Source organism: Strigops habroptila, chromosome 9 (genome assembly GCF_004027225.2).
Source record: "Strigops habroptila isolate Jane chromosome 9, bStrHab1.2.pri, whole genome shotgun sequence".
In the NCBI taxonomy this organism is placed as follows: domain Eukaryota; kingdom Metazoa; phylum Chordata; class Aves; order Psittaciformes; family Psittacidae; genus Strigops; species Strigops habroptila.
The window spans coordinates 15,183-472,450 of NC_044285.2; the positions used below are offsets into that span (position 1 = coordinate 15,183).

At 54.0% G+C, this 457,268-nt stretch overlaps 34 protein-coding genes and 3 long non-coding RNA genes across 85 annotated transcripts; 20 read left to right on the forward strand and 17 right to left on the reverse strand.

Moving 5' to 3' along the window:
* Positions 1-2,155: 2,155 nt before the first annotated feature.
* LOC115612930 lies at positions 2,156-6,119 on the reverse strand. Its single transcript, XR_003993204.1, has 2 exons — positions 4,369-6,119; positions 2,156-4,008 (listed from the first exon to the last, which is right to left on the reverse strand). It is a non-coding gene; the product is annotated as an uncharacterized LOC115612930 (long non-coding RNA).
* A 642-nt stretch (positions 6,120-6,761) lies between these two features.
* Positions 6,762-75,973, reverse strand: IQGAP1 (IQ motif containing GTPase activating protein 1). 5 transcript variants are annotated; one of them, XM_030497813.1, is made up of 39 exons: positions 75,945-75,973; positions 73,943-74,135; positions 68,506-68,605; positions 51,470-51,626; positions 51,013-51,090; positions 49,359-49,435; positions 47,125-47,192; positions 45,979-46,092; positions 45,406-45,584; positions 44,645-44,735; positions 44,015-44,178; positions 43,562-43,646; positions 42,266-42,429; positions 41,741-41,901; positions 41,090-41,214; positions 37,427-37,590; positions 32,684-32,774; positions 30,180-30,347; positions 29,685-29,827; positions 29,095-29,265; positions 28,080-28,163; positions 27,908-27,979; positions 27,744-27,813; positions 25,958-26,166; positions 24,780-24,935; positions 24,457-24,620; positions 23,055-23,279; positions 21,625-21,765; positions 21,440-21,524; positions 18,907-19,139; positions 17,990-18,122; positions 17,519-17,621; positions 15,919-16,054; positions 14,062-14,149; positions 13,424-13,636; positions 12,187-12,353; positions 11,248-11,370; positions 10,195-10,303; positions 6,762-8,207 (listed from the first exon to the last, which is right to left on the reverse strand). In XM_030497813.1, the coding sequence occupies exons 3-39, from the start codon at positions 68,568-68,570 to the stop codon at positions 8,094-8,096; spliced, it is 4,890 nt and encodes a 1,629-aa protein (XP_030353673.1). In that variant the 5' UTR covers positions 68,571-68,605; positions 73,943-74,135; positions 75,945-75,973; the 3' UTR covers positions 6,762-8,093. The 5 variants fall into 5 exon arrangements, 4 of the variants coding, with proteins under 4 accessions (XP_030353673.1, XP_030353670.1, XP_030353674.1 ...); XM_030497810.1 differs by lacking the exons at positions 73,943-74,135; positions 75,945-75,973 and adding an exon at positions 70,314-70,453; XM_030497814.1 differs by lacking the exons at positions 73,943-74,135; positions 75,945-75,973 and adding an exon at positions 69,769-70,020.
* TUBGCP4 (tubulin gamma complex associated protein 4) lies at positions 75,233-90,558 on the forward strand. The gene is made up of 18 exons (XM_030497825.1): positions 75,233-76,246; positions 76,329-76,457; positions 77,032-77,154; positions 77,670-77,723; positions 78,178-78,234; positions 78,802-78,881; positions 79,575-79,776; positions 81,705-81,870; positions 82,958-83,082; positions 83,741-83,791; positions 84,004-84,109; positions 84,395-84,502; positions 84,743-84,881; positions 85,349-85,526; positions 86,475-86,609; positions 87,792-87,908; positions 88,359-88,498; positions 88,827-90,558. Exons 1-18 carry the CDS (start codon positions 76,169-76,171, stop codon positions 88,837-88,839), a joined length of 2,001 nt encoding a protein of 666 aa, XP_030353685.1. The 5' UTR covers positions 75,233-76,168; the 3' UTR covers positions 88,840-90,558.
* Positions 90,559-91,089: 531 nt separating this feature from the next.
* On the reverse strand, positions 91,090-120,286 carry TP53BP1 (tumor protein p53 binding protein 1). 7 transcript variants are annotated; one of them, XM_030497806.1, is made up of 27 exons: positions 119,988-120,286; positions 119,833-119,902; positions 119,676-119,763; positions 119,362-119,429; positions 118,591-118,737; positions 118,050-118,131; positions 116,981-117,126; positions 115,666-115,786; positions 115,255-115,346; positions 114,002-114,204; positions 111,639-112,881; positions 104,960-105,079; positions 104,116-104,343; positions 103,528-103,585; positions 102,282-102,374; positions 100,671-101,172; positions 99,525-99,677; positions 97,959-98,251; positions 97,450-97,626; positions 96,786-97,207; positions 96,463-96,654; positions 95,780-95,983; positions 95,004-95,216; positions 94,266-94,360; positions 93,068-93,267; positions 92,089-92,234; positions 91,090-91,433 (listed from the first exon to the last, which is right to left on the reverse strand). In XM_030497806.1, exons 1-27 carry the CDS (start codon positions 120,159-120,161, stop codon positions 91,246-91,248), a joined length of 5,718 nt encoding a protein of 1,905 aa, XP_030353666.1. In that variant the 5' UTR covers positions 120,162-120,286; the 3' UTR covers positions 91,090-91,245. The 7 variants fall into 7 exon arrangements, with proteins under 7 accessions (XP_030353666.1, XP_030353665.1, XP_030353664.1 ...); XM_030497805.1 differs by having other exon boundaries at positions 91,090-91,457; positions 100,668-101,172; XM_030497804.1 differs by having other exon boundaries at positions 91,090-91,457; positions 116,981-117,153; positions 119,988-120,245.
* Positions 120,287-132,426: 12,140 nt separating this feature from the next.
* MAP1A (microtubule associated protein 1A) lies at positions 132,427-185,757 on the forward strand. Of its 3 annotated transcripts, none has more exons than XM_030497799.1 (7): positions 132,427-132,630; positions 137,428-137,529; positions 168,037-168,119; positions 168,793-168,933; positions 170,690-179,537; positions 181,189-181,421; positions 182,354-185,757. In XM_030497799.1, exons 1-7 carry the CDS (start codon positions 132,474-132,476, stop codon positions 182,507-182,509), a joined length of 9,720 nt encoding a protein of 3,239 aa, XP_030353659.1. In that variant the 5' UTR covers positions 132,427-132,473; the 3' UTR covers positions 182,510-185,757. The 3 variants fall into 3 exon arrangements, with proteins under 3 accessions (XP_030353659.1, XP_030353662.1, XP_030353660.1); XM_030497802.1 differs by lacking the exon at positions 132,427-132,630 and adding an exon at positions 132,639-132,650 and having other exon boundaries at positions 182,354-185,749; XM_030497800.1 differs by lacking the exons at positions 132,427-132,630; positions 137,428-137,529 and adding an exon at positions 151,620-151,753 and having other exon boundaries at positions 182,354-185,749.
* Positions 146,034-162,567, forward strand: LOC115612932. The gene is made up of 3 exons (XR_003993206.1): positions 146,034-146,044; positions 154,435-154,447; positions 161,220-162,567. It is a non-coding gene; the product is annotated as an uncharacterized LOC115612932 (long non-coding RNA).
* A 3,193-nt stretch (positions 185,758-188,950) lies between the features above and the next one.
* Positions 188,951-234,296, reverse strand: PPIP5K1 (diphosphoinositol pentakisphosphate kinase 1). 7 transcript variants are annotated; one of them, XM_030497817.1, is made up of 31 exons: positions 233,312-233,369; positions 229,030-229,198; positions 228,557-228,731; positions 227,500-227,695; positions 227,321-227,411; positions 226,984-227,069; positions 226,593-226,747; positions 225,535-225,636; positions 225,094-225,255; positions 224,247-224,368; positions 223,682-223,783; positions 222,868-222,954; positions 221,705-221,780; positions 221,062-221,171; positions 220,387-220,472; positions 219,915-220,043; positions 217,562-217,683; positions 216,629-216,811; positions 215,597-215,738; positions 214,709-214,932; positions 213,585-213,712; positions 212,990-213,104; positions 211,445-211,552; positions 210,078-210,194; positions 209,657-209,821; positions 208,464-208,554; positions 203,550-203,672; positions 200,372-200,434; positions 192,312-192,449; positions 191,766-191,879; positions 188,951-190,706 (listed from the first exon to the last, which is right to left on the reverse strand). In XM_030497817.1, the coding sequence occupies exons 3-31, from the start codon at positions 228,701-228,703 to the stop codon at positions 190,042-190,044; spliced, it is 4,149 nt and encodes a 1,382-aa protein (XP_030353677.1). In that variant the 5' UTR covers positions 228,704-228,731; positions 229,030-229,198; positions 233,312-233,369; the 3' UTR covers positions 188,951-190,041. The 7 variants fall into 7 exon arrangements, with proteins under 7 accessions (XP_030353677.1, XP_030353678.1, XP_030353676.1 ...); XM_030497818.1 differs by having other exon boundaries at positions 229,025-229,198; XM_030497816.1 differs by lacking the exon at positions 233,312-233,369 and adding an exon at positions 234,206-234,296 and having other exon boundaries at positions 228,557-229,198.
* On the forward strand, positions 234,043-242,460 carry CKMT1A (creatine kinase, mitochondrial 1A). Its single transcript, XM_030497830.1, has 9 exons — positions 234,043-234,343; positions 238,659-238,857; positions 239,223-239,318; positions 239,436-239,657; positions 240,163-240,248; positions 241,229-241,352; positions 241,500-241,634; positions 241,874-241,999; positions 242,206-242,460. The coding sequence occupies exons 1-9, from the start codon at positions 234,195-234,197 to the stop codon at positions 242,320-242,322; spliced, it is 1,254 nt and encodes a 417-aa protein (XP_030353690.1). The 5' UTR covers positions 234,043-234,194; the 3' UTR covers positions 242,323-242,460.
* Positions 242,461-245,327: 2,867 nt separating this feature from the next.
* On the forward strand, positions 245,328-253,705 carry PDIA3 (protein disulfide isomerase family A member 3). Its single transcript, XM_030497826.1, has 13 exons — positions 245,328-245,584; positions 245,690-245,768; positions 246,726-246,843; positions 247,272-247,379; positions 248,300-248,429; positions 248,625-248,741; positions 249,213-249,338; positions 249,837-250,019; positions 250,547-250,655; positions 251,520-251,648; positions 252,384-252,463; positions 252,974-253,031; positions 253,298-253,705. The coding sequence occupies exons 1-13, from the start codon at positions 245,415-245,417 to the stop codon at positions 253,415-253,417; spliced, it is 1,527 nt and encodes a 508-aa protein (XP_030353686.1). The 5' UTR covers positions 245,328-245,414; the 3' UTR covers positions 253,418-253,705.
* A 3,235-nt stretch (positions 253,706-256,940) lies between these two features.
* On the forward strand, positions 256,941-257,993 carry SERF2 (small EDRK-rich factor 2). The gene is made up of 3 exons (XM_030497832.1): positions 256,941-257,415; positions 257,602-257,710; positions 257,817-257,993. Exons 1-3 carry the CDS (start codon positions 257,409-257,411, stop codon positions 257,878-257,880), a joined length of 180 nt encoding a protein of 59 aa, XP_030353692.1. The 5' UTR covers positions 256,941-257,408; the 3' UTR covers positions 257,881-257,993.
* Positions 257,994-260,563: 2,570 nt separating this feature from the next.
* Positions 260,564-264,344, reverse strand: SERINC4 (serine incorporator 4). The gene is given in 12 exon segments (XM_030497833.1): positions 260,564-261,148; positions 261,592-261,822; positions 261,824-261,882; positions 262,105-262,177; positions 262,312-262,438; positions 262,509-262,604; positions 262,828-263,039; positions 263,101-263,194; positions 263,279-263,358; positions 263,427-263,605; positions 263,971-264,117; positions 264,208-264,344. Coding segments are annotated over 12 exon segments (1,605 nt in total). The 5' UTR covers positions 264,298-264,344; the 3' UTR covers positions 260,564-260,931.
* On the forward strand, positions 262,920-263,321 carry LOC115612931. The gene is made up of 2 exons (XR_003993205.1): positions 262,920-263,005; positions 263,116-263,321. It is a non-coding gene; the product is annotated as an uncharacterized LOC115612931 (long non-coding RNA).
* Positions 264,345-265,302: 958 nt separating the features above from the next.
* On the forward strand, positions 265,303-267,008 carry HYPK (huntingtin interacting protein K). Its single transcript, XM_030497831.1, has 4 exons — positions 265,303-266,372; positions 266,524-266,579; positions 266,671-266,722; positions 266,841-267,008. Exons 1-4 carry the CDS (start codon positions 266,190-266,192, stop codon positions 266,934-266,936), a joined length of 387 nt encoding a protein of 128 aa, XP_030353691.1. The 5' UTR covers positions 265,303-266,189; the 3' UTR covers positions 266,937-267,008.
* Positions 267,009-267,327: 319 nt separating this feature from the next.
* On the reverse strand, positions 267,328-276,066 carry MFAP1 (microfibril associated protein 1). Of its 2 annotated transcripts, XM_030497827.1 has the most exons (10): positions 276,060-276,066; positions 271,074-271,164; positions 270,769-270,988; positions 270,004-270,133; positions 269,556-269,743; positions 268,968-269,076; positions 268,736-268,896; positions 268,320-268,479; positions 268,051-268,140; positions 267,328-267,947 (listed from the first exon to the last, which is right to left on the reverse strand). In XM_030497827.1, the coding sequence occupies exons 2-10, from the start codon at positions 271,150-271,152 to the stop codon at positions 267,765-267,767; spliced, it is 1,320 nt and encodes a 439-aa protein (XP_030353687.1). In that variant the 5' UTR covers positions 271,153-271,164; positions 276,060-276,066; the 3' UTR covers positions 267,328-267,764. The 2 variants fall into 2 exon arrangements, with proteins under 2 accessions (XP_030353687.1, XP_030353688.1); XM_030497828.1 differs by lacking the exon at positions 276,060-276,066 and having other exon boundaries at positions 271,074-271,206.
* Positions 271,243-278,194, reverse strand: LOC115613018 (basic proline-rich protein-like). Its single transcript, XM_030498009.1, has 3 exons — positions 277,995-278,194; positions 275,473-277,266; positions 271,243-271,999 (listed from the first exon to the last, which is right to left on the reverse strand). Exons 1-3 carry the CDS (start codon positions 278,192-278,194, stop codon positions 271,243-271,245), a joined length of 2,751 nt encoding a protein of 916 aa, XP_030353869.1.
* FURIN (furin, paired basic amino acid cleaving enzyme) lies at positions 274,937-290,837 on the forward strand. 2 transcript variants are annotated; one of them, XM_030497824.1, is made up of 16 exons: positions 274,937-275,208; positions 278,135-278,507; positions 282,391-282,489; positions 283,005-283,100; positions 283,582-283,710; positions 283,966-284,042; positions 284,386-284,474; positions 284,679-284,851; positions 285,618-285,830; positions 286,564-286,664; positions 286,795-286,898; positions 287,047-287,164; positions 288,063-288,242; positions 288,337-288,461; positions 288,866-288,982; positions 289,066-290,837. In XM_030497824.1, the coding sequence occupies exons 2-16, from the start codon at positions 278,328-278,330 to the stop codon at positions 289,632-289,634; spliced, it is 2,370 nt and encodes a 789-aa protein (XP_030353684.1). In that variant the 5' UTR covers positions 274,937-275,208; positions 278,135-278,327; the 3' UTR covers positions 289,635-290,837. The 2 variants fall into 2 exon arrangements, with proteins under 2 accessions (XP_030353684.1, XP_030353683.1); XM_030497823.1 differs by lacking the exon at positions 274,937-275,208 and adding an exon at positions 275,802-276,105.
* Positions 290,838-293,152: 2,315 nt separating this feature from the next.
* FES (FES proto-oncogene, tyrosine kinase) lies at positions 293,153-298,955 on the forward strand. Of its 3 annotated transcripts, none has more exons than XM_030497837.1 (19): positions 293,153-293,263; positions 293,981-294,231; positions 294,301-294,474; positions 294,544-294,640; positions 294,901-295,084; positions 295,243-295,380; positions 295,474-295,593; positions 295,675-295,797; positions 295,863-296,049; positions 296,138-296,215; positions 296,443-296,652; positions 296,923-297,045; positions 297,129-297,182; positions 297,317-297,435; positions 297,594-297,688; positions 297,784-297,907; positions 298,013-298,170; positions 298,354-298,476; positions 298,617-298,955. In XM_030497837.1, exons 2-19 carry the CDS (start codon positions 294,007-294,009, stop codon positions 298,757-298,759), a joined length of 2,475 nt encoding a protein of 824 aa, XP_030353697.1. In that variant the 5' UTR covers positions 293,153-293,263; positions 293,981-294,006; the 3' UTR covers positions 298,760-298,955. The 3 variants fall into 3 exon arrangements, with proteins under 3 accessions (XP_030353697.1, XP_030353696.1, XP_030353695.1); XM_030497836.1 differs by having other exon boundaries at positions 293,181-293,263; positions 298,358-298,476; XM_030497835.1 differs by having other exon boundaries at positions 293,181-293,263; positions 296,497-296,652.
* Positions 298,956-299,311: 356 nt separating this feature from the next.
* Positions 299,312-308,182, forward strand: MAN2A2 (mannosidase alpha class 2A member 2). Of its 9 annotated transcripts, none has more exons than XR_003993208.1 (24): positions 299,312-299,454; positions 299,914-300,067; positions 300,233-300,487; positions 300,611-300,755; positions 300,865-301,036; positions 301,477-301,604; positions 301,683-301,856; positions 302,181-302,367; positions 302,439-302,616; positions 302,710-302,912; positions 303,209-303,391; positions 303,873-303,987; positions 304,160-304,227; positions 304,371-304,536; positions 304,822-305,058; positions 305,148-305,270; positions 305,352-305,466; positions 305,561-305,694; positions 305,782-305,923; positions 306,095-306,228; positions 306,826-307,020; positions 307,090-307,203; positions 307,601-307,834; positions 307,907-308,181. XR_003993208.1 is itself a non-coding variant. In XM_030497846.1 (24 exons), the coding sequence occupies exons 2-24, from the start codon at positions 299,936-299,938 to the stop codon at positions 307,751-307,753; spliced, it is 3,528 nt and encodes a 1,175-aa protein (XP_030353706.1). In that variant the 5' UTR covers positions 299,312-299,454; positions 299,914-299,935; the 3' UTR covers positions 307,754-308,181. The 9 variants fall into 9 exon arrangements, 7 of the variants coding, with proteins under 7 accessions (XP_030353706.1, XP_030353699.1, XP_030353700.1 ...); XM_030497846.1 differs by adding an exon at positions 306,490-306,567 and having other exon boundaries at positions 307,093-307,203; positions 307,601-308,181; XR_003993207.1 differs by having other exon boundaries at positions 306,826-307,203.
* A 2,396-nt stretch (positions 308,183-310,578) lies between these two features.
* On the forward strand, positions 310,579-317,605 carry UNC45A (unc-45 myosin chaperone A). 4 transcript variants are annotated; one of them, XR_003993210.1, is made up of 20 exons: positions 310,579-310,656; positions 311,177-311,335; positions 311,990-312,026; positions 312,138-312,313; positions 312,406-312,498; positions 312,670-312,837; positions 313,102-313,270; positions 313,437-313,607; positions 313,711-313,882; positions 314,110-314,410; positions 314,514-314,608; positions 314,673-314,814; positions 314,989-315,129; positions 315,296-315,423; positions 315,610-315,676; positions 315,797-315,910; positions 316,310-316,412; positions 316,541-316,658; positions 316,731-316,886; positions 317,068-317,605. XR_003993210.1 is itself a non-coding variant. In XM_030497847.1 (20 exons), exons 1-20 carry the CDS (start codon positions 310,642-310,644, stop codon positions 317,326-317,328), a joined length of 2,799 nt encoding a protein of 932 aa, XP_030353707.1. In that variant the 5' UTR covers positions 310,582-310,641; the 3' UTR covers positions 317,329-317,605. The 4 variants fall into 4 exon arrangements, 2 of the variants coding, with proteins under 2 accessions (XP_030353708.1, XP_030353707.1); XR_003993209.1 differs by having other exon boundaries at positions 310,580-310,656; positions 316,310-316,425; positions 316,541-316,654; XM_030497847.1 differs by having other exon boundaries at positions 310,582-310,656; positions 316,310-316,425.
* Positions 317,606-317,660: 55 nt separating this feature from the next.
* Positions 317,661-324,169, forward strand: RCCD1 (RCC1 domain containing 1). Its single transcript, XM_030497859.1, has 7 exons — positions 317,661-317,842; positions 318,351-318,687; positions 321,485-321,606; positions 321,710-321,814; positions 321,890-322,042; positions 322,118-322,147; positions 322,865-324,169. The coding sequence occupies exons 1-7, from the start codon at positions 317,686-317,688 to the stop codon at positions 323,137-323,139; spliced, it is 1,179 nt and encodes a 392-aa protein (XP_030353719.1). The 5' UTR covers positions 317,661-317,685; the 3' UTR covers positions 323,140-324,169.
* On the reverse strand, positions 323,338-329,896 carry PRC1 (protein regulator of cytokinesis 1). 2 transcript variants are annotated; one of them, XM_030497857.1, is made up of 14 exons: positions 329,819-329,896; positions 329,590-329,722; positions 329,247-329,369; positions 328,653-328,886; positions 328,409-328,579; positions 328,089-328,238; positions 327,684-327,831; positions 327,425-327,561; positions 327,074-327,169; positions 326,783-326,929; positions 326,284-326,394; positions 325,896-326,006; positions 325,328-325,513; positions 323,338-324,368 (listed from the first exon to the last, which is right to left on the reverse strand). In XM_030497857.1, the coding sequence occupies exons 1-14, from the start codon at positions 329,827-329,829 to the stop codon at positions 324,291-324,293; spliced, it is 1,836 nt and encodes a 611-aa protein (XP_030353717.1). In that variant the 5' UTR covers positions 329,830-329,896; the 3' UTR covers positions 323,338-324,290. The 2 variants fall into 2 exon arrangements, with proteins under 2 accessions (XP_030353717.1, XP_030353718.1); XM_030497858.1 differs by having other exon boundaries at positions 325,405-325,513; positions 329,819-329,879.
* A 145-nt stretch (positions 329,897-330,041) lies between these two features.
* On the reverse strand, positions 330,042-336,772 carry VPS33B (VPS33B late endosome and lysosome associated). 5 transcript variants are annotated; one of them, XM_030497851.1, is made up of 23 exons: positions 336,621-336,771; positions 336,413-336,493; positions 336,271-336,332; positions 336,030-336,079; positions 335,808-335,875; positions 335,549-335,594; positions 335,122-335,216; positions 334,676-334,780; positions 334,261-334,357; positions 334,030-334,107; positions 333,695-333,768; positions 333,279-333,365; positions 333,111-333,201; positions 332,873-332,947; positions 332,161-332,225; positions 332,000-332,054; positions 331,876-331,922; positions 331,547-331,679; positions 331,306-331,379; positions 330,701-330,802; positions 330,556-330,631; positions 330,371-330,487; positions 330,042-330,265 (listed from the first exon to the last, which is right to left on the reverse strand). In XM_030497851.1, the coding sequence occupies exons 1-23, from the start codon at positions 336,714-336,716 to the stop codon at positions 330,186-330,188; spliced, it is 1,854 nt and encodes a 617-aa protein (XP_030353711.1). In that variant the 5' UTR covers positions 336,717-336,771; the 3' UTR covers positions 330,042-330,185. The 5 variants fall into 5 exon arrangements, with proteins under 5 accessions (XP_030353711.1, XP_030353716.1, XP_030353712.1 ...); XM_030497856.1 differs by having other exon boundaries at positions 334,676-334,808; positions 336,621-336,744; XM_030497852.1 differs by lacking the exon at positions 335,549-335,594 and having other exon boundaries at positions 334,676-334,808; positions 336,621-336,772.
* Positions 336,773-336,809: 37 nt separating this feature from the next.
* Positions 336,810-339,525, reverse strand: HDDC3 (HD domain containing 3). 2 transcript variants are annotated; one of them, XM_030497862.1, is made up of 6 exons: positions 339,056-339,525; positions 338,554-338,634; positions 338,057-338,480; positions 337,522-337,577; positions 337,207-337,447; positions 336,810-337,019 (listed from the first exon to the last, which is right to left on the reverse strand). In XM_030497862.1, exons 3-6 carry the CDS (start codon positions 338,451-338,453, stop codon positions 336,826-336,828), a joined length of 888 nt encoding a protein of 295 aa, XP_030353722.1. In that variant the 5' UTR covers positions 338,454-338,480; positions 338,554-338,634; positions 339,056-339,525; the 3' UTR covers positions 336,810-336,825. The 2 variants fall into 2 exon arrangements, with proteins under 2 accessions (XP_030353722.1, XP_030353721.1); XM_030497861.1 differs by lacking the exon at positions 339,056-339,525 and having other exon boundaries at positions 338,554-338,844.
* A 1,919-nt stretch (positions 339,526-341,444) lies between these two features.
* Positions 341,445-348,270, reverse strand: TTLL6 (tubulin tyrosine ligase like 6). 2 transcript variants are annotated; one of them, XM_030497849.1, is made up of 10 exons: positions 348,192-348,270; positions 347,560-347,690; positions 346,125-346,281; positions 345,729-346,022; positions 344,679-344,764; positions 344,318-344,543; positions 343,727-343,911; positions 342,667-342,936; positions 342,065-342,248; positions 341,445-341,768 (listed from the first exon to the last, which is right to left on the reverse strand). In XM_030497849.1, exons 1-10 carry the CDS (start codon positions 348,210-348,212, stop codon positions 341,457-341,459), a joined length of 1,866 nt encoding a protein of 621 aa, XP_030353709.1. In that variant the 5' UTR covers positions 348,213-348,270; the 3' UTR covers positions 341,445-341,456. The 2 variants fall into 2 exon arrangements, with proteins under 2 accessions (XP_030353709.1, XP_030353710.1); XM_030497850.1 differs by lacking the exon at positions 341,445-341,768 and having other exon boundaries at positions 342,105-342,248; positions 342,667-342,704; positions 342,785-342,936.
* Positions 347,946-351,333, reverse strand: GDPGP1 (GDP-D-glucose phosphorylase 1). The gene has a single exon (XM_030497860.1). The coding sequence runs from the start codon at positions 351,298-351,300 to the stop codon at positions 350,221-350,223; it is 1,080 nt and encodes a 359-aa protein (XP_030353720.1). The 5' UTR covers positions 351,301-351,333; the 3' UTR covers positions 347,946-350,220.
* Positions 350,426-354,346, forward strand: CIB1 (calcium and integrin binding 1). The gene is made up of 7 exons (XM_030497863.1): positions 350,426-351,449; positions 351,545-351,579; positions 352,079-352,181; positions 352,492-352,645; positions 352,869-352,987; positions 353,067-353,155; positions 353,391-354,346. The coding sequence occupies exons 1-7, from the start codon at positions 351,399-351,401 to the stop codon at positions 353,410-353,412; spliced, it is 573 nt and encodes a 190-aa protein (XP_030353723.1). The 5' UTR covers positions 350,426-351,398; the 3' UTR covers positions 353,413-354,346.
* Positions 354,347-356,311: 1,965 nt separating this feature from the next.
* Positions 356,312-367,719, reverse strand: SEMA4B (semaphorin 4B). Of its 4 annotated transcripts, none has more exons than XM_030497864.1 (15): positions 365,048-365,400; positions 363,450-363,648; positions 360,812-360,972; positions 360,450-360,512; positions 360,258-360,356; positions 360,038-360,149; positions 359,793-359,909; positions 359,558-359,715; positions 358,912-359,093; positions 358,685-358,835; positions 358,376-358,586; positions 358,184-358,299; positions 357,895-358,058; positions 357,695-357,789; positions 356,312-357,588 (listed from the first exon to the last, which is right to left on the reverse strand). In XM_030497864.1, exons 1-15 carry the CDS (start codon positions 365,330-365,332, stop codon positions 356,813-356,815), a joined length of 2,889 nt encoding a protein of 962 aa, XP_030353724.1. In that variant the 5' UTR covers positions 365,333-365,400; the 3' UTR covers positions 356,312-356,812. The 4 variants fall into 4 exon arrangements, with proteins under 4 accessions (XP_030353724.1, XP_030353725.1, XP_030353728.1 ...); XM_030497865.1 differs by lacking the exon at positions 365,048-365,400 and adding an exon at positions 363,793-363,920; XM_030497868.1 differs by lacking the exons at positions 363,450-363,648; positions 365,048-365,400 and adding an exon at positions 367,662-367,719.
* A 2,184-nt stretch (positions 367,720-369,903) lies between these two features.
* IDH2 (isocitrate dehydrogenase (NADP(+)) 2) lies at positions 369,904-374,850 on the forward strand. The gene is made up of 11 exons (XM_030497872.1): positions 369,904-370,052; positions 371,168-371,259; positions 371,682-371,847; positions 372,135-372,295; positions 372,370-372,513; positions 372,603-372,739; positions 372,832-372,983; positions 373,064-373,176; positions 373,252-373,349; positions 373,444-373,536; positions 373,716-374,850. The coding sequence occupies exons 1-11, from the start codon at positions 369,962-369,964 to the stop codon at positions 373,801-373,803; spliced, it is 1,335 nt and encodes a 444-aa protein (XP_030353732.1). The 5' UTR covers positions 369,904-369,961; the 3' UTR covers positions 373,804-374,850.
* On the reverse strand, positions 373,883-396,635 carry ZNF710 (zinc finger protein 710). Of its 2 annotated transcripts, none has more exons than XM_030497871.1 (5): positions 396,543-396,635; positions 378,156-379,563; positions 377,231-377,422; positions 376,647-376,821; positions 373,883-375,731 (listed from the first exon to the last, which is right to left on the reverse strand). In XM_030497871.1, exons 2-5 carry the CDS (start codon positions 379,533-379,535, stop codon positions 375,559-375,561), a joined length of 1,920 nt encoding a protein of 639 aa, XP_030353731.1. In that variant the 5' UTR covers positions 379,536-379,563; positions 396,543-396,635; the 3' UTR covers positions 373,883-375,558. The 2 variants fall into 2 exon arrangements, with proteins under 2 accessions (XP_030353731.1, XP_030353730.1); XM_030497870.1 differs by lacking the exon at positions 396,543-396,635 and adding an exon at positions 383,434-383,683.
* LOC115612948 (AP-3 complex subunit sigma-2) lies at positions 396,230-404,777 on the forward strand. 2 transcript variants are annotated; one of them, XM_030497874.1, is made up of 7 exons: positions 396,230-396,239; positions 398,541-398,617; positions 398,797-398,888; positions 398,962-399,073; positions 400,793-400,864; positions 403,744-403,851; positions 404,121-404,777. In XM_030497874.1, the coding sequence occupies exons 2-7, from the start codon at positions 398,549-398,551 to the stop codon at positions 404,247-404,249; spliced, it is 582 nt and encodes a 193-aa protein (XP_030353734.1). In that variant the 5' UTR covers positions 396,230-396,239; positions 398,541-398,548; the 3' UTR covers positions 404,250-404,777. The 2 variants fall into 2 exon arrangements, with proteins under 2 accessions (XP_030353734.1, XP_030353733.1); XM_030497873.1 differs by lacking the exon at positions 396,230-396,239 and having other exon boundaries at positions 398,233-398,617.
* A 2,936-nt stretch (positions 404,778-407,713) lies between these two features.
* On the forward strand, positions 407,714-413,316 carry ANPEP (alanyl aminopeptidase, membrane). The gene is made up of 20 exons (XM_030497869.1): positions 407,714-408,595; positions 408,764-408,909; positions 408,992-409,128; positions 409,218-409,344; positions 409,468-409,622; positions 409,704-409,817; positions 409,986-410,129; positions 410,215-410,280; positions 410,392-410,457; positions 410,617-410,789; positions 410,872-410,948; positions 411,060-411,193; positions 411,279-411,334; positions 411,416-411,563; positions 411,642-411,733; positions 411,878-411,988; positions 412,063-412,230; positions 412,304-412,444; positions 412,580-412,661; positions 412,876-413,316. Exons 1-20 carry the CDS (start codon positions 407,934-407,936, stop codon positions 413,032-413,034), a joined length of 2,958 nt encoding a protein of 985 aa, XP_030353729.1. The 5' UTR covers positions 407,714-407,933; the 3' UTR covers positions 413,035-413,316.
* Positions 413,317-413,898: 582 nt separating this feature from the next.
* Positions 413,899-415,307, reverse strand: LOC115613022 (mesoderm posterior protein 1-like). Its single transcript, XM_030498016.1, has 2 exons — positions 414,444-415,307; positions 413,899-414,107 (listed from the first exon to the last, which is right to left on the reverse strand). The coding sequence occupies exons 1-2, from the start codon at positions 415,305-415,307 to the stop codon at positions 414,003-414,005; spliced, it is 969 nt and encodes a 322-aa protein (XP_030353876.1). The 3' UTR covers positions 413,899-414,002.
* Positions 415,308-418,413: 3,106 nt separating this feature from the next.
* LOC115613023 (mesoderm posterior protein 1-like) lies at positions 418,414-419,847 on the forward strand. The gene is made up of 2 exons (XM_030498017.1): positions 418,414-419,298; positions 419,592-419,847. Exons 1-2 carry the CDS (start codon positions 418,414-418,416, stop codon positions 419,652-419,654), a joined length of 948 nt encoding a protein of 315 aa, XP_030353877.1. The 3' UTR covers positions 419,655-419,847.
* Positions 419,848-421,499: 1,652 nt separating this feature from the next.
* Positions 421,500-423,432, forward strand: LOC115612950 (putative gonadotropin-releasing hormone II receptor). The gene is made up of 3 exons (XM_030497875.1): positions 421,500-422,056; positions 422,418-422,628; positions 422,813-423,432. Exons 1-3 carry the CDS (start codon positions 421,532-421,534, stop codon positions 423,223-423,225), a joined length of 1,149 nt encoding a protein of 382 aa, XP_030353735.1. The 5' UTR covers positions 421,500-421,531; the 3' UTR covers positions 423,226-423,432.
* A 1,262-nt stretch (positions 423,433-424,694) lies between these two features.
* TMED3 (transmembrane p24 trafficking protein 3) lies at positions 424,695-426,942 on the reverse strand. The gene is made up of 3 exons (XM_030497879.1): positions 426,607-426,942; positions 425,841-426,089; positions 424,695-425,363 (listed from the first exon to the last, which is right to left on the reverse strand). The coding sequence occupies exons 1-3, from the start codon at positions 426,766-426,768 to the stop codon at positions 425,127-425,129; spliced, it is 648 nt and encodes a 215-aa protein (XP_030353739.1). The 5' UTR covers positions 426,769-426,942; the 3' UTR covers positions 424,695-425,126.
* Positions 426,943-427,522: 580 nt separating this feature from the next.
* ANKRD34C (ankyrin repeat domain 34C) lies at positions 427,523-432,485 on the reverse strand. Of its 2 annotated transcripts, none has more exons than XM_030497877.1 (3): positions 432,374-432,485; positions 431,289-431,743; positions 427,523-430,726 (listed from the first exon to the last, which is right to left on the reverse strand). In XM_030497877.1, the coding sequence occupies exon 3, from the start codon at positions 430,676-430,678 to the stop codon at positions 429,155-429,157; it is 1,524 nt and encodes a 507-aa protein (XP_030353737.1). In that variant the 5' UTR covers positions 430,679-430,726; positions 431,289-431,743; positions 432,374-432,485; the 3' UTR covers positions 427,523-429,154. The 2 variants fall into 2 exon arrangements, with proteins under 2 accessions (XP_030353737.1, XP_030353736.1); XM_030497876.1 differs by having other exon boundaries at positions 432,157-432,485.
* Positions 431,595-442,683, forward strand: LOC115612953 (CASP-like protein 4A1). Of its 3 annotated transcripts, none has more exons than XM_030497881.1 (3): positions 431,595-431,762; positions 440,241-440,308; positions 441,113-442,683. In XM_030497881.1, exons 1-3 carry the CDS (start codon positions 431,646-431,648, stop codon positions 441,360-441,362), a joined length of 435 nt encoding a protein of 144 aa, XP_030353741.1. In that variant the 5' UTR covers positions 431,595-431,645; the 3' UTR covers positions 441,363-442,683. The 3 variants fall into 3 exon arrangements, with proteins under 3 accessions (XP_030353741.1, XP_030353740.1, XP_030353742.1); XM_030497880.1 differs by lacking the exon at positions 431,595-431,762 and adding an exon at positions 431,772-432,096; XM_030497882.1 differs by lacking the exon at positions 431,595-431,762 and adding an exon at positions 431,772-432,096 and having other exon boundaries at positions 441,256-442,683.
* The last annotated feature ends 14,585 nt before the right edge of the window (positions 442,684-457,268 follow it).

Genomic DNA, 457,268 nt, shown 5'->3' on the forward strand with positions numbered 1-457,268 from the left:
AGTCCCCCAGACCCCCTAAAGCCCCCATCACACAGCTCTAAAACCCCCCAGACCCCCTAAAGCCCCCAGCAGACCACTCTAAACCCCCCCGACCCCCAGAATCATCCCCCAGATCTCGGAAAGCCCACATCCGACCACTCGAAAGCCCAACAGACCCCCAAAATCTTCCCCCAGACCCACTAAAGCCCCCCTCAGACAGCTCTATACCCTCCAGACGCCCAAAAAGCCCACCCCAGACCCCCTAAAGCGCCCATAAGATCACTCCAAACCCCCCAGATCCCTAAAAGCCCCCATCAGTCCACTCTAGATCCCCCCCAGACCCCCGGAAGCCCCCAGCAGACCGCACCAAACACCAAGCTCTAAACCTGGCCGCCGCTTTTCCGTGCTCTCCTACGTCCAAATCGCGGCACGGCACGTGGGAGTGCGGCGATGAGGCGCCGGCAGCAGATCAGTGCTGCCACCATGTGGCCAAAAATCGGTACTGCACGTGGTACAGAGAGGGGCTGCGCATGTGGCGGTTAGGCAATCAGAGAGGTGGGGGGCCGGACCACGGGTGATTGACAGGCGACTCCGCCAATGGCAGCAGGAGGGGCTCCTGCCAATCAGAGCGGCGAGGGGGCCGGGCCAAGAGTGATTGACAGGCGTCTCCGCCAATGGCAGCTGCGGGGGGCTCCCGCCAATCAGAGCGGCGAGGGGGCCGGGCCACGAGTGATCGACAGGCGTCGCTACCAATGGCGACAGCGGTAGGCGGTGGCCAATCAGAGCGGCGGGGGAGCCATAGGTGATTGACAGGTGTCTCGGCCAATGGCGAGCATGATGCGTTATACACCCTCACCGCCCCCTCTCCCTCTTCCGCTTTAGCACTGTTCTACTCATGTAACACTTGCTGGAATCCGCGTTCGAGTCCCGCGGGCGTCCGAGTTTTTCCCACATGATGGCAGCACCTGCTCACTTTTTCGGTACCGCGGAGGCAACGGGCTGAGCAACGGCCGCTCACCCGACCGGTTTACATCCTCCGGGGACACCAACTGCTGACTGAGAACAAGGCTGACTCTTCTCCGTCCCCGGCGTCTCCGTACCAAAAACCATTCCTCGCCTTTGCTGCTGGCGACAGGACAAGGCTTGGGCTGTTCCTCCCACGCTCCACAAGGGAAAGCCGAGGGGTGCGTTCACGGACAAGACGCTTGCTCAGCGGATGACCGGGGAGCGCCGAGGGTTCCGCCTGTGTTGCGCACGGCAGCGGAGCTCCGCACCCCCACCGGTGGGATGGGGAAGAGAACCAGAAGAGCAACAAAACTGGTGGCTTGAGATAAAACAGTTTAACCACCACCACCACCACCACACAGATCACAAACGGGATGGTTTTCTCTCCAAAACTTGGTGTGGGTATCCCCCACTGCCCGTGCAGACCCAGAATCGGAGGAGTGGGAGTACTCTTGGACTCCACAAGCACAGCCTGTGACAGAAGGTCCCTGTTTGGAGGAATCGGACCCAAATCAAGCTGTTACCCCCTTTTTTCAGGGGACCCAACCCATCCTCACCTGCTCCTCTGCCAAATCATCGCCCCCCCGCCCTGTGACACTGGAGTGCCCCAAATGACACCATCCACCCCCAGATTCCCCCACATCCCCCTTTTTATTTCACCCCCTCCATAAAACACCTGCAAGAAAATGAGGGAAGCTGCCCCAAGCAGCAGCTCTTCACTTTAGTAACTGCCATTTACACAGGTACACGCACCCCTAAGAAACGCTAGAAAGACGAGGGGGACAGCACCCGCAGCCCTTGTCCCACAGGCTGCAGAGGATGGTGCCACGGCTCTTGCTCAGGCTCTGCTCCACGACGTTCACTCTCCATTCCTGTGCTGGGACGGGTGCCTCATGGCACCATGGTCCTGGCCCCTGTTGGCCGGGGGGGACCTACTGAGCATCACGAGACATCTGCAGTAACAGCCCTTGAAGGTACTTCTCTTTTTCCTCCCCTCCAGGGAGTTATGGACAGTGCTACCAAAGGCCCTCGAATTCAAGCCCATTTGCCTGCCGAGGCCTGTTTACAGGTAATGTAAAAATAAGTCTGAAAGTATCTATTCCATCTTTTTGTGTTCTGGTCCCGCTCCGTGGCATACAGATGACAGTAAGAAAACACACCAAAACCAAACTCCTTACTTAAAATCTGTTTTGAGAGAGCAGTGCGCAGAGTATGTAAACGCAGAGTCCCGATGGGCTGGAAGCAAGCCGAAGGCTCTGAAATAAGGTGCGGAGAAGAGGGGAACAGTTCTGATGGGGTCAAACTATGCCAGGCTTCCAGGCACGCACCCCAGAACTGTTCTTCCTGGTGCTGCGCTGGCTGACCCCAACAGGGAGATGTGCACCCTGCCCAGCCAATGTCTGAAATACGTATCACTTCCGATCTGGTTCGTTGTGCCAAGAAACCTGAACACAAAATACTTCTTTCTGCCATGGTCCTCACTGGGCTAGACAATAAATATGGTATTTATGGACGGAGGTAATGAGTGAGAGACTTGCCAACAAAGGCCTGAAGAGAGGTGAACTGCGGTTAATAGCTTAAATCAATCGAAAATCCTCTTCAGAAAAAAACACAGTGCGCCGACTACCGATGTTATTCTGTTGCACTGCTATGTTTACAAAGATAGATACATTAAACGGCAATGTATATCATAAATATATATATTTGTTGTTACAAATTACATACTGCACTGTTCTATATTACCCGTTTAATAGATAAATGCATAACAAATTATGTATATGCACATGCACCTAAATGAAACGTAAGAACTCCTGGCCAAAGTTGGGTGGAAGGAAGACAGACACGTTCGTTCACACTGGAATACGTGGTTGCAGCCGCTCAGTGAAGTTGTACTAAAAAGAACCCAAAACCCCAAGGAGGAAGGATATTCAACTTTCTATTGATTTCCTGTTACTTCATTTCTAAACATTTTAAGGCCAGTTAATTGAAGCCTGACAGGAATAATTCCTAGTCTTCAGTCGCTGCTAGTTTGCAAAAGTCATGTGTAGCTCATTTCCTATTGATTAAATGTCACCCAAATCAAACTTCGGAATCTAGTATTGGGAAAGGTACGCATCTCTGTAACTTAAAAATGTAGCTATGCCTTAACTGTCACTCACTCATTTCTTTATTGACCCATAATTGGTCAATCTGTAGAGTCTTCATGATTTATTCTGAAGTTAAAAGAGAAGTAAACGCACCTTCCTGAGAACACCAACGCTTCGGTGAAACGTCTCAAAACAGCCTTAGGCTGATACACTGTAAAATTCCTGCCATTTTTCAAAGAAACTCGATGCCTTTTTGCTAATCGAAAAGGGCCAAGCTGCTATTTATATATATCATTACTTATGGCAGACACGTAAGAGAGTTTTACATAAAGCTCAGCATTCACAGCTGTAAGTCTCTCCAGAACTTTCACTTCCATCATCGACTCGAGTACTGTGTGCTGAGTTTGGCTCATCTCATTCAGAGGTGAATCAAGCAGCTACTCACATTATTAAAATGGGGGGTTTTTTCATAGAACCACAGACTGGTTTGGGTTGGAAAGGACGTTAAAGATGATCTAGTTCCAACCCCCTCCCACGGGCAGGGAAAATTTCATCCAAGTTCTTCTTACTACCCCAAACTACTATCTCACTACACAGTTAAAACACAAGCATTAGGAACGAATTACAGACCTGCAGTTTTAACTCTGAGAGAGATACTAACTCGGGAGAAATGTCAGCAGAAAAATCTTGTTAGATGCCTACTAACTGAAATAATGTCCTATATAACGTTTACTAAGTTAACATCAGAGTGGAATCCATTACCATAGTTCTTTTCCTCTGTATAGCCTTTAGAGAGTGCATGAGTGTAAGCAATTTTCTCCTTATTTCCAGCATTGCTTCTCACATGTTGCACTGCAAATTGGTAGTTTTCCACACTGGGATATAAGGCAGCTATATGACACAGTTCCAGGAAATGCGTAGCAAATAATGTAAATGTCTAAATCAGGAAACGAGGAAGAAAATTTGTTTCGGAAATGATCCTGGAATAAATTACAGTAAATCAGAAAAATTAGATGATTGCATAACTAGTAACAGAGGTGAAACTTTCAACCCATCTAAAACCATCTCTTCCTATTTCCTAAACAAGCCTCCAGCCTGCGTGACTGCTGTGCGGAACTACCACTGTACTTCGGAAAGGTAACAGCCGAGCAGAGGTTCAACATTTGAGCATACAAAGCTGTACGAAGCAAAACTAAAGAGACTAGGTTGTTCTCTTCCTAGACAGAAATGCAAACTTGCATTTATGATAAAATAATTACAAGGGGGTTTTTTTGGTTTTTTTCCAAAACAGAATTACTTTTAAATTCAGCAGATACTCGCGAGCAGCGTAACAAACGCCAATTCCTTCTTCAGCGCTGGTACCTCTGCCAAGTTCGTCAATTATGACGAGTGATTTGTCATTAGCGTTTTGTACGATGTATGTTATTTAGGAAAGTATTTCCTGTGTTTCCATCCCTACAAATGCATTTTTTAAGAACCCCATTAGGAACAGGGCTGCTCAGAGGGATGCTCGAGGAATACTCTGCCTTATGTGGATGAAACTTAATACAGAAATTCTTAAAAATTGTGTCACAGCCATAAATTTTACCTTTTCACAGCTTTCCAACAGCTGCCAATTCTAGTCAAAGACTCCTCTTACAGCATTCCTCCACTTTCCCTTAAAACTGTATCAGTTTGGGAAAGGGAACTGGGGAAGCTTAGGCTCATTTGAAGTCCAAGAAATAACAAAATGTTGAACCCACTCTCCAACAGAGCACTGATTTGTACTTGTATTGGTATATCTTGTTATTTAAGATATGTCCTAGGTTTCCATGGTTTATCATAAAGGTAACAGATGAAAGCTGAATTTCTGACTACTTTTCAAAGTACATTCTTTCAGGGGAAATATACTAGTACAATTCTTATTAGCCTAACAGTAAAAACGGGCCTTGGACCCTGGCTTAGCCATGTTTAATACCTCTTTCATTTCCTTCGCGAATATTGATGCATTTGTTTCTCTACCATCATCCATACCTATTCTGGCAAATATCTGCTCTGCTATTCAAAAAGAACAACACTCTGCTGGGACACAAGAACCTACAAAACAAGTAAAATATGAGTTTTCTTGTGTCAGTCTGACACGCCAATCTGCCTGAGTATGTCAGTGGGGAAAAATGTTAGTTTTACATTTGGTCATTGTGCACTGTAGAGAATCTTATTTGACAAAAGTTTCACAAGATTATGTTCTACCACTACTTTGTAAGAAAATATTATCATACAGATACCATAATTAAAGAAGTTTATCTGTAAAACCTTAAGAAATCATATGCCTGAAGCTGAGTATCAGTCCTTTAGACTGATACAAAAAGTTGAGAATAATACTAGGATGAATTTACATTTCTGTAACCATTGAGTTATTAATCCCAAGGAATCTTAGTTTCTCCACAAGAAGATTATATTGCCTTTATGAAACTTCGAGGCTCATTAGTCTTGTTGAATAGAAATGAACAGGAAACCTGACAAAAAGACTTTACACTCTCCTTTATTCACATTAAACTCATGGCTTTTGAGAGCAATTCCTGAAGAACTTGCAGTTGTTGGGGACTGGACCCACGAACACATGGTGGACAAATTTTATTCACCACTGCTAAGTAATTTAATTCTAGTAGAGACAGGGTCAGCCTATCAAGGTGTTTCTTCTGTGCTACCAGCCTGCTATAGAACGGGTGGTTACCCTTATGGTAAAAAACATGAGGAGTCTAACTGAGACTCATCCCTATACTCAGGAACTCCTCATGTTCCATTTGGATTACCAACACGTACGTAGCTTCATGAGCACACTTCAAGGACACTCGCTATCAGTCTAATATAGGGTGCTAGACTGGGTTAAGGGGCTCCAAAGAACGAAAGCACACAACTGTACCTCTCCTAAAGACAGACTGCGGAGGCTTCCAGATACACAAACAGGGCCAACGGCAGACCGAAACTTCGCAGTGGCTTCTGTCAGCAGCACAAGAGCTGGTAGGAGCAAACAGACTAAAAACCACGTGGTGCTACTTAGACAGAATCTTATTCCACCCACTGGTACCACCCACCTCCTACATTAGCCCCTCCCACAGCACTGACCACGCCCCCAAGCCTTTATTAACCCCACCCCTCCCAGAGCCCTCCCACAGCACAGACAACACTCCCAGGCCTTTATTAACCCCACCCCTCCCAGAGCCCTCCCACAGCACAGACCACACCCCCAGGCCTTTATTAACCCCACCTTGGCCTTGCACCCAGCCCAGACCCACCATAATCACGTTCAGGGTTCAGGTTGGCCTGGGGTAAGGGGTGGTTGTGACAGGGGGCAGTTGTGACAGGGGGCGTGGCTTGGGTAGGGGCGTGGTCAGGGCTGTGGCCAGGGTTCATACAGGGCCAGGGGCGTGGCCCCAAGAGGGCGGGGCCATGCTCAGGGGCGTCTCCTTGGCAAGGGCTGTGGGTGTGACCAGGACGGGGCCGGGAGGGCAGGTCCGAGGTGGGACCATGCTGGGGGGTGTGACTGGGGCTGGGGGGCGGGACCAGAGATGGGCCCATAACGATCGTTGTGGTTAAATGAGTTTTGTCACTGCGTTCACTTGCACCTGCACTAACATTGAAATGTTTAAACACAGTTTAGACGCCTGCAGGTCTGAGAGAACTACAGAAAAGTTACCCCGAGGCATGCCATTTCAATACTAAAACTGCCTTTAATGAGGAAAAAAAAAAATCTTAGCTGAAATAACGCAGGGTACAGCAGAGATAAAGCAGTTCAATTAAACTCCGTAATCTCAACAACCAACATTAGTGACCTGTGAATAACTTGAAATTTGCAGTTAAGAGATATATCCCTTCTTTTAAAAATAAAACTCTTAAGAAAAAATTGGGGGAGAGCTGAAGCAACTACTGAATTTAAAGGTCAAGTTTTGTTCTGGTGTTTCCTCCCAAGAAAAGAGTCCATGCATTTTTACTCGATACAGCTGAACAGGCATCACCACCCCCATGGTGGGGAAAGAAACCCAACAAAACCCCCTAACAAAACCACAGGAGTAAAAGGAATGCGAACTTGAGCATAGCTAGAAAAATTTAACTTTATAAAAGCTAACCTATTTAAGATAGTCGTCTTCCTTAGACGAGCCTGCAGGTAGAGCCTAACATATTGCATCAGATACAGATACATAGAACATTGCTCTTAACTGGAAAAAAGTTATTTTTACATTTCAAATACTTTGCAAGCAACACCAAAAGTTAACATGTCTCAAAAAAAATTTTGTTTCCCTCTCCTTCCCCAGAAGGCTTCTTTTCATCTGTAAGCACTAGTAAGTACATTCCACAGTCCCTCTCTTTAAGGGGCCATACGTGAATTACTACAGTGTGATAAACCAGAAACAAATCAAGAAAAAAGAGACACTAAAGTTGTTCTATGTGGCTATAGTAAATAGTCACAAACAGTTCAGTGACCATTTGGGACCATTAACGATACACCAGACCATAGCGGTTCCATCTGGGGAACTGGCCACCACCACCACTGCAAGTTACAAGCCAATGGGTAAGCTGGGCCTTGACCATTTCTTGACCTGGTCATTTCCATTGAGAATAATGTCCAAACACAATCCACAACCCTTTTTCGCTTTCAAGAAGAGGCAAACCGACAGCTGTACAGTTCTGGCTTTCTCTTCACCCAGGCAACAAGAATTCAAGCCTCACAAAGCACGTTATTAGGCAAATAAAGCATCCATATGCCCTAAGTATACTCTTTTATTAGTTTAATCCCCAGCACCACATAAAAATACATTCTAAATTAACTACTTTTCAGGGGACCTTTAAAGTTAAAGAAACCAACTCCCTGCAGACTCAATGAGGGTTGTTAATTCACAAGAGGTTCTTAGTCCTCATTCATGATACATCTGATATATTTGAGCATGGCATGGGCATAAACTGATACATAGCTACGTCACACTACAACTGTACGTGCAGATTTCTATTCATCTCCCCTTTCAGAGACTTGCTGGCAGAGGACAGTTACTTCCCATAAAATTTCTTATTCAGAAGAAAGATCAGAAGGTTGACATTCACTTTTGCTCTGTCAAATAACTTCATGACTGCAACGCCTTCATACTGCAGCTGCAAAAGATCCTGCCAAAGAGCATACCTTTGTGAGCAAGGAATACTCAAGAGCTTATAGAGAATATGAGACTCTCTGGTACAGTTGGTTTTTGAGGAACATCTATCACAAAGTACATGGCATAAGATTGAAAACAAGGGATTCATTAAAGATCCACTCATACTGCATGAAAAAATAAAGTAGTTCTAAGACATCCAAGATCTAAATTTTTTAATCTGTTTTATAACAAAAAAAAAAAAACACCACCAAAAAAAACCCAACAAAAAAACCCACACCCAAAAAGCCAACAACAACAGAAAAAAAACCAACCAGAAGGCAGAAATAGAAGACCATTCTAAGAAAGCCCAATTTCAGATCTAGCCCTCTCCATGCTTTTCATTCGCACGATACCCATAAAGTCATAACATTCAGAGTCTCCTATATGTCTAACTACATTATGCACCCATGACACATTATGACATTCCACAGTGTCGCTTTCTAAAAATCTTAGTCGCCAATGGTCTCAGCGAGGTGGTTTGGAGCACTGCAATTTAGGGCAGAGAAAGACATGGCATCTCTGTTAGCACTACGTACACAATGCCGATTCAGTCTCTTGGGTGTTTAAGTAGGGAGTATTTCTAGTTACACTTTGTTCTTGTCAGCAATACACTTGACAGACAATAGGACTCCTTACACTGATTTATCTCAGCAATGAATTTCTTTCAGTGAGCCCCCTACTGAACAATATACATTGAAGGTGGTATTCAAGTAGTGCACGGAAACTTTGTATGCATTCCAAAATCCAAATCTGGCTCCTGCAGTTGTCCAGCCTGGGTGACACCAGAGTAAACAATCATAAAGCCATTTCTGCTGCTTTCTGTAAAAATTCTGGCAATGGCAATACAAGTCTTTTTAATTAATGTCACCATTAATGCTGTACTTGGATGACCAACGGCAGTTTCCTCGTTGCTGGCCTCTCAATCATAAAATCAACTGGGCTGGAAAAACGCTTAAACTCCAGCCCAACCATCACCCCAGCACTGTCAAGGCCACCACTAAACCATGTCACTGAGGGCCTCATCTATATGTTTTTTTTCCGAACACTTCCAGGAATGGTGATTCCACCACTGCCCTGGGCAGCCTCCTCCAATGCCTGACCACCCTCTCAGTGAAGAAATTGTTCTTAATATCCAGCCTAAACTTCCCTGCTTTTTCTGAAAAGTGGTGCTAAAAAGGCATAGTGGTATAGCAACTCCTGTGCCCAAAGAGCAAGTGACCTTGGGTAGCCCCATGAACCAAGAAATTCATGACCAGATAGGACCAGAATGAACTAGGGGTGTCCTCAGAGCACACAAATGGCATGTGCGAGGCAACTGTCCCTCACAGCAGCCAGTTAGGTGGCACAGACTTATCACAATTCAAGGTGCTCCTGCACATAACCTGTTTCAAGACGTCTGAGGCATCCACAATTTACAAATCCAACAATGCCTAAGTTGGGTAGGAGGTAGGCAAGACAAAAGTAGACTAGGAGAACAGAGACACCAGGCATAACAGTGATGACATGGGAGAGGATCAGGGAACCATTTGGGAGAAGGTCAGTCAGTGCCTGCTCTGGTAGCCTGGCCTAAGTAAAGGTTGAGGACTCCCAAGAACTGCACAGTTGAAGAAACTGTTCAGTGTAGTGTGGCAGGAATACCAACACATGATGTGGCTGAAGCCACCGCACCCAGGCCCAGCTGATCTCTCTGCTGTAGCAGAAAGTTGTTGAAAACTCATGTCTTTGTTTTGTGTGTGCAAATGTAACTAGTAGCACAGACTGACATCAGGCTTTCATTAGTAAAGAAACAAGAGTAGTCTGAATCCCACACCACATCTGTGTTGCATCTGTTTCACCTGCAACATGAGTTGGTTTTGAGAGCATTTTTCAGACTGTTCAGGCAGAAAACATGTGATTTTTATTTTGATGAAGAGCCTGGCAAGCAAAGCTTATATGCCACTATTAAATAGGACAGTTCTTACCTGATAATGTAACATAAAGGTTTCCATCTGTACCCCCATGAATTTTGCTTTTATCTCAAAATCTCCTACTTCTTCTGTTGGACTGATTTCAAATATCACATTTTTAAACCTATGAAATTTGAGAAATTAAAAACCACAGTTCATTACTGAACACGTACTTCCTACTGAAACAGGGAGAGAACATACGAGATGGAAACTGAAAATAGATTTCTAAGAATTATATTCTTACATTCTATATTCCCATTGGGAATGAGACTCTAAAAGCTGACCAAACTCAACATAACAATGAATGGAAGCCTTCCAGATTCTATGTCCAGTGGATCACACATTCACACAAGCACAGTGGGAAATACATAATTTAGCCCATGCAGTCTAAACAGCCTACTTCAGCACTGCACATCCATGCCTCGTTTAGTGCACAAAGTACAAAATATGATCCAACACTGAAAAAAAAATTCTAGTAACAGGCAACTTCTCTATATTCCACAGAAGATACACCTAGTTCTCAAGGCTAGCAAGCTATAGCTGGACAAACTAAAGCTATCATCAAGATGATTTTTCAACAGTGAGAGCTATTAACCATAGTAGCAATTCACCCAAGGAGGTGCCCTTTTATGACTGGGGTATGGCAGGAAAGTGGCAGGTGGGAAGAAGATGTCACATTTAAATCCCATCATACTTCTCAACCAAAGCCCTGCTTCATTTCCACCACTAAAGGGGAAAAAACAAAACAAAAAACAAAGCAAAAAAGGAGGGTGGTGGTAAGGAGAACTGGGAAGCAATAAAGCAATCATTGAGCAAGGGGTCTTTGGCCTGAGGGGTGCCAGCCTCGATTGCTAAAAGCAATTTCTTCAGCTTTAATAACTAAGTCTACAACAATGCTAAATTCCAAGAACAAAACCACAAGGCAATCTGTCACAATTTCAAACAAATCTCACAGCTTCTGTTCTCAATGGCCAGCACCTAAACCAGTTCAAAGAGAAAAGAATTCAATGTACCCATTTTCCTCTGAGAAGCCTACTCAGCTTTAAAGAGTTTTAAAAAGATACTCACTGGTTACCTTGCAGGTCCTCAATCTCTAAAAGTACTCCCTTCTCATGAAGTCGAGCTGCTGTATATTTTAGAGAAATCTTTTTACTGTTTTTGCCTTTCATCTCCCGAGGTTTCTTAGAAACTCTGGAAAAAACAAACCAAAACAAAAACCCCAAGATTATCAGTCAAACAAGTAAAGAGATTTTAGACTGCAAACATTTAATCCTATTTGCATGAGGGGATAGAATCAGTATAGCTGATCAATGGTGACGAATACAGCTGATAAAAACACCAACACCCCTCCCCCCGCCAAAACATAACCTGGTACTTCATAACATAACATAACATACAACATAACACATGGTACTTCACAGAAAGCAGTACCACCTGTTATTAGGCAAAAGGGGATTTGGTGACAACTGACATGGAGAAGGCTGAGATTACTCTACAGCTTTCTTGCCTTAGTTTTCACTGGCAGCTGCTCTTCCCAGATCTCCCTGAGGAGGAAGATGCTTCTGCCCTTCTGCACCTGTACTTCCCCCTCACCTCCTCCCCCCACCTTTTTGGGATAAAAAGAGGACAATTGGTTACCAGTGATTTCCTTGTAGGTAACTGTTATTTTCATTCTCTGTTCCTAGAAAGGATGACAGGACAGACTGACTGAACAGCACGTGCATCATCTGAACAACCTGCTTCATTCCCTCTGGAAACTCTAGAATTCCCTCTCCCAGAGGGATCAAAATGCTTTCAAGTATGTCCTTCTGACCCCATTCAGGCAATGCCCTCCACCTGTATTTGCCCAGGACGGCCGAGACCCTTTACCTATAACTATCGCTGCAGTAAAGAGCTTGGCCAAGGTCCTGTAAGCAGACAGCATTATAATTCTTCCTAGCAACAACCTACAAGTGCTTTCTGCAGAAAGCACTTCTGGAACAACAGCATGGTTTCCAAGACACTTACTTGCCCTTGCTCGCCAGGTTATCCAAGCAGGTTTTGATGTAGCTTTTGTAATAATCCACTTGTTCCCCATAAAAAGTAGCTTTGGAGTTCAAGGCACTGTATGTCTGCTGCAGCTTCACCAGCTCCGCCTTTCTTCTCTGACGGTATCTACGCTGATTTCGGATATCCTACACCACAGAGAAAGACAAGCAGAGAATTAATACTCATTTGAGCTCTCCAGTTGCTCAAGCCCAGAACACAGAGTATCTGAAACACACCATTTGATTTTGCTTAGTCTTGCTTCATGCTACAAACTGGAGCTCTCAGTTGCATTTGCCCCAGTTTAAGTGTCACCACTTCTTCTCTGTGTTGACTATTTTGGAACTAATCAAGTATACACAGCAGTTCATTTGAACCTTTTGTTGCTTTCTCAAACCCCAATACTATCTTAGTTGCAATGACTAGAGTGGGCACCGATAGTACGTGATCTAAAGGAAGGAAGCAATTTTTGCCATCTCTGGGTAGGAAAAGTATCTCACAAATCAAGCACTAAAACCATAGAAGTGCACAGACTTTCTTATCTTTCTTTATTAGTCAGCCACCTGTAGATGTACGTTACGTTAATGCTGGAACAAAAATATCATGCGTTGAAGTCAGCATGTATCAAAAAAATGAAAATAGAAAGTTAATGACGGTACAATTAATTCTAATTGGATCCGTAAAGGTGATTATTTATTCACTTTACATACATAACATTTCCCAAATAATTTTTTGGTAAACGTGATATAAAATACACTGTTACTTTTATTTAAATACCTAAAAGATAAAAGAGAGATCTGACAAAAACCTCGCAAAAGTGATCTAATACTGTTGTATGCTGCTATGGTGACAGTTAAAGAGTATCTTTTTAGGCAAAACTTCCTTGTGCGAAGAAGTATGCAGAGACGCTGTCTAAATTAGTTGAAAGGAACAATAAAAAAAGGTCACACATCAGGACTTCCCCTCCAAGCTAGGAAGCTTTTTCTTAAGGTGCCTGAGATGCTGGCAACACAATCAGTTGAGAAAACTCAAACGTCCTATAAATATAAAGGAATTCCAAATGCCAAGAAGTGGGAACACTGTGGCAAAAGGTAGAGGCTTCATGTCTGTAAATTAATACTACAAAACTTACTCCTCCTGAAAACTCAATGCCAGTTTCACAACACTGCAAACTGAGAAAACTCCACTGTGACCACTAGGAAACCACAAATGGACATACCTTTGCAATGTCATTGATTAGTTGCTGGTATTTATTTTTAGCATTCACTGTCCCCTGTTCTGTCAATTTCTTCAGGCCTGTCTTAATTTTATCTTTCTTTCCTTGAAGATTCAAGTTGCCATCTTCCTTCACGGACACAGATTTTTTCATCTTATCAGGAGTTTTAGCTTCACGAATGGCCCGTTTCTGCATAGCTCTCTGATGCTCCGCTTCCTAGAAAAAGAAAGCAAAAAAATGACAAGTTCATAAGCAGATCAATTTTAAGGTGACAAAGAACCAGAAACAGATTTTCTGACCTCTGGCACAATATATAGCAAGAATTTTGCTTGGTCATTCCCGTAATGACTCCAGTGAATCCATGTTTGACGAGCACATTCCATGTACAGGAAGCACCAGAAGCCTACCTGCCATTTAAAACAGTTGTCTAGATAAACAGTTTCTAGCAACTACCAGTGAGGTAAGGTTCACACATACAATTTATGTCCATTGTATTCCCTCCTTATTATTGCTACACTCCGCTTCACATCAGTGGAGACAGCTTCACTGCCATACATAAATGCAGATTCCTAACAACCATGTATATCTGGATAGATGACAATCTCCTAATCCAAAAAGGATGCAGATAAACAACTTCATACTTGCTCTGAGGTAGCTGGAGTTCCCAAGATTTCAGTCAGCGTCTCCCCCGGTTGGAAGCGGATTACATCAACAATTAAACGTTTTGTGCTGCAAAGAAATCAAGGAGAACAGGAGAAAAACCTTTAAACTAAAAGACTTTCAATACTGTTCTGTTCTGCAACAATGCCAACGTTACCAATTTACCTAAAGTGAGATTATCACTGGATGCACACCTAGGTGTCATAGGCTAGACCAGACCAGATCCCCGAGAAGCACTTTACTTTGACAGTTTTATCAGAAAGAGGTTCTCTAAAAGGTTCATCTATGTAGTACAAAGGATTTGCTCCCCAGTGCCCTGTCAAACAACAAGGATGTTACCCCATATATTCCAAGGCAGCCCAAGTACTGCCATGTGGACCACAGAAGCAGCAATTCCAAGGTGAAACGTAAAGCAGGTCCATCCATCAAATCCATGCCTCTCCAGTTTAGAGACAAGGATGCCATGTGAGACAGTGTCAAATGCCTTGCACAAGTCCAGGCAGATGACGCAGTCGCTCTTCCCTTATCCATCCTTACAATGCTGTGGCCCCACTGTAGAAGGCCACCAAATTTGTCAGGCACAATTTGCCCTTCGTGAAGCCATGATGGCTGTTGCTAATCACCCCCCTTATTGTCCATGTGCCTTAGCACAGTTTCCAGGAGGATCTGCTCCATGATCTTGCCAGGCACTGAGGTGAGACTGACCGGCCTGTAGTTCCCTGGGTCTTCCTTGTTTCTCTTTTGAAAAGTGGGGGTTATATGTCCCCTTTTCCAGTCAGCAGGAACTTCAGACAGCCACGACTTCTCACATATGGTGGACAATGGCTTGGCAACTTTATCCTCCCCCAGGACCCGCGGATGCATCTCATCAGGTCCCAGGGACTTGAGCACCTTCAGGTTCCTCAGATGGTCTCAAACCTGATCTTCTCCTACTGCCAGCAGTTCTTCATTCTCCCAGTCCTTGCCATGCCTTCTGCGACTTGGGCAGCGGCCGGAGCTTTTGCTGGTGAAGACCAAGGCAACAAGTGCCTTGGCCTTCTCCATGTCCCGGGTAACCAGGTCTCCCATTTCCTTACGGAGGGTGCTCACATTTTCCCTCATCTTCCTTTTATCCCCAGTGTACCTACAGAAGTTTTCCTGTTGCCCTTAATGTCCTTGCTCAGACTGGGTTCTGTCAGGGCTGATAGGTATTAGTCTAATAACACACCTATTTTCAAAAATATTATTTTTGTCTATTAAGAGTCGGGTTTGAAGGACAGCAAGTGCAGAGAGAACGGGACCACATCAGAAACCAAGAGGAGAGCAGCAACAGCATAAAGAAACTAATACTGCAGGAGCTAGCAAACTTGGCAGCAGAGTGTTATTCACATATACTAGACATTAACTTACCCCTAAGATTTCCATATATCGCTTGTATTCTATTGAAAACATTGCACAGGGCATTATATAGGCAACACAAAGACTGAATCATCTAAGTTTTACATTAATAGACCTCAGAGTTAAAACTCCACTGTGAAGATCAATATGAATTATTTAAGATGGTCTTTACAAATTATTCACAATCAGGCAAATCCAACTGCTGCCGTCACTCTCTCACATCTAGGAAGTTTTCCGCTTCAGAACCATCCAAAATAGACTTTTAAAGAATGACAAATTCAACAGTGATGAAGAACTAACAGGAACAAATTTGACAGTCACAGCATTGAAAGCTCAGTGTACTTGGGAGTAGCATTCCCACATTTGTTTAAATTACACTTGCTTATTTTCACATGCAGATTAACTGTGAAAATTCAGGTTCCTCGTTCTCTTGAGAAACCAGACAGTTACCCCTTACTTACTTTAACAGAATAGTCCTCACATCCATCTCTGCATTCTCATCACCAGGAACATCAAATTTATTAGTGAGTGTAAGAGAAACCTCAGTCTTTGCTAGCATTTCCCTGTTGGGGTCATTAACGTTGCCAGACCCTTCCCCTGCCAAGCAGAAAGAGTTTATAGTTTAAATCGGATTTTTTACATCATTGACTAGGAGAGAGATTTGTAATTTTTCCCATCATAACGGATCACAGGAAAACTACACCGTTTCCTACTTTCAAAAGGACACTTTAAAAGGCAACACCAACTTTTAAAATCGTCATCTTCAGTATGTTACAAACTTTTTCTTAACAAACCTGAGAGAATACACTGGCCAGAAAGGCACCACGAAATCACTAGCTTGTATGCCTTACAGACATTTGTGTATTCCACACTGTATCTCAGCATCTCACTCTCTACTGAAAAGAGTAGCTGACCTGTCAAAAACACTTTATAAATAAAAACATGACCACGCCTCTATGACCATGTCCTCATTAGAATGAATTTTCCAAGGTAAGAGCGAAGCCTTTGTTGGCAACCAAGCTTGTCATCTTCTATTAAACAAAGTAAGCTATCCTGTCAAAAGGAAATTTTCTTGTCCTAATTGTTCTGAACTTTCATCAGAACAGCTGTTAGGATGCTTCCCCTCCTGCCCCCTTTTTTAAAGGGCTGCAGAAGATTGAACTCTGATGTATTAACCACATCAATACAATACATACAGTAGAAATGAATTGGGGAATGGGGGTAAGTACTGGTTAAACTCAAGGTCTAGGTTTGCTCAGGTAACACTTCTTCTGTTCTTTGCCAGTACTTTGAAGAAAGCATACTAGCAATCATTCCTTTAAAAGGTTCCAATCTTTCTCATCAAGCAACCTCAAGATAAGTATTTTTCCGTCAAAGCATCCTCTTAAAAAACACTTACCCCCCTACTCCCCCACCCCCCAGATTCCACACTTCAAATACCTGCAACATAGAAACCAAGAAAGGATAAAGGCTTGTGCAATTTTCCAGTGTTTGCTAAAACCTGAAGTAGTGAACAGTGGCTCAGGTTTTTAGAAAACTTTCAGAGATTAGTGAAGTCAGTTCCTTCCTCCCCCAGCTACAAGAGGATAAAATTCTTAATGTATAGAAAAACAAACTTTAAAGGAGGGGAAAAAAGGTATTTGTCCATATGCCAAAGATCCCTATAGGGACACACATCATTTAATACACTTATTACCACACTCCAAAAGAATGCATATGGATCTCCACAACGAAGGACAGATCTTTACAAACAAGCTGGGACCCACACACAAGCAGAAATGGCTCCAGCATACTGGAATGAAGAAAACATGTAAAAATATCCATGCATCTTCTAGAAAAGTCTGGAGTGGGGTGAGGTGAGCGGGGTGGGGAGAAATACCCCATGTTTTTTGAGGGTAACAAATTCTGCAGTCAGAGGGAATACACTAGAACAAATCTACTGCTGCTTTTTAGAGCGCATCCTCCCAATGACCTGTGATGATCCCTTACGTAGTTTCTTTATTGCACCTCAAATCATTTAAGGTAATATTACATATTCTGAAGTACAATAAACTAGACCACCTATTAAGGACTCAATTGTAGGAACCTCTCCGAGATCATCCAGCAGCTCGTGAATTGGATCATTGTGCTCAGGAGCAATTGCATCTTGATGGTCTAAGAGCAACTAAATGAACATAAAAGAACATTTACGCTGTTAATTGTACATCTTTTTCTACACAGTAAAATAACATTACTTTGAGCTGGTATCTTTTAGAAAAGATCTTATTTCACTGAACTCCAAAGCAGCAATATCAACATTCAAAGCTATACCATTATCACATACTCAAATACTTTCAAAAGAAACTTAGAGAAGCCACAAGCAAATTACTTAATTCTATAAGCCAACAAGCTTTTGCACACTATGCTTGAAAGATAACTTTTTGCCTTGTATTTGGTAACTTTGCGTTTCAGCCAGAAGCAGCATTTTCTTTGCAAGCACTGCTTAAGAGGAGCAACTATGACCACTTACATAAGGACTAACTGTATACTTACAGTGTGCGTATTGATGATTTCACCAATAGAAATATAAATAACTGGTTTAGTGAGAGTCACCAAGTCAGAATATTCATCAATATTAAATTTATCCTGCAATTCAGGAACCTCACAAGCAGCCTGAAAAAAACGTCTTCAGAAAAAAGGAGAAAAGAAGAATCAGTATGAGCCTGAGTGTCATGTGATTTATCAAGAGCATTAACTCCCTATGACAATCCGAAGTGTAGCTTCTCTTTTTTTAAACTATGGCACATTACCGCATACTACAGTTTGTCAGCTCTAGTTTAACACATCAGAAATAACCTAGTAAATTAAATTACTGATACTGGCCATGTTGACACTGGCTCATTTTCAGCATTCACAGAACTGGTCTATGGCTCCGGTGATCTTGTTCACACATCCTCCTGCCTCCACTGCAGTAACCCCCCTTGCTCCCAGCAATCTCTACTTTTCTTCTAAAACATGAGGCATATGATGACAATTCTTGAACAAAAGCTCACTTTGGCTATATGAACATCTAAATGCCCAATTGCTTCATTCCTCAGAACCACTGGGTTTTCAAGAGAAGCCAGGGTTCATATGGGACAGAAGAACCTACGTCCAGTGTAGATGTCCACATTTGAAGTATCACAATAAACATGTGAAAAAGCAACCTTTATTCTGGAAACTCCCAAGTCAAAATACTTGACTTCTCAATCTCGCTAACATACAATGTATCATTCATAAATTCCAGGCACATTTTAACTGCCATTGTCACTGATGCTTATGGCAGTTGGGAGTGCAATCTCTTAATTTTCAACAGACCACTTATTTGACAGAGATCGAATTTATTCTATTTAAAATTTATGATAATCCCTTTTTACTTGCAATGTTTCCCTCTGCCAAACTTCTCAACTTAATTAGCTAAGATCTTCTACCTGAATTTCTGGTATGACTGCAACAGGTATTCATTAATAATGCTGAGGTGTGCATTATCTCCCATGAACATCTTATTGGATGCAGCATGCTGCAACATCTTCGCAATGGAACCAAGGTTTCTGCGCTGATCTGTAGTCAGCTGACCTCCAGCTGAAAGATCGATGATGTCAAACGCATCTGGTGCGACAATGGCTGGATTCATGTAGCGGTAATACAGTAAGTTGCCAACGATCTGGGAAAAGTTGAGTAGAGAAGAAAAACTCATCAAGAAACAATGGTATAGGACCCAACTGAATTTTATCTAAACTACTCTGATAAATTGTTTTCTTGGAAGCCAGAAGCCCCTTCCAGGGTAAAAGTTCTGCTGCACTGCTGTGTACAAGCACACACTATCCCAAAGAATCTAGTGTAAAAGTAAATAAGTAAATGAATAAATTAAAGAAAAAAAATTTAAAAAAAAAAAATCATCATTAAGACTCAACAGGATGGTCAAATGGTCAACACCAAGAGGGAAGACTGAGCACTACTAGTCGCAGGACAACACAGCAGCAGATACTCCTGTGTATAAATCCTATGTGTAAAGACTTAAAACTTCAACTTATTAAAAAAAAAAATAATGTATAGACACAAGATATTACAAGCCTACCTATGGACTACTCGTATGAGCATGAAACTATCCGGGGAATTAAACACAACTGAGTTATTCTTACAGAGAGCAGATTAATCATGGGATAGAGGAACCAGAACAATAGTTGGTTCAAGAACAAGAGCTGATTCTTAGAGAAGCGTGCAGAATTGGCTGCCATCTCTGACAGAACAAAAATGGTGAGGAAGCACGGCACACCAAGGAGCTGAACTAAGGAAACTATTTTCCATTCCTTCTCTAAAGTCCTTTTCTCTTTCAGAATAATTCTTTGATAAACCAGCAACACTTTCAGGCACAGATTTCCAGTTAGTAACTCAGAAACTATACTATCCACAGATAAGAAAATCAGAAGTACAGAAGACAAAAGACATCAAAATCCAATTTACCTAGTCAAATGTGAGCAGCAATAAACGTCAAGGAACCGAAAATAAGATGTCACATCATCCATATGCTCACAAATATACTTCTGATCTATATTTGATATTTGCCAACAGTAATTCCAGCAATAAAAAGGAATTAACCCAACATACTGATGAAAAGAGACAGTTCTCACACTGCATGCTCGAGTATTTTCTGGTGGTTCACAGACATTTGCAGAGGACCTGGTCAGTGAATCTCTGCTTTGCCTGCTTGCCACGCGACTTAAATGCACAGAAGAAATTGGGGTCTGAACAAATAGCTGAAAACAGAGAGAGAAAATCTAGCCATTGCTGAGTAGCCCCAGAAATTAATAATGGCTTTCACTGAGGTCATGTTTTGTTTCATGCAAGCCCCTGCTCTACTCTCACAGACTATGTCATGGCACAACGGTCAAAGCTGTTTACTACCAGTAATAAGAAAACATATCTGTGCAAGAAACTATTAAAAACTTTCAAACTTTTGGGGGAGAACAGCAGTAAATGGGTACCCACATGGGCAGCTTTGATTGATTTAAAAAAAAAAAAAAAAAAAATCAAAAAAAATTTAAAAAAAAAAAAATCAAAATCTAAAGTAGTCATTGCACACAACTGCAGCTTTGACTTTCATGTGGACGGGTACACATTGTTTCCACAAGGATTAACAAAAAATGCAGCTTTCCACCTAAATTTACAGATGGAAAAAATTAATTCACCTGCATAGAAAGAATCGATGTCTCAGAATGGGAAAGCACAGAACTAGAAGAGAGAAGAAAACAGCATTCAGATTGGTAATTATTTTGCAATGAAGCAGAGGCAGAGAAGTTTAAAGAGACATTGCCAAGTATTCTGAGATCCAAACTTTGTTTTATTAACAAACAAAGCATTCATTGATATAAAGGCCTTCACAATTACCGAAAGCCATATAACCAAAGAAATTTCTATGAAAACCCCAAAGCTATACTCATCTGAGAGTGCCTAATATTAGGATCGCAGATTAGTTAGAGATCCTTTTAGTTCTGCAAACTTAATGGAATGCAAAATACAAAACTGACTAGACATCATGGCAAATACCTCTCTACATGTTGCTGTCAAAATATCCCAGAGTATTACAGACAAGGGAATTTGGAATATGAGAATCTTGCATACAGCCTTTTTTAACTTGACATTGTCTCTTTAAGAAAGGAGCAGCTGGCTGTGATCATACCAGCAAAACCAAGGTTTACTTTCTAGCAGCAAAAGTACCCCAGGCCTAGAAACCTGAAGGACCAAATGCCCAAGGTGTTAAAGAAGAAGCAACAGGATACCTCCTCCTGAACAATGTATTATGTCTCAGATGAAGCTAAAAATCAGAAGCCCAAAGTGAAACTTTTTCTAGCTGCAGATAAACTTTATATAGGTTTACATGCACTCCTCTCCAAACATACACCTAATATGCTCACCACAGCCAATTTGGCTGACAACTACTCACAAAGGTGTTCAGAGCCTCACCTTCAGAAGCTCATCCTCGCCAGCATCAGGAAACTTCTCATGCAGGGAGTCTTTTAGTACTTTGGCAATGAAACGCATTCCGTAACTTTGAAAGAAAAGGGCAAAGAAAAGGTCAAATAAAACTGCTAAAAGCATGAACCCACCACTAACCTCTCAGGGATAATACTGTGGTACATCAGACTCACGGGATTTTGTCCACTGAAATAACAATGGCAGACAGGAACTTGTCTGTCACTGTCCTCATGTTTCTGATTGAGGCATCCAGGCGCATCCTCACCTCTTCATGATTTAGAGCTTGTTCAGGTGTAACATCGTACGGCAGTTTGCTATTTGAAAAAGTCAAACATGTGAAGGCAAGTATTCCTCAGGCTAGCATACTTCAAGAATTTCTAGCTCGACGTGGAAACAAGCTTATATTCACTTGGCTGCCAAGAGCTGTGCACTGCCTCCAGTCAACCTTCTAGTCCACTGGAAGTGCTGAAGGCTTCCTGCTTTTACTTCTACTCTCCCTTGCAAAGATCACTGAGAGAAGAGGTCCAGCTAACTCAAAACTGTACTTTTTACAGCATGCACACATGCACAAGAGCCAAAGTTGTGCATCAGGCTGCAGCTGTACTTCAGGCTGCAAATAAACTAGTGAAAAAGCAAGCTACACATTTGAACAATAAGATGATAAAAGCTTGGATACAAGCTAGAAGCTAGAACAATATCCATGAAAACCAATTTAAAATGCTATTGGCAGGAAGCAGTGCCAAATGAGTAGTTACGTATTCTTCATCAGTTAAAATTACTGCATAGTGTTCCAGTGAAGATAGACAGATGAAGCAGATAATTCATAAAAGCATGTCTTAAATCTCATACAAAGAGAAAGTCCTGAATGCATATATTTGCCTGCATTTTTAACATATCCAGAGTTCTGAACCAGGTGTATGGCAAGATACATGACTGCAAATTGCCTTGAACAGGGAAACTCATTTTGGTTGGTTGGTTGGTTTGGTTTTGTTTGGGGTTTGTTTTTTTTAAGTATGCTTAAAATGATCACAACAGAACACAATAGAAAGCTCAAGTTCTTGAAAATCATATGCACTGGAAGAAAAAGAAACCAGAACGATACAAAAACATCCAGCACAATCCAATTGTCACCAGTGGCTGATATTAATTGGAAAGATATTAGGATTAAAAGAACTGCAATGTCATGCTTCTCCTCCAGCAGAAGAGGTTTTGTTGGCTTGCAAACAGTATCTAAGTTTGCACAGGACATATGTGACATGAACAGAGACTGACACGGAACCAATTCCCAAATACCTTTTCTTACCGTAATTTCTTTTAGGTTAGAGGGCATCTGATAGATAACTATCAAGTCAGCATAGATAAACACCAAAGAGCATTTCTTCTTCCATCTCCTAACGAGATTCTCTTTCAATACCCTCAGCACCATCTCCAGAACATGATCTTTAGAACTCTAGGATGAAAGCCATTTTGAGGAGATGGAAAAGCCGGTATCAGTTGGACAGATACAAGCAGTGAAGCCAAGGATGATTTGAAATGATTAACCAAGCAGTGCAAAGCAGCCAAGCTGCATTGTTTAGAAAAACAGTAGTAATAGTTCTTATACCTGGCTTCGCCAGTTTGAGACTCCATTTGGTTAACCCAAGACTTGTAAATATCCACTGGATCAGTTTTGATATTGAGCGATTTGTCATCGATGATTTCCTTCACAACTGGTGCCAGGATCTGCCTCAGGGCATTCTGACCACGGGCACCACGGTTGAAGCTTACCACCATTTTAATAACAGTAGGATTCCCAGTCACAATTTCATGTATTTGGTCTACTTTTGATCTGAAGAAGAAAGAGTCTGTATGAAATATGAGTTATGCATAATTCTGTCAGCTTTAGATACATTCTTAGGCTTAAATCAAACTGTTAAAGAGCATCACCCTCACAAAACAGATGATGGATTTGTACTAAAATCTCAATACAGCAATAAATTACAACGCTGTATAAGAACAATACTGGAACGCTTCTCAAGACAGATGAGGCAAGAAACTTAGGACCTTTGTTTGGGAATTCCAGTGTCATTTGCCAGTAGTCATTGCGATGACAACTGATGCAAATGGAACTGTATGCTCTAATTGAATGCACTGTTCAAAAATACAAATGAAACACAGCATGTTTTATTTAGAGAAGAGAAAAAAAAACAGTAGGTTTCTTCCAGTATTTAAAAAAAAAGAAAACAAGCAATCAACAACAACAGCCACTCCTAGTATGCCACTAGGTGGAATACAGCAGCAGCAAACAAAGTGCTTACATTTTCTTGGACTAGTATTCCAAGCTTGAAATTAAGAGGAAAAAAGTCTGTTATAAAAAAAAAAAAAAAAAAACCCACAACTTTTAAAAGTTATCTGTTTCAGGGCATATACCATCTTCATGCTTAAAAAGCATTCCAAAAGAATGCTTAAAGAGTAGTTCCTCAAAAAATTTATTGCACATTCTTCTTCACAGCAAGTTGTGCAGCTCTGCATCGTAAGGAACATGGAACTCCTAAGGCCCAACCAATCATATGAAACATGCCCGAGGATAGCCAGAGTGCTAACACTGACAATAAACAGAACAATGCCAAACAACAAAGCTTCTCAGTTTCAGCCTCCTCATCAGCTTTTGGAAATCCAGAAAGCTTAGTGTAAGCTCTCTCCCTGGCTTGTAAAGGACAAGTCTGCAGTTTGCTGGAGGTATGCATAAAAAGACACTGGGAATTTAGATTAGACTGGATTTTAGTAGCTGCTGTATTGAGCAATGAAATCTTGACTGAAGTAAAAAGCCCTCATCCTCAATGGACATAATCGACTCTTCCTTTACGGACTATGTTAAGAACAGATATGAAATGGGAAGAGGACAATGAAGGAACAGGTTAGCATTATCTGCATATTAGCATGAGATATAATGTGAAAACTGCCTCAATTTGAGAAATTGCCAAAACTGATTCAACAGCAAGAATGTGCTGTATGCTACCACGTACTTGATCTCTTCCTGCAATGCTGTTTGGAAAAGCCGCAACAACAGATATTCCTCTCTTTGATTGGATGCATAGTTATACAGCGTGAAGATGACAGAATCCATGAACTTTGTGGATTTATTTTGAGGCATCTGAAAAATCAGCTTGGCCAAGTACGTTGGGTTAGTCTACAACAACAAGAAAAATTACTTAGTGTGCGTGTCCACACAGGCCAGTGTCACCGAGAACTAGAGTGGCTCAAAACTATAGTATGTAAGCAAAGACTGTGCCAAGACATATAAGCCGCTATGACAAGAGGTTACCAAGCAGCATTTGAAGCTGCTTACCTGAAGTAAGTAGAACAGATGCTGATAAGCTTCCAGCTTTTCTCGCTTCTCTTTGCTTAAAGCTTTCAAACCTCCTCTTTGTTTATTCAACATCATCATGTCAGAGAGCTGTTCCTTGTTCTTCTTGGTAAGTTTTTTGCTATGAGAAACAACATCCTGGAAAGAAAGAATAGGGACAGATTCCACTCTTAAGTATTTTTTTAACAGGCAACACTGGAAAATAGCTGTATCTGAGAACACACTTGTCTTGGACACGGAAAGGTAGGGTCAAGCTATGTGTGGGGCTATTCAAGTGAAGCATAATTTACTATAGCAGCAATTTCTCTGACTCTAGGTACATGTTCTGCTTTGTCCTTGACTTCTTGAACTTATTTGAAACCCCTGAAGGGTTATTATTGCTGCCAAGAGTGACTATCAGAGCTGGAAGCATTCTGAAGATGCTTGAAAATGTTTTCCCTTTTAAACTTGGCTTAAAACCTAAAAAACCCATTTCATACTCAGCTAGCTCACTACCTCTACATACTCCAACAGCAATGGCACTTTTTGCTTAAGGCACCAGCCCCAAAGCTGCAGCCTCCTTTCAAGATTAATTTCACTATACAAGTTGAGATTTTATACTGGGAGGAGCCTAGCGTCATGCTACCCAGGGTGAAATGAAAAGCTGACCAGAACTTCAGCTTGAAGAAAGGGCAGTGCTATATCAGCAATAGTTTGGGGGTTTTTTTGTGAAATTCATCACATCAGCCAAGTAATGGAGGGGGCCTCCTTTAACCAACAAACACCAAGTGGCATAATTGTGTCCCCTGCCTTAAAAATCACTCCCCTCGCTGCAAGCTTGCACCATGTCACCTGATTAACTACAAAGGAGCAATAAAACAGAGTTCTCAAAAGCTTGCAGACACACAATCTGTTGTACTCATTAGGTCAAGATAGTCTGGTGTGTGTTTGTCTTTTTTAGCTTCAGGTCTTGTTTCTTCTCCTCCTACAGTCTTCTTTCTAGGGATACATACTAATTTAGCAGAATGGAATAAACGTACTGGGAGTAAAATCTGCAAGTTTGGGGCAATCTTTTCCACTGGGCCTGAGCAACTACATCCAAGGCCAGGAGCTCTCCATGCTGTATCTACCATGGGGCTCAGTTCAATCTGTAGACAGCCTCCCATCAGCACATATCCTACCTGCAGTGTAATTTTGTTTTTCACTAGCAGCCCAATTTTGATGTCCATGAGATTGAGATCATTTTCCAGTTGCTGATTGGATCGGATCAAGGTTACAACTTCCTCACGCAGTTTCATTAGCTCAAGCTCCTCCTGAAAATCTTGGTCGCTCTGATCAAGCAAGTGGACAAATTTCCGAACCACAGCCATAGGTGGGTTTTCAGCATTAACTAAAAATACACAAGAAAACACCAGGGGGCAGGAAACAGGAATAAATATAGAATCATAGAATAGTAAGGGTTGGAAAGGACCTTAAGATCATCTAGCTCCAACCCCCCTGCCATGGGCAGGGACACCTCGCACTAAACCCTGTCACCCAAGGCTCTGTCCAACCTGGCCTTGAACACCGCCAGGGATGGAGCATCCACAACCTCCCTGGGCAACCCATTCCAGTGCTTCACCACCCTCACTGTAAAGAACTTCTTCCTTATATCTAATCTAAACTTCCCCTGTTTCACTTTGAAGCCATTACCCCTTGTCCTACCACTACAGTCCCTAAGGAAGAGTCCCTCCCCAGCATCCTTATAGGCCCCCTTCAGGTACTGGAAGGCTGCTATGAGGTCTCCACGCAGCCTTCTCTTCTCCAGGCTGAACAGCCCCAACTCTCTCAGCCTGTCTTCATACGGGAGGTGCTCCAGCCCTCTTATCACATCCTCGTGGCCCTCCTCTGGACTCGCTCCAACAGCTCCATGTCCTTTTTATGTTGAGGACACCAGAACTGCACACAGTACTCCAAGTGAGCTCTCACAAGAGCAGAGTAGAGGGGCAGGATCACCTCCTTCGACCTGCTGGTCACGCTTCTTTTGATGCAGCCCAGGATACGGTTGGCTTTCTGGGCTGCAAGCGCACACTGAAGCCGGCTCATGTTAAGCTTCTCATCAACCAACACCCCCAAGTCCTTCTCTGCAGGGCTGCTCTGAATCTCTTCTCCGCCCAACCTGTAGCAGTGCCTGGGATTGCCCCGACCCAGGTGTAGGACCTTGCACTTGGCTTGGTTAAACTTCACGAGGTTGGCATCGGTCCACCTCACAAGCGTGTCAAGGTCCCTCTGGATGGCATCCCTTCCCTCCAGCGTATCAACCGAACCACACAGCTTGGTGTCGTCAGCAAACTTGCTGAGGGCACACTCAATCCCACTGTCCACATCGCCGACAAAGATGTTGAACAGGACCGGTCCCAACACCGATCCCTGAGGGACACCACTCGTTACAGGTTTCCAACTGGACATCGAGCCATTTACCGCAACTCTTTGTATGCGGCCATCGAGCCAGTTCCTTATCCACCGAGTGGTCCATCTATCAAATTGATGTCTCTCCAATTTAGAGACAAGGATGTCATGTGGGACAGTGTCGAACGCAATATATGCCTTTCTATGTTTAAACAGCACACTAAGGAGCAGACAGAGTAAAATAAGCACCACCATGTCTAAACAGATTTTGACATTTTGAATTTGTTTTGAGTAAATCACAAGAGAAGCAAACAGTAAAGAATGAAGTCAGTATCAGCCTAGAGTAGTCCACACAGCCAAAGTTAACTCCAAAACTATGGTTCTATTTTTCAGCAGCAAAAGCAGCAGCTGGAATCAGGTTTTCCATCAGCCTCCAGAACCACCTACTCTCCATACTGCCCTATGAACTTCATCCCAATCACTCTTCAAAACTGTCTTGATACTACAGATCACACTAGCAACATCCCTTGCATATAGAGATTTGAGGCGTGTAAGTTTTATCCTCTAGGCAATACTCACTGAGGGTTTTGTAGTCTTCTCGTGCTTTATTTGCTCGGATAAAGGCTTGAATTTTTATAACATCATTTATCTAGGATTGAAAAGAAAAGAAAAAGCATTTGACTTCATTCTGGAAATAGTACAAGTGTCAGGTACTGAATTAATTTAACAAGAGAGCCTCCTACATGGTTTCTGAAATACTGCAGACGATCTCTGTAACGTCTTCTGGCTTGATACATCCTGGTCATTGATTGAATCTGTAGAAGGGTAACCAAGACACTCAGATAAAAACCTTTCCTACAAAAGTCCACTTCCCAAACGGTTTACCAAAAAGGTCGACAGGTAAGGTTTCTCTACCTTCACTACTTGGTCCTTTTGTGCTCGCAGGTAATCCAAACGGATTTGATATGCCCTCCTCTGCTTGTAGCCACGCCACTGGGACTGAAAACAGAAAATCAGTGCACTGACTTTACTTTTCTAATTAAAGAGAAGTAATTACAAATCTGAGCTTCTTTTTGCTCCTCAGCTTCTGACTGTTGTACATGGGAATCATGAGTTTGATGCTGCTGCTGGTGAAAAGAGTGATGTATCATTATAAGGCTTGGGAACAGACTCACTGCTACCAATTCTTGCGAAAGAAATTAGGCAAGGGGTTGGACTACATTTAATAAGCCAGGAGTGGTTTTGGGGGTTTTGTTGTGGTTTGGTTGTTTTTTCCCCCAAATATATATGCAGAGCAAATGCTCCTTAGGCAGAAACAAACACACATATACTACTCAAACGATAAAGGGATACAGGGTGCAAAGCATGGCTTTCGCTTGCACACATTTCGTTTACAACACCAGAGAAAGATTTTTTCATTTTTCTCCTGTAAATGCGCCCAACCTCATGCTGAATTTTCCCACCATGTCTTTTAGGTCCTCAATCCTCCAAATCCCTGGACAAATTTGAAGAGAAGAATAATCTTACTCAGGAATACCGAAAACCATGTTGTTTCTCTTCAACTCATGAGGAATCATGGCAGTAACTTATCACACAGTATTATTACATAAAGACATAGGACACACTTCATGTTGCCTTATGCCCAAAACACAGAATCTGATAATAAAATAATAGGTACAGCTTCCTCGAGTAAGGTTTTTTTCTCTCTAATTCTGCCTCAGAAGACTCTGTTGATTGTGTATTACATTGAAAAGTAAATAATATACAAAAACTCCTTGGTAGAAGGAAATGCCTTCAGATAATTTGCAAAATGAGGCAAAAACGATTGTGTGCTTTAACTGTTTGAATTGAACAAAAACCGTCAATAAGCTTGTGTGTAGAAAACAATTGCCAAGAACAAGTTTCAAACATAATTAAAGGATATCACTACCTGAATGCAAGTGATTGCTGGGACTTGCTTCTTCAAAAAGTTCATTCTTGAGTGGAATTCCTGGCGAACAAGGTATCCTCGGCAGCAAGCCTGAAGTTTTGTTATCAGGTTCTCATTGGCCAGCCACAACTGCTCTCGGTTGTATGCCGCAGTGACTCCAGATATGGTGCTCTGGATTTATGTTACAGAATCATAGAATAGATAGGGTTGGAAAGGACCTTAAGATCATCTAGTTCCAACTCCCCTGCCATGGGCAGGGACACCTCGCACTAAACCATGTCACCCAATGGAGATTGGTGACCCAATGGAAATTGATCAGCTTTCCGTATTGTGCTTAAGAGAAACTTCAAAGTTGACTTTCAATGAGCAGCAACACCATGGTCCTGTACCCTTTTACCAACAGGACAAATTTTTCTGAAATGGGACAAGGAGTTTTAACACACACAATCTGATGATGCTCAGTGAAATAAATGAGTTGCTAAGTTTAAGATGACTATGGTGTTGAAGCATTCTCTCTTAGAAGTGCATTAAGGAAGGGAATGGTACGGACATCAACTTTTCAGAAAAAAAGCGTATGTTATCTGCCCTACCTGTATCTCCTCCCGTGACAGCTGCGTGTCATTTTGCACAAATTCTGCTGGTTCATCCCATCCTCCCTCTTTGGTCCGCAGGTTATGATAATAATGATAGCCTCCTCTCACCCAGTGTTTCACCCATTCACTGCCATTGCCCCCTAAGAGCAGAAACTGCAGTTTAAGTCTCAAAACGAGACAAGTGTCTTATCTTTCCTGCATACAAACATTACAATTAGGAAATCCACATACACAGATACTCTTTCCTCCATGCAAGAGAAGGAATGTTTCAGAGTCCCTAATGACCTCATATGAGAACTACCTAAACACAGTTCTACAAGTGGAGAATGTTCTACTATTCACCTTTTTTGGTTTTTTTAACCTTAGTTCACAAAGCATCTACAATTGCCACCCGTAACACAAGACTTCTTCCCAGAGGCTTTTTTACCTCTGGTTCCGATTCCACATGCAATAATCTTGAAATTATTTCACTAACAGCTACTTGAGGTTTACCTGTTACCATTTTTCTTCTCTTGACTTCTGACAGCTCTCGCTGATACGTCTCAGCACATTCTGGAGTGACTCCATATAGCCCAACATCCAGTGAACGCAAGGCACTGAGAGTCTGGCTAACATCACCATGGCCTACTGCTTCATTAATGGCCAGAATTCCTAAGGAGACTTTGATAACACAAGGAAGCAGGTTATCTTGGCATTCAGGGGCTCAGCGATGCATAGCAACACAGAACAACAAAACAGAGTAAGGCAATATGAACACATACTTACAGTTGATGTGTGTATATACAGAAACATTTAATTGTATATAAATACAAAATATAAATACAATCAGGCAACTTGCAGTAGCACAGAGAAAGGCCTCTTCAGTAAGAAGCATCCAACCACACGTGGTACTGCAACTGACAGCACGTAACCTGAGTCCCGGTACAGTGCTGATTAACCACCACTATTTCTCAGCAACACACAATGCTTTAAACTCTACTCTGACATCTGGTTAAGGCAGAACCAGTCACAACTCAAAAGGGGACTTTTTAACAAGTAGTACTATCCATCCCTAGCGAAGAAAGCAGGGAGCAGTTTGTAAGCAAGTCAAAACCCTGATTGAGAAAAGACGGGGCAGAGGAGCAGAAAAATCATAATGCATCATTGAGGTGCTTCTTCAGAACTGCAAGTCAGATACAGACATATCTGCACAGGTATTGCACTGACATGATGAACATGAAATACAGTCATTTTCAGCACTAGGTAAGGCTGCAAAAAAAAGTCTGTTCATAGATAGGTAGGTAGGTAAGGGTATTTGAAGATCTCCTTCAGGCTTAAGGGCACATTCTTTAATCCTGCTTTTGACCAAATGCTCCCTGGCATGACATTCAAGCTGCTGCCTTCTCAAAGTGCTTGGTGGGTGGGAAAATGGTGAAAAAATTGCAGTGGTGCTGCTGGGCACAGTGAAACGAACAGGTAAAGCTCTGCCTGACACCCCCTGCTTTTTTTATTTTATTTTCGGGTTTTTTTGGTTTTGTTTTGGGTTTTTTTGGCAGTTGACAGGGGAATTCACTGACCAAATCACATCATTAAAGACAACTGAACAAGGCCGTGGAATTGAACAACCTCATTGTCTTTCCTTACAAAGCTTTTTGTGAGCCTGGTGATTCTTCTCTTTTTTTAAACATCAACAAATAAAGAATACAAATGGACAAGGCACAAACATAAAAGCAAGCTTATTTCTGCACCAGCAGAGCAAGGACTTGAGGAATCAACTGTGCCAGAAACTCTACATACTAAGGACTCATGTTGGAGGGCAATCTAGTCCAATCCCACTCTCAAACCTTGGCTAACCTCAGGACCTTGTCTGACCATGTTTGCAAAAGCTCAAAGACAGATTCCACAGTGTCTTTAGACAACCTGTTTCAGAAGGTACCAGGCTCAGATTAAACTTTTCAGTTTCCAGTACGATTGCCTACTCAAAATCAGAAGGGACTGACTGTTCATCTTTAGATAACTTTAAGTATCAGTCTGACATCAAATTAGAAGTTTTGGAAGTGGAAAATAAAACATTTTATCAGCACACCAGGGATGAAAAAAAGAGAATCAAGAAAAATATAAGGCGATTGTAAAGAGAGAAAACAACCAAATTACTAATACTGTATAAAGCAAAACAAGCAGACAGGTGCCAATGTTAAATATAATGGAAAACTAAGAGATTTAGATCAAATGCAGAAAGAACAATGTAATATTAAAAAAAGAAAAAAAGGTATTAAAACAAGCGCTCTGAAACACGCGGTACCCAGCAAACAAACAGCATATGCAGACAACAGGCCATTAGAATATTATAAGACGACTCTAAAAACTGTCACGTTTTGTTAAAGAGAAAGCTTCTGCCAGGAAAACAAAACAGCAAAAGCACCCCAACAGCAGCAAGTTAAGCAAACAGCAGTAACTACTTCACTGATTCTAGAGAAAGAAAAGACATCATTACAAATACTGGGATGTAACAATGGGTGGGCCAGTCCACATGCAAACTGTGCTAAGGAGCAAAGGTGGATGTCACTGACGTTTATTATTGTCTGTATTCGAAAAGATGCGAGGTAGTCTAGAAATACTTAATAGAACCAAAATAAAAGGACGCCACACAAACAAAAGACAATGCGCACCAGAAAACACCATTTAAATGGTGAGCTTTCTCATACCTAACTATCCACCCACAGTCACACACGATTAGTTGCAAATGACCAACAATTTGATAGAGATTTGTCTCATGAGATAACACTGTCATACGCAAAGCCGGAAAAATAGCATATCCCCCCAAAAGATAAGAAATTTAATATTTGAAGAATGTGACATTCACTCTTCAAACAAGAATTGCTACACCAGAAGAACCTAAATGCCTTTGATCTCCTTTGACACATTTACATGACATTTCTAGCTCCCAACCTTTCCTTAAGTAACCAGCATTTGGTTGATAATGGGGATTAATTGCAGTATTGTACAACAATACTTACATCTCTCAGACTCCTCTGTGTCCTTGTTAGCCCCATGAATCCCCTCCTGAATTTCATCTAGCCAAAGTACAGCTGTTTCATCCTGTGTTTCCTGAAGAGAACATGAGAAAAATATACACAGCATGAAGAAAAAGATATCATCATTTTTGCAAAGCAAAATAACCCGTACTGAACAATAGCCACTATAGTAGTTTTCCATATCAAAAGAAGTAAGAAACATTTCAGTGTTTCTAGTTGACTCCAGCACAAGGACACCATGTGTATTTGTGACTAGCAGAGACTACTAGGGCGTTACTAAACTCAATACCTCCTCCCAGTCAGAAACTCCTTTCAGGAAACAGAACAAAGAACAAATTCTGTCAACAAGAATCACTGTGACAAGCATAGAGAACACAAGGTCAAGACTCTGTACCAGTTAGTCCTAAAGCCCTAGGTGCTAAGAGGACATGACTTTCCAGGAACACGAGTTAGGCCTTCAGCAGAACATGGCTACAAAGAGTTCTTGGAACAAAAAGCTGCTGATGCACATCTATGTGTGGAAGCTAAAAACCCACAGGTAATTTATGACACATCAGACTGTTCTTGTCCCTGTCCACTGAAGTTCACAAGCCCTACAGAAACTAACAACCAAAAAGCGCTGTACATATGATGCCTGCATTTACATGCACAACAGCCAAAGCCACGTTTTAAGTCTTTGTGTTAACAGATTGTTCATCAAGGAGCAGTTATCACACAGTATGCTGTATTTTGGCTGGGATTTCAAGAAATCATAGAATCAAGGAATGGTTTGGGTTGGAAGGGACCTTAAAGCTCATCCAGTTCCAAGCCCCTGCCACGGGCAGGGACACCTTCCACTAGACCAGACTGCTCAAAGACCCATCAACCTGGCCTTGAACCTTGACTGCACCACACAGCTTGGTGTCATCAGCAAACTTGCTGAGGGTGCTTGATCCCACCATCCATGTCACTGACAAAGATGTTAAACATCAGCCAGTCCCAATGCTGACTCCTAAAGAAGACCACTCATCACAGAACTCCACTTGAACATCGAGCTGTTGACCACAACTCTGACTACAATTGTCCAGCCAATTCTTTATCCACTGAATGGTCCATCCATCAAATCCATGCCTCTCCAGTTTAGAGACAAGGATGCCATGTGAGACAGTGTCAAATGCCTTGCACAAGTCCAGGCAGATGACGCAGTCGCTCTTCCCTTATCCATCCTTACAATGCTGTGGCCCCACTGTAGAAGGCCACCAAATTTGTCAGGCACAATTTGCCCTTCGTGAAGCCATGATGGCTGTTGCTAATCACCCCCCTTATTGTCCATGTGCCTTAGCACAGTTTCCAGGAGGATCTGCTCCACGATCTTGCCAGGCACTGAGGTGAGACTGACCGGCCTGTAGTTCCCTGGGTCTTCCTTGTTTCTCTTTTGAAAAGTGGGGGTTATATGTCCCCTTTTCCAGTCAGCAGGAACTTCAGACAGCCACGACTTCTCACATATGGTGGACAATGGCTTGGCAACTTTATCCTCCCCCAGGACCCGCGGATGCATCTCATCAGGTCCCAGGGACTTGAGCACCTTCAGGTTCCTCAGATGGTCTCAAACCTGATCTTCTCCTACTGCCAGCAGTTCTTCATTCTCCCAGTCCTTGCCATGCCTTCTGCGACTTGGGCAGCGGCCGGAGCTTTTGCTGGTGAAGACCAAGGCAAAAAAAGTCACCAAGTGCCTTGGCCTTCTCCATGTCCCAGGTAACCAGGTCTCCCGTTTCCTTAGAGAGGAAAAGAACTTCCAGGAACCTCCTGGATTGCTTGTGCCCTGCCGTACTGTCCCTCCAACAGATATAAGGGTGTTTCAAGTGCCCCATGAGGACCAGGGCCTACGAACGTGGGGCTGCTCCTATCTGTCTATAGAGGGCTTCATCCACTCGGTCTTCCTGGTTGGGTGGCCCGTAGCAGACCCCCACTGTAATTTCCCCTGTCCCTGCACTCCCTTTAATGCTGATCCATAAGCTCTTGGTTGGCTCCTCATCCCTCCCCAGGCAAAGCTCTGCGCACTCCAGCTGGGCACTGACATAGAGAGCAACACCCCCTCCCTGTCTCCCCAGCCTGTGTTTCTTGAGGACCCTGTATCTTTCCATTCCAACACTCCAATCATAGGAGGCTTCCCACCACATCTCCATGATGCCAATGATATCACAGCTCCTCAGGTGCGCACACATCTCCAACTCCTCTTTTTTTTTTCTACATGCAGTGGCATGGAGGCATTTCAGTCAGGCCCCTGACGATGCTGGCTTACCAGCTGGAGGTCCTTTTTGCTGCTCTTCAGGTGCAATTCTGCTGACTCCTTTGCTGTGATCTCCCTCCAGGCATCTCCTGCTGGCACTAGCATTAAACTGGTAGGAGTGGGATGGACTGAGGTTCCCCCACCCCAGCAAATATAGTTTAAAGCCTTCTTCACCAGGTTGGGAAGCCTGGACCAAAGACACTCTTCCCTTTCTCTGACAGGTGGACCCCATCCAGCCCCCAGGTTTCTCAAAGCAAGTTCCATGGTTTAAGTAGCCGAACCCCTGGCTGCAGTACCAGTCCCAAAACCATTCGTTAATTCGCCAGATAAATGTTACATCCAGAAATTTAAGAAGAGGAAAGAGACAAGTATTTATCAAGTCCCAAAATATAGATAAAGAACAATGGTCCAGCAGTTGCCAAGCATAGCTTCTCCCCACCCACCACTGCTTCCTGTAGCTAACTACTCAAAGAAACGCTAAGATGCAACTGCTACCCCTCTAACAACTCTCATCATACAAACAGAACACAGGAAACATTTACTTCTGGTATAGAAGAACAATCACACTGCACAAAAGAGGCACTATTTACAGCATCCAAGAGCTTTAGGGCCAGACCGAAAATGAACATTTCTTACAGGCCCTCCATGTTTCCACCACTGGCTTGGCAGGTCCAAAACCAACGTGCTTAGTGATATTTCAGTCAATGGACTAACATGTCTTTCACAGGCAGATTTCATCTGAAAGCCCAGACTGTCCCACTAGAGTACCAGCAACAGCTAAATCCCTGTCCAGGGAGTGGAGGAGAATATCAAAGAAACAACTTCCTCTATTATCATCTCTACCAGCAGAAGTCAATCCAAAGACTACTGAAACCACAGTCTGTTTTCTCTACAGATTTACTGGTGCAGGCTTCCCAGAAAGTACACCCAATGTAACATACTATAGGGTCTATGTTTTCTCTCTCTCCATGATATGAGAAACATGCATCACAGCACTCTATGTTCACATAAGCAACTGAGTAATATCCATGTGGTGAACTACAATCCCTCTCAGGACCAAGGTACAGAAATCACCAGTTAGTAACAGTTGGCTTCAGATAGCGACTATTTCCCCCACAGCATTACTTTATAATATGATCTTTCCATTTGTGAAATTACTGCTATGCTGCTGGGAGAAGCTGTAAACTGAACATATGACTAAATAAGGTAATTTCACACCAACTGAGAGGTTACCAGCAGGCCTGGCACAAGCTTACATGCACACTAAAAAGAATTCATTATTTGATTCTGACTCAGTGGGAGGAAATGCTTCAGCACAAAATGCGTTCCTGAGGAACATTAACCCTTTCAGGGCCCTTGGGGAAGTTGCTTAATGATTTTAATCAGAAATGTGTATGGTTTTCAGCTATTGCCATCACATGGGTTTACCTTTAGTCAAAAAACAAGCGCACAAACAAACGAACCTGTGTTCAACACAATCTAAATCTTAGTCAATATGTGAAATTCTGCATTGGTATAGAGCAATGAGCTCCATAGCCAGGAGTCAAAAAAACCCCACAACAAATCCAACACTCAAGCCACTGGAAGCAGAGACACCTGCTACTTCTTTGTAAATAAAGAGATGGGGGAGGGAGGGGGGGGGAATCTGTATCCCACCCACACTACTCAAAACTCAGTTGTGTACACATGCACTCTCTCATCCTCCTTCCTAAATCCATAAGATGAAACACTCTCTTCCTCTCCCTATCTTCACCTTCATATTTAGTCAGCTAGTGAAAGCAGCAACTATGTACAAGTAGGTAGAAGTCCTTGGAAAATAAGGCAACTACTGCTCAAAAAATCATTAGCAATAAAAGTATCACCAGGTGAACAACAGACATCAGTATTCATTTTGCAAGTAGCATGTATTTTAATTTCTTTTTTCTAATTTTTCACTTACCAGGTTTTTCCATTTTTGGAAATTTTCTCTTTGTTGTATAGAACTATGACAACATTTAAAAAAGAAAAGGAAAAAAAATACGAAACAACTTAAGCTTGCAGGAAACTTACATTCAGAAGTTCAGAAGACCTGGAATGAACATGGTCTCCTTGCAAAAACAGATGAGATACCCATCTCATTTGTGGAGAAATACTGTATCTCATTCTGGACCAGAGATTAGCTGTAGCAAGCCATCTCATGCAGTTAATATCTACATCTAGATATTATATCATATAATATCACGTGGTTAATAACTACAGAGAGAGGTATCTCTGTAGTTCATGAAGATTCATAGAGTCTGGCTGCAAATCTCCTTCTCTAGTACAGAAAGATCCAAAGTGACTGCATAAGATCAATTGATGGTATGCAGAATGCCCAGCTCTCCACTTTCAGTTTTGATTCCTGGTTTTCAGGACCAGTAATAAGCCCATTACACAGATGTAAAAGTTTTTTGAGAGGGGCACTTCATTGAGCTCACCTGTGCTTTCTCTCTCTTGGCTCGAAGTAGCGTATCCTGGTAATGCTGTGCAACCTTTGGGGTTACACCCTCCAATTTTGCTGCAGGAATCTGTAATGCCTGAATAGTCTTTCTGGTGTCCCCTTCATCCAGAGCTTCATTGATAAGACCAATGGCCAAAATCCCTAAGGAGGAAGGCATACGGGAAAAAATACAAAGTTCTGGTTTTGGGCAACAATAGTCATAAGCACTGCTTTGGAAGAAAAGTGCAGCTGAGAACTGCAGTATTTTTAACAGAACATATTATTTACTAGTAAAGAAAGAAAGACTATTTCTCCATCTTAAAGTACTCACAATGCCTGAGCACTACAATTGGAAGAAAAAAAAAAAAAAAAAAAGAAAATACTAAATGCAGGGACGGAATTGAGCCCTCAGACATCCAGCTGAGAGACCGTAGAAGAGCATTATCCAAACCTAAATGGCCAGAGTTCATAGGTTACAGTTTTCCAAGGTTGTGGCTTCTCTAGAAAGAATCTTTGCATGAAGCTAAAGATCTGCATGGAACGCCATTTAAAAATACAGTAGCTTCATATTTTGGAAAACTCTTTTATTAAACATATGTAGTATTAGCTGTATTATCAGAGATGTGAATACTATTCAAGTACAGTAAAATTTACCATCTAGCTAAATAAACAGAAGTATCTTTTAGCTAGCTAAATGCAAACAGAGTCTACATCATACGTGCCCTACCTACAGCAACCATCTCCTGCGAATCACAAAATAACTTGGGTTGAGATGGACGCTAGAGGTAATCTGATTCAATTCCGTGCTTAAAAGAAGTATCAATACAAATCATGGATCAATCAGCATAGAACAGATCTTTTAGACAAAAGAAAGGAAGGAGCTCAGTTAATGTACCCAAAGATCGTGACTTTTTCTTCTATGCAGGAAGGAATCACGAAAGTTTATACAAAAAAATGGAACATCTTAGGGAAGAGATGGTATTTGGATAGAGATTAGGGAAAAATATATGTTGAAGACACTAAGAACCAGGATCACTAAAGTGATAGCATGGCTTTTGCCAAAGAGCAGATATGAAACTGACATTGGAAGGGGCACAGAATTTAAGCAGTAATTCTCTCTGACTAGTTTGGTAAATGGGCCTGACAAGACTACTCCATGGAACAACAATATCTTACAGATCCTCACTACAAAGCATTTTTAAATTTTAAACTACTAACAAGGATAGAGGAAATGAAAATATACGCTTGTATGCCTTGAGGACCTTCTCAGACTAATTTAACTTACGAACAACAGATAAAACATTTCCTTGCATAAGGAAGCAGACCAAAGAATTAAGAAATTCCCTGTGAGAACAGATGATCTTATAACAGATTTTAAGCTTTTTTTTTTTTTTTTTTTTAAACAGGATAAGGAGTGTTATAAAGAATCAGGGTGTTGGGACTATGTGAACTTTCAGACTTCTGCTGTGACCTCTTACGTAGAAAAGACACTATGAAGCTGGCATCTTGGTGCGTGTGCACACACTGGTGGGGGTCTGTGTTTGTGTGGTTTCAACAAACCTGCTCACGTGACCCAAACAGGAAACCTGGTGTCTATTCTGAGATCCAGGAACCAAGTTAATCAAGATAGCAGGCTCTTGAATCAAAACACAACTGTTGCTATAGCATAAGCTCTTTTCAAGGAGAAACACAACTCACCAACTACGCCCAAGAAGTGGCAGAAGACACCTGTCTCAGTGTAAACATGAACTTTATTATCACTTCCACATTTGTGACAAATCTCTCCCCTCGAAGGATGCAAGGCTTTGAGCTAAATATGACAAGGATGGCTTAAAAGTAAATGTCACACTACATGGACATGCAGGATGTTTTCACTTCTGTTCATTATGATGAACAGATCCCTTAGTAATCAGAAATAAAATTAATAGAAAATTATGATCCCTTAGTAATCAGAAATAAAATTAATAGAAAATTAAATCGCCTGATACAGAACCTCACAAGAATCTACCTAAGAATAAGTTTGCTTAACTGTGCTATTTTCAAGGACTCCGCTACCTCCACTCTGGATTTTAAGTCAACTAATACCATCTTAGAGAAAGGAGAATTATTTCAATTTTCCATTTTGCTAAAATTTTCATCTTTATGCTCAATCCCAGTCTTTTATCACTGCTAAAAGACACTTAGCAACAAAAATACTACAAAAAAAAAAAAACAAACCCAGAAAAAAAGGCATAACTAGAAGCAGCATAGAACATAAATTGACACCCACTGACATCTCTCAGCTTGCATAAGGCTCCGTGAGTATGTAAGTTTTGGTACTCACACCTGCTGTATTCACTTCTATGGGGTTTTGCATATTTTCCGATCAGGGATTTTTTTTTTTTGCACTTTAGCCGTATTTTGCATTAGAAGGCAACAGGTATGCAGGCATATTCTTCTTCTACTGGTCAGAAAGTCAGTTATCAGTCACTTCAGCTTTCATAGATACCAGGTTTAACAACCAGTCGTCACACATAGTGCTAAAAACAGGAAATAAAAGCTTCTAATTTCCTGATGTAACTAACTCTAAGCAAAGTAATTACCCTCTTAAAAGATCAGGCCTATCCATTTCAACTACCATTTCACATTGGAGTCCCAGTATCTGAAATTTAGAATTTGAATGGCATCAAACTGATGAGATAATTTAGTGTTCTTTGAAAAGAGAAAAATCTGTATCAAATGCTTTAAGCAAAAACATTTGAATACATAACTGTTGAACACACAGCATCTCAGAATAAACTTTTTTGTGCATCTTTGTTGATTTATCAACTGAATCAAAGTAACTGCAAAAGGCTATTTCTTTGATGCAATAATTGCACTACTGATCTTCAAAGAAGCTTTAATTTGGAAGTAGTGTTAACTACTTTAACTCCTGTTACAGCCAGGAGTTAAAGGACTGAGAACAAGACCTGGAAATAAACTCATCTCTCTGTAGAAATGCATCTGACAGACCATTCCACATAAGAGTCATCAACACAAAGATGGATGGCTTATTGTGCATCCGCAAGTCAGATTACCCACAGATAAGAGTAGGGGTGTATCCTGGCCTGAGTCTGTGGAACTCCCACTAAATACTGGAAAGGTAAAAAGGCCAAAGCACATTCAAAAGGATTAAAAAGGAGAAAAGGAACACCTGAACAGGGCAGAGACTGCAGCCAAAGACAGAACAAGGCTTCAAGAAAAGTAACTTCTACCAAAGTAAATCTGGAAGGACGATGGAGTACTCCAATTCTGGGCTGCAGTTCAGTTACAGATTTTGGTAATACTGGTTTTTGTTAAATTTGAGGGATTGAAGCAAAATTAGAAAATATTCTAGACTAATCCTAGATACTGATGGCAGACAACACATTTTGTTATGCAAATAGGGTTGAAATTTGCATTGGAAGAATTAATAAACTGTTTGGAGATACTGATTTCAATATCACAAATACTCCTGGACTGCCTCATCTCTCCTTCAACAGCCCTGCTATCAGGCCTTCTTGCTCACAACAACGAACTTCCTAGGCATCTAGTGTATGACACAATTACAGGTCAATCAACATCCTTTTGAACTGACACACCTAATTTTAGCACTCCTTATGAGCCAGGATCAGTCTAGCATGAACTGAGCAGAAAAACTTACTTTCATGTTCTTCATGCACAACTATGTTCACACGATCAATACATGACTGGATATCATTCCATGTGATAAATTCACTTCCTTCTGCATGTGTTTGAGCTTTCAGCTTCATCAAATCATCGATGTATCTGTCAAAGAACAAAAAGAACAAAACCCAAAACCAAAAAACATCACATTGCCACAAGCTGGCCAGGGAACACATAAGAGAGCATAAGAATTGTACACAAAGTGGAAGATGTAACATGGGGGTTGAAAGTGAAACAAAAAGGGGGAAGAAGAGAAAGAAGAAAGGCTGTGTGCAGGATGGGCAACCCAAATGTGAAATAGGTTCAAATAGGCAAATTGACAAAAGCACTAAAACACCGAATGAGGATCCCGAGGGGTAAGCTGGTGTAGTGTTAGTGACAACCTAATGGTATCACAATATGGCTTTAATGTGAAATCCACGAGAAAGTGTTTAGGGAAAGTACAGAAATCAGACCAGTAAGAAACAGTAACCGCAAAAAGAAGATGCAAGAGACAATGGAGATTAAATCAATACTGTAATAAATAACACAGAACATAAAGCTTAAAAGGAAAAAAAAAAAATAAAAATTAAGAAGTCACAGAATATAAGCAACATCAAGGACAGACATGATTCTTTGAAATATCCACCTCTGAAAGTTCTCATCCTCAATGTTTGTAAGCCCTGTGACAGGACTGCTCAGTTGTTTCCACACTGTATTCACATCCCCTGAATCCAAAGCCCTATTAATCAGGGCCACAGAAGACAGCATCTCTACAGCAACAGATAATTCTGGATGGATGAGGTTACCCTGCATACAAAGAGGACAAGACATTAATTCCACTCACTCTTTACAAACTATTGCTGCACATGGACACATAATAGTTGTCAGAATAGACAACAAAGCAAAGGGACAACCTTCACGACACAGAAGTAGAAAGATGAGTATCATGAACAAAGCTAGAACAACAAGGAAGAGATTAAAGCAGAAACTTATAGGGCCAAGTAGTTCAAGATTTAGGCATTAAGCTTCACATCAGAACAGACTGAACACCAAAGCAGCTCTATGAAGACTCAAGTCAGGTTTGTTCCAGAGAATGCATTTTACAAGACAGACAAGGTAGATGCAATGACCCATATCAACTTCCAGAACCAAGAGAGAAAGTCGTACTTACTTCAGGGCTCTGTTGCTGCAAGGTGGCCAGCTCTCTTTGGTAAAGATCTGCAGCAAATGTATAAACCTCTGGTAACTGGGCATCTGGATTCATCAGTTCTGCCACAGTCTTCTCAGCATCACCCATTCGAATAGCAGAATTAATTTTGGCTACCGCTGCCAGCCCTAGAAGTTCAAAGAGGTAGCAAAAAGAATGAGGAAGACCAACAGTTGAGTCTCCAGCACTTTTATTCTACTCAATAATCAGATACCTAACAAGAAAAAGAATAATTCCCTTAGCTGCAGGAAATGAGTGAAGCTTTCTGATCCACACTTTCCCAGTTAGTCTTCCATTACTGCAAACAAATGAAATACATAATGTCTTCTCTAAAATAACATTCATGTTTGAAACCAGTTCACCTTTTTGCCTGATAATCAAAGGATTGTTTCACCATTTCAGTCTTCTGATAATAAGAAGCCTCATAATTGCAGATTATTGGATGGATGGATGAATAGTACCAACTTTTTCTTCCTATCTACGTCTATCCTGTGTCTATCCTGCTCAAGGCAGTAACAGGCCCTCTTTAGCAGGTACACACTGGCTAACTTCAAAATAGTGCAAGTAGGTAAACAAATGCTGAGTTCCATGCTGAAAATGTAAGGAACATCAAAGGTAGCCTCCTAGTTATTAAGCATTCACTATTTTCCTCTTGTATTGTAAACCCTCTCTCCTCAGATCCCCTAGCAGACTCCTTTCTACCTATTACAAATGGAACTAATTGCTCCTGCACAGCCAGAACTGAACATTCTTCTCCAGAAAAGAGCTCTGCATGGTGTCAGAAGCATTCATCAAAAAACATCCAGCCATCATGATCTGCATTTTGTTTGCTACCTGATACTTAGAAACAGTTAAAAGCTCTGTAGCTCAAACCAAGGAAGACTTATGTTAATAGTCAGCTTTCACACCCTGTGGAACATTCCAGATGTCCTTCACAGATCCACAGCACAAAAACTCACACAAGCATTCCAGAAAAAGAGATTATTTAAAGTGGATGCAAAAGTTCCGTGTTTCTTGATATTACAACTTATGTGCTGTTATTGCCAGGTGTACTGTTAAGAGCTGGATAAAAGAAACTACAAATAATCAGGGCAACCATCTCTCCCTAGCGCTCTTAGCAGCCGTTAAGTGCTTAAAGAACATCCATAACTGTTTGAGAGAGACCTCACATATGCCCACACAGACCCAAATACTGTGCTGTCTCATCCTTTTAATCACATTCATGGTCACTTTGCTGCAAGAATTTCTGCTGATCCTTACTTTGCTGATATTGTTGTGCTGCCTTGTTAGCAGCATCCACTCCCAATTGCAACTCTTCCTTCTGCAGAGGACCTGGAAGGCCAGCCTGAGAAAAACGAAACAAAACAGAAAGTGGGAGGGTGAAATGCTCTCAGCTTATTCACCTCAATCGGCTCAAGAAAAAAAAAAAAAAAAAAAAACAGTTTATCCTTAAAACACTCTAATACACATAGCTTCTGGAAACAGTGCCACATACTTCAGGAAGACGGAAACTACTCACCGGATTCTCAGTTCACATGCTGAAAGACCACATGTACAACCTGATCCCCTTTACTGCTTTAGAAGTGCAGTTCCATGAACACAGCAATTAACAGCAAGACCCAGCATCCAAAATTATATAAGATACAATATAAAATATTTAAGGCAAAGGGGACAATTTAATGGGAAAAGACTCCCTGTATGTGAGCTGCCTACCTCCTGTTTCTGTTGTCTATCACTCAAAAACTGCTTGAAATACCAGTCACAATTTTCTCGTAGCAATCCTCGGAGCCCAAGGGCTGGTGTTGCCAAAGCTTCATACAGTGCCAATGCATCTCCTCGTTCCAAAGCTAGGTCAATCTTTGATATTGCTGCATGTGCTAGCAACAATAAAGCAGAGTTTTCAGAGAAACAGTAAATGAGGAAGTCCCATGTTTTATATAACCTACTGCTCAGAAAGAAACACTCTTTAGACCTGATACATAGCAAGTTATGTATGCAATCCAAACAGAAGACTTCCAAAGTCAATTGCAAAGTAGTACTTGAAGAAGAGGCTTAAAGTTGGAAATAGCATGCATTACTCAAGACAACAAACAGGGGCCCAGTGTCATGGACAGTCCATTAACTAAAAGGAAGCACAAGAGAAGTCAAAATTAATTCAGCCTAGAACTATGTACTGAAGAAAGAAGAAAGAAAAAGAAAACAGACGAAAACCACCCCCAAACCCCCACAAAACCAGGGGAGCTGCCTTCCACTTTTGTCAGCATTACAGAAAGCGAGGACAAGCACAGATATCACTTTTAAGTACTCTCTTAATTCATACTATTACTTTAGCATGATACTTACTATTCACTTTATTGACGTTTCCCTGTATCTCAGCTTGAGTCAGGAGTTCTTCATACACATCTCTCTCTCTCTCCAAGTTTTCTGAGGCGATCTGAAGATGAAATACAAACTAATCAGTGTTTCTACAGTTTTGTTGGATGTCACAGATCTTCTCATTGAAAAGGCCAGGGGGGATACTGTGTATCTATATAGAGCCGTGATAGGTCATAGATAGGCTACCTCTACACGTGCAAAAAGAACGTCTAGAAGCAAATAAATATGAAGTAAGTATACTCTGATACAGACAGTTCAGAAACACCTTATTTCAATGTATTTGCTCTCTATGAACCCACAGTAGAGCTCCAGAACATAGAAAGCAGTACACGTAGCTAAGCATTTGATATACACTGTTCTAAACCAACACTGACTCCTTCCAAGAGCATCAGGCAGTTTTGCTCATCATTTCATTGTTAGTAAAACACATCTACATTGTATGAAAATAGATGGATATCATTCCCAACATATAAAGGCTGGCATGAATTCTGAATGTATATTGATCGTATTTCAGACAGCTAAACAGAGTAACGCAGCTAACTGCTGCCTGTCTTCTACAATAAGAAGACAGGTTACTGAGGAGCATATTAGAATACCACCAGGAGTAAATCCATCTAATAACGCTATACATACAGGACTGTAATACATATTGTGAGCTCCCCACAGTTTAGAGTGCAATCAAAATTGCAATTCATGCAACTATATGGTTTGAAAGAAGAATTGATCACCCTAATTTTAGCATTCTTCATCTTGTCTTGCTTTGCTTTGTAGAGTGTGTCTTGGTAAGTGTATTCCAGTTGATCATCAAGATTTATTAGCATAGCATTAGGGTTCTTCATTGCCGTAAGAGTGCCAGCTGGAACCTGATGGTCGATTGCTTCATTAATGGCAATGACAGCAGCATGTACTGAAAAACAAAGCAGTCTGTCAGTCCCAAACGCAACAGCTCTGTTAGGAATTGAGAAATTAACTGGGAAGGGCAGAAGAATTATCTGGAAATAAACCAGAAAGCAAAAGAATTATCAGAGTACCTCTCATTCCATCATAGGTTTGCGTTCTTGACAAAAAATGCCAGCCTACTTCCTAGTACAATACTCTAGCTAGTCAAATCACTGTGTTCCAGAAAACAAACAAACAAACACACACACAAGGGAAAGAAGAAAATCCTCTTCCCAGTCTTCCAAAAGGCCTATCAAAAGGACCGTACTGTCTTACAACAGGGGGCATTAAAAACAATACTTAAAAAAAAAAAAAAGGCTGATTTGAATAATCACATAAAACAAAACTCCATTTTTCCTTACATGCTGCTTCATCCACAGAAAGTTCATTTGCAAGAATTCCTCCAATCTTGCTGAAGGCAGGCATCTGAATGCCATACTTCTCCAGTTCAAGCCTCATATTACTGATTTCCTCCTCTGAAACATACATTAAACCAGTGTTAAGCAGACTCAAACACATTAGGAATCAGCACTTCTATACCAACTGCTGCTACAAAAAGAAATGTAGGATAACTACAACAAATTACAATTACAGTTTAAATAATACTTTGAATATAACTCAGTAAGTGAAACAAAATAAATGAAAACTGATAGACATTTTACACACTTTCCAAAAAGCTACATTTCTCCCAGAAACTCATACAGGAATATTTTGTAGTCTCTCTCACTACAAAGCAACACATGACTCTTGTGAGGAGCTGGAAATAGACTCCATCATTCTGAGGTGCCTCAACTACAGCTGCCAACAGGCCAGGAAAATGCATAGGCAATATTTTAGCATTCTCCCCCCTCCCGAGACTATGCTGAGAAAAGTGACTGGAGGATATTTAGACATGCTGTTGCTAAATACCTTACAACTCAAAAAGGGTTCATAGCTCAGCATTTTATAGGTACAACTAACAACTGTTTTACAGGAAAACAGTTTCTACTCCTTTTAACTTAGATGTGTGCCCTCAGGTAGGAGCCTCACTAATGCAAAATACAGAATTTGACACTTCAGCAAAAATAAGGAACTGAAACCTTGAGGAAGCATATGGACATGAGATTTTGTGCTGGAATCTCCTGCAGCTGATCGGCTGGCAAACTCTTCTTCAGCTGATGGCAGCTCTACTTTAAACTGTCAAGGGATGTCAGAACCATTTACCAAGTTCCAGATTAAAACCTCTTCCAAAGGGATGGAGGCAAGGCTTAAGCAACTTACAATAGTGGCAAAAAAGTTAAAGGAGCTATTATTTGCCAAAGTACTGATTAGCAAACTGATGGCTATTTAAAGACTTTGTTCAGAAGTGCTCTAATCAAACCTTTTCCTTAAATTACTAGAATTCCTCACAACCATTAATTTTGAATTTAATTTGCATTTACGATATCAACAGTAGCAATCCTTAAACTGATCTACACCACGTCTAGTAGAGGATGAGATAAAGGTAGCACGTGTATCAGCACTTTTACCTGTGAAGTCCACCTTCCCATATAAATCCTGAATCTGGGGGGCAAGACCCAGTTTGAACAGGTATAGGCTAGAAAAGAAAATAAAGAGACAATTACAACTAGTAATTTTTCATTGTGGTTCCGAAAATGACAGATAATTTCAGTAGATAGAGACTCAAGCAGCCACTCAGGTAATCCAGCGTAACAGCTCATAATCACCAAAAGGGTGAGCTGACTCCTCTCTTTCCCCCTCAGTGGCACATAACTGGTCCACCACTCTGAAGTCTTCATAGAATTACAGAATGGTCGAGGCCAGAAGAGTGCTCTCATTTGTCTTGAACAAGCTCCCTCCTCAAACAAGATCATGTAGAACCAGCTTCCCCAGCATCGCATCCAGATGGTTTTTGAACATCCCCGTGGGTGAAGACTCCACAACTTCTCTGGGCAACTTGTGCCACTCCTTGTTCACCTTCACAGTAAATGAAGCATTTCCTGATGTTCAGAGGGACACTCCTCTGGTTCAGTTTGTGCCAGCTGCCAACTGTTCAGTCATAGGGCACCACTGACAAGAGCCTGGCTTCATCTTCTTTGCATCCTCCCTTCAGATAGCTGCACACATTGCTCAGATTCCCCCAAAGCCTTCTATTCTCTAGGTTGAACAGTCTCAATTCTCTCACCCTTCCCTCACAGGGGAGATGCTCTAGTCCATTAATATCTTAGTGACCCTTCCTTCAACTCTCTCCAGTATGTCTGTGTGCCTCTTGTGCTGGGGAGCCCAAAACTGGACACAGTACTGCAGCGTGGCGTGACCATGCTGAGTAGGGGGAAAAGTATTCACGAAGCTGATCTGGCTCACTAAAATGGTGTTAATGGATTCACTTGGAGCCTGACAAGAAACAGAACTGCTACAAAGGAGGGATGAATCCATACAGCTAAGGACAAATGGCACTGGGGAAAGAGAAGCAGTTCCTCTCCTTTTGGCCTGTTGTGCCAGCTCAGCACAGATCACAGAAACGTACCCTTTATTAAAATATCTCACTGTACAGGAACATTAAAAATAAACTATTAATAAAGTCAATACCTGTTCCTCCAGTAAACTCAGTTTTAATGTGATTAGAAAATAAGAGGGTAAGCAATTCCACTTTTTCACGACCTCAACATGTCAAATCTACATCTCAAATCTTTATAAATCTAAGCAGATTTTTTTTTTTCCCCCTCCGCCCCCCGCCCCACCAACGGAAAGACGAGGCAGGAACATTTCTGACCTATGGATCTTCAACCAAACTAGATCTTTTCTTAACTGGAATATACTTTGGTACTAAGCCTGAAAAGGGAACAAATTCTTCTAAAAATATCCTTTTCCATATTTACATCTACATGACAGAATTACTCTTCTTACCTTGACAAGTAAAATTATTTTAAAGATAAAATCTTAGAGCTGCCTTTGCAGACATATTGGCTACAGAGTATTTTGGCCAAAAAGGTTAACAATTGAAAAAAAATGACAGAATATCAAATCAGCATTAATAGATGATGGATTGTAACTTCTACAGACCTAAATACTGGGACTGTTTGCAACTATTAATTTAGCTCCCTGAATTAATTTCCTTTTCCTAATATATGGTCTAGAAAGAGTGGAGCAAACTTTATGTTCTTGGGAAGCTTGGTAATTGTCCATAATTCAGACTACTCTGGGGGACAGGGAGTGGGAACAGCCAGGAAATAACAAAGAACATGTAACAAGACTATATGCCAGCCAAACCCTGGCATAAAGTAGCTACAGTAACTATCACAAAGTTGCCAGCGAGGGAGGAACTTTGCCATAACCTGAACAAAAAGGAGCACTGGTCTTGATAGTGGCAGTGTACCCCACCACAGGTCTACTCCTCACTGCTCTATAAACTCCAAATGACTTACTCGGCAGAGATAACTCATTTTAGATCTAAAGTTGGGATCCAGCTCACTTCTATAAGTAAGTTCATCTACAGAAATCTGAAATATAACATTTAGATAAATACAATCTATCTCTCTGGATGTCACACTGGCAACAGATCAGACAGCAGAACAAGCTATTCTTGAGAACTGAAACTGAGCAAGCAACAGATAAAGACCTAAATGTGCATAGTCCAGCATGCAATCACCTAGTAAATGCTACAAAAAGAATTCACTTTAAATAAAAATCTCAACATGCTCCAAAAGCTACACCTGCATTCAAACCAGCTAGCCAAGAGGGTTTACCTCTTGGCACGCCTTACCTTAGTGCATGAATACAATAGATACAGCGTGGCATGTTCTTACGATCATAGATATCTGTAGTTTCTGGGTAGAATATCTAAAGATAAAAGAAAGTTAGCAGTCTGAATTATACTCACTCTATATAGCCAAATCACATAAGTGATAAGCCCAATTCTTCTGCAGTATACTAATGAAACAGTCCACAGAACAAAATTCTTTGAGCTTCTCAGCCCCGACCCAACATTCCTCCTACCTGAAGCACCAATTCTATCACCCAAAACAAGGTTCCCCTTTTCCTGCCCACATCGTACATACATGGACGAGTACACCCTTTCTTTTGTGCGCCCACCAAGATACTGGGTCATAAGGTATTAATGAGTTTAGTGAAAGCCAAGAGATTAAAAAACCACTTAGAAGAGAGAAAAATTTTGTGAGAGGGAAACTGAGATCAGCACTGAGATGCTCTGCATACATTTTCAGTTACCCAGACCCAAAAGCTTTCAGATAGTCTCAAATGCAAAGCTCTTCAAGGTTTAACACAAGAGGCCAATACTGAATGTCAATTCAGAAGCACTTACAAGGTACATTACTTTCTAGTTATCGGAAGGTTCCCTGCTGTTGCCTATGAGCACAAAATAGCATTGCTCTTTCTGTAAAGGCAAGAGCAACTGAAGGACCCTCACAATTCCACAGCATTGGTTCCCTGGGTCTTCTGCATGGGAGAATACTTAGAGCAGCAATATCCCTTTGTAAATGCAACGGACCTGAGCCCAGTTTATTTAATATCTCCTAACACATTCATTCGTGTCCCACAAACCCAGGTACATCTGAAAACCTTGCCTTGTACCTGGCACTTAACTTCTCTTTGTCTAGCTGCTCATCATAAATTCCAGCAAGATTCAACTAGTAAATCTCAGCAAGTTATTTGAAAAACTTTGCCAAGGTTAACTGTTCAAATTGCAAGCATGTATGAAAAAAAAAAAAAAAAAACCATACATCAGGTTAAACTACACAATGCTGGTTTTGGTGAGACTACGCATAACATGGCTTACAAAAAAAAGAAAAAAAAAAAAGCAGCCCCAAACAACCCATGCTAAAAAAAAATTTACTTACTATCTATGTATGCAACTTGACTAGCAGCACAACACTAATCCAGCTCTGTCTATTTTCAAACAACAGTGTTTATTAACTCAGCAGAGTTTAACTGGCCATTCCTCTAGGGAATTGATTAAGCTACAGCAGGAACATTTCAACTTGATGTGAAAATTTTATAGGGAAACCTGAAGAAATGGTGAGCACAGTATTTTCTGTTGCACTGCTCCTTTTATCATAAATTTCTAAACAAAGACACTTTCACAATCAAACTGTAGCTCAGATATTGCTCAACAGAAAGTATGGCAAGAACAATGTAATACAAATGTTATGCAAGAATAGTGATATTAAGGATATAGTACAGAAGGTGGAATTATTTTGCTCCTAATCATTCTCACACACATAACAGAACGAAATCTTTTAACAAGTTTTAGGAGAGAATTTCTGTAGGGACGCAAATCTAGAAAATGAAGAATTAACTAGATGAAGCCTGCTGATTTCTGTATAACAGCAAATGCTTCCACAGAACGTAAAGCTTTTCTGAGATTATTTATTTATCTGCATATACAACACAGAAATTACCTTGGGGAGACCAATCTCATCCATGGCATTCAGCCACTGGATTACATTATCTGTGTGCCGGAAGTGGAGACCAGTTGCCTGAAATAAGAACGGGCAGGAATAAGAGGGCACTAAGAAACAAAGCATCACAGCTGCCAGGAACAGCAGCGAGGTTCATTAGGGCAGATAGTGAAAACAGTACTCTGACAGAAGTCAGAACTCTTTTGTATATGATTATATTGACTGTTTATAACAAGTTCTTTCACATGAATACAGGCCCAGATATACAGCTGAGTCCACTCAGACACACACACACAAACACACACCCCCCTTAACGCATGTTCTAGAGCGAAGATGAAGTTTCTCAGGCAATAACAACAAACTAACGTTCTGTTTATTTGCTCACAGTACCTCCATGTGCACATTTTCCTGTTTCAGATGTCTACCTAAAGCAATATCTATGGCTTACAGCTCTCACCTTATATCGAGTCTGTTCCCTATCATAGATTTTCTTCACAGAAACCACTTTAGGGGAGAAGAAGTTTCCAAGTTTGGCCAGGTAGACTCCATTTCTCAGTCCTTCTTCCAGCTCTGTTGTGGGAGGCAGCTCTTCATTCAGGCAGGCCTCCATCCATCTGGAAGTGCAAGAAAAACAAAGTCGGTCACGAGTATATTTCCAATTTGTGAACACAACCCCATGCTAAGCAAGTTTTACACTGCTACTGCTGTCATACTCTAGCATACTATTTACTTAGCATTAGGGACTGCAAGTGGGCATAGCACTACCGGACAACCTGTGTCATTAAAATGCTAGACAACACACTTCATACAAAATATTAAGAAGTATGAAGTCCAATAGCCAGACTTTCACAAGTAGTTAAGATACCATCTTGCTACCACATTTCTCCTTCAGCCCATGATTTAGCTGGTTCTGCTCTAGACATAGTGGCCAACCTGTCCCTTTTAACTCACTTAGATCTTCCTTGAGTATGAGCTTCTCTCACAAGCATTTCTTTACTCTCATTAAGTATTCACTAGTTACTTCATGACTTTGTACCACTTATTCAAGCTCTTTTAGCTTATCTCATAGAGAGGCCCTACAATGTTGTCACCAAGTCTGTCTTCCCAACCTATGTATTTCAAAAATATATAGGTTGGGGGGAAATGGAACAGGCATTCTTCTCCTCATAGCAACTGATTCTCTCTTATTTCCTTCCATCTCACTTAATGGTGTCACAGATCTTCATGACAAAACCAAAGATTACAAATAATTTGAGAAGTCACTGTTCTCAAAACAGAGGTGCACCTTGATGTTTGTTCTGTACAGGACTTACAGAGGCTATATACTGCAAGCTCAACTACGCAGTTTCTTCCAAAGATGACACGCTCCCTGGCTGTTCTGTTCTCTGCACAGCCATGGGCCACTTTCTAAAGCATTTTCTTTGGATCATGCCTGACTTGTAGCTAAACTCTAAAGCTCTTACAGGACGGATGAGCCTTGGATCAATAAACAAAACAGCGACTCAGAAGAGCAGTAGCCCATATTATAAAATAGAGCTGACAGTGTAACAAAAGCAAGGTTAATAATTTGTCTCACAGGGATGGTAATTCCACATTACTGGAACTTATCTTAAACACAGACAAGTAGAGGAACCTGCTTGAACCCAGTGAACAGCATTTTAATATTCTAAATGCTGTTTCAGACGGATACATAACTGTAAACTATTTAGCTCCATATTAATCCAGGCAAAGTAACAGGAAAACACCATACTGAATGCAAGTGATAACAGATTCAATTAATAACTGTATTAATTTAAAACAATTTCACAGAAATCAGTCCTGTAAAACCCAGTGTGGCTCTGTTGACCAACTAAAACTGCAGACATTTCACATCTGTGAGGTGTGGGGCTTCATGCTTCATAATATTCTGATTAAAAGCACTGTGCATGCATACAAAAAATAGCTCATATATACCAGGAACTAACAGACATCTCCAACCAGTGTTTTCATAGGGATTCATGGAATGGTTCCGTTTCCAATGTATTTTGGCACAGATGCATGCTATGCCCCCTCCTTTAGTTTCCAGAAGGTAAACATGAAAATTGAAGCTGACAAAACTAGAGAATTAAATGATAAAAGCAGTATTAGCATCACTGTAACCTATAATTAGCACACAGGTGGTCACAGCCTGAGTAAGAACAGGACTGTTCAAGTATCTAAGGCTTTAGATAAGGTTAAATATTAGGTCATTGATCTGGCTGATCTACAGACTGGGGATTGTATCCTAAAAGACAATTGCAACACTGAAAAATGTGTGATGAGTACAGCAGACACAATGAATTCAAAGTTGAAAACTGAAGACCTAACGTTATTGTGGGATGTGTACAATGGGGAACAGTACAGTTAGGCACTACTACTATTCTTATGTATAGCACACTGATGAGACTAACCTTGTCACTGTTGTCTGCATTTTTTCAAACTGGAGAGCAGCAAGAAGGAAGTTTTTGATTAGCTAAGATAATACTTCACAATGAGAAGCATGAGCAACGCAGCACATTCAGTTTGTCGAAATAAAAGTCTGAGAGGCGGCTAGGTGCTCTGACAGTCCTTCGGTAGCAGACTGCAATCGGATGACTGAAACTGTTGTCACCAACATCAGCCTGCTTCACCTTTTCTGATAAACAGCACCAAATCTAAGGCAGGAGCACATGAACTACACGAGAATCAGCTTCTGAGCCAACAATTTTCAGCCCAGCATGCGAGTCTCAATGGAAGGAGCTAAAAATTATTTAACCTGCAACATCTCAGAAGATGACCGAAATTATTCTTTCTGACCTTAACGGGACAGTAATACTGTGATTTTTTCTTCACAGTAATTTAGAAAAGTAGTATTATAAAGATAAAATTTAATTTGCTTTTTGGGGATATTTTTGCACAGCTTAGAATCATAGAATAGTTAGGGTTGGAAAGGACCTTAAGATCACCTAGTTCCAACCCCCCTGCCATGGGCACGGACACCTCGCACTAAACCCTGTCACCCAAGGCTCTGTCCAACCTGGCCTTGAACACCGCCAGGGATGAAGCATCCACAACTTCCTTGGGCAACCCATTCCAGTGCCTCACCACCCTCACTGTAAAGAACTTCTTCCTTATATCTAATCTAAACTTCCCCTGTTTCACTTTGAAGCCGTTACCCCTTGTCCTACCACTACAGTCCCTAATGAAGAGTCCCTCCCCAGCATCCTTATAGGCCCCCTTCAGATACTGGAAGGCTGCTATGAGGTCTCCACGCAGCCTTCTCTTCTCCAGGCTGAACAGCCCCAACTCTCTCAGCCTGTCTTCATACGGGAGGTGCTCCAGTCCCTGATCATCCTCGTGGCCTCCTCTGGACTTGCTCCAACACCTTCATGTCCTTTTTATGTTGAGGACACCAGAACTGTACGCAGTACTCCAAGTGAGGTCTCACAAGAGCAGAGTAGAGGGGCAGGATCACCTCCTTTGACCGGCTGGTCACGCTTGTTTTCATGCAGCCCAGGATACGGTTGGTTTCTGGGCTGCAAGCGCACACTGAAGCCGGCTCATGTTAAGCTTCTCATCAACCAACACCCCCAAGTCCTTCTCTGCAGGGCTGCTCTGAATCTCTTCTCCGCCCAACCTGCAGCTTACTCTTGATTTCAAATACGTAACACTGTAGAAGTACACAACATACCAGATGCGTTCAAATTCACCAGAGCTAGTTTTTCATCTCTCCTGAGAAGGCAGTAAACTACATTTCTAATTATAGAGACAGGTAGTTGTTAGCAGAAATTTAGCTCAGCTGCCACTAATCCTCAAATGGCCTTTTCTATTAACATAAGTTAAAATCAGCTGTAGCAATTCCCACATCTAAACCCAAGATCATCTAAAAACTGACTGTAGAGCAAATACAGCATAAAGTCCTCAAATTGTTAATTCATCTTGAACTTCCATTTGAGGTTTTTTTCCGAAGATTCCCTGATGCTGTTCTCCTACTTGTGGATTCTGTAGCAGTTATGCTTACAGCCTCATTGTTGAAAGAATACTCACAATTCAATAGAGGTTTTACAAACAGCTTGATTTCATAGCTGTTTCTTTGGTTATTCAGATTGTTTTCAGTATATGCATTCCTCTCTGGATAGCAGGAAAATGTGAAGTTTACTTCAAAAGGGAAAAACCTCACTTACATTCCATAACTCATCACAAAGTACCTACAATCAACTACCATTACCGTCCCCAAATGTCAGTTCTATTGATTTTTTCCACGGAAATGCAAAAAACTACTCAATTTTAAGACCCGTCCTCTTCGCCCAGAAAAGCCTTTTCCTCACACTTGGCTTCTTTACAGCTCCAAGCAGCAGAGGTGGTACCTTTGAAAAGCTAACAAAAGCAAGAAAAAGGTGCCAGGAAGCTCTCCAAAGAGGTTGCCACGGTAACTAATCACAGAAACAGGTCAGCAACCAGATGTCTCCAACAGACTGAGCAGCGGATGTTTCAGAAGAGCTTTGGAAGGAGGGGGAGGAAAAAAGGGCAACTACACATTTCTCGAACTAGCACTCACAAAAGTCAACGAGAAAGTTTTATGTTCCTGCTGACAGCCCTCCCACAACAGGGAGTGTTTTCTGCAGGAAACAGACAACGCACAAGGTTCTTCCAGCTTCTGCTGACTTCTCATTCTCTAGTCTTTCCCAACCCAAAAGCTAGAATAAATTTACAAAATACCATCTCACAAAACACTTCATAAAATGTACAACATGACAATTGTAGCCTCTGCCCTAAATGGCCACATTACGAAGGCTCTGTGTGCAGAAAGTTTCAATCAGCAAATGAGTATCTTGTTGGAATGGCTGAAACAAACTTGACACAGAAAGAACTGGACCATGGCACTACTGAATAAAGTATTTACTTGAAATGGGACACTGCAACACTACATGGGGGGGACTGCAGAGGGAGAAAAACACACACACACACAAAGAGCAGATACCCTGCAGAAATCAAGAACTATCCTTTCATATTCCAGAGAAGCACCCAAAATATTATTTGGAAAGGTATACAAAAATTACCTTTCCAAGCCTCAAGTCCCACGCACTCTTTGTGGGTTCTATTCGCTATCCTAAAAAGCTACAAGAAGTCAGAAGACTGATTCATGTGCCCTTTGATAGCACCTGACTAACTGACGTGATAATTGGTCTCACTGCCTGGTTTATTCACAGAATCACGTAACAGCCCAAGTTGGAAGGGATCTTCAAAGATCTGCTCCCATCTCCTGTGGGAAAGGGAGCTCTGTCCGGTCATGTCTTGAAAACCTACAGTGACGGGGGCCCTACCACATCCCTGGGGAGGCTGTTATAGTGGTTGATTGTTCTGACTGAAAGAAGTTTTTTCTTGTATCAAGATGAAACTTCTCCCAGTGCAACTTGCACTTGTTGCCCCTTGTCCTCTCCATGGGGATCCTTGTGGAGAGAGTGCCTCTGTCCTCTTTGTAGCCACCCTTTAAGTACTGGAAAACTGATGATGTCCCCCCTGAGCCTTCTCTTCTCCAACAAGAAAAGACCTGACTCCCTCAGTGTTTCCTCGCAGGGCAGGTTCTTCAGCAGTTGCATCATCTTCACGGCCCTCCTTTGGACCCTCTATTCACGTAAGTGTAAGTCACAGTTAGCCACCAAACACTAGATGACGCACAGCCATGTTTTGTCCCATCTTGACTTTGAGCTCCTTGCCATCTAACTCAGAAAGACAATAGGAATACTGTTTATGCAAAGCCTGTAAGGTACGGAAAGGAAATTCAACCCAAAGGACATGTTAAGGGAGTAAGAAACTGAGCCAAAGTACAGAAAACAAACCAGTTCAACAAGTTTTGACAGGAGTTTGGTACAAACAACTTACAAATTTTATGCCGTGAAGGGACAGGAGTGCAAAAGGCATCAACTCAGGACACACAAAAGTCACAGATGGCAGGGGCTACATGGCAGAAGAGTTCCAAATAAGATACAAATCAAAACGCCCCATACTAGAGAACCTTCTACAAGGCAAAGGTTGCTCAAGCCCTCTACTCCACGTGAAAACCTCAGAAAGTCTCATGGATCTCACATTTAGTACTTCAGATCTAGTGCACGTAACACTTTTGAAGTGGTAAAATTATATACAGGAAGTTGCTAATTTGCGCCTAATTTAGCGTGGAAAGCACCAGCTTTCCTGCAAGCTTTTCAACAGACTCCAATATTAAGAGACTTTGTACCACACTTTCCTTTCTAACGACATACATACAGTGTTTTGTGACTTAGACTGTCATATTTCCTCAGGTTAATTTTTATAAATAGAAATGCAAACACTCTGCTAAAGGGATTAACAATCAAGCTGGTTGCCACTGCTTCTTGAACTAAATGTTCCCAAACAAGCCTCTACTGCAAATGACAAGCTGTATATGACACACAGTTAAACTGGGAGAGCACTTTAAATCCCAAATGAGATACCATTACACCATGGAGTGCAGCCTGAGTCCAAGAAAAGGCGGGCCTGCAATCCAAAGCAGGATAAGAAGCTTGGAAAAGCAACAAGAAGTAGTGTTTACCAGGAAGAAAAGGCTTCTGGAAACACCTGGTCAACTTCAGTATATAAGCTGCAAAATCTCGATTCTTGCACAAACTACTGTTTTCCTGGGATTTCTGTTTCCCCCTCAAAAAAAAAAAAAAAAAAAAAAAAAAAAAAAAAAATCAAGAAAAACTTCAAGTTCTAGAAAAATGCAGAGAGCAACTGAATGAGTGACAGGAAACATAAGCTTAAAAATCCTGGACCATTATCCAAAAGACATCTTAAAACAAGTCAAACACCACCATTCAGATCACACTCTTCCCCTACTCACTATAGCTGCATTTCCTGTGCTGCTTCAACCCAACCCTCACAGAACCTCTGAGGCTTATTATAAGGGACCTCTTGAGATCTAGTCCAGCTCTTCCCCCACCTCCACGAGCAACCCTCTTCCCTATTCCGAGTGGGGCAAGAGCCCTCTATGTCACTTGCATGCCTTAGATCATCACAAGCAAAGACTCCTGAGGGGACACAGAGCTACTCAAACCATGAAGAGCCCAAATGCTAGCAACAGGGTTCAGAATACCCTCCCAAGAACCTTATTGGGCCAATAAAAAAACCCACCTGCTTTGTTCAACCTCAGAAGACCTAAGATGAAAGTAGAAGGGACATGTGACCAAATCATTTACTGCCCTACAGAAGGATATAGAGGCACTGAGTTCTGTTTAAGCATCTCCATAAAATAAGATACATAGCTCATAGTTAGAACATCAGCTGTCTCAATGTACTCATACCTGTTTCAACAGGTTCCTAAGTGGGTGCTAATATAACTTCAAAACTAGGGCAATTTACATACAGTAACACACTTGCCTAGTGAGGTATTGCTTAACCATTCACTAAGGCAGAGGAGAAAACAATGCTTCCAGAAAGCATTACACAGTACATTTTACATTTAAAAGCTCACATACTCCTATTAAAATTTACACCTGTCATCCTTGAAAGGCAGAAATAAATGCAGAATTTCCAGATGAACATGAGAAAAGTGTTTCTCAAGTATCATGGGGGAGGGAGGTGAAGAGACACAATGTCGTGGTTTGAGCCCAGCCGGTAACTCAGAACCACACAGCCGCTCGCTCACTCCCCCCCCCCCCCTTCTTCCTCCCCCCGCTCCCGGAGGGATGGGGAGGAGAACGGGAAGAATGTAACTCCCACGGGTTGAGATAGGAGCAGTCCCGCAACTAAGGTATAATACAAAACCACTACTGCTACCACCAATGATAATAACGATTAGTGAAATAACAAGGGGAGAGGATACAATTGCTCACCACCCGCCGACCGATACCCAGCCCGACCCGAGCAGTGATCTGGGCCTTCCGGGTAACTCCCCCCGGTTTATATACTGGGCATGACGTGCTGTGGTATGGAATAGTTTGGGTCAGGTGTCCTGTCTCTGCTCCTGTCCAGGAGGCTGTGACACCATGGGAAGCCTGCGCTGGAGCAGCTGGCCCTGTGGAGACAGCAGCTGATGCTGGAGTAGGTTTGCTGACAGGACTTGTGACCGTGTAGGGGACCCACACTGGAGCCATCTGTTCCTGAAGGACTGCACCCTGTGGAAAGGACCCATGCTGGAGCAGTTCGTGAAGAACTTCAGCCTGTGGGAAGGACTCACACTGGATAAGTTTGTGAAGAACTATCTCCTGTGGGAGGAATCCCACAGTGGAGCAGAACAGGAGCATGAGGAGGAAGGAATGGGAGAGACAATGCATAATGAACTCACCACAGCCCCCTTTCCCCTTCCCACTGCATCGGGGGGGAAGACAGAGAAATGGGGCATGAAGTTGAGCCCAGGGAAGAAGGGAAGGTGATTTAAGAGTTCTTATTTCTCATTATCCTACTCTGATTTGATTGGGAATAAGTTAACTTAATTTTCCTAAATCTATTTTGTCCATAACAGTAATTGCTGTGTGATCTCTCTCTGTCCTTATCTTGACACACAGGTCTTTCACCTTATTTTCTCTCTCCCTGTCCAGTTGAGGAAGGGGAGTGAGAGCGAAGCTTGGTGGTCATGTGGCAGCCAGCCAAGGTCAGCCTATCACAATAGGAAAAGAATCCTCCCTGAAACTCCTCTCATCCACTGCACATACAAAGTGGTCCTCCAGAGAAGCCAGACAAGGAAATTATTATTTACTGTGGTACAGAGAAACCCTAATTATGCACGAGCCATTCATTGTGCTTCTGCACACTGCTGTCCAAACCATCACTTGCCCTAGACAGCACACACCATGCCATAAAACATGCAACTAACAGAAAATAAAGGTGAGCACCGGACCAAGAAAGCGTACTCTAAAAACAAACAAAAAAACCCAACAAATAAACCTACAACCACCACAAACCAACCAAAACAAACCCCCCACCCAACACAACCAAACCTACCTTGGCACTTTCAAGCCCAGTGAGGGATGGTAGGCACTGCTGCAAAAGGCATTAAATAGAGGAAAGGCAGAAGCTTTACACCAGCTGGGGGTAAAAGAAATCATCTTCAGGAGGGACCTTATTTGAGGAGGATACGGAACAGGAATTCATCAAAGCTACTGTCCTTGGCCAAGTAAAAGTAATGATTAGCAAATGAAAAAAGTTATTATTAACAACAAAGCCAAATAATATGCATTGAAACAAAATCAAGGTTGAATATGAGGTACTGGAAAAAGGAGCCTAGAGGGGGGAAAGCAAAGAGACAGCCAAAGAGTGAGCAGAGTAAAAAACTAGCAGGAAGCAAGAACAAGCCCAACTGTCCAGGCACTGGTGCTGAATCTAAAGTTGCACAGAGAAAAAAGTGGCAATATCAGGGCACACCCACAGGATAAGCCTCTTTCTCTGACTGAAGCAGTGGACTCCAGCTGCCTCCCTTGCATCCTGGAGGCCCATGTGCCTCAACAAGCAGAATGTCCCCAGCCTCCATCCCTGCGACACCAACACATGATTTTTGCTAGGTCTGCAAACTGGCTCTCAGAGAATATTTAATCACCCTTAGACAGTATCAATATAAATACAGAGTATTTGCAAGAGCAGGAGTCTCAACTAGACAAAGACAATAGGAATTTACAGCTAGAAACTGAAGAGGAAAAACTCTTACTGGAAAATGCACATAAATTTTAATCTGCTGGAATGATACACCTAGATATTGGCTGTCCTCTCACTACCTGGACCCTCAAAAAAATAAAAAAATCAACATCAGATACCTTTATGGTCTAACTCCACCAGGTCTCATAATGCTGATTCAAAAAATAGCATAAAGAAAAGTTGTCCAGTCTAGGTTCAAAACAATTAAAAAAGAAAAAAAAAAAAAAAAAAAGCTGTCACTGCATGTGCTGCTGATTAGACTTTTTTAATACTTGTGTCTGGGAAATGACTAAAAAGGTTTCTCTCTTCTTTCAGTAGTTTGGAAGACAAGTGAAAGGGAAAATAACAGTTCTGTCCACAAGAAAATAAAGAGAAAATTTGCACCTAATCTACAAAAGTCAAAATAAAAACTGCAGCAGTAAAGACACAAAAATGTTCCTATGCTTCAGATTTTGGCAGTTAATCAGCTAACTTCACAATTCCTGGATGTCTACAGGGACATAATGTACCTGCTCCTGTGTTGAAAAGGACTTTTATTTTAGCAGAGAGTAGCTTGTTTCAAAGGATTTCTGACATGTAATAACTAACATCATCTTCCTCAAGCAATAGAGGCTGTGATAACATCATATTCATGCAGCTGCTGCAGCAGGAACATTTGACAAGAATCTAGTAGATGGTAGAGAAACTCTAAGGAGGAGGGGGCAGGAACCGTCAAACCGAGTTTCAGTGATGAGAGTGTAAGCACCAGCCAGAAGCTGGCGATGGGACAGGGAACACTGCTGACTGACAGGGAACACTGTTGACACTCAACTCGCGCTACAAAACTGACCAGTTACATCATGCAAAGACTTTCAGCATGCCAAGCACTCAGAAGAACGCAATCTCAAGAAAGAAAAAACATCTCCCTTTCCCTAACTCCCCACCAGATTTGCTCACGCTCAGGGTCACTAAATAGCTGCATAACGTATCACTGGCTTTCCCCCATCTTGTCTAGTGTCCTGTACTGACACTGAGAATGCCAAACATTCAAACATTTCTTGCAAATAAGGGTTAAAAGAAACACTCCGCAGTACCTGATAGTCAAGACCTCCTATGTGACAACTACTTGCTTTGATTATTTTGGGCTGCTCTCTTTTTGCATTACATACTATATTCCCTCAGAAACCACCATCCACACAGCAAAACCCTTGTCTCTGAATTGTACTCTGTGCAAACAGCTGCATCCCTCCTCCTGGCCTGCCTTTCATTACTATTTCCACTGAGTCATAGAAAAAGCATTAAGAGCAAGGCAGAGATGGTGTTACCCCCCACCATCCTCCCTCCTCTCTCAACCCACTTCTCAGAAAGAGTTCTGAATGCACATTCCAAGACATTTCCAGCCCAGACAGCCACTCCCCGCCAGCTGCATGAGGTCATCAACAGAACAGCACAGGGATTGTGAAGAAGCACCTCCTCAAGTCCAAACAGGAGCTGACGAGAAGCCCCAGATGAAGTGGGGAGAGTTAAACAGCAACTACTTCAACTTACAGCTATTGATAATAAAATATTACCTGTGAATATTCATGGATTACAATCTAACATGGGACTTGCATCATACCTGACAGAAGCAGACACCAAACAACCCTCAAACACACACACAAACAAAACAAAAAAAACCCAAACAAACAAAAAAAACCAAACAAACAGGAAATACACAGAAATAAAGAAAAAAGTCTTGATTAGCCTGGAATAAAAAGAGGAACCCTGTTTACACCACATAAGAATAAGCTCTGCTATGTCAGTTAGTGACCTTCTGACCCACTCACCTGATCTGAGGTGGTCACTTTGGGTAGGAGCTGACAAGAAGTGCCAGAAACTAAGTTAGAAAATAGAAAGAGAGTATCTCCAAAAAGGAGTCATACATTTGAAATAAAACATGGGCAAACCAGACAGACATCATTCAGAAGTCTGAGATTGCCTCCCGTCTAAGCCTGAAGACCTCATCAACAAGGGAAACAGAGGTTCTGCATTACAGGCTACTCACTAAATTACCACAGGTGTTTTCTAAACATAACCAATTCCATCTTTAAATCTTTTCTTGCACAGAATACTGTCCAGCAATTATTAAAGAAGGGACCATTTAAGATCTGATGTAATAAATATAGATATAGATTAAATATATGCAGGCTGACCTGCATAAAGCAAAATAGCTTTCACATATCATACTCCAGAATGTGTTTCATATCCAATCTGTGAATAGTTCCAGATCTACCATCTTCTCTTGTCCTGTTATTTCCACAGTTGCAATGATTTCCTATGCTTCTGAGGTAATACAATTAATTGCTCATGATTACTGAAGGACACCACCTTGTAGCTGGGGCACAGACACTCCAGACATTAGAGTGGGAATGCAAATAGAAGTATCTTTAAAAGCTAAAAAGAACCCTATCCCACAAAGTCAGGTTTGCCTTAATCTAAGGAGGGGAAAGAAGGGAGAAAAGAATGAGCTCAGAGATAAATCCAAAACAATCCTCACTTTTCTTTTTCTTTGAGGGACTCCAGAGTTACATTACTGTTTTTGCTAGCTTGAGATTTACAGCAAAACAAAGAAAAAACAAAAACAAAAAAAACCCACACCAAACCCCCACAAAAACAAACCTGAAATTCTTCAACAGCAGCTCTGGTTCACACCACCAGAACTGTGGCACTCTGAGCTCCCCTCACAGACTCCTTCACCCTCAGAATCCCGCAAGAGGCAGCATACTAACTCTGCAGTTTCAAAACCCCCAGGAAACTTGCCTGTATCTAATTTGCAGATGAGTCTAAGCAGGATCTAAATAAGATATTCTGCACACTACTTGCTTATGTGAGGCACACTGAAAACTGTACCAAAAAAAGCAGGTGAGAAAGCCTAATGCTGCTTTTCTCAAACTACCTTACTGTTACCTACCTCTTATCACAGCCCTGTTCTTAACAGAGGCTTGTAAGACACATTTTAACTAAACCCAAAAAGATGAAGACCAGATTTTTTTTCTTTAAACATTAGATTTCTTCAAGAAAACAAAGTTTAACTGGGACACACACAAGTCATCCCAGTCAAGAAAAATTGCTCCCCACTTTAAAGAGAGAAAGCATGCATCGAGGGAGAGAGGAATGTAATTCATACAGAAAAGCAATGAATAAGAAAGACCCTTCAGGCTTCACCACAGAGGCAAAAAGTATTAATTTCACTCGATGGTATCAGTTTACACTAAGCCATCTTCCAATCTGCCAGAAAGAAGGGGATTATCACAAAATCACAGGCAGTACACTTCAATCCTGAACATATTAAAACAGCTATAAAGAGCAAGCATCATCCTTTCCTTGCTCAACAGGTTAACATCTTCTACAAGAAACCCCAAAAAGGAGAAAAAAACCCAACATTGTCACATTCCATCCTGATGCATACAAGAAACAACACACCACTCAGGTACAATGAAAGTTACGGAGTTATTGGAAGCCACATATCTGGGCACTAAAATGCTTACACCATGCTCAGGCATAACCCAGAATGAAAATATTTCCTACTATCCCCGGGGAAAAGCATGGTGCCATCACCCAGCAAGCCAGATAAGGAAACAAGACAGCCAATAATATTTTAGTTTCCAACATGGGAGAACCTAAAATATTCCATAGTGAAAGACAAAGCTTGAAAAAAGCCTTTGCCAAACTGATAAAGGCTAATGTCATCATGAAAATGCCACAATCCAATCCTAACAAGGTTTTCCCACATAGGAAAAAAGCTTTCACACAACACAGATGAAGAATATTATTGTGCACCAGCCCAAGCTCTAGAAAAGACCAGAGTACTTCTTACAGTTTTATCTGAACTGCCATAGCTTTTCTGTATAGACTATTGTGATTTAGAGACAGAAAAAAACCCCAAACAAACAAAACCCACCAAAACCAAACAACTAAACACAAAACACCAAACTTGAAGTATTAGACAACACTTACTCATAAAGCCATTTTTATTCAAGAAAGAGGCATCTGGCCCAAGCATAGTACAGGAATCCATCTTATTACCAATCTTCAATTTAGCTCAAATATTCAGGTCAATCTCATGCACAATCTTGAGCAACTTATTCGCACACTGCCTCCCTTTCTCCAACTAAGCAAGAAAACGCCTGTTTCACAAGACTGTTGCACGTTGGTCACTGAAGTCAAACACTGCTAAATAACAACAGAACAACAGTGACAGCTCAAGGAAAAAAAAAAAAAAAAAAAAAAAACACACCACCAAAAAACCCAAAGAAGACAAGCAGAAATGCCATTAAAGAAGTTACTGTTATCCCTCTGATGTATGCTCCTTAGCAGACACATATTCCATCCAAACAACTTCATGAAATGCCCATGTGCTGTTCCGGTTCAGAAATCCAGACTCTTCCAGATTTTTCATTTCAGTATGAAATCAAGAGGTAGCCAATGTTCACCTTGCTGCCTTCTTTTAACATTTATAAAAAAAAACCTCAACAAAATTCTGCTTCTAGATTCTGTATTTGTTGCTTGACTGAAGCGACAGCATGCCTCTGACAATGCTGATGCAATGCAAATCAGCATATTGTTCACATTATTTTAGGTGCCTTTATGTCATAGGAAAGCTAAATATGAACTACAGTGTCTGAATGCAATAGATAATATGATTACGGGGAGGAGGAGACGGGACACTAAGAATTGTTCTTCAGCTGCCTCCCACCCTGCCTCAGCTGCAAGCAAGGTTTACAACGCTCACCTTTTCAGCTTCTGAGAGCATGACACAGTGCACCAGATAGTTCCCTCTGCTGTTGGGTCCTCCTTCTTAGAGATATATTTTCCAATCTGAAAATCTCTCACTGTGAAGATTATAAACCCTCCTATCCATACCCATAGCTCTGAGGCACTGTAATTAATAACACAAGCAAAATGCTACCTTAACTAATTCACACATTATGGCTCAGTTATGCTGCTGGCAAGGAAAACAAGTACAGAAAACGTCAGACCAAGGACATAAATTTCAAATATAATGATCTCTTACAGTTCTGGTTTAGTTGTTTTTGTTAAATAAGCTCCTTTCCAACAATGCAGCCAAGCCCTCTATTAGAATGTACTACGTAGTAATAATTGGGGGGGGGGGAGGGGGGGAGGGCGCGGAATCAAAGGACATTTTACAAAAAGACTGCTCAGTGAAAAAAAAAAATTAATTATTGGGAGTAGACCATGAACCCAAGTCCTTCCGCTCTCACTTGTGTTTCTTAGTTACTGAACTACAGATTCTGCTCCCCTTCTTCTGGTCATTTAATTTTTAACTCTTATGCAAAGTGCCATGGCTTCAGCTATAGAGTCAGGAATTCCCAATCACATAGGTATAAACATCCCATAGGCCACTAAGCAAACTGGGCTGAGGGTTGAAAAATTGGTACCTGAAGCTCTCCAAAGCTTAACAAGTTCTCCGACTACCAAGTTGGATAGAGGGAGGGCTGTAACACCACTGCTTGCATTTTGAGTGACACAGCTGTTACTTCATTCTTCACAAAACGTCCTGGCAATCACTAGGCATTATTTGAAGCATCTGAAGGCTTGTCCTCAGACGAAACAGTAAAAACATCTTGTTTCTGACAAGGTGCAACAAAATCAAACGCACAGCTGCTCAGCCTCAACAATACCAAGGCAATACTCAGAAGCAGAGATAAGATGGCCAAGAAACTTTAGAGTCAAAGATGATTTATCTAAAGACTAAGTCCTCATGATTAAGCAAGAGCTTAATGAAAGTATTAAAGCTGTCACTGTGTTAAGGGGTTTTGCCTGATTTTTTTTTTTGCAAATCTGGATGGGGAATTGAACAGAGAATAAGCACCTTGGAAAATATTTTCTGTGAGGCCAATGATACAAAGAGTCCACATCTGATAGATCTGGGGTTCCTTCAAGCATTGACAGGGACTACAGTACAACTCGTCTCTCCCTGTCGTGCAGCATTTGCTCCTGAAGATTTCTGATTCAAAGGGAAGGAGTTATTTTGACATGTAGTCAGACCTTTCTCACTACTTCAGTCCTCATCCAAATCCGCATGGACAGAAAATTATCATCTGCTAGTAACTACACAGCCTCTGTGAATCTAAAGTAGTGACAATTGTTATGAAGCACCTAAAAAGACTACAGCATAAACCAAGTGCTCCCTGCCCCTTCAAAAATATAATAAACATTCTTGGTAAGGCAGCATAAACTATCAAAATCCTGGAATGAAGTCCTTCTTTATACTTTGCCAGCAGTAAACTTGCAGAAACTCAGAATTTCCTCCCCAACAAAATCACTACAGTGTAACATGTCCATCTTGCTGGGGAAGTCTTATACAGATTTATGCAAAGTTCATCACCCAGCCAGTGGAAGAGAAAGTTTTCTGGCTCTTCATAGCATCACTTAAAGGACAGAGGCAGACTGAAGTATTCAGTGAGCCACGACGAAACATGCTGTCAACTCTTTAGAACGTGGTTTTATGCATGCTCTGTACTTTCCTACTGCTCCAGAAGTTATTTTCTGCAGCATACACACTGGCTAGTTTGCCAGCACCCGCCTTACTTTCAAAAATGGAGGGGGCAGGGGCAGTCACCAGTACAAACATTACCTTATTTCCTTCTCTTTAAAATCATTCTTGAAAACCTGTCTCTGGCCTCAATCGCAGCTTCAAAAAAAAAAAAAAAAAAAAAAAAAAAAACCAAAACATTTTAAGTTTCATTAAATTTAAATCGAAATATATTCAAAGGCATGAAAAGACTCAACTGTCATGAAGAAAAGCAGCAGACAAACTGGTCTGTTTCATGCTTATTATCCAGGTACAGCATATAGGATTGAATGTTTGCAAAAAGATCTAAAAAACGCCAACACTAAGATTTCATTCATTCCTTTTTAATATTGGCTCTTTTTCCTTTAATAGCTGTGTTCTGATCATACTTTCCTTAATTGTCTGAATGAAAAAATACAGCATGCTTACACGCTTATTAAACATGGACATGACACAAGAACTACACACATGCTGGAGGACAGGAATAAGATCAAAATTACTTCAACATATAAAGCAAAGATCAAGAAAAATGAAATTTCGCTGGATCCCATGAAAGGTAACACACTCAGAAAAATATGACAGACTGCATAAACACAGCATGAGGAACACATTTCAAGCAAGGCACCTTCAAGTGAAAGGGTAACAACTCAGCAAAACTTACTACATCATACCATTATGAAAATGTAGATACCATGCCATAATCTACAATCGTAGAATATCTATCAGGGTACAAATCCTTGTGCTCTTGTAAGTATGCATGTTAATGTCCCTGATGGAAAACTCTTCTCCATTTCGGCAGTGCACTTCCAGAAAGACACAGAATGAGTGAAGTCAGAACAATCCAGGGAAAAGTACTATAGACCCACTGCATAGGACCCACAGAGAAATATGCAAGAATTGGGTTTTCAGTCTAAAAGATAAGTGCAAGGGAAATACACTGTTACAATTTCAATTTGTAAAAGGTTGCAGTTAAGAGGAAGAGAATAATCTTTTTTCCATGTCCATTGATAAGTAGTGAGGTAATACTGCACCAAGACACACAGAAGTTAGACAACAGGGAGAACCCATCCAGTGCTAGGAATACTGGAGCACTAAAGCTATGGAGTCCTTGTCACAAAGCCTGTAAGAACATGTCAGATAAGTACATCGGGGGTTGGTTGGAGTTTGTTCGTTTGTTAAAATGAATCTATACAGCCATTAAGAAACAGAGACGAGGTAAACTGTATCCAAATTATTCCACTTACCAAACATCACAACTTCTTTTAAAGCACCAGCAGTTCCAAACCACTTATTCTTACCTCTTTGCTTCCTCCAGATGGCAAAGGTACTCATAGGCTACATTCTGGCGTCGCCTTTCATCCATTTCCTCTGCTGTCAATCTCTCATTATCCAAGACAGCTGCAAACAGCCAAAAAACATCCTCAAGTGGTTGCAGATTGAATGTAACTGTACAGGCACACCAAAAAATCAGATACAACCTTTCCCATAGAAACTCAGTGCAGGTTTTATTTTCTTCAGGGAAATTAAGGACCAAATATATCCGTTCTTTACAACCAACAGAAGAGGTCCAGTTTCCCTATCCTTCCTTGTCACATAAACTTGCCATCTTCCCTCTTTCCGATTTCGCAATTTGACTGTGATGCAACTTCTTCCACCTTCCAACTGCTTAGAAACCGTCCTTCATTTTCTTATTTTCTTATAGCTTTGCCTTCCTCTTCCCCAAAAGCACATCAGTGACCACATGTTCCTCCATCTACCCTCCAATTTTAGTAGTCAAAGATTAAGGAATGTTGACAATATGTATTCACACCATATAATCCCTTCTGTATCTTTATAGTCCATCTCTAAAAAGTATGGAAATGCTACTCACAATCCTCATCTGGGACAGCCTCGTTCAGGTCCACAACCTGTGTGCCATCTTCAGAACAAGCTATGGACTTACATAGGTGTATATGCCTAAACTCGCCAGATTCTGTGTTTAAAGCCCCACTGGAAAAGTCTGCTCTTCCCACTCTTACAGCTAAATACCTCAGTCATCCTCTCATGGAAAAAAAAAAAAAAAAAAAAAACAAACACAAAACAAACAAACAAAAACCAAAACCAAACCAAAACACACACCCCCCCAAAAAAACCTCAAAAAAATCCCCCCCCCAAAAAAACCAACCCAACTTTTTAAGTTTTATGGACCAACTTGCCAAATAGGAAGTGTCTCATGACATTATTAATCAAAGGTTAGCTTAAAATACCTTCAACAAATACATGCAAGCGATGAGGCATCAACTACAGCGTTTCGGATCAAACAAGATCTTGCTTCAAACCGTAAAGGGTCTTTTAAAAACTGGGCTGAAGTACCACAAAAGCATCTTTCCGATTACTCCAACCCGCACCCGAAGCTAGAAGAGCTGAAAACAAACTCAAACCGCAGGGTAACGCCTACCAGGAAGGAAAAAAATCCCTCCCGACTCTCCAGGTCAATCCTCTCGTCTGCCCCGGGGGGACGAGAGGCCCTTCCCGCAGCCCGGCCCGGCCCGGCCCGGCCGACCGGCGCTCACGCCTCTCACCCGCAGCGCCACAGTTCCCCCGCCTTCGCTCATTCCTGACGTGTTGTCGTAGCACAAGCGAGCATCCATCTCGGACACCTCGCACTGAAGCCTCCCTCTCCACAGCAAGAGTAGGACAAGGAGGTTGAGGGGTCCGACCGAACGGGCGTTTTGCCCAGTAAGTCAGGTGCCGCGGCCGAAGGACGCGAGAAGCAGGGACCGCCACGGCCCCGCGCTGCCTCCGACCGCGGCAGACATCTTGGGCGAGGCTCGGGGCCCGCCCGCGGGAGGACGCCCCCGCACTGCCCTTCCCCCCCCACCCCCGCCTTCTTCTAGCGTTCCTCTCCCACACGCAGGCGGGACGCCGAGCCTGGACCAGCTCCCGCACCCCGGGGCGCCGACCCCGCAGCAGGCACGACGGGCCGCACCCGAGAGCCGAGGCCCCGCGGCTTTCCCCCGCGCCTGCCGCGCCCCAGGCTCCGCTCCCAGCACGGGCTCCTAGAAGGGACGGACAACGCGGGCCAAGCAGGTCGCTGTTGGCAGAGCCCACCCGCCCCAGTACTCACAGCCATAGTGGGGCCGGGCCATGGCCAGCCCGTCCACCTCCTCCTCCGCCGCCGCCGCCGCCGCCATGGTGCTGCGCCGGGCCGCGGATGGCCGGGAGCTGGGCGCGGCTGTTCCTCTTCCTGCCGCACCGGGTGTGGCGGGGGAGGAGCCGCCGCTTCGCGCTCGCTCCCTCTCCCCGCCCCGGCCGCCTCTGTCCGCTGCCGGTGCGGGCCAGGCTCAGCGTTCGGCCTAGGTCGGCCCCGTCCCACAGGCCTTAGCCCCGACGCACTCCCGCCTGGTCGCCCTGCCTCACACTATGTCCCCGTGTGCCTTCTCGGTCCCCCCGGCCCTGGCCCACCCGTAGCTCCGAGGTTCCTGTCAGCCCCATTCATAACACCCAGCTAAGCTCTGACCTAAGCTCTGCCAGCCCTGCTACATAGCATACAGCCCAGGTCAACCCCATCATGACCCTACATCCACCCTCTCAACCTTTCCAGCCTCCTGCCACACACAGCCCCAGCAGCCCAGCCCTCGTGTGCACGGTGCAGCCAGGTCAACTCAGCCCCGGCAGCCTGTCCCCGTCCCACAGACTGCTGGGCCGGGCCTGGAGCACCCTCTTCTCTTGCCAGGCTTCCAGCTGCACCAGACCTCCTCAGTAGCAAAACCCGGCCATGCTGGACACAGCTGTGCTTTTCCATCTAAACAGCTCTGCCGACCACACCGTAGTAACTCACCTGAAATGGTAGCCACTGTTTGAAGCAGGGTGCCTCAAAACATCAACATGCAACAACAGCAACATTCGGCACCACTGCCACAGAGATAATCATGCCATAAGAGTTTCCTTTCCGTCAGCGCTTAAAGTTAAAACACTTTCCCTCAGTGCTTAAAGTGTTACTGTTGCTTTATCTAACACTTGTTCAAGAGTCAGAATACTGAAGATGTCACCATGTGTCCCATGAATTTCACTGCCATGGCGTAAGTTTACTACTTAAGCACAAATGTAAGCAATTAGATAGACCAATAGCCTCTATTAGGAAAAGCATCGCCAACAGGTAAGGGAGATGATCCTTCCCCTCTACCCAGTGCTGGTGAAACCATCTACAGTACTGGGTTCAGTTCCAGCTTCCCTGGTACAAGGAAGACATTGAGATAATGGAACAAGCTCAGTGAAGCGCTGAGCAACTGTTCAAGGGCTTGGAGCATCCAACATACGAGGAGAGGCTGAGAGAGGACAGGACAAGAAGCAACGGGCAGCAGACTGAAATTAAGGGAAGTCCACTTAAACATAAGAAGAAACATTTTTATTCTGAGGGTGGTCAAACCCCGGAACAAGTTGCCCAGAGAAGCTGTGGAGTCTCCATCCTTGGAGGTACTTCTAGTTAGGCACAGTTCTGGACAACCCACCCTAGCTGACCCTGCATTAAGGAAGCGAGGCTGGACTAGACGCTTCCAGAGGTCTCTTCCAACCTCAATGATTCTGTGAGTCCCTGGAAAAGTACATTTACAGAATTTTTTTAAAGGCTCTGTATGAAAGGGAGAGTGACAGAAAATGCAGAGGTGAATGCCAGACATAAATTACAAAACACAAGGATTTCTAACAAACATTTATAGTTCTAATTATTAACATTTATTCGCATTACTTCACACGTGGCCACTTTGCAGTTATATAAGGAGAAGACATTTAAAGTAATGTTTATGTCGACTGTGGAGTGCAGAACTGGTTTTGTTCCCCCCAAAAATCCTGTAAGATTTTTTGCCCAATCCCACAATCCTCCTGAAAAAAAGTCTCGTAAACTTTCTTCTTCCTACACGCTAATTCTGATAAGAAAGGTAAACCATGATTATCACACATCAAAGAATCTGTCTGAACCTCTTCAAGGTTATATTTCAGTGGTTCCTGTAGCAGCTGCCCTAATTTAAGATGTCTGATCTCTGTTACTGTCTCTGCTAACTGTTGTTTGTTAGGGTTTGTGCATCTGTGTGTTGAATTTATTGCCTCTGTTTCTTGTCCTTTTTTTTTTTCCTGTTGAACAAGCACTAGTCAGCCTTACAAAGAGCATTACAGAGGTACCCATTTTTCTCTAGTTTCAAAATTTGAATTAATTCTGTAAAAAAAAAAAAAAATTCTTAGTACTTGGCCTTAATACCTTATTAATAGGCTTCCTAGGGGAAACAAGAGCTCCAAAATTCAGTCCTTTATTTAAACTACTTTTATCTATCCTTTTGCAGGCCACTTCCTTTACGAGAAAGACCATTTCTGTGAATGGTGCTGAAGAAAACACATGTTTAGAACACCTGAAGACTCCGACGCTGTGATTCTATGGTAACTTCCAGATAATTTAGCTGCAGGCTACCCCTGAAACGTAACCTCTTCAAATCCCCCTCCAAACAGGGTAATATAAGCAGCTTCACACCTGCCTTTCCAAAGTATTAGTCTTGCAGTTCAAAAAAGATTGGGAAATAAAAGCATATTCAAACAACCTTCCACTGAACAATTGTTCACATGCATCCTCATTTCTGGCAAAACAAAGCCTGAAGATGGAGTAGGACCTGCTCTAGGTCCCCTATAGCACTAAGAATTCCAAGCTGTCACTTATTCTCTCTGTAGCACATGTGAAACTCCTGGAGAGCTACGATATCTCTATTGCCACTCTACATCTTAGCATTCTCCATTCTGATGATCCATCTCATTCTTATTACTAATTCTTTTCTTAACACTATTTTTCAAACCACAATCATGTAGAGTCAACCATGACCTTTCCCTTTAGACCCCATTTATCCCAGATAAGTTTAACTCTTATCCTCTATTCTGTAATAAGTTTTAGACCCCTATTAATTTTCAATCTTCTCTAATTCTCCAATTACCTGGTTTAACTACATGTTCTGTGCCTACAGGGTCAGAACGTCCTGTAGCAATGCAGATGGAGTTGTCTCAATCGAGTAAATATATATATTTTACATATATATATTGAAAATATATGTGTGTGTATACATATATTAAAAAATACTCTAATCCTTCATGTATTAGATTATACTATTTTGTGTATTGGTTGCATGTTAGGCAATGGATTGCCAATAGTAAAAGTTGCCTTTTGGCTTCAAGCATTAGATCAAAATCATAGTGGTCAAATGAGACGAGTTACTGACATGATCTTACAAGAAACACACAGAGACACGCACTCAAACACCCTCACACCTGCCTCAGTGCCAGCACAACTGCACTCTCAGAGCTAGCCCAGAGCACTCCCACAGCCCTGATCCCATGTTCGCAGCAGGGAACTTTGCATGAAGCTCTGGAAAACTGTAAGGAAGCAGCTGCATGCCTGGGGCAAGAGAATGCAGACTGCCGCATCCCACGTGCTTCCACTGCGCTAGACAACGCAGGCAAAAGTCTGGCTTTCAAAATGGGTCTCCTCAATCCCCTTTATTTTCAGACTCTGCTTTTACATCCCGACCTCACTTCCAATGGCCCAGTAGCTGCCTGGGATACAGCCCTGCATGCATGCTATCTACAGGACTCCGCATGGAAAACTGAGAGCAAGTGACAGAAAAGCATGGAGCCCAATCCTACCCACCTCTGTTGATAGTCATGACATAATCTTAGGGCACAGCAACAGGCTGCCGGAACAGCTTGTTTGAACTAACTTACTCTCTGAAGGCGACTTAGCATCTCACCATGCTGTGTGCCTATGATAAAATCCTCTCCTTCCTGCCTCATGAACACGGGCAAGCTCTGTACTGTCCGAAAGGCTTCTTGAACTAGAAAACTCTGCACTTTTCACACACACCAGGTACAGTTTCTCCTGAAGGATCTGTAAGGTCCAAGGAAGCCCCACAGCCACCTGGAAAAACAGAATAAACAAAAAAATGGGCAATTGAAGATTCATTCTGTCTGTGATACTTACTCCCTGTCTTTTTATCCACTTTGTCATGCTGTTTTGTTTTCTCTATTTGTTCTCTTGTAGGCTACCTAGACACTTGCAGAACCAATAAAGTAATTTAAGTGCTGAGCAGACTGCAGTATTTAGCTGGAAGCAAGCAAGTGGTGATGAGCCAAATTTACAGATTGTACAGCAAAGACATATCTGACCAATTCTGCAACAGTGGCCACATACCAAACGCTCTACATCAAACCCGCAATTTTCACCGCTAAAGCAGGGCTTCAATGAGGAAAAAGCCATTGTATCTCTATTTAAATTGCTTTCATGGTTAATTGTAATCTTATCCCTAGTATGATTCACTTCCCACAATTCACTACCTTCCACAAAAATTAGCTCCCCCGTAACCCCCACCTTTAATAAAGGGAAGTTCCTTCTGCTCTAATTTTACACACTGCTTACTCTTGCCCTGTTCTGAGGGAAGGCTCTTGGGATTTTCCACTTTTCGTGAAGGAATGCTGCTGTAAGCTTAGTTTCTGGCTGTAGAAGACAACTGTGTTTAGATTCAAGATTTCTCTAATAGATTAAGTATGTAGTATGTATTTATGTTAATAAAAGCATTACATTAATAGTACTGTACAAAGGTACCACTAAATTACGTATATAGTGTTTACAGACTAAACATTTTTTGGTCAATTATTGAGCTGTCACTACATATTTAACTACCTGTAAGATACCTGTAGCATGCTTAGCTTCATCTGAAATGAGTATTTAAATTCAGCATTAATCAAAGCCCACCCGTTAGCACAGAACTTTTGACCAGCAGCATGGGATTGAACCAAAGCCTTTTACAAACAAGGTAAGGACTGCCACTAACTTCAGTGCTGCAAGACTGAAGCCAACAGTGCTAAACCTCAAGTGCAGTTCCCTGAAAGCAGGAATAGCACATAGCTTTCCTGGCCCAATTGTATACTGCACTATTCATGTCAATGATGAACAACAAACGCCTTAGCCAAATTCCTCAATCTTTACCCAGGCAATAGATGCTTTGTCAATATAAAGAGAATAGTTTTATTATACTGATACATGATAAAACGATACTGTTAGGGGTCCCAAGTTACACATAAACATAGTTACAGAAAGCAAATGCAAACATGTCAGAGACTGTACTAAAAGAAAAACATCTTTAGAAAATGGGGCGACATACTAGGAACATATTAATCCCTGTAAGAATGTAACAGAAGTTGTTCTTCCTGCATTTCAGACCTCATTGTTACAAGCTGATCACAAACCAAATATACATTTAAAATGGACAGTTGACATGTTTTATGATGCTTAACACTAATTTCTTCTAAATGAAGAAGAGTAAATATGCGCATGAAGGAAAACACTGCCAAAATTAGGAAAACTAACATGAGATTGCTAAAACCTGTTATATATAAGATATCTAATTATTTATTTATTAGATAACTTTTTTTTTAAGCCAGTTTATTAGATAACAATTTTGAAAGCAGACAGTTTTGACTAAAAGAATACTGAAAGAGAGACAAAGTGAATGAAAGCAATATATAATAAATGGCAAAAGGTAAGACTGGCACTGATACATCATAGAATAGTTTGATTTGGAAGGGACCTTCCCCCTATAACACTGACAAATAACATGAGAAACTAATAAAGAAACCCACTCAGGAATACCAAAGCCAAAAACTCACCCATCCAAGCAAGCTGCGGATTTGCTGCTGCCTCGAAGGGACCTTCCAGACCAGCACTTACCATCACGACCTCGCACGTTACCCAACCGTTCTCCCACAGCAAGCGAGCGCCAATACACCCCCAAAGCGGCGAAGGTGAGAGCCTCCCTACGCGGGGCGGGGCACGGCGGGGCGGATCTGCCCCTTGCAGTACGACTGCGCGCAGATGGTGAGGCTCTGTTACCCTGGGTCTGCCTTTCCCGGCGGCCCTTGCACGCTTCCCAGTAGTCCGCGCGGCGCTGCAGGATGATCCATGAGCTGCTGCTGGCGCTTAGCGGGTACCCGGGGGCGGCCTTCACCTGGAGCAAGCGTGGTGGCCTGCAGGTACGGGCCGCAGCGGACAATCGAGCCGGACCCGGAATCCGCCTCTCCGTTCCCCTGCCCTCATCGCTGTTTCCCTGCTCAGGTGTCCCAGGAGCTGCCGTTTCTGCACCCCAGCGAGACCAGCGTCCTGAACCGGCTCTGCCGCCTCGGCACCGACTACATCCGCTTCGCTGAGTTCGTGGAGCAGTACACGGGGCACGTACAACAGCAGGTGGGGCCGCCGCAGCGCTCCGCCGTGTTTCCCGGGCAGCAGCCGGTCCGGCTGGGCTGCCCTCGGCGCTCGGGTGGCCTGCAGCCAGCTCCGTGCGGTGTGAATAAGGGGGGGCCGCAGGGCGGCAGACGGTGGCCCAGATGCAAGATCTCGTCCTTGGGGAAGCAGACTGTAATGATTTCTGGTCACTGCAGAAATCTGCAGTGACCAGTGCAGAAATTCTGGTCACAGGTATGCATGAACTCTACAGGATGCTCATCCCTGTGTTGTAGCGAGTTCTCCTCATAGTTTGTGAAGAGCTTTGAGATCCAAGAAGTATGCTTAGGTGCAAAGAAGCACAGAAGTTACCAGTGGTTCCAAGCACTTGCATCTGCCATGAAAGAACTCAGAATAATTCTGCTCAAGCTGTCTTTGTGTCAAACTTATGTTTTGTTTTTCTGGGCGCTTTCTGGTGGGCTGAGGTGCGTTCCAACGTGTTCAGACCACTGGCTGCTGGTGTAACATTGCATAGCAACACCATTACTCTTTAAACCTGCACTGGGGAGCTGATGTAGATTTTATTGTTTGGTTTCAGGACCATCATCCATCTCAACAAAACCAGAGTGGGTTACATGGCATTTATTTGCGAGCCTTCTGCACAGGTCTTGATTCAGTGCTGCAGCCTTATCGACAGGCACTACTTGACCTAGAACAAGAGGTAAAGGAGAGAGATTTGGAACAAGATGCTGCCCTGCTGCTGACAGGTTGTGGGAAGCTGTCATTTCTGCAATTAATATGCTAACTAATAGCAGCTAAAGAAGAGATAAAGTATTTTCCTTTCCTAATCAGGAATGTCTTCCAGGTTATTCCTGTGAGATGCTACTGTAAATGACTCTTCATTCTAATAAGTATTAAGCCCACTCTAGCTTCAATTCAGTAAGTGCCCCAGCTGCCTCAGAAGCCAGTGCTGTCTCAGACTACTGTGACTTCTGTTTTCTGTTGTAAAGGTTTTGATTAATTTCCACTAGATTAGTAGCTGTTGTATCTTGGGTACCGTTACCATGCAGTGGTTGTTATACTCTAAAATGGGACATAGCCCAAAATATGGGAGGGAAGGGGAGGAATAGTGGGAGAGCTGTGGGAATGGAAGATTTGGAATAGAGAGGCAAACCTGCTTTTTTACTTAACCGTACCTGATTTTAATTTTCATAAATTGCTTTGTTGTTCTCGCAGTTTCTGGCTGACCCTCATCTTTCCATCTCACATGTTAATTACTCCTTGGACCAGGTATGTCATATTAATAAACAGGCAGTGCTCTCCGGTTACTCTTATCACTCCTGGAGTCTAATGAGAAAGTGGGTAGGATAAATAAGGGTTAGTGTGTCATGTCGTGCCATTTCTTTTTAGCACCTCTACATTTGTAGTCCCTTAATCATGCTCAGAGGATCACTTGCACTTTGACACAAAGCTTAGGTCTTCCACCTTGTCCCTCACATATTCCTCACAGCTTGTGTTTAGCCTGAACTGCAGCTGGAATGTCGTAACTTCCTGAATGTTGGTCCAGTGGAGGGAGAACATACTTCCTAGAGATTTTCATGTCATGTTTCTAATTTGTGGGGAAAGACAGATGATAGTTTAACTAAATTATTGTAATTAGCTGCTGTCCACCCTTACTCATGTATAGTTTTTCTTTCTCCCTTGCATAGCAACCTAATTCAATATTTTGTTCCTTGTTCTGCAGTTTCAGTTACTCTTCCCTTCTGTGATGGTCATGGTGGAACAGATCAAGACTCAGAAGGTACAGTAAAATTGTAGCTAGTGTCTCTTGACAAGTTTCCTCTTTAGCTGATAAAGTTCTTTCTGCCCCCACTGCAGACCTTTAATACTAGGAAAGAATGTGGTTTCAGTAATGGATGCCATATTCCCAGTACTGCTGTAAGTACTGAACAACTAATTTGCAAATCCGTTTACCCTGGATTTGGCTTTTTTATTATCAGTATCGTCTTTTGATGACTTGAATCACGCTAGGCTTCATAGAATGAGATGCTGCTGGATGGAACTTCTTCTCTAAGTGTTTTCTCCCACTGTCACTTGGGGGGAAAAAAAAAAGGCAGAGCTGATGTTTTCAATCCAGAGATGATCAGTTTTTGTTAAAGGAAATTTTTGAGAGAAGCTTGGGTGTAGAACCACACATAGAAGGTTTCATTCTTCACTACATGGAGCATGCTACATCTTTCTTTCTGTAAGACTTGTGCAGCTTGTTATGGCATTTTCCTGTTAGCAGAAAGCATAGTGTTTAAATGACTGAAAAGGTCAGTACAGATTGACATAACAGATCTAGTCTAACCATGTTTTCTTTCTGCAGATTCATGGATGTCAGATACTAGAGACAGTCCACAAACATAGCTGTGGGGGGCTGCCTCCTGTTCGCAGTGCTCTTGAAAAGTATGTAGATACAATAAAGCTGTTATTTCATTCTTCTGTAGTAACTGCAGTTAGTGTCAAAGTGTTTATCTTGTAAAAACAGTAAGATAATTTAAGATACAGTACGATACATGCAAAACAGGCTTGCATGATATAAAAGTAGAAGTAGCATGCAGGGAAAACTGTCATAGTCCCTATTTTTTATCTAAAGCAGACTCGTGACAGGAGTTAAGGCTTTCTCCATACTTTGGACTTAAGGCTGAGGAAGGTTAGGACCCTGTGTTGTTTTCTTTGGAGGTCTACATGAACTGTTTTGCATATGGTAGACCTGTTACTGTGTTTTGATCCTTCAAAAAAACAGTGAGTGTTGCTAGGTTTGTATGTCCTTGGGGAGAAAGCTGGACTACTTAAAAGGTAATTTGTGTTCATGCTGAAATGGTAATGGAGCAGAAACTGCAGGACTGGAAAGCCACTGCTAGCTTACTTAGACATCTGGTGTACTAGCAGACCTCTGTGGAAAAGCCGCGTATTCAGAGAATATGTTAGTTTAGTTTTGCAAGTGATTGGTCCACCTTCCTCTAAAAAAAAAAAAATGAAATTCCACATTAGCCATTTAGCACTTGCCATAATACCTCACTGGACTTTCCAGAATGATGTACAATGAGGTTTTGATTTCTGTGTGCAAAAGCCTTACTGTGCTGCTTTTGACCTCAGGATTCTGGCTGTGTGTCATGGAGTCATGTATAAGCAGCTCTCTGCCTGGATGCTGCATGGATTGCTACTAGATCAACATGAAGAGTTTTTTATCAAACAGGGCCCCTCTTCTGGGAATGTCCCTAGCCAACCTGAAGAAGATGATGATGACCTAGGAATTGGGGGCCTTACAGGAAAACAGCTACGAGAACTGCAAGACTTGGTAAGACTGCAAGTCATAGCTTGGCATCCTTCGGTCCCTAGGGCACTAAAGAAGAAATACACTGTCTTCTGCTTCAGTGTGAGCTATGCTGGGCTGGACATATATTGAGACCGGATACGATGGGAAATAAACAGAATATTGTAATAGGTTGCATTTAGGCATAAAGGACAGAGACATACCATTTGGCACAGTTGCATAATCTTGGGCAGGAAGCCCTATGGGTGGAATCTGTGACGCTGTTATCAATTAATTGCAACTGCTGTATTCACCCTGCTCTTGACTGACTCTTTTCTGATTCCTTATGGCCAACACTCTGATCTGCTCAACACAGGCACTGGTGGTAGTGTGAGCAATTGCAAGGGAAAGGTTGTGGGGAGCTTGGGTGTTGACTTGTTTTGCACCCTGCTGGCAGCTGGGTCAGGTGCCTTTCTTGCACAAGCGTTGGTTGTGCATATGTTGCCTAACAGGATCATGACATTACTGGGGAAAAATGTGCTTTGTGAAAGTCAAGAGGCTGCTAAGAATATGTCCAGAGTGTGAATTTAGGGAGCAACCTGCCACTGTACTGGGGAAATGCAGTAGCTCCTCACATAAATGGCATACCATTAGAATGTCCTTGTGCAAAGCAGCTTAATGGAGTAATCTTACACACCTTGTGCATCTGAAGAGTGTCTGCATCAGGGACAAGTGAGGAGCAACTGCAACTCTGTAAATTCACACTCTAGTTTACTGCAAGAAAATGTTTCATGGGCACCCATGGTGTTAGTGTGCTGCTCGCAACTTGGTTGTAAACACACACAAGATTCACCCTCAGAACACGCTGCTTTGCCCAGTACAAACAGTCTCTGCTGAGGACAAGACTACACACAAAAGCAAAAACACTACAAGGCAAAACCATGAAAACTAAAGGCAGTTAGTGAAAAATCTGTTATTTCACTATACTGGATACAGGAAGAATGTGAAAATTGGCACATCTTCTAGATTCATTGTGTAAAATACAGGCATTTAGAAGATGACACCGAGAGCGCCTAATTACCTTTCTTCTTCAGTATTATTGACTAAGTGTTGGCAATTCTTCAGTCAGAGAGTAAAATAAATCCTGAGTGTTAGTGGGATAGACCAATAAAATACTTGAGTATTTCCTCATCTAAAAGTGTCAGAAAAATCTTAAGAAAATAACTGCCACGATGTTAGTGTTAGCACACAAACTCAGACTGAACTCTCCCATTAAAATGAAGAATTCTGGAGATGGCAAACATGCTCAAAAATTTGTTAACACAGTGTCTTTTGGATTATAGACTCTTGCCTCTGTACTCAGAGTTCTTTACTAATACATTCAGAAAAAAGTTAATTGCTTACTTTATTGTTTTAAACGCCTCTTGCAGGAACTGAGAGAATTGCTTACTTTATGCTAGCAAGCCTTCAGATCTTTAACCTATTTGCTTTCTAGTGGAAGTGTTTACATTTGGCCCATATCACAAGTGTTCTAGCAGTGTTGAAACATACAGGAGTGGGTGCAGGGGAGGATTGTTCTGGGGAGTGCTAATGAACATTGTTATGGCTGCAAAAAACCCGATGTAATGCAGTTGCAACAAAAATTCCATTTGCTGATGTAACATTATCCTTTGGGAGAGCTAATTTGCTGCTATTCCATAAAGGTTTAGCTTCTCCTTTTCTGACTTCTGCTCCCCTCTCTGATGAAAGCAACATGTTCTCTAGGGAGATTTGCTAGCATACCAGAAGTATAAAGAAGTTTGCAGGGTTACTTAAATAATGCAAATCAAGTTTGCTAGCTTTCTGCTTACTTCCAATGTACTTGGATTACTACTCTCACACACCCCCCATCCTTTTACACACCTTTTCTATCTGGTTTTCTCACACTTTTTTGTCTTCTTTCCCCCCCCGCCCCGCCCCGGGGTCTCTGATAGCGCTTGATTGAGGAGGAGAACATGTTAGCTCCATCTCTAAAACAGTTTTCTCTGCGAGTAGAAATGCTGCCCTCATACATTCCTGTGCGGGTTGCTGAGAAAATCCTTTTTGTGGGAGAATCTGTACAGATGTTTGAGAATCAAAATGTTAACCTGACCAGAAAAGGTAAGGAACATCTTTCTTGTGTCCTTTGCTTAGTTATGAGTGACTGACAAATATGTTCCAAAATGCTATATTAACAAATTCCTTAACAGTCACTGACTACTGGCTGATACTGTTCAGAACATACGGATGGTTGTGCCTGGACAGAGCAGTGGTCCCAGTGTTCTGATTGATTCCAAGGGAGCAGTGTGAGAACAGGATGAGTAAATAATAATAATACTTTCCAAACATGGTCTCAAAGTTTCCAGCAGCGAGTCACCGTGTGATTTGCTTTGGATAAATAAAGTCATATTTTCTTTTCAGTTTGCATCCTCATCCCTGACAGGTGCAGACAGACACAAGGGCACATCTTGCTCTGAGTGTGTAAGTTGCAGAATCAATCATAGGATTAAAATCCATCCACAAACATAAGAGATTCATAGCAAGGTGGTTCCAGAGGTTGCTGTGGAAAACAAATGAGTAAGATTCTTTTTTAAGTCAGCAAGAGAGAGACAGTTCCAGCTGATGCCTGAGAAGTTTGCATTGAAGATAGTTTTCAAATATATTCCTATACCATTTGGGGAGTACTGCCGTGGGGAGTTGAGTGACATTACAGAAAACAATGGAACAATTAAATTAGACTGTTTTCTTGCCTTAAAAGAAGTGAGTTGAGAAGAAACTGGTCGTCTAGCTTAGCTGGTTTAAAAAAATAAATCCCCAAGTTCAAGCAGTAGATAGATTTGAGAGGGGTGGGGGCAGGTGGAGAACCAAACTAACTGCTTAATGTGGCAAAAAAGTTGTGGTTCAAAGATCTACCTCAGTTCTAGAAAAAAGGGCTGTAAGTGGCAGTCATTTACATAGAAAATATTTGGTTTTTTTACTGATACCACAGCACTGCCATGGCAAGTATCTATACTGTAACTGTACTTGCAATAGTAATCTTGTAGCTTGGTACTTGCACTTTGAGGCCTCCTCAACTTCACATTTCTCACCAGACCTGAGATGATGCTGCCTGGACAGTCTTTCTGCCCCACGGTGCTGGAAGGGGTCTGCACTTCTCTAAATGGTATTCCTTTTCGTTGTCCAAAACACTCTTCTCATTGCTGCACAGGCTCCATCCTAAAAAACCAGGAGGACACTTTTGCAGCAGAGCTACATCGACTCAAGCAGCAACCGCTCTTTAGTTTGGTGGACTTTGAATCAGTGGTTGACTGGATACGGAGCACTGTTGCTGAGGTGAGGTTCCCACCACTACAGTAGTAGGAAGAGAACTACTACGCAGGCTGAGAGGCAATTCAGATTTGTGAATGACTGGGATGGGGGGCTCTTTAGAATCAGTTAGTGAACAAGTGTGTGAAAGCTGCAGGTAGATTTCATGTTCTTATGGAGCTTGGAGCTTCATGTTACCTCAACTTCTAATCACAAAAGGACATTAGCAAATACTGTGTGCTTTCATGGGGGAAAGAAGTCAAATGACTTCAGAACTTTTCATCCTGCTTTCAGCATGATAGATGGCATCTCACTGGTCAAATTCTTTGCTTTGGCAATTTTTAGTCTTTTTTTCATTTGGGATAGGAGCCTGAGAAGGTAGGGAGGCAAGAGAAGTGGGAACAAAGCTGGGGTGAAACTGATTTCATCAGAATTTGGTTATTTTTTGTCATGGGCCTTCATGTTTCTTAGGAAGGGTTTCTTGCTGGAATACATCAAGAGTGTTCTAACTGCTAGCATGGGCTGCCCACGCACAGGATTCTTAGTGTGTTCTCTTGTGCATTGCATAGGTGCTGTTTTGTATGCATCTCAAGTATTTTAAGACAGCTACTGCTCTCACTGAATGGGTTTAGATAAATCTGAGCTGAGGTTTCTTTTCTTGTTTGTTTTTTTGTTTCTTCACTAGCATCTTTGGAAACTGATGGTGGAGGAATCAGATTTACTAGGACAACTAAAGGTAATGTAACTGCTAGCTTGTTTTTGCTAAAGCAGCTTGTATTTTTTATTTCTTTCTTTTTGAGTACTGGATGAAATTCAGAGCTCTCCAGCTGTGTTTTGAAATGGCAGAAGTTGTCCAAGCAATAGTGAAAATAGATGCTATCAGCGAGGGTGCTTAATATTCCTGTTCAGTTTTTTATATGCTTATATACAAAAAAATTATCTCCACAGATTATAAAAGATTTTTACCTTTTGGGAAGAGGCGAACTATTTCAGGCCTTCATTGACACTGCACAGCACATGTTAAAAACACCACCTACAGCTGTAACTGAACATGGTGAGTGTTACTTGCTTACCGAACTGTCTTTGCTGTGGTATAGCGGGAAAATGGTTAGCTATTAGTACAGAAGAGCTCTATCTTATCCTCTAGATGTTGTCATTAGTTTTGAAAGAGGAGCACTTGTAAACATCTCAGAAACTTTCAGATGGCAGGTTTCTCTCCATATTTGAAACTAGTGAAAATAGCATGTCAGTGTTGCTTTTTATGGCTGAGCATAAATAATTAATGCAAAAATAGCACTAGCTGCATCATCTTGTGTGGTATCTGCTCTTTCGTTGTCAGATGTCAACGTTGCGTTTCAGCAGTCTGCTCATAAAGTGCTGTTAGATGATGACAACCTTCTTCCTCTGCTTCACTTAACCATTGAGTATCATGGAAAGGAACATAAAGGTATCTGCTTGCTTTTTCAGTAGTGAGTTAAGAGGGGAAATGATGACCTTGTTTTCAAGTCCTATTACTTATCTTTCTCTGAAGTTAAAGAAATACTAACTTTGTTCCCTTTGCAGTCCTATGTGATGGCCTAGCTTGCTTTGGCTCTTAAGAAGAAATTCTTTTCTTTCTCCTTTTCTTCCTTGCCATGGTTGTCTCGACTAAGAAGATGACTTAATTCAGCACCTTATCTGTTTTCAGATACTTCTCAGACTCGCGAAGGGCCTTCCCGGGAGTTATCTCCACGTGAAGCCCCTACATCTGGATGGGCAGCTCTGGGCCTTTCTTACAAAGTTCAATGGCCGCTGCACATTCTCTTTACTCCTGCTGTTCTGGAGAAGTAAGTACTAGGTATGGTCTTTATATCTTCATCTGTAGATTTCCTGATCTCAGGCACTTACTCATGTGTTGCAGGTTTTTTTCCTGTCTATGGAGAGAAAGGTAGAGCTACAGTACTTTTATCCTGCTCCTTGAAACTTAAGATGCTTCCTTCTACTGGCGCATATTGAGAATACTTGTAATGACAGTGAGACCTGCAAGACGCTAACAGATTTTATGAACAGTGCTACTTTGACAAAACAGTGTCAGCTCTTTCCTCCTTATGGTGAAATTAACTTTGTGGTTTTTAGGTCAGTAATCAATAGAAACAGAAATCTGCTACTCTGAGATGGGCCATGACCTGACCTACCCTGTCTGTTGGCTGGCAGCCACCTTGTTTCTTTTTCTAGTCTTGCATTGTTATGTGCACCACTATCTGCACCCAAGGAAGATTTTAATCTTAAAGAACTTTGTATTTTTTGGCTGTAGGTACAATGTTGTATTCAAATACCTGCTGAGTGTGCGACGAGTCCAGGCTGAGCTACAGCACTGCTGGGCTCTCCAGATGCAGCGCAAACACCTGAAATCTAACAGAACTGATGCCATCAAATGGCGTCTGAGGGATCACATGGCTTTTCTTGTCGACAATCTTCAGTATTATCTGCAGGTCAGGATTATAGAGAAAGGAAAACTGTATCAGTTAATCGGGAACAGGCAGAAATGCATGGAGTGAGCACTGAAGCCCTGTCTTTCAGATTTCAGATTCTTTGTACATTAAGGAAATCGGGATTTGCCTTGGAACAACTGTAGAACTTTCTCTGAGTTCCCACATTTAGTGCTACAATTAGAGTCTTTGGATTTGTGAATCATTGAGTGTTACTGGAAATGTGGGAGTTTGGGCTCTCTACTGCTGCTACTAAACATTTGTGAGAAGCCACAGTCATCTCTGAAGTAACATCATTAAGATACTAGTTAAGATGCCATCCTGGCTTCTTTCCTTGCCCTATTAAGTGAACTCCAGTTTGAGTTAAATAACAAATGTTGTGTGGGTTTTTTGGTTGGTTGGTTTGTTTTAAGAATTGAAAAGCCATATCCTGACCATTTGAAGTAAAAGGAGACTTTTCAAATGTAAACACCAGTTAATAGTAGCATGATTTTGCGAGAATTAGGTATCATTTTGTTAACAGCTATAACAGCTGAAGTGAGGGCCCCAGCTTCCTATATTATTCAGAGTAATCCTGCTGAGCTATTGCACTGCAGCCTTTGTCCTGAGATTCCAGATAGTATCTCCCAGTGTAAAATTCAGAGATTACTACCATCAAGTACCTTCGTTCACATGCTAGCTATATACTTTTTCAATAGTTTATCTTAAAGAATGTGACCTCTTCCCTTTCTAGTTAGATAATACTTAGGCATCAAAAATTGTTTGGGCCCCCCCTTTTGTGTACTACTGTTGTATTTAATTCCCCATTCAGGACACAAAAGGTGATCCTCAGCCTCTAGCATGAGAGCAGCAATAAGGAAATTTCCAATAAGGAAAGCCAAGTTTCTTACAGAAAACTACTGTCTGTACTCCCATTCCTCAAGATACTAATGAGATTTCTTTACATACCAGGTGGATGTACTGGAATCTCAGTTCTCACAACTGCTGCAGCAGATAAATGCCACACGAGATTTTGAGAGTATACGATTGGCTCATGATCATTTCTTAAGTAATCTGTTGGCTCAGTCTTTCATCCTCCTAAAACCTGTAAGTAGGTCTTGATTCCACCTTTTTCTACAAATTCTCCAACTGCCCTAAGAAACATGCCTTTTGAGCAGGAATGACAAACCATCTTTTTTCAAACAGATAGTTGATAGTCTCCTGCAGAGAAATAAAGCATTTAGAAATAAAGCAGGTATAAACTAGAACAGATAACTGAATTGCAATCATTTAATTTACAGTTGCTGAGTGTCATGCATTCCCAGCCATTTTAAATCAAGATTTCCCAGTATTCAGTTAACCTTGGTAATTTGAACTTTTGCTGCTCTGTTTTTCTTACAAGCAATTTCATTAAAGAAGTTCCAAGCATAGAGCTGGGAACTGTATTCCTGAGGGACTCATTCTGAAATGCATTAGATTAGGAAAAATTCCCTCTGTTACTTACACGTTAGAGGATAAAAATAGTTGAGATGTTCCTGAGTGGACTTTAAGGGTATTTTTTATTGTTGTTTTAGTAAAAATATGTTACAGGGGTGCCAGTACTTTTATTAAACATGTAGCCTCACAAACACATTCTAAAAGAAGGTTGTTAACGATGGAACACTGCAGTACCCCAGATCTTACCTGGTTCATTTATTTTGCTCTTAGGCTGTGGCATAAAGGTGGCAGAATACTCATGAACGAGTCTGGAACTTTGAAGTGTTCCAGTAGTACATCTGTGAGCCATTTGGGCTTTCTTACACTCTTGAATGCAAGTTACCTTGATCAACTGATAAAAAAGAAAGTTTTGTGAAAGTGAAACCAAAGCCTTGACCCACAGCTCTTGCTGTGCTTTATTGTTCATTCTCAATCCTGAAGCTGCAGTGACGGCCTGCTGGCTGGACAGGGAAGCCAGTGTTCAACTTCTGTGTCTATACCTTATATAGACATATAAGTCATATTATAATCTTAATGCTTATGCCAGTCACTGTTTTCCTGGTAATGTCTGCAAAAGGTTGGGGGTGGGAGGGAAAGATGCAGCATCACATGTAAGTAAGTCCTTCTCCATAGAAAACCTTACAAAAGTGCTACAGGTGCTCTAACATCTTCCTTACTGATTGGAAAGCATGGTATTAGCAACAACTTGATTATGAATGCTGCAACTTCTCAGGTACTAAGAACAGCTTTTTCTGGGTTTGACCTCTGTTTAAACTTATGTTACAACTTCTGTTGTACTTTTATCCCATGCAGGTTTTCCACTGCTTAAATGAAATTCTGGATCTTTGTCATAGTTTTTGTTCTCTGGTCAGTCAGAATCTGGGCCCATTGGATGAACGGGGAGCTGCACAACTCAGTATTTTGGTGAAGGTGAATCTATGGTTATCTGGACCTGTTCTTCTCCCATGCAGCATTTGCCTAAGTAGTCATATTGGCTTTAGCAGCTGTAGAACAGGACTGAGTTTAAGCTGAAACCTTCTATTTGAGTACTTGCAATGATTTTAATTAATCAGCTCTTCCTGAGTTGAAAATTCTGTGTGCACAGAGAGGAGGAATGTGGGCAAATACACAGTAGTTAACCTATTGGAATAGAAAAGGAGGTGGATATCAGTTGGTACTTCTGCTCCTCCTTTTGGATACCTATCAGCTAATAATTATTGTGGCTGACAGCTTACCTTATACTGGAAATCTAGCATCACTTCTCTTACAGTGATTCTTTTCTTCAGGATGTTAAAGGGTTGTTTAGGCAGGAACAGAAAGGAAAAGCTTGTTTTCTTTCTTGAGAGTGAGTGCCCAGAACTGACTTCTTCTACTTTGTAGGGATTCAGTCGTCAGTCATCACTTCTCTTCAAGATTCTCTCTAGTGTTCGGAACCATCAGATAAACTCTGACTTAGCTCAACTGCTGCTACGCTTGGATTATAACAAATACTACACCCAGGCTGGAGGAACCTTGGGCAGGTACGAATACCTTCATGGTTGCTTGTGGCATTATCCTGAGGTACATGAAGTACAAAGTGATCTAAATGATCATAAGTAATTTTTATTAATTGTGGAAGCCAAAATAATTAGAAGCAAAGTGTTGATAAATACTATGACAGAAAAGTAACAAACCAACATGAGTTAACTTTTGGTTTTCTTATGCTTTTTCCCCATCAAGTTTGTTTTAGCATGAAGTTGAACTAGTTGCTAGCTCATACAGGCTGAAAAATGCTGATGTGGGTTGATAAAGAGATCATCGTTTACATCCTTTCAGCATGTAATTTTAATATTTACCCTTCTCTTGCAGTTTTGGGGTTTAAGCACTAAGACCTTTTCTTCAGGCCGTGACCAATGCCATGTTAAGCAGTGGAGACTGTGCCCTTGGAGAGCTTGCACTGAACTGAGTGTTAATTCGTGGCTGGCTCTTGCTGGTGAAGCCCTGTTTCAGAAGGAATTGCCAGGAAGTGCCACTTACTGTGAGGCTGCCCTGTGACTGCAGAAAGCTACTCCATGTTTTCCGAGCTAGTAAAAACATGCTTTCTGCAACCCTGCATATATGTATAAATGCTTTTAGGGAGGCAGTCTGTACCTCTTCAGAAAGTGAAAAAGCAACAAAAATTACAATGTCTTGACTCTTCAGCTGGACTATGATCTTTTGCAAGTTGGAGTATGGAGGAAGTGGTCTGTTGTTCTTGACTATGAATTAAGTTGTGGCTCTATTCAGAAGTTCCACTGCTTTACAGTACACAATGTCTGCTAATAAAATACAGACTTGCAGGTAAATGAAACAACTGCAATAACAGCCTGAGGGAAAGGGGGAGGGAAGAAGGATTTTTAGGAATCTCTTCTCGTACAGTGCATTGTTCTAGCGTATCTGTATAGGTATAGGAGCTACTAGTGGTGTCACATGCTTTCTCTATAAAACATAATACATTTTGTGTGCTAAAGTTATGCCCATCAAGACCGAAGTAGGAGCTTTGCCCTATTCAAAATACAAACCTCCCTCTGCTGGCAGAAAACTGCTAGAACTAAAACTGGGGAGAAACACGCAGGATGCCAGTTCTAAATGCTACTAGTGACTGTCCTACTGAACCACAATAAAACCATCTTGTCACGCAGTTATGAAGAATACTGTCAGCGTCTGCACCCAAGTGCAAAGGGTTTAGAGTGGCACAGCGTTCTGTTCCATGGAAAGCAGTATTTGGCAGGAACTTCTTGCATGTTACTAAGATTTCTTAGTCTTGCTAAAACAGACTATCTTGCAGTAAGTCCAGTTGGATGAATGGCAGAAGAGAGCCCTCTGGTCTGTCACTGGGGTGTAATATCAGCTTTCCCAGTTTGAACGCAGAGGCTACCAGGAAACCACCCCTGCCCTCAAAGTGTTGGTATTTTCACACTCTAAAGCTGCAGCTCTTGAGAAAGTTATGTGTGCCTGGGGGGAAAAAGGCTGCTTTATGCACACTTGGATACAGTAACAACAGCCAGCCAAATAAGAGTGCCTGGCATCTTCAGTATGCTACAGATGTTTGTGGTCGGACTGTGCCTGATGCAGAGTTTAAAACCCTGTGACTGTGGAAAAAAAGTTAGAAAACTAAGAAAGGGTGTTGAAGTTTGGATGTGGGATTTACAGACCAATACAGTCAAAATATTAAGGTAAAAATACAAAATAATAAGATAAAAAAACCACCTCAAGAAAAACTTATATTTTTGAAGCAGGGGACTGAAGACTCTGAAGGAGGCTGGATGAAGGCCTGGGTAAACATACCTCTAGTCTATAGGGTTGTAAAGAGTGAAGAACTGTTGAACTCTGCTTTTGTCTGTATGCAGGTTGACCATTAAGATAAAGTGCCTGGCTGTGAATGCAGCAGCTTAGAAATAGACTTACTCCATTACCATATAAACAAAACTACACAGCACTTACTCTTTACACCTCAGTCTCCCAGCAGTTCAGTTGTCCTAGGTCCCTGTGTCTGCATCTCTTCTTAGGTAGTGCCAGTCTGCACTAAGGCAGGTCAATACCTATATAGTCACAACAGTGAGGAAAAAAAAAAAAAAAAAAAGAGGTAGCCAAAACGAAATGCCACTTTGTCCTACAAGTTCTAACCAGGCACTTAGAATCAGAGAATAGTTAGGGTTGGAAAGACCTTAAGACCATCTAGTTCCAACCTCCTGCCATGGGCAGGGATGCCTCACACTAGACCATCTCTCCCAAGACTCTGTCCAGCCTGGCCCTGAACAGTGCCAGGGATGGAGCAAGTTGCAACTTCAGCAACGTGTTGATGAAATTAAAAATACCGGCAGCAAAGTGGAGGAGTACACATCGTGCTATTCTTCCAAGAAACAAGTGCTGCTGCCCTGAACTTGGTCATAGGGTATTCACTTCTGTAAACACAGGCTGCCAGTTAAGAACACCCCTCTCCCTTCCCTTCCTTTATAATTGATTTTGTATTAGCCTTTACTGGAAGCAGGGTATTAGTGCTATTCAGCTCAGAGAAATGAAAGCATTTCTTTGCCCTCCTCTGGAGGCACAGTCCTTTAATAAGTTTAGATAAATGAGGAGTCCCAGCAGCTACCACAAGAGATTGAACATTTATTTCATCATAAAAGTCTAGCAGATAAAACTATATACAGTAATCCATGCACACTGTCCAATTACTACACAAACATTTAAAACCTGATTAAAACACGGTCTGCACAACAGTGGGACAGCAGAGCAAAGTTTTCGTTTAGTGGGAGGCATAGTCATGTTTATATTTTGGATGCTTCTTGTAGCCTACTCTCTCCCCAGCAATAAGGCTTTGGATCACCCACTCTTGGGAGACAACAGGCAGCTGTAAAGCTTCAGCACACTTCAGGACACCAGCTGGGCAGGAAAAATCAGTCACCACCACATCATAAACACCCAAAGGAATATCTGCACAGGAAGAAAGACAGGGATTTGTGAGAAAAAAAGAAAAAGGATCTTCTCTGCAGGAGATCAGTTTGTTTCACCACTGTGAAGCTCTTCCATGTCCTCTCATTCCTAGCCAGGGAATTCTCTTTTTGTAAAAGTTAAGACATGCTCTACATGTACATTCTACACTGCACCTTTCAAGTAAAAGATTCTCTCTAGTCCAGATAGAAATTAACAGAAAACCAGTAGCCAGCATGACAGGCAGGACTAAATACCACAAGTCCTGACCTCAGGCTGTGAGTACTAGGGCCTACATCCCATATGGAGATGGAGAGACAGCTGAATTCAGAGGGACAAGGAAGCACAATTCTAGTGACCTACAGAAGGTCCAGGAGCAACTCTTGCCTATTTTCCCCTTTCAACATAGGGCTGGAAGCTGAAGGCTTGTGTCCTGAATTGTTGCACCATCTCCTTCTCTGGAAGGTAGGTCTTCTAGATGTCACCTTCTAAATTATATTCAAGCAGAGAGCTAGCATCTGCGCTTTGCCTTCCTTTATGCTTAAAGAATGCCTTGTAAAGCATCCTAAATGGTTTTAGACCATACTAGAGACATGGGATGGGATCCCATGGCATGGGATTCCTGACTTCTAGGCCCAAGAAAGTGGCCAATGAGTACCTTTGTTGTGAGCATTTGAGTAATGCTGTTTAACAGATGCTGCTCCCCCTGTCATGAGGATTTCAGACCACAGATCCAGGAAGTTCTGCTGCTGGTCCGACACCAGGAGAACCTTCAGGTTATGGAATGGGTTTTCTCGTGGATGCCTGCAGCGTAAAGAAGAGATATGCAGATTGCTAATAATATCCAGTAGCCTGAGATTTTATTTGAGGACCATTATCTAATTCTTCCAGTTACCTCACTGGCTCCCATATGAACATGGAAATTCTTTGAATATGGGAATTCTTTGGGTATCTTGCATACAATGACCTGCTCTCTTACCACCCCTCCTGAAATACATGGAACAATTATTCTCTGTTTATGGATAGTAAAACAGTAGACAATATTGGTGGTGTGTGCGTGCAGCAGCCTAAATCCAAAATCAGGCTAAGCTCCTCCTTAATCCTGAACCACTTTTCTGTGCCTATCCAAAATGCGTCTGCTTTGACAGGGCTAAGCAGGCTGGCATCAGTCTTCTGCCCAAAAGCCCACAGAAATTTACAAATTGCTTTTGTCCACCCTTCACCTTGCCTAAGAGTCTGACCTGACAATTGTTCTCTCAGAACAGACCTACTAAATTAAACTATAGAAAATGCAGAAGCTGGCTTCAAAACATACCAATCAAAGGAAATTGCAGTAGTATTGTTCTCCTTTATCCATTTCTGAGCAATTAGTCAGCCAAGTGTGTGGAAAGCCTGGCCTGAATTCTGCCTTCCTCATGAGGAGACTGACATTTTTTCTTACTTCCCAGGAGACTTTTTTGTGATTATGGCATGCAAATGTACCTTGGCATTAGAGCTCACTGCAAATCCAAGGAAAGAGGTGGAAGTGCTGTTCCTATATGAAGGGAAGGCATGGGAAGCAGTACTAGGGCCATCTTCAGTACTCTCTGACTAAATCCTCAGTCTGTGGACTCAGATTATAGTTATTTGGCACTTACCATTCCAGCAATTTTTGCTCCTGGAGGCTATAACCAGCTGGCAAAAGGTAATTCCGGTAATTCTGAAGCTGGTTAGCATGACAGCTGTCATGGACCCAGACATGAGACACACAAGGGATCCCTCTGGCAAGGCACAGCAAGTATTTCCTAGTTCGGCAATGCTGATCCGCAATTAAAAGACACTGATACGCTGCGTTGCACTTCAGGGGAGATAGAAAGACACGTCAGCAGGAGACAATGCTTGCAAAAAAACCCAGAAGTCATCCTGCAACTAAACACTTCAAGAGAGAACAATTACACCCGATTTTCAGAGCCATATTATATGAAAGGTGAATTAGATAAACAGATTCTGAAATCAGGAGTACCTCTAATAGTCACCTATTCCAAGCTGTGCAGTTCACAGGCAAAAACTCTGCCTAGTAGTTTTGCTATCATAATTATCTCTTCCAGGTCAGAAGATTCACTGTTTAGTCTGAGACTCAGTAAGTCACTAGAGAAGACTTTGCATCCTTAGGCAAGATGCTCCAAAAACAATTTACCCTCTCTGTTAAAAATCTAAATTTAAAGTAAACATGACAGTAAATGACATTAGTTGTCCAAGTAGATCTGGTAAGTGAAGAATGAAGAGCTCTACCTCTAAGTATTCCGAGGCACAGACCTGTGGTACTGCATCCACTCCTATGTTCCACAGTACAACAGAAACAAGACATACAGGAGCAGACCCAGCCAAGGGCCATTAAGATATCTAGGCAGTGGAGCATCTGACATACAAGAAGCAGCTGAGAGAGGTGAGCTATTTAACCTCAAGAAAGGAAGGCTGGGGTGGTCTTATCAATGCATATTCATGATTGATAGATAGGAGGGTGTACAAAAGATGAAGCCAGACTCTTCTAGGTGTTATCCACTAAAAGAACAAGAAGCAACAGGTACAAATTTAAATGCAGGAGATTCCCTTCCTTTTTTTTTTTTTTTTTCTTCCTTCAACTGGGGATGGTCAAACACGGGATGAAGTTGCCCAGAGAGGCTGTGGAGTTTCCATCCCTGAGGACACTCAAAACCCACTGGACAAGGACCTAAGCAATCTGCTCTAGTTGATCTTGCTTTCAACAGGGGGGGTTGGACAAGATGAGCTGTCAAAATTTCATTCAATCTCAACTATTCTGTGACTACTGTTCTAGATCAGTAAGTGATCCCTTACCTGGGTTTCATTGAAGTCTTCCAGAATATAACCAGCTCCCGCTCTCAGCTGCTGTGCTACGTAATGTTTGTCATATGGAGTCATCTCTAAAAACTCTACAGCAGAAACAGAAAGTTTGATTTTTGGCTGTCATCTATCTGCTTATGTCCATACACTCCTCAGTCCATGGAGCCTCATCCACTCCAGTGAGGAAGCCCAGCCTTCCTCCCAAGAATAATTAAAGAAAACCCTTTGAACAGTAAAATAAGAAAAACCAAACGTGCCCCCCCCCCAAAACCCCAACAAACCGGGGGGCAAAAAAAAGCAGTGGTCAGATGAGCCCAGCACCAGCAGCGAGCACCCGGGCTGCTGCCTTCATACTGCAGTTCAGTGCATGAAACATGACCCTAGCAAAGGCAAACTGGAACAAACCATTCATGCTTTGCAGTCCTGTGTTTCTCAGCACTATCCTGTATCTCTCAAAACCTTCCTTCTCATGTTATACTGACACTGCTGATCACTAATTTTCACATCTATCTTAACTTGCTGAACAGCCCCAGGATCATCACCAAGGTTTGCCACATTTCAGGCTGTAAATTCTCTAAACCAAAGATTGAATCTTAGGTCCTTTCTGCAAAGGATTAAAGAACAAAAGGGTAAAACAAGCTCTCACACAAATGCCTGATCAGAGAGCATCCAGCATTTTTCCTAAAGCCACAGCATTCCACTTGGAAATGCAATGGATAAGATTTGCCTCACCTTCTTCCTCCTCACTACTCCCTGCAGGACCATCTGATGGCTTCTGGTGATTGACCAATTTGTCACTGGGTGTTGCCATGGTGAGGAGAAAGGCATAGCCCAAAAAGAGAGTCTTATTATGGGGCAAGGGTCCGTGATGGTCCTCCAGTACTGGAAGATCTACAGCATCTACACGTTCACAGGTGCTTACAGATTCTCCAGTTCTCACAGCCCCTGCAGCGAGACAGAAGCACCATGAGTCTCAAAAGTCAGGTTCAGCACAAAGACCCTGGGTAAGATTTGGAATATGTTCAAGTTCAGTTATTTTTACTGGAGGAGACAGGGAGGCAGGACTGGTAGGACAGGTAGAGATCTTTTACCCTTCTGGTTGCAAAGAATCTTCAAATCACAACCTGAATGACGAAATTGACAATGTTTGCCAGTCTATCAATATCCTGAAACACCACCTACTGCTATGAAGGGCTCCTTTAACAGCAAGGCATTTCAGGACTGACTAAGCAGGTAACAAAAGACATAAGAAAGGAGAAAGGCAAATCACAACATTCAGGTCAGAACACTTCTAAAAGGCAGAACTGAAAATATGGCAGGAAAATACTCAGACCGTGCTAAAAATAATCTCTGTTTGCTGAATGCATCCAGGGAGAATCAGTCTCAAATCCTGCAGGGCAAAGAGGCAATCTTTTTGTTTATGGGAAGTGGAAAGATCAATCACAGAAAAAACAGGGAGGGAAAAAATAGCTGAATGCAAATTTAAAAGCAGAAAATAAGATTCTCACCAAGCTTTATCACTGCTGACTTGCGGCCACGTTTAGCTGGGGATCTCTCATCTTCAGAAGCAACAAGTTTCCTTTTCCCAGACAGTGTGCCTGGTGGGATGCGTGGGCTCTCCTGCCCTTTACGAGTGGGAGTTGTGCTGCTGCTGGAAATGCTGGGAGAACCAAGGTTACTACGACGCTTCCGCTTCCCCTCCACAAGATTATCTGTGATACAGAACGCAGAGATCAGTCACTGCCCGTCACGTAACTCCATGAGCTTTCACCTACCTATCTGTACAGAGGTGGCTAAACTCCATAGTACCTAGAAGGTACGCACTACCACCCTGTGACAGGGAAGAGCAAGACAAAGGTACCTCACTTGTCTATCTCTCTTGTCAAGCCCAGTAACCCTGCCTGTCTCTTTTCCTCCCAGTACTGTTGAAGAGTTTGTATCACAGCAGCCATCCACCAAGTGTACATGAGTACAGCATCACTGTCCTAGATGCAGGCCACTCTCCACAAGCCAGTTAATACCAGTAAGTCTCTGAGCGAGATGCAAAACAATAAAAGGATCTCAGAGATGCATTAAGAAGTACCCAGAAAGATTTAAACACTGGTAATTCAGGTGAGGAACTAGAAGTGTCTCAAAGGCACAAGACGCAGAACAACAGCTCAGCCAGCAGCTGAATAGCACCTCCCCTTACCGAGACTGATGTCAGCTGCTTTGGTCAGGGGGGTGACAGGTTCATAAGGTCCTAGTCCAAATTGCTCCCGTAGCTTATTTCCTTGTTCCAGAGACAGGATAACAGCCATTCGTTTGTACCACTTTCTCTGGCCTTCCTTTTCAATGCAATAGTATAGCTCTCCAGACTCCTTACGATGTCCCTTCACCACACCTGACAAGACAGCAAATAACACCAATTAACCAACTATCCCCAGGCTTTGCATCCTCCTGGACAAGCATCCATTTCCCATTGCATTCAGCAACTCAGAAAACCCAAGGATGGAGTTCAGGCTTTGCTCTTACCTGCACTAAAGTACTCATCCTCTGACAATGCAGTCACCTCAGTCTCCAGTGGGATAGGATCACAGAGTAAAATATCTTTTCCTAGCACATCACATTCATATCCATCATCAAAGAGCAGCTTGTACTTTCCTGCTCCAACATCTTGGGTAATCATCCCAGAATAGAAGTACCCATTTGAGGACCACTTTGCTACCACCCTGAGGCCCACAAAGCTGCTTCCAGAAGATGAGTCCGCGCAGTCCGAAGGACCAGTCACCACCTGTAATGGGATTTCTGGAGAGTCACTTCGACGTAAGGCACAGAAGCCAGAAGTGTTGGGTTTCTCCCCTCCATCTGGCAGGCGAACTGAACGAGTAAATGATTTGTCCTCAGGCGATGCTGTAGTTGAGAGATCCTCCGTACCTGGCAGTCCAGCTAAATCTCTGTAGAAAAGAGAAAAGCAGTCCCATAAGGAAAGAAGAGAAAAGCACTCCCAGGAAGATCAGGAAAAACAGTTACTAAATAAGAAATACTTGGGCAAGATGCTTGTATCTGCTACATGCTATCACGAAAACTAGCTCTTGAAACATTCAGCACTCCTTTTCTTCTGTCACATTAAGTCAGCAGCTCCCCATTCTCTTCGTTGGAAATAAATTAAAGTTGTTATCGCCCTTTTCCAGGGTACCTTGTTCCTGTTGTTCGAGATGGTGGGCGGCCTCTTCTTCCTCGCCCGCGAGGTGTCATGGGTGCTTTGCCACCCTGACGAGTGCCAGGCAAAGATTCTTCCTCTTCCTCACAAGGCAGTGCTCCTGTCTGGCTAACTCTGAGTGAAGATGCTGGCTGACCAGCTCCTTTCCTAGGGCTAGAGAATTTACAAGTTAACTGCCCTGCAGAGACAAGCCAGCTCATTAGGATCCTCCCATTTTCTCTGATCTTACAACTGGTCAAGAAGTTTGCCTCATCATTGCTAAACTGGCAAGAGCTTAGGCAAAGCAATGTTTCACAGGGAAACAAACTGCTCCTTTAGGAAGAACACATGTGAAAGTAAAGACTATCTCCTTACGTCTATTCATCAAGCCAGATCTTTCCCAGAACAGTCCTGGTTTAGGGTCTATCCTGCTTCACATTTCCCCCCAAGCCAGCTGTTCACTTCTGTAAAATACCCCTTCTTCCTTCCCAAGGCTCTGCACACACCTTAATTTTCCTAAGACGCCCCTGCCAATGGGTAAAGCGAACTCTCCAGTTCCTGTCCCACACGCTTTCCCTTTGACAGCTCCAGCTCCTCGCCCTGAGCTGCTACTGCTGCTGTGTGTGGCAGAGTGACCACTGCTTGCTCCACTGGATGTACGGTGGAGGCTTGAGGCCTTGGATGAGAAGGAGCTGACATCACCAAGGTCCCCTGAGGTCAGTGATGAGCCCGCTGCAGTTCTAGAGGAGGATGCATCAGTCTCACACTCCTGGCACTCCACTACAGGCTCTTCAGTTTCCTTAAGTGGAAAAAAAACCAAGGAGGTTCATCAGAAGTGACACACTTGCTATACAGAAGCTCTACAATCATGAGGCAAAAGCACAGACAAGTGGAGACCATGTTCATGAAACTGAAGCTAGCCATGCAGATTTGAGTCTGGACTGATCAATGGTAGACAGTGTGTGTCTCACTATAAGCCTGTAGTTGCTGTATATAAAGAAGTAGGAAATCAGTCAACAGGACAGAGCTTGGTTGGTATCAAATTAGTCCAGCTTTGAATAATTCCCACCCTGCAAGAGTGTGAGAGTGCAATGTACGTAGGACAGTAGCAGCCTTTCCTTACTAGTAACCCAAGATCAGTTTCAGACAGCTGGTCACTTGCAGCCATTGAAGTTCTATGGAAATAAAAACATGTATCTACAAAATAGTGATATCGAATGTTGGCAGATAAATTGGAAATGGTTACATGATTGTGATTACACAACCTATGTAAGCAAATTTCAGGAAACTTAATTCGCTATTTTAATGTTACAATAAGTAACTTAATGTGTAGTATCAGGTGTGAACGTATAATCTTTTCACTAAACTACTTTATCCTTTTCTGTCATTACTCACTGTAACAACACAACACAAGATTCTCATGTTATCCATCTTTATAGCAGGACAGCAGTAACATTTTCTCGCTAGCAGGCTAGCGTGATTACTGTGCACATCACATCAGCATTTGTCAGCTATCTTTCAAGATTCCATAAAGATTTGCCAATTAATGAATGGACATACACCAACAACACAAGTGTACTAACAAGAGGCTTGTATATCTTTTGGATTTAAGTTGCTTTTTATAGACCTCTTATACAATCTGATCCACAGGACTCAAGAGTTAGATAGGACATTGAGCTGCAGAACAGGCTAAACTACCCTATGTAGTTCAATTTTACAGGCAGAAGTGATTTTGCTTACTAATAGAATTTCTGCTCATTCCAAAATATCTCTATTCTGACAAAACACCAAGAATTTTAGAACAGCTGGACATACATAGTGAAGTCTTTTGTTCAGTTCTTTGAGAAGAAAAAAGACCCTTTCTGTGTCTTCAGAAAACAGTAATGGGCATGAAATACACCAGCAACAAACACACAGCTTTAGCCATGTGCTAAATGTTCTTCACGAGCAAACGTGGACAAGTTTGTCATCCCAGCACTGACTTGTTCACTCATTTCCTGCAGCCACAACACATTCTCATTATTTTTTCAGTCAACAAAGCATTACATTTAGCCATGAAAACACGAACTTACCTCAACTACCTTTCGTTCCACCTCTGCACCATTTATGTAGTAAACATCAGTTATAACCCGCGTAACAACAGTGCGTACTTCTCGAATAGTTCGCATGTGGCGATGCTGCACTCGGCCTTTGGGCGGATGAAGAAGATTAAACTCCTCCTCTCCCTGTAATAAACAGCACAAATTAAAAAACAAACCAAAACCAGACCACAATGAAAAGCCCATAATTTCTGGGTAGAACTATCTCTGCAGTACAGTTTCTTCATACCATATTCAAGTACTGAGATACAGAACCTTTCGGCATCTTGTTACAAATTAGATGCAACAACACAAGAAACCCCAAACAAGGGAGAACTGAACACATTTTCCTGACTTGCTGATGGGTAGAGGTAGGGAATCAAAGCAACCCAAGGAGGAAACAGAAAACCTGCTTAGCATGGCTTCTGATACTCTTTCTTTCAGCAGTCTCTCAGACATATCACATTGATGTTGCACTGCATATTTACGGCCCTGTTGATCTCCTGTTTCCCAGAGGATGCACTATTCTTAATTCAAGTTTAGAGTTGGGTTTTTTTATAGTCTTTGTGTTCACAAGAAAATATATTAGTTCTAACTGCAAAGCAGGGTTCTTTTGGGAATGCAATACTTTCTGAAGTACTAATTCAAAGTTATTTATATTGTTAGAACATTTCTCTGGAGGAGCTCTCCCCTTGTGTGTTTATCCACTGACACTGGACGGAGTGGGAGAGCAAGATGTCCGAAGCTGGTTGGTGCAAAACAGAAAGCATCAAACCCTTCATTCAAAATTTCCTGAAACTCCCATCTCCATCCAACAAAAAGTGACCATTTTCTTTACAGTGTTAACTACATCTGGACACAACACCCACCCCCCACAAAAACAACAAACCAACCAAAACTTGTCATATTTTTCAGAAAATAAATATGGAGATATTTACTTCCCAAACTTATGCTGCCCACTGAATATTGCCACCTTAGCAGTTGTGTACAGCTCATGCAGGAAAGCTTGCAACATTAACATTTTAAAGTAGTCTTTTGGATTTTTTCGACAGAGAACCTACTGTCAGTGAATTTACTGGCTGAAGGGATACTTTACTGTTCTAAAGCAGTAAAATTAAATACAGGCAGCCTTCATCCCACCTGACTGTGCAGAGAGTCCATGTCCTCTCCAGAGGCATTCAGAATCTTTTCCCCACTCTCCTCAGTTTGGACATTTGCATCTTGTCGCCCAGGTCTTTGCCCAGACATACTGGTTCCCACTTCCACCTGCCTACAGATTTCTTCTGATGTCTGTGTTGCTGCTGTAACAGTTGTTGGGGTAACAAGACAGTCTGCTGTAGTCTGAATCCCTTTATTCCTGGTGTTTGCCCACCTCTCTTGGCTTTCATCAATTTTAACAGCCTTACTTGGTTTCTTCTGCATCCTCCTCTCTTCTTCTCTCTCAGTGCTTTCAATACCAGTCTCCACAGATTCTCCACCCTCTGCATTAGAAGGCTGTTGATGGCAGTCCTGCTGCATCCTCTGAGGAATTTGGACCTGTCCAGCACTGTCACCTGCTTTGTGTTGCTGGTACTGCCAACCACTTGGATTGTTTTGTAATTCAGCATCTTCTTGCATGCCAGGAAAACTGAACAGATTCCCCCTGCAAACCAGTCATACGCAGACCAAAATCATTGATTAAAAAAAGACAACCAATATGCTGTCACTCTAAAAAAATTAAAAATACCCCAAACACCATCAAAGCCCGCAGCGCCCTCGCAGTCACTCAACTGCTTCTTAAGATTGCACAGAACTCAGGGAGTCTTAAACTATAAAATAACCTTTCGATATGTCTCAAGTGATTCACATGGTAGCAAGAAGAATGGCTGACACCTGTAGAGAATTAGGTGCTCTTCCAAACACTAATAAAGCAATCTACACTCCACACTTCAGGAACCAACTGTACAGCATGCTTCTGGGAGTCATGCCATCTTGAAGTTGCTACAGTCTGCTTCAGCACGTCACTGGCTTGAAACTGGTAATCACACCTAGCAGGAAGAGGCAGGAGCATAAAAAAAAATGCTGTCTAATGTTTTCATTAGAATTTGTGTGCCCTATGTAGTGTTATCAGGTACTATATGGGATGGTCTTTAGTATAACTGTTCAATGCTCTTGAAATAAAGGTTACTCCTTCTCTGTAGACAAAGATCTCAAAAAAAAAAAAACCAAACCACAAACCCACAAAAAAACAAAAAGAAAATGGAATAGATAGAATGGAAAAAAAGATAGAATCCTATCAAAAGATAGAATGGAAAACACTGGAGAAGCAGATTTCTACACCTGGTCCTCCAGCCAGCACCCTTATCACCATAAGATATGCGATACAGTGCTTTTCAAAGCAACTGGATGCAGCAAAACTTGATGGACTTTTAAGGGGGACATTAGCAGGAACAGTAACAAACACCATAGGTCAGGAGATCTTGGAACAAGAGAAAGAAAAGGCTTTTAAACAGCTCTAAATATGATTTCAGTTCTCTCAAGCCCCAGACTTTACTGAAGCATATTAGCCAGCTTTAATCACATTGCTGCTCAGTCAAAAGGGCCTGATTACCACTTGAGATACAAACGCAGTACTTATTATACTTACCTTGGTGTTCCCAACCTTCTAAGTCACTCAAAGACAATGACTTAGTGCAATTTCTTTGATGTAGAAAATGCACTTGTGCATACAAACCCAGCCAGGACTGGCAGGCAAAGACTGTGAGGAATTACCTAAATGGAGAAGTGGAAAGACCACGACCTCTGGCCTCATCCTCTCGATGAACTTCACAGACAACACTAAACACAGATGATGTTTTCTGGGAGCTAGCAGTGCAGATTTAAAACAGACAGAAAAACAAAAAAACATCAGGGAGTGAGAAAATCCCTTATATAGCAAAATAAGAGTTCTCTAGCCCCTTGGGAAAGCAACAACTGGTAGTGAGCTTGTTGACTTATAGAGCCACAGAATGCATGAGATCGTCAGTCTCAAAAGGTCAAGCTGCAATTGTATAAGCACTTCTGTCACTTCTGCAGACACCTTAACAGCCAAGAGCAGTGTTATCAATTCCAGAAAACACAGTGTGTAAAACTGCAGCGCCATCAGGAGTTTCACCATCTGCTACCTTTGGTACCCACCAGGGGACATACGCCATTTGTGGCTTACTCTCGGGATTTTCACAACACCGCAGAAATATTGAGAACGACAGTCATAAAGTAGACCAAGAGATCAAGTTCAACCTATACCTAATAAAGGCAATCCATCCTCAAGCAGCGAGGAATGACTGCCACATCCTCAGCACTGAGGCATGACTAACATCCAGCATGCAACCCTGTGACAAGAGATACTGAGTTCATTTCAAAGTTTTCTCACTGTTTCAAACCAATATACAGGTCACTATCTTCTGACTCCGATTCTAATTAGTACTTACAAACTATACACCCCAAAAGCTAAAATCAAGCAATGCTAGGCATTAGATATGTATAAATCTAAAGACCAAGGGAGTAACTTCTGTTTTGGTCAACATGTTCAACTGTGATTTCAGATTATCAGTTATGTTTCTATCAGCTTCATATCAAAAAGAGAATTCTCTTTCAGAACTCCTCAGAGATCCTTTGCAGAAAATTGCAGGAAATAAAGTAGAAAACCATGTATTTGAAATTTAAGAGGTGCACAGGGCAGACTTGCATTCCAGACTGCCCAAGACATGAATTTCTGCTTTGACTACAATCGGGAGGCAAAATGCTGATATTAGTAGGAAGCACAAAGCCTGTGGCGAAAGAGCAGGTGGGGCACTCACTTTGCCCATGTACTTCAAACCTACTGCGAGAGCTGAAGAGTTAATGGCACAGCTACTGCGCAAAGTGTCCCTGCTTCTGTGCCTCTTGTTAATTTTTTTCTCCCTGCTGCTGGCCATGAGTGAAAAAAGGACCTACCCAGACTTTCATATTAACTCTGCCCAGCAACAAGCACAGTTACCTGGCAGCAGCCCCAGCAGCAGCAGAGGCTCCATTTTTCCTGTCACTTGCTGTAGGCTCTGAAACAAGAAGGAAGGGAGGGATGATTTTGGTGTCAGCTGAACAGACTCTCCTGCCCCTTTCGCTCAGCAAACAGAGAGGTTGAGTAACACTGGACTAAGGGTGCCCAGGCCTCCCTGCCCAACTTCTCATCACACACCTGAGTTTCTACAAGTTTTAGACTATTAGACTGAATGTCACTGGTCTGATCAAAATGCTGTCTAACTTTTTTGTCCAGACTGTACTTTTAGAATTTATTCCCTCCCAGAATAATTGAACTCCAGTTCCTGTCCTGTGACATTGCCACTATACATCACAATTTTTAGTCTGCTGAAAATACCTTTCCTCACAACAGAGGCCTCTCTTCTCACTCCATCCTTGCTTAGAGCATTGCAGAAACAGAGAAACAAATTTAAGTGACACTGCCCAAAAAGAAAAATGAGAAAAATTACAGAGACTTAAGAGACTGTCTTGGGGAATGCCACAAAGCAGGTCTGTGTTAAGGCTGAGATCTAGTAGGACAGTACGTTTCAAGGTGTAATCCTCTTACTTTCCAAGCTGAATGGCAGGGACTCCTCGCTCCCATCATTCACAGGCGTAACAAGGTTCATTCGGAGTGAGAGTTTTGCATCAGCCTCAGGAACCACACAAGAATCTCCTTTGTCGCACATTTCTGACACATCTGTTGATACCACTGCACTTTCCACAGTGACACTGTTGGTCCCCTCTGCTGTAACATCACTAGTTGCCATAGTGCTGTCTGGGCAACTATCATCCACTGCAAATAGGAAAACCAAAAAAAAAGTAAACCAAAAAGCAGCTACTGTCATTCACACTGCTGGGGTTCAGGTCCCAGTCCTACTCTGAAGATGTTTCACTGCATGCATCAGCAGTAGCGCAGTAGTGGAAATTTCCATCTAGAGTTCGTAAGCGTGAAAGTTCTGTAACACAGGTGTCATCCTTAGCACGCAAAGGATACTATTACCCAAGCAGAAATACACATTTCCTTTCATCCAGCAAATGCAGGGTGTTGTTTCATGAACCTAGCAGAGAAAGTTCTGCTGAAAGATGATGAATACTGGGAACAATATTTTAGCCTAAGCTCCTTCACTATTTAGAGGGGTCTTCTGCATTCTTTAATGGAGTTGTATGCAGGAATGAAATGAGTGCAAGAAATACACGTCCTATACCACCTCATACTTAGGGAGCAAACACCTTCGCTAGAGGCCAAGAATATAACGAGGAAAGTGCGGAGAAGGGATGAGCCCTCCCCACAGAACACCTATGTTTTTTGCCAAGATAGGTTTGAGCTACCCCATCAGATCCTGAATCAAGAATCAAAAGCTTCCAAACAGGCTTTCCCTGCAGAACAGAGCTGGCCAGGTCAAACTCACCAATTGGTGTGCTGTGTCTTCTGGGTCCCATTTTAAGCTGGCCAATAAGCGGTGGCGTTATGCTGGTCAAGGGCTGAATGACATCACCCTCCTTTGGCAAAGTAAAATGAAATGGACTTCCTAAAAGACAGTGCATGCCAGGATTAGTAATTGCAGGGGACTACTTTGGTTCAAATACCAAAAGCACAGGCTCACTGTGCTGTGGAAATGGGGAAAAGCATAACCTGGTGCTGTCCTGTACAAAGCTGCCCTCAACAGTTACTGGTTTCAGGACAACTGCTCTAACTGATCTCCACATTTTGTGTGGAAAATCTCTCTCGGTGAAAATGTGGGCTGTAGTCAACTTGGTGCAGCTGTCCCCAGGTGCTAAACAAACATGTTCATGTGTATCCTGACATGAACAGACTTTTGCAGAATGCAGCTTTGCTTCAGAAACGTTCAGGATTTTCCACAGGAAAGGGAGATGATGCCAGAAATAGAAAAGAAGGTTAGGACAGAAGTGTATTGGCAGAGCTACGTGTTGCCTGAATTAATAACCTGAAACTTACAAAGAATGATGCTTTATCATCAAAAAGCCTTGGATAAAAAGTCAGCAGATATACTTCAGCTAGCCACCTATGGGCCTAAATGATTAGTAGCAGTCAATTAAGGGTTAGACGATGACAGCAGCAACTTGCCTAGAAAGTAACCTTTAAGAGAAGTAACAGATACTGCAGCTCCAAAACCAGCTGCAGGCTGCCACAAGAAGGGCTGGCCCCATCCTCCTGTCTTCTCCAGTACTTCTGCCTCTTGTGCAGTCTCCAACATAAAGGGTCTGCAGGGTCTATTGGGTGAAGTAGCATATCCCGTCAAGGAAACCATGCCTAGTAAAATGCTCCCTCCTTCTGCCTCACCCCATGCCACTTATTTGCAAACCTTCAACATCATAGATCAGTAATTCGCACACTGCATTCTTTCCAAATTGCATAGAAGTACTTAACAAAACTAACAGAATAACCCTTTCCTCCCACACTGAGGTCAAAACAGGTTTTCATCATCTTTCTCACTATCCTTCCTTTTCCCTAAAACTGTACTTGTTCTTTGGATTTCATTCAAGATATTTCTCAAATAATCCAAGTCACAATCTGCAGAACTCCTGAGTTTTTAGAAGCACGTATTAAAAACAAAAAAACAAACAAACAAAAAAACCAAACCAAAACAAAAAACCACCACGAAACCCAAAACCAAACAAATAATCAAACAAAACCACAAAAAAACCCCAAAAAACCCAAAACAAACCCCAAACTAAACAGTACTGGAAAATTATTCCTTAAGGACATGAGAAGACAAATTCAAGTTCTTAAATTTAAGACCTAGCACTAGACATTCAGATAACAACTTTTAGTTATAGCCAGATGCAGTGCATCATTCTTCAGTTACACAAGACACTGACATGTGATTTACACGACTACCTGTTGGCACATGAAGCCAGAAATACATGACAAAGACATAATCCCCTCACAGGAAAAAAACAAACCAGTGAAAAGCTCTCTATTGTCCATCTGAAAACTTTGAAAGCCATCAGCTGCCACAGGTTTTAAAGATACAGTTCAGCAATTGCAACATCCTTGAGATCAACCTAAGGACTTCAGCGTACTTTTGCAGTGGGTAGGTATTTCATAGTGTAACGGTACTCATGCTTTGTGGGTACACCACATACCGAAAGTCCAACTACCATTCCCACAAACAGCTTATGAATGCCTATCATATCATGACCTATAGCAGATCTCCACTTACTTTCAGTGCTTTATTTAAAAACTGCAGCCTTCAGAAACTCCACTGAATTTTGATTGATTCAGCTACCACAATCCCTTCTAGCCTACAAATCTCATTTGGCAGGCTAATAACAAATGACCAAAAGAATTTATTAAATGATCAGCCTGCATTTTAAGAAGAGATAATCTAGCTAGTAAACCAACAGATACCACTGAAGAAAACAAACAAGCTTCACACTCACAGAACCTGAAAAAATGTATATGCCTGAAAGTTTAATTGCTTTCACATAACTGCATCAACTGTTGTAACAATGAAAAAGGTTAATTCTCTCTACAAACTTTTCTTATGTCCTTAAGACCATCATCCAATAACATTCCCTTTTATTTTCCAGTGTCAAAAGATTGTGTCTTTTCAGCCCACTTTGTTTCTCTCAAGTTTGCTAATTCTGAGGTATAAAAAATTTAATTTGCTTGGAAGTTTCTAGCACAGTGCAGATGGCAACTATAAAAATATTAAATTTTTTATTTAACCTGGTATGCTTAAACTTTATCATAACCATGTTAACAGAACTGCTTATCTGTTTCCTCTTTATTTTATATTACCAGTAAAGATAACTTTTTGCATAAAGTTTTATACATACAAAATTGTACACTCTACAAAAAAGATTTCACAGACAACCACAATTTCTATAAACTCCAGAGTCCTAGAAACAGACTTCAATAAGTAAATTTGTTTTCCATATCCCCATGTTCTATCATGTTCTAGCCTTTTAGCGTTTTTAATAGAGTAACTACACAGTTAACCTCTTATTCAAGGCAACTTCAAAAACAAAAAGAACCCTCCCTCAAACCTCACCATCCAGTTTCTACTTCTGCTAGTTAGACTTCTCCAAGATCCTTCTAGCCCTTACCCAAAGTTTGTGCTTACTCATGTATGCTTCATAATCTCTTGGTAAGGAATTAGACTACTGTTGGAAATAACTATTATGAGAACAAAGCTGCTTTAAGAGAAGAGGGATGCTTTAAAGCTCTTCACACCTGGGTAATGCAGCCCCCAGCACATGAGTGGTTTCCGGGTTCAAGCACACAATGAAGCCAGGTCACAGGGAGCTTCTTGTCACCCAACACCCCAAGTCCTTCTCAGGGCTGCTCTCCCCCAACCTGTGTTTGTGCTGGGGATTGCCCCAACCCAGGGGCAGGACCTTGCACTTGGCCTTGTTTGCATGGTCCCACCTCTCCAGCCTGTCCAGGTCCCTCTGAATCCCATCCCTTCCCTCCAGCGTGTCACTGCACCACACAGCTTAGTGTCATCAGCAAACTTGCTGAGGGTGCTCGATCCCACCATCCATGTTGCTGACAAAGATGTCAAATGGTGCAGTCCCAATGCCAACCCCTGAAGAACACCACTCATCACTGCCCTCTGCTCAGACATCGAGCCATTGACCACAACTCTGACTACAACCATCCAGCCAATTCCTTATCCACTGAATGGTCAATTTATCAAATCCATGCCTCTCCAGTTTAGAGACAAGGATGCCATGCAGGACAGTGTCAAATGCCTTGCACAAGTCCAGGCAGATGACACAGTCACTCTTCCCTTATCCACCCATGCTGTGGCCCCATTATAGAAGGCCACCAAATTTGTCAGGCACAATCTGCCCTTCATGAAGCCATGCTGGCTGTTGCCAATCACCCCCTTATTGTCCATGTGCCTTAGCAAATAAAAAAACCCAGAGACATCACTTGACTCACCATGTTTGTAAACCATAATTTTCTTGATGATGAAAGAGAGACTTCTTCAGAAGTATCTCAACACTGCATTTTTGCCCTTATATTTCATCCATATGTCATTGGAGCAACTTTAATACCAAGCTAGACTGATGCAGTATAACTGTTCTTCTGCCTGTTGTACTATCTTAATTCAGAGAGACCACAATTTTCAGTTATCACAAAGACACAATGACCTATTGCAAACCACTGAACAGGGAAGACTGAAGAAAACCCATCCTGACAACAACAAAAAAACCCATGGAAAATGGCAACAGACTAATCTAACATTATTAAAGAAGCTCGTCTTCTTAGTCCACAGAGTATATGAAAACCTGGTGATTCAGATTTTGTGTACAGTCTCCAAAATCTGTCACTGAATCTCCCCCCCCCGCGATTTGAAAAATACAGCATGATTCGATTGTACGACTTGATTTAAAAACAATATTCAAAGCTTTCCCTAAGTATCATTATTTCCCTAAATATCAGACATATCTAAATACCACAAGAACTTAAATCTGAAATTGATGACGTAACTGTCTTGATTTACAAAACAACCCACCAAACTGCCTCCAGCGTGTTACTTGCTTAGGACAGACTACTGTTAGAGAACGCACTAAATTTAAATCACTGCATTTCTGGCCAGCTGAAACACTCTGCTTTCACACTCAACAACAAAGCAGTTTGCTATAACATTCTGAAAGAGATGGTCACTAGCTATGGGATGTCAAAGAACGCAAAACCAAAAAAGCTCCCAAACATCTGACTGGTCCTATCACATTCCAAAGAATGGGTGCAAAAGTTACACCAATTAAATTGCTGTGATAGCTGGTATATTAATCAATACTCAACAATACAGACTAATTCATGTGACTACTATTGAGACTACTATCAAGAAAGTGGAGGTTTTAAATCTAAACAAAGAAGGTATCAAAACTTTTACATGAATAAACATATACTTGACTCAAAATAAAGTAACTACTGCAGAAGTTGTTCTCAGACATTAATGATGTTAAAAAGCTCCGACCACAAGGATCCATACTCCCTGTAAATAATTTGAGCTTTATTTTGTTTTGAAATATGTCAACAGATACTTAGAGCAAAATCTGGCTTGAAATCTCCTATTATCTTTTGCTGGAAGCTCTCCAAAACTGATGACCTGCATAAGCATCCAAATCTCTTTTCCACATTTTGCTATAATCTAACTCCTACAGCTATCGATATTTACCTGTCATTCTTATCTTACAATGTAATACCATCAGCCTATTTTTAGTGTCTGGAGTTTCTTCTAACCAGCCAGTTCCATACTATTAAATGGTTCTCTTTCTCAAAGAAAGACTTGTCTGCAAATTTGGTATTAGAAACATACGTAAGTATTACACTCAATCCCTTTTCATCCAAGTCTCCATCTAGCACTTCAAAGACATCTCACCTACTGCTGTTCAGACATAAAGAAGAAAGCTCTTCATCTTGCTCCTTTTTGAAATCTGCCATTTTGACCTTTCCAAACAGGATCACATGTTCCAGAAGTCAGCACGGTTCAAGGTCACAAGAACTGAAGAAAAGGGGAGGGAACCATATAAGAACGAGCTCAAAAGGCTTTCAGGAAGAAACAGCCAAAGCTGCCGTAAGTGGCAAAGGATCAGTTCATAACTAGGAAAATTAAACAAGTAGTTCAGAAAACAGTAACAAAAAATAACGGACTCATGAGACTAATGAGAGAAGTTTGGAAGAAGTTTTGAAGAAATGTACAGCTCTCAAAAAACCTCCAAACGTAAATTGGCAGAGAAAATATGAGAGGTGTCCCTCACTGACAAAGAACAGAAAATTATTCAGACCAGTTATCAGCTGAGTACATAAAGAGAAAAAGACGACCGAATATTAGGAAGTGGGTTTTAAGCAGTACACCTTACACTGATGTCTCAAAAGGAAAAAGTAGAAAACATTGCCATTTGAACAAAGCTCTGCAGAACAGACTATAGGGCTACAAACAATACCATGACCTTTGAGTGGTAAGAGAAATTCTATCTAGCCCACAGCTTTACAGGTTCCACAAATCAGAATCACAGAGTGGTCAATCTGAATCTATCAGATGGTTCACAAACATTTTCCCTGCTAGATGTCTCATTTAACTCGAATAGCACTGTGCAATTCTATCAATCTTCCACTATGCTCTAACTGAAGGACTTGGATAATTCACAGAGCATAAACTACCTAGGAAATCAGTGGAAAGAGTTAAATAAACCTCTCATAACATACCAGTCTGTTCAGAAATGTAAAGACAACCATCACCTATTGACAATTAGTGTTTTCAGACCCTCGACTTTCATAATCACCGTCATCGTAAGAGGGGAAAAACGCTTTTACTCTATGAATCCTGCTATTTAATGAAAGATTACCTGCATCTCAAAAGTGCATATAACTCAAGACAAAGCTCTGGTAAAACTTTGTTTTCTATTTCTTTCTCATTTGAGCAGTACAGAACACTATGCTTTAAAATGAAGCCAAGTAAGAGGTAAAAGCTCCACAAAACTCAGATATAGCATCCCTCGTTTCTTGTATAACGACAAAACAGCATGTTAAAGGGATTTCAACACATCGTGACAATACCTGCTGAGCCACAGGTATTTCACTCACAGCTTACGTGTGAGTGAAATGCCATTCTACTTTAGAATAATATCAAGATAAATATTAGTTTCTGTCTCAAAGCTGCTCTATACACCCCAAAAAGAAAATTCACCTCCGAGGAAAAGGAAAAAAAGAAACTAGGGCGACCTACAAAAGGGCAAGAACAAAGGACCACACAGCTCTTTCCCTTCGAGGGCTCGAGGATGCTGCTGCTGCTGCTGCTGAGGGGAGGCGACAAAAGTTAGAAAAATCTCAGAGCATTACCAAGGTCACAAGATCGTGAGTTTTCAAAGTTGCTCTGCACTTCTGCCACAAACCAGTGAGACAGTGTTAGAAAAAGAATTACCTTCCCATTCTTGCCTTCGGGGGTGCGACAGAGGTGAAAAAGATAAAGGCATGTAATGCATGTAACACAGTAACTTACAGTCATCCAAGATCAGTTCTCCCTGAAAACGCTGAGGATTGTACACAGTTGTCCTTGACGTTATTCAAAATATACACCTGTGAACTACTAACCTAAATTCACTTACCACTGGAAGGACTGTGGGATTTAGCAGCTGCCTTCTCTTGTGGCTGCACCTGCTCTTCTTGCTCCAGATTCCTTCTCATAAGCATGTCCTCTGTGTTCTCTGGCACCTGATTCTCCTGCTGAGTCACCAGCATGTCAACCCCTCTCTCCTGAAGTAGTGGCTGATTCCCCGTTATCTGTCCTGATTCTGAACCACCTGGATGTTTCTTGGCACACACCACCATTTCTGATGGAACATCACTCTTTAACTTAGGAAACAAATTGTTGTGCTGTTCCAGTAACTCCCCTACAGAAGGCTTAGATAAAACTTTATTGAGCTTTGGCATGTTTTCTGAAGCAGTCTCGAAGGACAATTTATCCATGCTCTTTGCCGCTTCAGTGCCAAAAGTGCAACCTTTTGAAGTTTCTTTTTCCCAGCTTTCTGGTCCAATCTTTTCTAATTCTTGGGCCTTATCAGGCAAATTTTTGCTATTTTTACAAAAACTATCAGCAAATTCCACTTCCGTATCTTCATGACACTGTACTTCCCTGTCAAGAATAAACCTCTGAGAAAGCGGTATATTAAGAAAGGACTCATCTTCTTTTATTTGTTTCTCTTTTACTTGCAGTTCTTCTTCTTGTTCTTCACATTGAGTCTCAGGAACTGCCTCATGTTCAGAAGTCTTTTGCAGTGGATAATCCTCAGACTGTGCTTCTCTACCCTGACTGTATGACAAAATCTCAGGCAGACAAGCCTGATCTGCAGCAGCCTGACTTCCAGAAATACACTCAATCTCCTGATGAGCTGTAGGGGCTAATGACCCATATCCTGCTACATCTGCACTAGCTAACTGCATTACAGGCTTTCCCGAGGTCTGTAAATCCTCCTGGTTTGCCTTTTCACAATTTTCAGAGAGGACCTGATCACCTGCATCCAGCCTCAGTTTTATATCATCATTCTCCAAAGAACAGAGTCTCAAGTCTGAGGCCCTGCATTCAGAAATCATCTCTACCTGTGTGGTTTTGCTGTCTTGGCTGGTGTTAAGAGAACCTGAACTAACACCTGTATCTGTGGGCTGGCTACATTCACTTGCAGAAAGCATCAGCTTACAGGACTCAGAAGGCTGAGACGCAGTGCCACATGCAGACAGCTTTGACAAAGCATCTGTGGGTCGAGAGAGATCTTCTGGTAAGCATAAAAGGGTTAAAGCAGCAGCTTTTTCTTCATGCTTCTTCTCTGGGCTCTGAGTTGGAACAAAGATATCCTAAAATGAAAAATGTGGGACATGGAGCACCAGGGCATCCTGAGTAGGACTGTTTATTATTCCTAGAACATTACACTGGATTATGGAGCAAAGCAAGCTCAGCATAAAATGACAGATTCAAACAAACCAACCAACCAACCCTCAACAATAACAACAAAAAACACCACAAAACTCCAATCTCCCCTTCCCTCCCCATTTACACAAGTCATAATTGCCCCATTCTTACTGAGAAAAATTATCGCCACCCATTACTTTTTAGTACCTCTGTGGCAAAGTCAGACACAATCTTTGGTACGCCTCTCACTACCAAATCATGAAGTACGGGTTAAGTATGGCAAATTAGTAGCTATTTTTAGTCAAACAACCAAGGGCTCTGGAAAGATTTTCTGGAGGAATACTAGCAGGAAAGCCACTTCCAGCTAAGGAGAAGTCCTGCTTCAATTACTGAAGTCTCTAGTACGACCTTTTTTTTCTGCCTTAAGTTGATAAAATTTGTAGTATGAAGCTATAAAGCCATCAACTGTTAAATCCATTTGAACATTAATAACTTCCAGAATTAAAAAAAAAAAAAAACAACAAAACAACCACCACCACAAAAACCCACAAAGGAAAAAACAGATAAGAAGAATAAGCGACTTTAACAATGGAGTACATGAATTATAGCCTTGTAGGAGAATACAAATGCTTTACTACAAAGCTGCTTCACCTTCTCCATAACAAATGATGCTAAGGTCTATCCTAGCAAAAGTCTAATTTATGATGTAGTTTGAGATGAAGGATGCCCAGTTCAGCATCAGAAAGCTGCAGCCTTTTCAAAGAGAGAGGAAGAGAAACAAAAAAAAAAAAAAAGGCACAAAAAGGTTTCTAGCATACACTGAAAGACAACAAACTCTACATTCAGTAACTCGCTATGCCCTCTTAAGTTGTTCTCCATTTTCTCTGCAGGATAAACTGCCACACATTATGCGATTACTATAAAACCGTGACTGGTGGGAACAGGGAAGGTCCTGAGAACCAGCTTAGTAGGGAAGCTCAACACAGAAGCACAGAGGCCAACTCAAACACACATCTGCAACAGCCATATAATAACCTCAGAAAAGGTATCTACATGAACCCTTACATGAGAGAACTCTGGTTGTGATGGTATGGGTAAAGATCCTGGAAAAAAGGTTGGGGCACTCTGGGACACCGGAGTTGAAGCCTGTGGCAGGACAAGAGGTCCTGGTGGTATATGTGGGATGGCCATCTCTGCTAGCGTATCTCCTCTCTGCTTCTGCATCACCTCTCTTCCTTCTGCAGGGCTAGATATATCCATCTGTTCATCTGATTTGAAAGAGCAGAAAACACATTACTAGCAAATTCTTGCATTGTACCTAAAGTTTCCAACATTCTATTAACAGACTTCTCTTCAGTGGCATATGCTACTTTCTCATACTTTAATGGGTGAATTTAAAATATTCTCTCCAGGTGAATTCTTTTGGAGAGGGGGAACAAAAAAAAAACAAACAAAAAAAAATGGCCACCAACAAACACATCCATGTCCTTAAACTTAATGCGGAGAGAAGGTGTTTTGTTACGAATTCATGTAACTATTTTGCTACTGGTCTAAAACTTCTACAATTAGAAAAAGGTATCTGAAATTTATAAGAAGCATTTCTCTGAGGTTTAGGGGGGTTTTTTTCCCCCTTTTGCTATTTTAATAAAAATGCTACCAAATTCAGAGCCTGGCTAACAAAACATCTATGCTAAAACTATTTCACACTCTGTGACAGAAATCTCACAGAAAGGAATGGTGATTTTGTATCATACTAAAAGTCTGCGTGGATGGCTACCTTATCCCTGATGGCAACCAGGTATTAAAGACAATGTTTAAGAACCAAGGTATCCTATAGAACACTCCCTCTTCTGGCATGGCATTCTAGAATACACATATATAACATATGAAAACTTTCAAAAATATTGTGCAGGTCATCCAAGTTAAGGTAAAATAACTGTTATGATGCAGTCCTCCTCTCTCTTCTCTATTGCCATAACAGTATATACTTAATACAGATATCTGCCTGTAGCAAGAATGGCTTGTCCCTAAGAAAGGACAATTGCAAGCAGCAATCTGCATCCCATAAAAAGTATTTCCCATCTTTCAAGTGAAGGTGAGCTAGCCAGCAGTACTAACTTTATTACGATAGCTATGCAGGAAATACATATGCATGTCAGCATGAGTCACAAATATGGATCTCCATCAACTCTTTCAGTGTTCTCAATCCTGCTTTATTCTTTAAAAACAATTTTAGCACGTTTTGAAAAGGCTGGATGTTCAGACTAAACTACAGAGCACGAAAACACAACCACAGACTAGTATGCAGAAAATTTTACCTTTTGCTTGCTCCTGTTCAGTAGGACTGCTAGGGACAAGAGCATTGGATCCAAAGGCAACAGGAGGAGGAATAACGAGACCTGAAAAGCCACTGCAGACCAAGAAAAGGGAACATGGAAAAGACCAGCATACAACACTAGAAAATACATTACCTTTCCCCCAAATGTAGCTCCAGTTTTTATGAGAAGACAACAGGAGTCTTCTCATAAAACAAGGTGTTCACTAGCAGGATATTTAAGAAATGGCATTGACCACATCATTATTTCATTTCATCGCAAGATAAAGCCAGACTTCTCTCATTAGTGCAAAATTAAAACACTGATTGCTTAAAATCAAGCACAAGTCCGTAAATGGTGGAAATGTACTACTAAAATTAAGCTATTGCAGTAGTTTGGGGATTTTTTGCTTACGTGGAATGACTCTCCTGTACAAGGGAACCCTGTCCAGAGAGCTGCAGAAGTTGCAGACTGCGGGCAGGGGTGCACGCCAGGGAACTTCCCTCTTCCGCCCTGGTTATCGGGCAGCCACTCCCTGCAGCAGTTGTGAACAAAAGGAAGCAAGGTTAGAAATTCGGCCAATAACCAAGCTGATCAGAAAACTCTTGAGAATGATATTCACACTACTGCAAGATTACTTCTCAGGTAGGCAAGGACAAGCTGATTTTCACGCACAGTTGGAGAAAGACTGCACATGAAAGTTCAGTATGTGAAACGTGAGCATAATACAGTTAAGATGAAAAAGTTAAGTTTGTACTCATAGAATAGGTTTTTATCAGATGGGACAGTACAAGTCTTCCTACTTGAGAATTTTAAAAGAAAAATCCCCAGTGTCTCCAATATCAGTGCATTTGATCCAGCAGTAGAATACGAATACAGGCAAGGTTCTTACAAGAAAAGACACCTTGCATTGACCACTGACTCAGTGTGAGTGGGAGGTTACTGGGCCTTCTGGACACAGGGTTCATACACAAGATCATACTGGTAGACACAGTTGGGACAAATTAAAAGTAAACAAAAAGCATAAAGTGAGACTTCATTTAGCTCATGCTTTATGAACCGTGACAAAGTTGCCCTTCAAAACTTCATTTTCTAGGCCTTTCACTATTAAGATTGTTAAGAACCTTTCTATTTCTTTATTAAGCAAGACATACAGTGATGACAGATCTCCTGATGGCTATTTCATGTAATCTTTTCTCTTACAGGAACATTAAGAGAAGAAACATTAACCTAGACGACAAATAAGGCTGACTAAAATTATGGTACAAAAATTCTGACTGCAGGATCCTGCCCTATGCCAAACAGGAAAGCCAATTCAGGGGAGTATAGTGGAATGTTTTGCCAAAGTTACCCAGCATAAGAAAGTCTACAGTATTCTCCTGAACTACTTAGTACACTTTAGATTGTGTCACTACAAAGGGTGAGCATTATTATTGCCAGTTTCAGAAAAGGGTAAAATGGGTATTTTTTTGTTTTGTTCTTCAAGGGGCACAGAAAGAAAGAAAATTAAATGTATTAAACAAGCCAGTGTAACAGTTCTAACAAAAAGTGACATTGCTCCGTAGACTGTGGCCTTTCATTTCCAAAGCATTCTCAATTTTAGCAGAAATTACGTGAAAAACACAGCACTCTGCACCCTAAAACACTACATGCCTAAAAAGATCAAGTAGGGATGATGACTATCATGATCTCTGGGATGGACATTTTGGCTCTGCTTGTCTATTGTTACCTGTTGCGTTATTCTCAGGAAACATCTCTTCCTGACTTGAAAAGATACCCAACTCCTGGTGACCAGAATAGAGGGATTTCTCAGTTTTAGTGGGGTCACAGACAGGCATTTGTTTCCTGGTATGTTCTTCTGCTTCCTGCAGAGTTCTGGAAAAGCAAGACACAGTCACTGACCTGAGAGATTCAAAGTATGAATTAATACTGCAACATTGTAAGGAAAATTCATCAGCACAGATAAAAGGTATTCACTTGTGTATGCTACAGAATCAAAAACAAGAAAAAAAAAGGTAAACAGGAAAACTGACCTCTTTCTCCTGACCAAATAACATGTTCATCCTCGACAAGTTACATTTTCAGAACTGTTGTTTTTCGTTTTCTACCAACCTAAGTGATACTTAAATGGAACACAGATTGTTCTGCTGGCTTCCATTCAATGTGGATTCTAGGAATTTTGTTTCACCTCCTTTTTAATATTATTTTGTGATGGAATATGATAGTACAAGATGAGCTAAATATTACTCTATCTAGCATAAAAGATCTACAGAGAGTTTTCAACAAACTAAAATTTCACATTTAAAAATAATTAAAACTATAAAGCTTATAATAGTAAATACTCAAAAGCATCCAGGAATAGCCACCACTTAGCTTCTAAATTTCCCCTGTGAGGCCAAAGCCCATGCTGCAGTGATTAAGTTATCTTGAAATAACTTCTGTGACTTAAACTGAATTACTATTTTTAATATAGTCCACTCATTTAACTTTAAGAAAATTATTAGTATATTTTATTATCCAGTGCACTCTCCCTTAAAAATAAACCTATTGGTATCTTTGCGTGTAAGAGTTTGAAACCGCCTCTTTTCTCAGTAGGAATGGTCAAAGCACTCCTTAATCAGCACCGCTGCAAAAAGGTATCATCAGTACTTCATCTTTCCCTTCACTTTTCTCTTTTGCCTTGGAGACTGAACCCTCTACATCTACAAATCTGGGAGGAGTGCGGGGGGAAATAAAAAGAAACAAATAAACTTCCAGAATGTCAGCAAGAGACCTACAAAGAACACGGACTGTTCTACCTTTCAGACTTCTCTGGCTGGCCTTCCAAAGCAGTACACACTTCTGTGCTGGAGAGAGCTTCCGTGCTGTCCCCAGGCAGTTCTAGCAAAGAGCAAGAAAAAAAAAATTGTCACTTGGGTCACCTGGGTTAATATACAAAGGGAAGAAAGTGCAGTTCTGTAAATTACACAAATATCAAGTCAAGCTTTACAGGGGGGAAAAAATTAATCTTTGAACTATCATGATAGCAACAAAAAGGACAGGATGAGGTTTTTAGCAGGGAGGGAATTCAGTATCAGATTATTTGAACATTCTGGAAACAAATAAGGGAAGAGAGGTGCAAGAATCAATGACAGCACCTGGACAGCTAAATGAAAACAAATGAACTACTCCAACAAAAAAGAAGGCAAAATTCTTTTCTACTATCAATGAGCTGCGAACTCATTTTTGAAAACTACCAATACTGGTTTTCCTGACAAAGAAACATAACATTTATAACGTAAAGAAACAAGAATGAATGGACAGAGCAACAAAAGGACATCTAAGATTGTCTTCACATACCATCCGTACTATCGTTCTTCACGAGTCCAGTAGCTCCAAGGCGAAACTGATGCCTAGCATCTCCTTCACTGGGCATGAAGTCACTCTCAAAGTCCTGGCTCTGTGAGAGCTCTAGAGCTCCAAACTGCAGCTGTGACAAGCCTGTGTCTAATACCAAACATCCATAACTAACATATACGCAAAATCAAAAAATAGAGCCATCTATCACTTTACAAAGGCAAAAGATACTTTTCTTGTTAGAGGGTGTATTTAGGCTATTGCTGAAACTACGAATAAACTAGAAGACTCTGATCTCTGCTGTACTAATTAAAAATACAGTAACAGAACAGGGACAGTGGCCATTAACGCAGAAACCACCGTTACTCAGCACAGTCTTACATAATGCCACGAGGTACGGCAGCACATTTGGATTCCTTGATGAGAAAACAATCCTGATAATACACAGCCTGTGCCTCAAAGCCCTTTAATGACAGCAACCATTATGCCAGTTCTTTAGTCCGCCCTGAAAAAGACTGCATCTCATAACAGTCACAGTGCACCCATGCCTCTTCTAAGCCATTCCCTGTCTCCAAGATCCTTCTTAACAATGATATGAAATCACTGGTTTTGGGGGGTATTTCTAAACACCAAAGCAAACAGATCAGCTTCCAGAAAAGATGCCAATTTCTGACCCATTATTACAGGTGCAACTGTCCCCAGTGAGGCTGGTGAAGCAGCTGAACTGAAAAACAACACAGGCGGCTGACGAGATTCACAGACCCAAGAAGTTACCTTCTACACACGACGAAGTAGTACATTCCTCACCATCACCTCCACCTCCTCCAGCCTCTCCAAGGGCACTGCAACAGACAGACTCATTCGCATCGCTTCGGAGGGTGCCGCAGGCCGCCTTCCTACAGCCGCCCTCTGTCCCGCGGGGTCACTCCGCAGCCCCGCACCGGGCGCTCCCCAGCGCAGCCGTAGCCAGCGCCCAACCAGTGTTTAAGCCCGCCCGCGGCGCGCAGCAGCAATTTTACAGGGCGAGAGGCCCCAGAGGCGGCGGCCTCGCCCCGGGATGGCGGCCCCCGGACTCGCGCTCCCCGCACCTGCGCTCCCCGCTGGGCGGCGGCACTTCCTCAGCGACGCGGCCCCGCGGTCGGGCGGCGTCCTGGCGGGCAGGGCTCTCCATTGGCTCTGCAAGCACAGCGCCGTTAGCACGGCTGCAGCCCCGGGGCGCGCCGCGGCCCCGCGCCCAGCTCTCACCTGCGGGCCGCTCCCGGGCCGCCCCGCCACTCGCAGGTGCCCGGCTGCTGGCAGGACCGCGGACGATCTCCTGCAAGGCAGACGCACGGATCGCGTCAGAGCCACGCCAGGCCGGGCCGCGCCGCCCCGTCCCTCTCCCCGCGCCGGACGCTCACCAGCACGGGGCTCGGGCTCCGCCGGGCCGGCAGCCGCCGAGCAAGCACACCGAGGCAGGCCTGCTCCCCGTCCTCCTCTGCGCCCGCGCCCTCGGGCTGCGAATCCTCCACGATTAGGCGGGGCGTGTCCTGCTGCGAGAAGCCGGGATCCAGCTGGCTGCCGCCACCTTCCATGCAGGGCGTCGCGAGAGGCGGAACGCCCGCCGGAGCCCAGCTGTGGCCCTACGCCGCCCGCCCGCCGCCCAGCCCGGCCGTGCCGCCACACCGCGCTACGCTTCCCGCGGCCGCCATCTTGGAGCGCCCCGATTGGCGGTGCGCGACCCCCCCGCCCGCGCCGCTGGCGCCGTTCCCAAGGAGACGCCGTCGCGGGCGCCGCCTGGCGGGCCTGGCGCCGCGAGAGCCCGCGGCCTAGCCCCGGCCCGGTTTAACGGCTTCTGCAAGTTCTCGCTTTTTTCCTTCACCACCACCCCCCCCCCGCATCTCTCTGTACTTTATACATGAGAATTCTATAGACTTTATTTAAAAACCTGCTGGAGAACCAAAACCACTGAAGACTGAAAAAGAAACCCTGATACCTGGCCTGGAAGAAACTGTTACTATGCAAAGTTACAGACAAAAGGTTGTATGTACTGAGCCAGTAAACAAGGACTTGTTACATGAAATCCCAAGTTTGCACATGCATGCTAAGAACATTAAACAGTCTATAAGTAGTTACAATTCATACACAGGAAGGATGCTTTACTGGTTGGTCGTTCAGCTCCCAGAAGATGTTCCTTTACGACAGATTAAGCTGTATTACTGGAAAGTTCTCCCAGTACACTAGTTTAGAAAATACGTACAACTTCAATCACTGTCTGAAATTTGCCCCAATGCCAAAGAACACCACAAGACCTGTGATTACTAAATCCTGCTTTTGGAAGATGAAGTTGTTCACAGGCTTTTGCTAGCCCTCAGGAGAAGCCAGATTTCATGTTCACAAAATATTTTATCCCAGAGAACTGAAAAGGAGACAGGATCGTGATGGCACATTTGGCAGTCTACGATCCTCGAGTGTCACAGAAGCTTTAGAACAGGCTTTTGCAGTTTGTTCAATTCCCTTCAAACAGAATTCTGCTTCCATCGGAATGAAAGCATTTCAAATGGTCTTCCTTTATGTTCACTCTCAAAATTAAATAAAATATAATTGTTTGTTTTGGCAAAATAGAAAGTAAAGCTGTCTTCTAAGCACAAGTATAGCATGACCCCTCTTTTTTTTTAAGTGAATTTATGGTACTCCACCACTGATCCTTGAAGGACTTACTAGCGGGTTTCCAAGCCTGCTACTGTCTTCCCCTTCAACATCTAAGAATAAGCTCCTTATTGAAAGAACATGAAACAACTATATCCTTCCTCACATCATCTTTTACACTTTTATCCTGCCAGCACCTCTTCTTCATTAGCTTCTGGCAAATACATGTTCTTCGATAGCGCATTAGAAAGGCCTGCCTAAGCCAAGTCCTCCTTCAAACGCCAGATTTTTGTATGAAGGTGTTTCTGTAATAGATCCAGTTAACTACTAACCGGGGGAAAAAAAGACAAAATTATTGTGTTTACAACAACAAGAGAAGTACATGCAACTGGGCGGACATTTGCCATACATAAAGCATCTTTGGGGAGAAAATAAGAGAGCAGAAAAAACAAATAATGGATTTTCAGGACCCGATGTCAATTAACCTAACTGGCAAGTAAGATCTTGCAGGACAAAAGTTATGAAGAGAGCAGTTTCTCTACCAAAGGCGCAAGTGCAAGCTATCTTAACGCAAAGAAATGAAATGTTAACAGGAGAAGGTGATTTGACTCAGGTGTAACAAGAAAACAGAGGAAAGGAAACAAGAAATCAGAACTGTATTGGCTTTCTTAAAGGATCAGTATAAAAGAATGGCAGGACATACAAGGACAGAAATTAAAAAGGCCAGAGATATAAAGAGCAACGAGAGAATGATCTACAGGCATACTAGTAGGAAAGCAACAACTCTAAGAATTGTTGGTCTGCTGTCCTGAGAGAGCACTACAGGGCGGGTAATGTCAAGAAGGAAGAAGCCTTTACTGTTCATCGCTAAAAAGGTTAACAGAAAATGGGAACTAGCTCAGCTAAACAAAGGGCAAGATTTCAGCCTTGAAAAAGGGCTGAAACAAGTTAAGGAGTGCTCACCTAAGCCAGATGTTTTAAAAACTGTCGAGTCTAGACTTCTTCCAGAAAAATGTTCTTAGAAGTGTGAACAGTTACCTTTCAAAACTCATGGAGGATAATTAGGTATCTGAAGACTAGAAGTGGCAAATGTGCTAGTCACTCTTTTGCAAAATTCCCATCAAATCCTCGAAAACTTTGACAATGAATAATCAAATAAATTACTAGTTTGTGTCTAGAAGGTAATGGAGAGGAGTTGGCAGCAAACATAGATCTGTAAAGACAAGGCACATAGCATTGATCCAATTTCTTCTCCTGTCACAGCAACAGGTCTTATGGACAGAATAAAAGTGTCAGAATAACAATTTCATTATAGTAAGACTTTTACCAGTATCTGTATGAGGTTCTCATAAGCAAACAAGGGAAGAATAGCTATCATGAAATTTTAGTAAGATAAGTAAAAAAACTGTTGAATATCCGTTCCCAGAAAGTGGGTCAGGATCAAAGGGAGAACAGCAATGGGGGACATTACAGTGGGGATCTGTTACAGGCCGCCTGATCAGGAGGACTCTGTGGATGAAGCACTCTACCGACAGATAGGAGCAGCCTCACGCTCGCAGGCCCTTGTCCTCATGGGGGACTTCAACCATCCTGACGTCTGTTGGAGGGATGGTACGGCCTGGCGGAAGCAATCGAGGAGGTTCCTCAATTGTGTGGAAGACAACTTCCTCTTTTAAGCAATAGAGGAGCCGACAAGGAGAGGTGCCATGCTCGACCTCGTGCTCACCAACAGGGAGGGACTGGTTGGAAATGTGACGCTCCAGGGCAGCCTTGGCTGTAGTGATCACGAGATGGTTGAGTTTGAGATCCTCAGGACAGTGAGAAGAGCATGCAGCAAGCTCACTGCCCTGGACTTCAAGAAAGCAGACTGGCCTCTTCAGGAACCTGCTTACTAGGTTCCATGGGATATAGTCCTAGAGGGCAGGGGGGCCCAAGACTGCTGGTCGATATTCAAGGATCACCTGCTACATGCTCAGGAGTGTTGCATCCCAACTAGAAGAAAGTGCAGCAGGAAGCCCAGGAGACCTCCATGGATGGACAAAGAACTGCTGAGGAAACTTAGAGGGAAAAAAGAAGCTTATAGAAGGTGGAAGCGACGACAGGCGGCCTGGGAAGAATATAGGAGCATTGTCCGGGAAGCTAGGGACCAGGTTAGGAAAGCAAGGCCCAGCTAGAATTAAGTTTGGCAAGGGATGTGAAAGATAACAGGAAAGGATTCTGTAGATATGTAGCAAATAAAAGACAGACTAGGGACAACGTGGGCCCTCTCCGGAAGCTATCGAGAGAACTGGCTACCATGAATTTGGAGAAGGCTGAGGTTCTTAATGACTTCTTTGCCTCAGTCTTCACTAGCAAATGCTCTGACCACACAACCCAAGTCTTGGAAAGCAGATGCAGGGACTGTGAAAATGAAGACCTTAGGCCCACTGTAGGAGAGGATCAGGTTCGAGACCATCTTAGGAACCTGAACGTGCACAAGTCCATGGGACCTGATGAAATCCATCCGCGGGTCCTGAAGGAGCTGGCGAATGAAGTTGCTAAACCACTGTCCATCATATTTGAAAAATCGTGGCAGTCAGGTGAACTTCCCGATGACTGGAAGAAGGGTAATATAACCCCCATTTTCAAGAAGGAGAAGGTGGAAGACCCAGGGAACTACAGACCAGTCAGCCTTACCTCTGTGCCTGGCAAAATCTTGGAGCAGATTCTCCTGGAAAACATGTTAAGGCACATGAAAAACAACGAGGTGGTTGGTGACAGCCAACATGGTTTTACTAAGGGGAAATCCTGCCTGACCAATTTGGTGGCCTTCTATGACGGAGCCACAGAACTGATGGACAGGGGCAGAGCAGTTGACGTCATCTACCTGGACTTGTGCAAAGCGTTCGACACTGTCCCGCACGACATCCTTGTCTCTAAATTGGAGAGACATCAATTTGATAGATGGACCACTTGGTGGATAAAAAACTGGCTCGATGGCCGCACACAAAGAGTTGTGGTAAATGGCTCGATGTCCAGTTGGAAACCTGTAACGAGCGGTGTCCCTCAGGGATCGGTGTTGGGACCGGTCCTGTTCAACATCTTTGTCGGCGATGTGGACAGTGGGATTGAGTGCGCCCTCAGCAAGTTTGCTGACGACACCAAGCTGTGTGGTTCGGTTGATACGCTGGAGGGAAGGGATGCCATCCAGAGGGACCTTGACACGCTTGTGATGTGGGCCGATGCCAACCTCATGAAGTTTAACCAAGCCAAGCGTAAGGTCCTACACCTGGGTCGGGGCAATCCCAGGCACTGCTACAGGTTGGGCGGAGAAGAGATTCAGAGCAGCCCTGCAGAGAAGGACTTGGGGGTGTTGGTTGATGAGAAGCTTAACATGAGCCGGCTTCAGTGTGCGCTTGCAGCCCAGAAAGCCGACTGTATCCTGGGCTGCATCAAAACAAGCGTGACCAGCAGGTCGAAGGAGGTGATCCTGCCCCTCTACTCTGCTCTTGTGAGAGCTCACTTGGAGTATTGCGTACAGTTCTGGTGTCCTCAACGTAAAAAGGACATGGAGCTGTTGGAGCGAGTCCAGAGGAGGGCCACGAGGATCATAAGAGGGCTGGAGCACCTCCCGTATGAAGACAGGCTGAGACAGTTGGGGCTGTTCAGCCTGGAGAAGAGAAGGCTGCGTGGAGACCTCATAGCAGCCTTCCAGTATCTGAAGGGGGCCTATAAGGATGCTGGGGAGGGACTCTTCCTTAGGGACTGTAGTGGTAGGACAAGGGGTAATGGCTTCAAACTTAAACAGGGGAAGTTTAGATTAGATATAAGGAAGAAGTTCTTTACAGTGAGGGTGGTGAAGCACTGGAATGGGTTGCCCAGGGAGGTTGTGGATGCTCCATCCCTGGCGGTGTTCAAGGCCAGGTTGGACAGAGCCTTGGCCACATGGTTTAGGGCGAGGTGTCCCTGCCCATGGCAGGGTGGTTGGAACTAGATGATCTTAAGGTCCTTTCCAACCCTTACTATTCTATGATTCTATGATTCTATTCTATGATTCTATAAAGTTCTATGTCTAAACAAGCATAGAACTGTTTGAGTGAGGGTCCAAACATCAATGGGCTATTCCTATTCTGTTCACCATTTTCTTTAATCACCTTGGTCACAAAACAAGGAGTAAATCCACCAGCAATCTGAAACTGGGAGGGACTATAAGTAGTAGATGAAAAGTTAAAAAACTTTGTCTGAAAAATAAACAAAGTACAATGCCGGCAAGAACAACATTCTCCAAAAGGAAAGAACTGACCACACAAGTTCAGGAGGGGGCTGCTAGGCTATGTGGCACTATTGTAAAATAAAGCAGCTGGGGGGAGTCATAGTGCCTGACAAACTAATCATGAGTCGGTGTCATGCTGCTGCTGCCATGGAAGAAGGTGCAAACAGCAAGCATTATATTTATGGAGAGTATGCAGATGTTAGATGCTTGCTCTACACTGGCAGGGCCTAAGCTAAGCACTACGTGTAATGAGAAGATGGCAGAGAACTGGCTATGGTAACAGCCTTCAAATAGAAAAAAGACTATGGGAAATAATTTGGTTTTCATATTCACAGTTTAGGGGACAAGTACTGCAGATTTGTTTACATGAACTGCAAATAGGTTTAAAGTAACACAAAACAGAAATAAGCAAAAATAATTAAAAAGTAAAGCTAATGAAACTCTGTCTCTAACATTCAAGACTTTTGGGTATTTTAAGTATTCACAAACAGGCATAGTTGATTTTGGTATGAAACAGGAAGTTGGACTAAATCATCTCCAGGATTCCCTTCCAGTCTCATTTTTCTACAATTCAGTACTTTTGCATGGACCTGCATAGGATGAAATTGAGAGCTCAGTCCAGGCAGTCGAATTAGTAAAAGCCAAGTCTGCATGTGAGCTTTAAAGCTGACTGCACTTTTTGTTAAATTCACAATCTCATTTCCCTCCATCTTTTTTCACACTAGGAAGAAGCAGCATGCCGCCTTTATAATATACAAATCTTTGATGTGAATATCTCCTCTCGATCAGCAGGCTGCCTTTTTTGCCACTCTTACTATAAATTACTAATAGGCTGTGGCCACCTTTATCTAAGAAAGAGGATAGAACAGCAAAATCAATCTTCGCTTCCTTTCCCTTCAAGCAAAACATGTCCAGCACCAGCCTTTCAATGAACAAAGGTATGAAGGCTGATTTTTCATATTTGGAGTATTTTTCAGTATTTCTTGTATCTTACAGAACTTGCCACGGACAGTTGGAGCTGTATTTTGTTCTGAATACTCCTTTCCATTGTAGTCTACTAATTAGGATGGCAAAACCATAAACATGAGTCCTAGTACTCATTTTCATTTCTTCCACGAGTCAATTTTTCTGTCTCAGTGCAGTTCCAGGCCCCATCCTCAGAAGATGGTGTTCATATGAAAAGCACCAAATTCCATGTCCTGATTTCAAGTGAGAATTACCTACCTAAACCAAGATGCCTATCAAGATAGCTAAACTTAATAAAGGAGTAAGGATGCCACTTGTCTTCCAAAATCTACGTTTAAGTATTGCACTGTGTTATTACGATTTGTCATTTACACGGGAGATGCATCTAAAAGCTACCTGGCCAATTTCCGTAGGCATTGTCGTCTGCTCTACTAATGTGGGAACAAACACTGGGTAGTATTCACAGTTCCCAGGGTCCGTGAGTCCCGTGGCAAGAACGCCCGGCAAGCAGCGACTGAAGGTCGCCCAGATCCTATGTGCTTTATAAAGTGCCTGGAGGGGACTGAAGCAGCCGCCGCTGCTTGCGCTCGCAGCCGACCCTGGGAGCGGCGGGGCAGCCGCGGCCACCCGCGCTCCGCCTCCCGAACGCGCAGCGAGCCAGGGAGCCTCATCCTACCGCCGGCGCGATGCTCCGGACACCTCGGCCAGCCCCGGCGGGCGCCCGCGCTGCAACCGGGCCGCGCTACCGCCCCACGCCGTGCAGCCGCGGCCCTGCTCCGCCCCGCGCTGAGGCGGCCGGCCGCGGCACCACCTCCCCTGGCCGCTGCCGCCGCGGCGGCTCCCCGGGCAGGGGCGGGGCCGGGCCGGGCCGAGGAGCTGGCCGGGCGTCCCCAAAGCCCCGCGGCGGGTCGCCCCCGCGGCGCCTGCCGGCCCTGCGCGCCCCGCGGCCGGACGGAGCTGCCCCGGCCGCTTCGCGGGTCAGTCCCTGCCGGGCCGAGCAGAACGGAGACAGCGGCCGCGGGCGCTCGGGCCGCGTTACCTGGTCTCAGCCGGCAGCCGGCGAGCAGGGCCGGTACCGCCGCCACGGGCGGAGGCACAAAGTGCTTCAGCCGCACCGGCGCTCCCGGCCTGACCCTCCCCGCTGACATCAGGCGGGCGGCAACGGCCCGGACCCCGCCCGCCGGCCGCGCCGCCCCTGGGTTCCGGAGTTGAGGCGCCGCGGCCGGGGCATTGGCCGAGGGCGCGTGTGCGGCGGCTCCGAAGTGTCCAGGCGGAGCGGCGGGGCAGGCTGGAACGCGGAGACCAGATCCCCCGGGGAGCGAGGCGTGGCCGCGGGCAGCTCCTCTCGGAGCGCTCTGCGCTGCACCTCCACGTTCAGCGCGCCGGCGAGAGAGGGGCCAAGCTCGGCGTTTCCCGCATGGGGCTGCCCGAGGCTTGAGGGCTCGAGCGGGACTCGCGCGCTCTGGACATGTCACGGCCGTGGCCCGCAGAAGTGCCGTGTGCTGGTCCACGGCTCTGCACGGCACCGCGAGGCGCAGCAGCAGCCTCGGCCATTGCGTTGTGCGGCAAAGGCCTTGGCAGCGTCTCCACGATGCGCTGCTGTGGAGTTCTAGGCTGCCGCAGTGCTCACCTTCCTGCAGGACCGTGTCACAGAGCTGAGATCAACATGTCAATTGAGAATGATTAGCTCGAGTTTTGTTTTTAACCTAATAATCTTAGTCACCAAGTGATGGTTCATTTGTAACATTGTAACATGTTCATGTTCCTTTACTGCCCTGCTTTTAAATACCAGTTTCTTAGATGAGGTTTGGCTGTGACAAGACTGGGAACTCTTGTTGTAGTGTGCACCTCCAGAAAAAAGATGACTAATGTAAACCAAAACCTGTTAAAACATTTTAGAGATTCTTCACTGTAAACAGTTAATGAAGCACTTTGCTAATTCAGGTGTGTCTGCAGAAGTCTAGTTACTTAGGATAGTGGAATTTGGCCATGTAAGTTGCTGACATCCTTTCCTAAAGATGTTTGATTCGGGAGACATTAGTAAACTGTTGAATTATCAGCTTAATATTAATTTTAAAGTTGGTTACTTAGTCCTTCATTGCTGTTGAATTTCAGTGCAAATATACAAGATTTGTGGTTTATTTGATCACTTAACCAGTGTTCAGAGACTGTGTGCTCCAGGAGTAGTAGAACATTGGAAGATGTACGGTGGGACTAGCATCGACCATGAATGACAATGCAATTGATTGCTCTCCTGTAGCCTTCAGGCAAATGCTCTTACCATTAATGCAATCTATATTCTTAATTTGTGAACAACTGAACACAAAGAAGAGTTTACCATACGAATGCAACAAAAAAAAAAGGACAGTTATTTAATCATGTGAGCCTTAGGTGGATAAGTTTGCCAGAGCAAATTAACTTCCATCTTAAGTGTACATTTTACATATAGACTTGCACATCACTTCCCAGCTTATTCAGTAACACAAAACACACCATGTAATACTTCAATTTAGCTGTTTGACTATAAGCCAGGATCACATAGTTTCTCTGCACCTTCTTTTAGAAAGATCTTAAAATCACTGCATGGTTTTACTGAGCAAGGGAAGTTGTGAAAGACATGCAGTTCTGGTGGAAAGCATAGCATTAGTTTCTTTGCACCGTTTGGAGAAGCTGCTGGCAACCTATACAGTTCAGTCTGAAAAAAATCTTAGTAATATTCCATTTATGTTCATTTTTTTATGCTTGTGATTTGCCTGACTGTTCCATGTACTCATTCAGTTGGGCTTAGTTAGGAGGAAAGACGAAACAGATAAGAATTTTGGCCACTTAGTATTTCATATTCAATCCATTAAAAATCACCTCGTCTTCAAAGAAGGATTGCTGCATCAGTACAAATTAATACCTTTCTAGGTCTGATAAACATCTATTATAATTCCAAAGCTCTGGATCACTGGAAATGACACAATGAATATACATGGTAATTTTGTAGGCACTTAGACCCTAGTCTTCATCAGAGCTGCAGTTCCAAATTGAGACATTCAGTATCTTGCAACAGCTACCGTAAGACAAAAGTGGAAGGAATAGGAGTACTGCTCTGATAAATCACCCATGGGGTTAAATAGAAGAAAAAGCGTATGTGGTTTGGTCAAACTGCAGGACTTAGCCCTCTGTTTCTCCTTCTGTATCTCAGAACACATCCTGGAAATGACAGTATAAATGGCCATACGGTTCCATCTCTACATGGAAGCACCATCAACACTGGATTCATCTACTCCAAGCAAGGATAGCTGTGTTCACCACAGGAGAGATCAAGGCCTGAACAAAGGACAAAGTCCATTTGGGCAGTCACCTATTTTTCCCTGCTTCTTAGAAATGTCACAGCCAAAATAACCTTATCTTTTACCTCTGTTAACGGCATTATCCTCATTCAGATTCTGCCGTAGATCTCTGGTTCCCAGAAGTATTTTTATTCATATAGGCATTTTTAACCGGACAAGGCAGGAAGTCGTCATTTTAGGCTAAAGGACTGGGAAACTGAAATTCTGTAGATTGTTCTTCCTATGATATGCTATTTTGAGCCTACTTTCTAAATCCATTTTTATAATGGTCATTTACCTGTGATTCATCATCCTTCACTGCTCAAAGGTAATCCTTCTGTCTGCTTTTGCCATCTCTCACTCTGTGATGTTTGTCAGGACCTCTAACATCTGTAATCAGCCCAGTCAGCTTTTGGTATTTCATGGGGGTGCCAGCTACTGCTGCAGTGCATGAAAGCAGAAACTTATACCATGATTGCTTTGCAGATATATTACATGGATCCAGAGTGTCAATTTACAGGGAAAAGGAGGAACATTGTAGGCTGGAAATCCCCCATTTCACTGCCTTGTGCAGTGCACAGACACTAGGACTCAAGGCACCCAAATTCTACCGTGACCACAGACAGCTCTGGTTCACATCAGAAAGCAACAGAAATATCATTATTCTATGATTTAATGGTATACACAAATGAATCACATGATAAAAACCCCATCTCTTCATTGTGAACAGTCTTACCTAGAGGTTCTATTCTCTATGGTACAGACCATGCTTGGATATGCATTTTAAGCTCTCATACGGTTTGCGTGTCTCCTGTTTGTCTTCTCCTTGGCAGAAGGCCAGCTGGAGGAGCATCTGCACTGCAGAGAAATGCTGCAGCTCTGGACAACCACCACGTCAAAAACCAGCAGCAAGCATTGAGACTGAATGAACAGAAGGCACTTCTACCAGCTGGTATGAAAATACCTAAAAATCTTTCATCTCATCACCAGGTTTTTCCCTCCATGATCTACAATTGTACTTTCATGAGAGAACTTACTGTACACTGGTGTTTATTTGCAGGTTTATTGCTTTGTTCATATATTTGCCTGCTTCAGTGCAATCCCTTGAGACAAACTAAATTAATGCTTCTGTGCAGGTTACAACATACAGAAATAAATTAAACCTTTTTGACTAGCACTCTTCCCTTTCCTTGATGAAACAATTCTCTCTGATTACAAGATTTCTTTCATACAGATCATAGCCAGTGGCATCACCACAATTTAATTTAATGGGAAAAAGACCTATTGCATCATCTCCCAATTTATCTGCTGAGAGCTAGAGCACCTTTTGATTAAAGATCTCAGTTTGAGAAAACTCTGTAAGCCAGCAACATCAGTGGAGCCTGCACAGATAATTATTCTGGACTCCCCCCTCTTCTCTCCCCCCTTCTGTGGTTGGCATTTTTCCTGATTATCTTCTGTCAAAGTCTTGTGACACTACAGATCCACACATGCTTGCCAAAACAGTGACTGTCCAAACCTTCAGGAGGCTTCAACTGTGTCCTCAATGCAGTCTTGGTTGGTGCTAAGGAGCAAAATGGGGCAGGACACTGGTTTCTCTACCCATCAAGCTTCCTAAACTGCAGCTCATCTCGGTGAGAATCCTGCAGACTGCAGGGGACAGAAGCCAACACTATTCGGGAACCTGCACGTCATTGCTGACTTGATTCTTGTGGTACAGTAGCTGGGTTGCTTTTCCACCCAGCTGCATCAGCAGAGGATGATCTCCCTTTCATTGTCAGAAAAGGCATGGATTTTTCTGTCTGAAACTACTCTCTGGTGCTCTCCCTTGCTCAGCATGCAGAAGTCTTACATGTTGTTTCCTCAGCTTTTTGTACTGCATTGAAGTGCCTTGAAGATGTGGCTTGTGAGAACTGACTGTTCGCGACAGGGACTTGTGCCCTGAATCAAGGCCCTTTCTGGTCACCCCAGACATTAAGAACTCCTGTCCACACCGCTGTCTGTCATAGCAGCTGACAGCTCACAACAGTTTCACGCTGGTGACTAGCAAAGTTCAGAGAGGTTATTCTCGTATGTCATGTTTCTGGAATCTTTATGGTTGGAGACAACTACACTTGTCTCTGACTGAACGGGAAGAACCACCAGGAAGAGGCAAAGATCTGTCTGTTCTGCTTACTGCCAAGTGATGGAGAAGGAAGAAGGGACGCAAACACTGATGCTAAGCCTGGGCATCTTTCAGCGCTGCGGGCTTCCGGGATTTTGCTGCGGGTACTGCAGCAGCTCACACCACGCATTGGAACGCTCCGTGGCGTGCTGCGTTCAGTCACTCTCACACTCGCAAGCCTCCTTGAATTGTTCTGGCAAAGGTCGCGGGCCCGGCTAGGCAGCAGCGCGACTCCTCCCATAGACAGCCGACAGCCCCTGAGCTCAGCGCGAGCCCCTGCCCCGCGCCTGCGCGCAGCCCGCGCTGGGACCAGGGCCGCTCGGAGCCGGGACTCTGCCGGGGTCCGGTGGCGCCGCCTCACAGGCCGAGACGGAGCCCGCGAACAAGGGCACGGCGAGCGCGACGGCTGAAGAAGGCGGAACCCCGCCACCACGCCCCCCTCTCCTCCGCAGTAGCGCAAGACCACGTGGCTAGCTCGGCCAATCGGGGAGGGGCTCAGGGCTCTTTAAGAGGCGCGCGCCAGTCACCGCGCGCTGCAGCAGCGGCCGCCGGGGTTGCCATGGAGACCACGGCCGGGCCGGTCGCCATGGAGACGGCAGCGCCCTGGCTGCCGGGCGGGCGGCGCCGGGAGCCGCGGAGGCACGCGCTGCTGGTCGTGATCGGGGAGATCGGGACAGAGCCGGAGCGGGGCGCGCTGCGCGGCGCCCTGGAGCGCGGTGAGCAGCGGCGCCGAGGGGTACGAGCCCGGCCGCGCCGCCGCCCGGACCGAGGCGGAGCTGCCGGTGCCTCTCCAGCCCTGCGGCACTGCCGCCCCGCCGAGGAGCTTCGTCCTCCTCCCGGAGGGACAGCGGAGCGGGCCCGCATGTCTGGGCAGCGAGAAGGCCCGCGGGCGGCGGCTATGGGAGGGGCCGGCGCTCTGTGGCAGAGGCTCGCGGGAGGTGGAGGCCGCTCGTATGCATGTCCTGGGGCCGCAGACCCCGGGATGGGGCCGGGGCGGGGGGAACGCTGCTGGGCTCGGGCGCGCTCGCCGGCCCCGGGCGTGGCTCCGGCCGTGGTGTCGCAGCCGCAGCGTTGGCGCGGCCGGTATATGAGGTGACCGGAGCGGCAGCTCCAGCGGGGACGGGCCCGGTGGCAGATGGCGTCGATAACGCGGCGGTCTTGCGCCCTTCCTGCAGGCGCTCAGGCCATACACTGTTGTGTCCTTTATCCTCCTCCGAGCGTTGTCTGTTTGTATTAGTGAAATGCACTTGTGGTTTTGAATGTCTTAAAACTTGAAGACGTTTTATTGTTCTGACTTCCCCAAGTTTCTATTTTGTTAGTGGGTCAGTGGATTACATCTTACTTCCATCTTACCCCAAACATTTGTCTTATTAGTTGGGGGATTTGTCTTGCCTGACCGTTTACTGCAGTGCAAGGGGACAGCTGCAAAACGGGATTTTTGTGCTACAGCCTCTCCCTGTCTAAGGAGCAACTATGTGGGCGAGAGGCTGAGGAAGGATAAGCCGCTGCAGTGAACTGCTTCAGGAACGGCACAGAGCAAGACTGCCATGACATAGTGTTGCTTTGTTATCCATGTTACGGTAGTGCCCGGAAGCCTTGGCAATTAGTCTTTGTGTATTAGGTGCAGTGTTGTTTAAAAGGGAGGGAGAAGAAGGTAGTGAGTTGGTAGTTCTTGCTTTGTGGCAGTTTCTGATGGCTCCTAGGAAAAAGGAGAGGTGATTGGCTACATCAGGACCTGAACGGGATCGTGTTCTAATACGCAGTTTAGTACACCTCTGAGAAATAAAGTAACAGACCTTTGACTTTGCATGCACCTCTTCCCCCCATTTCCAAGACACATTGGTCTAAAAGATGACAGTGATAACAGTTGTAACTATTGGCCAAACTGTTCTTGGAGATACTTCTGTGTCTATTTTCCTTTCAAGCATCAACAGTACTGATGAACAGAAGGGGTGGGTGTAAAAATGTCAAATCTTGTCCAATTTCTCCACTTCAGCATCTTTTCCGTGAATCTCTGCTGGCAGACCAGCTAATTTGAGAGCAGCGTTTCGTTCCCTTTTCCAAGGGTGGTTTTCTTCAGTAGTGGTAGGTCAGATTGGCCATTTGGCCTCCGAAAGCCCCTCTTTGAAGGGGCTGCTCCTGCTTCCTGCACAAGAGGATGACCATCTTTGCTTGGCACTTAACTGGTATGCCAACCTGCATCCTTATCCATTCTCTGAATAGTGACAGATCAAACTAAGCTAATGGATTTCGCTCATTGATTCTGCAGTCAATAACCACAATATGCCAATAACCTAGCAATGCCTATTAGAAAAAAAATAAATGGCAATTTTGCAATGTGACTTGTAATTGCCACAGCAGAACTAAGTTCTACAGTTAGTTTTGTGTGACCTGAAACCTACTGAAATTCTGCCAAGAACCATTTAAACAGTATTGGTAAGTTATTAGAGATAAGCTGCTGAAAGAATGAGGAAGCTGGATTTTGGATTTTCCTCTGTCACTGGCTTGGAGTAGGACCTCCAGCAAGTCACAGGGGATTTTTCCCCGCTGTGACTTGGGAGAATGACTTCTTTGTGAAATATACCAAGATCTGCAAATGGGAAAACGGATAGAAAAAGTAAGAATAGTTAAAATGACTGCAGCGTCATGAGATCCTGACAGCATATTATGATGTTGGAGACAGCTATACTCTTGATTCAGGGAGTTCAAGAAATGTGGAAATGGTGCACACATGATGATTCGCATTTCTTTAGTGCTAGCTTGCTGGAGAGGCTTCATGTGAGGTTTGTGTGAGGGTAGAACAGGCTGCTGAGCAGAAGATTTTATTTAATCGGGAAAGAAAGCTGTGTGAGTAACAAAATGCTCCTGCCCTTCAGAAGAGCGTATTTCTGCAACTTGGTAAGTATGGCAAGGGGCTTGTAGCCCTGATAACAGTCAGCTTAATAAAACTGGCATATCAAGTTGTAAAGCAAAGCTGGTCCTAAGTGTTCCATACTATACATCTAGCTGGGGCTTTCTAAAGGATGGAGAGCTAGGGCTTGCCTTGTCTCTGTTGCTGTGGCACCCTGCCTGTGCAAAAAAAACCCCCAAAAACCCCCCAAAACAACACGCTCCCCCCAAAGCAACAATACACCACGATGATGATGATGATGATTATTATTATTATTTATTTAGTGAATAAATCTCTTGCTCTGGCTGATCCAGCAAGTGCTTTCTCAGACTTCTTTCCACACCTTGGATCAGGAGAACAGAATAGTGAATATCGATCATCATGGGAACCTGCTGGTCTCCATGTGTAGTGCTTCATAGGCAGTGGCATTGTGTATCTGCGGGCTGCTTGGACAATGCTTGTTCTAAAATGCTGTTTAATAAATATTGGTCTTATTTTTCTGCTCTTGTGTGATTTTTGTCCAGTTTAGAAACAATATCTGGAAGACTAGGTCTGGTATTAGGGGGAAATGCGAAATCTTATAATCCAATTACCTCAGCAGGAAATGAAAGAGTTCACAAGGTCATAAGGAAAGAGATGGAAAAGTGATGAGTGACATGGTACCTTACCCAAGCCTTGCGTGTGCAAAAAGCATATATATTTAGAATTGTTATGGTATAGTCTGCACTCTTGTTTCAGGAGGTAGAGGATCCTAATCACCAAGGACAATGTTGTGGCTCCTGTGCTGTGGAATAATAAACTGGAATTGCGGCAAATGGGGAGAGATAAGGAGTAACTTCAGACTACTCGGAGGGGGAAAAGTGTTGAATAAATTGTTGCAAATAGTACAAGTGGGATCATAATTTCACTCTTCCCTTTCCTTGCTCTGAAAGAGGATCTGTTCTTTCTGCATCCTAGAGGATGTAGCAGTACCTCAAATAGCATTTATTGCTGCAATAGGACACGATGACAATGACACAGCAGCTAGAGTCAGCAGGATTTGCCCTGCAGAGTGCCACCTTGTTCCTGTCCAGGTTAGAATGCTCATCAGTACTGCATTAAGATGCACTTATATTGGACATTTGCTTAAACAATTGTGCTTTCCAGGAGTATAGCATAGGAAAAGATTTTGTTCACCTTCTTGCTCTGTCTTTTATAAGTTTCATTTGTTCGTATCCCATGCCCATACTGAAAGGAGTAAATGTTCTGTGACACTGAAGGTGGTGGTAAATGTGTTTTGCTTGTTTGATTTTTCTTCTTTTTTTCCTGATGTTCAGAGGGCTCACTGAGGGTTTTGTTGTGCAGTCTGCAGTGCAGACTGTCAAGTAATAGGCTGTATTCCTGGACTATGTAAGCTGTCACTAGAAAAAGAGACCAAGAACAAAGTTTGCTTGAGCCACTGTAGATTCTACAAAGCCTTTAGACTATTGAACTGTGTGATGCAATGGTTGCTAACGCCATCTTAGTTATGTGTGGAAAGCTGGAGCTTGTATCCTACAAGATCCTGTTTCCCACTAGGAGCCAGCAGAAGCTGTTCCAAAACATGGAGATAACTGTGCTGGATATCTAGAACTGCAGTAACTGGGAATGGTATCTCTCAAAAATCAACATGTTTCACTTCAAGGCAGATATCAGATGCAATAGGACTTTATATTTTATACAAGAAACGATCTCTTCCAGAAGATAGTGGAACGACTCTCAGTCGAGGACTCCAATCAACACTGGAGCTGAAATTCTATTTTCAGTTGACTTTTAAAAGTCTGTGGCCCTGGCCTTCATCTGTATTTAAGCAGACAGCAGCACAAGAGGCTGGACTAGTGGTTTATGCTGACACCCTGGTTTTGTTCATGGTGCAAAGGGTAGTATCACACCATCTAGCAGAGGCTGCTCCTTACCGGGATGTGAGAGCTGAGATCTGTAGTGTTTGGTGTCATCCAGAATGTACAACTGCTCACGCTGAGGTCTGAAGGTGACTTCCCCAGCATGGCATGGCGCCACTTGCTCTGGGAGCAGATGCTGCTTCCTGCTGTGATATGAAGGCGATTAGCTTACAAAGATTATATAGATTAAAGAGCAAACTCAAGGGGTCTCAGTGGGATCAGGGGCTTTGAAGGAGCGATTAGGCAGAGCGAATTGGGGGAGGTGGTTCTGACTTGGAGGATGCATAGGCTATAAGAGCAGAGAAGCTGGTGTCTCTGAGCTGTTTAGTAGTTTGGCCACCTCTACTAGTGACCAATGCTGGATAATGCAGAAAATGTAAAGCCTAACGATGTGTTTCCTTGGTTAGGCGGTAGTGTAATTTAGTTAGTCTCAATCTCTTGTAGCTTGTTAGATTCACTTGCATGAAGCCTAAGTTGAATGAAGACTTGCTCACTGCATGTACTTCAGGGATAGATGTTTTTGGAAGGTAAGCATCTTGTGGCCGTCTGCTTCTGAAGACTTCCTCTGTCCTAAGTATGCTCTTTTGGAAGAGCATCACTGGTCCTTGTGTGTCGTGTTAACTTTATCTCCATTTCTGTTGCTGGAGCAAATGTTGTAACAGCTCACTATTCCTTTTCTTTCTTTTTTTCTCTTTGTTTGGCAGGAATTCGTTCCTGGAACATTAACATTCTGTCCTGTGACCTGAATCAGCAACTGCGACTCTTTGTAACCAGACACCTGGCTCAGTTTTCTTCAGAAGTCAAAGGTAAACTTCTTGGTTTATCAGCATTAACTTCTAATTTTTCTTTCTGATTTGAACAAATACAGAATAAAGCTGAGTGTGATTTAGAATGTCAAATTCAATTAGTCATTTTTTTTTTTTTGCCCAGGATTCTGCAGACATGAATACTAAAGAAGAAAAATTTAAGGATTTGCTGGATGCAAGGAATTTAACTTAAAATTATGTATCTTACTAGTGTGAATAAATAGAAATGTGCTGTTTAAAAGCCTGTTAAGCTAGTAAGTTAGAATTTGTCTACCTGTCTTCTGTATCTTATTCAGGTGGCACAGTATAGTTTTACTTTGCAAGCTATTTATTATCTATCTCTTCCTTTTGGGTTTTAATATGTAGTTTTGTAGGTACAAAATGTGTTGCAAGTAGTGTGTAAGACTAGTCAAATGACTTTCTGAATCCTCTCTTGAAGGCCTATCTCCCTTTCCTGTTAAGACCAATGAATAAGCTCTTACAAAAATGATGTTAACAGTTAGAAAGTGTGCTTGCTTAGCTTGTGAAAAGCTTGAACTCTGGATAATTCAAGCTATAATATTTCAATGTATGTTAAAGTTACTATAATAAGCACAGAGAACACTGTTGCAAAATCTTTTTTTGTATAAGGCTGTCTTACAATCCACTGCACATCTTACACTCTCATCAAAGCGTCTGAATGTATTCTCCAGTTGGAGAAGCTGTTCTCCTAATGGATAGCTGTGAAAGGAAGTACCTGGACTCTTGTCAAATGTGCCACTGTCTGAGATGGATAGAAAGTCTCTCTCCCTGCAAAGCAGTATGTGTGTGTATACACACACTTAGGGGATTAAAATACTGTGTGAAATGTATCAGTCGAAACACTCAGCGGAAGATCTATCTAAATTTGAAGCAACTATGTCTATGGTACTAATAGACTAAGCACTAAGAAGTGACCATGAATATAATATTTGCCCAAGAGTTCTTATAACTCAGGGTTGAAACATCTGCATAAACGTTAGCAATGTGTATCCCCCTTGTTTCCCTTGCTTGGTTCCTGAGCAGCAAGGGGTGACAAATACGATGCCAGTCTATAAAGAAGGTTCCATGAGGGATCTGGGGAATTGCAGGTCTTTAACAAGCTGTCACGTCTACTGGGCAAATCGGTAGTAACTATAATAAAAGGCACATTAGTGTCTACTTGGGAAGAGTCACCATTGGTTCTGCAAAGGTAAGTCCTGTTTTTCAAATGTCTTTAAGCTCTTTGAAGAGATCAGTAAACACACAAGTGAGTGATTTAGCATACCAGCCAAAAATATTTAGGGAATCTAAGTCCATGAAGTCTCTTTAAGGAAGCCTATTAGCCACAGAACTAGGGGCCAGGCTTTGGTATGCAGAAGTTATTGAGGGAAGGATTGGTAGACAGAAGTTCTGATGTAAATAGCCAGCTCTGTCAGTGAAGGTAGATTGCCAGTTGAGTTCAGCAAGGTACATGCTGCTTAAGATAGCAAGTTAAATGTTAAAGGGTGATCAGTGAGGCAAGTTTTATAATCCAAAGTTACTCAGGACTCAGTAATGCTCCCTGCCCAAAGGGAGGAGGAGTAGTCCTGGACGGCAGCAGCAGAACAGAGAAAGTCGGGAACAATTATGGAAGACCTTGAACAACAAACTTTTTGTGTTATGGAGAATCTGGAAGCTAGTAAATGGTCTGAAAGAGGGAGAGGGTGATGTGATGAGAAAAATGAACAGCAGTGTCCAACCAAATCAAGGTGAAATACTGAAGGCTTGTGTTCTCTTATATGGTGAGGGTAGCCCCATGTGCACTTTCGCACAGTTGTCAGTTGCCACTGTCTGCCATAATAGTTCAAAATCATGTACAGTGTCTCTTTGTGCTGGACGTTAATAGTTCCTTACAGCCAAGAGAGACTGTCTCTCTCCAATACAAATTGACATGGTGCCAGGTGAAATGCTCAAAATAATTGCTTCTCAGCACAAGGGCAGTATGCTTTCTGATACCTGCTGGTTTTGGTGTTCAGAGAAAACAGCTTCTCTTTCTGAAAACTTTTCTACACAAATATTACCAGCTGTTTTCAGTCTGATTAGGGGATTTTAGATAGCTCAACAGCCATCCCAGTGATCTTTCCTCTCAAATCATACTTTGTGTTAGTCTTCGGAAAACCTGTTATAACTAACTGGTGACATAATTGAAAATCAAGCAATGAAGAACAACATTCAGGTTGAATTTGATGGAACAAATGCTTGAAATAATGAAACATTGATGAGACACTTTTCTTGCCTCTGTAGAAGGATTATCGGAAATATTAAATGCTTTCAAGTATTACCTTGCATATTTCTTTGCCAACTTAATGTTTTATGCTGAAAGCCAACATAGTTTGTGTAGCAGTCTAGTAACCAAGCTGCCTTACAGGCAGATGACCTTTGGGCTCTTGAAGTCTTTCATATTTGACCTAATACACATCCTTACCACATGCCTTTGGTTTACATTTAATGCCAGTTGAGGGTACAGATACATCTGCCACAGCCCACTGAGGATGTAGCAAAGTTGCGTTATAGTTCCTGAAGGCAGCTGTCTTTTCGGATGAGTACTCCTAGAATGCTATGAACTGAAACGAGGAGAGGAATACTTTTTCCTGCCTCTAGAACTTACGGGCAGCTACAAAGAGTATGGGGGCTTTCTCTTCACAAGGGGTAATGAGTGCAAATTGAATCACGAGAGGTTTCAACTCAAGGTAAAAGAAACTTTTTTACTGTGAGAACAGTCAGTCACAGGAACAACCTCCCCAGGGAGTTTGTAGAGTCCCCATCACTGGAGGTTTTCAAGATGTGATTGAACAGGGTGCTAGATAAATACCATCTATGTTCCTTTTACTATGAAAAGTTGGACTAGATGATCTTTTGAGGTCCCTTCCAACCTGGGCTGTTCTGTGCTTTGATGAATTTGACTTGGCAAAAGTCTTGTTAAAGAACAAGGATATTTACTAGTGACACAAATCAGGTTGTGTTAAGTTGACAAACGTGATAAGCAAAAGCAAATGCACAAGTCCACTATGCACATTTTAGTCTCAAAGCTGCATTCAATCCTCCTTTTACAGTAACAAATACCTCATAGTTAATGTTTTTACTTGTACAAGTGACTCATCATCTTCATGGAACCTGGCATGGCTATGAGTGACAGTTTGTGCCATATACTTTTTTCCACTACACTGCTTAGTTAGTTTTCAGTGATCAATCTCAAGTGTGTAACCATAAAAAAAGCTGCCTTGTTTATTCAAATTACAGCTCCCAGATAGTACAGATACAAGTTTGTGTATTCAAACAAAAGCTGTTCCAGATGAGGCAAAAGACCAATTGCATGTGAAAATTATATTACAGTAAGAGTGCTACCCACAGCTGTGGCATCTTGCTAGAGAGATTTCCATAACCTAGATCATCCAGTGGTGGATTTTGTTCAGCTCTTGGCTGTTAGTAAAAGGACTGCTGTGTCTCAAATTTGCTTGTTTAAGTCATAAAAAAAGTCAATGGCTAACTTTTTTTTTTTTTTTTTCCCCCCACAGATGCAATAATGATTCTTTGGGCTTTCAGATATGATTTCCAGGACTTGAGCAATTAACTTTCTTTCATTGTTTGTCTGCCAGCATACTTCTGACCAGAAAAATATAAAAGCAGGCCCTTGTCAGCTTCTGTGCTGCTTCTTTACGTGCTTGAGGGCTGTATCTGCTTTCATAGTAACCACATTGAGCATGACCTCAAAGATCTTTTGAACTGCAGCCTTCCAAAATAGTTTCCCATGCTGTAAGTGTAGCCCATGTTTCTTGTTGCTACGTGTGGCTGCAGCAATCCCAAGCATTGGTCTTCTCAGCTGACTTCTGTGCCAAACCGCTTGAGATTTTTATCCCAGATAACTGGTGAAGAATATCCCCATGGGACTTGAAAGTACCACCAGAGTTTACCAGTTAGACATACATTAACCAGGTACTTGTGCATTCTGTAAGAATGCTGTATGTTAGGGTAGGTAGTTGTACTGGTTCAAGCAAAAGGTAAACCCAGCCCAGTGACAAAAAATGGGTGAGTGGGCAAGAGCATTAGATGAGTGCATGAAATAATTCCTCCTTGTACCATTCTAGCTTGTATCCCTTTCCAGGTCCTGGAGAGGTATGTTTTCTCTGTGTTTAGTAACACTTGGCACTCTTCAACTTCCACAGTTGTTCAGTCTTTCCCTACTAGAAGTAAAAGTCTGGCAAGGAGTGGAACAGTTCAGTGGCATGTTATAGGAAAAAACCTGCAACCTCTTTTATTTCCTTGGATTCTCATTCCTGTCTGGTCTCATTCTGATGTACCTTTCTACATTACACAATTCCAATCTAGTTGTGTTAAAGGTTTGGCATAGTTACTTTTTTTTTCTTCAGATTGAAGAGGCCTGGCTTACCCAATGGTTCCTTATAGGGAAACTCTTCCATACCTTCTATCTTTCTTGTTTTATTAATGTTTTACAGATCTACCTCTTTGAGATGCTGTTATCAAAAGTGTGTAGTGTTCAGAGTGGGGGAGAGCTCTATATTTACACAGTATCGCAAACTTGTTACTGCTTTTCCTGATTTCTGCCACATCTGTTTGCTTTTGGACTGCTCTTGAGCAGTGAGCTGACTCCTGAATAGAATTAAGACTATCGTAATCTCAAGATTTCTCCCCAGTGGTAATAGCTCTAGTTAGCACTAGTGTCATCTCACGTGAGACTTATACTGAGATAAATAAAATGTCAAACAAAACTTGGCATGTTGAAGTCTCCCTTAGGAGTTCATCCTTAGCCATGCTAATAACTTGGTATTACCCATAAGCTTTGCCACCAGTCTGCTTTCCTCCTTTTCAGGTTGTTTATGAATATGGTGAACAGCACAAGCCCTAGCGTAGGCTTATATGACATGCCTTATGAAATAGTAATTGCACTAAATCAATACAGCTTTTGAGATTTTGACAAGCTTATTTGGTTTTTATTGAGAAGTAAGGTCATTTTGTGTAATGCTACGTTGATTGGCGTTCATTTTGTATTCTATTTGAACCTTTACTGCTGATGAGTTTTCCAGCCTTCTAGGACTTAAATGCCTGAGCACTGGAGCTCAGATTGCAGGCTGAGAGCTTCTTAGTCAATCTCTTAGATCTTGTACAGAAATTTTCTGTTTGTACAGACTTAGCCTGACTGCTGCAATCTCCTACCACCATTACTGTTAAAATAGAAAGAATTTCATTGTCTCTAAAATATATTCTTAATTTCTTCCAAATACAGAACAGAAATAGTTACAGAATATTTCTGGCTGTATTTGACCTCCAGAGCTAAGCTTTAAAACAAGAGATAGGACAAAAGCAAAACCTTATAAGATCATATATAAAACTTTAATTCAAAAGCTGTTTTTACCATCTTTAACAGATGTTTTTAATTCAAAGACAGCTCTTGGAAACTGCACATCTTCAGAGTTCTCTTCGATAATATTGGGCTGCATTTTAGGCATTTAAAACCAGTATACTAAACCTTCTTTGGTAACTAGACCTTGCTAAGATAAACAAGATAAGTAAAGGAGAAGGAGGATTAAGCAGGAAAAGAATCTTCAACATGTGACAGTTTCAATAGCTGTATATAATTTTCTGACAGATTTATTGGTCTGTTTCCCTCTACTGTGCTAGGAATGCAGTTTTCCAACTCTCTTCCTTTGCTTTTAAAGAATCCCTGTATTGGTGTGGGCTTGAGGAGGGAGTCTCTGAGCAGCTGCTCTCAATTCCTGTTTACTTGAGTGTTGCACGTAAACAGTTGGAGGTAGGGGGCTTTGGGTGTTGCAGTGCTGGCCACTTTCTGCGGCTGAGAACCCTGGGATGAGCCGTTCCCGTATATGAGCTCATGGGTACATGTAGGAAGGTTTGGCCACAGCTGCTGCAGGACTGCCTGTAGTGGGTTCCTGAAGTGTGAAGCCTGTTCACTCACAGCCAGCAAATGTGAGTGAAGCTGTGCTATCTCACTGCTGTGGTGTAGAGCAGAGCACCTGATGGCAATAATGTGAAATGGGCTGTTGTGCCCTCAGCTGCCCGTGCTGGTGCACAAGGTGCACGTGCACCTCTGGAGTGGTGGCTGGACTCCAGCCTGAGGAAGGTAAGATTGCTTCTGCTGCAGATCCAGAAGCGTGAAAAACTGGAAGGAGTTTGTTAATCCTATTTTGCCATGAGATTAATGGTTGTCATGTGCTATTGTAATTTTAATGCCATAATTCCTACCTCTTTAGAAAACAGATGTCCTTCAGTCTGACTGGCTCTGTTCAGGATTTTGTCTGGTTTGTCTTGTCCTAGTAACCATGGCATTGCTAGAACATACGCCTCTTCCTCTGTAAGGACTTAAAATTGCAGACTGAAGGCACTGTTTTCCTTTCCTGATCTGGTGTAGCTTCTTTCTGGGGGAATCTGAGATGACATGCTTTCTATTTGATACTGAGAGATTATAATAGTCTTTGTGCTAGAAAACCAAGAATTCTGAAGTGGAGTTAACAAGGATCATAAGGACTTGTGTCTAGATGCGTCTTCCTTTTGAAATACCAACTTGCTTTTGCTCTATTCTGTGTAATGGAATGCCATGTTACTTGATTTGGAAACTTTAGGGGATTGTGTGCAAAAGCAATCAGCTTTTCCTGATTTCTTGGTAGGGCGAATGTGCTGCTGCAGAGGATCCACACCAGATCCCTGTCCCATCTGTAATTTTTTTACTTTGTGCTTTATCCTACTGGCCTATATGAAGCAGTAATGGAACAAATGAGTCAATTCCTGAGTATGAGCTTTGGAAAACTAAGAGCACTACAAAGAAAATAAATTAACTACCTGAAGGCAGTTTCCTATTTTTATTTTAAACCAAATTAATGTTTTAACTATCACTTGTGGGGATTGGTTTGGGGTTGTTTTTTGGGGGGAGGGTATGTTTTTTGTGTTATATAGACATTTTAAGGTGAGGTGTTTTTTCTTTGACTGCATCAAGTTGCAGCAGCCTGCTATAAATCACCGGTCATTGTTCAGTGGTTAGTTACCAAGGGTTAAAACTGTACCTCACTTCTAGCTTGAATTTGTTTATTGTGCTTTCTAGCTACCATATTGCATTCTGCCCGTACCTACTAGGTCTGAGTTCTCTTCTGGAAGAAATCCTATTACCTGCAGCTGTCTTCTCACCTCATAAAGCATTCTGTTGTGTTAGGAGGTGAATTTTGGGTGGTTTGACCTCAAAAAATGCTTGTAGCTGTGTTGGGATCTTTGCAGTTTTAGAATCTTGGAATCTGCCTTTCAAAATTTAAAACCCTAGACAAGATCAAAAAAAACCCCAACAACCCAATAACAAAATGGAGTGGTCTTTGTAATGACCACATTACTGATCACTGAGTTACTCTAATAGGCTGCAGTACACCCACAGCTAGCTCTGGACACTGAGCTGAGCTCATGGTGCTGTTCCTCAGCTGTGAAGTTACTGCTTCACAGTTTACTGCTAAAATGTAACCAACATTGCACAAGCCTGGTGTAAATTTCCTGGTCTTGTCTGTTTAGTCCAATAGATAAATCAGATCAATGCTTTGTTACTAATCGTGAGTTTCAGTTAACAACTAGTGTATTTTCTTGCAAGTAATCTGTTCCTTGCTAACAACAGTTATATGAGATTCTCCTAGAAATATCTTGAACAAATATTGTTTCATCAGCTGTCCATCTTTTAAAACTCATTTGGACCATTCCGATATAAGCTAACAGTGTTCTAGACTGTGGATCTGTTTTCTTTCTGCCTGGCAATACAAATTGCCTGACACAGACCTGTCCTTGGCTGCCTGAATAGGCTTCCCCACAGAACCAGGAGTCATAGTCCAGATCTTGATTCTGGCTTCAGGATGGTCTATGACTTGAGTTCAGGGATAGGATGACTCCTAAAACTGCAGGGTATAGTTTATAATAAACAACTTCGTGTAGCAGTGCTGTGCTGCATGCATGCAATCGGCACATACAGATGTGGTTTCTTGCAGGCTAAGTTCCTATGTGGTCCAGTGGTCACCACAAGCTCATTTCTTGTTTTGTATGGAAGTGTTATTCTTTGACCTGCTGCCTCTAAATGGGGTACTACAGGCATGTGTGTTCATTAAAGAAACATGTTCATCACAACCAAAGATTCCTACTGTCTTGGGGGGAAATGGTAGAGAATGAGCTATCTGCTATAGGCGTGGGGGGGGGGAAAGGAGGGGGGCTCATTTGCTGCAGAGAGGCAGTAAGACACTGCTGCAATGGGACACCTATCCAATCCAGGTAAGTGTTGTGCTCCACACCTCTCCTTTCTTTAGTCATCACTTAGGACTGGGTGTGTATGGGAAGCCTGCTAGCAAAGCTGCCATTGCAGAGCTTGTGGGAGAATTCCTGATACAGGTATAATTTAGAATAAAGCTTCACAAGCCAGATGGTGTTGATATAATTATTTAATTAGAAATAAACTGCTATAGTTATCTTCAACTCAAAATTAGTCTTTATACAAAACACAGGCAAAACTAATGCTTAATGAGGTTTTTCCTTTGTTTTTTGCATTTATCTCCACAGATAACTAACCTTCAAATTTTGTGAGTTCCTTAGATCAAAGCTCCTAGCATTAAAATAGCCACAGTCATGAATTCACTGGTAGCTTTTCTAAAGTTAGAACTTGTTCTACTAAGTAATTAACTCTTGCTTCTAAAACAAGGCATTGTGGTTAAATGTTGCGGGCAGTTCATGGAATTAAAATTCTTGAAGTGTATATGGAGGCAAAGAGTAAAGAGTAAGTGGGTTTGTCCTGGAACAGTCTTTTGGACTCTTCAAGGAAAGTGGAGGTAGTGCATTGTACTGAGCCTGTTCTGCTCTACTGTCTTTCATATATAAAGGTTTGTGGTGTCAGGATCTGTTTGAATGGGCCTTGAGAGTAGATTAACCCTTTAATTTGATGGAAAAGGAAAACAATGATTGGGGAATGGTTGGGCCTTTTTTCAGGACACAGTAAAAGTCTGTTTTGTTTTGTTTTCTGTAGTACTTTGTGTGGTAGACGTGAATAATTCAATGATTTTCAGTCCTTTGTTATATGGATTTGGTGAAATGCATTTTGAATCCATTTAAAGCAGTAGGGTTTTTCCCCAGTGATATTGGTCTTTATCTGTAGAACTTTCCAGGACAGACAAGCTGGATGAGACTTAAATTTCTCATGGTTAAAGAGGAAAAGACAAGGGGGGGAAAAAAAAAATCCCTAAACAACTCAATAGGACAAGGCCACATTTTTCTGTCAGATGACCCATTCTCAGTAGTTTTACTCATACTTTTGTGAAGTGAGGCCTGTTCTGGGTTTTGTCTGCCTTTTCTTTTGACAGTAGCTATCATGGAAGTTGGTTATGGCTATTCACAATGTTACTTTGCCTTAGGGTAGGTGAGTTGTCTGGGTTTGACCTAATCCTTCCTCTTTGCCTCTGAAACTTTATTGAGTACTAATGATTCTGCAGGAAAATCTGCAAAAGATAGTTTGACTCCTGTAAAGAAAACTCTCCTGGGATCACTGTTCCAAAGATGGCATTTGTGTGCGTTTTTATTCCTATTTCATGGAGATGAATAATTCAAAGTGGTTATTGATTTTCAATTTTTTTATTTTTTTTTTTTTTCCTTCCCCTCTCCTCCATTTGTTTTTCATCTCTGGTTTCATCAGAGCTACATCCTTGCAAGAAAGCATGTGCTGCAGTGCTGGTATCCTACAAGAGGGCATAAACCCAGGAGAGAATAGTGCCTAAAATGGATGTCCTATTTGATCAATGTCTGAAGAACATTTGACTATTTTCCATCTTTTGTGTTTCTTGACTAGTTGGTCTTGTAAGCAGGAAATGGCTGGTAACTGTAGTATTCAAAACATACAAACAATTTAGTAGCACTAGTTTGGAGGGACTAACATTTTCTCTTTAAATTTAAAATATGCCTGGAAGAACAGTTCCTGTTCTGTAATCACAGCATATGGTTATTCCTTGTGGTATCTTTGCATGTAGCAGCAACTAGCTCCTGTGGCTGTTAGTTTCTCTGAGTTTTTTTTTTTTGCTTGTCTTCAGACTTCGATTCATTGTAAGAGAAGCCTCCATACAATGCCAGTTAAATCTGCGTGAACCTGACAAGTTATGGGTTCTGCAGCTTCAAGAAATGTGGCAGAGCTGTTCTGCATTCCTTACAGAAAAATTCCTGCAGTTCTACATCTTTATTTCTAATTCTGAATATCAAACTGAGGAGAAAAATGAAGCAAGATTTGACCAAGTCACAGAAACATGGCACTGTAGTCAAGAGTATTGTCAATGTGGTTTGTCTTGGAAATTTTACCTGTGCCAAAGCCAATTCTAAATCCTCCTCTACCCTCTCCTCAGCCTTCCTTTTGGTTTGTCTGCCAGGCTTAGCTCCCCGCCTTCCATTTGCATCATCTTCACAGTTGCCACTGTGCTTGTTACCTGTCTCATAGGATCCTGCTATGATTTTTGTCAGAACTGTCCTCTCTGTAAAGCAGCGTGGCATCTGGTGAATCTGTGCCTCTGGACTGACACTCTCTTCAGAAGGATGTTAGCAGCCTTTTTGCCTCTGTTCAGGTGCTGGAGACAGAGTTAAAACAGCAAGTTCCAGGCATCAGACCCTTCTTGGGGCAGCTGTTGCCTTTTACAAGAGAGTCTTGGCTGGTTCAGGGAGAATGTGGTCTAAGGCAGTTTAACATGTCTGGAATTAGAAAATGCCCTTCGCAAGAAGAGGAATGTTGCACTGTATTTTGGCTCTTGGAGCTTCACTCACATTGCCTTGGTTGCACTTCTTTCTTACTTTCAGTGCTAGATCTGGTTTGTGCCTTCTCCTTCATTATGTGTGTCTGTTGGGACATGTGGAAAGCTTTGCTGTGTCTCTGGCTGGAGCAGTCCTGAGGGTGCTCATTGGGAACTAACGCTGGTAAAGGCAGCTGAGCAAGTGCAGCTGAGTGAACACTGTAGAAGGCACAGGTTTTTCTTCAGGGAGACGTATGCTGCTTATTTGAAACACTTTTGGAGAAGTCTTTCATTGAACTCAGTTGTGTTAGGAAAACATGAGGATTGATTCCAGTGTCGGTAAGAAATCACTAGCATTAGATCCTAGTCCCTCCTTCCTCTCTGCTGCGTTAAGCCACCCCTTTGGGTGCTAAGGAGTCATGCTGCACTCATGCAGGGGACATGCTGCTGTTCTTGCTGTGCTCCAGTATTTGCCTCAATCCCTCTTTTCATGTTCCTTTTGGTCTTTTAGTACTGCTCATGTTTGCTCCAGTTTTGCAGCCTTGATTTATAAACCTCTTTGTCCTTTCCACCGAGAGTTCTAGACAGGCTGTCTTTTTCCCTAAAGCTTTTGAGTTGCTGAGTTAAATTAGGATCACAATTTTTAAAACTTTATTTTCTGGGACAAGATACCAGTGTTGCCACAGAAAATTCGCATGGTTCATGAATTTGCTTAAAGTAGGAATTGGAAAAGAGGCTGGTAAGAGGTGCTGACAGCCTCTCTGGACCTTCATTAACACAAAAATAAAACCTTACTTGAAGATGATAAAGAACTAAAGGGAATGGATGACTTGGGCTATCTACCTATAAACCTGTCGAATATCACAGTAAGGTGAGAAGCTAATTCTTAATAGCTCAGATAATCACTCCTTAGGCCCTGAGGTATGAGAAAGATGAAAAGATTATCCTCAATTTAAGGAGGAGAAGGCTAAACATGTAATTGTGTTGGACCTGCAAAGCAGCTGAAAGAATAAAATACTTAAGGCATCAGAGGTTCCTTGAAATAGAAATATACAAACAACTAACAAGGTGTCGCTTCATTTCAGAAATGGTTATTTAAAAAATAAGGAAACTTGGAAAAAGTGGGAAACAAACCTTTAGTCAGAATTTAAGCAACCATACAGAATAAAAAGGTAAAATATCTGTAAACAAGAAAGGATCTAGGAAGTAGGGAAGACTTGTTAAATAGTTGAACAGAAAGATGCAGAAGTATTCAGCAAAACCAAGTATCCTTCAAAAACTTCCTAGTAAAGCTAGAGAGTAAAAACTGCTGTATCTAGATAGAAGCGAGGATAGCCAAGAGGATTTTATAAGTGATTTGCCAAAGACCTGAATAAATAATCAGTTCTTTTGATTTACTGAAAGCAGATAGCCTGTGAAAGTCAGTAACTAGACAGTCAAAGAAATCTTCCAAGAGGATGGATGCAAAGAAATCTTTGCACTTCTCTGCAGTCTTCTCTGCACAGCATGCCATGGTGACAGCCTGCTACCTCTTCTCTTGTAGTTACTGCGAGGGTTTTATGTGATGAGCTCTCACAAGCCTGGGGTGTGGACTGGCAGAGGTTAGAGTTCTGTGCATTGAAAACTCTGTGCTTTTCCTGCAGAGGTTTGGAGAAATATCTGTTCTTTCTAATAAAAGCCTATAACGATACCAAGACTGTAGCTGGGTCAGGCCATGGTTGCTCTGTCCTAGAAGAAGCTAGTATACTGTTCTTGGGAATCTGATCTTGTTAAAGCCTTTGTTCTGTAGTTGTGAAGAAAATGTAGTGTATTTGAGCAGAAGACAGTGAGCAACTCGGAGCTATCGTTCAGAGAAGCACAACCTCTCTAGACTCCAGATGTATTGCAAGCCCTATTCAGTATTCTGCTTTAGCTTTAGTTCTTGGAGGTCTTGTATTTCATAAAGACCCACAGGCTTTACTTATCTGAAAATGGTTTAAGTGTCATGGTAGAGGAAAGCATGGAGATGTGATCCTGGCTGCACCCTCAAGTTTGAAAATAGCAAGTGACTTCTTAAAATGTTTTTCTGTGTTATTTCTGCAGGCCTGGGGGAATAGCCAGTCTGTGGCTTCTTAATATTTATGGTCCAGAACATCCCAGTCAGTGTGATGCTGACTCAGGTGTGCAGTGATAAAGTAAGTATTCACACTGTTAATAGTGTAATTCCATACCCTGTACCCAGGGAACAGAATTCCTCAGCCAAAAGGCAAGATCTGTGTTTCAAACCATAGTGATCCAGTGACTGTTGACTCTTTGACTAATTAGAGAAGTTTATTATGTTAGCAGAAGTGGGGAAAAACTCCACCTCTCTAATTCAGTAGTGGAACTAAATCTTTCCTTGCATCAGAGGATAATAGTTTCTTTAAATATCAATGTTTGAGTGGTTCTTGGAATTGAACATCAATGAGCCTTTACCTCAATACTGGGAAGAGCACTTTTTCTCTTGGGTGTGGGTTTTCTGTTTTTTGCAGTGGGGGGTGGTTCGTTTGTGGAGGGCAGAATGCGACTGATGTTGGGTTTGTTTTGTTTTCGTGTTTTTTTTCATTTAAATTCTAAACCTCTGTATCTCCTGTTCCATGGTACTGGTGCCTGGTCTGTGCTGTCCTGTAACTGTCAGGTGAATCACCCAATTTCCTGAAGGACTGGAGAAATGGAAATGTTTTTGATCATACCTCTGTAGGTCTTCCTGACTTTAGAAAGTAGCACTTGGGAACTAGAAGCTCAGTGCCCTCCCTTTAGGAACTGGGAGAGACTTGAAGGTCAGTAAGTGCTTCCCTCATCAGTGCTCCTTTTCTTCTGCTTTTGACAATTGGTTTTTAGGCTTTCTGCGAAATGGTGGGGTTTTGGGGTGGTGGTTTTCTTTGGGTTTTTTTTTCCTTTAAAAAGCTAAAAAGTTACCTGCAACTGATGGCATGAAGGCAGGAGGGCTGCCTCAGAGAGCTGCTCTGCAGGAGGCTTTTTAGGCCAATTATTTAACTGGTGCATGGCAAAGGCAACAACTGTTTTAAGGAGTTCTTCAGCTCTGAGTCTTGCCGGTAAAGCAGTACCTATATGCCAAAAAGCTGTGCTTTGTGAAACCACCCTGCCACTTGCAAAGTACCAAGAGCCACGTTCCTGGCTGCTGGGGCCTGGACACGCTTCCAGGGGCAGAAAGTGAGAGGTAAAATAGGGGCGGTGGATGCACCAGCCTTCAGCCTGCAACCTTCAGGCGCTGCCGGTGCCCGCGGCGCGGGGAGGGTTAACTCTGCCTCCGGCCCCGGACGGGCGCGGGGGGGGCAGCGGCGGCTCCTCCCCCGCTGCCGCCGCACTCGCCGCAGCCCGGGCTGTGCCGGTGCCTTCGCGGCGCTCCCGGCGCCTTCCAACGGCTGCTTCTGCGCGGGCCGCCGCCCGCCGCGATGGTACGTGCGCGCTGTGGGGATGGGTGCTCTGAGGGTGCCGGTAGCGGACAGAGGTGCCGAGCCGCTGGTTCAGCGCGGGGGGCGGGTGCGGGACTGAGCCCCAGCGCTGGCTTTGTCCTTGCCGGGATGCTCTTGGTGGCTTTGGAGAAAGCCGCTCCTTATTGTACGGGAGTGACTGTGAATTCCGGTACCCGGCGAGTGGACGCGGCCCTGCCAGGGCTCTCCTCAGGAGCTGGGGCTATTCTGCCCTCTTCACCTTTCTTGCAGGTGAAGAAATCCGTGCGGAGCATTCTATGGCAGATGCGGTTTTCTTTCCTTGGAATTTGATCCTGTGGGGTGGGGGGTCATTGGTGATTAAGGGGAAAGGACCAGTGACGAGGGAAAGGTGGCTGCAGATGGAGCTTTTTTTTTTATTATTTTTTTTATCCCCCCCCCCCCCCCCATGATCTGAGGACCTCGCCCCCTCTCAGCTGCTTGTGTCCCAAGTGTAGGAACAGAATCCGAGTTCCCTAGCTGCTCAGCTGTTTACTGCACTTGTGGTGTTAGCTCAAACAGGGGAAGGATGTATGAAGATGAGTCTAGAGAGGAATCTGGAGAAAATATTCTGTCTGCCAGGGACTTACAGAGTCCTGCAGCATTATGACTTATCCCAGTATGGCCTTTCCTGGAGGTGGTGGCGTAAGGCATCTCACAGATGCTCCCTTTGGGCAAGGCTTGGTGAAAGCAGCATTAATGTCTGTATCACTGCTCAGCTCTGCACTGATGCTGGAATGAAGCTAATGCCAGGCAGAAGGGGGGAGGGTTGTTAAGGATGACTGCCATTCTGCTGATTAGATAGGAGAGGGCTCCTTTCCGATTTCTTTTTCCTTTGGTGCTGCACACCCACACTTGAGTAGTCTTGAACCAGCTGAAGTTCCATTACAGGAAGATAGAAAGCATCCAAATGTGTCCAGTTAATGGGGGAGGAAAAAGAGAAGGTTCTTGTAAAGTGTGAGTGATGCAGCCTTTCTAGAGAAGCAGAGGAGAGGAGATGTGGCCAGGCTTGGAGCTGATTTTCATCCTAGTAGGATATAGGGAGGGATTTTGTGCTTTAGAAATGAGAATAGCAAAGCGCTTTGTTTTTCCTAGCAGTGGTCCTTTGTCCCTGCTGTATTTCTCATGCAGCACAGAGGTACAAGGGGCCAGCTTTTCCCTTGATTAGCTCTCCTGCATCACAGTGGTACAGTGTGGCGATGACACCTTTGCAGTCCACAGACACATGGGGTTCTATTTTCATAGGGTATCTTTGACATCCTTTAGTGTTGCCACCACCAAGCATGTTGTTGAGAGTGTTAAATCATCTGTTAAATCACTAATACTAAAATGTATTGAAATGTTTCAAAATAGGGCCTTCTACCTCCAGGGTCCAAAGCTAGAGGAGCTGGAGCAGGGCTTGGCATGTTGCACAGACCAGGGTATGTGACCATGAATATCTGCTGGTTTGGGTAAGAGGGAGAAGGAGGAGAGGCAAACCTTGTTGCCCAGGGAGGGAGCAATGAAAAGAAGTCAATAGTGATGCCAACAAACCCTCTCTTAATAGGGAAAAGAGGGGGCTGAGAGTGGTCAGACTGGGGCTGTCAGTGATGTGGGGAGGGGAGGAGGAGGGAGCTGGGAGGGAGGAGCATGGTCGCGCACACACACACACTGCGGCAAATTCTGCAGCTGGTGCCTGCTGGCTTATGACTGCAGAGGAAACAAGCTCTGCCTCAAACTCTGATCTCAGACAAGGCTGTTTCTATTCCAAGTAGCTCTGGTTCCACTGTGAAAAGCCCTGCAGGCTGGGCACTGTTCCAGTGTGATGGGGATTCCTCTTTCTTCTGATGGGGCAGGGGGCTTTTTGCTGTATAAGGTCAGTACCCTCCCTCCCTCCTTGGTGGCTCCATACTGGTTGGCTGCATCCAGACTGCATGTCTGTCTTTACACTTTCTCCAGCAAGTAGCTATCACATACAGACCAGGCTGTCAGATCCCCCACCCTGCTCACATTCTGCAGGCAGAGGTGTGTAGCTTTGCAGTAGTTTCTTTCATGATGAAACAATCCATATCCTATCACGGGTTTTTGCCACTCTTCCTCATGTCTGTGTTGCTGGCATACCTGAGTCACATCCTTAGCAGATGTGGTGATAGATGGATGATGGACCTGAGCACGGGAGTATAGTGAGCAGTAGGCAGCACAGGCTCTCTTTGGTGAAAGCAAAGAAGCCATGTGCACATGAATAGGAGGTGCAGTGTGTCTCATTCGAAGGAGCATGCCCAGACACCGGAGTAAGGGTGGAAGAGGAGTTCCCCAGCATGAGCTTCTATGTGACATGGTCTTGTGTTCCTTGTACATGTTCATACTCAGTCCTTCCTAGGTAACTCCTGGGATGACTGCATCTCACAAACCAAGAAGAAACTGAGAGCCACATAAGGATCCAGCAATATTTCTTTGTGATAGGTATGTGAGTATAGAGGTCCTCACGGGTGCTACTTCTGGCCCCTTGGCTAGCACAGCCAGTCTGCTGTGTGCATTATCGCGAGCTGTCCACTACTAATTGATGCGTAGAAGAGAGGGACCTCCAGGCCTTTGAAAGAGAAGCTATGGGAGACCAAAGAAGGCTGGATTGTCTGGTTAGTACACAGGAACCTGACAGTAGTAGGTAGCTCAAGATGAAGAGTGTATCTGCTAGCCTGTGAAGTCTTCATTAGGCAGAAGTGCCTGCGTAAGAAAGGGAGGTGGCAGAGCATATCCATCAGCCCAGTAACTGTGTATGAGGAAAGAGATAAGTTATGTATAAAGAAACAATGCAAAGTGCAAAATCCTACACCTGGCTTGGGGTGATCCCAGGCACAGCTACAGGTTGCGCAGAGAAGAGATTCAGAGCAGCCTGAGGAGAAGGACTTGGGGGTGTTGGTCGATGAGAAACTGAACATGAGCTGTTTCAGTGCACGCTTCAGCCCAGAAAGCCAACTGTATCCTGGGCTGCATCAACAGGAGCGTGAGCACCAGGTCAAAGGAGGTGATCCTGCCCCTCTACTCTGATCTCATCTTGGAGCACCGTGTGCAGTTGTGGTGTCCTCAATGTAAGAAGGACACGGAGCTGTTTGAGCAAGTCCAGAGGAGCCCATGAGGATGATCAGTGGCTGGAGCACCTTCTGTATGAAAACAGGCTGAGAAGGTTGGGGCTGTTCAGCCTGGAGAAGAGAAGCTGCGTGGAGACCTCACAGCAGCCTTCCGATATCTGAAGGGGGCTACAGGGATGCTGGAGAGGGACTCTTCATCAGGGACTGTAGTGATAGGACAAGGGGTGATGGGTTTAAACTTAAACAGGGGAAGTTCAGGTTGGATATAAGGAAGAAGTTCTTTACTGTGAGAGTGGTGAGGCCCTGCCACAGGTTGCCCAGAGAAGTGGTAAGGGCTCCATCCCTGGCAGTGTTCAAGGGCAGGTTGTACAGAGCCTTGGGCAGCATGGTCAAGGGTGAAGTGTCCCTGCCCATGGCAGGGGGTTGGAACTAGATAATTGTAAGGTCCTTTCCAACCCAAACCATTCTGTGATAATTCCATAACTTGCTGTGCCTAAACTTTGTGCCTTGTTTTCACTTTTGCCTCATACTAGAGAAATGGAGATAAATTTCTACATGTGCTGACTGGTGACTATAGATCAGTTCTTCTCCTCTTGCACCTTCCTCTCCAGGGTCTCAAAATTTACTACTAATGGAACAGCAAGTTGTGTATCCAGCTCTTCAGGAAACTTCATGTCTGTCTGAGGTTTTATTCAGAGATGAACCTGAGCATTGGTGTCCTTGGCCAGCAGGTTCTTGGTTCCCCTGAGACAGGCCTTTAAGTCTTGCTGAACTGATCCCTCAACTGTATAGAATGGCACTGGGTTGTTCTTTTCTTTTATTTTTTTAATGTTGAATGCCATTTCAACTCACTTCTGTCTTTCTGAAAAGTATCATCCCAGTTCCTGGGGTGTCTGGAAAAAAATGAGTGAGCCCTTCCTTTGCTTTTGGAAGTGAAGGCTTGGGTATTTCCTCTAGGAGAACAAAGGTTGAGAATTTCACATGGAAGGAGGCATAGAGGTCACAGGGGGTAGGATTTAATATGCACATCTATTATCAGTATTTCCTACAGCATAACTTGTGTGTCTCTCTACACATATTATTGTCTTTCGTGAGCCTTCCTGTGAAGCACCAAAGTCTCTGGCAATTTATTAGAACCTGCCTCAGGGCCCTGGCTTCACAGTTCATCCAGGTGTGTCGGTTCCTGTGTCTCTGGCATTCTGCAGAACAAGAAATCTTTTGTAAGTTTGTACTAGCTTCTGAGATCCTGGAGAAGAAGGTGCGATGGGGAGAACTCATCTACAGTCACCAGTCAGGCATGTGGAAATCTTATCTCCTCGTCTGTAGTGTGAAGCAAAGGTGAGAACAAATCGGAGCTTAGGCACAGCAAGACAGTTTCAGACCCCTCATATGGGAAAGGCTGAGCCCCTTCTGACTCTCCTGGGAGCCAGTGAGACACCTCAGGCAGCAGTGGCTTAATAAACAGTTGTTATTGAATACATGCATAAAATACCTGACCTGAAACTCTTGTAGTTTTAACTCTTGTAGTTTTAAGGTTGGAAAGGAGGGTCCATTCCTGCCTCTGGGGTACTGGCTATAGTAAGAGAATAAAAATACCAGCTGGCAGGACATGAGCAGTACAAGCTGCAGCTTTAGCTCTCACCTGGAGACAAGTCCAGAAGCTGCACAGTACCACTACATGGGTGGGCTGACATTTGCTACTTCTGCTTTGCATGTATTTTCGTAGTCTTGAGAAAAGTCCTTTTGGCGGTTTCCAGTGAGAAGATAAAGGCTGTAAAAGCTCAGCACTGTTTTTCACAGCGTTCTATAGCTACAAATATATTGTGCTAAAACACGTGGCAGCATAACTGGCAAGTCTGGGTCATTTGTTTCCTCTATTGATTTTCAAGATAAGAGACCAAGTTAATTGCTTTTCCACTTGCTGTAGCTAACCTTTATTTCATTGGGATCCAAGCATCTCGCCTGTGCCACTCTCTGTTAAGCTCCAGTGCCAAATTCTTCAATAATTAAGGAGAAAACTGAAAGGAAAAGGCCATTAGTATCTCTTTTCTGAATGTTGCCTGAGGAATATCAGTCAACAGGCACTCAAGCTGCTGATAGCTATCTTGGAGAAGTGGGCAAGAAGCCAGTGACTTACCTTCTGAGTGACTAGATTTATGTTGCAAAAAGCTTCCTAAAATGGTTTAAGAGGGGTAAGTTGCAGTACTTGGACAGAAATGCGAACACTGCCTAGGCCATGTAAGACGTAAGTGGCTTCAAATAAATATGACTCCTTGCCATGTAGGAAAGCACTGGAGAGGGTGGCTCTCTCTGGCTTTGCTGTGTGTGGCATCTCTTTGAAAAGCCAGCTTGTAGGCTGCGAGGTGTGAGCACAATGGGTGTTTTGGCCGCTTCCTGGTTGCTAGAATTGCATGAGAGTTTGAGAGTTTTAATTGCTGTGGGGTTCGTTCTTGCTGTTGGTCTATATTTGAAGGCAAAGACAATTGTTAGGGGAGAGGGAGGCATGGGAGTGTGGAAGAGTCCTGTGCCTGCATGGCTGTGAGGGAGCTGAACAAGTGAGAGGCCCTGAGACAAAAGTGTTAGTGGTGGTGGAGGCCTCTTCTCGTCCTTTTTATTTTCCCAAGTCAATAAGTTCAGTCCCTGATTCCCCTGTGTAATCTGCAAGCTGCAAGAAACCCGGCTAGTCTGAGTAGCGTTAAGAAGCAGGGGCTCCTGTTACAAAGTGAGGCTTTGGTGAGCTCACTGCAAGGCACACTGGTGGGGGGCAGTGGACGAGTTGACTTATCACCAGTACTGAAAGGAGGTGATGTCCCTGCTCTGCTAGAAACCTCCTTGGCTTCTCCCAGATGCTTCTCTTCAGTGCTGAACAGACAGGGCTTGCATTTGCTAGCAGAAGGGACAGCAGGCCTTGAAGAACTTAAAAATACTTTTCTGTCTCCCATTCATTGTCACTGTACCCCATGCTGTAAATCAAATCCCAGGAATCCAGGCCATGCAGAGAATCTATCAAGTGGCAACTGGATCCAGGAGTGCAAAGTCAAAACACAGCGAAGGAAGATGTTGGCAGAGGTCAGCTGCTTTTTCTTAAGGGCTGGCAGAATAGAGTCATCCTGTGCTTTACCACCCCCAGGCACAGAGAGTCCATAGCTGGTTAATATCTGTATCTTAAATGGAGATGACATTTGGCACATCATCTTCAAAACAAGCAGGTGAGAGGGAAGAAAAGCTACATAGAACGAGATTGTTATCAGTATGGACTAGGAAAGAGATTTGAGGAGTCTAAAGAGATGATAAAAATGAGAAGCAGGAGCCTCTTGCCAGAAATTTGGCATCTCAATAGGTGAACATGAGGAAGATGCCAAATCATTTCTTTATTTGTGGCAGACATCCCTCTCTTGACACGGCTGAGTTCTGTCTGCCTCAGTCAGCATCATTATACATTTCCTCTTGATCAGTTGTCCAAAACAGCCCCCTAGAATAAAAAAAACATCAGAACTAGGGCAGATGATGAGCGGTACCTCCAAGTCAGAGTCAGCATTACGCAGAGACTTCAGAACTGGGAGAAATGCACAGTTTCCTTAAATCTGTGCTATGTCCTGGTTGTAAGAACATGTACCCTGTGATGCATGTTCTTATTAAAATTAAGAAATTTGAAGCTGTCCAGCTCTGGAACAGGGCATCTGCCTCAATGCCAACAGGAACAGTTTTGTGGGAGCCTCTGTTCAGGAATGGGCAGCAAATCACAGCTGAAGTCCCACTGACAAGGAAAACGTGAAACATTAATTTGGTTTCCAAAGGGACCATCTAGAAGTCTGCCAGGGGCTGGTGGAATGATAAGATAAGAGGCTATCTTAGGGTGTGTTTAGGTTTCCTTTTGTAGGTTTAGCTGGAGACATTTAAGAAGTTACAGCTTCAGATCTTCACAGCTGGAGATAACGCTTCTGTGCAGGGCTGTGTTCTTGATCCATGTGAGTGCCATACGCTGTTTCATAGCAAAAGGGTACAAGGCCAGCTTGAGCCAGCAAAGCTGCTGAAGGGAACAGAATCTCTCGTGACTGATTCTACACCTGCCAAACTGGACAGAAGTGCTCATCTCACCTGTTAATGTAGCTCAGTGGTGGTGTAACTTCCAGTTGAGCGGCATTTAATGAACAGTTAGGAACGGTAACTTCTGGAAATAGATACAGCTGTTTCCAGAGTGAACATCTGTGTCTTCAATTAGTGGTTCTCAAATGGCTGAGCTATCAAATTGCTCTTTAGCATAAAAGTGAGACAGTGTGTGCAATTAGAAAGCAATGAGATGGTTGCTATGGTTGGCACAGTATAGAAATAGAAGTTGCCTGGGAGAGGAGCTGTAGATGGCATGAAAATATAACAGGAAGGAGGGAAGATAGGAAGACACAGACAAATGGTTAGGAGGAGTATCTCCTGGGCTGTGGCAAATGCTCACAGCCTCCTATATCTTAAAGAATGTTTTACCTCCTTCTCTTGCCCTGCTGCTTGTTCACCTTTGTAGTACATCTCCAGGAGGTCGTCTGTCATTTTGCAGAGCCCATTCTTACCTTGGAGCATTATTAGTTCTCCTGACATGCAGTAACAGTATAGTAAGGTATGAAATATCTCCAGCTAGAACCACAAAAGAAATCCTGAACATGCTTTCAGACACCTCAACCCTCTCTGTCCTGACAGACCCAGCAATGGTTCTGGAAACCAGACCTTGTTCTTCACCATTCTGTGCCCTTCCTGCTTTCCACAGTAGCTCTCCACACCACATGCTACTGGTTTTGACAGTAATTAATAATCTGTTGTGCTTTCCTGTATTCTTTAAAATCTGTTGCTGTCTCGTCCTCCCAGAGAGAGTCTTTTGACCATAGTGAGTGGTTACTGCTGTGTTTTTCCTTTCTCTCAGCTGCCTAGTGGTGTTCTCAATTTCACTCTGATTCTGCTCCTGTTGAGAAACTTCTTTCCTTCTTAGAGTTGTCTTGCTGACACTGTCTTTTTCCTGTGCCTATTACACCAAGTTGTCCACTTGCAGAGTTCTGCAGCTTTTAAGGCTTTTTTCTTTGCCTCCGAGCTGTTCTAAAGTTAGTGCCTATTTTGTCCCAGATCATCTACTCTCCTCTTTCGCAATCTTAGCACTTCACAGCTCCTTTTACACTGAGGGAGTTGGGTTGTACCAGTGTTTCCTGAAAGCACATCTGTGACCAGTTGTCCTGTTTGTCCTCCTAAAGAGAACTGGGGAGATGCTCTGGTTGGAAACTCTCCAACTAGAGCCTTTGAAGGAGTATAGAATGTCACTGGCTGTGCTCTGGCCCACCTAATGCTCTCCACGTGCTGCATTCTCTTCCACTTGCTCCTCCGTATGCTGCATTGCCAAGCCTCCTGTCAGGGTTGGGGCGATGCCTGTCACCCTTTTCTCCATGTCCAGAGCCACACATCAGGAAACCCTTGAATTCTAAGGAGGGTTTAGTGCATGTGGTGGTGTATTCCCAAGAGGGTGTTCTTCTACCCTCTACCCAGCTTTAGCCTAACCGGAATATAGGTAATAGTGGTAAGTATACCATGTGTAACCAAAATTCCCATCATTCTGTGTCTGGCATGTTAACTAAAGCTAAAACCAGTATCTGGAGATTGGCCCTTGTTAACAGGCTGAAGTCAATGTGAGTGTGCTTTCAGGTCTGCAGTCCCTAGGGGATGCTTTGCTTTGTGGAGATGCTTTAATTATTTTCTCTCTCTCTGCACACTGCTTTGTGGTTTTGTATCCTTTGTAACTGTTCAGTTCCTTCAGATAATGTGTGTCTCCCATTGCACGTTCACAGGACTTTATTTCAGTGGTGCTATGCCCTTTGCTAGTATACAGTGATTTTATCTTTCTTTAGCTAAGAGAAAATCACTAAGGAGATAGATCTTTAGATTTAGTAATTAGTAAATATACTTATTTATTTCTGCAGAGTGTTTGAAGACCTAAAAATACGACGTATATGAGATAAATCTTTACTGTAGACTTTTCAGACCGTAAGAGGCAGAACACTTGCTTGTGGACTACAAAGCACTTTCTGAAGCCAATTCCTCGTCATTCTCAGCTGTTGAATCACACTAGAAAGCTATAACGATAGCACTTTCCTAACAACGTTTTAATTACAATTAGTTGCTCTAGCTGTTACATGTTGTGAATACAAGTTGGGGGATGAGGCTGCAGGACAGCGCTTTCGGCTGTAATCACCCCTTGAGCTGGCTGTGCTGTGCCCTTTGCTCATTTCGGGAAAAGAAACAAAGAATTGCATGTGCTCAGAATTCCTAGGATTGCTGCATCACTTCAGGCACCCGAGTCCAGGCACCAGTTTGCACTGCCGCTTCTGACCCAGCACTCAAATAACTTTCCTGAGCAGTTTACAAGCTCCAGCATCATCCTCACCTGGTGATTCTCCACTTATCTTGCCTGAAAGTCACATCTCATCTGGCACAACACTACCATTAACAGGTAAACAACAATAGGGTGGGAAATGTCCTGTCATTCTGGAAAGCACATCCAAGTGTTTCCACTGGGCTATTAGAGATCATGTTTGAATTGCTGAGCTGGAACCAACACACAGATTTAGGACTGTGCCAAAGCAAAGATGCCTCCCTAACCACAGGGTGCTACCAGTCCAAGGGCGTTCTGTGTGTCCCGCTTGGGAGAGCCGTGCTTTGCATAAATAACTCATTATTTCATAGAGTTGTTGGGGGAGGGAGCAAAGACACTCACTGTACAGCCTGGTGTTTGGGACACAGATGTGTGAAGATCCCATTCTCATCTCTGTGCTAGTCGGTGTTTCAACTGTACACAAAAGAGACAAGCTTCAGCTGGAGGAGTTGAGAGCAATCCTGCCCTGTCTCTGGCAGGGAGGGAGTCAGCGGTTACCCATCTCTCAAGACAATGTGACAATGAACAGGCCACTGTGCCATCTTCTTTCAGGTTCTCTGTCTTCCTCTGAGAAGGCTGTGACTGGATATAGGCTGCTAGCTTTCCACATGGACTGCAAGCAAGGAGCTGCAGGACACGATATCTTGTCTTATGAGTGCAGAAGTGGTGCTGTAGTATTTGGGACCCAGGTTTTGCTTCTTGGCAGTTGGTTTTGTCCCACTGGTGGCTGGTCACCCTGCAGTGCCGAGTGTCCTGCGGAGCAGCTCCCAGATGAGCTCTTCCAGTTTATTTAATACTCCTTTGAGACAGACCAGGGTTGGGATGTAAACAGCATGTTGATTGTAGGCATGAACAATAACAAATTGGTGTTTTGAGCAGTCAAGATGCATGAAAAAAATAATCCCGAAAGCTCAGAGAGCAAAGTGGTCATGGCAAGAAAGAACAAAGAGATTTAAACTGAGCAAGTGCAATGACCTTTTATCTTCTCATCAAAACATGTACTGAACCCAATGCAGCCATTGTTATCTGGAACTAAAAAAAAAACCCCAACCTGGGAGCCTGGAATTCTGTGTATGTACATCAAGTATCCTGAAAAGAATTTTCTCAAAGGGAAAAGAAAGAGAAGTAAAAATATCACTGCAAGTTTAAGAAAAAGATCTTGAATTGCTTTTATCAATAACTTCAGCTGTTACTTCACTCTAACAAAGATGTTCTGTTGCAATGTAAAAACTTTAATAATTTGCTTTGAAATAAAACCCGTTTTTCAAGGACAGTTCATTAGTAAACCAAATTACTGTTGCAGCTAGGATAAGCACTACATCAGCCTTGGAATCTAATTTACAGCCTGTGGAAACTAGTTGGGACCATGGGTCATCCTCTCTCTGGAGTCAGAGGAACTGGCCAAGCTGCCTCTTGTGTGTCTGGGATGACCTGGTTTGAATGTGGGCTGTAACTTGGAGTGTGATGGTGACTGTCTCCTCGTGGCGGAGCTCCCAGAAGCGGGGATAGGCTGCTGCCCTTGGCCAGGGCAGAGACTGCTGGCATGTTCTAGACTTCATGGATCCTCTAAAGGTCAAGCCAGAGTGAGACCTGGCCACTTGCTTTGTGCTGTTTGTGGCAGTGGCTGCTACTGCTGCTTGCACAGGGCCAGGCCCTGCTCAGGTGCTCAGCCCTCTGCCAAGAGAAGGGAATGAGAGTTTTCTTTAGAACTGAATTTGGCCAGAGTCCTTCCTTTCTAGAACCCACCACAAATGCATCTGTGCTATGTAGCATGTTCCAGTTCATGCTGCCGGTGCTGTGGTTGTCCATAGGTTGCCCACGCTTCTGCCCACAGCTATGAAATTGCATAAGGATGTCTCAAGGGATGATGTCCCTCTGACCTGTTGTAACGGTCAGGGCTGTTACTCCTGCAGTACAGCAGGGATGTCCAGGTACAGAGAAGCTAAGAGCTGTTTCTGAGATGCACGAGTCTGTGGGTGAGGAGGAGCCAAGTGGTGAATTCACAGTTGTTGGCTGTGTACTGGCTGCCAGAGCAATGTTTGTGTTGATTTCTTTACTGCCTGAGCCCATGGGAGGGGCTGGTCCCGCCAGCTGTGCCCTGTCAGTGTGCTCAGTGAGCTGTGTGCCCCTCAGGTGCCGGTGCAGGACACTCTTCCCAGCGAGTGCATCCACTCCTCTTGCTAACAGCATGTGGCTTCCCTGGTCTTGTGGGGGGCTGGGTCCGTACTGGGTCCGTAGCTGGAGATAGGAAGGTGTATTTGCACAGATGGGATAAGAGGCAAGACCCTGCTCAGAATTCTGTGCAGGACCTTTCCTCTGGCCCTTGTAATCTCTGTCCTAAGGAGCTGTAGCTTGCTGTACTCAGTATAGTCCTGCAGTGTTTGTGCAATAATGCATTGTTTAATTTTCTCTGAATGGACACCGTCTGGGGCTGGATCCTTTTTCTCCCATTGGCACAGAAGAAGCTGCAGTTGGAGACTACAGCCCCAGAATGAAAGTCAGTCACTATCTTGGCATTGTGATGGCATTTCAAACTGAAGGAAATGGCAGGCTTCCAGCTTGCACTAATTCATGTTAGTTGTGCAAAATTATGTGCTCTGAAAACCCTCATGCATGGTTTGACTGTCTTTAGAGGTGGTCTCTTCTCAATAGGTCAGAAAGACCATGTTACAAAACGATTAAGCTCTTCACTAAAGTGTGGCAAAAGTACTGAACCCTAGCAATGTCTAGGATCTTCTTGTAAGAAGAATCTCTTCACAAGTGCCACTCTGAAGACATACGTTTATAACATCATGCTTTGCTCATCACTTACTCATCCTAATGGTCATAGCAGAACTAGAAGAGTTCCAGGGATAGGTGACTGGTCGTGAGATGCTAGAGAAACTCTCCTCTTAAGGAACTCATGGCGAAGACCAGAAGTTTTCTGCCTTGGTGGCAATAGGATGAATAGAAACATTCGCTAGAAGCAGACAGGCATTGTGATGACTGCAGTAACCAGAATGTGCATTCAGGCACAAAGTGAAGACTTGTATGAAATGAAAAATTCTATGCTAATGAACTTTACTTGCACGGTTACTGGGGGAGAGGAGATTTCATTTAATGTAGCAGCTTGAAAGCATAGTTTGAGAAGGCTGAGCAGGATCAGGGGTCTGTGTTCAGAATGCATGTAGAAATCTGTGGTCAGAGAGGTACGTTCAGATATTTGTTCCAGGCAAGTTGAAGACAGCAGTCTTTGGGGGGCTGAGAAGGATATTCCTTGTACGGGTGAATGTAATTAAGGGATTTTGCCATTTGGAGTGGTATTTCCATGTGTGCATTTCACTGAGATAGGGCTTTAGTAAGGGCAAATATCTGGCAATGACCTGAACGGTGTGCTCTCAGTCCCTATGCAGTGTCACTCGTGCTGTTTCTGTTTCACGTAATTTTTGTTAGTCAGAAGAAGGATGTCCCAGTCTGTGTTTAAATCCTTTGTCTGCATAGCTGCTTCTGCAGGCCTGTACAGAGGAAGCAGCCAGCAAAGGGCTCCTCAGGCTGGTGAGCACTTGGATTCAAAGAGACTTTGGGATGATGGATATTCCTGAAGCTGGGCACAGCCCAGTGTTTGCTCTGTCACTTGCAGAGGTGCTGCTGTCACTGAGCTGGGGTGGCAGCCGCTGAGCGTGAGCAGGGGCTGGGGCACTTGCGCCTCATTCAGTTTGCGTTTCAGCCTGGAGTTTGTGTGTTGTTCTGCTTTATCTCTGAATTAGGTTAAAGAACAGTTTTGGGTTTCAGCACGTGTGCAGTGATTCAGGGTTTCTGGAAATGGGCTGTCTGTATGGCTGTGCTCCTGTATCCTGAGAACCAACTGCTGCAACTGAAGAAGGGGAACCTGCCCAACAGCAGGTCAGGAGCAAAGTTCAGGAGGGCTGCACTGCTTCAGAGAGTCACTGAATCGTAGGTTGGAAGGGATGTTTTGAGATCGTCCAGTCTCACCTGCTCAAGCAGGGTCAGCTAGAGTAGGTTTCCCAGGACTGTCCAGTTGGGTTTTGAGTGTCTCCCAGGATGGGTACTCCCACAGCCTCTCTGTACAACCTATTCCAGTATTTGACCATCCTCACGGTAAAAAAAACCACAAAAAATGTTTTTTTGCGTTCAGATGGAACCGCATGTGTCTGAAGTTGTGCCTTTTGCCTCTCGGCCTGTCACTGGGCACTGCTAAGAAGAGTGTCTGGCTTCCTCTTCTTCCTTGCCTGCCATCAACTATTCACACATACTGATAGATCCCTCCCCCTCCCCAAGCCTTCTCTTTCCCGGCCTAAACAGTCTTGGCGTGCTCAGCCTTGCCTCATCTGACAAAGCTTCGATCCCTTAATCATCTTCACCAGACCCAGTATTTCACCATTCCTACTTTCCATCTGCCAGCAGCTTCTGGCCCCACAGCTTGAACCCTTCTCTTTCTTTCAAGTGTGAAGGGGGTGGCCCCTGAGGGGGTGCAAGGACCGGGCAGAATGCAAACCAGCCGCACTTTGTTCACCGCTTTTGGCAATGGCAGCTCCACTGCTTGGTCTGGGCCTCAGAAATGGCAAAGAGCAGCAGTGTTTCCATGCCTGCTCACCCTGTACAGCTGACATGGTCCTCCAGGCGCTGCCCAGCCAGCAGCCCTCAGGCTGTCACTGCCTCTGCAGCACCTTGGTGCTGGGAAGGATGCCCGTGTCTGGACACCAGTGACTGCGCTGTGCCCAGAGCCCTCTTTCCCCATGGCACAAGGAAGAGTCTGCTGGTGCTGGTTCTGCACACCAAGCTGTGTTCTCAAAGTGATATGGGTAACGATTGCCAAAAAAGTCTGTCTGGGATGTATAAGCAGCAAGGGGGCAGAAGTTGAAGCCTGAGAAATGGCATGGGCTTCACTTTGTCCCAGACCTACTGTTGAAAAAAGGGAACAGATCACTTCTGTTTGGAATGCTCTGAGCTGTGTGTGAGTGGAGGTGTTTGGCGTGGGGGGAGCTGTGTGAAAACTGCATGACGCATCAGTGAGGAAGCGAGGTACTCCTTGTGTTTGCTGCTGGGATCTGAGCAATGCTTTTACAATTACCGTTACCTCGAGGATGAGTGGGTTTGTGCTGCCTTTGGGTGCAGTGCCTGCTCCAGAGCACTTCCTGGCCCTCTCACACTGCTCCCCGTGGGCTTGCAGCATTACTTCTTTGAGCAGAAGCCTGGTTCCCAGCCTTTCCCATCCACACACCACATCCCACATCAGGTGGCAGAAATGCCACTGAACTCCATGCAGGCATTTCCTTTGCAGAGTGATGGTTTTGCTTTAGTCTGGAGGAACCATTTTTAGACAAACTGAAGGAACGCAAGTTCAGAAAGCAGCTAGAGATGCAGACTAGAAATAGTTCAGCTGTGAGCTTAGAGCCACTCTCATTTTGGGTTAAAAGTTGCCTTCTGGGCATATCTACCTAGTTTATGCTTAATTGCTGGCAGCCAAGGTAAAACATCCCAATAAACTGAGTTTGATTTAAGCTATACTGAGCATTGGCCTTTCTCCGACTTCTTTCTTTTTGTGTCCTTCTGTTGAGTTTCTTTGAAATATCAGTTTGATCGAGCTGGTAGAAGGATTGAGATCTGCCTAGAAAGAGATCTGATGGAAGGTTGTGGAATAAAGAGGGTAGAAACAGCAGCATTGACAGAAAGCAGCAATTTTCTGGAAGATGAAAGCTCAAAATAGATGTCCATTTTCAGTGAGGATCTGTGGCCCTCCAGTCCAGGGCTTAAAGCCTATGAAAGATTTAAACCCTACAAATTATGCATTCCAACAGTTAAGTTCTAAGTGTCTGGCTTTAGAGTGGATATAATGCCCAGAGGTAGGGATTTGCAAAGACCAGAATGCAAAAAATTACATGCTGCTTGCAGTGTGAAGGGAAAAGCTGCAGGAAGGTCCTGTACATCGTCCCGCTTCCCAGTGCTGTTTGCTGTGGGTGCACAACGGCGGCTCTAGCGCTGCCCTTCAGGACAGCAGGCATCGCCACTCTTCTTCCTGATAATAAGGCCCAGGAATTATGTCAGTATTTTGCCAAATATCCATGTAATGCCTATGCCAAGGTGAGCACACAAACTGCTTTTTTGCACTGCCAGGATCTTGCTTGCTCTTCTTTAGCTCTTTCTTTTTTGCCTAAATATATAGAGAGCAGACTCCTGTCTGGGTGCCTGTTTGTGACTCTCTCAGGGGGAGACAGGAGGATAAGCATTCTTACCAAGGAGGTGGTTCCAATACCAGCAGTTTACCTCTCGGAGTGCACATCTGGATTAAAGAAAAACACACCAGAAGAGAAAAAAAATGATTAAGAATGTTAAGAAATTGGATCTTTGTGCTGCACCACTCACTGAAGGGTGAGCTGGCATACACCAGCTAACTCATAGAGCCCTGTGGTAACTAAGGCTTGGACAACGTCCAGAGATACCTCTCCATGGTAGCTGCAGTGAGGTGAGATGCTCCTGTCTGGAGGAGATAACTGCACTGTGCCAGCATTTACGGCACAGCTATGGTGGGGCTGCCTGGCACAGGCACGCAGCTTGGCATGGCTGGTGCTGTGGAGTCAGAACACACTGGAGCTGAGTTGCAAATTGTGCTGATCCAGAACTAGGATTTCTTTTTTTTTTTCCTACTGAAAAGAGTTTGCTTTGTTCTATGAGACCCAGGTATTGGGTCTAGAATGCAAGTTGAAGCCTTGCAATCAAACCCGTGCAAATACTGTCTCATCAGCTTCTCCCATCCTGTTTAATCCCTTGCCTCTCCCCAGGCCAAAGAACCCTCCATCACCGGAGTGATACTCTGGAGACAGTGATCCTTGTAAATCCCAATGTGGACAGCATCGTGTCTGAGGTAAGGACCAGATGCCAGTGGGTTTTCTCCACCTTAGCTCTCTCACCCTTGCTAGACATAAAGGTCACAATCATCGTTTTGCACCTTCTGGAGAGTTCGAACATGCTGCTAGCCTGCTGCAAGGTGTGCAGAAGCAGGGAGGTGTTCTGGTCTCGTTAATAAGGTACATGCAGTAACCAGAATTCTGTGGCAGAATTTACCGTTAGACAAAGAAACACATGAGAGCACATGGTTTCTTATGTGCTAGTCCTTTAAGAATGAGCTGCTTCCTGGAAGAGTTAGTGCCTTAGCATTGCCTGATTTTAAGGATTTCTTGGGAGCTTGTAGAGTTTCCAAGCAAACAAGGTGGAGTGGCTTCTGAACCTTGAGCATTCCAGTTTGATGAGACTCTAAATGTGGTGCCCTTTTGCATGGCAGTGTAACACCAAACATCTAGCATTGGCCTGCTTTCTCAGTGTGAATTATGATGTGACATATGATGTGGAGCTGTGTTGGGCAGGCAGTAGCAGTGTCTTCTCTCTTCAATAACCTGCTCTCTTGTATGTGGAAAACTTATTTTTTGGCTATTTGTGAATCACATGTAAGTATCATTTGTCCATGTGATTGGGTTTCTGGGTGCTGATGAGGAATACAGATAACTTTTTGGCTGCAACACTCTGTCTCATGGTAACAGGTCCGCTCATTGGTGTGTGATTCATCAGCCCACAAACTACTGATCTTCTGCGGTCAGAGCTCAGATCAGGAAGGAGACTTGATCCTGCAGACTGGGACCTTCACTTACCAGAAGTTTGCTGAGATACTTTCAGACCCGGAGGTGAGTGTGAACTGTAAGCCAGCATGTCCCCCCCTGTTCACAGAGTGCAGGACAGAACAGAGCAGCCTGTGCTGCTCCTTCAGGTGGCACATCTGCCAAGGGATGGGCTTGAAACCCAGTGAAAATTTGCACTCCATAAATAATTGATGCTATGGCCTTGGGCATCTTGCTTGAACTCCCTGGCTTAAGTTTGCTAAGGTGGCAGCATGGGTGATTCCACCTTTAAGTGCCTAGTTTGAAATAAACTTCCATACCGCCTCTGCAGAGGGCAGACACTCAACATTTCTTAAAGCAGGTCTTAAAATATCTGTGGGCAGCTTCCAAAAAACAGCCATCAGAGGCCATCATTGCCCTAGTGGCAAATGTGGCTATTTCTCTTCATTTCACAGTCAGTCCAGCAAGCATAAGCCATTCGCAAGGTTCAGAGTCTTCCTCAGAGGTGTCTGAAGATGATGAGGGGATTACTAAATGCTGATTAAGTAACTACATGATGATTAGATAATTTCAAATGTTGTTATTTAATCACAGAATTGCAGAATCATTCAGGTCGGAAGGGCACTTGAGAAGCCTATAGCCCAATCTCCTGAATAGAGCAGGGTCAGCACTGAATTTAGACAAGATTGCTTAGGGCTTTGCCCAGTGGAGTCTTGAAAACCTTAAAAGACATCTCTGAACCTCTGCTCTGATGCTGATTATCTTAGCTAGGTGTACTATAGCTTTCCTCAGAGGCTTTAAACTCTCTTTCTGTTGGCACTCGTTGCCAATACAGATATGCTGCTTCAGTTTTTTATAAGCCCTACTTCACTGATCACTATGTGCCAGCTGTTTAGAATCTCTCTGAATGTACAGTTGCTGCAAGAATGGCTGGGTGATATATTGACAAGTGATAAGCATTGTTGCTGTAATTAAATCAGCAAATCTGCCCATCATTTATTTTAGGCTGATTGTTCTCATTTATTTCTGGTACCTATTTGGATGCTAACTAGTTAATTAATTAAGGGCAGTCTAAGAAGGAGAACACAGTGTAAAGAAGTGTAGTAATCTCATTCCAGATACTTAGGAAGTCTGAGGTTTAATGCTGCTTTGGTGGGGATATGTTCAGCATAGCTCTAAGGAGCCTTGGAAATTTTATTGACCTTAGTTCTACTCAGTAATCATGTAGCACGTCCCCAGCCCTGTATATTATTGGAGATGGAGTTATGACTTTCAAAATAGATCCTAGGGAAGAAAATGAGTCTGAATAAAAAAGTAAGTCCTGTGGCACTAAAACTGCACCAAGTGCTGTATGATCATTCGCTAGCCAACAACCGAGGGTAAGTTCAGGCAATGATTGAAAAGGGTATCTCAGGGTTAGAATTCACAAATCAAACAGAAACTTCTACTTTTGAGCCCAAGTCAGGGACTGATATCCCAGGTTACATAGGAAGAAGTAAGGAAAGAGGACAAGTTGGTTCCTGCATTCCTTTTCTTTCCTGAGGTCTTGTCACTGTGCCCTCCCAACAGTCAGGAAGCGGAACAGCCCGTCAACATTAAGAATTTCAAAGGAGAGCAGAACATGGCCCCGTGCATCTATTTGCAAAGGACTTTTGCTTTTGGATTGTTTGATCTATCCGCAGTGTTTTCTGTCAGCAAAGTGCTCATGGTTCTTCAATATTTCTGTATTAACTGGCAGAAATACTGCCAGTTTTTTTTCTGAAGTGCCAAATTGGTCTCAGAGCTGTATTTGACCTTTATTTGCTTGTGTTTGTCTCATTAGGTTACCCAGATTCTCTGCGACACTGATTCTGATATCAAGGCCTCCCTTACTGTGTCGTGCTTGGGAGAAGGAGACTGGAGCAACCTTGGACATCCTCGATTTCAGGAAATTATTAATCTGAAATTGAATCCTGATCCAGTTCTGCCAGAAATGGATGGGGTGTCTGAGTTTGCAGAATATGTCTCTGAGACAGTTGACGTGCCATCTCCATTTGATCTCCTGGAGCCACCCACCTCAGGGGGCTTTTTGAAGCTTTCTAAACCCTGCTGCTACATATTCCCTGGGGGAAGAGGTGATTCTGCTCTCTTTGCTGTCAATGGGTTTAACATCCTTGTGGATGGTGGCTCTGACAGAAAATCCTGCTTCTGGAAGCTGGTAAGGCACCTGGATAGGATCGACTCGATCCTGCTCACCCACATTGGTGCAGACAACCTACCTGGCATCAATGGGCTGCTGCAGAGGAAAGTTGCTGAGCAAGAGGAGGAACAATCCCAGGGCTCTACCAACTACAGTGACTGGATGAAGAACCTAATTTCTCCTGAGCTAGGGGTGGTTTTTTTTAATGTTCCTGAAAAACTGAAGATGCCTGAATCATCCATGAAAGTAAAGAGGAGCATTGAAGAAGCTTGTCTGACACTGCAGTATCTCAGCAGACTAGGCATTAAAGCAGAGCCTCTCTACAGGGTGGTGAGCAGTACCATTGAACCTATCACACTTTTCCATAAAATGGGAGTGGGTAAGCTGGACATGTATATACTGAATCCTGTCAAAGACAGTAAAGAAATGCAGTTTTTAATGCAAAAATGGGCTGGTAATAGTAAAGCAAAGACTGGCATAATTCTCGCAAGCGGGAAAGAAGGTGAAATTTCTGTTCCCTATCTCACATCCATCACAGCCCTGGTGGTGTGGCTTCCAGCCAGCCCAACAGAGAAAATTGTAAGGGTTTTGTTTCCTGGAAATGCTCCTCAAAATAAGATACTGGAAGGTCTTGAGAAACTCAAGCACCTGGATTTTCTGAGGTACCCAGTGGCTACTCAGAAGGATATCACTTCTGGAATACCTCCACCTGTGCTGAAGCAGACCAAAATTAAACAAAGAACTGACAGTAAAGAGAGTCTCAAATCTTCCCCCAAGCCATCTGTGACAAAGCAAGCTAAGAAAGAAGAGGCAGTTGAGGAGGGGATTAAGGAGGTAAAACCAGAAGTCATAAAGGATGCTAAAATTGAGAAAAAGGTTAAAGAACACTCAGAGAAAATTCTTGAGAAACCTGTTAAACATGAAAAGATAAAGACAGAGACAAGTGATGCTCTCAAAGCTGAGAAAAGAAAATTGGCAAAAGACAAGGTTGGAAAAAAGCATCTCAAAGAGAAAGTATCCAAACTGGAGGAGAAGAAAGACAAAGAAAAGAAAGAGATTAAGAAGGAGAAAAAGGACTTAAAAAAAGATGATGGAAAGAAAGAGGAAAAAAAAGATTCCAAGAAAGAGGATAAAAAGAAGGAAACCAAACCAGAGCCCAAAAAAATTTCTAAACCGGACTTAAAACCATTTACCCCAGAAGTAAGAAAAACATTATACAAGGCAAAAGTTCCAGGCAGACTCAAAACTGAGAAGATCAAGATCAAACCTGAAAAGGAATTACCTGCTGATCTGAAGATGTCACCAATGGAGAAGACACCTGTACAGGTGGAGCCAGGAGAGGCTTCCATAGCTGAACAGAGGTTAGTCCTATCTTCACCAGAAGATCTTACAAAGGACTTTGAGGAACTGAGGCATGAGGAGAAAGAGGCCTTGCAGGTGATGCAAGAAATGTCTGATATTGAGGTTAGTGATAAGATTATGAGAATACCTGAAACTGAGATAAAAGAGACTGCTGACATGATTGCTCAGAGCTGCCTTGAAGTAGATCTGCTTTTGAAAACAAACATTCCTGATCAGGTAATGACTACTGCTGATATGGAAGAAGTATCACCAGCAGAGGAAAAGACAGTCCCTCAGCTAGAACCGAGAGCAGGACTTGCTGAAAAAATAGAGGATGAAAGAAGAACAATAGATGAAAATCGTGATATGAAACACTGCGAGACAAAAGCTGAGCAGGACAAGGAAGTTCAGCTGTTTGCGGACAAAGAACAGGTACCATCACAGATAGACCTCTTAGCAAAGGGTGTTCGATCATCAGTGCTCAGAGAGGAAGACAAGGAGGAAGAGGAGAAAATCCCTGTGGACAGAAAACAGAGGGAAGCAGAAACAAAGACTTGTGAGGGGACAGAGGCACAGGAAGAGGGTGAGAAGGAAAAGAAAGAAGATGTGATAGAAAAGGCAGAACTGGAAGAAAAGGAAGAACACCTTGTGAAGGTAGAGGAGAAGGTGGAAGAGAATAGAGACTTCTATGAGCTGAATCAGGATGAGAGGGAGGACAAAATATTTACCACTACAGAAAAGGAAAAAGAATTTAGTGACATGGGTGAGAAAAACAAGTTACTTGAAAAGGACATAAGAAAGGAAGAGTCATATCTGAGCAGTCTGCCAGTCACACCAGGGGCAACAGCAGAACATGTTTCATATATCCAAGATGAAACAATCCCAGGATACTCAGAAACAGAGCAGACCATTTCTGATGAAGAAATACATGATGAACAGGAAGAGAGGATCCCACACTTGAAGTACGATGTCAATGCCTATGACATTTCTGTTCCTGATCACCCAGGCTCTTTTGAAGCAATACATGGAATACAGGCCATGCCTACTGCTGACCTTTCAGCCAAGGGCTATGTTGGCCAGGAGTCTGAAATCCTGGCATATCCTACAAACATTGTGGCAGCACCTCTCGCTGAGGAGGAACATATATCCTCTGCTACCTCCATTACAGAATGTGATAAGCTTTCATCTTTTGCAACTTCAGTAGCAGAAGACCAATCTGTTGCATCTATAACAGCACCACAAACAGAAGAGACTGGGAAAAGCTCTTTACTTCTAGACACAGTAAACAGCATGCCCTCCTCTCGGACTGAAGCAACCCAAGGTCTCGACTATGTTCCCTCTGCTGGCACAATCTCTCCCACATCATCCTTGGAGGAAGACAAATATTTTAAATCTCCACCCCCTGAAGATTTCCACACATTAGCAGAAGGAGAGAGAAAACTGGAAGCTCAAAAAAAGGATCTTCATGAAGAGGCAGAAGAAGAGGAAGAAGAAGATGGGACTCCAAATATTGAAATGCCTGAGAAACTCAGGGGGCATTACAGTGCCCCCATGTTTGCTCATCAAGCATGTCCTGATAACGTGTTAATCGATGTTCCCACGCAAGTGATGCAAACTTCTGGTTTGCCACTATCCTCTGAAGAAACACCATTTTCCCAGGTTGATGCTGCAGAGGCTGAAGAACGATGCATGAGTCCTGATGACAGTACAGTCAAAATGGCCTCTCCCACCCCATCTGGCCCCACTAGTGCAGGACACACACCTTTCTACCAGTCTCCAGTGGAGGAAAAACTAGAAACAGTAGATTCAGATCTATTTGAAAAACAAACAGATGATGCTGCCAAGAAATTGGAAGGCCAAACTTCTGTTGTGGTGAAAGGAACCAAGGATGAACCTCTCGGAGAAGACGAGGTATCTGCAGCAAAATACAGACATGAAAAAGAAGTGCCTGGACCTGTACAGCACAAGCTGGACCTGGGCAGTGATGTTCCAGTGTCTCTTGGAGAGGAGGTGCAGGAAGAACCACTGGGGAAGGAGGAGCTGCCCTGGCTCTCCTACCACAAGCAGGAGACAGTGGTGATAGGGGAGGAGGAAGAGCGTCCCGTGCGGCTCCATCCCAGCACAGATATGTTTCTGGAGCCAGAAAAAGAGCAAGGAACTAAATCCATGACAGAAAGTTTAATGGGATTTTCAAAACACTTGTCCTTTGAGCCATTCTCTACCACAGAAACATCTCCAGGAAATGTGGATCCTCCACAGTTCATGAGCCAAAGCAAATCTGAAAGCAACAAATCTTCACAGTTTTCACCAGATGACACCAAATCACTTTCTTTTACAGAAGAAAGTATTGGTAAAAAGACCTCAGATACTTCTGTTAAGGGAGTGACTGCTGAAGAAGGAAAACTGCTGTATTTCACAGGAGACACCTCAGAAGAAGACAAATCTTCCCATGTTTCCATTAAAGACATTTCTCCAGAAGAGACTAAATCCATTTCTCTCACTGAGAGCCCCAGCAAGGAAGTCTCTTCAGACATTTTTGTTAAAGGAATTTCTCCAGAAGACATCAAATCTCTTAGTTTCACAGAAGAGATACCTGTAAAAGAAAAAACTATGTCTGAATTTACTGCTAAATTCCCTTCAGAAGCTGCGAAATCCCTGGATTTCACAGAGCAGAGCCCAGCCACATATGAAAAATCATTGAAAATTTCTGCCAAAGAACTCACAGAAGAAGTGTCAAAATCTTTTCCTTGTCCAGAAAGTAGCTCAGTTAAAGACACATCACTCAGAGATAGTTCAACTGAAGATACATCTCCAGATGACAGCAGTTTATTTTCTGCATCAGAAAAGGGTCCATTTAGGGGAAGAACTGCAGGCTTGGACTCTCAGGGAGTATCTCCAGATGCAAAGGGGTTACACTTCACAGAATCTAGCCCAACTGAGGATAAAACATCTTCACACATTTTTGCTGAAGCTGTAAAACCTTGCAGGTTCAGCGAAGCTCAAGAAGAAAAATCTCCAGAAATGGAAGACTTTTACATGAAAGATTTAAGCTGTGAGAAGAAAGTGTGGTTCCCAGAAGAGGTGGACGAGAAACTTGTTCAGGGAAGGAGGCAGAGATATGACAAAGAGAGAGAGAGCACATTCTTGGATGAGGTACCAGAATATGAAACAAAATCCCCTCCTAAAATGGGACATGAGGAGATCCTGTCTCCTGAAGTGCCTGCCAGTCACACCTGGAGAACAGCAGAAAGGGAAGCATGGGGCTCTGCGTATGGGTATCTTCAGGAAGGAAGAGAGGCTGAAAGAGGAGGGCAGTTACCCAAGGAAGAGAATGAGAATCTCTGTCATGCTGAAGACAAACCTGTGCTACAGCAAGCAGAAACAGCATGTTTAAAGATAGAATCGTGTGATTACAAAGAAGACACACAGAAGAGTGCCAAACCTACATCAGAAGCAAAGAAAGAGGAAACAGTTCCTACTGACATCACGCTTCTAGAAAAAACACAAACAGAAAGTTCTCCTCTGCCTTCTCAATATGTCTCTGGTGAGGAAAATCAGGCCAAAGCATTAGCTGGAAACAAAGAAAGGCAAGAATTGTTCATGACATCTAAACAAGATTACTCCTACTTAGATGATGAGGAGAAAGCTGTCCTAGATATCTATGCAAAGTCACTAGACCAAGCACTGACGGCATCTCCCCTGTCTGTAATGGCTACCGCTCAGGAAAAGGAGATTGACACACCACCAGAAACAGAGAGGCCTTACAATTTAGATCAGCGCAAGCCACTTTTACAGGAGGAAGTCCCACTGAAGAAGACAGAAAAGAAATCAGACATCAGTGGTTTGTATCAGGAAATAGACTGTAAATACAAGTCAGATAGAAAGCAAGAGGATGACTGTAAATCCACTGAGGGTCTCTATGACTCTACAGGAAGAAAAAAGCAGATGGCAGCAGCATCTACTCTGTTGCAATCTACAAGACCAGCAGAATATGAATATATAGCAACGTCTCCAGAAGGAAGTGCTTCAGGGTCAGGGCAGCATGCGCACTCCCTCCTAGGACAAGGCCCTTGTCAAAAAAGCAGTGCTGCCACGGGCCATGCCAAGGCTGCAGGTTCTGCCAGCCGAGTGGCATATCCTCCAGAGACCTATTCCATGAGCTCGCCTGAGCCTTATTCCTATGAGGAAGGGGTCTGCAGACCCAGAGGTGATGACAGTTTTACAGGACAAGAGCAAGAAGAAAGAGAACCAACTCCCTACCCTGATGAAAGAAGTTTCAAGTATGCTGACATCTATGAGAAGATGATTGTGTCTGGAGTTGGATCCTCCCCCTTTGCACCCAGTCATGCAGACAGCCCAGTTCACACTGACAAGGTGCCAGCAACAGCACTGATTTCTCAAAAAGGTCAAAGCTTTCATGTCTCTGCAAAGGAAGAAGAGTCCTGCCTTTATACCTCTGCTGAGAAGGAGTTGTCATCTCCAGCATCCCCTAAAGATAAAGCAGATTCAGCCTTTGACTATACAGACATCCATGAAAGATACTTGCCCTTGTCTGAAAGAGTTAAGCCTAGGATATCTGAAGGACAGGAAAAATTGAAGGTGTCTTCTGCTTCGCGAGAAGAATTGGACTCTGAAATGCACCCATCATCTGCAAGCACAGCATTTGCCTCTCCCACAGACATGACTGATATATTTTATCAACAAAAATCAGCTGCTTATGTTGATGCTGCTTGTCCAGATGAGAACATCCTTTTGTCTAGCCAGGATCAGGCATCTCTGTTCCTGAAATCTGAAAGCCCAAATCCCAAAGACACATACTATGAGAAAGCAGGTCGAGGGGAAGAAAGCACAAGTGACTCAGAGTTAGAAAAAGGTGCTAAGGAGAAATCTGAGAAGGAGTCTAAACTGCACAGCCCTGCTAAAGGTACAGGCACAGCCTATGCACACATCTCAGCAATGGACAAGTTTCATGTACCAGAACCCCTTCTGCAAAGCACGTGTCAGGAGTCCATTTCACCCAGTTCTACTGCCTCGTCACCCTCTGATCCAGGGTGGAAAGAGGAATATGGAAGTAGGAAAACTGCATCAGCCACTGTTGTGAGGACACGTGTTCCCGGTTACAGTGACCTGCCAGACATAGGCATAGATCAGCAGACTTCAGAAGTGTGCCAGCTAAGACAAGATTCTTCACAAAAGAGAGAGGTTGCTGAACATTCCACAAAAGAATCACATTTCTGTATAACAGATTATCCAAGTGCAGCAGTGGCCTCAGAGAGCCAGGACCAAGCCATAGACTTGAAATCTGCTTCTGGAAAACAGGAAGAGGCATTCAAAAAGGGCCCAACAGCAGAGGGCACAGAGATGCACAGCCCTTTGGGATTTGAATGCTCCCTGCTAGGAAAGAGTGAAACATCCAGTATGTTCAGACATGAGCAAACCTTGGCAAGCCATTTTGGGGATATCTCTCTTCCTTTAAAGGCTCCTTGTGCTTTGCTGTCAGACCAGGGGAAGAAAGATGAGTACTTGGAGGTTCCTGAGAAAATCAGCAGCCTTGACTCATCTTTTGCTAAATTCTCACCACTGAGTCCATATGAAGAAGATAAGTTGTTCTCCAAAGCTGTGGAAAAGGAGTCTGTGCCCCATCGTCAGCTGAAAGATGACTCTTCCAGCCTGTCAGAGGAACCTTCATCTGAAGCTACCACTCCTGTGATACCGACTAAAGCAGAAAGTTTCTACTCCCATATGCTTTCGACATACACGGGTGCAGGAGAGGAACCAGGTACCAGGAGTCTTTGGGACGTGTCTCCACAGATTCCAGATAGTACTGTGAAAACATGTACAGCTGAAACCAAAGACTTTGTGTTTGCTAAAGAACATGGTTCTCCCTTCACCAGCGGCATGGGTGACAGCATTTCGCCAAGCAGAAAGGAGTGCCAGAGCTCAGAGCCCACACCATTCTCTGCAGAGAAACAACGGCAACCCTGTGTAAGCAGCCCAGAGCAGAAGGCACCATTTGCAGAACACCCGATGACACTGACATCTCTCCCTGATGTCCTCACATCATTTCCTCCTCATCAGCACGAAGATGAAACCACAGCCAACGGTCCAACAGAGGTGAGCACCAGTCTGCAAGCTTTCCAAAGTACGTACCATGCAGCAGAGGCAAAAGATGAAAAACCATGTGCTGATTCTGACAGCAGTTTTTCTCCATGCGCAGGCAAAGAGGACATAGAGAGGCAGAGCCGTCCTTCCTCTCTGATGTCCCCTGCACACAGTTTCCAGCCCTTTTTTCCAGATGTGCAGAGGGGTGGAAAAACAGAGGACCATGGAGATGCTTCCCACGAGATGGAGCCACATCTAGGAGGCAGTTTTGATTGCAGACAGAAATTCTCCTCATGTGAATACAAGCACAGGAAAGGAGAGCTCTCTCCCTCATTCATCAACCCGAGCCCTCATGAGCTCTCTGAAGATAGTGACCTCTCACAGGAGGACGGTCATCCTTCAGTGCAAGGAAGACCACCCCATGCTAGTAGTAGTCCCATGCAAAGTGCCACAGTGGAGGAAACTCCTCCAACATCAGTGAGTGATTCTGGAACCTCTCAGTCAGACTCGGATGTCCCGCCTGAGACAGAAGAATGTCCGTCCATCACAGCAGATGCCAACATGGACTCGGATGAAGATGCCGATTTCCTCCCAGTGGACAAAGCTGTTGGGAATGCTCATCACACCAGTTCTAGGTCCAGCCATGATCCTCAGCCTGTTCCAATGGTAGATCCCCATCCCCATCCTCCTCACCCTGATGTCTGCATGGTAGACCCTGATATGTTGGTAAATGAGCAAAACATGAGCAGAACTGATAAAATCTCCAAGAAAGACATAAAAGAAAAGAACAAAGGTGTGAGGAAGCCCTTGAGCAAACCCAAGTCTTCCTCACCTGCACGTAAATTAGATGTGAAAGGGAAGCGGTCCCCCACTCCTGTGAAACAGCCATCGGACAAATCTCCAAAATCTGTCACTGCCAAAAAAGAAAGAGATGGTGGAGAAAAGCCCAAACCACGCAGTGGAATGGTGCATCCAGAGGATGAGTTATCCCGGAGCAGCCACAGCAACCCTGGCAAGAGCCTTGTTAATGGCATCAAAACAAACCCTGGTAAGAAATTCTTCCTTAAGCATGCATGTCCATAGAATCACAGAACTCCAGAGTGGTTTGGGTTGAAGGGACCTTAAAGCTCATCCAGTGCCAACCCCCTGCCATGGGCAAGGACACCTTCCACTAGAGCAGGTTGCTCCAAGCCCCTGTGTCCAACCTGGCCTTGAACACTGCCAGGGATGGGGCAGCCACAGCTTCTCTGGGCACCCTAAAGAATGGAGAAAACTGGGAAACAGCTGATGTCTGTGGTCTTAGCAGGTGCGCATTGCAGACACTGTGGCAAAGAGAGGGTGTAATAGAAGTGGGGGAAGGTTTGCAGGGGCACTACAGGAAACTCCTCTCGCATGAGAGCAGCTGAAGGGAAAGACTCGAAGAGAGCCCCTGTGCGTGTGTGTTGTAAATACAGCTCAGGAGAGGCAAACTGGTGTCACTGGCAGCAGCAGCGATGGACAAGCCACATGGTTGATGAAGGGGCTGCTCAGTGTAGTGGGGAGTGAGAGGAAAGCAGCGGCCAGAGCAGTGAGGTGGTCACAATGCCAGGCCCAGGAGGGCTCTGCAAAGGAATGTGGACTGAGCAGGGGCTGAGAGATCTGATGCTTGTGATCAGCTGACAAGCACATAGGGTGCAGTCAAGAGGGAGCCTGCACCAGCGTATTAGCAGAATGCCTGTACAGAAAAGTCATATCTTGGAGGTGCTGAACAGAAGAACTGGCAAGATGCAGTGCCTGGATATGTGAGTCTGAAGGGAGGGTTGAGACAAAGTTATAGGATGTAGAGGTTGTGCATGGAGCAGTGCTGTGAGTTGCCCAAAACAAACTTGGGGTGAGGAGTCAGCATCCGTAAGGCTGGCTGAGAAAGGAAGGAATTCTTTGTGTAGCAGCCAGGCAGCACAATGAGGTGTCCATCCTAGTAGTTAGTGGCTTTTTGCTCACAGAAGAGACTGTCCAGAGATCACAGCATATGGAAGGAAAAAGAGGACAGAGGACTCTGTGATTCCACAGAGAGCAGGAGAGAGAGGAGGGACAGTCCTTCTACGGGTTGTGTGTGTATATATATGCATATATATTGCTGAGTATAACAGCGCTTGTTTGACCATCTCTCATCTTATAAATGTAAGCAGCAGCAAATGAAGAAAAGAGGTACAAAAGGTTGATAGGAAAGAGCAATAGAGTCCTTGGAATGGCAGTGATTCACAGGGATGGCAGAAAGCCAGTGTGGAGTATCCAGAAAGGCTACTGTAATACCTTAGGATAGCATATAAAGGCCATCAGAATGGGTTTCTTTAGCAAATGTAGATTATTAAACAACAAAATTCAGGACTAAATATTGTTTGGGATGACAACTCTGCAAAAGCTAATAATAGAGATTTTTGTTTCCCTTCTCCAGGAAAAGCTTCTGAGCCTAAAGCCTTCCAGTCCCTCCCCAAAGAACAGCAGAACTCCCTTTCCCTCCCAAGAGCTGTGACAACACTGGCCCAGAAATATACCCAGGTCACCTCTGAGCAGCAGAGCCTGGATAAATCTTAACTTTGTCACTGCAGCTGCAGGGGAAATGCAGCTTTCTGGAATTCAAGTCCTTCAGTGTTAATTTGAGTGTTTGTCCTTTCCAGAAGGGTTTTGATAGCCTCTCTTTTCTTTTTTTTTTCCCAAAGCTTCCAATAATCCTAAGAGCAGTTTGCCTGTGCCCATGGGTCCACCTGTCTATGTGGACTTGGCATACATCCCCAACCATTGCAGTGGAAAGAACACGGATCTGGAGTTCTTCAAGCGGGTTCGAGCATCATATTATGTTGTGAGTGGGAATGATGCAGCCAATGGAGAACCAAGCCGTGCAGTGTTGGATGCCCTCCTGGAGGGGAAGTCTCAGTGGGGGGAGAACCTGCAGGTAGGTCACAGGAATGCCAAGGAGTGTGTGTGATGCTACTTGTGTCACAAGTGCTGGGGAGGAGGTATGTGTCACAGAGATACCCAGAGGGAGTATATGAGGACATACTGAGAGGAAGCAAATGATATTGGGCAAGTATTGCTCTACAATCTTAAAAGAGTAACTGTTTGTACCCATGATGAGGACACCTGCAAAGTGGTGTGAGTGGAAGCAAGTAGGTCCTCCTTTCCTTCTGAGGGGAGGAAGCATTTAGAGATCATACACTCCTCCTTATCTTCGTCAAGTGAGAACAAGCACCATCACAGTCTGTATTTTCATCACAGTGTCCCACACCCAGTGGCATTTGTTGCTCACTGACAACCTTTCTGATGGCAACTTTTTATTAGTGCTTTTAAACCAGAGTGTTCTTACACATAGTTCTTGCTCAGTTCAGTTTGCAGGACATTCCGAGTAGACGTTCTTTCTGAAGCCAGGTATGTGGCTTCAGAAAGAAAACAAGTGTGTATGTTCTTTCAGATCAAGCAGCCTCAGATTTCAAGGTCCCTGAGTGGCACATTGGGTCAGTAGGCATGTAAAGTCTACTGTCAGGCCATTAACAGTGACACTTTCAGAATTGTTCATTTTCACACTGAGGGATCTTTCTAAGGCTGTTTCAGGAGCTCCACAGAGTGATGCTTTCCCCTGCACTGCAGCTGTTTTCATCATTAAGATCTTAGTCCTGCCAGTTTGCAGCCATTGTGCTGGTAGTGCATAAAATAAAGCACCAGCTCTGCCTTAGAGAGCCTGACTTCTGAAAGACATTAAATAGAACAAGAAGTACCAAGGGTACAGTGTTCCAAAATGAAAGGGAAATTTTAGCCTCAGCTCCTGTGGGCATTGTTTGTCACTGCAGATGTTCTCAGGCAATCATTCCTGCTGCTTTCTTTTCCCAGGTGACATTGATCCCAACACATGATACTGAGGTCACACGAGAATGGTACCAACAGACCCATGAGAAACAGCAGGAGCTAAACATCATGGTACTGGCAAGCAGCAGCACTGTTGTAATGCAGGATGAATCTTTTCCAGCCTGTAAGATCGAATTCTAAATCTTCCACACTTTGCGTTCATCCATTGACTCTCCAATCACCGATGCAACATCAGAGACACCATCTAATCACAGTCCAGTTCTTCTCTGGTTTAGTCCTCTACATGGTTCCCATTTGTCAGGCAATCGGGTATCCATCTAGCTCAGCACTGGATGCCATGAGAAAGAAGTGTAGGGCTCTAATATTCTGGACTGAGCTGAGAATTTGTGCAAGAGCAGTTGCAGGCCAGGGGCACCTTCATTTTCCCTGCTTTATTTGGCTGCCTGTACCGTTTCTGTAGACTATTTTGGCTGCCTTGCTGCTGTGAGAGCTTGTTCTACTCTCTTCCTGGCTGCCTTGCCATTTAACTTGTAGCACCACGAACCTCATCTTTTTGGTGAGGGCTGAACTGCTGCTGCTGCATGTAGACAGTGCATGGGGGGTAGGGGGGACAGAGAAGAAAACTAATTTGCAAAGAAAATGCACCTAGGAAATGAGGGAAGGCGAAACCCTCCAACTGTAACGTGACAGTGAAGGTCATTCTTCCATCTCCCATCCTCAACATACAGGTGGTGATCTCAGCAAGGGTCCTGTGCTCCAGCTAGGCAGGACCCCTGCTTGCCAGTTCTCCCTGCAGGTTTATGTCCCAAGTGTTTGGTTGTAGCATCCTGCTTCACTTGCTGGCTATGCTCAAGGAACTGGGATGAAGGACAATTTTGGGGATGTAGGTGGGAGGGGAGGGTTCAACCTGTTCTTTGCTACAAAGAGCACATTCCTAACCGGCTAACTTGAGCTTTGCACTCACAGAGTGGCCGACTTACTCCTGCACGTCAGCAGTGTGACAGTAGGAGGCACAGATGGGCTGTTGCCTGAACAGTCACACAAAGAGAGTATCCAAACGCACAGCTATAGCCCCCTGTAAAGCAGAAGGGCTGAAACAACCCTGGCCACTGTTGGCCTAAGATGTATGAGAAACCTCCCTGTCCTTGTAAACCAAAGGCTTTCTTGAGGATTGTGGTGAGGCAGCTGAGGAACCTGCCTGAGAGAGGCTGGTGTCTGGCCGGTGTAGCTGGCGTGTGCCAGCTGTGCAGCAGCAGCAGGTCCCTCGCTGCCTGTATATCACTGGCCTGAGCGCTTAGCTGTGTTCAAGCTTTGTATTGTTCCCCCAAGCGTTCAGGATGTGGGGAGCAGAACCTGTGGTGTGAGGAAAGAGAATCCCCTTCCAAAAACACTTGGGGAGAGTAGTTTAGCAAGTGTAGCTGCTCTCAGTCCCTCCACACCTGAGGCAGGGACGAGTAGAGTCCTGTTGCCAGCGTAGTGGAGGTGCTGTCAAACGGTGCTGTGCGCACCGCACAGCCCGCTGCTTGCACACCTACTGTGGGTGTTGCTCTCTGGCCATCCTGGCACAAGTGTAGCCCCGAGTGCATCATTGCTACTAACAGTCACCCAGATCCTCCTTAGTCTCCAAACCCATCCCAGCTGCAGAGCTCCTGCAGGGAGAGCAGCAGGAATGTTAGAATCTGAGAGCATTGCAAGAGGAACTTATCACAAAGATGGCGTTTATCTTTCTGTAAGACAAAGAGTGGCACTAGGGTGTGCTCTGGGGAAGGCGGGATGAGCTAGAAAGCAATACTGCAAGGCTTGACATACAGCTCAAAGGTATTTCCACCTGCTGTGTCACCCGCTGTGTCACCCACTGTGCTTGGCCCGGAGCCGAGGTCTGACTCCATAATAAGCATCCAGAACCCCGTGTTGTGCTTGCCTGGGGCACATCAGTCTCAGTGCTTGTTTTCTGGCAGCTGACACAAAGAAAATGCTGCTTAGAAACCTGCTCCTAGGATTAAAATGGAGTTTCTAGGGTAATTGTTTATTTTGCATTTAATTTATATATTTTTTGATGTTAAGCTGCATTTTGTGTAGATTTACTATTTTAATTTATACATGTTAATATGACACCATGTGCTCTTAGTGTCAGTTCAGAGGTTTCTCAGTGTAAATACTTAGATGCTGCAATTTGAACAACAACATACAAAGGCCACAGAGAACCTGCTGGCAGCAGCAGGGCTCTGCCTGCAGCCGGCACGGCCGTGTCTGAACCGCAGCGGCTGCAGCACAAGGCTGAGGCTAGCCGCAGCCAGCCCTTCGGCACAGCCCTTGTTAGGAGCATGTCAGCTCACGTGGGGACTTAGCAAATCCCTGCCCTGTGGTGTACTCATTTTAACCATGGAATCACAGTGTGTCTGCCAGAAGAATAAATGTCGTTCTCTGTAACCCGATGGGGTCAGTGTCCATGAATGCTGGTTATGGCAAGCGACTGCAGGTGGTACCACAGCTGCTCCTGCTGCCCCTGGACACTGCTGGGGAAGGGGGGGAGCTCCCGGCTCACCTGCAGCGGGGCTGCTGCCCGCAGTACAGGAACGAATGTGACCCTCACTGACTGGCTCCCTGGATCCCGAAGCGTGGCTAGGTGTAAAAGCTAATGCACTAACTTTAGATAGACCCACACATGAATGTTTTCTCAGTTTTAAACTTGAAGCAATTCTGACTAAGCAGCAGCAGTAGTGAGGCTTTGCAAGGTGCCTGTGTCCTCCAGGCAGGAGTGTGGTCACTGGCACGTGTTCTAGCGTAACCCATGCGCTCAGCACTGCTGCTCTCTGCAGCCGTGCTGCTTGGACACCTCTATCCTGTACCAGTTCGCTTCCGCCTCAAGGCGCCACACTTTTTGTTTAGTCTTTTGTGTCTGTCCTCCCTTCAATTTCTCTCCTTCTCTCCTCACCTGCCTCCCTTCCCCCCCCCCCCCCCCATCTTAAAAGCCTACGGGGAAAAAAACCTTGTAAAAATGCCAATTTTTAAAGATTCTGCCGCTGCTGAGCCTGCAGGAGCCAGCAGAACCCATCCAGAGCCAGAGGTAATACAACACTATAGAGAGAAAGAGTTAAACTCTGCTTTTGCTTGTTTCTGCATGTGGGCAACAACGCGTAATCTTCCTGTATGTAATAGGTACGAAATACTATTTTAAACCTATAATTAAAGAAGTGAACGTCTTAACTGTATTGAAATGGCAACTTGTGCTCCTAGCTTCTTCTATGCTAAGTGTCTTAAGAACAGAGCCCTGATTCTTTTCTTCAACATCATGTTTCTTTTTGAATTTAGTTCTTTAAGTTCTGTCCTTTTGCCCATTTCCATGTGAAACACTCTGTAACTAACTGCTGTCAAGAGAGGAGCCCAACACATTCATAATAAAGCCACATTAACTGCGAACAAGAACACTTCCAGCGGTTTCAAACTGTTCTTTGAGTCCCTGCTGCAGGCAGGGGCACAGGGGCTCTGCTGCCTTCCCTCTGTGAGTTGAGGTGAGCCCCAGCTTTGCCACTAACACCCCACCTGCACTGACACAGGGGCATGGAGCCTACCTAGGACCCCCACCTCCCTCCCTGCCCCCTACACCATGGCTGAGGGCCCAGCTGTGGACCCAGACCCCGGTGCTCCGGTGTGGAGCCCGGCACAGCCTGTCCTGCTGCTGCAGCTCCTGCTCACGCTCTCCATGGCAGGCCTCTGCCGGGCCCTGCGCTCTGGGAAGGGCAGCTCGGACCAGCACTGCCGGCATTCCTTGGACTGGACACATCTCTGGTCCTGGGGAAGGCAGGAGGGACTTGGTTCAGGGCCTGTGGGCACTGATGGGGCATCCCATGCTGCCAGTGCCCATTGCAACAGCGGGCCTTTGTACCTCTGCAGAACTCCAAGCCGACCTCTCGAGCGGGAGGCACTTGATTTCAGCTCTTTAGCTACTCAGCAGCAAGTGAGGGCAGCAGCCCTGTGCTCTGCTGGTGCTGGAGTGCTGCTGCCTGCTCAGCTTTGCTCCTGCCTGGGGGTCCTCAGGAGGAGGCAATGGCACAGCTGAATGCAAGGAAAAAGGAAAGCAGGCACTGGGCTATGGCCCTCAGAAGAGAGGCCATCGTGGCCACGGAGCATGGCACAGCTTGTGCAGTATGCAATGGAGAGCTCAGGGCAACTGCTGAAGCTGCTACTGACAGGGGAGGAACCACAAACCATTACCCTAAACCAGGAACTATTTCCACAGCTGCTTTCCAGCTAAGCAAGCATACGGACATCGCCATGCTCCTGCTCACTGAGAGGCTGTGACTGTACATGCATTTCCCAGAGGTGTACAGTGGTGGGAGCCTAAGGACCTTCCTGCAGAGCAACTTGAAGAGGCAAGCAGCAATCCTTCATGCTCCTGGGCCTATTGTCCCCCTGTGGCCAGCAAAGGAGCAGCCCATTGACTGAGCAGCACAGGAACCAAGAGTCCTGGACCACAGGAGGAGCAGGGACATAGGACCCTCACACCAAGCGCAGACATCAGTGTCCTCTACTGGTCGTCTGTGTCTGTCACTTGCTGTGCAGGACTTGGGGAGGGAGATAAGGGTTAGTAACTTGTGGGGAAGGGGCATGGCTCTGAGAAACCAGAAGAACAGATAAGCAAAAGACAGCTCCCAGTAAGGCAATGACATGGCCCTCCCTTCACCAACTCCTTCAGTATTTGTCAACTAGTGCACCAGAGGAGTGTCCAAGGCAAAAGCAGCAATATTGAGTTTGGTGTTTTTTCAACAGTCAGGGCTGCCTGGACCTTGAAACACCAAAGCCCAAACCCTGCACATGCTGCACAGCCCGCCCCTTCCTGCAGCTCTAAGGACTGGTTGAGAGAAGGCCTGCCACTTTCCACAGCACACAGGCCATTGCTGTACTCTGGCTCCTTGGTACAGACAGTTGCTATTTGCTGCCTGTTCTGCTACAGAGGGCCCATCTCTCTGAACTGTTTTCCCACTGCACACACTGTCAACAACTCAGGAAAAGCCTGATCCAAACTACCCTAACCACTGCAGACAAAGTTTGTGGCTACACCCAGCCAGAGACACAGGACCATGCAGCAGCCACTTGTGCACATCACTATTTATGCAGCCCAAAGGCATTTGAAAGTGCACCTTATGCTGCATTAGCATAGATTTGAGGAGCAGGAACCGGCTTTGGCAGGATTAAGCCAAAAATACCAGCTTCTGCTGCTGTGCCCACAAGCTGTGCAACCGTCCTTTTCTTCCCTCCACTTTGTGAGTCACAGCCCTTCCTTACACCACCCTTCCATTTGGAAAGGGCTTTGTGGATTAATCACTGCCGCTGCTAAACCAAGAAAATATGGTAAAGACACTGCTAAGAAAAGATGGTCAGTGCTCAGATTTCACAACACATGCTGCAGGTGTTCATTTAAAGCTTTAGAGCATCATGAAAGGACCACAAACTTCTCAACATTGGCAGTCAATAAGCAGCTCTTTTAGAGTAAAGGGCACCATCCCTTCTTGGCCTACCTATGGAAGAGAGCAGACACAGCCCGGAGCCCCGCTCCTGCACCACAGCTGGGCAGCCCAGCTTTCTTCTCAGCTGCCTGTAGGACAATACCTGCCCTTGAGTTCAGGACTTCTGCTCCCACAGCACAAGCACCACCAGCCACAAGTCACCAGCCTGTCTCCCTGTTACCCTCTGATCCTACAAACATCACAGTATTGTCACTATGCGAAGTACCAATGCAGCTAATTTCTGGCTAGAGGACTCAAGCAACCAAAAGATATAGTTAGAAGCTGAAATTAGACACCAATTAGAATTTATAGAAATCCTTTAAATTTAGGGATATGGAGGTTTGTATTTTTCATCGCAAACCCCCTCTGGCCTCTCTCTTGGGCCCAATCTCTCACTGAGCTGCAGAGCCACAGCAGAGCCATGGCTGTGAGCTGCTTCCCATTGTCATTCCCATCATTACTGACCCTGGAGGTCACGGGACCTGGTGCTGCTCTGCCTCCCATGCTCCCACTGCCAGCTCCCGGGGCAGGGGCCCACAGCCTCAGCCCCCCGGCACCGCCCGAGGCCTCTGTTCCTCCAGGTCTTTAATGCAGGGTTGCCAGTGAAAGCCAGGGCGCTTCCCTACAGGGGCTCTCCTTCTCCCAGAGCCCTGCGGCAGAGAGCAGCCAGGCCTGCCCCTCACACTGTCCTGCACTCCAGACACGGTTCGACTGCTGCACTGCAAGTGCAAGCAAATGTGACCTTTCTGAAATGCCCAACCTGGCAGGTAGGGGTTATCAGGAGTGAGGAAGAGGACATGGTCTGCAGGATGTGCTTGGAAATGACAGCAAGGTGTGGACCGAGTGAATGGAGCTGAGCATGCTGACCCCCTGTGTTTGTTCTACCACAAACCACCCTGGGACCTGGGGAGCCAGTACCACTCACCCCAGTATGACCAGTTCTTTTGTGGAGGAAAAGAGGTATGTGGCCTTCTTGAGCACAGCCTCATGCCTACACACTCACTTCAGTGGTGATTTCAGCCACAGTTCCTCTTCCAGGATGGCAGAGAAACGAGCAGGGCTTGCTCCCTCACATCCACTGCTGCCCAGGTCAGCATCAGAGACAGAGACGTTGGACCCACAGCATCAATTTACTGTGAACACACATCATCATCACAATACAGCGTGGATATCTTTGGGCACAGCTTCACAGAAACACAGGTCCTAGCTACAGACAAACACACAGACTTGTCCACAAATACAGGAGGCGCAGGAGGCACAGCCCTGGCCCGCACTCAGGATGCGGCCGGGACACCCGTATCAACCTTGCCCTCAGGCTTGTGCTCACAAGTCATTTACATAAATATGTATTAAATACTTTTCATTTTATATATACTAAAGATATCTCCTTATTGGTTTCTAATAATCCTGATTTGTTCAAATAGCAGTTTCTTTTAATTTCTGTCACCAAGACTTCAGAGCTGTGCCCTGCCTGACCCTTGGGGACTAGAAAAAAACCCGTGTGTGTCCTCCCTGCCCACCTCTCTCAGGCTGGATCCCCAGGCTCCCGCCTGCCTGCCCCAGCCCAGCAGGAAAACATCAAAGTCCACGCCAAAGAGATGTTTTCTTGCAAGTGGCAGTCTTGCACCTCATCCCCTCAATACTCTCCTTTCCACACTCATTCAGAATGCTTTCTGCTTCTCCTAGTCTTCCTGGTATGGACTCTCTGGACCTATTTTAGTGGCCAGTGATGGGAACTGAGAGAGGAAGAAGGAAGGAACAGAGAAGAGGTTGGTGGTTGTGATGGATCTGATTGATCTGGGCCCAGACTGCCTTTCTCTGTAGGCTATGGGCCAAAAAATCTCAAGGGAGCATCTGTCCCCTTTGGACTTACCACCCCAAAAGCCTTGGCTGTACCCATCCTCTAACTTTGCTGTCCCAGCAAGCATACAGCCCTTGGGACACCAGTGCAGCCCCATGTCCCTGCTCCATGGAGGTGCCATGCATTTGTTGTTCATTTAACAAGGCAGAGGCGCATTGTCTCTTGCCAAATGGCAAAGAGCTGGGTTGTGGAGGAGCAGAGCAGACTCTTCCACACCCTGGAGTCCTGTGGCCTTGGGACATGGCTTGTTCTGTGCTGTGGACAGCCAGCTGCATGAGGTGCTATGCAGGAAACTGGGCTGCCTCCAGGCTAGAAGCGCTTGCAGTTTGCTATCCAGTGAGCCACTAATTCTGCTGATCCCCCTGACACTGCAGCTGCAGCTCCTCCACGCTTCTCTCAGGAGGCAGTGGCTGCCCCTGGCCTGGCACAGCACTGTCCCCCAGCAGCTCCTTGTGCACATGCTCTGGATCCAGAATGTCTCCCAGCAGCACCTCTTCACAGGGCGCCAAGCTCTCCTTAGACAGCCATGACTGATCCAGGCCAGCCATTCCCCCTATACATCCTTCACCTGGCGTCACTCCGTCCCCAGCCAACCTTACATTAGACCCTGCACCACACTCTGGGTTCCCTGTGTTACTTGGCTCTAACATTTCCCCAGCTGATTCTTCTTCATCCAGCTCCACCATGCTCTTCTCCTCTGAGTTAGAGTCCTCCTCCGCCAGCTCCTTCTCACTCAGCTCCAGGACCTTGCCTGGCTCTGGGCCCTTATTCCAGGTCAGGGTTTCTGGGGCACTTGGCTCCGACAACCCAGACACCTCCACCTCCACGTCAAGCCCTCTGCCTGGTGGCTGTCCCTCTTCTTGCTCAGGGGACTGGCTATTCAGTTGCTCCTCACTTTTTGGGGGGCTGATGGAAAGTTTCTCAGTGAAGCTGAAGCGAGCGCAGTTGTCCACAGAGGTTGGGGAGGATGGGCCTGCGCTGGAGACTGTACTGGAGGGGCCACTGCTGTCTGCAAAGAGGAAGAAAAATCTTCAACAATTAGCTGACATTTCCCCAGACCAAAGCCTGGGCAGACCCAAGCTGTTGCAGTCCCACAGTGCTACAACCAGTAGGTGAGGGTTGTCTACATGCCATGCAACCTGGCCGGGGCCTGCAGCTGCCCCTGGCTGTGCTTCTGGCAGCTCAGCTGATGAAAACCCAAGCACATAACCCCTGAATGTTAAGCTTGAGTCACCACTGGAAGAAGAAACACTGCCTCTCCACTAATGCTTATTCTTGCCTTATATTGTACAATGAGCAAAACCAGAGAACAGATCTAGATTCCATCTAATCCAATAAAGGGAGGAGGATTAAACAACAGTTTCCAGTCAGATCAGTTCCCTGACCTTGCTGCCTAAAAAACACTCTCTACTCCTGGCACAAAGAGCGTACAGCCAGGAGAAGAGTAGGATTGCTCTTTCAGTGGCAACCTTGACTTGTGTTATTAAGGCACTCACTGTGCAACTGCTGGCTAATCCTTTACCATTTGAGTTCCAGTCCGACCTGCAAAGGGAGCTAACAACAGTCACCAGCTCTGCTGAGACTGTGACACATGAGGCCCTGGGGCTTGTTGGAGAAAAGCTTGCAAGCGAAGAGCTAAATGATCGGCTGTCCTGCATGGAGCTCTGGGTGAGGCATGGATGTGGATGGTTATGAAAAGAAGGTATTTCCATGTGCCAACACTTAGCTGGCCATATGCCACTGAGTATCACAAAACTGGAGATGAAAATGAGGTGCATTCAGGCCCTCCATGTCCTAGTGCACAAAGTAGAGGATGTCTGGACAGACAGCATCTATCCAACAGCAGATGTCCCCAGGATATAAAATACTACAGAGAGTCCCTTTTTGCATCTTTCTTTGGAAAGTATGACTACTTTCCCTTTTACCTATTTCCCTTTTCTGTTTCTGTTCCTTCAAGGGCAGAGCATCGAAATCCTGAGCACAAATATCTGGCTTCCACCATTTGGTACCCTTTACTTCCCTCCCTCACCATCATATTGACCCCTGATGAAGAAGGAAGCACACTCACACCAAGGGGGCTTATCCGAACGCTGGCGCAACGGCAAAGAGGATGATGACAGGATTCGCTGGGACATAAAGGGGTCTCCTGGTATCTGGCTGCCAATCATTGAATCAAACAAAGCTTCAAGAAAAGAAATACACAGATCAGTAATATTCAGACACACATAAAGGAATGGCTTGTAGCCCAGCAGCCATGAGCGGACACTCCGGGAAGGGCTCAAGAACAGTGCAGATTCAGAGCCATGCCTGTCCAGCAGCTCGTGGGAATCTGAGGCTAAGATTTCCCAAGCTGGAGTTTGCATCCATGTCACTGAACTTATCAGCTACAGACAGACCTGACCGATCACTTGGCTGTTAAGTAAGTGGCCTCGGATGGCTGTGAGCTGCATCCCACAGCTCACTCCTGGGCTAGAACACCCTAGAACAGGTTTGTTTGTTTGTTTTGCTGCCAGTCCTGTCAGGCTGATCTGTCCCAATAACGCAGAAGGCCAAATGCTCTCCTTGCCTCAACTCTATTCTGGCTCACCCAGAGACAAGCCCACCTCACCAGTACCTGCAGTAGACTGGACATGTGACTCGCTGCAGCTCCTGCACACAGCTGTCAGGAACTCGTTGACCTGTCGCAAAGAGAGGGAGTTGTGCAGGGTCTCCAGGGGATAAATGGTGGGAACCATGGAACAGCCTTCAAAACCTGGAAAGAAACCCAATCAGAAAATGAATAGAGCAAACACCAACCTCGATCCATGCAGGACCACTCATGGCTGAAGGAGCTGGGCAGTCTGTGAATCAAACAACAGGCACACTCAGGCCTAAGGGCACCTCTTCCAGGCCAAGAAAATCACTGCTAGGCATTCACATGCAATAACAGACCTGAAAGCAAGCGTCCAGGCACACGCAGAAGGAGGGGAAAGAGGAAGAAACGTATCTTAGCAGCAGCCATGTTTGCTGCGAAGCCTGTGACCCTTTTGGTAAAATATATGGTTATGTTGGAGAACTTAGCACAGTGCCCACGCTTTACAGAACCTAAACAGGATTTGAGAGAAGTCAACAGAACATCCACAGAAGGACCCACCACCTTGGCCCAGCCTGGCACAGCCCTCCTCGTCCCGTCAGCGAGGCAGCGCATGCTGCTACAGACGCAGGGAGCATCAGAGCCTCCACTCACACCTCACAGCCTGCATCCCCAGCAAGGAATGGGCAACGTTTGAAGTATTTGTCCCCTTAACACAACTTCACTGCCAGCAAACCCAGAATTAGTAGAAATATGCATCTCAACATTTAACAGACACCTGCTCAGAGCTAAGCTGCATCACAGCCATTCACAGTAAATTCTTTGCTGCTCAAGCCAGCGGAGTATTATGGCAAAGCATCTTCCTCTTCATCCAAGCTTCTTGGCAAGGTTTTCTGGAACCAAGCCAACCTGAAAGTGTCAGAGGAGCAAGGAAGAAATTAATGAGTCTCTGGGAATATGGGAATGAGGCCTCCTCCTGCTCTGCAGCTCTTGAGTTTAAAGGCCTGTAAACTTAAGCTTAGGCTTCCTATTCTGTGACTCCCTAGCTCACTCTGAGGAACTCAGAAAGACCCTGGGAAGGAATTGGGTCTCCTACAGAGAAGGAAAATTACTTTGAAATTCAAGAAGTACAACAGCTCTTGATGCAGTACTGTGTCAGGATTGCTGCCCAGCACACTGGCAAGCTGTAATTGATCTCTACAGCTTAACAGCACCTAAGGAGAAGACCTAGACCAACCTGGATTATCTGCTAAGTGTAGTCACTGTTCCAGTCACCTCCAGGAAAGTCTCTGCTCCAATCTGCTCATCTAACCCAGTTCTGCAAGAGGCAAGGAGCATGAGCCAGCAGATGAGTGAAGCCACATGCAGTTTGAGGAGGCTGCAGACCAGATCATCACCAGGTTGCACTGCCGCAGAGACTGCTGTAACAGCTACTGGAGATAAAGAACCCTCCACGCAGTCCGGGGAGGTTACCTATGCCACAAAGGGCCTACAAACATCAATTCAAGGCATGAAGGGTAACACATCCTTGGCTAGGATGAAGGAATATAAGACACAGGAAAAATACCATACTCTTTTGTCCCTTGCTGAGAGTCCTTAGAGTGGAAGTGCTGAAAAAGGAAGAGTATCTGTTCATTATTTTCTCCTGGGCATTCTGGGAGAGTGAGATAAAGAACAAGACTTAACAACCTGCTGTGTGGAGATGGTTATGGAGCACCACAGTATGAGGCTGATGTCATTTCACAACAGAATCTCCTTTAAGAGGGACGAAAGTTGGCTCAGCTGTTGGGGTCTCCAGAGGAAAAGGGAAGAAGTTTGACTATAACACAGGGCAAAGCAACACAGGTGCAAGATACACTGGAGGCACTGATGGGCATCCCAGTGATTGGGCACTCGGAAGTAAAAAGAGGAAAAAGCAAACATGTGACACTGACAACACTGCTCATGTGAAGGGATATACTTGTATCCCCAAGGTGCCGATGCCTGCTTGCACAGCTCAGCACTGTGGCACTTAACCGGTCTGAAGCAATTGGAGAAAAAGGCAAAAGTTTCCCTTCTCAAGGTGAAGCACTACTATTTTCGATGAATCCCTCTCATTTGTGCATGGCAGGCCACTTCCCTGCACACCTCCCTTACCTGCCCAGCTGCTGGGAGAGGCAGTGTCCTGCACCACAGCAGAGCCAAAGTAGAAGTTACCACTACAGACCGTAATCCTTACGTGCATCACAGCAGCTCTGGCCACTGCTGCATCACACACGATTAACAAAGAACCCACATCTTTGGGAAGGGCAACAAAAATAAAGCACAAATGCAAACCACAAGAGTCTTTCCAGCCGGATGGCCCCCAGTGCCAACTGCCCAGCTACTGCAGATGCTTCCCAAAGCCTTTTCCTGGGGCCTGCAGGGCAGGAGTCTGTGATGCAGACAACAGCATAAGAAATCAGACAGAATTCCATTCATTTTGTACCAAAGTCATACAGCAGCCCACAGAGGAACAAGTTTCATTTTTCATTTTGTTCAGGTTTGACTACACGAACTGCATTAGGATGCAGAGGGCAATCTGCTCCCTCCAGAGTGAGGCGTGCCCTGGAGGGGGAGGCATGTGGCATGGATCTGCTGACCAGAGTAGATAAAAATGAATCCCAAAGTCCACTGTAATCTTCTCCGGGTGAGGAGCACAGCGTGGTTATGTTCCCAAAACTTTTGTTCAGTAAAATAGGAAGAAAACATCTGTTAGACTAAAGAAAACAAGATTTAGTTATGAGAAAAACCTTAAGCTAGATGAGGCAGAGGAGTCTGCTAAGTATGTTATCTTGGATGCCCAAGGCGACTGTGTGTGATGTGGGGGAGCAGCTGTGGGGGACTCTCCCTGAATCGATAGTGCAGCAGCATCCTGACACGGCAACAGAGAGAATGGTCTGCCTGAAGAGGCACTCTGCAGGCGGGAGCACCAGGGGTACAACTCAGCTAGAGGACTGCAAGTCCTATTTTGACTCTCCCAGGTACACTGATGCCAAAGCTGAAGGCCCACTCACATTGTGGCCAAGTTAACTGTGCTCCAGTTTGAGCTCTTCTTCCCAGACCTCCCCAGACCTTCACATTCTTGGCACATGCACACTTTACTGCACGCTGTCACAAAGTCTACTCAGTATAATCACAGTTCATGAAGTCTTCCAGACGTTCAAGGAAGGGGTGACTCTCCCCTTACAGGAAGATTGTTTCAGAGCTGCCTAGTACCAACACACAGCACTTCATAAGAGTATTAAGAAGGTGATTTGGGTACAAGAACCCTTTTGCAGAGATAATCTAGCACACTATACCTTATAAAGCAAATGGAGACCTGCACCTGCCTCACATCTTCCATCAAAACCAGGCAATCCCAGATTTCTAGGAGACTCCAGCAGGCAGTGACTCTTCCCCCAAGCAATCCCCCAAACCCCAGTGACCTGTGGCTCAAAACTGCTCTGAATCTGATGTGCCTCTTCCATATTCTCCAGTCTCCCCTTGAACTCAGTTAAGCTCCTGACACCCCCATGTACCATGGTGAGGAGTTTCACTCTGTGTGAGAAAAATCACTTCTGCCTGAAGCTGCTTCTACACACTCCATTAGAAACCTCCTGGCTCCTGCACTGGAGCAGACACTGAACTCGGACCCCCACCACCCCTCTCCAGAGCACTCTGACCACTATCACAAGCATCCTTCCCAGACTGCAAGTTTCTACCTTTTCCACATCATCCCAAGCGGTGATGGTCAGATCAGAGCCCACAGTTTTATATCTGAACTTGGGGCTGTTTCCCCTTGTCATGTACATTTTTTTACATGGAACATCACCCGGTGGTTTACTGCCTGCTCACTATCACAGGGCTGTTCTCTGTTCCTCCACAGCTGACCTTTGGCTTCAGTAGCACTGTAATTCATTACCCACAGGGACTTACTTCACGCTCTTCTTTTTCCCACATAGAAAAGCACAGGTTTCCAGAGAGATTGCTTCAGAGCTCCACCGTTGATCTTTCCAACTATGGATGCCAACTGTATACTATTAACTCCCAGATTCTATCTTTTAATTCATGCTTGCTTTGTGTGGATAGAAGTACAGTTGAAAGCTAAGAAAGAAAGTTAGGAGTAGGTAGTTTTCACAAGGGGGGGAAGTTGAGCTGTTAGCTACAGAGACCAGAGAAACCCCTTGTCCGAGAAGAGCCCCGGCAGGAATCCCAAGCATCCTAATTAGCTGTGAGCTTGATGAGACTGAGAGAACAGCAAGAAGGAACTAGCTGATTGCAGAGATCCAATTCCCACACAGGAAGGCTGCCATGCTGAGGTACTCAGCTCGGGCATTTGGCTGCACTGGGGCAGGCTGCACAACCCAGCACCATGCTCAGTACGTGGCAGATTGCTGCCCAAAGCCCCGAGTCCATTTCCTCTCCCACTGGAGCTCACAAGAGAAGCTCAGTTTTGGCTTTGAAGCAGTCTGCTGTGTTCCAGCGTCTCTTCCCTTGAAGCAATTTTGCTCCTCTTTAGTATTTGTTGCTAGGAGACCAAGGATTGTCCTAATTATATATGAAAAGCAACTGCCATTTCCAAATTGCCAACTTGACAGAAAGGGCCATATTGAGAGAAAAACAGACTGTGTATGAAAAATTCTCCTTTTTCAGGCTCTGAAAACGCTTGATCCTGCTGCTTCACTTCATGGAAAGTTGCACTGCCTCTGCCCCTTACACCTATGGGTCTGAATGAAAAAGGAGGTCCATGCATCACACCACACAGTGCAGCAAGCCACATGCACCAAGCAGGTTTATGGTGCCAGGTAAATGTTAACAGCCAGCCCTAGGTAGCTGCCCCTCTGAGACAGGAATCTTCCTGCTTGTCTTAGAAGCACTGAGACCTCAATGCATCAGACTTCTCATCCGTGCCAGAGGCTGAAAAACACCAGAGAAACAGCAGCAAGCTGTGATCTGTATCAGCTAGATTCAATGCTGAAATCGCCTACCTCTTCCCACCAGAGACATGACACACTGCAAAGGTCCTACCAGGCAGAACAGATGCCATGCAATGCAGCCACGCAGAAGCTCAGTTTCTACCCTCTCTTAACTCCGTTTCTCTAGAAACAACACAATCCCACAAGCACTCACTTCCCCAAAACTTCCACAGCAAGTTCACTCTGCATGTGACCAGCAGCAGCACCTCCTTGATCTTCTTCCTTCCCATAGTCCTACTATTCACTTCGGTTCCTCTGCTAATAATCGGACACCTCGCAGCACCCCACTGAGACCTGCGCAGAGCTATCGTGTCAGCCTGGCATCACACCAGTACTTGCTCAGCATCTAACCTGAAAGAAGCTGAAGGGCTTACCCTGGCTAAAGGAAGAAGGCAATGAACAATTGCCAGAGATGGAAAGAGTACAGTTACAGACACACAAAGAGCATTGGCTCCATGTGGAAAGGCTACTGCCTAAGGCTCCAAAACTGCCAGGTGCAACAGCCCACACAGCTTGCTGCAGCAGCAGCCCAGAGGTGTAAGGGATGCAGTGAGGGAAATGCTTTCCTTTTTTAGAAGCAAAGCATACTTTGCATTCTCAAGCAGACAGTGGTCCCCACTCAGCTACAAGAGCATGGGACCAAGGCAGCTGCAGCGTGCAGTACCGTAAAGACACTCCAAGTCCTCCTGCCCTGAGATCAGCCAGCTCCTGAAGAGGCGCAGGTGGTAGGAGCAGTGCTGGAGGTGATGGGCTAGAGTGGCATCCAGGGAGATGTTCCGGCTCGTGGCACAGTCAGAGGAAAAACGGCGCAGCAACTGGGCAACGTGGAGGTGCTCAAATGCATCTGGAGGAAAGGGGCCATAGAGAGTGAGAGGGGACAGAGAAACTGCGGAGCTGTGGGCACGGGGCTGGCAGCACCAGGGCCGCAGGGTGGGAACGACCCGCACCACACACTGCAGCCCAGTCCCTCCCGCAGCAAGCAGGCCAGGAAGACCCTTGGATCTACATACCCCCAGTCATGCTGCAGCAGGCCAGGCTCCCGCCCAGCCCAGGCTTTGCCACACGCAGCTCCAGGGCCGGGGCAGGCCCTGAGCAGCGAGGTGTCATCTTTGGAAGTGGCAGTCTGACAAGCGAATACATTTTAGGACAGGTTCCAAATCCAACACAGCTCAGGTTTGGCCACATAAGAAGGTCAGGCCCATGCTTGCCCTCCCCCAGCCGAGACAAGAAATCCAGACTGCCAACAGAGTTTTCCAGTCCTGCATCCAAACGCAACCTCAGCACACGAAGAGAGCAAACGGCCCAGCACCAAATGACCAGAAGCTGCGAAAGGGACACGGGGGGACAGCAGGGTCTGACTGAAAGCAGAGTGCTCAGAGCATGTTAGAACAGAAGGGGCACAGAAGTGCTGACCTCCCCTCGCCAGACTCTCAGAACAGCCCTGTGGAATCTTCTGTGCTATCTTTGCATGGCAGACAAGATACTACCATGCAAGCATGTCTTCTGCATGTACACAGCCCCAGGTCACGCTCCCAAGACTCACAAGACAAGAGCATAAACCATCTGGCCCTGACACTGTGACATCTTGGCCTCTGCTGTGGTTCACCCATCTCATTTCACCACACAGAGGCAGCTCTTCAGAAACAAAATCCAGAGTCAGAGCTGTGAATAGCTTTGCATCTTCAGGCGTGTGGTTCATGTGGCTAAACACCCTTCCTGCTAAAACCAGCGCCAAGCCTTGACCAAATATGCCAAATATGCCTTCAAGCTCACACCTGCCTTTGCCTTCTTGATTATGGAGCATGTTGCCATTAGAAACATTCATTGGGTTCTTGGGCAAAACCTGATGTTCAGTTTCACTTTATCCCTTTTGGGGTGGAGGCATTTGCTGTACAGTGTGGCTTAGGAAAGACTGGTGCCTGGGACAAGTTTTGCTGGCAAGATAGAACAACACATCCTGCTGACATACATCACGTGAGCTCAGATGGTATCCAGACATACAAACAAATTGAGCAGTTGGCCAATCTGGGAAAAACAAAACTAAGCAAACACAGAAAATAGGTTCCTTTCAGTTATTTGAAACTATGAAGCCACATTTAGCTGCCCCTTCCCCTTTCATCTTTCCCAAAACTTTGGTCTTTGTAACAGCCTTCTGAACTTCTTCCATCTTCCAGATCATGCAGAGCAGAATATCTTCATATTTACTAAGCAACAAGATTGCAGAAGCAGCCTCGATCGCATAAGACAGAAATACTTAACCTGGCATCTTTCAGTGATCTGCTTTGATTCAACAGCAGGAGCCATGAGGTAGGAGTGATGCTGTGAAGCAAATCTTGTCAAGAGTTTCTGTGCAAGACTCAGATAATAAACGCTAGTGCAAGACATCTGCTACAACAGAGCTAGTGGTCTTTAACCTCAAAAGACTCATAGTTCAGGTGCTGGGTTAGTAGCAATATGAAGCAGAGGGTGAGCCTACTCCCACCAACATCACCACGACTGGAGTGACCATGGGACCACCCTAACAGACACGTTTGCAGATAGGAGGCCATGAGGTTACCAGTACGACTGTGCTGAGGAGCACCATGCGCACGGAGAAGGCTGTTAGCACTTCCTTCTCTCCCGCCCTAGGCTGCACTCTTCCAGGTGACACACGGGTAGCCTCAGGCTATCCTTGTTTTGGTTCTGCAAATCTGCAGTGTAGAAACCGAGGACCCAAGCTGCTGAAGCTTTTAGGATATGGAGTGGATATTCCCCCTTCCCGCCAAATCCAATGGTATCCCCCCCCAACCCCCGCCCCACCAAAAGGGAGCATGGAAGAAGGCCTTAATGTCATCAGTGGAACTAAGGGCTGCTTTAGGAGTCCATTCACAGAGCCACTGCTCTTGCTTTTTCACCTGGTACATAAATGCCTTGGGGGACAGCAGAGGAACCACTGAGCCATCACAGAGGATGAATGAACACATTAGTCACAGCGAGACAATGGGGGAAGGTGAAGCATGTTCGGACACCAGATACAGACACAAAAAAACCACAAGAGCGTTGAGAGGAGAATATGTGCAGAGAGAATGTAATGTGAGCCTGGGGTTAGGAGTGTGAGGGAACGTCAAATCGAGGAAGCAAACGTACCATTAGTCGGATGCTTTGCAAACGACACAGAAAATCGTTTTACGGCTGGCATAGACAAGAGCTCTGAGGAAATAAAAACAGATCATCTCAGTTAACAGCCTGCTTCTCAGGATTCCCCAACCTTCATATGCTTGCAACTACCCTTTCAGGTTGACCTGCTGCTTGACCCCCACAATGTGCTCCCATTGGCACTGCTGTGGCACCCCAGGCACTCTCGAACTGCAGGTCTGTCTGAACCTCTTGGCTTCCTTGTGCTCTCTCGGCTCCCCACTGCCCTTGCACTGCCCTGCGGGGTCCCCCTTGACACCACAAAACCTCAGCCACACTCTCTCCATCACAGACAGCATCTCACACCTACCCACCACATCTGCAGCCATCCTGAGAGCAACCCAGGCTCAGCCCAGTGCGAGATGCAGTGAGGCCATGCTCACAGCCACAGGAGCACATGGCCAAGCAAGCAGCAGCACAGGAGGACAGCTCTCAGGATTCACCTCTGTCCAAGGAAAATGACAACCATTCTGCAAAGGAACTGAAGAGCTCTGGCATAGCCAAATGCAGCTCAAACACCCTTGCAATGTAAGCTAATAGAGTTATTCATGCCTTTAAAGGTAAATCAACCAACTAATTAGGTAACAAAGAGAAGACCCCTGAAGACATGCCTCTACAGTTCTGCTGCTCAAAGCATTTCAGTACAAAGAGGATTAGGCATACACTGTCTGAGTGGTCCTCAGGCTTCTCGTGGCCATATTCCAGGCCAGGACAAGCTCTCGCATAGAAAACACCCATAAGAAAGGCAGTGCAAGGACAGATTCTATGCAGCTAATGGGATGCAAACAGATGAGCCTTAAAAGACATGGATTAGTCTCCATATGTACCAAAAAAAGAAAAAAAAAAGTGCGGACAACTTCAGTTTATTTTGAAATAAACTGGAAATTCCTCAGCTATCGTGGGAAAAAGAATGCCCTAGATCGGACCCTCTGGATGTAGGATTTGATAAGACCCCAGCCAGTCATATCTTTTGCTCCTATTGGGGAACTTTTAAGAAATATTCAAAAATGCTTTGATTTCTCCTTCATGTTCCATGTGTCCATTCCACCTAGTCAATAGGGTCCTTACACCTATCCCTGCACGCCAAGGTTACGAGATACACAAATCAATTTATGCTCCACGCCCACGTTGTGCTTCTCTAGCCACATCCACTGACTTTGCCAAATAATATATTTAAACCAGCTCTCAAACTTGTAATTTCCTTTGCCAGCATAACAGCCATAAAATCATTTTTCTCTCTGAACTCCACAAACAGAGCATGACAATCTTCTCTACACATGCAACCCCTTAGAAGTATCCTAGTCCTGGAGCTGCAGCAGCCAGCTGGTAACCACCTCCATCCCACTCCACATCTCCCCCTGGCCTTTACAGCACATCAATTTAAATGGTACTGCAACACAGCCTATTGGATCCCTGGCTTCAGATAAGTCAGCTTCAAATCACAACCATCAGCTGATGCTGGGACACAACTTTCCACTGAAGTGTTCCTTAGCCCTTTTCCAGACCCCAGTAAAAAAGACTTCAGACATAAGGGCCATTTTAACTTCACTTGAGCATATCTTTGATGAAGTGCTATAAGCCATGCACCACACCTTGAAGCATCACAGCCATGGGAAAAAAAATCATGCAAAGATGTGCTCCAGAATCTGAATCTGAAGGATTTTAAACATTACTAGCCTGATGACTGGAAAAGGCCTTGATATAAGTGTACTCCAAGATCCTGCCATAGCAGCTGTGCCACTGTATTCAGCTCTAGTAACGTTCGGCTTAAATGCCATTGTTCAGCATTTCACTGGTGTTCATTCAAGCAGGAACATGCAGATCGAGGGCTTTTCCACATTCCAAACTACCCCCTGGAAGCTAAACACCCTTTTGCCTCCTACTTGGTTTTCCAAGCCCCCTGCTTCTTCCTCACAATTGCTCTTATTGCAGCAAGGCGCTGGTAGCACAGGGTGCCACAGCACGCTAACAAACATGAAGAAAGAAGTGTAACATCCAGATGAGTAATTCTGGGCTGTATTAGTCACACACTAGTTAAATCAGTCTGCCCATTAAGTACTGGAGGGTACAACTGCGCCCTGGCATGCAGAGACCTTGGCACTGAATTCAGGCTAATGCAGCAGGACTCTGCCCTGGACCTCGAACACAAGTAGCCAGCTGCGGGTATGCTCCTACTGCACAGCCTACAGAGAAAGGCAGCACAGCACAAGGACTGAGCAGCATCTGCTGTTCCCAGCTGGGGACAGAGCAAGCAGTCTTTGATGCTCTTCCCTGAGAATTAGAGCTGCCTTGGATTCACGCTGCTTGCAGAGTTATGGAAGGAAAGCAGCCAGAGCCCCCGCTGGCCTTTTCAGCAGCTCTCCTGCTATTCACACCCTGGTCTTGTGCCAAGCACCATGAGCTTATTCCGGGACCTTTGAGCCAGCACTTGCTGCCTTGAGCAGCTCCAACTGGTACAGCAGGGTTTAAAATCCTCCCAGTTCACCCTCCCTGTCTCTGTCACTCCCGGCCTGGTGTGTGCTATGGAGCTCCATGAAAAGGAGAGAAGCAACACAGTTTTTTCTTACACAGTGAAAAGCTGCACAGAAAGCCAGTATACGTAACGGTCTCAATGCAACAGCATTTATGAGGTTCCAATAGCTCTGAGATTGGATAGCAGCTTTCTGCCCTGATTTTTCTTGCCTCAAAGCTGGACAAAAATCCAAACAAGCAAATCTCCTGCTTTCCTCAAAGGCTCCAAATTAATAATCTTCCCACCTTGTAATCTACCAGTGCCAGTGTTTGTTATGATAAGAAAGGCACTCAGACTCTGTAAAGTATTGACTACAATACCATTTGTTAGAACTAACACAAGGAATAAGAGAGGACAGATAATTTTACATCCATTCAGATGCTGAGAACCCTGAGTTATAATACCATGCATCAGCATAAAACTCCTCGCACAATAACAGCTCCTGTCTTGTCCTACCAAGAATCGCAATTTTTTGGGATATGATAAAATGTATTACTGTAGAAGTGGTGAATATACACAATCTACTGTCATTCTTCTCAGCAGTCTGTCTTTGCCTCAGTAGCATCCTGAGACACCAAAGTCCACAGATTAACCACTGCTGCACAGGGACACACATACCGTCTTTGTATGTCAGGCTGCTGGCAAACTTTTTGCCATGGCTGCGAGCGTAGTCCTGGAGGTTGGGGGCACTGGAGGAGCCTCCCAGCACAGTGGTGCTAAACAGGCCGGTGCATTGTGACCCTGGAAAGGCATGGAAGGTGTTAGTATTGTATCTCCACTGCATGCAACTACAGAAAAGCAGGGTTAGTCAAAGAATGAGGAATGAACTGGCCACTTCACAGGCGACCTCAGGAAAAAAAAAACGATGCCAGTGAGCATAGGGAGGCAGTATTTCACATTCTAAATTCAATAGTGCCAAATGCACCACAGGTAGCCTAAAACTCAGCACCAGGAACGTTCCTGTCTCCATCCAGGGGTTTATTTCCATTTGGCTTTCTTGCCCTGCCCTAGAAGAAGCACGCTGACACCCTCCAGTCAGCAAATCTACATACTCATGTCAGAAAAGCCAGGATGCCAAATCAGTGGTGTCCATGTCACAGGGCTTCATGTTTCTGCTCCTCTGCCCCTTCTCTTTGGAAAGCTCCTTTTTCTGCAGGACACCAAGAGGAAGAAAGGACTGCCTGATCTGTTAATCAGCAAATGTGGGTTAATCACTCTGTCAAGCAGTAAGGAAAGCAGTGTGAGCAGAGAGCTTGCATACACTAATGGCTGCCCAGATGATATTTCACATCCATTTGGTCATGTCTTGCTACTCCAGAGAAGGCTCAATTGTTCCATGAGCTACCTTTCTAAAGTACCAGATGCACACACAGCATGGAACTTTGCTTATCCTACAGCGAGGAATATGGCATGCAAGACACTCTCATGCACAGGAGGGCAACCTAATACCAGTGGCTTTGGCAACTGCTGGTGTTTGCTTCTCCAAGGCACAGTGTTCTGTAGAGTGACTGACATTATGTGATATTTAGGGAACATCCAGCAACTGAAACATTATCAACTGAGGAAGGCAATTGTAAGTGCAACAAAACCTTATTGTATGCCAGACAAACCCACTATAAATTCTCTGCTAAACTGTCTTGATGCTGCATTCTGAACTGAGAATACCAACTGCTAAAAACAACCTTACTCCCACATATAAAAGGCTTCCAGAAACAAGCAGGTTGATCTTGTTCAACCTTGTCTGCCAAGGCAAAAAACCTAACATACTGCTTATTAGTATTTAACTGGAACAGTACAACTGTTACTACTGTTAAAAAGATCCTGCCTATACTGATTTGTCTTCTCTGTAACCTCCCATTTAGGTGGCTGAACAGCATAAAGGTTTCCACTCCTCAGAGATTCTGATTTGAACAAGCCCTGCTCTCCCAGCTTCTCCTCCAAGGTTGGGTACTCCAGCCCCCATCCTCCTCCACTGCCCCTTCATGGTCTTACACCCGCCACATCCACACCTTCTTGCAGTAGGGAGCCCAGGACGGGACAGCAGAACTTCAGATGCAGTCTCATAAGAGGTGAATGAGGGGAAGAACTATCACACAGCTACTCACAGGTCTAAGTTAATGACATCTGCTCCTGGGAGCAGTGGGGGATGGCCTAAAGGGTTCTCATATGCACCGAACTTCAGCTATTCCACCACTATGACACTGCTGGCAGCTTTCCTCAGCACACACTAGCACATATGGGTCCTTGGACAAACAGGCAACAAACTCTTGCCCGTAGTGTGACTGATACACAAGTCTTTGACAATTTCCTCCCCGTGCCTGGAATTGAAGCTACAAACTGGAGTCTGTCAGAATGCAAAAGAAGCTTTGTCAAGCAGCAGCCAGGATGATGCTCCCAATCATCCTTCCACTGCTTAAAAACAAACCAACAACAAAAATAAGTGCAACAGATAAAAATGGAGCAGAAGAGTTTTGTGACTTTCTATCTTGAGCAACCTCATGGCACTCATCATTAAGCTAAGGATACCCCACTGTTTCTGCTGTAGACAGAGGCATCTTGATAGCACCCTTAAGCCAAAAGAGAATTTACAGAGATGACTCTATGGACAACAGCAACTGCGTACAGTGAACTCCGGGAGCCCACTGTAGCCGAAGTAAATAAATACACACACACATCTTAAAGAACATAGAATCACAAAATCATAGAATGGTTTGGGTTGGAAAGGACCTTAAGATCATCTAGTTCCAACCCCCCTGCCATGGGCAGGGACACCTCACACTAAACCACGTCACCCAAGACGCCATCCAATCTGGCCTTGAACACTTCCAGGGATGGAGCATTCACAACTTCTTTGGGCAACCCATTCCAGTGCCTCACCACTCTCACAGTAAAGAACTACTTCCTTATATCTCACCTAAACACAATGGCATATGAGCCACTTGGAATCAAGATGTAGCAACGTCTGGTATAAATTCCTGTATGTGCTGGATCTTTTTTGTGCATTTGATTTTCAGATGTACCTTCAGTGTTTCAGATGTTTAACAAATGGACATCTCTTATTTCCCTATGGGAGTCTCAGCACAAAGCTTCATGCCCATTGGCAATACAACACCTATATTGCTCAAACAGCAAGGATCGATTTTATCCCATTTTGAAGTGCTCTTGCAAGCAAAGAAAGGCACTGAAACCTTCCCAGGCTTCTCAAGCTAGAAGCATACACACTGTTGCAGACAATCCACAATAATGCACTTGCCCCTGCCCAGAAAAACGTGGCATCCTCCAAAGCACCACTTTGCATAGACAAAGCAAGCTGCGGGCCACCCCTTTTCCAAAGAGACATTTCAAGGCTTTAAATTACAGGAAGGACACCATTCTGGCAGGTATGGCAGCAGGGTTATTATAGGACCTCTGTCCTGCTCCCCTTTCCTGCATGCCTAAACACATGAGGTTATACCTGAACAGACAATCTTCCAGAGAATCTGTTTCCCAGAGATACCGATAGCCTGCCACTGTCAGAAAAGCTCAGAGGCAGCAAGTAGTATCTGAATGAACTCCTCATAGCACAGCTGCTGAGACAAGTATTAAAGCTGAAGTTCAAGCTCCTGTGAGTTCTATATTATTTCTCAACAGAGAGCACATTTCCGATCCTAAAAGGGGAAGAAATTAGATTTCTACAAAGCAAACAGGAAAGGAATCAGAAAGATTCCCTGAAGAGCTTGACTTCTACAGGTAGAGGCATCATCCTTCTTAATAGTTCTCAGGTTAAGAGAAATTCACAGAAACAGAGACATCCTAAAAACCAGGGATTGTGCAATCTGGGGTCTCTCTTCTGTGCCTGCAGCTGCAAGACTCCGTAGGGAAGGATCATAGCTGGACTGAGTATCCAGCTAGAGGTCTACTGCCACAGATCAGGTCTATCAATTCCTACTCAATGTTTTGTCTCTGCAGAGCTTCACAGTTGGGAGAATGACCAGCACAGGCTTCCCAGCAAGGCAAGTCAGGTAAGGACCTGGGATTAAACCTGCTGGGATAGCACTTCAAATTCTGTTGTCAAGGAAAAGCAGTACTGAACAAGGGTCCAGCAGAGCAGTAGTCTTCTCTATTGCCAAACAGACATTCCTCAGAAACCTGGAAAAGGCTGTGGTAAGCTGACTGTAATATCTGCTTTCCAGAGCACATGCCTTCTGGTACTCAGACATCCCAACAGTAAAGATAATTTGTATGTAGCATTTGATGTATTCAGTAATCCTCCAAGCAGTTGCCTGTACAACACCTCAGAAATGCTCATATTGATTCACGTGGATTCGCAGAATAACCACAGGTATCTTCAAGCCTAAGCAAGGCAGGTTTTTACAGCTACTATATCCTGCAGGTGGTCTGTGAAAGGCGGAAGTAAGTAGATGCACCACATGAAACAGCACATTCAAAAACTGCTATGGCCAAGGCTATTGTGCCTCCATGAAAATAATATGCATTGGCCATTCCCTAGATTTTTCCAACTGGCTGGGAGTGTAGCTGGCAGACTCCAGGAATACTTCCTAACCACTCGGGAGAAAATTCCCTTTACTTGGTAAGAATCAGCTTCCAAAGAAGCAGTTCATTCAAAAATGACAAAGAAATGATCAGGCTTTTTCAGGCCTCTTGGCTGCAGGATGTCCACATAACAGGGTAAGGAACTGATGAATCAGAGCTGCTGCAAGTCTAGAGCCATGCCAGAAGGCAAAAACGGGTTTAAAGGAGAAAAGCGCGCATAACTTGGGCATTTCCACCTCCTGGTGCTTATTAGTCATTTGCAAGATCTAGCTTTCACAGCTGTCTTTGAACCTCGTGACACAAAGACAGCTTTTTAGTTTCCAAATAGATCTTGCTTTAGTAAAAATATTTCAGGAAGAATTTCAACTACTAAGCCATAGTTCAGGTTAGGGTGACAGGGAGTGGCACTCTCAAGGACAGGCAGACAACACCAAGTACCCCAAAATATTCTCTTCTGCTGGCTACCATGCAAAGAATGGCTAACCAGGGATTCCAGCTCAATTAAAGAGCTGTCAAACACTGTTGCAGGTGATAGATCTGTTCCATAGAAGAGATCTTTATGAAGCAAAGGCAGAAATATAATAGTCTTACATGAAGAGCACCTTTGCATATAAACTACTGTTTTGCAGAACAGAAAGCACACTAGTTCTCATGTAAAATTATCTCTTTCTACTGAGTTTAGAAATGGTATAACAAATGATAGCAATGTGGAACCAGAAGGCAACCCACAAGTACGCAGCCTGCTCTGTTGCTCACATACTATAAAGGATGAAAAGTGCATCTTCTATTGCTAGAAGCTGAAGGAGAAGATCATACACAAAAGGAAATACAAGATAGTCTCTACAGTGGTCTAAACCGTAACACTAAAAGAAAACATAAAACACATACAGAGAGACATACAAGGAACTTAAGCCATATGTGTATGTGGAGAGACAGACAGATGCCCACAGAAATACAGAGGTCCAGGTGAGCAGGCTGGTTACAGGCCAAGTACAGTACCTAAGCCACTTTGCTTCATCTCAGAAGACTGTCTCGAGTAACTGCTGAAGAGGCGATAACCTCCTGATTTGGAAGAAGATTCAGATAGCACCTGCAAAGACAGAGAGTATCATCAGTGTCGTGCTCACTGGTCTCAAAAGCCTTTATGCATCGATTGAAGGGAAAGAAAAGTATGTCTTTTCCTTAAAATCACAATTTTCAAGAAGCACAAAAACACTCATATGCTAAGACCGTGACAGTGCACGCTCCATTTTAATTTCAAGTTTGCGTTGGGTTGTGGAACAGTGGAGATTTCAGAAGTATGAAGGGACTTGGGTACTGAGCTCCTTGTCTCCTGAGTCTCTTGCTGGGATCAGCAGGGCTTCCTTCTTTAGTAGCAGGAAAGTATATCCCCTTTAACTTAGTATGGGCCTGTTACAAAGAGCCCGAGTGCTGCATGCAAAGATTACATTATGAGTGACACAGAGACAGAAGCCAGCTAACAAATACCTTGAGCCCCAATTCTGTGCTTTCATTGGTTCAGAAAAGATATAGCAAAAATGCCTGTGAAGTCCCTCCAAAAGGAGGGGCAACTCTAGAGCACTTTGAAGTTGCCAGCTGCCTGCTGCCTGTGCAGCTAGCCCTATGACATGTAACAGCCCTGAAGGAAAGAAGTAAGAACAGTAAAATTGATCTTCGTTACTTTAGCAGATCAGTGAATGGGACAGTTCTAAACCCTGGCAGTTCAAACCCTCTGTAATAAACCCACCAGTTGGCAGGGACCTCCGATGTGCACGAGATCTTACATGGGAGACAGGAATAAGAAAAGTGAAGCTGAACTGTGAGAGCCAAAGGGCCTAAGGGAAGGCAAAGAGCCTTATGTTTATCTTCGTGGCTAGCTGAAGAGGTTGCATGCAGGCTTGCAGCTGGTTACCCTGATGACTCTACAGAGGACATAATCTAAATAATACCTGTGGCTTTAAGCATTTCCTTACTTGCTTTTCCTCACCAGTTCCTCTGACCTGTGTTCCCCCCGTCCTTCCTGAATGAGGAGGAGTCTGGGAGGCCTGTTTTCCAAAATATCCCTCTTTAACTTCTGCAGATCTCTTCCCAGAATCAGCTCAAACTCTGGCCCATTAAAAGGAATGCCAGGAAACCAAAACCAAGCAAAAGACCTTCACTAGAACCACCAGGGGCGCCCAAGGCATCATCACCTCCATGGAGCCAGTCTTGCGGTTCCTGATCAGCGGTGACCTTCGCTGAATGCTGACCGGCTCAGAAAGCTGTGGAGACCTTTGCTGCACGTGGTCTGGCTCATCCATGCTCTTCTCCTTGGAAAGATCCTCCAGGCTGCCTTGGTCTGCTTTCTTGTCCTCATTCTGCAGTAAGGAAACATTGACACCTACAGGCACGTGGCTCCGCAAGCGCTCCCCAGGCACTGCCCAGCCCTGGATCTCCAGCTCTGGGCAGCTCAGGAGGAGAGTAGGGCTCTCAGACTGCCCTGGTGAGCCCTGGGGGTTAGCAGGGAGTGCAGCCCGCTAGCGGCACACGGCAAAGCTCGGAGGAACATCTGCTGCTGGACACTGGCTGGGAGCAGAGGCCGGCAGAGCAGCCAGCGCCAGGCAGCACGCTCACCTCCGCAGAGGCAGGGCGAAAGCCAAATCCCGTGGGTACATTTCTGTCTTCCTCACAGCCTTTCACGCCAGGGCTGAAATGCAGCTCCACATGGAAACGCTCTTCTGAAGATGGGTCCTGTGAATGTGAGGCACAGGGAACAGGTAAATAAATAATTATCAGCCCCACCATCAGCACAGGCCGTGGCCTGGATCTGGCCATCCTGCCATGCTGGTGCAGCACGCATCCCAAGCGCATCCTTTTGGAAGGAAAGCGGAAGCAACAAGAAACCACGAACATAATGGCTCTAGGTTTGTCTCATCCAAAAGGACAGCCCGTATTGGCACACAGCTGAGGCATTCAAATTGTTGGTATTTTGTGGCAACAGCCACCAGAGGACCAAAACAGAATCAGGCTGTATGTTTATATCTCTACAGACAAGCCTAAAACACAGCCCCTTCTGACCCATGCCTGTTGCAAGCCCAGCACACTGGGGCAGGGAGGGACTGGTTCCCTCCTGGATCTTTAACCAGGTTGTTCCAAGATTTAAGTAACTGTCTCTAATATGAATTTTTGGGGTTTTTTAAGGAAGTCAGAGCATTTACAGTATCTGGCTCTAATGATGTAAAACCAAAAGTTTCACCATCTCTACTTACTAACAGGTTTACACCACTCCTGAGAGCTCTAGTCAAACCTTTTTTATTTTCTTTTACAAACAGCACTAGGAAGTATTTCACTTCTACCATGAGAACCCCACATTAGCTCTGTGAATACAAGATTCTAACTCGGCAATGTATGGAAGAAGGGGACTGCATCCTCACCCTCTACAGCCTCCTGCAGTACAGGACTGAGCCACAGGAGCTGGGATTCAGCCTGCTTATGGTCATCACCATCAGCTTCCACATTCCAGATGGCTTTTAAATTATCTTCTTTACTTCCTGAAGGTACCAGTATATATGTCCCTGACTATAGCAATGTAATTTTTAAATAAAAAGTTTACAAATGTGGAATATTTGGATATTTTCTAGAAATATTTGATAAAAAAAAATTCCAAATATAATTTTTTTAATTTATTTTTTCCTATTGTTCCTTTTTAATTAAGAAACAGTAAATTATTTTGCATTAGGAAATGCTTTAAAATAGACAGTATTGATTACTTGAGTTCGGTATTACTGCTCAGGGTGGCATTTGCTGTCATGTAACAAGCATTAACTGGATCGCTGCCTCCCACCTAAAAATAAAACCTAACAGTTGTGCTATTGATCTGTCCATCTTTACCCACAAGTGGAGAGAGCTCAGGCTACAGACTTCCCGGCTGAACTCATCTCCCAGAGACTGGGCCTTGCATCGTGGCAGGAAGTATTTTATCCTACAGCTACATCCCTCACCTTGTTGTTGTCCTCGTAGAGCATGATAACAATCTGGGTCATGTAGTTCAGCTCTGAGATAGCACTCAAATAGTCCATGGCTCTCTTCCACTGCTGGTCTTTGTTTTCCTGATATATACACATAAACAGTTGCGTGGAATAAGCAACAGCAGACACCTTGCAGCATTCAATGAAATGGGTCTGAGCGAGTTTGTCTGAACAAGATAACAACATTGTCAGGACAAAAACCACCTTGCTTAACTTGCAGGAAGAGAGATGACCTTACAATGAGGGTGGGATGGTTACAGGAAGGAGCAACTGCTCCTTCCTGTAGAGGAACATAGAGGGACACTACAGCTACCCACACAATCCATGTGCAGACCTGAGCACAGCCAGCTGCAAGCCCCCTGAGCCGTGCTGACTGGAGAAAAGCATAACCCACAGCAGGTTCTCAAACACAGTCATCCCCAAAGAGTGGCTACAGAAATCTCAAAAAATAAAAGCACAAGGAAGGAACTTGTGCTACATAAGGGACAAAGTGAAGCTGCTTTTACACGATGCTGAATGAAAAGTCTAGAGAGCCACATAGGACCTGGGGCTTCAGGCGGCAGGTCAGCCCACCCCACACTGCTTCCCAACACAGGCAGGGAATGGCTGTACCTGAAGTGCTACTCCTGCTGCTGTGGGACATCTCACTACCTTGATGGGCATGAAATAAACCCCACCGGGACAAATGAACCCAGATGCAGCCTAATATCCCTGTGCTGGCAACACAGCATCCTCTTACACTCAAGACAGGGAATCAAGTGACATCTTATTCAGTGAGCAATTCAGAGGTACTTGCATGATCAGTGCCTACAGATACACTGAGCTTCCACAGACATCGGAAATCAAGCCTGCTAAGCAGGCCCAAACTCTCAAGGCATTTCAGAACACCATGCTTAAAAATGGGAAGATAAATCTGAGAGCCTCTTGAGGAGTCTAAAGCAGAGCTTTTCCTAGGGTCTGCATGCCAATTCCTTCAGGAAGGAGGCTATGTGAACAAATGAAGGTTGGATTGGATGAGTTAGTCCCCTAAAAACGTGCAATCTGTCCCTCTGCTAGAGAGCACCCCCTATGCATTTCAAACCCCAAGTAAAACTGATCTATTGACTTACAATTGACAGAAAGTCACTAAATAACAGGGCCAAGCTCTTGAAATAAAGGCTTGCAGGAAGCAGGAAGAGAGAAATTCCCTCATCCCATTGCCTCATACTGCTATCCTCCTACACAGGTAGGACTCTACTCATCTGAAACCAGCAAGACAGCTCTTGGAGAAAACATGCCTCTATACAAGCAAGGCAGGCAGTGTCAGGATTGAGGAAGAACAATCCTGCATGCTGGAAAGGCAGGAAGCTGCAACATGCAAACACAGCACAGATGGAGCTGGCTGGAGGCCACTAATGCATGGCATTACTGGGGGAGCTGGCTAGAGGGGCAACCTACAAACATACACTGTCCACCTCAGAAAGGGCCACTGAGAAAAAGCAGGGAGGCTTACTCTGTGAGTATTGCTGGGACACTTACATCCAGGAGCCCTCCATAGCGGAAGATACTGAGCAGAGAGTGCACATGGCTCTCACTGGTGAAGTAGAGCCGTGTCCGAACATGGCGACCTGGTGACAGAACTCCTCTTGAGTACCTAAACCAAAATTAGCCCAGTGTTACAGTCTGCCAATGAATTGCCATCTCTCTTACAACAGCATTTCTGTACACCTAATGGAACAAGATAACTGCACATTGTCAAAGAGCAGCAGAAACAGAACAAACAGTGAGAGCATCAGGCACAGAAGCAACAAGTTTTATGTTATCCTAATGGAGACACATGGTGGGGCAGAGATGGCCTCATCATACTAGCACTTGCCCCTTACTGAAACAAGGATGAAGTCACAGCTATTCAACTACAGTGGGCTTTAGCTCCTGTGGCACTGTGTTCCCACTCAGCAGTCTCAACATGCCTTTCCATTTCCCTTCTAGTTCTAGAAGCACCAACATGCCTCCCTCTTGGTGTGTCCTCCAGTGTATGTTGAGTGCCTCCTTCCACACCAGTACACTCTTCTGGCATGGTTCCCACACACTGCTCCAAAGTTGCCCTCCCCACCACCAGCAGCAGAGTCCTTACAAGGGATGTAGTTTGTTGACAGACTCATCTTCATGGGTTCTCTGTAGGTCCAACTGGATCTTTTTAATGAGAGGAAGACAAAAGCCAATAGCAATCTCCAGTTTCTCCTCCTTATTAATCCCATATTCCTGCAGGAACAAAACAATAGATACCCTTAAGCCCTGGTTCTTTGCTACATCCTCATGAAAGGAGGCTGGACGTCAACAGTCCTTTCCGCAAGCACCACTACAGTTAAGCAAGGACAGAAAGGGAAATGTCACACAAAAACTTTCTCTACTTTTTTTCCCATACTGCAGAGGGTAACAGGGCACAGAGACTCCTCCCACTCTGTCTATATGTGACTGTCGCTATTCTTCCAGCAGCTGAGAGGCACAAGCACCGTCGGGGAACCCCCTTTTATGACACACAAACTTATACCCTGGCCTGGCATGAGCATTAATGCAACAACTGCTATTTGCAGAGATGAAACTTGAAGTGATTTGCTGGAAATAGCCAAACTGCATCTTGTCAGGAACACTGTGAAGAAGTTTAGAAGACCACTTCTGGGCATAAGCGCAATTGGACCTTGCTGGTAGAAGCTCAACCCATCTAAATGGAGCATTTCTGCCAGAAGTGGAACAGAACAATGGTCAAAACAGACATTCATTGCATGTGGCCCTCCCTTCTCCTCCCATGTTCATGGGCATAAACTTTGTGAGAAACAAGCCAACTTTGCCAACTGAACAAGTTCTAGTTTGACAAGAATAACAAACTTGCCAGAACTTGAGTTTAAGACAGAAATCTCTTTTCCCCTGTTCAGTCTTGAATGTGGAGAATGGGATGTTGCTATGGCACACACGCAGCTTGCAGCTGTGCTATAATGCACTAATGTGAACATGGAAATGCTGCTGCATCATCTGTTCATTATTCTGATGCTGTCAGAATCCCCATCCAGGAAGCCAGCTCTGCCACACCTTAAGCCACAAATGGTTTTGGGCTCATATGAACACTTCGAGATATATCCGAGGAACACCTGTGATACACTGCCTTGAGAGTTAATGTGCAAGAGAACCAAGAAAAACAGATAGGGAAAGGGTCAGAAACTGACACCACAGGCAACATCACATGTGCAAGACAGGCTGTACCTGGGGTATAATCACATCTGCCAGTGCTTTGGAGAGTTTGAAGAGTTCAGCTGTGCCTTCCAGTTTGAGTGCACAGTTGTGCTGCACGTCGTACTTGATGCAGTCATAGATATCGGGGATCTTGCTGATGTCGTAGCGCCCATTCTTCATGCGGAAATCTCGCTCCAGCTTGCTCCAGCGCTGCAGCATCAGTTCTAAAGTCTCGCTGTGGTACAGCTGCAGGTCTAAATACAGAGAACACCCAACCACATTCACATCCTCACTGCTTCTGTGTAGAGTTCAAGTGACAGCTATGACTCCCTTCTCCCAGCACAGAAGGGCTCTGATCATATGTCACTCACAGGGATCCTAGACTGGAAAAGCCACTGGACTCCATGCAATACACAATGTTGCATGGACTTTCAACATGCAGCAACAAGCTACTTCCAAACTACTTGAGAAAAGTGAAGCTACTTGCCTGTTGGCTCATATCTGCCATGAACTGTGTGAAATGTCCCACAGATGCCTCTTAAAAACCTCTGCATTGTTACTAGGAAAGTTCTTAGAGATGAGCAAATCATGACTGATAAACTTGCTGGTTATAGTCCTGAGCTCCCTCCAGGAAATTCCTGAAAAAGTCGGGCCTCCCTCTCCAGGCTATACTGCTGCTCTTCACATTCACTCCAAACCCAAGATGCACGTATCATTCCCTATACATCACAGCTCTCTTTAACAGTAGTTGAAAGTGGAATAGGAGCCTTCTACATCAATAGCACATACAGAATTTCACTTTAGAATTTTCACTTTAGAATTTCTTTGCTACAAACATAAACCATAGTGGTGTTTGGGAGCTCTGAAGAGGTAACGATAAAGAATCTGCTCCAGACCCTTTCCAGTTCCGATGCTCACCCGCAGATTTTGGGTCTTCCAGACGTTTTCGTATCTGGGAGGTGAGATTCTCAATCAGGCTGAACACCTGGTTACAGACCTCAACTGGGTTCTGGATAAACATCATGGAGTTGAGCAGAGAAGCACTGCCTGTAGGTGCTAGCTGAGAGAAGATACCAGTAGAGATTAGTTAGTATCCTCACAAACTGGAAACACACAATGTCTGCCTTTTGCAGCTCTACTGCTTTCTGATCAGGTACAGAAGTGTCCCCAGCAGAGTGCAAGAAGCTGGCCTATTCCTAGGGGTACTTAGGCATGTTTTAAAACTTTCTCGGGACCAAAGTCAGAGGGAGCAAACAACTGCTACTATCGGATCGGACCTCCCTCCACCTACAATATCCACTCTTGTCTAACTTAGCTTCTGTGCTCGAGCAGAAGGGTTTCACAGAAGTTTTAAATAGTTCTTTGAGATGGTAAATCTGTTTCTTAATGGTGGTGGCTTTCACCCCAGTAACCAGATCTCAGTCTGGGAAAAATGGTGGTTTGGGGACTCGCTGGAGAAGCAGCTGTAGTGCTTTTATTGGTTGCTGTGCTGGATGTAGCCTATGCTCTCTGCTCTGCACTTATCAGACACTGATAGGAACACAAAAGGGTTTGTATCCAAAAGATGTGTTCACACATGCACAGAGCACAGAGCACAGATCTGGGATGTGGCACGGCGCACTGCCTGTCCACAGCAACTGGGCAGTGTGCAGCAAACCACGAGAACTCTTCTTTTAGCACGTCCATAAGAATAAAATGCACTGGGACTTCTAACGGGAGAGGAAAGTACCAGGTGATTCTTGAAGGGAACAGTGGAGCAACATTGAGGATTTTCACCTGGAAGAGGGCAGGTGAAACCCTAACCTGCCCTTTCCCTTCCCAAGTTCAGTTATATCCTGTCATTTTGAACAGACTAACCAACTACTGTTCACATACCAGCAGGCTTCACATCAAACCACCACTGTTCTCCTTCCAGATACAGGAAGCGATAAAGCCCCACAGGTGCTTTACCTTTTCATAATCCTCTTCACAGAACTCGGCATCCTTCTGCATGATTTCGTGCAGTCGTGCCTTCACTCTGTGTTGACAGCTGCTAAGGGAATCGCTGTCACTGTCCAGGAGACCATTCATGTTGGCACTTTTCACCATTTGCACCAGGATGGGGGTCAGCTCTCCTTCCAGGGCCAGCAGACCCTAAAGCAACACCAAACAAGATTTCAGCTATGTGCAACCCAAGCAACAAGCATTTCTGGTAGTTTCATGGCCAGCCTTCAGTCAACTTAAGTGAAATCCCAACTGTCCTTGAGGAGCAGTTAGACAGCAACAGAACCTACAGCCAGCAGTGACTCTGGAATGCTCCTAGACCTACCCGACGTGAAAGGCCAGCACAGCCTGCACAGCCCAGATCTGTCTAGGCAATTGTTGAACAGCCAGGCCAGTCTGCAGGAAAATGCTGATACAGCAGAGGCTCTGAAGAACAGCTAAGGTCACCCTTGGCTCAAGCTTTAATTGCAGATGAACCTGTTTTCTCCCCACCCCATATTGCACCAAAGACATTTCATTCCCATTTTAAATCCAGCAGTCAAGGAATAACTGCTCTGGCTGGGCAGTCATCCAAGAAACACTCATTTTGGAGGCAATTAATACTCAGCAACAGGTTTGATGTGCTCTGACATCAAACACCAGCAATACAGCATAAATAACCCCTTCTCCAGCCCGAGTCCTATCCTGGACAGGATACTAAACACAGCATACATATGCAGCTACACTGGATTTCCAGTACTGACCCATACGCCTGCTATTTAGTGTACCACCATCCTCCCAACAGAGAGGGGGAAGCTCCTAGGACAGCTCCTTACTTATCACCAGAGGTTTTCCTTTAGAACTAGCATATTTTAAGACTACTGTAGCAGAACTAACAGATGCTCAAAAGGGAAGAAGAACCTTTGCAAAAGCTGCTGCTGTCATCTGAACTCGTCCCTCATCTGAGGCGTAGATCTTGAGATCATGACGGTAGGTGCTGTGCAGCCTGAGCAAGCCGCATCCAGGGAAACCAGCGTAGTCGCCTGGAACAGAGAACAAACTCAAAATGGATATTCTGACACCTGCAAAACTATCAGCTGAAAGTACTGCTTTAGACAACAGACTTCATTGTAGTGACAAAGTTATGCAGAGAATGAATCACTTCCACAGCCAGCATTTAGGCTGCTCCGAACGAGACCGTTCCGGCTGTCCACGATGACTGCAATGGGATTCACATTTTGCTTAACTTGGGAAAGTTCATTTTGAGAGAAAAAAAAGCAAACATCCACCAGTGAAATCCGATGCTGCCCAAATTCTGCAGCAGCCCTCCCTGAGCAGTCCATGACTGCTCTGCTTGCCTGGATAGCTTGAGATGCACAAACCCCTGCCTTCTTCAACGTGTGTCTGCCATCAGAACTACAGGCAGAGCTGCTCAGCAGCAAGGCTCCTGGCTCCCAAAGCACATCTCACAGCACGAACTGACGGTTTGTTTATGATGGCTGAGTCAACCACAGGAGCCAGATCACAAATGGCAGAAAGCAGCTCATGCAGCTCAAGACTGACCCTCCAAAGACAGTGCAGTGGTGACTAATTTCCTGCTGCCTGGAATCCCGTGATGATTTTGCACAGTACCCAGTCACACTGCATGAGAAGATGGGAAAAATGCTCCCAGCTCTGAGCTCACAACTCAGAGAAACACCCTGCTAGCCGAGGACAGACACCAGCCACAAGTCAGCTATCTGTCTGGACAAAGCTGCCATGTTCCATCTGCTACCCAGGAACACAGCATCTCACTGCAAAATAAGATCTCTCCCTCTCCATGAGTGACCGTGTGAAGCAGAAATCTCCAAAGCCATGAGTCAGAAGGACTAAAGTCACCTTTGCACGTGCTCACACCGAGCTCTACTGCGAGCAAGAGGGCAACCACTCGGTGCTCACCACATACAGAGCAGCCAGTTCAGAAATGGTGTAGACTAGGTCTCAGCCCAGCTTGCTGGTAACTGCACTCCACTTGACCAGAGCTCTGCAGACAGGTCTCTTCTCAGGCTTTGGGTCATTCCACTGCAATCTAGTCCCTGTGCTTCAACTGGAATGGCCTCTCCTGCACCCTGTCTTCTTGTCTCCCCAGTCTCTTGTCCAAGTCAGTGGCTGATCCTCTCAGTTCCGGGCTTCAGAGACCCACAACAGGCCTGGGAAGTCCCCAGCCTTTCTAACTCACCATTCCCATCTTCAAGAATGGCACACAGGCCTTGTCATGAAGGCAAGAAATGGTTTCCAGGATTAGCTGCTCTATAAGCATCCCAGAGACCGTGGCGAGGCTGACCAGCCTCCCTGGGTCCCCCTTCTTGTCATTTTTGAAGCTAGAAGGGACATTTCCTCTCCTCCAGCCCTCAGGCACCCCCCCAGTCCCCACCACCTTTCGAAGATAATCTAAAGTGGCCTCACAGTGACATCTGCCAGCTCCCTCAGCATTCGAGGGTGATCCTGCAGGGCCCATGGACTTACTATGTCCAGTTTGCTTGAGTATTCCCTGACCCAATCCTCTTCCACTGAGGGTAACTCTTCCTTATTCCAGAAGGAAACTTATTCCATTTAAATTACCTTAATTACTTTCAAATTTAATTAATTAAATTGAATTAATTAAGCATACAAGTGCAGGAGAAGTGGTATCCAATACTGGTCTCATCAGATCAATACAGTAGCAGTGTATGACTTCTGACTCTTTACTTGGATAACAAAAGGCAATCTCAGCCTTTTTCCCCCCCAGCTCTTGCTGAGCTGCCTGTGTACTAAACGCTTTTCAGAGTCACAGAATTATGGCAGAGAAAATATGGAGAAGTTACCTTCCTGTTCTCCTGGCTCGAGGCAGAATTACCTGTGTTCCAAGGTAAGATTTCCTGTTTTCTACATCTGACCTAAATTACTTGTTAATCATATGGAAATTCTGAATCATATTTGCTGAACATATCTTATTAGAACGGCTCCTCTTTTGTGAATACTGGCACACTAGTTGGAAGAATGCTATTGTGCTCCAAGACAAGCTAGAGTTTACCCGCTGCAGCAGACATCTCTAGCCAGCTTAGGAAGCTTTGGCTGCAAAACCCACTGGAATTATTTATCCTATCCTAGCCAAAAGCACAAAACTAGTGAAGACCTGAGTCACAGAGGCTGCACACAGCCCTGCACAGGCTGAGCATCCTGCACGCTGCTGACTGCTGAGCTGGGCAGCCTGGCAGAGCCACAGGACAGGAAAAGACACATGGGCAAAGCTCACCTTGGCCACCGGGGTACATACAGCGGAAGGCTCGCCCCAGCTCTTCTGCCTGGACTCTTCCTGCTGGAGTCAGCTCCCCACCCCACTTGAGCACCAAGAGAAGAGATGGGGAAGACTCTCGTCGAGCTTCTAGAACACAAACAGTTACTCACTACATCAGATCTCACAGCTGAGCTTGCACGGGGAGAGAAGGGGAGGAAGAGGAGACTGTCATCAGCACTTTGCAGAGCGTTCTCTACACAAGCCTGACCCAAAATTCCCAGGAGGCAAACCAGCAGGTATGAAATTAAGAGACACTATTTTTTAAAGGTACAGGCTGACATTCATTAAATTGGAAGCATAAGCCCTGTGGCACCGTCATGGTATATTGGAACACTACATTATGCATCACTCCAATCCTCCTATGGTGTGAGCAAAGGTAAGATACATGTCACTTATATTGCTTGCATGTCCAGAGGCCAAGTTTCTTTACCTTCATCTTCACTTGCAGCTTTTGGATGTCCATGAGGCAGATAGGTCAACTGAACCTTACGGTTAATGCCAGAAAAATGTCCATACCTGTCACAAGGAGAGGGAGGGAAACAATTCAAACAAATCAACTCCACTCACCCTTTGCCCAGAGGTCTCCAGGCAGCACACAGCAGAAATACAGCACAGGCAAGAGACTTCATGCTGTAACACCAATTGCAACGCAACATGAACATTTTTGCCATCTACCTGTGACCCAACATGCAGCCTCAAAACCAGCCAAACAACTCCCCCAAATTCAAGTCAAAGATCCACTCACTTGCCTGCCCTTCAGCTGACAGCTGTCTGTGCTCTCGTACCTTATTGGGGCTTTAATCAGCCTTAGTTCATTTCTAGCTACATCTCTACCAAGTGAATTAATAAGATCACAGAAAAAAAGCCCAGTCTGCCAGCACCCTGAGGAGAACCACATCCCTAGTGAACAGAGAGAGCAGGGGAAGGAATCACAGCACAAAATCATCCTCTGAGCTCCACAGATATGGCTTGAGCACAGACACTGCCTATGTATGCCACAGCGAGCTACGGTTCTGAGAGAAACCCTTCCTTTGCTTCTGTGACGCCAACACCAGACCCACAGCTCTAAGGCAAACTCAGAGTGCCCTGAGATATGAGCCCTTACATCTCCAAGACGCTCTTTAGCTGTTCCAGTTTGGATTTCCTCTCCTCAATCTCACAGTCACTGTGGGTTCCCAGGTCCACCACAAGCTGCCGTGCAATGTCCAGCACTTCCTGTTGGGGAGCAGACAGTCTCAAGCATCCAGCAACTCTCCCTTGGACTCACCACTGTACTCCTGCGAGGCCTCCAGATGGCTTCACCCAGCATCAGGTTCACACAGACACGCACCAGGGACAAGTCACTTCACAAGTCACAGCTCAGGCAGGACAAATTTCATGCTGCAGTTTGGCTCATCCCCACCTTGTGCTCCAGCCCTGCTCAGAACCAAGCAGGTGCCTCCAACGACCCCACTCCCTCACCTCAACCCATCTTTCACCAGAGGCATCCACAGCAGATGGGCAAGTTGCATCAGGTCATCCCCATCCTACAGTCTCTGTATCAGCCAGGAACAGTTTCCGTTCTGCTCTCAGAATGGAACTGCTATCACCCAGCTGAGGGTGCACAGGGTGGGGAGTAATAAAGGGAGCGTTTGTGCATGAGACTGTCACCCTTTTGAAGGTTTCCACCCTCCCAAAGAATTGCCTCACACTGGGATCTGTATTACCTGCACGTTCCACACAGTAGCCCCAGACAGGACTCCCCTCACCTGTAGCTGCTCCGGTCTCTTCAGCTTCAACTTCCCTGTCTTGTAGCCATCATATTTCTCAAATAATTCAAAGAACCTGAACAGACAACAAAGAGCCCTGATCCAGTTTCTGCTGGTTTAGTGCTACAAGGACTGTCATCCCTACATAGGCGTTCATGCTCTGTTCTTCAGGGAGAACAAGGAGACCCAATGGCTCCTTCCTGTGCTTCAGAAACTCTGATAAAAACAAGTGTTTCCAGCTGCAGGTACAAAAAGGAAGCAGCCACCAGCTTCCCATTTAGTAGGGCTGCCCTGGGTTCAGCTCTAACAGTCATTTTTCTCCTTCCTAGTATCTGGCACAGTGCTGGGTCTTGGCTTTAGTCTTTGGCTTTGAGAATAACACTGGTAACACACCGATGGTTTAGCTGTTGCTCAGTAGCGCTTACGCGAGCAAGGACTTTCTCAGTCTCATGCTCTGCAGTGAGGAGGGGCATGGGAAGCCGGGAGGGAGCAGAGCCAGGACACCTGACCCAAACTAGCCAAAGGGGTGTTCCATCCCACAGCACATCATGCCCAGTATAGAAACTGAGGGGAGCCACCCAAAAGGCCCAGATCGCTGCTGGGATTGGGCTGGGTATGGGTCGGCGGGTGGTGAGCAATTGTGTTGTGCATCACTTGTGTTTGTTGGTGGGGTTTTTTTCCCCTTCCCTTTTTAGTTTTATATTCTCTCCCCTTGTTGTTTCCCTTATCATTATTATTATTGGTGGTAGCAGTAGTGGTTTTGTATTATACCTTAGTTACTGGACTGTTCTTATCTCAACCCGTGGGATTTACATTCTTTCCATTCTCCTCCCCATCCCACTGGGAGCCGGGGAGAAGAAAGGAGGAAGTGAGCGAGCGGCTGCGTGGTGCCAAGTTCTTGGCTGGGCTTAAACCACAACAGGGGCACTTTCCTTTGCAGCTCCTAGCAGAACTTCGCTCTTTCTTGCAGTGTTCACACAGAAGGTGCCAGATCCTTATGGGGAAAGGGGGCTCCCTCAACTGGGCAGAAAGCATTTGCTTGAACAGAGCCAGGAAAAAGCACTGCCTCCCACGCACTCAGCCCTTGTGCTCCTCCTCTTGAGAAAGGAAACAGGCCCTCCTCACTTCCCAGCAGCACAGCATCTTCCTGCCTTGACTCTTACCGGGGATGCTTCACTTCCATTTTCATCTTCTGCTTTGGGGTGCGATCTCCATGCCGGATGACTGCGATAACACAACGAAGCTCCATCCTGAAGAAACACAAGGTACACCTGACAAATGTGCCCCTACACTCCAGAATTGCCACCAGAAAGCAGTTTCCCATTGTTCTTTCAGTTCCATCCTTTTGACAGCTGCTTTCCTGGGCAGAACTCCCAGACTAAACCAAGTGCAAGGCTGTAAAAGCAGCCAAAGTACTGCAGACACTACCAGGTCATCTGGTTTCCTATAGTAGCACCTACTTTTTTCACCTCTCCCAAGTGCGCAGGTGTGCTGAGGATCATAAAGAAACTTCTGCCTTTGATCTTTTAGGCTCACATGTGGACAATAAAGTGAGGGTCTGCAAGTGCACAGGTAACGTGAGCACTTCAGCTGATTGTTTTCCACCCTTTCCACTGGCAGCTCCACACACTTCTTCCCTGAGCAGCAGCTTGCTGAACGCTGAGCCAGCTGCAGTGATGCCCTCATCAGCTTTCTGTGCTGACGAAGAACTTGGGCCTTCTGAAAGCCATGTGAGCAGTTCCTGCAATTCCTTCAATGGCTGCTCGTCTGCATTCATCAAACCCACAACTTGTTTACCAGTCATCACTCCTTTTGTGTGCATGGCTAAGCCTTTCCACAGGCATTTCAGGATTGCAACCAACACAGCAGCTGGAGAACGTCATGCTGCTGGGTAATGTCTGTCCCTGGGACAGGGTTTGCACTTTGTCCCTCATGCAGCCATCACCAGCGTTCTTTTGAGAAGATGCAGGTACTCACATGGTGCCTGAAGTTGTCGGGACAATGGGAATGTCTTCTGCCTCTGTTGGGATGGACCAGGGAATATGAAACTGGGGAGCCAATTCCCGCATGATTATATTTCTGGAAGAGATTATAATACAAATCTCACAAGAAATTCCATTCCCTTGGCTCTCCACCTTCTCATTCCTTAGTGGTCCAAGCTGAAAGACTTTGAGAGCCACAGAATTTCTCTTCATCTTCCTTGCAGAGATATCTACGACACCATGGACTGGCTAGTTAGGGCACCTCAAAGGGACACCAATTTCCCTCACATCACCAATACTGCAGCTGGACTTAGCACCCAATGGAAAGTCCTGTAAGATACATCTAGCTGTAGACTAGACAGCTAATGCCAACACAGGCAGGAGCTCCAAGGGCTAAAAGTAATTAACCCATTTCTCCCAGAGCCAAGCTCTCACCTGCTAAACAAATGTCCCCGTATGAACCACCTGCAGACCTCTCCAACGTACTGATCAGCACTCCACATTCAGTTTACTTTGATATGAGTTACTTTACCTGTTATCAAAACTCGAATTTTACATACCCAAGGATTTTGGCACAGTCATCGTAATACTTCATGGAGTTCTTCACAAAGCTGAAGCCGTTCACGTCGCAGACGAAGGAGTGGCCGTTTGCCCGCAGGAGGTCAAACCCACACACTGTTTGCTGCATGATGAAGCAGAGGACGCAGGACTCAGGCACACTGTAAGGGAGTGCAGGAGGGGACAGCAGCTCTGGCACACACAGAGCAGCCAGTGCACACTGCCCAGTGCCGCTCCGCTGGTGCTGCAGCCGTTCTCCACATTCTCCACTCCATGCCTGCCCCATGAGCCCTCCAGAAGTGTGAAAATATAGCCACCAGCCAGCAGGAACAGGCCCCTTAGAGGAGCCTTTAAACCCTCACAGCTGTATCAAAAGCTCAACCCATGAGCCCCTGGATTAAGCTCTCAGAGCCACCCCGCACCTCCCGGAGCTCTAAAAGCTTCAGTCAAGAGCAGCTCCTGACAGATCAAAAACAGAAGAAAGAAGAAGAAAAGAAGACCAAATTTTGCACACAAGCACAACTAGGAAACAGTAAAGATGGGACAAGCACAGGCCAGATGGACAGCAGCATGCTCAGAATCTGATATCGAATACTCAGATGTATGCTGGACACCAGCCACCTGCGAGCAGAGAGGGCATCTGCTGCAGGCCCTCTTGCCTTCCTGGTCATCTCTGACCAGCAGTCTGCCATGGCCAGCAGGACCAGCTGTGCCTAGCCAGCAGAGACAGCAACTAGACTGCAGCACCGGACACACATCAGGGTAATAGAGCTCAGCCTTTAACACTGACTGAGATTTAGATCAGACATTCGTGGAGTATCCTGCTTGCATTGGAGAGAAAACACAGACCTTAAAGGCTACACAGACTTTCCGAGCAACTAATTTCTCCATGGCAGTCAGCATGACCGGGTAACGGATTTCTTTCCCTTCACTGTCCCGTTCAACCTTTCCATCCAAAGCAGGAGATTTGCGAGCCTCGGCATGGGCATAGTCCGGCCCCACAGTGTACACCTGGGAAGAGAAATAGGCGTACCTGACATAACCACCTAGACTGACTGCAGCTTCCAGAAGGTGTTTCTACTGCAGACGCAGAAAGGAGAAGAACAAACGGTCTCATACTCCTCCTGTTACAACCTCCAGAACACCTGCTCCCCACTTTGGGATCCAGGCTGTACAGCCAGCACCTCACAAACAAACACTCCAGAATCTAAGTAGTACTAAGGAGGACTGCCCAACCTTCAGGAACCCCAGGCCTGGAGAAGGATGGAGCTAATCCAAGGTCTTCCTTACCTTTACATCAGTGCCATCTGTAGGCATGAATTCCTCATAAATGTATGAACCTGTCTTCCTCACACTGCTCTCTGGGGAGTACACACTACTCCGGCTGCCAATCTGAAAGCACAGAATAAACACCTCAGGGAAGAACATGGAGCTCCTTTTCTTAGATGGAAGAACAAGAAGAGTAAGTTTCATCCCACATGCCAAGAATTAGCAGAATGCCTCTCAAACCCCCCACCTATTCCAGCACACTTATTTATATATGACAAAAGAGACTCCAAAACACAACCTCTTCCAGGCTTTAAAGACAAGAAAAGTTATTACAGATCATTAGGTTGACTCCAATCACTACAAGGATATGGAACAAAGAACAGTGGCTAAGGAGCCTAGCTAATAATCAAATGAGAATAAATGATGATGGGCAACAATCAGAGCAATTTAACTTCCTTCTCAGACAGTTGACTGATCTTATGGGTAGAGGATGATGTTGTTTTCATTTTTAGTAAGGCTTTGGATACAACCTCAAGTGGCATTCCTGCACATTACCTAAGGAAACAATCCGTTTATTAATGGCAGATATGTAACTGATTGGGAAGAAGATACATCACCGCTATTAACTGTGTGCTGGCAAAGTGGAAGTGAGTAAGGGCAGATGCCCTGTGTAGTCTAGGAATGAAATACCGAATTTATCATGTTTTCAAGCTACACTAAACTGAGAAGGGCAACGATGATGTTAGAGGACGGGAACATAAGTTTAAAAAAAAATTATCTTCATAAACTGAGGAAGTGATCTGGAAAAAACAGTATGCAGTTCAACAAGGAACACAGCTCTGTGACTGCTAGACAGGACACAGGTCAAACAGAGGTTGGGGAAGGCAAAGCCAGCACTACCACTAAAATACATCCTTCTGCAGTCCCTAGGTAGATGGGGTTGAACCAGAAGTTCTAAGTTCTAACACAAACCCTTCCTTTCCCCTCCACCTGCCCCAACACTCTCTCCTGAAGCCACATGGGTTTCAGAGCCACAGATATGTTGGCTCCAACACCAAACCTGGAGTCCCCCTCCTCACCTTCCGAAAGAGCCGCTGGCTGCCCCCACCCGCTGACGTCGGGTAGTAAATATACACATTATGGTCTTCAGCACTGACTGGCTTCTCTACAAATGGCTTTGGGAAAACAGCTCCATTTACCTCCACGTGGTCCTCTCCTTCCACCAAGTTGCACTCTGGAGACAAAGCACAGCAGCAGCACGTTAGGAAAGGGTGCCACAGCCCCACTGCAGAGCCGAAGCCCTTCAGTCCTGGCCCGGCAGACAGTTCTGCTCTTGGGACCTTTGCTCACAAAAAAACCCAGACTTGCGAATCAGGCCTCTCCAAGTTGATTGTCAGTACCTGTTCCCTGCAGAGTATCTTAAATAGTGCAGTACGTGACAATGGCTTTCGGTAGAGCCTGGACACTGACCTTCTGGTCTGTCAGGATCTCGATTGAGCACAGCATAGCGGGGCAAGTCTATTCCCTCTTCTTGAAGGATCCGATATACTTCACGCCTGTTGAGGACAGAAATGGTATCACAAGAGTCTAGAACGTCCTCAGTATGTGCCAAGGGAAAGGCTTCACTCCCACTGATGAAGAACAAAGTCAAATGAACACAAAAAGTCCTCAAGACAGAGAGGGGTCCCCTTCCTCCCCATCTCACTCATTTGCATGTGGCCAGGAAGACTAAGTTTGCACAGCATGCTGAGGAGAAGAATCACACAAAGGAAGAGGGAAGGTGCTTTAGTGGATCACACACACCTACCTGTCCTGGATATAATACTGCATATCAAGGTCATTAATCAAAAATGGCTTGCACAGCTTGGCATAAGCAACTGCTTTATCCAGGGGGAATCCTGAAATACAAAGGCAGGGAGTGGAGAATGAGTGGAAGGTCCCTTGCCCAGATCTCAAGTAGGCTAAAGCCTGCCACAGACTTTTTACCTTTGGAGTGGAAGGATATGAGGCAGTCACAAGAGGGCCAGTTCTCCACCGGTTCATTCAGGATAACATCTTCCCCCATAATCACCACTGTGATATACTCAAACTTGCACAGACGCTCCAGAATCTGTGTCATGGGCTTTGACTTGGACTTTTTGGTCATGGCACAGATTCCAACCACAATCTGCCGTTCAGGTGGCTAAAGGAAGACAGAGATCAGTTTAGTACAGAGTCAACTACTTTACTGAATTTAAAATATAACAGTGTAGAAATGCAGCAGTGCAGAACAAACACAGGACTGGGGGTTACCCATCACAAAACTGTGGCTTCAAACCGTAAGCTGAGACATTGGAAGTTACTGCACTGACTTGCAAAGTCAAGACTCCGCAGCAAAAACATCTGGGAAATGAAAGCGTTTCCAAATCCTTCACCACACCTCATAAATAGCTCCACTGACTGTGAAGGTACACAACACTGCATGGGTTTGAACAACCCGCTTGCAACGGAGACTCTGGGTACAGAGGCAATGGAAATGACACTGCACTGGTGTATGGTCCCAGCAATTCACACAGCCAGCAGCAAAGCCCCTGCTGCATCCAGGTCTCGTGCAGAACGGCAAATGTAACATTTAACATGACACTGAACAGGGGCCAAAAGCAGTCAGGAGATGGAAATCATTCTCGTTTCTGCATCCTGTTCCTAGAGGTTACAGAAAATAATAAACTCTTCCTTTCTGCAGACACAGCTCTGCCCTTTTCACAGCTCCCAGAATTTGTCTCAGAAATTTCCCTCGTGAAACAGGAAGGTTTATGGGAGAGTCAGGGTTAAGTTGCTAGGACAAAGAAATCTGCTGTTGCACCTGAAAAAGACCTGCAAGCAAAAAGGCTGGGATTGCTGCAGCATGAGAAGTGAGCGCGGCAGCACAGCGATGCCACACAGCCTGTGCCACGTTCCCAGGAGTCCCGACTGCCCGCGGCCTCAGCAGCAACCACACAAACCCTGGCTGAGACCCAGGAATCCTGCACAGATGCTCCAACCCAGAACACTGGCACCTCCTTACCAACTCCTCCTCTTCATCATCTTCAAAGAAATCTGTTTCGTCTGTCTTCATGTTTGATCCCAGAAAGTCCGTCTCATCATCCCTGGAACCGACAACAAACCTGGGAGTGGAGTTCTCTCCCTCACTGGAGGTCGTCAGGGACGACATTGTAGCTCCGGTGGCCGACCATCCCGCTCTGGAATCCCAGCATGCAGAAAGGGAGAGAGAAGGTCAGAGGCAGGGTGAGCCGGGGCCAGCCGTGCTACTGGAAGCGGTGATGGTGGGGAGGGCAGGGACTCATCTGGCTTGAGTCAGCCCAGGGACCGTGTTGCCCAGCACAAAGGAGAGGAGCAGGAAGAGACCCTCAGGGTGGGAGGGGATCCAGGATTCAGGATCATTTTAGATGGGCAGCTCCATTGTGCAAAGTTAACCCCTTTACACCGACTGGGAAAGAGACAGTGTCACCGCCAGCACTGAAATCATGTAAACCTTACAATGATGCATGCTCCAAGCCACTGTCTAAATCATGGAAGGGGACAGTGGACACTCTCACAGGCTCATACACCCAAAGACATCAACTGGGACTCCAGAAGTTAGGACGAAGCTTAGGGCAGTGACGGTGTTTTCCAATCGCCAATTTTCATCCTTTCAGTTCAAGAAGACCTGCAATAACAGAGAGATCTGTTTCAGAGGCACATGAGTTTGCAGGGAGGAGGGAAAGGAAGAAGTGACAAGTCTTTGGCAGGGAAAAAGGACACAGAGGAAACATCAGCAACAGTTTGGGTTGCAGGTCAGGGGTCCTGAGTTTGCAAGCTGGCTCCGATTTACTCAATGACCACAGAAGCTGATGATCGGGATACAAGCTCTGCTTCATAAACACCAGGAAAGAAAGGAGTGTGTTTTGCACTGTCACCTACAGCAGCAGCACTGCCTGCCACAGCAGCAGCCGGGTTTGAATACACCATACGCATGCCCCGCACACACCAAGGACACAGCTGCTCACCTCTGACCATAGCTGCACACGCATAATGCCACATAGTTGCCCTTTACTGTGTTTTCCCCAACTGGAAAGCGGTGAAAAGCATTCCTCCCATGCAAGTGCAACCTTGAGAAGAGGACATTGTGAACACCTCATATTATGAACTACTTCCTAAAAATGGGCATGAGACACTACCACTGCTTCTCATGCTCTCAGCATCCCCCAGACCAAGTCCCTGAGTTTCCTCCTCTGTTGAGCATGGTTTCCTTCGCCGCCAGCACACAGCAGGAGGCTGCACTGCCACGTACAGCTGTGAGCTCCCAGTGCTCTGGCAGCTCCTCTCCCCCGAGCAGAGCCACCATCTGCCAGCAGCACGGTTTTACAGTAGGTGAGAATCCCCGCACCAGGAACACAGGTGGGACGGGCAGGAGAAACACACAGAGCAATCCAGCTGCTTGTGAAATCCCCTTGGAAATAAGAGACAGAAGAAAGCATACCTGCACGCAGAAGGGCTGTGCACGCTCCCCACATGGACAGATGTGACAGGTAAGCACTTAGGGAAAGAGCTGGAGCAGAAGCACAGCATGATGACCCACAGCCACACTCCCACATGCCGGTTCGCCAGCAAGCCTGACACACTGGATCTACTGGAGGAGCCGACACCAACCCAACAGAAACCAGAGGTGACACAGCGAGCCTGGACTTTGCAGCTACTGCAGTGAGGCCACCCAGGTCCGCCTGGCTCCAGTGCACGTGGGTATCCAGTGCTGCCTGCTCCCGCACAGGCCTCGGGCACCGCCGGCATGCAGAGAAAGCTGCAATTCGCCACCAGTGCTCTGCTGGCGGGAGCAGCAGCTCTGGCCCACCAGGGTACACAGGCACCTTACATGTGCTCCACTCAGCTCTGCTTTCACATGAGGACACAAGTAGGATTCCCGACATGTCCAGGAACCATTTCCACTCCTGTGTCCTCCTGCCCGTGCAGAACGAGCCCTTAGCAGCTCGACGGCTGATGATTTAATGAAGTAAACCAGGCAAGGAGAGGAGGAGGGTTGTTTTCTCCAATCCCTTATGGCCCTCCCTCCCAGAAAAAACAGATCAAGCAGCAGGAAAACCTTTGCCGTAAGGACTAAGAAAGCGACGAGTTCTCTACATCCCTGCTCCTAGCCGAGAAAAAAGCCTCTGCCTTATCTGTAGCTATTTCTAGAGGCCATGACACACCACACTCGAAGCAGGTAAAAACCTGGAGCCTTGCTGAAGCCAGCAGCCACTGATGCATCAGGCATGCCCCTGGTGTTAACAGGGAAAGCCTCATGAGCTCAGGTTGCCTTTGTGAGGAAAGGGAGAGGGCATAACCAAAACCTTTTCAAGCTTCTCTTTAAAGCAGATCCCTTATCGGGCTAGACTCACTGCAAGAGAGACCACAGACTCTTGATGAAACAGAACTTGTATCTACAGGCATAACTAAGGCAGGTAAAAGTCAGACAGCCTGTTGCTGTTAAAGGGAAGCAGGCAAGTGGAGCTCTATCCTGGTACCAAAGGCCAGTAACATGAGGTGTTGTCCCTACACCTGATTCAGCTCCAGTGCTGGGTGCCTGGAGAGTCCAACTTCCCCCACAGAAAGGGCAGGTTCCTGCAGGGTGCTCAGCCCACACCACCACCGCCGTTACCTCCTTTCTTCAAACCTAGAGCTATGAGAGGCGATGACAGTTCGTGATGCTGACAGTTCTGCATCATTCTCACTGCTTCCTGAGCTAACTGCTCCTAGGGGTCATACATCCAGTCCAGTGCCCACTTGCAGAGAGTGCTACAGGTCTCACCTTTCACTAATCACAGCAAGCAAGCTAAGTGTTAATACTGCTGGCTGTATAGTCCAAGAGAGATAAAAGCATTTACATGGCTCTGGCACACACACACACACACACACACAAAGGTAAAGACGGAATATTCAGGCTTGCTGGTCCCATCGCAGCTACATGAGGAAGTACACACCAGCAGCTGCAGCTAAAGACATTCTTGCACTCCCTTCCCAGAAGGGCAGCTATGATCTGCTGCACAATCATACCAAAGGCTACTATAACCACCCATAGCAGCCAGAGGCTGCTGACCCACAACCTGGAACTGAGATGCAGACCTTGCCTCTGTGTCCTGGGACTAATTCAGCTCCCTAGACCACCCTGTATTAGTGATATGAAATTAAGTTTAGTGAGTTGTTTTCTGGTTCCCCAGCAGTTCATTCTAGCACTGTTCAGATAAGGATGTTCACAGAGTAGAGAGACACGTTCTCTGTGCCCCACTTCTGAGGTACCAGAAATGTGAGACAGATGGTATGACCAGGTCTTGTAATAACGCTGTACTCAGTGTGGCGCTGGCCACTGAAAAGAGCGCGCTTGGGCATCGCCTTTTGTTTCATTTGGTTTTCAAACACCCGATTTCAAGGCGCAGTCCCCACAGCGGGGGCTGGAGGATGAGGACTACGGCAGCTGAACAAGGCTCATCATGTCACTGGCAGCCACCGGCGGGACAAGAGGCAGCGCTAGGAGCAGAGGCCAGGCCCGTGCTCCCCAGGGAGCACTGGGGGGGAGGCCCCAGAAGTACAGGTACTGCCTGCAGATAACGACCAACCTAAAAGTTTGGTCAGTGAAGCACCTTTGCACACATGACTGGTGGAGTACCTTTGCCCAAAGTGACTCCCACTGCCACAAGGGCTGTTTGTACTAAGGGCAATTACATACTTACATACAAAAGGTGAAAGCTGTACTCTTATCATAGACACCTAATTGCTTCAGAAGAACACCTATTCCAGAGTTAATAATTAAAAGCTCTTCGGAGGTGGTGTGTGAAAGCAAGCTCTCTCTGTTCTGTTAACACAGAGGTTCAGTGTGTTCACAACCAGGAAGCTGAAGTCCAGCTTCTAAACACAAGTTCTGCCCCTTCGAGCAGCACTTTTGGCAACTCCCAGTCTATGGACATCTCCAGGAACAGCCCGCGATGGTGGAAGCACTGCGGCTGCCTGGCCAGGAGCTGCTCTGCTACACAACGCCCTGCAAGCTCCAAACAGCCTCCTGGCTTATCGCTTCTGTGCCCGAGCGAGCGCTGCGCTGCTCACACAGCACCTGCGGCAGTGAACACCACTTACTTGTCTTACGAGGTCGTTTCTACTGAGGTTTTTTTAATGAGATCGTTAAGTGTGAAACTTCACAGCATCACAATGTCCCTGAGACTTAACGAAGGTTCACGCACTGCTGCTGCCCGGCCTTTCCCTCGCACCCCGGTGCGATGCAGACACAGCCCCAACCCGCCCGCCTCGGCGAGGAGGAGACCGAGGCAGCGGCTGCTCCACGGGGGCCGCTCCCTCAGCCGGGCGGCACTGGCACGGTCACGGTCACGGTCACGGTAACCCGGCGGCCGCCCGTTCCCCGCGACACCGCCCGGAAGGGGCTGCCGGGCCCGCTCAGCCACCGCCCCGCCCCGCCCGCTGCCCCACGGGCCCTCCCGGCCAGAGCCGGGGGACGCCGGGCCCGAGAGCCGCGGCCGGGCCGGGCCAGGCGGGCGGAGCTGCGGGGCGCAGGGCTGCGGGAGCCGCCACTGCCACCTACCCTGCACCCCCAACACTCACCGACGAACCGGGCCCGGCAGCGGCGCGGCCGCCCGCCCCCCCCCCGCTTCCTTTCTCTAGCCCGGCGCCGCCCGCCGCCCCCTCCCCCGCCCCGGGCCCGGCGCACCGGGGACGCCCCGGCACCCCGCGGCGGCAGCAGGGGGCGCCACGCCAGGCGCCGCCATTTCCCTCCGCTCACCTGCGGCCTCCGAGCGCACCCTGCGCCGCCGGCGCTGCCGCAGGCCAATCACGACCTGCTGACGGCCGCAACCAGCCAATGGGCGGGCAGGAGGGCGGGCCGGCTGGGCGCCGGCCGGGCGCCGCGTGGCGGCCCCTGGCGGCGGCGGTGAGCGCTGCACGGCCGGCCGTGCCGCGCGCACGTGGGGCGCGGGCCCTGCGCCGGGTACCGGGTCCCGCGTTACCACGGCAACCGCGCCGCGCACGCCGTCCCCGCCGCCGCTCCCGTACCGCGGAGTCCGCAGCGTTCCCTGCCCCGCCGCTGTGACCCCGCCGGGGCCGCGGGGCCGCCCGCCCTATCCCGGCGTGTGGGGCCCGCGGAGGGAGCGCCCGGCACCGGGCAGAGGCACAGAGCGCGGGGCGGCGGGGTGGGGAGGGAAGTGTGTGCCGCAGATCGGCGTCCGCGCCAGGCCGGGCCGCCAGGAACCGTCTACCGGCCCCGCGACCCATCCCGGACCGCATCCCACGGGCGGCTCCGGGCGGTCCGGTAGCCGCGTCCGCCGCGCCCGGCTCCAAGTGCGCGGACTTTCCTCGGCCGCCCCCCCGCCGCCGCGGGCCGCGCTGTGCCGCGCCGAGCCCGCCTCGGGGCGCGATGGTGTCCGGGGCTCGGGGCGCGCCCGACGCGGGCGCAGCCGCCCCCCGGCGCTGTCCGTCGCGCGGTGCTGAAGGCGGCGGCGGCCCCGGGGCGGGGCGGGGCGGGGCCCGCGGCGAGCAGGTGGCGGTTCCTCGCGCCCCCCCGTGCTCGGCCGCTCTCCGCCTCCGCGCACCCTCCCGCCGCCGTCGTTCCTATTCCCGCTCCCGTTCCCATTCCCATCACGTCCTGTTCCCGGCCGCGCCGCTCCGCGATGGCCGGCACCTTCGCTCGCGCGCTGTCCGCCCGCCGCTCCGCCGGCCTCCTGGCCATGGTGGGCGCCGGCTCCCTCGCCGCCGGCTTCCTGCTCGCCCGGGACCCGGTCAGCGCCGGCCACCGGCAGCGGCGGCGTTACCCGCCCAGGTACTTGCGGGAAGGCGGCGGGCGGGGGCCGGTCCCTGCGGCACCAGCGCCGAGGAGGGCGCGGGGTTGCCCCGGAGGCGGGGGTCCTGGGGGCGGCGGGGCGGGGGCGCTGCTCGTCCGCGGGCCGGGGGTGACCGGCGCGTCCCGGGGCCCCGAGCGGCGGCGGCGGCGGCTCGGCCGTGTTGGACGGAGCCGCCCAAGGGCACCGGCGCCGCCGCGGCGGGGCCTCCGCGCCCTCCCCGAGGGCTGGGCCGCCCCAACCACCGCCCCAACCGCCGGGCGCGAGCCTGCGGGGGCCTGCTCACGGGGTGCGCTGGACTCCCCACGCGGCCACCGGGACCCGCACGGGACCCGCCTCGAGCCGGGGCCGCGGGGGCCCCCCCGGCGCATTCCCCTGCCCGCGGCCCTGCTCCCCGGCACCGTCCCACGGCTGCCGGCGGCCCCGGGCAACCACAGAGCACCGGGACAAGCTGCTGCCCGGCAGCATGGGGCAGGAGGGAGCGGGCGGGGGACAAGGGCTTGCCAGTGGGGCTGGGGTCCGGGGGACTCTGTGGGACTGCTCGGTCAAGGGAGGACAAAGCCCAGGCTTGGCCCGGTTGTGGCGGGAGCCATGGGACACTTGCCAACGTCCTGGTGGGAACTGGATGGAGCAGAAGGACTCATTCTCTCCTCCTGGCCAAGCACTCGGGAGCTCTGTCTGCAGGAGCCGGTGTCAGGCCAGAGCTGGAGGCCCCTGGGCAGCCCCCAGGGGCTGGCGGCAGCTCCTGGCCTGGCCTCATCTGGCTGTACCAGCCTTCCATGCACCAGCCTTGGGGACAGGGACTTCTCTATTTAACGGCAGGTCCTCACTCTTCCGTCTCAGGGGGCAGTTTGTAAAGAGAGAAGTGGAGGCACCCACAAGGGCTGAGCAGGCAGCCCCCGGCCTGCGGGCAGATTTTGGATACAGATGAGCCCTGGGATGTGCGATCAGGACCTGCAGGATGCGGGCATGGAGCCGAGCTCGGCCAGGCGGGTGCGTGCAGGGCCATGGCCTGGCTTAAGGGCACTTTTGGGGGTAATGCTGCCTCTCCAAGAGCCCTGGCCCTATTTACACAACCTGTGCCTGATCCCTTAAGCCAGATAAGTGTCACAGCTGCAGAGCCAAGCCAAGGTTCAAGCTCCAGCACAGAAGGCCTTGTGTCACTCCCCCTTTGAACTGCTCTTGCCAAGGGCTGCCCAGGGACCCTGGCCGGGCTGCCAGCGCATGGGGTGCTTTGGGGCTGGAGGCTGGAGAGATGCCGGCAGGTCCTGCCTGCTGCCTGGCCCCCGAGCATGGGGGGCCGAGGCATAGGATGGGGCTGAGGGCAGGAGCTGCCTGCACCTCACAGGCACTTAGTCAGGGGAGGAACAGGGTCAGGATGGGAGAGGGACATGATGGCCACCAGCCGGTCCTTCCTCCTTGCCCTGGCACTGGCTGCTTGGTCTGGCACAGCTCAGTCAGGTCAGGAAAGCGAGGAGTGGGATTTCCTCCTCATCCTGATGCCAGTGGAGGCCGTGCACAGGGAATGAGCGGAATGGGGAAGGAGGCAGCACATTACTGCTCCAAAGACATGCAGCCGCTGCGATCCCTGCACCAAACACTGTGCAGTCAGACCGGCGAGGCGCTGCATTGCAGGCTGAGAGCCATGCTCATGCAGAAGCTGTGTATTGAGAGCAGTGCTGATGCTCAGAAAGGAGGGGACAGAAATGGAGCCAGTTGGAAGAGTGATGAAGGTTGTATGTTACTGTTTGTTCACCTCCAAAGAGGTGAATAAACAGTGGGGAAGGAGTGGGCTAGGGTGAGTCTGGAGGAGGGGGTGAAATCAAGGTAGGGGATGTGTCTGAGAAGCTCTAGAATGAGCTTCCTGGGAGGGTCTGTTGAACTGGGGGTGGTTTTGTAGCAGCGCCAACACTGGAAAAGAGCCTGGACAGAGACCCAGGGCCAAGCCGCAGCACCCGCGCTGCAGAGGCCAGTCACTCACAGTGATTGTGCTCCTCTGGTCTTTAAGTTAAATAACAGGAGACATTGGCAACAGCCTTGAGGGATCTGAGCAGCGCTGCTTGTCACTGCACTGCTTGTCACTGCACTGCTTGTCACTGCACTGCGGTGCCAATGGCCACACTGGGAGGCTCGGGCGCTCCCCCCAGGAGAGATGTGGGCATGGAGGTGCTGCCTGCCAGTCCCACATGGTGCCACTTTTGGATGGCGATGCTGGCGCTCCCGCCAGAGCATCTCTGCACAAAGCCCAAGCACCATCCTCCTCCAGAACACAGCGTGGGCTGCGCTGCCTGCAGCAGCCTGAGCCCCACGCACCCCGCACACGCCATGCACCCCCCATGCACCCCACACCCCACACAGACCCCGTGCACCCCACACACCCCACACTATCAGCATGGCTCCCCGCGGAGCTGGTGACGCCGGGGAGGGCACTGGGGGTGGTAGATCACGCTGCAGAGCCATGGGGAGATGCAGGGGGCTCCACTCCCGGGGAGGCTGCTCCTGGGGGAAGCACCTCCTCGCGCAAGGGCAGGGAGGGCAGGGCTCCTGGCATGGCCCTGCTCATCCTGACCCCATCCGGCTTAGCTCAAGAGCTCTAGAAAGGCTGAAACTTCCCAGTTTTGCTGGCTGTGATTCAGGGCTGTTCTGGGGACCGTGCGGCCAGAGCAGGAGCAGAATGAGCATTGCAGCAGGCACAGACCCTGCAGGCAGGATGGAGTCTCAGGGTTTTGGACTCCGATACCTCGGTGACAGTAGGGACTGCCCATAGCAGACAGCATGCATAAACCTACTGCAGTCTCCTGCTTACTGGAAGTGGGCTTGCTTCCCTTAGCAACCTTTGCTGGCTTTCTGGACATAGTCTGCTGCCACCAGGATGGAAAGCGCAGCAGGCTGCGCTCCTGGCAGCACTGGCTGTGCTGCAGGCAGAGGAGGAACTTGTCCAAGTGTCCCATTCTGATCAGCAAATGCTTTTTGTGAGAATGTGTCTCCCAGGGGAGACGTGGGTCAGCAGCCAGCTGGCAGCAGGGGCAGGAGCAGGGGGGAGGCTGTGTCCGCTATCAGACAAGTTAGCTTCTGAACTGGAGCATCTCAACATGGCACAGATGGGTGTAAGCTGAGGGAACAGCCCTTGGCCTCCGCGGCCTGGGATGAGTTCCAGACTGGAGCAAATGCCTCCTTGCACTGGTCCAGGCTGGAGCTGCCAGGGCTTTCCTACACAGAGCAGACCCAAGCCCTACCTCCCTTTCTTTCTGCAAAGCGCAGGAATCCACAAGCAGCAAAGAGCCGTAGGCGAGGGGCCAACGCGCATTCCTGGTCCTGCAGACGCAGCGGGGAGGCGGCAGCACTCGGCTCTGCAGCACCAGGAACCAGAGCAGGACCTGAGCACCGCGAGGTGCCGTGTTGGCAGCCGGCTGCTGCTCCCACCAGCCCGGCCCCGCACAAGCCCTGGCACCTCTTCTTGCACAGGGATGACCCCTGCCCAAGCTGCACCTCCCCCAGGCCAGTGCCCCTCCAGGGACAAGCCAGCAGCCAGGACTACTGAGCCGACACGGGCCAGTCCTGACCCACTATGGCAACAGAGGCACTACCTCCAGCAGGAGGGATTTGGCCACGGAGAGCACTGTCGGGTCCTGCCCTGCCAACCCCCTGTGGACGCAGAACAAGCACAAAGCCTGGCTAAAGTGGGAATGGGGTCAGGGGATGGCCTCCCGCTAAGCTGATTAAGGGAAAGCATCCCCCTAATACAATAAACTGCGCCGGAGTAGTGCGGTTCCTACCAGCTGCAGATTGGGGTCAGCCAATCTCCTGCCCCACAGCATCCAGGCGGTGGGGAATGGGGGTTGGGGGCCCGGCCAGGGGCTGAGCATGCAGGGCCCCCCGTGCTGCTGCCTCCCGCGCCCGCTGCAGGGGCAGCCCCCAACACTGGGCAGCACCATGGAGGAGAAGGGGAGTGAGACCCCCGCAGCTCTGCACAGGCTCCTGCCAACTCGGGCATGGCCACTGCTCGCCCAGCAAGAGCTCTCCCAGTCCCGGGTCCTGGTACGTGGCTGATAAGGAGCCGCACCCAAACAACCGGCCCAGATTTGCTCATGGACTCTTGTCCTTGTGGCAATGTCAGCCCTCAGCCCAGGCTGCTCCCTGTCCTCGCCGCACACTGCCTCTAACTGCTCTCCCTTGGCCTTTCCTGGTGTGCACAAGCAGAGAAGCTCGACCTCCCTGCCCAGAGCTCCCCACTCCTGCCCTGAGGGTCTCTGTGTCCCCCAGCCCCAGAGGACTTATCGGTCTCTCCTCCTGCAGTGCCGAGTACCCCGACCTGCGGAAGCACAACAACTGCATGGCCAGCAACCTGACACCAGCCATCTACAGCAGGCTCTGTGACAAAGCAACCTCAAATGGCTGGACCTTGGACCAGTGCATCCAGACGGGTGTTGACAACCCCGGCCACCCCTTCATCAAGACTGTGGGCATAGTAGCTGGCGATGAAGAAAGCTATGAGGTGAGTGGCAACCCTGCCTGCAGCAGCCCTGGTACCTGTGGTACATCCAGCAGCCTGGATATCAGTGCCCATCTCCTGCTGCCCAGCCCGGGCAGCTGCAGAGGCCCCTTGGCCAGCCCCAGTGTGTCCCCGCAGGACATGGGGCTCCTTCAGAGCAGCTGCCCTGGAGCCCTGCATCCTCTTCCTCCTCCTTTGCCGGGGCAGCAGTGGCCCCATGGATCACAAATTGCATTGGACAGCAAGACCCACCATGGGCCCAGCCACCCTCTGCAGCCCCCCTGCTGCCACGTCCCCCGTGCTGGCAGCAGGGCCGTGTCCGTGGGGCACAGGGTCCGCATTGCACCCATCGTCCTGCTCGCTTCCAGGTGTTTGCTGACCTGTTTGACCCCGTGATCCAGGAGCGGCACAACGGCTTCAACCCGCGCACCATGAAGCACTTAACAGACCTGGACGCCACAAAGGTGCAGGAGCGGGGCAGCGGTGCTGCGCACGGGGGTCCCTCCCTGGGCCTCGGGGACAGGGCCCCTGCCAGCACCGGTGTCCTCCCATAAGCACCCCACGGCTCCCGTCTGTTCCAGATCAAGTTTGGCCACTTCGATGAGCGCTATGTGCTCTCGTCCCGGGTCCGGACCGGGCGCAGCATCCGCGGGCTGAGCCTGCCACCGGCCTGCACCCGTGCTGAGCGGCGGGAGGTGGAGAAGGTGACTGTGGAGGCGCTGAACGGCCTCACTGGAGACCTGTCGGGCCGGTACTACCGCCTCAGCGAGATGACGGAGAAGGAGCAGCAGCAGCTCATTGACGTGAGTCAGTGCAGCTCCTGGACAGCCAACCCAGTGCCCATGGAGCAGGACCCATTCCCTGGCATTGCCCCTCTAGGAGGCTGTATCCTCCTTTCCCAGCCCCACTGCCCTGTGGGACCAGGACCCGTTCCCAGTGAGGCTGCCATATAGTGCGGGGGGTGTTCACGTGCTGCTCAGCCCTCCCATGCCAGGGAGGATGGAGCTCACTGAACATAGCCCCAGCAGCTCACAGCCCCCCCCCCGGCTTTTGCCCCATGTCCCTGCCCATGCTCGTGGTAAGGCAGGCTTGTGGCACATGACTGGTGGCCCTACCAGCCCCTGGAACAGGGTGGGCTGTGCACCAGCAGTCTTCTGCCTCCCTGGCCAGGAAGGGAGGGACTGCTACCCACAGATGGGGACAGCAAGTGAGCTCTCCCTGCCTGGGACAGCTGTGGTGCAGTGAGACAGGGTGCCCTGGCACCAGCCGTGCAGCCCTGGCAAGCCCGCACACTCTGCCTCCCTCCAGGACCACTTCCTCTTCGACAAACCGGTGTCCCCGCTCCTGACAGCAGCAGGAATGGCCCGGGACTGGCCCGACGCCCGAGGGATCTGGTGAGGATCTGCCCTGGCACCAGGCAGTCAGCAGGCAGAAAGGCTGAGGTGATGCTGCTGCTCTGTCAGGCTGCCCCAGCCCTGCCACCACATTCCCCACGCTGGCCACACCGCAGACCCTAGCACACACAGCACCAGTGCTCACCCAGGGCTCTCGGCCTGACCTGGGAGCCCCTTGTGAGCTACAGTCAGCAGCCACCCACTCCATGCACAAACTACACCATGGTCCTGAAAGTGGAGCTTCGGAGCCAGCCCCTGCTGTCAGTCCTGCCCGCTCTCACCATTCTGCAGCACCTTGCACTCTAGGCTGCCAAAACCCTGTAACTGCCTTCTGCTGCCCAGGAAATCCCCAGTGCTCCTCCTGCCCCCAAACTTATCCTGCCATGATGTCATCTTACTGCTCACCCCAGCATCTATCTCTGCACAGCCATGCAGCATCCCGCACACCATCACTTGTTTGTGGTGACAGCCAGCTCTCACCCTCGCTGGCACAGCACCTTTATAGCAGCCTCATGGAGAAGAGCTCCACAGCACACATAGTCCCCAGCTCCAGCCACCCCCTAACTCAGCATCCCAACGTGCACCCCACACCTCAGAGCCCCCTCCCGCTGCCTGCATGGCGCAGGAGCCGTGCTCCTCTCCCCAGTCTGGGCAGGGTTGCCACCATGCTGGCACTGCACTGCTCCTCCCGAGCAGCGCTTGCCAGCGCACGTGGCACTCGAACCAGCACCCATCACCTGCCGTGATGCATGCGGATGAACACTGGCCCGTCTCCAGGAGCATCTCCCGGCTTGCTGCCTTGCTGCCGGGCTGTGCTGCGGCAATGCACTCCCAGCCACGGGCACAGGCAGGACTAGGGGGCAGCACCGGCACCATGGTCAGGGGGGCAGAAGGGGCATGGCCGGGGCTGGCACGGGTGGCTGGGTGGGCACGGGGCCTCTGCGAGCCACCAGCACAGCCAGACACTGCCCCATCCCTAGGCACAACAATGAGAAAACCTTCCTGATCTGGATCAACGAGGAGGACCACACGCGCATCATCTCCATGGAGAAGGGTGGCAACATGAAGCGTGTCTTTGAGCGGTTCTGTCGTGGCCTGAAGGAGGTGAGTGCCCAGCAGCCTCGCAGCGCCGGGCCCTGGACAGGCAGCTCGGCTGAGGCTGAGCAGCGCTGCTTTGCCCGGGGCTGAGTGGTGCCAAGCGCTGGGCTACCCATGGCCGGGGCTGAGCAGCTGCTTGTGCCTCCATCCCAGGTGGAGCGGCTAATCCAGGAGCGAGGCTGGGAGTTCATGTGGAATGAGCGGCTGGGCTACATTCTGACCTGCCCCTCCAACCTGGGCACTGGGCTGCGAGCGGGCGTCCACATCAAGCTGCCGCTGCTCAGCAAGGTATTACCATGGCCAGGTCTGTGGGGAGCCAGGCCAGGGCTGTGGGAGGCACAGGGCTGCGTGGGACCCAGGAGCTCGTTCAGGTTCTCCCAAGGGCCAACCTGGGTCTGCTCAGGGCAGGGCTCCCTGCGGGAGTTACGAGCCCCTGGCAGGGTCCTGCGAGCGGCAGGAAGGCTGCCCTGGGGAGCAGGTGGTGGCTGAGGGTCCTGCTGAGCACTGACACCTTCTCTGGGCACTAGGACAGCCGCTTCCCTAAGATCCTGGAGAACCTCCGGCTGCAGAAGCGTGGGACAGGCGGTGTGGACACCGCGGCCACTGGCAGCATCTTCGACATCTCTAACCTGGACCGGCTGGGGAAGTCAGAGGTGAGTGCGAGGCACTGCTGCTTTTGGGGAGGCAGGTTCTGGACGGCCCAAGGTGCCCCAGCAGCTCGGGGGCCATGTGCCGGGGCTGGCACACGGCCGCAGTGGTGGCAGTGCCTGCCCTTGGCGCCGGTGTGGCCAGCCAGAGCCCGGCTGCCGTGGCGTCCCAGGACAGCCCCCGTGTCCCAGCGTGTGTGCTCCTGATGCAGGTGGAGCTGGTGCAGCTGGTGATAGACGGAGTGAACTACCTGATTGACTGTGAGCGGCGGCTGGAGAAGGGGCAGGACATCCGCATCCCCGCCCCATTGCCGCAGTTCCGGCACTGAGCTGGACCAAGGCAGCGCCAACCCCGCGGGATCCGTCTCCCCTCATCCCCACAGCTTTTGTTACCCCTGTGCCCAGCATGTTGCTGTATCCCGTTACCCACAACGCACCAGACCCCATAAACGTGCGCTGCTTTAGCCGTGGCTCGATCTCCTCTTCACCCCAGCAGCCTGTGCCCTGCAGAGAGGCTTGCACCCAGGTCTGGGTTTCCTGCACTGCCGAGAGCTGCTGGGTCAGACAAGGCCGGGCAGGGGAAGGTGCTCTGGGGCCGCGTGCTGCTGCGGGCAGGGAGCAGAGCTCATCGCTTTTGCCCATCGCAGTTTCTTCCTGGGATGCTCACAAAAAGCATTGCGGCAGGCAGAGGGTGAGAGTCAAGGTGAAGGCAGACGGGCCCAGCTCTGCTCCTACCTGCAGGAGAGAAAGCACTGTCAGAGTTGAATGTGCCAGCCCCAGCACTGCATGGAGGGGCTCACATCCCTGCTGCTGCTGGTGCTCCAAGTGCAGTTCTGGGCAGGGGCAGCACCATCTGCCCAGGGCAGCACAGGGCTGGGGTCTCCGCAGGCAATGGCCATCCAGGGTGCAGGCTGGGGCTGGCCACACCACACATGTAGCAGCCTGAGCACCGAGCGCTGCTGGCTAGGAGGGCCACGGACATGGCCGTGAAGGGGATGAACTGTGACAGGCTGGCAAATAGCTGGGGATGAGACAGGGTGATTTGCGGGGCAGCAGCACGGCCAAGACTGCAGAACCTCCTCCACAGAAATGGGTGACAGTGCCTGCAAAGCTGTGTGGGCCCCAGCTCTGGCAGGACACAGCCCCGAGCATCCAGCACAGGTCCAGTGCCACCCAGCAGTGCTCTGGGTGAGCACCCCCATGCATGGGCTCTGCAATTCTTCACACGTTGGAGCTCTGAACTCCAGCAAGTGCCTGCCATATGCAGGGTCTACACCCCCGTGTATGGGCCGTACCCCCACATGCTGTGCACCTCCATCACACAAGCTCTGCAACCACCGCATGCAGGCTCTGCACACCCTGCCCTGTCCCAGCCCCTCTGACTCCCGGTGCTGCAGGACCAGGAAGTCCTGCAGCGCCTCGGCCCCACCACCAGCACCAGCCCCTGGAAGCTCCCCCCTGGCACCTGCAGATGCTCCTGCGGGGCAGCCGCAGCTCAGCACAGCCGGCAGCAGGGCCCCGGCACAGCCCCGTGCTTCACAGCATCCCATGGATGCACCAGGATCTCCAAGGCAGGAGCACCCTCGCTGTCCTGGAGCAGGTCCCAGAGCACAGCCTGCAGTGGAGAGGAGGACTGCGCTCCCTGTCCCGGCCCAGAGCTCCTCGCTCAGTGCCCCACAGCAAGTCTGGGGCATCTTCGCCACAAGGAAGTTGACCCAGGGACAAGGGGTGGCTTTAGCCCGAGCTGCAGCCCTGACACCCCAATCCAGGGCTGGCCATTAAGCAGAGCACGTGAACTGGTCCTGCTCCCACCACGTCTGCACCGGCAGCTTTCCGATGTCAGCAGCGCTGCCCACGGAGCCCGGCTCCAGACCCTGCGGCTCCCAACCCTCCTCCGACAGAGGAAGCTCCGAAGACTCCACGGACCGCCGGGATAGAGCTGTGCCGCAGCCCCTAATGCCTGCCCAGCCCCAGCCCTTGCCCCTGCCTGCCCCTGGCCCTGCCTGCTCACGCCGCTCCTGCCCCGCGGAGCTGCCTCCCGCATGCCTCGGCTCGGGGCTGGAACCGGCTCCGCCGCCGCTGATGGTGCCGAGCTGTTATGTTACCGATGCCGGGAATCCGGCGGAGGCGGTGGCAGCCGGGGCTGCGGGCACTGACCGGCAGGACTCCGACTTTCCCCCAGCGGCGGTCCCGGAGCGGTCGGCAGCGCCCCCTGCTGGCCCCGGCGGCGCGTCGGCGCTGGAGTAACGGGACTTAGAGAATTGACGGGAGAGCTCCAGCCCCTCTGCACTAATTCGTTCTTACAGGTCCCGCTCATCCCGCCCGGACAAACGCTGTCCGGGCGCCGGTACACCGAGCCCGTGATCCACCGCGTTCCCAGAGCCCGGCCTTCTGGTGCCTGGTGGGAGCCGGTGTCCCACAGCCACTGCCGCTGCTATTGCGGGGCAGATGCTCCCGCAAGCTGCCCTCAAGCTGCCAGTGGAGGATCCAGTGAGGGAGCCCAGCGGCCCCTCGATGCGGGGTTTCTCTGGGTGGTGGGGTCTTGCTGCGGCTGATGTTGAAACAGAGCAGAAACCTTCCTCTGCTTCCAGAGACCTGTGTAGAGACCAAGCAGCTCCCGAGGCTCTGCCTTCTCCTCTCCCTGCAGGGGTGGGAGCACAACCTGGGGGGCACTGAACACCGAACAAGACCTGGCCAGGCAGCACCCTCCAGGCAGCCGCAGATGGGGCACTGCAGCATGAAGAGGGGGAAAGACAACTTTGCCGGCTGGTTTAGGAAGCAGCGACACTCAGCTAGGACCAGGCTGGGCTGTGAACGTGCTTCAATCCAGTCACGCGTGGCCTTCAGCAGCGGCCAGGGCCGGGCTGGACGGGGCTTTGAGCAACCCTCAGCGCCGCGGCCCGCGTCGCTCACGCTAGCGGTGCGCTGCGTGGCCGCGGAACGGCTTTTAGCGAAGAGCGGTCAATGGACAAAGCCCCTTGGAGAATGAACGAAGCCCCGAGCTACCGCCCTCAGGGCCGGCCCCGCACTCGGCGGGACCCGCGGCTGGACGCTGGGCCGGGACCGGGCGGCGGGCGGGAGCCCTGGGCCGAGCCCTGAGCGCAGCGCGGCACAGCACGGCCGGGGCGGGAGCGGCCACTGCCGGCGCAGAGCCCGTCGTTCCCGGGGAAGCCGCTCCCGCCCCGCTCCAGGGACACGCCGGCCGGGGCGGGAGGCAGAGGCGGGGTCGCAGCAGCTGGCCACGCCCAGCCGTGTCGTCAGCCCATTGGCCGGGGCCGGCGTGACGCGCACCACGGTGCCCAACGGGGAGCTGCCACACGGCAGATCCGGCTCGGGGGGCGGGACTTCCGGCCTGCGGCCCCCGGCGCCTGTTCAGCCACCGCCGCCGCCGAGGAGGGAGCCTCCGCCGCGCGCCGCCGTCATGTCCGCTCCCCGGCCCCGGCCGCGGCCGCTACCCGCCGCGCTGCTGCTGCTGCCGCTCCTTGCGCTCGCCGCCCGCGCCTCCGACGTGGTGGAGCTCAGCGACGCCGACTTCGAGAGCGGCCTGGCCGAGCGCCCGGGGCTCGTGCTCGTGGAGTTCTTCGCGCCCTGGTGAGGGGCCGCCTGGGGCGGGCGGGGGCCGGGCCCTGCGGGGCGCGGGGCGGGGCTGGGGCCGGGGCGCTCCCGGCCGTCCTGACTCCCCCGCCGTCCTCTCAGGTGCGGGCACTGCAAGCGGCTGGCGCCGGAGTACGAGTCGGCAGCGACTAGGCTGAAGGGGATCGTGCCCCTCGTGAAGGTGAGGACGGGGAGCGCCGGCTCCTGGTGGGGCGCTGCGGGACTGTGCGGGTACCCTGGGGTCAAAGGAAAGCTTTGCTGTTGCGGTGCGGTCCCGTCGCCTGCCGGCGTGTGCTCGGGCTGTGCCGAGCTTCGGCCTTTTGAAGGCGCAGACAGCAGGGAAGGATCTGGAAGCTGAGCCCTGCGAGGCTGCCGCCGCTGCGGTGTGCGGAGCATGACGTGGGTGTGTACGGGCGTGTAAAACGGGGCTTGCCTGAAGGGGAGGAAGAAGCTTCCTGTGAGCTGTGTAACCCAGTGTGACACTGGCCTTGTGCTGTACTTCATGATGGTGTCCCTTGGTCTGTAAAGTGAGGGTTGCTGTCCAAGAGCCTGCTTTTCCACCAGAAATGCTGTGCAGTTTTCTCAAATCAGGGTTTTCGTCTTCTTTTATGGGGAGTGGTGTGGATTCCTGACACCAAGGCCCCCTTGCCAGTTGAGCTCAGCCTGTTCAGGCACTGTAGGAACTTTAGGACTGATATGGTGCCAAGAATAGTGGATTCCTGTGAAGCCTGTCACTGGCTACAAGAATCTACTCCTCTAGTTTGTTTTCTTTGTGTGTGCTCTGGCAAATGCAGAATTCCATCACCTCTCTGTCATCTCTCCAGTATTTCATTAGATATTTTCCTGTGCTTGTCACTACACCCCTGCTGCCTCTTCCGCTGGTCTTAACTCTGCAGTAACAGGCTCTGTGTAAGGGTCCCCCCAAGCCTCTCAGTTGTCTGTGTCAGACCTGGCTTTGCAGGTCTTGTAGATGCTTTGCGGGTCGTTGTGCTTCATGTGAAAGGAATCCAGCCTTGGCTAAAGACACACAAGAGCTTTCAGAACCTCTGGATTTCACATGTGATAACGTGGGCAATGGCAAAGCTGCTCTCTTGTGCGTTGGGTGCTCGGTCTCTGGGCAATGCTTCTCTTCCGTCAGGTTGACTGTACAGCAAACTCAAACACCTGCAATAAGTACGGAGTCAGTGGATATCCCACCTTAAAGATTTTTCGAGATGGAGAAGAGGCAGGAACCTATGATGGGCCCAGGACAGCAGGTGAGAGCTTGTCAGCAAGCATCTGGCTTCCCAAAGAGGTGCTGGAAGGAAGGGCCCACAAGTATAATAGACTTGTGTCAGGGATGCTGCATCTGTTCAGGGATACAAAGAAGGTCCCCACATACACACACCCACTCCTTGCCCTTTCCAGGACTCCGTGTGCTGGCAGAGCCCTGGATGTTTATTACTTAAAGCTCCTCTGTAAAGGTGAAGTTTTCCTCACTATCTTTAACTTCTGGTGTCCTGGGTGTGCAGCACCTGGGAAATGCTAGAAAATGTAAAGTTGGTGGTAGTGCTCCTTCAGTTCACCTCATTCGTTGTATGGGAGGGGTGTATGGATTCTGCAGAAAGAACTTTTGTTTTGAGAAGCTTGAGAAATGTTTTGTGGAACTTTGTATTGATCCCTTTAATCGTTGAACTCTTTTCAGATGGGATTGTCAGTCATCTCAAGAAACAGGCAGGACCTGCTTCGGTGGCTCTCAGTTCTGTGGCTGAATTTGAGAAATTCATTGGTGATAAAGATGCTTCTGTAGTGGGTGAGTAGCTGCAGTGCAGCACTGAACTGAGGGGACACTTGGCTCTGGGACGTGTCTTGGGGATTACACTGTGGAAGGGTGAGAGGTGGTATCACAACCCGTAGCAAGAGACATTCCAGATGGACAAAAGCAAAAGGTTTTTCACCATGAGACTAAAGCCCTGGAACGTGCCTGCACCCAGAGGGATTTTGAGACATTTACAGTCAGGCTGGGAGACTTTTTTTAAAACTCAGGTGGACAAAGCTCTGAGCAACCGCATCTGACTTGGAAGCTGGTCCTGCTTTGGGTGGGAGGTTGGACTCGGTGACCTCTGGGGGTTCCTTCCAACTTTTTCTTCTTTTCCCTGTGGCTCTGCCTGCCTCCCAGGCCTCCTGGCACCAGAGGGGCTGGTTTTGAAGTTTGTGGCTCTTTTGGCTGGCTAACAACGGGCAGCTTTGGCTTGCTAGAAAGTGCATTCAGGTGCTGTCCTGTGACGCCAGTAGACTGTGAGCATCATGGCTGTGGTTTGCAAGGGGTGATGGCAGCTTTCCTTTGGGCAGGTCAGGTGCCATCTAATGAGTGTAACTGGGTGGGTATTGATCAGCGTTTCCAAACTTACTGTTACAAGTCCTGTTGGCTGTTGTTATCACTAGTAGTGCACATGGCTACAAATGGATGTCTTAGTGCTCAGATGACACCTACCTTTGGCTCAATGACTAAGCTGGGCAGGCTCTCAAGTAACTTTCTGCTGGTGGAAGGGAGAGAGTATAGAAAGGTTCCAGTAAAAATGGGAGGGAAGCTCTCTAAGATGAAGCCTCGAAGACAGTTGGGGGTCTTGATTCAGAAGGGATCTTTCAGTGCGCTGTAGAGATAAATGATGAGGGCTGCACAGTGACTGCTGTTGGGTCAGTTGGGGGTCACCATCTGTTTTTCTGCTCCAGGCTTCTTTGGAGATGGATCTGGTGATGCTTATTCAGAATTCATGAAAGCCGCCAACAACCTAAGGGATAACTACCGTTTTGCACACACCAGTGAGGAGCAGTTGGTGCAGAAGTACGAGGAAGATGGAGAGTAAGTTGCTTAACACAAAGATTTCTTGTTATTGACGCATCTGGAACGAACTGAGTTGTTATCTGGATTCACTTTCTGAACATAGCTTCCCCATTGCTTGTTATGGTGGGTTTTTTGTTTCTCCTTGTAGCCTGTCTGAATAATGGGAAGGGTCTGACAGGCCTAAACTAATTCATGCTACCTGCCTCCCCTCAGGGGTATAGTCTTATTCCGTCCTCCACGCCTGGCAAACAAGTTTGAGGACAGCTCCATCAAGTACACAGAAGACAAAATCACCAGTGGAAAGATCAAGAAATTCATCCAGGAGAACATGTGAGTGATTCCTCACCAGAGAATGGGGTAGACTGCCCCAGTTAGCTTTGGTCCTGTCGGAACTTGTTTTCTGTAGCAGAGACAGTTCCTGCTCAGTGTCCAGAAGAGCTGTCTGGCCCACACTGTCCCCTTTGGGGACCACCTTGCTGGAAATCCTGGCATGGCTGTTAGCATTTACTGTCCATATTCTGACCACCACACTTCTGTTTAGAAACTGAACTTCCTGAGAAGTACGCCGGCTTTGGCCTTATTGAGGTCAGATACAGCCACTGAGACTGTGGCTAGAGACGGAGATTTGACTTAGAATAACACAGTACATGAACGAGCACAGGGTTTCATCTTTAGCTCTTACTGATTACTAGCGTTTAATGTTCTTGGGTGGGGAAACAAGAGTGTGCTGCATCAAGGCTGTTGCTGGGAGGTAATGAGTTCTGGGCAGTGAAACTGAAGCTGCTCTGTCTCATTTGATAGCTTTGGCATCTGCCCGCACATGACTGAAGACAACAAAGACTTGATCCAGGGCAAGGACTTGCTGGTGGCTTACTATGATGTGGACTACGAGAAGAACGCAAAGGGCTCCAACTATTGGCGGAACAGGTAGCAGCGGGGGGTTACTCGGCCTCTCTTGTTCTGTAGCTCAGCTGACAGCTCCTCCTGTTGTCCCAGGAAGCTTCTAGCTTGAGTTTCTGATCGGAATCATTGGGGTGGCTACTGCCTGCAGAACCCAAAGCATGCCATGTGTGTATCACTTGAACCCCCCCTGCTTGCTTTTGAATCCCTAGTCCTTAGACCTCAAACATAAACTTCCTTACTGGTGGTGTGCGGGATTCTATTCTTTGCATTCCCCAGTGCCTGTGACCCTGGTGGTCATGCTGACAGCGGTGGAGGATGAAAGCAGGCCCTGTTCACTACAGACACAGGCTTAGTCCTCTGCTTCTCAACACCATTTCTATAGGGCTTGCCTATGCAGAGCACATCATGTCATTGAATTCCTTGTCCATTGTGCACTTCAACTTGAAGGGTCGTACGTCACGTAGAGAAAATGTTCCAAGGAATAATTCTTTGTGTTTTGTGGTTTTTGTTTTTTCTCCTCAGAGTTATGATGATTGCAAAGAAGTTCTTAGATGCCGGCCACAAACTGTCCTTTGCTGTTGCCAGTCGCAAAACTTTCAGCCATGAGCTGTCCGAGTTCGGCCTGGACAGCAGCGCGGGGGACGCGCCAGTCGTCGCCATCAGGACTGCCAAAGGAGAGAAATATGTCATGCAGGAGGAGTTCTCGTAAGGCTTGAGCTGAGGGTTGCCTCCCACTTGATGGGCTTTGGTCTGGAGCTCTCTGACCAGGCCAGGCACGTTAGGTGGGAGGAAATGGGAAAGCTGGATGTTCCAGCTGAAAGAAGTGATTGCTGGGTCAAAATGGGCCCTATTCATGTGTTTGCCTGCCCTCTAGAGAGCTGGCAGCCCCTCCTGTTATGCAAAGATAGAATTTAACTTAATATTTATGTGTCTGGTTAGTAACTGCGATGCATTAAAGGGCAGAGGGAATAGTTGCACCTTTCTTCTTGGAAAAAGAAACTTAAGGCTACTGGAAGGCCTAAAACTTCAAATGGGATGAGTATCCAGCCTCCTGCCAAACTCTTAAGGGCATCTTTGCACTTGTTCTGGGGTCTTCTAAGCCAGCCCCAGACTGGCGCTGCTGGAGATGCAGGTGACATCTGTTCTGTGGGTGGAAGGAGCTTAAATCAGCCTTGAAAGCTTTCCTCTCCTGTGTGTGTGCTGATGGCTGTAAAATGTCACTTCACTTTCAGCCGTGATGGAAAGGCTCTGGAGAGATTCCTGCAAGATTACTTCGATGGAAACTTGAAAAAGTATCTGAAATCAGAGCCAGTCCCTGAAAGCAATGATGGCCCAGTGAAGGTGAGTGCTGCATCAGGTGTAGCAACAGCTCCTACCAGTGGCTGTAGAAGCACTGTTCAGCAGCAGCTTTTAGTCATATGCCAGTGTCCGATGCCGCAAGTGCTGTGTCATAGCACCTTGCTGTGCTACATGGAGGAAGACTTCACTCCCTTGTTGTATTGCAGTTTTCTGAGCCAAGGGAGAAATGCAGCTTGCAGTTTTGATTCCATTTTGTTCTCTCAGTGTAGTAACTGCTGCTTGAGCACACTAGTGATGTGCTCTCCAAGTGCAGGATCAACCAGATTTACAGGGGTTAGGCCAGGGCTTGCTGTCTTGGCTTGTGCTCCCTTATGGCACAGCCTCAAGTTGGTCGTGACTGCACTATTTCTAAGGAGTTACGTGTTCATCTCGTCACTGGGGGGTGGTGTAACTCCCACCTTTCATTCCTCACAGCAAATTCTGCCCTGAATGGAAGCATTCTGTGGCCTGGGTTTCTGATGAGGGCCTTAATCGGGGTGTGGAAGTCACTGCTTGTCTTTGTGTGGGGGGAGGTGGACCCAGCCAGTTTTCCTAGACTGATTCCTCAGCCTGGAATTTGCTGGGATTAAAAAGAAATTATTTTGTCCTCCTCTTGGAGGATATCAGGTGCAAGCCTCACTTGCAGGTGGTGCTGATGCCTTGTGACAGGTTTTTACCTGCAAGATGGGGATGTTGCAGCTTGGCGAAGAGTTGTGTTTGGTCATTTTGCTGCTTGCTGTGTAGGTGCAGCCTCACTTGTCCTGTGGGAGGGCCAGGCTTTCTTGGCAGAGGGTATGGAGCATGTCCTGTTACAGCCTCACTTTCGACTTGGAAAAAACCTTAACTTGTGTGATCAAATGTTACCAGGTGGTGGTTGCTGAGAACTTCGATGAAATTGTTAATGCAGAAGACAAAGATGTCCTGATAGAGTTTTATGCACCCTGGTGTGGCCATTGCAAGAATCTGGAGCCCAAATACAAAGAATTGGGGGAGAAGGTAGGTCTGGGGCTCTGTTGCAAACAAAATAGAATTTTGCAGCACTAAACAATCCTGCAGGTTCTGTCTGTCTACCTTTTATGTAATGGGGCATAGTTGTGCTTTCCTGAGGACTGTGAGTTTGGGCATCTCCTGTGAGTGCAGGAAGTACATTGGCAGGATCTGGAGCATGGTAGCAATCACGCTAGTAGGTTTAGCCTGTGCCCTTTGCTATGGCACAGAAATATTCACTGCTTCAGTGACTGGCCTCAACTGCCAGAGATCCTTTTTGGGTCTTTTCCTTCTGCATGATTCACAGTCTCCCTTCTGGCGAAGGATAGCACTGCCCCACACACTTGCATGAGCGGAGTGAGTAAATTGTTCTCCCATATCTGACCAGCTTTTTGGTATCTGGCTGCCAGGCACCCTCCTTCCTGAGCCCTGCACATCCTCACAGCTCCCCTGCAGGGTGAAGGGAGCAGTTGCTCTGGGGTAAGCGTTCTCCGGAAGTTATAGCAGCCCAGTTCAGCAGGGAGCACTGGGAGGTGTGTGCTGCCTCCAGCTGGCTGAGGAGGGACTTTGTTCCCTCTACTCCTGTTGAGGCAGAAGTAATAAACTGCTCGGCAGAAATCTGCTCACCCTTTAGCATGTTGTATGCACTGTCCTCTGACACAGCTATCTCAGGTGATGCTGGTCGATGAGTTCCTGGTGTTAACTGCTATGGATTAGTTACTAATAAGCTCTTTCTACCAACAGCTCAGCAAAGACCCCAATATTGTCATTGCCAAAATGGATGCTACAGCCAATGATGTGCCTTCTCCCTATGAAGTCAGAGGGTAGGTCTTTCTGTTGCTACACCACGTCAGTGGATGTGTTCACGCTTTGGTCTCTGACCAGCAACCCCAACAGAGGAGCTGAAGGAGGCTCGGGAGGATGGGGGGGGGCGATGGGCATGCAATTGCAAGGTGTTCACTTAGTGTGAAGAAGCACAGAGTGAAAACGAAGGATGTCCATCCCTCTGCTTCTCTGGGATTGTTCTAGTGTCCTGGCTGTGCCTGGAGGGCTGTCTTGCTGCTTTTCAGTCTGCTGTGATTCTGTTCTTGGCAGTCTAAAAACGATGCTGGGCTGGGTTTCCTGAAAACAGTTTAGGTCGCAGACATGGACAAGGCTGAGCTCAGCCTGCTCTGCAGGCATGGCCGGGCTCTTGGGGGCCACACTGCTGGGTATGGTGCTGAGCTGTTAAACCAGGGGAGTGCAGGGGACGAGTCCCTGCGGTGGGGGCTTGCCCGCTGGTCTGAAAGAAAACAGCATGTCAAGGGGCTCAAGTGTCTCTTCTCTCTCCCCAGCTTCCCCACCATCTATTTTGCTCCAGCTGGCAAGAAGCAGAATCCAAAGAAGTACGAGGTGAGTATTTTGCTGCTTTGTGAAGAAGTGAAGTAGTATCCAGGGGCTGAGGTGATGCTGGGCCTCTCTGGAGCTGCAGGGGCATCTCTGGAGCTGCGGGTGCGTCTCTGCAGCCAGTGGCACCTCCTTGTGGTGCTTGCTGCAGACCCACAGGAGAGCTCTGCTGGCATCCCTTCCCTCTCCTGCCTGCACCTGCACTGTCCCGTAGCGAAGGGGAAGCCCCCGGGGAGTCCAGGCTCTGCCTCATTGTCTTGTGCTTCTTGCAGGGTGGCAGAGAAGTGAGTGACTTCATTAGCTACTTGAAGCGGGAGGCAACCAACACTCCTGTGCTGCAGGAGGAAGAGAAAACCAAGAAATCCAAGAAGAAGGTGAAGGAGGATTTGTAAAGTACCCACTCGCCATCTTGTCAGGATGAGCTCTGTGTGAATTGGGGAAGCACTGGGCAGACTGGGGCCAGTTCTGGGTTGTGGAGAGTCAGTGACCATGTGGGCCAAGGGGCCCCAGCTGCTGTATCTAGTTCTGTTTAATTTCCTGCCGTCTCTTAGCTGCACTGCTGCGGGGCTCCCCAGCCTGGTCTGTGTTGTGATTTGGGAGGGAGTGGGCGGGAGGGTTATTTTCTAATTTTTTTTGTACATTTGGAGAAGTGAAACAATAAAATGACCCCCTTAAGACCAGGCGTCCCTGTCCCACGGAGACCTGTCACACCTAAACCAGGATTCTCCTCTTCATAGGCAGCAACCTCCTAGTGTGAGTCTCATTTCCTTCAGGGAGCCTTTAGAAGTCTGCTTCTGAATGTTCAATCAGCCTTTAGCCTGTTCTTCTTCAACTAACACAAGTCCTTCCAGAACGTAGCAGCAGTTGTCCAGTTGTGCTGTGCTTCAGGTGCTACGTTCACACAGATTTTGGGTTTGGGACTCTGCTCACAAAGGCTTTTGCTATCCGTATGCTGCCCCAGTGAGTTCAGAGGTGTGTTGGATCTAGTGCAGGCACATGGAGTGACCTGGCACAGGGCTTGCTCAGTACTGTACGCAGCAGCAACAAATCAGCTTTTAAGCTGGTGTGAAAGTAGCCAAGTGTAGTGGAGGAGTGCTACTAACTACTTACTCTACCCAAGTGCAGGCAGGGCCAGTGCTGAGGGTGTTTCTCACAGCCAGTGGGCTGTGCGTGTTTAGGACAGTTAGGAGTAGTTAATTATAGCATCACTGCTTCTCTTGGTAGAGCGCAGGCTGGTAACTGGTGCTCTGCAGGAGGGACAGGACTGGGATGCTGTGCTGCAGTCCAGTGTGGGCTGTGATGGACCATCTCGGGGTACACACAGTTGTCGGTTCCTCCCGCCCAGGATGTGCTGACTGGGCGTTGGGTGAGCAGCGAGGGGCTGGTTTTGCTGCATCTCGTGCTGTGTGTGAGTTGAAGTGAGGATCAGCAGCCTCGCAAGGCCCTGCTGTGCTGCAGCAGTTACCATGGCAAGAGCCAGCGCTTGCTTCCTCTGGGCATTCCTCCCCCACAGCTCCAAAGGCTGCGTACCAGTTAGTTATTGCTGCTGGAATTCTCTAGGTACAGGCGATCCTACAGCACTTAACACATGGTTCTGTCTACAACAGCTCTGCCATGCAAGAATTTCTTTCTCAGCTGCATCTGTATCTTAAACCACATCTACCATCGGACTCTCCTCTGGCTCGTGGGTGCTCTGTGTCCCAGAACCATGTGCTGCAGTTAAACTGAAGCTAAGTGGGCTTCAGTGGAAGAGAAATGGGCATCTAAGGAAGCATTTGTAGCTTAACTCAACAAACATGCTTGCTTTCAGCAAGAGACCTGTGTGGAAAGCTGGCCCATGCCTGTCAGAGGTTGAAGTAACACATCCATGAAGCTTAGGCCTCAGCAGAGGATGTCTGGGTGCCTGGCTCTGCCTCTCATCTGCAGCCAAGGGAGCCTCGTGGCGGGGTTCGGCCTGAGCTGGCTATTTTTGCCGCCGGCCCGGGCTAATCCCCTGAGCTGCTTCCTGGCATTAAGTAATTCCACGGAGGGATGCACTCAGCGGCGGCTCCGGCCCGGGCGGCCCCGGGCATTCGCGGTGTGACGGGGCCGGTGGCGACGTGCCCGGTGGGGGCTGAGGGCCACGGGCACCAGCCGCCGAGCCCTGGAGCGGCCCGGCCCGAGGCCGGCTGGTAGAGGTGGGCGGCTCGGCAGGCCGGGATGCCGGGACCCTCGCCCGGCGGCTCCCCGGGGAGGGAGGCGGGGTCCGGCGGGCGGCCGCGGGGGCCAGGCCGGGGCAGGCGGGTGCGGTTCCGGCTGCCCCACACCGCCATTGCGCCGCCGTCGGTGCTCGAGGAGGAACAGCTCTTCTACCGGCGGCTGGAGGCTCTGGCGGCCCCGGGCCCCGGCGGCTTCGGGCCGCTCTTCGCGGCCGATGGCTGGAGCGACTTGACGGGTGAGCGCCCGGGGACCCGGGGAGAGCCGGGCCGGGGGTGCCGGGCCCCGGGGAGGTCTCAAGACCACTGCCGCCGCCCGCAGAGGACCGGCTGCTGCGGAAACGCGTGGTGCGGGACGGGCAGGACGGGCTGCGGCCGCGGCCGGGGCAGGAGGTGTCGGTGAAGGTGCTGGGCGCGCTGGAGGACGGCGGGCTGGTGGAGCGGGACCCGCGGCTCACCTTCGTGCCGGGCTACGGCGACGTTGTGCAGGTCAGCACCGGCCAGGGCGCGGTGCGGGCCCAGCGCTGCCCGGCGGCGCGCCCGGCCAGCCCCGCCGTGCCCGCGTCCGCAGGCCCTGGAGCTGGGCGTCCCCACCATGCAGCCCGGGGAAGTTGCCTTTTTCCTCGCCGCCTTTCCCTACGGCTACGGCCACCCGGGCAGGTAGGACGGGCAGGGGCAGGGGGACCCGGCAGGCAGAGCCGGGGCGGGCAGCGGTAGGGGAAGGGCGGGAGGACCGGGCCGAGCAGGGGCTGGGCACGGGCAGCCGGCGCTGTACCCGCAGGGAGCCCGACGTGCCGCCCGAGGCTCCGCTGCTGTTCGAGGTGACGCTGCTGGAGGTGCGGGACGGCCTCGACCCGCAGCAGCTGCCGCCTGCTGCCCGCCTGCGTCTGGGCGCGCAGCGGAGGGAACGGGGCAACTTCCACTTCGCGCGAGGCGACTTCCCGGCGGCGCTGCGCTCCTACCGACTGGCGCTGCGCGCCCTGGACGGCCCCGCCGCCAGTGAGACCGGGCGGGAGGTGGGGTGTAAACCGGAGGTGCAGGGCCGCGGGGCGCTGAGCCCGCTCTCGCCCCGCAGCCCCGCCCGGGCCGCAGGAGGAAGAGGAGCTGCGGGAGCAGCGCGTCAAGTGCTTCAACAACTGCGCGGCCGCGGAGCTGAAGCTGCAGCGGGTGGAGGAGGCGCTGGCGGCCTGCGAGGCGGCGCTGAGCATCAGCCCGGACAACGGCCGGGCGCTGCTCCGGCGCGGGCAGGTGGGTCCCGGGCCTCCCCGTGTCGACCCCCGGCCTGGCCGCCCGCTACAGCCCGCTCCTCTCCCCGCAGCTGCTGGCGCAGCAGGGCCGGGACGCGGAGGCCGCGCTCGTTCTGAGGAGAGCCCTGGAGCTGGACCCGGCCAGCGAGGTCTGTCGGGACGGGGAGCGCGGCTCGGGGGCGCACCGGGACCGCGAGGGGTCCCGCCGCAGCCCCGCCCGCCGCAGCCGCCCCGCCTCCCGCAGGTTGTCCACGCCGAGCTGTCGCGGCTGGTGAAGCGCCGGAGCGCCCCGGCCCCCGCCGCCCCACAGGAGCCGCCCCACGGCCCGATGCCGCCGCCGAGTCCCGGGTGCGTGGTCGCGCCGTCGGACCGGGCTGCCCGCGGTGGGGTAGGGGCCGGTGCCCCCTTGGCGTGGTAGCGCTCACGGCTGTCCCTCCCCGCAGAGACCCGGCACCGTCCTCGGCGGAAGGAGCAGCCTGAGCGGAGCCCGCCCAGAGGAGCCGCCCCGCCGGGAGTGCAGGAGGGACGGCGGCGGAGAACCGGGGCCGCGGACGCCGGACCGAGCGGAGCGGAGCGGAGCAGAGGGGGCAGCGCCCGGCCCCGCCCCCTCCCGCCCTCCGCGCTGCTCCCGAGGCCACGCCCCCTCCCCTGCGCCACGAGGGGCGTGCCCCCGCCATGCACCGCCCACTGGCGCGTGGGCGCGGCTCCGGCGCCTGCGCTCCAGCTTCCGGCTTTTTCGCCCCCGCCGGCAGAACAGCAGCCGTAGCCCGCGGCCAATCAGGCGGGGTTTAGCTGGAGCGGCGCGCCAATAGAACGGAGGCGGGGGCGGGCTCAGCGCGGCGATTGGCCGTGTCGCGCCCTTAAAGAGCGGAGCGGGGTGGGGCGCGGGGGGGTCGGTGCGGGACGTGGCGGCGGAGCGGAGGGCGGGAGGCAGCGGCGCCATGACCCGTGAGTGCAGGACGGGCCGGGCTGGGGCCGCGCCGCCGGGACCTGCCTTGCGGGCCGGGGCCGCCCTGGGGGACAAGGGGGAGGGCGGGGCCGTGGCCCGTGCGCGGGGCCGGGGTGCGGGCTGGGCCGTGGGGCCGGCGGTAGGCCCTGGGGCCGGGCCGCGCTGAGGCGGCCGCGCCGTCGCAGGCGGGAACCAGCGCGAACTGGCGCGGCAGAAGAACCTGAAGAAGCAGAGCGACTCGGGCAAGGGCAAGCGGCGGGACGACGGGCTCTCGGCCGCCGCCCGCAAGCAGAGGTGAGCGCCGGGCCGGCTCCGCCGCGCCCTCTCCCCCTCCCCGCGGTGCCCCGTCCCGGGGGTGGTGCCGGTACCGCTGCCAGCCCCGCAACGCGCTCTCCCGCAGGGACTCGGAGATCATGCAGCAGAAGCAGAAGAAAGCCGACGAGAAGAAGGAGGGCGCCAAGTAGCCCGCGGCCGGGCCGCCCGCCGGCAGGATGCCCAGCGCAGCCCCGGGGCCGCGCCGCCCCGGCAGCGCCCTGCGCCCGCCTCGGGCCCGTCTCCTATTAAAGTAGCTCGTGGAGCCCTGCAGGCCCTGTCTCCTCCCTCCGCGTGCCCGGGCGGGGGGGCTGGGAGCGGGAGTGGGCACCGCTGCTGTGTCCCCCCCTCCCCTGAGGGAGCGTTCGCGCTGGTGAGGAGCAGGGATGGACCATGCGCGGCCGCTGCGGTGCGGAGCAGCTGCATCTTCGTGGTGAGGAACAAAGCTGGGGCCGGGCCTGGCCTGGGAGAGCTCCGGGCGTCACCCGGGGGGACAGAACAGCCCGTGTGTGGGGGCAGAGGGAGGTGAGGGAATGGAACCAGGGCAGGATTGTGCTGCAGAGGATGGGTTGTGGTGGGGAAGGAGGCTCGGGGTGATGTGGGGCTGGGGCCAGGGAGGTGATGGCCGAGCCTGGCACACTGGAGCTGCCTGCTCCACAAGCCTCTGTCGGCACCGTCAGAGCAGGGATTGTCCATGGAGGGGATACACAGCCGGCAGTCAGCCTGTCTCTTGTGCCAGGTCCCGCAGCAGTGCGGAACTGACCTCGGGGGGGATGCTGAGTTCCAGCCCAGTGCTGTGGACCTTGCTCTCCTCCACCGTCCTCTTCACTTCCATGCAGGGCCAGGAGCAGCAGCGTCAGCAGCAAACATGGTTTGTTCCCCATCTACCAGCAGCTGCTTTATCTGGCAGCCCACCCCTGCTGGGAGGGACACCCAGGAGCTGCTCCTGTGCCTCTGCCCTGGCTGGGGCATGAGGGTGCTCGAGATGTCTCCTCTGACCTCGTTCTTGTGGAGCTGCAGCCGGGAGCTGGACTGCTGGTGCCCCCATCCCCTGCCAACACATGGGGCAGGGGGATGCGGGTTCCTCCCTCCTCTAGCACCCCTGGTGAGACAAGTGGTGGTGGGGTGCCCCGGTCCCCCAGCCTGGCCCTTTGCACCGGATGCAGAGTTGCCAGTTACCTCCGGTGCGAGGGCAGGAAGCTTCCTCCTGCTGAAGCGGCTGGCAGAGCTGCGGGGTCCCTCTGCCTCACCTCTTGAGTGGCTGAGGCCCTGCTGGGTGACAGATGCCATGCGAGGAGCCCAAGACCAGGAGCTGCTGGCAAGCAGAGCCGTGTTGCTGTCCCCAGCCCAGGGGCAGATCTCTCACCTTGCTGCCCTGGGAGGTGTGTGCTGCTGAGCGAGGAGGCTGTGTCGGTGCTGGTGTCACTGCAGCCCAACCTCCCTCCCAAACTCCATCATCCCAGGCGATGTGTCGGGAGCAGGCTGTGCGAGGAGCCTTCTCCCCAATCCTCTGCCATGGGCAGTGCTCAGATGGGGGGCTGCAGCCGGGGCTGCCTCTGCACTCCCCATCCCTCACTTGTGGCCAGTGCCCTCGGGGGAGCAGCGAGGGGCTGCAGGTTCTCCTCAACCATCCATGCAGGGCCTGATGCGCCTTGCAGGGGTAGAGCAGCCCCCGGCGATGTGTCCCCTTGGCTGGCACAGGGGTTGCGTGGATCTCCCAGCCCAGCCGGTGCCCTGCGCCTGCAGCAGAGGAGCCCCAAGGACACCTGGCATCACGGGGCTCGCCAGCGCCAGGCCTGCGGGGATGTGCCAGCAGCTCCGGGCAGGCTGCCCGTGCTCGCAATGGGGCCAAGCAGGGCAGCGTTGCCCCGGGGGCGTGTGTCCATCCCCACTCAGCAGCACAGGCGGGAGCTCAGGAGTCTGGCAGAGACCCCCCGGCTGCAGCCGGGCACTGTGTGGCTGCTGGAGCACGGGGCTGGCACTGCGCTAGGTCTCCTGCCATTCCCTCCCCACAGAGTGCTGCGTCCTGTGCTGCTGGGCCCCCTCCCAGTGCACCCCCAGCCGCTCTAGCTTTGCCTGCACTGAGGAGATGCCTTATGCAAGGTGCAATGCAGCCCATCATTCCCCTGGACGGGCGAGAGGGACTCCACTGAGTCACAGCTCGGTCACCAGGGAGCCCTCAGGTGCCCGGGGCTGCAGGGACCCCCCAGCCCTACCTGGGTGATGTCCCCAAGTTGGTGACGCTGCTGTCTGGCATCTGTCCCTGAGCCCTGTGTGGGTCCCAGCATCTCCTGGGTAGGGACATGGTCTGGGTGCAAGTCGCAGCCCCCACTGCTCCGGTTGGGGGGCCCCATGGTGCCTGCACTGGAGCTGAGCGCTCACCCCTCCTTCCCCCCCACTGTGCTGCTCTCACCTCCTGTGGGACTTTATCTGCCAGCTGCTGCAGGCCAGTGGGCTTGGGGCTGGTGTGAGCCCTGGTTGTGGGTGTTGGTGCCCATCCTGCACCAGCCACCACCGCAGTGCGGGGCCCATTGGATGCTACTGGTTCCCATGGAGCCACCCCACCGTGTTTGCCATGCGGGCCCGGGGCTGGTACCATACCCTCTGGCTGGGCGCCCCCTGATGCCCCAGTTCACTCTGGTACCTGAGCCAGTACCCCCAGTGCTCCCTGCTCTGCCACACCCCAGATTGTGTGTCTGTCGTCCCCCCCCGGTAGAACTGCCCCAAAGGTGCCTTGGCTGCGGCTGCTGCATGGGCAGAGCTGGTGCTGGGGTGCTGTAGGCACCTCTGTGCCAAGCCCCGTGTCTGGGGGGGGACGGATGGCACAGGCTCAGCTCAGTTTTATATCAAAACATATTCAAGGAGCTATGTACAACGAGCACGCTGCCGGTGGGGGAGCAGGGAGGCGGAGCTGGCCAGGGCAGAGCCCCAGGTCAGGGCCGCCAGTGCAGCAGGAGATGCCCCTGCGCGGAGGAGTCTGGCAGCACCCAGGCTGAGCACCCACCACCAGCTCGCTCCGGCCGGTGCAGTGCAGGACCTGGGTCCCTGGGAGCAGCCACCTCCCGTGTCCCCTCAGGCTCCCAGATACCGCCGTCTCCTGGGCCAGGAGGTCATGAGGGACCAGTGGGGCCCAGGAGGGCCAGGGCACAGGCACAGGGGATGGCAGGGACCCCGGGGCTGGGCACAGTCCATCCCAGCAGAGGCTACGTGGAGACACTGATGCGCTGCGGAGCGCGACGTCGCCGCAGGACGCGCAGGGCCCGGCTGCTGCGCCGCTGCTGGGGGGGGCTGCGGAGGCAGAGGGGGCTCAGCAGCAGCCACAGATAGAGCAGGACGCAGGCCCAGCACGAGGACACCTTCACCCAGAAGGTTGACCAGCTGCCGTGTGTGAAGGTGGTCTCCAGCACCGCGTTCTCGTAGCTGGTGGGACAGTGCAGGCATTGGGTGCACAATGGGCACCGACACAGGGCTCCCAGTGCCGCTGTAGCCACTGGGTCACCCCATGTCCCTGCAGCCACGTGGCCCTGGGCATGTCCCACCTGCCTGGAGCCCCCCCAGCCCCGCAGACCTCAGGCCGGCTCCCTGCAGCGCACGGCTGCTGTTGGTTGAAGCGGTGCTGCTCTGCAGGTGCAGAGCCAGTCGCTTCCCAGCGGGCACCAGCTTCGTGACGGCATGGCCCGGAGCAGAGGGACAGTGAGGAGTGAACCATTGCAGCCTGAGCCCATGTGGGTGCGGGTCAGAGCTGGCAGGGTGATGACACTGCAGGGTGACGATGCTGGGGGTGACAGCACTGGCAGGGCTGCATGAGCAAGAGGGAAAGGGAGCGAGAGCAAGGAGAGCTGGGCAGGAGCAGGGAGATGTACCTGAACCAGTTGGTGAGAGTCATCATGACATAAAGCGAGGCGAGGAAGAAGACGAAGTGGAAGGCTGAGTAGCTGTAGACCACCTTGTCCCTCTCATCCTGGATGATGCACTGTCCCCTGGCAGGCTCCTCTGCCTGCTCACAGGTCTGCTCGGTGCCTGGGAGAGCACCGGGGCACGGTGTCTCCTGCAGCTCCTCATCGCAGGCTCTGCCCTCCCACCAGCAGCCCGCTGCACCCACCTCTCAGCTCCTCCTCCATTTTCTCAGGACAGCAGAAGCAACAGGAGGGTTTCTGCAGAGAGAGCAGTGTGGTGGCAATTGCTGCTGAGCCCTGCCAATGGATCAGCCCTGCGTGGCACTGGGGCTGCTGGTGAGGCGCTGGTGCAGGCAGGGATGCACCATGGGAACCCCCGTGCTTGGCCAGACAAACCTGGCCCAGGGCTGTGATGGGGGCTTGGGGCAGCAGGAGGACACAGGGCACAGCTGGGGGGGGACAGCATCCCACTTTACTCACTTTAAACTCGAAGCTGTAGACTTTGACCATCCAGAGGGGCCCGAAGACCTCAGCGAGGTAGGAGGCTTCATTACTGTACCCAGGAGAGAGGCAGAAATCACAACATGGGCACCCACCACCCCGTGCCAGGCCCCCAGCCCGCCCCATGGATCTCACACAGCCGCAGGAGGCCTGTGCCTGGTGTGAGCACCCCGCGAGCACACGCACCATGCGAAGAGCACGCAGGCGTACATGATGGCAGCCCCCAGGACGGCGACTGTGGTGTCCTCCGTCTGCAGCTTGTCCTGCCGCAGGCCCGGGAAGCAGACGGTGAGGTTCTGCCCCTCGTAGAGCACTGCGGGGAGGCAGAGGTGAGATGGGTGCTCACCCAGCACCAGGCTGCCGCAGCAGGCAGGAGCACCCACCTCTCTCCGGGGGACGGCTGGACAGCGCGGAGAAGGTGAGGTACATCACGTAGCAGCTGATGATTGAGGACTGCAGCAGCCCCGACCGTGGCTGCTCTGCAAGGATGGGGTCAGGGTGTCACCGGAGTGCCAGGAGCTGCTGGATGAGCTCCACGTGGACCCTGGGAGCCCCTGCATCGAGGCGCACGAGGGGAGCTGTGTCCTCCCCAGGTGCTCAAGTGCTGGCCCTGAGCTGGGAGCCCATGGCCACCCCCCAGCCACAGGGTGCAGCCAGCCCTGCCACGCTGTGCCATGCCATGCTGTGCTGCGCCGTACTCACTGAGCCGCACACAGGGCATGATGGAGATGAAGGACATGATGCCACAGAGGATGCCGTTGACGGTGAGCAGCGCCTTGTTGAGGTGGCAGGCGGCCGGGTGCGTGTAGTACTTGTAGAGGAAGGAGAAGGCGGCGGAGGCGAGGGTGTAGAAGGTGGCCGTGGCCAGCAGCACAGCCAGGTACCAGCGCTTGTCCTGCGCGGCGCCCGTCAGCCTGTGGGACAGCGGGTGAGAGATGGCAGCGGTCCCGCGCCCGCCCGGTGCCCAGCACTCACCAGTTCTTGTTCCAGGTGTGCGCGAAGGCGGTGATCAGCACCAGCTGGATGAGAATGAAGGCGAAGCCCCCGCAGACGCCAGTGTAGTGCCAGGCTGGGGGCAGAGGGCAGAGCTGGGCTAGCCCAGGGCCCACAGTCAGGGCACAGGCTGTCAGCTTGGGCGCAGCGCAGGACACACCTTGGATGAAGCCGTCCTCAGGGATGAAGAAGCTGGCGGCACAGAGCCCCAGCAGCACCAGCAGCTTCAGCAGCCAGAACCTGTGGGCAGCGAGCGTCAGGGACACGGGGACCCTGGCAGCGCCCGGCCCCCAGCCCGTGCCCTGTACCCGTTGTGGAGCCGTGCGCGGCAGCCGGCGCTGGAGCGCACGTTGAGCAGCAGGGCGGCCTGCGCCAGGTGGAAGCAGGAGGTGCCGAAGCAGACCCGGTACACGGCCGAGGAGCCCACCAGCCGCTCGCAGTCCGTGCCCCCGGGCAGGTGTTGGCACAGCATCACTGCAAAGGGCACCTGCAGGCACGGGACAGGGCAGCTGGCGGGACTGGCACCCCTCAGCACCCATCTAGCACCCTGGACTGACACCCCCAAGTGTTCCCAATACCTTCTCCATCCCCAGTAGCTCTGGGGACCTGGCATCTCCAGTACACTGGGCAAGTCCTGCATCTTCAGTAACCCTGGCACTCCTTCCCCTTGGCACCTCTGACACCCTTGGCACTCCCAGTAGCCCTGTTACTCCCAATATCCCAGTACTCCTGGCTCCCCTGCCACCCCCAGTGCTCCTGAGACCCTATGTGCCCCTGGGGTACCCGGTATCCCAGCATCCCCGGCACCCCTGGGACACCCAGCACCCCGGGTGTCCCAGCCCCAGCTGTCACCTTCTCCCTGACAGCCTGGGCCACGGTGCGGGACAGCATGAGGCAGCACACGGCAGAGGCCAGGACGTGCAGGAGCGTGTAGAGGATGCGGGTGCTCGTGGACACACGGAGCCTGCGGCAGGGGCTGCAGTCACAACCACAGCACAGCTGAGGGGGCATGGTCAGTGGGGATCCCAGAGCTGCGCCCCCGGCCCAGCCCCACCCCCCCGGCCCAGCCCCAACCGCCCCTCGTCCCACCTGGCAGAGCAGCGAGTGCAGGAGGCGGCCCTGTGCCCGTGTGCCCGCCATGGCCCGGCTCGGCTCTGCTTGGCCCCCCGCTGCCCTCATGGGATTAGGGGGATTGTCGGCTCAGCCCGCCCCACCATCTGCTCGCTGCCACCTTCGGGCAGCCACCGCTGGGCACTCCGTGTGGAGCCTGGCCAGCGCCCACCGTGACCCCTGGCCATGGGGACCCTGGCCTGGGACCTGGCCTCTTCACTGTGCAGGATGAGGCCTGGACACGGCTGCGGGGGTCTGCGTGGTGATGGCTGCTCTCAGAGTGGTGTGGTGTGGCTGGGGGATGTGGGGGTACCTGTCGTGGTTTGAGCCCAGCCGGTAACTCAGAACCACACAGCCGCTCGCTCACTCCCCCCCCCCCCTTTTCTTCCTCCCCCCGCTCCCGGAGGGATGGGGAGGAGAATGGGAAGAATGTAACTCCCACGGGTTGAGATAAGAGCAGTCCCGCAACTAAGGTATAACACAGAACCACTACTGCTACCACCAATGATAATAACGATTAGTGAAATAACAAGGGGAGAGGATACAATTGCTCACCACCCGCCGACCGATACCCAGCCCGACCCGAGCAGTGATCTGGGCCTTCCGGGTAACTCCCCCCGGTTTCTATACTGGGCATGACGTGCTGTGGTATGGAATACCCCTTTGGCCAGTTTGGGTCAGGTGTCCTGTCTCTGCTTCCTCCCGGCTTCCCCTCCTCCCTGGCAAAGCATGAGACTGAGAAAGTCCTTGGTTGGAATAAACATTACTTAGCAACAACTAAAAACATCGGTGTTATCAGCGTTGTTCCCAGGCTGAAAGTTAAAAAACACAGCACTGCACCAGCTACTAAGCAGGAGAAAAATGACTGCTATAGCTGAACCCAGGACAGTACCAAAGGGCTGGAGGGATGCAAAGGCAACAGCGTGCACAGAGGCACCGAGAAACACTGGTACCCTCGGGGCTGCTGGGGCAGGAGGACGCAATGAGGCAGGGAGTGGGATGTCCTGAGGGTGGGCAGGAGCTGGGGACAAACCGGGGGGTGCAGGGGGTGTTGCTGCCACAGTGCCCTGTGCTGGGGCTGGTGTCACCCTCCTTCAGCTCCTCCACAGCTGCTGTGGGTCTGTGCTGGGGCGAGTTTGGGCTGCGGCTGCAGCGCCGAGGCTTTTCCTCTGCCCACTCTCCCCGCAGGGAGGAAGCTGGAAGGGACGGGACGGCGCCGGGAGAGCTGCCCCGAGGCCAAAGGGACGGTCCATGACACAGATCGTCCTCGGCCGTGAGGCTGGAGGCAGAGGAAGGGTTTTGGCTGCCGGCGTGGCTGTTGCTTGGAGGCTGGCCGGGCACCCGGCTGCCGGTGCGAGGTGATGAGCGACTGCCTGTGCAGCACCGGGACTCGTTGTACTGTTCCCCTTCACTTCACAGGTCAAAGTGTCTTCATCGCAACACGAGGGGTTTGTTGCTTTTGCTCTTCCTGGTCTCTCCCTGTCCCACTGCGGGGGAGTGTGAGTGGGTTTGTGGGCGCTTGGTGCTGCTGGGGGTCAGCCCCCTGCGACCCCAGGGGATGTCTCGGGTGGGCTCGTCCCCACGCACGTCCCGGCTCCGGGGCAGGCTCGCCAGGCGCGGCCGAGCTCGGCCCGGGCGGTGGGGCCGAAGCGGGCGCTCCGGCTGCCGGGGTGCGGCGGTGGCGGATCCCGCTCCTCCGGCCGCCGGCCCCTTCCGCTGCCAGGGGACCCCGGCCCGGCCCCACCGCCAGCGCCGCCCTTCCGTGCCGGGAGCCAAGCCGGGCCCCGTGACCCGCCCCCGCCGGCCGCGCCCCGGAGCCGGAGGGGGGAGGAGGGGCCGAGGTGGGGGGAGGAGGGGCCGGAGGGACCCCGGGCCCCCCCCCCCGCTGCTTCCCGCGGCCGCACGTGACCGGAAACAGGCTCCCGGCCGCGTCGTCACGTGAGCAGAAGCAGGCCGGCGGCATGGCGGCGGAGGGCGATGTGGAGCTGGAGCTGGAGACGGAGCCGAACGGCGGCGGCGGCGGCGATGGGGCGGGCGGGCGCGCGGCCGAGAAGCCGCGGAAGCACGACAGCGGCGCGGCCGACCTGGAGCGCGTCACGGACTACGCGGAGGAGAAGGAGATCCAGAGCTCCAACCTGGAGACGGTGCGGGCGGGACGGGACGGGGCCGGTGGGGTGCGGGCCGAGCCGGGCCCTCAGCACGGCCGCCGCGGGGCCCGTCCCGGAGCCCGTCCCGGTGGGCGCGGCGTGACCCGCCCGGTGCTGCGCAGCCCGGTAACTCTGCTCGTCCTGACAGGCCATGTCGGTAATCGGAGACCGGAGGTCCCGGGAGCAGAAAGCGAAACAGGAGAGGTAACCGCCTGCTCGGGGGTGCAGCGGGCCGCCCCTCGGTCACCGGCGGGGGGCTGCCGGTCACCGGGGGTTTGTCTGTTTGTTGCCGCAGGGAGAAGGAACTGGCAAAAGTGACCATCAAGAAGGAGGACCTGGAGCTGATTGTGAGTGGAGGGGGGGTGTCCCGGCCCGCAGGGCCAGTTCGGTGGCCACACTCCGGCTGCATCCGGTGGTGGCCCCGTCCCGCACCATGCCCAGCTCTGCTGCCCGCTGTCCCTGCAGATGACAGAGATGGAGATCTCACGGGCGGCCGCGGAGCGCAGCCTTCGGGAGCACATGGGGAACGTAGTGGAGGCGCTCGTCACTCTCACCAACTGAGTGCCGGGCACCGGGCCGGCTGCAGCCGGGTTCCGTGTCCCTACACAATAAAGGTGCCGTTGGGAGCAGGTATCACTGTGGTCTGTGTGTGCGGCCAGGCGCCTGCCTTGTGGGTCCCATAGGGCACACGGTGCTGATACATGGGGCCCAGCACTGTCCTGATAGCCTTGGAGCAGGATGAGGTGACCTGCAACCTCCCTGAGCACTGAGACTCACTGCTGTTCCTGCCTGTAACCTCACCCCTCTTGGGGCAAGGGCGCGCTTATGATCCGTGTGCAGTGACAGCCACCCATGCGCCTTGCCTGGTCCCTCCCTGGCTGCACCAGCCCATCCTGGCTTGCAGGAAGGTGCATAACAGGATGGCCACATTCACAAACAACAGCCAGAACACGTAAGAAAATGATGACTTTAATCAACCCCAGCCCCCTGCATGGGTAGAAAAGCCAGGCCCTGCACAACCAGGGAGAGGAAAAGGGGTCACCAAAACAGGGCTTGAACTGACAACAGGGAAAGTACAAGCCACAGGGACCAGGCGGGTATAAAAGTCCGTTCATCCCTCCAGAAGCAGGTGCACTGGAGCTGCCGTGCTCCCGCACAGCCCTTTTGGGTGCTGCTGAGGCTCCTGGGGAGGTTTCCAGTGGGATGGTGGTGGGGCCGTGGGCCTGGCCAGCACGGACAGGCCATTGTCCTGCACAGCACCGGGGCAGGAAGCCCGCCAGGTCGCAGCAGCACGGGGAGCGGGGCGCTGCGGCAGAGGAAGGGTTTGTCACCACACAAGTCCCGGCACAGTGCCGTGTCCCTCCCGTCCCTGCCTGTGCTCCCGCTGCATTAAGTAGTTTTTCGCTTCTTGGCCGAGGGTCTCTCGAAGACATCCCGAACACCCGCTGCTTTCTGCTTGAAAAACTTGGTGTTCTGCGCGCTCTCCTGGCCCCAGGCAGAGTCGAAGGACGTGGTGTCCTGGTCCACCAAGTGTGTGTACTTTGTCCGCCCTGAGCGCCCGAAGTTCTTGACCTGAGGAGCAGCAGAGCTGGTGAGGAGCCGTCCGGGGAGGACGCGGGGACCCGCTGCTCCCCCCTGCCCCATGAGGAACCGTGACCCCAGCCAGCTCACCCACCTGCATGACTTTGGGCAGGATTGTCTTGTTGAAGTGGTCCTCGAGGGTCGGGGCGCTGAAGTCCCTCTTGTACACCTCCTCGTCCTCATCCTGTGGGGCAAGCACACGCCTGCTCAGCTGGCACGTCCCCAGCAAGTGCCGGCAGAAGTCGGGGAGAGCCCCTGTGCCACCCCAAGGGCACCCCCAGCCCCATGGCACTGCAGGGGGAAGTCGTCCCCATGGTCTCACAGGCCCAGCCGCCAGCACGGCCGTGCCCAGGGGACACTCACCATGAAGAAGGCGCCGCGGTGGTAGTACTTCTGCAGGAACTTGTACTTGCCCTTCACCGCCTTGTTGGTGATGACCTTGCCGTTGGCCCGCAGCTCGGCCCGGCGCTCCTCCTCCGTCAGGTTCCGCATGCGCTCGATCTCTGCCTTCTCCTTCTCCATGCTGGGCAGGAGAGAACCCCCTGAGAGCCGCATCCCACAGCGCCCGCCAGGATGGCTGCTGCTGCCATCCATGGGGTTACGCATCGGGGGGCTCTGCAGGGGCACAAAGGCACCCTGAGGGCAGCAGGAGAGGCTCTGCGCGCTCGGTCCAGCCAAGACCATGCCACCGAAGGGAAGCCTGGGGAAGAGCTGCCTCCACTGCCCACGGGGCCTGAGCTGCAGGCTTCCCACCTCATGCCTATGCAGACAATACTTACGCTTCTCGTTCTTCTCGGTCCCGTTTGATGCGCTTCAGCTCACGTACTTTCCAGGCCTCATACTCCTCCTCGTCGTTCTCGTCATCTGTATCAAGTGCATCCAGTGCTGCCAGTGAGCGCTTGTTCTCCTCCAGCTCCTTCTTCGCTTCCTCCTCTACAATCTGCAGCAAGGAGCAAGCTAAGCTCGCTGCAGCGGCTGCCCCCCCGCAACCCCCAGCGGGCCCCATGGCACCTTGAGCGTGTACTTGCGCCTCTCCTCTGCCAGCCTCTTTGCCTCCTGCTCCAGCTCCTTCTGCTTCAGGGCTTCTGCTTCTCGCTCCTGGACCGTGATCCTGTCCTTCCTGCAGGCAGGGACCACAACCACCTTCAGCCTTGCCACAAGCCAGTGCAGCCACCCAGCTCCTTTGCAGGCTTCTCCCCCTCCTGCACTACAGCTGCTTCCAGCCTTCACCCTCTCCAAGGACAGGCTGAGGCCCAGGGCCCTCACCCCCTTCCGGCATCACCCATGCAGCGGCTGCTGCACCATCCCCCTATGGCTGCTGGCATGCCCACGAGCAATGGGAGACCAAACCATTGGCTGTGGGGCTCAGCCCACTGATAGCGTCTGTTTGCCATGGTACGGCACTTGCCCAAGGGCTCCGGTCAGACCCTGCTGCGACTTCAACCTGCAGGGATCACCCCACACTCCCCAGCTGTGCCCTGCCGGGATGTGACCATCACTCTCTCCCTGGGGAGAAAGAGGAGGCCACAGCAGTGGGGTCTGCATGGCCCTGGCTCCCGTGTCCTTGCCCAGGGTGACCCGCACGGCCGCAGCACCCACTTGCGGATGAAGACGGGTTTGAGACGCGGCTCCATTTCGTCCTCGCTGTCCGTGTACTCCTCGTACTCAGACTCTGACTCGGACTCTTCTCCAGATCGACCTTCATCTTCCAACTCCATCACTTCCATCTCCTCAGTTTTCCTCTCCTGTGCTCGCTGACGCATCATCCCGCGCCGGCGCTCGATCTCCTGCAGAGATAGACACAGAGCAGTGGAGAGCAGCCACGCTGCCGCTGCCCTCAGGCTTCTCTGTCAAACACGTGCAGAGTCTGGATTGCTGGCGACGAGATGATACACCCATCCCATGCAAGAGGACAGTGTCCCACCAGCTAAGTCACGGCCAGCTGTGACACTCGTCCGGCTCCACCAGACATGTCTGTGCAAAAGGCAGATCCAGCCTGTGCCCTTCAGAGGCTTCCCATGACCATTATTCAGCTCTACAAGCTCACCTCATCATCGATCTCCTCCTCTTCCTCCTCGCTGGTGTCCTCCCGCTCCAGGCGCCAGGCTTCCCCCTCCACCTCTGAGTCACTTTCTCCAACCACTTCAGGCTCCACGATTTTACGGTGTCTTGCCAGCCTGCAACAGACCAGTTAAACAACAGCAAACATAAAGAGCCTGCAAGAAGGTGGCTACTGGGGGCTTGGCGCCAGCGAGGCTGTGGAAAGTGCTGGAGCTGCTGAGTGTGGGCAGAACCCAACATGTTCTCTCCCGGGACAGAGTGGCTGGGCACCGGCAGCTCCTCCCTGGCCATGCTCTGAGCAGGAGCAGAGCTCCCAGCAGGAAGTCTCCCCGTTACCAGAACCGAAAAGAGCAGCAGCTCCAGAGGAGGTGGCAAATGTCACTCGGCTGCTCACTGCTCTGAGCATACTTCACACGATGCTGGCCCTTCCCACTGCCCTGAGCCTCTGCACCCCACAAGAATGGCTATTTTGGAGCCTGTTTTCACTCACACACCCCCAGCTGCACCCAGACGTGGGGCTGTGCCCTGGAGATGGGGACTCCCGGCTGGAAGGGCCGCTCCTGGCAGGGCTGAGGCCCGAGGCACAGACATGAGAGGAGTCAGAGGCTGCCCTGCACTGCCTGCGGAACGTTCCCAGCTCCTGCCTGGTGTCCCTGCGGCTCGTCACCGAGCGCGGCAGTGCGGGGTCCGCACTGCCCAGCCCCTGCACAGGCGATCCCGCAGCAGGGCCCGGCGCTGGTCCCGCACTCACCGCTCCTCCACATCTTCGGCGATGCGGTTCTGGAGGCGGCGCAGGCGGGGGTCGTTGGCGAGCTCCTCCTCCTGCTCCTCGGGCTCCACCTCCTGCTCCTTCGCCTTCTTGATGAACTGGAACTCCTCGTCCTCCTCCTCCGAGGACTCCATGGGCGCGTAGTCGGGCCGCTTCCCCGACACATACCGCTTCACCTTCACCTTCTCCATGGACAGCTCGCCTAAGGGCGCCCGGGCCGTCACCAGCGGCCCCGCGGCCCCGAGCCCGTCCCGCCGCCGGGGCCCGGCCGCGCCCCCCACACTCACCTTTCTCGTTGCGGACGGGCACGGCGCCCGCCGTGGACTGGATCGGCGGCTGCTTCATGAGGGCGCTGGGGACCGCCATGGTTCCGCTCCGCTGCCGCGGCGCCGCGCAGCCGCTCGCCGGAACCGCAACAGCAGCCCGCTTCCGGCGGAAGTGACGCTCGCCGTGAGGTCACTGCCGCGGTCCGGCGCCGGGCGGGCGCTGCGCTCCCCGCGGCGCCGGGCCCGGGCCCGCTCTGCTGCCGTCCAGCGGCACGCAGCGGCAGCGCCGGGGCATGGCTCCCGCTCGCGGCCGGGGAGCTCCGGCCCCTGCCCGGGGCCTCCCGCCGTGCCCGGGGCCGTGGCGGCCGGCGGCGCTGGCTTTAGGGTCCCGCCACGCGCCTCGGTACGGAGCTGCTTTGCGCGGGGCTGGGCCGGACACTGCGGTTCGGCCGCCGGGACACAGAGTGCTCGGCGTCACCGCGACTCCCGCGGGGCCGCTGGCGGAGGCGAGCCCCAGCGCTCCTGCTCGGCTCCACCGAGCCCCAGCGCAGCCCCCGGCACAGCCGGCACCGGCAGGCAGAGCCGCTTCTGGCGCACAGGAACCTCCGGCCGTGCTGCGGGTCTGGGGCAGCCCCTGCGCTTCCCGGCGGCACCGGTGAGGTGGCGGCAGTGGCCTCTTGTCCGGAAGGGCAGCGGCTGCGGCTGGTCCGCGGCAGGCGCGGGGGTTTCCTGCCGCCCGCGTCAGCACACGAGGGCTGTGAGCGGTGCGAGGCCTCGCGGGGCACGGCCGGGGCGGGCCCTGCTCCAGCTCCCGCCCGCAGGAGATGGGGCTTCGTGTGAAGTGGGGCAAAACTGTGTCACAAAGCACCGCAGCCACGGCTGCCGTCCTGCGCCACTTCCTCCACAGGGAGGAAGCTGGTTTGTCTTCTGGGAAGTCTGCTGGCTCCCTGCGGGGGGGGAATTGGGGACAGAGGGGCCGGAGCCTTGCTTTAACCCGCCACTGCCGGTCCCTGCTGGGGCAGGAGCCGTGTGGGGTGAGGGCAGCACCGGAGCTGGCAGCCGGGAGCCCCAAAGGCAGGGTGCTTTTCCAGCTGGGGGTGAGCACCAGAGCACGATCCCAGCGGGAGTGCAGGGAATTCTTTTCTTTCCAGTGTCCTGGGTTCTGGGCCAGTCTCGGGAAGGAGAGACCCAATTCTCAGCAGCACAGGCCCCGGTGTGGGCCCAGCCCCACGGGGTTGGAGCATCCTGGCAGGAGCTGGGGGGGGTCCCAGCCTGGCACAAAGACAGCCACTACCGTAGGGTTTCCCTCTCACCCTGGCTCCTGTGTGGATTGGGCAGGTCCAGTCACATAGCCACAGTCCTGCCAGGCTGCAGGCAGAGTTGTGGTTTGCTGTAGCAACTGAGGCAATAGTAGCTGTAACCCTACAGCAGCCACTGTCCTCCCCAGCCTTGCCCAGGAGTAAGCAAGAGCTTGCTCCTCTGCTTCTGGCCCTTGCGCCCAGATGACAGTTGGAGCTCCCGCTCTGCGTTTGGGCATCTGGTGTTAGTCTTGAGGGTTGTCAGTGTGTTCCCAAGCGAGTGTCGACGTAGGACTCGTAGACACATCAGTTGAAGGGAAGACTGGGAGTTGCACACAAAGCACATGATGTCCCGTTCAGGTGACACCAAACTAAAGACCTGGACAAACAGGGAAATGTTTTGAGGGCCTGGCTGGGTCCTGTGACTGTGGGTGTTGGAAGCTGCAGCGAGAGGTGGCCCTTGGCCTGTGACGTGTCTGCTCTGCCTGAGCTGGAGAAGCGAAATGGCACATTGCCCCGGGGTCCCGGCTCCATTGCAGCACTGGGGCGTTGTGGAGCTGACCTGCCCTTACCGGATGCCTGGGGACGTGGCTGGAGCCCCGCTCCCCAGCGCAGCGCCGCTGCCATGTCCCGGAGCAGAGGCTGCACCGTGGGACACAGATAAGATCACAGAAGCACCTGAGCCGCGGGTGTTTGTGTCTGCGGCTGCACCGCAGCGCAAGGTCAGGGCCCTCAATCCCTGCGTGAGATGTTGTGTCTGGGAGCATGGCCATGGGCAGAGCCTCCTGAGCCACGGGGTCCTGCGGAGCGCAGTTCCTGGTGGAGCCACGGCACCGGGTGCCAGCTCCGTGGCACTGGGACCTTCCCAGGAGCCTGCTGGTAGCGTCCGGTGGTGAGGAGAGGGGCTGGGGCTCCAGGGAAAGCAGCCTCAGCTTCGAGGAACAGCACAGGCAAGTGGAGGGAGTGAGGCTGGGAAGTGTTTGCAGCACGGGCATGGGGGGCAGAGTGGGTTGCTGTGCTCCAGCTAAACATCCAGGTACTAGTCTGGTCCCTCTGGGTGTCCCTTGCCTGCCCTTCCTACACGGGTTCTCCAGTCTGCCGCCTGACCGGTGGGGGGGTCTGCAGGCAGGGCTGCAGCCCTGGTGCTGCTCTGCTCTGGGGCAAATGGGCAGTTGCATCACTGTGGGAGCTTGTGCGATCTCTGCAGCGCAAAAGCCAAAAATTAACGTTTTTTTCATCAAAGTAGGTTTGCATTGATTGTGCTGCTGCCGGGCCACACCAGGGTGTGCTTGGTGTGGAGGAGCATGGGGGGTCTCCCTCCAGCCCTGGTGAGCAGTTCGCCCCCTGTGCCCTTGTGGGCTCCTGGAGATGCTGCGGGAATCACCTGGCAGGCAGACCTTGCACAGAGCTGCCGGTGAGCTGGGAGTCACTGCACAGAGCACCGATGCTTTCAAGCAAGGTCAGTCAAGTATCCAAGAGGAGGATTCGTGGTCCTCCAGACACGGCTGTGGTAGCCACGCAGGCAGGGCTGAAGAGAGAGGTGGGAGCAGCCCCAGAAGGTGTGGGGGGAGCAGCCACTGCTCGAATCCAGCCCAGTGGCCCTGGGAGGCTGCTGGGGAAGCAGATCCCATCCATGTTGTGGCTTTGTGACAGGCTGAGAGAGCTGGGCTGGGTCAGCCTGGAGAAGAGAAGGCTCCTGAAGGGGAGACCTTAGAGCAGCTCCAGTGTCTAAAGGGGCTATAAGAAACCTGGAGAGGGGCTTTGGACAAGGGCCTGTAGGGACAGGACAAGGGGAATGGCTTTAACCTGCCAGAGGGGAGATTGAGATGAGCTCTTGGGCAGAAGCTCTTCCCTGTGAGGGTGCTGAGGCGCTGGCACAGACTTTTCCCAGAGAAGCTGTGGCTGCCCCATCCCTGGCAGTGTTCAAGGCCAGGTTGGACACAGGGGCTTGGAGCAACCTGCTCTAGTGGAAGGTGTCCCTGCCCCTGGCAGGGGGTTGGAACTGGATGAGCTTTAAGGTTCCTCCCAACACACACCAGGCTGGGATTCTAGGATTGGTGCTGTGGCCCAGCACTCCCTGGCTACAGGCATTGTCTCTGGCAGGGCTGCGGGGTCAGCAGTGGGTCCAAAGCTGGTTTATGTAAGAGAGGTTCTTCCTGCCTGCCCGCCCCGCGGCACTGAGATAAGCCCCGTGGTGACAAGGGCCCTTTGTCAGCTCCTCTCCTGCAGTGACATGTCACCGGGTCAGGCGCAGCGGCTCGTCACCTGCCCGGGCACAGCCAGCGCCTAATCCGGGCATCCGGCAGTGGGTGCGCGGGCGGGCGCAGGGGTGCAGCTCACCCGCCTACCGCCCTCCCGCCAGCGGGACCTGCTCCCCGCACGCGTAGCCCATATAACTCTGTGGGGCACTCTGGGGTCAGCTGCACACCCAGGAGCTGGCCCGGGCGCTCCGGCTGACCAGACTGTGGTGAGTGCTGAATGTCCATGGGGTGCCAGGGGTCCGTCTGGGCTGGCTGGTGGGACCATGGTCTCAGAGGCTGGGCCTGGGGTGCCACAGCCCCTGTGGCCGGGGGTCTTGGGGCTGTATGCTGGGGTTGGCCCATGCTGAGTCGCTGCCCCAGCGCGAGGCCGCTGCCAGGTTAAACACAGGCAGGTTTCGCCAAGAAACCTGCCCTGTGCCAGATTTTCTGGGCTGTTCTCAGCATCTCAGTTACCAAGGTGACTGTTTCCTGTGCGATTGCTAATGCTTCATGATCTCGATCATGATATCCGAGTGACTTCCTTTTCTCTGTGAGGAGCCGTACGACCTGCTCCTTCGCGGGGCTGTGCAGACGCCTTCAGAGCTGCGGAGGATCCAGGTCAGTTTGGGTTCTGGTGCTTTTGCTTTTGGTGCTTGACCCAGTTTTTGTGCTGCTCCAGCAGCGGCGCGATGGACAAGGGTGTGTTGTGCGTTTGGAACGGCCGAAGCTGAGATGAGCCGCGTTCACTTCTCACCTTTACTCCTTGTGGGAATCCCTCTCCTGAAACCTGAAACTGGGCTGCATGGTTTTCCTGGTGTTGCTGGTTCGAGAGCACTCGCTCGGTGGAGCTGGGACCCCGCATACGGCGGGCGTTGATCCCACCGGCACGGGCGAGGAGCGCGGTGCCCCGGGGCTGGAACGGGCCGGTCTGGGTCAGCTCGTGCCCCACGCCGCAAAGCGACCCGCTGTGCGCGGCACTGGGACCAGGAGGCAGGGCGGCTCCGGGCGCCGTTCTCTGCGGGCGCCCTCGCACCCTGCCCGGGGCCGGGGCCCGCGGGAGTTTTGGGCGCTCCCGGGGCTGATCCGGGCCTCTCGCTCCGCCGGCACGGGCGGCCCCACGGGGGGATCGGCGGTGCCGGGCCCGGTGCCGGCGGAGGGTGGGTCTGCCCGGGCCGGGGCGAGCGGCCCCGGTTCTCGCGGTGCCCCGGGGCGGGGGCGGGCGGCGGTGACGGCATCCGGCGGCGCCCGGCGGAGCGGCGGCCGTGCCGCGCCGGGCCGGGGCCGGGCAGTGTCGGGCCGCGCGGAGCGGAGCGGGGCCGGGCGGGGCGGGGCGGCGGGCGGCGCTGACAGCTGCTCGGCGTAAACAAGCGGCCCCGCCGGCCGCCCCGGCCGCCCCTGCCTGGGCCGGGCCCGGCTCCGGGGCGGGCGCTCCGGGCGCCCCGCGGTGTGACGCGGCGCCGCCGACAGACGGGCCCGGCCGCCGGCAGGACGGGACGGGAGCGGGCAGGCCGCGCGGTAAGGGCGCGGGGACGCGGCCGGGGCATGGCTCGACCCGCCCGCGCCGGCGGTTTGACAGTTGGGGCGGCCCCGGCCGGGCGGGACCCCGGGGGGCGGCGGGGCCGGGGCGGGCGGCGGCGCCGCGGTGGAGTGCCGGAGCCGGGCGCGCTCTGGGGCTGTCGGAGGGACCGACCGGAGCCGCCCCCGCGGGCGAGGAGGGACCAGGCCTCGTCCCGCCGCGCCCGCGGGGCCTGCCCAGCCAGGCCGCCCTCGCAGCCACCCGTGGTCCCGCCGGTCTGCGGGCGGACGGCGGCTCCGCGGGCCTCGGCCCCTTGCGGCAGCCGGGCTCCGGTGTCCAGCGGTGCTGGGAAGGATCCCGGCCGGCCTCTGCCCCGCGTGTGCCGGGTGTGATCGGCACCGAGCTGCCTGTGGGGCTGCGGAGCAGGGAGCGCGGCCCTTGAGCTGGGGAGGCTTATGTCCCTCCTCGTCCCTCGCCGTGCCGCTCCCTCCTCCTCCCGTTCCGGGGGCATGAGGCTAGAGGTCTGCCGGCAGGGCAGCAGGGCTGCCGGGGACTTCGGGGCTGTGCTGGGGGCACATGGAGGGCCGGGGCTGTGGGGGCCGGGCTCTGCACCCCGCGGCAGGGCTCCGCTGCAGCGTGGTCCCCACGTGGACCCGTCATCGCTGGGGAGCGGGTGGCTGCTGGCTCCGGGACCAGCATAGCAGAGGAGACTGCCCGGCAGGGACCTGCGCAGGGGGTGAGGTGCTGGCACAGGCACCGGCCGTGGCAGACAGTGTCCCCTTGTGCTGCACTTGCTGTGCTTTCCGCTTGTGCAGTAGGTTTTTCCCTTCCGTGGGGGCTCTGGGAGCGTTTCCCACTGGAAACTGTGATTTGGGCCCTGGCACAGTCTGGGACCCAGGACTCCCGTCCAGCCTCTGGTGGGTGCTCGTGTCTCCGGGTGCCTCGGCAGGGTGGCCGAGGTCTGGTCGCTGAGGGGGAGCCACAGGGTGCCTGAATCGCGGCACTGTGTGTGCTGCAGCCTGCGGCGAGGTCTCAGACGGCTGCCAGAGCTGCTCTCCTCGCCTGGCAGCACCGCAGGCTCCCTGCTCCCGAGCCTGCTGCCTGCTGGAGGGGGATGGGGCTCCTCTGGGCACTGCTGCCTCTCACCTTTCCTGCTGTCCCTGAAACATGACCAGGTATTACAGTGTCCCTGTGGAGCTCCGTGCATGGAGCTCGCACTTCATGCGGTGCGTGGGTTGCTCCCTGTTCTGCTCTCCACCTGCCTTCCCAGCTTCTTTCTCGTGCTTGCCCTCTGGCACTGTGCAAGCTGTCCCCAGGCATCCCCACGTGTGGGGCCCTGGTGTGTGCTAGAGGTGACGGTGTGCCCCTTTTCCTTGTCCCTGTGCCAGTTTCCTTTCTGTTGTGGAGATGAGTCACGCCGGTGTCACCATGTTGTGCTCCAGAGGAAGGGCAGAGCTGAGCTGCTGACGGTGACAGGCAGCACGGCGCTGGGTGCTGCTACCAGCAGTCATGGCTCTGCTCACCAGAGAGCAGGGGCTCACTCTTCTTCCAGTGTCTCTCATTTAGCTGCGCTTCCTCACACAGCATATGGGGGCATCTTCTTTGGTCTCCCTTGGGACTGAAGAAGCAGCTTCCCATCCTGGCTGCTCCCAGCTCTGTGCCCAGATAGACCCATCCCAGCTGGAGAAGGGGCTTGTGTCGCTGCAGGCCGTGGTGGCGGGAGGCACGGCTTCCCTTGCCTCGCCTGTCCCCTCTGGTGCCCTTCTCCCCTCCTGCTTCGTTTCCCTCGTTTGTAGGCACAGAGCATAAGTACACATTGGGCAATAGGCAGAGTAAACAGAGGCTCCGCGCTGGGGCACCCTGCAGAGCCAGTGCCACGGCTCCTCACAGCCCCAGGTCCCGGTGGCTGCCCATGTCCCAGGGCCCTTTGCCCGGTGCCACAGCCACGACTTGGTCCGGCAAAGGCTGCCCTCCCCAGGCTCGAGGAGAGGCACCCCAGGGCCTGACCCCTCTTCCATCTCTCTGCAGATCCTGCTGCTGTCCTGGATTGTCTGTTCCTGCTGCCGGCTGCTGCAGGCTCATCCCCATGCTTGCTTGGGCTGAGCGGGGACCAGTGGGGCAGAGAGGCCGGTGTGCCCCGGGGTGCTGACACAGGGAGGCCACTGGACCCGCTGCTCCCGGGACCCTCCCGCTCCCCAGCTTAAGGAACCCCGATACTCTGATGGATCTGAGGCCCTGCTCGCTGCTCCTGCTCTGGACTCTGGTGGTTGCCCTCGCTCTCCTGGCGCAGGAGGTGCTGGCCCAGCATATTTACACCAACACGTGGGCTGTGCTCGTCCCTGCGGGGCCACAGGAGGCTGACAGGCTGGCCAGGAAGCATGGATTCCTCAACCTGGGCCCGGTAAGTCCCCTGCTTCCCTTTCCCCATGGAAGTGGTCGGCTCTGCCATGGTCTGGGTGGATGCTGGGCTCAGTCTGCAGCCAGCTCGGGGCAGCACGACCACTGCATTCATGCCCGGCTGCTGCAGCATCCACTGTGTGGTCAAGGGTGGTCAATAGCTGGATGGAGCGGGGGCCTCCTCCTGCCCCTGGGGCAGTCTGGTGGCACAGCACAACATAGCACGTTCTGCCTGCTGGAGCAGGAAGGAGGAAAAGCCCATCCCAGCATGAAAACGTCAGGAGTGCTGTGCGTTGGTGGAGGAGGGGAGTGCTCCCAGTTCCTGTCCAAGCTGCCCCAGCGTGGCACAGCCGTGGCTCAGCCGGGCGGCACCGGCACCTCCTGGTGTCCCCAGAGCGGGTGGTCTGACAGCAGCCGCATGTCCTTGGCCCTGAACTGCCCTTCACAGGAGGTGTCAGCAGGTCCCCGCGGCGCTCGGCATTCCCTGCGCTCAGCGAGGGACGGGGTGGCACCGGCGGCTGCGCTGGGGCTGTCACCTTTGGCACCAGGGTGGGGAGAATGGGGTGATGTCAAAGGAGCAGTGGTCCCTGCGCTTGTCCCCAGCGTGAGGAGTTCCAAAGCGCTCTGCTCCCGGCAGCCTTGGCAGGGCCCAGCTCCCTGGTGCTCCAGCTCCTGGCAGCCCTTTCCCTGGCCGGCTGCAGGCGTGCACTCAGCGCAGGCTGATCCATGGGGCTTTTCTCCACCCTGTGCTGTGGGCAGGGCACTGGCCTCTGGGCTGGTGGCATGTGGGGGCTTTGCAGATGGAGCTGGCGCCAGCATGGCTGCTGTGACCAAGGAGAGGGGGGCAAGGGGATCCCATGGGAGCGGGTGCAGCAGGGCTGGCCCAGAGGGACGCCCCGGCCCCTGCCCAGGCACGGGGAGCTGCATGGGCACTGCTCCGGCGAGGCAAGGCCGTGTGGCTGTGCCGGTGCCCGCGGGCTGCCTGCGTGCCCGGGGGTCTGTTGCTCCGAGAGCAGGACGCTGCCCCCACGCTGGGCTGGCTGCTCCGAGAAGGAAGCGAGGGGCGAAATCCCAGAGGAAATTGCACAACTCGTGGCTGTGGTGTCAGGACCTTGCTATGAGCAGCTGCCTTGAGCCATGGCAGGCGGGGAAGGTGGTGGCTGCTGCTGCCATGGGTGGGTGCCTTGTGCTGCAACCCCAAGGTGCCCTGCATGGCGCGATGGGCACACAGGGCTCTGACGACAGGGAATCCTGAGTCCTTTGGGGCTTGTGACAGAGGAGGGTACTCTGTAGGGGCTGGGGCCAGGCCCCACTGGGGTGTCTGCTGCAGGGGCAATGGGACAGCTTCACACATGTGAAGCTCTCTGCATGGAAGTGTCTCGGAGCCAGTGTCAGGGCAAAGGACGTGTTGGGCCAGGACCACTGCCGTGCAGAGGGGACCAGGAGAGCAGCCCAGGACATGTCCTGTGGGGCCACGTCTGTGCTGAGACCCCTGGGAGTGGGAAGAGGGCTGAGGTGCCACCACCTGCGGTGTCGGGTCCCAGGGCCAAGGGGCACCCGCCTCTGTGGCCGTGTCTCTGCTGGCCCTGGGCTGCAGTGCAGAGCTGCGCAGGGCCCCACGGCTTGGCAGGGAGCCCAGGCCTGTTTGGGGTCTGTCCCCATGAGCCGCGGGGGCTCTGTGCCGGCTCTGCCCTCACCTTCTCCCCATGCTGTTGCCTCTGTGGCCAGAGGCTGACACCTCTCCCCCTGCTCCCAGCCCCTCAGCTGCCGGTGGAGCAGCGGTGAGGCAGCACTTGCAGGCAGAGCCCTGCGGGCTGCAGCAGTTCAGGCTGGGGCAGGAGCTGCTGGTCTGGGCACGTTTTCTCCTGTTCTGGAGCACATCCTGGTGTATGTGCTGCAGGATGAGGCTTGGCTGGCCTCAGCAGCCCGCTCCTGCAGGGGGGCCATGGCAGCCTGGCGGGAAGAGCAGGAATGGAAGGAGCCAGAGTTTCCCTCCCGGAGGGTTTCTGGGCTCCTGTTCCTGGGGCACATCCTGGGCACTGGGACAGGATGCAGCAGCCAGGCTGGAAGGGGGGGGACCGGCTGCTTCTGGCAGTGCCCCAGTGAGGGGCCCCCAGGGTCCTTATCTGAGAGGATTCCGGCCTCAGCGTGGAGCCTGGACACTGTCCTTGGAAGCGCGCTGTCCTGGCGTCCTCCCTGCTGCTCTCTGCCTGTGGAGCTGGGGTGGGCAGTGCCCTGGCCAGCGGCACCTCAGGCAGAGAGGTGCCAGGACCCATGGCCGGTGGCCTTGAAGGGACCCAAGGGACAGTGTGAGGGTCAGAGGAGAGGGACTGGCCAAGGTGGCCACAGGCTGGAGGCCAAGGCAGGAGCTGAGAGCTGGCACCAGTGTCTGTAGGATCGATGCTGCCTGCCCTGGGGATGGCTCTGCCGTTGCTGAGGACAGGGACTGTGGGATTAGGGTGGAAACGTGTGGGCTGGCCGGCTCCTGCCAGCCACCACAGTGTCTGTGCAGACCTAATCCAGCTGGATGACCAGCAGAGCCACGATCCGCGCAGGAACAATCGGGCTCTGTCCTGACCCCCGGAGGGGTTCTGGGGGAGGGCAGCCGGCCTGCAGCTCCCCGTCCCCTCTGCCAGCCCAGTCAGAGCCTTTTTGCCTTGGCGCCTCCCCAAGTGCTCTGAGCTGCTGTGCGTCCCAGGCTGTGCTGGGGGACACCATGTGCCACAGGGAACAGGTCCGGGTCTGTCCCCAGTGTCTCGAGGTGCGATGCTGCTGTAGCAGGCAGGGCTGCAGCTCTGCAGCCGGGGCTCCAGCCTGTGCCCTGCAGGGAAGGGCTGCAGAGCAGCAGCATGAGTCCTGGCCTTCCCTCCGCCAGCACAGGGCAGGAGCAGGACTGAGGAGCACAGCCCCACGTCTCGGGGAGCCAGCATGGTCTGTGGCTTCCCTGGATAACGCCAGCAGGTGAGGGGTTGATTTCCACGCCGCATTCGGATCCTGCCTGTGGCCGCTGCCCAAGCATCATGACTGCCAGGGGGGCAAGGTGGGCGCTCAGCCCCCTCCTCCACAGTGCGGGCTGGCTGCTGGGCCCTGTGCAGCAGGGGTGGGTCACTGCGGCCCGGCCAGCCCCCGGGAACGTGCGGGAGGGGGTCAGGAAATGACAGCGCTGGAGAGGTTTCGGGGTTTAAAAATAACCCTCTGGCGGCTGCGTGGCCTGGCCCAGCCCCGGTCCCCACGCACGGGAGCGGGCTGGTTAGCGCTGCGTGGTGGCTGCCCGCCACTGCGTGTCCCCTCGCTTGGCCCCGCTGGAGCTGGCTGTGCCCCGAGGTGGAGACTGGCGCTGATGGGTGCTCCGTGGGGAGAAGGGCTCTGCTGGAGGCCTGTCCGGAGGAGCAGAGGCTGGTTCGGACCCTCCCTGCCCTGCCTGAGACCGCATGGGCCCCACCAGGACCCTACCGCACCAGGGGCAGGGGTGCAGGTTGGCCCTGGGAGAGGAGCAGTGGTTTTGCCTCCTGAGGATGGTGCCTCTCCCAGGCTGCCTCCCAAAGACCTGTCCCTCTCTGCCGCTGCCTGCCTGGGGTCTCCCTGCCAGGGCAGCAGCTTTGTTAAACAATGTGGGACTTGCTGTCCTGTGGGGGACATGCAGGAGGGTGAGGTGGGCACAGGCTGCATCACGGTGGCTCCATGGTCTCCCCAGCTTCCTTATCACAAGCTGCTGCAGCCTCTTGCAGGACATTCTGCCCCAAGTACCTGGACATGAACCCCATCAGCCACTCTGGAGTGGGGACCCAGTCTGCCTGTGGCTGCCACAGGCTTGGGATTGCAGGCAGGGAACAGGGAATCGGGGAGACCGGCCTCTCACATCCATCCTGCTCCTTTCTCTGTTGCAGATCTTCGGCGACTATTACCACTTTCGGCACACTGGCGTGGTGAAGCGTTCCCTCTCACCCCACCAACCCTGGCACAGCCGTTTGGCCAGGGAACCGCAGGTATGTGCAGTGGGGGCCATGCCTGCAGTGGCTGGCTTTGGTCCTGGGCACTTACACTGCCATGTGAGCCAGCACCAGGCACAGGATGGGGTTGAGCTGCCATGAACTGTCCGCTGGCACGAGGTTCTTGGCAGAGCCGGGTGGGAGCCCAGCATGTGTCTGGCAGGGGCAGGGGTCAGTGGTGCCAGCATCACTGGCCTGTGGGCTGCTGTGATGCCATGGAGGTCTCTCTGCCCTCATGCAGGGACAGGGCAGTGCCGGGCGCCAGTGTGGCGGTGCAGTGGGGCTGGTGGCGCAGCGGGGTGTGCAGTGCGGCTCAGCAGAGCTCTGCGCTCTGACCTCCGCGCTCCACTGGAGCACAGCCTGGCTCGGGGCGCCTGGTGCTGCTGCCCGGCACGGCTTGGCTCGGCAGGGCAGGGCAGGGGGACAGGCTGGGCTCTGTGGTAGCTGGTGCAGGGCAGGGGCCTGGGGAGCTGCTGGCCTGGTTGCGAGCCCCATGTGCTCTCTGCCCCCAGGTGCAGTGGCTGGAGCAGCAGGTAGCAAAGCGCAGGACCAAGCGAGACGTTTTCATGGAGCCCACAGACCCCAAGTTCCCGCAGCAGTGGTACCTGGTGAGTGCCGGGCGAGGCAGGGGGCCGTGCAGTCACCACAGCGGGTGCACAGACGTGGCACCCCAGGAACTGCTGTCAGGCTGCTGCTGCTGCCAGCCAGGCTGGCGGGGAGGAGGAGGAAGGCCTGAGGCAGCCACCCTGCCCAGGGACACCCCAGGGAAGTGGCAGCACCCCGGAGCACTGGCAGGGCTGGGCAGAGCCGGGGCTGGACGTGGAGAGAGCAGCCCTTTCCCTGGCACAGGAGCAAGGTCCATGCCCAGGGTCTCTGCATCATTGAGCAAGCCCAAGCACAGTCTGGGGCTCAGTCTCCTTTTGGAGTGTCCCTCCTCATCTAGCTGTGCCCAGCCGTCTGTGCATGGGTCCCCTGGAGGGTTTCCTCATCCTCATTCCACAGGAGAGCAGGGTGAAGGCTGGGAGGGGTCCGGGCACTGCAGTACCAGCAACTGGGTGCAGCTCCTATTGCTGAGGCTTCTCTTGGCAGTACAACACCAACCAGCGGGACCTGAACGTGCGTCAGGCCTGGGAGCAGGGCTACACGGGCAAGGGCATCGTAGTTTCCATCCTGGATGACGGAATTGAGAAGAACCACCCTGACCTGGAGGGCAACTATGTAAGTGAGGGGTGATGCCACAGGGCAGTGTGCCACGGGAGCCTACCCGTGCTGTTGCCTGGTGCAGCCCCGGAGCTGCGTGGTGCAGGGCTCATGCCTGCTGTGGTGGGACATGCAGGAAAGCGGTGGCGGTGGGACTGGAGCTGCCCCGCTGCTCAGCCCAGCCTCAGGGCCATGGAGCACAGGCGTGGGCCCAGGGTGGTGGGGCTCAGTGGTCAAGGTGCATGGTCTCTGACTGCCAGATCTGCCTTCCAGGATCCAGGAGCGAGCTTTGATGTCAATGACCAGGACCCAGACCCACAGCCTCGCTACACGCAGATGAATGATAACAGGTAAGGCAGGAGGTGAGGGCAGCAGAGCCAAGCTGCGGCAGTGGCTCAGTGGCAGCACTATCGCAGGGGTGGTGGCACACTTCTGTCCCACGGAGAAAGCCCCTGCGACCCCTTCCAATGCAAGCAGCATCCTTTGGGGCTGCCCAGCGCCAGTGCAGGCCGTTGAGTCCACCCTGCTCTGGAGCAGGAGGGTTGATGGAGGAGCCCTGCGAGGCCTTTGTTGGCTGCATGGTTTGGGAGGAGGGGAAGCAGCCTGGGTGCTGGTGCCTCTGTCTGTGGCTGGTGCTGAGCCCTCTGCTCCTCACACCCCATCTGAGCATGCTTTGCCCTGTTTCTCCTGCAGGCACGGCACGCGCTGCGCCGGGGAAGTGGCTGCCGTGGCCAACAACGGGATCTGCGGTGTCGGTGTGGCTTACAACGCCCGCATCGGAGGTGAGTGCCACCCTGCCCTGCGCTGAGCAGAGCCTGCGCTGGGCTCCGCGGGGCTTGGTGCCGGAGGAGCGGCTGTGCCGGGGGTCTCAGCGCTGCTGGTGGGCAGCCCTGTGAGGGCCCGTGGTGCGGGGCGGCAGCAGTGCAGGGAGGGCACACGGTCCCTGCCCTGTCCGGTTACCCATGACGTCTGCTCTCTGGCCCTAGGCGTGCGCATGCTGGATGGGGAGGTGACTGATGCTGTGGAGGCCCATTCCCTGGGCCTCAATCCCAACCACATCCACATCTACAGTGCCAGCTGGGGCCCTGAGGATGATGGCAAGACCGTGGATGGCCCGGCCCGGCTGGCGGAGGAGGCTTTCTTCCGAGGGGTCAGCCAGGTGAGCAAGAGTCTGCCCGGGGAGTGCCGGCTGAGCTGCCCCCGGAATCCCTCGCTCTGCCTGCCCTGGTTGTTGTCCCGGCCCGCCCGTGATGAGCTGTCTTCCAGCTCATCTCTAGGATCAGGCTCTGTTGGTTTTTCTTGTTTTTCTTGTGTGATGGCTCTGAGTCAGGGCTCCTCCAGTGGTCCTTATCCTGCCGCTCTGGGCAGTCCTGTGCTCTCTGCCCTGTGCTCCTGCACAGCCCTGCACTGTGACGGTCTCTAACTGCTCTCGAGGCCCTGTGCTGGCTCCTGCCTGGTTTCATGCCGGTTGCTCTCTCTTGCTGCTCCTCCTCCTGTCCTCCCCCTGCCCCGTGTGCTGTGAGTGCAGCATTCAGCATTGCCATGGTGCAGCTCCCACGGGGCGGCTGCAAATCCCACACAGACAGTCAGCCTGGGTGGTTTCCAAGCGGAAAAGGACATCAGGTCTTGGAAAACCCTCTTCAGCAGGGCTCCTGCCACACAGTGCTCTCCCTGTTGGGGCACCCTGCAGCCTCCCCAGAACTGCCCCAGCACCCTCCATAGGCACAGTGGTGTTGAGGGATGGCAGCGCCCAGTCCATGACCGGTGGCATCCCGCTGTCCCCTGTGTCCCCGCTGCATCGGCTCGGTCTTTCCCACTCAGGCTGCAAGAGCCCCAGGGCTGGCACCGTCCTGGTCCCGGCTCCAGCCTGGGGCTGCCGGCAGCACGGTGCTGCAGTGCTGGCCCTCACCCTGCTCTGTTGCCAGGGCCGAGGAGGACTGGGCTCAATCTTCGTCTGGGCGTCCGGGAACGGGGGCCGTGAGCACGACAGCTGCAACTGCGACGGCTACACCAACAGCATCTACACGCTGTCCATCAGCAGCACCACACAGTACGGTAACGTGCCCTGGTACAGCGAGGCCTGCTCCTCCACCCTTGCCACCACCTACAGCAGCGGCAACCAGAACGAGAAGCAGATCGTGAGTCTGGGCTGTTGGTGTCAGCAGGGTGGGGGCTCACAGGGGTGGGACATGCCAAGCTGCAGCTGCCATAGGCATCCCTCTGGGAGCTGTGGTGCTGGGAGCGGGGCTGGCCCCGCTCTGCCACACTGCTGCCCTCCACGTCATTCCCAGAGCTCGGTCTCATGAGTTTAGGGCTTCTGGAGCCAGGCTGAGAGAGCTGGGCTGGGTCAGCCTGGAGAAGAGAAGGCTCCTGAAGGGGAGACCTTAGAGCAGCTCCAGTGCCTAAAGGGGCTCCAGGAAACCTGGAGAGGGGCTTTGGACAAGGGCCTGTAGGGACAGGACAGGGGGAATGGCTTTAACCTGCCAGAGGGGAGATTGAGATGAGCTCTGAGGCAGAAGCTCTTCCCTGTGAGGGTGCTGAGGCGCTGGCACAGGGTGCCCAGAGAAGCTGTGGCTGCCCCATCCCTGGCAGTGTTCAAGGCCAGGTTGGACACAGGGGCTTGGAGCAACCTGCTCTAGTGGAAGGTGTCCCTGCCCGTGGCAGGGGGTTGGAGCTGGATGAGCTTTAAGATCCCTTCCAACATAAACCATTCCATGATTCTATGATGATTCCATGAAACTCCTGAGCTGCCCCAGGAGCCGGGGCTCTGCCTCACCTCCTGCAGCCCTCATGGGGACACAAGCCCCTGATCCATCTCCAGGACGTGGTTGGTGCCTGCAGCACCTCCTACCCTGGCACTGCTCCCTGCAGGTGACGACTGACCTCAGGCAGAAATGCACCGAATCGCACACGGGGACGTCGGCCTCGGCACCCCTGGCTGCTGGCATCATCGCTCTTGCCCTGGAGGCCAAGTAAGGGCAGGCTCAGAGTGGGGCTGGGCTGGGCAGGGCTGCACAGCCCCCGAGGCAGCAGCGCCGGGGCACGGAGCTGCCCAGGGCTGAGGGGCTGACACCGGTGCCTGAGTCCCGTGTTCCTCCGCAGCAAGAACCTGACCTGGCGGGACATGCAGCACCTCGTGGTGCAGACATCGAAGCCGGCTCACCTCAACGCCAATGACTGGGTCACCAACGGCGTCGGCCGCAAAGGTACCGGGGTGCTGGGGTGGACTAGGGGCTCCTGTTCCTGCAAGCACCGCTAGCCTGGGGGTGCTGGGGCAGAGCCCCCTGGCAGCCCTGGGGGCCACATCCCCTGCTGAGGGCCCTGGGGGCAGCGCTGACCCCTCTCTGTCCACAGTCAGCCACTCCTATGGCTACGGGCTGCTGGATGCTGGCGCCATGGTGAGCCTGGCCAAGAACTGGACCACGGTGGGACCTCAGAGGAAATGTGTCATCGACGTCCTCACAGAGCCGAAGTAAGGGCTGGTGAGCCCAGGAGCGCATCACCCCATGCACAGCCCCACGCAAGAGTCCAAGGGCCTCTGGGTCCAGGGCCGAGAGGGGGGAGGATCTCCAGGGCTGAGCTGCCCCAAGACCGTAGACCATCCTGGGAGAGCTTCGGGAGGGCTGGGAAAGGTGCCTTCAGCTGACATGGGCCGCTGAGCCTGCTCGCTCTGCTGGGGCCAGGCTGCGCGCTGTGGTTTGGGAGCAGCCAGCACGAGTCATCCCAGACACACAGGGGCTTTTCAGGGGTCAGACAGAAGCTCCTTTTACTGCTGCTTGGCCGCGGCTGCCGCAGCACAACATGTGCTGAGTCTCATGTGCGGCCGGGGCACTCCCTGGGGGCTTTGGGCATGGAGGTAGCTGGGGCTGGGTCCTGCCTGTGCCTGTGTCCTGCCCTGGTCCCCTGGGACCCAGTCTGCTCGTCCAGAGCCAGCGCTCCTTATGACTAGCATCCTGTGCTGGCACTGGTGCCGGTGCTGCGAGCGGCTGCAGGAGATGGCTGCACACGAGCAGCGGGATGGGGATGGCTGTGCCTGTCCTGTCCCTGGCCACACCAGGCAGGGTGTAGCTGGCCTGGCAGCAGGCAAAGAAAGGGCCCATTCACGGCTGGTGTGGAGCAGTGTCTGGGGAGGTGGCACCAGGCAGCGCGTGCTTGGCAGAGCAAACCCCACCATGCCCAGGAACCCGGGCAGGTCCCTCTGCTGCCTGCACCGGGGATGGGGAGGAGGCACCATCAGCCACTGCAGGGTTGATTCCTGCTCCAGCCACCCTGGGGCAGCCCCAAAGCCTGGCAGGAGGGAGTGGGACCGGGGGCACCCTGTCGAGAGCCCCCAGGCTGGGGCTGGGCTCACCCTTGCCTGCTCTCGGCAGGGACATCGGGAAGCGCCTGGAGGTGCGGCAGAAGGTGGACGCCTGCCTGGGGAAAGCCAACTACATCAGCCGGCTGGAGCACGCGCAGGCGCGGCTGACGCTGTCCTACAACCGGCGTGGGGACCTGGCCATCCACCTCGTCAGTCCCATGGGCACCCGCTCCACCCTCCTGGCCGCCAGGTGTGTGCTGGGCTGCTGAGCCCCCAGGCTCGGGCTGGCCCCGCTGGGTTTGTGGGATGTGGGCACCCAACTCTCACACTCCCATCTTGCCCAGGCCCCACGACTTCTCGGCTGATGGCTTCAATGACTGGGCCTTCATGACGACGCACTCATGGGACGAGGACCCCTCTGGGGAATGGGTGCTGGAGATTGAGAACACCAGCGATGCCAACAACTACGGTAGGGCTGGGCTGGCCCCAGTCCCACTGCTGCCTCCCTCCGAGCCTGGGGTGGGAGTGTCACCTCAGCACCACTGAGCTCTGGGTGCAGTGACACTTGTGTGCTTTGCGGTGACCTGCTGGGGAGAGGCTGGAGCCGGGCACATGGGAGGAGATTCCGCGGCCCTGGGGTGGTGGGGTCTGAGGCAGCAGGTTCTCCCCATGCCGGGTGGCCTGTCCCATACCCCACAGCAGCCCCGTGCCTGGGCATTGCTCCATGCTGGGGGCTCTTCCAGGAGATGGGCGCAGCCCTGTGGTCCTTTGGCAGCCCATGGAGGGGACCAGTGCAAATCCCCTCCGTGTGCCTGCCCCAAGCACGGGAGCTCTCACGGGTGCACCAGTGGTCCTCACCCCACATCCTTGCAGGCACGCTGACCAAGTTCACGCTGGTGCTGTACGGGACGGCCACCGACTCCCCCAGCCTCTCCAACCAGCTGGAGAGCAGCGGCTGCAAGACCCTGACCCCCAGCCAGACCTGTGTGGGTGAGTGTGGGGCTGGCAGGGAGGGGACGGGGACGTGGGGCGCAGGTGGCCCCCAGCCTACGCTGATGCTGCCTGTCCCACAGTCTGTGAGGAGGGGTACTACCTGCACCAGAAGAGCTGCCTGAAGCGCTGCCCTCCCGGCTTTGCACCTGGTGTCCAGAGCACGCACTACGAGCTGGAGAACAGCGTGGAGCCCATCACCCCGCACCTCTGCCTGCCCTGCCACCCCTCCTGCGCCACCTGCACCGGGCCCGGCCCCAACCAGTGCCTGACCTGCCCTGCGCACTCCCACTTCAGCAGCCTGGACCTCTCCTGCTCCCATCAGACGCAGAGCAGCCGTGCGTCCCCTGCTCTGGCAGACAGCGAGGGGCTGGCTGAGGCTCCCCCTCCCACCAACCTGCCTGTCCTCATCGCCAGCCTCAGCTGCGTCGTCATCATCGTCATCTTCGTCACCATATTCCTGGTGCTGCAGGCGCGCTCAGGCTTCAGCCTGCGGGGCGTGAAGGTCTATGCCCTGGACAGCGGGATCATCTCCTACAAGGGGCTCCCCTCTGACATCTGGCAGGAGGAGGGCCCCTCCGAGTCAGACGGTGAGGACATCGAGGCCCACAGCGAGAGGACTGCCTTCATCAGAGACCAAAGTGCCCTTTGATGAGCCCTCCCGCCCCTCCCTCCTCCCTGCCCAGCGCCATGGGACCAGGGCAGGCGAGGCCGAGGGGCCCCAGACTCTGCCCCCGTCCCTGTCCTGCACCGCAGCAGCCCGGGGCTCCCACCCACCGGCACCGCCCCTTGTCCCGGCCTGGGCAGCCGGGCACGGCCCTGCCGGCACTGTCCCCGGCTCGGCGCCATCCTGGTCTGGCTCCATCTGTCTCTGCCCCGTGTCCGGCCTGAGCCCTGTGCTGGGGTGTGTGATGGCAGCAGGACCGCTCACTGGCCTTGTGCTGGCAGCTGTGTCCCCTGCCTGGGACGGTGGCTGCTGCTGGGGGTCACACGTGTCCCCCCAGGCGGGCAGTGTGTGGGTCCCTGGCTTGTCACTGCTCAGGCTGGGCTGGCCAGGGGTGGCTCTGCCCCACGGCATCCCCTGCCCATACTGCCCTTGGCACTCGCCTGCGTCCCCAGCTCTGCCTGCTGTGTCCTGGCTCCCCGCCACTCACTGAGGGCCTGTCTGCCTCCACCCATGCCCTACAACAGCAATAATGGCCAGGCCTCGTCCGCTGCTGCCTGCTTGCCCGTTGCCTGCCCGTCCCCCCGCGGCTGCCTGCAGCGCGGTCAGGAGCCCCCTGCACCGGGGAGCATGGGGCAGGGCAGCGCCTTCCCTTGTGCCCACGGCTCAGCGCCGCAGCGCGGGCAGGGACCCCTGCGCAGCCCCTGCTCTGCGCCTCTTTTGCCCCTGGGCAGGGCTGTGCGGGTGCTGGCCGGGGAAGTCTGGCAGTGCCCGGCTCTGCCTGCACCCTGCCTGCGCTGGGCAGAGCCTGGCGTTCCCCCTGCCCCCTGACGTGCCTTGCCCCCACTTGGTGACAATCCGTTCTGCTCCCTGCCGGAGCCCCTTCCCGGCGCTGCCTGCCCTCGCTGCCCCTTCCCTGTGGGCTGGGGGCCGGTGCCACGAGCCCCTTTGCCGTCCACACGCCGGGGCCATGGCACGGCCCGTGCCCGCGCCTGCCGCAGCCCGCCAAGGACGGAGCCGCCGGCTGGGGGCCACAGGACTATTTTTCTATAATAACTTTTTGGTGCACAGTAATTTTTTCTTGTAATTTAATCAGCCGGGAGCTGCCTCCTGAGCCTGTTTTTAATTTAATGGATGTGGATATAACGCTAGAGAGACTGAGTTATTAAATGTTCAGAACTATGCAAACCAGCTCCGCTGCCTGTGCTCTGTGTGCCGTGGCTGCAGGTAGCCCATGGGACGCCCAGATCTGCCCTGCAGCTGCAGGAGGGTCCTGGGGTGCTGCCTGCAGCGGGCACTGTGCTGGGGTGCACAGGGAGCTGCTGCTGCCCCACAGTGCTGCTGCAGGAGCCTGCAGCACCGTGTCCCTCCGCAGCACCCGTCCAGGGCAGAGAAGCGCCCCAAGAGGAGAAGAGCCCCCCGGAGCCCAGGCTGCGGGCAGGGATTGCTGCTTGGGAGCCTGGTGGGATCAGCACCTGCCCTGAGCAATGCGAAGCAGCTGCTTGGCTGGAACCCACTGAGAGGAGCTAATTCTAGGAGTGGTTGCAGTGGCCAGAGGCGTGGGGAGAGCCTGAGGAGCCCGAGCACCTTTCCCACAGCACTCGGGCTGAGCCCTCCACTGCAGCCCAGGCACTGGCTGAGCCTCCACACTGTAGCCGCTGCATCCAGCACCACTCTGCAGCCGGAGCGCATCTCCTGTGCTGGGTATGGCCAGGCTGGACCAGGACCTGCTCATGCCATGGCCAAGCCCCAGGCAGAGCCCAGCTCAGCTCCACTGAGCCCTCTGCAGGATCCTGGCCCCCAGGAGGGTCTGTTGGGCTGCACTTGCTCACAGAGGCTGCTCCTCTGCAGAACCCCTCGGCCTCGCTGCACCTGCAGCAGCTTCCTTGTGGTCAGAAGCCAGCTCCCTGCAGCGTGCGGGTGGCTGCAGGTGCTGCTCTTGCTGTTGTGGAGGCTGGGGCAGGGGCAGGTCCCTGCTGCCCCTCGGCCAAGGGCTGCACAGGCTTGGGCTGGCAGCTTGCAGGAGCTGCAGCCAGCGGGTGCTGTGCGACAGGTCCCACCGGGGAGAGGCTGCGGGTGCAGCCGCACCGGGCTCTGCAGGAGCGCAGACAGAGGATGTGAAACTGGGTGAGCTGTGGTGTGGTCTCAGCACCCTTCCTGCTGTGGGCAGCAGTCGAGGCTTCCAGGGAAGAGCTGCTGCGCTCGCTATTGCACCCAGAGCCTTGCAGCACAGCCCTGACCGGCCTGGCAGCCCCAGGCCCCGTGCCTCCCACCAGTGGTGCCCCGTGTCCCTGCTGCAGCTGGAGCAGGCGGGAGAGGGCTGCGCTGCTGGGAGGTGCAGGGGATGCAGGAGGGATGATGGGCGTGGGAGAAGCATCCCCTTGACCTGGCTTGCAAACACTTCCTAAGCCTGTGACAGCGCTATGAGTGTCCTGGAGCCAGTGGGGTGTGTGGATGTTGCTGGAGCTGCTCTCGCCCTCAAACCTGCCATGAAAATTACTGTTTCCTGGGAGCCCGGCACTGGTGGTGTCAGGGAACATCTGCAGCGCCCAGTGCTCTGCATGGCTGAGTGGGGCACAGGGAAAGCAGAGCTCCCCCGGCAGGCAGGACTCTGGGGATGGACAAGCAATGTGTGAATGCTGCTTGGAGTCTGTGCTGGGGCACAGTGGCAGCCCCTGGCTGTGCCGTGCCGTGCTGTGCCATGCCGTTGTGATGCTCTGTGCGTGAGCACCCAAGCGTTGCTCCGTGTGGGAAGGCTGAGCAAAGCTCCATCTGAGGTGCTTCTTCCCCCAAACTTCCTCTAACAGTGGGATCAGCTCGGCCATGTACCGCAAGGTGACTGATACCCGTCCCACAGGCACAGAACGGGGCTCGGCACAAACCACTCAGGAGGCAGCCAGGGCATGTGCATGGTGGTGCTGGGTGGTGGCGGCGGTGGCGGCTGCCAGGGCTGAGCTGTCCCATTGTGGCACCAGTGAAGCAATTTGAGGGGGGAAGCGCCTGGGGCTGTCACGGGGAGCTGGGAACCAGCCATGCAGGCATGGGATGGTGATGAGGTCTGGGGCATGGCCATGGGTGCCCATGCAGTGGATGCTCTGTCCCATGGCCTCTCACAGTCACAAGGACCAAGCTTGGAGGTGGTGACAGGATGGCCCCCTTCAGTGGGGCTGCACCCCAGTTCCTGCAGCCTTTCAGGGAAGCAAGGCCATGGAGAGGGGCTGGGGACACGCAGGACCAGGCTCAGCTGAAGGCGCTTTGTTGGGTGAAACTCTGCAGGGACGGGGTTCAGGCTCCACACAGGTAATGGACCACAGGCAGGGTGAGGAGGCACCCAGGGCTCCCGCAGGACCGAATCCTGCCAGCATCAGGCCTTGGTGGGAGCAGTGGGACAGGTGGTGGGGCTGGGGCTGCGGGCGATGGCAGAGCCATGGCCCTGGGCGCAGGCACTGGCAGGGAGGGGAGGAAGCGCAGGAAATCTCGCAATGGCTGTATGGTCAGCACCGGGTTTCCTGTTCCTCCCCAGGAGCTGGAGCTGCACTGGGTCCACCCTGCACCGGCCCCGGCCCCAGGAGGACGCCAGCACCAGCCGCACAGCGGGGACCTCGCAGCACACGCAGGTTGGAGGGGCCATGCCGCAGCGGGGCACTGGGAGGGACAGGGACCCCTTTGTGGGGCTGGGGGGGGTTCTCAGCCCTGGTCCTCTGTGGGGGCGAGTGCTGTGCCAGAGGAAGTCCTGCCCTACACAGAGACGTGCCTCAGCACCCTCCTGCTCCTCCTGTGCCCTTGCCATGGAGCAGGACACCCCGGGACCACGACTGGGACCAGTTTGGCTTCCAACAGCTATGTCGGAGTCCAGGGTGCTGGGACACATCCAGGCTCAGCACCTTCCTTCAGGGCTCAGCACCCCAGCCCTGTGCTGCTGGCTCCCCAGGAGCTCAGGGTGACTGTGCCAGCAGGCAGGAGGGGCTGGAGCTGCCGGACCGCATGGGGCTGGTGTCCCGGCTGGGTGGGGGTCACAGCTGCGCTGCCCTTGGGCACCAGCCCCGCGCATGGCAGAGGTGACACTGCTGTTTCTGAACCCTAAACTTCCTCTTCCCTGGCACCATCCCCACGGGCCCCAACTGCCTCTGGGCTCGGGTGTACTCGGCCCTCCCGCCTGCTTTGAATGCACTTTACAAGGAAGATGGCGTGGGGCAGGGAGGACTGTGCTGCCTGCGGGCACCTTGTCCCATGGCAGGCGGTGGGAGGGAGGGTGCAGGATGCAAAGGGCCCCACTGGACTCCGGTCAGCTTCAAGGGCAGCAGCCGTGGCTTAGCTCTCTGGCCACTCCGCAGCCTCCTTGCGCCCGACCGGTGCTGCCATGGGCTTTGGGCCGGAGCTGTGGTGCCCACAGGGGCACAGCGCGCTGCTGCGCCTGCAGGACAGTGAGCTGCGCCTCCTGGAGCTCATGAAGAAGTGGATGTCGCAGCGAGCCAAGAGCGACCGGGAGTACGCGGGGATGCTGCACCACATGTTCTCCCAGCTGGAGAAGCAGGAGAGCCCCGGGCAGCTCCGCGCCGGTGACCACAGCAGCCAGATAGGGGAGGTAGGGATGCACGGTGTGGTGCCGGATGGTGGCCGTCCCCACGCGGTCCCTGACGCCCTGTCCCTGCAGTCCTGGTGGGTGCTGGCGAGCCGGACAGACGCGCTGAGCCAGATCCTGCGCCGGCACGCGGAGGAGCTGGTGGCGGGGCCGCTGGCCAAGCTGAGCCTGCTCATCCGTGACAAGCAGCAGCTCCGCAGGGCCTTCAGCGAGCAGTGGCAGCAGCTCAGCCAGGAGTACACCCGGGTACGTGTGTCCCAGCGGGGGGAGCAGGGTTCCCCGGCCCTGCTCCCCTGATGGCATCGCCCTCCCCAGACCACACAGCAGGAGATGGAGAAGCTGAAGGCTCAGTACCGCAGCCTGGCGCGTGACAGTGCCCAGGCCAAGCGCAAGTACCAGGAGGCCAGCAAAGGTGCCCAGCCCCCACCTGCCCCGTCCCGCTGCATCCCAGGGGTTACAGTCCTGGGGCACCGGGCTGTAGGTTGGGAGCATCCCTGTGTACAGGGAGACTCAGTGCGACCGTCCCAGCCCTGGCCCTGGCCCCTGCCTGCCCTGGAACCCCTTCCCAGCCCCGCCACCTCCCGTGCCCCTCACTGGCTGCAGTGGGATGCGCTGTAGTGCTGGGACCGGTGGTGTGGCACAGGAGGTGTTTTCCATGGCCTCTCCCCCCAGACAAAGAGCGGGAAAAGGCGAAGGAGAAGTACGTGCGCAGCCTCTGGAAGCTCTATGCCTTGCACAACCAGTATGTGCTGGCCGTGCAGGCAGCCGCGCTCCACCACCACCACCACTACCAGCGGGCGCTGCCCAGCCTCCATCAGTCCCTCTACAGCCTGCAGCAGGAGATGGTCCTCGTCCTGTAAGAGCTCTGCCTGCCCCACTGCTTGCCCTGCATCCCGTTACCCATCCCTGGGTACCCCCATGGCCCCTGAGCACCAGCGGGATGCGGGGTCCCGGCAACAGAGCTGGCACTGGAGTGGTGGCACCCAGCAGCCCCCAGTGCCTGTGTCCCTGCAGGAAAGAGATCCTCAGGGAGTACTACAGCATCAGCAGCCTGGTGCAGGAGGACGTGCTGGCTGTGCATCAGGAAATTGCTGGTGCCATCCAGGCCATCAACCCTGCCACCGAGTACAGCGGCTTCATCCAGAGCCACAGGTACAGCTGGCGCTGCTGCAGCCTCTGCCAGGCATGGGTGCTGGTGCTCGGCACGGGGCGGGCAGGAGGCAGAGCCATGCTGGCTGCCTGCAGGTACAGCTCCGAGGTGCCACCAGAGGTGTCCTTTGATGAGAGCTTGCTAGAGGAGGCTGAGAGCCTGGTGCCAGGCAAGCTGCAGCTGAATGAACTGACCATCGAGAGCATCCAGCACTCGTGAGTGGGGCCAGGCCGCGGGCAGGGGCCGCTGCCGCCAGCACCACAGCTCAGTGCCACCGGCACCCGTGTCTCCTGCAGCCTGACATCGGTCGAAGAGGAGCTGGCGGCCACCATGGAGGCCGTGAGCAGCAAGGAGCAGCAGGTGCAGGAGCTGCAGGCGGAGATCCGGGGCGAGGAGCAGGGCCGGAGCCCCGGGGAGCGGTGAGATGCGGCGGGCGGGGGGCGAGGGGCCACGGCAGGGTCTGACCACCCTGTCCCGTCCCCAGGGTGCACTTGCTGGGCAAGCGGCAGGGGCTGCAGGAGGTGCAGCAGCAGCTCGAGGGCTGCCTCTGCGCACAGGCCAAGCTGCAGGCGCAGCGGGACCTGCTGGCCACCAAGCTGGCGGAGCTGGGGGCCGGGGAGCCGCTGCCCGCGCTGCCGCTGCAGGACGACCGGCACTCAGTCTCCTCCGTGGTGAGTCCTGCCCCGCCGGCCCCGGGGTGGGGCTCGCTGGGCTTGGGTCACCCACAGCCACGCAGAGCTCACAGCTTGTGTCCTGCAGGAGCAGGAGCGCAGCGGGAGCACCGCGCTGGAGACCCTCAAGAACCACATCTCAGGCATCTTCAGCCCCAAGTACTCGGTGAGTCCCTGGGCACCTCCATCCTTCCCCCTCAGCTCCCTTGCTGAGCCTCCTGCCCCCTGGCACCCCCTGTTCTCACCTCTCCAGCCCCACAGCCCCCTCCCCTCCGTGTCCCCCCCACCTGCTGTGCCCTGCCCCAGGCACCTCTCCCAGGCACCGCTGCTGGTCCTACCCCCAGCACAACCTGGGGCATGGCAGGGCTCACCCCATCTCCATCCTCCACCCAGCTGCCACCCCCCGTGCCCCTGATCCCAGAGGTGCAGAAGCCGCTGTGCCAGCAGGTCTGGTACCATGGGGCCATCCCGCGCTCGGAGGTGCAGGAGCTGCTGAGCTGCAGTGGGGACTTCCTGGTGCGGGAGAGCCAGGGCAAGCAGGAGTACGTGCTCAGCGTGCTGTGGGACGGGCAGCTCCGGCACTTCATCATCCAGGCTGCCGACGTGAGTGACCACAGGCTTGGTGATGCAGTCGGGCAGACAGGGGGTCCCTGGCGTGAGTACATGGGACGAGTGAGCACAGGATGAGTTGTGCCTGTCCTTGTGGGGTGTGAGCCCTGCATCGTGCATGCGAACTCCCACTTGTGTGTGCCCTGCCCGGTGTGCATGCATGTCCTGCGCCACATGCCTGTGTGCATTCCAGCCCCAGCACCCCAGCCCTCGTGAGCAGACCCGTGCGTGCAGGCACAACCGATCAGCCTCCCCTCCCCACAGAACATGTACCGGCTGGAGGGGGACGGGTTCCCCACCATCCCGCTGCTCATCGAGCACCTCCTGCAGAGCCAGCAGCCCGTCACCCGCAAGAGCGGGATCGTCCTGGCCAGGGCCATGCCCAAGGTGACAGCAGGCAGTGGGCAGGGGATGTGGGGCTGGGGCAGGCTGGGGGACAGCTCACCGCCTTCGATGTCTGCTCGCTGCAGGACAAATGGGTGCTCAACCATGAGGACGTGCTGCTGGGGGAGTGCATTGGCCGGGTGAGTCGGGGTGCTCCGGTCCTGCCTGCGTGGGGTCTGGAGGAGGACAGGGCTGTCCCCAGGGGGTCTGTGGGAGGACACGGGTTGCCTCTGGCCACTAGCAAGCTGGGCCAGTGCGCCCGTTTCTCTCGCAGGGTAACTTTGGGGAGGTGTTCAGTGGCCGCCTGCGTGCTGACAACACCCCTGTCGCTGTGAAATCCTGCCGGGAAACCCTCCCGTCTGAACTCAAGGCCAAGTTCCTGCAGGAAGCCAGGTCTGTGCAGCCATCACGCTTGTCCCAACCCGTCTGTTTGTCCGTCCTTGGGACTTGGGGCTGTTCAAACCGTGCTGGGACTGCAGCATCCTTACGCTGAGGGTTATGCCTGGGGCAGCCAGGCCCCACCCCCATGGTATCCTTCCCTGATCCCGCAGGATCCTCAAGCAGTACAACCACCCAAACATCGTCCGGCTCATCGGTGTCTGCACCCAGAAGCAGCCCATTTACATCGTCATGGAGCTGGTGCAGGGTGAGCAGCCCCGTCCTGCAGCCGCCGCGCTGCCAGGGCAGCTGGTGCTTGCATGTGCCAGGGCAGCCCACACCAGCTCCACATCCCGGGCGCAGGGGGGGACTTCCTGAGCTTCCTGCGCAGTGAGGGGCCACACCTGCGGGTGAAGGAGCTGATCAAGATGACGGAAAATGCTGCTGCCGGCATGGAGTACCTGGAGAGCAAGCATTGCATCCACAGGTGGGCTTGGGTGTGCACCAGGAGCCATTGCTGCCCCTGTCCCGTGCCGGGGGGGGGGCCTGGGTGCACAGTGGGCGCACGGCTGATGGCTCTGGGCTGTCCCAGGGACCTGGCTGCTCGCAACTGCCTGGTGACAGAGAAGAACACCCTGAAGATCAGTGACTTTGGGATGTCACGGGAGGAGGAGGATGGCATCTACGCCTCCACGGGGGGGATGAAGCAGATCCCTGTCAAGTGGACTGCCCCTGAAGCACTCAATTATGGTATGGGATGGAGCCAGGCACGGCCTGGGAGCCGGGAGTCCTGAGCACGCTGTCTTGCTCCCATGTGCCCAGTCCTGGGGAGGGAGACCTGGGCACCCCAGTCCTCGTGGCACAGGCACAGCCAGGGCAGTGCAGCCATGGGTGTCCCCAGCCACCAGCATCCATCTTGCCTCATGTCCCCAGGAAGATACAGCTCAGAGAGTGATGTCTGGAGCTTCGGGATCCTGCTGTGGGAAGCCTTCAGCCTGGGTGCTGTCCCCTACACCAACCTCAGCAACCAGCAGACACGTGAGGCCGTGGAGCAGGGTAAGGGACATGCCAGGGTCTGGCTCTCGAGGGCAATGCGTAGCCGTGGGTCCAGCACAATGGATCAGTGGATCTGCCGTGGAGCTGTGCCTATGGGGCCGGTGGCTGCCACGTCCCCATCGCTGCCCCCCCCCCCGCAGGCGTGCGACTGGACCCCCCTGCGCAGTGCCCCGAGGAGGTGTACCGCCTGATGCAGCGCTGCTGGGAGTATGACCCCCGCAAGCGGCCCAGCTTCGGCACCATCCACCAGGACCTCATCGCCATCCGCAAGAGGCACCGGTGACAGGGAGCGCCGGGCCCCGCCGGCCCCGCTCCGGACAGCACCGTGTGCCCGGATCCATCCCGCCGGCAGCATCCATCCCTCCCTAGGAAGCGGGTGCTGCGCCTGGACACGGCTGTGCCGCCTCCTAGCTCCCGGGGCACGGCACCCGCGGCTCCTGCCGGGCTCCATCCGTTATAATAAACAAACGGGCTCCGCAGCACCGCGTCCGTGGGGCTACGAGGGAGCACCGACCGCAGGAGCCAGGGGGGCCAAGCACCCGCGCTGCAGCCGGGACAGTGCACCGGGACAGGGCACAAGCGGATGGGTGCACCGGCACCCGGCCGGCCCGGGGCTGGGGGGGAACGACCGGGTGCATCCCGGTGCTGTGGGATGATGACCGGGTGAATCCCTGGGACTATGGCGATGTCCGGGTACAGCCTCAGGGCTGTGGGGTGCTGACGGCTGCGCCCCGCGGCTGTGGCGGTCCTGGCGGGGTCAGTGCCCGGCAGCACGACGCAGGCAGCGCCGCCCCGGGTGCTCGGGGCCCGCCCCGCTACGCTGCGCTGCGCTGCCGGCGGAGCCGCCTCCCGGCGGGGCCGGGGCCGGAGCCGGGCGGGCGGGGCGGCGGGCGGGGCCTGGCCCATCCCGGCCGCGGCAGCCGGCGGGCCCGGGGCGGGCGATGTGAGGAGCCGGTCCGGGCCGCGGAGCCGCCCAGGGTAAGAGCGGAGCGGCCGCGCCCCCGAGCCGGCCCCGGCTGCGGCCGGCCCCGCGCCGTGCCGCGGTGCAGAGGCCCCGGGCTGCCCAGCCCGGCCCCGCTCGGCTCGGCTCGGCGGCGCCGCGGCCTGCTCCGGCCCCGTCCTTGTCCCTGTCCCTGTCCCCGGCCCCGGCCCGGCCCGCCGGCCCCAGCCCCGCGGCGGCCCCAGCCCGGGCTGTAAATACTCAGCCCCAGATTAGGCGAAGTAGGGCGCGGGGGGGCGAGGAGGAAGGTGGCGGCGGGGGCCGGCGGTGGGCAGGTTGTGCAGGGCACGGGGGCACCAGCGCCGCAGCAGGGCTCAGCCGGGGCCGCGGGGCACGAGGCAGCGGCCCGACCCGGTCTGTCCCGTCCCGTGTCCCCGGAGCTCCGTCCTGCCCCCGGCCGCGTTGGCAGAGGCACCGTCCCATCTGCCCCGGTGCAGGTCCGTCCCTGCGGCCCTCGGGATGAAGCTGAAGAAGCAGGTGACAGTGTGTGGAGCTGCCATCTTCTGCGTGGCCGTCTTCTCCCTCTACCTGATGCTGGACCGGGTGCAGCACGACCCCGCGCGCCAGCAGAGCGGAGGCAACTTCCCCAGGGTGAGCAGTGGGGACGGGCCAGGGCTGGCGGGGGTGAGCAGCGCACCCGAGGATATTCGGTTGCCCGGGCCAGGGCTCGATCCCTTCTGCTGTCAGTGACACGGGGGCCGGGACCCACCTGGCAGAGGGCACCGAAGGCTCTCACGGCGGCGTCTGTGTCCCCAGAGCCAGATCTCGGTGCTGCAGAACCGCATTGAGCAGCTGGAGCAGCTGCTGGAGGAGAACCACGAGATCATCAGCCACATCAAGGACTCGGTGCTGGAGCTGACGGCCCACGCGGAGGGGCAGCCAGCGCTGCCCCGTCACACGCCCAATGGCTCCTGGGTGCTGCCCCCCGAGAGTCGCCCGAGCTTCCTCTCCGTCTCCCCACAGGACTGCCAGTTTGCCCTGGGGAGCAAGGGTCAGAGCCCAGACCTGCAGGTGAGGGCTCATCTCTGCTAGCACGAGGGTGTGCACACCACGTTGTCCATGGGGTCCTGGCCCTACACACTTGAGGGTCTCTCAATCCAGTGTCCACCCTGAGCCCTGTCTCCTCCCTGGCAGATGCTGGCCGTGTACTCCTTGCTGCCCTTTGACAACCAGGACGGCGGTGTGTGGAAGCAGGGCTTCGACATCACCTACGAGCCCAACGAGTGGGACACTGAGCCCCTGCAGGTGTTTGTGGTGCCACACTCCCACAACGACCCCGGTGAGCAGCAGGCGAAGGTGGGCAGGGGTGGGGAAAGGCCACTGCTGCCCCACACTGCTGGTGGGGAAGGGCTGGGCCCCGTGCAGTGACCCCCAACCTGTGCTGGCAGGCTGGATTAAGACCTTCGACAAGTACTACTATGACCAGACGCAGCACATCCTCAACAGCATGGTGCTGAAGATGCAGGAGGACCCGCGCCGGCGCTTCATCTGGTCCGAGATCTCCTTCTTTTCCAAGTGGTGGGACAACATCAGTGCCCAGAAGCGGGCTGCGGTCCGGAGGTAGGGCTGCGCGGCCCCTGCCCGGAGACAGGGTGCTGTGACCCCGAGCATGCGAGTGCTGCTGCAGAACCTGAGCACTGCCAGCACCTTCCAAGGCCCAGGGCACCCTCGGTGTGGTGGGAGACCTGGAGAGCAGGGTTGTGCAGTGGGAGAGAGCCCTCTTGTCAGCCCCCTGCCCAGGGAGGGCTAGGGATGGAGGACAGAGGGGACAGGGGCTGCGGGGCACAGCAGAGGATGTTGGTCTATGTGGGGATGAGCTCTGGCTCAGGCCTTGGCTGGTGTAGTGCTGTGAAAGGATGTTTGTCTGTCTGTGTCTGCCTGTCTGTCTGTGTGGGGACAGTGGGGCGCAGCAGCCAGTGGTTGTGGGGCTGCAGGAGGGCCCCAGCCTCACCGCAGGGCTCTGCCTGGAGCTGATGGCATATCGTGTGTCCCCCTTGCAGGCTGGTCGGCAATGGGCAGCTAGAGATGGTGACGGGTGGCTGGGTGATGCCTGATGAGGCCAATTCCCACTACTTCGCCATGATCGACCAGCTGATTGAGGGGCACCAGTGGCTGGAGAAGAACATCGGTGAGAGCAGGGCAGGACGCTGGGCTGGAGGGGCAGAGGGCTGGCTGGCATGGGGCTGACGGGTGTCTGTGCCCCCAGGCGTGACGCCGCGGTCGGGCTGGGCTGTCGACCCCTTTGGGTACAGCTCCACCATGCCCTACCTGCTGAAGCGCTCCAACCTGACGGGCATGCTCATCCAGCGTGTGCACTATGCCATCAAGAAGCACTTTGCTGCCACCCAGAACCTGGAGTTCATGTGGAGACAGACGTGGGGTGAGGGGCTGCTGGGGGGTGATCACAGAGCGGGGGCCCTGTCGGGATGAGTGGCAGCAGGAAACAGTTTCCAGCCATTTTCCCATGCGGATGGTGAGCTGAGCACCGGGAGGTGATGTCTCTGTCCTGCAGTGGTTTTGCCCTGCAGGACAGACCCAGGGTGGCTCCCCAACTGCCCCCATGCCCAGCGAGCCAGGGCAGGCTGCCGTGCTCTCTGGGCTCTGAGCAGTGAGCCTGTGTGCCAGGTCTGTGCTGCCCGAGCAGCCGTGCCTGGGAGAGAAAGGGAGAGCCATTGCTGGTGCTCATCTGTCCTTGGTCCTGCAGATACAGACTCCAGCACCGACATCTTCTGCCACATGATGCCCTTCTACAGCTATGACGTGCCCCACACCTGTGGGCCGGACCCCAAGATCTGCTGCCAGTTTGACTTCAAGCGCCTGCCAGGTGGCCGGATCAACTGCCCGTGGAAGGTGCCTCCCCGAGCCATCACCGATGCCAACGTGGCGGAGCGGTGAGTGCTGCAGGGCAGGGGAAGTGGCTCTGAGCCCAGGAGCCAGCCTCATGCCCTGGCCCCCATGGCAGAGCCCAGCTGCTGCTGGACCAGTACCGCAAGAAGTCCAAGCTGTACCGCAGCAAGGTGCTGCTGGTGCCCCTGGGAGATGATTTCCGCTACGATAAGCCGCAGGAGTGGGATGCCCAGTTCCTCAACTACCAGCGCATCTTTGACTTTCTCAACTCCCAGCCCAACCTCCACGTCCAGGTATGCAGTGCTGGGAGGGGTGGTGGGAGCCCCTGGCTGCGGGAGCCGTGGTGGTTTCCCATCGTGCTGAGGGCTGTGTGTGCCGTCCTGCAGGCACAGTTTGGGACACTCTCAGACTATTTTGATGCCCTGTACAAGAAGGTGGGCATCGTGCCGGGGATGAAGCCGCCCGGGTTCCCAGTGCTGAGTGGAGATTTCTTCTCCTACGCGGACCGGGAGGATCACTACTGGACAGGCTACTACACCTCCCGGCCTTTCTACAAGAGCCTGGACCGGGTGCTGGAGGCCCATCTCCGGTGAGGGGGAGCAGGCAGGGCCGTGGGGCAGGGGTTAGATGCAGTGGGTATGGGTGAAGGTTGGCCGGGCAGCACCGGGAGCCCTGGTCTATGCCCAGAGCCATCAGCATGCTGAGAGTGGCCCAGGCATGGCCAAGGCAGTGCCAAACCTTGATCCAGCCCCAGGGCAGCATGTGCCGCCCTGGCTTGCCCTCCCTGGGGCCAGGGCCCTGTGCATAGAGCACACAGCCTGGGCTGGCTGCTCCTCCTCTTGGGGGGCCAGGGCAGGGACGATCAGAGCCTCTGTCCCTGTGCAGGGGTGCAGAGATCCTGTTCAGCCTGGCGCTTGCCCATGCCCGCCGCGCGGGTGCCGAAGGCAAGTACCCGCTCTCCGACTACGCGCTGCTGAGCAATGCCCGCCGCAACCTGGGCCTCTTCCAGCACCACGACGCCATCACCGGCACCGCCAAGGAGGCCGTGGCGGTTGACTATGGAGTCCGGTGCGTGTGGGGGGACAGGGCACAGCCGCAGGGGCCTGTCTCAGATGGGGGCTGAGAGCGGGGCTGGGTGTGGGGTACGGGCCCCTCTCCTGCTGGAGGTGGAGGATGTACAAGAAACCTGGAGAGGGGCTTTGGACAAGGGCCTGTAGGGACAGGACAGGGGGAATGGCTTTAACCTGCCAGAGGGGAGATTGAGATGAGCTCTGAGGCAGAAGCTCTTCCCTGTGAGGGTGCTGAGGCGCTGGCACAGGGTGCCCAGAGAAGCTGTGGCTGCCCCATCCCTGGCAGTGTTCAAGGCCAGGTTGGACACAGGGGCTTGGAGCAACCTGCTCTAGTGGAAGGTGTCCCTGCCCGTGGCAGGGGGTTGGAGCTGGATGAGCTTTAAGATCCCTTCCAACACAAACCAATCTGTGGTTCTATGTTGGGGGGATGGTGGGAGATGGGGGGACAGTCTGGGTGGCTCACTCTGCCTGTGCCTCAGGCTGCTCCACTCCCTCATGAACCTCAAGCACATCATCATCAACGCTGCACATTACCTTGTGCTGGGGGACAAGGACACCTACCACCACGACCCTGCTGCTCCCTTCCTCAGCACGGTGAGCAGCCCCCTGCCCCGTGCTCCTGTGCCCCAGCTCGCGGGGCCATGCTGGGGCAGTGGTCCCTGTGCCTCTGGGGAGCACAGCCCTGCCTGCCCGCCCAGTGGGGACCCAGGGGAGGGGCTGACAAGGGCAGTGGGTGCACCCCAGCTCTGACCACTCCTCTCCCCAGGATGACACACGCCCCAGCCAGGACTCGCTCCCCGAGAGAACAGTGGTCAAACTGGACATCTCACCCCGGTAGGGTCTGCCTGCCTTGCTCCGGAGGTTGTGGGGAGGCACTGAGAGGGTACCTGGGACACTGTGAAGCAGCAGGTGGGTGGTGTGGGGCACCTGGGATGCCATGGGGCTGGGGTGGCCATCCCTGTGTGCTCCCCCTGCAGGTTCCTGGTGGTGTTCAACCCACTGGAGCAGGAGCGACTGAGCGTGGTGCGGGTGCTGGTGAACTCCCCGCACGTGCGGGTGCTCTCTGAGGAGGGGCAGCCCCTGCCTGCCCAGCTCAGCACACGCTGGGGCTCCGCCACCGACACGGTGCCTGATGTCTATCAGGTATGGGGTGCCCCAGAGCCCCTCTCACCCCCACCCTCATCCTGCCCAGCCCATGTGTGCCAGCTCCCCATCCTTGCACACTGACCCGCTCCTCTGTGGCAACACATGTCCCTGCACCGCAACACAAGCTCCGCTGCTCGCGAACCCCCAGCCCCCCATGCCCATCCCCTCAGCAGTGGCCCCACAGGTGCCTGGCTGGGTCTTTGCCCAGCCCACAGCCAGCATGTCCCTGCTGCCGGCTGCCCCCCGCAGTGGGGGCCGGCTCACGTCCCCGCACCGCCGCAGGTGTCTGTCCTGGCCCGCCTGCCCGCCCTGGGGCTGCGAGTGCTGCAGCTTCACAAGTCCTTCGACAGCCACTCCATGCTCCAGTCCTCCGTGCGCCTGTACCTGCCCGGCCACGACCTGCCCGTGCGCAGGCAGGAGCCCGTGCCCGTGCGCGTCCTCCCAGCCAGCACTGAGGACATCTGCCTGGAGAACCAGCACCTGCGGGCCTGCTTCTCGGCACGCTCGGGCCTGCTGCAGGCGAGTGCAGGGCTCTGCCAGGGGGCGAGGGGACGCAGCTCTGCCTTGTGCGGGGAGCGCTCACCGCTGTGCCGGCTCACACCCCGCAGAGCATCCGCCGAGCTGGGGAGGAGCGGGAGCAGAGGGTGAATAGTGAGTTCCTCGTCTATGGCACCAGGACCTCCAAGGACAAAAGTGGAGCCTATCTCTTCCTGCCTGACGGCGAGGCCAAGGTACAGAGGCCACCTCTGCAAGCTGTTTGGCAGCCACATGAGAGTCCTGCAGGCAGCAGCCTCAGCTCTCTTTTCCCTCAGCCCTATGCCCCCAAGGACTCCCCAGTGGTGCGGGTGACAGAGGGACCCCTCTTCTCCGAGGTTGCCAGCTACTACCAGCATGTCCAGACTGTGGTGCGGCTTTACAACGTGCCAGGTGAGACAATGTGAGGCTGCACGGGCAGGTTGCTGGCCTGGGGGTGCTGGGCGATGCTGCCTGTGGGGCTCAGCCTCTCACCGCCTGTCCCCAGGGGTGGAGGGGCTGTCCCTGGACGTGTCTTGCCTGGTGGACATCCGTGACCACATCAACAAGGAGCTGGCCCTGCGCTTCAGCACTGACATCGAGAGTGAGGACACCTTCTTCACGGACCTCAATGGCTTCCAGGTATGGGGCAGGGATGGCCGCTGCCCACGGGGGGACGGTGCCCTAGCACCGGGCACCACTGGAGCCACCTCCTCTGCCCTGCGGCAGATCCAGCCCCGCAGGTACCAGCGGAAGCTGCCACTCCAGGCCAACTTCTACCCCATGCCCACCATGGCCTACATCCAGGACACGCAGAACCGCCTGACGCTGCACACAGCCCAGGCCCTGGGGGTCTCCAGCCTCAGCAGCGGTGAGCGGGGCCATGGGGCTGTGCCTGGGGGCTGCCCTCGGCGGGGGGTGCTGGAGAGGAGGCTGCTGTGGGCTGGGCACAGGCAGCTCCAGCCCTGCTGCTTTGAGGGCTCCCCGGCTGGAGGCATGGCTGGCTCCTGCTAAAGCCCATGCTGGGACCTGCTCCCTGCAGGCCAGCTCGAGGTCATCCTGGACCGGCGCCTCATGCAGGACGACAACCGGGGCCTGGGCCAAGGGCTGAAGGACAACAAGCGGACACGCAACCGGTTCCGCATCCTCCTGGAGCGCCGCACCACCGCCAGCAAGGTGCATGGGCTGAGGCTGCAGGATGGGGTCAGGTGTGCTGAGCCCACATGCTCTGGGATGGAGCAGGGTCTCATCCCCTGCTGCCCCGTGGCCCTCCCAGCCATCGCACTGGCACCGCACGGGGCTGGGCCTGGAGCAGGGACATGGGGAGGGTGCGACGGTGCAGCGGGGTCCCTGCGGAGCCGCAATGCCCTCATAATTACAGTGTTCTTGTCCCATCCCCTCACTGCTCCCTATGCATGTGCCACGTCACTCACTCAGAGCTCCAGCTTCTTTTCCACACTGGCCTCCATGTTTAAAGCCTTGGGCTTCCCCGGCGCCAGGACTGGCAGCCCAGAGGTAACGGCCGGGCTGGCCCCGCTCACTCTCCCTGTCTCGTGCACTAGCTGCTAGCGCTACCCTAGCCACATCCGTAGCCTGACCACTGCCGGGGAGGGTGCTCGTGGCTGTGTGGGAGCAGCTCTGGGTGCCCTGTGCTGGCGGGTGCCTGTTCTCCGGGCGCTGCTGGAGGGGCTGTGGGGAGCAGGAGGTGCCATGGGCTGTGTCGAGGCTGTGCCTGGCCCCACGGCTCCCCTGGCCAGTGCTGATCTCTGGCAGGCACAGGACGGGCGCCCGATCAGCTTCCCCTCGCTGCTGAGCCACATCACCTCCATGCACCTGAACACTGAGGCCCTGGTCATGCCCGTGGCCCAAGAGAAGCCGGCTCCACTGGCCCTGCGCTCCTTCATGCCCCTTTCCACCGCCCTCCCCTGCGACTTCCACATCCTTAACCTGCGGATGCTGCAGGCAGAGGTGAGCTGCGCCCCAGGGGGGTCTTGCACCCACTGTCCCCAGCATCACACCTCACCTCCGGCTCCTCAGCAGGATGAATCGCTACCCTCAGCAGAGGCAGCCCTGATCCTGCACCGCAAAGGCTTTGACTGCAGCCTGGAGGCCAAGAACCTGGGGTTTAACTGCACCACCAGCCAGGGCAAGGTAGGACCAGGCTGATGCCTCCACCCGCTGCTGGGTCAGAGCCAGGCCGGGGCCCCAGGCTGGCTTCCAGCATCCTGTGCTCATGGTGGAGGGGGTCCAGGTCCCCCAGCACCAGTGTCTCACAAGCAGTGGCTGGTCAAGAGTCCCCGTGCTGCCCTGCTCTGCCCCTTGCACAGGCAAAGCTGGAGGATTTTGAGCCTGGAACCTTCCATGAGCCCTGCATCTCCCTGCAGTCCTTCCTGTGAGGAAGGGCAGAGCCTGGAGCGGGTCATTGTGGTGCCCTGGGTGGGTGGGTGGCCCATGAACCAGCTGCTGTCGCATGCGTGGGGCCGCGCGGTGTATGGTGCTGCGCTGCCGGGCACCACAAACCACCCACCCTTCTCCCTCCTCTCCGTAGCTGGCCCTGGGCAGCCTGTTCCAGGGGCTGGAGCTGGGCTCCCTGCAGCCCACCTCGCTGACTTTGATGTACCCGCTGGGCACGGCCTCCAACAGCACCAACATCCACCTGGACCCCATGGAAATTGCCACTTTCCGCATCCGCCTGGGGTAGCGCCTCCGGGAGCAGGAGGGGAGCAGCATGGCAGCACCGGCACGGCCCGCAGGGGCTGGGCCAGCAGCCCCAGGCAGGCGGGTGGGTGCTGGGCAGGAGGTGCTGGACTTTCAGGGGCTGATGCCTTCTAATTTATTAGTCCTGTGTTCTCAGATAGACGTCAGAAGTGAGGTGCTGCGGCGGGGCTGTGCAGGGGCTGCCTGGGCAGTGAGGCCACGGGCCCTGCAGTGCCGGCAGGATGGGCACGGCCGCCCTGCTGCGCCCACACGGCTGCCACCCCGGGGTCCTGGGGCAGGGCCCGTCCGTGCCGGGCTCCACCAGCTCCCAGGACAGCGCGGTGGGGCCGGGGCTCCTGGCCGGGGAGGTGCTGTGGACTGGAGATGGAGCTTGCCTGGAGCTTGTGAGAAACACGAGGCTGTTTCCAAGGGCCCTGGTCTGTGTCTGGTTTGTGGTTCTCTCGCTGGTTGCAGGGGGCAGGGGGCACAGTGCTCTGTGGGGAGATGCTCTGGTGCCCGAGGAGCCTGGCTGCTGGTCTGCAGTGCCCCAGGGGCTGCGGGAAACCACGTCACCAGGAGCATCCTCCCGGTTGCTGTGGGGACACAGGGGCTGCTGCACTCCCCGGGCCCCTCTGGGGCTCATTACTGCCGAGGGGAGCCCAGGGAGAGGCGGGTAAGGACATGGTGCTGGATAAGCTCTGTCTTGGTCTCCCACTCAGCGTCCAGCACAGCCCACATCCCATGGGCACAGCACTGAGGACAGGCTGAGAGCATGGACCAGTGTGGATGGACCCTGGCAGCTCAGCCCCTTGCACCCTTGGCCAGCCAGGCACGGGGCAGGACCCAGGCCTGGTGCATGCCTCGTGCTGGGGATCAGGGGAGCACAGCCCTGTGCTGGCACGATGTGCCGCCAGTGCCGTGCTGGAGCCTGGCTAATGGCACAGCTGGCGGGGGGCCAGGCTGCGGCACAGGGCCCACCGGAGCTGGGCTGCCGAGGGGCTGCGGCACAACCCACCGTGCCCCAGCCTCGCCCACTGCCCTTGCCCACAGCACTGGGGTCCCCAGCTGGGCTGAGGCGCCCAACCAGTGCCCGTGGCCCCGGCACCCGGTGGGGAAGGTGCCTCCTGTCTGCTCTTGGCCCCCGAGAAGCTCATTAGCGATGCTCCCGCCTCCCGCCCTGGTCCCTGTGGAGCGGGCAGTGAGTGCAGGAGGCTCTAATGGCTCCAAGCGGCTCTTGATGGGCCGCGATGGAGGCGGGAGAGGAGGGGCTGTGGTTTCTGCCTCTGCTGGAGCCAGACCTGCCACTGCCCAGGGTCAGCTGGGAAGATGCTGGGTGGGCTCCTGCTCCGGCTGCTCCTCGCCACGGCGCTGTGCCCCGGCCTTTCTGGGACAGGTACTGCCCCACTCCCCGAACCTGTCCTCCCCCTCTCTGGGACAGGTACAGCCCCACTCCCTGAACCTGTCCTCCCCATCCCTGCTGGGGCCTCGTCCCTTGAGGGCTGCTCCCAACAGCCCATGCTGGAGCCTGGGGTCTGTGCCGGGGGGGCGATGATCCGCACTGGGGATGGTGGCACAGGCGTGGTGGTGCCGGGGTTGGTCCTTGCACAGCACATCCGCGCGGTGAGAAGTGCTGTCCCTGTGGTGTGGTGGGGACAGGAGGGGATCAGCACGGGGAGATCGGGGCTGACCTGGGCCTTTCGCCTCCCATCTGCCGCCATCACCCTCCTCACCCGCGTTTGCCCTTGCTGGGGTCAGGGCGAGCACCAGAGGCCATGGCACACACGGGGCCGGGGCCTCCCGCCGGCAGTGCCGAGTGAGACCGTGCTCAGCCGCAACCTGAGCCCAGCCCAGGGCTGAGCCGGGGGCTCCCACGGGGCCAAGGTGCTCCCAGCCCAGCCCACCCCTGCAAGGGTCACATTGCTGGAGCTGCTGCCAGTCCCACCGGCACCGTGCTGGCTATGGGCACACCAACCCACCGCAGTGCAGGGGTGAAGCCTTTGCCGCATCCACAGCGAGGGCTGAGCCTCGGCTCCTCGCCACAGGCTCGCTGCAGAACCTGCACCTCTGCGAGGGCTACGCGGGCCCCGATGGCCGCTACCACCCCGGCTTCTACTGCCCGCGGCTGACGGACCCGGCCGGCCGCCGCTACTGCTGCCGCCCCGGCCCACGCGCACTCAAGTCCTGCTGCTCCCAGGAGGCCCTGGAGGCCCTCACCGGGGTGAACCTCTCCAGCCTAGCCAGCCCTGACCTCCTCCGGTGAGCGGGGCTGCGGGGAACGGGGCTGGGGGGGCAGCGTGGGCCCTGGGCTCTTCGTGGTGGCTGGGACATGGGTCTGCCATGCCAGCCTGGAACCCAGAGCTGGCCCAGGCTGTGTCCTCCCGCCGTGGGGTCTTGCTGTGCCAGTGGGGCCGCAGCTGCCCCGTCCTGAGGTGCCCCCTCTTGCAGGAACCCGCTGGCGCTGCCCTTCGTGGGGCTCTACGGGCTCCTCATCCTCCTCCTCATGGCCATTGACCTCATCCACTTCTACCATACCCGGCGCTGCCGTGTCGGCCGCCTCCTGCCCCACGTCCGATGCCTGCCCGGTGGCCTCCCCGGGGGGCACCGGCTCCGGCCCCGCTCCTGGCAGCCCCGCGGCACCGGGGCCCCCGGGCGGGGCTGCTGAGGGGGGTGGGAGGGGTTGGGGGGCTCCCGGGGGTGCGGGGGGGGGGGTGCGGGACACACAGAGAGACGAGGTCGCACGTGGTCGGTACCGACACCGCCGGTCCGCGGGGGGGCGCTACAGCCTCCTCCCGCCCCTCCCACCGCCCCGTCGCTGTCGCGTGACACGGGCGGTGGCGTCCAAGTTCGCCGCGCGATCGGCAGAGACGTCACGGGCGCGGCGGGAGAGGCGCGATGGAGGCGGCGGCGGTGGGAGCGCGGCACCGCGCAGCCGGGGCCGGGGCCGGGGCCGGGGCCGGGGCCGGGGAGAAGACGGGAGGGGACGGGATGGGAGGGGACGGGGCGGAATGGAAGGGGATGGGAACAAGACGAGACCGGGACGGGAGCGGGAATGGGACGGGACGGGAGAGGACAAGACGGGACGGGAACGGGGACGGGATGGGATGGAACGGGAACGAGACGGGACGGGAGGGAACGAGACAGGAAGGGACGGATAGCACGGGGACGGGACGGGATAGGACGGGAACGGGACCGGACGGCATGGGAGGGGAGGGCGCTGGCTGCTGCAGGAGCGGCTCTCCGGCGGGGTGGGAGGGGAGCCGCGCCGGAGGGGGCGGCTGCCGGTGCCCGGTGCGATGGGGGCCGGCGCCCAGGGCCCGTCCCGGGGCAGGCGGTGGCAGCGGGGCCGTGTCCCGGAGCAGCCGCCCGTGCGGAGCCAGGGCCGTGCCCGTGCTCCGGCGTGCCTGTCCCAGCCGCTGCCCGTCGGCAGGTGACGGCGGGGCAGCTGCGGGAGCGGGGCAACGCGCAGTTCCAGGCGGGGGACCACGCCGCGGCCCTCGCCGCCTACACCCAGGCGCTGAGCCTCTGTGACGCCGGGCCGGAGCGGGCCGTGCTGCACCGCAACCGCGCCGCCTGCTACCTGAAGCTGGTGAGAGCACCGCGGGTGCGGCATGGGGCGCTGCGGGGACCTGCCCGGCCGCCCCAGCCTGCCGGGGCTGCCCGGGCCCCTCCGCCCTCGCCGGCTCCTCCTCCCGCTGCTGGGAGGCCCTGGCGGTCCCAGGCTGGGCGCTGCCGGTACCCGGGCAGGGCACTGTCTGGTGTTTTTTCTGCTCATCTTTTCTCCCGGCCCTCCCTGCTGTCCCGTGCTGCCCCACATCCCGGGTGGGCTGTCGGGGCCAGGGCAGAGTGCTCTCGTCCATGCCTGGGCTGTGTGTGTGCTCTGCGGCTGCTCCCCCCGCAGTCACAGTGTCTCTGATCTCCCATTGTGGGACTGTCTCTGAGGCAGGAGGGGGAGCACAAGGAACTTCAGGGGCTCTAGTGGACCAGGAGCCCTTGAAAAGCATCAGGGGCTGTAGGACTCCTTTGGAACCCCATGAGGGTTGCGTCTGGGGAAGGATATGATGTCCTACTGGGCTGGTTCACTGTTGCCGGGATGCTGTTCCCATCCTCCAACCCTACAGTCCTTTCCCAGCTCTGCTCTCTGGAGCGGTGGCCACTTCCCCTGCCCACAGCAGGCTGGGCTGAGCGAGGCCTCACAGGCAGCATCAGGCGTTTCCCTCCTGCTGATTCTCTGTCTCTGCAGGAGGACTACACCAAGGCAGAGGCTGATGCATCTAAAGGTACTGTCAGTGGTGGCTGGCAGGGGACTGGCCCCTGTGCACTGCCCGCGCAGGCAGAGCGGAGCAGGAGCAGCCCAGGGGCTTTGCAATGGACCCCCTGCCTCCCTGCAGCCATTGAAGCCGATGGCCGGGACGTGAAGGCGCTGTTCCGCCGCAGCCAGGCGCTGCAGAAGCTGGGCCGCCTGGACCAGGCTGTCAGTGACCTGCAGCGGTGCCTGAGCCTGGAGCCCAAGAACAAGGCCTTCCAGGAGGCCCTGCGTGCCCTGGGCAGCAGCATGCATGAGAAGGTGAGCGGGGAGGCAGCGTGGGGGCTGCCCTGTGGATGTGGTGGGCCGAGGGAGGTGGCGAGGGCTGAGCTGCTCTTTCTGCTATGTCTCAGATGAAGACCATGTCCTGCACGGACTCAAAGGTAGAGCAGATGTTCCAGATCTTGCTAGATCCTGAAGAAAAGGATGCGGACAAGAAGCAAAAGGTTTGAGCTCTGGGGAGCAGAGGCTTGGCTGGAAGGCGAGGGGGGAGGAAGGCGTTCCCAGGTCAGCACTGAATGGTGCTGCCAGGGTGAGGACGGGCTTCCCGCCGGCACAGTGTGCTCCCTGGAGAACACTCCCGGGTGGCTGCCTCAGACATGACTCTCCCTTCCCAGGCTGCGCAGAACCTGATCGTGCTGGCACGAGAGGAGGCTGGAGCAGAGAAGATCTTCCAAAGCGATGGCGTGCGGCTGCTGACGCAGCTGCTCGACACGGCCAAGGCTGACCTGATGCTGGCGGCCCTGCGCACGCTGGTGGGGCTGTGCTCCGGGCACCGCTCCCGGGTAGGTCCCACCATAGCCCAGCTCTCGTGTGTGACAGGGGAAATGGGTGCTAGGGAGGCTGCGGAGCGTGTCAGGCAGGGCAGTGTCGCTGGCCCCTGCCTGCAGTTGGCTGCAGCCCTGCCGAGCAGAGTAGCTCTGGGCTGTCACCTGCCAGGCCTGAAGTTGCGAGAGCCTTGTTGTGACAGGGAACTGTCCCAATGAGGTGCTGGGAAGCACCATGGCTTCCCCCAGGTCTCCAACCAACGACTGTGCTTGTACCTGCAGACCACAGCCATCCTGGCGGAGCTGGGGGCCCCTCGCCTCTCGGCAGTGCTGGGTGTGGAGCACGAGCAGGTTTCCCTGGCTGCCTGCAACCTTCTGCACGTGATGTTCGACTCCCTGAAGGAGGGGCTGCAGAAGGACTTCCGTGGCAAGGAGGACGCGGTGGTGCTGGGTGAGTGCTGCCTGCTGCAGAGCCGGGGCTCTGGCCCAGGATTAATATGAGGTTTAGCTGGGATTCGGGAGCCCTTGGTCGTGGCAGCATCTCCTGCCAGCCCTGCCATGGTGGGGTGAGGCCTGTGCCCAGGGTGCTCACTGCTGGACACTGTCTCTTCTGGAAGATTCCTCCAAGGACCTGAAACTGCTGATCAAGCACCTCCTGGAGCTGCTAGCGCTGGAAGGGGCCTCTGCGCAGGGCCGTGACAATGCCCTCAACCTGCTCATCAAGGTGGTGCCCAGGAAGTCACCAAAGGAGACCAACAACAGCATGAGCCTGTGGGTGATCGACCAGGGTAAGCAGAGCAGCCCGCAGCTTCCTGCTGGGCATCGTGCCCCTCTGCCTCGGCGTGCCTCGGCTCTGCCTGTGCTGGGGTGTGTGACCTTGCGTTCTCCTAGGCCTGAAGAAGATCCTGGAGGTGGGAAGCACAGTGTGTGGCAGCCCGGGCAGCCTGCCTGTGACAGAGAACAGCCGGATGAGCGCCTCGGTGCTGCTGAGCAAACTTTACGATGACCTGAAGTGCGATGCTGAGAGGGAAAACTTCCACCACTTGTGTGAGGACTACGTGAGGTGAGCCCGGGCGTCCCCAAGGCTCCCTGGGGCAGGGGGGGTTTGGTCTTGTGCAGCAGCACCCCTACCCCCAAATGTTTTTGCCCTTAGTGATAAAAGCAGGTTGTAGCCTCACCAGCAATTGGCTGTGTTGGGCTCAGCAGCTGGGGCTGTGTGTGTCTGCTGAACCCAACAGTTCAGCAGTGGGAGGCATCAGCCTTACCCCTCCGGGTGTTCTTGCCATCCAGGAGCTGGTTCGAGGGGCAGGAGCTGGCAGGGAAGCTGCGGGCCATCCAGACGGTGTCGTGCCTGCTGCAGGGCCCCTTGGACGCTGGGAACAGGGTGCTGGAGCTGGAGGGGATCATGGACAGTGTGCTGTCCCTCTGCGCCTCCGTGCGCGAGGCCCACCAGCTGGTAGCGGTGGAGGCGCTGATCCACGCTGCCGACAAGGCCAAGCGCGCTTCCTTCATCACTGCCCACGGCGTCAGCCTGCTCAAGGAGATCTACAAGCACAGCGAGAGGGACAGCATCCGCATCCGGGCACTGGTGGTGAGCATGCCGCGGGTGCTGCTGGGCCGTGGCTGCAGGGACCGGGTCCGCAGCGGTGTCCCCTCCGTGCCGGGGGGCTGATGGGCGCTGCTCCCGGCTGCAGGGACTCTGCAAGCTGGGATCCGCTGGAGGCACCGACTTCAGCATGAAGCAGTTTGCTGAGGGCTCCACGCTGAAGCTGGCCAAGCAGTGCCGCAAGTGAGTGGTGGGGCGGGGAGCGGGGAGCGGGGGGGGCTGCAGCCGCACTCATGGCCCCTCGCAGGTGGCTCTGCAACGAGGCGATGGACGCGGGCACGCGGCGCTGGGCTGTGGAGGGGCTGGCCTACCTCACCTTCGACGCTGACGTCAAGGAGGAGTTTGTGGAGGACAAGGCAGCAATGCAGGCCATGTTCCACCTGGCCAAGGTGCGTGCCCAGCGCCACAGTGGGCTCCCCGCACCGGGGACATGTGCTGCAGGGGGTTGTGGGGCTCATACTATGGAGCTGGGGAGTGTGGAAGGGCCTGGTGGTGCTGGGTGGGCTCAAGCCTTGGCCTGTCCTCTTCATCGTGGGTGTGACGGGACCTCATTACCACTGCAGTCAGAGGACAGGAGTGTGCTCTACGCTGTCGCCTCCACACTCGTGAACTGCACCAACAGCTACGACCACGAGGAGCCAGACCCCCAGATGCTGGAGCTGGCCAAGTACGCTAAGCAGCACATTCCGGAGCAACACCCCAAGGTGGGCAGGGCACAGTGCATCGTGGGAGTGTGCGGTGGGACAGAGCCCAGGGTCCCGAGTGGGACAGGGTGTCCCTGAGGCCTTCAGGGGTGGGGCTGGGGACCTCGCAGCAGATGGCACCAGGCGAGTGCCAGCGAGCTGAGCACTGACCCAGCCTCCGGGGCAGGACAAGCCGGACTTCGTGAAGCGCCGGGTGCGGAAGCTGCTGACAGCTGGGGTGGTGTCAGCTCTGGCCTGCATGGTGAAGAGCGAGAACCCAGCGCTCACCAACTCCTGCCGGGAGCTGATCTCCAGGTGTGGGCGAGCTGGGGGGCAGCAGGGAGGGAGCTGGGTCCAGCGGCTGCCGGTGTCCTGCTGCAGACTTCTGTGCCTGTGGGGAATGCAGGCTCCTGGGAGAAGAAGGGGGATGTCTGTGGTCTGGTGCAGACTCTGCCCACTGTGGGTGTCTGGGTGCTCCAGCTGCTCCCGCTCTGTCCCCAGAGTGTTCCTGGCGCTGGTGGAGGAGGCAGAGGACCGGGGCAATGTGGTTGCACAGGGAGGAGGCAAGGTGAGGGTCAGCCCTGCTGTGCTGCAGAGTGTGGGGAGGGGTGCGCTCTGTGGCGGGTGGCACCATGCTGGGGCTGCGGTGAGCCAGCTGCAGCACTGGCTGCTGTGCCTCTGCCTGCAGGCTCTCATCCCACTGTCCCTGGAGGGCACCGAGGTGGGGCAAACCAAGGCAGCTCAGGCCCTGGCAAAGATCACCATCACCTCCAACCCAGAGATGGCCTTCCCTGGAGAGCGGGTGAGCATGGGCTGGGGATGAGGCTGCCGAGCAGGGGCCCTGTGTGGGCAGGCGGTAGGGACAGGGCCGCAGCAGGGGCTCTTGTGGGAGCAGCAGTGGGCCTGGGCTGCTCAGCTTTGGCTCCTCCTTCCCCGCCACGAAAGGGCTTGGCAGCCCCGGGGCTGATGATCTGAGGTGCGATCTGCACTGCAGGAGCTGCTGGAATGGGTTTGCCCTTCCCTGGGGAGCGGGAGGTGGAAGACCCTGGTGTTGCCCACAAAGTTGCGATGGCCTAGGCCTGACCATGGGAGCAGCTCTGCCTTCAGGCTGGGCTCAGGGCTCCCCCGTGTACCCCAAGCTCCATGGGCACAGTCCTGTTCCCTCACTCGGGGTTTGAGCCCTGCACTGCTCTCTCCACAGATCTATGAGGTGGTCCGGCCCCTAGTGAGCCTTCTGCACCTTCAGCGCACGGGCCTGGAGAACTTCGAGGGGCTGATGGCATTGACCAACCTGGCTGGCATCAGTGAGAGGCTGCGGTAGGGGTGGTGGAGCTGGGCTGGGCATGGGGGGTGGTGGGGGCCTGGCCCGGGCCTGTGCATCCCGGAGGTGTGCTGCCCTGGGCCGGGAGCACTCATGCTCACCCTGCCGCAGGCAGAAGATCCTGAAGGAGAAGGCTGTGCCCATGATCGAGGGGTACATGTTTGAGGATCACGAGCTGATCCGGCGGGCTGCGACAGAGTGCATGTGCAACATGACCATGAGCAGGGAGGTGAGGGCCAGGCCGGGTGTCTGCTGGGCTCCTGGGCTCCTGCATCCCACCCACTCTCCTTCTCCTCTACAGGTGCAGGAGCTGTTCCTGGCCGAGGACAGCGACCGGCTGAAGCTGATGGTGCTGTACAGTGGGGAGGAGGATGAGAAGCTGCGCCGGGCAGCCTCAGGGACGCTGGCCATGCTGACGGCCTTGCACCCCCCCATCTGCAAGCGGATCCCAGAGGTGGTGAGTGCCCCGCGGTGGGGTGGGGGCACTCGGGACCCCCGGGGCAGCACCAGCGGCACATGTTCCGTCTCCTGGGCGATGGGACAGCCTGTCCTGCCCCCAGCCTGACCGAGCCCAGGCTGGGTGTTGGGGGGCAGCAGGGCTGTGGGGGGCAGTGCTGAGGGGTCCCGCTGCCCTGCAGACGGTGCACTGGCTGGAGATCCTGCAGGCGCTGCTGCTGAGCCCCAGCACAGAGCTGCAGCACCGTGGGGCTGTCGTGGTGATGAACATGGTGGCGGCCGGGCAGGAGGTGGCCGAGCGGCTCATGGCCAGTGAGGTGCTGGAGATCCTCTCTGTGCTGGCCAAGGACAAGGAGAAGCCGTGCGTGGCGCAGGCGGCCAAGGAGAGCCTGGCGCAGGCCATGGCTTATGGCCTCATCAAGCCCAACCCGGAGCAGGCCTGATGCTGGCAGCTGACCGCACTCGCTGCCACACACGCTGCTCCGGGCTGGGGCTCACGCGCTGCTCTGGGGCGGCTGCCCCGGCTGGGGGGTCCCGGCTGCCCGCGGGGCCGGCGCCTGCTTGGTGCCCCGGGGCGAGGGGAGGACGATGGGGCGCACCGCTGCCTTTGCCACCGTCTGCCTTAACTGGGAGGACCGGCCCCGGGCCCCCGCGCGGCTGCGCCCGGTACGGCGGCAGGTCCGCCCGGTGACACCGCACTAAAGCTGCTCTTGGACCACGGCCCGGCCTCTGTCCCTCCCTCCGCCGCCGCACCGCCCCCGGTGCCGCCTCCCGGTACCGCCCCCCCACCCCGTCTCGCCATGGCGGCCCCGCGCCGCGCGTGGCTCGTCTTCGGTTTCAGCACGGAGGAGGCTGCGGGGGAGCCGGGCCCGGGCCCCGGTCCGCGGCGGCTGGAGCCGGGCCCGGGGGGGATCCGGCGCGTGTGGCCCGCCTGGAGCTACGTGGTCGTGGAGACCGGTGAGAGCCCGCCCGGTGGTGCCCCCGGCCCGCCCGGTTCCTCCCCGCCCTACCCGCGCTGATCCCCTCGGTCTGTCCTGATCCCGGGCCCCGGGAGGGATCCTCCACCCTCTCATGGCACCGGTTCCCCAGGATGTCCTGTTCCCCGTTGCCCCCGCAGCGCTGGGCACCCGGTGCCGCATGTACCCGACAGATCCCCCCGTCCCCTGGCGGCGCCGGTCCCCGCGGGATGTCCCTGTCCGCATTCCCAGCCGTGGTACCCCCAGGGTGCTGCCATACTCCCCCGCCCCGAGCCCCGGCATGCCCTTCCGCCCCATGGGATGTTCCCTTATTCCTAGTAGCGCCGGTCCCCTGGGATGCTCCCCCCCAATCTCGGTCCCCCCGGGGTTCTGCCCCCTTAGATTCTGCTCCTATACTGCAATGGACTTGCTTCCCCCGGGATGATCTCTGTTCCCCGTCCCCGGTGCCCCCGGTTCCCCCCAGTGGGGCTGACGTCCTGGTGTGGCAGGTGCGGGGCTGGAGGTGCAGAGCGCGGGGCAGCGGCGACGGTTGCGGGGCTGGTCCGAGGCGCTGCCCTCCGAGACCCACCTGGTGCTGCGGGGCGCGACGGTGGCGCGGGCCTGGCGGCGGGGCGCAGGGCTCGGGGCGCCCGCCTGGAGCCGGGCCCTGCCGCGGGGCCTCCCCTGGCAGCCACTGCCGCTGCTGCCCGGGGGCTTCGCCACGCCGCGGCCGCCGTTCTACACCACGCTGCCCGCGGGGCTGCGTGCCCGGCGGCTGGCGCTCGGCAACGAGCACGTCCTGGTGCTGGGCGCCAATGGGGAGCTCCACGCGTGGGGCGGCGGCAGGTGAGCGGTGGGAGGGTGCGGGAGCGGGTGTGGGGCAGGGGGCTCCCACCCTGTGGGAACGGTGCAAGGGATGGGGGATGTGTGCAGGACGGGGTGTGGGGTGTGTGAAGGAGATGTGGGGGGAATATGGGGATGTGGGGGGTGCAGGAGAAGGGAGGCAGCACAGGCAGGAGAGATGTGTCACACGGCTCTGGAATTAAGGACACGGGGGCTGGGGAGAAGCTGGGGCAGGGGGGCAGGGTTGGATGCTGAATGCATCACCCCATGATGGGGAGGTGCAACAGGGATGATGGCGGGGGGTTACGGGAAGGACGGTGGGGGGGGCAGGTGAGAAGATGTTGGTGTTGGGGTCACCTCAGGGTCTGAGCCCCCGGTAGCTACAGGCACAAGAGGACGGGTTAAGGTTTCTGTAGTGTTGACTGATCAACGGGGTAAAATAATCCAATAAAGTGCTGACATGACCAGTAGAGTAACTGAGGAGCAAACACCACTCATGGCTTCGTGATCCTGTTACTGTCCCTGGTGCTGCACATAATTTCCAAGCTAGGATTAATAACTCGTAAGTCATCTCAGTTACATACAACTGCTGTTGATTTACGGCCTTTCCTCCCTCCTGCACTGAGGGTGAGGGTGTGGGTCTGTCCTACTTGGTGCTAGGGATGGGGTGTGGGGGGGCTCAGGGATGGAGATGGGGTGCAGCTGTGTCCCAGTATTGGGGCTCAAGCCTGTCCCTCCTTTCCTCCCCATCCCTTTTGGCTCTCCCACACCACATCTTCAGGCCAATAGCATAATGGAGGGACCGGTGTGTTGTCCCTGGTGCTGTTCCTTGTCAGTCTCAATTTTGCTACCAGGCACATAACCCTCCTGCCTGGTCCTACAGCGCTGCTCCTGTGTTGCCCAGCACCATACACACAGTGATTCTCCTCATGGGATGCGGTACCAACTGTAACAGCTGGAGGTTTGGGAACCCATCAACCCAAGACAGTGATGTGCAGGCAGCAGCTCACTCACAGCCCCCAGTTAATAGGATTTTACTCTATAGTGCACTCCCTGGGCCTGTGTCTCTTCCAGTCTCAGGTTCTCTGGGTGCTGTGAGGATGCTTTCCCTGTGGCCTTCACCACATGCCCAGCTGAGGTTGTTGGTCCATCAGCTCAGCACACACGTCTTCTTCCCAGGGGCAAGGGATGGCCAGGAACCACATCCATGCTCTGCCTCATCCTTCACAGTGCTCCTAAAGGGGCTCCAGGAAACCTGGAGAGGGGCTTTGGACAAGGGCCTGTAGGGACAGGACAAGGGCAATGGCTTTAACCTGCCAGAGGGGAGACTGAGATGAGCTCTGAGGCAGAAGCTCTTCCCTGTGAGGGTGCTGAGGCGCTGGCACAGGGTGACCAGAGAAGCTGTGGCTGCCCCATCCCTGGCAGTGTTCAAGGCCAGGTTGGACACAGGGGCTTGGAGCAACCTGCTCTAGTGGAAGGTGTCCCTGCCCGTGGCAGGGACTGGATGAGCTTTAAGGTCCTTTCCAACCCAAACCAGTCTGGGATTCTATGATTCTATGACCCCTCTCTTCCTGCTCCACGAAAACCCCAGCCCACCATTTAAGATCTGTTTGTGTTCCCGCAGTGTTCCCGATCTGCTCGGGAGCGTTTGCACCCCATTCCCTGGTTTTTGGTGGCTGGGGCTTGGCCCACGGGTCCTTGTGGCAAACATAGTGCTCCGTTTAAAGCAGCAGTTGTTGCATTTGTAGACACTATGTTATCTTCTCCTTCCTGCTTTCCCTTCAGAGGAAAGGATTCTACACTTGTGAGCGGGTATTTTAGGATTGTTTGGAAAAGCTGAATACTGTAGTTAAGCTTTGGTTATTTGACAAGGCTGAGAATCCTCTCACGTGTCCCCATGCTGGGTAACAGCCCCTCTGGGTAAGGGCCCCTCTGGGTAACAGCCGTGCACTGGTCCCACTCAAGCCTTTGTAGCCCCTTCCCCTGCTTGGTCAGGGAGTGCCCAGAGCCCCTTTCCCACTGCTGCAAACCCTTCCCTGCCTGTTGGCTTTGGGTCTCAGCTATGCCAGGGGGTCCAGCTAGGCACCGTCCCCGTGCTCAGCCCCTGGGTGCATCTCTGCCATCTCCACGAAGGAAAGGGAAAAGCCTTTCTAGCGTCATGCCATTAGGAGGGTTTTGGCATCCTGTCCTGACAGTGATGTTCCCCAGCACCACATTCATCTGCTGAGTTCAGCTGAGCTGTTTATTCACAGCCGCGTCCAACTCTTTCTGCTTTGGCAACGGCTTTGACAGTTGAGGCCCCTGGTGCGTTCTGTCCCCCTCTCTCACCACCAGCCCCAGTCTGTAACTGGGCTGTCAGGACGCTGGTCCTTGTCCTGGGCAGCACTGGCCTGACCAGCGGGTGCCTTGTCCCATCCCTGTCCTGGCCCGTGGCTGGCACTATGGGGCCACCGCGCTGCTGGTCACTGGCTCAGGACAGCCCAGGTGAGCTCAGTGAGCGATAGGTGATCGAGAGACCACCTCATAAACATTAACCAGTTCAGAGCTGTGTCATTGGCCACAGTGGTGGTACAATGGCACAGACTTGTCTCAAGCATTGCGCAGCCTCAAGTGCTGCAAGCAGGGCCAGTGAGCCCCCACTAGCCCCCATTGGGACATGGCCACAATGGGGGGCTCCGGGGGACTGGGGCTGATGGCAGCACAGGAGGGGCTCAGCCAGGACCATGGGCTCGCGGTGGGGCCGGGAGCTGAGGGCTGGGGCAGTGGGGGGGTCTGTCTGTCTGTCCGTGTGTCCCCACAGGCACGGGCAGCTCGGGCATGGGACGCTGGAGTCAGAGGCGCAGCCGCGGCTGGTGGAGGCGCTGGCCGGTGTGCCCATGCGGGCCGTGGCGGCAGGAGGGTGGCATTCGGCCAGTGTCAGTGGTGAGGGGCTGTGACCCGCAGGGCCCCGGAGGCTGATGCTGGTGCCCCCGAGCAGCAGAGGGGGGCTCAGGGCTGAGCCTGACACGCTCCCCCCTCCCCACAGAGGCTGGAGACCTCTATGTGTGGGGCTGGAACGAGTCGGGGCAGTTGGCTCTGCCCTGCAAGGCACTGGCTGAGGAGCGGGCACAGGGCGAGAACGCGGGTGCAGGTGAGGGTGCTGCTGAGGGGGCTGCTGGGTGCCAGGCGTGGGACCACTGCAGGAGCTGAGGGTTGGCTCTTGCAGGGACTGCGGCGCTGACCCCGCACCGGGAGCAGCCGGTGGCCGAGGCTGCTGCATTCATCTCCATCCAGGCACTGCCGGCGCTGCTGGACCTGCCGCAGGAGCCCGAGGTCAGCGAGGTCAGCTGCGGGTCCCGGCACACGGCTGCTGTCACACGTGAGTGCACGGGGCAGGGGGGCTGCGGGTCCCTGTGCTGTGGGCACTGGGTGACAGACACTGTCCTGGCTGCAGGAGGTGGCGAGCTCTACACCTGGGGCTGGGGTAAGTGATGCTTTTGGGACAGTACAACCCCCGGGACCACCTTTTACTTTGTGCTTCCCTACTATTGACTGCTATTGCTTGTAAAATGGGCATAAGAGGGATGTGGAGCTGTTGGAGCGAGTCCAGAGGAGGCCACAGAGATGCTGCGAGGGCTGGAGCAGCTCTGCTCTGGAGCCAGGCTGAGAGAGCTGGGCTGGGGCAGCCTGGAGAAGAGAAGGCTCCTGAAGGGGAGACCTTAGAGCAGCTCCAGTGCCTAAAGGGGCTCCAGGAAACCTGGAGAGGGGCTTTGGACAAGGGCCTGTAGGGACAGGACAGGGGGAATGGCTTTAACCTGCCAGAGGGGAGATTGAGATGAGCTCTGAGGCAGAAGCTCTTCCCTGTGAGGGTGCTGAGGCGCTGGCACAGGGTGCCCAGAGAAGCTGTGGCTGCCCCATCCCTGGCAGTGTTCAAGGCCAGGTTGGACACAGGGGCTTGGAGCAACCTGCTCTAGTGGAAGGTGTCCCTGCCCGGGGCAGGGGTTGGAGCTGAATGAGCTTTAAGGCCCCTTCATCCCAAACCATTCTGTGATTTTATTACTGGGAGGTTTCACAGCAGAGCACTTGTGCTCCCACCTGGAGCCACTTGTACCAGTTGCTCTCCCATTCCCTCCAACTCCCCAACCACCCTCAAGGGCAGAGGCCCCAGGGCCCACACGTGGCACAACTGTGGTGTCTGCAGGTAAATACGGGCAGCTGGGACACGGGGACACCACCAGCTCTGACCAGCCCCAGCGCGTCGAGCACCTGGTGGCCGAGGGGCTGTGGGCGGAGGCAGTGGTGTGCGGGCCCTGGACCACCTACGTCTGCGTGCAGGAGCCCCCGGGTCCCCAGTGTGTCCCCAGCCCCCCGGCTGCCTGCAGCGAGGACCCTGCTGCTGCCAGAACCAGCCCCAGCCCCACTCTGCCATCAGCCCCCCAGGATCGGACCCGCACAGACTCAGCCGCCCCGGACTGAGAGCCTGGAGCGGGGCTGCAGCTGCACAAGGGCTGAAGCCAACGCCAGGCCGGGCTGGATTCATTTATTACATCTGTTTTTGTATAATAGCTGTAGTGGTGCTTTGTGTTGTGTCCAAAGGACAGCCCCAGCTTAACCCCGAGCCCACCCCTCCCCGGGGTGCCCCCAGTCCCCCCCCAGACACACACACAGAGCAGCTATATACACATACATTTACTATTCCAATGAACAGTACATACAGAGCAAGGGGACAGAACCTGGAGAATAAATAACAGCGAGTGGGGTACTGTAGTGCTAACAAGGTGCAAATTAGTCATGATCAGGGACAGACACGTATGTACAGAGCTTCCTTAGCAAAAGTGCACACAGGCCCCAGGGCTGTGTTGGACCCAGCTCCGTGCTGTCCCCAGCACAGGGAGGGCAGCATGGGCCTGCACAGAGCCTGTCCTGGGGGTCGGACAAGCTGCCCCGTCCTGTGCGCAGGGACCAAAGCCTTGCCCTTGTCCCACTGCAGCTCCCCTCTGCTCCAGCAGTGCTCAGGTACCCCCTGCCCCGCTATGGCCGGGGCAGGGGTCAGAGGGAGCAGCAGGGTACAGGTCATAGGGCCATGGGGGCTCCAGGGAGAGGCCAGGTCAATGAAGGGCCCTACTCCTCCCCCCGGGGACCCCCACCCCTGCTGCTTCCCCCAGACACCCCCCGAGGAGAGAAGAGATGCAGGCTGCAGCAGGGGGTGAGCCCAGCCCCCGGGGGGTCAAGCAAAGCCCCCACTACCACAAGCCTGGTGCGATGTTGAGAAAGCTGCTGCTGGGCAATAGCTACAGCAACGATAAAGGGGAAAAGCCTGTGAGGAACGGCAGCAAGGGCCCGTCTGTCCCAGAGCATGCTCAGCAGGGCAGAGCCCAAGCACCTGCTCACCCCAGGCAGGCAGGGGCCAGCACCCCCCTCATCACTACCCTACCACAAGAGTTTACTAAACCTTTAACAATGAACGTTTGTGAGAGTTTCCCCAAATAAAAGTAAGTTTTTAAAAGTGCCCCATCAGGACCCCCCCAGCAGGAGCCCCTGGGGCATGGGATGCTATGGAGAGTGGAGCCAGGCTGTGCCTGAGCACAGACTCACTACAGCTGGGAGCGGTGGAGCACGGGCGGGACTCAGCAGAAGGCAGTGGTGGTGGTGGAGTTGAGGACGTGGGAGCCGCTCTCAGATCTGGAGGCCTTTGAAAATTCGCGCTGTGGAAACAAGCAGCAGGAGCTGGGTTGGATCCAGTAGCCAAGAACTCGGAGCTGTCAGAGCCCAGAAGCAGCGCAAAGCCCAGCACCAGGAGCACGGGGACGGCCATGCCCAGCGGGCGGAGGAAGGGCAGAGCTGGCGGGAACCTGCTTCCATCACAAACCAAACCAAACCGGCCCCATCCCTGCCCCGGGACTGTGCATGAGCCTGGATCAGCCCAGCAGCAGAGTGGAAATCTCGGCACATCCCAGCTTAGCTGTCACCAGGCTCGTGGCCATTTGGTGTCAGAGCTAAAACTTGGGCTCAGCCCACGCTGATGGGGGGGTAAGGGACCTCCATCCAGCCAGAGACAGCAAAGCCCCATCCAGCAGCAGGGAGCACCTTCCTCACAGCCAAGGCAGTTCCCAGAACACTGCAGAGACCAAGAGCAAGGCAAGAGAGATGCCCGGGTCCCTTTGCAGGGGACAGTGAGCAGAGCCCCATGCAAGCGTGTGGCAGGATGAGTCCATGCAGGCAGCAGGAAAAGGCTTCCCTTGCCTGCGGGGCCGGGAGAGCTCCTCTCCCCTCTCCTGCTGCCTGAGCTAGGACAGTGACAGAGCACCTCTGCTGCAGCCCCTGGAAAGGATGGGGAGCATCAGCACCCGCAGAGCAACCTGCACCGGGGGACCAGGACCGTAGGGACAGGCAAAGGACTTTGCTCAAGCAGCTCGAGAAAGACCCAGCGGCAGGGCTGTTCCAGGGGGCCCGGGCTGCATCCCTCATGATTGGGGCTGTTCCCCACTGGGCTGCTCAGGGTCTTCCTGTGACATGAGCAGTGCTTGGCCTTGGCCACCAAACCTCAATTTTGAGATCTGATGTAGAGCCAAAGAAATGCTGCCCCGTGGAGTGCTCTGGGAGGGGGGAGCACCCTCCCTGCGCTGCCCAGCGAAGGGAGGTGGGGAGAGAAGAGGTGAATTACCGCAAACTCAGAATAGGTGCTGGCAACAGAATTAATGCTCTGGTTACGCTGGGCAGGGGCTCTGGGGGTGCACCCACCGCTCGGGGTGGTTCCATTCAGCTGCAGCACGTTCTCCTTGTTCCGCTCCCTGTGCCCGGGACGGGGGGGCCTCGCAGCGGCGCGGCAGGGGGTCCGAGCGGGGCCGACCTGCGGGAGAACCAATACGAGAGGGGCCACAGGAGTGAGGGAGCGCCGGGGGCAGCACTGCAGCAGCTCCATGCTCCCAAGCCCTCCAGGGCATTGGGCTGAACTCTAGAACACACAGCAGCGCTCCCACGTGTTGAGGGCCCCCCGAGCCACAGGCTCAGCACCGAGCAACAGCAGAAATCGGGGCTGGAGGAAGAGCTCCTGAATGCTGCTGCCACCCTCCTCCTCCTCCCTCAGGTTGCAGGAACATCCTGCCAGGATGGCAGCAGCCCAGCCCAGCAGCACGCAGACAAATAGGGGCTGTTGCAGGAGCCGGGCAGAGGAGCAGCGAAGCGCAGCGAGACAGCAGAGCTCACCCATCTCCTTCCTGGCAGCTCCTTACCTTCCCTCCGGAAGGCGGCAGCTTAGACACTGGCGAGTGATAGATGGCTCCCCTGAAAGCTGAGCGCACGGTGCTGTTGGGTGTCGCGCTGGAGATGGAATTGCCATTGAGCTGAGAGGAAAGCAGAGTCCATGTCACACAGGGAGGAAGCTGGTGGCTGCACCACGCCAGGGAAGCCAAGGTGGAAGTCCCGGCTGTGCAGAGTTTCTGGAGCACAACAGGTCCCTTGTCCCCAGGGAGAACAGAAGTGCCCATGGCCCAGGCCCTTCCCCAGCTTCCCAAACCCCACCACATCTCTGCACGGGACTGAAGGCAGCCCAAGTCCAGGCAGGGCTGCGGCAACCCCGCAGGGCCCAGTGTGGCCACGCTGCTGCACACACAGCTTTACCTTCCGCATTTTGCTGGGGGAGTGAGGGCCCAGCACCCGCCGCTTGATGGGTGTCCGCGGGGTGCTGCCGTACATCATCTCTGCCTCGATCTGCCGGCTCTTCTTCAGGTGCTGTGTGAGACACCAGCGCTGAGAGCCCAGCCAAGCAGCAGCACAGCTTCTGCCAGCCTGGACCAGACGGTCCATGGCACGGCCAAGCAGCAGCTATGTCAACACGTTTACAGGTACCCAGAGCCAAGGGGCTGCTCTGGGACCAAGATATGAGCTCAACACACACACTGACAGCAGTGGACACCAGTCCTGCTGTCACAGAAAGGTGGCTGCACACAAAGCTGCTTCTAGGCAGACAGTGAGAAGACAGAGAGCAGCGGCTAGGGTAGCTCCCAGCCAGGCAGGGCTGGGCCACCAAGACGCTCAGTGAACCATTGGTGTGCAGCACACCGTCAGTGAGCCGCTGGCATGCAGCGCAGCAGAGGCCCACGCACGGCTCCACACTCACCCGCTCCTGTTTCTCCTTCTCTTTCTCCAGGTGGTACAGCTGCCACTGCTCCATCACGTACTCCATGAACTGCTGCCCCTTCACCAGGAAGGGCCCCTCCTGCTCCTGCTCCCAGGCCTGGACCCTGCTCTGCAGCTCCTCCTGCAGCTGATGAGGACACAAAGACAGTGCAGAGAGGCTGCCCCCCCGAATGGCAAGATCTCTGTGCCCAGGGACATACTGTTGGCCCCGTGTGCTGCGCTCAGCGCTATGCAGGCCTATCTACGGCTTCTTCTCTAGGGCTGAACCTACCTTGGAAAGTGTCTTCTGCAGCTTCACTCGCTGCTTCTCTTCTTTCAGCAGGTTCCCCCCGCGGTTGGCAAAGCGTCCAGGGTCAGTTCCTTTCCTCTGGTACAGAGGAGAGGTCAGGAAAGAGCCCAACACACACCCTCAGGACACCAGCCCCAGAGGAACCATCCCTGCTGCAGAGCCCCCGGCACTAACCACAGCGCTCCAACAGCCCCCCATCCCCTCAGCAGCCCACGGGGGTTCCCAATGCCTCCCTGGTTATTCCCAACAGCACTTTGCACACAGGAGCAGAGGTATGCACTGGTAGTGACCTAGCACCAAGGCTGGCAGAGGACGTTCCTGCCCGGACAATACCTCCAGCTCCAGAAACAGTTTCCAGTTCTCCTCCCATTTCTGGACAGCTCCAAACAGATCTTTGTGTGCTTCATAGTAGTTCTTCATCTTCTGCACCTCAGCATCATGGAGCTCGAGCAGGGTCTCTGTATAGTCCTCTGGAGAGGATACAACAGCATGTTCAGGAGGCAGCCAGGATCCCCGCTGCGAGCAGCGGGCAGCCCTTGGGCCAGCAGACATCCTATATGAAAGTTAGCAAGCAGGAAGAGCCAGCACCCACCATCGTAATAAGCACTGAAGCCTTCCCTCTGCTGCTGAGTGTAGAAGCATTTGTCCCAGTAGACAGCCAGCTCTGTCCGGATCGCCTGAACCACAGACTTCATGTTCTGCAGCTTCATCTTCTCCAGCTGGTCCACTTCCAACTGCAGCTGCCAACAAGAGCAGAGCACAGGCTCAGAGAAGGCAGCATAAGAAAAGCAGGAGAACAGGATTTATCTTCTGCATAAGCCACTTTCTAAGACAAGGCAGTTGCCAGCACCAACTCCCAGCTCCCCCACCCACGGGGGCAGGATTTGTCCCATTTGCCTCGCACCCAACTGCCGGAAGAAGCTCCTCCATTCAGGAGTGTGAGACACGGAGCTGCTGCACCCAGCCCTCTCCCTCCAAGGTCCAGGATGGCCCTTACAGCTTTTATGGTTTTGGCCCTGGACCCAGCCATGTGCACTGCCGAAGCCTCTCTCTCCTCCGCGGGGATCTGCAGCCGCTCCCAGAGTGTGAGGATCCTGGAGCGCAGCTCCGCGCACACGGCTTCGTTCAGGGACCGCCGGGCTTCCAGCTGCAGGGGGAGAGCTCCGGGTCAGCACGGCCCCATGGACACAACCAGGTGCTGGCTCGTTGCCCAGGAGCTCCTCAGAAACCTCCTCTGACACTCGGGCTCACTGCTCACTGAGCGATGCCCATCGACAGCCCCCACTGCGAGCAGCGCTGCCTCAGCCAGCCAAGTACCTGCTGCAGCAGGTGCTGGAGGGCAGCGATGTTGTCCTCAGACAGACAGAAAGCATCCTCGTCCTCACACACCACCTCCTGCTCAAAGCTCGTGTCCGGAGTGTGGTCCAGCTCCTGCATGAGGAGGATGATTTGCTGCTTCCTGCTGACAAACTCCTTTCGCCGTTTCTCCTGGAGATGAGAAGCAGTGTCAGGAACCAGCGAGCACCTCACGTGCCCCTCAGCGAGGCCCCGTCCCCGTTACCTTCTCGGTGGTCAGGGAGGCCAAGTGGCGCCTGTAGCGACCCAGGTCCTCCAGGCTGGGCACAGCGTTGCTGTCGATGCTGAACGGGGCTGTGCAGAGAATGCTGCACAGACCTTGATCCTGTTCTTGCAGGGTTTTGAGCTCCTGCTTCCGGTCCCTTTTCTGCTTTAACATCACTTCCACGCGGGCGCGCAGGTTCTTCTCCATCTGCAGGATGGTACTTTCCTCCTCTGCCTGCAAGAGCCCAGACATCAGCTCTTGCAGACCTGACTCACAGCTCCTCTTAAAGTTCTTAAACAAAATTTAGGCTCCCTAAATAAAGACACAAGCCCTTGTGCCGAGTAAGGTGTCCCCCAGGAAGGCACAAACACAGCAGCAACACACAAAACGAGATGCTGCAAGACCTCTGCCCTCCTCGCACCTGTCTCCCTCCCAGGAGCCACAAAGTCTTCAGCCCTACACCAAGCATCAGGAAAACGGGTTTTGAACGGGTGTTTGCCCCATGATTTCCGGCCTCACCGGGACACCAGATAGAGGCCAGGCAGCAGCCGACTGCTGCCCGCAGGATCCTGAGAGACGGAGGCAGCAGCTCACCTCGAAGGGATCCAGCTGGAGCTCCTTGCAGAGGGTGTCAAGCTCATTCCGGCAGAGGGCAATGCTCTTCAGGAGACGCTCCTTCAGGTCCTTCTCCTCCGCCACCATCATGTCCAGAAGGTTCTGCAGCGCGGGCGCGGTTAGAGGCGGGCCGCGGGGATGGAGAAGGGAACGCGCAGGGAGACGGGGCTGTGGAGCGGACCCGCGGCGGGGGCCGAGCCGAGGGAGGGCCCGGGGGGAGCCCCGGCAGCGCGGGGCGGGGGCAGAGCCGCGTCCCCGTGTGCTCGCTCCCGCCGCGGCTGGCCCCGAGGGCGCGCTCCCGCCGCGCTGCCCCGGCCCTCACCTGGATGTGCATCTGCACGGTGCCGGCGCGCTCCAGGCACTGCTCCTCGGAGATGCCGATCTCGTCCCAGATGTCCCGCAGCTCCGCCATGGCTCGGTTCAGGTACGACACGGCCTCGGCCGCCAGCACCTCACTGCGGGCACCGGCACGGCGCGCATCAGCGACCGCCCGGGCATAGCCCCCCTCGGTTCGCCCTCCCCCGGCCCCGGCCCCGGCCCCGGCCCCGCACCTCCTCCTCATGGCGACCGCTCCGCTCTGCGGCCACCGCCCGCTCCGCTGCTTCAAACTCGCCTCCCGGACGCGCTGATTGGCTGCCGCCCGCGACTACGTCACCGCGAGCCCCGCCCACAACCGCCGCTTTCGCGGCCGGCCCCGCCCCCAGCCGGCCGCCAGCCAATGGCAGCCAAATCCCTTCGGCCCGTCTAAACCAATCAGAAACGGGATCGGCGCCGTTGGGTCAGATAACGGCGCTCCGTGTTTGACAACAGCCACGTGACCGTACGGCGGGAGAACCCCACCCAGGGCGGTGCCTCGGCGCCCCCGCGCATGCGCCGGCCGCGTGCCGTCCCCCCCCCCCGTCCCCGCCGTTCTCGGCCTCAGGCGCGGGCCTCGCTCATGGCCTCCATGACGCGGGCGCTGTTGGTGATGGCCGTGGTCAGGAAGATGAACTTGCACCCTGCGGGAGAGGCCGCGCTGAGCCCCGGCCCGACCCCCGCCCTCCCGGAGGCTCCGGCCGCGGCCCGGCTGCAGCGGGGAGCCCCCGCCCCGGCCCGGCTCCTACCTCGCTCCTTGCCCAGGAACCGCAGGGCCGCGATCTCGGAGAAGGTGCAGCCCCCCAGGAACACGGCGAGCACGACGCGCTGCGCCTCCGCGGCCGCGCCGTCCTCCGCCGTGCTGTCTGCGCGGGGCAGAGGCTGTGGGACCCGCAGCCCCGGCCCGCCCCGCCCGGCCCCGCACCGGCGCTACCTGACACAGAGAACTCGTGTCCGTTGAGCAGCCGCAGCACCTCCTCCAGGCCCTGCCAGCCCCGGCGCTCCAGCACCTGCGGCACAGGGCAGGGGTGAGCGGCAGGTGACCCCCCCGGGCGCGGGGACACGCGTGCGGCACTCACCTGCTCAATGATCTTGCAGCTCAGGGGCACGTAGGCGCCGCTGAAGACGTACGCCATGTCCCGCGGCATCTTCAGGTCATACTCGCCGTCCAGCCGGGGGATCTGCAGAGATGTGCCATGGTCGGGGCACGGGACCGGCCTGCTTGGGGCTCCACCGGCCCCTCCGAGGTGCAGGCAGGCGAGGAGGGACAGAAGCCTTGCCTGCACCTCCTGCCCCGCTGCCACAGCAAACAGATGGCCTGGGTGTTGGAGGGCAGGGGTGAAATGTCACCTCACCACCACCCCAGGACAGAGGCCACAGAGCTGCCGCCCCAGTGCCAGGCAGCTGCATGTGGCCAGCACTGCTGCCGGAGCAGGGCCGGAGTGTTGGCAGTGCCCAGCCCTCCACTGCACCAGTGGGGCCTAGCCAGGACAGACCAGGAACCCGCAGTGAGGCCCTGTCCAGGGGAGAACACCCCTGCCTGGGGCGGCTGCAGCTCCAGCCCCGTGCGCTGCACGTCTCTGTGGGTGCTGAGCCCACAGCCCTGGTCACGGGCACAGACTGACCAGAGCTTCTCTGGCACCAGTGGGTATAGGGGCAGAGCAGCAGCCCCACGAGCACGTACCAACCCCAGCTTCTTGCTTATGGCTCGAAAGTTGCTCTTCCTGGCTAAAGAATTAAACGCATCCGTGATCTTTCCTGGAAAGCAAGGCAAGGAGAAACAGCTCAGAGCCTGCGGGCAGGGACACACAGAGCTGCTGGCAGTGGTGCAGGCAGCTGTGCTGCCGCCGCAGGCAGAGCCAGCACCGTGGCCATGCTCCGTGCCACAGCGCCCACGACTGCCACGTGGCTGCAGCCGCTCTCACCGGCAGCACGGTCGGTCACCAGCTTGCTGACCCGGCTCTCCACCGCGGTCAGGGTCTCCCCGGCCGCCTGCTCCGTCAGCAGCCCGATGCGCTTCAGGTTGTGGAAGGTCAGCAAGTGCTCGGGGCCGTAGCTCTGGAGAAGGGGCAGCCGGATCAGCGCCGGTGCCACCTCCCCGGGAGGCACAGGCTGCTTAGAGCAGCCCAGCAGGCAAGGGGCAGGGGCAGGCAGAGCCAGGGGCTGTCCTGCAGACGTGCCTGGGCAGCAGCAGGGGGGGGAAGCCCTGTCCCACACAAGCCTGTTGTGCAGTGAGCCCCCAGCTAACGCTCACCTGCAGGTACTGGGTTTTGAGGGAGCGATAGTCTTTGGGGACGAGACCTGTGGGAGCAGCAAGGTGAGCTCTCTGCCACGGCAGCGGGGCCACGGCGCCTGCCCGGCGCAGGCGGGTGCCTCACCGTTCTCCGTGATAGACAGGAGGCACATGAGGCGCAGGCTCTCGATGGGGGACACCTATGTGGGAGCAGAGGCGGCGGTGGGAGGCTGCTGCCAGCTCCCCCGTGTCCTGCAGCAGGACGGAGCGGCTGGGGTAGCCTGTCCCACGTCCCGCCCGTCTCACCTGCCGGTCAATGTGCTCCTCTATGAAGCTGGTGCTCTCACGGATGTCGAAGCCCTCCAGGAGAGCTGCGGCAGGGGCAGAGGCCACGTCACCTCACCAGTGCCCAGGGCTGCAGCGTGAGCTCAGCCTCCCTCCCCAAGCCCCAGGGAACAGGCAGGCTTGTGATGCTGTGCCCCCAGCCCACTGTGCACCAGCCCTCTGAGGACGCAGCTTGACCCTATTTAGGATGTCGAGATCCACCCCAATAAAATAATCTGGAAGTGCCTAAACGGGCTACAAGAAACCTGGAGAGGGGCTTCAGACAAGGGCCTGTAGGGACAGGCCAAGGGGAATGGCTTTAACCTGCCAGAGGGGAGATTGAGATGAGCTCTGAGGCAGAAGCTCTTCCCTGTGAGGGTGCTGAGGCGCTGGCACAGGGTGCCCAGAGAAGCTGTGGCTGCCCCATCCCTGGCAGTGTTCAAGGCCAGGTTGGACACAGGGGCTTGGAGCAACCTGCTCTAGTGGAAGGCGTCCCTGCCCGGGGCAGGGGTTGGAACTGGATGAGCTTTAAGGTCTTTCCAACACAAACCCATCTGGGATTCCATGTCTGTGATCAGACAGGTGTGAAGCTGCCCAGGCCTGGGACAAGTGGGGCCATGGGTCAGAGCAGAAGTTGGGGAGCAAGGACGGGGATGAGGGTAGCAACAGATGTGGGACAGAGAACAGCACTCACAGTGTTCAGCCTTGATCATCTCCTGGAAGTCCTGCTTGGTTTTCTTTTTCATGATGGACTCGCAGGCACCAATATCTGCAGAGCCAGAGATGGATGGTTGGAGTAACAGGCTCTGCATGAAGCTTGTCTCCCACTACAGACACCTGCACCCACCAACGGTTTCCACTACCCTGCCCACAGCTCAGACCTCTGCCCCGCCCGCCGCCCGCTCTCCCCAGCGCCCAGCCCCGGCTCCTACGCAGGCTCAGCAGGCGATGCTCTTGCTTCAGTCCCTTCAGCTCCTGGGACACGAAGTTCTTCATCTGCTTGATGTCCATGCCGCGGCGCCGCTGCAGGAGGCAGAGCACGGCGGCGGTGAGCTGGTGCAGAGGGACCCCGCGGGCGCCCGCACCCGGGTGATGCTCACGTCATACTGTGCCTGCAGGTTACGGGACTTCTGGCTCAGGAACCCGAACACGCTGGAGAAGTGCTCGTTGCGAATCTGGCTGAAGACCTGCAGAGAGCACCCACAGTGGGCGCTGGGCACGTGTCCTGTGCTCCGGGCACCCACAGCCCCCCGTGCCCGGGGCTGCTGTGTGCAGCAGTGACACGAGGTGGTGTCCCTGCGGGGATGGTCAATGTCCCCAACAACAACTGCCTGGCACGCAGGGACCTTGCTGGTGACAGGAGCCCAGCTGCGCCTGCAGACCACGCTTCTCCGGTCTCTGTGCCCTGACCATCCCAAGCTGTGCTCTGAGGCTCAGCAGCACCCAGCTGCTCCCAGGTCAGGCTGAGCAGGGGGGGACCCACTTCCCTTGAGGCGCATAAAGACCAAACACTCACCTTGTCCTGGGCATTGAGCAGCACCTTAATGCTCTTGTCAGAGGAGGTGACGTCTGGTCCAAAATCCACGCTCCCTGCAGGGAAGGTCGAAGAGCTGCTCTGCTCCAGCCACAGACATCCCCGCACACGCTGGCCCTGCTGCGGCATGCAGCAGAGAGCGGCTGCCTGCCCGCGGCTCGGTCAGGCTACGGACAGCCTCCGGCAGCACCAGCACCGGGCTCTGCCTGCAGGGAACAGCCTCGGCTGCAGCTCGGTGCCATGTCCGTAGTACCGGCATGAACCCCGGGGACTTCACTACGTGGCTGTGGAGCTCCATCGCCCTCCCGGCCACCTACCGCACTTGATGCGGAATGTGTCATCCACCAGCCCCTCGTACACCACCTGCGAGCACAGCGCCGTCACGTAGTCGGTGTCTGCAACAAGAGCCAGTGCCTGGCTGCACCCCACAGCTGCCCCACAGCACCTCCTGCACCCCACAGCCACCCCACAGCTTCTCCTGCCCCTCCGGGTGAGTTGCCAGCCCACGCTGCTCCCCATGGCCCGCTGCCTGCTGTGCTCCAGCCCACCTCTGTCCATGAGGAAGATGCTGCCAATCTCAGGCTTCCTGCCCTGGCCATCGCCCTCGCTCTCCTCCTCCAGGTCCCGCCACAGCTCGTAGCTCATCTGCGAGGGGCAGAGAGTGGCAGCACCCGGGAGCAGCTGTGAGCTCCCACCAGCCTGCCCCTGCCCCAGCCCCTCGTGTGAGCCAGCGAGGACGCAGCGTCCCACAGGGCCCCCCGGCTGCAGCAGGCACGGGGTGCTCTGTGACACCCCAACGAGCAGCAGATACTGCTGGGGCTCCCCCTTCCCAACCTCAGCACTGGCTGGGGCACACAGGACAACCAGGCAGGCCCCAGCACAGCCTGGGAGGAGGCCACACGGCTGATGGGGTTTGAGCTATGCTTTTACAGGGGCTGGAGGCTTCCCGGCACGTGGCCATACCTTGGCACATCTGCCGATCCCGTAGGCTCTGCCAAAAGGGCCGTACAGGGAGTTCAGCAGCTGCAGGGCTCGAGCGACAGAGTTGATCCAGCGGTGATCTCCCTCCTGCAGGACCACGAGAGCTCTGGGCAGGCTGGCGGGGAAGGGACCAGGGACGCATCGGGAGACTCGGCTGGAGGAGCGCTGGGCACGGGGCGGGCCCCGTGCTTGGGCTTCCAGGAGGAACGTGCTGGGATGCCCCAAAGCTGCTCAGAGGGAGCAGAGGAGGAGCCAGCACAGGGGATGTGTGCAGGGGCATCACAGCCCATCGGAGCAGCCGCTCTGGCAAAAGCCACCCCAGGACCGAGCGGGATGTCACTCATCAGCTCTCTGAACAGAGCTGCCCTGTCCCCGGCCCAACAGACAGCGAGGGAAGAGCTGCGTCCCAGCAGCATCGTCCCACTGACCAAGAAGTAGTCGCGGAAGAACTCGGGCAGCTCCATGCTGATGATGTCCTCATCCAGGGGGAGCAGGTAGAAGGACCACTCGTCGCAGGTGACATCTGGGTTTGGGAGAGGGGAAGGTGACGGTTACCCGGCCCTCAGCAGAGACAGCCCCGAGTCACAACAGCCCCACAAACAGGGGTGTGCGGAGCAGAGATGGGGCTTTGCCACAGGGATTCATGGCAGGACCCTCTCTCCTCCCAGTGGTGCTGATGCCATGGTGAGCACATGCCTGCAGGCAGCCAGGTTCAAGGGAACCACAGCTCCTGCCCACACTCCCATTCCAGCACAGAGATCCCAGTACTGGGATTCAACTGGGATTCTGCAGGTCAGAGCTACCGCAAGCCTGCCCTTGGGGAGGGAAAGGGGCAGCCACCGCAGCGCCGCTCACCACCAAAGACTCCTTCCTCCTCCAGCACCATCTCGCAAGCGTAAAACTGGAAGAGAAGGAGACCCTCAGGGCCGAGCCAGGCCCCGAGCACGCAGAGCCCCGGCAATGGAGGGACCAGGCATCGTGATGCTTGGTTTAATTAAACGTTTCTGGGTTACAAATGAAGGAGTTTTGGTATCTGTAGAAGGGCGGGGAGGCATAAAGGCCGAACAGACATAGAGTGATGGGGTCACTGGCAGCTCAGCGTGATCACACTGACCTTCTGGGGGCTGAAGATGATCTTGTACTTCCTGCTCCTCCCTGACATCTTGTCGGCATTGACAATATCTGTGGGTGAAAAACATGCAGAGTCTGTGAAGGCCACTCGGCCCCTGCACGGGCACAGCTCCTCCTGCCCAGTGAGGGTCACAGGACCCTAAATACCTGGGGCGGGACCTAAAAACCCGGGCACAGGACAACTGTCCTGGGCGCTGGCACTCACCGGCGATGTACCGCATCGTCCTGATCCGCGGCCGGACGAGGAAGCAAAACCTGCCACGGCAGAGGCAGTGAGAGGCCCTTTGTGCCTCTGCCCTCCCTGCCCCAGACCCTCAGCAGCTCTGCCCGGGGACCGCCTGGTCCAGCAGAGACAGATCTGGAGCAGGATGAGGTGCCTGCCCCCAAACCTGCCTCACATCCTGCCCGCCGGTCCCTGTGCCCCGGTGCCGCGGTGGGGGACTCACTGGTCACTGGCGCTGGGGGCCGGCCGGGTCTCCACCTTGTACAGCTTGTCCACCTCGTGCTGCTGCAGGGAGAGGCCGGGCTGTGAGCGGGCAGCGCAGGCACTGCGGGCACTGGGCATCTGCCCGCCCGGCCCCGCGGTACCTTGAGGATGGAGACGTTGGCGATGCGGTCCAGGGGGCTCATCAGGTCGGCCTCGATGAACAGGTCCTTCTTCCCGGGGAGCTGCGGGCAGGCGGCTCAAACCGGCTGCTCCCAGCGCCGAGCCCCCCCCGCGCCGGTACCGCACCGGCCCCGCCGCCTCCCCGCCCCCCGCCCGCGGCGCGGCACCCGCGGGCTCGCCCCCCCGGACCTGCTCCAGCAGGTAGATGAGCTGGTCCCGCGCCAGCCGCTTCAGGATGCCGAAGTCAGGCGCCTCGGGCGCGTCGCGGCGGCCGGCGGCGGCCATGGCGGGGGCCGGAACGCCCGAGCGCGGCCACGGCCCCGGCGGAACCCCCACACCGGAAGTGCGCGGCGCCGCGGCAACGCAGGAGGCGGGACATCAGCTCTGCGCACGTTTATTGGCTGTCGCGCCCCGCACGGCCCCCGGTGCCCGGTGCCGGTCCCGGTGCCGGCTCCAGCGCCGGCCCCGCCCCGCGCTCCCCCCAGAGCCGCTCCAGCGCCGCCTCCAGCGCGGGGCTCGTCCCGCGCAGCCCGGACACCACCTGCGCCGCCCACCGGAAGTACTCCTGCACGCGCTCCGGCGACCACCCTGCGGGCACACGCGGGGACGGCGTCACGAGCCGCGCAGCGCCGCCGGGTCCCGCTCCGCCGGCACCGGACACACCCCCCCCCGAGCCGCCCGCTTGGACCGGGGACCCGTCCGTCCCTCGGCGGGGAGCGGAACAGCCCCCGCCGCAGCGGGGCAGCCCCGGGGAGCGGGCCCGGTGCTCCCGTACCTGCCGGGGGGCAGCGGGCGATGTCCCGCAGGTTGTGCAGCTTGTCGGCCAGCTGCAGCAGCTTAGCGCGGGGGCTGCGGCCCGGCGCCCGCTCCACCTGCAGCCGCTTGCGCTCGGCCCGCGGCAGCTCCTTATCGTCTGTCACCTCCCGCACCAGGCCCGTCACGGCGCTGCCGAACCGCGCCTCCAGCTCCGCGAACGTGGTGTCCGTGTCCTCCACCGTGTCGTGCAGCAGAGCGGCCTGCGGGGGGACGGGCGGATCGGGATGGGGCCGACCCCGCGGCGGGGGACACGGGAGGGGGAACCGGGCATCACCTGCAGCAGCTCGATGTCGGTCACGCCGGCCTCGCAGGCCAGGATCCGAGCGACGGCTGCGGGGCAGAGCAGGGTGATGGGGGGCGTGGGGCAGCGAAGAGGACCCGGAGACTGGGCTGGGGCTTGAGGGGCGCTGCGGGTGAGCAGGAAGGTCCTGGGCTGGGCAGGCGGGGGGGCTATGGGGACAGGGACCACAGGGACAAACCAGGGGCAGGGGAAAGCCGTAGGAACGAGTGGGGAGCTGTAGGGACAAAGCAGGGATGAAAACGTGGGGCCGTGAGGACAAGGGGGGTCGTGGGGACGGAGGGGGCCGCGGGGACAAGGGGGAGATGTGGGGGCTGCAGGGACGGGGCACAGGGACAAGGAAGGAGGGGTGGACAAGAGGGCAAGGCAGTGGCAGAGTGTGGGGGAAGCCCCCGCGGCGCTGACCCCCAAAACCACCCCGTGTTCAGCCGCGGGGGCTCCGCCCCGGCCGGGGGCGCGCCCCGGTGCTCTGCAGGGCCCAGGGCAGGGGAGTCGCGGGGGGTCTCCGCACCGATGGGGTGGTTGATGAAGGGGGTGCCCTCGGGGTCCTTCCGCCGCTGCTCTCGGTGCTTCTGGGCCGCAAATTCCGCCGCGTCCAGCAGCCGCGCCGCGTCGGAGTCCATGGCCGGGGCGGTGGAACGGGCGCGGGGGGAGGCGGGGCCCCCGCGGCCGCTCACAGCCCGCCGGGCCCCGGCCCGCCCCACGGCACCCGGTACAGCAGCGTGCCGTCGGGGGCGCGCACCTCGTGGCCGGTTTCCGGGCCCGGTGCCGATCCCGGGGCGGCGTTCAGTGCCTTCCGGTCCTGCCGCAGGCGGCGGTGCGGCGGGGGGCAGCCCCGGCTCCGCAGCACCCGCCGCACCACGTCGGGGCTGACACCGAAGCCCCGGGCTAGGCGCTCCAGCGGCCATTCCTCGGGCAGCTCCTGCCGCAGGAACCTGCGGGCACGAGCACGGTTAGCGGGGCGCCGGTCACCGGGGAGCGGTCACCGGGCCCGGCCCCGCCGCTCACCGCATCTGCTCCATGGCCGACCACGTCAGGGTGCGCTCGGGGGCTCCGCGCTCCTTGCCCAGATCCCGCCGCCGCCGCGGCCTGACAAGAGAGTTGAGAGCGCCCCGGCCCCGCCGCCCCGGTCCCGCCGCCCCGCACCTCTCGGCCTCCTCCATTGCGGGGTCCGGCGGCTCCGGCCCCCCCCGCCACGCCGCCGCCGCCCGCCGCGGGGTTCCGGTGAGCAGCGCGGCCGCTCGCAGCCCGCGCCGCAGCAGCGCCGCCATGGCCGGGAACCGGAGCACGGGAACCGGGCGGGGCACGGCGCCGGGGGCGGAGCGGGGGCCGGCGGGATGGCCGGACCGGCCGCCCCGTTGGTTACGGGCACGGTGCGAGCCCGCAGTGGGGTGTCGGTGCTGCCCGTGGCGTGCGGCAGGACCCGAGCCGTGGCCCAGGCTCCAGCCGTGGAGGGGAGACAACCAGCCCCGTCCGCCAGCCGAGCGCGGGGTCCCCTCTGCCCCGTTACCTGTGCTTTTCACTCTGCGAACGAGCGAAGGTCGGGCGCGGTGCGAGGCCGGGGAGACGGGCAGCTCCGGGATGGCAGCACAGCCGAAGACGTCATTGCCTGTGTCCCTGCCGGTGCTGGCCGGGGACCCCGGGTGCCAGCCGCCTGCGCTGAGGGACAGCCTGCCAGCTTCACCTGGAACAGCACAGGCAGAGGTGGGGTGCAGGCAGGCGGCCCCCTGCCCTCCCTCATGGTGCTTGGCCCTGGTGCACGGCAGCCCAGGCCGTGCAGGGCTGGGGGAAGGTGGTGGGAGCTTCTCATGCTCCCCCGTCCCAGCACATAAACCCTTGGTCCTGAGAAACCACCACTTGCTTCCCTGCCCCTGCAAGTGGGACACTGCCAGCCGCGGGCAGGGACTCCCAGTGGTCACCAGTTCCCAGAGAAGAGCTCAGTGTCCCCTTGCAGGGCCCGAGCACCCCAGGGGCTCTGAGCTCCATCCAGCCCACCCGCTCCTCCCACCCTGGCAAGCGCAGGAGCATCCACAGCATCTGCCCGTGGCCCCGGCTCCCTCATTGGAGCCTCCGCGGTGCAGACACGCAGAGCTGGAGGAAGGTGGCGCGTACTCACAGGCTTCAGCCTTGCTTCTGGCAGCGGGGAGCTGCTGGCGTCCCTCCTGCCGCGCCTCGGGCTCGGTGCGGGGCCGGGTGGCGGCTGCCGCCGATGCTGCCCGGCCCCGCAGCCAGCCCCTGTTGGGTGCCCGGAGGCTCTGCCGCGCCGTGTAGGGGATCCTCTTGCCTCGAAGCAAGAGGGCGGGTGCGAAGCCCGAGCCCAGGCTGGGCGGCAGCTGCACCTCAGCCCTGGGGCTGTGCGTGTGCTGCTGTCCCAGAGGCCGGAGCGGGTGTCCCAGGAGCGAGAAGGGGACGAGCGTCGCGAAGGCCCCCAGCGCATCCCGGTGACACTGCGGCTGGAAGGAAGGAAAGCGGCCGCGCTTACTCCGGAGAGACGGGAAGGAGACGTCTTCTCTGGTCACCCACAGGCACTCGCCAAAGCAGCGCCTCGCGTGCTGTCCCCAGGCACGTCACCATCACCGTCCCAGACTCAAATCACGCCTGCAGCAGCGCCGAGGCTCCCGGTCCCTGCCCGTGACTGGCCAGAGCTGGAGCGGGCTGGGAAGACTTGGGATGAAGGACCTGACCCACCCCCAGATAATCCTTCTCTGCTAAAAAACTACCCAGGTTTTAGGCAGCGTTTGGGTTTCGGGTTCCATTCTGCTCCATCTGGTAGAGGAAATACAGCTGCCCCAGTTCTTACAGATCAAATCCCATCTTAGGCTTCTTTTGTAAGTTAAACAGACTCTTTCCAATCCCCTGGAAGAACCTGGAAGACTCCTAGGTTCTGAATAATTTCTGCAGCTCTGGTGCTCTGAGTGTGTCGGCAGCCTCCTGAGTGCCACGCTTCCAGCCAGGAGGAGGAGGAGGCGGCCCTGCTGGAAGCAGATGGTGCTGCTGCAATGGGCAATGGACCATGCGAGGTTTTTCATTAGTTGCAGCTCCAGAACCAGCCCTTCCCAACACAGCAGGTGACAGTCACAATCAGTGCCCCAGAACAGCCCCTGGAGCCTAATGGAGCCCACAGATGACCTGTGGGTTTGGGACTTCCTCCTGCTCAGGTTTCAGACTGGCAGCTGGATTTGGGAATCATGCGATAGCCAAGACTCACTATGAGACAGCCACGGAGATCTCCTTTAGAATCCCACACTGGTTTGTGCTGGAAGGGACCTTAAAGCTCATCCAGCTCCAACCCCTGCCAGGGGCAGGGACACCTTCCACTAGAGCAGGTTGCTCCAAGCCCCTGTGTCCAACCTGGCCTTGAACACTGCCAGGGATGGGGCAGCCACAGCTTCTCTGGGCAACCTGTGCCAGCACCTCAGCACCCTCACAGGGAAGAGCTTCTGCCTCAGAGCTCATCTCAATCTCCCCTCTGGCAGGTTAAAGCCATTCCCCTTGGCCTGTCCCTACAGGCCCTTGTCCAAAGCCCCTCTCCAGGTTTCCTGGAGCCCCTTTAGGCACTGGAGCTGCTCTAAGGTCTCCCCTTCAGGAGTCTTCTCTTCTCCAGGCTGCCCCAGCCCAGCTCTCTCAGCCTGGCTCCAGAGCAGAGCTGCTCCAGCCCTCGCAGCAGCTCCGTGGCCTCCTCTGGACTTGCTCCAGCAGCTCCATGTCCCTCACACTTAGCTGTGTGCAGGACACAGCAGTGTCCAAAAGGCAGTATTGTTGCAGTCTGTTCTTTGGAACACCAGGATCTTCTGGGGAAGAGTGCTCAGGGACTCCCTGTAGTGATGGGAACACCTCCAGCACACCCATTTGAAAAGGGACAGAGTCAGTAACTGCACAGAACCCCACGGACCCAGACACTGTGTTGGATCTCATTTAACTGAGCCAGGGATGCTCGATGCCTGCCATCCATCCCCACCATCCTCCTGGGAATGGCTGTCTCCTGTGCTGGCCATGCAGGAGGGATCTGGGTGATCTTCAGTTACCTGGCTCTTGCAGTGAGCGGGGCAGGACCTCTGCATGTCGGCTGGTGTCTCAGTTGCGGGGAGCAGGCGGGAGAGCTGCTCTATGATGCCCAGGCTTCGGATAAGGTTCTCGCGCTGCAGCAGAGCATTTACTCTTTTCTTCTCCTCATTTTCCACAATATCCTGGGGTTGCATGGAGTCAACCTGCATGTGCTGAGCCTTGGGAATGGAAGAGCTGAGTTACAGTGAAGGTGAAGCAATGCACAGGAGAGACAAAGGCATTGGATGCTCTGAGCCCTGAGGAGAGGTACAGACTTGGGGCATGGTGGGATGAAAATCCCCATGGGAGCCACTACAGGGGCTACCTCCCAGCACAAGCTGTCAACTCTCCACACTGCATGAGGAGGACGTTGTGCTTCTGCTCCATGGGAGACACTCACGGCCTCATGCTGTTCCCAGCGCCACGTTGCTGCCTTTGGGAGCCCCATGGACCACCACAGACAAAAGGAAGGTACCTTCCTATCCCATATCCTGCTGCTTCTGGAGGTGAGGCGGGCTGAAGGAGCTGTGCTGGTACTGCGGGTCCGGGGTTTGTCCCCTGCTGACTCTCCATGCAGCTCTTCCTTCCTCTCCGTTTTCTTCTTCATGGTAGCAGCTTCAAACTTTTCCTTTTTCAGGCGAATTTCCTCCAGTTGCTGCCTGCCAGAGAAGAGTCAGTAATCTTAGTGGTTCAGTAAGAGCCATAACAGCAAGAGGCTCTTTATGAAGCCTTCAATTGGGGACATTTTCCTGCAGTCAGGAGTTCTGTAGTGAATAGACCATAATAGGTGCCAAGAAATGGGCCAGGAGACGCTCACTGCTGTAAGAAATGCCCTTGAATTGGGCTGTGCCCACCAGAAGGGTGAAGGACCCTCGTGACACGGTGCCTCCAGAGTCCAAAAGTCAATGGAATATTGCATTTGGCTCTCAAGGGAAGTCGCTCTGCTGTGGTGACACAGCTCGTGCAGTGCCCTTCCCTTCCAGCTCTCAGCAGCTCGCTCACATCTGTGGAGCAGCAGAGCTGCCCCCAAGACGGGAAGGGGAGCAGGCGGGCTCCGTGCCACCCGTGCGGGCGTACCTGGCGCACTCCTCCCGCGCTTTGGACGATGCTGTTTCCTGGAAGAGGGAGCCGCTCTGCTTGAAGAACAGCTCGTAGCGCTCGGTGCCGTGGGCCGGGTAGATGCGCCGGTACCCACCGAGGTGCGCGTCCTCGTACTGCTGCGCCTGGCACAGCCAGGCCTCCTGGCTGCTCTGCAGCTCCTCGCGCCTGCCAAGGGACACGGCACCGCCCGGGCACTCGCTGCCTGCGGGACTGGGCCCGTGTGAGCATCTTCCCCCGCTTGGGAGCCTGTTTCATGTGCAGGGAACCAGCAGAACCCGCTCTTTGCTGTCCTCTACCCAGCGAGTGCTAGTGGAGCACTTCCAGCTCTCTCCCCTGCTGCCCAGGCTCCCCCCCTGCCCCTCAGCCTCTTCACCCACCAACCCAGCGACAAGAGCTCTGTTAAAGCTGACCCCGCCACCCCGCACGCTGCTGGGGCTTTCCTTGCCCACAGGGAGCTTGGGGCAGCAGATGCTGCAGGGGCAGCAGGGCACAGGGCTAAGACATGCTCAGAGTCTCCAGCTCGCAGCTACCTCAGGTCTCCCAACTGAAACGGGAGTTGGAGGGAGTTCCTGCCTCCCCCTGTGCGGCAGGAAAAGCCCAGGCAGCAGGTTCATCTACCACAGCCTCGTGAAAGGGCATGCAGACAGAGAAAAGGGGGGAAACCCTCAGCCCTGGGAAAGGAGCCCTGTCTGGGGAAGGGCCCCGTGTGCTCTTGGTCCTTCAGGCAGTGATGTGATCCATGCTGCGAGCGTCACAGGGGGTGCTGGCACTGCCCATTGGCACTGAACAATGGGCCAAGCAGTGGGGATGACCCTGTACAGTGCCCAGAGCACCCGGTGTCTCTGATCTAGCACCCAGAGAGGAGCCCTGGCTCTTCCTTGCCCGCTGCAGAGGGCTTGGGAGATCTCAGAGTGTCTACAGTGCCACGGGCTCTGGGAGCTTTAACTTGGAGGCAGCCAGCCTTGGTTTCATCCTGCTCTGCCATGGCCCATCTTTTCTCACCAGGGGCCTGCAGAACTGTGGGCAAGAGCAATACCTGGATACACGGGAAGTCTGATGAGACTGGAGGAGCCGTTCTTTTACCCGCTGCTTGTCTTCCTCCAGCACCTTCCTTTTGTTACAGGCATTCACATTTATCAGGTTGATGGTATCACAGAGAAGAGCATCCTTCACCTCCTGGTCTAGGCGAGAGTCCGTGCTGAAGCTGGGAGAGTGGTTCACCTGCCAAAGCAAGCAGCTCATCTCAGCTGGCAGCTCCCAGCTCCAGCCAGCCCCTCCACACACCTCCCATGGGTGTTCTTCCCTCTGGCAGCAACAGAGCTGCCATCTGTACGGCAGGTTGTTCAGATCCCACACCCCGTGGGACTACATTTGGGATGCTACATGGGTCTAAATTCAGGATGCTGTTACAGGTCAAGGAGTCCTGAAGTCCAGGAAACTCCCTGCTGGGAGAGAGGGTGTACAGTGAAGGGGCTCTTAGATCCCGCTTAGCTCACAGCAGTTACTTGGCTACTGGCCTTTGTAGCCCGTTTAGTTTTGTGAATGAGGTGGCCCTTTTTACTCAGACAAATCCGGTTCATCCCACCCCTGCCCCAGCCCAGCTCCCACAGCAGAGGCTCCTCCTCACCTCCAGCAGCCACGGCTTCAACTTTCTGTCCAGCAAAATATCAAACCCCAGTATCTCAAAGCAGGCACAGCCAGAGGTATGGTTCGGGAAGCAGCTTTGGTAATTGTGCTTCAAAACAGGGTGAGCTGAAATAAGAGTCTTTATGATAATATCTTCCACGTCTTCCCAGAGCTTTGTTGTGTTGTAGCTGTTTTCCGTCATCCAGGCATTCAGGGTGGACAGTTTCCTGTGGGGAGGACAGGAGATGGTAAGAGTTGACCTGCGGTACCACGTTTGCTCCAAGGAAGACGGAGGTAAAGGAGTGTCCCAAATGCAGCTTTCCTGCAGGATGTGGCAGGGTGGAACCTGGACGTGACAATACCTCTTACTGCCCATGGTGTCATGCTGGATGAAGTTCTCGTTACGCTTGTTGATAGCATAATTGGTCAAGTGCATGCAGATATCATCCTGGGAGAGGAACCGCAAGAGACTTTCGTTCACTCTGAACCACAGCACGTCAGTAGGAACAGCCTGGGGGCACTCGCCAAGCACCACTTCTCACGCTCTGTGTGGTGATGCCCTCCCTGGCAGGAGTCAGAGCCAAGAGAGCTCTGCCCCCTCTGCTCCTCTGTCCTTGTCCCTCAGCCCCACAGGCACCATCACAGCCGCGGCCCCGCTGCTGAACAGGGACTCTTGGGGCAGAAGCTGCAGCACGTCTCTGCAGGTTCTTTGTTCCCCTAGAGCAAGAGACTTGCCGGGACGTGCATGTGCCGGGGCGAGGGAGCATGTGCACATGCAGCTCTGGGACAAGCAGGCAGGCAGCCCGTGACTGTGCACAGCTATCCAACACCACAGTCCTCCTCCTGCTGGGATTTTATGGGTTACACACCCCTGGAGATGGGCATGGCTACAGCCTGCACCTTGCTGTGCCAGTTCCCCTCCCCTCTCTCCTAGGCTGTTCCAGTACCACCAGATAATCCCCAGGCCCCTGTTTTCCACCCAAAGCCCAGGCAGATGGGGAATGGTGCAGGCTCGAGGATGCTCATAAAGGCAAGAGGTAGTAGGAGCATTGCCCAGACACCGTGGGGCCTCTGTCCTTGCAGGTTTTCAACACCTGACTGGGTGAACCCCCAAGAAACCAGAAATGAATTTATTGTTGACCCAGTTTTGAGCAGGAGGTTTGGACGTGAAACCTCCCAAGGTTCCTTCCAAATAAAACAACTCCAAGATTCTGTGATAATGACAGTAAACAGCCCAAGCTTGGGGCCTGGGAGCAGATCTGCTTCAGCCACCTGAAATATCTCATGTGAGGAAGAGTAGGTACAGGGTGGGGAGAACAGGGAAGAAGAAAGCTGGGTCCCGTGGAACCCACCAGTCCCTGCCTTTCCAAGGTCTGCAGTGCCCCTAGGACACACTGGGGACTAATACTTACAGATGCTGTGTGAGTTCTTTGGGAACTTCCCTTTTTTACCAGTTTTCTGCTGCTGGGATCAATGTACCTCATGGTGGCAAACCGGACCAGCCCCTCGTTGTAGGCAAAAATCCTCAGCGGGTCACAGGACGTGACCAGCACGTAGATGCGCATGTCAAATTTAAAGCCATCAATGAGGAAAGGCTGCGAGAGGAAAGGCAGGAGCACGTGTGGGATGAAGCGGTGTTGCCAGGCTGGCTGCTCCTCGGCAGCTCGGCAGCAGGAGAAAGGGCAGCGCCAGGTTTCACTGTGCCTCTGCCCCGGGGGGAAACAGGGATGAGGGAGGGCAGAGGACACAAGGAGGTTGCAGGATGCAGGAAGAGTTGAGGGGGCTGCATTTCGAGACTATCCCATTACCTTAGAGACGTACTGCTGACAGATCATGTGCTCCCCATGCTTGATGTCCTCGGGGTTATGGGTAATGAAGATCCCCTTCCCTTGGCAGCCGCTCTCTGGCTTGCAGATGAACGCTCGCTTTTTCCTCACACATCCATAGGCCCGGAAGTCTCCGTAGCTGTGCAAGGAAGGGGCAGCTGTGACCGGCTGCAACCACCAGCCTCTGAACTCTGGTGACACTTGGGTGCTCAGACTATGGTGCTGCAGGCTGGTACCGAGCCAACTCCCGCAGCAGAGGGATAGCACACCTATTCCTGACCTGCACGAGCTGGTCCGTGCGTGACCTGACACAGCTCTCCTGGTTCCACCAGTTACTTGTGCACATCTCCCCCTCTGCCGGGAGGGTCGGAGGAAGCGGTGGCCGCTGTGCAAGCAGGAGCCAGGAAGATTTTAGCTCTGCCGACACAGAGAGAGCCAGAATGCTCTAACCAGAGCTGGGTGCACCCGTCATGTTACGTGGCTCATCTTCAGAGCAGCTCCAGTGGGAGCACGGGGCTTTGAGGGGTCGAGCCCACAGGTCAATTGGCTATTTTGCTGTAGGTGGAGAAACACCACCTCTCTAGTGGGCACCACAACTGGGGAAAGAGAGAGATAAACAGGGCAAACCCCCAGACAGTCCCAAGAGCAATCCAAGTCCAGGAAACGCAGCCTGGAAAGATGAGAGAATTCGGTCTGTCTTCTCCAGACATGGGCATGCTGAGAGGACACAGCAAGTGCCTTCCTGGACACCACACACCGTTAGCACAACGCAGCCAAACACTGATCTCCAAAGCTGATATTTCAGCAAAGGTGCTTTAGGATGAGTACTAAAATTGCTCTACCCATGAGGAGAGCTCAGCTACAGAGGGGTGATGGGAGCCCCGCCCTGGGGGCTGCAGGAAATGGTAAGAATAAAACCTGTCTAAGAACGGGAGCCTCGTCTCCTTACAGTCACCAGAACTTGGGTGCTCTTTGTTCTCTTTCAGCTGCAGCTGTCATTGCTTGCCTATACATGGCCAGAGAAGCCCAGCCTCTGCCCCAAAGCCCAGTGATTCGGTGATGGTTTATATCTACCCGTGTGTGTATCAGCATCAGCCCTCTCCCCTATCCCCACCACTGCAGAGGGTGGTGGAGCTGCAGGAGCTGTGAAGATGGTCATCACTGCCAGTGGGGTGGAAGCGCCTCATGCACTGTCCCGTGCCCTTCCTGGGCTAATTCCAATAGGAATTAAAGATGTGCCAAAGGAGAAACGTGTCTCAACACCCCCTTCAGTGCCAGGGGAGGTTATGAATGCCTGGACCAAGACATGGGAGTGCAGTGAGGCCTGATCCCAGCCCCGGCTGCGCAGCGAAGAGGGAGGTTCCCACCTCCCAGTTCCATGCCCCTGCTCTCAGCTGCACTACGGTGCGTCACTCACTCTGCTGGCAGGCACCAAGTGCGAGGGAATATCTTGTACTCCTTGGGGAAGAGCTTGAGCATGCGGTTGAGGTTCCGAGCCAGCAAGTCCTTACGGCAGATCTCGATCATGCCTGGGAAGTGGTTGATTTTCTGGAAGAGGCGCAGACAAAACCCAGGATCAGCACAGGAAGAGCAGGGATCCTCCTGGAGGCCAAGGAAAGCTGGTGTGTGGAAAACCAGTGGCAGCACAGGGAGATGGGCTGCGGGTGCCTTGACCCACTGCTGAGGGAGAAGGTTACGCTGCAACCGCTTTATCTGAGCTTCACCAGTGTGATTTATCTGCTCCCTCCATCTCAGCCCTGAAGCTCTCCCACCCTCGAACATCACAGCTTCAGGAAGGAGCCGTTTGTCATCATAACCATTTATTTCATGCTACATTAAAGGGGCTGGCAACTTTCCAGTTCACACCACTAACTGCCTGAGCGCTGCTGATGGCACCGTACCAGAGGCACAACGGCAGTAAAGGCTTGTGAATGTCCGGAACCAGCGCAGAGAAGGGGGCCCAGGCGCTGGTGTGGGCACTGTTCCATTAACAGCCCCCATCTCACCCTCCTTCCTGGGCAATTCCTGCCTTTCCATGGGGGCAGTTACCTGAAAGCGCTTCATTTCCATGACACGCTCCAAGGAGACCGAGTTGTCCGTCCAATACACTGTCCACTCCTCATTTTCTCCCACCTCTCTCAGCCCGCAGCACCGTGCTGCCCGCCGCACTGTACCAAAGCAAGCAGGTGACAAGGGCCGGGCAGACGATCTAAGTACCAGAGTCTGTTAAATCCCCACGGGAACCAGGGCTAGAGTGTGGAGCCAACCTCTGCAGCTGCAGTTCCCCTCTGAGATGCAGGGCACCGGCGGGACCCTTGGGAGGTGTCCAGGACACAAGTGTTACCTGCCGAAACCCAGCCCAGCCCCTGGCTGCAGGTGCATGGGGAGCCATCAGCCCTCTAAGCCCATGTGCTCGGGGTCCCTCCTGAACTACAGCAGGCTTGAATCCACCATGGGTCTGACACCACATGGGCAGACACGAGCCTTCTGAAGGCATGAGTTTGGTCTTTGAAATCAAAAGCAAACCAGCAGCAGAACACACAAGCCCTGCAGCAGAAGGTCTGTGTTAGCCCCAGTGCTGAATCGGGCCTCTCGCGGGGCTGGGGAGTTGATGAAGGTCGCTGCACGCCAGGAACCGTTGTGAAATGGTTCTGGTTCCTGCCAACCACCTCCTGCTGCGGGTCCCATCTGCCTCCCGCCACCAAACTGCCCCAGCATGGACCCAGGTGAAACGTGCAGCGCCTGTCCTGCTGCTTAAAAAACTCTGTTCCTCATGCTGTGACCTTCAACAAAGTGGTCACACAGTGAGAACAGTCATTAGCAAACCGGCTAATAACAGGCTCCTGGCATTTGATGGATGTTAAGATAGAGCTTGTGGCAGTGAAGAGGAGCAGGGCAGGAGGGGACCAGCTCCTTGTAGCATGTCACTGGAAGCAGATAGCACAGGGAGAAGCTCCAGGAACCGATCCTGCCTGTTCCATCACTGGCTTTATGTTTAACGGAAGCACAGGTACTGGTCTTGCATTGTAACTGCCCCTAACTAAACCCTTGTCACTGGAATAATCTCTCCAGGGAAGTGGTGACTCCCCAGCACTGGATGCTGTTAAGATTGGGCTGGACAGGGTGCTGGGAGATCCAGTCTGGGTCATGCTGTGCCTGGAAAGGTTGGACCAGATGGTCCTTGAGGTCCCTTCAACCTGGGAATTCTGGGATTCCATGATTCCTTGTCACCAATTTTAGTAGATTTACGGCAAAAGCAGGGCACCTCGGTCCAGGGGGTGCAACACCCCACATCTCACACGGGCCCAGGTCACTTGCAACCGATGAATATTTAAACCAAAGCGAGTGTGGGGTGAGGATTCGGCACCAGCCCTTCTCCCTCGCTGTCGGTGGCACCCAAGGGACGTCCTGCAGCGCCCCGGACTTACCGCTCTCGTACCTGCAGGTGGTCAGGTTGATGGCTGGAACACTGCAATTGAGAGACCACAGAAGAGCTGCTCAGTGAGGAACCGCGGCGCCGCCCCGGGCCCCGGCGGGACGGACGTTCGCGCATCACACACGCACAGAGCCCGGGCTAACGGCCGCGGGGCTGACGGGAAACGTGACCGGAGCCAGCGCGGCAAAGAGGGTCCTAACCACGGGACCGCCCTCGGGCGCGGCAGGGTCGGGATTACCGGGACGGTTTCAGGGGAAGAGCGTTTATTGCGGTTCGGAAGGTCCCCGGAGGCGGCCCCGGGGGGTGTGCAGGCAGGCCGGGGCTCCGGGGCAGCGCCGCCCCACGGTAACGGCAGACACACAGGCCGGCGCCCGCCCTCCCGCCGCACTCGCCTGCGCTTCCTCCGCCTCCGCCGCCGCTCGGGGTCGGGGATGCCGGGGGCCGAGCCCCGCCCGCCCGGGGGCGCTGCCGGGGCCGCGCTCTGCCCCCCGCCGCCGGGCTCCATCGCGCCCGCTGCCGGCGGCCGCCCCGTTGCCATGGCGACAGCGTCGCGACGCCCCCTCCCCGAAGCGTAGAGACGCGGGGCGCCGCCGGGCAGAGCGCCCCCGCGGCCGTTGGCGCGCAGTCCTCCGCCGGCGCCGGTCAGCCCTGCAGGAGCCGCGCCAGATCCCGGCCGAGGCTCAGCAGCTCGGGCTCCGGCAGCAGGTGCTGGCGGATGGCGCCCAGCGCCTCCTGCTCGGTGATGCGCTGGAAGAGCGGCGCAGCGGGCAGCGGCAGGTACCCCGCCAGCTCGCACAGCGCCACCTCCAGGCCCGCGCCCGCCGCGCCGCCGAAGCTGGGCCGCCGCGCCCACAGCAGCACCCGCAGCCCGCGCCCGGCCCCGCCGCCCTCCGGCGCCTCGCCCCGCGTCGCGAAGATGTTGCAGGCCAGGCCCGCGGCCGCCAGGTGCTCCGCGGCCCGGCACGCGTCTCGGCACAGCGCCGGCAGCGCCGCGGGACCCGCCGCGTAGAAGAGGAAGGCGGGCGCGGGGACGGCGCGCAGGAGGCTGAGGCCGCGGCAGAGCGGCTCGGCCGGCGCCGTCTCCACCAGCAGCGGCCGTGGCAGGTAGAAGCCGTGGAGGTGCAGGTGGTTCACGGAGGCGCGGCCGCCCAGCCCGTTGAAGCCCACGCGGAAGCCCGGGTGCGCGCTGAGGAACGCGGCCTCCAGCGCCCCGTGCAGCGCCGGCGCCGTGAGCGCCTGCGGCAGCCGCCGCGCCGGCTCCGGCAGCAGCAGGACGTGGCCGCGCTCCAGCGGGCTGGCGTTGATGGCCACCAGCAGCGGGTCGCGGGCGGCGGGGCCGGCCCCGCGCAGCCGGAGCAGCACCTCGCCGCGCCGCAGCCGCGTGAAGTTGAAGGCTCGGGGGTCGAAGGGCTGCCGGAGGCTCTGCACCAGCTGCGGCGGCCGGCGCTCGGTGCTGCGCTGGACGTTGAGCTGGGCCACCAGGCGCATGGGGCCGGGCAGGACGCGAGTGGGCAGCGGCCCCAGCTGGTACCGAAAGAAGCCGCGCTCCATCCTGTCGGTCCAGCTGTCCAGCAGCGCCCGGTCGAAGCGGGACAGCGCGGAGTCCGGTTCGGCCTCCCAGCCGGCTGCCTGCACGACGAAGTCCTCCTCCCCGTACACAAACTCCTCGGGGCCCGGTTCGTCCGGTTCCCCGGGGCCCTGCTCCTCGTCCGCCGCCGCCATCGCCGCCGGTGCGCGGGGGCGGGGCTTGAGGCCACGGGGCAGGGCTTTGCCACGGGAGCGGCAGAGTGACGTGCGCGGCGGAAGCGGTGCGGGCAGCCATGGGGGGCTCGGCCAGCTTGCTGCCGCGGGAGGCGCTGGGCGAGTACCAGGTACGGACACCGGCACCGGGCGCGGGCTCTGCCGTGGCGGACGGTGCCCCGGGGCCGAGCCCCCGGCCCGGCGCTAACCCGCGCTCTCCCCGCAGGAGCTGACGTTCCTGAGCAAGCAGGAGATCCTGCTGTGAGTAACTACCGCGGGGCGGGGAGCGGGGCCAGCGCTGCGGGACCGAGGGGCTCGTCTCTGCCGCGGGGCTGCCCGCCCGACGAGCGGCCACTCGAGGCCCCGCGGGAGCCGGGAGGAGCCGGGCCCCGGCTGGGCCTTTCCCCGCCAGCCCGGCTTCATGGGGCAAAGGTCTGTCTGGTGCCACCCTGCAGAGCGGGGCGCTGGCCGTGCCCTGCCGGGAAACTGCTCTTCCCTCCTGGAAGTCCTGGTTGGGCAGGCACCAGGGCCGGCCCCTCGCCCCGCTACCGGCCTTTGAGGTGCCAGGAGCTGGCGTGGCGACGTGGCTGCTACAGGACCACCCTGGCCGGATCCTGCCCATGCCGCTCTGCAGCGCTGGCAGGGGCTGTGGGAAACGGGCTGTCAGCCGCTGCGCAGCGCTGGGAACTGCTGCCCGCGCTGCCCGTGCCCAGAGGGCTGCCTCCTGCCACAGAGCGGCTCTTGTTCTTGCCTCTTCAAGTGCCTACAAGAGGTTCAGTGAACTGTTGCCAAAGGAGGAGAGGGAAAATGCCTGCTCCGCGCGCGTTCCCAAGAGCCGCATCCTGACGCTGCCGGAGCTGCGGGTACGGTGCTGGGCAGGCAGCGGGACGCGCCGCTGTGTCCTGGGGCTGGGTGGGTTTGGGTAGGGCCCTGTTTACTCGCCACGGTGCCGGGCGCTGCCCTGGGTGTGCTGCTCCAGCAGCCACGGGGAAGCTGTTCACTTGCTGTGCCAACACCCAGCTTCCTCGTCCCACCACGCCATGGAGGAGCCCGGAGATCCCTGCTGCGCGGGGCTGCTCCTGGGAGGCACAGTGGGGTTGGCACCAGCCTGTGGCCGGTGTCTGCCACGGTGGAACCAGCCCAGCCGTGCTCTGAGCCGTACCCGTGCTGCAGGCAAACCCCTTCCAGCACCGGATCTGCCACGTGTTCTCCACCTCGGATGATGGGGACGACAGCATGTCTTTTGAAGACTTCCTCGATATGCTGAGCGTCTTCAGCGACTCCGCTACCTCGGACATCAAATCTCACTACGCCTTCCGCATCTTTGGTGAGGCTGGGGACGGGCGCTGGGTCCTGGGATCCACACACTTCATGATAGGGGGGTCAGGGATGAATCCCAGAGGGCTTTAGGAACTCCTGTGGGAGCTGCTGGTTTGGTGCGATGCTGTGCACCAAGAGGTGCAGCATGTCCTGAGGCAGCCAGCCCCTTTCCTCACGGCTCTCTGGGGTCGCTGTGGCCCTGCCAAAACATAACTTCCCTCTCCCTAAAGACTTTGATGACGATGGGACTCTGGACAGAAAGGACCTGGAGAAGCTTGTGAACTGTCTGACGGGACAAGGGGAGGAGTCCCGGCTGAGCACTGCGGAGATGGAGCAGCTCATCCAAAACGTGAGGACCATGAGGCTGGAACCCACTGCATGGTCCCAGCCACACAGAGGTCACCACTCACCTTTCCCTCTCCTTTCAGATCCTGGAGGAGTCTGACATCGACAAGGATGGCACCATCAACCTCTCCGAGTTCCAGCACGTCGTCTCCCGCTCCCCGGACTTTGCCAGGTACAGTGCCTGCAACAGCACAGCTTGTCCTGGGGGTTCACCTGCCCCCATCGCTGTGCTGGCGCTGGGGCAGAGCTCTTGGTGGCTGCAGGACAACGCCACCCTGTAGAGGTCTCCCATAGCAGCAGAGCTGCATCCCATGCAGGGTAATGCTGCGTCCCATAGCACTGGGTACTCACAAACCATTTGCATGTGCCCCAGGGAAGAGGTGCAGAACCTGTCGTGTCTCTTGCAGCTCCTTCAAGATCGTCCTGTGAGCGCCCTGTGGTTCTCCAGCAGAACTGCTCCTCCTGCTCTTGCAGCTCCTCGTGGTCTCAGACGTTTCCTCTTCCAGCGGCAGCACCCAGAGGCCCCCCCGGCTCCTCACCTGCCCCGCAGTGCCGCACAGTGCCTTAGGCAGGATGCCCTCCTGCTCCCGTTCAAAGGTGGCTCTGGAAGGTGCTGCCTTCCCGGCAGCCCCTCTGCTCTCCCAGGATCGCATTTTAATTCCTTATGCAAACCAAGGGCAGCTCTGGTGGGGTGCTGCTGGCTGGGGCCCCCTCTCTGCTCTCAGTACCAATTCGTGCCTTCAGCAGCAGGCAGGGAGCTGCCTCTCCTCACCAAGCCCCTGCCCGGGGACATGGATCCGTTTCTCCAAGCAATAACCCACACGTGGATCCGTTTCTCCAAGCAATAACCCACACGTGGATCCGTTTCTCCAAGCAATAACCCACACGTGGATCCGTTTCTCCAAGCAATAACCCACACGTGGATCCATTTCTCCAAGCAATAACCCACACGTGGATCCGTTTCTCCAAGCGATAACCCACACGTGGATCCGTTTCTCCAAGCGATAACCCACACGTGGATCCGTTTCTCCAAGCGATAACCCACACGTGGATCCGTTTCTCCAAGCGATAACCCACACGTGGATCCGTTTCTCCAAGCGATAACCCACACGTGGATCCGTTTCTCCAAGCGATAACCCACACGTGGATCCGTTTCTCCAAGCAATAACTCACTGCTCTGAGCAGTGACCCAAGGGGCACTGTGGATGTGCTGTCCTGGCAGCAGGGCTGTCCCCTCATGGCTGCACAGGGCGCTGACCATGCTTGGGGCCTGCTCCCTTTTCCCCCCCCTTTCCCTCCCTGCCCCGGCCTCTTCCTCCCTCTGCGCTGCTGGACACAAATAAAGGGCTCTGGTTTCAGGCTCTGCTCTGTGCCGCCTTTGTCTGGCTGCAGGGGCTGCGCCGAAGCGCTGCAGGACGGGTGCCATGTGGGGTGCTGGGGACGCAGCCTCCTGCCAGGCCCCTCTGCCCGCGCCAGCTCCAGGGGACAGGTCCCATGTCCTGCCTGGTGACAGCCCTTTCCGCAGGCCACCTCCCTCCTCAGGCCCAGGGGTTGTTCTCAGCAGCACAAAGAACCAGGCTCTGTGGCAGGAGGCACAAAGGGAAATCCAGGGCAGGCGAGCAGCCACCTTTGCTGCGGGCAGCGCCGGGGCCTTTGTGTCTGTTCATCCATCAGCTTGACCTGGCCTGCTGCCAGCCACAGGCAATGGTCCTGCCTGCGCTTCCAGACCCCTGCCTGCACTTCCAACCCCCCTGCCTGCGCTTCCTGTGCTTCCAACAGTTCACTGTCATGGTCCTGTCTTTCCTGAGAGTGAAGAATCATAGAACCACAGAGCAGTTTGGTTTGAAGGGACCTTAAAGCTCATCCAGCTCCAACCCCCTGCCACGGGCAGGGACACCTTCCACTAGAGCAGGTTGCTCCAAGCCCCTGTGTCCAACCTGGCCTTGAACACTGCCAGGGATGGGGCAGCCACAGCTTCTCTGGGCACCCTGTGCCAGCGCCTCAGCACCCTCACAGGGAAGAGCTTCTGCCTCAGAGCTCATCTCAGTCTCCCCTCTGGCGGGTTAAAGCCATTCCCCTTGGCCTGTCCCTACAGGCCCTTGTCCAAAGCCCCTCTCCAGGTTTCCTGGAGCCCCTTTAGGCCCTGGAGCTGCTCTAAGGTCTCCCCTTCAGGAGCCTTCTCTTCTCCAGGCTGCCCCAGCCCAGCTCTCTCAGCCTGGCTCCAGAGCAGAGCTGCTCCAGCCTTCGCAGCAGCTCCGGGGCCTCCTCTGGACTCGCTCCAACAGCTCCACATCCCTCTTGTGCTGTTACCCCAGAGCTGGATCAGGACTGCAGGTTTGGAGCTGGTGTCTGTGCTTGGGTCTGTCTCACCGGTGCAGTGGCTCATGGCTGCCTCACGGCACCAGCGCAGCCGTTTCTCACGCGCCGGCTCCTCGCTCCCGGGGGTGCCGGCCCTTCCAGCTCGGTGCCCGCGGTGCTGATGGTATCTGCAGCCCTGGGGGCCGTGTCTGCTGGCACCGCACCAGCCAACGCCTCCGGTGGCTTTTTTGATGTCCCAGAACAGGCTGGGCAGGAAGCCAGGTGCACTGGTCCAGCCGGGAGCCGGCAGCGCCGGGCCCTGGAGGGGTTCCTGCCTCCACACGCTGCTCCCCCAGCCCCGTGCTTGTGCTGCCCCGGCACGAGGGTGTGTGAGGGCTCATGAGTGCTGCCACACCGCTGTCTCAGCCATCAGCCCTCATGGAGCCAAATCCACTGGCAAAGCGGCGGGGGTCTGCCTGCAACCATGCAGATGGGGAAAGGGCACCCTGGTCCTGTGTAAGGGGCTGCCACAGCCACGCTCCTGCCGCAGGCTGCCCCACTCCCAGCACCATGGCACCCACTGTGGTCACCTCAGTCTTCCTCCACTTCTCGTGGTGCTGGGACAGCATCATCCGTCGCTCTGCAGCATTGTCCCACCAGACTTCCCACAGCCTCCTCGCCGCAGCACAGCCCCAGAAGAACTGAGCACTGCCCGAGCTCGCTGCTGTGATGCACAGCACCTGACAGCAGGGTCACAGGGACCCTCCTGCACCAGCCCTGGCAGCATCGCTGCAATGACACACAGCCGCATCCCTGCAGAGCCTCGACTGCCCCAGCCCAACACACAGCCAAGCACACGGGAACTTCACAGACCAGATCTGACCAACAGCACATCCCTCCTGCCCCGTGTGTCTGTCCATCCCTGTCAGGCTGAGGAGCAGCCAGCCAGGGGCAGGCTTTCCCCCATCCGCAATGAGAGCTGGACATGGTTCCCAGGCGTGGGCCGGTGCCGCCGCAGCACCACACACGGTCCAAAGGAGACACTTGAACTTTATATAAAAACCACAGACGTTTCTGCACACGCACGTGGGTGCGGGGCAAGCCCCGGCCCAGGACACGATTCACATTTCCAACGTATTAAAAACGAACCAAGCACAGACACACAGCACATGCCCGGCCACGCGCCTGGCGCCGGTCCTGCACCGGCACATCACAGTGAGTCGGGGCGCGAGGGGCCGTGGCCACCCCTCCTGCCCTCTGCATAGAGGGGCTCCACAGAGCCAGGGCGAGGCACTGTGTCCATCTCCCCTGGGGGGAACGTCCTGCAGGCCCCCGGAAGGCACGTGGCGCCCCTCACTCCCAGAGCCAGAGCAGCCGAGGTGATGCCCGGGAGCTCCAGGGCAGCCGAGCCCCCGCGTTGGAGCGGGGCCGGGGTCTGGGCATGCACACACAGACAACACGGACCCGGCTGTGGTCCGAACGGCTCAGCAGAGCAGAGGCGGTGTCGGGCTTGGGCTTGGCTCCTGTCCCGTCACACCACTGAGTCCTGGATCTCGGAGCCCAGGCGCACCCGGGGTCTTTGGCAGGCGGGAGACACCTCCACGAAGCTGTCCCGGACGTGGAGGGGCCTCTTCTCCGACTCAGAGAAGGCGCGTTGGGGGCCGGGGGGCTCATGCACAGGGGTGCTCACAATATAGTTGTCCTGCAGGGCCTGGTAGCCCTTGTGCTCAGGCGCTGCGCTGGGCAGGCTGCTGCCATTCAGGGGCAGGCTCTCGACCGGCTTGCGGGGCGGCTTCTGGTGCCGGCCGGGGTCGCCGGGCTCCAGCAAGGCTTTCATGCCATCACGGTGCCGGTGCAGGAGGAAGAGGGCCAGCACGAGGACGGTGGCAGCGAAGAGCACGCACATCACCAAGAACTCGGTCCAGTAGGTCTTGCCGTCCAGCCGTGCCGCGGCGCTGCCCACTGCCGATGTGCTGCGCGACGTGCTGACGGTCTCCAGGGCGTCCCGGCCGGTGGCCGCCTTCCTGCTGGGGTCCGGCGGCGCGCGGGCCAGCTCCTGCACGCTCACGCAATAGCTGGCCATCAGCTTGCGGAATCCCTCCTCCAGTGACCAGCACTCGTAGGTGCCCGCGCGCTCGGGGCTGCCCACCAGGATGAGCGCCCCGTCAGGCAGCACCAGGTAGGAGGCGTTGACGGGCTCCCCGTGGTGCAGCCAGTGCCGCGAGGCCAGGTTGGAGAGCAGCTGGCACGGCAGCGGCCGCACCGCGTTGGGCGGCAGCAGCACCCGCTGGCACGGGGCGCCCGAGGCTGCAGGGACACAAACCATGGACACGTCAGTGAGGGGATGGGGATGCTGAGTGATGGGAGCACTGGGACACCCCGGGCTGGCAGCAGCCCCACGGCAGGAGCTCACCTGGGGGCAGGAGGATGCGGGGACGCGGCTGTGAGGCGTTGGGCAGCGGGCAGAGCCGTTCCGTGTCAGCATCCTCGATGTCCTGTGCCCAGAGACTGCGGACAGAGAGGGGTCAGGGCAGTGGGGTGCTGCAGGGTGCTGCAGTGGGGTGGTGCACGGTGCAGGGGATGCAGAAGGGGTTCAGGGGGTGCAGCACTCACTGGGGGTGTGCTGGGGGGTGCACGGTGACCCTGCGGCAGGCACCCCGGCTCCAGGCACAGAAGGGGTCTCGTGCTAGCACGCACTCCCCACAGCTGCGGTACAGGCTGCAGTTGGCAAAGGGCACCTGAGCCACTGCCGTGTAGGTGGCTGCATACACCAGGCCCTAAGGAGAGGACACAGCAGGGTCAGCAGGAGCCATGCACAGGAGGGGCTCCTGCAGACCCCACCCCACTAACAGGGGCTGCCCCACAGCATCCCACACCCAGCGTGCCCGTGCCCGGCTCCTGCCTGGTCCTGGTCCAGCAGCAGCTGGAGAATGGGCTGTCTGGCAGGGAAGAGGCGGATCTCCTCGATGATGTGCACCCCATGGTTCACACGCACGGCCTTGTGCAAGCGCCCGTCGTCTGCAAACACAAGGACGGTGCTAAGGAGGGCCAGGGGCACCCACAGCACCAGCCCCCGCCCCATGGCGGCACCCACCCGTGCCCAGGAAGAGGACGTCATAGGTGCCATGCAGGCCCTGCGCGCGGTGGACGCCGATCTGCTGGTAGCGCAGGCGGCTCTGCAGCAGCAGCGGCTGGCTGCGCACCGCGCTGTCCATCAGGAAGTGGTCCTTGATGAAGTTCAGCACCCGGTCCGGCATTTGGAGGGACGAGTTGATCTTCAGGTGCCGCGTGTGGCTGGTGATGCACTGGGGACAGAGGATGGGGCTCGGTCAGGGCATGGGAGGCAGAGCACGGCGGGCTGCCCTACATCCTGCACTCAGGCAGGCTTCGAGGAGGCACTTACTGTGCCCGGCCGGGGTTCTGGCACGGGGCCGGTGTCCGTGTACCACTGCTGCGTCTCGCGGTTCACCTCCTTGTAGAGCCCAGCGAAGGCTCGCTGCACGCTGCGCATGGGGAAGGCGCACACGGCCGAGCTGCCCAGCCCGCCCTTGTTCCTGCCAGGGGGAGGCAGAGATCAGGCACCCTGGTTCTGTGGAGCCTCCCGCCCTGCAGCCCCTGCTCGCCGCTCACCACTGCGAGGTGAAGACCCCGTAGAAGAGCGTCTCCCTCCAGCGCAGCTCCGCTGGGGTGAGCACGAAGATGTCCTGCAGCACGTTGAAGGGGAAGCCGTCCTCGGGGTGTGAGCAGAGCAGCTGCGCCTTCAGGAAGGTCGTCCACCGCCGCTGCAGCACACGCTCCCCGCCCTGGTCCCCCTGCGCGGCACAGCAGGTCAGGGTGCGATGCCACCCATCAGCAGGACCCCCATGGGCCAGGACAGCAGAGCAGGGTCTGTCTGTCTGTCCATCCATGCAGCAGCGCCGAGGCCCCGGCAGAGCAGCCCCGGTGTCGGGGAGGCACAAGTGGGCAGCCTCCGATGTGCCCAGGGGAAAGGAAACACGACTCGAGAGGAGGACAGGTGTTGTGTCCCCTTGAGCGAGGGGGCAGAGGACATGGAGAAGGGTCACTGACACCAATGGGGCTGGTGGGAGCAGCAGGCTCAAGCCTCAGCCTTGGGCTGGGTGATCTGGAGCCATGACTGCCCCAGAGGGGTCTCCCATGGGCACTGGTTCCCCCCTGGGTGTCCAGAACTGGGGAACTGAGGTGTGCAAGGTGGTCCCACATCCCCACACACCCCACTAGCGACACCCTGCGCACATCCCCACTGCCCTGCGCCCACCTTGCACACGCGCGCAATGCGGGACACGATGGTGTTCTCGAAGTAGTCAAACTCCTTCCCGGTCTCGCTGAAGAAGAAGTAGACCTTGTCGTCGTCACCCTCGGGGTTGCCGGCAGGCAGGCTCTCCCGCAGGTAGGCTGAGCCCACGAACACTGGGTCTGGGGACACAGGCACCCTCAGCACTGGCCCCACACCTCCCCAGCCCGGGGCACGGAGACCCCTGCCCGGCTCTCACCCTGCAGCCAGTTGAGGGAGTTCTCCGTCTTGAGGGTGATGCGGCTCTCCTGGCTGCGGTAGATGGTGGGCTCGTTGCCCTGGAAGTTGCTGACAGTCCCGGCGTAGAGCTCGCCGTCTGCCAAAGAGACGCTCCCGCTGGGACCCGGCACGCGCCACCGGCACAGGCCCGCTCCCGCTGGGGTCCGTGCTCAGCCCAGTTCAGCCGGGAGCTGCTGGCAGCGCGAGGGTCCCGGTGGGCCTTACCGACCATGACGGCCGTGGAGCGGTACTCAGGGTCGAAGGGGCAGCGTCCCTTCCCATCCTCCAGCAGCACCTTCCCTGATGCATCCCGCTCCAGGCTGAAGTGCTGCACGTTCTGCAACAGGAGCGGGCTGTGAGCGGCAGCAGCGGCAGTGCCAGGACCCTGCCAGGATCCCTGCCAGGACCGGCAGGGATCGTCCCAGCCCCAGCTGCCCGTACTCACGATGTAGGCGCAGGCTGGGCTGAAAGCGCAGGTCCCGCATGTGTAGAGGTGGGTGCTGTTCAGCTGCAGCAGCATCTTGATGTAGTTGTGACAGTCTCTCTGCAGGGTGAGAGCAGCCGGCTCAGCCTCCCGCCTGCACGCCCCGCAGCACATCCTGCTCCTGCCACGGCACAGGCACGTAGCGTGGCTCACCTGTGGGTCCTTGCCTTTGAACACACACTGCCTCTTCTTCTCCCCATCCGCGCTCCACGGCAGCTGCAGGGAGGGGACAGTCACTGTGAGCTCCCTGGCACCAGCTGGTCCCCATGCACCCTCTCCCTGGGCTGGCAGAGCTCGTGCCCACCATCAGTGTCCTCCCCACCCCAGTCATGGTAGTGAGGCAGCTGCTGACTGGGGCCAAATGCCCTGATGACCACAGCGGCTGCTCCATGCTGTCCCAAGCAGCTTCTGAATGTGCAGCAGCTTGCACAGACCCCAAACGCTGCCAGTGAGGGGACCCTTGCGCCGAGCTGTCCCTTCCCGAGGTCCCACACAGGGCTCAGTCTCATCCTCACCCTGCGTGCCGGTGCCCCAGGCTGGAAGCGGCTGGTGTTGATGGCGACAAGCAGCTCACGAGCCCCCACGTAGAGGGTGCCGCCATCGGGGCTGAGCAGCAGGGCCGTGTAGTTGGTCACACCAGGCACCTCGAACCGCTGCACAACGCGCTCCTCCGAGTCTGCGGAGGGAGAGCGACCGGCATCAGCCTCACACAGCCCCCGGCGCTCAGCACCCGGACCCGGGGACCCCACACACCACTCGTGCCCCGACCCTCTGCTCAACATGGAGCTGCCAGGGCTGGACCTGGCTCTCCCTGGCACACACAGCACCACAGTGACTGGGCATGGCCACAGTAGCACCCGGGGGCAGCCAGAGCCACTGCCTGGTCCTGGCCGCAGGCACAGCCCCGGGATACGCCGCAGCAGCCCTGCCTGCACTGGGCACCGCAGCCAGGGCCGCACTTGTCCCATCACACACAGCCCTGGGGCTCAGCCCTGCGGCATGGGTGACACAAATGACCCAGCCTGGCCCCACGAGCACCTGAGCTTGTGGCAGGGAGGGACAGGCACTGGCACCGGCTGCTTGCACCGGTAAACGGGTGGCTCCCGTGGCTGAGTCACAGAGTGCCCGTCCCGCGTGGGTGGCCTGGCCCCGGAAGCCCTTCCTCTGCTCCGCTCCTCTGCTCTGCTCCGGTCTCCTCCTTTCCTCTCCTCTGCTTTCCCGCAGCCACTCTGAATCACACGGGCACAGCTGTGTCAGTGGGACATGTCAGCCTGAGTCATGCTGCCAACACCCTTGCTCCTGACACCCCTGTGCCCTAGGGACACCCCGACCTTTCCCGACCCCCTTCCCACTCCCAGCTCAGCCCCAGGGCTCCCATGAGCCCTTCCTCTGTGCAAGCCAGCGTGAGGGCGTGAGGTGCTGCGGTGCCAGCAGTGCTGCGGGGCAGGACCCTGCTCCTTTCTCCACTCCCAGTCACCCCCCAAGTCCCAGTTACCGCTGCATGGGGCAGCATCTCCCCCATCCTTAGGGCCCTGGCACCAGCCCAAGCTCTCCTGCAGCAGCACAGAATGATGCTGACTCCCCAGGGCACCATCCCACGAGGGGTCCTGTGTCCCAGCTTCAGGGTGATGCTGCCCAATGTGGGCACAGCCCAGTGCAGGCAGTGGAGGGGCAGCGGGGGCCCCTGTGCCCCGCATTGCCATCCCAACCCAGGGAGCTGCAGGAGCCTGTGCTGGCTGCCAGGGGACCTGTTAGGACAAGACCTGCTTCTTCCAGACAAACCTGCTGGAGGCACATCCAGCACTTCCAGGGGAGCAGCTCCCAGCTCCTCCCTCCCACCAACTGCCATCCCAATGCAGCTGCAGCCCCCAGGAGCCAGCACCGGGCACACGCAGCCAGCGGCAGAGTGCTGGGCATGCGCCCCCTGCCCGAGCCCCCCGGCAGCGCTGGGATCCACACCAGGACCCCGGGAACAGCCCGTGAGCTGCAGCCCCGCAGCCACAGCAGCCTCTGCAGCTGGGCAGAGCTCAGCCAGAACCGGTCTGTGCAGGCAGGACCGGGCAGCGCGGCTCGACGCGGCGTGACACGGCATGGCACTGCGCCGAGCGGGGCCGTCCCATCCAGCTCGGCGGGTCCCACATCTGCTGGTGCCACCACAGCCGTGGCTGTCGGTCACGGGAGCATGTGGCGGGCCACGTCCCCACTGGTGAACCGCAGTGCGCCGAGCCAGGGAGTGCTCCCAGCTGCCCCCATCCCGCTGCCAGCGCAGCCCAAACCACGGCACCCTCCCAGGCTGCCCCACAGCCGGATTTAGCCACCTCCTGGCAGCGCGTCCACCACAGACACACATGGGCGGCCCCCACCGCGCCACGGCCCCAGTGCCGGGCGATGGAGCTGGGCCCAGCAGCTGCTTGTGCCGACCCCGAACTGCCCATGGAGCGTGACCTGCTGCTCACCCACCCCACGCCAGCCCCGGGGAGCTCTGCAGGGCAAGAGGGCTCTGTCTGCAGGACAATATCCCCTGCGAAGGGCTCTGCCTGGCCCAACAGCCCCCTGTGCCTGCCCCAGCGCAGCCCCGAGCCCTGCCAGAGCCAAGCTGCTGGTGGGGCTGCAGCAGGTCCTGGAGCAGCCTGTGGCCGGACACAGCACAGCAAGAGCCCCAGGGACACAGTGGGAACGGGGGGGGGCCTGGCTGCCCATGAAACAAGGATGAAACCACAGGCAAAGCAGGCAGAGGCCCCGTGCCTAGCTCACCTCATCCCACGCTCACACAGGATGTGGGGACAGGAGCACCCCCGGGTGGCCCAGACCCATGCAGGGTCCTGATGCAGAGCTGCATGCACCCCTGCTCCTGCCTGCAGCACACACAGCCCCGCGGCTCTGCCCCATCCAAGCAGCCCGACCCCAGCCCTCGCTGCTACACCCCACTGCCGCGACCCCACTGCCCCGGCCACAGCCCCCTGGCGTGCCGGGCAGGCTGGGAGGTGTTGTGCAGCCTCAGCACCGCCGGCTGCCACAAGGCGTTTCCACGCTGCCGCCCCGTCCCGCGGCGTGGGGAGCCCCGGGGCTGGGCGGGATGATCGGTAACCGCGGGGGGACGGAGACCGGCCGGAGCCCCCCGGGACGGACACCCCCGAGGGCGCGGACACTCACCGTAGGGCAGGCTGACCCGCGGGACGGGCTCCTGCGCTGCCGAGAGCACCAACGCCGCCAGCACCGAGTGCGCCAGGACCGGCAGCACCGGCCGCGCCGCCATCCCGGGCCGGGCCGGGCCGGGCCGGGCCGAGGCGAACCGAACCGAACCGCGCCGGGCCTCCGCCGCCTCCCGCGAAGCCGCCCGGGCGCTGCTGACCTGCGGGGAGAGACTGGCTTAGCGGCGGGGCTCGGTTCGGCCCCGCCGCCCGCCCGGCGCCGCCCTCGCCCGCCCCGGCCCCGGGGCTGCCCGTCCGCGGGCACCGGGGCGGGGCGGCAAAACACGGACACAGCCCCGCCGTACCGAGCCCCGCCGTACAGAAGCGTACCGACCCCGCCGGGCCAGGCTGCCCAGAACCGACCCAGCCGCCCGGTACCGATCCGGGCTGCACCCGTGCGGAGCAAGAGCTCGGAAGAGGAGGCGGCCGCTTCCCTGCCGGGACCGCCCCCGCCCCGCCCCTCCCCTCCCTGCCCCGGCGGCCCCGGGGGTCTCCCGGTGCTGCGAGCACCCCGGTACCGTGCCCCCGCCCCTCCCGGGCAGCCCCGGCCAGCAGCAGCTGGTCCCGGTGCGGGGGGAACGGTGTGTCCCCTGCACCGACAGCGGCGGCGGGTACCGGCACGGGGGCGGGGGGGTCCCTGCACCGACAGCTCCCTCCCTGCAGCGGGGAAACCGGCCGGCCTGGGATGCCGGCGGTCGGTCCGTCTGTCCGGGGGGTTTGTCTGTCCCGGGGACAGCTCACCCCAAGGCTGCAGCCACAGCCGGTGGCCGTGCTGGGGGCTGCTGCTGCTCCAGCAGCCCCCAGCTCCAGCTTTGCTCCATCTGCACTCTCCGCAGAGGCTTTCCCCGGCTGCCCTGCGAGCCGCGGGACGAGGTCTCAGTCGGGGCCGGGGTCTCTACTGGGGCCGTGGCTGCTGGCCCGCACAGTGCTCCCTGCCCTCCCTCAGCAGCGATGGGCTTCCACGGGACACGGCACAGCCGGGCAGCGGGATGCCTGTGCCAGCCCCCCCTCCCCACGAAGCAAGGCGCACAGGCACCGGTGTCCGCGCAGAGCAGCCCCCAGGTACACGGGACGCGTCCCTGCCAGCCGCAGTGCCCCGTCCCAGGGGGCTCCGGGATGAGCGTGGTCCCGGTGGGGCTGCAGCATGGGCACGGCACCGAGCAGGACCCCCTGCCCGGGCCCACGATGGGCTCCGCACGGCGGGAACACGCAGCCCCCGGCAGAAGCAGACCCCGCAGAACTGCCCGCTCGTCCAGCGGTTGCCACGGCAACGCGATATTAATGACAGCTCCTGATTTTGCCATGGCAACGGGGGGGACGGGGTCTCCCCTCGCCGCGGCAGCTCCCCCGGGGCCGGGGCTGCCCACCACCGGCCTCCCCATGCCAGGCACAGCTCCACGGCACCCTGCCTGGCCATGCCTGGCCCCGGTGCCCCCGGCCATCGCCACCACACCGGTGGGACCCTCTGTGACCTCCATGCCCCTGCACAGCCCTGCCCGTGCTCTGCCTGTGCTCTGCCCACGCAACACCGTCGGACGGTGCCGGCTCCCCCGGCTGTACCTGGTGCCCAGGGGCTGGCGCTGCCGGTGGTGCCTCGGCCTCCCTTGTGTCCTGGCTCCCTTCCTGCTCCCGCTGTGCTCCCAAAGGTGACGTCCCTTCCTGGGGACCGGGACAGCCCCGCCAGCTCCACCCCACCGGCCTTATCAGCACCCTTTGCCCGGGAAGTGCCACAGACGGGACAGGGCTCTGCGTCATGGAGCCCAGCACGTCACCATCACTCTGCGTGGAGTGGGGGCAGACACCCACAGCCACGGCCCTTCTGCCCCGCGGCACCCGGGGGGCCATGGGTGGCCCTGGGGGCCCGGAGTCACCTGTGCATGGCCGTGTGAGCACCCATGTGACACCCCTGTCTGATGGCACGCAGCGACAGGAGCCCCATGGGGAGGTCAGAGGCTCTTGAGGCAGGCACGGGGTGCAGGCAGGGGGGGAAGGCAGGGTACAGGCAGGGGGGCAGGCAGGGAGAGCAGGCAGGGAGGGTAGGGAACAGGCAGTGGAGCGAGGCCAGAGCTGTGCCTTTAAGCGTGGCGGCGCTCCCCACGCTGCTGGCAGCCAGGCCTGTTTACCACAAACTCCCATTTATCTCCTCCGCCGGCCCACGCAGGCTGCCAGCCCTGCCAGGGCACCCTGCAGCACCCTGCCCTGCGCGCCCAGGCCCGTGTGTGCAAGTACCTGCATGCACAAGCACCGCGGCCCCGCCACTGTCCCAACCTGCAGCCGCGGCTCGAGGTGCAGCTCCAAACCCCGTGGCCTGGGGTCACCGGGCAGGGGTGGTTCTGCACCCAATTCCCACGCCAGCCCTGTTCCTGCAGGCAGTGGGCCCTGGGAAGGCGGCTGCGGAGACGGAAGCTGCTGCCTGCGAGGAGCAGGGCTGAGGCTGCCTGTACCCTGCTGCTGCTGCCTGTGCCCCACTGCTGCTGCTGCCTGTGTGCTCATGCCTTCCTCCTGCTGCCTCAGTAAAGTCAGCGGCACAGGCAGAGCACAGGCAGCAGCACAGACACGTCTCCTGCTCAGACCCGCAGCCGCTCACGTGCAGCCCACACCCCCGGGCTCTTCCTTCCGACCCACATCTCCCAGGGCTCACAAACCCCCGGCTCGTCTCTCTCCCGGAGGCTGTCAGACACCCCCGGCACCGGTGCACAGGCGCAGAGCGGGAGCCCTCGTGTATTCACATACCTGCAGCCGCAGGCCATGGCCCTGCTGGTCCCACAGATGCTGCCAGCACCGCTGCTCAGCACTGGGAACCCCGCATGTCCCGGCACCCAAGTGCTGCGGGTGCTGGCAGGGAGCAGCGCACACGGCTCTGCTCCTGCCCCCAGCAGCCACGGGAGAGGCCTCCAGCAGGATGAGGGGCAGCTGTGGGGCAGCCTCCAGCCTGTGGTGAAACCCGGTGCAGGGCCCTTGGGGCATGCTCCCCATCCTATGGGCACTGGCCGTGCCACCCTCCCAGGCCCAGGGGCTGCAACCCTGCTCCCTGCCCCTCTGCAGACACACAGGTCTGGCTGCCCCTGTGCCCCACAGCCAGCTCTGACCTTACTGCCAGGACCTCCTGACCAGGGTGCTGGTGTCCAGCAGCAGCACACAGCCAGCCCCACACCACCCCACAGCATCCCCTTCACCCCATGGAGTGACTGGATATCCCCTGACCCAGCCTGCCAGGCGCCACACAAATGCACCCATCCCATTGCTCCCACTGCCTCCTGTACCCTGCTTCTGCATGTGAGGACTATGGGGTATCCCCATGGTCCAGCTTCCACCCAGTGCCTGCGCCTGCCTGCACCCACACACCCACTGCCTGCACCCATGGCTGCAGGACTCATGGGTGCTGCCCTGGGCCCCTGCTGTGTATCGGACACCTCTTGGGGTGCAAAAGGCAAAACAGCCAGTGAGCACCCCTCAGTGCTCACAGTGGGCCTGAGCACAGGCACCGCTGCACACCAGGGTGCAGGAACTGAGCGGTCCTGACCCCTTCCCAGCCATTGCTGGCCCCACGGAGCCCAAAGGGGTACCAGGCCTCTCGTGCCACTCTGTGGCACCTCCGCAGCAGTGCTGCCTGAGGCTGGGGGTGCCAATCCCAACAACAGCCCTAGTGAGAGCCCCACGGCCCATGTGGCCGCGTACCCAGCCCAGCCGGGGACTGCGTGTAACACACCCGGCACATGGGAACAACCCCTGGAAACAGCCCTGAGGGAAGAGCCCCGCAGCACCGCACAACCCCCTGCGCCAGCTCCCTGCACACACGTGTGAGCACTCACACCGCCCCTGCGCCGGCTCCCTGCACACACGTGTGAGCACTCACACACACACGTACATACACGCACACTCTCACACATGCACATTCTCACATACACAGATGCACACGCACACACTCTCACACCCAGGCGCTCCGCCCCATCGCCCTGCACACCCCTATAGACCCCCTAGACACCCGCCCCCCCCATGCACCCCCTGCACCCGGCACACGCCGCACGGCGGCACAGGAACCCCCCTCGCCAAAGCCGTGCTCGCACGCACGCAGCCGCCCCTGCACAGCCCCTTGCACACACACACGCACGCACAGAACCCCCCCCCGTGCCCGGTGCCCCCCGCCCGCCCCGTCGCGCCGCCCGCTGCTCACCGCTCGGCGGCGGGGCCGGCTCGGGGGTCCCCGCCCGCGGCGGGCCCGGAGCGGCTCCGGCGGCTCCGGTGGCTCCGCCCGCCGCTCGCAACAAAGGGGCCGCCCCGCCCGGCCGCACCCCCCCGCCCTGGCCCCGGGGCCCCGCCCTCCCGCCGGGGGGATGCTCCCGGCGCGGAGGGGTCGGTCCTGGTCCTGGGGTGCGGGAGCTGAGGGGGCCCTGGCACTCCCGGGGGGTCCCGGCGTGCGGCCGGGGTGGGGTAATGCTGGTGCTGCCCGCCCGCAGCGATGGGCTCAGCACGGTTGTGGGGCAGGGGGGAGTGTGGCTTCGGGACCCCAGCGGGGTCCCCGCCGGGGTGAGAGGGGGTGCACGATATCCTGGCTGTGGGGCACCCAGTACATGGCTTGAGGCATCGCTGTGAGGTCGTGGTGGTGACACCCGCTCTGGGCATTTTGGGGTGACTGCTGGCCCCCAGCACCCTGCAGTGGGCCAGGTGGGGGTCCCAGCCAGGGGTCTCAGGCAGGACCAGCCAGCTGTGGCCCTGCACCCTGTTTCCTGCAGCGTCCTTCCCCCTGGCCATGCAATGTGCAATTCCCCTTGTCCCATCCCCACTGCCATCCACTTGCCTGGGCCACCAACCCCTTGGTAGCCCGGCTCCACCGTGCCGTGTCCCCAGAGCCACGATGCCACCTCGCCTCGTGCCACACTGGCAGTGCTTGGCCATGCCATTGGCACGTGCAGAGGCTGTGCTGCAGGCAGCTGCCTGCTCTGTGCTGTCCTGTGCCCGGGGGTGCGGGGAGGGGGTGCTGGTGGGGGTCCCACAGTCCCTATTGTCCCTGTGCCACAGCCTTGGGGGAAGCAGACCACAGGCTGGTGGCTCCAAGTGGCATCCATGAGAGATCCCATGTGTGAGAGCAGGACCGCTTGCACCGTGTGTTGACCGTGCAATGCCTCCTCCCACGGGCAGCATGGGGCTGCCTGCAGCGGATGGACCCCCCTAGGTCCTCCCCTATTCTCCGACCGGTCCCCTGGTGGCCCCACGCTGCTGGATCCGCAGCCCCCCCGGACACGTCGCTCGCCCGCAGCCGGCCCGGCCGCGCCACCCCCAGGCCCCCCCGCCCGGCCGCGCTGGGGGGGTGGCAGCGGGCTGGGCCGTGTGGGCTGTGCTGCGGCCCGGGGCTCTGTCGGGAGGCAGCTCTGGGCCGGTGCCACATGGCCGCGGCCGCTGCGCTGGCGTGACCCTGTCCTGCGAGAGCTGCGGTCACCGCGCGGCTCCGGGGCCGGGGGAGGGCGCCGGTGCTGGGGAGGGTCACCCCGAGGTGTCACGGGGAAGGCGGTGGGGACGCCCCATGGAGCGCCGGGTGCCGGCCCCCCCGCGCTGGCAGCGCCGCGGGCTGCTGGTCTGGTTAATGTTAAAGCCAGGGAGAATGGGTGCTGCCCGCCCGGCCTCCCCCCGGCCCTGCCGCCTGCGCAGGCAGCTCCAGCGGGACGGTTCCTCCTCCCGCAGCGGGATCTGCCCGTCCCTCAGGGCTAAAAATAAGCCATTGGCTTGGCCAGGGCAGAGGCACCGGGGCCGAGCAGCCTCTCGGCCACCCCAGCACATCTCCTGGCTCTCAAGCATGTTGTTGGGGTGCCCATGGGGTGCACTTCTGCCTTTATTCCCCATGTAGGGGTAAGGTGAAGGTCCCCTTGGGGGCAATGGCAGCAGCCACCCACCCCGCTGGGCCCAGCAGCCCTGAGTCACGTGCTGGCATCGTGTAGTCACACTCACTTCTATGTAGGGAAAACCTGAGTTCGCGCCAAACCCTGGGATCCACCATCAGCGTGTCCCTCACCCTGGTTCTGCCCAGAATGGGGACAACCATCTCCTTTTGCTACCAACAAGGACCACCACAAAGCCATCTTCTCCACACAAAGATAGTGGTGGGGTGCGATGCCCACAAATGGGGACCCTGGTGAAAGCCGATCCGGGGCTCACTGGTCACCCTGTGCTTTGGCATTGATGGCATCCAGCAAGTGGCATCATCCCCTCCTCCCCATGCACACAATGGGGGGGGGCACGCTGATGTTTTGCAGCCCCACATTGAGGGCATCACCCCCTGGGGGTGTTTTGATGGCGGCGGGGTGTGGGATGTAGGGTGAAACAAAGGCCCGGGGTTCCCCACCCCCGTGGGACCTCGCGAGGGCCCCTTCGGGCTGTACGGGAGGGGGGAACCCGGCCAGGGACCGCCCCGGGGCGGAGCGATCGCGTCCCCGCTCCTCTGCCGCCGCCGCCGCCGTGTCCGCCCCGTCGCGCCCCGCCATGGCCGCCCGTTACCTTCGCGCTGCTCCGGTGCTGAGCCGCTTGGTCCGCTGCCCCCTCCCCGCCGCTTCCGTGGGGCAGCGCCGGCACTGTGAGTGTATGCGGGGGGGGTGAGCTTGGGGGTGGGGGGAACCCCGAGTGTCCTTAGGGACGCACCCGTTCCGGGTGGTGGTTGCAGCATTCGCGACCCACGGAAGTGTTTGCACGGTGGGTCGGTTGGATTTGGGGGTTGTGGGGGGTGCGATTGGGTCCGTATCCCGCTTACAGCCGGTCCCGGGGGGGTTCTGCCGGTCCCGTGCGGGTTTTGGGTCCGTACCCTGCTTACAGCAGGTCCCGGGGGGGGGTTTTGCTCCCGGTCCCGGTTCCACGAGGGGGTTTGCACCCCAACTCGTACCCAGTTTGACCCTGCAGGGGTTTGTGCCGCCCGGTTTGGTCCCCAGAGGGGTTTGTCCCCTGTCCCGGTCCCATGTGGAAGTTTCTCCACCCGACCTGCAGCCCAATGTGGCCCCTGGAAGGGTTTGCTCCCGATCCCCATCCCACGTTGAGCTTTGCAGCGTCGAGGTCCCATCCCAGCTTCTGCTGCTGGTCCCATATGGGGTTTTGTAGCTCAACGTGGCACCCGGAGGGGTTTGCTGCTGGTTTTACACCCCAGCTTCCACCCGGGTCTTGCTCCGAGGGGGTTTGCCTCCCAGCCCCTGCGCTGTGCAGAGTTTGTCACCCCAGCGTGTCCCGGGGTCTGGCCCGGTCCTGGTCCTGCAGCAGTGCTGGTGCTGGTCTCACGTGGGGCTTAGCTCCCAGCTCGCACCATGTCTCGCCCTGAGGTGTGTGTGCCGCTCCCAGCGCCGCGCCTGTGTCTGTGCGCTGCTGACCTGCACCCGAGCGTGGCTGCAGCGGGGCTGGTGCAGGAGCAGCCCAGACCCGGGGGGGGGTTGTGCCCGACCTATGCCCGAGTGGGGTGTGCACCCTGATGTGCACCCAGTCTGACACCCAACCCCACTGGATGGGGCCTCATGGCGCCTCTGGGATGTCACACCGAGAGCAGAGCTATGGGGCTAGGGTGCAGAGCTGTGGGGCTGAGCTGTGGGGCTGGGGTGCAAAGCTGTGGGGCTGAGCTGTGGGGCTGAGCTGTGGGGCTGGGGTGCAGAGCTGTGGGGCTGAGCTGTGGGTCTGAGTGTGTGCCCCTAACATGCCACCGCTCACTCCCAGATGCCGACAAGCGGATCAAGGTGGCCAACCCGGTGGTGGAGATGGACGGGGATGAGATGACGCGGATCATCTGGGCCTTCATCAAGGACAAGGTAGCGGGTCCTGGCAGGGGCTGGCGGGGGCTGTGCCGGGACAGCTGCTGCTGCACAGGGCACAGGGCCCGGCGCTGCCCGCCCCGCCCGTGCTCCCCTCCCCGCGTCCCGTGTCCGTCCTTTGTCTGCAGGGAGCAGGTGCTGGAGTCAGCGCCGTGTCCGCAGGGACCTGGGAGGTCCTGGGCAAGCAGCCGGGGCTGGGCTGGCTCAGCTGTGCTGTGCAGTGCAGTGCAGTGCTGTGCTGTGCTGTGCTGTGCCATGGTGCTGTGCAGTGCAGTGCAGTGCAGTGCTGTGCTGTGCTGTGCCATAGTGCTGTACAGTGCAGTGCTGTGCTGTGCCAGTGCTGTGCTGTGCTGTGCCATGATGCTGCTCCCCACGCACCCGGCACAATGCGCAGGCTCTGACGCTCTCTGCCCCCCCAGCTCATCCTGCCCAACGTGGACGTCCAGCTGAAGTATTTTGACCTGGGGCTGCCGCACCGGGACAAGACGGATGATCAGGTCACCATCGACTCGGCGCTGGCCACTAAGAAGTACAGCGTGGCCGTCAAGTGTGCCACCATCACGCCGGATGAGGCCAGGGTGGAAGGTGGGCAGGGGTGAGGGGCCAGGGTCCCCATGGTGGCACAGGTATGTGGTGGGCTGGGGGCACTGTGCCTAGTGCTGTGCTCCACCCCGGGGTGCTGTGGGAACCCCACAAGCATGGGGCTGGGAACAGACCGGCTCTATGCCTCTGCTGAGCCGCGCTGGCTGTGCCTCTCCTTGGCCGGCAGCGGGGTCTGGCAGCAGCCCATGGCACGGAGGAGCTGGGAGGGGGCTGCTGGGGCTGTGGCTGGTGGGGTGTCCCTCGGGGGGCCTCACCTCAGTGCACCCCAGAGTTCAAGCTGAAGAAGATGTGGAAGAGCCCCAACGGCACCATCCGGAACATCCTGGGAGGGACAGTGTTCCGGGAGCCCATCGTCTGCAAGAACATCCCGCGCCTGGTGCCCGGCTGGACCAAGCCCATCACCATTGGCCGGCATGCCCATGGCGACCAGGTGAGTCCCGCGGCACGGGGCGGTGCGGCAGCTCCTCGCGGACCCTGCCCCACGCTCTGCCCTGCTCTGTGCAGTACAAAGCCACCGACTTCCTGGTGGACAAGCCCGGGACGTTCAAGATCATCTTCACGCCGAAAGACGGCAGCGGGGCGAAGGAGTGGGAGGTGTTCAACTTCCCCACCGGCGGCGTGGGCATGGGCATGTACAACACGGACGAGGTAACGGGGCAGTGGAGGGTCCCCGTGGGGTCCATGGGGGACCTGGCCAGGCTCGGGGTCTCACGGGCATCCGTGCGCTTCCCTTGCAGTCCATCTCGGGCTTCGCTCACAGCTGCTTCCAGTACGCCATCCAGAAGAAGTGGCCTCTCTACCTGAGCACCAAGAACACCATCCTCAAGGCCTACGACGGGCGCTTCAAAGACATCTTCCAGGAGATCTTCGATAAGTATGGGCTTGGAGGAGCTCAGGCTGCTGGGGGGGGTAACCTGGCCCGGAGTGAGTATGGCCAGGCCTGGCTGACCCCCCCCCGGCCCTCAGGCACTACAAGACTGAGTTTGACAAGCTGAAGATCTGGTATGAGCACCGGCTCATCGATGACATGGTGGCCCAGGTTCTCAAGTCCTCCGGCGGCTTTGTCTGGGCATGCAAGAACTATGATGGGGACGTCCAGTCAGACATCCTGGCCCAAGGTAGGGCGGTGTGGGGCAGGTTGGGGTGGGCTGCACGCAGTCACCCTCCCAGGGCTGCCCTGACCCCTGTCCTGCTGCAGGCTTTGGCTCCCTGGGGCTGATGACCTCAGTGCTGGTGTGTCCGGACGGGAAGACCATCGAGGCCGAGGCGGCCCACGGCACCGTCACCCGCCACTACCGGGAGCACCAGAAGGTGGGTGTGCTGTGCCCATGGGTGCTGCCTGTGCCACGCTGCCCACGCCGGGTGCTGAGTGCTCTCTCTGCGCAGGGACGACCCACCAGCACGAACCCCATTGCCAGCATCTTTGCCTGGACGCGTGGCCTGGAGCACCGGGGCAAGCTGGACAGTAACCCTGAGCTGATCAAGTGAGCGCGGCGGGCTGGGGCACCCCGGGGCGGTGGGTCCGTGGCACACGGGTGCCGGCTGTGCTGGAGCCGCACGTGATGCCGCCATCGCCAGGTTCGCCCAGACGCTGGAGAGGGTCTGTGTGGAGACAGTGGAGAGCGGGACAATGACGAAGGACCTCGCCGGCTGCATCCACGGCCTGGCCAAGTACGTGTGGGGCTGTGCAGGGTGGACACGGGTGCCCACCCCTAGGGACTCGGGGTGTCTGTTGCAGCTCATGGCCAGGCAGGGGTCACATCCCATGCCCTGGGCTGTGCTGCCGGCGGTGGGGACAGGCAGGGACCCCCCAGCCATGGGTCCCTCCATGCCCTGTCCGTACCCCGCAGTGTGAAGCTGAACGAGCACTTTGTGAACACCACCGACTTCCTGGACACCATCAAGAACAACCTGGACAGGGCCCTGGGCAAGAAGTAGGGGACAGGGGCACCCAGCTCGGACGGAGCCGGTGCCTCCAGCCCAGCCCCGCGGCTCAGGGACAGTTCAACCGTTTTTATAAGCAGTTTTCTTACGCATGTTTATAAAGCTTTTCTAGCAGGGACGTGTAGGACCAGGGGGGCCCGCACTGACTCATGTACCCCCCCCAGTGCCAGCAGCCATTAAACATCTCACCCCATGGCGTGGTGGTGGCTGCTGCAACATGGGGGGGCTGAACGTGGAGGGGGACATGCAGCCACCAGTGCCAGCTCTGCCATCACCAAGAGACCCCCCAGCCTGGTGCTGTGGTGCTGCAGTCACCCAGCACTCCCTTGCAGGGGTACACACATGGCAGTGTTTTCGTGATGGGGTTGAGGCAGTGTTGGGGGTGGCACAGCCACACTGTGCGAGCGGGTCCAAGCTGGTCACTGCTGCGGCCACCTCCATCCTTCCCAAGGTGATGGCAAGGCTGGGGGCCCCGTGCCCTGCCGGGAGCACTGGGGCTGGGTGGTGGCACCCCCTAGAGCCAGGCTGGGGTGTTTGGGGTCGGGTGGAGGCTGCTCTGTATGGGGAGTGGTGGGACCTGGACCTGCACGGCTGCTGGCAGCGTGTGCAGGGGATCAGCTTGGGCGTTCCAGACCCTTCCCCGGCTGGACCCAGGTCCTGGGCCCACTGCATCCCACCAGGACGCCGTGGCAGGATGGTGCTCCCAGCCCCAGCTCCTCCTTCCCCCCACAACACCCAGGGCAGAGGATGCATCCCCATCCCAAGGGCTCCCCAAGCACTGCCATTCCCTAGCCACGGCACAGGGCGCTCGGAGCGGGCACTGAGAGTGGCTGCGGCTCATCAGCAGGGCCCTGGCGCTGCTCGGCTGCCCCATGGGCAGTGGGCCCTGGCTCTGGTCCCCGGCCCTCGCCCCCCCCCCCCGCACAGACCACACACGGTACACGGGTTTACAAAGCACATTGGTTGAAGGAAACTGAACTTGGTGAAAAGATAAATCCAACCACGCGGCACGTCTGAAAAAAATAAATTACTTTCAAAATAGCCTCATTGCTCCGGGGGAGCAGCGTCGCCTCGGCTGGTACAGCAGCACCGCGGCGCTGCGCCTCCGCCAGCCTGCTCCTAGGGAAATACACTGTGAGCAACGTGCCCGATGGCCTGGAGCGAGACCCGCAACCCCTCCTGCAGCGGGCAGGGGGCTCCTGCCCCATGGGGAGCTCAGGGCTGGGGCTGCAGCCCCACACAGCAGTGGGGCAGCGCCAGGAGGTAGAATCAGTAACACGGCATCGTCCGGGATGCGCCTTGCCCTGCCTGCGATCAGCTTGTGCCGGGCGCTGGAGCGAGGCCAGGGCGAGGATGGGGCTGGTCCCGGCTCGGCACCGTGCGGTGGGGCCGGTGTGGGGCAGGAGCAGGGCAAAGGGAGGGCAGCGCCGGGGGCTCTTGGCATTCCTGCTCCAGGTGCTGGGGAGGGAGGGCAGGACCCCAGCGATGGCAAGAGCTCCACCGCGGCTGGGCAGCAGCAGCAGCCCGGGGCTGAGCCCCCGCCGCATCAGCTTGTTGCGACCATGGCAGCGGCCACTGCCTGTGCCACCTCCAGCTGCCACCGGCAAAGGCTTTAGACATCCCTGTTTAATCCCTCACCAATCCCAGCCGGAGCCCCTGTCTCCAGGGGCGGTGATGCAGGTCTGGCCGGGTGCCGCAGCTCCTCTTACCACACAAAGTCCACGCAGCCCCCGGCAGCCTCCTCCTGCCCTACAACATGTTGTAGTACGCCATCTCCTTCATGGCCTGCTCGGTCAGGGCGTGCTCGTCCGGAGGGTTGCCCACCCCCCCGTAGCCGTAAGAGTTCTCCTCCTCGAAGTCGTCCATCTCCTGCTGCCCGTCCAGCTCGGCGTGGTCAGCCCCGGCCAGGTCCATCATGGGATCTAGGATTCAGCACAGGAACACCCGATGATGGATGCGGGTTAGACCCCAAAGCTCCCCAGGAGCCACAGATCTGCTCAACCAGGACGCTGGTGGGGGGCTCTGGGCGCAGAGGAGCCCCAGCCATGCACCCAGCAGGGATGGGGTGATGGCAGAGCGCTGTCAGAGCAGAGGCAGCATGGGTGTGCTCACTGTGCCACATGCAGGGGTCTGCAGCACCCATCCCACCGCGGGGACATGGAGGCATCCTCCCAGCACAGCCTCTGCCCTCGCACCCCTGCACCATCCGTGTTGTCCGAGATGAGGAGGAAGGAAAAGGGCAGGAATGGGGGATCCTGCCGGGTCCCCCTAGGGCACACTTGAGGTGGGCATCAAGCTGCTGGGAAACGCAGGGGATGGAACAGCTGGAGCTGTTCTCCAGCTCTGTCCCTAGGAAGCAGGGGTGGCCCCACTGCACAGCTGCTGGCACAGGACCTGTGCTGGTGCTCCTGCGGCCACAGCATCTCCCATCCCCGCTCAGTGCCCTTGGACAGGTATCGAGGGGGCAGCTGGGGCAAGAGCAGTGGGATTTACCCTCCCACCCCGCAAAACCCTTAACCAAAACCACCACCACGGTGTCACCAGAGGGCACCGTCCTGTCGGGAGATGCTGAAGCCTCAATGGCTCCTTGAGGAGCTATTTATTAACTGAGTGTTTAATGAAGTTCATTATTATTAATCTCACTCCCGCTCTCATTTGCTACCTTGCAATGGAGGGGTGCTGGCAGGACAAGGGCAGCCTTTGGGTGATGGACATGAGGCTGCCAAAATCTGCTTGCCAGAGCTGCGGCAGCACAACCCAACTCCCCAGCAAGCAGCCGAGAGCCGGGAGCAGCCGCAGCAGATAGAACCACAGCACTGGCCACAGCCTGCACCTACCTTGGCTGTCCAGGCTGATGTCCATCACGCCGTGCTTGACCTTCATGTGCCGGCTGAGGTTGCCCTTCAGGTTGAACTTGCTGGAGCAGTACGGGCACTTGAAGGGCTTGCTCCCTGCATGCAGGTGCATGTGCCCCAGCAGGTTGTACATGCGATTGAAGGACTTCCCGCAGACCTGTGGGCAGCGCTCCCATCACCGAGGGCTCCCCATGGCACCGGGACCCGCCACGACCTGACCCTGCGGCATCCCATTGCTCCCACCAAGAGTAACGGGGCTGCTCCCTCCTCCCCACTGTGGTGGGGGCCTCAGGGGCGCTGTGCTGGTGCTGCTGGGAACTCCAGCACCTCTAGTGCTCATCAGAGAGAGGCACTAGTTGTCCTTCTCCATCACCAGTGCCCACTGTGCAGCTCGGAGCAGACTGATGAGCGGTTTGCCCGAACGAACGGAGGGAGGCATCACAAAACTGTTTTCCTGCGACCGAGGACTCAGCCCAGCATGGCCGGGTTCCTCCGGAGCACAGAGCACCAGGGCCTGCACTAACCCCCCCTCCCCGGCTCTGCTAAGCCCCCCAGCCCCCCGGTACCTTGCATTTGAATGGCTTCACTGGTGAGTGCACAATCATGTGGGTCTTGAGCGTCTGCTTCTGCACGAAGGTCTTGAAGCAGATGTGGCACTGGTAGGGGCGGACGCTGGTGTGGATCAGCATGTGCCGCTTCATGTTGGCCTGGAGGGTGAACTCCCGCCCGCACACCTCACACTTGAACTCCTTCACACCCTGCAAAGGGTTCGAGAGCCATGGGCAGAGCCTGGCCCCGGGCAGGCAGCAGCAGCCATGGGGCCATGCACAGACCCCACCGGAGCTGGGCACGGTGCGGAGCAGGGACTGCGCTCCCCAAGGGGCAAGGGACGGGCTCCTCACGCTAAGCTGAGCTTTGGGGGCTGGTGTCTCTGCCTGTGGCAGGGGTTGGAACTGGATGAGCTTTCAACCCAAACCAGTCTGTCATTCTGTGATTCTGTGACTGCCAGTGGGCTGGACCCCAGGAGCTGGGGGGAGATTTACCCTCATCGCCTCGTCTGCAGCGTCCTCAGAGCATCTCCTGCTCCCCTCTCCCTGCCCCTTCTGCAGGTGCTCTAGGCACCACCGAGCTTGGGGCCATTCCTGTGCTGTCCCATGGGCGATTCCCTGCCTCCTGCCTCACCCCCAGACACCGTCTCACCCATCCTGGAAACGTGTTTGTGGCCAGTATTGAGTCAGCGCTGCTGAGCAAGAGCAGAGAAGGAGCCGGCGACCGTGGGCGCCAGAGCCCATCCTTACCCATAGCGATGCCCATTCGCTGCTAATCAATGGCCCCGAGCAAATGAACCAGGGGTGCCTCTGCCACCCGCAGCACCCATCTCCCAGGCCTCTGGGTGCATGGACACCCCTCTCCCCCAGCACCCACATCCAGAGCTGGCACATCCCCTCCAGGCACATCATGGGCAGCACCCCCGGGTGCCCCGTCCCCTACCTTGTGCGTGAGGGAGTGCTGCTTGAGGTGGTGGATCTGGCTGAACTCCATCCCGCACTCGGTGCAGACGAAGGGCCGGACGTTCTGGTGCTTCAGCATGTGGTTCTGCAGCTGGCTGCGGTAGTGGAAGGACTTGCTGCACTCCAGGCACTGGTAGAGTGTGGGGCCCTGGTGCGTGGAGAGGTGCCGCTTCAGCTGGGTGAGCGTGGAGAAGTCCAGCCCGCACTCCACGCAGACGTGGCAGCGCCCGCTCTCGTGCTTCACCTCATGCGCCTTCAGCTCGCTGGGGTAGGCGAAGCCGCGGCCGCAGAAGCGGCAGCTGTAGGGCTTGATGTCGGTGTGCAGCAGCATGTGCCGCTTGAGGTGGCTGGTCTGGGTGAAGGCCTTGCTGCACACCCCGCACTTGTGGGGCCGCGTGCCCTGGTGGGTCAGGAGGTGGGTCTGCAGGTGGCTGGGCTGCTTGAACAGCTTGCTGCAGTGCGGGCAGGAGTGCGGCTTGATGCCGTTGTGGCCCAGGATGTGCGTCACCAGGTTGTACTTGGAGGTGTAGGACTTCTCGCACATGCGGCACTGCCAGCGCTTCTGCCGGTCACCCGCCTCCACCAGGTAGGAGTCGTCGATCTGCACGTTGATGTCCAGCCGGTCCAGCTGCGCCTTCTTGTTGCGCTCACTGGTGGCTCCGGCCGGCTCCAGCTCGCCCGGCTCCTGCCACCCGCAGCCCGGCTCGTTCTTCACGGGCTCAGGGGACGCGGGTGCCTCGGCCTCGCCGGGGGACGCAGCGCCCGCCTCGAGCGCGCATTCGGTCTGCAGGGCCCCCGCGGGGCTGCCGTCGGCCGCGCCGGCACCGCCGAGGCGGCGCTTGGAGCCCTCCAGCTCGAGGTGTGTGTGCTGGCGCAGGTGCCGCAGGCGCCGCGGCTTCCTGCCGAAGGCTCCCAGGTCGATCATCTTCACGGCGCTGCTCTGCACCGCGCACTCTGGGCCAGGGTCCTGCTGCGGGGCCCGGCGCCCGCGCTGCCGCTCGCCCTCCTCCTCCACGGGCACCGGCACCTCACACGGTGTCTCGTCCTCTGCCTCCGCCTTCTCGCTCTTGACCTTGGGCACCAGCCTCACGGGGGGCCGCTTCCTCCGCCGCGTGTGCTTCTCCAGGGGGGACTCTGCCTCCAGGGCATCCTCCTCCTGCCCGTCCCCGGCTGCCGGGCCCTCGCCCTCCGGCTCCGCCGCGTCCGGCAGCTCCTCGCCCAGTGCCGGGAAGAAGCCGGCGGGGCTGACAGTGGCGCCGAGCAGCTCATTCTCCGACACCAAGCCCAGGACCGCGGCCTGCGCCAGGGACAGCACCACCACCGCGTCCGTCTGCGTCCCGCACTCCGTGAAGCGATCCATGTCTCGCCGCCTGCCTACGCTGTCATGGCTGGGAGGGACAGACACGGGGGTTAGTGGGGGACGCTGCTCCATTCCACCCCTCACCCCTTTCCTCACCACTGACCCCAGCAAACCCCAGACCGATGTGGGTGTTGCCAATGTGGGTACCTGGCACCATGTACCCCAGCACCGCCCCAGGGGCCCCAGCTGCAGGGGGAGCGGGGAGCCAGGCTGTGGAGGGGCAGCTCAGCTCCGTGTCCACTGCTAGCCAGGCTATTGAACCCCGAGGCTGAGATCTGGCTCCTAACGTGCCCCAGAGCTCCCCAGCAGCCACCCCTGGGCCCAAGTCCCCATGCAGTGTGGGGACAGCAAAAAGCCGAATGTGCCGCTTCACTCCATGGTCCTTGCAAGAGCGAGGAGCAGCAGCGAAAGGCACGGGGAGCTCGAGGAACCAAACCCCAAACTGGTCAGGAGAGGGCTGAGAGGTCAGTTCAAACCCCTGTAAAAGCCTCAGCTCTCCAGGGCCCCCCTGCAGACACAGAAGAGCCGCTGATGTCTCCCTCCCTCCCACCAGCACCGGCTGCAGTCAGCCAGCAATCCAAGGAATTCCCACTATAAACCACCCAGGAATCTGGGATCACAAACGCGGCAGAGCTGCTGGGCAGAGGGGAGTGGGGCAGGCACCGACACAGGCACCTCGGGGATGCTGTTACACCATCCAGTCCCACATACTGCTGGTGGCTGCAGGTTCCCTGGTGGTTCAGGCTGGGACTCAGGGAGTGGAGACCATCGAACAAAGCAGAACAGAGTGAGCCGAGGAGCAGGAGGGTGTGAAGGCCCAGGCAGGTCTGGCAGCGCGGTTGGGGAAGGACCCAGGAGCTGCCAAAACTCTCCCTTCAGTTGTGTTCAGTGAGGATTAACCAACACTGTGAGAACGTGCTCATGCTTTGCTCCCTCATGCCCATGGGCCTGACCCACCGCAGTGAGGACGGGGCAGTGTCCCGAGGGATGCAGAGCTGCATGGATGGGGTGCAGGGAGGTGCTGGGAGAGCCACCAGCAGATGGAAGCGGGGAGGCTGCTGCTTCCTCCCGCGGCCGGGATTGTTCTCCTAAATGTAATTATTTCTGCAGCTACAACAAAGAGGAATCCTACGGGGGAGGTAAAGCAGGAATCAACTATAAACACGACTATGGCGCCGTCCCAGAGCGCCCGCACGGCGTGAGGCAGCACCGGGCTGAGGGGAGCAGCACCCGCTCCGCAGGGCACCACCGCATCCCACAGCCAGGCTGGTGACAGGCTGCGGGACGAGGGGCTGCAGCCACAGCACCGCGGGCAAAGCGCAGGCAGCTGCCTGCTCCCGCCGGGCCCCGGTGAGCCTGGCCTGTGCATCCCCCCGTGCCGCCTCCAGCCCCCGTGTCGAGAAAGGGAGAAACCCTGCGCTGGGAGGAGACCGGGAGGAGGAGGACGGGGGGGAGGAGGAAGAGGACGGGGAGGAAAAGGGGGGAGGGAGAGTGCGGAGGCAGCGAAACAAAGCAAGAAGTGGAGGAGGGCGGTGGTGGGAGGGGGAGGAGGGGTGAGAGGAAGGATGGGGAGGAAGAGGAGGAAGGGGAGGAAGCAGCTGGGGAGGTGGCTGCCAGCACCAGGATCCCTTTTCCCAGAAGGGACCTGGGCTGACCAACGCCATCACCCACAGCAGGGTGAAGGTGGGTTGTCTCCCTCCTCCTCCTCCCGGTGCCCCCCACAGCGCACCATTGCCCGAACATCCTGGCCAGGCTGCAGGGGATGGAGAGGTTCCCGTTTCCCTGCTCCAGCTTCCCAACCAGCACCGTGCCCATCCATCACCACTGCACACCCACCCTGCCCTGCACCCTGAGCTGGGTCCCAAATGGAGGAGGTGACGGGCGCCGGGTGGCTAGAGCTGAGCAGCAGCTTCCAGGGAGCAGCATGTCAGCAGCGCCGCTGCCTTGGGATCTGCTGCTGGAGCTGAGGAAGCTGAACTCAGGAGCCTGCTCCCGGGGTCCCAGCCCAGGCAGGGCAGCTGGTCCCTCTGCTCTACCTGGGCTAGCGGAGCCCGGCTGGGAATCTGGGAGAGCCGCCTCATTTGGCCTTGGGTTTTGTTCTCCTTCTTGGTTTGGGGCAGTTTCTGCTTCCACACACACGGGATGTCTTGGCCAGCCCAGCCCAGATCTCACTTTTCCCAACAACCACTTGGGCAGGACAATAAACACGCTGATCCCAGCTGGAACAGAGTGCTCCAATGGATCCTGCCATGGCAGGTGCCAGCAAGTGCCATGCAAGGACAACCAAGGGCAGCACAGGACTCGGCCAGCACCGCGGCCAGCTGGCAGCAACCAGGATGGGAGAGGGGAGGTGGAACATGGGACGGGAGCCAACTGCTCTCCTCCATCTGCAGCAGTGCCAAGGGGACCCCCCAGCCCAGCTCCAGGTCTCTGCCCCGAGCACCATGAGGCGAGTGAGGAAGCTGAGGGAATCACACACATATGCTCCAAGAACAGCCCTGGTACGTTTTAAGAATCACAGAATCAACCACATTAGAAAAGACCTTCAAGGCCATCAAGTCCAACCATCACCCCAGCACTGCCAAGGCCACCACTAACCCGTGGCACTAGCAGAGCAGTACCTAAAGCAGAAGGAAGCAAGTGGTGGATTCCTGCTCAGGGCCGAGCGCTGCTGCTCGGCACGAAGCCAAAGGCCTCGTGTTGCACCATCCCCTGCACGGTTCCTTTGAGTGCGGGGCCCAAGGGCTCGAGGAGCCGCTGCACGGGCACCGCAGGGGAAGAGGCACCGGGATGATGCTCCTGTTTCACTTCCCGCTCTCGCTTCCCTGTTCTGCCTCCACGGGTCCTGCAGAGCTGGCTGGAAATGCCGTTTCCCAACACACTGGCAAGGGAAGTTGGGTCACGGATTTCAGCCTCTCCCAGGAGACACCCTGAGAGCCCAGGGAGCACTGGGGAAGCTCTGTTATCAGGGATGAGCTGGGAATCAGAGAATCAGACTGGTGGGAAGTTATCCAGTTCCAACCCCTGCCCCGGGCAGGGACACCTTCCACTAGAGCAGGTTGCTCCAAGCCCCTGTGTCCAACCTGGCCTTGAACACTGCCAGGGATGGGGCAGCCACAGCTTCTCTGGGCACCCTGTGCCAGCGCCTCAGCACCCTCACAGGGAAGAGCTTCTGCCTCAGAGCTCATCTCAATCTCCCCTCTGGCAGGTTAAAGCCATTCCCCTTGTCCTCTCATTCAGGATTCTGTCAGTCCATCCTGGCACAGCAACAGTCAGAGCAGTGCCAGAGCACCAGGCTGGGTCTCCAGGATGCTTTAACAAGTGAACTCCATCCTGTGTGGAAAAGCAGCCCCATGAGCTTTACAAAGGGCTGCACTGCCTCGATAACGCCCCAATCAACACGTCATCTTTCCCTGGCGCCCAGAAACTGCACCAGCAACGACCACATCATCAGCCCATTTGTCACCAATTCACAGCCCTTCAGGGGCAAGAATCCTGTGCAAAAATAACCCTGCTGCTGCCCCGGTTTCTCCAAATCCCTTCCCTCGGAGCACCCCCCGACACCGGGGCAGCTCCGGCGAGCTCCTGGTGCCTCCGGCTCCCCGCATCCTCCCGTCCCCCCCCTTCGCTGCGCGCCCCTAGGCAAAGTCCGTCTCTGTCTTGCTACGTACAACGCTGAGATCCCATTTTGAGGAAGAGCTGCCACAAGAGCAACTCCTCCCCCTCCCTAGCTCCGGCACTGGATCCTCCCGGGCTGAGCCGGCAGGTTTTCGCTCATCAAACTCGTCCATCCCTGCCCATGTACCACGGCTGGACCTGCACCCTGCTCTGGGCTCAAACCGAACCCTCAGCTCAGGGTTAGGGGCTCTCCAGTTCGTTTGCTGATGGAGACACTCACTCGCCCGCGCCTCTCCTGCACGTGGAGCTCCAAAGACACTCCTGGCGCATCCCCTCGGGAACCGCGTGTGCCGAGCTCCCGGCGCCCTCATCCGCGTCTCCGATGCTCTGAGGTGGAAACGTGGCAGCGGGGCCGCGGCAGCAGCTCCCGTTCCTGCTCCTCGGGGTTGTGAAATGGGTTCTCTCTCACGTTCCTCCTCCCACCCGGGAGGTTTCTGTCCTGGTGCAATGTCTTTTCCCCTCCCGGCTCTGCCCCGGCACACCCTGAGCATCCTGCCCCGGCCCGGCCGCCGCCTCGGTGCCATTACCAGCTCCTCACCAGCTCCTCCCAACCTTCACACAGCTCATTTACATGGCTCTCACTTCCTCATGGGGCTTTACTGCTACTTACCTCTCGCCTCACCCAAACCCCTCTCACCTGCGGCCTCTCACACCAGACAGGCACCTCCCGCAGCAGCCCTTTGCCCAACAGCCTCTTCACCCCCCAGTGCATTTCTTGCCCTATTCTGTATTTTCCAGCCACTGCACTGGACTCCACCATCCATCCCGGGACACTTTTCTCTTCGCTGGTTTCACTCCCTTGGTTTCACCCATCTGCACCCCCACCTTGCACCCGCGTCCCACTGGCCGCTCCGAGCTGAGCCACACCAGTGGCTGGGAACGAGACTCTTGGCAATAATCCTAACTGGAGCAGCCTAAACACAGTACATCTGGGTCATGAAAACCTCGCTGGGGCACGCACACGGGGTTTGCTGCAACGACCAAGATCTGATGGGGGTGACCAGAGCAGAACCCCCTGCTCCTGCAGTGTGCCATCCTGGCTGATATCCCCTCTAAGGGTCCACAGCCCCCGGCCACCGCTGCTCACTGCTGAGGCTTCAACTCCTGCACAGACCCTTGTTTTCTATCAGGCTCCATTTCCTTCTCTCTGCTGCTCTCTACACCAGATGAGCGGTGCCCCCACCACATGTCACCCAGCTCTCCCTGTAGGAAAGGACACCAAGGGCACCTGAGCCCCAAAGGGTTTGTGCTTTACCTTCCTGAGGAGCAGCGACCCCTTGGCCAGGGCCACAAGAGCCTCCTCGCTGCCCTTGGGCTCCCCGCTCCATCCGAGGTACGTGCAGGCACGAGTGGGTGCCAGGGCCCCGCTGGTACCGGCAGTGGCTTATCTCCACCTCACCCTGCGCCCGTCCTTGGCATTATGGGCTGTAGGACAAACCCAACAGCAGTGCGGGAGGACCTCAGGGACTTGTCCCCTCAGGAAGAAAACCAGTGGTGTGACCAGAGCAGCACCACTGGGCTGTCCTGGGTGGGCACAGAGCACCCCCATGCTCCTTGGCTTTGAACTGGTGCAGTGGCGAGTCCTGGGACTCTGGGATCCTCACTGTGAGACCCCTTTGCAGGACCCCCATTGTGGGACCCCCCCGCCGCAGGCTGTCTGCAGCTCTCAGTGCATGGCACAGACACGGTGTTGCAGGCACCGTGCAAAGCCCACAGTGCACCAGGGTCGAGCCTGAGCTAAATGGAGCTGCAGATGACCGGGTGCAGTTGGGCCCATGGGGTGGCTTTGTAGGGGCAGGAGACGTTAAAGCTTTCCAGCCATTTCTATCTGAAAATGGCCAATCAACAGATGTGCAATACTTGGGAGATACCTTTGATTTTATGTTTCTTCCTTTCTTAAAAGCAGCTTTCATTTAAATTTAATAAAGGAAACATCAGTCTTTCATCTCTGTTTTCTTTGCTGTTTGCACACGAAGCTCCTTAAAGCACCCACCAAAATTTTAAACAGAAAAATAGGCTTTTCCTGAAAGCCACAACTAAAATGGTTCCTAAAACCGACCCGGGGTGTTTGTCCTGCACCAGCCCGTGGCAGAGCCGACATCACCGCAGTGACCACCACAGCGAGTGAACCCGACTGGAGTGAGGAGCCGAACGTCTGAGAAACGGGGACTGATGTGCAGGGGCGGGAGCTGATGCCCAGTGAGCTCCGTGTTGTGAGAGAAATCCAAACTACTCTTAAATGCACCCAATCCACGTCTCCACGTTAGAGACCAAGTCCATTTCTAAAGGGAAACTCTTGTTAATGGCTCCTCTAGAACAAAGAGGAAACCTATTTGTAAGTTGATCAGAAAGCAGAACTGCTCCCTTCAGCCTTGGCTACACTGACAAGGGAGGATGTTCATGATACCACATGTATCACGTGAAGTGGTTCAGGGTGGAAGAAATATTGTCCTTGGGGGCTTCGACACAACCTAATTTGCTGCATGATATAGAATCCCAGACTGGTTTGTGTTGGGAGGGACCTTACAGCTCATCCAGCTCCAACCCCTGCCACAAGCAGGGACACCTTCCACTAGAGCAGGTTGCTCCAAGCCCCTGTGTCCAACCTGGCCTTGAACACTGCCAGGGATGGGGCAGCCACAGCTTCTCTGGGCACCCTGTGCCAGCGCCTCAGCACCCTCACAGGGAAGAGCTTCTGCCTCAGAGCTCATCTCAATCTCCCCTGTTTAAGGTTCTGTTTAAACGATACCAGGATTTATCCTGACCTGGCACCTGATTTCCATGGGGGAACCTTTGCTCCACAGATGGGAATCGGGCACCGTTCTGCTCAGTGTTCTGGTCCGGGATGCTCGGCTGTCCCTGCCCACCGAGTACCAGCCTGGTGCTGGCACATGTGGCAGCCAGGATGGCACCGACTCAGGCGTCCATAGCTGAGCTCTGCCACTGCCGTCACAGCACACATGGCACCTCGGTGCCATCCTCCCTGTGAGCAGGTCGCTGCTCTGACCCCTTGGCCTCACCATCGCCCACTGCCTTTCGTTATCTCTGCCACACAGCAGCTACATCTGGAAGGGGAACACCAGTACCGAGGCCGAGTGCTGGGAAGGGCTCGCGCTTCACCAGCCCCCCAGAAGAAGATCCACATACTTGACTGGGAGCGGGTGCATGGGGCATCACTTCCAAGGGCAGGAGAGGTTCCAGCCGATGGGAGCTGGTGCTCAGGGGGTCAGCCTGCGAGGAGCAGCCGCTGCCGGTGCCGCTCACTGTGGAGCCGCCATCCTGAGCGCTCCCAGCAGGCAGCACCCACCAACGGGACATCCTGCTCCCCATTCCGCGGGAATTGCTCTCCTCCTCCACCAAGCGGAGCCTCCATCCCTCCCCGCCCCCAGCATCCTCCATCCCTCCGTCGCTCCCTCATTCTTCCTGTTTCCCTGGCAACGCCTATCTCACGCTGGAGATCTGTTCCCTCTCTCCCTCTTATCTTCCTCCTTTCTCTTTCATCTATCTCCTAATCTCCCTCTCTATCCTAAACCCCCATCCTTTGCTTCCTTTCTTTCGCTCTCCCTTTTCATCTCCTCCAACGTCTTCTCTATCTCAGGGGTTACAATTATTTGAATCTCACTTTAAAAAGAAAATAATCCACTTCATGAAGCACCGGCCCCGCTCCCCGCAGCCCACCCGCACGGACGGGACCCCTGCCCATGCTCAGGCATGTCACTGTGCTTCAGCACGTCCCCTCCAACCTTCCTCAGGCTGAAATTGATGGGAAAGGGGCACTTGCTGAACATCAGAGACCTGACTGCAGCGGTTTGGCCGCGGGGGCGATGGAAGCACGAGCTGCCCGGGGAGGACACGCTCCTCCATGGCCTGGGGGTGGTTGGAAGGAGCAGGGGAGGCCTGGGTCACTTCCTGGGACCCCCGTGTTGTGGTGGGCAGCACAGCAGGAGCCCATCGGAGCGGGTTTGTTGCCACACGCGCTTCCCCTCTGCCAGGGAACTGCCGTGCACAGACAGACCGATAGAGAAACCTCCCAGAGAGGATGTTCATGCCCGGAGCAGTGCTGGGGGCATTATAACCCCCCATCACCCCCCAGCTGCCACCCCTGAGGAGACCCTGGAGCTTTGCTCAATGGCACAGCAACATCTCTTCTTCAGAGGACCAAACCCATCAGGCTCTGAGCCTGATCCATCAGCACTTCTGCCAGGGCAGCTCTCCCAAAGCAGGACAACGGAGCTGCTAGGAGAGCTCTGCTGGCACCAAACTGCGCCTGGAGAGCAGCAGCTCTGGACCAGCCTCGTCCTGCTGAGCTGCGCAGTGTGTCACCGCGCCAGAGGGAAGGGATGGGACCCACAGGGACCTGGAGAGGTGGAACTGTGTGAACCTCATGAGTTCAACAAGGCCAAGTGCAAGGTCCTGCCCTGGGTCGGCACAATCCGCAGCACAAACGCGCTGGGGGAGATGGGATGGAGCAGCCCTGGGGAGAAGTACTTGAGGGTGCTGGTTGATGCGAAGCTCCCCATGACCCCGCTTCAGTGTGACCCCAGGGACAGGGAGACCTTAGGCAGAAGTTCTTCCCCGTGGGGGTGCTGAGGCGCTGGCACAGGGTGCCCAGAGAAGCTGTGGCTGCCCCATCCCTGGCAGTGTTCAAGGCCAGGTTGGACACAGGGGCTTGGAGCAACCTGCTCTAGTGGAAGGTGTCCCTGCCCGGGGCAGGGGTTGGAGCTGGAGGAGCTTTAAGGTCTCTCCCAACACAAACCAGCCTGTGGTAACTGGTGTCCAAAGGTGTGGGGTGAGCAGTGACCGGGGTCAAGGGGCTGCTTCTGCCCGGACCCCGCGCTCACAGCACGAGCACCCACAGACCTCCCCATGCTTTATGGGGGTGTTTATCAGCGGTTTGGGACCAGCAGTGTCCATGGAGTGGTGAAGAGCAGGGACAATTCCCACCCCAGGCAGCCCTGTGCCATCCCAGCTCGCTTCAAAGGCTCCGCACTGAAACCTCGCTCTCCCTTGGAAAACAGTTTTCTGCTTTTAAGTGAAATAAACAGGGGAAGGAAGACTTTCAAGTTCCTCCTCACTGCAGCAGCTTCGCAGCGACAGAGTCCCTTTCCTCTCCGAAAATAGAAGAGCTATTCAAAAACGATGCGAGGAGAAAAAAAGGAACTGAATAGAGGAAAAAGGAAAGAAAAAAATGGAGCCCCAAGGGGGTGGGGAAAAACAGAATGAAAAGACAGCAAAAGTAAAGAAAAGGGATGAAAAATAAAGGAGGGGGAAGAGAGAGACAGACAGAGAAGCTTTGAAAAGAAAGAATGCTCCCAGCCTGAATACAGTGTGCATGAAAAAAAGAGCGCTTGAAAAGAAACAGCCAGATGAAATGACCTCTCATTCAGCGCCCGTGCCAATCACCACCACAATGTAAATCCTTTCTTCTTTTCTGCATTCTCTCTCTTTCCAGCGGGGGCAGAGGGAAGAGGAAGAAAGGGGAGTTAACTCTCAGCATAGCAGAGAATAAATCTGCTCTTTGCTAACTCCCTGAAAGAGACGTGGAGCTACTTCCAAAAGCACCTCTCCCAGGAACCATACATATGGCTCTGGGAAGGACTATCCCCACCATCGGGGCTCCCAGGGGAAAACCCACCACCCAGGGAAAGCCATGGAGCAAGGAGCCGGAGAAAACCCCTCTGTAGGCACAAGGGTGGCCGTGGAAAGCAGCCGGCGCCAGAGATCTAGGTCAAACCCCAAACCCTGCACGGAAAGATGATGGATGGTTGTGATGGATGCACAACCCAGTTGTAGTGAAGGGTGGTCCAGGGCAGCCCCCTCGCCCTGCAGACCCCAAGCCCCTCCACACATGGAAGCGGGTTCAGACACTGCAGCCAGGAGAGGCCTGATGGGACCAACAAAGATGTCCCACGTGTGAGCCCCAACAGCAGCATCACTCCTGCCCCGGCACCGGTTAATCATAAACTGCCTCAAAGCAGAGCAATAAATGTGGCTCGAGGTCAGAGGAGCCAGAGCAGGAGCTGGAGCACCCTCACAGCATAACCCAGCAGGCTGGTTGGGAAAGGGGAGAAACACCCAACGTGTCGTGAATGTGAGATGTGACACCCCAAAGGGATGTGAAGCGGCCTCTCAGGGTGCAAGGACCAAGGGAAGACGCCCCACTGCAGGATGCCAGTCTCGCTTTCAGAAGCATCGCTGCCCTTATCCTTGGGAACAGTTTCAATGCGGGTGCCGCATGCCCAGTCAGCTCTGCCGCGCTGGGAACGTGTAACTGTGGCTGAAGGGTCAATTAACATGTTCCCAAGTGAGCCAGCACCCATGGGACATCCATCCCCATGAGCACACCATCACCCACTGCAGTTTGCTCCTGGTACAGGGAAAAGATCCCTGATAAGCCTTCGCGGGGCACAGGAACGCAGCACTCACAGCTCAGTGCCACAAGGAACTGCCTCCAGCACATGGAGCCTCCCCTGCAGAGCTCAGGGTGACACCAGGGAAACGCTGGATCACAAACACATTGAGTGCAATGTTCTACAGCCCGCGGGGAAAGGAGGAGGCAGAAGCCAAGCCTTGGGGCAGCCACCAGACCCCCTCCCACCCGCGCCAGGCACCAGGCTGGGCCCTCTGGGAACATCCCAATCCCAAAGATGGGAGAGTCCCATCTCTGGTAACAAGGCTATGGGCTGTGTCACATCATCATGTTGGGAGCAAACCCGAGCGCTCAGCTGCAAACACCGCATCAGTTTCAGATCCACGAGGTGAAGTGTTTCAGATCCTGTTCCGTGCAGCTGGGCCGCCTGGGGAGATGGGGTTTGGGAAGTGGAGATCAGGGTGGGCAGAAGGTCTCCTCCATGAAGTCTGTGAAGTCTCAGCTCGGGGCTGACTCAAGGAATTCACGTGTTGTGCTGAGCCAGATATGGGAAACATGGTGTTCCCAGTGGCCAGGCAGGGTGGATGGCAGCCGAGAGGTCCCGATGGGGCACACACAGTGTGGGAGAGGGGAACGGCTGCACAGCTCCAGGGAATTCCATCGGCTGCAGCGAGGCCACTCCTGCCCCTGCCAGCACACATCGGGGTTCATAGGAATGGGGCTGACACCCCACATCACCTTCACCTCCTCAGAGCTCCAAACAGGCTTCCAAGCACCCATGCACCAGCCCCATCCACAGCCCCTGCTCCGTACACCAGAATGGTCCCAAATCTCCCAGCCCCAAGCAGCAGGAACAGAAAGAGTCTGATTCGAAACACCGAGCTTTGTCATCACGGGAACAAAACCTCCCTCAGCACAGAGCTGAGCCCGACCGAGATGAAAAGTGAGAAGTGGTGACAGGTAAAGCTCCAGCCGGTGAAGTCGGTAACTGATATGGAAAACCCCTCTGGATCCAGGAGGCACCACGCCTGTCTGCACCCAACGTCCCTCTCGCTCCTGGTGACTTCTCTGAGCACCCTGTGCCAGCGCCTCAGCACCCTCACAGGGAAGAGCTTCTGCCTCAGAGCTCATCTCAACCTCCCCTCTGGCAGGTTAAAGCCATTCCCCTTGTCCTGTTCAGGGCCCTGCAGCTCCCAGGCACAAGTACCCCGGGACTGTGGAGGGCGGGAATGTTCCTACCTTTTACTCATCTCAATAACCATTTTAACACGGATCTCCAAGGCTGGGCTGGCCACAGGCGTTTGCCTTTGCTGTGACAGCCCCAGGACCTGCTTGGCGCCCCTCAGCCCCCGTGTTCATCACAACCTACATAACTGCTGTACTTTGTGCTCTCTCCTCTTACAGCGAGAAAGTCCTATAAATACACCAAATATTCAGCTATTGAAATAATTTGCTTATATGTGTCCCCTGTTGATAATCATAAAATGAAGCCAAACCACTCAAACCCCCATAAATCACTTGCTCTCTGCAGACAAGATCTAGTTACCCTGAAGGGCTTCACAAGCATGTGCTGAACGGGGAAGAACCTCAGCAAACAGCCTTGAAGCCACTGATGGGAAAGGGAGAAAGACACGTGAGCAAGGGCTGGAGCCTCCCACGAACAGCCACAGACGAGACACACCAACAGCTCCAGAGTGGTGCAAGGGGCGAACCAAGGGGGGCACATTGCTCAATGCCTGCACAGAGCAGGGAGATGTTTTCTTCCCTGGGAGGCGCTGGCACAGGGTGCCCAGAGAAGCTGTGGCTGCCCCATCCCTGGCAGTGTTCAAGGCCAGGTTGGACACAGGGGCTTGGAGCAACCTGCTCTAGTGGAAGGTGTCCCTGCCCGGGGCAGGGGTTGGAACTGGATGAGATTTAAGATCCCTTCCAACACACCAGTGTGATTCTGATATTTCAGTTCCTACTTTACGATGCCCCCGTTTCAGAGGGCTGAGAGGTCAGTACTTGAGAGTAGAAAGTCCTCTGCGAGGGAAGACTCTCACAATCCCCATGGATTCACGTCCTGGCTGGGAACAGGAGCCCACTCCCTGGAATACCCATCCTTACAACTGTTCCCAAAGGCACCTCAGCCCTGGATGATCCCAGTCCCCCTGGCCACGCTCTGCATTGCCCAGTCCTGGACAAGCGGTGCCGGGCTGCCCGTGCCACACCATGGCCAAATCCATGTCCATACTGCGCCGGGTGTTAAACTGGAGCCGCGGTGGGCGCCGCGAGTGGTGCCGTGGTGCTGTGCAGTGTGGTGGGAGAGCAGCGCAGCGAGGGCAGGGGGACGTGCTGATACAGCCCCAGCACGGGGCAGTGGGGACAGGCCGAGGGTGTGGGAGGGCGAACGGACCCGGGAGCAGCCGAGGGAGTCGGGATTTGACATGAAAGCCGGGAAGGGGCAGGGGGAACACAAGTGGTGCCAGGAGAGAGGGCAGAGCGGGGAGAAGCGACCTGGCATGACGGGGCAAGGACATGAGACAGTGCTGCTGCTGTGGAACAGGAAAGATAAACTTAAAGGCAGGCGGCAGGCGCGCTTCCTCCTCCTCCTCCTTCCTCCTCTGCTCTGCCCAGCTTCCCCCTGCCCTCACCAGGGCAGGACATGGGACAAAGCCTGTCTCTCCCTCACCCCGGGCAGTGCCCATGGAACAAACCGGCCCCGCGGCAGTGCCGGGAGCAGGAAATGGCAGCACCTTGGTGGGAAGGATGTTGATGGCCACGGGCACAGCGGGCACCAGGCCTGCACAGGGTCAGTCCACCCTCCGATCCCCTGTGCCGGTGGCAGCTCCCGCCCTGCCCCGCAGAGCCGCGGTGTCACATGCGTGGGACGAGGAAGTACAACAATGACCAGGTCCACGTGCTGCTGCCCGGTTCGGACCCGGCTTCCCCCAAAGGACGAGCAGAGATGAGGCCGGTAACCAAGTCCTGGTGCTGCCCCCTCGGCAGAGCCGGTCCCTGGCTGCTCCCTGGGCGCTGGTGGCGCTGGGCACAGGAGGGGAGCGCGCAGGGCATCGGGCCCCGCAGGACAAGCTGAGGAACACGGGGAAACGGAAGAAGGGGAGTTTTGATTTTAACTGAATTCTCTCATTTCATCACAGGGTCCGTTAAAACCTTGCCCTGAAGTCGCTTTCCTCACTTAGAGTCCCAAAGCCGTACAGATTCCTGTTATTAGATGTTCCCCACCAGAACGTGTCTGCTTGCACCTCTGTCACAGCTCACGCAGCGCATCAGAGGGATGCTCACTGCTGTGACCCCCAACTGCTGCCACCCCAGGTGGGTCTCAGACCCTTCCCCATCACTCATGCTGTGACCAACCACCTTCTGCCTGAAAACTTGGTGGCATTCCCCGTGGCGTCATCCCTCCTGCTGTACTTAGGGAGCAGCGCCCCATCCATCAGCACCTCCAGGCTGCATCCCAGAGCTCCTCAGCAAAACGCAGGCCTGATTTATGACTGATTCAGTTCATTTATAGCCTTGGAAGGTGAAGAACAGTTACAGGTTTCCCTCCTTCGCAGATCACTGCTCAGCTGCCCGCAGGAATCCCACCATCACCGCACTCCACTACCCTTTGCTCCCTGACCATCACCTCTGAGGTAAACCCATATTTCAGGGACTCCCCCCGCATCCCTCCCCACCAGCGCTGCAGGTGCTGAGCAGCACAGGCCTGGCACGGAACACAGCACTCTGCCCCGCACCTCCCCGGTGCCTCGTCCTCCTCATCCTCCCTCACACCAGCACACGGCACATGGTGCAGATCCCGCGTGCTCAGGGACACCACGGTCCGTGCCACCGGATCCCACAGCCTGGGGCTCCCCAGTGACCGGGAGCCGGTCTGACCATCCGCCAGCCCTGATCGCCCATTTCTCACTCCCAGACAGGCACAAACCCGGTGCCACTTCCCTCTCCCCAGCCTGGGGAGGGACTTTGCCAGCTGCAAGTTAAAAACAACATACTGGGGTTTTAAACCATCTGTAGGACTGCAATGTCGCTCGAGGCTCCCGGCAGCCCCTGGGCTGCAGGATGCACCTTGCTCCAGGTCAGCATCCCACAAGGCCTCCGGTGCTCCAGCACCCTCTGATCCCTTTTTATCCCACGAACAAGCCTCGAGAAGTTTCACCTGAACTTTCTACAAGTTTTACCTTGCCCTGCACGGAGGAGCAACTCGAACACTGCCCGTCTGCCCCATCCTCTGCTGCGGAACGAGATGTGGCTGGAGAAGGAAGGAAGGAAGGAAGGGTGGGAGATGAGGCTTTTCTTCCCACTTGAGAAGGTTCACAGTGATTCAGGATCTAAACAAAAAAGAAGCCTCAACCCCCCCGGTCACCTTTCCTTTTCCCAAGCCTGGGATACTTTGTGAAGAGCACAGTACAAGTGTTCAGAGGAGTGAGACGACGTCCTCGTTCAGAGGACGAGGGCACCGCGGAGGCTTCGTGCTTGCCAAAGAGGTTTTACACATGATGCTTGCACGTTGTTTCCATTAAAAATACGTTCCTGTCACTCTTGTGCTGGGCAGAGCTGAGAGTAAAGACCAGGGAAATTTAAAACTGTGTTTCTTCCCCTTAAAGTTTGGGGAAAAACCCCTGTGTTATATGCTCTTAACACAGGGAGGGATCCCGCTCCTCCATCCAAACCAGGGCAGGATGAGCTGCAGGGAGCCCCCGAGGTTCTCAAACACAGAAACGGCTCCAGCAGGAGCACCTTTCCCGGCTGAATTCGTGCCCCACGCTTGGGGGCAGGAGTGTGTTTTTTAGGGAAAGCCTAAGGATGAGCCGGGTCCCTCTCCCAGCACAAGCACCACTGCGACATGTGAGGGAGGAGGAGAGCTGCGCAGGGGCTGGGGGAGGAAAAAGTGGGACAGGGAAAAAGGGAAAAGGCTCATCAACAGATCCCAGTCCTCTGCCCCCGAGGTCAAGCTCAGGGACCTCAGTGGGGACTGTGACTCATCCCGAGGGCTCCTGGCACATCCCAGCACCATCCTTCACCACGCTGAGCCAAGCACGCCCCGGGACGGTATTTGGGACACCTCACGCGCTGCCCCCGGTGCCGGTGTGCCCGTACCCGGGCAGGGGTCCTGCAGGCAGGGGCAGGAGCTGTGCTCATGGGTCAAGGGGACCCAAACCAGCGGTGGGCAGTGGAGGGAATACACCACTTCCAGCTGCACGGCAGAGCGGGATGGGGGCTGTGCTGCTCCCTCTCCACACCGCGTTTCCTGAACTAGTTTAGAAACAAGAAACCTTCTTTGGATTGAGGTCCAATGAAACCAACTGAAAACACGTTACTGGAGGTCGAACCCGACCCTGCCAACGCCATACGGAACAGATGCAGGGAAAATGCCCCAAATCCCTCTGCTGCAGGTACCCATGTCCGACCCCCCAGTCAGCTCCCAGGTTCAGGCTGCGGATGTGTCCCGGTGGGCAGCAGAGCTCAGGTTATTGTGGTCTCATTTACCAGTTCAGAGGGATGGGATGGCTGTTCACAAGAGCATCCATGGAAGCCCTTTGCAGCAGCGGAGCCTGGGCCAGCCAGACTGTGGGCTCTGCTGGTGTTGGCTCTCACCAAGGGGGACGCACAGGGGTCTGGTCGCAGCCCTGCATCCCACTACAGCCCATGTCTGGAGCTGGGTACCCCAGGGCCTCCAAGGGGTGCTGAGAGGAGAGCCCCCGGGAAAGCTGAGGGTGAGGGGCTGCCTCCAAGCTCAGACCCACTTGTTAAACTCCCGCGTCCGGCCCAGGCCACCTGCACCAACCGCCGCGAGACCGGCACCACCGGAACACGCAGCGTCACGGGGCTGGTTCCGAGCAGCCAGAGGAGACGCCGCCGAGCCGGGGTTGGGACCATGGTGTGGGACCGGGTGAGTTCACCCACTGCTGGACCCAAACCAGGACCCGGCGGGAGGTCAGGCTCTGGGATGCGCCTTCCCGTCCCATCACAGCCCTGCCTGCCCACACAGCGTGCAAGGAAACTACTAATGATTGACTAATTAATTAATTATAACTAATTTAACCACCGCATCCTGTTGATTACAGGAGCTGCACAAACAGAGTTTCCCGAGCAGAGACGCAGCAGACAAAGCAGCCCCCGGCCCGGCAGCGGAGCTGTGCCCCCATCCGTGAGATCCCCCCCGGGGCCATCGGGGGGTTCCAGCCCCGGGAGCTCTCAGGGTGCCTCCATGATGGACCTGCCCGGTGGGGACAGGGCAGTGGGGACCCCCAGAGCCACCCCCAACCCATTTCATTCCAGCCCCCCCGCTGCTGTGGGTGTGGGGGGGTCACACTGGGGCAGCCGGTCCCCTCTGCCTCGAAACTGTCCCCGGACTTGGGGTGAGGTCCAGGCGGCGACCCCCGGCTCTGCCCCAGCCCCGAAGCGGGGAAAGCAGGGGCCGAGGATGCTAGGGGCACGCCGGGGTGCTGCCGGCGACCCTATGACACCGCCCCGGGCACACCCCCCCCCGCTCGATACCAGCGCGGGCTCCCGCCGCCGCGCCCGATACTCCCGGGAAACGGAGGGGGGTTGTTTCGGGGAGGGGCTCCCCACTCCCCCGGTACCGGCCCCGCGGCCGGGCCTCCCCGACCCCCCCCGCCGCCCTCCCGCAACTTCACCGGCCCCGCGGCCGCGGAGAAACTTTTGCGAGCGGCGACCGCGAAACTTGGCGGGGAGCGGGGGGGCGGGCGCACGTGCGGGGCGGGCACCGCCACCGGGACCCCCCCGGGGTGCGTGTGTGTGTGTGCGCGCCCCGCTCCGGTCCCTCGCGCCGCCATCGCGCCCGGCTCCGTTCGCGGGGGAAGGTGGAAGGGAACGGGAAGGCGGCGGCTCCCGGTGGCCGCGGACCGGCGGGGGAAGGTGCGAGGGGTGGGGGGTGTCCGGTCCGCTCCCCCCCTCCGCAGTCGGAGCCGGGGGGTCCCGCGGCCGGGACTCACCGTGCGCTCCGCGGGGCGGCGGCGGCGGGTGCGGGCCCGGCGCTGGGTGCGCAGGAAGGAAGCGGGAGGGACCGCGGCTGACGTGAGGGATGCGGAGCAGCGGCTCCTCCTCGCCCGGCCCCGCCGGCCGCCCTTTATCTCCCCGCCGTGCCCCCGCGCCCCTCCCGGTTCCCCGAGCACCGTGACCCCCCCCCGCACCCCCCCGCCGGGTCCGCCCTCGGTACCGGGTGCGGGGAACAAAGGTGCGGGGCGCGGCTCGGCTGTCGGTAACGGGGATGGGGGTGTCCAATGGGCCTCCCCAAACCATCCCCTTCGTGGTCCCACTGGAGACCCCCAGCCCCTTGGTTTTGTGGGGGGCATCAACCCATAGAAAGATGTTTGGGGAGTCGCGGTGCATCCAGGGTGGACCCGGTGGGCACCAATGGTGATAGGAGTATGGGAACCATGATGTGCACCCCAGAAACCTTGTGGGGGTCACAGCAGCTGAAAACGGCCCCCCCCCAAAACAAGGGATGAGTGGAATTTGGGATGTTGGGGTGCGGGGGGGATGCTGGGCACCCCCAGATGCTGGCTGGGGCTGTGGTGGGTGGGAGAAGGCAGCAGGTCTGGGGCTGTACCGAGGGTCTGGGAGCAGCACCCCGGCTCCCACTGCAAGGAGGATGAAGGTGCACGCGGAGGCCGCTGGGTTCGGCTGGAGCGGTGGAAAAATGGAGATTCTCATCTCCATGGAAGCAGGAGGAGCCGGACAGACGGATGGCAGCAGAGTTGGTGTGGAACCACAGCCCTTTGTCTGGCAGCTGCTGCTCGGCTTCAGTTTGGGTTTTTTCTCATATTCTTGGGTGAAAATCACCCTCACCAGCCCCTTCGAGCTGCCGGTGTCCACAGCGTCCTGCCCCCTCCAGCCACGCATCCCCCGGCCCGTGCCTGTGCTGGGACCGGCGGGGCAGAGACCAGGCCCGGCGGATGCATCCCCTGGAGCCACCGTCCCGCCGCCGTGCCCCCCCACCGCGCCTCGCTGGGGCCCGGTCTGCACCCTAAAGGCGTGCGAACACCGAGGGCTCGGAGCCAGGCGGAGGCAGAGCCGCTCCTTTGGCGTCCCGCTGATGCCCGGCACCCCCGGAGCGGCGGGAGCGGGCACAGGGAACGCCGGGCCGGGGCGCGGGGCCGGAACGGGCTCGGCACGGCCATGGGCAGCGCGGACCGGGGCGGCGGAGACGGGAGCACCCGGCAGCCAATCGGGAGAGGGAGACGGGAGGCTGCAGCAGCCTCAGCCAATGGGGACGCGCAGACACGATTCCGCCGCTGCCTCAGCCGGTCGCAGTCACGGCGCCATCCGGTTGGAAAAGGCCTCTGGGGTGGCCGAGGCCGGCGCTGGCCGCGGCCCCGCGGCCCCGCTGCAGCGGGTGTGAACCCCGCCCCGCCCCGCCGTGACCGCCCAGCGCGCGGCCCCGCGCTCCCGGGGAGCAGCACCCGGCTGCGGCGGCACGTCACCCAGAACAGCCAATCAGAGAGTAGAGGTTCAATCCTCAGCCAATCAGAATGTGGGGACACGATCCTCAGCCAGCTCAGCCAATCAGAATGTGGGGACACGATCCTCAGACAGCTCAGCCAATCCGAATGGGGGGACCGGGCCTCGCCGGTGACCTCTGACCCCGCCGGTAACCCGGCACACGGGGGCGTGTCCTGCGGACGAGCCCCGCCCCGCGCGCGCTGCCGCGGTGTGTCCCCGCGCGGCTCCCGTCGCTCCGCGGCTCGGGCGCCCCCTGGCGGGCCCGGACCCGGGGCAGCGGCGGCGCCACCCGGCTGAGCCCCGAGCAGCGCCCCCCCCCCATCCCCCATCACCGGCCGCTCCCGGGCCCCGGTACCGCGGGCTGGGCTGAGGCCGGGCGCGGGGGGCGCAGGGTCCTCACCGGTGCGGAGCGCCGCCTCCGCCGCGTTTCGGGGTCGGGTGAGGGGCTTTCCGCAGCCCCGGTTCCGCTCCCGGCGCGGCCCGTCCATCCGCCGGGATGATCAACGCCATCCTGGTGTTCAACAACCACGGCAAGCCGCGGCTCGTCCGCTTCTACCAGCACCTGGTGCGGGGCCGGGGGCACGGGGTGGGGGGGGTGGGGCTCGGCTGGGGCTGGGTGGCCGCGTCCTCGGGGGTCCGGTCCCTGCCCGTCACCCGGCGCTGGCCGCGCTCGGTGTCCCGCCGCGGGGCAGCGCCGGGGGAGCGCGGGCGCTGCTCCACGGGTGCCCGCTGCCCGCCCCGCAGGCGGAGGAGGTGCAGCAGCAGATCATCCGCGAGACCTTCCACCTGGTGCTCAAGCGGGACGATCACATCTGCAACTTCCTGGAGTGCGGCAGGTAACGGCGCGGGACGGGCGGCCCCCGGGGGCTCCGCGGCCGGGCCCCCGCCTCACCCCCCGCGTCCCCGCAGCCTGTTCGGCGGCTCGGACTACAAGCTGATCTACCGGCACTACGCCACGCTCTACTTCGTGTTCTGCGTGGACTCCTCGGAGAGCGAGCTCGGCATCCTGGACCTCATCCAGGTCGGTTTCCCCGCCGGTGTGTGCCTCCCCCCCGCCCAGCACGGCCCGTGCCGTGGCGCCCGGCCCCGACACCTCGGAGTGTCCTGTCACTGTGCGTGTGCCCGCTGGAAGCGGGTGAGGAGCTGCCGGGCAGCAGAGCGCCCCCGCCTGGAGCCGCGGGAGAACGCAGCTGCAATGAATTTCCCTAACAAATAGGATCGTAGAAATATTAAGTTTGGAAAAGACCCTTTAGATCATTGAGTCCAACCGTTAATCCCAGAATTCCAGGTTGAAGGGACCTCAAGGACCATCTGGTCCAACCTTTCCAGGCACAGCATGACCTAGGCTGCATGTCCCAGCACCCTGTCCAGCTGAACCTTAACAGTGTCCAGTGCTGGGGAGTCACCGCTTCCCTGGGGAGATTATTCCAGTGGCTGGTTGTTCTCAGTGGGAAACATTTTCCGCTTGTGTCCAGTCAGAATCTCCCCAGGAGTAACTTGTGCCCATCACCCCTTGTGTTTTCCGTGGCTCTGTCTTCTTTGTAGCCGTCCTTAAAATACTGGAACATGGGGATAAGGTCTCCCTGAGCCTTCTCTGCTCCAGGCTGAACGGACCCAGCTCTCTCAGCATTTCCTCACACACTTCCCCGCCCTTGGACCATCTTTGTGACCCTTCCCTGGACCCTCTCCAGCCCATCCACACCTTTTTTTTGTATAGTGGGGACTATACAAACTGAACCCCTGTTCCGGGGGTGGCCTGACCAGCACTGAGCAGTGTGGGACAATGACATCTTTATCTCTGCTTGTGATGCCCCCGTTGATGTTTTCCCCTGCCCTGCTGTTGGCTTTCTCTGCCACAGCTGCACACTGGTCACTCCTGTGGAGCTCCCCCCCCGGGCAGATCCCAGCCTGTGCTGCGCTCCGGGATTGGGATTACTCAGGCATAAGACCTGACACTTGTCCTTGTTGAACTTCATAAGGTTCTCATTAGCCCATCCAGCTCTTCCTGCGGGGTGGATCTCGCTTCCCAAGTGTCTATTTCCCCACTCAGTTTGGTGTCACTGACAAACAAAATAGTGCTACCCTGGCACTGCCAAGCCCACCACAGCCATGCCGCCATGCACCACATCTACATGTCTTTTAAATCCCTCCAGGGATGGTGACTCCACCACCGCCCTGGGCAGCCTGTTCCAATGACAAGCTCTTGTTCCTTGACAATCCTTTCGGTGAACAAATTGTTCCTCAGCTCCATCCTACCCTCCCCTGGCGCAGCTTGAGGCCATTTCCTCTTGTCCCATCCCTTGTTCCTTGGGAGCAGAGACCAGCCCCCTCCTGGCTCCATCCTCCTGTCAGGCAATTGTAAAGAGCTGTAAGGTCCCCCTGAGCCTTCTCTTCTCCAGATTAAACCCCCCCAGGTCCCTCAGCCGTTCCTCATCACACTTGTGCTCCAGGCCCTGCACCAGCTCCGGTGCCCTTCTCTGGCCCCGCTGCAGCACCTCAATGTCTCTCCTGTAGTGAGGGGCCCAGAGCTACAAGTGCATTTAAAAGCAGTGTTCAGACACTGTGAGGCCATCGCAGGAGCTGGGCTCGTGCAGGTTTAGTCCCCGCTCACGGTGACACCTGGGACACAGCACGTGTAGGTCGGGGCTGTGGTTTATTCACCTGCGGGCGCTGGGGCTGTGGTCCTGTGGCAGCGTCCTGCGGTGCTCTCGTGCACTGACCTCCCCTTCTGCCTCCTCAGGTCTTTGTGGAGACGCTGGACAAGTGCTTTGAGAACGTCTGTGAGCTGGACCTCATCTTCCACATGGACAAGGTGGGTTGTAGGCTCCGTGTGCTGCTCTGGGCCAGCGCCTGGCTGCCCCAGAGCCCTGCCCTTCCTGCAGCTCCAGTGGCAGGAGCCAGCCTGGGGCTCTGGAGCCTTTGGGATAGGCTGTCGGTATGTTCAGGGTCACCTTTTGGGGAGATACTGAGATCCAGGTGGGGGAGTTGTCAGCCTGGGCTCACATTGTGTCCTCCCGACGAGAGCGAGCTCTGAGTTGCTGGGCTCTGTTCCGAGTCCATGGGGATGCTGGTTTCGGCTCCGAGCACTCGCCCCATTGTGTTGCTGCTGCCGATGCTGGGTCACTGCAGTCAATGACAGGATCTGTGCTGAGGCTTCACTCTTGGTCTGCACAGGCTGCTGGTGGAGCTGGGCAGGCTCTGGAGCAGTGCAGGGATGTCCTATCTCTTCTCCCTGCGCTGCTGGACCATTGGGAGTCTTGTTAACATTTTACTAGAGCTGCAGGAAAACAGAGGAGGAACAGTGGGAGTGTTTGGAATGCAAAGTGCTTGATAAACCTTTCGTTGAGCCCCAGCCTTTAATGGCTCCTCTTAGCTGGACAGTTTCTGGGTGGGAACCTCTTCTCTTTGATTATCTCATAGATGGGGCTGCAGATAGCTGGTACTATGCTTAGGGGCAAGAGAGATGTAGCTGGCGTGCTGGTCTCATGTTGCTGCTGATAAAGCTTTTCTTGCTTTGGAAGCAAAACAGAAAAAAAGTCAATAAGGCTGTAAAATGCTCCCTCTCTGTTGGCAATTCCAACTCCTGAACTCTGGCAGAGGAGGGGATCAGCAAATCTTGCTGGCAGGGATCCAGGCAGCGAGTGTGCCAGCGCTGGAGAAGGGAGACTTGGGTTTTGCAATGTGCCTGCTGTAAACTCCCGCAGTGCTGCAGTGCTGATTGTCCCATGAGCAGAAGGGCGCTCTCCTTATCGGAGCAGGCAGGAGAGGAAGGAGGAAGCCGGGAGGAAGGAGAGTACCTGCGGAGAAGCGCGGCAGCCACCGGGTCGCCTCTGGCCTCAGCTGGGGAGGACACACTCTGTCGCTCGCTTCGTGGCGTGACTGAGAGCCGGCAGCTTTACACTCAGCCCACAGCAGAGGTTATTCCCGTGTTCCCTGCCTGATTTCCCAGCGGGAATTGCCCTTCCTCTGAACCCTCCTGGCAGCAAAGGGCTCCAAGCAGACAGGAGGTTTCTGATGGGGGAGACACTGGGCTCAGTGGCCCTGAGGCTCTTGCTGCCAGTCAGGCTTGTTTGCTTCCCGTCCTGTGCTTCCGCTGCTTCTTAGCCTTGACTTTAGCCCTTGACCACTGTCGCTTGGTCATCTTGTCTCTCTTTCTATATTTGGCGTGTATTTATGCCTCCCACATTCACACTGAGTGCCCGTGCTCCCGACAGCTTCGTTGCACCATTAGGGAACACGCTGTGGGGTTTTCCATTACTGCCTTCAGACGCACCTCACGCTGTGCCCAAGGTGCAAGGTCCTGCAGCAGGCCCTGCTCCTGCAGCTGGGTGGGCCCCGGGGCTGTGGTTCTTGGGCACCGGTGCTTTTAGGCTGTCAGTTTTGGGAGCAGCAGCCTTGGAGCTGCCGGGATCCCTCTGTCACAAGGGGAGGCTCAGGGGAGGCTGTTGCCCAGCCCCTGGTTGTGCTTTGTACCCTGTGGAGAACGTGAGTTTCACTCAGTAGCTGCAGGGTCCCACAGGGACACAGTTCCTCGGGAAGGGCTGTTTCGATTTGGAAAACAAAACCTGCTTGGGATTTCTGCCCTGCTGGTTGTGGTCCAACTTGGGCTGAGGCCAGATCTTGAAGGAACAACATTTCCTGCAGCCCAGATGCTCTCCTGTTGTGGGAGCTGCAGTGTTTGCTGGGGCTGGGGCTGAGCTGTGGGGCTGCAGCTCCAGTGCTGCTGGTGCCCTGGGAAGGGCTGTCACCCTGGCTCACCCTGCGCAGTACTGATCATGGAATCACACCTTAAAGCTCAGCCAGTTCCAACCCCCTGCCACGGGCAGGGACACCTTTCAGTGGAGCAGGTTGCCCCAAGCCACATCCAACCTGGTCTTGATCCTGCACACGCTTCTGGTGCCATGAGGAGGACGGGGCCCGTGGGGGCATCAGGCTCGCTGCTGGCACAAGGCTGGGCTCCCCCTTCCAGCAAGTTCTCTTGCTGATGTGACTTCTCACAGCACTGCCCTGGCAGCACTGGCCATGCAGCGTTCGCAAGTGCAACCTGCCCTCATGAAGCCATAAACCAATATGATAACTTCAGCATCTTCCAGTAACAGCCTATTTCAAAGAAGTAACCAGGGACCCATAAATCCATTATCTGTGCTGGGTGGTGGCTGGGAAACTGCTGATGTAGCCAGGGGGGCTGTGCTGAGCAGTGGGGCTGGAGGGGGTCACGGCGCCCAGCAAAGCCCAGCTGCTGCCCTGGGCTGCTCCTGTCTCCTTGGGCTGGAAACCAGGATGGGCCCTTGGGGCATCGCTGGCTGGAGGCAGCAGCTCCCTGCCTTGAGACAGCTCAGTGTCACGGGCCTGTCTTTCCTCAGAGTAGTTTGGGTTGGAAGGGACCTTAAAGCTCATCCAGTTCCAACCCCCTGCCACGGGCAGGGACACCTTCCACTAGAGCAGGTTGCTCCAAGCCCCTGTGTCCAACCTGGCCTTGAACACTGCCAGGGATGGGGCAGCCACAGCTTCTCTGGGCACCCTGTGCCAGCGCCTCAGCACCCTCACAGGGAAGAGCTTCTGCCTCAGAGCTCATCTCAATCTCCCCTCTGGCAGGTTAAAGCCATTCCCCGTGGCCTGTCCCTACAGGCCCTTGTCCAAAGCCCCTCTCCAGCTTCTGGGTTCACAGCCTTCCCCTTGCTTCCCTCGCAGGTTCACCACATCCTGCAGGAGATGGTGATTGGTGGCATGGTGCTGGAGACCAACATGAACGAGATCGTGGCGCAGGTGGAGGCCCAGAGCAAGCTGGAGAAGGCAGAGGTGAGCAGCCGTGCTGTGGGGCAGCTGTGGGACACCCGGCTCGTGTCCCCAGTGTCCCCAGTCCCTGCCTGTCCCTGTCCTCAGGGACCAGGCTGGGGATGTCCCTCCCCAGCTTGCTCCTTGCTGTTGAGGAGCGTAGGAGGCATCCTGGGCATGGAAATGGCTGTTCCCATCAAGGTTAACAGCCCTGTTTGTGCTGTTGTTGTGGAGATGGGGCTGTGTGGGGCTGTGGGGCGAGGGCCGGGGCTCACTGGTCCCTCTCTCGGCAGGGAGGGCTCTCGGCCGCTCCTTCCCGCGCGGTCTCGGCTGTGAAGAACATCAACCTCCCGGAGATCCCGCGTAACATCAACATTGGAGACATCAACATCAAAGTGCCCAACCTGTCGCAGTTCATGTGAGCTGCCCCGAGTGTGTGCCGCGGGGGGAGCGGGGCTCTGCGGGGCTCCCCCTGCCCCCCCAGGCCCAGCGCGCTGTGGGGCTGGCAGCGGCAGGGAGCGGCGATGGGCTCAGCGAGGATCCGGTGCCGCTGTCACTGGTACCTGGGCTTGGTTCTGCTCCCTGATGTCCCATCACAAAGGGCGTCCTTCCTTCCCCTCCCTCCCTGGGAATGTGCAGCCTGTCTCCCTGCTGTGGGGGGAAGAGCCAGCTCCTGCCTCTCCCAGCACCTCCTGGGATTCCCGGCTGTAAAAATGCACTTGTAGCTGATGGCTCCTGGGTTGTTGCCCTCTATCCCAGCGCCTGCCCTGGTCCTTGTACTGGGCAGAACCAGCCTGGCTGGGGTTGTTCCTTGGGGCTCCATGAACTCTGGAGCTGGAGCCAGCTTGGGGGGTACCTGTGGGGCCCAAAGCTTGTAGGGTCAGGCCAGGCCAGGCTGGGGTCTCCCTGGAGCACGTCCCTGTCTCCTAATAAACACCACGTGAACCTGTGTCTGCTGTGGGTGCTGCTGGCCCGGCCTGGGGAGAGCACCGGGGAGGGCCGGGGTCTCTGTGCAGCTCATGGCTGCTCAGGTGCTGTGTGGGGTGGGAAATGGGGCCCGGGACCCCCTGGGCTGGGGCTTGTGTCCTGCCATGGCTGGAGGTCCTGGGGCTTGGGGTGCAGGGGTCCCTGTGCAGCGGGAGCTGCTTGGTTGGGTGCCCCATGCCCTTGGCTCTGCCGGGGCTCCATCTGGCCACCAGGCTCCGGGCTGGCTCCGGGGCCCCTTCCTCTGCTTCCCCCGGCCCATGCGAGCTGAGCTCCGGCGCTGCCTCCACTTCCCCTGGCAGGGAAACCGTGACTCTGCCTGGAAGGAATTTTCCTGCTGTCTCCCCTCCCTGCAGCTTAACCCTTCCCCAGCTGGCCATGAGCCACCGCCGGCTCCTGAGGTCAAGGAGTTGGGCAACCTGCTGCTTCCTCTTCTTTGCCAGCCCTCCTTCTCCTCCTCCTTCTCGTGTGGCTGCCGGAGCAGCGTGGTGGAGGGAGCGGGTGAGTGGTGCTCTGGGCTGTGTCCCAGGGTCTGGTTGGCACTGGGATGGTTGGATGGGATCTGGTTGGATTTGGCTTGCCCATGGCAAGGAGCTTGGCGTGGTGCCTGTGTCCTGCTCCGGTGCCGGGGTCAATGTGGGGCACGCGGCGGTGGCTGTTCTGTGCCTGTGTCCAGCCCCACTGCAGGATATGTCCGGCCACACGCGCTTCTCTGCGGCCGGGGGCTGTTCATGTGCTGCCGGTAACGGCTCCAGCCTCGCTGCCCCTTCCCATATCCTGCCCCGGGTCTGCGGGAGGAGCAAGGGCCGTGCCGGGGCAGGGCGAGTCCCGTGCGGGTCCTGCCCGCGCCAGGGGAACAGGCAGAGGCCACAGGGCGGTTGGTGCTTCACTCTGGCCCCATCTCCCCACCCGGAGGCTGCAGCCCTGACCCCGGTGGGAGCCTCGGGGCTGGCACAGTGGCTGTGGGGGACCCGGGACAGGACCCCCAGTAACCTGGCAGAGCTGAAGGTGAGACCTGGCTCCGGCTGTGGGCAGCAGCATTCCTGCCGTCACGAGGGGCTGCGGATGGGCCAAGAGACCCCTCCTGCACCCCAGTGCGAGCTGGGGGCACACGGACATGGAGTGCAGGGGCTGCCCGGGGGCCCCATGCTCTCCTGGCTGAGCTGCCTGCGTGGTCCAGAGATGGGGCTGGGGCGTGGGGCTGGCTCCTGGCTCCATCACCCATCCCAAGGCTGCGCTTTGGCACCCATGGGTGCTGGGTTCTGCTGCGCTCAGCCGGGCTTTGCTTGCTGGAAAGTATCCCCTGACAGCAGCACCCCCCCTGGCAACAGGGCAGAGGGGATGGAGCTGGCCCCGGCCCAGCAGGTAGCCCTGCAGTAGGCAAATGTTTGCTCTCACCTTGCCAAGCACCAGCTGAGCCTGATCCTGGCCCTGTGCCCAGGCAGTGCTGGGTCATTGCACCCCATGGACCCACCTGTGCCCTCAGACCCCGCAGGCTGCCTGCAAGGACTGGGACATCCCTGATCCACTGCTGCCGGTAGGGCTGGGGCAGGGGGTGCTGAGCTGAGGAGGCTGAGCAGGGGTCACCCTGCAAGCAGGGGCTGTTCCCGGTGTGTCTGGGTGCTGTGGGTGCTGCGGGGAGGGGGCGCGGCCGGGCTTGATTGCTGCTGGGTGATGGCTTGTCCCTTCTGCCATTCCCCTGGGATGAGCATGGCCAAGGCTGGTGTGAGGATGGGGACCCCCAGCGGCATCCTGGGGGGCTCTGGGGTGTAGCGGACAAGTTGGGGAGGGGTAGTCTCCAGCAGTGGGGCACTGCAGCCCCAGGCTGCGTGCGGCTGGAAGGGTGTCCCGGGATAACGCTTCCTGGATGGGGTGGGGGGTCCCGCTCTGCCCAGGGCCGGAGGCACCTTCCCCCCCGCAGAGACCCCACGCTGGGGCAGTGCGGTGCCTGCGGTGCTCTGTGGAGGGGGTTTGCTGTGCGGGGAGCCCGGGTGTGCTGGGGCAGGGTGCGGGGTGCATGGGGGGTGCAGGCAGCCTGGGGAGGGGGCTCAGGGGGCACAGGTGATGTTGGTGTTAATGGGAGCAGCAGTGGCTGGGCCGTGGGGCCAGCCGGGATCCCATGGGCAGCGGTACCCGGGGACACCGCAGCATCCCGGGGCTCTGCCCGGGACTGGACACAGTTCCCTGAGGACACAGCTCAGGCTCTTCCCAGTTTTGCCCCTTGGCCCAGAGCTGCGGCTCCCAACAGGATCTGCCCACTCTTCCCTATGGAGAGATTGGATCTTGGGAAGAAGAGTTTCTATTCCCAGGGTGAGGCTTGGTGCCTCCCCTCCCCTCCCTGCCCTGCCTGGGGGCTTCACGCCATGGCTTTCTCCTGTGCCCCGTCTGCCACTGCCCAGCTCTGGGGACACCCCGCATGGCCTGGGGGGGCTTTGGCTGCTCCTGCTACCTGGGCAGAGCTGCCGTGGGGAAGTGTGTGCCCCCATTCCGCGCACCAGCACCGCCAGCCCGGGCCCCAGCCGTGCCCCCGCCGGGGCTCTGGGCCGTGGGACCCCCGCGTCTCTCCGGGGCTGTGGCTGGTGGGGGGATGCTGAGCGCAGCCAGTGCCACGTGTGGGCTGCGGGTGCTCGTGGCTGGTGGCAGTGGCACATGTGCGCCTCGGGCTGGAGTTTGACCCCCGGCACAAGCCGGGCGCTGCGGCCCTGAGCTTTGAGAGGGCTGCGAGCAGGGCGAGCGCCACGGGCACCCCTGGACCCTGCGGTGGTGCGCTGAGCCCCGGCCACGCTGTGACCACCCTCCCTGTCCCTCCTCTTGCAGGGCCAGGCGGGTGCTCGGGAGGGTCCCTGGGAGCCCCGGCCCGTGCCTGCTCCCACGCTGCCCATCCCCGATGGTGCAATCCCGAGGTGCCGGGTTCCCCCCCCCGCCGCAGCAGCGCGGGCTGTTAGTGCTCCTGTGAGCCCGGGACGTGGAGAGCTCATCCCTGGGGCTGCCACCACCCCCAGCCTCATGGTCGTTTAATACTTCACTCATTAACTTGGACTGATAAACCCGGTGGGAGCAAGAGGCTAAAAGCCGTGCCAGGCGGGCAGCACCTCCCTCGACAGCCGCTCCACAGCCCCACCATGGCGGCCGGCTTCTTCATCAGCAAAAGCGTGGCCATCGTGGCCGTGGTGCTGGGCCTGGGCGCCGTGGCCACCATCATCGCGCTCTCAGTGGTGTATGCCCAGGAGAAGAACAAGGTGACGGATCTTGGCACCACTGATGCCAGCACCGCCAGCACCGCCAGCACCACCAGCACCACCAGCACCACCAGCACCACCAGCACCACTGCCACCACTGTCCCCACCACCGTCCCCACCACCACTGGCGTCCTCAATGCCTGGGACAAGAGGAGGCTGCCAACCACGCTGATGCCGGAGTTCTACGAGGTGACCCTGCAGCCCTTCCTGACACCCGATGCCAACAACATGTACATCTTCAAGGGCAACAGCAGCGTGGTCTTCGTCTGCGTGGAAGCCACCGACCTCATCCTCATCCACAGCAAAGATCTGAACTACACCCTGCAGGGCAACTTCCACGCCTCGCTGGAGGCGGTGGATGGCTCCAGTGTGCCCTCCATCTCCAGTACCTGGCTGCAGCCCACCACACAGTACCTGGTGGTGCAGCTGGACAGCCCGCTGCAGCAGGGCCAGCGCTACCGGCTCTTCAGCATCTTCACCGGGGAGCTGGCCGACGACCTGGCCGGCTTCTACCGCAGCGAATACGTGGATGAGTCGGGCACCAAGTAGGTGGAGGGCAGGGTAGTGGGGGTGCTGGGTGGCACAGGCTGGGTTTGGGCACTGGGATGGATCTGTGGCCCCCCACATCCACATGTCACTGCAGGGACGGGACCAGGAGCAGCTGGGCATGGGGCAAGTGGAGGGAGCCAGGCGCTGACGGGGGTGTCTTGCAGCAGGGTGGTGGCCACCACACAGATGGAGCCGACTGACGCCCGCAAAGCTTTCCCCTGCTTCGACGAGCCGGCCATGAAAGCCAGCTTCTCGGTGACAGTGATCCACCCCTCCGACCATGAGGCCATCTCCAACATGCCCGTTGACAGTGAGTGGGGTGGGGGGAGCCCTGGCGGGGGGGTCTGGGGGCTCAGCAGGGCTGTGAGGTGACCCCCCCCTGCTCCCCACAGGCACCCGGCAGGAGCAGATTGATGGGAATGCCTGGAACATCACCAAGTTCCAGACCACCCCCAGAATGTCCACCTACCTCCTGGCCTTCATTGTCAGCCAGTTCAGCCACGTGTGCAACACCTCGGAGAATGTGCTGGTAGGATGGGGCTGGCACAGACCGACCCCCTGCCCACCCGGGGCTCTGAGCCTGAGCCCAAGCCCAAGCCCCACGTCTCACCCCTCCAGATCTGCATCTGGGGCCGCCCCACGGCCATCACCGAGGGCCAGGGCGAGTATGCGCTGCAGGTTACTGGCCCCATCCTCAACTTCTTCGAGAGGCACTACAACACTGCCTACCCACTGCCCAAGTCCGGTGCGTGCCATGGCACTGGGGGTTGGTGGTACCGGGGTTGGTGGTACCCAGGTTGGTGGTACCAGCATTGGAGGTACCCGGGTTGGTGGCACCGATGCACCAACAGGACCCTTCTGCCCCCAGACCAGGTCGGCCTCCCCGACTTCAGCGCGGGCGCAATGGAGAACTGGGGGCTGGTGACGTACCGGGAGAACTCGCTGCTCTTTGATGATGCCTACTCCTCTATCGGCAACAAGGAGCGGGTGGTGACTGTCATTGCCCACGAGCTGGCGCACCAGGTACCTGCCGTGCCCCTGCTGCCCCCTCACTGTCCCCACACTGTCCACGTGGTGTGACAAGTGCTGTGCCCCCCCCTGCAGTGGTTCGGGAACCTGGTGACACTGCGGTGGTGGAATGACCTGTGGCTGAACGAGGGTTTCGCCTCCTACGTGGAGTATCTGGGTGCTGACTCAGCAGAACCCTCCTGGAATATCGTGAGTGCTGGGGCACTGGGCAGGGTACGGGCTGGGGGGTGTGGGCAGGGGATGCAGGCAGGGGTGTGGACAGGGGGGTGCGGGCAGGGTGCAGGCAGGGGTGTGGACAGGGGGGTGCTGGCAGGGTGCAGGCAGGGCTGAGGCAGGTGCTGTTTCTCACCCCCACAGAAAGACCTGATGGTGCTGGACGAGATGTATGCTGTGATGGCGACAGATTCCCTGACCACGTCGCACCCGCTGTCCTTCCTCGAGGATGAGATCAGCACCCCCGAGGAGATCAGCGAGATCTTCGACTCCATTGCCTACAGCAAGGTGGGCACACAGTGCACAGGGGTCTCCGGGGCACGGGGGCTGCGGGTGTCCCGTGCACCGGGTCTCTGAGCTGCCATGCCCGCAGGGAGCGTCGGTGCTGCGGATGCTCTCGGACTTCCTCACTGAGGACGTGTTCAAGGAGGGGCTGCAGGTGAGGCTCTGCCAGAGCTGGGGAGGGTCCCATAGCAGGGGCCTGCCCGAGTGCTCTGTGGGTGTCCCGCAACCCAGGCCTGCCACTGCCCATGCTTCTGCTCTCCCGCAGTCCTACCTCCACACCTTCGCCTATGGGAACACTGTCTACACGGACCTCTGGGCCCATCTGGAAGAGGTAGGAGGGGGCTGGCTGCTCCCGGCTACTCCCCGCGGCCCAGCCCCATCCCTGATGCTGCCCCAGCTCAGGGGTGCCCCACGATGGGGTCCTGGCCATGGGGTACAGCACCCGACCTGCACCCCATCACTGGTGACCCGTGGCATTGCCCTGCCGCAGGCTGTCGAGAGGAACAACCTCAGGCTGCCCAGCAACATCAGTGACATCATGGACCGCTGGACGCTGCAGATGGGCTTCCCCCTGGTGACCGTCAACACCCTGGATGGCTCTGTCACGCAGAACCACTTCCTGCTGGACCGCGACTCTGTGGTGGAGAGACCCTCTGTCTTCAAGTGAGCGGGCTGGGCTGGGGCCGGGGGTGCTGGGGAGGCTGGGGGCGAGGGACGGTCCCACCGCCTGCCTGTCCCATCGCAGCTACACCTGGATCGTGCCCATCACCTGGATGACACAGGACACCATGGGGGACAGGCAGTGGCTGACCAGTGTCTCAGGTACAGCGCGTCCTGCCCGGCGGGGAGCGGAGGTCCCACTGCTCTGGGGGAGGTCAGTCCCGTGGGGGGGTACCAGTGTGGGGGGGTCTGAGCCTTCTCTCCACCTCCCAGAAACCAAACCCGAGTTCAAGGTGAGCAGCTCCGACTGGCTCCTGCTGAACTTGAATGTCAGTGGGTACTTCCGCGTCAACTACAATCAGGAGAACTGGGACCGGCTCCTCGACCAGCTTTCCAACGACCACGAGGTACGTGTGGCGGCCGGGGCCAGGGAGCGGCCCCCACCCCATGCGCCCCGCTCAGCACTGATGCTGACTCTGACCTCTCTCCCAGGCCATTCCCACAATCAACCGTGCCCAGATCATCGATGATGCCTTTAACCTGGCCAGGTGAGCCGTGCTGGCTGCCGTGAAACCAGTGGTGCCAGGGGGGCGCTGGGTGGGTGCTGATGCTGCCCTTGCCCCTCGCAGGGCGTACTATGTTGATGTGACTTTGGCCTTGAACACCACCCGGTTCCTGAGCCGCGAGACCCAGTACATGCCCTGGCAGGCGGCACTTGACAACCTCGCCTACTTCAAGCTGATGTTCGACCGCAGTGAGGTCTTCGGGGTGATGACGGTGAGCAGAGCCCTGTGCCGGGCCTGGGTCTGCCCCAGAATGGGGGGGCTGGTGCTGACCATCCTCCTGCCCCCCCAGAAATACATACAGCAGCAGGTGACGCCCCTCTTCAACCACTACAAGACCATCACCAGTGACTGGACCACCATCCCCAGTGGCCTGATGGACCAGTGAGTGCCACAGCCCTGGGGCTGGGCTGCACCCTAGGGTCTCCCCGACCATACCGGGATGGTCACCAGGGCAGGGCATGGTCCTGGTTGTTCCCTGGCTGCCGTGTGCTGGTCCCCAGCCCTGCACGGTCCCTCTTTCCCCAGGTACAACGAGATCAATGCCATCAGCACAGCCTGCTCCTACGGCATCACCGAGTGCCAGGACCTGGCCAGCGAATACTTCCGACAGTGGCAGCAGGACGTCTCCACGAACCCGTGAGCACGCTGTGCCCGGTGCTGTGGCTGCGCTGGGCACGGGGCTCCTGGCTGACAGCTCTTCTGCCCTGCAGGATCCCCCCGAACCTGCGCTCCTCCATCTACTGCAACATCGTGGCCACGGGTGGGGAGGCAGCCTGGGACTTCATCTGGGAGAGGTTTGAAGAGGCGCCGGTGGTGTCCGAGGCTGACAAGCTCCGCACGGCCCTCACCTGCAGCCCCCTTCCCTGGATCCTCAACCGGTGAGTTTGGGGTCCTGGTGGGCGCCGCAGCTCTGCCCCTGCAGCCCCTCACCCGGCAGTGTGTTCCCCCCAGGTACCTGCAGTACACCCTCGACTCCAGCAAGATCCGGAAGCAGGACGCTACCTCCACCATCAACAGCATCGCCAGCAACGTGGTGGGGCAGCCCCTGGCCTGGGACTTCCTCCGTGCCAACTGGAGGAAGATCTTCACCCAGTGAGCGCTGCGGGGGGGGGGGGGGGAGGGCAGGCAGCACCCCCTGTCTGCCTGTGACCCTCGGGGGTGGCACTGTCCCGTCCTCAGTCCCGCTCCACCCAGAGCCCCCAGCTCAGCTGCTGCTCTGCTCTCCAGGTACGGAAGTGGCTTCTTCTCCTTCTCCCAGCTGATTTCTTCGGTGACCCAGCGGTTTTCCACGGAGTTTGAGCTGCAGCAGGTGAGGCTGGACCCTGGCAGGGTCCGTGGGACCGGGAACCATGGACCCCAGCCCCGGCTCTGCACTGCCTGCACCATCCATCCTGCCCTTGTCAAAGGGCTCCTGTCCCTGCCCCCCGGGTCCCCGGGCTCTGGCCAGCTTCTGTCCCTGTCCAGGGGGGCAGCGGGGGCTGCCGGGTGCCCTACGACTGCTCCAGTTCCTCTTCTCCCACCAGCTGGAGCAGTTCAAGGCAGACAACGAGGACATTGGCTTCGGGTCAGGGACGCGGGCGCTGGAGCAGGCACTGGAGAGGACCCGCACCAACATCAACTGGGTCAATGAGAACCAGCAGAAGGTGCTGGCCTGGTTCCAGGCTGAGACTGCCTCCAGATAACCAGCTCACCAGATAACCAGCTCACCTGCCCCACAGCCTCGCCCCTCCCCATCTCTATTCATTCCATCCCCTCCAGCCCCCATCCTGAAACACTCCACCCTGAGGACACCCAAGGATCACTGCTCCTTAGGGGCAGGGCCTGATGCCTGTATGATGGGCAGCAGAGGGGGCAATGGGGGGCTTTGGGCCAGGTGGTCCCTGCAGCTGTTGCTGCCCAGTGCGGCGCAAGGCTCTGCGGGCTCAGATAGGGCCTGAGGTGTAAATAAAGAGTTCACACCATCACCCTGCCCTGGGTGCTGCCGGCGGGGGCAGGAAGTGCCTGGGACCATGGGGTGGGGGCTGTTAGGAGCCTGGTGCTAAGTGGCTCTGGGGGCTTTGGTGACGCCAGGCCCCGGCCCCTCTGTCTGACGGCTGCGTGTGAGCTCTCCTGCTGGGCCCCTGCCCTGCTTGGGCGCTGCCATAAGCACCCCCTACATGGTGTGACCCCCCCGGCAGCCACTGCGGGACAGGGCTGGAGGCATCGGCGTGGGCATGATGGGCAGGAGGGTGCTGCAGCCGGACCCCGTGGGAGACCTGGGTCCGCAAGGGAGGGAGCTGGATTGTCCCAACAGCCCCAGTCCCAAACCCTTGCAGGGACGGGGCAGAAGCTGCCCTTCCTGGGACCGGGGGGGCTGGAGGAGCCCCCCGGGTGGTGGGTGCCTCCACCACCCTTAGGGACAGCTCTGGGCTGGGGGTGCCTCTGGCTCGGAGGCAGTGCCTGGCTCTGTGTGTGTATGGGGGGTACCACCCTGTGGAGTGCCTCCGGTCCCCCAACCCCACTGGAGCTGGGGTGCAGTGATCTGGGTCCTGCAGTAAGGACCTGGGTTGCAGCAGTGCACAGCAGTTTTATTGAGGAGCCTGGCCCCAGTGTCCATCCGGTGCGGCCACATCCCTGTCCCCGTACAGCCTCTGTGGCTGGGGGTGAGGGATCAGCTCCAGCCCCCCCAGTGCCGCGCTGGGGGGCAGCCGGGCAGGACCGCGGCTGTGTGGGGCGCTGGGGCGAGGATTCTGTCCAGAGCCGGTGGGATGCGGAGCTGTGCGGGAAGAGCTGTGTGAGGTGAGTGACTGCAGGATGGCACCATGCCGATGCCCAGCACCCCGAGTCCCTGCCCAGCACTCTGTGTCCCCCACCTCTTGCCCCACATCCTGTGCCCCATGCCCATGCCCCACACTCCACACTCCCTGGCTCAGCACACATCATGCTGTGCCCCAAGCCCATGCAGACACCCTGGCCATGCCGTGGGGGGGATTTGTGGGTGAAGCCCTTCCAGCATCCATGAGGAGCATCCACCCCCCTACCCACCCATCCTTGGGCTTTCTCCCAGCCCCGGGGGTGTAGGAGCAGGGAATGGGGATGGGGCTGTGGGTACCTGAAGGTGCGCAGGCATCTGGGAGCCAGGCGCGGGAGTCGCAGGGGAGCCTGTGTCCGTCAGTCCTACCGCGGGAGGCTGAGGTGGGGTTGCAGGTTCCAAGCAGCAGGAGGAAGCTGTCCCGGTGCCCGTGGCCGCGGTGTGTCTCTGGGGGGGCTGCAGGGGCGTCACTGCTCCGAGGCTACACAGCGGGGACGACCAGGACCCTGAGATGGAGCCGGGGCTCCCGTGCAGCTCCGGGGGCACCCCCGTCACAGGGATGTAGGGGGGCGACCCCCAGGTCCCCGTCCCCATGGCGGCAGCCCCGAGCACCTCGGGGGGGGTCCCGGCCATGGGAGCTGACCCCCAGCCCGCAGCGCCGGGGGGCGAAGCATCGCGCGGGGCCGGCGCGGGCGGGCGCGGGCGGGGGTCCGGGCTCCGGCAGCACCCCAGGCCCTGGGGGCAGAGCGGGCAGTGCCGAGGGGCCGCCCCCCGCCGCCGGGCCAGCGCCTCCTCGCTGAGCCCCAGCAGCGCCGAGAGGTGCGCGATGTAGCGGGCGGCCAGGCGCAGGGTCTCGATCTTGGTGAGGCTCTGCCCGGCGGGCGCCAGCGCGGGCGGCAGGTAGTGCCGCAGCCGCAGCAGGGCCTGCGCCAGCCGCCGCATCCGCAGCTTCTCCCGCTCGCTGGCGCTCTGCCGCGGGCCCCCCTTCCCGCACCGCCACGGCTCGGCCCCGGGCCCCGGCCGCCGGCCCCGCGGGGGGCAGCGGGACGTGCCGTGGGGCGCTGCGGGAGTTGCGGGGGTGGCATCATCGGGGCCCCGCAGCGGGGCACCGTGTGCTGGGAGCTGGAAGCCGCGGGGCAGGAGTGGGACTGGGGGTCTGGCCATGGCTGGGGTCTGCTCCGCTGCCCGGGGCTGGGGGTGCCCCGGCTTTATGCGACGTGACGTCTTTGTGGCCGCCCGGAGGTGTCAAAACCTACAGAGCCGGGCTGGGGCCGGCCGGGAGCCTGGGAATGCCGGACCCATTTGCAGAGGTGTCAGTTCTGACTCCTCCGACCCTTAATTGGCGCTGCCCGGCGCTGGGAAGTGTGCAGGAACCAATTCACACGGCCGTGAGAGATGCTAACGCGTCCACCAGCCCTGCCAGGCCCGCACCACGCTGCACAGCAGCTCAATCCCAGGGACTTGACCTTCCAGTGCCGGCACCCTGACACCCAACAGTGTCCCCACACCTCCCCAGGGCCGGGGGTCCTGGCTGTGCCCAGAGCTCAAACCAACTGCCCTGAGAGGCAGGGATGTACTGGTGTGCCAGTGGTGGGACCAGAATAGAATCACGGAATCACAGACTGGTTTGGGTTGAAGGGACCTTAAAGCTCACCTAGTTCCAATCCCCTGCCACGGGCAGGGACACCTTCCACTAGAGCAGGTTGCTCCAAGCTCCATCCAGCCTTGCCTTGAACACTGCCAGGGATGGGGCAGCCACAGCTTCTCTGGGCACCCTGTGCCAGCGCCTCAGCACCCTCACAGGGAAGAGCTTCTGCCTCAGAGCTCATCTCAATCTCCCCTCTGGCAGGTTAAAGCCATTCCACCTTGTCCTGTCCCTACAGGCCCTTGTCCAAAGCCCCTCTCCAGGTTTCTTGTAGCTCCTTTAGGCACTGGAGCTGCTCTAAGGTCTCCCCAGAGCCTTCTCTTCTCCACTTGAACAGCCCTGATTCTCTCAGCCTGGCTCCAGAGAAGAGCTGCTCCAGCCCTCGCAGCATCTCCATGGCCTCCTCTGGACATGCTCCCTTCCCAGGAGACATCCCTTTGCTGGCTGCACTGATTCGTTTTCCATGACCCACTGTGTGAATCCCAGGCTGGGGACTGGGTCCCCAGTGGGCAGCCCTGTGGGGGATGCTGAGCTTTTTGGGGTGCTTGTTTCCTGGGATGCTTTTATATTTCTCACACCTGGGCCGGGCACCATCCCTGACAGCGGTCCCCATCCCGGCCTGGGGTACATGAGTGCACAGCCAGGGCTGGGAGCTGTGCAGACAGAGGTGCTGGAGCAGGGATGGTGGGTCCAAGGAGGACATTAAGGTGTCCTGGGGAAGGTCCCTGGTGGGACCCCTTAGTGGGAGATTGGCTGCTCCTGGGGCACAGGAGGGCTTTGGCCAGCAGCACCATCAGGAGCCCTGGGGCCAAGCTCCATCCCTGTGCCCTCACCACCTCCACCCTATGGCCCTGTGTCTGTGCTCTGTCAAAACGTGCCCGAGGGACATGGGGGGACGCATCGCCCCCAAAGGGTGGGGGGCTGCGGGCTGTCCCTCGCGGGGCTCTGACCCCACATCAGCGCTGCCATGGCCCAGCCATGCTCCAGCACTTGTCTAAACAGAGGTAGGTGGGAAGCAGCCACAGCAGGGCCGCAGAATTCATTATCCGGGAGCTCATCAGCTAATGAGACCCAGGAGGGGGCCTGGGAACGGGAGGGAGCGGGGCTGTGGCAGCACCGAGGGGCACAGGGGAAGGGGCCGTGCCTTGGGCTGTGCTGTTGGGTGCTGAGCACCCCGCAGAGCACTCTGGACCCCCACTGCATTCCCCAGGGATGGAGATGGGCTCTAGGACAGCATCAGATGTGTGCACCCAGAGACGTGCTGTGGGTCTGGGTGGGCACCGGCACCCTCGGGCCCTGGATGGGGCATGGGCCGTCCTCCAGCAGCGCCGGGCCGGGTGCCATGGCACACGTGATGGAAGGAGGGGACCACAGCAGGTCAGTGTCCCGTCCCCACAGCCCCTGCCCTGCTGGACCCCCGGAGCCCTGGACAGCTGCACAGCGATGCTGAGGGCCGGGGCTGCCCGAGGCTGAGCCGTGTGCCCCGTTCCAGTGTGCAGGAGTGCGCAGGCAGCAGTGAGCGATAAGCAGAACTTATCTTGTCACCTCCATGTCACGGCATTGCCAGGGAAAACTGAACAAGCTTCATGTGACTGCTGGGAAACACGAGCCCGTGAGCACGGAGGCGCTGATCACCCGCTGTGTCATCAGCACTTCCTTGCGAGGGGCTGCCCTGTCACCCTGCTGCTGGCTCCATGCCCGTACCCAGATCTGTGCCCCATATCCTGCTCCATGCCCAGCTCCGTGCCCCACTGCTGGCTCCATGCCCCATGCGTGGTTCTTGGCCCCATGCCCGGCTCCATGCCCCATTCCCTGCTCTGTGGTTGATGTTACACAGGGGCTCTGCACCTCCGGTTTTGGGGGGTCCCGAACCCACCGCCGTACCCCGGGGCTGTGCTGGTGGGTTCCCATGCTGGGGTTCCCGTGCTGAGGTGCCCGTGCCGATGCCGCCCCCCGCCCGCTCCCTGATGGATTTTCCTTCCCGCGCGGGGCCGGTTTCCCTGGAAACGTTCGCACCAGCCGGCACCGACACCTGCGGGGCCTGGGAACGCGGCTGGGGGGCTCCTCACACACACGCCCCTCCCTGGGGTCACCGCGCCCGGGGCCGCCCCTCGCAGCGCTACCGGCACCGGCACCGGGTTGCGGCCGCGCTCTTGAGGGGTGACTACGAAGTTCTGCTAGTGGGGACCGGGAGGCGCCGTGCCCGGGTCGGTGTCCCCCGGAGCCACGCTGGGCACTGGAGATGCCCGTCTGGGGCCAAGCTGTGTGGTGGTGGATGTGGACCCCCGGAGCTGGCACTTCTGCAGCTCACACCCCAGTGCAGACCCCAGTGCAGACCCTACAGGACAACCCACTGCAGCCTCCCCTGCTCACCCCATCGCACAGGGCCCAAGCCCATCCTCAGGACAAGAAGCAGGGTGATGGCTGAAGGCGGGGGGTGGGCAGCCGGAGGCAGCCCCACAGCGCTGGGGTGAGATTTGTCACCCCCGTGTTCAGAGCCCTCGGCCCCCCCCCGGCCTTTGAAGTGCTGCTGGTGGCGGCCACGAAGGTGCCACTTCACACCTCGGACCTGCATAAAGCCGGGCCGGCCGGGGGACGCCGGCACACGGTCCCGCAGCCGCAACCATGGCAGCCCCCGGCCTCCCGCTGCCCCCCACCGCCCTGCTGCAGCAATGGGGCTGCCGCGGTCCCCGGGACCCCGAGGGCTACAGCAGCAGCTCGCCCGCACCCTCGCCCGACTCCTGCGGCCCCTCATCGCCCGCCGCTGCCCGGGGACCCCGGCACGGCCCCGCTGCCCCGCGCGGCCCCAGGGGCAGGAAGGGCGCGCGGGGCGCGGGGAGCCCGCGGCAGAGCGCCAGCGAGCGGGAGAAGCTGCGGATGCGGCGGCTGGCGCAGGCCCTGCTGCGGCTGCGGCACTACCTGCCGCCCGCGCTGGCGCCCGCCGGGCAGAGCCTCACCAAGATCGAGACCCTGCGCCTGGCCGCCCGCTACATCGCGCACCTCTCGGCGCTGCTGGGGCTCAGCGAGGAGGCGCTGGCCCGGCGGCGGGGGGCGGCCCCTCGGCACTGCCCGCTCTGCCCCCAGGGCCTGGGGTGCTGCCGGAGCCCGGACCCCCGCCCGCGCCCGCCCGCGCCGGCCCCGCGCGATGCTTCGCCCCCCGGCGCTGCGGGCTGGGGGTCAGCTCCCATGGCCGGGACCCCCCCCGAGGTGCTCGGGGCTGCCGCCATGGGGACGGGGGCCTGGGCGTCATCACCTCCCTGTGGCGCTGCTCCAGGGGCCCCCCCGGAGGTGCTTGGGGTTCCCGACATGGGGATGGGGGCCTGGGGGTCGCCCCCCTACATCCCTTCGATGGGGACCCCCCAGGAGCTGCACGGGGCCGTCGCCTCCAACACGTGCTCGTGGCCATCCCCCCTTCATCGGACAGGGGCCCTCCTGGACCTCCCCGGAGACCCCCTCCTGGACGCGGGTCTGATGCTGCCGGAGTTCGTGGATGCAGGGACTGTCACCCAGGTACGCGGTTGGGGTGAGCCCATGGGCACAGGTCACTCCCTTGTGCGCTTGGAGCTTGGGGTACTGCGGGGACTAGATTTGGGGTGACAACAGCCTTGTCTGCGGTTGGGAAGGGAGTGCTGTCCCCCTTCTCCCTGCAGCGGGTGCATGCAGACCCCTGACCCTCCCCAGTGCCACCTTCCCGTGCGTACACGGGGGTCCTATTAGCTGGTCCCCACTGTGGGTGGGCTCTATCAACGCCCCCAAGCCCTTGTCCTGGCTGGTCCCCCTCTGACCCCTCCTCTGCTCCCCAGGACCTCTCTGCAGACCTGCTGTCCCTCTTGGAAGCTCTGCTCCCGCCGCAGTGCCAGGACTGACCCGGCCAAGCCCCAGCTCCCCGGTGCCACGTGGCCCCGCGACGCACCCCATGAACGGAGCAGCTCGGGCGACCGTGTCCCCCTTGGACAGTGGGGGGTGGTGGGCACGAGCTGTCTCTCATATGGGCCTGGAGCTGTGCTGGACACACTGGGGTGCGGCGACTGTACATAAATAAACCCTTGTGCCCCTCTACGTGTCACCATGTGGCTGTTCCCACAGCAGGAGCCAGGAACAGGATGGGATGCTCCATTCTCGGGTCACTGCATTGGCTCTGGGGTCAGGTTTGGGGACGGCAGAGCATGTCCAAGCCGGTGAACTCCTGCTCTGCAGACGGGCCAGCCATGGGCATCCCACCAGGCTCTGGGTCCAGCATTGCCTGGCTGGGCTGCAGGGGTTGGGGGCTGTGGCTCGGGATGACTGGACCGCATCTGGGAAAGCCATTGTGGAGAGGCCAAGGAGGAATGGGGGTCATCAGCACACCTGGGTGTGGCTCTGGGGCTCGGTATGAGCTGAGCACCACCTGCCCCCTGTGCTGGTGCTGGTGTGAGCCCCACAGTGCGGGTTAAGTGTGGGTGTTGGGATCCAGCAACGGGCTGGGGCGTGGGGCTGACCCCATGGCTGGAGACCCCGCAGACAGAGGGAAGCGCGGGGGGGGCTACAGAGGGGCCCCCTCCACGGCTCCCCACGGGGGCCCCCCATTACCGGGACCGTGTTGGGGCTGGCAGCCGGGTGCGAATGCGCTGGGGCTCTGGGGCGGAGGCCTGCGGGGCTAATGAGCGCCGCTTATCTGTGAAATGACTCGCTAATTACGTTAATTCCCTCTGCCGGGGTGGGGAAAGCCTTTGAGATGCAAAATAGCTCCCGCCGCCCTCCTCCAGGCTGCGGCTCTCCTCAGCCACGGCTCGAGGGACTTGGGGATATGCTCCGGTTGTGGGGCCATCCCTGCTCCGGGAGGCTGACCCGGGGGTTTCATGGAGGAGGCAGCTGCACAAGGTGCTCAGCGGGGGCCTTGCTCCATTAGGATGGGGTCTGGGATGAGCCGGTGCAGCGGGAGCGGGCAGGGAGGGACTCAGACTGCAGGCAGAGCTGTACATGCACATGCATGTTCAGCTTCTGAGAGTGCATCAACAGGACCGTGAACCTGGGTCTGTGTCTGTCTGCGTGTGCGTACATGAGCCCTGTGCACACTCAGGTGTCTGTGTGTGTGTGTACACGAGTTCTGTGCACACTCCGGTGTCTCTGTGCACGGAGGGTGGTGCAGGGTGCAGGATCGAGCTGTTCCCAGCTTGGCTACGTCAAGGAGGAATCTGAGCTACCAGCCAAGGGCACCCACAGCCGCCTGCCCAGTGCAGCCCGGCAGCGGGTGTGGAGGTGCTGCGGGTGCCGGCACCAGCGGAACGTGCCCCACTCATTCACCAGGCACAGCACGGGTGTGGACGAGCAGTGACCCTGCCATGGCTGGACAGGACACCCTGGCTGGAGGTGAGGTGGTGATGGTGGTGGGGACTGGGTGCTGGTCCCCTGGGAGCTCTGGAATTGGGTGCGAGTGTCTCCATCCCCATGCAGGAGGACCACAAGGGATGCTCCAGAGTGTGGGATCATGGGCAGCACTTGGGGTCAGCCAAGACTGTTTCCCTCTGCCCTGCTTGGTGCCAAGGACCCCCGTGGCAATGTGAGGGGCTTGGGGAGAGCAGTGGGGATGCAGTGAGCAGCTGAAGGGGGAGGCAGTGAGCTGAGGTGGGAGCTGAGGTGCAGACACTGTGGAACGGGGCTGGGAGCAGGGCTCCAGGGGACACCGTGTGTGACCTGTCACCCCGGAGGCCCCCATCCCCGGCTGCCTGTTGCAGCAGGAAGGGGCCATCCAGCCGCAGACCCCATGGGGAACACCAGCGCAGAGCCCCCCAGCAGTGTGGGCTCCCTGCAGCAGGGCTGTGCCTGGAGCCCCCCGGCCGAGGGGGCTGAGGAGCCGCTGCGGGTGCCCACGTTCTCGCCCGCCGCCCAGGCGCGCGTGGCCATCACCTTCGCCCTGTTTGCCCTCTCCGCCGGCTGCAACCTGGCGGTGCTGCGTGCGGCAGGGGCCCGGCGCGGCGCCCGGCGCTCCCACATCTGCCTGCTGCTGCGGCACCTCGCTGCGGCTGACCTGCTACTCACCGTGGCCGTGATGCCGCTGGACGCCGTCTGGAACATCACACTGCAGTGGCGGGCGGGCGACCTGGCCTGCCGCCTCCTCATGTACCTCCGGCTGCTGGCCATGTACGCCTCTGCCTTTGTCACCGTCGTCATCAGCCTGGACCGGCAGGCCGCCATCCTGCGCCCGCTGGCCATCGCCCGTGCCCGGAGCAGGAACCGCATCATGCTGCACATCGCCTGGCTCCTCAGCGCGGTGCTCTCAGTGCCACAGGTACCTAGCGCAGGGCTCTGCTCTGGCTCATGCCCCACGGAAGGCGCCCACCCAGACCCTGTGCCAGCTCCCGGGGTGCCCGGCTGGATTATTCCCAGGGCCGCTGCTGCTGTGAGCCCTGCAGGACAGGGATGGAGAGGGCTTGGAGGAGAGGCAGCCGAGTGCCCTCATCTCTGTGTGCCCTGATTCCCTGGGAGTGGGGAGCATGTCTGGTGCAGGGGTGACTCTGGGTTCCACTCCGATGACCAGGATCTGACCCTGTGGCTCCAGTGGTCCCTGGCTCGGATACTGGTGTCCTACCTTAGGGAGGCCTGGAGCCCCTGGGGAATGGGCTGCCATCCCACCTCTGCTTTGCCTCCAGCTCTTCCTCTTCCGCACGGTCACAGTCACCATCCACCCCCTGCACAACTTCACGCAGTGCACCACGCTCGGCAGCTTTGCCCAGCCCTGGCACGAGACCTTCTACAACATGCTGGGCTTCACCTGCCTCTTCCTGCTCCCACTGCTCATCATGGTTTGCTGCTACACACGCATCCTCCTGGAGATCTCCCGGCGCATGGGCTCCAGCCTCTGTGAGTGCTCGGGATGCCATGACCCTGTGCCCAGGGGCTCTGCAGGGACCCTGGGATGGGGAGAGCAGGAGGGAGCCCTGGCTGAGGCTGTGTGGGGACCCCCCAGCCCTCCCTCAGAGCATGGGGTCCCCATTCCAGCCAGGCTTCTAAGTGTCCCCTGCTCATGGGTCATGGTCCCCCCCAGTCTCCTCCCAGGACGCATCACTGCGGTGCTCCAGGGACAACATCCCGCGGGCACGGCTGCGCATGCTGAAGATGAGCCTGGTCATCGTCTCCTCCTTCATCCTCTGCTGGACCCCCTACTATCTGCTGGGCCTGTGGTACTGGTTCTGCCCCCGGGCCATGGAGAAGAGGGTCTCGCCCACCCTTGCCCACATCCTCTTCATCTTCGGCCTCTTCAATGCGTGCCTGGACCCCATCACCTACGGGCTCTTCACCATCCCCTTCCGGAGGGGCTGGGGCTGCCCCTGTGGGCACAGGCCCAAGCCCCAGCCGCCCTCCCTGGCCACCAGCTCCTTCCACTGCTCAGCCTCGTCCCCGCCGCAGCAGCGGGAGCTGCCCGCTGGCTCCGGCTCCTGCCACAGCAGCTCCCTGTGAGGGGACACAGCCCCGTACCCATGGGGACACCCCGGGGTGCTCAGCTGGGGGAACAGCAGCAGTAGGACAGGTCTGCCAGGGATGGGGGGGGCACTGCTTCTCTTGCACCCCAAAGCACCTCTGCGGGCGGTGGGGCTGGCGTGGGTGCCCCCCAGTCCCCTCTTTGTGCCTGCCAAGCGCTGCATGGCAATAAAGCGCCCCATGGCCACCTCCTGTCCTGCCTGCGTCCCTGGTTGAGCTGGACTGGGGTCCCCAGAGCCCTGACCCCCTGGCCCTGGTGTGATGGCTGGTCTGGAGCTGGTCCTGGCTGCTCCCTCCCTGCCGTGGGGTGGTCCCAGCGTGGAGCAGACCCCAGAGTGTCCAGCAGGTTGTCCGGGGCTGGTGCTGTGTCTCCGCAGCGGCTCCTGGTTGCGGTGGGGCCCATGGCCGCAGTCCCCGGCTGCCTGCAGCCGCCTTGCACCCGCCGCGGCCCCGCTCCGCACGGGAGCTCCTGGCTCCCGCTGAAGGTCGTTGCGAGGCCCCGGGGCCCGGCTGCTCCCGGCTGCGCAGCAACTGCCCAAGGCCGGCGCTGCCGCAGGAGCCTTGGGGAGGGCGAGCGGCAGCTTTGCCACAGCCAGGACTGAGGCAAGAGGCTGACTCCAGGCGGTGTCTCCGGGGCTCCCCCTTTGCTGCGGGGGGTCGCTGGGCTGCCCGAGCCCCTCTATCCCCACTGCCAGGCGGGACCCAGGCACAGCGGTTTGCCTGAAGCCACGTGTCCCAGGAGCAGTGCCCAGTACCGGCAGCGCAGCCGCGGTCCCAGGATTTATTGGGAAGTGGCAAAGCAAAGCACCAGTGGTGCTGCTCCTGGGGGCCTCTGCCTTGTGGGGCTCCAGGGAATGCGGCTGCAGTCCCAGGGGCACGGGGGGTCCTTGCTGTGGCTGGGCAGGGATAGTGCCCGCTGCTGCTGGGCAGGGTGAGTTGTGCAGGGGGACAAGCCCCAGGCGTGGATGATGTAAGTATGAAAATATCAGTCTGCAAATACTTAAAGGGGTGACAACCTGGAGAGGGGCTTTGGACAAGGGCCTGCAGGGACAGGCCAAGGGGAATGGCTTTAACCTGCCAGAGGGGAGACTGAGATGAGCTCTCAGGCAGAAGCTCTTCCCTGTGAGGGTGCTGAGGCACTGGCACAGGGTGCCCAGAGAAGCTGTGGCTGCCCCATCCCTGGCAGTGTTCAAGGCCAGGTTGGACACAGGGGCTCGGAGCAACCTGCTCTAGTGGAAGGTGTCCCTGCCCGGGGCAGGGGGTTGGAGCTGGATGAGCTTTGAGGTCCCTTCCCACCCAAACCAGTCTGATTCCATGATCTTGCATGGGGCATGCCACATGCTCCTGTGCCAGAGAAAGGCCTGAGCAATACTTTACTCTGAGGACAGGGACTTGCAAAGCAACGGGAACCACAGGAACCATCAAGTCACAGGAATCACCAAGCAACAAGCTCCAACTGAAACCTCGCCTCTTTTTATGAGTCAGCAGCTCCTGAGATACTGCTGTTGGCTTTGTCTCTACCCTGGGGCTCTTTCCCCCGTGCTCTGACACTGCACTAGTTTGGACAAGGGTCTGGAGGGTTGATGCTGGTCCAGGACACCCACCTGCTCCCCCAGTGGAGCTGGAGAGCAGACACAGACCGGCCAGGTGAGGGAACAGAGCAGCAGGGTAGGCAATGCTGCCGTGGGAGATGATGCTGGGGGGACCTGCCAGGGGATGCCTGTACTTGGGTGACTGTTTCCTACCCGGCTCAGCAGTGTCATGGCATCCCCTGCTCCCTGCAGCACCCTCCCCGCAGCAGCACCTTGCAGAGCACGAGGTGACCCAGGAGAATGCTGCTGCCCGCTCCCCGTGCAGCTCAGCTTGGCGTGGCTGCAGCTCTAGGTGCTGGTGCTGCCGCTGCTGGGGCGCTTCTCGGTGAAGAAGCTTTTGAGCAGCAGCACTTGCCCAATGCTGACCACAAAGAGGATGAGGGTTTCCCCGACCGACCAGTACGAGACCCGGCCGTTGAGGTCCTCGGCTCTGCTCCGGTCCTGTGCTTCCCGCAGGCGGTAATGGGTCTGGGAGTCGATCACCGTGTTCAGCGCCTCGTGGATGGTGACGCAGGCAGACTCCATCTGGGGAGACAAGCACGGTCCAGCGCTCCTGCTATGGCATGGCGCGGGCCAGGGGGGCTGAGGATGGTGCTGGGACACCCAGGGCAGGACAGCAGTGCCCTGAGCTGCTGGGTGTCTGCCAGCTGAGCTCCGCTCAAAGGGGCAACGCTGGAGACTTCCCAGGGAAGGGACCCCACCGTGGGCACCACAGCACAACTGAGAGGCGCTGGGGGTGGGCCCAGCCCTGCTGTGCTTCCCGTATGTGGGATGGGAGCCAGGTGCTCCAGCTGGGGAGGTTCAGACCCAGAGCAGCCCCCCCATCCCTCCCTGAGAGCAGATGTGGCCTGCACGGCATGGGGCGGGTGGCTGGTGGTTGGCACTTCTGCATTCGGTACAGGGGAAGGGGGATGAGCCCCAACCGCTGTCCCCTGGGGCAGTTTGGCCACAAGCGGGAGCTGCGGTGGGACCTCTCCCCCATGGCACCGTGCAGTGACCTACCTGTGTCAGTGCGGTGACACGGTTGCTCATGTCAGGCAGGATCGGGGGCTCGTCGCCCACCTGGAAGTCAAAGTAGACAGTTTTGTGGGAGAAGGTGGAGAACTCGTTGCTGAAGCAGAAGGTGTAGACGCCCTGGACTTCGGTACGGTGCGGGAAACTGTCATACTGCTTCTTGGTCTCCTTGTAGATCGTCCTGCCGTTGGGGTCCTCCACGTAGCAGTCCACGTCGTAGTGTCCCCCGGTGATCACCTGTGCAAGGAGATGCAGCAGCACATGCCAAAACCTATGGTGAGAGCACGCGCTTGTGCCCATGGCTCCCATGGCTCCCATGGCCAGCCTAGGCTGGGGGAGCCCTGGGGAAACAGCACCCCGCGGGGCCCACAGCTCAAGTGGGGTGTCCACAGCTCAGGCAGGGTGCATGGACAGGGCCCAGCCGTGGGTCAGGGGCTGCTGGGGCTGCTGTGGGCACATCCCAGTGCTTGCTCCAAGACAGGCACCACTGGGCATGAGAACAGGGCTGGGTATTGGTCCTGGTGCAGCGCGGGGGGAGATGGGAGCTGCATGGAAAAGGTGCAGGTGCAGCCCTGCCTGGGGCTCTGTGGGACATGGGCAGGGGCACAGGGCCGCGGGTATGTGCAGAGGGTGATGGGCACAAGCAGGGGCAATGGTGTGGGCAGGGCAGGGACGTGGGGCTCGGGGGCTAGGTAGAGGGCAATGGGCACAAGAAGGGGCAGGGGTGCGGGCAGGGGCACAGGCAGGGCAGTACCTGGTAGTCCAGCGTGAACTTGAGGCCGCGCTCCAGCTCCTGGTGGAAGCACTGCCGGTCGCTGTCGGGCAGCTCGAACGTCAGCTCGGTGCCGCCGGCCCGCAGCGCGCCCAGGACCGACACCAGCATCAGCACCGGCAGCGCCCGCATCCCGGCCCGCATCCCGCCGCTCCCGCCCCGCCTGACGTGGCGCGCACTCGGCACCGGCGGCGCTTCCGCTGGGGGCGGCTCCAGCGCCACCTCCCCGCCCCCGGGGCCGGGCAGCCGCGGCGGAGCGGCCGGTACCGCGGGACCCGCCGCCGTCCTCAACGCGGCATCGCACCAACGTCACCCGAGAGCCGGCACCGTCCTGAGCGCCCTGCAGTGAGCGTGTGGGAGCGCTGCCCGCGTCTGTTCCCACGGGAGAGCACGGGAAGATCCCGCGGGTGACCCGTGGCAGGCTGAGAGAGCCGAGGGTGTTCAACGGGAGAAGAGAGGGGTCGGAGAGACCTTAGAGCAGCTCCAGTGCCTAAAGGGGCTACAACAAACCTGGAGAGGGGCTTTGGACAAGGGCCTGTAGGGACAGGACAAGGGGGAATGGTTTTAACCTGCCAGAGGGGAGATTGAGATGAGCTCTTAGGCAGAAGCTCTTCCCTGTGAGGGTGCTGAGGTGCTGGCACAGGGTGCCCAGAGAAGCTGTGGCTGCCCCATCCCTGGCAGTGTTCAAGGCCAGGTTGGACACAGGGGCTTGGAGCAACCTGCTCTAGTGGAAGGTGTCCCTGCCCGTGGCAGGGGTTGGAACTAGATGAGCTTTAAGGTCCCTCCCAACACAAAACAATCTGTGGTTCTGTGACCCAGTTTCTGCAGACACCCCATCCCAACCGCTGCCCAAAAGCACCAAACATTGCTTTAAAAAAAAGAATAAAAGACAAACACAAAATATCAGCGTATTTAGTAACGAATGGAAGAGGTGAACAACAGGATTTAAAATTCCACACTCTAAATTATAAGACAAACATCACTTACAGCGCAAATATGCCTGAAATTCAATCTGACTTTTGACCTAAAGTAGAAACTTTAAGGCTGTAAAAATATAACCACCACCACCCCCTACCCCCCCCCCCCGCTTTGCTCTAAGCAGCACGTTTAAACTTCAAACACTTCCAGAGAACACTCCTGGGCTGTTATAGCCAGAGCCTGGCACTGCCTCGTGCAAAGTTCTGCAGCAGCCTGTTGAGCACCGGCTCGTGCCCTGGGCAGGGAAGCGGCTCCTCGCCAGCCACGTCAGACGGATGGATGGACACACGGAGCGTGTGTGGGTGAGGCAAGAGCTGAATCTGCGCCAGCGGGTGTTGAAGCGCCACTGCCCGTGCAGTGGTGTCAGGACACGCCAGCCCTCGCTGGGCTGCAGACCCCAGCGCTCGCTGGGGCAGAGGCGCAGGGCCCTGGGCTGGTTCCCTCTGTGCCACCGGCTCCATGTGGTGGGTTCGGCAGAGGCTGGCAGCAGCTATGGCACCTCCAGCCCATGGTCCCTGTGGTGTGGGGGACAAGCAGAGCTCCCTGCAAGTGCCTGACTGAGGCTGGGGCACTGCGATGCCTGGTCTCGCTGCCCTGATGCTGCAGCACTACCTGTGCTGCTGGTGCAGGCCCAGTCCCGCGGTGAGATGCCACATGCCCTGTCTGCAGGGCAGGGCCACCAGGTCCCCAGCACCGGAAGGGAGCTGCAGTCATACCCCCACCTCCAGCCATGCAGGCGCGTTTGCTGGCTTGGGCTCATGCTGCACGGGGATGGGGCTGTGCAGAGCTGCTGCAGACCCCAGCATTGGGCAGAAGCTCCCCACGCAGCCAGGAGCACTCCCAGCCCTGGAATTCAGTGCTTGGAGCTGCTCAGTGCAGTGGGAAATGCCCCTGAACCTTGGTCACTCCAGAGATGGAGACAAACCCACTCCCAAGCCAGGCACCAGCCTGCAGCGGTGATGAGTGAGCTCAGCCTCTGGAGTTTCAGTGCTTGGAAGCCTCTGAGGTGGAGAGCTGTCTCCCCCTCCAGCACGGCGAGGGTACCAATACATTCAATTGCTAGGAAGAGGTGTTCCTGCTCTTTCAAGCACACCCAGCATTAAGCTCTTCCCCCTGGCAGGCACTTCACACACTCATCACCCCACGGCTCACTGGTGTGCGGCTTCACACAGGTTTCTGTGTCTGAATGAGCCGGGTGGAAGAAAAGTGGATTATAAATAATGAGAAATAAGTGACCTGCAGGCAAGAGCTGGTGTGTGAAGCTGCATGATCTCAGGTGGTCTGGGATTGATCTGTCAGCTCATCACTCCTGGGGAAAGGTCCAGAAGTGACTGGAATACAAGAGAGGCTCCAGCTGCCTGGGCCGGATGCCCGGTCTCCCCGCACAGCTCTGGCGAGTGGGAGCAGGAGCCTCCCAGTTGAGCCCCTGGGCACGGGTCTGGTCCCTGTGGCCACCAGAGCCTCCTCAGAGCCAGGTGAGCTGGGAGCCATCATGTTTCTGTGGGGACAGCACTGGTTTGGTGACCTATGGGGGAAGCAGATGGTGATGTGGCTACTGGGCCGCTATTTCCTCGAAATCGGAGAGCTGCCGCATCTGCTCTGCCTGCATGGAGTGCCTCCGGAGCAGCTTCCTTTTGGCTCGCAAGTCTCCCCACCTGGGCGAGCTGGGAGCGAAGGGCACCAGAGCCTTCAGGCCAGCAGCCAGCGGGGAGGGGGCTTTGCTGCTGGAGCCGATGTCGGGGATGGGGGGGTTGGGGTTCACGTTTAGGGGGGGCAGGTATCCGGGCCTGCTGTGTGCGATGTGGTCCAGCAACAGGGTGCCGGAGCCTCTTCTCTCCAGCAAGCCGGGCGGCCGGCGCTGCACGGGCCCGGGCGAGGTGCCGGTGATGCTGTCCAGGGCGTCCCGCGAGCCGTCCAGTGAGGCCACGTGGGGCCCGCTGAGCCTCCTGCGCTCCCCCGGCCCCTTCCCCTCGGCCGGGCTGGGGACGCCGCAGAGCTGGGGCTCGCCGTCGTGGTGCTCAGCGCTGAACCGCCGCCAGCGCAGCGCCGCGGCTGGGCCCTCCGGCTCTGTGGGCACCGTGCTCCTGCGGGGCAGGCGCTGCAACGCGGCCGGGCTCTTCTCGAAGGCTGCCTTCCTCAGCGGCACCCTCAGAGCCGGGTCATCCACCGGTGGGAAGAGAGATGGGTCCCTGCTCCTACTGCTGCCACGGACAAGAGGAGCCTTTTTGGAGAGCGAGAGGTCGCCAATGCCTGTGATCACCTCCTCGTCCGCACCCACCTGTGTGTCATCATGGTGTGTGGAGGCCGCCAGCACCGAGGGTGCCACCAGACCCCACGGCTCCGAGCGCAGCCGCTTGAGCCGAGGCAGCCGGGCTCTGTGGGCTGCCCCCGTGTGCTGCCCCGGGGAGGGCGGCTCATTGGCACAGGGGTTGTCCCCAGGGTGCGACGGGAAGATGCTGCTCTCCTCCTCAGCAGGGGAAGGTGCTGAGATGGGAGCTTTTGGGTGGGTGCTGGAGGGTGCTGTGCATGCCTCAGGGGAGCCTCTCTCCTTGAACTCCAGCGAGGGTGGCATGTTCAGGTACTGCTTGGCCGTCTTGGTGCCAGAGGCGGATTTGTCCATGGTGATGATGATCACCTCCTTCCCTTTGGCTTTGCAGGCATTCAGGAGGTGCTGCAGCACATCCTTGTCATTGGCATTGATGGCGTGGACCAGCGCTGATGCTCCCGAGTGATCCTCCAGGCTGGGGTCTGCGCCGTTCTCCAGCAGCAGGGACACCACGTCCCCACCAGCGCCACGGATGCAGGCGTGCATCAGGGCTGTTTTCCCGGACTTGTCCTGGATGTTGGGATCAGCTCTGTTGTCCAGCAGGTACTTCACCATTTTGGGCTTGCTGATGCTTTGCTGGTCAACGTGCTTGGTGATGCAGGCCACCATCAGGGCCGTCTCCCCTCTCTCGTTGCTCTCGTTGATGTAAGCCCCCCCTTCCAGCAGCAGCCGGGTGAGGCGGAGCCGCCCGAGCCACACTGCCTTCAGGAGGGGGTTCCCCCCTGTCTCCAGCTCCGTCACCTCATCCATGGCACCGGCCGCTGTTTACTGGTGGGCAATGGCAGCGTTGGCTGGCAGCTGCAGAGGGACCATAAGGAGAGGTGAGGTTTGGTGCTCCTCAGCCCGGCTCTCCCCCCTGCCCTGCCCTGCCCTGCCCTGCCCTGCTGCAGTGCCCTGTGCCCGGCTGACCATGTCCAGCCCCACACTGTGGAACCCCAAAGCCACCTGCCCCACACACTGGGTCTAGTGGAATGTGTCCCTGCCGATGGCAGGGGGTTGGAACTGGATGAGCTTTAAGGTCCCTTTCCAACACAAACCATTGTGTGATTCGATGACTTGGCTGCCAGGGTCCCAATTGACCTTAATCACCCTTAATTGCCCTGAGGAACTCAACTGAGACCTCCACCCATCTTCCTGGCCCCCCTCCCTCCGCCCCTGGGCTGGGGCTCTATTTAAATGCAGGCTCAGTCCACACCAGTCCTGGTGTGACCTGTGAAGGTGCCTGAGGCTCTATCTACTCTGTCACACCAGCTCCTTCACTGGATTTCCCTCGATTAACCAGGACCTGACTCACAACCCTTTACCCTGACAGTTGCTGTTGATGGGACCAGACATGGACTCATCCCTGTCTCATCCCAACCTGTGCTGTGGTGGTCCTCAGCTTGTGACTTGTGTCTCCTCACAGAGCAGCTCTGCTCTTGCAGCTTCCTGCCAGGACACCTTGGTTCATCTTGCCTTGGTCTTCTCCAGCTCTGCTGCCCCGGTGGCCATGCCGACATCTGCCTGGACACACCCAATTTCCCCAAGTGCCAGAGCAATCCGGGCAGTCCTGACCCTGAGGTGGTTTCCACCAGGTTCTCTAGGTCCTTCGGCTGGTAATGCAGAGCCCACTGGAGACAGTGTGAACATCTCCCACGGCTCCTTGTGCTGAAGCCACCATCTCTGCTTCCTCGCTGCTGAAGCTGTGGTCACACTGTCTGTAACCCGGTGCTGCTCGATGGTGGTGCGAGCTGCTGCTGGAGGAGCAGCTTCCACTCCCGGCAGCTCCGCAGCAGCCTGGCTCCGGAACATCAACAGGCGCTTCCCTGGCGCTGGCTGTGGGGAATTCGGGCAGGTAAGGACCCAGCCATGGCACACGACCCGAGCACCCCATGGCCCTGCTGCCTGTGTCCTCAGGCGCAAAACTCACCCCTGGCAGCTCCGAGACCTGGAGGGCTCTAGGCAGAGGCAGGGGCTCGGAGCTGTGCTGGAGGGACCAGCAGAGCCCAGCTCCAGGCATTCCGGAGACAGACACGGCCCCGCCGCCTGCCCCAGTTCCACCCCTCGGGCCGTGCCCAGCGCTTCCCGGGAGCATCCCCCCGGAGCCCCCGCCGTGGGGCACCCGCTGCGCTGCGCTCCCCGCCTCCCGTGCCCGGAGAACCGCGGATCCCGCAGCTCTGAGACCCGCTGTAAGTGCTCGCACCGGGACGTCCCTCGGGGGGGCCGCGGTTGCTCCCCTGCGGTCTCACCTCCGGGTCCTCGCCGCTCCCCGGTGCCGCCGGAGGGTCCCAACCCTGGGGGCAGCCTCGTCCCTTTCAGAGCGTCGCAGGGGCCGGCGACCGGGGAGAAAGCAGCGATACCGGCAGGTCCCCCCAGCCCCGCCGGGGCCGTCCCGGGTCCCGCTGCCTCGGTGCCGATCGTGAAGGGGATGGAAGGGGGTGTTGCCCGCCGCGCCCTGCCCGCTACCTGCTGCCCGGTGCCGGTGGCCGGTGCGGGGTTACCCGGCCGGTCTCCTCGGTGCCCCCGCCCGCATCATCCCCCGTGTGCGCTCCGGGCGCTGCGTCACCCGCCGCTCCTGCCCGCGGGGATGGGGGGGCGGCGCGTCCGCCCCCGGTGGGTGCGGGGAGCGGCGGGGGGGTGTCCGTGTGTGCACGTGTCCGCGCCCACCCGCGCGGGGGTGTCCGTGTTCGGGGGGGGGTGTGTGCACACGTCGGGGGTGTCCGCGTGTCCCTGTGCATGTGTATTTGCGTGTGCCCATGTACAAGGGGTGCACGGGGGTGTCTGCGCAGGGTGCCCATGTCCCTGTGGGTGTGTCCGTATGTCCCTGCACACGTGTGCTCATGTGCAGGAGGTGTCTGCACAGGGGTGCCCGTGTCCCTGTGTGTCTGTATGTCCCTGCACACGTCTATTTGTGTCCATGTACAAGGTATGCCCATCTGTGGGCACCGTGTATGTGCCCATGCCTATATGTCCCTGCACACCTGTATTTTCATGTGTGCCCATGTACAAGGTGCACCGGGATGCCTGCACGTGGGTGCCCATGTTCCTGTGTGTCTGCGTGCCCATGTGTGGGGGGAGCCACACGTGTTCCCTGGTGCCAGCGTGTGGCCAGGCACCGAGGGATGGCGTGTGCTGGTACATGTGTGCTGCTGGTACAACACCCTGGTACACGTGGCTCTGGCTTATCGGATTGCTGCTGCCTGTAAGGGTGTTTGTCATGGCACTCTGAGATGAGGTTGGCAGGAGTGGGAATCTCTCTTGTGATTGCTAAAATATAATCTAAAATTGCAGCCTTCTTTGGTAGAAGTTGATAACAATAACTAGAGCCAGCAGAGAAATTGCCACATTAGCAAGCATTTAGGAAAACCTTATGGCAGCTTTTCTGCGATCTCCAGGAACACCAAGACTTCTGTTTGCTGAATTGGCCCAATAAGCCCTGAAGATGCGTGTGCATTTGTTTCAGAGGCCTCTCACCAAACACCTTCGTAACCTGGGCTTACATAAACAATTGACTCGGACTCCTGAGAGCTCTCCTCTCAATTAAGAAAGTGTTGGCAACAAGTGGTGGGATCTAACATCCCCACACCCACAAGGGACCTTCTGCTTCTGCTGACCCTGCCATTCCCATTAGTTCTCATCCCTGTGCTGGAGCTCAGGCTGGTTCCCAGCAGCGGAGCTGGGCTCTGCCATGGTGCTGGGACCCCTGCCCAGGGCTGGATGCTGATGATAACCCACCCTCTCCACAGGAACGGTGTCTGTGTTTGCCTTCTGCTTCCTCTTGTGCTGAATAATTCACAGCGAGTGATTAACGGAGGTGCCCCCCTTCCTCTCCCTTCCCCTCACACATGATCACAGGTTGCGTTTTCTCTTAGTTATTCATAATGATCTGCTGAGTCAGTCTGTGCTGCTCCTCAGGCTGTGATTTGCTCCTGGATGATTCACTGTGGGATCTGGGGAATGTTCCTGCTCCCTGCCCAGGGACCAGGGCTCTGGGTGCTGCACACCCTGCAATGGGCTCTGAGTGTGACCTTCAATTGCCGTGAAAGTGAGGTGGGATGTGCCCAAAATGGGAGATGGTTAAATGGGTGATGGGTTAAGTAGGAGATGTGGTTGCAGTGACAATGATGGGGGCTTGGCTGAACCCAGGGACATGGAGAGACCCTTAGGATGTGCCATCTCTGTCATCTCAGCTTTAACCCCACTGTCCTTCTGGACTGAGCGTCTCTAGGTCACCTCTGCTGTGGGACCACATCAGTGTGGCTTGCTCTTTGGTGTCTGTCGGCACAGGAATAAACTTTGGTATGGTCAGAGCCCTCCAAAGCCATCAGAGCGAGGGAGACAGGCAGCAGAGGTGGGCCTGGGAGCTCGTTTGCTGTCCATAACCCACTGCAAGGTGCCTCTGGGTGCCAATTTCTTCCCATGTCCTTGCCAGAGCTCCCAACAGGAGAAGCTGTCCCAGCCAAGTGCTAATTTGCCTGCTGCAGGAGCACCTCCGGATCTGCCCCAGCACCGTCCTGGCTATGCAGAGCCAACATGTCCACCTACCTTCATTCTCCTCGTCTTCCTTGCTGGCATCTGTGCCACCCCTGAGGATGCCATGGCAACAGGGCCAGGAGGAATGGCTGCTGGAGGAGGAACTGCAGCTCTGGTGAAGGGCTCTGAGCCCTTAGTTTGATCCTCAGTGCTGCTTGGGGGCTGCAGGATGGTGCCTGAACCCGGATGGCTCAGGGCAAGACCAGGAAAGATGTGGTTTTGTGGGTGCCTGGGGATCCTTCTCCCCATGGTGCCTTCCCCCTGGACAGGGCAGAGAGCAGCAGAGGTGACACAGTGGTGACACCAAAGAGAATAGCAGTGATGTCGAGTGCTTTGCTGGGCCACTCCAGCAGTATCTCACTACAGACAAGCTGTTGGGCAGCTTTCATGCATCTATTCCAGTTTTCTGGAGTTATAATTAGCCTGGCCCAGCCCAGAGGAGGAGGAAGCTGCTTTCGGCTGCTTGTTGGGACTGTAGCAGCCCTTTGGGTTTGTGTGATCCCCAGGGGCTGTGGTGATGCTTGAGGAGGCTGAGGGTGCAGGCTCAGGGCAGGGTGGCAAGGGGCAATCCTGGCTCCTTGTGCTTCCAAAGCTCTGGATGAGCTGCAGCACAGGCAGCCATGGGCAGGGACCGTCTCCCCTGTTGCGGGCTGTTGGTGCTGGCTCTATTTTGGGTGCTTTGCAGAGCAGTGGCGAAGGCTGCGCGCAGCTATTCCTGCCAGCTCATCCCTGCACAGCCTCTTTTTATAGCCACGCTTCCCAGAGGGATGAGCGCAGGTGATGGGGAAGCTTTTGGTGCCAGCATTCCAGAGGGGACCAGCCAGCTCTGCCACCCTCCTGGGGCATGGCCCGTGTCTCCTGGGCATGGGGGGTCTGTATCCCCACTATGGGGCAGCTGGGAGTCCCAGTCTCTGCTTGCCCCGTGCCTAGTGCTCCAGGAGGATGCTGCAGTTGTGTCACTAATTAGGGCTGATGGCAGGTTTATGAAGACCAGGGTGGGTTCATCAGCCCTGCTGGTGCTCCTCACAGGGGTCTCATGGCGGGGTGGCCATTCCCACTACATCCAGATGTTTTCCGTGCAGGACCAAAGCTTGGTGCAGGTTTGCATCTGCTTTGGTGTTGACTCCGATTTCTCAGGCTGGACAACCTCAGCGCTTCCCTTCTTGCTTTTAAAAGTAGGTCCGAGCCTCGGGGGGTCCTCTGCACACCCCCCGCACCCCGAGCAGCGGGGCTGGATGGGGCGGGCAGGTTGCTGGGGCTCGGACATGCTGCTCCTCTCTTCCCATCGCTCCTCCCGGGCAGGGCCGGGTTATCTCCGGTCCCGGTGGGGCTCTGCCCAAAATAGCCGCCTCCTGCCGGTGCGTGTGGAGGCAGGAGCGGCCGGTGATGCAGCGCTTCCCAAAGAGCAGCATCACTGTGCGCGGGGCCGAGGTCTCTATAGCAACCGCGGTAAAAATAGTGCAGCAGCTTTTAGGAGCTGTCAGGGCCTGGCGGGGAGAAATCCTGGGATGTGGTCTTTGGGGAGCAGGGGTTCACTGAGGATCAGGGCTCACCACGCTGATGGGGGCTGCTGTCTGTGCCAGGGCTGCTCCAGGGAGAGAGCGCAGGACGTGGGGCTCGGGACATGGACATGGCAGTGCAGAGCCATGGGCTTTGGTGGCCTCCTCCATGTGCTTTGAGGACAGACTGGTGGGGACCAGCAGCTCCATCCCTGCTGCAGAGATGGTGACCACATGTGGAAATCCACTTGTCTCCCCTTTGCCGGCGCATCCTGGGGCCTGGCTCGGCCAGCACATCGCTAGCAGGATGAGTCTGGCATTGCTTCACCTTCCACTTGCAGAGCAGCACAAGGCAGGCACTGCCCATCCCCACCCCGAGACTTCAGTGCCCATCTCCTGATCCAAGTCTGCAGCGTGAACAAATTTTAAACCCCTCTGTAAGGAGGAGTGCTGGGAGCTGGGTGGGATCTGGGCCACTCTCCATCCTCTGCTCAACAGTGGCTGCACTAATTAGACTCTGACTCTAATAAGCTGTGTTAAGGCCTGGCAATAGAGGTGCTGCTGCCGTGTGTCACTGCACAGCGAGTGCTCCTCCTTTGCTGATGACCTGCTGGCATTTTGCACAATTAACTCAATGTGCTGGCCCCTGGATGGCCACAATTCCCAGCCCTCAGATCCTGACCCTTCAGCTCCAGGGAGGGGAGCTCCTGGCTGTGGGACCAGCTGGGATGCAGGCTGGTGGGCTCAGGGAATGCTGCTGTGCCAGGACTCTTCCTCCCTGGCATGGAGTGGACAAGAGGCTGGGGGCAGCCCTGGGCACTGGGATTTCCAGCCCCACTTTCTCCATCGCTGGAGCTCTGGAGGTGAAATCCACTTCCCAAAACCCTTCCTGTTCTCTCTTATCCTCTCACATGGGGGTGGGAATGTGTTTTGAAAGTGTCCGTAAAATCACTTCGTCAACCTGCTCCTATCCGTGCGGAGCTGTGTGCCAGGGAGCTGTGTTGCCTCTGGTGAACCTGTGCTGGGGGTGCAGCACGGAGCCCCCACGGGTGTCCTCACTCCCCTTGTCCCCTGCTCCCCTCACCCCTCTCCCATCCCGCAGCCGGCGGTTGCCCTGGCGACGCATCCTCCCTCTCCCTGCACTTCCTCCTCCTCCTTCCTTTGCAATCTACGCATTCCCGCACCTCCGCGCTCTTTCACTTCCATCTCGACTCTACTCCAGAGATTCTGCAGAGAATCCCTTTGGATTGAAAGGCAGCTCCAGGTGCTGGGCTGGAAAAACACTGACCCTGGGTAGGGGGAAGAGTTGCTGTTGTGAGCTGAGGATGGTTGTGTTGCTGCAGGGTGAAGAAGCACTGCTCCATCCCACTGTGGTGAAGGTGTCCTGAGTCCTTCCCAAGCTAGGGGCTGTCACAGCAATGCCACCCGCTCCCTGCAGCCACAACCCCGGTGGGGTCTCAGGGGCTGGGACGGGGTTTGGGAGTCTATGGGTGATCCTTGGTGATGGTGTTGGGTGCTGGAGCCTGTGATGGAGAGTGGTTCACACGGGTGCTGCCGAACCCACCAACTCCAGGAGTTCACAGGCAGGCGCAGGAGGAGCCGAGTGTCGGTTCAGTCTGGAGCCGTTACTCACCAGCTGAGTGCAGGGGGTGGAAGGAAAAAGCCACCTGGCCTGAGGACAAGGGGTGAAGAGGCAGAGGTGAAGCTGGGAGTGCACATGTGAGCAGGGGAAGGGATGGGCTGGTGGTGCTGGCACCTGCATCAGAGCTGTGGCACGTCTGCAGCCGTGTCCAGAGCTCAGAGCCTGTGGGGGCTGTGGAATTACTGTGGTGAGAGAGGCACAACTTGACCTGCCTGAGAACCCCCGCACTGCTCGGGGGTCAAATGTGCTCCGGGTCTGGAAAACAACTGTGTGGTTTGAGGTGTCCATGTCCATGATGTGTCCAACGCACTCTGCATCCTCTGCCCTGGCTGGGACACGGTGCTCGCTGCGTCCTCTGCCATGGCTGTGACTTGCTGTGGCTCCTGGCAGGTGAGGAGGTGCTGGGCGGAGGAGGGAGATGATTTGAGTTTGCATTACACAGAGCGCTTGTCGGAAGAGAACTGATCCGTATTTAACAACAGAGCCCTGCAATAACCTGCAATTACCTCTGCGCCGGGCTGTGGGGGTGGCTCTTCCCGGCACGGCGGCGCGGGAGCGCATCTGTGCAGGGGGTGCTGCGGGACGGGGGGTGCTGTGGGATGGGTGGGTGCTCCCACCATCCGCCCCCATTGGCCCCCCCTGAGCCCCTCACCCCTGTGTGTGGCTGTTCCTCCTCTTCCTCCTTCAAGGATGGCCCTGGCACAGCCCTCACCACGCCGGCAGTGTTTGCCGAAGGGGTGTCCTTGGTCTCTTGGTGACAGGGACATTTTGTGTCTGGTGGGTGGAGGTGGGTGAGGAGCGCTGGAGCAAACCCCCGTGGGGCTCCGCAGCCACATCAGCATCATGTTCAAGGCCAGGTTGAATGGGGCTTTGAGTAACCTGCTGTAGTGGAAGGTGTCTCTGCCTGTGGCAGGGGGTTGGAACTGGAGGAGCTTTAAGGTCCCTTCCAACCCAAACCAGTCTGTGTGATGGATGGTGAGACGTGCAGCGCCGCATCAAGGAGCTGCATGAGGAGGGCTTGGGCCGTGGCACACGCGTGTTCCACAGCCATCCCTTGCCCTGTGCCACGGCTGCCCCAAGGGCTGCAGCAACTTTAATATCTCTCTGCTGAGTGAAATTTCCTGGTTGGGCTTTCATGTCTGCCGGGACACTTATGAAATATCCGGATTCAGGTTTTTCTGAAGAAGTGGAATTTCCTATTCATGGATTTAATATAGGGGCTACGTGCTCTGGGAGGGAAGCGGCTGCAGACCGGGGCTGGCTCAGCCATCGCTGCCCATCCGCGCCGACACCCCCCGGCTGCGGGTCCTGGCTCCGCTCCCCATCACCCATCGCCAGGGCTGGCGCTGGGGAATTCGGCTGCCTCAGTAGTTTTCCAGCCAGCACTAAGCCGTGTTTCACGGCTCAGCACCCCCCTGCCATGGGTGAAATCCAAATGCACAAGGACAATCCACGGGCGCTGTGTTTGCAGAGGGATCAGGTGAGGTCCCAGCACTGAACCCCTCATGCAAAAGCAGCCGTGAGAACGCAGACATTTGCCCCCAGCCCCTTTGTGGTTCCCAGCAGCTCTTGGCTCTCTGCGCAGGGAGGAATGCCGGGAGCACCCCGGTTCGCTCCCCTGGACCAGCTCATGGGGATGCTGAGGAGGAACCTTCTCCTCCCACCTCATTTTGGGGCTCACCGCAGCCTCCCCACATGCTGGGAGCAGCCCTGCCTGGCTGAGGACTAGGGGGACTGTGCGTGGAGCAGTGCTCTGCCCCCCGTCCCCTCCCTAGTGGGTTGGGGGGGTGTCACATACAAGGGCAAGACCCTTGTGTTGGTGCTTTGCCTCCAACAAACTGAGTCTCTGGTCAGGATGGGGCCTGGGCTCTGGGAGCTGGAAGGTCTGGGCAGGAGGGTCCCTGAAGCAGCACCAGCGTTTTGGGGTGCATCCGCATGGAGCTGCCTCATCCATGTTGGTCCCTGTCTTGATGTCTGTGCCTGGGAACTGAGGGGATTTGGGGCACCCACCTCTGGGCAGCTCCAGGACCCCCCCTCCAGCTCCTGTCACTGTGAGGGGTGTGCAGGGAGATGTGGGAAGGGGCTGCCTGTGCCAGTGTCACAGCGCAGGTCCCCATAAAGGTGGTGACATTCCTGGGAGCCCCGTGGTGCTCTGTGGCTGAGGAGAATGCGGGGGACCCAGGGCAAGGAAAACAAGGAACTGGGAATGAGAAGCAAATCCCGGGAGGTTTAGAGCTTGGTGGGACACGGCTGCGCCCCAGCAGCACCCCAAGGCTGCGTGTGAGCAACACGGGGCTCTGCCAAGCAAACCCCCTTACCTGGTGCTTCACTTTGCTTCCCCGTGTCCCGCTTCGCTCCTCTGGCACTGGGCCCCTGCCATCAGCTGCAGGTCGAGCCGTGCTGCAAGCGCTCACCTTAAAACCACGGAACATTCGGAGTAAGTAATGTTTCATGTGAACAGCCCCAGGCAGGTACAGAGCACAGGAGCTTCACACACCCCAATCATTTCTTACTTTTGTAATGACTCTTTATGCCCTTTCCAAAGGATTTCAAGCTGCCTCCACCAGGACACGAGCGATCGGTAACGTGCCAGAGCCGCGTTCCAGCTCCCGCGTACAAACTATCTCAAGACCTCTTAAATAACAGTGTTTTCCTGCAGGACAGACCTGTTGGAGATGCTGAAAGAAAACAAGCCCGGAAGGAAGGACGGGACCTGCCGGCTCTTGGGTAAAGCAAGATGTTTCTTTAACCCTTGAGTTTGCTTTGTTCTTGGTTTAAGTTAGAGTCCCGCATCCCAGCTGGGACAGCCTGGGGACCGCTGGGGCCGATGTGCCAGGACGATGCTCGTGCCGCTCACATACCCTTATCAGTTCTCCGTCCAACAGTTACAGTGAAGAAGCTGGGCTGGAAAAGTGATAAGGAGATGAGAGTGGCCTCAGGAGACGTCTCCCCCTGGAACTTTAGAACAGAAAACACAAGAAGCTGGAGCAATAATGGGCGAGGTGGAGGTTTGGACATCACCGGTTGACTCTTCCCGCCGGTCGCGTGGTGTGTCTGCAGTGGGGTGGCAGCACCTTGGGTGCCGGTCGCCTCTGCCCGTGCTGCCCGCAGCGAGTGCCCCGCGCCCGCGGCTGCGGCTGCTCCAGCCCCACGGACACTCCCCATTCCCAAATTTCATAAGCGCAGTCCCCTCCCTGCGGGGAGGGACTGGCCCCGGCGCGGGGGGGACCTCCTGGGTCGGGCTGTGTGCAGAAACCAGAGGTTGAGCCAGGCACATTCGCCTGACACTGCAGAAAGGCACTGACAGCCCCTGCCTCCCCCCAGTGCTGCGGCAGGGCCGGGGGTGCCCCAGTGCCAAAGGCAAGAGAACCCCATTGTGGGTGGCTGGGAACGGTCCATTACCACATCGCTGCTCACTTTACCCACTGTACATGGGGCCCTGTGCCATGGTGCCACCCCATTCCATGCCGCACGGCAGCTGCCCCTGTGTCACCGTGTCCCAACCTCTCCTCTTGTGATTCCTCCCCTCAGGGCACTCGAGGGCAATGGCATCAGGGAAGTTGCCCAAGGCCGGTCCAGCCCGTTGGGGTGGGTCACCTGTGCATGCACCTGCTCTGCATCTGCCAGGGGGCTTCATCCCACAGCACTCCAACCCCTCCTGCTTCCACCTCCAGCGCAGCCGAGGAATCCGGATCTCCACTCCCCAGCTTGGGCATGTGAGCGCTTGCCGCAGCCGTCGAGCCGCCCAGGGAATGGTCCTGCTCCAGGACACTTGGGTTGAACCGGAGATTCCCCTGGCATGAGTCAGTGGCACACAACCCCGGCCTCATCCGGAGCCGCTGCCGGGGCGATGTTAACAAAGCCTGCAGGAACAGGTAACCCCTGCTCTGTGCGGGAGCAGCGGAAGGTGCTGTGGCCACCCTGGCTCGGATCCATGCAGACCTGCAGCTTTGGCTGTTGGAAGAAGCCACATTCAGTGTCTGACTCTGCTGGAAGGTACAAACTGTCCCATACAAACCGTCTGCGAACAGAGGAGCAGGGAGAGGACATTGATGTTTTCCTGTGTCACAGTGAGCCCCACCGCAGCCACCCGTGCTTCCTAGTGGGGGGACATGGGTGACGGTGACAATCACATCCCCACTGCTTTGGATGGTGGGGAGAGACATGGGGGTATGACAAACCTGGGGTAGCACCACAGGGCTGTAAAGAGCATCCCACTAGTGCAAGTGGTGCCGAATGAGCAGCCCCTGCACGGCTGTCGCTCTTCCCACCCGGCTGTAACAGGTCTCGGAATTTGCCTGCTTTGGAATTTGCTGTTTTGGAATTGCCTCGTGTGCCAGGTTAGCAGGAGGCTCAGTTTGGAGCAGGTTGAGTCCCACAGCATTGCTGCTGGCTCTGGAGGCTCTCACGGCATTCCCAGCCATGCCAGGACTGCGGCTGGGTGGGAAAGCACGTTGGACTCAGCCAGACAGAGCCTGCGGGCCCGGCTCCGGCCGAGCCAAGGCTTTCATCTGTGTGAGCGGCCAGTGGGCAAGCACAAAAAGAGCGAGCAGCCACACGTCCCGTGTTGCTTTTGATAATGATGTAGCTGAGCAGATCCCAGGGATGTGAATGTTTGTGTCAGAGTAAACAGGGCTCGCTCCCAGAATGAGGGTCTTTCTGGAATCAGCCGTAGAATGGTTTGTATTGGAAGGGACCTTAAAGCTTGTCTTGTTCCAACCCCCTGCCACAGGCAGGGGCACCTTCCATTAGAGCAGGTTGCTCCAAGCCCCTGTGTCCAACCTGGCCTTGAACACGATGCTGATGTGGTGGCAGGGGGGTGATGTCCCCCAAAGAGGGGCAGAAACGGTGCTGGGGTGTCCCATCCAGGTTGCAGTTGGTGCTGGCTGATGCCTGGTGCCCACGGGGCAGAATCCCTTTGGCAGTGGGGCAGGAGAGCTCAGGGCACCCTCCAGGAGTGGGGCCCAGGCTGCCGTGGGGCTGAGGTGTGGGACCCGTGGGGCCCCGTGCGAGGTGAGCTCCCTTCGCTGATGCTCCTGTCTGTGGGTATTAGTGCTGAGTGTCCTCCCCCCACATACCTGTGTTATTAAATAGCTCTTGGACAGAGGGAAGTGAGCTTCCTGCTGCTGCCCTCCGGAGAGGGGAGGGAAGGAAATTGCAAATACCTCCTGATGCCCTCCCCCTTTCCAGTGGATCCTTTCTCCAAAGCCGCTGGACCCTCTGGCTGCCAGGGGGGCCCTGGCACTTCCAGTGCTAGATGCTGCAGCAGCCTCATGTCCAGCGGGTCCCTGGCGTGACATGCCCGGGCTGGCAGCGGGCTAAGCCTGCTCTGGGTGGCCCTTCCTTGGCAGGAGGTTGGACTGGATGATCTCCTTCCAGCCCTAATGGTGCTGAGATCACCCCGGCTGCTGTGCAGCCACATGCCCCGGTGCGGTGCCGGGTGCGGGGTGCCCGCGGTGGCAGTGGGGCTGCATTGCCTGCGCACGGCCGCTGGGTGTCACCTGCAATATGGGCTGTGCGGCGCTGCACGGCTCACGCAGCCTCTCGTATAGCTCCTCGCACGGCTCCTGCCCGGGCCTGGGCTGCAGGAGCGATGGGGGCTGCAGAAGGGATGGAGCTGCAGAAGGGATGGAGCTGCAGGAGGGATGGAGCTGCAGGAGGGATGGGGGCTGCAGGAGCGATGGAGCTGCAGGAGGGATGGAGGCTGCAGGAAGGATGGAGCTGCAGGAGGGATGGGGGCTGCAGGAGGGATGGAGGCTGCAGGAAGGATGGAGCTGCAGGAGGGATGGGGGCTGCAGGAGGGATGGGGGCAGCAGGAGGGATGGAGGCAGCAGGAGGGATGGAGCTGCAGGAGGGATGGAGCTGCAGGGGTGATGGACGCTGCCCATGGCGGTGCCCGGTGCAGGGCACCAAGCCCAGCACCCCCTGGGCTGCAGCAGGGCTCTCATGTGAGCCAAGAGCCAACTGACTTGACTCTGACTCTGCTGGCACCGCAGAGGGTGGCACCGGGGGTCGCGGTGTGACACCCCAATGTGTCCTGCGCTGTTTCCTCCCCGCTGCTGCTGACACATCCACACTCCTTCCCCTAGCTGCTCTGCCTCATTATTCCCTCTCTGCTCCTGCCAACACGTTTAGGTTTGATTTACCACTCGGGATTCCTGGCTTCTCTCTGGCAGCCCCTGGAGTGGGAAGTCGCAGTCCCGAGGGCTCAGGAAGTCCCTGGGCTGCTCTGGAGCAGTGTTTCCATGAGGAGTTGGTAAGAACCACAGAATCACTACATCTGTAATGACACGACTGCAGGTACAACAACACACTTCCATTTGGTGTTTTTTCTCCCTAGAGAGCAAATTATTCATTATTAAGCTTCATTTTCACATCCACATCGTTCTGCTGTTGTGGGATGCAGCCCTTCCAGATCTGAGATCACTCACTGAAGGAGCTGCATGTAAAACTGCTTTCGGTGTGGGTTCTGCACAGAGGCACTTTGGTAAAGCACCAAACCCAGGTGCAGAGCAGGTCTCATTGCACTGCTCTGGTGAAGGGGCTGATCTCGGGGTGCTGGGCTGGGTCACCCCATTGGGCTCACAGGGGTGGGAGCTGCAGGAGCCTCGTGCCAGCAGCAGCTGCCTGATGCTGAGACAACACGTGTGGGGTGACAAGCGCCTGTCCCCAAAACTCTCTCCTCCTGCACCCCGCATCCATCCCACCACCCCGGGCTCTCCCTTCTCACGGGGGCTGGGGCTGCTGCGGCACATACCCCGGTCTGGCACATGGGAGAGGCCCCGCTGCTGTGTGGCACATCCATCCCTGCGCTGCGGTGCTGCCCAACCCGGGAGGAGATGGGCAGGTCCCGGCTCACTGCCTGGGACAACTGCCCTGTTCTCCCCGCGGATGCCACCTGCGCAGGCACTGTGGAAATTAGCCCCCTAACAGCAACTGGACGTAGACAAGCCGGGAGCCTCTGGAAGGCTGTTTGCAAGAGGATGCTGCGTGATGCAGGGAGTGGTGCATGGAGCCTGCAGCATGCTCCCACCTCGCGTGTGAGAGAGGAAAGTGGTGCTGGGCTGGCCCTGCCACCGGCACGGTGCAGGAGGAACCAGAGCCAAGCGCCACAGTGGGAAGTGCTGGCATTTGGGAAAACGTGCCTTTTCCATCACCTCCTCCTCAGCTGTTTGAGGAGGGGAGTGTGGAGCTGCAGCTCCTGCATCCTCCCCTCCGTGCTGGGGAGCCACAGCCCAGCCTGTGCTTCGCAGCGCATGGAACCAGCACTGGGAGATGCTTCACTCTGTCCCCAGCCGGGGCCAGCAGCCACAGAGGGGCCAGGTCTGAGAAATCCAGGAATATTGAAATGGTGCTGAGCTTGAGCCCCGTCCCCGCATGGCCCCAGTGGTGGTTCCTGTAGCACCATCACCGCTTGCAGCCTCCTCCCTGACGGAGCGCATTGGGCACCCTTTGTGTCTCTGAGTGTCCCAGAGAGATGGAAATTGAGCAAGAGATCAAAGTTCAGTGGACAAGGGAGCGGGGTACTTCTGGAAAGCCCGAGGGCAGCCATTGCTCACAGCCCAGTGCATGTGGCAGTGCTGGTGCGGACTAGGAGGGCACATGTGGGGCTGCCCCACAGCACAACATGACCAGTGACAATGCTCATGGAGCTCCATCGGGATCATCCCTGTCCTCGGGAGTCAGGTAGAAAGCAACAAACAACAAACCTGGGTATCACTGTGCTGTGCAGAGGAAGTTCTTCACAGGTCATAGAATTATGGAATCGCGGAATCCCAGGTTGGAAGGGACCTCAGGGACCACCTGCTCCAATCTTTCTAGGCAAAGCATAACCTAGACTTGATGCCCCAGCATCCTGTGCAGCCCAATCTTAAGTGCCCAGTGTTGCGGAGTCACCACTTCCCTGGGGAGATTATTCCAGTGGCTGGTTGTTCTCACTAGGACAATTTTCCTTCTTGTGTCCAGCTGGAATCTCCTCAGGAGTAACTTGTGCCTATCACCTCTTGCCTTTGCCATGTGATCCATTGTAAAAAGGGAGTCTCTGTCTTCTTTGTAGCTACCCTTTAATACTGGAACATGTGGATAAGGTCTCTTTGGAGCTGGCTCCAGGCTGAACAGACCCAGCTCCCTCAGCCTTTTCTCACACGCTGCCCAGCCCTTGGACCATCTTTGTGGCGCTTCTCTGTTCATGTTCACCTCTTCCCCAGAGCTCACCCTACTTATTAAGAGCAGAACAAAGGTGCCACGGGCTCTGCAGGTCTCTCCTTGGACATGGAGCTGAGCAAGCACTCCTGGCACTTTTCTTCCTACGAACTGATTTGAAGTGGGGTCTCATATTTTACAGGTAAAAGAACATCGCAATGGACCAAAGTCACAAGGACTCGATGTGATCAGAAGGTCCCTCTGGTGACCTGGCATCTCAGAGGTATATTTATTCCTTGGCTCCTGGGCCGTTTTCACTTAATTTCCCAGTCAAAAGCAGCTTTCACATGATCAGCGCTCCCTGCTCTGCTGTCCTGGCGCTGTTGTGTGACACCGCGTGGCCACAGGCCACTTGCCTTGGCAGGCAGGACAGTGCAGGGGCACTGGCCACTGGGATCGGCAGGCAATGCCGTGCGGGATGGGGTGACCATGGGTCAGTCCCCCTGGAGTGACCCCCACAACAACTGCTTTGCCCCTTGGCCCCATAGCTCGGGGCAGTGCTGCCGGTGGGCTCAGCCAGGGGCACGTCTCTCAGCAGACACAGTGGGCGCCGCGCTCCTCCCCTTCCTCATCCCCATTTATTTCTGGCTCCCAAGTTGTCATAAATGATTTGAGCTCAACAGTTTTCAAAATTTAAGCTCCAAACTGCTATTTAAAGCCTGACAGGATGCAAGAGTGTATTAAAAGCTTATTTTTAGACCCTTTCTTAGCATGAGAGGCTCTCCGGGTGGCAGTTTGGTCCCCCTGGCTTCCCACTGAGTGCCTGAGGCCAGCATGGAAATCCCATGGGATGCACTGTTCTGGGTGGGGGCACAGCTGGGTCCTGGCTTCTCAGTGCTGACCAGAGGATCCAAGCGGGCACAGGGTGCACAGGTACCAGGGTCTTTAGATGAGCTCTTAGGCAGAAGTTCTGCCCTGTGAGGGTGCTGAGGCGCTGGCACAGGGTGCCCAGAGAAGCTGTGGCTGCCCCATCCCTGGCAGTGTTCAAGGCCAGGTTGGACACAGGGGCTTGGAGCAACCTGCTCTAATGGAAGGTGTCCCTGCCCGTGGCAGGGCTTGGAACTGGATGAGCTTTAAGGTCCCTTCCAACACAAACCATTCCATGATTCTATGACTCTCAACCCCAGTGTAGGTGCCTTCACTTCCCTGTGCACACGGGTGCTGTGCCCGCATGTATTTCACTCTCGGTGGTGGATGACTGTAGTTCTGATCCGGGGTATTTTCTGTCCTGCACTTAATTAGTCATAATTGAGAGGTTTTATCAGCCGCACACTGCACATGCCCAAGTGCTAATGAGGTATTTCCACGCTGAATCACCAACTAACGCTTTACAACGATGGGTTTGTTATTCAAGCTGCAAGCCCTGGCTCCGGAGCACAGCGCTCAGGAGCTCCTGTGCGCTAATGCACCCAGACAGTGGAATGCAAGCAGAAAAGATGATGAACTCGTCATGGAGCACTGACATATTGATGTGGCACCTGCACCTGCCTGCAGGGCTTCCAGAGGCGCTGGGGAACCAGCCCGGCGCTGGGGTTGTTTTCAGATCCAGGCTGTTGTTTATCACACAGCCCGGGTTAGCCACTAACACAAGGAAAGCACGGCGGCAGGGACAGTGGGGATGGTGCAGTGGGCACTGGCTGCTCATGACCACCCGATCCCAGCCCTGATCCATGGGGAAAGGGGGATTTGCTGGTGCTCGGGGTCAGGGTGGGCTCCGCACCACCCTTGCTCCCTGCGGTGTGATTCCCAAGCATGGTGGTACCCGAGCTCATCCTGCCAGGGTGGGGACCAGCCACATGTGCCCACCCCAGCCAAGGCGATGGGGTGAGGATCTCCCCCATCACTCTTGGTCTGCACTGGGGTAGCCAGAGCATCATGGCAGTGCCAGGGTGAGGTGTGGGGTCTCAGTGGCAAGAGGACAGGGCTGCTGCCCAGCCATAGGCTGGGTGCGTGACCCAGATCCTATGGATGCCACCGCGCAGGAGCAGCATCCCAGCAGCAGGGTTTATTTCCCGCTAGCAACAGCACAGAAATGATGCCACTTCTTTTTCCATCTTTTTCCTGTCGTTGCTGCTCCTTTCATGGTCTGAGGCAGAGATCAGCTCCCGGGACAGAGAGCTGGAGACAGAACGGTTGTGAAGGCTTCAGCAAAGCTGCCGCTCTGGTGAACCGACCTGTGCTCTCGCCGCTGCTGCCCTCCTCGAGGTGATGAGGTTTGTGAGGCATTCAGCAGGTTCCAGTCACATGCAGCAGCCCAGCGGTTCTGTTTGTGGAAACATCTCCACGGGGGATTGGGGAAATGATGCATTTAGAGGGATTCTACCAAGAAATTGCAAAAATGCTTCGCCAGGGGCTAACATAACACGAGCTGTTAGTGCTTGTGTTTATTCATGAGCAGCAGTTGTACATGCCTTGGTCTCCCTGTTTGCCTGGACCGCCCTGTTCCTCTGCACAGGGAGAGCGGGTCCCTTCCCAAAGGGATGGGGAGGGAAGACGAAGAGATTTCCTTGGAGTAAGGCTTAGCAATGTGAGGGCTTGAACCAGCTGGATAAGTTCGGTTGTAGGAATAACCCGTGTATGGCCAGGGAAGTTTGGAAAGGGATAGGTTAGACGGGGCTTGGAGCAACCTGCTCTAGTGGAAGGTGTCCCTGCCTGTGGCAGGGCGTTGGAACTGGATGAGCTTTCAGGTCCCTTTAACCCAAACTGTTCTGTGATTCCATGGATCTATGGCAGGCACAAACGACACCAGTTAAAGCGCTGCCCTCAGCAGCGGCCGCAGGGCTGGATGTGCTCTGGGTCTGTGTTTGCAGCACAGTGTTTGTCACCTGAACAGTGACCACCCAAGACACGGGCACTTGGAGCCAGGCTGGGGCTCGGAGCACTTGTGTGTCATGGCCAAAGGTGTTTTCTGTGGTGGATTCTGGAGAGAGCTGGGTCCAAGTCCCTGCCCAAGGCCGTGCTCATGCTCCAGTGTGTGTGCAGCCCTTACACTGCCCATGAGAACCAGCGCACTGCAAAGCAAGGCACCCCCTGCCATACGAGCAGCAGGCACCCTTGTGGTGTTGAAAAGGGGGGTTCAGATGGGCCCAGCAGCCCCTTTCCAGCCTTACCACCCTCACAAATATCCCATCTCAACCTCCCCTCCCGCAGGTTAAAGCCACGTGGCAGCACATTGTGAATGGCTGCAGGCTGGGCAGTGGCTCTGTGTCACTTGGGTGCTGCAAGTGGCCACAACGTCTGCATCTCCCAGCGAGGTATATCAGTGGTTACTGCTTCCTGGAGGAGCGGTGGCTCTGGGGACACGGTGCTCCCCACTTGGGATGCATTAACCCGTTCTGAGCAGGCTCTGCGCGGGGCTGACGCTCCGTGCATGCTGCCAGACCCGGTGCTGCATCAGGGCGTGCGGAAAACATAGCAGGAATGTGCAATGAGATTAGACTTGACAGCCCATCATCCTGGGAACATCTCTGTAATCTGCAATGAGATGTGATCAGCCGTCTGGAATTGCCACTCAGCCACCCCACGCCAGAGCACTTCCTTGTGCTGCACGAGGCCTCCCCAGATCACCCCACAAATGTCTTGGGGTCAGTGGCTGCCCTGAGGCAGTGGGCAAAGGCTGGCAATGTCCTCTGGTGTGTGTGGGGCACAGTGGGGCACAGTGGGGCAGGCAGCGGGTGGCTCTGCCTGTGGAGCTGCGCTGATGCAGAGCACTCACCAGCAGCTCTGAGCTTCTCTCCGTGTGATCCTATTGGATCAGGGACAAGCCTGGCTCCGGAGCCTGGGCACCATCCCAGTGGATCTGCTCATGGCTTGGTTGCAGTCACTTGTGTTTTGTGGGGTTGTTGAGAGGTGGGAACATTTACCTTCTGGAGAAGAGAAGGTTCCTGAAGGGGAGACCTTAGAGCAGCTCCAGTGCCTAAAAGGGCTACAAGAATCCTGGAGACGGGCTTTGGACAAGGGCCTGTAGGGACAGGCCAAGGGGAATGGCTTTAACCTGCCAGAGGGGAGATTGAGATGAGCTCTGAGGCAGAAGCTCTTCCCTGTGAGGGTGCTGAGGCGCTGGCACAGGGTGCCCAGAGAAGCTGTGGCTGCCCCATCCCTGGCAGTGTTCAAGGCCAGGTTGGACACAGGGGCTTGGAGCAACCTGCTCTAGTGGAACAGAGCAGGGGGGTTGGAAGTGGATGACCTTTAAGGTCCCTTCCAACACAAACATTCCATGGTTCTATGATTTTGGCTGAGTACCGAAGCAGAGTACAGAGGCTGTGAGGATGTTCCCGTGAGGACAGGCGGTGGGATGACCTGGGTGTGCTCTCAGTGCTGTTCCTGCACTATCCTGTTTCTCTGAGGGCTGTTTTCCTGTTCTTGTGCCTGGTGGGGTTTTCAGCCAGGTTTCCATGGGGAAGGCTGTGCATGGGATGGAGTCCATCTGTCTGCCTGCCCGCAGGGGACCGCAGGCGCTGCGGGCGGGTGGGCTTCAGCCAGACCCAGCTCCTCCCGCACCTTGTGCAGTGATTCCTGGTTTTCCCCAGAGGCTGCCCCAGGGGAACCTCAGCGGTGAAGCCATGGAGGGCTCCAGGCTTCTTTGAGGATATTCTATTTTCTATATCCCATTTTCCACTGCTCTGCCCCCCACTGTGTCTGATGAGAAAGCCAAAGCTTTGGCACATTTGAATGGCTTTATATATTTCCATATCTTTTTAAAACCTTTATCCGACTCCTAATGGCTGCAATGAAATTCCAGGTGGAGCTGCGGCTCCTGCAGCACACAGAGGGTCCTCATTTACTGGAGATACTGGTTTATGTCCTACTTGTTCGTGCTAATTTTGTCAGCAGGAACGATGCTTCCTCCAGTGCTCCATGGCCCTGCATGGATCCGAAACAAGCCAGGGAAATCCAGTGCTGCCGCTGCACCCGGAACAGGCTGGTCCTGTGCTGCTCGTGCTGATGTGCATGGAAACACGATAAAATACCCTGGAAATCTGTGAGTGCCTGGAAAAAATACCTCAGGTGCCACTGAGCACGAGGCAGCGTTTGCCAATATGTGCCTTGTGCCAAACCATTCGGCTCTCCTGCACAGCCGCCGATTTGAAGCCATTCCCCTTGTCCCATCCCTACAGGCCCTTGTCCAAAGCCCCTCTCCAGGTTTCCTGAAGCCCCTTTAGGCACTGGAGCTGCTCTAAGGTCTCCCCTTCAGGAGCCTTCTCTTCTCCAGGCTGCCCCAGCCCAGCTCTCTCAGCCTGGCTCCAGAGCAGAGCTGCTCCAGCCCTCGCAGCAGCTCCGGGGCCTCCTCTGGCCTCGCTCCAACAGCTCCACGCCCCAGCGCTGCAGGGTGGGGGGTCCCAAGTCCTTATTCTCAGGCTGCTCCATTCAGTCTCCTCCAACCTGTGTTTGTGCTGCGATTGCCCCAACCCAGGGGCAGGACCTTGCACTTGGCCTTGTTGAACTCCATGAGGTTTGCATGGTCCCACCTCTCCAGCCTGTCCTGGTCCCTGTGGATGCGTTCCTTCCCTGCAGTGTGTCGATGGCACTGCACAGCTCAGGGATGGGCACAGGGACGATGATGACAGGCAGCACATCCATGTGCTCAGCAGCCCAGGGGCCAGGGCATCCCTGTGCCCGGTTGGACCCTGCCCAGCTGTCAGGTACTGGGGTGCTCTGTGCTCTCTGGAGAGGAGGATTCACAGAGCATCCGGGAGGCAAACATGTCGCTATGGCAACGGGGTATGGAAACACCATCCAAACGTGTCAAATGAGGGGAATTATAAATACTAAACCCACAGTCTGGTGTCGATCAACAGCTCAGTTTAACGTGGCTGCTTTTGGCTGCATCCTGGTGCCGCTGCGCTCCCTGGATCCCACACGAACACCCATGGTGGGTCTGTGGCTCCAGCCACACACCAGCCCATCCATCACCTGCGGCTGTAGCTCCGGTGCCAGAGCTTCCCCCACGAGAAATTAATTGTTAATAGCACTCAGCACACTTGTTTTCAAAAACCCAGCAAATTAATTTGTAACCCATTGGCGCTGTTTATCTGTCACCGGCGCTTCTGGGTTTGCAGTTTTAATGCACTGCAGCAGTTAATCAAAAGTCTCTTCCAGCAACAGTTTTAATTAAACTCACTTTCACTTTTTTCCTTCTAATCCAGTGCTGGAGCCGAAGGCTGCAAATTCGATCATGGCTTGGTTGGGGTTTGTTGTGTGACATTCACCACGTACATCACAAGGCAGCAGAATCACAGAACCACAGACTGGTTTGTGTTGGAAAGGACCTTTAAGCTCCTCCAGTTCCAACCCCCTGTCACGGGCAAGGACACCTTCCACTAGAGCAGGTTGTTTGGATCCCTCCTTCCAAGAGCAGGAGCAGCCTGTGCCAGGGGTCCATGCAGCAGCACTGATAGCACCGGGCAGTGCTGAGCCGTGCTGGGGTCACAGCCCATAATGAGTGACCGGGACGGGCTTCTGGTCCCGCTGGAGTCACCCGGGCTGGGCTCATCCTTTCCCTTCCACCAGCACATCCCCACATCCCTGCCCTCCTCCCCGGTACAGGCGGCTGCTGGCTCCCTCCTGCCCACGTGCCCATCCCGGCAAGGCCCTGCGGAATGTTCCAGCACTGAATCATGTTGGGCTGACTTGGAGCCAAGTTCTGTGGTGGCTGGATCCCTCCCAGTGAAGTACAGTGAGATGTATTGGCATTCTGCACACTGGGTAATGATCCCACTTTTGGGACAAGGCATGGGGCTGGATCCATCACAGGGACTGGACCTGTTCCAGGGGCTGTGGGGGGCTGAGGGGTGTCGGGACCACAGGGGATGGGGCAGGGGGGCTCCTGCCCTTCCACCCGGGTCTCTCTGCCCCTCTGCCCACAGCAAGTCAGAGCAGGATGCAGATCCCTGGAGAGGAGCAGGAATGCTCCTGGGTGCTGTGTGTGCCCTGGGATCTGGTCCTTGCGTCCTCGCCTGTCCCCGTGCCTGTGCCGGGTGGTTTGGTTTCTACCTCCTGTGGAAGAAGCATTTCCCTGCATCACTTCTCCATCTCCCTGTCCCAGCATCCCCTTTGTCCCCCTCTGCAGACAAGGGGCTGCCTGATCTCCCATCCTACCACCACACCCCCCTTCTGCCGCCTTCCTTCTGGCTCCTCTCCTCTCTATGGAGCTTTCTGAGGCTATGACATCTTTCACCCAGCTCTGGCTCTGCATCGGGAGCTCCTGCTGCTGCAGCCCACCCTGGGAACCTCCTGAAGGAATACCCACCCAATGGCAGCGGCAGCGTGAGGGGCATTGGGAGGGACAGAGACCCGCAGCCACCCCCAGCCCTGGTCTGTGCCATCCCCACCACTCCCTGCCAGCATCGGGGCATCCTGTGCCCATGGGAGTGGGATGAGCCTTTGCCTCACAGCTTTCCAGTCACCTTCCAACTGAACAACCAGCAGAGCTGCAGAAGCAACCCGCTGGTTGGGAGGAACACTGTCCTGGTGAGTGCTGCCCGGGTGAAGGTGTTCCACGTAAGCGCTGAAGCAGGAGCAGCACGTCCAATGACGTGCTGTAATGGCAGAGCCCCCTCGCAGAGCCGCATCACGCAATTCCCGGGACAGCCTCGGCTCCTCCTTCAGCTGAGTTTCCAAATCTATCCCCAAACAAACGGCTCCGCAGCACTGACACCTGATCTGTAATTCAGCTTCAGCAGCGAGATCTGCTCTGACAAGCTGCTAACGAGCTCCCACCCCGGCAGCCGAGGCAGAGCTAAACGGCTCTGACAGGCCTCTGCTAAATTAGCACATGTAAATGCATCCCATCTCGGCTGGTCCCGAGCAGCCTTTCTGTGGCAGAGACAAGCTAAATATATGACTGCCTTTGGGAGCGGCGTCGCGGATCGCAGCATCCTCAGTGCTCCCCATCCCCACGGACGGACCCTGTGGCTGCCATGTCCCAGCGCGTTCCGGCTGCTCCCCCCGGGATGGCTGCGGTGGTGATGGGCACCTCGGATGCGGCTGGTGCCCAGCACAGCCCCCAGACCCCAGCTCCACACGGACCCAGGGCAGATCCACCAGCAGACGGCCCGTGTCTCCCCGAGGCTGCTGTGGAGCTGTGCCCCCAAACTGGCTTCTTCCAGCCCCACACAGATCCTGGTGTCTCTCCCTCATGTTTAGCACCATGAAGGCACCGGCTGCCCTGCGCTGAGCAGGGATGCGCTGAGCAGCCGCGGGGTCCGTACCCCAGAACATCCATGGAACAGCAGAAGCCTGGGGGGATGAAGGACTCCTGGAAGCATCCTCTTCCCACAGGAACTGGGTTCTGCCACATGTCCCACAGGCAAATTTTGGGATGATTTATGGTCATTTCCCCCTGCACTCACTGGCAATGAGTGGATGTCTGGCCCCAGTTTCCCAGTGGATATTTCCTTTGCTCAGTTTGGGGTATCCTTTGGCCAGTTTGGGGGGTTTTATCCCACTTTTTCTAAAGCCCATGTTACGCAGCCACGGTGCAGGATCGCAGAGGTCACATCTACACCTCCCCTGGTTCCATTCCAGCCCCGTTGCTCCTGCTAGTTGCATGTACACACAGAGAGCACCCAATGGGTGGCATTTGGCACCCAGAAGGTTTTAAACTTAGGCAATGGGAAAACCAATACCCCAAACGGTGACAACAGCTTTATTTGTGCAGCCAACGCGGCCAATTCCTGTGTTTTAGAGGCATTTTTTGCCATTTACCGAAGTCAGTTGGAACAGAGAGACAGAATCCAACATTTGTGACACCTCAGACAGCTTGGAAGGGCTCCTTCAAATGCAGCAGCACTCAGCAGGCTTGACATTTGAAACTCACTTATTTCATTGCCAGGCAAAACCTTATGCCTTTATACTGCATTTTTCCTGCTGTTCCTCAGCACAGGAATTTCTCCCTTTTCTGGTTTCATTCCATTATGAACAGACCAGCTCGGGAAAAAAATAAAATCTCTGCTGTAAGAATAAATTGGCTTTGAAATAGCAGAAATGTGGCTTGTCTGTGTGGTTTCGGGCTCGGGAGGAGCTCCTGGGTACCCACATGCCTACCTTGTTCCTCACCCTGTCCACAAGCACAGGGGATGCAGCCATTATATCCCTGTTCTGATCCCCTGAACTACCTGAAATAAAAGGCTGTTTCATGTTTGGCTTTTTAGGATTGATTCACACACTATATGCTGATCTCTGAAGTGCTGCCATACACACACTTGGGAAACCTTTCCCTGGTGTGGCAGAAGCTGGGCTTTGGATGCTCATGGACTTGTGTGCTGCCCATATCCAGAATCTTCTGCTTAAGGGAACTGAGGCCTCACACCTCAGACTGAGCAGCCCGGGGACTCTTGCTTGTCTGGGTCCATTCCCTTTGCATACAAGTTGTTCCTCATGGGTTCAGCCTGGGGCAACGGGAAGGATGAAGTGGGAGGAATGAAGCAGGAAGGATGCAGTGGGTGGGATGCAGTGGAGCAGGATGCAGTGGGAGGGATGCAGCAGGAAGGATGCAGCGGGAAGGATGCAGCGGGAAGGATGCGGCGACGCAGTGGGTCTGGCTGCCTGCAGGGAGCACCCAGGGTCCAGCACACGGCTGGGAAAAGCCCAGGTGGGGCATGGGTGGGGAAAGCAGCTCCTTGAGAAGCTCCTTGGGAAGGCGCAGGTGAGAGCTGCCGGGCAGTCAGCCCTCATTAGCCACCAGCACCAGGTGCTTCTGGGTGATGCCTGGGGAAGGGACAGACAGAGCTGGTGCTTCTGGGTCGTCTTCAGCAATAAAAGGGGAAGCTGCTGCTTCCTGTGTTGCTGGGTTCTGTGGGGCTGGGTAGGGGTTGCTGTGGGCAAATGCTGGTGAGTCCCCTGGGAATCTCTGTTGTCGCTTCAGCTTGTGCGTGCAGGATGAATAGGAGGGATAGTGGTGTTCTGAGACAATCTCTGCTCCCTGTATCCTGATGCAGCCTTGGTGGGTGATCCCAGCACTGCAGAGGATGCTCATGCCAGGTAAGGCTGATGCACTGGGGTGTGTGCTACCTGCTGCAGCAGAGCTGGCCTGGGGCTGACACCCTGGATGCAGCATCTGCTGCTCAACTTTATTATCTTTGGTAAATGAGCCATTTAGGGGGAACAAATTGTTGGTGGTGATGTTCCAGGTTGTGTAAGTGCTGTGGAGTGACCTGGGCTGTGCAGAGCTGGGCTTGTTTGAACATGTGTTTAGATTTGGAGGTGCATGAGGCAGCCATGGGAAGCAAAGCTCCCCTGACAGTGGGTGGTGATTGGGAACAGCCATAGGCAGGCACCAGGCTACGGGAGTGGGAAACCTGGCATCTCTTTGGATGCTGTGGGTGATAGAGCTAATACAGCCTTGTGTATGCGAGGGGTGGCTGGGGTGGATCTGGCCTTTAAGCTGTTATTGGAAAGCAGGTCTGGCTTTCATGGCATCACAGGCTGGTTTGGGTTGGAAGTGTGGCAGCACTTCTCCCCAGTGTCCCATTGGGATGGCTGTCACTGTGCCCACTGTCCCTCATCCTCTCTGTGTGCTGCTGCCAGGGGCCTTGGCTGTGCTCGCCTGTGTGGTGGCTGGGGCAACACGTGCATCCCCTTCAGCCTTCTCCTCTCAGGACTGAGCAGTGTTTGTGCTAAAAGAGGAATTCAGCTATTTGAAATACCAGCGTGGATGATTCAGTGTCTGCTCAGGCAAGCACGAGGTAACGCGGATGCTGTTCTCCAGGCTTTATTCTGGCGAGAAAACCTCTTCCCTTGTGCTGGTCTCCCCTAGTGAGAGCGATGCTGTGAGCCTGAAGCCCACAGGGCTGGTGAGGGGAGAAGGTGGCTTTGGACCCTGCTGGAATAAGAGCTGATGGAGCAGACCACTGACCACATCTTCAGATTCCCTCGGCTGATGGCATCTGCCTGCAAAACCACTGCTGTCCCTGCAGCTCTGAAAGCTTTCTGTACCTTCAGAGCTGGATCTTTCTTGTGTGTTTTCATCCTCCTCTTGCTTGTCCTCACCCTGTGTCTTCTATGCTTTGGTTGGGAGGTGAAGGCGTTGGGGACCCTGAGGTGGGGTGCACCAGCCTGGTTCCCAACTCCTCACTGTGTGTCCTAGAGAGAAACCACCCCTCCAGCTGCTGTCGGAGCTCCCATGTGGATAATGCCACCGGGAGCAGTAGGATTTAGTAGAAAATTCCCTCTTTCAGATGTAATTGATGTGGGTTCTCCCACAGTCCCAGTTTCCAGGCACTGGAGGCTGCTGGAAATGTTCTCCTGGTGACAGCAAATCTATGGGAAAGCGGGAGGCCCGGTGAAGCATTCCTGGGGGTTTTCATCATCTGTTTTCTCCTACTGCCAAAAGTGATCCTTATGTTCTGTGCGTGATGGGTGCAGCAGCAGCACAGGGACAATGCTGTGTTCCCCATGGAGCCTGTGCATGTGATGCTGTGGGGTGCATTTGACAGGGCTGGGTTTGGGGGGCTGTGATGGAGCAGGGGGTGTGCTGAGTCCCACA

Bases quoted from the DNA above. Each gene is read 5' to 3' on its own strand.
- IQGAP1 (XM_030497810.1), bottom strand. From the start codon at position 70,380: ATGGCGGCGGCGGCGGCGGCGGAGGAGGAGGTGGACGGGCTGGCCATG. The intron at 44,736-45,405 runs GTGATCAATTCT...TTTCATCTTCAG, and splicing joins TGAAGAATGCTAAAATTAGG to ATCGCCTCAGAAAACTTGGA. The intron at 27,980-28,079 runs GTAGAGAAACCT...ACCCTTCTACAG, and splicing joins AAAAGGACCAAGTAGTGAAG to ATTCAATCAATGACCAGGAT.
- TUBGCP4 (XM_030497825.1), top strand. From the start codon at position 76,169: ATGATCCATGAGCTGCTGCTGGCGCTTAGCGGGTACCCGGGGGCGGCC. The intron at 84,110-84,394 runs GTGAGTGTTACT...TTTCGTTGTCAG, and splicing joins TACAGCTGTAACTGAACATG to ATGTCAACGTTGCGTTTCAG. The intron at 86,610-87,791 runs GTAAGTAGGTCT...TATCCCATGCAG, and splicing joins CTTTCATCCTCCTAAAACCT to GTTTTCCACTGCTTAAATGA.
- TP53BP1 (XM_030497803.1), bottom strand. From the start codon at position 120,161: ATGGAAGGTGGCGGCAGCCAGCTGGATCCCGGCTTCTCGCAGCAGGAC. The intron at 119,764-119,832 runs GTGAGAGCTGGG...CTGTGCTTGCAG, and splicing joins GGCCCGGGAGCGGCCCGCAG to AGCCAATGGAGAGCCCTGCC. The intron at 98,252-99,524 runs GTAAGTTCGTGT...TTTCCACTTAAG, and splicing joins TGGAACGAAAGGTAGTTGAG to GAAACTGAAGAGCCTGTAGT.
- MAP1A (XM_030497799.1), top strand. From the start codon at position 132,474: ATGGAGACCACGGCCGGGCCGGTCGCCATGGAGACGGCAGCGCCCTGG. The intron at 132,631-137,427 runs GTGAGCAGCGGC...TTTGTTTGGCAG, and splicing joins GCGCGGCGCCCTGGAGCGCG to GAATTCGTTCCTGGAACATT. The intron at 179,538-181,188 runs GTAAGAAATTCT...TTTTTCCCAAAG, and splicing joins TGGCATCAAAACAAACCCTG to CTTCCAATAATCCTAAGAGC.
- PPIP5K1 (XM_030497822.1), bottom strand. From the start codon at position 228,703: ATGTCGTCCCTGACGACCTCCAGTGAGGGAGAGAACTCCACTCCCAGG. The intron at 224,369-225,093 runs GTCTGTGTTTTC...TTCATCATGCAG, and splicing joins AAGTCTGTGTAGCCTTTAAG to CAAACAGTGTGTGGGTTTGA. The intron at 221,781-222,867 runs GTAAGAGTCAAG...TTGTCTGTTCAG, and splicing joins ATGGAAGTGAAGCATCCCCG to GTTCTTTGAATTATTTGAGA.
- CKMT1A (XM_030497830.1), top strand. From the start codon at position 234,195: ATGGCCGGCACCTTCGCTCGCGCGCTGTCCGCCCGCCGCTCCGCCGGC. The intron at 238,858-239,222 runs GTGAGTGGCAAC...GCTCGCTTCCAG, and splicing joins GCGATGAAGAAAGCTATGAG to GTGTTTGCTGACCTGTTTGA. The intron at 239,319-239,435 runs GTGCAGGAGCGG...CGTCTGTTCCAG, and splicing joins CAGACCTGGACGCCACAAAG to ATCAAGTTTGGCCACTTCGA.
- PDIA3 (XM_030497826.1), top strand. From the start codon at position 245,415: ATGTCCGCTCCCCGGCCCCGGCCGCGGCCGCTACCCGCCGCGCTGCTG. The intron at 245,769-246,725 runs GTGAGGACGGGG...CTCTTCCGTCAG, and splicing joins GGATCGTGCCCCTCGTGAAG to GTTGACTGTACAGCAAACTC. The intron at 248,742-249,212 runs GTGAGTGATTCC...CTCATTTGATAG, and splicing joins AAATTCATCCAGGAGAACAT to CTTTGGCATCTGCCCGCACA.
- SERF2 (XM_030497832.1), top strand. The intron at 257,711-257,816 runs GTGAGCGCCGGG...GCTCTCCCGCAG, and splicing joins GCCGCCGCCCGCAAGCAGAG to GGACTCGGAGATCATGCAGC.
- HYPK (XM_030497831.1), top strand. From the start codon at position 266,190: ATGGCGGCGGAGGGCGATGTGGAGCTGGAGCTGGAGACGGAGCCGAAC. The intron at 266,373-266,523 runs GTGCGGGCGGGA...TCGTCCTGACAG, and splicing joins AGAGCTCCAACCTGGAGACG to GCCATGTCGGTAATCGGAGA. The intron at 266,580-266,670 runs GTAACCGCCTGC...TTGTTGCCGCAG, and splicing joins CAGAAAGCGAAACAGGAGAG to GGAGAAGGAACTGGCAAAAG.
- MFAP1 (XM_030497827.1), bottom strand. From the start codon at position 271,152: ATGGCGGTCCCCAGCGCCCTCATGAAGCAGCCGCCGATCCAGTCCACG. The intron at 269,077-269,555 runs GTGGGTGCTGCG...CCCTGCCTGCAG, and splicing joins AAACCCGTCTTCATCCGCAA to GAAGGACAGGATCACGGTCC. The intron at 268,897-268,967 runs GTGCCATGGGGC...TCCTTGCTGCAG, and splicing joins GGCGCAAGTACACGCTCAAG to ATTGTAGAGGAGGAAGCGAA.
- LOC115613018 (XM_030498009.1), bottom strand. From the start codon at position 278,194: ATGGGGATGAGCCTGCAGCAGCCGGCAGCAGGAACAGACAATCCAGGA. The intron at 277,267-277,994 runs GTGAGGAGCCGT...GTCATGTTTCAG, and splicing joins AGCCACCGGGACCTGGGGCT to GGACAGCAGGAAAGGTGAGA. The intron at 272,000-275,472 runs GTGGGATCAACG...CCCCCCCCGCAG, and splicing joins CGCGCTCCTCGCCCGTGCCG to GGAGCCAGCAGACTTCCCAG.
- FURIN (XM_030497824.1), top strand. From the start codon at position 278,328: ATGGATCTGAGGCCCTGCTCGCTGCTCCTGCTCTGGACTCTGGTGGTT. The intron at 284,043-284,385 runs GTAAGGCAGGAG...TTTCTCCTGCAG, and splicing joins ACGCAGATGAATGATAACAG to GCACGGCACGCGCTGCGCCG. The intron at 284,852-285,617 runs GTGAGCAAGAGT...CTCTGTTGCCAG, and splicing joins TCTTCCGAGGGGTCAGCCAG to GGCCGAGGAGGACTGGGCTC.
- FES (XM_030497837.1), top strand. From the start codon at position 294,007: ATGGGCTTTGGGCCGGAGCTGTGGTGCCCACAGGGGCACAGCGCGCTG. The intron at 296,216-296,442 runs GTGAGTCCCTGG...TCCTCCACCCAG, and splicing joins TCTTCAGCCCCAAGTACTCG to CTGCCACCCCCCGTGCCCCT. The intron at 297,689-297,783 runs GTGAGCAGCCCC...TCCCGGGCGCAG, and splicing joins CGTCATGGAGCTGGTGCAGG to GGGGGGACTTCCTGAGCTTC.
- MAN2A2 (XM_030497846.1), top strand. From the start codon at position 299,936: ATGAAGCTGAAGAAGCAGGTGACAGTGTGTGGAGCTGCCATCTTCTGC. The intron at 300,756-300,864 runs GTGAGCAGCAGG...CTGTGCTGGCAG, and splicing joins ACACTCCCACAACGACCCCG to GCTGGATTAAGACCTTCGAC. The intron at 302,368-302,438 runs GTGAGTGCTGCA...CCCCCATGGCAG, and splicing joins GATGCCAACGTGGCGGAGCG to AGCCCAGCTGCTGCTGGACC.
- UNC45A (XM_030497847.1), top strand. The intron at 313,883-314,109 runs GTGAGCCCGGGC...CTTGCCATCCAG, and splicing joins TTGTGTGAGGACTACGTGAG to GAGCTGGTTCGAGGGGCAGG. The intron at 315,911-316,309 runs GTGAGCATGGGC...CTCTCTCCACAG, and splicing joins TGGCCTTCCCTGGAGAGCGG to ATCTATGAGGTGGTCCGGCC.
- RCCD1 (XM_030497859.1), top strand. From the start codon at position 317,686: ATGGCGGCCCCGCGCCGCGCGTGGCTCGTCTTCGGTTTCAGCACGGAG. The intron at 321,815-321,889 runs GTGAGGGTGCTG...TGGCTCTTGCAG, and splicing joins GGGCGAGAACGCGGGTGCAG to GGACTGCGGCGCTGACCCCG. The intron at 322,043-322,117 runs GTGAGTGCACGG...TCCTGGCTGCAG, and splicing joins GCACACGGCTGCTGTCACAC to GAGGTGGCGAGCTCTACACC.
- PRC1 (XM_030497857.1), bottom strand. The intron at 327,832-328,088 runs GTAAGGGCCATC...TCTTGTTGGCAG, and splicing joins GGGCCAAAACCATAAAAGCT to CTGCAGTTGGAAGTGGACCA. The intron at 326,007-326,283 runs GTAAAGCTGTGT...CTTTCCTCTCAG, and splicing joins CCCCCAGCAAAATGCGGAAG to CTCAATGGCAATTCCATCTC.
- VPS33B (XM_030497851.1), bottom strand. From the start codon at position 336,716: ATGGCCGCCGCCGGCCGCCGCGACGCGCCCGAGGCGCCTGACTTCGGC. The intron at 332,948-333,110 runs GTAGGAGCCGGG...CTGGCTCTGCAG, and splicing joins GCATCGCCTGCTGAGCCTGC to ATATTGGTGCCTGCGAGTCC. The intron at 332,226-332,872 runs GTGAGTGCTGTT...CCCCTGCCGCAG, and splicing joins GATGATCAAGGCTGAACACT to CTCTCCTGGAGGGCTTCGAC.
- HDDC3 (XM_030497862.1), bottom strand. From the start codon at position 338,453: ATGGCCGCTGGAGCGCCTAGCCCGGGGCTTCGGTGTCAGCCCCGACGT. The intron at 337,578-338,056 runs GTGCGGAGACCC...TCTGCCCCGCAG, and splicing joins CTTCATCAACCACCCCATCG to CCGTCGCTCGGATCCTGGCC. The intron at 337,020-337,206 runs GTACGGGAGCAC...GTGTGCCCGCAG, and splicing joins CGCCCGCTGCCCCCCGGCAG to GGTGGTCGCCGGAGCGCGTG.
- TTLL6 (XM_030497849.1), bottom strand. From the start codon at position 348,212: ATGGAAATGAAGCGCTTTCAG. The intron at 346,282-347,559 runs GTGAGTGACGCA...TTCCTTGCACAG, and splicing joins ACTTGGTGCCTGCCAGCAGA to CTACGGAGACTTCCGGGCCT. The intron at 342,937-343,726 runs GTATTGCTCTTG...CACATGAAACAG, and splicing joins CAGACTTCCCGTGTATCCAG to GCTCCCAAGCGGGGGAAGAT.
- GDPGP1 (XM_030497860.1), bottom strand. From the start codon at position 351,300: ATGGCGGCGGCGGACGAGGAGCAGGGCCCCGGGGAACCGGACGAACCG.
- CIB1 (XM_030497863.1), top strand. From the start codon at position 351,399: ATGGGGGGCTCGGCCAGCTTGCTGCCGCGGGAGGCGCTGGGCGAGTAC. The intron at 352,182-352,491 runs GTACGGTGCTGG...CCCGTGCTGCAG, and splicing joins TGACGCTGCCGGAGCTGCGG to GCAAACCCCTTCCAGCACCG. The intron at 352,646-352,868 runs GTGAGGCTGGGG...CTCTCCCTAAAG, and splicing joins CTACGCCTTCCGCATCTTTG to ACTTTGATGACGATGGGACT.
- SEMA4B (XM_030497864.1), bottom strand. From the start codon at position 365,332: ATGGCCCCCCGGGTGCCGCGGGGCAGAAGGGCCGTGGCTGTGGGTGTC. The intron at 359,716-359,792 runs GTGAGAGCCGGG...CTGTGTCCCCAG, and splicing joins CTCCCTCAACTGGCTGCAGG to ACCCAGTGTTCGTGGGCTCA. The intron at 359,094-359,557 runs GTGGGCGCAGGG...TGTGCCGCGCAG, and splicing joins GCATTGCGCGCGTGTGCAAG to GGGGACCAGGGCGGGGAGCG.
- IDH2 (XM_030497872.1), top strand. From the start codon at position 369,962: ATGGCCGCCCGTTACCTTCGCGCTGCTCCGGTGCTGAGCCGCTTGGTC. The intron at 372,740-372,831 runs GTATGGGCTTGG...CCCGGCCCTCAG, and splicing joins TTCCAGGAGATCTTCGATAA to GCACTACAAGACTGAGTTTG. The intron at 373,177-373,251 runs GTGGGTGTGCTG...CTCTCTGCGCAG, and splicing joins ACTACCGGGAGCACCAGAAG to GGACGACCCACCAGCACGAA.
- ZNF710 (XM_030497870.1), bottom strand. From the start codon at position 383,483: ATGCGCCAGGAGTGTCTTTGGAGCTCCACGTGCAGGAGAGGCGCGGGC. The intron at 379,564-383,433 runs GTGAGTGTCTCC...TGTCCCTCCCAG, and splicing joins TGCAGGAGAGGCGCGGGCGA to CCATGACAGCGTAGGCAGGC. The intron at 377,423-378,155 runs GTAGGGGACGGG...AACCCTTTGCAG, and splicing joins AGCACTCCCTCACGCACAAG to GGTGTGAAGGAGTTCAAGTG.
- LOC115612948 (XM_030497874.1), top strand. From the start codon at position 398,549: ATGATCAACGCCATCCTGGTGTTCAACAACCACGGCAAGCCGCGGCTC. The intron at 398,618-398,796 runs GTGCGGGGCCGG...CCCGCCCCGCAG, and splicing joins TCCGCTTCTACCAGCACCTG to GCGGAGGAGGTGCAGCAGCA. The intron at 403,852-404,120 runs GTGAGCAGCCGT...CTCTCTCGGCAG, and splicing joins GCAAGCTGGAGAAGGCAGAG to GGAGGGCTCTCGGCCGCTCC.
- ANPEP (XM_030497869.1), top strand. From the start codon at position 407,934: ATGGCGGCCGGCTTCTTCATCAGCAAAAGCGTGGCCATCGTGGCCGTG. The intron at 409,345-409,467 runs GTGCGTGCCATG...TTCTGCCCCCAG, and splicing joins CTACCCACTGCCCAAGTCCG to ACCAGGTCGGCCTCCCCGAC. The intron at 411,989-412,062 runs GTGAGCACGCTG...TCTGCCCTGCAG, and splicing joins CAGGACGTCTCCACGAACCC to GATCCCCCCGAACCTGCGCT.
- LOC115613022 (XM_030498016.1), bottom strand. From the start codon at position 415,307: ATGGCCAGACCCCCAGTCCCACTCCTGCCCCGCGGCTTCCAGCTCCCA. The intron at 414,108-414,443 runs GTACCCACAGCC...CTTCCCGCACAG, and splicing joins AGATGCCTGCGCACCTTCAG to CTCCGCATCCCACCGGCTCT.
- LOC115613023 (XM_030498017.1), top strand. From the start codon at position 418,414: ATGGCAGCCCCCGGCCTCCCGCTGCCCCCCACCGCCCTGCTGCAGCAA. The intron at 419,299-419,591 runs GTACGCGGTTGG...TCTGCTCCCCAG, and splicing joins ATGCAGGGACTGTCACCCAG to GACCTCTCTGCAGACCTGCT.
- LOC115612950 (XM_030497875.1), top strand. From the start codon at position 421,532: ATGGGGAACACCAGCGCAGAGCCCCCCAGCAGTGTGGGCTCCCTGCAG. The intron at 422,057-422,417 runs GTACCTAGCGCA...CTTTGCCTCCAG, and splicing joins CGGTGCTCTCAGTGCCACAG to CTCTTCCTCTTCCGCACGGT. The intron at 422,629-422,812 runs GTGAGTGCTCGG...GGTCCCCCCCAG, and splicing joins GCGCATGGGCTCCAGCCTCT to TCTCCTCCCAGGACGCATCA.
- TMED3 (XM_030497879.1), bottom strand. From the start codon at position 426,768: ATGCGGGCCGGGATGCGGGCGCTGCCGGTGCTGATGCTGGTGTCGGTC. The intron at 426,090-426,606 runs GTACTGCCCTGC...CTCCTTGCACAG, and splicing joins AGTTCACGCTGGACTACCAG to GTGATCACCGGGGGACACTA. The intron at 425,364-425,840 runs GTAGGTCACTGC...TTGTCTCCCCAG, and splicing joins GTGTCACCGCACTGACACAG to ATGGAGTCTGCCTGCGTCAC.
- ANKRD34C (XM_030497877.1), bottom strand. From the start codon at position 430,678: ATGGATGAGGTGACGGAGCTGGAGACAGGGGGGAACCCCCTCCTGAAG.
- LOC115612953 (XM_030497880.1), top strand. From the start codon at position 431,800: ATGGCCCTGCTGCCTGTGTCCTCAGGCGCAAAACTCACCCCTGGCAGC. The intron at 432,097-440,240 runs GTAAGTGCTCGC...GTTTTCCTGCAG, and splicing joins CCGCAGCTCTGAGACCCGCT to GACAGACCTGTTGGAGATGC. The intron at 440,309-441,112 runs GTAAAGCAAGAT...TCCTCCCCTCAG, and splicing joins CGGGACCTGCCGGCTCTTGG to GGCACTCGAGGGCAATGGCA.